We start from the raw sequence: 488,232 nt of genomic DNA, 5'->3' as shown, positions 1-488,232 counted from the left end.
CGCCACCCAGTGTTGAATTCGTGCAGGTTTCTTATGGATCGCTGAAGAAAACTTTTCAGACAGACCACCACTCAGAATAAATATGAAAAGGCTTCAAGCAGTGGCATACAGGGCTTCAATGAAACAACCCCTTCCCTTGGACCTTTGATTCCCACACATTTTGCGGTCAAAAATGACAGTTTGCAGTGTAATGATCAATAGAATGACATTCGTGGCAATGTTAGACACTCACCCTGCTGTAAGGACATTGTGTGGCTGCAACATCATTGAACATGATCTAATCCCTTTGAAGTGTAGAGCTCCTGTATACACAGTGTAGCCACAAGGGTCCAAATTTGAATGTGATCCGAAACATAAAGGTTTTTTTTATGGTTTTCCATCCTTCCTTTTTCATGCACTCTTGTGGATATGATTAAGGGGGGAGGGGGCGGGGGCGGCTCGTTGTGTGTGCACAACATTAACATGTGTGTGAATAAAACAGCAAAGCAGTCACGTAACATCCTTGTTGCTGTCCACACACCTTTGTTGAGCACATTAAATATGTACCTATCAGAAACTTCACCATTTTATTCACGAACATAGCACAAATTAATGTTGCAACTGCCCTGCCCCCGCCCCCTCCCCTTGATCATGCCTCAAGAGGGGGCGAAATAGGAAGGATGGAAAATCATAAAAGCATCTTTTATGCTTTGGATTATGTTCAGATTCATCAAATGGTTTTTAAAGATTCCTAGTGGTTCCAACCTGTGTACTAACATAAAAATTGTGGTCACACTACACTCCGAAGTGGTCACATCACATTCAGTGGAGTTGCAGTCATGCAGTGCCAAATGTTGTCAAGAAGGTCGTCCTGTTTGCCATCGCACTGCTGTCATTTTCGGCCATGAAATGTGTAGGAATCAAAGCCTGGAAGGGTTGGTTTTATTGACACCCTTTATGCCACTTCCTGAGGTCTTTTGATGTCAATTCTGAGCAGCTGTGCATCTGAACTGTTTTCCTCAGCTACTCACAAGGAAACTGCGATATTTCAGTGCTGGGCATTATAATTCTAACCTCCATTGCAGAGTTGTCAAAAGAATTAGTGAAATGTTGGTGAAAGAGGGTATGACGACCTTCCCATTGTGTGACACATCCATGGTGGTGTTGGGCAGATTTGTGGTAAAATTGGTGCCAGTGTGATATCATTAATCTACCTTGCAGCTCACATGAAGTTCGGAGTTGTGGCTTTCTTTCTTTTTATTTTGCACCTTGCTGTTGGAATGTCACTGAGCCCGAGTATGATACTGCAGGATGCCACACTTTTGCACTATTAGAGAGGAGGGCTGTAGGCACATGTGAGCCAAATTTCAAACTTATCTGTCAGAATGGGGGACAAATACAGAGTTTGAAAAAGTGACCCTTTAATTTTGTTGAACCGCGGTGTAGTAGAAAACAACAGGCTTTGACTCGTGCTTGTTGAACTTTCATGTCGCTAACCAGTTATCCAACTGGGGAAAGGGAGCTGCAGTATAACGCGGAATCCAAGCCATGTTTTGTGTCTACTGAATCTCTACTTCATTGACAGGTAAATACTAGGTTAAAAGGTAGAGTGAAAAAAGTGATCCCTACAGTATTTGATCCTACAACCTTTCGGCTTCCGGCCAAGCACTTTACCTCTAGACCATCACACCAGATGCGAATATGGTTACAATGTTTGCTGCCTCACAGTATTGCTGCTGTCTTGAGATATGGTGGCTATGGTATCATTTTCACAGCTTAACTTTAACTCTTCGCAATTCAGGTGATTTGTAAGAAATATTTAAAAACTGCATACAGAAATCTTGCTTGTGAATCAGTGTATCTATTAGTGAAAATTGGATCAAAATCCCTACAGCAGTTCCTGATATCAGCTTGCACATACAAATAAATGTGAGGAGTCGTGTGTGTGTGTGTGTGTGTGTGTGTGTGTGTGTGTGAGAGAGAGAGAGAGAGAGAGAGAGAGAGAGAGAGAGAGAGAGAGAGAGAGAGAGGGAGGGAGGGAGAAAACAGACAGTGTGACCTATTAGATGAAGAGAGACACTTAAGGCATATCATGGAATGTGAAAAAGTATACAATTATATTTACTGTTGTGCGCAGTGACATTACAACCCACTATTGTGTGTATAGTTCACGCATAGATTTTTATATTGTGTTAACTCTAACTGAAAGTAGTGCAAAATAATTATAAACTGAAATTTGAAGACTCAGTTACTTTATTTACAATGATATTAATGACCCATCCGAGCCACATCTGTATCTGTGCCATCCCATTCCTATTGTCTTTGTGAGATGGGAACAAGTTGCCTGGAAACTGCTCGGATGCATGTCACACTTACCTTGTAACAACACAGGTGTTATATATTTAGTGACAAAATTCTGCTTGCTGGAACTGTTTACAAATATGAGGTTAAGCCATTAAATAACTTTACTTTTTTTGCAGAAGTGCTTACAAAACAATTGTTGCTTTTATTTCCTGATGTATTCTTCCTGATGTAGTCTGTAGACAGGTTTCCACTGCTTCTGTCGCATCATTGCCACCTGTAAAATTCTCATCTTTCAAACATTCTTCCTGTGCTAATCACATATTATATCCTTAGTTTGCACAGTCGGTCATGGAGCAGCAGCACTACTTGCGAGTAAACTACTCAGCTTTTTAGGCGTATGTCAGTCAAGTGCCTTTCCAACATATCACTGTGTGGGCCCTACTCATATTTGGACCCCTCTTCTAGAAGTATACAAGTACAGAGGCCCTGGCATAACAAAAGAATGACAGCCAGACTTCACACATGTAAAAGTCCAATTCTCTTGTGACATCTGCAACACGTATATATAGTCACCTTGGTACCCATATGTTACATGCTTTCTTATAGCCAAGGACATCATGGATAATGAGGTTTTGCAGTGTTATGGTTTTTTAAATCTGTGAAAATTTTGTCAACAATTAAGTGCTTGTCAGCATGGATTCACTGGTCAGTATACTGTTTCAGTGTCTCACTTTGTTACCAGCGGCACACCATGTTGTGTACACTACTGTGCAGTCACATAATCACTCGGATCTCTATTTCACCATTGTGACAGATTGCAAAGATGCCATTTTTGATCCTGTATCACAGCATCTATTGTCTGCAGGATGTTTTACGTGAAGGAAGCTGTGTATGTTCATCAGTAGTGGTAGAATGCATCCCTGTCGGAAACACAGTAGAAGATTGCACAAATATGGACTGATTCTCTCATTAGCAGCTCATTGCAGCCAATCGCGTGCACTGTCATAGTAGGACAACCTCGGCCCTCTGTATTACATTGGGCATAAATCTCCTTAATAGTTATATTAAAATTCTAGTTATTTGATGACTTACCCTCACAATTTTAGGGAGTTTTCATATTTGCTTAATATTGTACATGAAGAAGAGGATTTTAAAAATTTTGAAGACCTTGCAGAACAAGATTTCAGTGCAACATTCTTATTATATTTACATTTGACAGTTACACTAAAAATTATCTTTGGTAATACAGAACTAGTGCCTGAGTAGATATTTACTTCACACTAAATGGAAGCACAAAATAGCTTGCAACCACTGAACTACAAAATATTTATCTGTAGACATATTTAAAATACTTAAGTGCTTTAGAAAAATAATGAACATTTATATATTACAAGCACTGACTTAAACTCTGTGTAAGCTGTTCAGTCATAATAAGGTGGACAATACACATTCATATCATCTTCATCTGAATGGGGTAACATAACACAATAAAATATTGCATATTTTACACATTTATAGAAGTCAGAAAAAATAACTTATGAAACAGCTCAATTTTTTCTATGAAATATATTTCTCTGCAACAGTCATATGACATTGAAGGCGTCATTAAATCACCGTATTAACTAAATAATTTAACACTATAGTAAACACTAATGGTAACAGTATGTTACAAGATTGCTTCTCCACAGACTGACTGTAATTTCACCATTAAAAATACACTTATTTAAATGCTCAGCTTATAATTTCTGATGGAAAGATTGATACACATACTGCTAACATCTAAACACAGTTGGCTGAGTTACAGTTTTTTGGCCTGCTATAGTTGCCAGTCATGGTCAACAGATTCCACATATATTTACTATTACTACACTGGATGATATATTTAACTTCAGACAGCAAAGTGTAAGAAACTGATTTTATTTCTTGTGAAATACACTGTAGGAGAGTACCACCTCGATGCTATCATTTTAATTGACGTAATTGTCACTACAGAAAGATTGTGTCACAATGAGAGAAATGTAAATGTTCCTTTGATAAATTCTATTTCAATGATCATAAAATTTCTGGCTGAGATGTGAGCTAAGTTGGTACAGTGAATAACTGTAACGATCAAGGGTCTGAAATCCTGTATTTTCATTCACCTTTGTAACTCTGAAAATGCTTAGTTGTAGAAAATCTTGAACTACTGAAAAATAAAAAAAACTGTGAACAGTCATTAAAAGATTTGCATTTCCATTGCTCCTCTCCCTTGAAGCAACTCTTCCTGCTTGGAGGAACTGGATATGTAGGATCTGATTATTTGAAATGATCGAGTGTGCCTTCAGCCAGAGTTTGAATTGGAATAAATAAATTTTACTATTCAATAATAGTACTTTGTTTCTATTCCCATATACATTGGTTTCAGACCATTTTACTGGAATGCAAGCATATTTAAAAGAATTTGTTCTCTTCTCAAAAACCCAGCCAACATTTCAGATTTTAGAAAAATGGCAAGTAAATTCATTGCTTTTTCTTCGCATGATTGCATAGCAATTAGTTCATTTTGAGTGCTACAAGTCGTGCACACTCTGTAGGAAAAGGGCAATCTCTGTACTAAAAATAAAGATATGTTCATAGCCTTTCAATTTAGTGTTTCATCTGGAAGTACATGTTTTTATGTGAGATGTTGAAATAATTGCCCCTTCTTTTTAGAGGGTATTTATTCTTGCAAATAACTTTTACTGAAAGCCAAGGTATAATTAAATACAGTGACTGTACATTTTAAAAATAACATCTTTGTTTGCAAGATAAAATTTAACACAGATGCTTAACAGATGTTATGTAAAATATCCTTGGTAAGCGGAACAATAAGTATAGCTTTTCTTTTTAAGCTTTTGTAAGTCACGTGGTAGGTGTTGTAAGTTCTTGTTTATGTTTCCTTAGAACTGTAATGCCAATTGTCCCCCGTATTTTTCTTAGAAGGTCAATCACATCTGCTGTACTCATGGTCTCAACATTTTCATCATTAACCTGAAAATAACACATAAGTTATGTTAATACATATTACTTTTGAGAGAGAGAGGGGGCATGGAGTGGGGGAGCGGGCAAGGAACAAGCAGATAAAACCAGCAATTGCAAAGAACAGATCTTTATCACAGTGACATTGTGAAAAATCCTCACCTTGACATTGAATTGCAATTCTTAACAGTGAAATTTTATTTTTTGTCACATTGGTAAATGCTGAGCAGTAATACAAGCCAAGTGTCAACAATATCTCCAGAGCAGATATTTTTTAAATATCATTCTATAGCATTTTGTGTACGTTATTCAAACAAATAAATTGTAATACCATGCTGTCATTAAATTCTTCATTTTGAATGATTTATCATCATTGTAATTTCATCCAAAGCTACTAAACATTTCTAAGAATAGCGTTGATTCATTTTCAACACTCAACTGGTAGGAAGCTAGATTCAAATGTGACCCCCCCCCCCCCCTCCTCTTGAAGGTTGTCCACATGAAGAATGTCTCAAAAATTGTAACTACTGAGAAAGTGGGTATAATATGGTATTAGACAATCGGCTATTAAAACTATATGAAAAAGCTGAGCTAAATGCATTTCAGAAGGAAAAGTAGTTATAACAATATTATGAAAGGGATAGTTGCTACTCACCATATAGCGGAGCTACTGAGTTGCAGATATGCACAACAAAAATCCTGTTGGAAAGTGAGCTTTCAGCCAACAAGGCCCGACAAAAAAAAAAGAATCTTGGGCATCTGAATCATAATGTTGGTACATTCCTTCCTGGAAAAGTAGTTATATTTTACATGAAGACTCAACTATGAGAAAGCGTTGTGCCAGACAAGTGCCACATTTGATTTGTTGAGTGTTATGCAAAAGTAAAAACAAATCTCTCTGCAGTTTTGGACCATTAAAAGAGGAAAAGATCCAATGGATTTTGTGTGTATTGTGAATGATACTTTACTCCATCACTTATGCAAGAAACAAAACAGGAATTGCAGCCTGTGACAACACCGAAAGAGGCAAAATCCATTTCATCAAGGAGTCGGTCTCCGATTTCCTTGCAAAAGATGAGCAGTAACTGGTAAATGCCTTGCGAGGTCTTTGAATCAGTGGAGTGGGAAAAACAGTAAGAAGAGATCGTGACTGCAGTAGTGGAAAAATTTTTTTGGCAGTACAGTGTACCTACCCACTCTTTACTTCAGTAGTGGGGAAACTGATAGAAAATATGAATGCGAACTCTGTTCAGCAGATTTGCCACTCTTTGACTTCCACTTGTTCTCCTGCCACCCCCCCCCCCCCCCCCCCCAAAACAAACCCACTAGAAAACACTTTGGGTTCAGTGAACAGAAGTGTGGCAGCTGAGCATGGGTACTCTGCAAAGTTTTCAGTGTTGAACTTTGTTGCATTTCATAAGTTTATACTGCTGCAAAACACCAAAAAAGTGCACCAACCAAAGAAAGACAAGGTCAAGAAGTGAGGGCAGTTTTTATCTTAAACTGCCAAGCAGAGAACTTTTTTCATCTTGCCCTTATACGTGTTGGTTTGACACTATGCATTACCACATGAGCAGAACAAATGGAGCAGAAAAATAAGTGCATCCACTAAAAAGCTATTTGGTTACAGGATACTAGAAGATGAAACAAAGATTACCCTGACAAAAGCCTCAAAATGTTAGGTGAGGAACCAACTAAGACTCTGGCTGACACACACATAGTGATGGATGTTTCACCACCAGGCCAGGCCACTGTGTCAGGTTTGAGGATCTGCTGTGGCTACCAGTAGCCTTGTGGGACTCTAGTCAGTTTCTAGAGAGGTTTGTGAAATTCGTTTTTGGGATAATGTTTGATTATATTGCTTCTGCAAATCGGATATTGCTGCACTTGCAAAAGCAAGTTATTTCTTAAAAAAATACATTGTAGTGAGAAAGGAGCAAAGGTCAGGGAGCATTAATGGCATACCTTCTGGGATGGAATAATGACAATATTATGAAATTGCTACTCATCGTATAGCAGAGAAGTTGAGTCGCAGACATGCACAGCTAAAAGACTACTTGACACGTAAGCTTTCAGCCAGTAGACTTTCTTCTGACATAAACACACACACACACACACACACACACACACACACATTCACATTCACAGCAAATGCAGCTCAGCACATGACCACTGTCTCTGACTGCAGCAGCCAGTGACTGTGTGTGTGTGTGTGTGTGTGTGTGCGTGTGTGTGCGTGTGTGTTTGTTTCGGAAGAAAGCCGTCTTGGTGAAAGCTTACTTGTCTAGTAGTCCTTTTGTTGCGACACAATATCTCCACTATATGGTGTGTAGCAATTTATAATTTCATGATATTGTCAGTGACATACCTTCCGTTTGATGTATACCACATTTATTTGATGGTGATTTTAGTTTCAAACTTTTATTATCTTCTTCTATTATGATTTGCTTGACATGAAATTGTATCTGTATTTCCTGAAGTAGCAGTTTGTAACTGCTGGGACTCCTGATCATAATAATGTCAATGTTGCTTAATATATATTGAACCATCATTGTAGTGCTGGCCTGTTTTACTTATTGAGGCCAAAGATAATGTCCTCAAAAGAATAGCTGCATTCAATCCCATTTAAAACACTCATGGTGCTTCTATGCAACTTTGTACAGTCTGTCACTGCTGCTTGTATGTCGTCTGCCACATGTGCCTGTCACCACTAGATTTTTTTACTCATTCAATTCTCTTCAGTTACTTTTCTGCACAGGTGGATCTCAGTTGTGATATTAAACCTTGTATGAGCAGTAGTGTCATGCTACAAATATTTGCTTTAAGGGTGTCGGGTTGGTTTCAAGGTTCAAACACTGTCTGCAAGGTTTGTTTTTTATTGAGTGCCACAGCCACAAATTAATTGAAGGATGTTTTCATTTTTCTACCTGGCTGTAATAAAATTACTGTCTTTAATCAGCTGATTTTGACTGTTTGCAGATACTAGTACAAATGACAGTGATATTATCACAACCAGGATGGAAAATGGAATTGTGTTTCAACTGTCCGTCAGTGCTGTTGATGAGAAATTTTTACTCTGGGTTTAATGTTGTTTCAAAGATCTTTGTGGAACCCAGATACATCTTCAGTTTTTGATTAATTCTGTGGTCTCTGTTTGCATTGTTTTCTTTTTTCTTTGCTTTCTTTAGAGTGCTTCAGATGCCACAGGTATGAACATTCCCTCTACTTTGTGAAGAATGCTATCAGTGCTGGATAATAGTTGCACAACATTATTTTCAGACACCTGATTACGTTATTCACTCTTCAATTTGATTTATTTTCTGCATTTAACAGTTTAACCTATGTCAGCCCTTTGATGTCTTTGCCACTGTTTATCTCAGTTTTATTTTCAAGTATTCTTTTCTGTTCACACTGATATGCCACTGATTTATTTTGTTTCCCTTGTTGTGTTAACTAATTTTATGCTACTATTTAATTCTTTATTACTTAGTACAGAAATAGAAAATTTTGGGTGGAATACATCTTATGGAGGAATTGTTGAGCAGTAGATGTGCATATAAATGACAATTTCAAGAGGAATATGTGGCTGAGACATCTCTTCAAGTTGTCGGTTGGGGTAATTGCTTGTCGTGCAGGAGAAGGAGCAGTTTAAAGGAAGAAAGAAGTACAATGAGTAGTGTTACAAGTGCTTTCAGTGATGCAGTCATTAGAGATGCAGCACAAGCTCTGATAGGACAATGATGGGAAAGGAAGATTCCCCTGTCCTTTTCAAAGAAACTATTGTAGCAACCAGGAAAACCTAAATCTGGATGGGGATTTGAACACCATTTCTCCTGAATGAGAGTTCATCAGTGTCTTAACCATTGCATCATCTCAAATGGAAGGTGGTGTGATAGGACAAATGGAGACTACGAGTAAAACAGCAGCTAATTCTCAATGACGTGGTTGCAGAACCTTACCATTAGAACTCGATCACCAGCCTGCAGGCGACCATCCTTGGCTGCTACACTGTCAGCATAAATTGCACTTATGTAGGTATGTTGCCCATTGCCTTGTAGACTGAATCCTAATCTGCTGTTCCAGCCGCGTGTTAGCTCTACCATGAATATCTGAAAATGTAGTAGAAAATCAAAATAGTTGAGATTTTAAAATAGACATATTGATGAGAAGTGAACACATGGTGGAATGAAATCTGATGTTTTTCTATTTTTCATGCTTTAAATGATAGGACAACGTTTTCTATAATTAATCAAAAAGAATTGTGTAAGCTATTTTAATACACTGGTGACTATGACACTCAGTACACTATGTCAGAATCATGCAGAGTACATTCCTAGTTGTAAAATTTAACTATTTTGTGAGCAGCCATAAGAGCTGAGTGAAAGATCAAGCAAAACAATGCCCAAGATGAATGTTAGCAAGAGAGAAGAAGGCCTGTCTGACATTGGTCAATAGAAGAAAAATGTGGAACAGTACTCACTCTCATACCAACTGAAGAATGCTGCTGAAGCTGTAGCTTTTAGGATTTAAAAAAATTGTCATGAGAAACTCGGCACATACACATAGAACAATCGGATAATTGAAAATCCTGAAAGGAGTAAAACCAACAGCTTGAACAGAAAAGATATTGGGGATGCAAATAAGGTGTTAACTTGTGTTGTTCAACTGAGTACTCAAATTGATGAATGGTTGTCTTTTCAATACCAGTGTTTGAAAGAGGGTACACATATTCGTACAGCAGACAATCTTATCAACATGGATGCAAGTTTTCAATTACTTGCCAACCGGAATCCAGCACTGGCTGCCATTAAACCAAAACAGGGAAAAGAAGAACTTCAGATTCATGTGCTGGAGAGAAAGAAAATTCATTCCAAAAGTTGGATTGAGAGTATCACAAAACTTTAGAAAAGGCTTAACTCTTTTATAAGAACCAAAATTGATTACAAATTTAGCTCCATGTTAAATAATTAAATTCATGCAGGCTTTACCGGCAGATCTGTTGCAAATACACTTCTCGGGTTTACCTCTGGATTGTATTGCATAAATCCCACAACATTTCATCGATGCAACTGCTCAACATCTTTAGGAGGTGGTAGTTGTTGCTGTAACAGCAATAAGACAGGACTGATGGTAAACGCATGGCAATGTCAAAATTTATCAGGCCAATAGCAGGCAATACTCGTGGCAGGAAGATGCTCGCAGTGGGAGCCACAGAAAGGCCTTCTGCGTGTGCGCTGTGGGCAATGACTGTGGTGCCAGACAGTCCTGTCGTTAAGAGCTGAAATGAAACTCAGCCGTGTGTTGTGTCAGGTCATGAATCTGAAGTTCTTCTTTTCCCTGTTTTGGTTTAATGGCAGCCAGTGCTGGATTCCGGTTGGCAAGTAATTGAAAACTTGCATCCATGTTGATAAGACTGTCTGCTGTATGAATATGTGTACCCTCTTTAACAATACAACCCCATAGAGATGACACTGCAGGTAAAATTTCAGTCTTTTCACAAAACACGATGCCCCATGACCAGGCAATACTCTGCTATCGCAGGCTTTATCAGGTTGCCACAGGCATGTGTGATGCAGTAAGCTCATGGCTCAGCATGGTTGCCCAATATAGGATTTTCCACATTGGCATGGGGTCTTATACACACCACATTTCCTGGGGCCAAGGTCATCTTTGACCGAGCACAATATATTCCTCCATTTTGCAGTGGCGAAAAAACACAATGTCATGCCTTTTGAGAATTCTTTCTATTCTTGAAGACATGTTGCCAAAATAGGGCAAGGACACCAATGTAATAGGTTTGTCTGCATCTTTATTTACATCTTTGCTTTGAATTTGCTTAGAACGGAATGCATGGTGTACCTGTCTATAGGTATAGCCATCCTGTTGGAATACTGTTCTTAGGTGTTATAGCTCACCAGGTAGACTGTTTGTATCTGAGACCATGTGTGCTCTATGAACCAAAGAGTGCAAGTCTCTTCTGTGTTGTGCAGCATAACAACAACTTGTGGCTTGCTTTGATGCTGTATCATTATTTATGAAAATACCTCTGCAGGGCTTGTTAGAGCTTATCAGCATTTAGTCTGAAAAAGACATTGTGGCATTGTTTACCCACATGTTTAAAGGCCACATGTTGTCATCACCCTGGGCAACACAGTCATGTCGTACGCTCTTTGGGGCACAGAACACATGTAGTCTCAGATGCCGACAGTATACCTGGTGAGCTACAGCACCTAAGAATGGTACGTCAACAGAATGGCTATCCCAGTAGACAGATACACCAGGGCTGTAAATGAAGATGTGGAGGCACCCATTGCAATGGCGTTCTTGCCCTATTTTGGTGGCACGTCTTCAAGAATAGAAAGAATCCTCAAAAGGCATGACAACAAGTGTGTTTTTCAGTGACCAGCAAAATGGAGGAATTTATTGTGCTTGGTCAAAGATGACCTTGGCCTTAGGAAACATGGTGTGTATAGGAACACATGCCAATGTGAAAAACCTTATATAGGGCAGACATGCCAAATCATGCAAGAACGTTGTCACACGTGCATGGGGCAACCTGATATGTCAGCTGTAGTGAAGCATTGCCTAGACATAGGGCATCACATGTTTTACGAAAAGACTGAAATTTTATCCCCAGCATCTTCTTCTGGAAGGCCACAAATATCCGTACAGTGGACAATCTTATCAACTGGGATGCAGGTTTTCAATTAAGCACCACCTGGAATCCAGCACTGGCTGCCATTAAATCAAAACGGGGAAAGTAAGAACTTCTGTTTCATGACCCGATGCAACACACTGCCGAGACTTAATTCAGTTTTTAACCACAAGAGTGTTCAGCAGCACTATGACTGCCACAGCACATGTGCAGAAGGACTTTCTGCAGATGCCAGCAGGGGGGCACTAGGAGCACTGCTTTCCATTAACTGCTAGCCTCTTTCCACACATGCGTATTGCCAGCTCCTGGCCAGATGAATTTTGATGCTGCCATCCAATCATCATCAGTTGCATCTTGCAACAGTAACAGTAGCAACCACCACCACCACCACCTCCTCTTCCTCCTCCTCCTGAAGATGTCAAGCAGTTGCATCGATGAAATATTGTGGGATTTACACAGTACGATCCGTTGCAAACCTGAGGAGTATATTTGCAATTAAAATAATGTGAGCAAAAATCAAGTGTTTCAAGGTGAAAGAAACGATGAAAAAAGCAACACTGTAAATTATGAAATAATGTAAAGTAATAGAACTAACTGTGATGAATTTTGTAACAATGAAATATTGTGAGGTAATTGTTGAGCAAATATAAATATGTTGGTGGCAGCAGCCATGTGGGGCTAGTTATAACGAACTGATTGTATCTTTTCTTCTTGCACATTGAAGTGAAAACTGGGAGAATTAGTGTCTCAGTGATTAATCAAACACCAGAACAACACATCTTGCGACAAGTTAAGTACCGCAGTTTTATGTTTAACATTACTGCCTCCATCTCTAGCACATAGTATAAGGATGTGGATTTTGGTACCATGAAAATCACCTTGCTGGTCTTATTTAATATAATTACTGATTCTGAATATATTTTGATGAAATATAAATGTTAAAAGTCTCATTATGTGTCCGACCCTTGATTATCAGCATTGCGACTGCAAAGTGTGACATTGTCAACACGTATTTGAAATCCTTTACTAAATGACTTCTCACACCAGACGGGTCTCATAGTGTCCAATAAGTATATGATAGAGGTTTAATAAGTGGCAGTTTTTTTTAAGGGAGAGAATACTGAAAGCGGAAAAAGTAGTGACTGCCAAAGTTAATATGCTAATGCTTATTAAAGGCCTTATTCTAACAGAATTGTACAGATGAACACCCTGTTGATGAGTAGCAGCACATGGTTTACTGATGACATATATTCTACAGCATGTAATGCTTTTGATGGTGAGTAACTGAATGGCCATACCTGATCGCCTGGTTCATAATCAGCTGGAAGGTGAGCATCTGGTGCCCTTTCTGCTTCTGGTAGACAGTGCAATCCATTTGTGGGACCATTGCCGTCTTCTGGTGTGAAAACCACTCCCTTCCATTTCAGCAGTCCCCCAGCACCTGCCCCTGAAGTTCCAGTACCTGCACGATCTGACTGATTGCGATGCCCTGTAGCATCGACTGCAGACTGGTATGCTGGATTACGGTAACTGAATGCAGTACTTGTGCTTGATGTAGATGAGAGTGGTGGCATGCTCATGGGCTCAACAGAGTCAGTGGCTAGTGGAATTATGTCACCGCCACCACTACTGCTGCAGCAACTGCTACTAAAACACAAAATTTGAAAATACCAATAGAGGCCTTGCTGTAAGATCATGTCAAATATATTTTACCCTATTTGCTTTCAGTATCTTCATAAGTGGAAAATCAGTTTGAAAGTGGAAAGTGGGTAAGTGCAGCGTGTTTTGAGGTGGACTGGAGGAGTGAAGAACAAAGGAAATAACTGCAGGGTGTATCAAAAAGAATCATCCAATTAAAAAAATTGTAACTATTGTGTTATGTGAGATATGTGCATGAACAATGTATTGTTGGAAAGAGCAAACTCGCATGTATTACATGGTTCCTGCTACGTAGCAGCAGTGAGAGTCCATTTCAGTTCTAGTGAAAATGGTGTCGGGGAAATGGAAAGCGTTTTGTATTCTATGTTTTGTGCACTGCGGGCCAGTAATAACTGTTCAGCGTGACTTTTGTACTAGGTATGGTGTGGTGTGGATCCTCCTACAGCACAGAGCATTAGATGATGGCATGAACAATTCTGAGAAACAGGTTGTTTTTGTAAAGACGAATCACCAGGCCGTCCCCAAGTGTCTGACACAGAGATTGAACATGTCCGCCACAGTTTCACAAGGAGCCCACAAAAATCCATTTGCTGTTCAGCTTGACAGCTCAACATGAGAAATGGAGAAATATTCCTGTGATCCACATTGCATCCAACATTAAATGAAAGAATTCACTCCATGACGGTAAAGTAGACTTAGGCTGTCATTTCATATTTGCATGATTGCTTTTGCATGTCAATAACACAAACTTATTTGGAGAAGAACATACTTTTGGCTTCTGTCATTGTATACTGCTTGAAGCTGTCTACTCAGAACACCAATACAGATAGTATAAATTAAACTGTATAGATAAAAAAAAAATCTACTCAACAAGTAGCTGCAAAACATACACATAAAAGACTGTTGTAATTGTTAAGCTTATGGAGACAGTGGCGCTTTCATCAGTTAGAATGGTTTAAGGGGAAGGAAGAGGGGTGAAGGAAAAGGACTGGAGAGGTCTAGGAAAAGGGTCAGATTTTTGGAAAGTCACCCAGAACTGTGGGTCAGGGGAGACTTACCGTATGGGATGAGAAAGAAAGACTGATTCTTGGGGCCTGCATCAGACGAGATTTGAAAACCTGAGAGCTTAATGGTGGAAGACAAGGTAATATTCAGACAGAGACTACTGCTTAAACATCATGCACGAGTTAATAAGAGTGCAAAGCTTTGTGCATTGCACGTAACAGAGGTGGGAGTGGGGTGGTGAAAAATAGACGGGAAAGCAATGAAAGGTGTAGAAAGCTTAAACCACAGTGAAGAAATGCTAAGACAGAAGAAATTTACGTAAATTAAGGCCAGGTGGGTGGCGAGAATCAAGGACATGTTGTAGTGCTAGTTCCCACCTGTGGAGTTCTGAGAAACTGATGTCTGTGGGAAGAATCCAGATGGTGCGTGTGGTGAAACAGGTGCCAATGTCATGAATGTCATTCTCTGCAACAGGATATTGTGATTTGGCAGTATACACCCTCTGCCTATGCCCATTGATGCTTATTGATAATTTGGTGGTGGATATACCAATGTAGAAGACCGAACAGCGTTTACATAATAGCTGGTATATGACGTGTCGTTTTGTAGATGGCTCTCTCTTTGATAGGGCTATTGTAGGTGGTGGTAGGAGGGTGCATAGGGGAAGTCTTGCAGCAGGGACGGTCACAGGGGTAGGAGCCATAGGGTAGGGAGACGGATGGAGAAGGAGCATAGTACATGACAAGAATATTGTGGAGATTGGAAGACGGAAAGCTATTCTAAGTGTGGTGGGCAAAATTTCAGACAGAATGGATCTCATTTCAGGACATGATTTTAGGAAGTCATGGCACTGTTGAAGTAGCTGTTTAAGACATTCCAGACCAGGATAATATTGAACCACCAATGGTATGCTCTGAAGCTGTTTTTGTGGAGGAATTAGCTGTACCAGAATTGGATGTGATGGACCCTGAAATCTGATTTTTAACTGAGCTAGTGGGATAATTACGTGCAGTGAAGGCTGAGGTGAGAATGGTGGTGTATTGCTGTAAAGAGTCTACCTTGGATACCAAGGCTGTGTGGGATGGAATATTTGACATGGGGTGGATGGCAACTGTCAAAATGTAAGTACTTTTGATTGTTGGTAGGTTTAATGTGGACAGAAATGGGTAGCTGGCTTTTGGTGAGTTGATTAAGGTGAATAGGATTGATGTCATAGGTTTGGAATCAGGTGGGTGCTGGCTAAGAAAATGTTCAGAAGCCAACAGACCATGTATGGGGGGATGTTGGTATAGAGAGAGGTGGCATCAATGGTGACTAGCAAGGTGTGTGGTGGGAGTGGGATGGCATGGATTTCAGATGATCCAGGAAATGGTTGGTATCTTTGCAGGGGAGTCTTTGTACTATGGGTTGCAGATGTTGATCAACTATGGCAGGTATACGTTCGGTGGGTGCTTTGATTCCAGCACCTATAGGACGGCCAGGATGATTGGGTTTGTGGATCTTAGGATGAAGGTAAAAGGTGAGGGTGCATGGTTTGTGTGGGGTGAGAAGTTCTATGGATTGAGGTGTTAGTCCTTGTGAGGGGCCTGAGATTTTAAGAAGGGACTGCAGGTTAGTTTGAATCACAGGCATGGGATGTTGATGGCAGACACTGTATGTAGAAGTGTGAGACAGCTGCTGTAGACCTTCACTAACATACTCCTTTCTGTCAAGTACTGCAATGGTAGATCCTTTATCTGCTGGGAGGATAATGACAGAGTCATCAGCTTTTAGGGAATTCTGCAGAGGACAGATTAGGGTCATACTGTAGGGACCTGAGGAAGGGGCGTGAAGCAATGGTGGGTGTGAGGAAGGCTTGTAAGGGATGATTTTGACATAGTGGTGGTGTATAAAGTTGAGATCGTGGTCTGAACTATTCAACGCACGATTCAATGTGAGGTTTGCTGTTTGAAAGGTTTTGGGATTGGGTTGTAAAGTGATATTTCCAATGGATATTAAGTGTGAAGGAAAGTAGGTCCTTCAACAAAGCAGGGTGATCAGATGCAAGTTTAGGGCTGAAAGTGAGGCCCTCAGATAATACAGATAAGTCAAGAGTGCTTTAGACGAGAAGTTATGCACATTGTACTGTTGTGATTGGTTCTTGGGATTAAGGGTTATTCTTGGTCTGGGAGGCGGAGGTGAAGGCTGTGCAATGTTAAGGAGATTGGCCAAGCTCACCCTGTAGGAGAGGAGTGGTGGTTGATGGTGTGGTTGATGGTGTGGCTGATGGTATGGCTGTTATGGGAGCTGCAGAGGGACAGGAAGGGAAATACCACTGTTCAGGTAGTTTAGGAGAAGATGGGACAGCTTTTTGAGGTGAAGTCTGGCATGTTGTTGCAGTTTGAAATTGGCTTGGCAGATGATACCATTCAAGAAAACATGAGGGGCAGATAACTGCAGGATTTTGTAGAAAGAGAGAAACCTGGTAAAGTGGAAATTTGCTGATGCATATAGGTCACAGATTAGTCAAGGAAGAGCAAGATATTTCCGTACCTGAAAATGTGAAAGAGCCCACCATTTCTTCTGTCTCAACATTTCTTCACTGAACTACCCTTTGCTTCCCTCTATTTTATTTTTCTACAGCTTTCATTGTCTTTCCCGTCTATTTTTCATTGCCGCTTCTCACCTCTGTTACGTACAATGCACTTGGCTTCTCATGCTTATTAACTCATGCATGATGTTCTAGTAGTAAGCTCTGTCTGCATATCACCTTGTCTTCCACCTTTAAGCTCTCAGGTTTTCAAATCTCGTCTGGTGCAGTCCCCAGCAATCAGTCTTTCCTTCTTATCCCGTACGGTAAGTGTCCCCCGACCCACAGTTCTGGGTGACTTTCCCAAAATCTACTCCTTTTCCTAGATCTCTCCAGTCCTTCTCCCCTTCATCCTTCTTCCTTCCTCTTCACCCCTTCTGCCTGAAGAAGGAGCCACTGGCTCTGAAAGCTTGCCAATTACAACAGTCATTTATGTGTGTGTTCTGTTGCCAATTGGTGAGTAGATATTTAACTATCCAATTTAATACTTTTGTCAGTAACTGATTGTTTTCATTGTTATATTAGATAGCATAAATTGACACACAATCCATCAGCTACAGCAGAAAACATTGGATTATATAAAAAATCTCACTGTGATACAAAAATAAAGTTATGTAACCTGTGTTATTACAAATTTACATGTGTCACAAAATATGTCATAAACATGCTCTTATGAACATCTTTTACTCAAAAATGTCTTTCTCCCTCTCCTAGCCTATATTTCAGACCACAGGTAGAATTCAAGAGTGAAGAATGAGTATGTATAGAAAAGTGTGTAGGGTTACGGGAGACCTTACCTGTACCTAGGGCAGGGACTTCCAGGTGCAGGCTCAGGAGGTGGGTCCCCCTCATCCTCTTCCCATTCAGCCTCCCCGCTGCTCCCAAACACCAGACGCGGTTTCCGCGTCTGTGGGGTCAGGCTGCCCACTGCTCCACAGAGATCGAGGAAATTTGGCCTCAGGGGCTTGACAGGCTCTCCCACACTTCCTGCTGTTGATGAAAAGCTGCTGGCATGCCCTCTGGCCCGTGTGGAGTCGGCATCAGCATCGGCACTGCTCGAACATGTCAGTGTGTTGCTGTTGTTTTGTGAGTGCTCCTCAGACGAGTCTGAAGTACTCGTCTGACTCTGACTCGATACCATGTATTTTTGACCAGCTGGCATTCCTAATGGTCATTGAAGAGTATGAGTTTGCATATTTGTCTGATTTGCACATTAGAGAATAAGCTACAATTTTTTGTTATTTATTGTACACTTTTAAAAAACTGAAATATTATTATTTCTAAAAAGTACCAGAAAACGATTGATCTTTTTTACTACAAAGAACATAAAGCAGTATGCATTGGACTGGGTGTGTGGAGCATCCTTTCTGCTATATACACTTTTCTGTATTAAATTTTGCACCAATCACCCACGTGAAGAAAATTTTACAAGATAAAAGTGGTCTAAAGTATGTCATATACACCCACATATGGACAGAAGTGAGAGGGGTTTTCCAAGAGACACAAAGAGGTGTTAGAATGGGAGGTATTCACAAACAGAGTGAAAATAAAAGTGGGACTGTGATACTGTGCTATTGATGTAACCTAAAATCACAATGTTCCTCTGGAAATATAACAAAAACTTATGACTATTTAAGCCATCTATTTTTTGCTCTAATCTTTTATGGTACTGGAATGCAGAACTGGGCTTCATTTTCTCCAAGACATGCATATCATGATCGTTACAAACAACAATGAATGAATCTTCTGGCATATGTTTAACACTAAATACTTTGTCCTGGTATGTGGAATGAGGAGAAAGAAATACAGTGCAAGTATTACAAAGTGTGCTTAAACTGAAATTTCTATATTACTAAACAGCTAACTTGTGGCACAGTCCCAGTTACAGTTGCCTAACAGCTCCAAGGAGCAACAAAAATTTGATTTTCAATATTTCATAAAATTACTGACTGAATTTAAAACTTTAAAATGTTGTCATAACCTACTTGTTAAGAGCTACAACCATGTGTTAAAATTTTAGCACAATATGTCATTAATTACAGTTAGGAACGGTTTATATGTCTTTCGACAACATAACTCATGGCACACAAGTTACCCAGAATATATTCATCCAGTACATTAGAATGAGAGCACTTAGTGTCTTCTGACCAAGCTTTACACTTAATTTCAAACCTCTCAAACCATTTTTTCCCCAACGTTCCCCCCACAAAATGATGAAAGGAAGAAAGTTTACAGCATACTACATTTTCACTGTTCATTCAGTAAAACAACAGCATCAGGTACAATATGTTCACAACATCTGCAGATGGTTCATTCTATTCACAACATTTGCAGATGGTAAGCACATATACCACTGAATATAATGGAAAATTGTATCATTGTACAACACTTACTTTGGGAGATACGATATTTTATACGTCTACATCTACATCTATATTCTGTAAATCACTGTGAAGTGCTCAGCAAAAAGTACTTCCCATTGTAACAGTTATTAGGGTCTCTTCGTGTTCCATTCACATATGTAGTGCAGGAAAAAAGATTGTTTATATGGCTTTGTATGTGCTGTAATTAATCTGACCTTGTCCCCATGATCCCTGCGCAGCGATACATACGGGGTTGAAGTGCTTTCCTAGAGTCAATATTTAAAGCCAGTTCAGTTTCTTCAGTATCTCTTTGACCCTCTGCCACAGGTCAGGGAAATGTGTGACCATTTGTGCTGCCCTTCTCTGTATACATTCAATATCACATGTTAGTCCTATTTGGTACAGGTTCCACACACTTGAGCAATACTCACTCTAAAATGGGTCGCACGAGTGATTTGTAAGCAATCTTCTTTGTAGACCGATTGCTTTTTTCCCAATTTTTTACCTATGAAGTTACGTCTACCACCTGATTTGCCCATGTGATCGTTCCATTTCATATCTCCCCAAAGTTTTACACTCAGATATTTGTACAAGTTGGGTGATCCAACTGTGTCTCATTGATTTTAGAATCATATAGTCCCAAAATTTTTTTTGGTTTTATGAAGTGCACAGAAGGATCTGACAAGGTAGTTCTAGTCTTTTAAGAATTGGGGAAGAGATTTACTGGTGAAGGACTATTTCAATATTAAATGTAGCATAACAGCAAAAAAATTATACAGTTTTCCTGTTGGTAGTTTTATCTACTTCAATGCTGCTGGAACAAGCTCAGTTGAACAATGATGGAAAAGGAATTCAGCAGTGGCCTTGTTGATAAAAAACTGCCTTGGATTCATCTGAATCAGCTGAGGGAAACAGCTGGTAACTTAAATCAGCAAGTTTGCCTCAACTCCATAAAAGGCCAGACTGTGACAGAGTGTCAAACTACATACTGTTTGGCAGCACAAATTTCGAAATACACCATAAAAAATAACTATACATTTATTTACCTCTTGAAAGTCCTCTAAGATAACAGAGAAATTATACTTGGATGTTGCTTAACACGAGGAGAGGAACTAAATCACGTTACAAGAGAAATGATCCAGTGAGAGTGTTAATGAATGACAATGCAAAACTAAAATCAACAGATAATAAAAACTTATGCATAAGAACTTTTTAATTTTTTCTCATTTTTTTTCTTATTCTTACTTTCAAGTGTTGCAGCTTTGTTTTCTGAAGGAGAAGATCTTGTGAGATGACGTCTGCGTGGTGAAGAGCAGGGAGAAGAATCAGCTGACACTCGGCGCAGCCTGCTACCACTGTAGCTTGATTCGCCAGGTGACATCTTTCGCACTGCTAAGTCCGTAAGCATGTCTCTTGCTTCTTTCCTGAAATAAGATGTTAGTTACATGTTGCCATAAAAAATAGCAAATGACATTTATTAATGAAGTGAATTTTCCTATGTATCTTACCTTCAATTCTTTTATAGGATTTTCAAACAATTCTTGTTGTCTTTATAGGATATTCAGTATTTGTGAGACCATCGAACATGCAGTTAATAATAATGAAACTGAACAGAAAACTATTGCAAAAACTAGTGCATGTGTTTTATACTCTAAGCGTTAAATCCTCGTACACCAAGAGGAACATTATCATATGGCTGCCCTTCAATTTATCAATGATCTGGATATCCTTGCCCTCACCCAGATAAAAAGTAAAAAGTGCTGATATGAACTGGAGTACAGTATAATGAAGACCAATAATTTCACTATACTAGAACAGATCAAAGCTCTTCCATTCTGCAGTCATTCTAAATATACTCTCATAGTTCTATGCTATGCTATTATGTTCAAATTTATACTGTGAAAATCAGTTTTATTTTCAGTAGTACTGTTTCATTATTTAACATATATTGTTGATCACTGGAAGCTATGAATATTCTGACACATACTGGCCAATATTTTTGTGCATTCATGAAGATTAATTTAATATCATATAAATTAAAATTTGGAGTAGGTATTAAAATCCATAGAGAAGAAATAAAAACTTTGAGGTTCGCCAATGACATTGTAATTCTGTCAGAGACAGCAAAGGACTTGGAAGAGCAGTTGAACGGAATGGACAGTGTCTTGAAAGGAGGATATAAGATGAACATCAACAAAAGCAAAACGAGGATAATGGAATGCAGTCGAGTTAACTCGGGTGATGCTGAGGGAATTAAATTAGGAAATGAGACACTTAAAGTAGTAAAGGAGTTCTGCTGTTTGGGGAGCAAAATAACTGATGATGGTCGAAGTAGAGAGGATACAAAATGTAGACTGGCAATGGCAAGGAAAGCGTTTCTGAAGAAGAGAAATTTGTTAACATCAAGTATAGATTTCAGTGTCAGGAATTCGTTTCTGAAAGTATTTGTATGGAGTGTAGCCATGTATGGAAGTGAAACATGGACGATAAATAGTTTGGACAAGAAGAGAATAGAAGCTTTCGAAATGTGGTGCTACAGAAGAATGCTGAAGATTAGATGGATAGATCACATAACTAATGAAGAGGTATTGAATAGAATTGGGGAGAAGAGGAGTTTGTGGCACAACTTGACAAGAAGAAGGGACCGGTTGGTAGGACATGTTCTGAGGCATCAAGGGATCACAAATTTAGCATTGGAGGGCAGCGTGGAGGGTAAAAATTGTAGAGGGAGACCAAGAGACGAATACACTAAGCAGATTCAGAAGGATGTAGGTTGCAGTAAGTACTGGGAGATGAAGAGGCTTGCACAGGATAGAGTAGCATGGAGAGCTGCGTCAAACCAGTCTCAGGACTGAAGACCACAACAACAACAACAAAAACATGAAAAGATAAAAATATATGTTGAGATTAATAAAAAATCAATATGATGGCAGGAAAAATGTATCAAGTATTTTATGTGCTGCTAAATTCACATAATAGACATTCATTTTAATGGTGATGAATTCATTCAGTTGCTAAATGTCATTGTACAATTCTAACCTTAAGAGAGGCTTTGGTTTAAATGGCTTCTCCTCCTCAGTTGGTGAAAGAGCAGATACTGGAGTCTGGCTCTCATCACGATACAAACGTAATTTGACAACATCGCCACACTGTCGTAGGAACATTACTGCTTCTTCATGACTCATTGGAGATATATCCACATCGTTTACCTGAAATGGGAAATTGTACAGCTTGTTTTTGTGTCATTTTACATCTCCATAGCCATAACACTGTAGATAGATAAAGTAAGATCAAAGAAAAAGAATACAGTTGTTTCTATCAGTAAGGGACATTTACTCTCTCTAAAAAATGTCTGCTGGCTTTCACAGTGTGGAAACTGCCTGCAGCATGTTATTTCACCAAACTCTGCAAAACACTAACATTAAATGATGATGCCAAATAACAATGAATTTATTATTATGTATTAATGTGCAGCTGGGATAGTCACCCAACTGAAACATGACTCCTGATATCTAAACCTCATTGGAGACAGAGTGTCTTTCCCTTAAATACAAAGAATGCATACCTTTAAAAGACTAAATTGTATTGAGAATTTCACCAAGACAAACTGAATAAAGGGGAACAAAAAATATCATGATGTTAAAAAAAAAAAAAAAAAAAAAAAAAGGAAAGCTGTTATCCCAGCACCGAACACCCTTTCAGGACTTAATGATAAACATACACTACTGAAATTGGGAACAATGGCAAGGAGGAGGATAACTTTCATAGACTGACAAGTTGAGGGAGAGTCAGGGGAGCATTGAAATTTCCCTTGTCTATGCATGCTAAATGAAACAATGATTCTTTATTACTTCCCAGCTTTCAGTTCCTTTACTCTCCCAACCCCACTTTTGTGCTATTCATTACAATTCTTGTTTATCTGCCTCTCAATCCATCTTCACTTCTCATACTTTTCTTCTGTCATCTCTGGACTGAAGCTGACACAGTGATTACCAATGTACTGTGTTTGACTTCATACTCTGACAACTCCCTTTTCATCTCTCTCTCCCATCATCCTCACAATGAGTGTGTCCCTCTCAACCTGTTGCTTGAGTGACCTTCCACTCCTCGTCAATCCTATCTCTTTTTCTTCAGTGACAAATTACCAAAAACTTCCAAAAGTTAGGAATAGTTTTTTTTCCTACTTTTAATGTTTCTGTTGACAGTTCTGAAATTTCACCTCCTGAAGTTAGTTCCAGGCCAACCAGTCTATGTTCTCGTAATTTTACACTACTGTGCCAAACTGTGGCAAACCACAAACTTGACCATCCAGTGCTGAACATGCTGCACACTACAGCACTAATGACTTCAAAAGCTGCTTCACTACATGAGGCATTTGGGTACTCTGTTCCAGCACAAATTTCTCTGAACTGTACAGGTGCATATGGCCTCTGCAGCATAACCTACAGACTATCAATCCCCCTGGCGTAAACCTTTACTAACTTGTTTCCTCCCTTCACTCCCCCACTCCCCCCTATGTGAGCACTTTCTCTCTCTCTCTCTCTCTCTCTCTCTCTCTCTCTCTCTCCCCTCCTCCCCCCACATGCTCTACCCTCAGAACCCTCTTTCATTTTACTGTGCATCCTCTGCATCATCTGGCAGATGACCTGCCTCACACTACCCTGCTACCCTCTCCCTGCCTTGTGCATCCTTCCCTATTCCCTCCCCTCATCCATCTACACAGGCAACTACTCTCACTGCTACCATAAGCGAGTACATTTGGGTATCTGTGTGACTGTGTTTGTGTGAATGTGTGTACTCTTACTAGAATTGTTTTCTATTGCACGTTTCTGTGCATGATACACCAATCCTCTATAGGTATGTGATTGTGTATCACATATTTTGCACATTTTTCAATCCAAAAATACCAGTTTACAATGCAATCACCAAGAAAAATAAATTCTCTCTCTCTCTCTCTCTCTCTCTCTCTCTCTCTCTGTGTGTGTGTGTGTGTGTGTGTGTGTGTGTGTGTGAGAGAGAGAGAGAGAGAGAGAGAGAAGACAGATGTGGTGGAGATCTCAGACACTATCCAAAAGAAAAACAGCATTCAGCATTGAAATAGTAAGAATACAAATAATCCAGATACCATTTGGTCTGCTTAATGTAACCAGTCTTTCAAAGTTTTGGCTGAAAATGTACATGTACAGATGCCTACAATATCTAGTGTAAAGAATAAAGACTGACCGCAACTATCTTGTCACCAGGCCGAATACGCCCATCTGAAAGTGCAGGTTCACGAACTAATGCTCTGACATAGTGGCCCAGAACACTTTCATCCTCCTTGCGCAGAGTGAAGCCCAGGCTGCGGTTCACCTTGGTCAGCACAATATCAAATTCCTGCAACATCCAAAAGATCCAGCCAAATCAGTGAACGTATTTGACAGAAACTTTGTGACCTCACACTTTTTGTAATGATAGCTGTTAGCATGTAATTGACCCATTAAACATTTATTTGAAAGGCATATTTAGTAAAATAACCTCTGAGCCACAAGAAATTAATGTATTTCATTGAAAGACTTAGATTGTTTTTTCATTGGAGTTCCTGATTTAGGTGGGCAGTATTTTGTAAAAGACTTGCACACTGATCTTCATCACCATACAAAAACAATATACACTGATAGTATAACCTTCCTATACTCTTAAGTCACAAACTGCATTAACTTATGGTAAATCGTCCTGTTGGACAGAAATTAAATCGCACAGATATCAGCTTTCTTGGTAATTTTCTGTCAGACATGGTGTCCTAAATCCATAGGGTCAAAATTGTGCAGACATTAGAGCATCATAACAGAACATTTTGAAATAAGGAACTAGTGATTGGAAAAACATTTCATGTGATGTGAGGTCTTGTATGAACAATGTAAGTAAAGCACATTTTTGGAAACTGCTTCTGCTACAGAACAAATGACTGTCTACCACATCGGTGTTGGTGATACTAGTTTGAAAAAAGTTACACAATTATCTGTGATGTGTCCACAGTGGAATTAACTGCTGTTTACAATTAACTGCTGGTTGTCAAAAATGGAACAGAACTTCTTACTGGAACTGTCAGATATATGGTTCAGCAAGGCCGGTAAGCCAAACAGTAAATTGGAAAACTCAAGAAAAGGTTCATTGTTGTGTCAGAGAACTGTCCATTGTACTAAACTGAGAATTGTTCACATGGCAGAATATGCAGGGATAGTGGTTGATCCTGTGGGAGAAAGTTCATCAATAAGCACTCATCAGTTTTCCTGAAGTTGCACACCTCAGTGAACACAGTGTGCAAAGTGAAGATGAAGGTGGAGATTACATACCGTGTAGCAGTTACACCCGTATTATAAACAAAGTATGCAGTCAATGGGGCAAATCCAATGTTAAGTTCTGTTAATTGGTTATATAGTGCAGTAGTGTAGTGCAGAATGTGCCTCCACTGGCGAGCTGAAGGTTTTCCACCAGGATCCTTCAAGAACTGCTACAAAGACTAAAAACAATACCTTTCTTGCTGACCGGGAAATATTTTGTACATACCTGTGATGTACAAAAAGAATAAAATTCATAGTTCCAAAAAAATCAGTGTCATAGATCCTGTAAACCATATGTGGTAATATTCGATACTCTGAAGTGTCGACTGGAGCATAACTTTTTAGGAAAGAATGGGCATCTCGGCAGAAAGGGGAGCTACAGTATAGCCAGTGTAAGAAGATTCCTGACAGCTGCAGTGTGCTAGACACAGCTGTTTTTCACCAAACTTCCCTCAACAAATTACGTAACACAATTTTGTAAATGTCTCTGTGGTAAAGACTCTGTGTTGTCGGAGTTGTATAGATGGCTATTGGTTTTGTCTGCAGCCATTTGCAGTTTATAGCTGAAATCTGGCAACACTACTACCAGGACATCTTCCTTCACTGACTCAAGTTGTAGGCTTCACATTTGGGAGGAGTGAAGTCCAGCTCTCATTGTCTTATCGGATCTTGTGCTCAACCTGTAAGAGGGAAGTGTTTACATGCTGGCTGTTTGTACTGCAGCCTAGGGGCCCACTCCACAAAAATATAAATAAAAACTGATCATTCTGATACTGCTGAGTGGGCCTCCATAAAAGACATAGATGTAAATATTACACATGGGCTTATTTGGTTGGTTCTTCAGTGGGCTGCTGATATGAATTTAGTCAGCCTTCACCTCTCAAAACAACACATTTGCTCATTCCAAATTCCAGGTCTGACACATGGCACTTCAGTTGGCAGTACTTAGTACTGCACATATTCACACCAGAGCAAAACACAGCATTTTCTTTCTCTCAGTCATTTTAACAGAAAACATGTAGGTGCCTATATAGTTGTTTAAAAAAAATATGTAACCTATTTCTACATGAATGTTATTAGAGTGTCATGTAAAAATATGAAGTAAGCTTGTCAAGAATTTTTCAACATGTTTGCTAAATATGTTTCTCTGTTATATATTATGATCACATTTATATATTACACATAATTAAGAATACATAGCCCATGTCCATCCAACATTTATCGGAGTAATGTGTAAAAGTTTGAAGTAAATTGGTAAAAAACTTTTCAAGATTTTTGGTAACAACGTTTCCCCTTTACATATTACATATGGTTTTATAAAGTATAAGCTGGCATTCCAGTACATATATACTGGAGCCCTACTATTGTATGCGAATGCAACATTGTTTCAGACTTCGAAAGCAATCGCTTAAGAACTTTCTGAGATTTACTACTTTGAACATTTTTATTTATATATGTAGAATGAGCTACGACTCTGATTCCTGCATAGCAGGAGTATCAACTTTTTTGTTTTTAAATAGTTGTTCATTGTGATTTTAATAAATCATGTTGAATATGTTAATGATTTCAATTCTTTACATTTTTGATAGCATCAATTTACTAAATTTTAAATTTCAAAGCAATATTTTACAGAATTTAAATAATAAATTTTGAATGCTTTTCATTAGAACACTGATCCAAAATGGTAGTTTTGTGAGTTAGTTATCACAAAAAGTTTCTGTGATGTGGCCTGCTGCAGAGATTCAACCTCGTGGTCCATATAACCTAAATACAGCTCTCATTTGTAATGACGTCACAGACATTGGGATACTAAACACTAATCTTCATTCTTTGGTGCAAGCTACTGTCACTCGCAGTTGCCTATTTACAATTTTTTCAGCGTGCATTTGCGAATTTGTGTTGTCTATGTCGCAGCAGATATAAGGTGCGAGATGTATATGCAGCCCCGCAGTTGGTGGTGGTAGTAGTGGTAGTGGTAGTAGTAGTATTGGTAGTAGTAGTAGTTTTAATCATTCATAGATGGCTTTTATAAGGATACTGGATGTGGTGGTATTACAGTTAACAACAACAAAAATACGTGGTGAATCACCTAAAACTTTAATTGCGAACATTGCAGAAATGGGAAGTGCTATTGATGTGCAGTTTTCACAGAACTGATTTGCAATCAGGGGCTCAAAGTGCATTTTTTGTGCAAACTTACATTCTATAAATGGAACAATGCCTACTGACATGAACAAAATCAAAGTAGGGTAAGTCAGAATATCAGTGGTGTTTGTTGCAGGATTCTAGTGAGAGTCATTTACGAGATATCATTATTTTGAAGAGTTTCCAAACTGACACTTCTATGTTTATTCACCCTGCCTTGTTGTTAGGCATGATGTTGTTATGTTTGCTTACAGTGTGCTTGTGTGTTCCTTGAGTGCACTGTGTCTTGTTAGTCAGTCAGCGTGTGACATTCCAACCAGTAGGTAGTGAGTGAATGATGGGTTTTACCAGTGCAGAAAAAGCAGACATTATCATGGTGTATGGAGAGCGTAGCAAGAATGCAGTTACTGAGCGAGGTGGTGCTGGACTCGTATTCGGGAGGACGACAGTTCAATCCTGCATCTGGCCATTCTGATTTAGGTTTTCCGTGACTTCCCTAAATCACTCCAGGCCGCATGAGGAAGAAGAGTTTGTCAGGCAAGTGCCCTACGCATTCTCCATTCTCCACCACATTTCTCTCCATGCAGAACTGCATGGAAGCAATTGTGAGAATCGTGTTAACTTCAGTACATGTGCATTAAGGCAGGATACTCCAAATGATCATGTACCTTGTTTGAATGTACAGAAGTATCACAGCCTCTTAACAAACCGTCTTCCAAGAATGCTAGAAGATGTTCCTCTGCAGACTAGGAGGAACCTGTGGTGCCAACATTTTGTTGTCCAGCCCATAGTGCACAAAGTACTGCAGCATATCTTCATGAAATTTTTACAAATCATTGGATGGGACACAGAGGACCTGTACCTTGGTCGGCCCATTCCCCTGTAGACTTTTTTTCTGTGGGGAAATGCTGAAAGACATTATCTACAAGGACATACCAACTACAACTGATAATACACAATGCTATATTACTACAGCCTGCTTGGACATCTCCGCTGAAATGCTAGCACGTGTGCAACAGCCATTCCATACCAGACTGGAAGTGCGTATTGCCACTGCTGGTGATCATTTTGAACACAACGTTTGGTGGTCAGTTGTCTTGTTACTGGTCACAATCCACATAACTAATGTATGCACTTGTGTTGTTTTTTATTATGTGCTGCCACAGGTATTGTACAAGTGTCAGTGTGTCAGTGAGGGAACTTTTCAAAAGACAATATCTCGTAAACTACTCTCAGTAGAATCGTCCAACAAACACAACTGATATTCTAATTTCCCCTACTTTTAGTTTGTTAATGTCAATAGGTATGAACTCATTAAAAATTTATGTCTGCACAAAAATATGCTTTCTAGGTATTATTACAATTTGTTGATTGGCTAACAGTCCATTCTGTGAAATCCACACATCAATAGCACTTTCCATTTCCGCAATATTTATGGTGCAAGTTTTAGGTGAATCGTCCTGCACGTAAAAGACTATGTCCCGACTGACTCTTCTCACTCACTGACTCATCATCGTCCAGCCCAGACTGCTAAGGATAAAAATCTGAACTTTGGAGAAGGTGTCAATCTGCTGTAGGCATCGTTTAAGAAAGGACTGTTCAAAATTCTACTACGAAGGGGGTGAAACAGAGGATGAAAGGATACTTGAAAATATGCCGCTACTAAGGCAACTTTGACGCTCGAACTATGAAGACTGGCATTTGCTTTTTCATTCAGAAATGAATAAAAATTCATGCTTCAGCATTTTTGGAAATTCAGCCAATAAGGTAGTAAAATAGTAGATGAAAGTTTTTGAAAATAAATTATTAAAGAACTACTAAAGGTTTTTTAGAGATAATCTATGAAAAAATGTACCAGACCTTCAGAAATAAAAAAAAACATGGAATTAGGGGTTTTTGGAAAATCCACGTCCTAAGGCAGTGAAATAGAGGATGAACAATTTTATGAAATTAGTTCATTATGAAAGCACTTTCAAAGCTAAATATATGAAAATTTGTATTTGGCTACTCTGTTAGAAATAATAAAATATGTTTTTCACTAATTTTTGGAAATTCAACCCCCAATGGGGTGAAATAGGCGTGACAGTATTTAAGGAAATGTTTCGTTGTGTTAAAAAATTTTAAAGCTAAACCTCTGAAAGTTGGTCTTTTATTTCTCGGTAAGGAGATGAACGATTTTGTGGAAATATCACCAAAACGAAAAAGGTCTGATTAACGAAAACCTTGGACTCCAGCTAGCAGAATAGCTTTTTGGTCGAAAGTACTTTCGGAAAGGACCATGCTTTTACGACCTTAAATAGAGAAAAAAGTTTAGGTGTTGCAGTTTGTGAAGAACATAAAAATTCGACTAAACAAAAAGGGAAAATTCCTATGCAGACCATACAGCCTATGCGAGCGAAGCAGCCGACACTAAGCTATTCATATGCACTGAAGAGCCGAAGAAATTGGTACACCTGCCTAATATCGTGTAGGGGCTAACCCGAGCACGCAGAAGTGCCGCAACACGACGTGACGTGGACTCAACTAATGTCTGAAGAGTGCTGGAGGGAACTGACACCATGAATCCTGCAGGACTGTCCATAAATGCGTAAGAGTACGAGGGGGTGGAGATCTCCTGTTAACAGCACGTTGCAAGGCATCCCAGATATACTCAATAATGTTCGTGTCTGGGGAGTTTGGTGGCCAGGGGAAGTGTTTAAACGCAGAAGAGTGTTCCTGGAGTCACTCTGTAGCAATTCTGGGCGTGTGGGGTGTCGCATTGTCGTGCTGCAACTGCCCAAGTCCGTCAGAATGCAAATTCGACATGAACGGACGGAGGTAATCAGACAGGATGCTAGTGTACATGTCACCCGTCAGAATCGTATCTACACTCGAGAGGTGGCATGAGCCCCCTCTCATATTTCTATCTTACGATTTTCCTCTCTGATTGCATGCAGTGAAAAGTCGCTATTCCTTCACACGCGGACTTCCCACGCAGCGTCTCTCGTCACCCGGGTGGTCCAGTGACAGGCGGGCTCCGCTGATCTGGAAAGGGTTAAGCCGACGGGTGTGAGGAAGTCGAGTGAATGCTTTGCAGACGCCGACATTGTCAAAAGACACGCCCAGAGGGGTCTGAAGTAGCGGCTGGGCTACAGGTTCCGTTACTTCGCAGAATCTTAGCGGAAACACTTTCTGGCGGGCTACCAGTGAGGCGTGGGAATGACCCAGGCAGTTGTGGCGGGAAAATTCCCGCGCTTTCTGCAAAATAGTAACTGTGATTGGCTTACTCAGGGCATAGCTCCGTGACGTAGTAAAATCAGCGCAGAAATTGGCGCCAAGAATCTCCATTGGTGGAATGATAGTGCTCCGGCAAAGGAGTGGAATTTTCCGCCGGTTTTCGAGTTGCTGATTGGAACGTTTAACCACGGCCACTGTCGTGGGGGCGGGAATGTTGGGTGTTCTGCCTGTACGGGTGCTCTAGGTAGTCGGCTCTCGCCTTTCGGTCGAGGACGTCGAAGCAACCAGCCATCGCCTCCGGTACGCCAGATCGTGTTCTGGCAGTTAAGAAGACAGTTTGGTAATGTATGTCCGCAGCACCGGCAGATAGGGATTTTCCTAGGTGATAATCAGAGCTCAGCAGAGTGCGCCTGTTCGTCTTTTTCTAACTTTGTTCTGTCTCGAGTAGCAGCAATTAATGTTGGGTTAGCTGTGTGTCTCTCTTAAGATTTGAGTGGCAAGGAATTGTCTCCACATACCACTTCATCATAAACCTCACAATCTAGTTTAGGGACAACTTCACCTTCACAGCGTTTGTTTGAGTATCCAATTTGAGCCAATTTGATGTATTATAAATGTTTCATGTGTTTTTGTTTATTATTTTGTGTTTAGTCTTAATAAATCATATTGTTATTTTGGACAGACTTTCATTCTGTTAATCGGTAGAGCAACCCATCATTTCTCACTACGTTAATGAAATCTTCCTTTATTTAACTTATTTATCAAATTAAATTATTGCAGGTGCCAAACTCTTTTCTACTCCACTTGCAGGGTTGATTACAGTCAGTTCGCGTATATAATTTTTAATCCATGTGCAACAGCAAAAGTCGGAGTGAGAATAGGGGGGGCTTAGAGCATCATTTACATATGTAGATTCTAGAAGAATTTAGTGTTAAATACACTGCTTGCCCCGGCACCTCACATAAAATGGCGACCCTGCCAGGATTTGTTCCTGTTGAGGATTCAGTCGCCCAACACACGCCAGCTACACAGTATGTCACGAATATCCAAGTATAAGTCCCTGGTTATTCATCTGTGACAGTCACGAGCAGCACGCTAAATCCCCAACCAGCACATTGGCAAGGTAGGCTTTATGCCTGCATTTCTCTCGTCTAGGGCACCATTGGAGTCAAACGCTCACAGGTTCACCCCGACTTGCAAGACAACGATGCTGGCGCAGCTCTGCAAAAAAACTATACTGCCCATATTCATCCTCGAAATCACGCAATATACCACAATCTTGCAGTGCACTGACGCGTGTCTGCAAGCATTGGTATGAACGTCTCACGAACTGGTTGTGGCCGCTATGGAGCGTATCACGACTTCTCAGAACGCTTCTAAGAGCACGTTCTTGTATGCGCCCATTTGTGCGACATCTCGTCACTCATCTTTATCCCTTAACATGGACACCAGATAGGAAAGGACAAAAACATTGCTCATGGAAAGGTAGTGCCTCTTATCGCAACGACAGAGGAGATCGCGAACATAGACAAAAAAAGTTAACAGCAGTAAATTCTTATTCGAGAAAATGCAGCGTGCTAATACTTTAACAATCTTAATCTATTAATGCAACGATTATTGTTCCCCGAAGAAAGGTTCATATATTTGCCTATTCTACTATGTACACCACTTAAACTACTATTATTCCACGAACTTCTTTGTGTGAGAGAAGTGGTGGAGTCCTATGGACTAGCGTCAATCCCTTCTTAGACTCCCCCTCCTCTGACGTGCATTAGGATTTGGAGGTCTAATTTCAATCTCCTGGTTCTCCTGTTGTCCTTGATTTCACTCTCTCCAATTATGGTCACTTTGCCGTTCGTCATTCCTCTTGTCCCAGATTGCTTGTCTAGATTGACCCTGTTCCCCGACGTTCTGGTTTCTGTGTCTCTGGTTTTCATAACCTTGAATAGCGTTACCTTGATTTCCGTAACCCTGGTTTCCTAACTGACCAGTGCGATTATGCGATCTGTTGTCGTCTTCCCTTGCTGGCCTGTGGTATTTGTTATTTTGCGCCTTCTTCCTGTCCTTTGCGTCTTGTTTATCAAAGACTACTTCGAGTTCGCGTAGTAGACTCTTGAATGCATCTATGTCAGATCCACACTTCCCGACAAGGGTCTGTTGATACCTAACTGGCAATTAGGAAAAGCAAAATTTAATGATTTCTCCGTTGCAATATGGATTATCTAAAAACTGATTCTTCTTGAGTAAATCATCAAAAAATTTGGTTGCGCTCCTATGCCCGGACACTTCCAGTTCAGGACAAAATATTATTTCCTCTTTAATCCTGTCTTGCGTTTCCTTTGACCAGTAGGTCCACAGGAATGCACCAACAAATTCCTGATAAGTCCGACACGTAGCTGCCACGCCCCGCATCTTTTCCGCGGCTTGGCCTTCGATGTGTCCATACATGAATTCTAATTTGGCCTGGGTTGGCCATGATGACGGTAATGAATTTGTAAATTGCATCACCCAGCTCTTCGGATGCATCGACCCTCCATTATCTTTGAATTTCTGGAGTTTTAGTATCGACAGGAAGTGATTGTGATCAAAATTCTGTCCGATCCTCGCACTGGTGTTGTCACTCGTTTCCGATGCTTGCACGTCTGCTGAGTGTCCTGATCTATCTTGCTGATAACTGTGATGTGCTACGTCTGTATCACAGTGGAAGTGGCATTCAGCATTCACTCTTCTAAGTGGGCTGCAATTATTGGAGCTATTACTCGCTGTTTCTGCGTGTGCATTGTTCGTTCCGCACGCTGTCACTGGGCTAGAGCATGGCGGGCTTTTCCTCGGAGACACAATCCTGTGTACTCCATCATTGGTATCCGAACGCGCAGTGCTCGTGTGCCCGTTTCGTTCTAGTTTTGCTATCCGACTCTCTACATCTTTCATTTGGTTCGTGATGTTCGAAACTGCAATATTACCTTGAGTCTTTAAGGCCGCTAGGGATTTTGAGTGGACTTGTGTCGCACGTCGCAAGCGCCATGCGAATTGAGAAGTTACTCTTGCGATTTTCATTGCCCCTGCTGCTGCAGTTTTGGCTAGGCCTGCTACTTTTTGTGCTACCATTGACATTTGTTTTGCTTCTCCACATTCTTTTTTTATTGTTAATAATTCCCCACGAATTTCCCCTATATGCGAAATTATTGCCTCCGTGTCTTTCTTACGCTGTTCGTCAGCTTCTTCTTTCTCCTTCTTACGTTGTTTCTCAGCTTCTTCCTTCTCCTTCTTACGTTGTTTCTCATCTTCTTCCTTCTCCTTCTTACGTTGTTCATCAGCTTCTTCTTTCATTGATCGTAGGAACCTCAGTATTGGGTTTACGTCATCTTTTTGATCCTCTTCAAACATGGGCGATGTAACTCTGGACACCTGGGCGCTAGAGCTCTGACGTGGCCGAGCTGGCCTCTGTCTGCACTCATTCGTTTGACTATAAACTTCTGCTATCGTCTCGACCTGTGTGCCTGTCTCTGTTCCATCCTCCACTTCACTGTCATAATCACGGCCGCGACATTGCTCTAAGATCGCGCCCAAATTACGATTTTCCTCTCCAATTGCATGCAGTGAAAAGTCGCTATTCCTTCACACGCGGACTTCCCACACAGCGTCTCTCGTCACCCGGGTGGTCCGGTGACAGGCGGGATGCACTGATCTGGAAAGGGTTAAGCCGACGGGTGTGAGGAAGTCGAGTGAATGCTTTGCAGACGCCGACATTGTCAAAAGACACGCCCGGAGGGGTCTGAAGTAGCGGCTGGGCTAGAGGTTCCGTTACTTTGCAGAATCTTAGCGAAAACACTTTCTGGCGGGCTACCAGCGAGGCGTGGGAATGACTTGTGTACCCAGGCAGTTGTGGCGGGAAAATTCCCGCGCTTTCTGCAAAATAGTAACTGTGATTGGGTTGCTCAGGGCATAGCTCCATGACGTAGCAAAATCAGCGCAGAAATTGGCGCCAAGAATCTCCATTGGTGGAATGGTAGTGCTCCGGCAAAGGAGTGGAATTTTCCGCCGGTTTTCGAGTTGCTGATTGGAACGTTTAACCACGACCACTGTCGTGGGGGCAGGAATGTTGTGTGTTCGGCCTGTACGGGTGCTCTAGGTAGTGGGCTCTCACCTCCGGCAATGGAGTGGAATTTTCCGCCGGTTTTCGAGTTGCTGATTGGAACGTTTAACCACGGCCACTGTCGTGAGCGCGGGAATGTTGTGTGTTCGGCCTGTACGGGTGCTCTAGGTAGTCGGCTCTCGCCTTTCGGTCGAGGACGTTGAAGCAACCAGCCATCGCCTCTGGTACGCCAGATCGTGTTCTGGCAGTTAAGAAGACAGTTTGGTAATGTATGTCCGCAGCACCAGCAGATAGGGATTTTCCTAGGTGATAATCAGAGCTCAGCAGAGCGCGCCTGTTCGTCTTTTTCTAACTTTGTTCTGTCTTGAGTAGCAGCAATTAATGTTGGGTTAGCTGTGTGTCTCTCTTAAGATTTGAGTGGCAAGGAATTGTCTCCACATACCACTTCGTCACAAACCTCACAATCTAGTTTAGGGACAACTTCACCTTCACAGCGTTTGTTTGAGTATCCAATTTGAGCCAATTTGATGTATTATAAATGTTTCATGTGTTTTTGTTTATTATTTTGTGTTTAGTCTTAATAAATCATATTGTTATTTTGGACAGACTTTCATTCTGTTAATCGGTAGAGCAACCCATCATTTCTCACTACGTTAATGAAATCTTCCTTTATTTAACTTATTTATCAAATTAAATTATTGCAGGTGCCAAACTCTTTTCTACTCCACTTGCAGGGTTGATTACAGTCAGTTCGCGTATATAATTTTTAATCCATGTGTAACAGCAAAAGTCGGAGTTAGAATAGGGGGGGGCTTAGAGCATCATTTACATATGTAGATTCTAGAAGAATTTAGTGTTAAATACACTGCTTGCCCCGGCACCTCGCACACTTATCAGGGGTCCCATATCACTCCAACTGCACACGCCCCACACCATTACACAGGCTCCACCAGCTTCAACAGTCCCCTGATGACATGCAGGGACCAAGGATTCATGAGGTTGTCTCCATATGCATACACGTCCATCCGTTCGATACAATTTGAAACGAGACTCGTCCGACCAGGCAACATATTTCCAGTCATCAACAGTCCAATGTCGGTGTTGGTGGGCCCACGTGAAGCGTAACGCTTCGTGTCGTACAGTCATCAGGAGTACACGAGAAGGCGTTCTCTTCCGACAGCCAATACTGATAATGTTTCGTAGAATGGTTCGCACGCTGACATTTCCTGATGGCCCGGCATTGAAATCTGCAGCAATTTGCGGAAGGGTTGCATTTCTGCCACGTTGAACGATTATTTTCAGTCGTTGTTGGTCCTGATCATAATTTGACGAGGATAGGACAGATAGCTGCCCGTGGCGTTATGTTGTTGTTGTTGTTATGGTCTTCAGTCCTGAGACTGGTTTGATGCAACTCTCCATGCTACTCTATCCTGTGCAAGCTGCTTCATCTCCCAGTACGTACTGCAGCCTACATCCATCTGAATCTGCTTATTGTATTCATCTCTTGGTCTCTCTCTACGATTTTTACCCTCCAAGCTGCCCTCCAATACAAAATTTGTGGTCCCTTGATGTCTCAGAACATGTCCTACCAACCGATCCCTTCTTCTAGTCAAGGTGTGCCACAAACTCCTCTTCTCCCCAATTCTATTCAATACCTCCACATTAGTTATGTGATCTACCCATCTAATCTTCAACATTCTTCTGTAGCACCACATTTCGAAAGCTTCTATTCTCTTCTTGTCCAAACTATTTATTGTCCATGTTTCACTTCCATACATGGCTACACTCCATACAAATACTTTCAGCAACGACTTCCTGGCAGTTCAGTCTATAGTCGATGTTAACAAATTTCTCTTCTTCAGAAAGAATTTCCTTGCCATTGCCAGTCAACATTTTATATCCTCTCTACTTCGACCATCATTAATTATTTTGCTCCCCAAATAGCAAAACTCCTTTACTACTTTAAGTGTCTCATTTCCTAATCTAATTCCCTCAGCATCACCCTACATAATTCGATTACATTCCATTATCCTCGTTTTGCTTTTGTTGATGTTCATCTTATATCCTCCTTTCAAGACACTATCCATTCCATTCAATTGCCCTTCCAAGTCCTTTGCTGTCTCTGACAGAATTACAATGTCATCGGTGGACCTTAAAGTTTTTATTTCTTCTCCATGGATTTTAATACCTACTCCGAATTTTTCTTTTGTTTCCTTTACTGCTTGCTCAATATACTGATTGAATAACATCGGAGAGAGGCTACACCCCTGTCTCACTCCCTTCTCAACCACTGCTTCCCTTTCATGGCCCTCGACTCTTATAACTGCCATCTGGTTTCTGTACAAATTGTAAATAGGCTTTCGCTCACTGTATTTTACCCCTGCCACCTTCGGAACTGGAAAGAGAATATTCCAGTCAACATTGTCAAAAGCTTCCTCTAAGTCTACAAATGCTAGAAACGTATTGCCACACGCGTTCCAACATTTCTATGGAATCCAAACTGATCTTCCCTATGGGTGGCTTCTAACAGTTTTTCCATTCGTCTGTAAAGAATTCGTGTTAGTAATTTGCAGCAATGAATTATTAAACTGATAGTTCAGTAATTTTCACATCTGTCAACACCTGCTTTGTTTGGGATTTGAATTATTATATTCTTCTTGAAGTCTGAGAGTATTTCGCCTGTCTCATAGATTTTGCTCACCAGATGGTAGAGATTTGTCAGGGCTGGATCTCCCAAGGCTGTCAGTAGTTCTAATGGAATGTTGTCTACTTCCGGGGCCTTGTTTCGACTTAGGTCTTTCAGTGCTCTGTCAAATTCTAGATGCAGTATCATATCTCCCATTTCATAATCATCTACATCCTCTTCCATTTCCATAATATTGCCCTCAAGTACATCGCTCTTTGGAGAGACCCTCTATATACTCCTTCCACCTTTCTGCTTTCCCTTCTTTGCTTAGAATTGGGTTTCCATCTGAGATCTTGATATTCATACAAGTGGTTCTCTTTTCTTCAAAGGTCTCTTTAATTTTCCTGTAAGCAGTATCTATCTTACCCCTAGTGTGATAAGCCTCTACATCCTTACATTTGTCTTCTTCGCCATTCTGCGCTTCCTGTTGATCTCATTTGTGAGACGTTTGTATTCCTTTTTGCCTGCTTCGGTTCCTGCATTTTTATATTTTCTCCTTTCATCAATTAAATTCAATATTTCTTCTGTTACCCAAGGATTTCTACTAGCCCTCGTCTTTTTACCTAGTTGATCCTCTGCTGCGTTCACTACTTCATACCTCAAAGCTACCCATTCTTCTTCTACCGTATTTCCTTCCCCCATTCTTATCAATTGTTTCCTTATGCTCTCCCTGAAACTCTGTACAGCCTCTGGTTTAGTCAGTTTATCCAGGTCCGATCTCCTTATATTGCCACCTTTTTGCAGTTTCTTCAGTTTTAATCTACAGTTCATAACCAATAGATTGTGGCCAGAGTCCACATCCGCCCCCGGGAATGTCTTATAATTTAAAACCTTGTGTTGAAATCTCTGTGTTACCATTATATAATCTATCTGAAACCTGTCAGTATCTCCAGGTTTCTTCCATGTATACAACCTTCTTTTATGATTCTTGAAGCAAGTGTTAGCTATGATTAAGTTATGCTCTGTGCAAAATTCTACTAGGCGGCTTCCTCTTTCATTTCTGACGCCCAGTCCATATTCACCTACTATATTTCCTTCTCTTCCTTTTCCTACTAGCGAATTCGAGACACCCATGACTATTAAATTTTCGTCTCCCTTCACTATCTGAATAATTTCTTTTATCTCATCATACAGTTCTTCAATTTCTTCGTCATCTGCAGAGCTAGTTGGCAAATAAACTTGTACTACTGTAGTAGGCGTGGGCTTCGTGTCTATCTTGGCCGCAATAAGGCGTTCACTATGCTTTTTGTAGTAGCTTACCCGCACTCCTATTTTTTATTCATTATTAAACCTACTCCCGCATTACTCCTATTTGATTTTGTGTTTATAGCCTTGTAGTCACCTGACCAGAAATCTTGTTCCTCCTGCCACCGAACTTCACTAATTCCCACTATATCTAACTTTAACCTGTCCATTTCCCTAATTAAATTTTCTAATCTACCTGCCCGATTAAGGGATCTGACATTCCACGCTCCGATCCATAGAATGCCAGTTTTCTTTCTTCTGATAACGACGTTGTCTTGAGTAGTCCCCGCCCGGAGATCCGAATTGGGGACTATTTTACCTCCGGAATATTTTACCCAAGAGGATGCCATCATCATTTAACCGTACAGTAAAGCTGCATGCCCCGGGAAAATTTACGGCCGTCGTTTGCCCTCGCTTTCAGCCGTTCACAGTACCAGCACAGCAAGGCTGTTATGGTTAGTGTTACAAGGCCAGATCAGTCAACCATCCAGACCGTTGCTCCTGCAACTACTGAAAAGGCTGCTGCCCCTCTTCAGGAACCACACGTTTGTCTGGCCTCTCAACAGATACCCCTCCATTGTGGTTGCACCTACGGTGCGGCTATCTGTATCGCTGAGGCACGCAAGCCTCCCCACCAACGGCAAGGTCCATGGTTCATGGGGGGGGGGGGGGGGGCGTTATAGTACTTGTATTTTGCCGGTGCTTACCCTGGAACTATCGTCGGCATGCGAGGGTGGCGGCGGCAGCAGCTGCTGCTGGGAGAGGTGGGCGTCGCGGCGTGGGGGCGGCGGCGGCTGGCCGGGCGCCGGAGGCGGCACGGGGACCAGGCTGCCCGGAGGCCGCACCACGCGCAGCGACACGCGGCTCGGCGTTCGCCGCAGGACCTCCAGGGCTTGCTGTAACACGAAAATCAAACTCTTACCGTTCATCTGTGTCCCACCGACACAGCCTAAGAAGTCGCACAATCAACATTTCCTGAAGATATACTACTGTACATTATACACTGAGGTGAAAGATATGCACGTATATGCAAATATGCGTGATGGCCGCACGACGGGAATTGACAGACTTTGGATGCGGTATCTTACTTTGGGCTAGACGCATTGGACATTCCATTTCGGAAATCGTTAGGAAATGTGCGATCCATAGTGTCAAGAGTGTGCCGAGAATACCAAATTTAAGGCATTGCCTCTCACCACGGACGACGCAATGGCCGACGGCGTTTGCGTAAGGTTGTCAGCGCTAACAAGCGAGCAACAACCTGCGTGAAATAACAGCACAAATCAATGTGGTACGTACGACGAACGTATCCCTTAGGACAGTGCGACGAAATTTGGTGTTAATGGGCTGTGGGCAGTAGACGACTGAAGCGAGTGCCTTTGCTAACAACGCGACATCGCCTTTAGCACCTCTCTTAGGCTTGTGAACATATCGGTTGGGATCTAGGGATTGGAAGGGATGGCCTGGTCAAAAAAAAAAAAAAAAAAAAAAAATGGCTCTGAGCACTATGCGACTCAACTTCTGAGGTCATCAGTCCCCTAGAACTACTTAAACCTAACTAACCTAAGGACATTACACACATCCATGCCCGAGGCAGGATTCGAACCTGCGACCGTAGCGGTCGCGCGGTTCCAGACTGTAGCACCTAGAACCGCTCGGTCACCCCGGCCGGCGATGGCCTGGTCAGATTAGTCCCGATTTCAGTTGGTAAGAGCTGATTGTAGGTTTCGAGTGTGACGCACTCGCTACGAAATCATGGACCCAAGTTGTCAACAAGGGTCTTTACAGGCTGGTGGTGGCTCCATAATGATATGGGCCGTGTTTACATGGAATGGACTGGGTGTTCTGGTCTAACTGAACCGATCATTGACTGGAAATGGTTATGTTCGGCTACTTGGAGACCAATTGCAGCCATTAATGGTCTTCGTGTTTCCAAAGAACTATGTCATGTCTCATGGCCACAATTGTTTGCGATTAGTTTGAAGAACATTATGGACAATTCGAGAGAATTATTTGGCAACCCATATGGCCCGACATGAATCCTATCGAACAATCATGGGACAAGCCAGAATGAGATTTTCACTCTGCAGCGGAGTGTGCGCTGATATGAAACTTCCTGGCAGATTAAAACTGTGTGCCGGACCGAGACTCGAACTCGGGGAGAGCTTCTGTAAAGTTTGGAAGGTAGGAGACGAGGTACTGGTGGAAGTAAAGCTGTGAGGACGGGGCGTGAGTCGTGCTTGGGTAGCTCAGTTGGTAGAGCACTTGCCCGCGAAAGGCAAACGTCCCGAGTTCGAGTCTCGGCCGGGCACACAGTTTTAATCTCCCTGGAAGTTTCATTCATGGGACATAATCGAGAGATCAGTTCGTGTACAAAATCTTGCACCAGCAACACTTTCGCAGTTATGGACGGTTGTAGAGGCAGCATGACTCAGTATTTCTGCAGGGGACTTCCAACTGCTTGTTGAGTCCACGCCAAATCGACGAGCTGCTGCATTACGCCGGGCAAAAGGAGCTCCGACGCGATATTAGGAGGTATCCCACGACTTTTGTCACCTCATCTAATTAAAGAAGCTGTTACTGTGTTTCTGAGGCATTGCATCTATGGCTGCATCAATGCAAGTGTACTCATGATTCACATTTGCCTTCTGGTGAAACCGCTGTGCCAGTTGCCAAATGGCCGTAAGCTATCTAGAGTCAGCGACATGCCAGATTAAGATATGTCGGGAGGTCGGCACGGCGGAACTACACTCAGCACCAGTGGCGGCTCGTGAGTATACATTCTGTGTGTTCATAAATGTTTAGATTCAGATAAATCTGAGAGTGTGAGTCCCATAGTGCTCTGAGCACTATGGGACTTAACTTCTGAGGTCATCAGTCCCCTAGAACTTAGAACTACTTAAACCTAACTAACCTAAGGACATCACACACGTCCATGCCCGAGGCAGGATTCGAACCTGCGTCCGTAACGGTCGCGCGTTTCCAGACTGTAGCGCCTAGAACCGCTCGGATTCTCCGGCCGGCACACAAACTGTCGTTTGCATAAATGATTAAACTGAATTAGTAGTGTTTACTGATATGGTCACTTGACTCGAATACAAATGAGGAGCCGAGATCCATAAGAGCCTAAAGCACACTGCCGTCGATACCACATTCAAGTGAATACCAGAGAAACCGGTGAAACAGCTTTTCGTGAATTTTCAAATGTAGGATATGGGCCTACAGCACAGATAAACTCGACTCACCATAAGATCAATAGATTTCAGAAGGATGAATAAATGATACAATCTCACATTAGACGGTGATGTGCTTAAGGCCCTTATGATTCTCAGCGCCTCAAATGGATTACTTTATGATAAAATTCATAATTTAATATACTGTAGCCTACTCAGACCCTCACAAAATATGTTTACTGTCAGTACAACTTATACTGACGTACGATCTAATTTTACTATATAGTGAGTGAATTAGCATATCTGAGGAGTGTGCTGTCATCTAGCAGGATTTATGCCGAGCGAACGGGAATAAAAGTCTAGCGCAGTATGCTGCCATCTGCTGGCACCAACGTAAACTTCTAGTCGAGTGGCAAGGGCTACATGTGCACATCGCGAACCATGCACATTGTTTAGCAAATTCGTATGTATGTGGCCTGTAAGGCAATTACGTCACGCGAACAGCGCATGCGCAGAAGCTCCTTAAAACACGACTGTAGGTGTCCTCACCACCCTGTTGCCAAGTTTCACGGAGTCTAGAGGAACAGTAGCACGGTAGATTATGTGCCGTATCTGTCACATTGCAACATCTATGTTACGTTTAACAGCATTCAAAGAAAAATAATCAATAAATTCGCAAGGTGTCGAAAATTATGGAGTTCACATGCTCTTGCGCCCTTACACAGCAGCCGCCACTGCCCAGCACAATTTGTGGGGTGAAGTGATGGGGCCGGCCTCTGTGGCAGAGCGGTTCTAGGCGCTTGTCTGGAATCGCGCTGCTTCTACGGTCGCAGGTTCGAATCCTGCCTCGGGCATGGATGTATGTGATGTCCTTAGATTAGTTAGGTTTAAGTAGTTCTAAGTCCAAGGGACTGATGACCTCAGACGTTAAGTCCCATAGTGCTTAGATCCATTTTTTGAAGTGATGATGGGTCGGCTGTCGGATGGTCATACCCAACCGACCGGCCAACAAGAAAAATCGGTCGGTCGGTTGGCCAAAACGCCTACAAGCGCCCAGTTTGTTAGACGGTGGGTGCGTGTGTATGGCCCTTAAATGGCGCTACTGAGATGTGACGTTATTATTGCTTTCAAATTTGTCAAAAATGGTTCAAATGGTTCTGAGCACTATGGGACTTTTTTTTAACATCTGGGGTCATCAGTCCCCCTAGAACTTAGAACTACTTCAACCTGACTAACCTAAGGACATCACACACATCCATGCCTGAGGCAGGATTCGAACCTGCGACCGTAGCGGTCACGCGGTTTCAGACTGAAGCGCCTAGAACCGCACGGCCACAACGGCCGGCTCAAATTTGTCATTTTGTATCATTAAAAAAATGGCAGCTCAGAAAAGGGCGCGAATAATTCGTTCGTTTATTGTGAAAAACTAGAAATTTCGCTTGGAACTTTTCATAGGATGATGATTTATGAGTTTTGTAAAGCCCTAACTCAACAGTAACGCCTCGCACAACTTCGTTCAGCTGTCAGTAATCGATCACCTTCAGAGGAGACAGTTCAAAATATTGGCTTGCAGAAATTCGCCGTGACCGTGATTCCGTCAGCGATGAATTTCGTGAAGGCCACCAAAATCAGTTTGTCCAAAAAAGACATGGATGCTACTCACAAAAGATCGAAGACTTAGCGCGACATGGAGGCATGTCTAGGCGTATCTAATTCTGCACTACATTCGATTCTGCACTAACATTTAGCTGTGAAATAGATCTGCTCCCGATGGATTCCACAGAATCTCGCTGAAGCTCAGAAGCAGTCCCATGTCGGCTGGTGTAAGGAAATGCTCTAAAATTTAGACCGAAAAGATGCAAAGTCCGTATACTGTACAACATCGTGGTAGGGGGCGCAACCTGTACGTAAGCGTACAAGCCGGGAACTAAGCAGCAGTTAACTGTTTGGGTGTTCCATGACGAACCAAAATCAAGAAAAGTGGTTCGTTCGAGAAGCACTATCAAGAAAATGATTGGTTGTTTCTTCCGTTACACTGGACTGTTGTTTGAGAGGATCGAAGAACAATTAATGTAGAACAGTACTTTACAGTTTCTTTGCCACAAGTCATCGATCGGATCATGTAAAACAACCGAAAACGTCGCATCATTCCTTATCATGGCGATGGCATTTGTCACACAGCACGTCAAACAACTGAAGACCTAATTAATGTTTCCTTACTTGAATACTCCTGATTTATTGCCTAACGGACTTCCCTTTGTACCTTTATGTCAGACCAAGAAATTATACAAACAAAAGTTTGTATCAGACGTGATTTATTGGATTTGTGACTAAAATGGAAGATACATTACTTTTGAGTTATCTTTCCACTATGTCTTACAACTTTTGTTTGGCCGATGATACATTATTTTTTATGTAGGTACATAACTTTTATTTAATTTGCACTCTATTATTTGTATCCTAATGGATAAGATTAATAAATGGCGCCCGATTTATACGTACAAGGTTTAACTTAGTGATTTCTAAAGAGTTCTGATATTAAGAAGGCTATTTACGCATACCGCGAAAATGTACTTAATTCATTAAATAATAAATTACAGACTACTGATATATTTCGTGACCAGTTAAAGCCATTAGACTGGGCACATCACAATATCTTTGTAAATAAAATTACACTTCTTGAGAATTTTAGTAACCTTTCAGTACTAAATTTGCAGATGCCAAGTTTACTTTGTTTATAGATGATTCAAACATTGAAATAAACAGCAAATCAAATACAGTTTTAGAAAGAGGTGGTGGTGGTGGTTAGTGTTTAACGTCCCGTCGACAACGAGGTCATTAGGGACGGAGCGCAAGCTCGGGTTAGGGAAGGATTGGGAAGGAAATCGGCCGTGCCCTTTCAAAGGAACCATCCCGGCATTTGCCTGAAGCGATTTAGGGAAATCACGGAAAACCTAAACCAGGATGGCCGGAGACGGGATTGAACCGTCGTCCTCCCGAATGCGAGTCCAGTGTCCTAACCACTGCGCCACCTCGCTCGGTTTTTAGAAAGACCGGTAAATGAAATTTACATGGGCGTTAATAAACGGTTCCTAGCCAGTTGTTTGTCACTAAACTTTGCAAAGAGACACTATACGAGTTCAGAATTTTTAAGCGGTTTGCTCCTCAGTACATGTGTAAAATATCACGCAAGCAGATACAAGAAATTTGCAGTGTTCAGTTCTCAGTATTGCAACTTGATAATAAATTAAGCTGGAAGGAGCATACCACAGAATTGCTAAAGCACCTAAACAAATCTTTATTTGCAACGCGTATGTTGTCAGGCATGGGTGATATGAAAATAAAAAAGCTTGCGTACTTTGCTTACTTTTATTCCATATTATCATATGGTACCTTTTTTTCTTTGCGTAACTCATCAAGTGAAACTAAAATTTTCCAAGTCCAAAAGCGTATAACATGAATTATTTATGATGTTAACTAAAGAAGAAACTGGGGATATTAACTACAGCTTCCCACATATTTATTTCTTAATGGAAATTGCTTTAAATACTATATCTCTTTTTCAAATCAAAGCGGAGCTCATGAAACCAGTGCTAGAAACAAGAATGAACATCATACGGATTTAAACTTACTTTATTTGGTTCACAAAAATGTCCATTATTCAGGGACACACATTTAATAACTTACCAACAGCTGTAGAAAAGTTAACCACTAGTAAAATTCAGTTTAAGAGCAGCCTAAAGATTTGATGGCGGCCAACTTCTTCTACTACACTGACGAATTTATTAGCGGAACCGACTGATGCGTATACAGGGTGCTCCAAGAGGTATGGTCAATATTCAGGGATATGACAGGGACGATCATTGGAAGTAAAGAAATGCACACCTTAAGAGCTATGAGCATTTCTTCATCTTCGATACTGTAAAACAAATCTCTTCTACTGCAAGCTCTTTGGTCTCCATATTTTGGGAGGACATAGTACAGACCAGACAAAAGAAGAGTTTATTTATGTGGGCTGTAAAATGCATACTGGTACCTTAGGCGTTATGGGCACTTGTGTAGCAGAAGAGATGTGTTTCACAGTTGCAAAGATGAAAAAGTGCTTATAGCTCTTAATGTATGTTTACTAAACATTTTTTCCTTGTTTTGGTTTATACTGCCACCTCCCTAAATATGGGAAGCAAACAGTGAAAGAGATTTGTTTCGCAGTATCGAAGATGAAGGAGTGGTCATAGCTCAAAGTATAAATTTTAGATCCCATGTTTACTACACTATTCTTCCAATGATCCTTCCTGTCCTGTCCTTGAATATTGACAGTTTCTCCTGAGACACGCTACATGTCGTAGACAATATCAAATAATTTAATTGTTTCTTAAAATCTGAGTTCTGCACATCTTCTGGGTAGTAACGTGATTAACTTAAACAAGTGCTGTAAACTGATCTTCCTCATGATGATGCAGGGCTACAATGGCTTAAGAATTATCATATGAAAATGAAGGTGCACGACATGTAGCATACGTTTACATGTTCTGTGACAAGTTTGTCATAAACCTATTATATGAAAATATATTTTAAGATTTTTTTAACTTATTCCACATCTATGAGGACCATTTCACTTAGGATTCGTGGCAGGGTCACTGACATACCTTTTCTTTATTAAGTACCGTAACAGAAAAAAAATTAAAACACCCATTGAGAGTTCTCCATTCTTACTTTATTGTAGAAGCAACGCACATGAGGTACATTGAATAGTTAAATTTACAGATCGATAGCTCAAGAAGTTCTAATGGACCAGGCATCGGCCTATGCTAAAGCACCCACATTAGTACACTGTGTACCTTCCATGGGTGGCAATGCATGCACTGACATTGGCATGCAGTCGAAAAAAAATTAAAACACCCATTGAGAGTTCTCCATTCTTACTTTATTGTAGAAGCAACGCACATGAGGTACATTGAATAGTTAAATTTACAGATCGATAGCTCAAGAAGTTCTAATGGACCAGGCATCGGCCTATGCTAAAGCACCCACATTAGTACACTGTGTACCTTCCATGGGTGGCAATGCATGCACTGACATTGGCATGCAGTCGATCATAAAGGCGACGAATACAGTCTTGGGATTCATTATTCCGCATGTGTTTTAATTGTTCGTGTAGATCTGTAAGAGCTGTAGGTGGTCGCATGAGTCACTTGTTGTTGCATCATGTCCCACACGCGCTCGAATAGAGTCGAGTCCAGCGATTGTGCAGCTCAGGGAACCTGCTGCTCGTTTTACAGAGCACGTTGAGTTTCAAGAGCAGCGCATGGGCGAGCATTATCCTGTTGGAATAGCACATCAGCTTTATATTGCAAGAACCACAGAAGAACTGGTCGAACAACATTCTGTAGGTATCAAGTGCTGGTGAGGTTCCCTCCACGAACATTAAAAGTGTTGTAGATTACGCCATTCTATCCTCTAGGTAATCCTCTGACAGCACCTGTCGAGATGTGGACGTCGTTGCTGTAGCATGAGTGAAAGATGGGCTGGACAACTTGAGGTGCACATGCCCATGATCCTAATGCTACTAAAAGGTTCGCAACGTTTGATGTTGACACTACCTGGGTCACATTTGCTCTCATATGTGCTGTGGAAGACATCGATCTGCCACTTCTGGCCTCAAATATGTTGGTCACAGTGCGCGTCTGTTTTGTGTAGACGCCAAGAACCTCGCCTACAAGTGTGAGAATGCTCGCGTGTCCACTGTTGTTAACACTGCCTCAAAATTGACATGGCACACCGAACTTGAGTGGCCATTCTCCGAAGCGACTATCCCACCACTTGAAAGGCCACAATTTGACCACTGTCACACTCGCTAAGTTGGCTGCAGGAAGCAGTAGTTTGCCTCCATGGCAATGTGCCCGCTTGCACTAGAAGTCTGCACCACACTGAGCCTTGTGACTATGCTCATTCCGTTTTAAAGGGGTGGACAGAGATGGTACTCTGGTAGCTATGCCACTAGACCATCTGCTGGTGGATTATGTTGAAAGCTGTAGTGTGAGGAGGGCTATGCGAGAGGCGTTCAATGAATTCGAAAGTAAAGTTCTATGTACTGACTTGGCAAAAAATCCTAAGAAATGTTGGTCTTATGTCAAAGCGGTAGGTGGATCAAAACAAAATGTCCAGACACTGTGACCAAAATGGTACTGAAACAGAGGATGACAGACTAAAGGCCGAAATACCAAATGTCTTTTTCCAAAGCTGTTTCACAGAGGAAGACTGCACTGTAGTTCCTTCTCTAGATTGTCGCACAGATGACAAAATTGTAGATATCGAAATAGATGACAGAGGGATAGAGAGACAATCAAAATCGCTCAAAAGAGGAAAGGCCGCTGGACCTGATGGGATACCAGTTCGATTTTACACAGAGTACGCGAAGGAACTTGCCCCCCTTCTTGCAGCGGTGTACCGTAGGTCTCTAGAAGAGCGTAGCGTTCCAAAGTATTGGAAAAGGGCACAGGTCATCCCCGTTTTCAAGAAGGGACGTCGAACAGATGTGCAGAACTATAGACCTATATCTCTAACGTCGACCAGTTGTAGAATTTTGGAACACGTATTATGTGCGACAATAATGACTTTTCTGGAGACTAGAAATCTACTCTGTAGGAATCAGCATGGGTTTCGAAAAAGACGATTTTGTGAAACCCAGCTCGCGCTATTCGTCCACGAGACTCAGAGGGCCATAGACACCGGTTCCCAGGTAGATGCTGTGTTTCTTGGCTTCCGCAAGGCGTTTGATATAGTTCCCCACAGTCGTTTAATGAACAAAGTAAGAGCATGTGGACTATCAGACCAATTTTGTGATTGGACTGAAGGGTTCCTAGATAGCAGAACGCAGCATGTCATTCTCAATGGAGAGAAGTCTCCCGAAGTAAGAGTGATTTCAGGTGTGCCGCAGGAGAGTGTCTTAGGATCGTTGCTATTCACATTATATATAAATGACCTTGTGGATAACATTGGAAGTTCACTGAGGCTTTTTGCGGATGATGCTGTGGTATATCGAGAAGTTGTAGCAATGGAAAATTATACTGAAATGCAGGAGGATCTGCAACAAATTGACGCACGGTGCAGGGAATGGCAATTGAATCTCGATGTATACAGGTGTAATGTGCTGCGAATACATAGAAAGAAAGATCCTTTATCATTTAGCTACAACATAGCAGGTCAGCAACTGGAAGCAGTTGATTCCATAAATTATCTGGGAGTATGCATTAGGAGTGATTTAAAATGGAATGATCATATAAAGTTGATCGTCGGTAAAGCAGATGCCAGACTGAGATTCATTGGAAGAATCCTAAGGAAATGCAATCCGGAAACAAAGGAAGTAGGTTACAGTACACTTGTTCGTCCACTGCTTGAATATTGCTCAGCAGTGTGGGATCCGTAGCAGATAGGGTTGATAGAAGAGATAGAGAAGATCCAACGGAGAGCAGCGCGCTTCGTTACAGGATCACTTAGTAATCGCGAAAGCGTTACGGATATTATAGATAATCTCCAGTGGAAGACTTTGCAGGAGAGACGCTCAGTAGCTCGGTACGGGCTTTTGTTGAAGTTTCGAGAACATACCTTCACCGAGGAGTCAAGCAGTATATTGCTCCCTCCTACGTATATCTCGCGAAGAGACCATGAGGATAAAATTAGAGAGATTAGAGCCCACACAGAGGCATACCGACAATCTTTCTTTTCACGAACAATACGAGACTGGAACAGAAGGGAGAACCGATAGAGGTACACAAAGTACCCTCCGCCACACACCGACAGTTGGCTTGCGGAGTATGGATGTAGATGTAGTAAGTAATACAACACATTTTTTCTGTCAGTTTCCGTTGAAAAAATGCTGAATTTTTTATGGAACATCACGGAAAATTCCCACTTGAGCCCCTATAGCTTTATGAAGTTCCTACAGGTGGTGGCGCTATATATAGTCTTTAAAATGGTGTATGTAATAGAGGTGCGTTCCAAGCAGGTAGCTGTCACTCAATTTCTTTGGCGTAAAACCAGAGCATCGCATAAATTGATAGGCACTTGCAGAATGTCCACGAAGACCTGGCAGTGCACAAAAGCATGGTGAGTCGTTGGCGATGTCTCATCATCACAGCAACAAGTTGACAAACCTGTCCAGTCTTCCACGTGATGGCCAGCCACGTACAGCTGTGACTCGTACAAGGTCGGTACATATGGACACACTCATTCGAGGTGCTCAACAGATGACAAATACCTCACTGCACAACTGGATGCTGTTGGTAGTGGTGACACGCTCATCCACCAGTTGGGGTGTGCTCGTTGAGTTCCTCACTGCCTAACAGAAGACCATGAAGAGCAACGAAGGAGCATTTATGCAGAATTCTTTGCGCATTACGAGGCTGATCGTGACACCTTTTGGCGAACATTGTCACAGGCAATGAGATATGAGTTCGTCACTTCGAATTGGAAACTAAACGGCAATTCATGGAGTGGCACCACACCACCTCTCCTCCGAAGAGAATGTGCACAGCAACACCCTCAGCTGGTAAGTCGAGACGAGCTCACAAAACTTCATTTGACTGTTGTACCTCATCCACCCTACAGTCCGGATGTGGCAGCTTCCGACTTCCATCCGTTTGGTCCAAAGAACGATGCACTCTGCAAGAAGCAGTACGTGGATGACGGGGAGGTTATTGATGCAGCAAGATGTTGGCTCCGACATCGACCAGTAGAGTGGTACCATACTGTCATACAGACACTTCCAGTATGGTGCGACAAAGCCCGTCTCCCACGCAGTACGGTTCCTGTTCTCTTGAAGTCTGTCAGATGCGCTTCGCTGCCGGCTAGCAGGGGGAGGTGCCGGCTACATCCCACTTTAACCTCTCACACGGTGTATGATTCGGCGTGAAAGCTGGCTGGCTGGCTCGCTGGCTGGCTTGACTCCGTGAACAGCAGGGCGCGCCACCTGGCCGAACTGGAATCTTTCTCAGGTTGTAAAGAAAATGAGAATATACCGAAAAAGTTTGATTCTTGTAGATGTTATAACTTCACTTGTCAGCTTCACGGTGAACAACCTATCATTTCGTTAAGGGTGATATTTATTGTGATATTTTAGGATTAAGTAAACTACTGGAAGAATTTCGGAAAACTTGCAGTAAAAAATTAGAGGCTGCTATGAATTTGCGTTTGGTGGCTGTTACGTTATATGTAGCTAATATATTGACTTTTTCTTTAAGCTTCGAAGGATATTGCTATTTATTACCAGTCTCGAGAAAATGGATCGCACAAAAATCACTTCGTCTCGAACTCGCGAGCCAGCGAAAAAGCCACAATGAAATATACATAAAATTCCTTCTATTTCGTAAACGGTTTCAGATATTTAAACAAGGTTTTGACAAATGATAGGACGAAAAGAAGATAGTATTTCGCCATATGATTAATATTGTAGACTCCCATATATACCACGATATGCCAGCGGCTACAGATTTTTTCAATGAAATGATGTAATATTTAAGCGCCATCGATAGCTGGTGAAACGAAAATTACTCTGGTTTTGGAACAACATATGTGAGGCAATTTCTCTTTATTTTTGTACCGAAAATGGGCATTTTCGAAAATTATTGACCTGACTTTTCATCAGTTGCTGTTTTATAATTCTTTCGCAATTTACACTGCATTAGAATGTTATTGACATGAATATTTACAAACTCTGCTGCAGCAGTTGTGAATGTGGCAACAAGAAACTTAACGTGTTGTTCAAAAATCGACACTGATAGCGTCTGTCTGAATAAAATTAACCCAACTGCTCTGGACGCGTTAACGCGCTCGCCTTTGTACCTGTCGCTGTGTGCTCTGAACGTGTTTACGCACGCCACCAGTCCCACCTGGTACTCTGAACATGTCTACGCGTAGCAACACCCTCAGCTGGTAAGTCGAGACGAGCTCACAAAACTTCATTTGACTGTTGTACCTCATCCACCCTACAGTCCGGATGTGGCAGCTTCCGACTTCCATCCGTTTGGTCCAAAGAACGATGCACTCTGCAAGAAGCAGTACGTGGATGACGGGGAGGTTATTGATGCAGGGTGTAGCAGTTTGTCGAAATTTCAAGAGAAGTAGCGCTCTATTTTCCCCAGACTTATCATCACCTTTATTTTTCTTCAGAGAAACTTTATCAGTGAGGAGTTTTGAGTAATACGCAAGACTCCTTGTTGCTATATTAATCGGTTTGAAATTACAGCTGAGTTTATAAATATTCATTCCACAAAAATTCTAATGCAGTTGAAATTCCGACACAATCTTAAAACAGCAACTGATGTAAATATATGTCAGTAGTTTATGAAATAACCATTCAGGGAACCCGACTGGGCCTCAAAAAAGATATGGCACCGGAGTTATCACGGGAAACATGCACAACTCCCAGCATGGTAGCCGGTTAACAGACGACAGAGATCTCAAGGAAGCCGTCGCATGAGCCGGCAAGTAAGATGACAGCGAATCTTACTCTGGGTGACTGCAATTATGTTTAAAAGTAGGGTTTTGCAGCCAAAAGAGTGGGGAATATTAAGGTCAACCGGAATCATGAATAACACCAATCTACTTTCAGAAAACAAGTGTTGCATTGAAACTTCCTGGCAGATTAAAACTGTGTGCCCGACCGAGACTCGAACTCGGGACCTTTGCCTTTCGCGGGCAAGTGCTCTACCATCTGAGCTACCGAAGCACGACTCACGCCCGGTACTCACAGCTTTACTTCTGCCAGTACCTCGTCTCCTACCTTCCAAACTTTACAGAAGCTCTCCTGCGGTTTCATATCAGTGCACACTCCGCTGCAGAGTGAAAATCTCATTCTGGAAACATCCCCCAGGCTGTGGCTAAGCCATGTCTCCGCAATAACCTTTCTTTCAGGAGTGCTAGTTCTGCAAGGTTCGCAGGAGAGCTTCTGTAAAGTTTGGAAGGTAGGAGACGAGGTACTGGCAGAAGTAAAGCTGTGAGTACCGGGCGTGAGTCGTGCTTCGGTAGCTCAGATGGTAGAGCACTTGCCCGCGAAAGGCAAAGGTCCCGAGTTCGAGTCTCGGTCGGGCACACAGTATTAATCTGCCAGGAAGTTTCATATCAGCGCACATTCCGCTGCAGAGTGAAAATCTCATTCTGGAAGTGTTGCATTATTTACTGAACGCCCCTCGTACATCTACCATCTCCCAGGTGGCATATGCTGTCGCTAGATCAAAACCGATAAGGTGTTCTAATATTATCTACATCTACATTTATACTCCGCAAGCCACCCAACGGTGTGTGGCGGAGGGCACTTTACGTGCACTGTCATTACCTCCCATTCCGGTTCCAGTCGCGTATGGTTCGCGGGAAGAACGACTGCCGGAAAGCCTCCGTGCGCGCTCGAATCTCTCTAATTTTACATTCGTGATCTCCTCGGGAGGTGTAAGGAAACTTGAACAGCAAGCTACACCGCGATGCAGAGCGCCTCTCTTGCAGAGTCTGCCACTGGAGTTTGCTAAACAACTCCGTAACGCTTACCAAATAACCCTGTGACGAAACGCGCCGCTCTTCTTTGGATCTTCTCTATCTCCTCCGTCAACCCGACCTGGTACGGATCCCACACTGATGAGCAATACTCAAGTATAGGTCGAACGAGTGTTTTGTAAGCCAGCTCCTTTGCTGATGGACTACATATTCTAAGGACTCTCCCAATGAATCTCAACGTGGTACCCGCCTTACCAACAATTAATTTTACGTGATCATTCCACTTCAAATCGTTCCGCACGCATACTATCAGATATTTTACAGAAGTAACTGCTACCAGTGTTTGTTCCGCTATCATATAATCATACAATAAAGGATCCTTCTTTGTATGTATTCGCAATACGTTCCATTTGTCTATGTTAAGGGTCAGTTGCCACTCCCTGCACAAAGTGCCTATCCGCTGCAGATCTTCCTGCATTTCGCTGCAATTTTCTAATGCTGCAACTTCTCTCTATACTACAGCATCATCCGCGAAAAGCCGCATGGAACCTCCGACACCATCTACTAGGTCATATTCAGGGTGTTACAAAAAGGTACGGCCAAACTTTCAAGAAACATTCCTCACACACAAATAAAGAAAAGATGTTATGTGGACATGTGTCCGGAAACGCTTAATTTCCATGTTAGAGCTCATTTTAGTTTCGTCAGTATGTTCTATACTTCCTCGATTCACTGCCAGTTGGCCCAACTGAAGGAAGGTAATGTTGACTTCGGTGCTTGTGTTGACATGCGACTCATTTTCTGTGAACGTTTGGGCAGGCATTGTTGGTGATGTCTTGATTGGGCGCCATGTTCTTCCACCTACGCTCAATAGAGCACGTTATCATGATTTCATACGGGATACTCTACCTGTGCTGCTAGAACATGTGCCTTTACAAGTACGACACAACATGTGGTTCATGCACGATAGAGCTCCTGCGCATTTCAGTCGAAGTGTTTGTACACTTCTCAACAACAGATTCGGTGACCAATGGATTGGTAGAGGCGGACCAATTCCATGGCCTCCACGCTCTCCTGACCTCAACCCTCTTGACTTTCATTTACGGGGGCATTTGAAAGCTCTTGTCTACGCAACCCCAGTACCAAATGTAGAGACTATTCGTGCTCGTATTGTGGACGGCTGTGATACAATACGCCATTCTCCAGGGCTGCATCAGCGCATCAGGGATTCCATGCGACGGAGGGTGGATGCATGTATCCTCGCTAACGGAGGACATTTTGAACATTTCCTATAACAAAGTGTTTGAAGTCACGCTGGTACGTTCTGTTGCTGTGTGTTTCCATTCCATGATTAACGTGATTTGAAGAGAAGTAATAAAGTGAGATCTAACATGGAAAGTAAGTGTTTCCGGACACAAGTCCACATAACATATTTTCTTTCTTTGTGTGTGAGGAATGTTTCCTGATAATTTGGCCGTACCTTTTTGTAACACCCTGCATATATTGTGAAAAGCAGTGGTCCCATAACACTCCCCTGTGGTACGCCAGAGGTTACTTTAACGCAGGGCTTCCCAACCTATTCAGCAGGTGGACCCCTTCTTCAGTCGAAAATCCATGGCGGACCCCTAGGCAGTCAAGAGCACAGTAACTCATGGGAAGTGAAAGCTTCTTAATGCAAGTTCCATGTTCCCAATGATCCCTCCTCCCCCCCCCCCCCCCCTCCCCAAGTATCAGCAGTCTTCTTTGGTTTAGAGATGAACAACTTGAAGGTCAAAAATCGACTTACGAAATATGTAGTGCACTGACAAAGCAAGTTTAACATTTAATGATGCCTGGGGCCGCATACGTACCAGCGAGCGCTGTGATTGGTGGACAAAGCTCGCTCCGTGCATGCGTAAAAGGTTTCAGCGCATCTACCGCCGTGAGCCGGCGCACAAACGACCCCCGTATTGTTGCGAAACAATCAGAGAAGCAGCATTCTACGGCACTAAACTGTGTACAGTGTGTTAACTGTAAGACGGTGGAGTTGTGAGGGGAGTGCGGGGAGAGGAGGAAGCAAGCATTGGCTGGCGAGGGGCGAGGAGCCGTTGGGAGGGGGGAGGGGGGACAAGGCACGCCTACCAGTTGCAGTGCTGGCACTACAAATTGCGCGTCATGCTTACACGAAAGCAAACGAATGGCTTGGATGAAAACTCGCTTTAAATGTTGTCCGTAAACGAAACTGGAATCGTCATGTACATTAAAAACTACATATATAAAAATTAATGTATGTATGTTTGTCTACTATACGCTCACAAACCATTCACCCGATTGCACTGAAATTTTGGTGAGTTGTTCTCCAAACGCCCGAAAAGTGTAATGGACAATGTTTCAACAGTCAGGTCACTGTAGCTCAGCGTGTTCGGTCAGAGCGTTAGCTGCCCTCTGTAATAAAAAAAAACGGAGTTAATCGATCAACAACGAACTTAAACGGATGTCTTACGACGTCCGCCCCGAGCAGATGCAACGAACAAAAGCGAACAAAATCAGATTAATAAAAAAAAAAAAATAGGAAATCCTTGTCATGCAGCGGACCTGGGTTCGATTCCCACTGCTCGCAATTTTTTTAAATTTTATTTCATTCCCCGCAATGTTAAACTATTAATTATAAAATTTAAATATACATAAATAGGTCACATAGTATAACGTAACTGTCAATCTCTATATATAAAAATGAATGTGCGTTTCCATTTCAGATATTTTGTTCGCGGAAATGGAAACTCACCTTTTCTTGCCAGGTGTTTGTGGTGATACGCCAGGATGATTCTTGGAAAACTGTTTGAATCTTTCATTGCTACGCATGCTTTGTCCTGTGTATGAAGCAGGTCTCACTGAAGATTTGTAAATGGGGTGAAGCATTTTTTTCTGCTCCCTTTCCCTTTTGCAGCATTCAATCACACGCAATATAATTTTGCTAGCATCGCTACGTAATACCGGTTTCCTTCTAACCGTAGGCCTACCGGTAGGGGTTGTTGGCGACTCCCGAGATGGGCCAGCAACTGCCTCTTCACTCATTTGGATAATGTTTAACACAACTGCACAATAAAAACACGCAGAACAGTACAGCGCAAAACAATAACGAAGCAGACGACAATGGCTACCTTGTACAACACAATCAGCTACGTAATGTTGGCAGCAGTCGAAACTGCGTGCCTACCGAAGCCTCCCGACGTTTACCGACTTCTACCGATTCAGGACTAGGGAGAGGTCTGCCATCTAAAAGTTTACACACTGTATGCGTTCTCACTTACGAACCGCAAAGGCTGCTTGGGAATACGACCTGAAGTAAATGTACACATGTTTTTCACACGGAAAAAAGTGATGAATTTGATTTTCACATTTTTATTCAATAATTTTACTTATTATCTTACACGATTTGGTGAAGGGTGGCTGCGGACCCTCTAGAAAGAGCAGGCGTACCCCGGGAAGCCCTGCTTTAACGTATGTAGACGTCTCTCCATTGAGAACAACATGCTGTGTTCTGTTTGCTAAAAACTCTTCAATCCAGCCAAACAGCTGGTCTGATATTCAGTAGGCTCTTACTTTGTTTATCAGGCGACAGCGTGGAACTGTATCGAACGCCTTTTTGCGGCAATAAACTATTATTGCTTTATGATATGTTGCACGCGGCTGAGTATGTCCTCCCTATTGATCTGTGAAATGGAAAGCACAGCTAGAGTTGGCTAGGTGTCAGAGGGCACTTACGTAGTCGGTGAGTCCAACGAGGGAGACGCCGTTGGCGGCGAGCAGGATGTCCCCCGGCTGGAGGCGGCCGCACAGCCAGGCGGGCTGCTGCGGGAACAGCCGCTTGACGCGCACCAGGCCGGGCCAGCGCTCAGCCGAGTCGGCGCCGCCGCACACGCTTAGCCCCAGGCCGCGGCTGCCCTTCACCAGCTGCACCTCGAACGCAGAGTCTGTAACACAGCGGCACGCGGGCTTCCTCAGCAGGGAGATGTGGATGGAAACCGAGAGAACACTCTACAAGACAACAGTCCTCCCAGCACTAACTTACGGGTGTTCTGCGTGGGGAATCACGTGCCAGGCCAACCACAAAAAACTGCAAAGAGTGCAAAACAAAGTACTAAGGTGGATTCTGGACGTCCCACCATGGACACTCATACGCGAGCTCCACGAAACAGTGGAAATTGAAACGATACACGACACTGTGAAAAGATTAGTAAACACACTATATGACAAATTAGAAACACTAAGAGAAAGGAAACAAAAGAAAAATTCGGAGTAGGTATTAAAATCCATGGAGAAGAAATAAAAACTTTAAGGTTCGCCGATGGCATTGTAATTTTGTCAGAGACAGCAAAGGACTTGGAAGAGCAGTTGAACGGAATGGACAGTGTCTTGAAAGGAGGATATAAGATGAACATCAACAAAAGCAAAACGAGGATAATGGAATGTAGTCGAATTAAGTCGGGTGATGCTGAGGGAATTAGATTAGGAAATGAGACACTTAAAGTAGTAAATGAGTTTTGCTATTTGGGGAGCAAAATAACTGATGATGGTCGAAGTAGAGAGGATATAAAATGTAGACTGGCAATGGCAAGGAAAGCATTTCTGAAGAAGAGAAATTAGTTAACATCGAGTATAGGTTTAAGTGTCAGGAAGTCGTTTCTGAAAGTATTTGTATGGAGTGTAGCCATGTATGGAAGTGAAACATGGACGGTAAATAGTATGGACAAGAAGAGACTAGAAGCTTTCGAAATGTGGTGCTACAGAAGAATGCTGAAGATTAGATGGGTTGATCACATAACTAATGAGGAAGTATTGAATAGGATTGGGGAGAAGTTTGTGGCACAACTTGACTAGAAGAAGGGATCCGTTGGTAGGACATGTTCTGAGGCATCAAGGGATCACCAGTTTAGTATTGGAGGGCAGCGTGGAGGGTAAAAATCGTAGGGGGAGACCAAGAGATGAATACACTAAGCAGATTCAGAAGGATCTAGGTTGCAGTAGGTACTGGGAGATGAAGAAGCTTGCACAGGATAGAGTAGCATGGAGAGCTGCATCAAACCAGTCTCAGGACTGAAGACCACAACAACAACAAGAGAAAATTGTAGACAACTCAGGGACACAGGTACTGTGATACACCGAACATGGCACAGGCAGAGAGTACCACGCCTAATCATCCAAGACCCTGTAGAGTAGTAATCAATAGTGAATAGTTTAAATGTTTAATATGTTTTTGTCCTAGTTTAGTCCATTCATGTTTCCCTTTGATATAATATACCTTTGTTATTTTGTCTAGCCGATTCGTGCTCCCTTGTTGGAATCCAATAGTGAATAGATAAATATTTAATTAGTTTTTGCCTTTGTTTTTGTCGTTTCGTTCCCAAGTAATTAGTAGCGTAGGAAGCCAAACTAAACCAAGACGTAGCGACTAAGTTCAATTCCCCGCCCCCTCTCTGTCGGCTGTGCGACCACGCTTAGCATCATAGATTAACCTAGAGTTATCGAGACTAGTCTAGAAGATATAGAGTCCAAGTTTAAGTGTAGACGCAGACCAGCTGCTGACCTACGCATGCACGACGCCCGTCCTCAGCGGGCAAGCAGCGGGAAACACCGTACCCCACCAAAGTGGGGACGACCATCATCCTGCAACAACGAGCACAGCGGACGCCACGGAACGACAACATCCCGCCGAGCGGCCGACTGGCGCAACTATACAAAAGGAAGAAGTGGGAAGCAGCACCCGCTGCACCCACTGCACAGAACCCAACAACCCTAAACCCACGCCCCATAAATCGAGGATGGTCGGGGGCCGCAAGGCCTTATTGTTACCGACCATGCCCTCCAAAGCCCACGATTTCTTTTTGTCAAATAAAAATGTAATCTCAGAGAATAACAACAGAAACCACACACAAATACAAGTAGATTCGGCGAAGCCGAAATCACTATACGTCTATAAACATCACGTGACACGCACACACACACACACACACACACACACACACACACACACACACACACAAAAGGGCGTCAGCTGCGATCGCCAGTACTGCTGATGGATAGAGTTTTTGCCGCTACATACATCACTAAATGGCTAAATCTGGGCACTGTCTCCCGAGCCCAGTAGCTGGTTGTCTGTCTAACGGCTCCAGGGCCAACAAAAATATGGTTTTCAATATTACGTATAGCTATTGACTGAATTTAAATTGCTGTCGTAATCTACTCACTGAGACCTATACTGAAGCACCAAAGAAACTGGTATAGGCATGCGTATTCAAATACAGAGCTGTGTAAACAGGCAGAATACGGCGCTGCGGTCGGCAACGCCTATACAAGACAACAAGTATCTGGCGCAGTTGTCAGATCGGTTACTGCTGCTACAACGGCAAGTTATCAAGATTTAAGTGAGTCTGAACGTGGTGTTCTAGTCGGCACACGAGCGATGGGACATAGCATCTTCAAGGTGGCTATGAATTGGGGATTTTCCGTACGATCATTTCAATAGTGAACTGTGAATATCAGGAATCCTGTAAAACATCCAATTTCCGACATCGCTTCGGCCGGAAAAAGATCCTGCAAGAGGGAGACCAACGACTACTAAAGAGAATCGTTCAACGTGGCGGAAGTGCAACCCTTCCGTAAATTGCTGCAGATTTCAATGCTGGGCCATTAACAAGTGTCGTCGTGCGAACCATTCAATGAAACATAATCGATATGGGCTTTCGGAGCCGAAGGCCCAATCGTGTACCCTTGATGACTGGGCGAGATAAAACTTTAAGCCTCGCCTGACACAGACATTGTACTGTTGGTGATTGGAACCATGTTGTCTGGTCGGACGAGTCTCGTTTCAAATTGTATCGAGCGTTTGGACCTCATGAATCTACAGACCCTGCATGTCAGCAGGGGGCTGTTCAAGCTAGTGAAGGCTCTGTAATGGTGTGGGGTGTGTGCAGTTGGAGCGGTATGGGACCGCTGATACGTCTAGATACGACTCTGACAGGTGACACGTACGTAGTGTCTGATCACCTGCATCCATTCATGTCCATTGTGCATCCCGACGGACTTGGGAAATTCCAGCAGGACAGTGCGACACCTCACACTTCCAGAGTTGTTACAGAGTGGCTCCAGAAACACTCTCCTGAGTTTAAACGCTTCCGTTGGTCGCCAAACTCCCCAGACAAACATTATTGAGCATATCTGGGTTGCTTTGCAATGTGCTGTTCAGAAGAGATCTCCACCCCCTCGTACTCTTATGGATTTATGGACAGCCCTGCAGGATTCATGGTGTCAATTCCCTCCAGCACTACTTCAGACATTAGTCGAGTCCATGTCATATCATATTGCGGCACTTATGTGTGCTCACGGAGACCCTACACGATATTAGGCAGGTGTACCAATTTCTTTGGCTCTTCAGTCTGTTATTTTAAGTTCAAAGTTTAACACAGTAACACAAATATTACGATTACAAACTGTGTATATGTCTTAAGGCGATGTATGTCACGGAGCCCAAAATACATAAACTAGAATATGGCCTTGGTACAAGGAATGAGAGAGGAAAAAGGCTATTTCAGTTCTTCAATAAATTTCAGGTAGAAATAGCGCTTACTCTAATCAAAATTCACAAGAGGAGGAGGTATACTTGGAAAAGGCCGGTAGGTACAGGAAGAGTTCAGTTAGATTCCACCATGATCATGTATAAATTCTGAGATCAGATACTGGATTGTAAGGCGTGCCCAGGGACTGATATAGACTCAGATAACAATTTGGTAATGATGAAGACTAGGCTGAAGTTTAACAGACTAGTCAGGAAGAGTCAATGTTTTTCGTTTATCTCCCACGTTCATGGAAGATTACTACATGAATGTTTTCCAATGTATATTGAAAAAACTTTGCCCTTATTCGTATATTAACGGTATGTCTGGTGAATGAATTAAAGAAACAATAAATAAATGAAAAAATATTTGGAATTGTTTTCGTTGAGAACCCTTTAGCGTTCGTGATTCGTAGTCAGTTGCAAGCGCCAGTTTTCGAAAAAGTGGTCCGTTATGCATGGTTTTTCCGCGAAATTAATGCCAACGCATGAAATCTTCAGCAATGTTAACGATTTTTCTTTGCCGAATGAGATTCACACGAAGAAATGTCGCTGTGGCAAAGCTGCCTTCGCGCGATGCTCGTGATGTTCTGAATTTCTGTATTTCGAATGTTTCTACGATCTATCTCATCCAAGAGAATGCACAAGAGTGGATAAAGGTAAGAATATAATGTAAGAACTAAGAATCTGTATAAGAATGAAATACAACAGTATGAGAATTTAAAATGATGACAACGGCTGAAAACACCATACACACATATATAATAAATTAATAAATATATGACGCTTATTCTGAAACCCTGTAGTAATTTTACAATTAATATAACGCTTTTTTATCCCCTATCTCGATAAGAAACATTCGTGTAGTAATCTTCTACGACCACGGTAGATAAATGAAAAATAAAATAAATAAAATCAGTAATCGGATTTCGAACTCGGGACGCAAAAGTGAGAGGCCGCGACTTTAGTCACTGTCCGACCGCTGAGCTGAGCGTATCGATCGCTAAAAGACATCTAAATTACGTTGAAAACTTCGACCGCTGTTTTCTTAGAAACGGTAGAGTATTTGCAGATAAGCCGAAACAAGTATTGGTTTATTTTTACTCCTCTTCCCCTGAGCGAAGTTTCTAGGATATCGGGATATAGCAATTGCCGCGTCCTCCTCGTAAGTGTATTCGCAACATAATTTGCAGACGGTATCCACATACATCAATGAATGTAACTGCAAAATTATACCACCGTACAACACACAGTTCATGAGGTATAACGTCGTAAACATTGAGATGCGTGAGAAACTAGCTTTTGCTTAAAACAGGCCGCAGTTTATCCAGATTATACTTATCCAGTGTTTAACGGTGAGAACACTTAGCGACTTACAAAAACTTCAAACAATTTCTAAACCTTTTATAACTTACAAACGTCCATCGTTTAACAAATTAACTCATTTATAAAGTTACCAGATCTTTGAAGCTGTTTTACTCATGACAGTTCGATTCTTCAAAGAACTTTGGGTTTACTGGGTGCCCTCTAGTAGTAGAGAATATTTCGTATGGCCATGCCATATGTACCTTTGTGATTGTCTATAAATGCCTCCATGCTTTAAAAAGTCGTTCACACAGGAGGATCGTACAAACATATCGTCGTTTGAGCACCGAACCGACTGCCGTATGGAGGACATTGTAATAAGCATCTCTGGTGTAGAGAAACAAATGAAAGAGTTGAAAACAAAAAAGTCGCTACGTCCGAAATTAATTCCAATTTGGTTTCACAAAGAGTATTCCGCTGCATTGGCCCAAACTTAGCTTGCATTTATCGCGAACCTCTCGCGCACCGCAGAGTCCCAAGCAGAAAAAAACAAACAAACAAACAAAAAAAAAAAAAAACGCAGGTTGCTCCTGTATATAAGATGCGTAATAGAACTGACCCGCAAAGTTACAGATCAATATCTCTAACGTCGGTTTTCTGCAGAATTCTTGAACATATTCTCTGTTCGAATGTAACAATGCTCCTTGAGACAGGAAAGCTTCTGTCCATAAATCAGCACGGTGTTATAAAGCTTCGCTAGTGTGAAACTCAGTTTGCCTTTTTCACACGATATACTGCGAACTGAGGATTAAGGCAACAGGCAGATTCCATATTCATAGATTTCCGAAAAGCGTTTGACACGGTGCCCCACTGCAGATTGTTAAGGAAGGTACGAGGCATAAGCCTTAAGTACCCAGAAATGTGAATAATTCTAAGACTTCTTGACTAATGGGACCCAACACGGCGACTGTTCACTGGAGATAGGGGTACCGTCAGGTGTGCCCCAGATAAGTGTGATAAGACCGCTGTTATTCCCTATGTACATGTATGGTCTGACGTCTACGATAAGCAGCAATCTGCGACTGTTTGCTGATTATGTTGTAGTGTACGGGAAGGTATCGTCGTTGAGTGAGTGTTGGAGGATACAAGACGACTTAGACAAAATTTCTAGTTGGTGTGATGAATAGCAGCTTCCTCACAATGTGATGAGCAGGAAAAACAATCCCGTAATATTCTGATTAGATGTACCATTAGTAGCGTGCTATTTGACACAGTCAGGTCGATTAAGCATGTAAGGATTATACTTGGGAAGGCCAATGGCCGACATCGGCTTATTGGGAGAGTTTTAGGGAAGTGTGATTTATCTATGAAGGAGACAGCATATAGAACGCTAGTGCGACCCATTCTTCAGTATTACTCAAGTGTCTGGGATCCCCACCAGGTCAGAATAAAGGAAGACATCAAAGCCATTCAAAGGTGGGCTGCTAGATTTGCTGTCGGTAGGTCCGATCAATACGCCAGCGTTACTAAGATGCTTTGGGAACTAAAATGGGACTCCCTGCAGGGAAGACGATGGTCTTTTCGAAGAAAGCTGTTCAGAAAATTTAGAGAACCAGCACCTGAAGCTGAATGTAGAACGGCCCTACTACCGCCAATGTTCGTTACACGTAAGGAAGGCATATTGATAGTCTTCTTCCCTCGCTCCACTTGCGAACTGAACAGGAAGGGAAATGATTAGTAGTGGTACAACGTGTCTTTGTCACACATCCTACAGTGGCTTGCGGAGCATATGTGTAGATGTAGAGTCTCACTCTCACTCTTGATTCCCTTCTCTCACTAACAACGCTGCAGTGTGGTGATGATGATGACGATGACGATGATGATGTTTCGTTTGTGGGGCGCTCAGTTGCGCGGTCATCAGCGCCTGTACAAAGTCCCAATTTCTTTACACAGTCCAATTTCTTTACACAGTCCAATTTCTTTACACAGTCCAATTTCTTTACACAGTCCAATTTCTTTACACAGTCCAATTTCTTTACACAGTCCAATCTAGCCACTGTCACGAATGATGATGATATGATGAGGACAAGACAAACACCCAGTCCCCAGGCAGAGGAAATTCCCAACCCAGCCAGGAATCGAACCCGGGACAGCGTGATCCAGAGGCAGCAATGGTCGTCGCTAGACCACAAGCCGTGTACATGCTGCAGTGTCAAGCCACATAATGAGACATCTAACAATATTATTTCGCTTCAGTTCGAAAAGTGTCGCACGTACTTAGAGACACTCGATTTGTTTGCTGTCTACAAGAATTGTAAAAAGAGGACAAACGATATAACCATGAATTTCATAAATGCGATATATCTGCGACTGGATTACTGGAACATAGGAAATATACTGAGGTGACAAAATCCACGTGTACCTCCTAATATCGTGTCAGACCTCCTTTTGTCCTGCACAGTGCAGTATATCACCGTGGCATGGACTCAACAAGTCGTTGGAAGTTCCCTGCAGTTAATTGAGCCATGCTGACACAATAGCCGTCCTTAAATGCGCAAGTGTTACCGGTGCAGAAATTTATGCATGTACTGATACCCGCTAGGATTCACGTCGGGCGATCGGAATGGGCAAATCATTCGCTCGAATTGTCAGAATGTTCTTCAAACCAGTCGCGAATATTTGTGGCCCGTTGACATGGTGCATTTCTTGCATGAAATTTCATCGTTGTTTGGAAACATGAGGTCTATGAATGGTTGAAGCTGGTGAGTGATCAGTTCAGTTGGAGAGAGGGCCTGTCTATTCCACGTAAACACAGCCCACACCATTAAGGTTCCATCACCAGCTTGAATATTGCTTTTTTAACAACATGGTCCAATGGCTTTTTGGGGTCTGCACCACATTCTGACACCACCATTTGCTCTTACCAACTGAAATCAAGACCCATCTAACCAGGCCATGGTTTTCCAGTCGTCTAGGGTTCAAATGGCTCTGAGCACTATGGGACTTAACATCTTAGGTCATCAGTCCCCTAGAACTTAGAACTACTTAAACCTAACTAACCTAAGGACATCACACACATCCATGCCCGAGGCAGGATTCGAACCTGCGACCGTAGCAGTCCCGCGGTCCCGGACTGAAGCGCCTAGAACCGCACGGCCACCGCGGGCGGCTATCTTCAGCAGCGAGCCACAGTCGTATTCTGCACTGCTTTTAAGACTACTCAGTTTTATTGTACTCGTAAAATTCGTCATCTGTGTTTCCGTTTTCATGGACAGCAACTTGCCATCTGGCCTTGTTCCAATTATGGTCATTGTGCACATTACTATCCACGTTCCTTAACTCTGTCATACATGTACCGTGTTTGTGAATTTTATAGTTATCTCATTGTATTATGGACAATAATAAAATATCAACGTAATCACTTGATTAGTATTTGAAACTTATATAAACAAATTGGTTCAAATGGCTCTGAGCACTATGGGACTTAACATTTGAGGTCATCAGTCCCCTAGAACTCAGAACTACTTAAACCTAACTAAGGACATCACACACCTCCAAGCCCGAGGCAGGATTCGAACCTGCGACCGTAGCAGTTGCGCGGTTCCGGACTGAAGCGCCTAGAACCGTTCGGCCATCGCGGTCGGCTTTAAACAAATTCCTTGAGCCCTGGAACCAAAGTCGAAGTATATCAAAAGTCTCGTTCTAAGAGGCGTATTGGTGGGAAGTGCATTTTAGAAGTACGTCAAACTAATGTATGAATCAGCAGCAGCCAAAAACCTGAGGATGATCGTCATTGTCGTAGTAAGTGAAGTACAGGCTTTCATATTGGTATTGGTCTTACCAAATCTCGGACCAATTTCTTTTACGATGTACTCAAAATCATATTTATAAATTCTGGAGAAACTCTGGAACAGGTATGTTTTCAACATCAATTCACGATTTAATCTTTTCAGATCTAAATTTTTTGTGCACGAAGGTAATTTTTTCTTTATGTTGTAATGCTCCTAGACGATTTTTTTATGATTTTAGATGCAAGATTTGTATAAAAACATGTTCCCGTTTGCAAAATTATGCTTTTTACACTTGCCTTTTTTTATTGACCAAAATAACTAATTTTGAAATATTAACCGTCGTAATAAATAAACTGAACATCACCATCACGCAAAATAACAACAATAATATTCAGTTATACACTGGACTATAACTAACCACCCACTTCCGTGTATTCTGGCGGTCACAAACTGCTGCCGGCTGCTACGTTCAGTTGTTGATATTTTTATCGTGATACGCAACAGCTGGCAGCACTTGTGCTTGATGGAAAGACTGAACATTAACGAATGTTTCTATGAGGTTTCCCATGGGGAAACATATTTTTGTTACTCCTAAGACACGTTAAAAGATAATGTACACAACTGTAGCCACAGGATCTGAAAGGATTAAAGTTTTGGAAGGAATTCGCTTACTAAAGAAACAAAGCATCCAGCAAAGCCAAGGTTCTATTTTTTTGTTAACTTTTTGCTTGTGAAATGAAAAGCAAGATAGCCACATTCACTTCTGTGGTGTCGTCCGAAGAACTAGGTATCAATGCAAGGCTGGTAACTCACGACGGAACGCCAAGTAAGCACAGTCGCTGCCAGACGCAACTCCGAATGACAGAGGCCAGCGTAGACACGTGCAGAAGAATTCCATACGCCACCGCTGCAGCAGGCTTGCTTGTGTCAAAGCGGACTGCCGCTCAGTCCAGTCTACAGTCATTGCCGCAGCCGACAGCATCGTCTCACTACTAGCAGTGCGGGAGAGAGAACCATGCAGTGAAGTTTGCAGTCAATCGCACTTTGAGCGAAGACTTTTATCTTGTACCGTATCAAGTGATAAGTTAGCGTTCATAATATCCAATACACATGACAGTCCTGTGACAATGGATTGTTAAAAAGTTAAGTATTTAATCTTGTTTCGGTTATAATAACGTGAGCTAATATTTTGTGTGTGTTGTATTCTCAACTCGGACTACTCCAGAAACAATCTAAGAACTCACCACTGTACCAATGAGATTTTCATTCGTGAAACCACTCTTAGTCAGCCTTAAGCAATTAACTAAAGAAAAGTAGATGAACATGATCATGAATTAATGATTTAAATAATCTTATTAAATATTATTTAACAGAGAGTAATTAAAATAGCTAAGAGAGTATAAGTTACAGAAGCTAAAATATCTACAATTTTTTGTTTTTCTAATATTATAAGTAGGCTGGCGTCTTATTTCATTCTCTGTTTGTCGTTCGTTTTGTTTCGAGGTGTTCATGTCGGCTCGTGTGGTCATTAATGTACGATTTCGTGTTGCCAGAAATATATTGACAAAATAAATTCCAGCGTTTAATTTACAAAGTGTGTAGCTAGTGTCCTTAATTTGTGTACATGAAAGAGACTAAACTCAGTTACATGCTCAAGTAACGTGGATGGATTTCATAAAGAACAGCAAGGGAAGTGTTTTTCCACTAAGATAGGCTGTGAATTTAATAAACAGAGATTTTTTTTATAAAGAATTAACGCGCTATTGTATAATGAGCTACAGCGCTACAGTCATTTGTCTGAGTAATATCGATTGCTTTCAAATCATCGATCTCTGGATTGGATTGTTCTGTTGAAAACCTAAAAACCTGCTGCGAATGATATCTGTATTCAAATAACATAAGAATGAACATTTTAGCGAAAGATAGAGAATATTAGCATGAACATAAAACTGCGATAAAGCCAGACAATCACGTAAAAATAGTGTGGTTTCTCTCAACATATACGATTATCCATCAACTACAGGGCTACAATTTTACAAAATGTTAACTGAGAACCATGTATGAAGATCCGTAACCATGCTACTCTTGTGGCGTCTCCTTTGGCAAGATATCTGCGTAGCATCATGCCTCAGAGATACAATTCAACAAGAAATCGCAAGAAGCGAGACACTGCTACAACGAGATACGCGCACCACGAAGGCGTCGAAGAAAAAGACGGGAGACGCCACATCCGGCACAACAACTTCCACTAGTTCGCTTTCGCCCATTTAGCGGCTGTATTGTGTGGCCCGGGTTAACCCTTTTGGTGCGGCAGTATATTGGCGCAAACACTACCTGCCAACAGTGGCTGCAATTCGTATGAGGGGCAGTGTTGTCGAAAAACACTGTCGGGCCATACTGTTAGCAGTATGCAACTTCTATAGCCCGTGTAAACCTACCTTAACACTCCAACAGGTTACTGAAAGGAATATAGCTTCAGGATGTAGAGGAAACTGTTGTTCGGTGGTAGTAAAACCTGAGGCGTTTTTTAAGAGCAGATTGAGTATCCGGTCGATGAAGTTGGGAGAGCGTCATTGACTTCCGGACAAGAGAGCTGTGTGAACTTTGAGAGAGTGGAACTGTGTAAAGAGGGAAGTTAGTCAGTGAGACAGAGACGTCTTTTATTTGGAGGAAGATTTCTCTTAGGTTCATTACGTCGCCGTTTTACTGAAGCGGACTATCAATGAGAAGAGAACCGAAGGCGTTAGCGTGAAGCTCTTACGCGGACTACAGTTAAGATCTGCGAGCTAACTCAGTTATTAGACTACTCTGTGCTTCACATTTAATTAAAAGAGACTACGCCAGGGACAATTTGTGAGAAAAAGTCCTTTGTATATGAACATCGTTCATTCCTATGAATAAGTGTCGATATTAGCTTTTCCATTGTTTCCTCGGATTGCAGCGAAGTGTTTGAATACCTGCAGCGAAAGTCAAAATCTACCAGTGGATATTAAAATATTGTTCAGTGAAAAACAAAAGATGGCGATGCTGTTTTAAGTTTTCATGGTTTTCCTAAACTATTTCAAGCAAACGGCGTGATGGTTCCTCCTATGAACAGGACCTTTTTGTAGAAATTTAATGTAGTTAAATTTTTATGCTGGGATACCTTTTCGCTGGAGGCCACGGTTATCGAGGTATTGAAGAATAACGGTTTTGAAGGTCTCCATCGTACGTTTTTCTTGAAAAATTGGAAAACTACGGCTTCTAGCGAAAACGTATCCTAGTATAAAATCTAACTAATTTCATACAAAAAGGTTATGTTCATTTTTTCCTGTAGGACTAGCAGTTTGTACATAGTGATGGGGAGAATATGAAAATGTCTCTCGTGGTGTACGAAGGTGTTTAGGATTGCACAGGATTAGGTAGTTGAAACTGAATCAACCTGTATATAAATTATGCTTTTTCCTCATAATGTTTAATACTGTGATATGCGTAAAATGATCCACTAATAAACTGATTACTACTAAGTTGTGTTTATTGACAGTGGGAGCAATTTGGGGAATAGTAGCAGCAGTTCCATAAATTTATTACATTACTGATAGTTTAGTTAGCAATAAAAATAAATTTTAAAAACGAATGGCAAAGTTAAAGAGTTGTTCGAGGCATTAAGGAAGGTATAGTTAATGGTGACCAGAGAGATCCACATGTTACCTCTCCCTTCGCTTTTTGATGACTGTGTGTCGCTCCTCCAGATTTTTCCTTTCCCAAAAAAGGGTGTTTTGGGAGGGAAGTAAGCAGGACACACAAGGCACTGTGAATGAAACACTGGATGAGGCACCTGTCTGTTCAAACCGCTGCCAACAGTGCCTCCGTCACAGATGAAAATTTGTTTCCGGTTCACAGTAGGCTAAACAACTTCCCGACACGTTAAAACAGTGTGACATGCGGGCCCTGAGCTTTCGCTGACAACTCCCTTCCCTACTTATTGCGCCTAGTTGGTGAGTCATTGCCTGGGGAAGGCACACTACACCTACTGCTACTCTGAAAGACCGTATAAACACTATGGGTTAGAGTTCTTTCTATTGTTCCATCTACAATTCATTCACCAAACCCTCTCCTTCCTCCCTCCCTCCTTCCTCCCCCCACAAAAAGTCCTCATTAAAAAAAAGTTTTTGCAAAATGGACTCGCATTCTGCCCGCTAAACAGTCATACGTAATTAGAGTTCCTTATCAGTTTGAAGAAAGTCACAATATGTAGCTGATGCTGACAAGTAGCAAGTGTCCCGAGAACAATGTCACAAAATCTCAAAACTTTTTCCTTATTCTCCACGAAGCTAACATGAATTGGCCCCTCTAACTCAGACCCTGGCCATCCTCTTGGTTATTTCCATTGCATTGAAGGAGGGATAAGGAAGAATGATTCCTTGTGTACCCCTGCGCGAGCTGCTGTTGTACTTTCATCTTCACTTTCTCTTTACCAGTAGTGCGTAGGCGACTACTCGTAGATATGAGTGACATTTTTAGAGAATGCTTTTGCAAAGTGTAAGGCGTCTTTCTGCGAGTGTCCTTGAGGTGAAATTTTTCAGCATATTTGTTACTCTTCCCGTTAAATACATTTGTGATCCCTCAAACCATGCTCGATGTTCCCTGTTCATCTGACCATCGACAACAGGGGCGGCAGAAGTGACCCACAAACCTACCGAACTATGTCACTGACGTCCAACTGTTGTAGAATCATAGAACATATCTTGACTCCAACATAATGTGCCATCTCGAAGAGAGTGACCTCCCCTGTGCCAACGAGGATAGATCCCGAAAACATCGTTCAGCTGAAACTCAACATGCATTTTTCTCATGCGACGTCTTGAAAGTCATGGACCATGGCAATCAGATGCATACACTACTTCTTGACTTCCGAAAAGCATTTGACTCGGCACCACACCAAAGATAATTAACAAAACTACGATTATGTGAGCCACCATACGATATTTGTGACTGGATTAAGGATTTATTGGTAGGTGTTACCTTAGATGGACAGTCGTCGATAGATGTGTATGTAACTTTAGGCGTGCCCCCAGGGAAATGTGTTGCGATTCCTGTTGTACATGTTTTATGTTACTGAGCTTGCAGACAATAATAATCCCATTTCCCGTAGATTATTTATAGTGAAGTACTGTCTGAAAGAAGCTGTAGTAATATTCAGTGAGATCAGGATAAAATTTCAGAGAAGTACTAAGATTGGGAATTTGTATTAAATGTACAGAAATGTAAAATTATGCATTTCACAAAAGAAAAAAAATGTTGTATCCTAAGACTACAATATCAATAAGTCAGTTACAATAGGTTCACTGTAAAAGTATCTGGCTGTAACAATTATTAGGAATATGAAATGGAATAATCATACAGGCTCATTCGTAGGTAAGGCAGGTGGCAGACTGGAATACAAGGGAGAACCGATAGAGGTACTCAAAGTACCCTCCGCCACACACCGTCAGGTGGCTTGCGGAGTATGGATGTAGATGTAGATTTGGCAAAAAATTGGAAAAATGCAGTCTGTCCATAAAGGAGACAGCTTAAAAATCACTTATGCGTCCCATTTTGTAATACTGCTCAAGTGTGTGGCACCCGTACCATATGGGACTAGCTAAACGTACGCAAATAAGGGCGGCTCAAATTGTCACAGGTTTGTTTTACTCAGTGAAGAGAGTCAAAGCAATGAAACACCTGAATTGGAAGACTCTTGAAAATAGACGCAAATTTTCCGGTGCAAGCTCCGCATGTCTAGTTGTTCCGCTCTCTGTGTCCCTGACACACACATCCGAGTTGTGCTGGTCGCATGCGTGGCAATCAATAGACAACAAGTGGCGATAAACCGCACTGAACACGAGTTCTATCAAATCGTGTGCTCTTGCTGTACAGGATAATCACTGCTGGGTTCTTTCGGCTTCAGTATTTCCAAAATTACAGGCGTACCAGTGGTACGAAACGAGTGCGCACCGTATCTCGTATTGTGTGACTTACTTTTTAATGCTCAGCAAAAGCAACAGTTTTCGGCCTTCATATGCTTCTGCGCTAGCAACAAGCACATCATAATAATTATGTCGTTATCAACGTCAGGATCGATGGACAACATAAATTCACAATATCAGAATTGGGATTCTTAAGTATAAAAGTGAGGAAATCTGGTTATATTGCCATATCTTTCAAAAGCAAATTTGCTAGCTAATGATGCCACATGCGCCAGAATGAATCGGAACAAAACCTGAACGAACCTCACGTAACTTGAAATTCGGTTCCTGAGGTTATACAGTTCACCCGTATTTGAGAACCCAGAAACAAAATGGGATATGTCTTGCTGAAGGCCTCTCTTAAATCTATGGACGTTTTGGGATTGTTTCGGTTCTGCTGGCTTCGTAATACACCACAATAGTTTACAAACTTTTGATGTCATTTGAGCATTACGGAACTAATGACTACTGATTTCATTTATAAGTCACAGTGCCTGCACCGAACTCTATTGGAAATAACATAGCATATTTGTAAGGATATCAGTCTGAACTCATAAAACTACGTAAACCACTGTTTATTACTTGAACGTTTTTAATCGAAAAATCAGTTCTTAAACTCGATTTTGATTTTTTCCCACTTTGATGTTAGAAAGGTTTTGTGAATCTAAGATTTTCTGACACGAAATGCGAGGATCGCTGATACAGACTAGGTTCATGCAATAATATGGTTATCTTTTTGTACAAAATTTACATTTTCGCAGAATTAAGACTCATATATTAGGCACTCACAGTTTACTTAACATGTAGAAATAAATAGTTAATCTATATCTTCCGTGAGATATTTTTGTTCACGTTGAAAAACTGAGTTAGAAATGCCATAAAAAACGGAAAGATGTCAGATAAATTTCATACTGAGGCACTACCGGCTTGTGATGGACAAAAATACAGCATCGGGGCTCACATTTCACTTTTTTACCAGATATAGTTATTTTTACTTTGCGTTACGGTTGCTCTCTCTATAAGTTTTCAACTGTATTAACATGGCCCTCATATCATCGTTCAGTATTTCATTTTGTTGGTAAAGTAGGTATAAATAAAAGCTAAATACCTGTCAAAAACAAAAAAACTGAACTTTTCCGATACGTAGTTCTACAGCTAATGAGTAACTTGTGACGCAGGATGTATATGCAGGCCAAATTTCTAGCCTCTAACACTACCCTCACTATACGAGGTATTATAGTTTTTTTTACCTCTACTACATTGGATCGTGTTGAAAAAATTCCTACAAAATATTTCGAAGTCAGTGCAAGCTGTGAATTAATCCTACACTTAATATGTTTGGACACTGTACAAGATTAGCTGCATATTTGAAACCCGGACTCATGATTGAAACGGAATTCGACCGTGCAACCTCTGCTTCACCAGATACTGGGGACGTCCTGTAACGCTGTAGGTTGAGCTTACGTCTATTCCTTAACATCTGTGGGCAGTTAGAGCCGGAACCTCGAGCCACCCTCACAGAAAAACTTCTGCAGCAGCCTCCTCCTGTGTCTAAAGACGCAGATGTAAGCTAAAAGTACAGTGAAATACGGAGACAATACCACAGTACTTCTTAAAAAGAATTTTCCAAGTTTTTTGTTGACAAGATGAAAGCTTACATTTATGGGGAACAGCAGGCGACAGTAGATACTCATGCGGCTGTGTCCACTGCTGTAAACTCATTTCACGGCAGAAGAATTGTTTCCGAGAGTTGGGCAGTAAATCTGGGTGGTTCCTGCAGGATGCAACAGGGCGCTCCCGGAGATTTAGTGCTGACTCCACCGCAGTTCGTTACACGAGATGAATAACACTGCGGAGATGTCCTCGGCACACTTCGCGAGGGAGCCGAGCTCTTGCTAGTGTTGTTCTGCAGTGGACGCAAAAACAAACCGCTGTCCTTCCTCTGAAAGAGACTGCCGAGCCAACGAGATGGTTCCCATGGTGAGATGGAAGCCTGTCGCTTCTTTCAAAGTTCCGCGGCTTTTGTTACAGTTCGGTGTCGTCTCAGCATCGCCAACAAAGAAGTCTCAACAAAATGTTACACACATATATATTATCACTGTCTATGAAGCATCAGAATTGTTTAATACATAATTATATCTGTATACTTACAGACTTACGTTGTGTTGAAAAAGCAGCTGTTAAAACCAAAAATTGCAAGAAACCAAAATTTGCAAGAAACCAAAATTTGCAAGAAACCAAAATTTGCAAGAAACCAAAAATTGCAAGAAACCAAAAATTGCAAGAAACCAAAAATTGCAAGAAACCAAAAATTGCAAGAAACCAAAATTTGCAAGAAACCAAAATGGTTACAATGACAGCTGAGACAGAAGCGCTCAATGAATCTGAAAGCAAAGTATACTGCCCGACAAAAAAAAAAAGTTTTAAGTGCTCAGGAGGCGAGGAAGAAACGAATTGAGACTTCATGGGTTGAAAGGGTATGTGATGTTATTTCAGTGGTTACAAACTAGAGTCATATTTGCAAAGAAATTGCCGGCCGGTGTGGCCAAGCGGTTCTAGGCGCGTCAGTCTGGAACCGCGCGACCGCTACGGTCGCAGGTTCGAATCCTGCCTCGGGCATGGATGTGTGTGATGTCCTTAGGTTAGTTAGGAGGGGGAAGGAGATTAGTGTTTAACGTCCCGTCGACAACGAGGTCATTAGAGACGGAGCGCAAGCTCGGGCGAGGGAAGGATGGGGAAGGAAATCGTCCGTGCCCTTTCAAAGGAACCATCCCGGCATTTGCCTGAAGCGATTTAGGGAAATCACGGAAAACCTAAATCAGGATGGCCGGAGATGGGATTGAACCGTCGTCCTCCCGAATGCGAGTCCAGTGTGCTAACCACTGCGCCACCTCGCTCGGTAGGTTAGTTAGGTTTAAGTAGTTCTAAGTTCTAGGGGACTGATAACCTCAGATGTTAAGTCCAATAGTGCTCAGAGCCATTTGAACCATTTTTTAGAAAGAAATTGGCTTATGATCCCAATTATCAGTATGACAGCCTACCCCCCTTTACCTGGATGCATGAACTGATGCAGTTGAAAGGGGTGTCATGAATTCATTGTATGCTCTTCTGAACCAAGCTGACCCACAACTCTTGTAACTGGTCCTTGATGTCCTGTATGCTGGAACTGGGACACAGTTGACGGCCGAGCTGGTCCCCCACATGTTCTATTGGGTACAGATCTGAGGATCTTGCTGGACACACAAGTATCTCAACACGACACGTAATTCATAGACACACGGGCCATATCCTGAGGAGTATTGTCCTATTGAAAAATAGCACCACGATATTGTAGTATGACACATGACGAGGCCATCAGCGTTTCCTCAATCATTACCAATCATGACCTGAAGACATACCCGACGCCTCAATACACCATGACACTAGAGGTAACACCGCTGTTCCTCTCCAAAGCGCTGGAAGAGTAGAACTTCTCCTGAGGTCGCCGCCATACTCGCCGAAGATGGTTATCCGACGTAGTGTAAAACCACGATTCAGCACTGAACCCAGTGTGACGCCAGGCCGTGCTACCAGGTCATAGCACTACTCCAAATGCAGCCATACATAGAAAGAAGGATCCTTTATTGTATGATTATATGATAGCGGAACAAACACTGGTAGCAGTTACGTCTGTAAAATATCTGGGAGTATGCGTGCGGAACGATTTGAAGTGGAATGATCATATAAAATTAATTGTTGGTAAGGCGGGTACCAGGTTGAGATTCATTGGGAGAGTCCTTAGAAAATGTAGTCCATCAACAAAGGAGGTGGCTTACAAAAAACTCGTTCGACCTATACTTGAGTATTGCTCATCAGTGTGGGATCCGTACCAGGTCGGGTTGACGGAAGAGATAGAGAAGATCCAAAGAAGAGCGGCGCGTTTCGTTACCGGGTTATTTGGTAACCGTGATAGCGTTACGGAGATGTTTAATGAACTCAAGTGGCAGACTCTGCAAGAGAGGCGCTCTGCATCGCGGTGTAACTTGCTCGCCAGGTTTCGAGAGGGTGCGTTTCTGGATGAGGTATCGAATATATTGCTTCCCCCTACTTATACCTCCCGAGGAGATCACGAATGTAAAATTAGAGAGATTAGAGCGCGCACGGAGGCTTTCAGACAGTCGTTCTTCCCTCGAACCATACGCGACTGGAACAGGAAAGGGAGGTAATGACAGTGGTACGTAAAGTGCCCTCCGCCACACACCGTTGGGTGGCTTGCGGAGTATCAATGTAGATGTAGATGTAGATGTTGTGAGAGCCGGCCAAATGGACACCTACAATGACGCCCCTTTCAATCCCTGTCAGGTGCTCATAATACTGTCTCATACGAAAACACGGCATCTCCGTGTCCCTCACTCTCATCAATCAAAATGTGACTCTGTTCAGGCCTCTTATATACACTATCAGCCCTTGTAACAAAACACAAATAACGCTAATATACTCTGGTGGCTGTTCCACCCTTCATATAGAATTGCAGACCGTATCATTTACATACCCGCCGATGGTGTGTGTACAAAGTTACATTGATATCTAACCACGTCTTGTGCGTACTTTACCTTTTTTGTTAGCCAGTGTATTATCTGACGAAGTCAAAAAGTTTCCAGCTTCCGTCTGTGTCGCTGTTTATTTATTGTGGCAGCTCCTCGTTTGGCCTCAATAGGCTGAGAGGACCGCATATTTGGCCTCATCACCACGGAGAAATCTGAAGTAGTCACCGGGAATCTAATTCAAGGTCTCAGCAGTAGTAGACTGGCACAATAGCAGTGACCACTGGTCCACGAACGAGATTTAGGTCATTAATAACATGTAGGGCGTTAAAGACGAGTAAACGAGTGGAGTTTAACGTCTCGTCGACGACGACGTCATTAGAGACGGAAGACGATAGAGAGGGAGCAAAACACGCTGGATAATGGTGAGCATGTCACATAGCTCTCAGGCTTTTTGAAAGAGTTACCGCGGCATTCACCGGGGCTGAAGTAATCCAGAGAAATGGCAAACGGAGACTGAAGTACCACTCTACACAAATGCACGTACAGGCCACTGTCAGAATAAAATCGAGGGAGGTGGCGCAGTGGTTAGCACATTGGATATGCATTCGGGAGGAAGACAGTAAAAACCCGCATGCGGCCATCCAGATTTAGGTCTTCTGCGATTTCCCTAATCGCTCGAGGCAAAAACCAGAATGGTTCCTTTGATAGGGCACGGCCGATTTCCTTCTCCATTATTGACACAATCAGAGCTTTTTCTCTGTCTCTATGACCTCGATGTCGAAGGGACGTTAAACCCAATCTTCCTTCTTTCCTTCCTGTCAGAAGAAATAATTTCTGTAGACGAGTTGGTAGTCGTTATCTTCAATTGTCTTCATAAGTAAGTAATGAATCGTTTATCAGGTAATAACTACTTACATCATTATAACTGTATTTATGCATGGTGTGACATTTGGGCCTGCAACTAGCGCAAGCTGTGAAAGTGTACCTGAAGCACTTTCTAAGGACGGTCCCAACAGTTTCTTTCCACACATGAACTGCAAGGTTTACACTGTTCACATGAGGCCATGTGCTCTCTCTACGAATTACAACGCAGAATTTGAAACGAAAACGGGATTGTAGATTGGAGCCACACGAATATAAACTATCATTTACTTAATTTTGCGAGTCGCTGGTAGCGGTATAATACAGGGTGATTCAAAAAGAATACCACAACTTTAAAAATGTGTATTTAATGAAAGAAACATAATATAACCTTCTGTTATACATCATTACAAAGAGTATTTAAAAAGGTTTTTTTTTCACTCAAAAACAAGTTCAGAGATGTTCAATATGGCCCCCTCCAGACACTCGAGCAATATCAACCCGATACTCCAACTCGTTCCACACTCTCTGTAGCATATCAGGCGTAACAGTTTGGATAGCTGCTGTTATTTCTCGTTTCAAATCATCAATGGTGGCTGGGAGAGGTGGCCGAAACACCATATCCTTAACATACCCCCATAAGAAAAAATCGCAGGGGGTAAGATCAGGGCTTCTTGGAGGCCAGTGATGTGCTCTGTCACGGGCTGCCTGGCGGCCGATCCATCGCCTCGGGTAGTTGACGATAAGGTTTCATAACTAACCTTTTTCGTAGGACTCTCCATACAGTTGATTGTGGAATTTGCAGCTCTCTGCTAGCTCTGCGAGTCGATTTTCCTGGGCTGCGAACAAATGCTTGCTGGATGCGTGCTACATTTTCATCACTCATTCTCGGCCGTCCAGAACTTTTCCCTTTGCACACACACCCATTCTCTGTAAACTGTTTATACCAACGTTTAATACACCACCTATCAGGAGGTTTAACACCATACTTCGTTCGAAATGCATGCTGAACAACTGTCGTCGATTCACTTCTGCCGTACTCAATAACACAAAAAGCTTTCTGTTGAGCGGTCGCCATCTTAGCATCAACTGACGCTGACGCCTAGTCAACAGCGCCTCAAGCGAACAAATGTACAACTAAATGAAACTTTATAGCTCCCTTAATTCGCCGACAGATAGTGCTTAGCTCTGCCTTTTGTCGTTGCAGAGTTTTAAATTCCTAAAGTTGTGGTATTCTTTTTGAATCACCCTGTATTTGCTGCTATGTGGTCTGCGTGTTGTTTTCAAGCTGTTAGTTTACGCAAAAAGTTTTCCAGCAGTTGCAGCTAATACGAAAATATTTTGCAAAATAATTCCATCAGTACAGCAAAATTACACCTCAAATTCCAACAAAAGTTTTCGGGATGCATATACCACACTGGTAACCTCCTTTTACAAAAGTGAAAGTTGGAATTCGCTTAGTTGAAATCGTACACGCTTAAAAAGTACACGTGAGAACTACATGGCAGTACCTACTTCCACAGTGACTGAAATGTACGCAGCAAAGCGCCAAGTTCCTCCTTGAAGCTCTTGTTTGATTCTGAAGTTAGTTTCGAGGTTTTACGTCGATGGTGTTAGAGACGGCCATGCAAGGTATTTCGCTGATGTTTGTGTATGATCCATCTAAAAGGAAAATGTCAGTGGGATCTGATTCGCAATACATTTTTTGTACGTTATGATGATCTAAGATACAGTCGGTAAGCTTTTTCAGTTATTGGAAGGAATTGGTGGGAAATTTAGAAAACCTGCCGCTTGCTAGGCCTCTAATTATGTTGGCAAACGTAGCGAGGTGTTAGTGAGACAGTAATGAATGGCTTTGTTTTTTATGTTTTGTTGTTTTGTTTTAATCAAGTTCTGGTGTAAAGAAAGTTAAAAGCCCGTACATTGGTAAAATTTTCATAACCACACGAGCATTAATAACTCTGTCAGATTTCTCGCTCCACCACTCGGTCAGAAAGCGGCCGTGCGCGCTCGTGACCGATGAATTTCGCAGTCGCTGGTGCGCTATTATTCGGCGGCTCCCGAAAGTCGGTTTATTTCGGCGCTGTCGGCTGACCATTGTCCGATTAACGTTGGCGGTCCTTTGTTGTAGCTTCCTGCGACCACTCATCGAGTATGAAAAGCGGCTGCTCGCGCGTTTCGCCGCCAACAGCCGCTCCCTCCCCGATGGCGGAAAGAGCTGCCGGGGAAACACAAAAGCACTATGCTGCTTGGCGTATTACCGCCTGTGATTGCTTCTCTAGATGGAGTTCGTCGCAGTAAAATGATACCTACCGCCACAGCGATATGCTCTGTTTATCTCCATCTTTACTTGCGGTTCTGCGTCATGGATGTAATGAACTACGGGGAAAGATAGATTGTTGTGCAACGATTAATATCAATTTAACGAATTGGTGTTTTCAGAATTATGTTTGTAAATTCCTATTTTGTGTTTTTAAAACCTTAATTTGCTATATTTCGAAGATAGAAACACAAAAAGGAACGGTCTTATGGTGCTCGAGTTCATAATTTTGCAAACTAAAATCGAGGTGTTCCCGTATTGGCACGAAATTGAAATTTTGTCCGGTATCTATGCTATTAATTACCAATGAAGAAACAATCTGGTCTTTATTTTTTCCTTATTCGCAAACTTACTGTAATGGCTAAATCCGGTATCTGCTAAAAATTTATCGCTTGCGAAACGAGAACCCAACTAAGGCAACCGTTAAAAAGTATCTAATAGATTTGATCGCAGATAAGTAGTGTCTTATTTATCTGTTCTCGAGTTTCCTTGTTTCGTATTTCATTAACTTATACTGAAAATTTATTCACTGGACTGACGCAAAAATTTATAATGATGCGTACCTTTTCGAAGCACAGGGGATCGAAATTGTGTTGTAGCAAACTGAAACAGTTCAGTGTGCTTACGCCAGTCTCTAAAAATATCCGGTAGTAACACGAGGCTGACGCAAGCTACATGTTTTTGAATGATGTTAATACAGTCCTTGCGTAGAAAGTATGTCTACAATCTTTAAACCATTTTCTAAAGTGAACGTAATGTCCATATAGTGATTCTCTGTTTGTGAGACCAATATCACCATCGGACTAGAATCGCAAAAATAAACAGAATGGTCCATACGAACAGGGGTCGAAATTTGCCTCGTTGCCTAATTATCTTATTTTGGTTGTAGAGTTCAAAGCTCCACACTTTCAGTCCACTGCATCGTTCCGTTTGAAAATTCTTAACACTGCATATCACTGGTTGTTATGATTTTTTATTTGTTCGTGGACTTGACATCCGCTACTATACAGTTTCATATGTTAAATGATTCTGTCCTCGTTACATGTAAATACATATTTTACTCTGGGATGTTTGGAAATATTGCTAGATTCGTCAATACAAATTTTTGATGGAGTATTTCAATTCAGAATAGAAAGATTCTTTCAAATGGCTCCTTAAATAAAAATACAATAATATTAAGTCTGTACAATTAGTTGCAGGAAAGTTCAAGACATTCGTCACGACTTCGCTAAAACGAGCGAGTTCTTGTATTCATCTCGAATGTGTTCATTTAAGAAATTATTGGACTCGAACCAGAATACGTTTTGACTTACAATAACTACTCTGTATAAATCACCTTGTCGGAATACGAATTCTGCTCCATAATTATCAGTGTTTCTGTTTGGCTTTTGAAGTTATCCTGTACGTGTTAGGTACTGCTAGAACATTAACTAGACAGTTTTAATGCGTAGAATCATAACAGATAATTCGAAAAGAAGAAGCAAGCGCGATTTTTGTAAATGGTCGAAGCTTATCTGGGCTGCGCCGCACAGACATCTGCAACTGATATTGACAAAAAGTATTTGGTTATACATCTCTGTGGCAAAGACGTTCCGAAAACTTGCATGAAAACTGGTTGTCAAATGGAGTGTCCTCCGATTTCGCATACCTAGAACATTCATAAATGGCACGCAGGTGCCAAAAGTAACCAATAGTAAAGGAAAACTTATGTTCAACTATCTTTCCTTAGTGTTCTGATGTTCTGGTTATGTCACTGACTACGTTGATTGATCTGTGGGAGACTTACTCAGGGCTTAAAGGAGAGAAATGATCAGACGAAATAGTAGATTTGATCGTAATTAAAGAGCGCATTATAAGACCATTATTAAACTAACAATAAAATATAAATTACTAAATGGATAATGTCTCAAAATCCATAAGACTGTTCGCGAATGGTGCTGTTGTATACAGAGGAGTCGAAAACGCTGCAGAAGTGTCATTGTTGCTGCTGAACATTGTCATTGGACAGTTAAGATGCTTGGCTCCGTGAAATCAGTTTGAACCCATCAGCATGCACGTCACACTTGGCGGGAGACACTACTGATCTAGACAGCATTACGTGCCACACGAAATGTATCCGCAGTTGCGAAAATGAACTACGATCGGGTGCAATGACAAGGAAAATTGTGCCGGACTGGGACTCTAATCCGAACTTCCCGCGTCACGCGAGCAATCGCCTTAATCGCTTCCGTTATCCGTGCGCGAATTACGGCCATACCCAGACTTCTATTGTCGTCCGTGTATCACAACCTGCACTCGTACGTTGCATATGTTCCCGACCAGGGAGGACATATTTATTGAGGTTCGAGGGACTCGTAATGACAGTCCCTGTGTTATTCAGAAGTTCGACGCAATATTCCTTCGGACACACTTGCATGTATTTAGTACTCACTCTGCGCTTGGAACTGCAAAGTGCGACGTGACGCGACTGACGGGAGTAGTAGAGTCGCTGCGCAGCACATCTGTGTTAAGCTTCATCGGATTTTTACCGTGGAATTTCGCGACCGATCGGCGGTTGGAGAAAAAAATAAAAAGCCCTCGTATCTGAAATGCTGCCATCAAATTATTCTGTACATATTATCAAATAGGAGGAAACCTTCTGGCTTTGACACAGCTGCGAACCATACAGTAATTTTTAGCTGAGAGCGCCAGACGCTGGTGTCCATTGAAATGTAATGCCAGTATACATATCAATCATATTGACTACTATGAGATCTTTCCCACTCCGCTAGCAGGAGCACAGTGGGAAGCAGCGGGCTGTGCCGTACTACGGAATCGGGCGACAACAGCAGGCAGTCCTTCAGTCCTTGCCCGCTGGCACGCGAATAACAGCCAGCCATGCGGAAAGCAGGGGCCGCCGATCCTCGCGGCGAAAACCGCGTTGTCTGGTGGTGGCGGTGCAAACAGGCGGGAGGCAGTTATAGCTTACAGTTCGCATGTGCCGCCTCCTCTCGCTGACAGCCGCCGACTTCATGTCTCCTGTCTCAACCACTCTGTTTCCTTTTTAATCAGCGGCAACTAATTATAATTTTGTCGAAGCCACAGTTTTCGTCGTTATTGGGCTGACTGTTGACGGTCTAGATAACATTTAACAGCCGCGCGGGGTTAGCCGAGCGGTCTGAGGCGCTGCAGACATGGACTGTGCGGCTGATCCCGGCGGGGGTTCGAGTCCTCCCTCTTAGGGACTGATGACCTTAGCAGTTAAGTCCCGAGTTCGAGTCTCGGTCCGGCACACAGTTTTAATCTGCCAGGAAGCTTAAAGTCCCATATGATTTCACACACATTTGAACGTTTTTTTGAATATTTAACTCCTAGGCGTTGGACGAGATGGAGTTGCAAGCGATGAAATGTAGACAGTAACCCCGGCACACTTGCATTAATTTCAGCCAATCTAGGTACGCACACACACACACACACACACACACACCACACACACACACGCACACGCGCGCACACGCATACACGCACACGCACACGCACACGCACACTACCTAATCAAAAGTATCTGTTAATCACTACGTAATGAAAAGTTGACCACTAGATGCCACGAGAAGGTGATCTACCAGTATAAAAGGAGGCAGAAAGTATTGTGTTGTCAGTAGAGAAACAGTGACAGTAGACTGGATCGGCCAGGAGATTTCGGTGACTTCGAACGTGGCTTAGTCACTGGATATCACTTGAGTAACAAATCCATCAAGAACATTTCAACCCTTGTAAAGCTGCTCAAGTCGACTGTTGATGGTGTAATTGTGAAATGGAAACGCGAAGGAACAACCGCAGCTAAACAAAGACCAGGCAGGCCTAATGGACTGACGGACAGGTAAAGTCCTGCATTGAGAAGGATGATCGTAACAAATCGCCTGAAATCAGCACAAATGCTACTAGCAGTCCAACTAGCATACTGACTGTGTGAATGGTCGAGCAGCTCCTCATAAGCCGTTCGTTTCTGTGGTCAATGCTAAGCGACGTTTGAGGTTGAGTATACATCGACGCCACTGGACAGTGGACGACTAGAAACGAGTCATTTGGAGTCATGCAGCACGCTATATCCTGTGGCAATCCGATGGAAGGGTTTAGATTTGGCGAATGCCAGGAAAACGCTACCTGCCGTCATGTGTACTGCCTTTTTGGGTGAGACATCTCTAACATCCTTAGGGACGGGCGGGTGTATGTGTAGGGCATATTTGTAAAAATAATAAAAAAATTAACTGTCGACAGATTTTATTTCCTTCCCTTTGTAAACTGGAATAAATAAGCACCTGGCAACGTCAGTTTAGTCAGCTAGTGTTATATATCGTTAACGAGTACACCAACAGAGGTAAGTCACTAGTCAGTCGGCATAAGAGGCATCAGACTTCAAAAATTTACTCTGTTTTGTCCAATCGAATTAAAACCGAATGACCTCATAAATGTTTTTTTACTCGTAACGATGATTAATGAGAACCGTGGATATACGTTAAAGCAGTTGCATTAGCATAACAATCAGACTCTTTTTGATATTCACTTTAACAAGACGCATTTCGGGATTTTGACCGTCTTCAGTGCCATACTGTAGCTAAAAAGTCGTTCTTTCCTTTGACTATATTTTGAATGTTTTGTTTTAAGGCGCAAAAACGGCTATATTTTGAATGTTACAGCTCTCCTACGATGAATAACAATTTCGTAAGCCACCCAATTATTTGAGTTGAATACAGAAACTAGGGCATAATTACTCAAATGTTCCTATCAGCGACTTACTGTTCCCCTATTAAACTGACATTAGACACGTTTTGAAAAATTGTACACAGCTGCAACCCAGTTTACAAATTTGTGTTTTTGTGTTTTTGCAACAATCTGCGCTCTTTCTCTTTAATACAACGCAGCTTTGTGTTACGAATCCGTTTATATTTAGCCGAATTCTTGTCCAATTTCCACGTTTCGATCCACTCCTTGAAAAAATTTCTTTAAATTCACACAAATATTCACTCCTGATTACACTTCCTGCACTTGGCAAGCGTCGTGCCGGCTATGGCAAACGTCGTGCCGACTAAGTGAAATTAATTTTCTCGTCGTCTTGTTATCAAGAAATGAAGTCTCTCTAAATGAAAAGAAGACTTAATCATTAAAAAATAATAAAAAAATGAAAACAGTCGGCGCTTCCACAACTCATTACCGCTGTATCAGTTTTCCTAGCTGAAAGTCACGAATTCCCACTCATCCCTTCCCATTCTCTATTTCATGTAATACAGATCATCGGGCGTGGCACAAATACGGAGGTAAATAAATAAATATGATTCTCACCCATGAGCAAGCATTTAGAATTTACAACATTTCGGCACCTTGTTACCTCTGCTTATTTATTCAACAAGCTGCTTAACGAGTCCCGTGCATATCAGGGGAACCTACTCTAGACCTTTCAATCACAGAAAACATCGGGAATCGAACTAGTAGCCCTGTATCAACATTCAGCAACGCTAGATGTTAAACCACGGAGGCGGCCATTTTGACGGTGACAGAGAGAATGCACAGATTAGGAAAGGCCGTCGTACATCACCCACAGTAACCTACTGTTGCCAACGAAAAGTCAACGGTGTCGGCGCAATCTCAAGCAGCGAGCAGACTGGTACTAGACGTCACAGGTAGAAGGCGGTTTGGAGGCGGCGAGCCGTGTGTTTTGATCCCGACCAGGGATCAGGGAAGCGTTGAGAGGGAAACAGGGCGCCCAGGTTGGGGGCGGCCCGTAATCCCAGCTTAGCCCGCCTTTCCGAAAGCAGCCGCCGCCAGGCTTCGATTCCGCCAGTCTGGCGCTGTTATAACGACTTGGTGCCAGCTTTTTTCTTACCCGCCGCGAAGGAAAATTCTAGTTTACGTAGCGCACTTAAAAACAGAGCGGCGCAGCAGTGCTGCGTGTAGGGCGCCCGTTAGCAGTGTTTTACACTTCTACAATTAGCGTTTTGGGTTCCTGATAGCGATCTCGTTGGAATGATTTTAAACTTGTAGGAATGAAGGCTCGTCCTTTAGGAAATCTCGCTTACAGGCAAGAATGAGAAACTCAGATGACATGAACATGTGACTTACACATCAACAGCATATCCCAGATTTTCTTTATCGCCGATGTTCCTACAGATTTGATGCGGCCCTTCACGATTTCTTATCCTATACCGAGCTCTCCATTTCGGAGTAGCACATACATCCGAACGTTCCAAATAATTTGCCATATATATTCCAATGTTTGCCTTTCCCTATAACCTCTATCCTCTACAGCTCCCTCTAGAATGGAAGTTATTCCCGGTGTCTTCATACGTGTCGTGTCATTACATGCCTTCTTGCAGTTAGTGTTTTCTGCACCTTGCTTTCCTCATTTTTTTACCTTATCAGTCCTCTTAACTTTTTGCATCCTTGAGTAGAACCAAGTGTCAAACGCTTCAGTTCAGCTCACGGAGTCGTTCACATTGGCATGCTTCAATAAAATCTTCCGGGTTTACACGTCGCATCACTTCGGTAGCTGTTTCCGCCGTCGTCGTCATCAGGAGTTGAATTCAATGATTGCCGCTCCTCCTCGCCGCGGGACGAGTGACGTCACGTGCGAGGAAGGCAGGACGCGGCGCGTACGTCACAGCACGTGACACTGCAGGTCTTAAGAGTGCCATCAGCCGTCTCCGGTGGCGAACGAGTAACTACTACAGAAGCGTTTAACAATTCTTAACTGCGTGTTTAAAGGCGTGCAAGCTCTCGATGGCACACGAAAACGTTAAGATCTATAGTGGGTACAAGTACGGCGGGCAAGCAGAATAATGTGACGCCACAAGTTCGTTGCAGGGCCAATAGTTTTCGTGGGCCCCGGCACGAGGGGCCAACATTACCTTTGAAACTGCGGCTCCAGCCTCCCTGCTAGCGTCAAGCCTCTGTGTCTGCTTTAGTTCGACGTTCAAAGCCCGTCCCCCATACCCTACTAGGTGTGTATCTCGTCTCTGCTGAAACTATGGCTTTTTATTCTAATTTCAGCCACTTCTTTTGTGACAGAATCCCAATATGATGTTTTAGCCCGAACTCTCGTCTTTTGAAGTTGTACTTTATGTCCGTTTTCTCAGCAATGGTCAGCCACGACTGACTTATCTACTTTCCTTTGTTTAATATGTCGTGAGTGTTCTGCACAATGCTCAGAGGCAGTGCAAGTAGTTTGTCGTACGTAAACGCTACCACATTTTCGCCGGCCGGAGTGGCCGAGCGGTTCTAGGCGCTACAGTCTGCGACCGCTACGGTCGCAGGTTCGAATCCCGCCTCGGGCATGGATGTCTGTGATTTCCTTAGGTTAGTTAGGTTTAAGAAGTTCTAGGGGACTGATGACCTCAGAAGTTAAGTCCCATAGTGCTCAGAGCCATTTTGAACCACATTTTCAGCGGACATCGTACACGCCAGGAACTCTAAGAACTATGTTGTATTTAACGGGGCACAACATCTCTCTTGTCTTGGAAGTGGACCAGAACACTTGTCTCAGTTCATGTCTCTTCAGCACACAACTTATCTCGGTAGTCGTTGCTCCCCAGTATGGAAGGAATGCAGCCAACTTGACCTCTTCCCCCGATTCACGAAACACGTTTCGTCGGTGACCTCTGAATACTTCTGCAATTTCTCCCTTGCTGTAACCATTTTCCCTGAAGGCAAACGCTGACATTCAAACTCTAGATTGTCGTCGTCAGAAATAGTCTTTGACCTGCGTACTAAAGTGTTCAGGACTGCTTTCTTATGTACAGAGTGGTGAAAACGTTTGGCCTTCAAGTACCGGTCAGTGTGGGTAGATTTCCTATACACTGAACGACCAAGCCGGCCTCCTGCCTTCGGCTCAACTGAAACATCCAAAAACGGAAGCTTGTCATCCCTCTCCACTTCGACAGTAAATTTAATGTTCGGATGGACATCGTTCATGTGGTCGACGAACTGCTGCAGTGCATTTTCACCATGAGGTCATAATCATGGAGGTGTCGGCAAAGTACCGTAGAAGGACAGATCGAGCCAACATCTCAGAGTTCAGAGTTTGCTCCGTACTGTGCACCATGAAAAAGTTCACGACGGCCGGAGACAGTGGGGACCCAATGGCTGTGCCTTCGGCTTTTCGTAATATTCGTTTTGAACTCTGCACGATTCGTTACTCTTCATTAAATACAACATACGCCTTCGGATTCCTGAAGTGTCTGGCGTCCCCTGTGAACTTGGTAGGAGGACAAACTACTCGCACTGTTGCTGAGCGTTGTGCAGGGCACTCCGCGACGTATTAAACAAAGGAAACTAGAGAAGTCGGCCGTGGCTGACCGTTTCTTAGAAAACGAACACAAAATACAATTCGTAAAGAGGAGAGTTTTGGCTTAATCATAATCATCATCATACCGAGATCCTGTTACAAAAGCAGCAGCCGAAATTAGCATAAACAGCTAGTATTTCAACAAAAACCAAGGGTACACACTTAGTAGTGCATGGGGGCGAGCTTTGGACATAGAGCGAAAGCAAAAATAGAGGCTTGGTACTTGCAAGGAGGGGGGGGGGGGGGGGGGGGCAGTTTCAAGCGTGGCGCTGGCCCCTCACTGCGAGGCCTACGAGAAAGGCAGGCTATGGAGCGTGGATCACAGCACGTGACACTGCAGGGCTTGAGCGCCAGCAGCCGTCTCCTCTGGGGGTGGGTAACTATTTCAGACGAGTTTAATAAATTTTGAATGCGCGTTTAAATGCATGCAAATTCTCGACAGCACACAACTCCGTTAAGGTCTTTAGTGGGTACTTTTTCAATTACATATTGATTTCCTGTTGGCCTGACAGTCGACCGTTCGCGAAGTGTGGCGTACAAGCCGACTAGTGTGACGTCACATGTTCGTTGCAAGGCCTGTATATTTTGTTGGCCCCGCCTCCCTCCAGCTGACGTCACACTGTCCCGCGGTGGGTCGGAGCAACACCGTCGTTTAGGTGGCGCAGGTCGGAGCCACTGCGAGCTTCCCAGCTTTCCTACCGCACGTGTCACTTCGGCTCTCTCTAGGAGGTTTGAAACGCTGCTGTTGCATCAACGAGGTCTTGCTAAAAGCAATGCCTCCGAATTTCTTATGTGAAAACTGTTTAGCTTTTTAAATAAAACAGACGTTATTAACATTCTACATCTTTAGTCTTCTTGTCTATATGTCTATTTCTCATCTAGTCACCTTGCCGACGAACACATTGCGCCCAACGAGAGAACAGTTTGTTGATGCCGTTACTGTAGAATGTTTGACTTTGTTGAGGGAGTAAGAACCTCACCTCTGCTTGAACAGCTTCATCGCTATCAAAGGTGTTCTTTAATTTTTTGAAAACAGTTGATAACCGGATGGGACCAAGTCTGGATCGTATGGAGTAGGATCGATGACAATTAATATAAGGCGTCGGACTTTTGCAGACGTTGCAGCGCTCTTCTGTGTGTGATCTCACATTGTCACGCTGCAGGAGAGGATGGTCCATGCGCAGACGAATTCTTCGAATTCGAAACTAGATTGCAGCACGCCTTTTTCACGCACCAACATAGTTACGTTACACACCGCCATGTTACACCCTACAATTCGAAGCCCTCTAGCGGCAGTGGACTGCAAAGATGTAGACATGAAAATAAAGATGTAGAATATTAATAACATTTGTTTTATTTAAAAATCTTCGAGTTTTCACATAAATTCGGAGGCATTTCTTTTCAGCATGCTCTTGATATAGCAGAATACAGTGACAGCACCGGCAGTCAGTGATTTTAGCTCCTGATGACGATGGCGGAGAAATCTATCAAAAGCTCCAGTGTTTATTCGAAGTGGCGCCGCTTCAATTCCCTTCTTTCTCAGTTTTTCCACAGTCCATCAAACAGTTTCAGACAATGCTGTGCTCTATATGTACTTCCTCGGAAATCCCTTTCTAAAGAGTTGTCTGATTATAGTAGATTTCTTTTGGCAAGTAATATCCTGTTTGTCGGTTTCAGTGACTTGGTGCCAAGTTCACTAATTTCCTTTCCTCTGGCCTGCAATAGCTTAGTTTTCCTTCGGTTTACTCTCACCTTATGTACTGTTGTTCGTAGGCAGTTTCTCATTCAGCAGCACCTGAGGACATCAGATCACCTAATTATAGCATCTCGGTTTGACATCGAAACATCTTACCACTTAGACCCCCAGATCCGATATGGTCCCCCTGGAATTTTAGCTTCAAGTATGAGTTAATTTTTTGGTGCAATGGGTTGGCGCCATTCCCCCGCCTACACATCTCAGTTTATAAAGAAGAGCACGAAATACACTCTAAGATACAAAAAAAAAAGACGCACCGTGAAGGAGTTATCTGAATGGGACGGAAATCGGTAGATCTGATTTACATGTACAGGCAAAACAAATGATAAAAATTTCAGAAAAAGTGAATGATTTATTAAAGAGAAAGAGCTTCAGAAATTAAGCAAGTTAGTAAAGAATTGGTCCGCATATGACCCTAATGTAATCAGTTGTTCGGTTTGGGAATTATTTGTAGAGTTGTTTGATGTCCTCCCGAGAGATATCGTGCCAGATTCTGTCCAATTGGCGCGTTATGTCGTGAAAATGCCGAGGTGGTTGGAGGGCCCTACCCACACTGCAGCAAACCTTCTCAATTGGGGAGAGATCCGGCGACCTTGCTGGCCAATTTAGGGTTTAGCAAGCACGGAGACAAGCAGTAGAAACTCTCGCAATGCGCGGGCGGGCATTATCTCGCAGAAATGTAAGTTCAGGATGGCTTGCCTTGAAGGGCAACAAAACCTGGCGTAAAATATTGTTGACGCACCGCTGTATTGCTAGGGTGCTTCGGATGGTAGATAACCAAAGGGGTCCTGCTATGAAAACGAATGGCACCACAGACCATCATTGTCTGGCGTCATGGCGGGCGACGGTCAGTTTTGAATCCTACCGCTGTTTCGAGCGTCTCCAGACACATCTTCGCTGGCCATCAGGGCTTAATTCGAAGCGGGACTCATCACTGGAGATAATTCTAGTTCACTCAATGAGATTCCAGGTGGAAGATGAATCTGGAAACGGCCAAGACAGCTGTGGGATAACAACCGGACTGTCGCCCGCCATACTGACAGACAATCAGGAGTGATGGTCTGGAGTGCCATTTCCTTTCATAGTAGGACCCCTTTGGTGGTCATTCGCGGCACCCTTACAACACAGCGGTACGTCGACGATATTCTACGCCCAGTTTTTTTTCCCCCTTCATGGCAAGCCATTCTGGACACCCCCCAGGGGGTCCACAACTCTTTCGTGGATACGTGCGTGGCGAGCACGGGGCCCCGAGCCATTGCAGCCTTCTTTCTCTCCCAGGCTGCATTTCCTTTCCCTTCCCCTCCTTTCCCCTCCATACCCCTTTCCCCTCGCCCTCTCCTCTCCCTCTATTGGTGTCCTTGCTTATGTTGGCCCCCGCTATCCTCCTGGTTCTGTTGGTTTTACACTCTGGCTTTGTTGCGTAATCATCTCCTCCTTTTGGCATTCCTTGGTCCCCCTCTGGGGTTTGACCTCCATTCCAAAATTTCTCTTCCGTAGTGTGAGCCATTTGGGGAAGAGCACCTTACCTAGTGTCTCCGACGTGTGCCCTCCTAGTATATTCCACCTTTTCTTCTACGTCGTTGTCTGATGCTAGGGTGCATAGCCAGCACGGTAGCCAGCCCGTGTGGTGGGGTCGCTATGTACCCTTTTGGTTGAGCCCCCTGAACACACAGGGATCACACTTCTGATACCTGAGCTGTGACCTCCTCATGCATGCCTTGGAGTGGTTGCTCGTCATCCTGGAGCATCGGAACTCCCGGCAATGGCCGCCGTGCCAGACGGCCCTTGCTGTGGCTGGGTGGCGCCCGTGAGGAGAGCCCCTGATCGGAGTGGGTGGTATCAGGGCGGACGCTATGCAGATGAAACGCATAAGGGTCCAAACCTCTGGCCGCTCTTCTGCGGCCGTCTCTTTGCGTGGTACTGATTCCTCAAGTGCTGCTTCTCTTGCCCCTTCGGCCTTCCCTTCCGTGGCTACCCCCTGGGAGGAGGGTCAGGCCCGTCGTCTAGGGGCAAAACCTTTCCCCCGTTATCTAGATTGCACCAGGACTGATGGAGATACTTTCACCAGTGTCAAACCTTTATTCTTTGTGGAACACATTGAAGACAAGTTCGGCGAAGTGGACTCCCTGAGCAAGATGCGGTCGGGTTCGTTACTGATAAAAACTGCTTCGGCTGCCCAATCTGCGGCCCTTCGTGCCTGTACCCATCTTGGCACAATTCCCGTGTCCATTACCCCTCACCAGTCTCTAAATATGGTACAAGGTGTGATTTTTCACAGAGACCTCATCCTTCAAACTGATGAGGAACTTCGGGACAATCTCGGACGGCGGGGTGTTCACTTTGTTCGGCGTGTTCAGAAGGGTCCTAAAGATAATCGTATTGATACTGGTGCCTTTATCCTGGCCTTTGAAGGGGATACCCTTCCTGAGAAAGTTAAGATTATGGTCTATCGCTGTGATGTGAAGCCGTACATCCCACCTCCTATGCGGTGTTTTAAGTGCTTGCGTTTTGGCCACATGTCTTCTCGCTGTACCCAGGACCCTCTCTGTGGTGACTGTGGACGTCCACTCCATGAGGGGAGTCCCTGTGTTCCCCCTCCTGTATGTGTAAATTGTCATGGTAGTCATTCTCCACGTTCAGCAGATTGCCCAGTCTATAAGAAAGAAAAAAAGATACAGGAGTATAAGTCTCTTGATCGTTTAAGCTACACAGAGGCCCGTAAGAAATATGCACGATTGCACCCTGTGTCCATGACATCTAGTTACGCCTTGGTTACATCTTCATCCCTTCCTCCCCCTTCCTTACCCCCGTCCCGGACCCCTCTCCTTCCCCCCTCCCCTGCGGCTCCCACACCTTCTCCTCTGGGCGCCGCTCCCCCTCCCCAGCCGGAGAAGTGTCCCACTCCTTCGGCGTCTGCCGGTCAAGGGCGCCTCTCCCGGGATGCCCCTTCCCGGCACCTTCCAGGTCAAAGGTCTGCTGCAGCGCGGCGACCGCGAGAGCCGCGGTCTATCGGCCCCCAGGTCGCCCGGTCTCTTTCTGTTCCTGATCTTGCTGCAGCTGGCTCCATTATGCCACACAGCCCTCCTCGATCTCAGCCTGAAAAGAAGAAGAAACATAAGTCCCGGGACAAAGAGCCTCTGGTGTCACCGGAGGTCCCTTCCCCGGCTTCACAACCGGATTCTGACCTGTCGTTTATGGATGTCGCCCCCTCCTTGTCGGTGACGGGTGGGGACCCGGCGGTATGACTGGATTTAGCGTGTTCAGCCCTCATTTAAACCATCGTTCTGTGGTTCTCCAATGGAATTGTAATGGCTACTATCGTCACCTTCCGGAATTGAAATCCCTTCTTTCGTCCTACTCAGCAGCTTGTGTGGTTCTCCAGGAATCTCATTTTACTGATGCTCACTCACCGACCCTCCGTGGGTTCCGTGTTTTCTGTCGAAATCGGGTCGGACCCTTGCGGGCTTCTGGTGGCGTTTGTACGTTGGTCCGTACAGACATTGCTAGCACGTGGATTCCTCTCCAAACTACATTGGAAGCAGTTGCTGTTAGGGTCCACTTAGACTCTGCAGTCACAGTATGCAATCTTTATCTCCCTCCTGACAGGACTCTTACACCTGCTGCCTTAACCACCCTTCTTCAGCAACTTCCTCCTCCCTTCCTCCTCCTTGGGGATTTTAATGCTCATCATCCTTTGTGGGGCAGTGCCTTTCCATCTAGACGAGGTCTTCTTATCGACCAATTTATTGCAGACCACGACCTGTGCCTTCTTAATGATGGCTCCCCTACTCATTTCAGTGCTGGTCATGGTACCTTTTCTGCCATTGATCTTTCTCTTTCTTCTCCCTCTCTCCTCCCTTCATTACACTGGTCGCCACACGACGACCTTTGTGATAGTGACCATTTCCCGTTGATTATCACGCTCCCTTCCCGCTCCCCGATGGAGAGGTTACCTCGTTGGTCTTTCCACCGCGCCGATTGGCCTCTATATACTGCACAGGTCGAGTTTTCTCCCTCTTTGTCGGGTTGTATTGATGACGTCCTACGTGACGTGTCTGACGCGATTGTTCGCGCTGCTAACCTTGCTGTCCCGCGCTCATCTGGACAATTTCGTCGTCGGCAAGTCCCGTGGTGGAGTACGGCCATTGCCATTGCCATCCGTGATCGCCGTCGAGCTTTGCAACACTTTAAGAGGCACCCATCTGTAGCCAGCCTTTCTACCTTTAAGCGCCTTCGCGCTAAAGCCCGTTATTTAATCAAACAGAGCAAGCGGATATGTTGGGAACGATTCGTTTCTTCCCTTGGTTCCACTGTCCCTCTGTCACGGGTATGGGCTACACTTCGCTCTCTCCAAGGTTGCCATCGGCAGTCCACCCTCCCAGGCCTTCACCTCCCAGATGGCATTTGTACGGACCCATTAGTTCTTGCAGAACATCTTGCGACCCATTTTGCAGTGGCATCAGCGTCGGCCTCCTATCCAGCTGCTTTCCTTCATCAAAAACAGCAGGCTGAAGCTGTCACCTTATGTTTCACCACTTGTGAGTCAGAATCTTACAACGAACCTTTCACTGAATGGGAATTTCTTTCTGCTCTATCTTCTTCTCATGATACGGCTCCTGGCCCAGATTCCATTCATAACCAGCTGCTTCAACATCTCAGTGCTCCACAACGGCACCATCTTCTTCGGGTGTTTAACCGTATCTGGCTCCAGGGTGACTTCCCTTCTCAGTGGAGGGATAGCATTGTGGTTCCTGTCCTTAAGCCTGGTCAGAACCCCCTATCTGTTGACAGCTATCGGCCAATTAGTTTGACCAATGTTGGTTGTAAGTTACTTGAACGGCTGATAGCCCGTCGGCTCACTTGGGTCCTCGAATCTCGGGATCTATTGTCCCCTTACCAGTGTGGCTTTCGAGAGGGACGATCTCCAATCGATCATTTGCTTCGCTTGGAATCCGCAGTTCGGCAGGCTTTTTCCCAGCGCCGCCATTTGGTTGCAGTGTTTTTTGACCTTCGCAAGGCCTATGACACGGCCTGGCGCCATCACATCTTACTAACCCTTCATCAGTGGGGTCTTCGGGGCCCACTCCCGATTTTTATCCGCCAGTTCCTGATCCATCGGTCATTCAGAGTTCGAGTTGGTACTGCTTTTAGTTCTCCACGGACCCAGGAGACGGGCATCCCACAGGGTTCTGTCTTGAGTGTCCTTCTTTTCCTCATTGCTATCGATGGACTTGTGGCCTCTGTCGGTCCCTTGGTCGCCCCTGCCCTGTATGTGGATGATTTCTGCATTTGGGTTAGTTCCTCCTCGATGCCATCTGCAGAACGGCAGCTCCAGGTGGCTATACGGCGTGCCTCTGCATGGACCCTCTCACACGGGTTTCAATTCTCTCCTTTAAAATCGCGGGTGGTCCACTTCTGTCGCCGTACTACGGTCCACCCTGATCCAGAGCTCTACCTCGCTGCACAAAGATTGCCTGTGGTTCCACAGTTTCGTTTCCTAGGTCTTCTTTTCGACAACAAGCTCACTTGGCTGCCCCATATCAGACTCCTGAAGGTAGGATGTTTCCGTAAACTCAATGTCCTTCGCTTCCTTGCCCACTCCTCCTGGGGTGCGGACCGTTCCCTCCTCCTCCGTCTTTATCGTGCTCTAGTTCTGTCACGTTTGGACTATGGTTGTCAAGTTTATGGTTCAGCTGCTCCTTCCACGCTGCACGTGCTGGATCCAGTCCACCATCGTGGTATCCGTTTGGCCACCGGTGCCTTCCCTACTAGCCCTGTTGATAGTCTCCTGGTTGAAGCTGGGATCCCCCCCCTTTCTGTTCGGCGGTCCCAGCTTCTGGTGTCTTATGCCCTTACTATCCGTTCTTCTCCCGCTCATCCTTCCTATTCTATCCTATTCCCAGACCATGGACGTCGCCCGCCTGACTCCCGCCCTCGGGCGGGTTTACCGGTTGGGCTGCGCCTTGCGTGTCTTACCCGTGATTTTCGGCTTCCTTCTTTGTCCTGTCTTCCTCGCTCCCTCCCCTCCACCCCTCCTTGGTTAGTTCCTCGGCCTCGAATTCGGATGGATCTCCGCCGCGGTCCGAAAGATTCCATCCCCCCGGTGGTGTTCCGTTCCTTTTTCCGCCAAATTTTATGGGAGTTTCGGGATGCTGTTGTTTTTTACACTGATGGCTCTAAATCTGCTGATCATGTTGGGTATGCCTTCACGTCCTTCGTTGGAACGGAAAATCATCTACTGCCACCCTCATGTGGGGTGTTTACTGCGGAATTGATGGCAATTTCCCGGGCCCTTACCTTTATTAAACAATCCCAACACAACCGCGTTTTGTTATGTACGGACTCGATGAGTGGCCTTCTTGCTATTGACCGGTGTTTTTCGCGCCATCCCTTGGTCTCTGCCATCCATGACCATCTCGCTGATCTTCACCGTGCTGCTTGTTCCATTGACTTCTTATGGGTCCCGGGCCATGTGGGTATCCCGGGTAATGAGCTCGCTGATCGTTTGGCTGGGGGAGCAGTTACTTACCCCCCGTTTTCTGTAACCCCTCCTGCAGCGGATTTACGGCTTCACATCAAATCCCACTTTGCACAGTCATGGGCCAATTCTTGGGAGGCTACTCCACTGTCTAATAAACTTCGTGCCATTAAGGTGAATACAGGCCCATGGCGTTCTTCCTTTAGCCTCTCCCGCAAGGACTCGACCACACTGTGTCGTCTCCGCATTGGCCATACCAGGCTGACCCATGGTTTCCTTTTGCGTGATGAGCCACCCCCGCTATGTGGTTGTGGAGCCTTCCAGTCAGTGGCCCACATTTTGGTTGAATGCCCCCTTCTTTTGGCTCTGCGTGCTAAGTACAGACTCCCCCACACTTTACCTTTGATGTTGGCTGACGATTCCCGGATGGTCTCTCTGGTTCTAGGTTTCCTCCGGGAGAGTGGTTTTTATTCTCAGTTTTAAAGTTTTTAATCTCCCTCTGGTGTTGGGGCAGGGCGGTGAGTGTTTGGGTGTCTCCCACTGTAGGCAGTGTTCAGAGATTCCCGATTCACCTCCCTGACCGGAATCCTCTTTTCTTTCCGTTTTACTCTGTTTTTACCCCTTCTTTTTAAGGCTTGGTTAGTTTTTCTATTCCCATACGTACTTTCTGCATTATAGCAGTTGTACCTTTTAAGTCACAGGTGGTCTTGCCTATGCTGTTTCAGCATAGTGTTGGGTTCGTTCTCTTGCCAACTTCCCTCATTTGTTTTTACTAATGACAACGTGACTGCCCTTTTACGTTTCCCCTTTATCCGTTTTATTTTTCTGACTATACTGAGATGTCCCGTTAGCAGAATGGAGTCTATTTGAAACAAGGGACTGATGACCTAGCTGTTTGGTCCCTTTAACCTCAAACAACCAACCAAACAACCAACCAACCATTCTGGACAACAAATGCCCACCCCCACACGGCGTGAGTTTCTACTGCTTGTCTTCGTGGTTGCCAAACCCTACCTTGCCCACCAAGGCCGTCGGATCTCTTCCCAGTTGACAATGTTTGGAACATTATAGGCAGAGCCCTCCAACCAACTCGGTATTCTGACGACATAACGCGCCAATTGGACAGAATTTGGCACAATAGACCTCAGGATGACATTCAACAGCTCTGTCAGTAATGCCAAGCCGAATAACTGCCTACGTTAAGGGGACAGAGGTGGACCAATGCATTGTTGATTTGCTCAGTTTGTGAAACACTTTCTCTTGAATAAATCATCAATTTTTTCTGAAATTGTAATCATTTGTTTGTCTGTGTATGTACAGGGTGATCAAAATATCAGTATAAATTTGAAAACTTAATAAACCACGGAATAATGTAGATGGAGAGGTAAAAATTGACACACATGTTTGGAATGACATGGGGTTTTATTAGAACCAAAGAAAAACAAAGTTCACAAAATGTCCGACAGATGGCGCTGGACAGCAAAACTGCTACCGTGACGGGTGAGAGGTACGCCGATATGTTACAGAATCGCATCATCCCTGGCCTGGCTGATAAATACCTGCTGGAACGTACGATGTTTATGCAGGATGACGCTCCATCCCATATTGCTAGATGCATGAAAGACCTCTTGCGCGTCGTTTGGTGATGATCGTGTGCTCAGACGCCACTTTCGTCATGCTTGGCCTCCCAGGTCCCCAGACCTCAGTCCATGCGATTATTGGCTTTGGGGTTACCTGAAGTCGCAAGTGTATCGTGATAGACCGACATCTCTAGGAATGCTGAAAGACAACATCCGACGCCAATGCCTCACCATAACTCCGGACATGCTTTACAGTGCTGTTCACAACATCATTCCTCGACTACAGCTATTGTTGACGAATGATGGTGGACATATTGAGCATTTCCTGTAAAGAACATCATCTTTGCTTTGTCTTACTTTGTTATGCTAATTATTGCTATTCTGATCAGATGAAGCACCATCTGTCGGACATTTTTTGAACGTTTGTAGTTTTTTGGCTCTAATAAAACCCCATATCATTTCAAGCATATGTGACAATTTGTACCCCTCTATCTACATTATTCCGTGATTTATTCAGTTTTCAAATTTATGTTGAATTTTTGATCACCCGCTACATCACGTTTTCGATTTTCGTCCCACTCGGATAATTCGTTCGTGACGCGACATTTTTTTTTTTTTTTTCCTTACAGTTGACATAAGGTTGTAAGCGTGTGTCAGTTGGAAAGCATTTACGATATTCAATCTCTCTGGCATACGCAACAATTTCCTGTGGCTGCCGTTTTTCTCTACGCAATATAACAGCGTTGTCCACTTCGATAGCACAGCACTACGGCAGCAGTCGCGACACAATGCTCTTCGGAGAAATTTTTCTCCCTTCCATTTTCGTCCCGTCTCTCTTCTCTAGTGTGCTTTCTTTGATACGGATGTTTGATGGATCGCCAGAATATCGTTTCAGTGCTGAAGATACTGTAATTTCAGTGATATCATTGGGTTTCTAACCAGTTTCCCTTTGCCATTTAATATGTAATTAAAGGCGAGGGATTTCCCGTCATGCCGAGGGATTTCCCGTCATGCCTGCGAACTAGCTGACAAGGGAAGCTCGCGGCAGCGCTAGCCAGCCCTGCCTGTCAGTCCGGTACAGCACACAAGCGCCAGAGGTGGAGCGGCGTGCTGGAATGGCACGGAATCCTCTTAGCGCTGTCGGCGTGCGCTGCGAGGTCGCCCGCCTGCAGCGCTGCTCCCCCTGTCTCCCGACCGGCGACCGCGAAGCGTGTGCCGCTTCCCGCCAGAGGAGCACCACTTCTCTTACCGAGCACGCTAATGTATTTTCCTCGTAATCGTCTTTGCTCTTAAACTCCATGAAGCTCCACGCTGTAGTCCTCCTCCTAAATGTGGTAGCAGCTCCTCTTGAGAAACTAGCGGTGACAACGTCAATATTTGCTCGCAGTATTCCTTCGCGGTACCGTTTCCTTTGACGGCAATTTCTTGCTTGAATAGGGAGCTAGAAACAATTGCTCACTGTCTGAGTTTTGATGGATAACGCGTCATTTAAATGCAAATGAGTTTCGTAATCGTATTTAATTTCACTAACAGTGCCCATAAATGAACGAGTGCAAAATCAACAATTATTTAAATGAAAATTAATTCTTTAATTGCCGCGCGGGATTAGCCGAGCGATCTAAGGGCGCTGCCTGCAGTCATGGACTGTGCGGCTGGCCCCGGCGGAGGTTCGAGTCCTCCCTCGGGCGTGTGTGTGTGTGTGTGTGTGTGTGTGTGTGTGTGTGTGTGTGTGTGTGTGCGTGTGTGTGTGTGTTTGTCCTTAGGATAATTTAGGTTAAGTAGTGTGTAAGCTTACGGACTGATGACCTTAGCAGTTAAGTCCCATAAGATTTCACACACATTTGAACATTTTTTGAAGAATTATTTAATTTACAACATTTATGAACAGGATTTGAAAGTACAAAATAATTTATCCTAGCCTCATACATATTCCTAATCCCATAGCGATAGCCCCGAAATTTCGTGAACGTGACTTTTTAGAAACTATGAAAATATTTGTAAAACAGGAAAGTGGGGAGTGTGCAGTAGATAAATGAAGGAGTTGAATTACTCATGCACCAGTTGTGTGTTGCGTACACCCCATGTTTTTCGTTTTAAATCTTACAAGCATTTTCACAGCAATTAAAAGTTTCCAATCACACATTTTCAAGATCCTCTGTGCAGCGTTAGGAATCTGTATGGAGCTAGGAGAAATCATTTTACACTTTTTAGTCCGAAATTGCAACGTAGTTTACAACAAATTCATTTTTAATTAAATATTTATTTTTGAATTTTTTAGTGCGTCTACATTTTTCAACCAATTTCCAAAATGTTTATGAAATTACAACAAAAATTTAATTTAACGGCCGGCCGGGCTGGCAGAGCGGTTCTAGGAGCTAGTCTGGAACCGCGCGACCGCTACGGTTACAGGTTCGAATCCTGCTCGGGCATGGATGTGTGTGATGTCCTTAGGTTAGTTAGGTTTAAGTAGTTCTAAGTTCTAAGGGACTGATGACCTCAGAAGTTAAGTCCCATAATGTTCAGAGCCATTTGAACCATTTTTTAATTTAATGTTTATTTCAGTTTCTCTTCACATGACTCAACCAATATATTGCGTCCTCCTAAGTATACCCTGCTTGCCTCGGTATAGATGAATACAGGGCCTGTATGATTTCAAGGGATCAGAGCTATTCGCATTCACACAAAGGCTTACCAGCAATCATTCTTCCCGCGAAGCACACACAGCAGGAACAAGAAAATGGGCAAATGGTTGTGGTACAGAAAGTACCCTCCTCCACGCACCAGACAAGAAAGCAAGTTAATATTGCATTATCTTCCATTTCGGAACTATGTTTAAAATTCCAAGACTCTAGCTCATCGGAAAGATAGTTTAAATTAAATTGAAAAATTTGAATCGAAATGACAACGATCTAATAAAAAAAAAGTGGTAATAAAAATGGACACCTCTAAGGACGTGACATGCAAACCATTTAATTGCACATAGCACTTTTGGGGTATTGCCTCGCAATATAAATTCGTAAGACAAGAGGTAGAGGCCTGCGTGGCTAAGAGAGATACTATCGCACTGCTTTCGCAAGGCCCTTACGTGCACCCGCAATTATTTGATGCGCATCCACAGACATTAAGATTTTGTGAAGCACTTTAACCCTTTCGGTACGGCGCAGCTCTTTACGATGGTCTTCTGCCTGGTCCTAATTTTCTTCTGCTTAAGTCCGCACTCGGCTTTGAAGCCTTCCTGCGATTTAACGACTGGACATACTTCAATGTCATTCATCTACAATTTACTCATATCTTTCTGTATCTGCCAAGAGCTGCAAAACAAATTTATGTTCCTTATTTATGACTAAGATCTTTTACTGAGAAAATATTTGTCCCCGTTTTCTAAAATTTTCCAGTCGTACCTCGCAATTTATATTACGTAGAAAACAACGCAGAGGCCGATCACGATCTCATTTTACATTGACTCCCATATCCTAGATACGTTCCGCACGTTATAACATTCTGTCGTAATTACTGAAATGTACTTTGTGGAATTTTCTGTGGAACATTTTCGAGGCATCGATAAGTCACGTAAGTTTCTGCTCCTTATCCGTTGTTTATCACTGGAGAATTGATGACAGCACTTTATCCAACGGCCATTTTATTGCGTTCCCGGATTTTGTGGATGTCCTATTTCAAATTACTTGACTCAATCTTTTACAATGCTTCGAAATGCTTGAAACGTTCGTCTGACACCTTGTAAATAAAATGTTCAAAATTTTTCGTGCTGATTAATGCAAGTGGTAGCCACTAGCAATTCAAACACATCTGGATTAATTGTATGTGGCCACTGACTTCAGGGGGACATTTTTAAGAGCGTTAAAGGAGATCGTGCAACATGACAAGAACAATTACGAATTTCACATCAGGTGCTTGAATTGTGTCTAGACTTTAGTGGATATGTTGTTATGTTATACCATTGACTATCACGTATATTCAGAGGCCCCCAGTGAGATCGCAATGGCATCAGCACGGAAGGAAGCTATAGGAGGGTAGCGCTTTCTTCATTAAGAAACGATTTCGATCATAGGCTGTTTGGTATGATTTCAGAGGAAGAAATCCTCACACGAAGTTAGGCTGTCAGCAGTCACGCTAAGGGACCGACAAGGTTGATCGAGTGGGCCCAGGACATAGCTGTAACTTGACGCTCCACAGAAAGTTCGATGGCACCCCATCTGCAATTTTGCTAACACCTACGACGAATGTGATATACCTCCGACACAGGCACGTCGCGTTTCAGCAGTCTCACCAACACAACAGCCGACAGCAGCAGCCTCACCAGCTCCAAAACCTAAGTTTTATGCCTTTTTACAGTTGGGAGTTCGATGATTTATAGAGTAGTGGGTTTTTTGGTTGTTTTCAAATCCAGCGATATGCCAGCCAAATTTACCTGTCGTGATATTTTAGATCTTTCCACTGAAAAAAATGTTCAAATGTGTGTGAAATCTTACGGGACTTAACTGCTAAGGTCATCAGTCCTTAAGCTTACACACTACTTAACCTAAACTATCCTAAGGACAAACATACACACTCATGCCCGAGGGAGGACTCGAACCTCCACCGGGACCAGCGGCACAGTCCATGACTGCAACGCCCTAGACCGCTCGGATAATCCCGCGCGGCTCTTTCCACTGAATTAATACCAAAATTTTCTATTTAAAAGACTAATAGCGGACACGGATTTTCTATTCTCATATGCGTCCGCGCGCGCTGCATGTGTGTGTGTGTGTGTGTGTGTGTGTGTGTGTGTGTGTGTGTGTGTGGCGCGAGCTTGCACATAGTTCTTAGGGAACTGTCATACTTTAACTCTTGTTGAATTGTGATAGTCTTTGTTGCACTCGTTTCCTATTTTAGAATGCGCGCTAAGGACTAGATTGCCTTGCGCTCGAATCAATATACCCCCCCCCCCCCCCCCCCCCGAGTGATACCGAGTGGACGCTCGCTCCAAGATTTGTAGCACGCTGTGCTATGGCACCCCCGCAATACAAGCTACAATTTCCTAGCAAACTTAAGGATTAGGCAATAATTCTGCATTACTATCTCTCTTTCTGGAGTCCCAGTTCCCTCGCGCAGTACCGAATGCAATAAAACAGCGACGTACATACGTAAGAAAGCAGCTTAACTCGAGTCGTGTTTAAGCAACACGACTCTGGATCTGCGCTTGTAAATATTTCCTCTCGCATAGTTTTAATGCGATTATGGGGGTCGCGTGCAGATACGCGGACAGAAGTGGTGAGCTCGGTCGCCTTTGCTAGTTTCACGGCCGCTTTTTGTCCACGGCCACAAGAAGCCACCTACTGGCCAGAGCAGATAGCGGCAGCTGTTGTCTCTGCAGCGGTCAGCGACTGCTTAGCTGCTACCTCTCCGCCTCTCCCCTCACTTCATCCACCCTAATCCCTTTTGAATTTCACGTGCACTCCACTGTTCACGAGATGAGCTCCGACAGGGAGTGCTACAGCATTGTTTCCTTGTACTACTATCGTGCTGGAAGCTTGATGTAACGAGCACGCACAAAATTACGTCAACATCTGCAATATTACTAGATCATATGACATCTCTCTGCTCTTGTTATTGCTCTGCTACCATACATAACTCTGGTTGTTAATTGATTTCAACTTTCACCTCAGTTTTCAGCTACATCCGTGCCACGCTGTAGCTCGATGTAAAACCTCCGAGCAGAATATTCAATAATCCATGTTGAGAAAAATGTGTCGCAAGACAATAGGCGCGCATTTCGCAGTACACCAAACAACACGTGTTTTCAAATACGCTGCCAGGAATAAATTATAGACACTCGTTTAGAGGTTTCTAATTCACTCTAGATCTGTTTTGTGCAGGGTTCCATATGGAGTACATGACACGAGTACACTTACAGATCAATAAACAAGCGGTTCTGGGGTACTAGGTATCGACCTATGCTGAAACACCCATGTTAGTACTTGTGTAACCCCCACGGGCGGCAGTGCCGGCGCTGACTATGGGATCCAGTCGATCGTACAGATGACGAATACTGTCCTGGGATATGTTATTCTACTCCTGCTCGACCTGTTCACGTAGTTCTATGAAAGTTGATGATTGACGAGTGGGACGAGTTACTTCTCATCTCATCATATCCCACATGTGATCGACTGAGATCGTGCTGGACAGGAAACATGCTGAACCTCTTGTAGAGCGCGTTGGGTTGCATGGACGTGGGCGAGCATTACCCTGTTGGAATATCACATAATGATCTTACACCTGATTTCTTGCACTGGGTCTTTAATTTGCCTCTTAGCCGCTATGATCGGTTGTGTGGTCTGAAAGGGACTGGTTACAGCTCCCTCCAGCACTGACATCCGATCGTACTGTTGCTGTGTCCTTTCACGTGGAGGCGGGCATCTTTGATTATCTCCTTTTTTACTCTTTTTGTCCGTAGAATTTTTTTTAAACTGAATAAATGAATATAAATGTGAAAAGGAAATATAAATGAATTTTTTAAAGAAGAATAAAACTGAAGATAGGATAGAGTTTTGATCAGTTAGTACCATGACCGATTGTGACTGGCGGTGGAATAGTTCTTAGAGTTGTTGGCTGCCGGCCACAATTACTTACATTATGTTTGTAGTAGGATAATAGTAGTCTAGGTATTTCCTGTCTTATTCTACTGTATGTACGTATTTATAGTGCCTTATGCATTAGTACGCGAGCACTTCTTTAATTAACTTGTATACAAGTTCAGTGTGCACTGTTGCGTTCTTTTCACTGCACTTATATATGCTGTTGTGTATTTTTGTTAATCGTTCGAGGTTAAAAGTTGAACGATATATCGTCAGCTATCAGTTCCTTTCTTCTTCTTCGTCTACCCTTTGTGTCATTGGGTTCTTCGTAGGCTCGCGGTCTGTAACGTCTTTTTCGAATGTGCTCTTTATAAGTGGCTTCGTACATTTTGTCTGTTAGGGCGTTCAGCTGAGTCTACTGTTCTTCATTTCTTATTTTCGTGTAGATTTATGGTTCTGTGTTATCGTAGTCTACATTGATCACCCAGAACATTATAACCGCTTACCTAATAGCCGGAATGTCCACCTCTGGCATGTATAACAGCGGCGACGCGTCGTGGCCTGGAAGCAGCGAGGCCTTAGTAGGTCTCTGGATGGACTTGGCACCGGCCGGCCGTTGAGGCCGAGTGGTTCTAGGCGCTTCAGTCTGGAACCGCGCGACCGCTACGGTCGCAGGTTCGAAACCTGCCTCGGGCATGGATGTGAGATGTCCTTACGTTACTTAGGTTTAAGTAGTTCTAAGTTCTAGGGGACTGATGACCTCAGAAGCTAAGTCCCATAGTGCTCAGAGCCATTTGAACCATTTTTGAATTTGGCACCACATTTGCACACACAAGTCACCTAATTCTCGTAAATACCGCGGAGGGAGGCGATGAGCTCTCACGCCATGTTCAGTCACATCACAGATGTGCTCGATCGAGTTCAGATCTGGCGAGGTGGGGGGAGGGGGGGGAGGCAGCACATCAACTGGAATTCGCCACAATGTTCATCAAACCACTCCGTCACGCTGCTGGCCTTGTAACTGTCGCATGATCTAGCTGAAAATTGACACTGCCGTCGGGAAACATGATCGTCATGAAGGGATGTATGTGGTCTGCAACTAGTGTACGATACTCCTTGGTCGCCATGGTGCCTTGCACGAGCTGCTATGGATGCCCATGTGAATGTTCGCCACAGCATAAGGGCGCCGCCGCCAGCTTTTCTCCGCCTCACAGCACGGGTGTTAAGGAGCTGTTCCCCTGGAAGACGACAGATTCGCGTCCTCCCATCGGCATGATGAAGAGGGTATCATGATTATCAGACCAAGCGAAACACTGTCACTGCACCAACGTCCAGATGGTCACGTGCCCATTTCAGTCGTAGTTGCCGATGCAGCGATACGGATAGCTGTACCCCAGGTGCAGCCACAAAGGAGGGGTATCTGCTGACACGCCAGACAAACGTGTGGTTATTGAAGATGACCAGTAGCCGTTTCATTAGTTGTAGGGGGCAACAGTCTGGATAATTGACTGTACAGGAACCAGATGGCAGTAATAAGAGTCGAGGGGCACGAAAGGGCGCAGTGGTTCAGAAGGGAGCGAGAGAGGGTTGTAGACTGTCCCCAATGTTATTCATTCTGTATATTGAAAAAGCAGTGAAGGAAATAAAAGAAAAATTTGGAGTAGGACTTACATTCCAGGAAGAAGAAATAAAAACGTGAGGTTTGCTGATGACACAGTAATTCTGTCAGAGACAGCAAAGAGCTTGGAGGAGCGGTTCAACGAAATGGACGGTATCTTGAAAGGAGGATGTAACATGAACATCAACAAAAGCAAAACGAGGATAATGGAATGTAGTCAATTTAAATCAGGTGATGCTGAGGTAATTAGACTAGAAAATGAGACATTTAAAGTAGTAGATGAGTTCTGCTATTTGGGGAGCAAAATAACTGAGGATGGTCGAAGTAAGGAGGATATAAAATGTAGACTGGCAATGGCAAGGAAAGCGTTTCTGAAGCAGAGAAATTTAACATCGAGTATAGATTTAAGTGCCAGGAAATCCTTTCTGAAAGTTTTTGTATGGAGTGTAGCCATGTATGGAAATGAAACATGGATGATAAACAGAGTAGACAAGAAGAGAATAGAAGCTTTCGAAATGTCGTTCTGCTCAAGATTAGATGGGTAGATCACGTAACGAATGAGGAGGTACTGAATAGAATTGGGGGGAAGAGAAATTTATGATACAACTTGGCTAAAAGAAGGCATATGTTGGTAGGACACATTCTGAGGCATCAAGGGATCACCAGTAAGTATTGAAGGTAAGCGTGGGGGTAAAAATCATAGAGGGAGACCAAGAGATGCATACAGTAAGCTGATTCAGAAGGATATAGTTTGCAGAAGTTACTCGGAGATGAGGATTGCACAGTATAGAGTAGCATGGAGAGCTGCATCAAACCAGTCTCCGGACTGAAGATCACAATAACAGCATGCATGGGTCTTCGGCTGCGGAGGCCATCGTCAGGAGCGTTCAGTGCAATGTGTGTTTAGACACACTTGTACTCTACCCATCGTTAAAGTCTGATGTTAGTTCCGTCACAGTTCGCCGTCTGTCCTGTTTTACGAGACTGCCCAGCCTACGATGTCCGACATGTGTAATGAGAAGTGGCCGCCCAATCTCAGGATGTCTGGACGTGATTTCACCATGTGTTGAAGACACTCACTACAGCATTCGTTGAATAACCGACAAACCGTGCAGTTTCCGAAATGCTCGTGCCGAGCCTCCGGGCCATCACAATCTATCCTAGGTGACACTCATATAGATCGCGCGACTTCCCCATTCTATACACGGACAGCACGCTCACTGATACTACAAGTACTGTGCATGTTTCTTACTGGCAACAATTTATAAGCCAGGTGACGCTGCTATCGCCTGGACGGGATTATATCGGTAGTAGGTCGGTGGTTATAATGTTCTGGCTCATCAGTGTAAGGATAGCGTGTTTCTGATATTCCCTTATTGTCTGCAGAAGAAGACAATGTGCCAGGGAACCTTCATCCTCGGATGTACAGATTGATGTCTGACTCACGCGGTGTCCGTGTCCAGTTAAGAAATGCCCCTACTGGGAACAATGTGTTTCATTCTTAGTCGCTCCCGTAGGTCAGGGAGAAAATTGTACAGTCTACATCCCTTACCACTTGTGCCCCACTCAACTTTCCAGCTTTTGAGCTTACGTTTATTTGTATTGGCACACCGGTAATTACTTTCCGTGGTCTAGTCTCCCCAACCTTAGCCAGTACATTGCAGCTCCGTATTTGATGTAAATATCTATCTGGTATATGCCAAACACGACCCACAGTGCTTGCATCGAGGTGGTGCCGAAAGCCCCTGATAGTTTCAGCAGGATACAGACCGTGCAAAGGTGTCTTGAGCACCCTGGACTGTCAGCGCGGGGACCATTGTTGTGGCTTATTTTGAACAGCGGCAGGGAGAGGTGTGCCAACAGTGTTGCTCCAAATTACAATACTGGACACATGAGGCTAACTACGTCCTCTGTTCATACTGCTCTCCTTCTTGCGTATATCATCACGATGGACATGGCAGTTGTGGAGTCTCCAAAGAGAATGAAAGCTGGCACATTGCATTCATTATTGTCATATGGGCCTAGCACCTGGTGTAATGGTCTGTGGTGCCACTGCTTACGTAACATAACCTCTAGCTCACATAGCCAGTTATTTCGATTGCAGCCGTTACCTTACTGAGGTGTTAAGGCTGATGTCAGTGCCCTGTCTTGGAGGTCTCCGTAATCTTTCAACAAGATAACGCATGACCACATATTATCCGTACTGTCCTGACTTATCTTGATAAATGGAGTGTTCGATTGTTACCCTGCTGGCACTTTCTCCAGATCTCTAGTCCACTGAAAACATGTCTACATGTATTGTTGAGAATTGGCACATCGGCACTCGCCAGCCACTACCACTGAGGAACCGTCACTTTGAGCTGAAGCAGCTTGGAATGACCCATAGCTGTTATGCAAGGCTGACTTCGACCAGCCGGGATAGAGAAATTTGTTTCTGCCAGAGGTGTTACTTCCGTATGATAATGTGCACATTTTATACCCACAAAATTTCTACAAATCTAATCACGTTTACTCCCTCCTACACTGCGTGTGCACAACAAATAAAATTTCGTTATTTTCTGTCCTTCTTGGTGTTGGTGTCCTAATAGTCAGCACTGTAGATCCAAGCTACGGTGGGTAACAAATAATAATGTGGTGGCGCTCGATATAGAGGTAACCGATTAAAATTCCAGTATCAGGTGACTGCCAGTAGCATTTACTCGTGGAAAATAAGGAGCGCCCATGTCAAGCTTAAAGGGGTCATGTCCCACACCATTCGACAGGTGCAAAAGGGACTATCCAAAATTAAAATAAAGAGAATGATCCCTGTATTGATTACAGTTCCTGGGACTGTTAGTTGTCAATGGTAATATCCCTGACGGTTGAGCTGAGCTACAGCCGGGAGAAAATTCTAGCATATGGACAGAGGCAAATTACGGAACATGTACATAGCCACAACAGTTATGGGAAATTGACGTCCACTGACTGATGGGTATCAATAGAAGCGGCGAGACATTGAAGTATGTTGAGTAGGTACTGAGTTTTGTCCTGTGCTGTAAAGAGAGAATCCAGAGTTATTTCGAATGTAAATTACGCCACCAGCAAGACGCAATCAATACTTTCACTGTGCGATAACAATGGTGATGTTACTGGTGACAGTGCCACTAAAGCAGAACGATTCAATTCCTTCGCAAAAGAAGACGAAGTAGATATTCCACAATTCGAATCACGAACAACTGCTAACATGAGTAACTTAGAAGCAGATATCCTCGGTGTGGCGAAGCAGCTTAAAACACTAAATAACAGGCAAGGTCTCCGGTCCAGATTGTCAGGTTCGTCTCAGAGTACGCGGATACAATAGCTGCATACTTAGCAATCATATACAACCGCTCGCCCGTATAAAATCCGTACTCAAAGACTCGGAAGTTGCCCAAGTAACATCAATACCCTTGAAAGGAGATAGGACTAATCCGTTGATTACAGACCCATATCACTAACGTTGATTTGCAGTAGGATTTTGGAATATAATTATATTTTGTTCACACATTATGAATTTCTTCGAAGAAAACGATTTACTGACAAACAATCTGCATGGATTCAGAAAACATCCTTCTTGTGAAACAACTAGCTCTTTATTAGTCCTATCGACAGGAAATGTCAAATTGATTCCATATTTTGCCGGCCGCGGTGGCCGTGCGGTTCTGGCGCTGCAGTCCGGAAACGGTCGCAGGTTCGAGTCCTGCCTCGGGCATGGGTGTGTGTGATGTCCTTAGGTCAGTTAGGTTTACGTAGTTCTAAGTTCTAGGGGACTTATGACCTAAGATGTTGAGTCCCATAGTGCTCAGAGCCATTTGAACCATTTTTGATTCCATATTTTCAGATTTCCTCGCAAGCTACTTCTAGTCAATTTGTGCGCGTATGGAGTATCGTCACAGTTGTGTGACTGGATTTGTGATTTTCTTTCAGAAAGGTCACAGTTCGTAACAACTGAAGGAAAGTTATCGAGTAAAACGGAAGTAATATCTGGCGTCGCCAAGGAAGTGTTATAGGCCCTCTGCTGTTCTTGATCCACACAAACGATTTGGGGGACAATTTGAGCAGCCCTCTTAGATTGTTTGCAAATAACGCTCTCATCTACCGTCTTGTAAAATATTAGATGATCAAAACGAAATGCATAACGATCTAGACAAGACAGGCTATCTGTATGGTGCGATAAGTAGCAACTGACTCTAAATAATGGAAAGTGTGAAGTCATCCACATGAGTACTAAAAGGAATCCGATAAATTTAGGTTACACTATGAATCACACATGTCTAAAGGCTGTAAATTCAACAAAACACTTAGGGATTACAATTACGAACAACAAACTGGAGCGATCACATAGATAATGTCATGGGCAAGGCAAACCAAAGTCTGGGATTTATTGGCAGAACACTTCGAAAATGCAACAGGTCTATTAAAGAGACTGCTTACACCACGCTTGTCCGTCCTCTTCTGGAGTATTGCTGTGCGGGGTGGGATCCGTATCAGGAGGACATCGGAAAAGTTCAAAGAAGGGCAGCTCGTTTTGTACTATCGTAAAACAGGGGGGAGTGCCACGGATATGATACATGAATTGGGATGATAATCATTAAAACAAAGCGTTTTTCGTTACGGCTGGATCTTCTCGTCAAATTTCAATCACGAACTTTCTCCTCCGATTGCAAAAATATTTTCCTGGCACCCACCTACGTAGGGAGAAATGATCAGAATAATAAAATAAGAGAAATCAGAGCTCGCATGGAAAGATTTAAGTGTTCGTTTTTCCCCGCGCGCTGTTCGAGAGCGGGACGATAGAGGAGTAGCTTGAAGGTAGTTCTGTGAAACCTCTGCCGGGCAGTTAATTGTGAATTGCAGAGTAATCATGTAGATGTACATGTAGCCAGAACAAATTGCAACCGAACGCAATGGTTTCAGATAGTTAGAATATACGGCAAAAAGTGACGCCAAACCATCTCTGTGTAACTTTCTAATCAGTAAATACCGAACGCTCTTTCGTCTACCTTCAGAAATTCTACTGATACCCCTGTCGGGATTATGACTAATTACTCCCTCTGACCTTCGACAACATTCGACAGCGAGATACGGACTCTCTGCCTTCCACGTCCCTGATGTTAATAACGAGATGTATCGTCTCTCATCTGCTGGACGGAGGATCAAGCCAGGTAAAAACTTGTGAATATTAAGTTCAGTAGAAGCACAACGCCTCTGGAATACGACAGTCGTCCCCAGAATTTTACCAGGTAGTTCAGGAGAAAGGCTGGTATAGCAGACGGAAAATCAAAGTCTTGCCGTGAATGAAGGGCTTGTGATATCATTGTTGTTGATTATCCGTCCACCGTTAATCTCAGCGACCGTTTGGTCGAATACGCAATTCCACACTTGAGTATAAGGACGTCATGAACACAACACCAAAGTGAACGAGCATTTATCAAGTCACGTGCAGGATAGTAATATATTTGATTGACTAAAGTACCGGGGGAAGCCAATGGTGAAGCACGTCCACTAGGATCTAGTTAGAAAAGCTGTGTCTGATTGCTGTCCTACTCCTAAATTTAACATCGAGTATGGAACTAATTTTGTCTGTCTATACATGAAATTATAAACCCCACGGAACATAAATATGAACACATTTTCAATCAATCAAGAAACAAGAGCGACTGTGATTTCGCATCTTACAGATTGAGGAGTTGACATGCAAAGGCGAACATGTCCACAATTAAAAAAGAGAGAGAGAAAAAAAAAAGAAATAAGATATGGAATAGTACCCATAGAATAAGCAGAAATAAATACGTCACGCTATTTAAGAGAATTCGAACATGTCCCGCGATACAAGACTGTGAAAATACGTGGGTCATAATAAACACGAAGCTGAGCACATACTCGTATATCATCATCATCATCATCATCATCATCATTTAAGACTGATTATGCCTTTCAGCGTTCAGTCTGGAGCATAGCCCCCCTTATAAAATTCCTCAATGATCCCCTATTCAGTGCTAACATTGGTGCCTCTTCTGATGTTAAACCTATTACTTCAAAATCATTCTTAACCGAATCCAGGTACCTTCTATACTCATACATGTCGTGCAAAAAAGAAATAGCGCATTACGGCCAATACGAGATGCTGATTGTAGTCACCTGATTTGGGAAACACTTATACTGATTTGAAGGCAACTAAAGTCTGCAAGTCTCAGCAAGATGCACAAGAGCGGAAGTCTGCTGAACACGGACAGACCATCATGAAACTCTCTTCTTAACTACGAGATGAAGTACTTCTCAGCCATGCAATCTCAGATAACAAGAAGAAAGATGTTGATGGCTTACTGTAAACTATTTTCGGAGAAGACTGGCGAGATCGAGAGATGGTATACGTGCATCATTGAACAAAATGGTTCAAATGGCTCTGAGCACTATGGGACTTAACTTCTGAGGTCATCAGTCCCCTAGAACTTAAAACTACTTAAACCTAACTAACCTAAGCACATCACACACATCCATGCCCGAGGCAGGATTCGAACCTGCGACCGTAGCGGCTGCGCGGTTCCAGACTGTAGCGCCTAGAACCGCTCGGCCACTCCGGCCGGCCATCACTGAAGATTTACCACCCTGCTCAACACGGAGGTAAAGAAAATTGCTTGTGATTGTTTAGAAGATGATTCTGGTTTATATATTTAAGTGTAACATTTACCTAAAAGAATCTTTGTAATGATGCTTAATGCCATTGTTAAATCATTTGTATTGTGTTATGGTACTGTGAAATAGTTCAGATAACTGTGAAGCAACAAAGAAATCACAACTTTCGGTAAAACACTGAAAAGGAATATCAGTGTTACAGTTGCCAATTGATAATTATTTTCCATGATACCAAATACAAAACTGTTACAAACACATAATACAATATATTATAGGAGGCGCTACACAATAAGATGTAAGTTATTTTGAAAAGGCAATATTCTTTTGAAAATCATTCAAGGCAAACTTTTCCAAATGGTTCATGGTAATGAGAACCTGTTCCTATTTGTGTGTACTTTTAAAGGAATATTTTCATTGTAGATATAATCTACAGATATGAACTGCGTATTGCGCACAACAGTAAAGGCGTTTGCATTGCAATATATTTTTTCACTCACGTGTGCACGAAATAAATTTCGCGTTGATTGTGAATAAGCGTATTTAGTGGACATGTTCGGTATTGAGTGTCATATCAATTGTATCGCATGCTAAAGACTAAAAAGAGGAGGCCACGACGTTTGGAACGCGGATTTACTGCAAACTTCGTACACTCGTAGTACTCCATTAGGACAACAAAATGTGTAAGCAATAGCGCATACTTCTCAATCGCTATTGAGAAAATCGCAAGATAATTTCGATCGCCAAATATCTCAGATATATATACTAGTGCGTGGCCGTTTCTACCAGGAAGCGCTGGCAAGCGAGTGGTTAGCGTTCAACCCCGTAATCGCTGGGTCGCTGGATCGAGTCCCGCTCGTCAGTTTTTTTTAAATTTCTAACACAGTCATTTTCTTTATTATTTGTATTACAGTTGATGTAGTGGGAAAAATACGTGTAATCGGATGAACTTTTATTAAATTTACAATGTTATTTGTCAGTCTACAAATTTTTATTATCACGAATAATATAATATTCATAACTACCGACTAGTAAACGGTCAAACGCATAAAATGATACTGAAAATGTATGCTTGTCCGTGATTTGAGAAATCCCTTATACCTGGAAGGAACCCGTAACGACTTGTTACCTCAGAAGTTTCGACCGGCACAGACGGCTTTCGCAAGATGTACAATTAATCGTCGCTTTCGACATTACGATTAAAAGTTGCGGGATGGTATTTTTCGTAAAAATAAAGTTAAACGGCACCAGCTGCATTGAATAAATGCTATGTTTCCACACACGCAAGGTCTTTTAAGGTTTTCCGTGGAAAAACAAACCTCGTTAACATTTTCAAAAACCTCTCTTTCAGCCGATAATTTGGAAGCAAACCATGCATAATGCAGCATTTCCTTAAATATCGGCGCTGATCATTGGTCATGCAGTATCGAGTGTATTTTAATAGCGTCTTCACGAGAAGCAATTTCTCGTTCTCTTTCGATTAAATACGAACAATTTTGAAGACACGGACAAGCATACACTTTCAGTATCACTTTATGCGTTTGGTCGTTTACTAGTCGGTAGTTACGAATACTACATTATTTGTGATGATAAAAATTTGTAGACTGCCAAATAACATTTTAAATTTAATATAAGTTCATCCTATTACACGTATTTTTCCCATTACATCAATTTTAATATAAATAGTAAAGAAAATGACTGTGTTAGAAATTAAAAAAAAATAACGAGCGGGACTCGACCCAGCCACCCAGCAATTACGGGGCTTGAACGCTAACCACTCGCCTGTCGGCTCTTCCTGGTAGAAACGGCCACGTACAAGTATATATATCTGAGATATTTGGCGATCGAAATTATCTTGCGATTTTCTCAATAACGCTATTGCTTACACATTTTGTTGTCCTAATGGAGTACTAATGGAGTAATAGTTCCAATCCCAAAGAAAGCAGGTGTTGACAGATAAGAAAATTACCGAACTACCAGTTTAATAAGTCACAACTGCAAAATACTAACGCGAATTCTTTACAGACGAATGGAAAAACTGGTAGAAGCCGACCTCGGCGAAGAGCAGTTTGGATTCCGCAGAAATGTTGGAACACGTGAGGCAATACTGACCCTACGACTTATCTTAGAAAACAGATTAAGGAAAGGCAAATCTACATTTCTAGCATTTGTAGACTTAGAGAAAGCTTTTGCAATGTTGACTGGAATACTCTTTCAAATTATAAAGGTGGCAGGGGTAAAATACAGAGAGCGAAAGGCTATTTACAGTTTGTACAGAAACCAGATGGCAGTTATAAGAGTCGAGGGGCATGAAAGGGAAGTAGTGATTTGGAAGAGAATTAGACAGGGTTCTAGCCTATCCCTGATGTTATTCAGTCTTTATATTGAGCAAGCAGTAAAGGAAACAAAAGAAAAATTCGGAGTAGGTATTAAAGTGCATGGAGAAGAAATAAAAACGTTGAGGTTTGCCGATGACACTGTAATTCTGTCAGAGACAGCAAAGAACTTGGAAGAGCAGTTGAACGGAATGGACAGTGTCTTGAAAGGAGGATATAAGATGAACATCAACAAAGGCAAAACGAGGATAATGGAATGTAGTCAAATTAAGTCGGGTGATGCTGAGGGAATTAGATTAGGAAATGAGACACTTAAAGTAGTAAAGGAGTTTTGCTATTTGGGGAGCAAAATAACTGATGATGGTCGAGGTAGAGAGGATACAAAATGTAGACTGGCAATGGCCAGGAAAGCGTTTCTGAAGAAGAGATAATTGTTAACATCGAGTATAGATTTCAGTGTCAGGAAGTCGTTTCTGAAAGTATTTGTATGGAGAGTAGCCATGTATGGAAGTGAAACATGGACGATAAATAGTTTGGACAAGAAGAGAATAGAAGCTTTCGAAATGTGGTGCTACAGAAGAATGCTGAAGATTAGATGGGTAGATCACATAACTAATGAGGAGGTATTGAATAGAATTGGGGAGAAGAGGAGTTTGTGGCACGACTTGACAAGAAGAATGGACCGGTTGGTAGGACATGTTCTGAGGCATCAAGGGATCATGAATTTGGCATTGGAGGACAGCGTGGAGGGTAAAAATCGTAGAGGGAGACCAAGGGATGGACACACTAAGAAGATTCAGAAGGATGCAGGTTGCAGTAAGTACTGGGAGATGAAGAAGCTTGCGGAGGATAGAGTAGCATGGAGAGCTGCATCAAACCAGTCTCAGGATTGAAGACAACAACAACAACAACAACAACAATGGAGTCCTACGAGTGTACGAAGTTGGCAGTAAATCCGTGTTCCAAACGTCGTGGCCTCACCTTGTAACACAATAGGAGCAGCACGACCCATTAAACGTTCCATATGTTACTATCGACCGCACAGGAAAGAAAGAAAGAATCGGACAGAAAAATTCGGTATGGAAAGGAGCGATCGGCCGTCGGCCACTCGCACTCACGTGGCAGAGCGAACTTCTCGCGGTCCAGAGCGCGACGGCGCCACAGCAGAGAGGCTCGCCGCATCACGTCTAGGGAGCACGGCGCCGTGTTGATAACTACGCGCCAAGCGTAGCGCCGCTTCGATCTTCTTCCTGTCACTCAAAAGTAACGCGTCCTGCCAGGAAAAGCCGAGTGACGCTGCAGCGTTTCCCGGAGCTCTGCGTCTGCGACTGTGCTCGGCGCCTGGTGGTCACGTAGGCCCTAGCGTAAACTGCGCAATCACGAGGAAAAAAAGAAGGGCAACCAATCACGATTTCGTTGAATGAACTATTTACTTTCCTGCAACTGTTTCGGACATAACAACATCTTCAGTGGCCGGTATTATTAATCTCCATTGTAAAGGATGTTAGAAAAAGGTATAGAATATCTTAAGAGGTGGTAGCACTCATCGAAACGGGAGAAAAAAAGTCCAGTAAAAATGCACCTGGAAACGTGTACTTTCTGGGGTACGAATACTTGTCGATAGCAGGGGCTAAAAGACGTCTCGATACGGCCATGGCCAGAATAGTTGCACCGATCTCGGTCAACAGTATCAGTAAAGTGTTTTGATATCTTTTTGTATCACAGTACTCTAGCTATCCATGAGTCTGAGCATTAAGTGGTCTACAGCCAGTTGTATGGTTCGAATTATGTTGCGCTGTATTTTCAAAAGTGTTCATATGTTATTTTGTGGGGACTTACTACAACTCTGGGTACATAGCGTGGAGTCTTACGTACTTACACAACTGGCTTCACTTTGGTTTTTACTTTAGTACATTTGTATACACTACTGGCCATTAGAATTGCTGCACCACGAAGATGACGTGCTACAGACGCGAAATTTAACCGACAGGAAGAAGATGCTGTGATATGCAAATGATTACCTTTTCAGAGAATTCACACAAGTTTGGAGCCGGTGGCGACACTTACAACGTGCTGACACGAGAAAAGTTTCTAACCGATATCTCATACACAAACAGCAGTTGACCGGCGTTGCCTGGTGAAATGTTGTTGTGATGCCTCATGTAAGGAGGAGAAATGCGTACCATCACGTTTCGACTTTGATAAAGGTCGGATTGTAGCCTATCGTGATTTCGGTTCATCGTATCGTGACATTGCTGCTCGTGTTGGTGGAGATCCAATGACTGTTAGCAGAATATGGAATCGGTGGGTTCAGGAGGGTAATACGGACGTCGTTTTGGATCCCAACGGCCTCGTATCACTAGCAGGCGAGATAGCAGGCATCTTACCCACATAGCTCTAATGGATCGTGCAGCCACGTTTCGATCCCTGAGTCAACATATAGGGACGTTTGCAAGACAACAACCATCTGCACGAACAGTTCGACGACGTTTGCAGCAGCATGGACTATCAGCTCGGAGACCATAGCTGCGGTTACCCTTGACGCTGCATCACAGACAGGAGCGCCTGCGGTGGTGTACTCAACGACGAACGTGGGTGCACGAATGGCAAAACGTCATTTTTTCGGATGAATCCTCCTCATCTCCATACTACCGTATCACCCGACGTGATGGTATGGGGTGCCATTGGTTGCACGTCTCGGTCACCTCTTGTTCGCATTGACGCCACTTTGAACAGTGGACGTTACATTTCAGATGTGTTACGACCCGTGGCTCTACCCTTCATTCAATCCCTGCGAAACGCTACATTTCAACAGGATAATGCACGACCGCATGTTGCAGGTCCTGTACGGGCCTTTCTGGATACAGAAAATGTTAGACTGCTGCCCTGGCCAGCACATTCTACAGATCTCTCACCAATTGAAAACGTCTGGTCAATGGTGGCCGAGCAACTGGCTCGACACAATACGCCAGTCACTACTCTTGATGAACTGTGGTATCGTGTTCAAGCTGCATGGATAGCTGTACCTGTAGACGCCATCCAAGCTCTGTTTGACTCAATGCGCAGACGTATCAAGGCCGTTATTACGGCCTGAGGTGGTTGTTCTGGGTACTGATTTCTCAGGATCTATGCGCCCAAATCGCGTGAAAATGTAATCACATGTTAGTTCTAGTATAATATATTTGTCAAATGAATATCCGTTTATCATCTGCATTTCTTCTTGGTGTAGCAATTTTAAAGGCCAGCAGTGTATTTTATTCCGTCTTTGCCACAACTTGTTAGCGTTGGAAGCGTACTCAACAAATGACGTTACAGTAATTATTTTCATGGTTCAGCAAATGGAAACAGCTTGCGAGCCCGTGCACTCTACGCAAAAAATAGTCACATTGCACAGTATCATAGCTTAGCTGTTCGGCCTATTTGTCTAGCGCTCTGTAGCACCCAAGCGGTGAGCAGTCCACACGCCTGACGTAGAAGAGGGTGTGCCATATTTAGTTGATGCAACCTACGGTTCCAACACAATTCAAACCTCGCAACTGCCTGCAGCCTTCTTACGTTCAGATTAATATGTATCTAGGGTGCTGTGGCACAGGAAGACACCAAAACAGTTTGCTTACTGAGCAGCGCACTGCATCTCTCGTATGAACAAATGTTCATTTCTCAGAAGGTGCGTGTTTCCATATCCATGTTTACTGGCTTTATTTTTTGTGACACTGATTATTACCACACCTCAAAATATCCGACACTTTTTTAACACGCTGTACATTTCTTCTGTAGCGTAGAAAACCGTCTTTTTCTGTCTTAAATAAAACAGAATGCCTTTTGTTTATTATGCTGACATGTGAGACTGACTTCCTTTACGAGAAACAATACTTAATTTGCCGAAGAGTATGCCGACATCTGAGGATATGATTAGACCCGAAATCAATTACGACTAAATAACTAGTTTTTTTTTTTTTGGACGAAACTGTGACGGGCTGAACTGCTTTTCGCCTACTCGTGATAACAACAACAGTGACAGAGCTCTTCAACCATTGTAGTTAAAACAATGGAAATGCACACTACAACGAGTAATGCAATTACCAAGAACAAGTCCACGGAGTCATCCAGAAAATTCATATGAACTGTGCAGCCAGGCGTAATGAAGAAATTCCATGGACAGAACAAACCAGAGTCCACGGGTTGGTATAGAAATAGGGAAAACCACAACCACACAATTGCTAACGTCTTTGTCATGAGATAAAATAAGAACGTCTCACACGTCATTACATTGAATCGGGAAGTCGCTTGAAATGTCGAAAAGACGGTGTCTGTCAAACTGTTTGGAATTGATCCTGAATTACAGATAGCTGCAAAGGGATCTGCAAAGGTTCTAACGACAAGTTTTCCTCAGCCTTCTCGTTTCCGTAGCAGAGGCGTTATCTTCAATGGCTTGCTAGTTGGACAGGGCTGTCTTGTGACCGCCAACATACGCTTTGTGCTGACTCGCCAAGTGGCCAAACATGTCCTCTTAAAATAATACCAGTAAAGTAAGGACGTATTTCAGAAGTAAACTGAATGTCATACGATTTTGAAAAATATTTCTGTGGCACATTTCTTTTATTCCGCACAGGAGAGTAGTACTTCAGTCCTTTGTTGTGATATCTAAGATCTTCTTTAGACCCTGAATATATTTTTACTCATCCTTAACATTTTTATTAAAATTATGAACAGCGTCCTGTGGACTATATAGTGATTGGTTTCAAAACCAAATATGTTTGACTCATACGGTCAACGAAACCTGCTAAAAATAAATAAAATGGAAATTAAATGACTTGGCTTCAAAGACGGGGTGGCGTCACGGAATAACTATGCACCTTAGTTGCTGTGATGTTATATTCCATAAAAAAGTGAAAGTCTGAAAAGAAATTAAAATCGCTGCTAAAAAGAAAAAGAAGCTATTGCTTTGGGAGAGGTATGTTATTAACTGGACTGAGGTAAGGATGGTTTATGAATAAAGCATCTTATCTGAATCAACTTGGACTTGATGACGGCATTGTTTTGCTTTCTTTCAGAAGCTTCAACAAATAATGATGAAGCTAATAGAACAAACAAGAAAACATGGTTGAAAATTAACTACAATAAGATCAAAATTATCTGCAAGCAGGATACTGAAAGGAAGAGAGTTAAATGTAGACATCGACGTTGTTTCAACAATCTACTAACTCGTGCACTTACGTCAACCGGAGACTACGTGGGGATAGAACTAAAAATAAGCACAAAGGTAAATAAAATTTCATTGTTCGTTTGGGAAATTTGATGTCTTATTTACAAATGAATTAGTATTTTGCTTGAAATGTTAATAACTGCAGTGTTTACCATTTTTAGCCTGTAGCAGTGAGACACCAGAAAACTTGTCCAGCAGGAAATGGGAAGAGGTATGTATGGAATACCGAGAACAGAGGAGAAAAAGGAAAAAAAATAAGAAATGCGTAAGGTATAAGATATCAGGTGAAGGAGCCATAGCAACTGAAGACTGGCTGGACGACCTAATGCACGAAGGCTTATTTTTTTGTATACCGAGTGAAAAGAAACGATCTATACAATGAGCTGATGGAAGATTCGTAGGCAACACGAGGGAAAAATTAAGGTATATATGGATGCATAAAAGCTGAAGACTGCATGTACGTGTAGAATTTTGGAACAGGACCATCCAGCAGTGGGTTAAAAATGACTCATGATGATTTGCCTCTGTTGTTGCAGTCGCAAACAGCGTTTAATGCTTCTCTGATGGCTTTATTTTCTTGGAACTTATTTCCTAACGGGTGTGAATAGAAATTAAAATTAACAGTAATTCAGAGAAACTAGCGAGGCGGGGGGAGGAGGGGGAGGGTAGCGGAGGACAAACTGCTTCTTGGACTGGATTATAGCAGTCGATGGTATTTTGCATGTTCCTAGTTTTGTTTATCTTCTTAGCCTACTCGCCACACATTCGGCAAGGAAAAACACGAGTTCATATTAGCTGCTGTCTGTTTATAGCTAGTCAGAGATGTTAATCACGCCCGAAGAATGTGGAGGTACTCAAGAAGAAGGAAGCCAGATGCTCGGCCCGAAAAGGGAAATAAGGCAGACGTGTTTGTGAAGCACTCGACGCAAACTTCCGAAAAGTGGCTCTAAGGCTTTAGACGGCGCGCAGCCTGGCGAATTAGTCAGGCCGCCAGCCACAGGCGTGGGGGTTCCCCGCGGCCGACCGCCATTATTTATAGCCACTGTGCACGCAGTTAGGGCGCCGGTCGCAGCGCAGCGCCAAACGAGGCTGGCGGGCCCGGAAGAGCCGCGGCCACGCTACGCCATGCCGCAGCAAGGCACGCTTATCTGGAAGCGGAGCCTCGCGAGAGCCTGCTGGCGTCTTTTTCCGGCCCGCGCCAGAAGCTGAGGCCTCTAAAAGTAAAGCAACTACACGGCCGAGCAGACGGCGATTTATTACCTGATCCGGCAGTCCATTTCCGTACACCAATATGTATCAATAACTGTACGCCAGGAGTCAATGACACTTGTCCCGCAACAAGTTGCTCATCCGAGCGACCACTGCTCCACCTTCAGCCTTAAGCCGTCCTCACACGGGACGAGGCAGCTACGTTAACGTGAACGCGGATGCGGACGCGACGTCCGCCCTCAAAAGAAACAGCGTCGTCGGCACACGGGACGAGATGGTTAACGTGATTTGCGCCCACAGCGCTCTCCAATGGCCGTCGTCGGCCTTTATTTGGCTCGCAAACCACTCAGATTCCTTACGAAAATGATGCGGGTAAAAGAGCTGTAATAGTTCTTAGTAGTTGTCGAGGAAGAGCGGAGAAAATCGCGAAGATTTTGGACTCGCCTGTGGCTTGAAAAGCGATTTCCTTGTAGAGTAGCAGCACATAACACTGTACAACGATCTGAGTTACACACTAGGACAAGTTACTCGTTAACTCGATTGGATTTTCATCCAATTTTCTGTTAAAAAAAAAAAAAATATGGGCAAGGTATAGTGTCTAATGTAAGTATGGGCATGCATATTATCAATACTCTCGACGTTGCGTTGACTGCCAACAGACTGAAATAACGTGCTTGATCACTTATATTTCAAGATCGAGATTCGTTTCGAAATTTCATTCGAATGGAAGGGGAGATTTTTTCGAAGCTGCTCATCATCACTGAAAATGGTATTTACTGGGAAGATACAAACCTGAGACAGTCCATAAACCCACAGATAGGTATATATATTTTTACAGAACGTTTCATAATAGCAAAAACTTCCTGTGTGTAATGTGTATTTTCTTTCAGACGAAGACTGGCAGCCACATTAAGATTTCTGGCCACTGGGTAAACTTTAAATCGTTGGGATTTGCAACAAGAATCGCAGCAAATATATAATTTATAACAAACAACATCGACTTTTAAAATAATTCTTCTCTTAAATGATTAAGAAAGGTCCAGAACCTTTTGGAAAAGAAAAGACGAAAAAAAAATTACAAGGAGGTGGGTGCGAACGTGCTACTTTTCTCGTCGCTTCTCAAAACCCACAATGTTACCAGCTGCGCCGCAGCTTCTACATGTCAACTCACTCTCATTATCTGGCACACACTGTCCAGAGACTGCACCTAGATGTCACTGTTTGATTATTTAATACGCAAATTGTACCAAAAAAGTTGAGCTTTTGATAAATCATGATTGTGCCGTAGCACTGAAACGGTATATATTTGTAGCACACAAGTTATAACACTAAATACAACGACTACAGAGAGCCTTTACCTACCAATATGTAGTTTCCCGCCATTATATCATAACAAATCGTACCTAAAACGACGGGTTTTGGAGAGATCCTCTGCTAATTTTTTGAAACAGCTTATGTTCATACCACATACTCTATGAGAAAGGAAATCAAAGTACGATGTTTAACGCCTTACGACATGGCGGCTCCCATGTTTTTCATGGGACGTAAAACGATGTCGCATCTTACTGGCCATTTTCCTCTCCATGAGGCAAAAATCTGACAAGCCAGATTCTTTATTTCACGTCCGCAGTGTACTGGAACGTGGAATTCCACGCTGTGACGTCACCAGCTCCTCGTCCACTTGTGTTTATAGGAATGCGCGATGTTGGTAAAACATTGAAACTTATTTCGATATCATTGATGTCTAAATATCGATAGTCGACAATGATCGACCCAAAAACGTCAGCTATCGCAAGTACAGTACTTGTTATGATGCAGCCCCCCCCACCAGCAGTTGTGCACGAGAAGTGGAGCGGACCCCTTTCCAGTCCTCGCGCCAAGTGAACAAGAAAGAATCTATGGCGGAAGCGGGTATATAACCCGGATTGTCTACTTGACAGGCAGACTCACTTAACTTGCAACAGAAGACCCCACGAGTTCCCTAGCTGCGACAAACATTTGACCACCGCCAATGCTGCGAAGAAACAACGACCGTTGAAGTGTTTTTTGCTTTCAGTATCTCAACCTTGATGCAGTGATATTTACGGCAGTTGGTCATGTGAGGTTTATTAACACCGTATTTCCAGCTGTATACGTAGACTCGGTTGAATATTTATTGCAATACTGCGGGCGTATGAGCTCTTCTCGTCTGAAGAACAAAATAATGACTTTGGCGAATATTGTTATGACTGACGACGCGGCTGATTGCCACTGCTTGATGTATTCGGTTATTGACGATTAACGTGCTACAGTATTATGTGATAAACTTCGTGAGTTGTATTGCACTGTAAGCCGGCCGCGGTGGCCGTGCGGTTCTAGGCGCTGCAGTCGGGAACCGCGGGACTGCTGCGGTCGCAGGTTCGAATCCTGCCTCGGGCATGGGTGTGTGTGATGTCCTTAGGTTAATTAGGTTTAAGTAGTTCTAAGTTCTAGGGGACTGATGACCTAAGATGTTAAGTCCCATAGTGCTCAGAGCCATTTGAACCATTTGTATTGCACTGTAAATTTTACAACAGAATCAATTTCGTTGTTTTATGTTTTTATAGTGCAAGCAATTCGTCGATGTAACAACCTTTTATTGTTGGTAAATCAGGATTTGCTCGTCATCCTTTTACACACTCTGTTTGTACCTCTTTCGACATAGGAAGGGGCAGTGACAGGTCAGTCGTCGATTTTCTTCTTATTGTCATTTCTGTAGTGTTCACCCCCAAGAATTTTTCGGAAGAGAATTTGAATCGCCTACCATTAGCGTAGGTCATTTAGAGAAATATTGGGCCGCATATATAGGGGCAACGAGTTTTCAGCCAAACACTGCAGAACTTCTTGCTTCTGTCTGCATTGGGACATTCCAAAGTGGCCAATTACGTGATTTTCTGCTCAACATCTAACATTGTTGGGACTCCTTGTATTATTTTTTGTTCGTCTTTCTACTACGGAATCTGCAAAGCTAAGCTCGCTCTTCACCACATTGACCTCACAGGAGAGCAAATAGACTGACTGATTTCGTATTGCACCTTTTAAAAAATTTTATAATTTTTTCTGGGATGCCCTCCAATTTAGTTCCATTCCAGATAAGAAGAGTTATTTGAAATTTTGGCTCATTAGGATAAAGAAAAAACGTGGCCCTGGACCTTAAAAATCGGCAAATCCAGAAAAAATGGAACCCATCACCTTCACAAATTATTGCTTCTACAAAACAACTTCATACATTTCTTAACGTGGACTGCGTGTTCAGTTCAGTCCCCATAGATGAAGACGCTCACACTTCAGATATCACATTGGTCAGGTGACGTGACGTGACGGGTCACTGACCCCAAAGACACGAGCCGTGTCGTTCCGCTGTTGCGGGAGCGTAGCAGATGCAGAATGAAGAATGAGCAAGGTCTTCCGTCTTCAGTCCGCTTACAGGTAATAATGTACTAACTTGGCTATTGCTTACATGAGTGGCTATGCTGGTCTAGCGGGCAGAGCACTAGACTCCGATCCTGGAGGTCCCGGTTTCAAAAATGGTTCAAATGGCTCTGAGCACTATCGGACTTAACATCTGTGGTCATCAGTCCCCTAGAACTTAGAACTACTTAAACCTAACTAACCTAAGGACATCACACACATCCATGCCCCAGGCAGGATTCGAACCTGCGACCGTAGCAGTCGCGCGGTTCCGGACTGGTCCCGGTGTCAATGACGGGTAGAGGCAGAAACTTTTCCTTGTTCCAGTCCCTCCAGCACGGGCCTAGGTCACCACACCCTGCTATCAAAATGAGTACAGGGGATCTTTCACGGGGTAAAAAGTGGCACGCCATCCACCCCCTCCTACTGCTGCGGCGAAGAAAGGCTGCATTCTACGTCCAATCAAGCCAATAGCCCGGTCACGGGCTAGCGCCACGGATTTTATCCTTACCTGTTACTTCTAATAACTGGAGTAGAACAACTATCTGTCCGATAAACTTTAGCTTCTTTTTACCATTGGTGTATGCGGCGTAAATTAACTATATAGTAAGATGCAACATATGCTGTGCGAAAAATAGTGATTCATTGGGGAAAAACACCATTACCGACTCATGAGTAAAATTGCAAGCTATACGTCAACAATGAAGGTAACTAAAAAAACGTGTTGGAAAATCGCCGGAAGTTTACCAGCAAAGAAATTTAAGAGTTTGAAAATGTAGCACATACTCATAATTTGAATATCATTAGTAGCAGAAGACAGTTTTCTATCAACCAGCGGTTGAAAAGGCTGCCAAATTTGTCACTAGGTATTTGTGAAAAAAGAGTAGCGCTTCTGAGCGAAAAAGCCTACTGAGACGGGCGACAGTGAAGCGAATGTGAAATTCAACAAAACAGTAAGTTAATTATTTATGTAGTCATAATGTGCATTTTATATATAGACATATTTGAAAATAGAAGTATAATCCATTTACGTTTTATATATGTTTTATACTATCAGACGACGTTTAAAATTTTACGCATATCTTGGTTGTTTTATTTACTATGGAATCTATTGCCTCTGAAACTCTCACTGAATGGTATTTTCAGTCTCATGTTAAAGCCCTAGTGTTTGATACAACAACAACAAATTGACGCTTTTAGAGTTTTATGGTAGAAAACTCTTGGGAAAAATCTTCCACGCATCGCACGTATGGACTCATTCTCAAAAATGTTTTTGTGACAACAGAGAACTGTAGAAATACAAGTCCTAGTCTACACCAGTTTTGAAACAATTCCAAACCATTTGGTCTAGAACCGATTTTAATAAATTCTAAAACTATAATTCAACGAAGGACTCATTAATTTGATATGTATAGAACCCTCAATTTTCCTCTAAATACTTTGACATGCCGAATATCGTGGAATTTCCACGCTCCATGGGATATTTTTTTATGCACAAGAGCTATTTATTACTTGAAAATTGTTACGGTTCGTATTGCATTTGAATTATCACCACAAGATGAAAACGAAATTTGTGTTACTTGTATTTTCCTTATCACTGTGTGTGTGTATAACTATAATTACGTGTTCCTTCTAAAACCAAAGAATAGTATTTAGAGCTCAATGTTTCTAATCTTTATATGCAGCAGGTTGTGTCTGGCATTCTCTCTAGTATGTCTTTCGTAAAACTTGTCTCCTCTTATGTAGCTTCAGCCGCCTTTGATGCAATTCATGTACTGATGATGCAGAACAATCAGATTAAAATATTAAAATAGTCCAAGCAGGAATCAATTACAGTCTAGAAAATGTCAGTAACGGATCTGAACAGTGTATTTATAACAAACAAGCCTGTAGTACCAAATTTAACTTTAGTGACTTGCTCCTTAAGACAGATCCTTTCCAGTGGCATGAAAATGGAGACACTGTAAATGCTCTACACTTAGGTATTTATCTGAAACTATTTAAAAAGCAACAGAAGGGAAAGCAGTTTACGGTTTCATGTTTTATCTGAGGATCAAACATAGGTATCTGCAGTATAAGATGAGACTTTATAAAGGTAAAAGAATTTTTAAACTAAGATGTGATTTCTTGCAACATATTTTATGTTGTACACAACAGCTTTATATTTAGCATCATGAATGTTAATACAGCAGTATTTATAATTAAGATGTAAAAAATTGTTGGTTAATCAGTTACTTCAGTACAGCACTTTTGTGATAAAAATAATTTAAAAAATTATACGATTTTTTATTTATCTCCAAGTATAGGGACGCTCTTCCTCTTTTGCCATGGAACCCGAGTCACACGCAGAAAATATTTTTGTGCAATGTAAAGCGGAGTGTGCAACAATCAAAAAAATGAAAGTTGATAAATGAGACCCGCTGTGCTTTCTACACTACGGCAGAATCGAATCGACAAACCTACAGCGAAATGACAAGGGACTTACTGCAGCATTCTCCTGTCGGTCACACAGAAGTAGAATGTTCTGTGTGTGTGTGTGTGTGTGTGTGTGTGTGTATGTGAGAGAGAGAGAGAGAGAGAGAGAGAGAGAGAGAGAGAGAGATATGGCATACGTTAATGTTTGCAGTGCTACTTTTCACAAAATTTGCGGAAAAATGCGAAGGTTATGGTTGCCGGAAAAATGTCTTTTCACCTATATCCCAGTTAAATATTGCATAATGTGATACAGTAGATGCCATGGGAACTACATTTAGATCATTTGAGCACATCATCTGCGAAAAATTTAACTGCAAATGTTTACCAATATTGTACGCTATCCTCCTCTTCACAAGATGAATGCTGTAGAAAGAAATGCATAGCTACGTTTAGAATCCTTACGTGTTTTATTCTCAGAAGAAAAAATTATCGTTAATGTTAACACATCTTTACATTTTTCCAGAAGGATGTCACAGAATGCTGTTTACAATCATCCTTATATCCGATATGGATTTCACAAGCAGCATGAGAGATTGCAGGGCACTCTCACTTCTGATTCGGTGTCATGCTTCATAATATTCTTTGGGAAGATGATCTTTATTACGATCTGACTTCATACATAATGATGAAATGGTGGGCAGTAGTTAAGACTATTGCTTGTGTGCTCTAGTGAAGGAATAGCAGTAAGGTTTACCTGTGTTGAAAGAAATAGGGTTCCGATTTAAACGAGTGCAGTAAAAGCATACAGCGACTGAGGGCCGAGGGGAGCTTTTTTTTCTGCTGAACCTGGGTGAAAAAAATTTCCAGACAGCTGAGTTCCACGGTCTCATTATGCAGACACGTTGGATGGTGCCGGTCGGTTGGGGTCCGCATACAGGTAGGCTGACTAGCACCAAGGGATACCGCTGCAATGGGCAAAGCATTGAAGAACGGCAACAAAGCAGAGGACGGGCCCTTGTTAGGCAGGGAGCCTACGAGACAACCGTGAGCTTTCTGCAAATTTTCTGTGGGACGGGTCACTGGCCCCCAGACATCCAGACTCTGTTAAAAAACATATTTGTGAAGACATGAGGCTTTTAGCGAGTCTATGGCTGTTCTTTGGAAAGTTCGAAATAGATGGAACAGGGGAGATGATAAACGGTTTATGGAGGGCTGTGGCTCCATCCTGGTCATGTTGTTAAAAAAGACATGGCATAACCACGTGGGAAAGGGGCTGTGAAGCTGAATTTTTGTTTCTTTTCTCCTAATTAACTTTAAAGTCTCTGATTGGTCAAATCTGTGTATGCAGAGCAAGGGGCAGTCTCCCATCTTCAAATGCAGTGCTACAGCTCGTGATTGGCTTGTGCTAAAGTGGGAGTAGTCTAAGATGTAAATATGCTTTGCTACCGAGCTGGGGAGGAAAGCGGAGAGAGAGAGAAGTGGTCACTCTTGTACTGACACTTCGCTCGTAAAGAACAGCAGGTATCTACCTAAATGGTGAGACTGTGTCCTTTGCTAGTGGGCCACTTAGAGCCTGTGCCATTCACCTTTTGAACCATCAGAGGTACTGCTTCTAGTATCATGCACACAACAAGTGATGCGTGGATGTACTTATTTGTCTTGAGTCGGCCATCTAAACATTTGACTCTGTCACGCATAGTCGTGGGACAGAGTCAAATTGGTTTGGCAGACCAGCAAACAGGTCCACCTGCACACTGGAATCCATGGGGGTTTCAGGGACTAATAGACAATTGCCTGCATTCTGAATTAGCTGAACGTGAGACTGCGTACTTGCATTTTTCGAGCGCGCGACATTAATAACACATTGCTGCCATCCATGACTTCAGTCGCCGAACGCATCGTGGTGTGCAGCCCTGACCAGGAGAAGGGTAAAGTATGTGCTGCTATGGCACAGGGCTCCAATATATATGTTTCTCAGCACCCTGTTCTTTCGAACCAAATTTTTCTTTTTGGAATAGTAGAGTACAGATGCTTGAGTACCTGCCAGGTTAGCAGAGTGCACTAATGCGCTGCTTCCTGGACTCGGGTAGGCGCGCCGGCCCCGGATCGAATCCGCCCGGCGGATTAACGACGAGGGCCGGTGTGCTGGTCAGCCTGGATGTGGTTTTTAGGCGGTTTTCCGCATCCCCCTAGGTGAATACCGGGCTGGCCCCCCATGTCCCGCCTCAGTTACACGGCTCGCAGACATCTGGACACTTTCGCACTATTCCAGGGATTACACTAGTCGCAGACAGTTGGGGTACACTAATCCAGGGGGAGGGTGGGGGGGGGGGGGGTTGCGGCAGTAAGGGCATCTGGCCACCCCTTCAACTAACATTGCCACATCCGATTAACTATGCCGACCCTGCGTATCCGCTGGAAAAACGGCACAAGCGAAAGAAAAGAAAGAAAGAAAGTATAGATGCTTGACTGTAGCGTAGTATTTGGGCCATACCCCCAATTCACGTGTATGAAGTCAGATAAAGTGATTAGTGTTCTGCTTAGTGTCACGTGTCAATCCCCAGCTGATCACTTTGTCCACCAGAGACCCCATATTAGTGAAAGCGTTTGTCAAATGAAAATGTTTGTGTGACGTTTCTTTAGCCATTTTTTGTCTTATGTTAAGAATGAATAAATCTATTATTATTTAGATCACAACTTCTCCCTGTGTTCTGATTAACATTACCTTACCATTTATTAAAGTCTTGATTAAAAAAGAAAGTAGGAAGTTTGTAAGCATCCCCCTCTCTATGAATTTTCGTAGGTCGTCACCAATAACGCTTCATTAAATTCAGTTTCGTAATGTTGCGTAATAACACAGATAATCACTGCAGTTTACTTGGACACATTTTAGGTATGGGGAATATACAGCTGCACAAATAACTTGTGTGATATGTTCTGAGGAAATCGATGCCAATCTGTTCGTTCTCTCTCTCTCTCTCTCTCTCTCTCTCTCTCTCTCTCTCTCTCTCTCTCTCTCATACATCTGCATAGCTATATCTCCTTTTCAGTTCCACAAATAGAACGGAATAGTTTCTGTACTGAAAAGCAGAGACGACCCCTAATTCGAAGCATTCACTTCAATTCGCCATACAGCACGAGAACTGAAATCACTTCTCGCTTCTATCACGAAACTGATGTGCTCGGTGTCAACTCTGCCCTGTGTACAGTATGATATGGACAAGTTACACAGTGAATGGGGCTGGTGGAAGGGGGGGGGGAGGGGGAGGAGGCGTGTCTTTTTGCGACACGTTACAGATTGGGCGTGCAATTGCGCTGCCGTATGCCTGCGTATATGCACGCTCTCACTCCCTGTTGTGTAGCAATTACACGGCCGCGAATTCAGCGGCTAACGGTCCGCAGCGGATGACGTATTGGCGCGAAACGATTGCCGCACTGCTGCTGCTGCCGCCGCTGCCACAGCGCGGTTGTGGAATTAGCGGGATATATTATTCAGATACGCCGGCGCTTATTAGCATAACCGCTTGACAGCGCCGAGCGCGCAACCGTGGCCAGAGCTGAACGCAGGTGTACTCGGCTTGCGCGCCCACTCCCCGCCTCACTTAATCGCGCCGTACGGACAGTTTATTAAAACGGCCGCCAGAGCGAGCAACGTGGTCACGTGGTGCGCTCACGTGTGCACGCAGCGCCTACGCTTTGTTTTTATTAATGGCGAAAGTGTGTTTACGTACCTGTTTCCGAGCAGAAACTTCCAAAATGACTAGAACAATGTCAACCGCATCTTAAATGTGGAACTATCACATCTTTGAGGAGTCGTACTACAAGAAATGTAGCTAACAAGCAACAGTACTTAAGTGACTGACTGCTGGAGACACTGGCGTCATTAACAGGTGTCGCCGTCGATCGCATCGCGTACAATGGACGTCGACTTCTGCATGCGCATAAGCAAATATGCTGGGTGGTTATAATTACACTGAGGGTGTTCAGAGTGTTGCAGTGCGAGCCGTACACATCGCAGGACACTGTAACATCGTAGGTGTGTTCGTTAATCGTTGCGCTAGCGGAGCATACTGGAGAAAATAGTTCCACTTTCTGCCACGAGGTGAAAATATGGCGATGTAAGCAAAAAATTCTTGTTTTTACGTCAGTAAGGTGTCTGCCGAGTGGTGACGACTGTTTATTTTTTTGTAAAATGACTGTTGGTGTAAAGGGTTACGTAGTTTGAAGTTTTCCATACAAAACACAATGGCTATTGAGAAGAAGGAACGAGCACTGCTGGCAAAGTTGTTTTAGGAGAACGGCTGCAATAGCAGCGCGCATTGTGGGCATATCGCCGATAGAAATAACTGGAACGAAGCCCGTCATACGAAGAAACGGGTGAATTAGTTGGTGCAGCAGGGGGAGAGAGGTGGCCCATTCCCACGGGGCCGGAGTAGCCGAGCGGTTCTAGGCGCTACAGTCTGGAGCCGCGCGACCGCTACGGCCGCAGGTTCGAATCCTGCCTCGGGCATGGATGTGTGTGATGTCATTAGGTTACTTAGGTTTAAATAGTTCTAAGTTCTATGGGACTGATGACCTCAGCAGTTAAGTCCCATAGTGCTCAGAGCCATTTGAACCATTCCCACGGCAATTATTGAAGTTGCTATAGCTGTAGCCGACCGTGCAGCATATTCCTCAAATTCTGCCGCAACTGCTCGAGATGTCACAGGAACTGTCTGTCCCCTCGTCAACAGTTCAAAACATTTTGCGGTGAATTTCACATTATTATCCATGCAAGATTCAGAATGTGCACCAAATGAAGCCCCAAGATAGGTTACCACTACGTGATTTAGCCGTTCGTTTTTTGGTATGCGTGGAAATGGGTGACATGTGGTCGGGGAATATTCTTTGGCTGATCGAGGCACATTTTACTCTGCACGGTGCCGTGAATCCACAGATATGTCGCATATGTGATTGATTCTACTCCGCCACATGTTATGCAGGAACATCCGCTGTACTCAGATCACGTGACTGTGTGGTGTGGTTTCACATGCCCCTTCATTCTCGGTCCATTTTTCTTCAAGGAGATGACACTTCGCGGGCTTGTTAGATGTACAGTGACTTCTGTACATTATAAGGACTTCATTGTGCAACGCGTGACTCCAGCTTCGCAGGAATGCGACTGTGTCCGTACCACTATTCTCATGAAAGATGGGGCGACACCACACGTTTCTTACCTGGTGAAAGACATGCTTCGAGAAACATTCAGTAACAACTGCATCATCTCTAGGCAATTTCAAGATGTGTGACCTTCCAGATCCCTGACCTATATCCTTGAGGTTTCTGGTTGTGGAGATATCTGAAATATCGTGTCTCTCAGGGATGTACACGGGCTCTGTCTGTCTGAAGGATAGCATACGATGAAACAGTGGATGTGCTGCGAGTAACTGTCGACCATACCGTGTTACAGATGCAGTATGTTGCCGAGTCGGGAGACCATATTTAACACACCGTTATCATGTGTTTGATCGTTCCTCTCCTTTTCCTGCATCCACATAACATTCTGACTGTTTACAGCGCCATAGTTTCATCTGGTGGCAGAAAGTGGAGCTATTATTTTTTCCAGCTCACTACGCGAGCACATCGATTAATGAACATACCTACCATGTTTCAGAGTCATATGACATATACAGCCCGCACTGCAGAATTTGGGACACCATGAATTTATGAAATTACAATGAAATCCAGGCCATTAGCTGCTTACAGGCGTTGATAAATATCAACGGGAACAATTGAAAATGTATGCCCCAACCGGGACTCGAACCCGGCATCTCCTGCTTACATGGCAGACACTCTATCCGACTAAGCCATCGAGGACACAGAGGATAGTGCGACTGCAGGGACGTATCACTGTCACACTCCCCGTGTGTTGAATGCCGCGAGTAATGAGTATAGTGGGCAGGGGCACTACAAATGGAGTGTGTGGACAGTAAGATGGAAATATGGGTCTCACGGGGAGCGTGACAGACACGTCCCTGCAGTCGCACAATTCTGTGTACTCGATGGCTCAAACGCCGGCACGGTAGCTCAGCGTGTTCGGTCAGAGTGCTGGCTGGCCGGCCTCTGTAATAAAAAAAAAACCTAGTGAAAGAATCAACAACGAACCTCGATGAATGTCATGTAACGTCCGCTAGGACCAAATACAACGAGCAAGAATGAAAAAAAAAAAAAAAAAAAAAAAGAAAGTCGGACAGAGCGTGTGCCGTGCAAGCAGGAGCAAGTCCCGGTCAGGGTACATATTTTCAACTGTCCCCGCTGACATTTATCAACGCCTGTAAGCAGCTAATGGTCTGGATTTCATTGTAATTTCATTCTTCGAGAGCTGCAAGATCATCAATGTCCGAAAGTTCTGATACCGTATTCACCATCAATTTAATTATAACCATCCAGTACTTTCACATACTATTAGGTTTAAAAATTTTGTAACGGGACATATTGTCGTAGATTTAAATTAAAAAATCCCATTCCACTGTTCCAGCCAAGGTTCTTAAGATGTTTCCATTAGTTGTACATGTCGTACTAGAACCGCGAATCACTAGCAAAATATTCGCCGCTGCAGCTTGGCTGATATTTGATTGAAAAGACCCTCGCTTTATATGGGGGTCAGAACTGGAGCAGCTCGCTCTACATTTAAAGGTAGAACCAAAACCAAATGACAAACTGAATAATAACGTTTTGAAACCCAATCCAGCAACGATTCTGCGTGGTGTTGATGCGAAAAGTCGTTGGTACGTTTATGGCAGTATGTGGCACCAGATGCCTACACAAAGATCACGCAAATGTCAGATTACCAGCTGGTGATACGTGGCCGCTGAACTAAGCCCGATGGTGCCCCAGATATGTTCCATCGTGTTCAGATCAGGCGCATTTGGTGGCCAAGTCATCAAAGTGAGTTCGCTGGTACACTGTTTAAACCTCTGTAGAACTATTCTGGCCTTGTGACACGAACAGGAAGCCGCCGTTGCTGTCGGGGAAGACATCAAGCATGAAGCAATGCCGGTGGTGCGCAGTGAAGTTCACGTAGTCGACGGCTGACGTGATGTGTCAAGATTACTATCACAGGTCCCATGGAAGCCCTGGTGAATGTCCTCCACAGCATAATACTTCCACCACAGTACTGCGTCCGTGTTGTGGTGTGTTTCACGAGCATCCGTTCGTCTGGATGACCTGGTTTAACATGACACGTGAGTCATCCGACCGGGTGACAGGTTTCCATTGATCGATAGTACGGTCTCGATGATCCCGAGTCCATTACAATCGTAATTGATGATGTCGTTGGGTCAACATGGGAACATGAAAGGAGTACCTGTAGCGGGGTCCAATATTCAACAACGTGCACTGAACGATGTACTCCGAAGCAGGTGCGCCTGTCCAAGGATTGTTGTCAGATCTTCCACAGTTCGCCGCCTGTCCTACTGTATAGAGCGTGCAAGCCTCAGACGTCCAAGTTCTGTGATGAGGCACGGACGCCTAATACACTACTGGCAATTAAAATTGCTACACCACGAAGACGACGTGCTACAGACGCGAAATTTAACCGTCAGGAAGAAGATGCTGTGATATGCAAACGATTAGCTTTTCAGAGCATTCACACAAGGTTGACGCCGGCGGCGACACCTACAACGAGCTGACATGAGGAAAGTTTCCAACCGATTTCTCATACACAAACAGCAGTTGACCGGCGATAACTAGTGAAACGTCATTGTTATGCCATGTGTAAGGAGGAGAAATGCGTACCATCACATTTCCGACTTTGATAAAGGTCGGATTGTAGCCTATCGCGATTGCGGTTTATCGTATCGCGACATTGCCGCTCGCGTTGGTCGAGATCCAATGACTGTCAGCAGAATATGGAATCGGTAGGTTCAGGAGGGTAATGCGGAAAGCCGTGCTGGATCCCAACGGCCTCGTACCACTAGCAGTCGAGATGAGAGGCATCTTACCCGCATGGCTGTAACGGATCGTGCAGCCACGTCTCGATCCCTGAGTCAACAGATGGAGACTTTTGCAAGACAACAGCCATCTGCATGAACAGTTCGACGACGTTTGCAGCAGCGTGGACTATCAGCTCGGAGACCATGGCTGGGTATACCCTTGACGCTGCATCACAGACAAGAGCGCCTGCGGTGGTGTACTCAGCGACGAACCTGGGTGCACGAATGGCAAAACGTCATTTTTTTCGGATGAATCCACGTTCTGTTTACAGCATCATGATGGTCGCATCCGTGTTTGGTGCCATCGCGGTGAACACACATTGGAAACGTGTATTCGTCATCGCCATACAGGCGTATCACCCGGCGTGATGGTATGGGGTGCCATTGGTTACACGTCTCGGTCACCTCTTCTTCGCATTGACGGCACTTTGAACAGTGGACGTTACACTTCAGATGGCTCTACCCTTCATTCGATCCCTGCGAAACCCTACATTTCAGCAGGATAATGCACGACCGCATGTTGCAGGTCCTGTACGGGCCTTTCTAGATACAGAAAATGCTAGACTGCTGCCCTGGCCATCACATTCTCCAGATCCCTCACCAATTGAAAACGTCTGGTCAGTGATGGCCGAGCAACTGACTCGTCACAATACGCCAGTCACTACTCTTGATGAACAGTGGTATCGTGTTGAAGCTGCATGGGCAGCTGTACCTGTACACGCCATCCAAGCTCTGTTTGACTCAATGCCCAGACGTATGAAGGCCGTTATTACGGCCACAGGTGGTTGTTCTGGGTACTGATTTCTCAGGATCTATGCACCCGAACTGCATGAAAATGTAATCACATGTCAGTTCTAGTATAATATATTTGTCCAATGAATACCCGTTTATCATTTGTATTTCTTCTTGGTGTAGAAATTTTAATGGCCAGTAGTGTACTTTGTGCCTATTTGTGGTTTCACCATTCCTCAACCACTTGCCATATATGCTCACGACAGTAGCACGCATGAACAGCACATCAATTTCGTTTACCGGGATGTTCTTTCCCAGGCGCCGGGCCATAACAATCTGATCTTTGTCAGCGTCGCTTACGTCAGCGGATTTACCTATTTGTGGCCCTTATCATCACTAGAATGATTTCCCATCCGTCTGTGCTCCGATTATATATTCTCATTACAGCGTCTCGTCACCAACCGACATTGTCTCGCGGTGGGCAGTGGTCATAATGTTGTGGCTCGTCAATGTCTAAAAAATGGGGACAGCGCGCTCTTTTCGCCTCGATGTTCGGGGTGTTCGCCGTGGCTTTTAACTGTCACATTCTCATACATGATACTAGCCGTTATTATTGAGGCTTTCGTGGCCACTTGTTGACAAACTGCCTGTTGGCTTCTGTCTCGGACGTCTTTGGCCGACGTTCGTTTGACGATTTTCCCGACTCTTCGCCAGCAGGAGTGGCTGGCATTGTCGAAGCGTCGTCCTCTTCTGCTGGTGGCGGACCGCCATCAGCAATTGAGGCTGACGCTTTGACAATGCCAGCCACTTGTGCTCGCTACGCCAGAAAAATCCGCAAACTAACGTCGACCGAAGACTCCCGAGACAGAAGCCAACAGTATGACACTGGCCGTCTGCGAAACAGTCTAATGTTTTGGGGCAAAACATGAGATCTCAGAGTATTGAATGTCTCCAAAACCATCCAGTTCAGGAGAATGGTTGGTGTCGTTTCAGAAGAGGAAGAGGCTGCTGTGTAAATGGTGTATCGCCACTGCTCTGGTTCGCATATAACTGCCCTGCTGCTGGAAGAAACTGCCGCTTGCAACCACGTTTGAGTTTGTTGCCATCGAGGACTAGTTCGGATTACAACAGGTAGCCAAATCATGCGGGCGGTATGGCTCACCATTTCCTTGTGAGATGATTAAAAGTCGCATTTTAAAAGCCATATTATTCCGAAGAATTTCTTCACAAGCGTACTGCAGTAACCTTACTGCACCAGTATCTCTGCTAACCGGGATAAAGACCAACATCGGACGCTAGAAACATAGAGAGGGGTTACATGAATTGATTCACGGAACTTGTTGGAACAAACCAATGACAGTATGAATTTGTTGTAACGCACGTAAGCTCACGGATGGCTTTAGTGCCTCTTTGAACGCTACTACAGCTGCAGTCGTTTCTCGCTGGTAAACAGTGAGGGACGAACTAGCAGAACATGTGCCCCACTCTGCTGATACGTATACGTTTTGTAAAAACGAATATCCGTTTCGGTCGCGAACTATATGAAAACTGAGAGAATGTGGGTCAACTGGAATGTAGTGGAGAGGAATATAAGTCCTACCAGTCTTCCCAACTTGTAGACTGCTGTTGGCTGGATCTGGAATAGCGTGATTCGCTTGCTTTACAGTTTCTTACGACGTCTGCGTTAACGCTAGTCACCGCCATCATCAGCATTAAACGAGTGATATAGGCTACCGGGAAGATATCTCTAACTAAACTGCAAGGCATGTAATAAATCAACGAGAAAAATTTACCAACGAAGCAGTCCTCTTCGCCTTCATTGTGTAATTATGTTTTCACTCTTGCATCCGTGTCTGAGGACACAGTGCTCAGAGTTGATTTAGCAGTATTCTCCGTGCTAGTCACTTTGCAAAGAGGGTGAATCGTAGCGGGCTTTACTAAACACCATAACTAGGCTTGTTGGTATACACCTGATGTTAATATTGTCTGTGCTTTCTACTCACGTCTGTCTTACCTCCCTGTCCCGGAATATAAAGCTCTGCATATTGCGCTAAATGAGCGGATAACGAAAGAGAAATTCTGTCATGCTTAACATACAGAAGAAATGTCGAAAATTGTTAAAGGAACGGAGATAAAGATTTCATAGTGTGTCGATGAAGTGGTCATTAGAGACGAAACACAAGCTCGGACTGGGAAAGAAAGGGTGAGAAAATCGGGCGTGTCCTTTCAAGGGAACCCGCCAAGTACTTATCTTGAGCGATTTAGAGAACCACGGAAAATCTAGATCTGGTTAGTAGGACGGAGAATTTAACCTTGCGCTCCAGAATGAGAGTCCAGAGACTTTTAAACATTGCGCCACCGCGTTCCCTGCTGACGACTGCGCTTGATGTGAAAGCTGAAAGTTTGATGCATGGCTGCCTTATACAGAGGCCTTCGATTTTAATGCCACGTTACTGAAGATAAAAAACGACCATCAAGCCTTGTGCCCGACATCAGTAACCTTGGTTATGCAGTATCACTGTCAGTGCCAACTGCTTCCTTTCTCCTCTTCGAGTAAGTGGCTCCTAACCCAGACACGTTAACGTAACAGAATGCGCGCGAAGGGGGAAAAGTTGGTCAACAGAAAGAACTGAAAAATGCAATTGGGTATGAAACAGACCTGTAGAGGGTTATTCAGCGATTTTATGTGCGGGAAGTTGCGAGAAACTTTCAGTGTGACACATACGGCCCTGATAATCGATTATTCTACCACGAGCGTTCCTTCACGCTGATGCAGATTAACCGAACCTCAGGTACTACTACGGTACAAAACAGGTGCAACACAGTTTCCTCGAAATACGCGCAGCACGCTCTACGTATTCTTTTTCTTTATTTAGCCTTTGAATTTTACTGTCTAGCCAAATAAAATGCCGATTATCACGAAATTATTATAAAATATATTTTGTACACAAATGCTTTACAATAAATCTGTTACCATTACATTTTCTGGCTGTTTCGTCCTGCAGATTTGAAACTACATAAAATAGCGTAGATTTTTTTAGAGAAGTCATTGTCTTGTGTAGGCTGTTTTTGTTATTAAATTGAAAATTTAGAATTTTGTGGTAATGACTATGGGACCAAACTGCTGAGGTCATCGGTCCCTAGGCTAACGCACTACTTAATCTAACTTAAACTATCTTACTCTAAGGACAACACACACATGCCCGAGGGAGGATACGAACCTCCGACGGGGGGAACCGGGCGAACCGTGACAGGGCTGGTCCCGGAGGAGGTTCGAGTCCTCCCTCGGGCGTGTGTGTGTGTGTGTGTGTGTGTGTGTGTGTGTGTGTGTGTGTGTGTGTGTGTGTGTGTGTGTCCTTAGGATAATTCAGGTTAAGTAGCGTATACGCTTAGGGGCTGATGACCTTAGCAGTTAAGTCCCATAAGATTTCACACACATTTGAACATTTTTTTGAACCGTGACAAGACGCCTTAGACTGCACGGATACCCCGCACGGCGTTGTTATTAAAGAGAACACTTTATCTTATTCTTTTGCGCTCTTAACTAATTTTATCCCCTTGCGTGTTTTCAATCTACCTCCGTCACAATGAGAAACCTTAGTCACATACCTTATGTTTCAAACACTGAAGCGGAGGAAGTCCATCTAATGGTATCCCTAATAATTGTTGCTTATGAGCCTGATGGTAAAGCGCACAGCTTTCACAGACGTGAATTCAGCATGTAATATGAAAAAATGCGCGTCTTCGTCACTGTACCAGCGTAAAGCTCATTAAAACACGTTAGTTCAAATTTCAAATAAAACTGCACCTGACATGGTCAGTGTCTAAAGTTATTCGAATAAACAGTAAGAATCACACACAGATGTCGCACTGCATACACTGTTATAGGCACGCTGAACACACGCACACGCACACACGCACACACACACACACACACACACACACACACACACACACACACACACACTGAGGTGACAAAAGTCATGGGATATCTACTAATATCGTATCGGACCTAGTTTTGCCCGACAAAGTGCAGCAACTTGTAAGGGGTCCATAGGCCCTTACTATAACTTTGCGCTTGGCACAGGTCGATAGGAGGAACAATCGATTGTGACGTGTTGAGAGAGCGAGTGTCGAGATGCGACAGTGTGTAGTTGGCGGGTTTAGTGTGTGTGTGAAAGCCATTGTTGAAATACAGGACTTTAACGGAGAAGGGTGTTGCCATCGCCTTGGTTAGACCCCTATGTAATAGATTAATACCGGGAAAGTGAAGAATTATCATTATGAAAGTGATCAGTGACGTTACTAGTGCCGATTTTTGGTTTCGCGTCTACCGCGCCGGCCTAACCTTGGATTGCAGTGTTGGATTAGCGTGTGACGATAATGGAAAATGAAGAATGCATGTGCAGAGATTAGCCGTAATTAGATATGTATGACGAAGGCAGTGGCTGTCTCTTTCATTTGGTGTTTTGAGAGGAATATAAGTTCGTAATTAGTAAAACTGTGTTGGTGTTCCTCATTACCAGACAATCAGAATTATAGTATTGAGCAGAACGAACTGGAAAGTAACAACTTCCGTAGCAGTCAATTTCGATTATCAGCCCCATTAGGTTCACGGTCATGTTAATAATAAATATTGGACTGCTATTCGATCAGATCAGGTCGGGATAATAAATCGGAGGTGTTACAAACTCGACATGGTATGAACTCAGCAAGTCGTTGAAAGTCCCCTGCAGAACTACTAATCGATGCTGCGACTGTAGCCGTCCGTCGCTGCAAGAGTGTAGCTGGTGCAGGATTTTGTCGACGAACTGACCTTTGGATTATGTGCCATAAATATTCGATGGGATTCATGCCGGCCGATCTGGGTGCCCAAACCATTCAATGGGACTGTCCAGAATGTTCTACGAACCAGTATCTAAGAAATGTGGCTCGACGACATGTCGCATTGTCATTCATAAAAATTACATCGTTGTTTGGGAAAATGAAGTTAAAAAAATAATGGCTGCACATGTAGAAGGATCGGTTCACTTGGGCTTGGACTCCATGTAAACACAGCCCATACCATTATGGAGCCACCACCAGCTTGCACAGTGGCTAATTGACAACTGGGGTCCATGAGTTAGTGGGGTCTGCGCCACACTGGAACCCTACTATCAGCTCTTACCAACTGAAATTGGAACTCATCTGACGAGGCCACGGTTTTCCAATCGTGTGGTGTCCGTACGATATCGTCATGAGGCCAGGAGAGGCGCCGTAGGCGATGCCATGGTGTTAGCAAAGGCACTTCCAATTAGTCATCTGCTGCCATAGCCCATTAACGGCACGTTTTGCCGCAATGTCCCAATGTGCATTCGTCGTACGCCCCACATTGATTTGTGCGGTTATTTCACGAAGTGTGGCTTGACTGTTAGCACTGTCTGTAAGCAAACGCCGCTGCTCTCGGTCATTTAAATGAAGGCTGAAACTTCCTGGCAGATTAAAACTGTGTGCCGGACAGAGACTCGAACTCGGGACCTTTGCCTTTCGCGGGCAAGTGCTCTACCAACTGACTTACCCAAGCACGACTCACGCCCCGTCCTCACAGCTTTGCTTCTGCCAGTTGGTATAATACTTGCCCGCGAATGCAAAGGTCCCGAGTTTGAGTCTCGGTCCGGCACACCGTTTTAATCTGCCAGGAAGTTTCATATCAGCGCACACTACGCCGCAGAGTGAAAATCTCATGCTGTAAATGAAAGCTGTTTGCCACTGTGTTGTCCGTGGTGAGAGGCAATGCCTCAAGTGTGGTATTCTTGGCACACTCTTGACGGTGCGGATCTCGGAATACGGAATTCTCTAACCATTTACGGAATGGAATGTCCCACGCGTCTAGCTTCAACTACCATTCCGCGTTGAAAGTCTGTTAATTCCCGTCGTGCAGCCATAATCACATCGTAAACCGTTTCACATGAATAACCTGAATACAAGTGATAGCTCCTGACGTATGCACTGCCGTTTTACACCTTGTGTAAGCAATACCACCGACACCTCTATATGTGCATTTAGCTATCCCACAACTCTTGACACCTCAGTTTAGCAACTGTTAATTAAAAAAAAAAGAAATAATGGCTCTGAGCACTATGGGACTTAACTTCTTAGGTCATCAGTCCCCTAGAACTTAGAACTACTTCAACCTAACTAACCTAAAGACATCACACACATCCATCCCCGAGGCAGACTATAGCGCCTAGAACCGCTCGGCCACCCCGGCCAGTCTGTTAATTCAACCATGAGATGCACAGCTCAGCGTTACATAGGTCGGCTTCAGTAGAGTAACCATAGGATTTTGATCACATAGCAACAACATCACACACATGCAAGTGTAACGACGTCTGAGCGACGCCGAGCGCAGTGGCGACTGGAGACGCGGCCGAGGAGCCTGAGGACGCAGCGGCCGCCAGCCTGTAATGGAAACGCGAGCTCTGCGGCCAGCGCCCGGAGCGGCGGCCAGGAATTTAATTTGGCGCCGCGACGCCGGGCCATCAAATAGCGGGCAGCGCAGGCGGGCCTGCGGACTGCAGCCGGCGATGGCTGTGGCCGCGGCTGTGCGCCTGTTGCGCGGGCCACGGCACAGCCCGTAATGATGTGCTCGCTCCGCCCAAACCTCGCCGCTCTTTCCCGTCTGGTGCCTGTCGCTGCCATTACGCGCGGCCACCAAATACCAATTTTCGTCGGTCTAACTTCAAAATTGCCTTAATAGCGACATTAAAAAAAAAAAAAACCTTCATCCCCTATTTCACCTCCTTCGGGCTGGAATATAATCCCTTGTTAGACGATGCCTACAGTATGAGATACATATCATCTCCAAATTTCAATTTTCTATCCACAGCCGTTTGGCCTGGGCGATGGTATATATATATATATATATATATATATATATATATATATATATATATATATGGTAAATGACTGACTGACTGACTCACTCACCATCGCCCAGGCCAAACGGCTGTGGATAGAAAATATATATATATATATATATATATATATATATATACTTAACTGTAAAGAATTGCATTTATTGAGGTTCCCATTACTTGAATCCGAGGTCTGACCTTAAGCGGACAATGGTCTTACCTTGTGAGCTATCTGAGCATGACTTACGACCTTCGCTCACAGCATCACTTCCGCCACTACCTACCCCCTGACTTCCAAATTTCAAGGTAGTTTGCTGTATATCTTGCGGGACGATCGATCCTGGAGGAAATATTATTGGGGAAAACGGCTTAGCCATAGCCACTAGAACGTTTAATTCTGAAAATAACCCTATAGGCTATGACTAAGTCATTTGTATGCAGTATCCATCCTTTCAGCTGTGCTATTATAACTTAAGCCTTTTTTGATCAAGTACCACAGTGTGTTGTTATTCTTTGCATTCTTATCGGAATCTGTGCCTTTTTGTTACATATAGGCAAGTTACATATTGGAGTATAGCCACCGAAACACATCGTGAAAATTCTTTGTTAGCGCAATGCCAGCGATGGGTCATCGAGCCGCTTCTATTACATAGCAAAGCATCACATTGCAACGACCCCGACTACCTTACGCAGCGTAATTTACGTTATGCTATTATTATGCTCGTCATGGCTCATAAATATCAGCGGAATATTTACGTTTCCGTGTAAAAGTGAAATATTTTTTTCTTCTAAATGAAAATTGAAACACTGCACGCGTTAAAGTTAACGACACGAGCAATGAATCTTACTTTTTATTTTAGGAATTGTTTTTTATCCCATTCCGAAGATGTTCCTCGCATTTTTCACAAGTGTTTAATGCCCATAATTCACGCAACAAAATCATAACTGCGTTACACTTCCTCGCAGAATATAGCAGCGGAGGCAGCGGTAGCTGCCCGGGTGCCTAGAGTGGATGTACACTCGCCGACATGAATCTTATTTCTCCGCGTTAGCATGGGGGGCGCCGTATGAATGTATTCATGCGAGGCCGTGCTGCCCGACCGCCGGAACCATGTAATACCGCAGCAGCGCGTTATTTACTGCGGTGTGTGTGTGTGTGTGTGTGTGTGTGTGTAGGGGGGGGGGGTGCTTATTGATTCTGCTTCTGGGCCACTGAAAACGCGTCCTGCCTGCGGAACGAGCCATTTCTGAGTCTCAGAGGCGACGTTACCCTTCATCTAGGCGTACACACACACACACACACACACACACACACACACTCACACACACACTCGCGCGCGCACAGAGAGAGAGGGAAGAGTGGGGGCTGGTCTGGGGCAGTGATGTGTAGCGCCTAACCCAGGAACTTGTGCGAAACATCGGTGCTTTTCTTCCTATGTGGTGTTTTATTTAAAACGTGAATTATCTGAGTGTTGTTCGCACGGGGTGGTTTAGCGCTGTGCTTGCTTTCTTAAAGAACCAGGTTTTAATCCTAGCGTGTCAATGGTAAACCCGTCGGCACACGGACCGAACATTCGAACGTCAACTTTGAGCGTGCCTTGTCGAGCGTGCTGCTGCACGCTCAGAGACGATGCGCCTTGTGCACACGGTACGCGTGTCTAAACGCGGTGTACATGCTCACAGCGCGCTTCAGAGACAGTTGTCGGCTGTATCTGGCTCACAAATCACCCCGTTTGTTTTAGAAATGGACGAGTGTAAAATTCCTACTTCAGATCTACGAGGGTTATCAGGAAAGTAACGAACGATCGATCGCGAAATGGAAACCACAGTGAAAATCTGATGAAGGTTTGCACAGGTGTGTTGGACAGTGTCTTTAGCATGCTCGTCGATCGCGTTGCGTCGTTCTTTTTAGTTCTGAGCACACAGGGAGCACATAAAGATACCTACAACAATAGTGTCTCCCACCAAGTATGACGACCTGGTGAGAAATTTCGCTTGAAGCTATGCAGCCAACATTACATAACTGTTGTACATTTTGTTCTTCAAGAAAATTCTCAGCCGCATTCTGCAGGGGGATTTTTCAATTGGAAATGTTTGATTACCCATAATACAGCCCGTAATTGTCTCCCTCTGAGTTTCATCTCTGCTCACATGTACCGCTGGCTATGAAGACAACATTTGGCACAGACAACGAGCTGTAGGCCAGCGTAGAGAATTGGCGAAAAGCACTGGCGGCTGCCTTCTATAACGAGGGTATTGGAAACTTGGTACAACGATACGACAAACGTCAAAGTCTGATCGGCGACTATGGAGATAAGTAGCTAACTGTAGCAAATAAAACAATTTTGATTTTCACTATGGTTTCCATTTCTCATTCCTTACTTTACGAGCAGCCCTCGTATTAAAATGCTCGTTTCCTGCCTTGTCCATATGTTAGTCATCTTGTTCTGTCTGTAGTAAATATAAATAAAAACGTCACCATGAACGCGTTATAAGACAAAAAGGAAAGTCCCATATACTATCAGCAAGACCTATCTTACAGTAATTCCATTATAAACAGCGCGACGCAAATTTACAATAATCTTCCACCTAACATACATCATCCTCACGTGTTATCAAAATCCTATGGCCATAGAATCTTATTTGATCGCTGTTTCTATTCAGCAGCGGGACTGTTAGAAGATTTGTGATAAAAGACTGAACAAGAAAATATCTCACTGCAAGTAGTACACGCTATTTTGTACACGCACACGCACACACACTTCTGTTAAACAACACGGAAACGAATCCTTGCATACGTGATTTAGAACTGTGCAAAATGGAGTTAAAATTGCATATTTCATGTAGAGCTGCATGGTAAAAAAATTGAACTAAAGATGTGAAACAGATAGAGAGAAACACTAATCTCACAATTAGATTCAGCTCCCAAGATAGATCCAAAACCGGTTCTAAAATCCTAGGCACCAAAAAAATTTGTTTCTTGTAGGCCTGTCTGTTCTGTTCTCCGATCATTTCCATTGCATGAGGCTGGTGCGCCTTACGAACGAAATTTTCGTAACTGCTGTTGCTACACGCAAGGACACATTTTAATCAAATGGCAACATTCAAAACGGTGCATCAGTTTTGACCTGACTGAGTCATTACGGTACACTACATTTTGAGGTTCTACAGAATTATCATCAAAATATTGATATAAATCTACGTAATATTGGGAGACGTAAAGAGATGGGCACACAGGCTTCTTCCTGGAGACATTGACCACCTTTTAAGATCCCATTCTTCTTGTCGTCGCTTCTGCTGCTGCTTGCGTTGTTTGGCAGTTCTATTACTGGTATCCGGAATTAATTTACAAACTAATGACTAGTTTCCGTGTTTCTATCGGCGTCAACCACAATGTTTCTCCTCCCACTCCTTGTTTATATACTCCAAATTCCTCTCCCCTCGTAACACCATTTGTTTTTTCATCTTACCTCTTCATTTTCCACCGCCATAGTACAAGGAGAAAAGCATAAGGAAACAGGCAAAGCAGCTATATTGCATTGTTTACTCTGAAATATTTAGCCAATAAAAAAAATAATAAATGTGTATTACATTTCGGCCATTTGTTTTGTTCACACAGAAAGCCTCTGAATGCCAAGAGTGATAGTCAGTCGATCTCTGCGCATGGAAGGTGTACAAATCTGTATCAGAATCACTTTTTCTTCTCTGAAATTTGAGCGTAGTTTCCGAAAGGTATCATCCAAACACTTATCGGTCTCCCTAGTTCCACACTGGAGACTACAGAAAATAAATGTGAACGTGAAAATTACGAATGTTGAACGCAGTCCGCTACACGTTTAGAATAGACGATGCACACCAAGGAACGACTGGTGGTGTGTGGCAGCGATGATATGATGAATAGACGTTATCTGCCAATACGAGACAGATCCGCCCGACGTAAAACAAACGTCCATTCGTTCGAAGCAGCGCACGTACGAGGGCTGTCCAGAAAGTAAGTTACGATCGGTCGCGAAATGGAAACGACTATGAAAATCCGATAAAGCTTTGCAAAGAAGTGTTGGGCAGTGTCTCTAGTATGACTCAAGGTAGAATTATGTCGCTCTTTTCATTCCTGAGCTCTCAGTGAGCGCGTAAAGATGTTATAGAAAACAGTGTCTCCCGCCATGTACGAGGGCCTGGTGAGAATTTTCCGCCGAAGCTATGCAACCAACATTACATAGCTGTCGTGCGGTTTCTTCTTCAAGACAATTCTCAGCCTCATTCTGCAGGGGCAATGAAGATGTTCCTGCATCGTTTCAATTGGAAATGTTTGGTTACCCACAATACAGCCCGTAATTGTCTCCCACTGAGTTTCATCTCTGCTCAAACGAACCACTGGCTATGAAGACAACATTTTGGCACAGGCAACGAGCTTTAGGCCAGCTTAGAGAATTGGCGGAAAGCACTGGCGGCTGCCTTCTATGATGAGGGTATTGGAAAGTTGGTACAACGCTACGACGAATGTCTGAGTCAGAACGGCGACTACGTAGAGAAGTAGCTGAAAGGTGTAGCTAACTGTTACAAATGAAACATTTCTGATTTTCACTGTGATTTTCATTTCGCGATCAATCGTAACTTACTTTCTGGACAGCCCTCGTATTATGCATTGCCACCTTACGAGACGAGCCCGCATACGTCGACGGTTCCGCGGGTAGCGTAAGTTATAGGCTGAGTTTACAAGGTACCCACTACAAGGCGCTTCCGTGATGATACAAAGATGGTCGATAAAGGTTAATGTAGCTGGTTCAGATAACGAATTATGGTCTGGAAATGATTTTTACATTTACATTTAGATTTATACTCCGCAAGCCACCCAACGGTGTGTGGCGGAGGGCACTTTACGTGCCACTGTCATTACCTCCCTTTCCTGTTCCAGTCGCGTATGGTTCGCGGGAAGAACGACTGTCTGAAAGCCTCCGTGCGCGCTCTAATCTCTCTAATTTTACATTCGTGATCTCCTCGGGAGGTATAAGTAAAGGGAAGCAATATATTCGATACCTCATCCAGAAACGCACCCTCTCGAAACCTGGCGAGCAACCTACACCGCGATGCAGAGCGCCTCTCTTGCAGAGTCTGCCACTTGAGTTCGTTAAACATATCCGTAACGCTATCACGGTTACCAAATAACCCTGTGACGAAACGCGCCGCTCTTCTTTGGATCTTCTCTATCTCCTCCGTCAACCCGATCTGGTACGGATCCCACACTGATGAGCAATACTCAAGTATAGGTCGAACGAGTGTTTTGTAAGCCACCTCCTTTGTTGATGGACTACATTTTCTAAGGACTCTCCCAATGAATCTCAACCTGGTACCCGCCTTACCAACAATTAATTTTATATGATCATTCCACTTCAAATCGTTCCGCACGCATACTCCCAGATATTTTACAGAAGTAACTGCTACCAGTGTTTGCTCCACTATTATATAATCATACAATAAAGGATCCTTCTTTCTATGTATTCGCAATACATTATATTTGTCTACGTTACGGGTCAGTTGCCACTCCCTGCACCAAGTGCCTATCCGCTGCAGATCTTCCTGCATTTCGCTACAATTTTCTAATGCTGCAACTTCTCTGTATACTACAGCATCATCCGCGAAAAGCCGCATGGAACTTCCGACACTATCTACTAGGTATTGCGTCGACTGTTATAAACTAAAATAAAAAAAATCAGGTTTACTGTTGTATCTGCTGACGACAGTAAAAATCAAAGAAGACACATTTTGTAACATATTTATCTGGACACTTACACGAGATCGTACATTCAAGACAGTCGTTGAAAATGCTATCGCCCACCTTATTTTATAGGCACGACATGGTAGCAAATAATTACACTACTAGCCATTAAAATTGCTACACCACGAGGATGACGCGCTAAAGAGCGAAATTTAACCGACAGGAAGAAGATTCTGTGATATGCAAATGATTAGCTTTTCAGAGCATTCACACAAGGCTGGCGCCGGTGCTGACACCTACAACGTGCTGACATGAGGAAAGTTTCCAGCTGATTTCTCATACACAAACAGCAGTTGACCGACGTTGCCTGGTGAAACGTTGTTGTGTTGCCTCGTGTAAGGAGGAGAAATGCGTACCATCACGTTTCCGACTTTGATAAAGGTCGGATTGTAGCCTATCGCGATTGCGGTTTGTCGTATCGCGACATTGCTGCTCGATCTTATTCGGATGTAGTCTTCGTATAAGATTGTATTATTCATTCCTTTTAGTGAAACCAGTCTATGCGAGAAATTAAATGAAAACAGTCGAATCAGCTGGTTGTAATTTGGTGTACTCGTGGAATTACACTGAAGCGCCAAAGAAACTAGTATAGGCTTGCGTATTCAAATACAGAGATATGTAAACAGGCAGAATACGGCAATGCGGCCGGAAACGCCTATATAAGCAAACAAATCTCTGGTGCAGTTGTTAGATCGGTTACTGCTGCTGCAATTGCAAGTTATTGAGATTTAAGTGAACCTGAACGTGGTGTTATAGTCGGCGCACGAGCGATGGGACACAGCATCTACAAAGTAGCGATTAACTGAGGATTTTCCCGTACTACCATTTCACGAGTGTACAGTGAATAGCAGGATTCCGGTAAGACATCAAATCTCCGACATTGCGGGGCCCGGGAAAAGGGTCCTGCAAGAACGGGACCAAAGACGACTGAAGGGAATCGTTCAACGTGACAGAAGTGCAATCCTTCCGCAAGCTGCTGCAGACTTCAATGCAGCGCCATCAACGAGTGTCAGCGTGCCAACCATTCAACGGAACATCATTGATATGGGCCTTCGGAGCCTGGGCCCGTCAACATCGACATTGGACTATTGATGACGGGAAACATGTTGCCTGGTCGGACGAGTCTCGTTTCAGATTGTATCGAGCGGGTGGACAAGTACGGGTATAAACACAGTCTCACGAATCCATGGACCCTGGCATGTCAGCAGGGGCTCTTAAAGCTGGTGGAGGCTCTGTAATGGTGTGGGCCGTGTGCAGTTGGGACCCCTGATATGTCTAGATACATGCCCGCATCTAGTGGTCGTGCGGTAGCGTTCTCGCTTCCCACGCCCGGGTTCCCGGGTTCGATTCCCGGCGGGGTCAGGGATTTTCTCTGCCTCGTGATGGCTGGGTGTTGTGTGCTGTCCTTAGGTTAGTTAGGTTTAAGTAGTTCTAGGGGACTGATGACCATAGATGTTAAGTCCCATAGTGCTCAGAGCCATTTTTTTTTTGTTTAGATACAACTATGGCAGGTGTCACATACATAAGCATTCTGTCTAATCACCTGTATCCATTCATGTCCGTTGTGCATTCCGACAGACTTGAGCATTTAATTGCAGCAGGACAATGCGACACCCCACATGTCCAGAATTGCTACTGAGTGGCTACAGGAACACACTTCTGAGCTTAAATACTTCCGCTTGCTACCAAGCTCTCCAGACGTGAACATTATTGAGCATATCTTGGATGCCTTGCAACGTGCTGTTCTCCACCCCTTGTACTCTTGCGGCTTTATGGGCAGCCCTGCAGGATTCACGGTGTCAGTTCCCTCCAATTCTACTTCAGACATTAGTCGAGTCCGTGCCACGTCGTGTTGCGGCACTTCTGCATGCTCGCGGGGGCCCTACACGATATTAGGCAGGTATACCAGTTCCTCTGGCTCTTCAGTGTATTATTCACTCATTCCTTTCGAGCGATACAAGGCGATGGGAGCAACCGAATGAAAGCAGCGGACGTAGTCTGCATATTGACTGACCAGTTTTTAGTGTTTTAGCTGAATGATATGTCCGTTCATTCTTATGAGTGAAACAAATCAGTAACAAATGGCTCTGAGCACTATGGGACCTAACATCTATGGTCATCAGTCCCCTAATCAGTAACACTTTCATCGGTTGAACTAAAGCAATGGTATACAACCCAGGTAAACATACTGCCTGAGAGTATCCCTACCCACAGAGGGAAGTGTGCCAAAGTCGAAATAAGAATTATGCACATTCATTTAGTTATTTACTGAACAGACTTGTTATTTTCATCATTTAAAACTGATTAATGCATTTCTGCAGATCAAGTTGTTCCAACTAAAAAAGCTGATGTATCATTTGGGGTAGAAAGTTGAGCACAAAAGAACCGCCATAAAAAAAGGAAATACCTAATCTTAGCGACTGATTTTATAAGAACGTGTGATGATATTCATCAATTAAATACCATTTGAGTCTAGCACTCAAACAACTTTTTAGCCATTTTTGTGTGAATGGTAAATATATGGCGCAGAAAATTGCATTACCGACTGCGTACGTACAGATCATAAGCCTGTTTACATTTTACAGCCTTTGAAAAGTAACAGATAGTGTTCCAGAGGCATGGAGTAGTACAGCGTATTTCAAAAAGAATGACCTGATTTTGGACGGCCATCATTAAGAAACATAAGACGTGTCGGCAAGGAAATTTTAGCTGGTTGAATGAGCGTGGTCCAAAGTTTCAGAAAATTGCCGTTAAACGTCGGTCAGTGCGTCTTCACAGTTTGCAATCAGTCAACAGAAGGCGTTTTGTGTGATTCAGTTTGCAAAGAATGAGCTAATGATTTCGGTCCAGCGTGCTTTTCGTCGGCGTTTTGGCACTGATCTGCTTGCACCCAAAGGAAAAATTCGTCTTTAGTATCGCCAGTCTTAAGAGACAGGATGCTTGTGCAAAGATAAGGGTCCAGGTCGACCTCGCACTTTTGATGACGTGGTGGAAATAATTCGGCAAACGTTTGAGCAGTGTCCACGAAGCCTATTCGCAGCACAGAATTGGTAATGCCTTAAACGACTGTCTGGCAAATGTTAAGGCGTCGTTTGGTCTATAAACCATACAGACTACGATTATGCAAGCTCTTTGGGCTGGTAATAAAAGGTAACGGATTGACTTCAGCAATGCTCTGCTAGAAGAAGTGGAAGACAATACATTTCTAACACTGTAAATTTTCATGGATGAAGCAACATTTAACGATATAATGCGCGCTTATTGGGACTGAAGAACCCTCACGATGTCACTGAGGACGGAAGAGGTGCAATTCCTTGCGAAAAAGTGTACTTTCGCATCTTTACAGTGACTGGAATGAGCTATCTTCAAATGCTGCAGAATTGGATTTTTCAACAAAAGCTCTACCATACTGGCACAATAATATATGTCAGGTTCTCATAGAAAATCTGTCTCAACCCTGGATAGGGCGCAAGGGACATCGAGATACTGCCCTGCATTCTTGGCCTCTAAGATCGCCGGATCTAACATTATGAGAATTGTGGGGACGTGTGAAATAAGGTGTGTTCATCTCCTCTTTACCTCGTGATAAAGAAGTGGACAACAGAATAACAGCCACCATAACTTCTGTAAAAGCAGATACGATATGTAAAGTTTATGAAGAATTTAGCCATCGTCTGGATGTTGTTCGTGCTGTGCTGGTGGACACGTAGAGATTATGCAGTAGCATAGCTACAACTTTAAGATTTTGTAAGTATTTTACAACTAATCCCATGTTTGTTGTACGTTTTTATCAATAAATGTGGAGTTCTGAAATGAGGTCATTCTATTTGAGATACCCTATTGGTACCTCAGTTTTATAGTTAAGCCTCTCTCCAACCATCACAGTGAACTGTCTGATTGATACTACCCAGGTCCGCACCCGCCTGGACTGCTGTGAGTGACGTGTTACATCATCTGCTGCGCTGCCGTCAAGGGCAGCTGGGGCAGCGGAGTGGTGGAGCGTATTGCCCCTGGCTGCAGCCGTCACTCAGCATGCGCTTACTACTTTCTCCTGTCGGCTGCTCTCGTGGCAACGAAGTGCGGCATGCGCTCTGTTCTGCGAGTCATGCACGCTAGGTAGCTAATTGCTGGCGTTAGGGGGAGAAGGAGGAGGAGGAGGACGGGGTTAATAGAAATAGTAACCTTCTGCTTGTATGAAGGGGCTCTCAGCAAATCTACTCTCGTTCACAAATTCGCGAAGTATCCAGCAATGGACTGCTGAATGTTCCTAAATACGAAACATAAAATAGCGGTTATTTTAGAAACATGCTTTTTATTCACCTCTTCTCGCAATAAGGTATGTTATTTGTCTGTAGAAATGTTGGCAACTCTAGTCGATGTTCCCTTATAACCGAAAAGCCTGAAAGAGTATGTAAATGAAATCATTCAAACGCAGAGACTGAGTGAAAACATTCATGTAACAGACTAGCTTTTTCCCGCAACTTCGCCCGCCTAGATCTCCAACCCGCATGAGTTTTGAAAAATCATGAAGCTTATCGGTGAGAAATACGGGTGTGGAAAACTGAAGGTGAAGTTGTCAAAAAGGCGCAACGGTAAAGATCTGATCCGTTTGTAAGCACAGATACAGATATTTGAAATATGAAATGTCAACAGACCTGGGTAAGGGAACAGCCTAGCGTTGTATTTACGAAATAACTAAAATTAAAGAATCTGTGCTTACAAACACATCAGTTCCTTACCGTTGCGTCCGTTTCACGGCATCACCTTCAGTTTTTTATATCAGTTATTCTCACTGATAATCAGTTTCAGGATTTTTCAAAATTCATGCGACTTTGAGATCCACGCAAATGTAATCGTGGGGTAGGCATTATTACTACTCGACAAACTTATCAATGATAATAATTACACCAACTGAAGAATGAAAGAAGCTAAACGAACAAAGACACCAATACAAAATCATAACAATTATATCAGTTCATTTATATCGCTAAGGAACAATGACATCCTCTGAAGGAATGTACGAAAGTGATTCTTAGTGTCAACTCGACATACTTATCAATGGTAATAGTTACACCGACTCAAGAAAGTTTGTGGATAACGGGATTGAATTATTATTATTATTGAAAAACTTTCCAAAATACTACTTTTTACGGATTCTATTATTTCTATCCTAGGGTATATCGTTAAGTTTTATAAAACTTCTGGTGTCCCGATTTTTTCGTCCAATTTCTGCCAATATAATGAAACGATCCTTACACGAAACCGAGTCTACCCCCATAAAAAAAATTGACGATATTACTCATTTTCATGGAAAACTCTCTCTCGACCATAAATTTGACTACAGCAAAACTGTTTTCACAGAAAAACATCTAAAGGTTCCTAAGACAGTTTCCATATATCTCCTATGGATTCAGATTTCGCCGTACTGCCTAGTTGAAGAAAACACTGTGTGTTTAGGTAACTCTAATTCTAGGCGGCGTATCAAGATGAAACACGTACGAGATGTTAAGTTTGACCAACAATACAACTGGGAAAACCACAACCAATTTCGTGCGGTAGTTGATGCGTAACGCGTGGCCAAACATACGGGCGGACAGACAGATTTACAAACAAAAATTTTACAAATAATTGTTTTGGCTTCGGTTACTATTATAAAGACCTCCTCCTATTAAGTTTTCTTAAATATTTCCTATGTACAGACATCGGTCAGCTACAATATTACTATATGTATAGATGTAAACGTCAGAGACTTGGGTCAGTCAGCTGTCTCACATCGAGTGAAACTACTCATTCCCAAGGAGAGAGTGGAAAGCGTTCAAATATCAGACGTGGCCGCAGAGACTAATTTCATACGGTTGTTTCATTCGACTGAAAAAAATCGACTAAACAAAGAAACAATCGACTTGCCAATCGTTTGGTAAAAACGAGGCGTTTGTCCCGCCGCTACCGTGAACTGCGGTGAGTTTTCTTACACACTCACCAGGCTGCAGCTTGCAGTCCGTAGCACAGTTCGGGTGGACGGCGGCGCGCTGGTCCTCCTCCTGCGCGACCGCCCTTTACGGGCCATCAAATTCAATAACCTGCCGCCGGGACGGCTGCCGGCGGGCATCACTGCTGCGGCCGTCCAAATAGGACGTCACTTACATAGCGATGCGGCTGGGGCAGCGGGTTACGGCGCTCGCCTCTGCGGCCGTTCGGCCACTCCGTACTGCTGAGTGCTACACCTCTCCCCCCCCCCCCCTTGCCCTCCTCCTCCTCCTTCTCCTTCGTCACTATGGATGACAACGTATCGGCCCCACACTCTTTTCATCACTGCATCTGCTGGCCACCCACCATCCGTCGCATGAAGACAGCGACTGATTGATGTGGAGGTTAAACAACCATAAAGAAATTAACAGGATATTTGTAAATTAGTTATATAAAAGTAACCTTTAATAATGGAAAGTTAAGTAACTTCAGAAATGTTTGCTACAGCAATGCAGTATATCTTCAAGTTTCCTTTATAAAAGGTCCATGTGGCTACCTTTTGTAGCACGACACATGTCCCATCCATAATCAGTTTCCTGGCAAATCCTATGAAGCAAGTCTTTCTGTATGACGGCAATTAGTCGTGTTATCCGTTTTCGCACCTCGTCGACATTTACGGAGGTGGAGGAACAAACACTTTATCTTTAATGTAACCTCCCACACATTGAAGTCCATTGTGGTTAAATCAGGTGATCATGGTGGCCAGGATATTATTCCAGCACTTGTAACATCATAGATTAAGGGTCGACCTGCGACAGCAATCGCACAACTTGCGTACGGGCTGCTAGACGCCGCCGAGAGCGCTAAGAATGCATTGCGATCGCAGGCGCGCGTGTTGCGTACGGGCCGCGAGATGCCGCCACAAGCGCAACCGTTTATAAGTGCCGACGGAGTTCGGCCAGCTCTCATTTTGTTGGCATCTCATTTTTGCCTATTATTTTATTTGCTTAGTTGCTTAGCTCTTATTCGTTTATGGCTCATGTTATTGTGCTCCCTTTCAGCCATTCTGATTGTTTTAATTTACTCCCAATTGAGAAGTGCTCATTTTGGCATTTCACTTTTGCATATTTCTCATTTTGCTAATAATATGCTCCTTAGCTTTTTACAGTTGAATTGATTAACATAGTCTCATGTACTGTTTTTTTAATTTCAGTCTGTTCATATTTTGATGTACTTTAAATACTGTATAATTATCGGAAGCATTTCTACCACTAAAACTTATGTAAAGTATTCTCGACGTAGGATTTGTTCTGTGACACAGGTGTGTAAGGTTTTGAATATAAATTATATACGAAACTGTGCTTTAAAAGGAATTTATTTTTTCAGTTTGTACTATATCAGACGACAATTTTGTGATATGAGGGAGAAATTTGAGGGGCGAACCCATGGAAATAGTCTTACGTGATCCCCTTTAAAAATAAAAATTTGTGTGACACTGAAGTACGTGACACTGTAGGCACCGAAAATTTATATATATAAAATTATACGTCACACACTCGGCTGGCACTTTTTCACGGAGATATGCGGCAACTTCACGATGATCATCTGGTGGCGCGCCGCCTTCCTGGAAAATAAATTCCCTGCCTATATCCTGTTTTAATTGAGGCATTAGATAATGTTGAAGCATGTCCAGGTACGATATGCCAGTTACAGTTGCTGCGTCGGAGACTGCTGGCCGACCCTGACCCGGCGCCCTACGTGATGCACAGCTAGTTTCGGTGGAACGATTGTATCAATCAATAACAGTTTGTCTCTGAGGTTGTGGCTTGCGATATTTAGTCCTGAATTGTCTCTGAACTGAAGTAGCGGATTTGCATTCATGAAATCATAAACAGTACTGGGCACGCTCTGCAGCATTATACGACTCCATCATGACTGCTGGAAAATCTCGTCGAGAAGTAATAGCGTTAGACGGGAATTGAAGTTGAACATATTGTGGAGTCAGTGCGGTGTCAAACATTTTAGTAACTTATTTACCTTTTCGCAAATGAAGGTTACTTTATATAACTTATAATAAATACCTAGTAATGAAACAGTACTTTCGAACAATATTTTAATTGTGCTAACAGGATGGACGACGAACCGGCTGCCGGCCGTGGTGGCCGAGCGGTTCTAGGCGCTACAGTCTGGAACCGCGCGACTGCTACCGTCGCAGGTTCGAATCCTGCCTCGGGCATGAATGTGTGTGATGTCCTTAGGTTAGTTAGGTTTAAGTAGTTCTACGTTCTAGGGGACTGATGACCTTAGAAGTTAAGTCCCATAGTGCTCAGAGCCATTTGAACCATTTAAACGAACTGGCTCCTCATTGTTAGGTTAGCGCTCACTGAAAATTTGTAAATTTGTGGTGAGGTCGTATGGGACCAAACTGCTGAGGTCATCGGTCCCTAAGCTTACACACTACTTAATCCAACTTAAACTAATTTACGCTAAGGACAACACACACACCCATGCCCGAGGGAGGACTCCAACCTCCGGACCGTGACAAGGCGCCTGAGACCGCGCGGCTACGGCTAGCGCTCATTACCGGAGTTACTAACTACATGAGTAGAATTCTATGCAGGGAATGACATACATGCCACTTTTTTTCAGCTGGAATGAATTTTTTTCGACGCAGAACGGGCGCAACTAATTACCTCTTACTTTGAGAGTCTATGAAATGACGTGTGGCTGTGGCAGAGTGTACATAGGCGGAAAGGAGAGGACTGTAAGAGAATGTATTTAAGGAACATGAAGACCACACGCGGTTAAAATGAACCGTGAAAGCTGCAGTAGCGGGATATCAGGAGAACTGCAACAAAGACATTTATTTCCACAGCTTACGTGTGGCCAATGCAACCAATATTTACGGAAGAAAAGTCCGAGAAACGATTGAGATTTACAAGAAAATCAATGTAACTTCAATAGAGAAGACGACTGTAGGCTTCCGGCTTCGTGGCTTCCTGCCATCAAAGAAGTAAAAGCGCAGCTGGGGTACGCGAAGAATACAAACAATGTCGAGGACGCCACCTCTTCGGTATGCCAATAATATTTTTCTAAATATTCCCCCTACCTCGTTTTGCCTGTTTCTCTTCTATCCAACGACGATGGCCCGCCAATAGTTGCCTGAGGAATGTTACCCCATAATCCCACTTCTTCAGCGTAAGGGCTAGAAAACTGCCTTTTGTAAGTGAACGCGACGGTGGTCTTTGACAGCGTTCACCTAACCGTGAACGCCACAAGATTTCGAAAATGATCCCAGCTGAGGGATCCAAACATAGATCGAGTAGAAAAACTGAAGAGGAAAACGATGCGGCCTAACACTCTAGAACAGCGTTTCCCAACATTTTTACCTGTGCGGACCACCTAGTCTGTAAGAAAATCTTAGAGGCCCGTATGTCGGTAGGACTAATTAGTAAAACAATGTACAAGAAGGACTCAAAAATATTGATTTTTTTTATACCGAAAAGATTTTCATTATATTCACTTACCTCTCAGAGCTAGATGAAAACAAAAAACCGAGTGGTCAGTGTCAAAAAGAAATCAATGGGATTTTTGATATTGTTATTCATCCACGAGAGAATCGATATCGGAATTAAAACTTGATAATTCCAGCCTCAAATCGCTGTCTACATTCAATGCATTCATGTTATTCCATTTGATAAAAAGTATAGTTTGTCCAAAAGCCGCTCTTATGTCTCAGTGAACAGTAATTCAGCAATATCTTCACGGGAACTGGGCGAAGTAAGTTACTAGCTAACGTCCTCAACTGGCACTCAAAAAGACCCAGATTTAGTTCTCGGGTCGGCCACCCAGATATCTGTTTTCTGCAGTCATCCAGGTCACTCCACGCAAATGCCGGGATAGGTGCTTCCATCCCTCCAGTAGTAACAATCTCAACCGTGGACGGGACGTAAAATACCAAACACTCTTCCTACCTTCTTGTGCAAGGATATTAAATGAGCAAAATTCGAGCAAGTCGTTCTTGTGAACAACTGCCTCCGAGAAACTATTAAATCGACAAATTACGATCGGACTATCGCACTTGTGTGTTTGCGCCACGACTAGCCAACAAAGGCTGCGTACAAGCCCTGTTGCACATTCTGTAGGGGTGTACAGTTCCAGCTACTTGGTGACACGATACTGGTCTTTTTCAACGTTAAAAAAAAAAAAAAAAAGACCTTTAGTGGCAAGCATTTCAACTCTTATTTCATTCTGTGCTGACTGATGAGTGGGGCCTTCAAGCTCAATATAATTTCTATGTTTTCTTCGACTCTCGATCAAAGATCGGGCCCAGCGAAACGCTGCCGACGGCCCATGGTTTGGGAACCGTTGCCCTAGAAGATTTTACTTACACTATAAAAAGAATTTCCATCATCGTGGTCAGTCGCAATACGGTTCAAGGAATCGAAATAATGCTTTCGACGACGGATTGTGCGGCGAGGAGTCAATATTTCTATCTACACTTCGTTAAGAAGAAGGTGCGTGTTTTTCAAAGGCGCTCGAATAGGACGGCTGAGATAAACATTTCTGTGGCGTTGAGAAATTAGGAACAAGACGATATGATATCGCCACAATAAACACACGAACTGTATAACTCCAGAAAGCGAACGATACAACCGGCCGTCATTGGCCGTTGGTCACTGTGTTAATCATTGCCACATTAGTTTGTCACGTGACTAGGTACGCCCAAGTTTCTGTTCAAAGCAGCGCGGGCGGTAACCTTGCAGTCCAGGCACGGAAATTGATGGCGGAAAATTGGAGCATCTCAATGGTAATACCATTAGATTTACTGACGATGAGAAGGAGAAATGAGTCACGCTGCTTTCTGGAATCGTGACGAAACATGCAGACGTTAAAGGTGAGTACGTCTATCATATGTAGACGATCGCAGGACCGACACGCTGCTGGATGGAGAGGGATTCAAGTATGTCCGAAAGAAGACGCGAAATGCATATGGCTCATTATGGCGGACTAGGAGAGCGCTGCACTTGGAGTGGCCGCCGCGGTCGCACGAATGCGCCGGGCAGCCTGCTGTGGTCTTGTTTGCGGCAGTGCGAGGCAGTGCGCGGAGCACGCAGCCCGCAGCCCGCGTAGCGCCGACAACCGGGCCTGCTAGTGACTGATGAGTCCATTCACACGGGACGACCTCGGGCACGCTATGGATCCGCCGGCGCACGCAGAACAACCACACGGCTCTCCCAGGGAGCACGGAATGGTCAGCTGTTCTCTGCGTCAGCTATTTTTGTATCACGTAACTATGACGGTAAGTATCACGACACACGTTTATAGAATACTAGTTCAGCGCCCGCCGATTTGCTCGCGTAATCTGTACTGTCTACACAGATTTTGTTTTTATCTCATCGAATTTTTATGTTGTTCACAAATTGCAACGCCTTCTAAACTTCTCACGCTAATTAAGGCCATAGAAGAAAGGACTTTTCTGAATGTGCTTCTCATCAAAAAGCGATTCTGACAGCTGGAGTCCGAGGTCTTCGTTAGTCCTGCCTTTTGGGTTCTTGTGTAAATATTTCCGCAGAAACTTTCATCCCCTAACACGTATTTCTTTATAAATAACCGAGAAATGAAATACCAGATTTCACAGATTTAGCTTTAATTTTTTTGATATAACGAAATATTTTCTTACAAATTTTCATTCCCCCATTTAACCTCCTTAGGATATGAATTGCAAAAACAGTGAAACACGTATTTCTTTTTATTTCCACCCGAAAAATGAAATACCAGTTTTCATAGATGTGCTTGAAAAAATGCTCTAGTAATTCTTTAATAATGACTATTTTCAAAAAAAGCTATTACCCACTATTTTACTCCCTTAGTGGTTGAATTTCAAAAAATGCTGAAGCACGTATTTTTTTTGTTATACTTGACCGAGATATCAAATACCATTTTTCGAAGGTCTAGCTTCAAAACGGCCTCAATGATGACATGTTTTCAAAAAGCTTTTCATCCACTACTTTACCCTCTTAGGAGAGGAATTTCGGACTACCCCTTCTTAAACGATGCCTACAGTGTAAGATCAACATAGCGGTTCTAGGCGCTCAGTCCGGAACTGCGCGACTGCTACGGTCGCAGGTTCGAATCCTGCCTCGGGCATGGATGTGTGTGATGTCCTTAGGTTAGTTAGGTTTAAGTAGTTCTAAGTTCTAGGGGACTGATGACCAAAGCTGTTAAGTCCCATAGTGCTCAGAGCCATTTGAACCATTTTTTGTAAGATCAACAACCTCTACAAATTTCAACTTTCTCTCCTTAAAGGTTTGTGTTGGCCAGTGATAAGTAAGTGAATCAGACCGGCCCTATTTCACCCCCGTAGGGGTTGAATTTTCAAAAACAGTGAAAACTTTTTTATTTTCATTTGTAACTGAGAAGGTAAATACCGACTTTCTAAGATTTATCTTTAAAAATGCTTTCACAATGAAGTATTTTCATTAAATATTTCACCCCTTGTGTCACCCCCTTAGCGGTTGAATTTCTAAAAATCAGTGAAATGCATATTTTTTAAAATTTCTAACAGAGAAGTCAAATATAAATTTTCACATTTTTTGCTCCAAAAGTGACTGCACAATGAAATATTTCCATAAAAACTTACATCCCGTATTTCACTCGCACAGGGGTGGAATTTCCTTAAACAGTGAAACATATATTCAAATTTTAATACATTTAACTTTAAAAATCATTCCATAATGGAATATTTTCATAAAAAATTCCATCTCCTATTTCATCCTTTTAGAGATTGAACTTCCAGAAGCATAAACAAGTATTTTTCTTTTTATTTGTAACTGAGAAGTAAAATAGTCATTTTCATAGATGTAGCTGTACAAATACTTTAGTAGTTCTTTAACAATATTTATTAAAAAAAAGCTTTCACCTACTATTTCACCCCACAGGGGTTAAATTTCCAAAAATGCTGAAACACGTATTTCTTTATTTTATACTGAGAAACCACATGCCAATTTATTGCCTTAATAGCGACATATTTTCAAAAAAACTTTCATCCCCTATTTCTCCCCCTAGGGTGGAATATCGAAAAATCCGTGCTTAAACAACGTCTATTGTATAGAATCAACACCCTCTGCAAATATCAAGTTCCTGGGCTGGGCAATGACGAGTCAATGAGTGAGCGAGTCAGTCAGTCGTAACATTGTCTTTCATATATCAAGATGACGAATATGAAACATTTGTTACGTTACTTCCCTCACAAATGAATAGGCTCAGTTTGTAGCCAGGAAATACGCCTCTGCAGCCGTGGTCGCTGAGGTACATCTGTGCGGCAGCACTTGGTTCAGACGTAGCCGATCCGAATCCTGGTACGGAGCAAGGGGACACAGCGACAAGAATCTGGACTCACATTCGGGAGGACGACGGGTCTAACTAGAAATTTTCGTCACCAGTATTTGATCGGGTAAGAAGAGGTGGAGGAAAGGGGGACGGGTGGAGAGATGTTAGCGTAAAATTCCTGCTCAGAAAACTTCGTCCCAGTCTTCCACATCTCTCCGCTGAGTGTCAGAGTGAGGACATGTGACACTGCTGGTCGTCACGCGTACTTCGGTATGGACAAGCTCGGCGGTCCATTCTGTTCTCCCCGGGAGCGACAGGCTATGCGCTGGCACCGAATCTCACCGTCTCTCGTCATCAACAAAACAACCTATACATAACCCTTTACCCATCACCCTCATCAACAGCCATCTACACTTTATACATATACGTAAGATACCGCTCAAATACCTCGCGGGGAGGTGCGATTGTGCGTGCGTAGGAAGAATATCCTTTCAGATTAGTTCTTGTTAAGGAGAGGGCAGCAACGCTGCGAGAAAAAATTATTAACAATAAGGCTTCTTACAGTCACAAGAGGTGAAACCATTATTGTGGATATAACAGTTTCGAGTGGATTGTCATTTTTATCAGCTCATGGGATGAGCCTTGTCTTAAGTTTGCACCGTAGTGTGTCAAGCTGCATCACACACGCGATGCTCCTTCCAGCAGGCCTCTGGTTAGCAGCTGCACCTGCCACACTGCGTCTCCCACCACAATGCTATACGACTCTACGTCTCGACACTCTGTGCCATATAGGTAACTAATTCGGATCTTTTATGATACGCTCTGTTTCTATTGTGCAATAGGTAAATTGTGCGTTCTTCAGACGACTTTTATATGGTGGCAAAGTATAGCAAAACCTGAATCTACTACGAATGTCTGTCAGTTGTTGTTAGCATAACTTTTCCTCACGACAGAGTATACTTTTACCGGGAGAAGACTTCATCACTCTTCGCCAAAAGACGGGCTGCGTCGATCTACGCTGCATCACAACAGAACTAGATGCTGGACAAATGTGTTTTACGGGATATGCTTCTGATGACTGAGCCATTCATATTCACCTGACGGTGTCTCAACCTGTCACTGACGTAAATGTAAATGTTGTAGAGAGTTGCTGACAGAGATATCCCACGGGTGGGTTTAGCCGCCGAGCTTGTGTTCTCCCTCATCGCACATTGGCCCCTTTCCTTGTGGATATGTGAGAGTTGGGTCGTATGTGTATTTGTTGAATGTACACTGAGGCGACAAAGTCATGGGACAGCGATATGCACACGTACACATAACGACAGAATTGCGTAGACAAGGTATAAAACGGCAGTGCGTTGGTGGAGCTGTCATTTGTACTCAGGTGACACATGTGGAAATGTTTACATTATGGTTGTGGCCGCACGACGGGAATTAACAGACTCTGAACGCGCAGTGGTAGGGAGAGCTAGATTCCATTACGGAAATCGTTAGAGAATTCAATATTCCGCGATCCACAGTGTCAAGAGCACGCCAAGAATACCACATTTCAGGCATTACCTCTCCATGGACAATGCATTGGCTGAAGGCCTTCACTTAACGACCGAGAGCAATACCGTTTGCGCAGTGCTGTCAGTGCCAACAGACGAGAAACACTTCGTGATATAACCGCACAAATCAATGATGGACGTACGAAGAACGTATTTGTTAGAGCAGTGTGCCGTTATGGGCTATGGCAACAGACAACCGACGTGGGTGCCTTTGCTAACAGCACAACACAGCCTACAGCGCCTCTATATGGCTCGTGGCCGTATCGATTGGACCGTAGACGACTGGAAAACCGTGGCCTGGTCAGACGAGTCCCGATTTCAGTTGGTAAGAGCTGATGGTAGGATTCGAGTATTGCAGAGACCCCACGAAGCCATGGATCCAGGTTGTCAACAAGACACTGTGCCAGCCGGTGTTGGCTCCATAGCTGGCAGTGTTTACATGGAGTGGACTGGGTCCTCTTGTCCAACTAAACCATTTGCAGCCATTCATGGACCTCATGTTCCCAAACAACGATGACATTTTTATGGATGACAGTGCACCATGTCACCAGCCCACAGTTGTTCGCGACTGATTTGAGGAACATTCTGGACAATTCGAGCGAATGATTTGACCACCCAGATCGCCCGACACTAATCTCATCGAACATTTTCGGGACATACTCGAGAAGTCAGTTCGTGCACAAAATTCTGCACCGGCAATGCTTTCGCAATTATGGACGGCTATAGAGGCAGCATGGCTCAGTATTTGCAGGGGACTGCCAATGACGTTTTGAGTCCACGTCACGTCAGTTATGCTGAGCAAAAGGAGGTCCCATATTAAGAGGTGTCCAATGACTCTTGCGACCTCGGTGTAGGACAGTGTAACGGATTCGTGTGTAGTGTACAGCTTTTTCTTTGGTACGTTATGATGATGATCAGAGAAGGGAGAGGCTGAAATCAGGTGCCGGCGCATAGCCTACTCCTCTCGAATAGCACAAAGCAACGACTTTCCTACAGAGCTTACACTTCATGAGACACTGTGGAAAGGTTCTGAATTCAGTTCACAGACATTAGCGCAGAAACAGATGATCAGGAACTTCACGCCACCAACACTCCTCCCGTTGCCGCCCAAATACTGGCAGCGAAAATGTCATCCACCACCAGGATTGGAAACGACTTTCCTACGAGTCGAGAGCCGCCGCTTAAGTGCGCATTAGCAACTTCGGCTACCGAGGCTGGTTGCCACTGACGTGCCATGCACGCGAACACACAAGCTGTTAAGGGTAGCTCAGATTAAGATCGAGAAGTGGTCTAGTGTTAGTAACCTCTGCTTATCTCTTGTTATTGTTGACGTAAACAAATCCTCAACTTATACATCTCTACTGCTCTTGACACAAAGCCTGGGCCTTCATTCCTGTTGTAATTAGATATTAACCTGAAATTACAAATAAATTGTAAATTGCCAAATCCACTTATCTTCAGTTCTCCTGTTTGTGTCTTCAAACCCACACATTGACCACATTTGACGTTCTGACACCCATGAAGTTTTTTAGTACGCACTAATATTCCTAAACATTCTGATAAGGTTCCTGCAAACGTCTCCGCATGTTAGGTAGTGCTTCCTGTATCAGTGTTAGAAGTATTGCTTTTACCCAATGGAATCAAAATCCGCCACCCAGCACCTGTACTCCAGGACGTTCAACAACTGGAATAATTCTGATTTGTTTACTCACTAGACCTGCTGCTACACTGCCCAGTTGTCCGGTGCTAACCGTAATTGCCCACTGACACGTTATAGTGCGGCGGTGACCGGTGCAACTAGGCTCACTCAGCCACTTATGAAAAAATGAAGAAATTCTGAAATTGAAAAGTATCGACTATGAGAAGCAAGACAACGAAGCGGCGTCTAGTCGAAAGGTTTGCACGGGGCGCTCAACTACTGAAATTTCTTTACGCACTAGTGCTACTGTGTACGACGACACAAACACAACAGCGGGTCGAGGTTGTGACGGTGACAATAACGGTGGTATTTTGTGTTGGTAGCTGGGCACTCCTCGCAAGCGGCTGTATGCGCGCAGCTTCCCCCAGACAGCACTGCATTGACCGCAGCAAGCAGCTAGCGTGTCGCTCTGGCACGCCAGTTCCCACGAACCGACCAGAATACAGATCGCCTGTGGCTCATCTCAATATGTATGGCCGCGGAGTGCCTCTCGGCGACCAAAGCAGACCGGTTGGCGCGCCGGCCTAAATAATCTAGCGCAGCCATGCAGTCTGCTTCTCGCTCATGAGTGTAAGAAACTACCCATGAGAAGCGTACTTCATATCTGGCTCGCAAAAAGGCCGTTAGAGACGCGGCACCGGACAACTTTTATCCGTTTCGGCTAGTATTCTACGCCAGCGAAAGTAACGTCTGCTACACTTTATTCTAAAGAAATTTCTATCAGGAACGGCCTCTTAACGGGAAAGATACACGGTCTCTCACAAAAGGATTCACACTGTTTGTACTATAACAACCGATGAGGTATAACAAGATGGCTAGAAACTTGTCCTTGGAGCTAATGAAGTGAATTTTAAAGAGTTACCGGAAATGTGAAAACACGAAAGAAGTGCAGAGACGCCGGCCGGAATGGCCGTGCGGTTCTAGGCGCTACAGCCTGGAGCCGAGCGACCGCTACGGTCGCAGGTTCGAATCCTGCCTCGGGCATGGATGTGTGTGATGTCCTTAGGTTAGTTAGGTTTAATTAGTTCTAAGTTCTAGGCGACTTATGACCTCAGAAGTCGCATAGTGCTCAGAGCCATTCTGAAGTGCAGAGGATTGCGTCCATAATTTGATACTCCTCCACCGTCACGTGTAACAATAACGAAATTACGCGACAGATCTGTGAGGTAAAGAAGTGTGCGTGATCTGAAGAACGGATGGTATGACACGAAGAAATCAGTAACAGACTAAAGAGAGTTGGACTCTGTGATACAACGTTTCACAAGATCCCCAAATAAGTTCAAATGACAAGCTGCGCGTTCATCAAGTGTAAGCAAATCAAATGTTCACCGCATTTTAAAGCGAGAAAAGTGCAAACACTTCACTCTCAGATTTCTTGACGCGATGAATGAGGACGATCCGGATAGGCACCTCGAATTTTCCAAGAGAAAATCCCCACATTACTGAAGAACGAGATGGGTTATCAGTGTAGTGTGGCATATCTGTCAGAGGTCTTGCAGCGCCAATCTTTTTTGAAGGAACAGTGACACCTGTAAAGTACTTTCCTTGCCATACTGCAGAAACGGATTGTATCAGCTCTTCACCAACTGTACCGAGATGAAGATTTTTTTTCTTCCCATAATAGCGTGCACCATCACATTACCATAGTGACATGCGGCAATTACTGGATAAAACATTTGTGGAGAGCTGCGTAGGCCGACGAGGAAGTGTTAAGATGCCAACCGGATCTACCGATCTAACACTGTTAGACTTTGTTTCCATTCTGTACATAAGGAGACATTCCATAGCGGGCTTCTCATTCGGAAATCGTATTTCAGTGCTGATTGCTAGCGAGAAGCTCGTTGTAACTCTCTTTCCTCTTTCCAGAGTTTCACCATCTCACTTGTGTCATCGTCGTGAGCGTTACGGCACAAACATAACTATACAGGCACATACTCACTGCTGTGAAAATTTTTACCGTCTCAGGGAGACACTAACGTCCCAAGCAGCGAGAAAGCCGGCCATCTTCCAACGTCACATGTACCGTAAGATTATTATTTGTTTTCAAATCTTCTTCTACTAAATTCACAAAATAGTTATCATACTACTGCGTTCGAAGCGTTAGTAAAATATGAAGACACATGGATGATCGTAAAATAAATGTAAAAAGAGTGAAAATTCATAAATAAAATACGGGGGTTGGAACTTAAATAGTGGCACCTGTTTATTCACAGCCGATACGAAAGAATTACATGTATGCACCTGTTACTGTTCTTCATAGTAGTCACCAGCGTTGTGTAGAACCCGTTGTCAGCGATGTGGAAGGCGTAGTATACCGTTAGCAGAGCCTGTTTTGTTGATGGTGCGAATCGAGAGGTCAACTGCCTGTCGAATCCCTGGAACAATTCGGAAGCGCATGCCACGAAGTGGTTTCTTCATCTTCGGAATCAAACCAAAGTCACAAGGACTTAAGTCCGGCGGGTATGGTGAATGGTTCAGCACTTCCCAGTCCCATCGACCGAACAGAGCAGCCACAGTTTCCGCAGTATGCGCCCGCGCATTGTCTTGCAAAATGATGGGTGGGTTGCTCAGAAAGTGTCGCCGCTTCTTTCGCAAAGCTTGTCGCAGGTGATGCTCCAAAAACGAACAGTAGTACTTTGCATCGACGGCCTGCCGTGGAGGAACGTAATTCTTAAGGATGACACCACCACAGTCGTACACGAGAATCACCATAACTTTAGACCGCTCCATTCGCACCATCAACAGAACAGGCTCTGCTAACGGTGTACAATGCCTTCCACATCACTGGCAACGGTTTCTACACAACGCTCGTGACAACTTTGAAGGACAGGAACAGGTGCAAACATTTAACTCTTTTGCTTCGGTTGTGAATGAATAGTCGCCACTATTTAAGTTCCAGCCATCGTAGATTAGTGAAGAAATATTTTCACTCTTCTCTTCGTCTTTCCATCTTCCTTCAATGGCATCCGAAACTGCGATAACAACAAATCAAAAGCCTATGTTTTTAACACTCTCGACCCAATATGAAAAAAAATATTCTTTTTTTCTTCATCCTGTGGTACTCCTTTGACGTCTATTCTTATTAAATATCACTTTTTCACGTAATAGCCCTGCACAGAATCTGATCATTTGCACTTTCTTACACTTCTTTAGGTTTTTCAACACCTGAATAATTTTATTCAATCTAATTACTGTATCTTCAGGATATACTTGCGTTAAGCTGTCTCTCATTTGTGGGTCTGATGTTACCCTCTCTAATGTAGCATCAACTGGGGAAATTGATTCGTCTGTGTATTTAGTTTTGTAGCTTTTTATGTCTTCTTATGTGGTAGTTCTCTATTCAGTGGATGATGTGATGGCGTTCATAAACTAATTTGGAAGTATAGCGAACTAAACTTCACGTTATTTGTTAGGGATACGAAGTCTTTCAGCAAAAGGTAGTGCCTTGTACTGTTTTCTACAAATTTCGTTCTAAACTTAACTACCGTAACATACCTGTAATGTAATATTTAGTATCACTAGGTATTTTTTGTTTCAAAATTGTTGAGGCTTTCGTGGCCACTTGTTGACAAACTGCCTACTGGCTTCTGTCTCGGGTGGACATGCACCGGCAATGGAGGGTGAAGCTTTGACAATGCCAGCCACTCGTGCTGGCGAAACGTCAGAAAAATCATTAGATGAACGTCGGCCGAAGAACCCGAGACAGAAGCCAGTAGGCAGTTTGTCATTTTTTTGTTTGTTGAGTAATCAGTCTTCTGACTGGTTTGAAGCGGTCCACCACGAAATCCTCTCCTGTGCCAGTCTCATCACCTCAGAGTAGCACTTCCGACCAAAGTCCTCAATTATTTGCTGGATGTATTCCAATTTCTGTCTTCCTCTATAGATTTTACCTTCTACAGCTCCCTCTAGTACTATGGACGCTCTTCCATGCCGACTTAACAGATGTCCTATCATCATGTGCCTCTTTCTTGTCAGTTTTTTCCACATATTACTTTCCTCTTCGATTCTGCGAAGAACCTCCTCATTCCTTACCTTATTAGTCCATTTAATTTTCAACATTCGTCTGTGGCACCACATCTCAAATGCTTCGATTCTGTTCAGTTCTGGATTTTCCTCAGTCCACGTTGCGCTACCAAACAATGGCGTGCTCGAAACTTAATTTCACAGGAATTTATATCTCAAATTAAGGTTCATGTTTGATAGTAGTAGACTTCTCTTGGCCACGAAAGCCCTTTCTGCCAGTGCTAGTCTGCTGCTGACACCATCCTTACTGCGTCCGCGATTGGTTATTTTGCTGCCTAGGTAGTTGAATTCCTTAACTTGATCTACTTCGTGACCATTAATCCCGTTGTTAAGTTTCTAGCTGTTCTCATTTCTACTGCTTGTCATTACCTTCGTCTTTCTTTCATTTACCCTCAGTCTGTGCTATGACTTATTCGCTGTTCATTCCATTCAGCAGATATTTTAACTCTTCTTCACTTCCACTGAGGATAGCAAAGTCATCAGCCATCATTTAATTCCATACCACATTTAAACTTCTGACATTCCATGCTCCGACTAGTAGAACATTATTTTCCTTTCGTTGGTTATTCGATCTGTTCCTCATGGTCACCTGCTCTTGGAGATCCGAATGGGCGACTTTCCCGTAACCTTTTGCCAATGGAGAGATCACTATGACACTGTTTCGATTAAGGCCACATGTCCTGTTGATACACATTATGAGTTTTTAATGCAGCGGTTTCCATTGCCTTCTGCATTCTCAAGCCGTTGATCACAGCTGATCTTCCGCCTTCTGGAGAAGTCTCTCACCCCAAGGGGAAGAGAGTACCCTGAACCTCTGTCCGCTCCTCCGCCCTCTTTGACAAGGCCGTTAGCAGAATGAAGGTGACGTCTTATGCCGGAGGTCTTCGGCCGCCAATGCTGATTGTTATTCAGAATTTAAGCGGTGGCGTGATTCGAACCGGGGACCGAGGACGTTTTGATTGCTAATCAAAGACGCTATCCCTAGACCGCGGGTGCAACTCGGATCTTTGATCAATCTAAAGCAGGGCAACCCAAGGTGTGGTCCGCGGACCCCTTAGGGGTCCGCCGGCTCTTTCTAGGGAGTCCGCGGCCACCTTTCACCAAATCGTGTAAAATAATGATTAAAATTATTGAATAAAAATGTGAAAATCAAATTCATCACTTTTTTTCGTGTGAAAAATACGTGTACTTTTACTTCAGGCCGTATTCCCAAGTAGCCTTTGCGGTTCCTAAGTGAGAACGCATACACAGTTCAGAGTCGGAGAATGCGGCTTCTCTGATCGACTGTTTCGCAACAATACGGGGGTCGTTTGTGCGTCAACTGACGGCACTATATGCGTTGAAACCTTTTACGCGTGAGCGGAGCGAGCTTTGTCGACCAATCACAGCGCTCACTGGCTCGTATGCGGCCCCAGGCATCATTAAATGTTAAACTTGCTTTGTCAGTGCACTGCCTATTTCATAAGTCGTTTTTTGACCTTCAAGTTGTTTTCATTCATCTCTAAACCAAAGACTATTGATACTTCGGAGGGGGGGGGGGGGAGGAGGAGGGGGGCCATTGGGAACATGGCACTTGCATTAAGAAGCTTTCAGTTCCCATGGCTTTCGCTCTGAAATTTAAAGTTACTGTGATCTCGACTGAGTAGGGGTCCGCCATGGATTTTCGACTGAAGAAGGGGTCCGCCAGCTGGAAAGGTTGGGAAGCCCTGATCTAAAGAATGACAAAGGTGGTGTCTCTTTCTGTTATTTCCGCAGTTTATAGCGCTAAATACGCTGCATTTCGTAAAAATGTCATACATCAATAGTCATTGATTGTCGTATTCAACAGTGTAGCTTATTACCGCTTGGTGAGGTTGCTATCGCAGTGTAAATAAAAATGTTCAAATTGAAATGGCTCTGAGCACTATGGGAGTTAACATCTGAGGTCATCAGTCCCCTAGAACTTAGAACTACTTAAACCTAACTAACCTAAGGACATTACACACATCCAAGCCCGAGGCAGGATTCGAACCTGTGTCCGTAGCGGTCGAGCGGTTCCAGACTGAAGCGCCTAGAATCGCTCGGCCACTCCGGCCGGCGACAGCGAATACAAAGCGTATAACCTTACAAATAATAGAGACGGGAATGTACTTGCGACACTTCGTTTGTCGTCTACAGAACTTGTCAAACTTACATCGCCAAGAAACGTAATTAGAACTCGTGTTCGACGATCGTACTGTATTAATGGAAATCACTTCATCTATTCCGACTATGTATACCGAAGAACGGCGGTCACGGGGAATTAACTTGCACCTGTACAGTGTTATACAGTATAGCCAATGTAGCACAGCTACTCCAGGGTAGACAGTTATATAAGGAGCAGCCACCGCAGGTAAGAACGACGAAACTAAAATCAGAAGAAATTGCGGTGATAAATGCATTCCACGTTCAAGCGATTCCATTTGCCCGCAGGTACAGAAGGACTGGGAGGGCTCGGCAACAGTGGCCCGGCGCCGCGGTTACGTGAACGCAGCTGGCGCAATTCCTCCCCGCCCCCACCCCCCTCCCGTGTTTCCACCCCCTCCCTCTTTCCGCGTTGTTAGGAGCCCCATTAGCGCAGTACGGTTGGTGTTCGTGCCTTCTTGCCTTGGCGCAGGTCGGATTTAACAGCTCCACCTCGCCTACATTACACGGCGAAAAAACCGCTATTGATCCAGAAGTCGAGCGCTAAGCGATCTGCTCTCTGGGTCGCTAGGGCAGTTCGGGCTGTCTTGGTTGAAGTTCGCCCTAAGAGACAGTCAAAATAAAGCATCCCGTTGCATAAAAGGCAGATTTTTATTTATATGAAACCCACTTTTTTATTCATACGCTCGAGAAAATACACTTTATAAACTGGAACGAGAAGAAATTGAGAATTAAGCAGGGCATGGGTTACGCTATGGAACCAGAACACTTTAATAAACACACAATGAGGGCCATGACACGCAAAGTGTAAAGCGTAAGGGAGTAAAAATAGTTTGCCGGCCTCTGTGGCCGAGCGGTTCTAGGCGCTTCAGTCCGGAACCGCATGACTGCTACGGTCGCAGGTTCGAATCCTGCCTCGGGCATGGATGTGTGTGATGCCCTTAGGTTAGTTAGGTTTAAGTAGTTCTAAATTCTAGGCGACTGATGACCTCAGAAGTTAAGTCCCATAGTGCTCAGAGCCATCTGAAACATAAAAATAGTTTATTTCGCTTACAAAGGAAGTGCGTGACATAGGACGCTCAGACCCGCACGAAAATGTGCTTAGAATATATACTGCTCTTCCCAGAAACAGAAGCACGAACCATTCGCATGCAAAACTGCGCTTCTTATTGAGAGACCCATTTCGATGATCGCCTGTGCAATGTCTAAGAGGAAGTTCGGCAAGCAAAGAATCAAAATTTCGATAAAATAGGACTAAAAGCACAGATATTTCAATGCCGTGACCTGCTGCAATATTTCCCTCTGTTGAAAATAACTACTGTATCTCAAAAACAAACATTTTCTACTGATGTGGTAGTTTTGCATAGCTGCTCAGTCTTCAGAGTACAGTTGGGGATTGCAATGAAACGCTCAAAGCACAGTGGAGCACAACAACATGCACTTCTGACTAAAGCACTTTTTCACATTACGAATCACTTCTGTACTCTTGCAGTTCAGTGTGAGTATACCAGTGTCATCACTTGAACGTGAAATTAGTGTGTAAGGTACAGAGCAGTGTGACTGTCGGTAACATGTCGTGCCACATACAGGGGGTGGACAAAAATATGTAGATGCCTGCTTTAACACGAGTGCAGACGCTGGCCAAGCCTGCAGGTTGCACTATTGTATTTGACCACTAACGGCACCTGTGCAATGTCCTCAATATGCTGCAAGTGCCAGACGTGGTCGGTAAAGGGTTTTGTATAGTTATGAGTGCATTATGTCGGAGCTAAATGATTTCGAACGTGGACAGATTGTTGATGCCCGTTTGCGGGGTGCTTCCGTAACCAAGATAGACGAAGTGGTTGGTATTTCAAGAGGAATTGCATCAAATATTTATACCGCAAACAGAGAAAATGGAAAAAATCACCCGATAGACTACAACGCGGACGGAAGTGTGTGATGAGTGATCGTTATGGACGGTCACTGAAGCGGATTGTGACGAAAAATAGAACGACAGCTGTAAAAGTCACTGCGGAACTGAATGTCGCACTTGGGAACTTTGTCAGCACCAAAAGACGAAGGGAGCTCCATAATTTGGGAACTGCAGCGCGAGCTGGAATTCCATAATCGCTCAACAGTGTTGCATATGCCCGTAACAGGACACCGTGGTGCCAAAGCCATGAAGCCTATACCGTAGAGCAATGGAAGAATGTCATTTGGTCGGATGAGTTGTTTCACACTGTTTCTAACTTCTGGCCGAGTTTACGCCCAAAGAGGGCAATATGGCGAGGATTGGCTGATGATCTGGGGAGCGAAAGGCTTCTTGGTTACTCTGCCAGGTCGCATTATTGCCAAGGTTATGTGGCCATTTTTGTTAATCACTTCCATCCCGTGGTACAATATTTATCCCCAGTAGTGATGCTGGATTATAAGATGACTGGGCCCTGATCACACTGCTCGCATCGCCATGGATTGGTTTTGTGAGCGTGACCATCAATCCTCGCATCTCGCCTGGTCACCACAGTCATCAGATATCAATATTGTTGAGCCTTTGTGGTCTGCTTCGGAGAGAAGGGTGCGTGATCGCTATCAGCCTTCCGAACTTGCCACTATTTTGCAGGAGAAATGACGTAAGATTCCCTTGAAAACCGTACAGGCCCTGTATTTATCCATTCCGAGACGACTCGAAGGCGTTTTAAAGGCAAGGTTTTCCTAAACCGTTTTAGGCGTGGCAATGTGTTGTATTTTTGATGTATCCAAATTTTCGTCCACCCCTGTATGTCCGGAACCTCCCTTTTCGAAACCATGCCGTGCATTATCGTTATTGTATTGCTTTCCAAAGGTGGACGATCAGGTTATCAATAAACTGATCATAATGTTTTCACTCATTAGTGTAGATACTGCAGTGATGCAGCGTTATAAGGAGAGTTGTGGAACGTGTGTGTTGGCTGACAAAAACACGCAGGAAGTGGAGGCTGAAGTGCTTCATTGGCGTTCTACAGGCTACTCTTTACGAAAGAAAGAAAAGCTAGTGGTTAACGTCTCGTCGACGACGTGGTCAATAGAGATGGACCACCAGCTCTAATCTAAGGATCATGGGAAGAGAAACAGGTCGTGTCCTCGTCAAAGTAACTATTCTGGCATTTTTCATAAACGAATTAGGAAGTCACGGAAAATCTATGTCTGGTTGGGCTGACTGAGATCTGAACCATGACTCTAGTGAGCTAACCATTGATCGGTTGACACACACACACACACACACACACACACACACACACACACATACAGTGTATAGCTTCAAGAGCTTGCTATCCTGGAAAGAACGTAGCTGGTCGATCAATTGGCCCATAGAAGCCGAGGGGCATCGAGCAAAAATTATCTACCTAGGTAGACGCCACACACGAATATTGGGCCTGAGTAATAATCCCCCCTGACGCTTGCTATCTCGCGACAGTAACACAGCCCTGAATTAATAACTTAGCCCGACTTTTCGGAAACTGGCGAGATGAACGTACTATGGTTCTTGAGCAAATAACATTACTTCTCTGAATAATTGCACAGAGAAATGAAGTGTCATCTGCGAAAAAAATATGCCTCCAATTCTTCATGCAGACTGACTCTACTTAAGCCAACTTTCCAATCGAAGCGTAGGACATCACTACAATTCAGCGGAGTAAAATATCAGAGTTAAACTACAAATCACTTTCAGCAGAAATTAAAATCAACACCACAATATTCCCCATAATATATACAGTCAGGAGCCACCTAGAATCTCTAACTAGCCTTCGAGGTCAATCATTACATTCAAGAATAGTTGCAATATCCTGCTTGGAGCGATACGCTACATTACAAAGTATGTAAAAATCGGAACAGAACTTGCTTTTTAACATTTCTCATGATTTGAATCTGCCCCGGCGATGATACTGTCTCTTTATCGGCTGCCTTATTCTCACCCGGCTATCGGCTGTATGATGCTATCCGTCATCAACTCTGGTTACCGATCGTTTTATTAGCAGCGGCGCCCCGTAACTTATATTTTACTTTCTGCAGCATACATTAACTTTTAGTAACACTGAAAAATCTCCCTTGGCCGCTTAGTCTGGTTAAAATATAATAAAATGTGCTATTACAAAGACAACTGTGCTTAGGATTAAAATTAAAAAAAAAACAGAAAAGTTTGGCTGACTGAACACTTACAAAAATCATGATTAGCTGCAACCCTGACAACAGATTAAAACATTCTCCCAAAAATTTTAGGGAGCGAGCAGGCATCTCAGAAACTCTTAAATGTGTTACTACGAGGGACGTTCAACAAGTAAAGCATCACTTTTTTCTGAAATCAGGTTAGCTTTATTCAGGATTCTAATAGACCATATTATTTTGGGTATAAAACTCTATTTTTTAACACAGTCTCTGTCCAATGCGACGACATTACGTCACCTTACTTGGAGGGCGTGTATGCCCGTGTGGTACCACTCCACTGGTCGACGTCGGATCCAACGTCTTTCTGCATCAATAACCTCCCCATCATCCACGTACTGCTTCCCGCGGAGTGCATCAAGCTTTGAGCCACACAGGTGTAAGGTGGAAGGTGCGAGTTTCGAGTTGTAAGCTAGATGAGGAACAACAGTCGAATCAAGTGTTGTGGACTCCTCCCGGGAGCGTAGCTTTTGCGAGACCAGTTGAGCAGCGAGGTGTCTGTGATCCGTCGATCATTTCGAATGAGAGAGTCCACACGTTGCAACATTACAGATGTCACAGCTGTGTGGGACCGGTCGGCACGCGGGAGATAGAATAGCTTAGCGCGACCTTATTTTCATAATGACAGACACCTCGCAGCACGACTCACCGTGCTTTTGTTCACTGCCATGTCTCTGCAGGCATTCCACATGAGCCTATGAATATCTGCGATGCTCTCTTTTTTCGCCGAAAGAAACTCAACAATAGCTCTCAACGTGCTGTGAAACCTCAGTTACAGACGCCATTTTGAAGGATAAGTATAGTGCAGTCACCTATCGGAACTTCATGAAACTATTTGGTCTGAAGTGGGAATATTGCACGATGTTCCGCATCAAATTGCGCATTTTTTCAACTGAAACTGCCTGAGAGAAAAAAGTGTTGCATTATTTATTGAACGCTGCAAGATCCCCTCGCTTCTAAACTGATACTTTTATTACTCAACTTGACCTCGAGTCCGTAGAGGGTGGTATTACGTGAGGCACGGTATAACTGGTCAGCATTTCCACCCAGAATTTGAGAGTGTACGTCGGACCTTCCTTGATCCGCCTTGGTGGGTCGTGTCGTCGGATTTCCTCCTACCTGTGCGCGGTGTAGCTCTCGTAAATGTCGTCCCGTGCAGATTCTTCATTGGCGCATTGGATGTCTCTGTCGGTGGAAGCTAAGTATCTGAAATTGCCGTCGATCAACTTTGGGGTATCTATTTACTCGAAATTAACATTCAGAATGCCGTAATATCACTTTTATTCCTATCAGATCAATAATGAAACAATAATGTCATAAACTACTCGTAACCGACAGCATTGCTACCATCGAACAAGACGGGAAGAGCTCGTAACGCCGACTTCCGACTTTGGCGCGCAGTCCGTATCTCTTATTAGTTTCGTCACAGTTCGTGGATTTCCGATCAAGTTCGTACTTACTAAGATATGCATTTGTTAATGAACTGGTGTGAATTTTAAGGAGGCAATATTATGATAAGTAGTTTTAAACATCCAGAGGCTCCTCGTGGTATTCAGGTTGTCATAAATGACTAATTATTAAATATAAATAAACAAAATCGGTGACTTTGGCGCCAAGATGGCGGTACTTCCCGTCATGTATATTTCCCAAGCTGACGCTTGTTGCTACGGTCCAGCGCCGAGTCCCACCCCATTACGCGCGACATATGGTCGCTTCGTCACCTAGCAAGTCAGCGTGGGAAATGCTCTCCGACTCATGGCCGGTTACAGACTACAGCACTTCCCAACTATGGTGAATACATCAGTAAGAGGCAATAATTTATTAAAACTGGTAAAAATGCCTTCCTCACGTAAGAGGCACTTTACAACGCCCCTGGTGTATTCGTCTCATTGTCAGCTGCAATAGAGGACAGATCAGCTAGTAAACTCTGCCCTCCTGTGTGAATATAAAATACGTCCATTTAAAATGTAGTGCACTGTAATCTGTACGCACTGGAGCACCCTGCTGACGTATCAGGGAGCTATACGTCATCGGACTGTCCCCCACTCGTCTCCTATCGCCTCAGTGATCGGGAGCAGGTACGCCACAACCGAGTAGTTGGTTTTACCAACGGCATTGTCTGTCACTTCCAGCCAATCTTCTTCCCACCGAACCTATGACCCTGTACCTCAAAAGCGAGGATATAGCGTGTAGGAGGGAGAGCAAACTGAGTCACCTGATTTGGAAGATACACTTCCTCGGACGCCGCATCCGTTTATTCCCTTGGGCTGGCACACAGAGCGAGAGAGAGCAGGGAGCGTATTTTTGATGGCACTCTCGGCGCTGCGAGCGCAGACGCGCCTGTCACGAGCGCTCTGGCCTGGCTTGACAGCGGCTGTAGGCGTCGTGCCTCTCTCTGGCTCTCAGCGTAACGACCCGTGCAGTCGGCCTGGGACCCCGCGTGCCTCTCACGCGTCGAGAGCGCCTCTCAGCTCAAGCCACTCAATCGGGCCACTCAGCCCGTGCGCTTCAAAAATACCGCGCTGCAACGTTCGACCGGCGGAATACCTTTGTTCGTACCGTCCAGACTCGCTTTCACGAACAGTCGCAGCAACAATTAGCTTGGAGAGATTCGCAATGCCCAACGTACACGAACTGCGACATCTTCAGCTGCCCCGTAATTGATATGAGTTATATTTTCGTACTCGACTCAGTACTTCTTCGGTCTGCACAAGTTTCTTTAGATAGTGACAACCATAGAGTTAGCAATCTGAACCTGGAAGCAATTTCTAACCCCATGCCTTTGACCACCATTACACTGCTCACTCGGACAATAATACTGTCACCCCAGTTAACGACGATACACAATGGACGTTAATGTGCCATTACGGAAGGGAACGGCACCGTCAGTTGGTGGCGCGTTCACACTAGACGGGGCGCCAACTTAACTTCTCGTCGCTCAGCCCACCATTGAACGGTGAAAGACGGGTTACGAGGAATCACACTTCCGGCAAAAGCCGGACGTAGTATCAGGATTCAAAAGCAACCAGTGGTAATACGGCTTATTATTGACCAAAGCAGAATACATGCTCCTGATCTAAGTTAATTTTCTACACTGCCGGAAATTGAAAGAATGGGAAATGTGTCTTCCAGACATTTCAGAGCATAAAAATTTGTCGATAAACCCATAGCACGAATCCTTGTAGCTATTATTGAGGATTCGTCAATTCCGTCTTGTAGGTGCGAAGACGGAATTAAAATATCCTCAATCACTGTAACGCAAGTACGGACACTACGGCCACAAAAAATTACACGAGACTTTTTAGAAGGCAGAAGATAACGCCAATTTACTTATTCTTTCGCGTTTTGACGTCTTTATGATTACCAAGCGACTTTAAAAAAAACATTTTCTCCCTCAATAGAGCCGGCTTTTAGACCACCAAAACGCACTTCCTTAAACAACCTTTGTATTGGTTTATATTCTAATTTGTACATACTCTAGGGTTTTTCTTTGACCGAGTATTGTAAAGTCTAAACCATTTTTCGCTTTCAGACATTTGACCTTTTTTTGTGGGAGAACACTTTTAGGGAAAACATCATTCTTCATACAACCTTCTCAACGTGTCATAAAGACGGGTCAAGAAACGAAATAAAGAGTTAGAAGAAGAAAAATCAGGAAGTCCACTAGTCGTCCCTGCGACGAGGATAGGTTAACTCCAGATGTTAGTTGCATCCTCCGTCAACGTCAAAACATTCTTCCTGAGAATTCTTGACGCTGACGTCCCGATCCATCACGTTCAGTTCCCATCCCTTGACAGTTTATGTGCGTGTCGCCACTTGAAATGCATGGTGGAATGTTTTAAAGTTCGGTCCCTTTTCTCAACAACAGTGAGAGTTGTATTGTACGTGACTGAATCTAAGACTATTTAATGGTAAGCATGCAGTATTTCCGTCTCGATGACTGCTATAAGCGGAAAAAAAGAAAGAAACAGAGCGTATGCTGTGTCTACCGAAGTAATCTGTCACTCTTAGTCTCTCCGTACATAAACTGTGTGAGAAAAAAAGAACAGATTTCTATTAGTGCTCGATGATGACCCCTAGGAAAAACTTATCACCGCTGAATGACTACAGGATAATTCAAAACTGCTTAGGCACAATTTACCTTCTGGAATGTTTCTTTATCTTTTTTTTAATCTGATAAATTGTTACATAGGGTGCGTGAAGAGAACAGAAAATGAAGTTTTGTGTCTTTCAGCCCCTGGCATTCTGAGGTACTCCAAACCATATAAAATGGTTTGGAGATTCGGACCAGACAGACGATGGTCTGTTAATTCTGGGAGGCTCATTATTTATCGTTGATATCGCCAGTCATCCCCTTCACAACTTCTTTTTCGATGACGCCCTAGCATCTCTTAAGAAATAAACCACAGAATTCTTCTTTCGCTGCACTAAAAGGAAATAGCGAAGTATTTGCTACGTAATAATGACTGTTAGTGTGCTCAGTATGACATGTTAACCCTCTATTGTATGACTTTTTAGGAAACCAATGTCAATGAAAAAAATAGCTGTAGATAGGGTTGACACACAAAATACTATGTAACACGTTGGACATAGAAATTTTGATTTATTCAGTTTTTTTAAGTTTGTTGGCATAAAAAAAGTATACCGAAAATATTGATTAATTATTGACAGTTCAATTACAGTCACATGGAAACATAATCGTTGTTATCAGTAAGCATCACTTTACACGCCTTTAAAATTTTTCTAGATATGACCGAAGTAGCAGAAATAATTCGCTCTTTCACTTGCTTTCGCATGTTTTTGGTAAATTCGACCTTCAGCAAAGATAATATATTTTCAACTGTTTCTCCCGACATAATGACTCCAAACACAGTCTAGCTGGATGCAGCCGGACTGTGTGTCTTGGCAGACGCCAAACTCATGCACGTACAAGTGGTTTCCTTCACATTATACGTAAATTTACGATTTACTGCCAAATAACACCACCATGCGATATATGTTTAAAGCGCAGAGGGCATTGACCGTACAGCAGCAACCAACCAAACTTTTGCTTTTCGATTTACGTTATTGAAGAAGCTCAGTGACTGGTTTCGAAATTACACGTCCTAACGGACACGTTTGGCGTACGTCCGACATTGATTTCTACAGTTATTTCACGCAGTGTTACTTGTCTGTTAGCACTGACAGCTCTACGCAAACGCCGCTGGTCTCGGTATTTAAATGTCCGTGGTGAGAGATAATGGCTGAAAATTGGTATTCTCGGCACACTCTTGACCCTTTAGATCTCGGACTACTGAATTCCCTAACGATTTCCGAAATGGAATGTCCTATGCATCTAGCTCCAACTACCACTCCACGTTCAAAATCTGTTAGTTCCCGTCGAGCGGCCATAATCACGTTGGAAACCTTTCACATAAATCTCTGCCAACGCACTGCTCTTTTATGCCTTGTGTACGCAATACTATCGCCGTCTGTATGTGTGCCTAGCGCTATCCCATGACTAGCTTTACACAGTACCTAGTATGGGGCAGCTTGTGACTCGATTCCGTTTCAATTAACCAATGCTGCGGAAATGTTAAACAGAAAATTTCACAAAATCCGTTTCATTAAGTGCAACAGAAAGTTAAAACTCACGGAACATATCCAGAATATGACTGATTGTGTTACTCTAATATGTGCTCTTGATCAGCTTCTACGTTCTTGGTCAGTGGCATGTAAATTACGAATTCCACTTCGGAACCGGAAATTGGGTGAGAGCCAGTTCAGTCCACAGAGCTCAGGCGTACCAAACAGACTAAACTGATATACAGAGTTTTAATATCCGTGGGTGCAGATGCGAAAAAGACTTGCCGATGGAGCTACAGATAAAGCCCTTGTGGATTCGAAACTTACTTCTCATATTCGCGCACAGCTCTATGTTATTGTTCTGCCAAGCAGCATCGAAATTATCCACTGACATAAATGGCTATTAGAATAAAACAATTATTCACATAGTGGCTCGTAGGCATCAACTGCAACGTAATTGTCAGAATAATCGTGAAAAGAACTGCATGCATTATGAATAGAGTGCCTAGTACGGGACTGGCGAAATGACGGCTGTTTTCTTTGTTCAGGGACAAGAATACCAGCACCTGGTTTTGTCATATACTAGTAATTGAGAGCCATTGTCCTTGTGATAGTAGCTAACAAAAGCGGCGCACACCTCAGACGTATCATTGACTGCAAGCACACATTCATTGACGTTCCTTTTTTCCTACGATGCTAGGCAAAGAAGAGCTCTGTACTCTACTTGACAATGGAATAATGTGAAGAGAGTGAAAGCTCTTTGCATACACATGAACAGGGAGACTTACATGCAGATATACGAGAATCCAGATGAGAATTCTCTGGTCTTGTAGATGCTAGTAAACGAAATGGGGTTTAGTATTACTTTATGGTAAATTATATACATTCCATTCACTACAGTAAGGATTTGATTATTCACAAACAATATGCAACAATAGATCGTTTCTATGCTACACATTACGCATAGTTTATTTTGCACGAAACAGCAAATCAAGGTTTTCAGTATCGGCTCATCTGTGTTTCTCTTTGACACATTTCATTGTAACAGACAACAGATACTAGAAGTATTGAGAAGTTTAACATGCTCTGCTGGAATTTCTGATATTTTATTAGCTACTAGCCCGTTGCTAAACGTCTAAAACACATTGTAATTGATCTGGGAGATGTGTTATTTTCTACCGGATTTGTCGATACCAAATCTAATGAGGGAGGTTATAAATGTTTTCTTATATTTTCGTCAGAATATTTTTTGTGAATTGTAATGTGCCTTATTTTATGCTAATTTGCTTATATGTTCGAGAGTGACAGCATATTGATTAATATTAGTAAATGTGACGAATAATGTCAAAGAGACTGGTTACAAGTGGAAGCTTGTGTCTTGTGTGAAATGTCTTTGACGCTGGAGTCGTCTTTGACCGTAGTCAGTCGGCACTCGGCAGTGAACACTCGGTGTGTGACGGTGGAACAATGTACATGTCCCCGTTATAATAATTTGAAAGTGACCAGCAAAAATGAGTTATTCTACTACTTTTTTTATATAAACATCAAGAATTAAGCACATTCGGAAAAATGGTATTTGAAGCACCAAAAATGAGGCAAACGCATTGAACCAGGACATTTCCGCAGCCGACGAAACAGCATTATGGAATCATACTTCCACTAGGCGACTGAAGCCAACACAGAAAAAGTCAAATATCATCTTATAAACATCCACTGAAAAGTGAGTACTCTTACGAAATATGCTAAATTCAAGTATATAAAAATAGTGAGCATATTTCAACATGCAAATAAGATTCAACGATTAAACATAAGTGATCCCATAAGCGTATTGTCACTGTTTAATTTTTCTGTTTATACCAACAAACTCTTAGGGTTAAGGTAACATTTTTACAATTGAAACGTAACGTAAGTTTTATGAATAGAGGGCTCTACACTAAAGTGTACATTTTTTTAACGAGATGTACTTTTATCGTTAAATATCTACATGTTTCGTAGCGGATTTTGCAAGCATTTTGTGACATTGTCGCCTATACAGAGTGAACATTAACAAAACCGACTAACTGCAGAGCGATTCCTGATTGGAAATGGTGGAAAAAAGGGCCTGTAAACATGAGGCCGGAAATGGACTGTGTGCGTCCAACGACAACAAATCGTTCCGGAACACAGACAAAGCTGCATCGCATCCACATCATAACTGGGGTGCAAAGTGGTCCGAATGGGATTGCAGGTGATAGCGATAGTAACGGTTGACATGAGGAGGCATACAATCGTACTCTGGCTGACACCAAGTTGGCAGCCCACTTGCCATGAGCTTGTACTTCGGTTTGTCTCAGTATCCTGCAGAACCTGGCGATTCACATCTGGGTCATGCACAGTCCACCGCGTCCCTGCATATTCGTCTGTCTGAAAGGACCCGAGATCACACAAACGCCCAAAAACGGCTTGAAATGTTGTGGTTGGTGTGTGTATGTGTGTGTGTGTGTGTGTGTGGGTACATTTATGGTATAGCCGTGCTGCATCTCGATGGTTTCCATCTACCTGGCAGTAGACAAACACCATCTCAGCTTGTTTCCGGATCATTCTGTTCCTTACAGTGCGCTGCATCAATCTCACAGCCTGCAACACACGAGGAACACACGGCACGCAGTCAGAGAAACTGTCATACGTCAGCTCCATCTACCGTGGCAACGACGCATTTCCGGACATATGTTCACAGGACCTTTTTTCCTCCATTTCCCTTCAGGAGTTCATCCCTGCAGTTCGTCGATTTTATTCATGTTCACCCTGCACACATCATGCGATATACATTAGTGTGCAAAGGCGTACTTAACGTGGTAATACGAAAAATCGGTGAATGAGTTCAGAGGCAGTTGCTATCAGAGCAAGAGTACGACATTTCACGTACTTGACACATGTAAACCTATGGTTCCTGCAATTGTCAAACAGTACGCACCAATCTGGTAACACCGTAACATTCCTTAATAGAGACCGTTTTCTTATAAAATTCAGACGTATTATCTCTGGCGTTTGTGAGAGCTGTTGGTTGGAACGCTCCAAAAGGAAGAAAGTAGGCCCTGTGTCACAGAATATGACAAAGTCTCCCGAAAGGATGCCAAGGTCAGGCAGAGGTTTCCAAAGTGTAGCACGTGCCCAGGGGTGTTATATCTAACCTGTCTAACAGGTAGTATGCTTAGTTTCAGCCCATACCAGACCTGTCAAGGGTCACTACCCTTCAAGGAGACCCTTCTGTATAACTGAAAGCGAGACATTAGACAATTGTCTGCCAGGCATCAGATCTCGCAGCAGAAGCATCATGGTCCCAAAACAAGTCTGCGACCATCTGCATCCAGCTGGTCTGTATGTCCCGCATCCCCTTGCAGAGCCTTGGAGCTGCATAAGGTAGAGTGTGAGGAACACGGTCGTGGAATCATGAGTCAATAGCGGAGTGTCCTCTACTCCAGCCCACGGGATGAAACCAGTATGAAGGGGAAGACGGCGTTGTGAGAGCAAGTCTAAACATCCTCACTGGGAGTTTATCATGTTGCCGTGCAGCTTATGAATCTGCGAAAGGTGACCAATATTTTTGGTCAGCATGTCTCACGGGCTCATATTTCTCTGTGTCCGTGTGACCAGCCTTAGCCCACTGTGTCTCATGTCTGTTTATAGTCTACTCCATTGTTTTAGTGGTATTTTTGTTTGTTTGGTTCTGGCTTTTTATGCTTCTGCATACATGTACACACGTTTTTTGGTCCAGGAAAGGCAACAATTACTGCACGAAATGGTCACTGGAAGCAAGGTGGTTACTGTTGTGTACCGTTAAGAAAGATACAATAATTTCGCTTTTCCGAAATTGAAATAATTTTGTTTTGTAAAATAATGATATTTTCTAAGAACTGTGGCTGTTTTATTGTATAGATGTTTATTACGCACAGTAGCAATCAATTTGCTTTTGATTTAAATCCCTTGAAAACAGAGTTACCTGTTTATAATTCATGCATACAATTTCAGATGGTTTTCATCCCACCACCACACCGCCATCTTGTCCACTGCACTACAGATTTATTTTTGTGATCGTGTTTCCATGTTACTGTTATGTCAGTGAAAATTTGTGAACAGTGACCAAGAAAGCCAAGAGAGCCACGGAAATGGAAACACCTCAGCGCATCTCAACGAGACTGCCACGCCAGGAGAGCAAAGAGAGTGACCGTTAAAAAACTTTTTCATGCAAACATGAGTCCAGCTTCCAAAGTGACATCGCCTCTTACTAAGTTTTCTCTTATTCCACAGGACAACCACAGCATTTATGTAAAGACTATGTAACATCAATATGACCTTATTGAAAAATTGTTTTTGTAATGCCATTTAGCCTGAAGATGAGGTATTCCCTCGAAACATGTCGCTAAATAAGTAAGTAATACAATAGTTAACAAAGTTTGTGACTGGTAGCGGTAATTAAAAAAAACCTTTACATACTTCTCAGTGTAATGAACGATGCATTGAGTACTTGTAAATACATTTGAGAGGAACGTTGATAAATCCACTAATTTTATACCGAACATTATTTGTGTGGTATGAGATACAAAAATCACAGTTGAAATAGGGAGCGAAGATGCCAACGGATGGTGTTCCATGGACGACCGTTCAGACAGCGTTGTGCAGCTTTCGATAATTACATAAATGATACCCGTTACTGCAAACGAAATAGGAATGACACAGAATAAAGCAGATGTTAGTACGACGAAGGAAGGATGTACATATAATTGTAAAGAAAACCAGGGAGAACGGCATGTCACCATCGTGAGTTCTTGCAGATGACAACAAAGCATTTGCCCCCACCTGGACACTGGACGCTGAAGTCAACGCAGTGGCATTCCGTCCCAAATACGTAGCAGCAGCGACTTAAAAATAATTATTATTTGTGATCGCATATAATTTTTAACCAAAAAATAATTTTTGTTGCATATACATCCACGAATACCCCTTTCACCACAGCCTTCTGTTCGTGAACTATTTATTAGTGAGGATGTGTGGAGATATAGCAGAGCAAATCTCTAAACATAGTTCTCGTTTGCTGGGAGAGGCGTCTCAAATGTAGAACTCGTTACCAAGTAAAATGTATACAGTGAGTGATTCAAATTTGTCTGTCTTTTATTGTCAGGAACAGTTTGATGATGCCAAGACGTGAGTTATTTTATCTTTTGTGTGTGTGTGTGTGTGTGTGTGTGTGTGTGTGTGTGTGGGTCAGTGCTAGCTGCTCTCGTCCTAATTCTATAGGAAGGCTACGTTCGTTTCTTGAACGATACTGCGCAGTGTTTCCTCTACACAGGATAAAGTTCTGATTTCTAAAAATAGGTGCGCTCTCCGCAATTCCATGCTCAAACTGTGGAACAGCGAAAGTTTCCGCCAACAGTGAAGAGCGTGCGTGGTTTATTTGGATTCTAGCGGTAGCCGAACAAGAAAGAAGGGCACGGGTTTTTACCGTGGCGGAAAACAAGGAGAATCTCAGCTGCGACGAAGTTGTGGGGCAAACTGCAAGACGTTTCGTAGCAACTGCTGTTGTTATTGAGATTAAGGACATTTACTCGTAGACTGTATGCCATATTGAGGAATGACTAGGAACAACATGAAACACAAATTGCAGTAACAGCGGACGACTTGAGTGAAGCAGCGCATTTAGAGTTTTGCCAATAAAAAGGCCCCCCAAGCTGCCCGCTGAAGCCAGTCAGTCAACGAGACAGAAGCGAGTGGTCGTTCAAATGAAATGGCTGGTATTTTGTTTTTATTCTTTTAAGGCGCCAACCTTTTTTGCGTTAATTCACTGTTAACTTTCTTCCATAAGATCTTCATTTTAGGCGCACCACCTACAACAAGGGCCGACTGCACCATACAGCCAAACTGGACAACTCGCTAGTACACCAGATTTTTGCCGGTATCGAGACTCCAGAAAACTCTGTAAACTGGGTTTTGTGCGTGTTTTTAGATGCAGCTGCATGCCCACCATAGCAGGCACTGACGGAAATGAAAAGTGTTAGGCCTTGAAGCACCACTCTGATTTTTATCAAACTTTGTTGAGATGATGAACACATCACAAAAAGTAAATGATATTACTCAATTCCATTCGGGAATGATGTACGACGACAACATGACTATGAAGTGTGACTCGAGAGGCACAAATAACTCTTGTAATCGTTTGGTATGGAATCATACATCCTCTGAATGTCATCTCGAGAAATTTTATTGCTATGTCTGTAACACATGCGGTGTTAGCTGGAGGCCGGTATGAAAGTACACGTTTACCCATAGCATCGGAGACATGGCCTATGGGTGACAAATTTCGAGACGGGGGAAGGCAATCAGAAGTTCGTAACTTACTCAAGGCACTTCTGGTGTGATATGCAATGGGGTCTTGCTTTATCCGGTTGGAATATGCCTTTTAGTACCCCGGTAGTTAGTGAGCAACACGACAACAGTATTTATCGTTCTTGCCACATACTGACGAGCATGTAGCCCCGCTACTACAATTAACATATTAAACCTGTTGTTGTATCCGGCATTACCCCACAGCCTAATAACTGGAGTTGGAAAGGTATCGGTCTCTAGAATCGCTGCTTCCCGTGATTTTTCAAAAGGTCGTCTACAGACAATGTGTGTCGATCTGTGAACCACCAAGAGAGGCGAGACTCATTGCGGCACAAAAGATGGTTCAAATGGCTCTGAGCGCTATGGGACTTAACATCTGAGGTCAACAGACCCCTAGAACTTAGAACTACCTAAACCTAACTAACCTAAGGACATCACACACATCCATGCCCGAGGCAGGATTCGAACCTGCGACCGTAGCGGTCGCGCAGTTCCAGACTGAAGCGCCTAGAACCGCTCGGCCACAGCAGCCGGCCTCATTGTCCCAGTTTACTTTGGCTCTACACCATGAAACTCTGTTGTTTGTGGTATGGTGTCAGCGGTAAACAACATATTGACAAATCTACACCTCATTTTTGCTTCCAGTGATCCTATTTCGACAGTACTTGATGTCACACTTCCTGTAACATCTGCTCCGATTCGTCTACTCGTTCAGAATCAGTAAAAAAATCCTACGATCTTCCCGCGGAGTAGTCCTTCCGGAAGGACCTGTGGTGAGTCTTCTTGCCACACTATGGGACTGAGTCATCTCGCCGCCCCTCTTTCCGCAGCCATTGCTCTACAGCCAACTGTCTGTGTGATCTGTTCAAATGGCTCTGAGCACCATGGGACTTAACATCTAAGGTTATCAGTCCCCTAGAACTTAGAACTATTTAAACCTAACTAACCTAAGGACATCACACACATCCATGCCCGAGGCAGGATTCGAACCTGCGACCGTAGAAGTCGCGCGGTTCCGGACTGCAGCGCCTAGAACCGCGTGGCCACAGCGGTCGGCTGTGTGATCTGTCGCTACGATGCTCCTACAGAGTGACCCAAAAGTTCGTTAACATTTGAAAATGCACTAATTCACGGAATAATGTGGGTGGAGAGGTAAAAACTGACACATGCCGGAAATGACATGAGGATTTTACCGAAGCTTAAAACGAGAGCAAAAATTAGCAATCAGATGGTGCTGACAGCAACACGTCAGTGACGCCGCTGCAGTGAGAGAGGGAGTCAGATCATCCCTAGCCTGCCTGATAAACACTTGCTGGAAGGAACGACTTTTATGCAGGATGGTTCTCTACCTCACATTGCTCTCTTGCGCACATAGCTTGGGGAGGGTCGCGTGCTGAATTGCCACGTCCGTCATGCTTGGCCTCCCAGGTCCTCGACCTCAATCCGTATGATTATTGGATGTGAGGTTACCTGGAGTCACAAGTCTACCGCGATCATCCGACCTCATTAGGGATGTTAAAAGATAACATCTGACAGCCATTTCTCACCACACCTACTGATATGCTGTACAATGCTGTTCACAACATTGTCTCTCGACTACAGGTGTTGTTAATGAATTACGGCCGACATGTTGAGCATTTGTTATAAAGGACGTCGTCTTTCCTAAAAATCAGTTGTTATCCAAGATAGGTGGAAGAGTGGTATGGGTAGAAAATTCTTAATCTTTATTGCATATCGATTTCAGCTACTGTTTAGCTATCTTTAGTACATGTATATCCAAGACATGGTGACTCTTTCTAAATAAATTCGCACATGATACCACGCTGCCGTTACAATTAAACAGTTTAATCATTTATTAACTGTAGTGGCAATGTGGTACCATGAGCGATTTTATTTACAATGAGTGACCATGACTTGGACATATAAGCACTGAAGATAGCTACATAGTAGCTGAAATCGATCTGCAATTACCTGGTTAAAAATTTACGACCGATGCTGCCCTTCGTTGTATCTTGGATTTCATTAATACGGTCATGCAACATGCAGTTCCTGACGAAAAAAGAACCTGAATCAATTGTTATAATAATTATTGCTTTTGTATCTTATGAAGCGCCATCTGTTAGTCATTTTAAGCATCCCTTTTTTGTTTCAGTAAAACCGAAGGCCGTTTCAAGCATCTGTATCAATTTTTACCTCTGTGCCTAAATTATTCCGTAAAGTATTGGACTTTCAAATGTTAACAGACTTTTGGGCCACTCTGTCCCTCCCGCCGGCGATTCGACCTTTCTTATCGTCCCAAAGATGTCGATATGATGGTACGTACACGTTCTCTGGCCTGCTGTGTTGCGATCTCAACCTTAAAAGTTACAGTAGCCTAAAACTCAGCAAGTAGCCATCAGATACTCACACCATTTTTCATCTGTTCAAATGGTTCAAACGGCTCTGAGTACTATGGGACTTAACTTCTGAGGTCATCAGTCCCCTAGAAATTAGAACTACTTAAACCTAACTAACCTAAGGACATCACAGACATCCATGCCCAAAGCAGGATTCGAACCTGCGACCGTAGCAGCCGTGTGGTTCCGGACTGAAGCGCGTAGAACCGCTCGGTCTCAGCGGCCGGCTTTTCATCTGTAGGAATGACTTTTACCTCTACTGAGAATAAACTCACGTAAGGGTGAAATTTTAATAAAAACGTCACACAGGATCGGAAATACTAAAGTGACAGTCTGGTAACATTCGGCCAAGGTGCTCTTGGTGAACACTTTCGATATCCGTCAGTGTAATATCACCATTTACAGCAGCAGCTTGTGGGTTCACTCGAAAATAACGCACGTCGACTGACAGTATTCTAATAAAATTAGTGAAAAACAAAGAACAGTCTCGATAGCACAGCTGTTTCAAACGTCATCGCCGGCCGCGGTGGTCTAGCGGTTCTAGGCGCGCAGTCCGGAACCGCGCGACTGCTACGGTCGCAGGTTCGAATCCTGCCTCGGGCATGGATGTGTGTGCTGTCCTTAGGTTAGTTAGGTTTAAGTAGTTCTAAGTTCTAGGGGACTGATGACCACAGTAGTTAAGTCCCATAGTGCTCAGAGCCATTTGGACCATTTGAACCATTTCAAACGTCATCGTCATCAGCCGGATGGTGGATTATCTGAAGATGGCCTACTATTAAAGGCCGAAACTAGTCATAGTTTTAATAAACGACTGTGAGACTATTTTTTACTTGTTTTACTTAACTGACACATCACTGTTTCCCAGTAACGTTATCTAAAATTATGAGTATTCTAATATGTAATATTATTGGATTTCAGATACTTTGCAAATGAGATATTCGTCATAGAAGAAAGGAACAGCCATAAGGCTGTAGTTCGTAAAGATATTAAGCATCACAGCGCATGTGTAAAGAGACGAAATGCTTTATAATGTGCGCCTACACCAAGACGCGCGTCCAGCGTTAAAATATTTCAAATAAACACTATGACCCACTGGGCGCAGATATTTAAATCATTGCCACAGCGCTCGATAGCAATAAGCTGCGAAACATTTGAAAGAACAACCCATCATTTGTTAAGAAATGTTCTAAAGACTTCATTACATTTTTACGTTTGGTCGCCGATTTGTTAGGACGTGTTTTATAACACAGCTACAAATTATATTTTATTTAGTGTCAAAAACCATGTAAATCACCAAGTAAAAACGCCGCGGTAAACCGTGTTACGCTAAAAAGTACTTACGCGCACCCCAGAACATTTAATTTTTAAGAAATCTCTGACAAAAAAAAGCAGCGATTGTTGGGCTGCTCCATGTATGAGAGAAACATAAAAATGTAAGTTTTTGTATTGGTTGTACATTTGTTAATGTCTATTAGTTTAACGCCTTTGTTCTATGAGAATATATTGATGCTTCACTTTACAGAAAATCTCTGCTTATTCTTTTCTTTAAACGCACCATGATTCTTCAATGTGTGTAAGCTTTGTTACAGGTTCGCTCTTCATCGCAGTATCTCGACTGTATTCAGGAGGAATTAATGTGTTCAATTTTCAATATGATAACTTTTTACAAAATTTCACTGTTTTGCATTCATTTCAATTTTTTTTATTATTCAAATAGGTCCCTTAAGTATTTTCATCGAAGATTCAGATCGCGTGAAGGCAATTCTGGTCAAAGGTCAGTCACGAAACCATCTGCGCGTAATTAAACCTTACGTCTCCTGGATACAATCGAGAACAGACGCATCAGCGATCATCCATTAATTTTTCTCTCTTTCCAAGTCGTACCGAAAGCTGCAAAGCAATACTGCCGTGATACGCAATCTAGTGTTATAGGTTGCATTCTTTATCTTGTCGGCAAACATTGCCAGACATTATCATCATTACTGTTATATGTGTGTGAATAGCAAAATATATAACACTAGAAATAACATCATCTTGTGATTTTAGAGAATTTCACTGCCACTTGGCGTACATACCAAGCAGTCAGCACAATATGCTGTTAGCAGTACATCTGATTTAATTCTTCACGCTTCCCCAGCGATTTGTTGGCATCTTGAGGTGTCGGGGGTTCTGCCGGATATCAGTGTTATCCATGTACTGTATTTCGACAACGTGATTAATTGCATGTGGCTCAGGGATAACGAGTCACATTGTCGAAATACTGTTCATGGACAACATTGATACCCTGCAGAACACCCTACATCCCAAGATGTCAGTACAACTGATGCTTACAGCAAATGTTACGTATCTATTGATGCGTAATCAGCATGGTTTCAGAAAACATCGTTCTTGTGCAACGCAGCTAGCTCTTTATTCGCACGAAATAATGGCCGCTATCGACAGGGGATCTCAAGTTGATTCCGTATTTCTAGATTTCCGGAAAGCTTTTGACACCGTTCCTCACAGGCGACTTCTAATCAAGCTGCGGGCGTACGGGGTATCGTCTCAGTTGTGCGACTGGATTCGTGATTTCCTGTCAGGAAGGTCGCAGTTCGTAGTAATAGACGGCAAATCATCGAGTAAAACTGAAGTGATATCAGGTGTTCCCCAGGGAAGCGTCCTGGGACCTCTGCTGTTCCTGATCTATATAAATGACCTGGGTGACAATCTGAGCAGTTCTCTTAGGTTGTTCGCAGATGATGCTGTAATTTACCGTCTAGTAAGGTCATCATAAGGCCAGTATCAGTTGCAAAGCGATTTGGAAAAGATTGCTGTATGGTGTGGCAGGTGGCAGTTGACGCTAAATAACGAAAAGTGTGAGGTGATCCACATGAGTTCCAAAAGAAATCCGTTGGAATTCGATTACTCGATAAATAGTACAATTCTCAAGGCTGTCAATTCAACCTGGGTGTTAAAATTACGAACACTTCAGTTGGAAAGACCACATAGAAATTATTGTGGGGAAGGCGAGCCAAAGGTTGCATTTCATTGGCAGGACACTTAGAAGATGCAACAAGTCCACTAAAGAGACAGCTTACACTACACTCGTTCGTCCTCTGTTAGAATACTGCTGCACGGTGTGGGATCCTTACCAGGTGGGATTGGCGGAGGTCATTGAAAGGGTGCAAAACAGGGCAGCTCGTTTTTTATTATCACGTAATAGGGGAGAGAGTGTGGCAGATATGATACGCGAGTTGGGATGGAAGTCATTAAAGCAAAGACGTTTTTCGTCGCGGCGAGATCTATTTACGAAATTTCAGTCACCAACTTTCTCTTCCGAATGCGAAAATATTTTGTTGAGCCCAACCTACACAGGTAGGAATGATCATCAAAATAAAATAAGAGAAATCAGAGCTCGAACAGAAAGGTTTAGGTGTTCGTTTCTCCCGCGCGCTGTTCGGGAGTGGAATGGTAGAGAGATAGTACGATTGTGGTTCGATGAACCCTCTGCCAAGCACTTAAATGTGAATTGCAGAGTAATCATGTAGATGTAGATATTTGTATATTACGAAGTAGGTATGTATGTAGGAACAGCTTCTTTAAAGTTTTCGGCGGGGGTGTAGCCGCGCGGTCTACGGCGCCTTGCCATACCGCGCGACTCCCCCCCGCCGGAGGTTGGAGCCCTCCATCGGTCATGGGTATGGGTATTGTCTTTAGCGTAAGGTTGTGTAAGTTACATTAAGTAGTATGTAGGCCTAGGTGCCGATGAACTCAGCTGTTTGGTCCCACAGGAACTCACCACAAATTTCCAAAATTTTCCTAAAAGTCTATGATTGTTTTGTCAGTTTTGAATTCCCTGATGCGAGGATAGGCTGATAGTATTTTTGTAACTGATGCTTCAGTTTTCTCAGTCTCTATTTACTTTGGTCGCTAACGACTTCTGTTCAACCACAAATGCCGCCTGGGAAGGCCATTGCAGCCCACCGCTATGACAATGGATTCTGACTGCACACCATGAACTACGTAAGACTTAACGAAGGAAAAATATACCATTGTGATCTAAACATGAGAAGATATAGTATTTTGATATTTGCATCGTTTTGTGTGTCTCCATACCAAACCTACCATTTGTAGCTGTCTTGAGAAACGTATACAGTTCGGCCAATGCCTTGCCTCAAATTTTGTTCATTCATTAGGAGATACAGTCATGTAGTTTGCAATTTGAAAGTAATATGAGGAGTATTTTCGTGGTCAAAAGTACGTAATTTCTTTGCCCCATTCATTTACTTGTGGATCTCATAATTACGTTGTGGTACCGTGATTATAGTCTGATATTTCTTTGCATGACTTTTTGTGGAAGGTTAGGACGCCTTTTATAGTATTTGCACCCTGATATATAAAAAAAAAACAGTTTTCAATGTCTCTAAACTTTTTGCTTTGTAAGTGCAAGTAAAACATCTACATCTACATGGCTCCTCTGCAATTCACACTTAAGTGCCTGGCATAGGGTTCATCGAACCATTTTCATACTACTTCTTTACCATTCCACTCTCGAATGGTGCGTGCGAAAAAGTAACACCTAAATCTTTTCGTTCAACCTCTGATTTCTCTTATTTTATTATGATGATCATTTCTCTCTACTTAGGTGGGTGTCAACAAAATATTTTCGCATTCGGAAGACAAAGTTGGCGATTGAAATTTCATAAGTCGGCCGAAGTGGCCGAGCGGTTCTAGGCGCTACAGTCTGGAGCCGCTCTACCGCTACGGCCGCAGGTTCGAATCCTGCCTCGGGCGTGGATGTGTGTGATGTCCTTAGGTTAGTTAAGTTTAAGTAGTTCTAAGTTCTAGGGGACTGATGACCTCAGCAATTAATTCCCATAGTGCTTAGGACCATTTGAATCATTTTTTGAAATTTCATAAACAGATTTCGCCGCAAAGAAAACCGCCTTTGTTTCAATGACTGCCACCCCAACTCGTGTATCATATCAGTGACACTTTCACCCCTATTGCGCGATAGCACGAAACGCGCTGCCCTTCTTTGCACTTTTTCGATGTCGTCCGTCAATTCTACCTGGTAAGGATCCCATACTGCTCAGCAATATTCCAGCAGAGGACGGACAAGTGTAATGTAGGCTCTCTCTTTAGTGGGTTTGTCGCATTTTCTAAGTGTTCTGCCAACAGAGCGCAGTCTTTGTTTCGCCTTCTCCAGTTTACATATAGGCACCTTGAATGCATGAACTATTATCAACCAAGTCGTACATTAGAAGACGCTTTAAACTAGATTTCATTACTGATCATTCATACAGGCATTTCACGAGGAAATACGGAATATCTTACGCGCATGCAAAGAAATTTTCGCATCCGAATTGCTTGGAGACATGTCGACATTTTAGATGTGAAAATATCAACATTCTGAAGAATCTAGAAACTTAGTGACAAACTATGAACAAGAAGAATAACGAGCATTCAGTTTATGAAAAATATTGACACTGAGGATATTAGGAACATACTTTATACATCTAATAAACAAGATTAAACATGAAGTTTACTATAGAGTATTAAAAGAACAGTTGTTTTAATTTCCTTCGCTTGACCAAGAGAACACCAAACATACTCTCTGATTCCATAGGAAAGCAACAACAGGTAACATCACACACAGGATTTAGTTCTTCTGGTTACCCGACTACACACTAACATTTTGCATATAGTATACTAATCAAAAGAAACAATAATATGCTATTATATAAAAATGAGCTCAACGAGGAACTTGACACCGTAAAACAAATACTGCAGCGAATGGCTCTATTTGCACACTTGCTGACAACCTCAGACAGAAAAAGAATATAAACAAGTCCTCTACACACAATTCAGGAAAAAAACACAATCTGAACGCCCCTCCTAAAAATTCACAGTATTTTTATCACACAAATAAACGTTGCTTTCTTAACGGAAAGCAAACTCTGATATACACTTAGACAACACAAACAGATAGCCAATTAATAGAACTGTTATATATGTAAAGTTTTCAAGGTAGACAAGACACAACTGGCAGATATTTTCATACGCTTCAACAAGTAAAATCTGCCAAAACCATACAGATTACGGACACAGGCCTTCCAATTCATGACGAAAAAGATGATCTTTAAACATTACATAAAATGAATAAAAGACGTAAAACGAATTTACATGGAGAATAGTGGAAACACTGATAAATGCTACAGTACATGTAAATGGTTTGCTAAGTTACAAATTGGAGAGTATCAATGTAATTTCCTCCAGCAATTCTGTATGTAGCAAATACTGGTTCCATTAAAAGGAAAAAGCTCTCTAAGAATTTTTATTACGTAAATTTTTACGCGTAATAACATTGCGTCCATAATACGCTAAGTTTAAATGAAGAGCATTCTTACTGCACTAACGGCAACAACTGGCGTCCTCGATATTCATGGTAGGACATGGTGCGCAGTTATCGTGGCCTAAAACTAGGCTTTTAATTTCGAGATTATTAATTCCAAGGGATAAACTATTTTTGAGCGCATAGTTTATTTCCTCTCCCGGGGTGAGTAAATGCATAACTCAGAGAATCTTTTTGAAGATGTCATAAAACATCTGGCACATTATTTTACCACTGAAATAGTTCTATGGCCACATAAAACAGCACGAAATTGCAACTTTCCATTTAAATCTTGTTGAGATAAGTTGTAGCATCTACACATTATAGAAATGATTTACGGTAAGTTCAAAATGGCTCTGAGCAGTATGCGACTTAACTTCTGAGGTCATTAGTCGCCTAGAACTTGGAACTAATTAAACCTAACTAACCTAAGGACATCACACACATCCATGCCCGAGGCAGGATTCGAACCTGCGACCGTAGCGGTCGCTCGGTTCCAGACTGTAGCGCCTAGAACCGCACGGCCACTCCGGCCGGCATACGATATGTAATAAGTAATTTAATGGATGTGATTCTCAAAAACGAGTAGCGTGCACTTTTTCAACCCTACAATGCATAGTACTTTATATTCTGAGCATTTTGTCAAATTCACTTTGGTTACCTATTTTATACGGTGGTGACTTTGTCACACTATCCAGCTTGAGAATGAGAAGCTAATTTATATAAATTACATCTACTAAAGATAAAAACTATACTTGAGTGTGGCATTTGCAGTCAACAGCAAATAAGAGCATTAGAGGCACCCGCTGTATGAATGTAATTAAAGTATGTGTTGGTTTTATTTCCTTAAAAGTTTTCTTATTCTGGACTATGGTTAGTTAAATTCATTACTGGTACACTTTGCAAAATCTGTTATTAAACAGGTGATATCTTTTAACAAAGGAAAACAATAATATGGCTATTGTATTAGTAATTACTACAGCGTCAATATCCTGGCTATTATTTAATACTTCGAGACAGAGGGAACATTGCCAGGTGGACTTTTATATGGAAGACGTAGATCACATCAGTTAAAACTTTCTTTGCTGTAGCGAAATTCTCTTCTTTCGCATTCTAAAAGTGTGCGTAATACTTGTATGTCCAATATCCATCCATATCCTGTTGGATAGTAAGAATCCTTGTCCTCTGGCACGTCAATTGTGCATTATTGCGCCTGGACTATAAACAAGCGAAGTATCTAGGTCCGGTTGTGACCCCTTCAACTGCAATAGTTGTGGTCCTGGAGACTCACCTGCAACTCACTACTGCATCGGAAGCTTTCACTTCTCTCTTCGCAACTGCATCACGCGAACATACTAAAACTCGATTACTTTGTAAGTTTCAAAGAAAACTTGAAGACAATGCCTCATAGCCGGTAAAAGAGCAAGAAGAGGGTAACTTGGCTTAAATGGCTCTAAGCACTATGGGACTTAACATCTGAGCCGGCCGAGGTGGCGGAGCGGTTCTAGGCGCTACAGTCAGGAACCGCGCGACCGGTACAGTCGCAGGTTCGAAATCTGCCTCGGGCATGGATGTGTGTGATGCCCTTAGGTCAGTTAGGTTTAAGTAGTTCTAAGTTCTGACGGCCTCCGAAGTTAAGTCCCACAGTGCTCAGGGCCATTCTTAACTTAACATCAGAGGTCATCAGTCGCCTAGACTTAGAACTACTTAAACCTAACTAACCAAAGGACATCACACACAGCCATGCCCGAGGCAGGATTCGAACCTACGACCGTAGCAGTAGCGCGGTGCCGGACTGAAGCGCCTAGAACCTCTCGGCCACAGCGGCCGGCTGTGACTTGATACTGCGGAAATGAAGCCCATGAAGACCAGCAGATTAAAGAAAACACGGAATAGGAAAAGAGAAACTGAAAATCTGGGAGACAAACAATGAATTTAGCGATAGGTTTTCCTTTTCAAAATAAAAAAAAAATGGTTCAAATGGCTCTGAGCACTATGGGACTTAACATCTATGGTCATCAGTCCCCTAGAACTTAGAACTACTTAAACCTAACTAACCTAAGGACATCACACAACACCCAGCCATCACGAGGCAGAGAAAATCCCTGACCCCGCCGGGAATCGAACCCGGGAACCCGGGCGTGGGAAGCGAGAACGCTACCGCACGACCACGAGATGCGGGCAAAATAAAAAAAAAAAAAAAAAAAAAAAAAAATATTTGCTTAACTGAAACATTGTTTTGGTATAAGGATCAGCAAGTCAGTATAACAAATGTTACTTTACTATGTTATGATTGTCTTGATGCATCCAAAATTCGATAGGCGTCTTTATTTATTTATACATAAAAATCTGACAGGCGTCTTCAGTTGTTCATTATGAAGCACTGAGCAGATGGACACACAACAAACAGCTGAAGGTGCTGTCAAATTTTTATGCATAAACAACTAAAGACGCCTGTAGAATTTTGGATGTGTCAAGACAATATTATATTGATCTGACGTAAAAACAAATGTATTATGTACAGCGAAACATTACAAACTCCTGTAATGTACGTGCAAACACGTTGGAAAATGTTGCCTTTCATGTTCTGTCTACAACGTTTTATCTTTTAATGTACGTAATGGTTTGAGAATGAACGATAATGTTCAGAAGTAGTCACTAATAAAAATATTATCTGCAACTCTTGCGGAATCCGTGATTATTTACTGATCTTTTTGACAAGATGGTTATTTTACATCTGGCATTTTGTGGCGAGCCAATATTTTCTTAATTTATTGCTAATTTTGAGCTTGGTGATGATGATGATTTTTACACAGTCCAATTTTTACACAGTCCAATTTTTACACAGTCCACTCTAGCCACTGTCACGAATGGTGGTGGTGGTGGTGATGAAATGACGAGGACAACACACACACACACAGTCCCCAGACAGAGAAAATCCCCAACACGGCAGGGATCGAACCCGGGATCCTGCGATCCAGAGGCAGCAGTGCTAGCCACTAGACCACGAGCTGCTAACTTTGAGCTTGATGTCCTGCAATACATATTAATGACATAAGCTCAAGTCACTTAGAAATGGCGTAAAAGGCCGAAACCTAGGTCGTAATTAAATAAACAACAATGCAGTCAAATGGCGGTGCGTTCATCTAAAAATTATTGTGTGACTGTTGCTTAGCGACATCAGAAACTATTACTTTACGAAATAAGTATTAAATATTTACAATAATTTTTATTTGAATCCGCTTGAGACGAAAAGGAACATATCCTTCTTTGTTTTAATGCCAAATAAGCCGTGTCTGTAAAGCTGTGAGGGCCCATGCACTGGTACAGTAAACAGATGTGCTGCTTTGAAATATCAGCAGACTCTACTTCCATTTTGCGCCGAAATGTTTCGTAGAGCAAAAACTTGTCGGAGTAATCGCGCACTGTTTCCCACTGACACGTCCTCGTTCGCGCCGTGGGCGGTTTATGCTAATTCTAGCAGTCATTTTAAGTCCTGACGATAATGCGTGCGGAATACTTTAATTGGCAGCTGTCGGGCGAGCCGCACTGCGGGTGGTAATGCGTAGCCTTTCACCCGCCGCCGGCTGGCGATTCTCCCTCCCTCTCTCTCTCTCTCTCTCTCTCTCTCTCTGTCTCTTCGGTGCCGCGCACAAGTTGCCCGGAGAGCCAAGATGAAAATTTACCATCGCATTTAAAGCGAGATTAATGGCGTTAATAAAACGTGCGCGCGGGAGAAAGGGCCAGGCGCCGGACTGTGTCCGACTGTGCTAAATACGTAATCAGCGGGGCGGAGCGGAGCTGGTGCGAAACGTGTCGGCGCAGAGCTATATACCCAAGTTTGCCTTTCTCACCGAGGCGTATCATCCGCAGCCTAGCTGCTAATCTATTTAAAGCCGAGTTTGCCGGACTGGCATCTGCTGTTCGGTGCGAGGAACGCTCGGCAGTATTAAATATTAAAATTCTCCAGAGGGGCGAGAAGACTCTTCATGAGATTCGCAAAGTCCGTCCTGGCTCTTTATTTAAGAGAGACGGTTGCCGCGATTCCGCAGAAGCAGCTGCCGGAATCCCACGGACACAGTTATACAGACCTCGAAGATTTCGCGCGACCTAGCAGACGAGCTCTAACTCCTTTGCCACAATTTTCAAATCTGGGTTTGCTTAGCTAGATGCATCCTTCAGTCACTGAAGGGGTTAGTTTCATATTTTAGTTTAAAACTACTAGCTGTAACTAATACAGGTCATGTGTCATCTGTAATACCGTTATCTGCTTTTAAGCAAATTACCAGTTGTAACAGTCATTGCTTAATAAGTCACTGCTTAATAAGTCATTGCGTAAAACGTTCTCCTCATGCAAAGCCTTTCAGATCAAGGACTTCGTTACAATTTGTTACAAGCGCAAATTCCACAAATCAGTGTTTTCTGTGTGTTAGCTCATGAGTGACGTCAGTCATTCCCGTGCAGTACCCTTTTTAGTGAGGAGCCTTTACCTCAACAAGTGTGAGAAAACAGGAAATAATCCCCACTTGGTTCAAATGGCTCTGAGCACTATGGGACTTAACTTCTGAGGTCATCAGTCCCCTAGAACTTAGAACTACTTAACCCTAACTAACCTAAGGACAGCACACACATCCTCCGACCGTAGCGGCCGCGCGGTTCAAGACTGTAGCGCCTAGAACCTCTCGGCTCATGAGTGACGTCAGTCATTCCCGTGCAGTACCCTTTTTAGTGAGGAGCCTTTACCTCAACAAGTGTGAGAAAACAGGAAATAATCCCCACTTGGTTCAAATGGCTCTGAGCACTATGGGACTTAACTTCTGAGGTCATCAGTCCCCTAGAACTTAGAACTACTTAACCCTAACTAACCTAAGGACAGCACACACATCCTGCGACCGTAGCGGCCGCGCGGTTCAATACTGTAGCGCCTAGAACCTCTCGGCTACCACGGAATCCCCACTTAAGCGGGTGTTCCTTCGTACATGCCTTTGTGAGAATGATGGCCCTACGTTATCTCTAGAAAGCCAAGGACCACTGCTGAATCGATTAATTATCAGGAGGTCAGAAATATGGGCCTTACATTAATGAAGACCAAGTCGGCAAATTTCTCAAGTCTTATTGCAGGACAAGGTTCATCCGCTCTCTGCTGATGTAAGGAAAAGTATTATCTCGTACATAGGAGCTTCATAAAATATGTCAGGCATGCCGTCCCACACGAAGATCACTGCACTACAAGAGTGGCGCATTGTCAGAAGAGAGTACGTGTTCCGGGTTTCCTGCACCCGTACATCAGACTGTGGGATTGAAACGGCGTGGCAACTCAAAATGTACTCCAAAGTTAATGGACGCGAAACAGCACGATTATTGTGAGCAAAACGCCTAAATCGCACACAGAATCAACGTGAAATTCTTTTGTTACAAATCAACTGCAATGTCGGTCTCAGTCATCGTGAAATGTTGCCAACAATCTGACAAAGGCAGCACAGACGTGTGTGATGCTGATTCGCCGTACAATTCAGATCTTGCAGCACTCTATGTCCATATTTCCTTGAAGGTGAAAGAACATCTGGGGGAAAGAGATATTCCAACGATGATGACCTTAAAACAGCTGTTCTGGAATGGATCCATCACCAAGGAGCGGACTTCTACTGTCGAGGAACTGAACGACTGGTGGAACAATACTACCGTTGTTTACGGATAGTTGGTGATTGTACAGGAAAGTAGCGTCATGTATCTGTGTCACTATGAAGTTTAGTGCAGCATTCAATAAAATTTACCTGGCCTGCTCTAATAATGTCCAACCAACTTTTCTAAGGTCTCTCGTAGTTCGGTTGGAAGCTGTTTCCATGCCTGTCGGCTTTTTCTCTTCCTCTACTCAATAACACCCACACAAACCCGTTGAATAACGGATTTGTTCTTACACAGTGGATTAATACATTCCAATATGATCCCTCATCAGTCTAGATACCTTTATCGTGCCACAAATAACGAGATTCAAACAGTGAAGATTCGATACGATTTTAAGCGTCAGCCAAATATATTCCAGTCCATAGCTTCCGTCGTAGAATTCTGAAGAAAACGAATAATTTGGCACAATCGAATAATCGAAAATGTGTTTATGAGCGTATAATGTTTTTACTTATTCTTCACAAATAGAGATTCAAAAAATGGTTCAAATGGCTCTAAGCACTATGGGGCTTAACTTCTGAGGTCATCAGTCCCCTAGAACTTAGAACTACTTAAACCTAACCAACCTAAGGACATCACACACATCCATGCCCGAGGCAGGATTCGAACCTGCGACCGTAGCGGTCGCGCGGTTCCAGACTGAAGCGCCTAGAAACGCTCGGTCACCCCGGCCGGCAAATAGAGATTCAGTACTTTTTCGAATGTACAAAAATAGTGCTTTATAACAAATTTATAAATCGAAGAATATAACTACAACACAAAAACGTGTGCCAGATCACCTTAAAAGAAAGAGAACTTCTAAATCGCGGCTTATGTTAGAAAATGCGATGTGAAATCCTTTATTAATCTCAGTGAATAGCAGTCTCTATCTCTAACACAACATGTGGTCAGCGGTGGCGTTGTTTCCTTTCGTGCAGAGGCTGTGTGACGTCCATTTTGAATTCGCACGTAGCTAAACAATTCGTATACGTATTCTTTAAAAATTTTGTGTTTAAAATATTGTATACCAAAACCTAAGTGTGGTCCTCGGTATGTCATTTATGGTTTATAGAACGGAGTTTTTCGCACACCTAGGAATAGTTATTTGAGTATCTGTCGTCCTAGTACATGGCGTTGTTATTGACGCAGTTGCATTTTTCTGTAAGCATTTTATGAAGTTAAGAAATACCTAACGGAAAATGCATTGAAAGATTTGTGGGAAATGCTATAAGCTACATCACATTTCTAGAATCATAGAGTTGTAGGTTGCTGACGAATCGTCTCTTCATTTGTCACATTTAGCGAAGCTGGTGCAAATTCAGAGGAATTCCTCAAGTCTGCGGATACTAGTTAGGAATTTTAATACTTGCGGAATAGGATCCACGCTTCGATCGTACAAATTTCATGACCCAAATGATCACGTAATAAATTTTCATCTGTGTTACTATGTACGATCATTTTCCAGTATAGCTTAAAGTTTCTTTTCTTCCTATCTTTCTTAGAACAGTTTAAAAAATCTCTATGGTTTAACATAAATCAAAAAAGTTGCATCAAAGTTATATCGTTCAACTACTTGTCTTAACAAACATATCGTATGTTATCACTGTCATTTGTGTTATATTAAATACATTTCTTACTGCCTTTTCTTTGATTAATTTGTAATCTTAGTTCTGCGTTTTTGTGACTGTCGGCTGAGATAGGTTAGAGTTCTTATTTAAAGTGAAAACAGATCATTACGGCTCTATAAAATTTACGCAAGACTGTGCCATTACTAAGAAACATTGCAGTATTGGCTATGAATATCAAATTTGGTGGTATTTACTAAAAGTCGAAGCTGATTTATTGCACGATTCACGCACTGGATTAAGATTAGAATTTAAAAATAATTATTCGTCAAACTGCCTTTGATACTGCGGTTAATGTGAGTACTTACGTTCTTATCCGCGATTACGGGGGATAATGAACACAAGCGCCAAAGAAACTGGTATAGGCATGCGTATTCAAATACAGAGATATGTAAAGAGGCAGGATACGGCGCTGGGTCTACAGCGCCTATATAACACAAGTGTCTGGCGCAGTTGTTAGATCTGCTGCTGCTGCTGCAATGACAGATTATCAAGATTTAAGTGAGTTTAAACGCGGTGTTACAGTCGCCACACGACATATCTCCGAGGTAGCGATGACGTGGGCATTTTCTCGTACGATCATTTCACGAGCGTACCGCGAATATCAGGAATATGATAAAACATCAAATCTCAGACATCGCTGCAGCCGGAAAAAGATCATGCAAGAATGGCACCAACAACGACGGAAGAGAATCGTTCAACATGTCAGAAGTGCAACCCTTCCGCAAATTGCTGCAGATTTCAATGCTGGACCATCAACAAGTGTCAATGTGCAAACCATTCAACGAAACATCATCGATATGGGCTTTCGGAGCCGAAGGCCCACTCATGTATCCTTGATGACTGCACGACACAAATCTTCAGGCCTCGTCTGGGCCGTCAACACAGATATTGTACTGTTGATGACTGGAAACATGTTGCCTGGTCGGACGAGTCTCGTTTCAAGCGGATGGAAGTGTATGGGTTTGGAGACAGACTCGTGAATCCATGGGCCCTACATGTGAGCAGGGGCTGTTCAAGCTGATGGAGGCTCTGTAATGGTGTGCGGCGTGTGCAGTTGGTGTGATATGGGACCTCTGATACGTCTAGATACGACTCTGACAGGTGACGCATACGTAAGCATCCTGTCTGATCACCTGAGATCCATTCATGTCCATTGTGCATTCGGACGGACTTGAACAATTCCAGCATGACAATGCGACACCCTATACGTCCAGAATTGCGACAGGGTGGCTCCAGAAACACTGTTATGACTTAAAACACTTCTCCTGACCACTAAGCTCCCAAGACATGAACACTATTAAGCATATCTGGGATGCCTTGCAACGTGCTGTTCAGTAGAGATCGCCACGCCCTAGAACTCTTACGTATTTATGGACAGTTCTGCAGGATCCATAATGTCAGTTCCCTCCAGCACTACTACAGACATTAGCGGGAAGCATGCCACGTCGTATTGCGGCATTTCTGCGTGGTCGCAGGGGCGTTACACGATATTAGGCAGGTGTACCACTTTCTTTGGCTCTTTAGTGTAAATCGATGGGCCGGCCGAAGTGGCCGTGCGGTTAAAGGCGCTGCAGTCTGGAACCGCAAGACCGTTACGGTCGCAGGTTCGAATCCTGCCTCGGGCATGGATGTTTGTGATGTCCTTAGGTTAGTTAGGTTTAACTAGTTCTAAGTTCTAGGGGACTAATGACCTCAGCAGTTGAGTCCCATAGTGCTCAGAGCCATTTGAACCATTTTGTAAATCGATGGTAAGCAAGGAAAACGACGTAAATCAATTTTGTTAAAATTTGCAGGGGAAGAAAAAAAACCGTTTCTTAAATAATAATATAAACTGATAAAGGAAGTTGCTACATTTGTAACTTTATGCTGGAAGCCTACTTACTGGCAGATTAGAGAAATCCATGCACTTTCAAATCTCTGTTACATAAAGGACATACCGCTTTCTGGAATTACGAGGGTTTCGTTGCCTACCATCGATATATCGATGTCATGTGTATTCACTATGATTAGAAATAACGACTGAGACGTAACAAAATACACCACTTAAGGTTATTTCATTGTTAGTCCTGCCAAAAAAGCGCGTAGGAAGTACCCACAAAACAAATATTTTTCATTTAGCCGGTACTTCCAGATGACTCTTCAGATCAGAACAGTCTTTTACCTGGATGCTGCCCAATCGGAGAAGAAACCGTACACAGTCCAGAGCACTATTCACATTTATAAAAATAAACGAGCTAAAAAGGGATAGTCACATAAATGTCTCATACGTTCACGTGTATGATTAGGTGACTATACGGAAACGGGCTTCATCATGTTGAAATTTCATTTCTTTGATACTTTCGAAAAGTATTTCAGTGCAATGCTACGGCTCCAGTGTTAGCACACATTCTTGAAAACAAAACTGCAAGTGTCTCATTAACCAGTAAGTGAATATATAAGGAAAAGAATTTTTCTACATAAGAGGAGAGCGAATTTTAGTTGGCGTCCGTGGTACGTAATGAGCTTACGAGCGTGGCGGTGAGAGGACTCGCCAAGTTTCCTCCTACCTCCCTTTTTTTTATTTTGCTCTCTTTCCCTCTGGTTCCGCCGTCCTGAAGAGGATTTTTTTTGAAGTGTTTATTAGAGAGGCTACACACACAGACACAAGCTCCGCAGACGTACATACACGTAGTGTGCTCTTCATCTCGCGCTTTTTAGCTACAGCAGTTACCTTGTGCGCGAGGGGATGTATTTCTGTAGGAGGTGAAGTAGTTTGTTATTACTGAACCTGCGGCACAAACTCCGACGGCCAACGCTCCTGCGGTTGTGCTAGCGAGTAATTGCGATGGCAAATTAACAAAGGAAATCACGTTACGTCAGGCGTACAAAAAGAAAAGGAAGGAAGGAACAAACTACAGGGAGACAGAGCGTGGTTTACGTAAATTCGATTTCGACACTGGAAAGAGTAATTTGCTTCATTTGTACGTCGGCGTTCCTGCAAACGCTGTTGGAGAGCTCAGTATTTCAGGAGAACTGTGCAGACCGAAAATAACTTTCGATACGCTCATTTTAATTAGGAGCAGAGCAATTTACTACCGCTTCCTAGTAATCAAGCTATTTATAGGATGTACAAATGTAAAAATAATATTGTGTGTTTCTGTAACTATTATACCACCGAAATAATTTCATGTTTAGGTATAGCTAGTTTTTTTGTATTATGTTTGTTCATGAACTTATATGAACTTAAGTGTTTTACTGGCTCGTTGGTATATTTGGATATTTCTGATAACGTGAGAGCAGACGCAAATCATCCGTTAAGATTTGTGGACTTTGTGGCGGAGCTTCTTGAAGGTCGGACAACGATTGATATGTGATATAAGTACAAAATGTTTCAGCAAGTAATATCGTTACCTCTATTCAACAAGTAGCAAACAAAGACAAACAGCTAGACGTTTCAAGAGTCAACCTCTCATATCTGACTCCCGTGTTGTTTAAATCGTCAATCAGACTAACTTAATCATGGAAAGTAGCGGGCATACAATAAAGTCATCTGACTGACGATTTAAACTCAGATTACGATGGCAGCGCAACCCTTGAAATATGTGGATGTGTATCGTTGCTTTATTCTGTGTTGGCTGCTGAGTGAATGGAACAATTGACTTTTCAGCCTTACTTTGTATTCATAACATGGGTAATAATAATAAGAGCTATCATAATTTGCATTAGAGACTACTGTAGATGGAAGAAGGAATTAACCCACTCTTTGCTGCAGAATACCAACAGAGTTTGATGGTCCATTCACATGACTGCTCTTGGTGTTACGAGCGTCTAAACAGGAGAAATTCTGCCGATCTCCACCATGCTTTCTAAATGGATATCGATATTTTTACAATAGATTTAGAACCACTGATGTTCAGATTACATATGCACATGGATTTAGATTGTCTTCCGAACGTTTCAGTTCCGTTTCAGCAATGCCATGAAGAGGTACGACTCAGTTATGGTTCTCAGGCGAGGCCGGAAAAAAGGGAAAAAAATTAACATATTTTTAAATAATACATCTCCTGATTTAAATTATTATGGAATGTTGTCCACATTTTCCACACTGATTGAAATAATAACAGTCAAAGTTTTTAGAACTGTGAATATAGAATGATATTTTTCAAACAGGTAGTAGCTAGTGTTAAAGCTGCACTTTTAAATGGCAATTAGGTCCATGTAGCAGATGTGTTGCGATTTGGTTTATGCAGAGCTCACCTCTTTGGTCTTGTAGGAGGCTCAACGAATCGAGCCTGAGTGACTCCACACCATTTTCACGACCCCTGCTTACAACGAAATGGGACCAACAGAGAGGATGAACCTTCATTCTCGAATCCATATCTCTGTATCTCTCTATTAAGCTTTGACGCGTCATTAATCTACATTTAAGTGTTGCGACAACATAACTCAAAAACAAACATCACAATCAGTGGCTAGCTAGCTGCCTGTGAAAATTCGCTGCCAGGGAATATTACTCTGGCAGGACCTCAGTGTGCAGCAGTGGAGAGCTGGATTACCGCCTGCTGTGGTCTGACTTTGCGCCGCCTCGGTCCCTACGTGACCAGAGGCGGGGCCCGGTCGCAACACAGCTCGTCACAACTACCATAAATACGCGCCTCCCAGACCTAGCAGTACGAGTATGCTGGCTCCGATCGCTAGCGACGCCGAGATGTACTCCGTCGGCCAGATGTGGGTCACCCCGACTCACCTACGTCTGGCCACTACCACCATAGCTGCTAGTCTACCAGCTGCTGCTAGACTTGACGCTGACGGGACTTGAACTAGCGCCATCCAGCTGGGGCCGCTTTCAAGTGGCCGGCCCCTGGGCACATGAAGAGGGTCTGGAGCTCGGGGCAGCGCGCCAACAAGCCACAGCCCTGATGGTCCGCGGAAACAGCCTGCTATTCTACGCCCTCTGCTGTAACTTACCAGGCGCCTGACCTCAGTGTTACCTGAGCGAGGCTTCTTGCCACTGTTCTTCGTTGAGGCAGCACACAGCCGTCCTGGTGTTCTCGCCTGCCGCGAGCCGAGCGTGCTGTGCTACGCTAAGGTAAATACGGTTGCCTGGCGGACAACGCACGTCTTCGAGTCCCCGCAGCAGCCGTTCTGTCTCTAAGAATAAGGACTGTGATTGCTAATGGAGCATTCTGAACTCACGACCCCCCCCCCCCACCCCCTCCACAAGTACTACAAGAACTAGTACCACGCGCCCTGTGCTCTGCACGGTGTCCTGACTCGAAAATCCTGGCGCATAAAAGATTAAAGTTTAACGTTCCGTATACATCGAGGTCGTTACAGACGGAGCCCAACATCAGAATGATTCAACGATGGGGAAGGAAATTGGCTGTGCCCTTTCAAAGCAACCATCCTGGCGTTTGCCTGGATTGATTTACGGTAATCACAGAAACCTGTATCAGGATTGCCGGTTGCGGATTTGAACCATCGTCCTCCAGAATGTGATACCAATTTCCTTATCACGGTGCTACCTCGCTCGATGCCTGGCACATTAATAGTGTCGGTAACTCAGACATTATTACAAAAGGTTCTGATAATGTTAAAGCGATTCAATACAATGTACACTACTGGCCATTAAAATTGCTACACCACGAAGATGACATCCTACAGACGCGAAATTTAACCGACAGGAAGAAGATTCTGTGATACGCAAATGATTAGCTTTTCAGAGCATTCACACAAGGTTGGCGCTGGTAGCGACACCTACAACGTGCTGACATGAGTAAAGTTTCCAACCGATTTCTCATACACAAACAGCAGTTGACCGGCGTTGCCTGGTGAATTGAAGCCTATCGCGATTTCGGTTTACCATATCGTGACAATACTGCTCGCGTTGGTCGAGATCAAATGACTGATAGCAGAATATGCAATCGGTGGGTTCAGGAGGGTAATACGGAACGCCGTGCTGGATCCCAACGCCCTCGTATCACTAGCAGTCGAGATGACAGGCATCTTGTCCGCATGGCTGTAACGGATCGTGCAGCCACGTCTCGATCCCTGAGTCAACAGATAGGGACGTTTGCAAGACAACAACCATCTGCACGAACAGTTCGACGACGTTTGCAGCAGCATGGACTATCAGCTCGGAGACCATGGCTGCCGTTACCCTTGACGCTGCATCACAGACAGGAGCGCCTGCGATGGTGTACTCAACGACGAACCTGGGTGCACGAATGGCAAAACGTCATTTTTTCGGATGAATCCAGGTTATGTTTACAGCATCATGATGGTCACATCCGTGTTTGGCGACATCGCGGTGAACGCACATTGGAAGCGTGTATTCGTCATCGCCATACTGACGTATCAGCCGGCGTGATGGTATGGGGTGCCATTGGTTACACGTCTCGGTCACCTCTTGTTCGCATTGACGGCATTTTGAACAGTGGACGTTACGTTTCAGATGTGTTACGACCCATGGATCTACCTTCATTCGATCCCTGCGAAACCCTACATTTCAGCAGGATAATGCATGTCCGCATGTTGCAGGTCCTGTACGGGGCTTTCTGGATACAGAAAATGTTCGACTGCTGCCCTGCCCATCACATTCTCCAGATCTCTCACCAATTGAAAACGTCTGGTCAATGGTGGCCGAGCCACTACTGTTGATGAAATGTGGTGTCGCGTTGAAGATGCATGGGCAGCTATACCTGTACACGCCATCCAAGCTCTGTTTGACTCAATGCCAAGGCGTATCAAGGCCGTTATTACGCCCAGAGTTGGTTGTTCTGGGTACCGATTTCTCAGGATCTAAGCACCCGAATTGCGTGAAAATGTAATCACGTGTCAGTTCTAGTATAATATATTTGTCCAATGAATACCCGTTTATCATCTGCATTCATCTTGGTGTAACAATTTTAATGGCCAGTAGTGTAGTAAAGGCGTGGGAAGTTTGTGAATCTATTGCTAAAATGCACTAGCATAAGCTAACGTAATTGTTACTACTTTTTGAGAGTTTCATGGACTTTTAGATGAGATACGGGTGCTAAATACGTGTCTTTACTGTGTAACATACTAAACAACTGTCTGCTTGCTAAAGGCGTTTGTTTAAAACAGCGCGTTGTTTCCAAGCTTCTTTTTGTTACTTCGGATACATTTTGACGATTTCCGTAACGTGTGCATTAAATGACACTGTCAGACACATACATTTTGAGACGCAATTGAAAGGGGCAATAGAAATCGGCAGGTCTCTCCAGCACCAGTTAATCTGACCACAATTGTAATAGATTCGCTGTCTTCCCCAGTCTATGAGCGTTGTGCTGCCTCTGACCGTGAACGAATGGTAGTCGATTTTATTATCTCTCCCGAAACAGGTGTTCCAGAAGTTATTAAAATTTTTATCATCGATCTTTTAGACAACGTGTGATATAAATTATCGTCGATTCTGTACAACACGGCATGAAATATGAGAGGCCTGAAACTTGATAAAAAAACACTTTAAAATACAGGGTGATTATAATCAAAGTTAAACTTTCAAACCGCTGTAGAAATAACACCACTGGTCAGAATGGCGACAAATTCCAACGGAATATTACCGCAGAAAGGCGATAACGTATGGCAGATGAAAAAAAGTAGTTACAGAAATTTGCAATACATGGCACTGTAAGCATCATAATTTAATAGTGGTCGATGACAAATGAGTCCTATAACAATGCGTAAGGTGTACACTTGACGTTAAACAAACTGTACTACACAGTGTGCATGGGTGTACAGGTCTGATACTGTTATTTATGGAACCCCATCCACCACGGCGACGTCATATAACACCGGTCATGCGGTAAAATACTGCATGAAAAGCACCAATCAAAATCAAGTCGGATTATTAATTTCCGTGTGACTTGCGCAAAACATGTTCAGTATGCTGTCCACCGTTTTCTGCAACAAGATGAAATCGAGAATCAGCATTTGTCACAACTGACCGAAGTGTTTCCTGGGGCATGTTCAGAGTGTGTTGCGCAATGCGTGCCTTCAATGCAGCTAAGTTTGCAATCGGAACACTGAACACATCTTTCAGTTAGTTGCTTTCAGAAATGTGACGACGGGTCGTGCGTCGTGCTTGGGTAGCTCAGGTGGTAGAGCACTTGCTCGCGAAAGGCAAAGGTCCTGAATTCGAGTCTCAGTCTGGCACTCAGTTTTAATCTGCCACGAAGTTTCATCTTTCAGATAGTTCCACAGCCAGAAGTCACACGGATTAAGATCAGATGATCGGAACGGCCAGGCTGTAGGGAAGTGGCGGCTGATAATTGTAGCATTTCCGGAATGTCTCTTTAGCACCTGCTTAATTGGATTTGCAATGTGTGGAGGTGCGCCATCTTGCATAAAAATGACCCCATCCACATATCCACGCTGTTCGAGAGTTGGAATAACCTACTTGCGCAAAAGACAGTCATAGCGCTTACCAGTGACGGAATAGGTCACAGGACCGGAAGCACCTGTCTCTTCGAAAAAGTATGGCCCTATGATAAATGATACTGTAAACCCGCACTACTCAGTGACCGGTTGATTTGCGTGTGGATTTTTCGTTGCCCATATTCGACAATTCTGTGTATTGACGTATCTTGTCAGATGGAAGTGGGCTTCGTCTGTCCACAAAATCTTCCACGGCCAATCATTGTCCACTTCTATGCAAGCAAGAAATTCTAAAGCAAAGGTCTCTCTTGCTGGCAGGTCGACAGGAAGCAACTGGTGCACATGGGTAATCTTGAATGGAGAAGGATGTTTCGTAGGATCTTACGCACCGTGCTGACGGGTATATCCAATGTTCGGGCAATTCTCCATGCACTACACGTTTCCACACCGCCACTCGTCTCCTCCTGTATTCCTGTGGCCACTGCTTCCACTGATGCCGAATCAATTCGTTTCCTCCCTCTACCAGGTTGCACACCAAAAGAACCAGTCTTTTCGAATTTCCGAATCATTTCTCCAGACCAGTCATCGGACCAACGCCTTTTTTTCAAACCCTTCAGTGTCCGGAACTTCTGCAGAGCTTCTTGTATTACAGCTTTTCAAGCAGAGCGCGATCCTGCATTGAGGCAGCCATGGCGAACGTCGCAGACGCGAAAGAAGGAAAGGCCGCGTACCCGGTGCGTTTATACCAACTTCAGTGGGTCGTGTGATTGACGGGTGTTTTCAAATGGTTCAAATGGCTCTGAGCACCATGGGACTCAACTGCTGTGGTCATAAGTCCCCTAGAACTTAGAACTACTTAAACCTAACTAACCTAAGGACATCACACACATCCATGCCCGAGGCAGGATTCGAACCTGCGACCGTAGCGGTCGTGCGGTTCCAGACTGTAGCGCCTAGAACCGCTCGGCCACTCCGGCCGGCCGGGTGTTTTCATTTACGTATTATGACTCCTACAGCGCCATCTATTGATCAATTTTCACATTATTTTTTTCTTCTGCCATACGTTTTCCCCCTTCTCCGATAATATTCCGTTGCAATTTGACATCATTCTGACCAGTGGTGTTATTGCTACAGCGTTTTAAAAGTTTAACTTTAATTATAATCACCCTGTATATTCCCCACATGTGTGATTCGACAGCTATATGTTTTAAATAAATAGGTCATACAATAGAGGGTTAAAGTATTTCGAGATTAGAAACTAAGCAAAAACCACTAGAGTATTCACAGTATTTTTTACAGAATGTATATCGGGTGAACAGGATAGGAATGGTTCTCTCCCAACAATTCAGTCTGAAAACGAACGTATTTCCACACCAGCGCGGTTTGGCTGCTATATTGCAGTAGCCACGTGCGCCTCCAATCTCTCTTCCGATGCTGGCAGCGTCTCGAGGATATTCCGCCATCGACCACCGAGGAATCAAATTTCCCGCAAGGGCGGTGGCGACATCCTGACAATTCGAACGCGGTTGCGTTCCTCGGCTCTTCCGCCACGAAGATAAGCAATGAAAATTCGTCCGATGTGAGTCTCATACCCAGCTGCAGCCGCTGAATTTCATCGGGTCTACATACAGCTACTATTGGTGTACCCTGATTGCAACAAGCCAGAAGGTTTCAGTTAGAAATAACTGTCGGTATGACATATGGACTTTCTGAATGAGGGGGAGATAGAGGAGGGGGGTGAGGTGGAGAGGTGGGTCACCGTTTGTTACTATCTCCCTAAAATTGTCTAAATTACACGCTCAGTTGTAACATACAATAAATGCCTCCGATTTTTAAAACACTGACAAACATATTAAATGTTTTGGTGAAATATTAGTAACAACAATAATAATAATAATAATAAATTTGAATACATCAGTGCTTAGTACATCGCTATATCATAACGTCCAAGAAATTGTAATTGAGAAAATTACAGAATTTGAAAGGCACACTTACGAAAATTTGAGAATAATGTTGTGTCATGCAAATGGTTTAAGAACTACGGGGTGGTCAGAAACAGTCTGAAAAGCTTGTAAGGTTGTTTCAGGGTAGCCTGTGCTGCGAAATAACTGTTAAAAAATCTATAACCTGCTCCGTTTCAGCGTTAATTAGCACTGAAGTTAGCTAGTCAGGTCGTTGCTAGCGCATATTCAAGCGGCCAGCAAAAGACGGAGCTGCCAAATGTGTGCTTCGATTGATTTTCTAGAAACGATCACATGGGACAGTAGTAAGTATCGAACCCGAGCCAAAAGCTGAGCAGTTTTGTGTGCTGTCATCTACGTTATGCAAACAACTGGCACTAACTATGTCTGGCGGGCCGCATGAATTTGTACACGCAACGGCCTATTTGCTGACTGCAATGCTAGTTAATTTGGAAACGTCGCAATGTATCGAGTTCTTTTCTCAGAATAGCCTACCCTGCAACATCCTTACAAGCTTTTCAAACTGTTTCTGACCACCCTCCATAGCAGCAACACTCTCTTATAACTTTGGCACTGTCACAACATATACGATATAAAGTCGAAATGTGGACCTACCATTATCAGTATTTCACTAAGGATTCCCATAATGAAGACTGGTCTGCGAACTACGGCTATGTGAACGTGTACACAAGAGAAAGCCGTTTCTTTAAAAGGTTTCCGCCTATGATTGGGAAGTCTATCTTCCTACCCCTAGCCCGTTGGTGGAAGGTGTTTCCTTAAGTCTTCCCTTACTCATCTTCCTATGGTTTGCTGCTTCTACTTTTTGACTCATCTACCTTGCCGAATTAGGTTTTGGCAGCACGTACGGGTCATAGTTTGTGAATTGGCGCATTAACCTCGATGAAATGTTACTGACCACGTTGCAATCCCATCCACGTTTCTAGCTCTCACGCAAGCAACTGGTAAGTATCGTGCGTTTAGTACAGTTTGTAATTCCTAGAATTCCCTGGAATTTTCGAGAAACTTCAGTTTTCATGCTACGAGGGGCGTTCAATATGTAACGCAACAATTTTTTCTCAGCAAATTTCGGTTGAAAAGTTGCGAAATTGGTAGTGTGGCATTGTGGAACGTTCCCGCTTTAGCCCCTATAGCTCCTTAAGGTTCCAACAGGTGATGGCGTTATACGTAGCCTTTAAAATGGCGTCTGTAACAGAGGCGCGTTCCAAGCAGAAAATTGTCTTTGAGTTCCTCCTGGTGGAAAACCAGAGCATCGCAGATATCCTCAGGCGCTTGCAGGGTGTCTACGGAGACCTGGCAGTGAACAAAAGCATGGTGAGTCGTCGGGCGAGGCGTCTGTCATCATCTCAGTAAGGTCGCGCAAACCTGTCGAGCTCCTGCTGTGGCTCCTGCAATGCTGGAACGTGAAGACAGTTTCATTCGACGTGATCAATGGATCACAATCAAACATCTCGCTGCTCAACTGGACGTCTCTGTTGGCAGCGCTGACACGCAAGTCTGCGCACCAGAGAGGAGTCCACAAAACTTCACTGGACTGTTCTTCCTCACTCACTCAACAACACAGATCTCGCACCTTCAGAGTTCCATTTGGTACAACGAAGGATGCACTCCGCAGGAAGCAGTACGTGGATGATGGGGAGGCTGCGACGTCGACCAGTAGAGTGATGCCATGGGGCCATACAAATTGTGCCAGTAAGGTGGCATAAGGCCGTCACATTGAACGGAGATTGTGTGGAAAAATAGTGTCCTGTGGCCAAAAGAGTGGGGACTGATGTACTGAAATCCTGAATAAAACCAACCTGCTTTCAGGAAAACGAAGTATTGCGTTACTTACTGGACGCCCTTTGTACTTAATTCTCCAAATGTTAGATGTGAAATATGGAAGTTAATGTATTCAACAATATAATCGCTTCTACTAAAGTGTTATTTTGGGGTGGGGGGGGGCTTGAGCCCCACTATAACAGCCCCCCTCCCCCTGTACCACTGCTGTACGTCGCTTCGCGATTTCTGCAGTATGAATTAAGACCCAGGACAGAGTCCTGGAGGACTTTCCGATTGATGCGTCCGAAGTTCCTATTCCTGCTTGGTTGGGAGAAACAACGAGCGATCTCTGTTATTTGCTGTTGTAGGCTGTACCATAGACAGTTGCGTCAGGCACGATGGGATGTTCGCCACTGTCACTTTCCTCGTTGACGAGAGGTTCGTTTAGTGGAGCAGCGGCTACGGGCGAGAGAGCTAGGGGAGTCAAGTACGGTACACACAAGTCGAATAACACATCCATTGCGCGCCGTGGCAAGCCCGAGCCCGGATATTGTGGCGGCTGCGGCTTTGTGTGCAAATGCCGGTCGCGTAGCGCCGCGCCGGCTAGTGCCCTATCTGGCATCAGCCGCCCCCCGCAGTATTCAGTCGTGCCCAGATAACGGACTCGCGCGCTGCGGTACCGTGCCTTATGGCAGAGATTACCAGCCACGTAAACAGCGCCCCGGCGAACTGGGGCAGCCGTAAAACACGAGCTCCTACAGACATTTCCAGGGATAGTTCCCAACTTGTGATTTACTTAATCTGAAATACACGCAGATCATTCTACATTGAAATCAACTTAAGCTTTTACACATCACTAGGATCTAATTCCAGCTTGGTCCTTTTCAAAACCGAGTAAGCGTTACATCTTTAATGCGCACAGACACATACGGACGTCAGACATTAAAAGTACAGCAAACATTTTGAACTACTAACAGGCACAATGATTTTGTTTTCTGACGCAGTACACACGCAGATATTTGCGCTACCAACAATTCGAAATTGACACCAATGACACAAAAAGAGTGAGTATAAGCCTACAACCGACTACGACATGCCTTTCTTTGGTGACCGACATTGTTTACTGTACAAGCCGGTAATACTTACCAAATATGGGACGTGCCGGGAAGTAAATGTGTGTTGTTGGAATGGGCGTGGCCTAGACCTACAGAAAATCGCCGTTAGATATCAGTCAACACGTCTTCTCAGTTTGCAGTCAGTCAGAAATAAGATGGCGTCCGCTCAACAGAATACGTTTTGTGTGCTGCAGTTTGCTAAGAGTGAGTTTTGATTTCGGTCCAGCGTGCTTTTCAAAATGGCTCTGAGCACTATGCGACTTAACTTCTGAGGTCATCAGTCGCCTAGAACTTAGAACTAATTAAACCTAACTAACCTAAGGACATCACACACATCCATGCCCGAGGCAGGATTCGAACCTGCGACCGTAGCGGTTACGCGGTTCCAGACTGAAGCGCCTTTAACTGCACGGCCACACCGGCCGGCGCGTGCTTTTCGTCGGCGTTTTGACATTGATCTGCCTGCACCCATAAACATTCGACGTCGGTATCGCCGATCTCAAGAGGCAGGGTGATTGCGCAAAGGTAAGAGTCCAGGTCGACCTCGCATTTCCGATAGCACGGTGGAAAGAATTTTACATCTACATCATACTCCGCAAGCCGCCTAATGGTGTGTGGCGGAGGGTACTTTAGTTATCTGTCTAATCCCTCCAATCCCGTTCCACTCGCGAATAGTGCGTGGAAAAAATGATTGTCGGTAAGCCTCTGTATTGACTCTAATTTCTCGAGTTTCCTCCTCACGGTGAATACGCGAGATGTGTGTGGGGGGAACTAATATGCTGTCCGACTCCTCGTGAAAAGTGCTGTCCCGAAATTTCAATAGTAAATCTCTATGTGATGCACAACGCCTCCCTTGTAACGTCTGCCAGTGGAGTTTGTTTAGCATCTTCGTAACGCTCTCTCGTCAGCTAAACGATCCCGCGACGAAACGCGCCGCTCTTCGTTGGGTCTTCTCCATCTCCTCTATCAGTCCTACCTGATATGGATCCCAGATAGATGAACAATAATAAAGAAACGGGTGAACAAGCCCCTTATAAGCCACTTCTTTCGTGGATGAGTTACAGTTCCTTAAGGTTCTTCCGATGAATCTGAGACTGTGTCTGCTTTTCCCACTATCTGTTTTATGTGGTTATTCCACTTAAGGTCACTCTGGATAGTTACGCCTAGATATTTTACGGCAGACGCTGTCTCCAGCTGTTTGTCATTAATAGTGTAGCTGTACAGCAATGGATTTCTTTTCCTATGTATGAGCAATATGTTACATTTATTTACATTCAGGGTCAACTGCCAGAGCCCGCACCAACCATCAATTCTCTGCAAGTCGTTCTGTAAATTCTTACTATCCTCTGGCGTTGCTATTTTTGTGTGGACAACTGCATCATCTGCGAACAGTCTTAAAGAGAAACCGACGCTTTCTACTAAATCATTTATATATAATATAAATGATTTAGTAGAAAGCGTCGAATGCTATATATATATATATATATATATATACACACACTCCTGGAAATTGAAATAAGAACACCGTGAATTCATTGTCCCAGGAAGGGGAAACTTTATTGACACATTCCTGGGGCCAGATACATCAGATGATCACACTGACAGAACCACAGGCACATAGACACAGGCAACAGAGCATGCACAATGTCGGCACTAGTACAGTGTATATCCACCTTTCGCAGCAATGAAGGCTGCTATTCTCCCATGGAGACGATCGTAGAGATGCTGGATGTAGTCCTGTGGAACGGCTTGCCATGCCATTTCCACCTGGCGCCTCAGTTGGACCAGCGTTCGTGCTGGACGTGCAGACCGCGTGAGACGACGCTTCATCCAGTCCCAAACATGCTCAATGGGGGACAGATCCGGAGATCTTGCTGGCCAGGGTAGTTGACTTACACCTTCTAGAGCACGTTGGGTGGCACGGGATACATGCGGACGTGCATTGTCCTGTTGGAACAGCAAGTTCCCTTGCCGGTCTAGGAATGGTAGAACGATGGGCTCGATGACGGTTTGGATGTACCGTGCACTATTCAGTGTCCCCTCGACGATCACCAGTGGTGTACGGCCAGTGTAGGAGATCGCTCCCCACACCATGATGCCGGGTGTTGGCCCTGCGTGCCTCGGTCGTATGCAGTCCTGATTGTGGCGCTCACCTGCACGGCGCCAAACACGCATACGACCATCATTGGCACCAAGGCAGAAGCGACTCTCATCGCTGAAGACGACACGTCTCCATTCGTCCCTCCATTCACGCCTGTCGCGACACCACTGGAGGCGGGCTGCACGATGTTGGGGCGTGAGCGGAAGACGGCCTAACGGTGTGCGGGACCGTAGCCCAGCTTCATGGAGACGGTTGCGAATGGTCCTCGCCGATACCCCAGGAGCAACAGTGTCCCTAATTTGCTGGGAAGTGGCGGTGCGGTCCCCTACGGCACTGCGTAGGATCCTACGGTCTTGGCGTGCATCCGTGCGTCGCTGCGGTCCGGTCCCAGGTCGACGGGCACGTGCACCTTCCGCCGACCACTGGCGACAACATCGATATACTGTGGAGACCTCACGCCCCACGTGTTGAGCAATTCGGCGGTACGCCCACCCGGCCTCCCGCATGCCCACTAGACGCCCTCGCTCAAAGTCCGTCAACTGCACATACGGTTCACGTCCACGCTGTCGCGGCATGCTACCAGTGTTAAAGACTGCGATGGAGCTCCGTATGCCACGGCAAACGGTGCACAAATGCTGCGCAGCTAGCGCCATTCGACTGCCAACACCGCGGTTCCTGGTGTGTCCGCTGTGCCGTGCGTGTGATCATTGCTTGTACAGCCCTCTCGCAGTGTCCGGAGCAAGTATGGTGGGTCTGACACACCGGTGTCAATGTGTTCTTTTTTCCATTTCCAGGAGTATATATATATATATATATATATATATATATATATATATATATATATATATATATATTGTAAAAAGCAAAAGGGACCATCGACCTTAATATGTGACATAAATCCGAATTTAATAAGTTAACCGGTTCCAGTGAAACAGGGGTCTTAACAGATTAACAGAGGCAGATGAGAATGGATAAAAAATGACAAGAAAATATTTTTTCGTGTGATATAATTGGACAATTTTAAGATCTTTCTTCACTTATAATCTGAAACCTTGCTTCTTGTTAAATTTCATGATTCTAGGTCAACGAGAAGCAGCCTATGGGTATTGATGAGAGAGTTTCGAGTGTCAAAATGCGACATAAATGGCCGTATCTTTTAATTGAATTCATTTACAAACTTAAAAGTTTTACACCGCCAAGGGACCATAGACCTTGATACGAAACACAGATTTGAGCTCAAATCCTGTTCCTGAGAAAAAGGGTTCTTAATAGTGCGACAGACAGATCGATAACAAAGCGATCCCATAAGGGTTCTGTTTTTATAGGCTGGGAACCCTAAAAAACCCTAGCATTCTTTTAAATAGATTTCACAGAATCCTATTCTATCGCTTGAGCCTTGTCCCGCAGTTACGCAGGGTCAGCCATCGTTAATCGGATTTGTCACGTTAATGGCTAAGGGGTGGCCAGATGCTGTTCCTGCCGCGACACTGTACCCCCCCCCCCCCCCCCCCGGGATGGACTGAGTGTACCCTAACTGTCTGCGTCGAGTGTAATCCATGGAATAGTGCGAATGTGTGCAGATGTCTGCGAGCCGTGTAACTGAGGCGGAACACGGGGACCAGCCCGGTATTCACCTAGCGGGATGTGGAAAACCACCTAAGAACCACATCCAGGCTGGCCGGCACATCGGCCCTCGTCGTTAATCCGCCGGGCGGATTCGATCCGGGACCGGCGAGCCTATCCGAGTCCAGGAAGCAGCGCGTTAGCGCTCTCGGCTACGCTGGTGTGTCAAATAGGTTTCACAGAATTTCAGATCAAAATAAAAGTAAAAAAAAAAAGTCAAGAAACTTTTTGTATGATGGAACGACAATATTTACAAAAAAAAAGTTCAAATGTGTGTGAAATCTTATGGGACTTAACTGCTAAGGTCATCAGTCCCTAAGCTTACACACTACTTAACCTAAATTATCCTAAGGAGAAACACACACACCCATGCCCGAGGGAGGACTCGAACCTCCGCCGGGACCAGCCGTACAGTCCATGACTGCAGCACCCTAGACCGCGCGGCTAATCCCGCGCGGCACAATATTTACATACAACTCTCCTGTTCTTCAAGAAAAATATTCCAGGACTGGGTTCACCAAATCATACATTACTGCAATTGTAAAATTGGTGTGCCATATTACTTTAACAAAATTACTACTGTCACATTATTCATGTATCTCATGTATATGTTGTCACCTGTTTATTGCACTGTATTTACTCAATACCACATAAGTAACATTCATACAACTGACCATCACATATTCCCAATTTATTTTTAATTAATGTTCACTGAATATGCTATTCTTTGTAATATAAATACTTGTAATGCTACGTTGATTCCTTGGAGAAAATACTGCTACTATACTTGATTCAAAATTTCAGTGCACCATAGATGTTAATACAATTGTTACTGTCATATTATTCATTTTATCTCACCTCTATGTTGCTCCTTGCATTTATCTTTGTGTTTTAATTTTCATTATGTTATGCTATTCTTAAAAAACAGTCATTCTCTGAAAGAGAACGTCTCTGACACTGTTGTATTTGTAAATCTGCAATCTTTGTGATAACTTCACATGTGGCAAATTCTTTTTGGTGTGTGTGTGTGTGTGTGTGTGTGTGTGTGTGTGTGTGTGTGTGGTGCTTTGCACAATATGGTGATATACAAATTACATAAGTGCTGGATATGGAGATATTTTGGAACATTCTAAAAATACAATCCTGCAACTTCGCAACAAAATCGCGCGGAATTTTCGAGGTAAGTACCATAACCACTTAACCTCACATATTTATTTACGCTGTATTTCATCGTTTGGAGGTTAGATATTTTCACATAGGGCGCTTCTAACACTGTTTTCTACCGTAGGGCGACAACACACCAAAAATACTTTGCCACAGTGGAATAATAAAAATCGAAAACGGACGATAATGTAAAGTGTATCTTGAAAAATCATGTGAACAGCCGTCTGATGATGAACTTGCCAGTTAGAAACCGGTAAAGGCGCTATTTACCTAAATAAATAGCAGTATTAATAGTGGCTGGTTGCTGTTTTCTTCTTTGTAAGAATTAACCTACGTTAAAAATGTAGGAGTTTATTTGGAAGACGCCTTACGTTTAAGAAAGCGGGTAACAGAAATAGCGAATACAACAAACTGTGTTAACTATGTTATATCTCTTAATGAACGGAAGATCATCCCTGAACAGGAAAAACAATCTCTTTCCTTGTACGTAAATTATAAAATTAGCAATGCTGTATGTCTGATCATACAGGAATATGCTGTGCCTAACACATAAACAGAATCTAACCTGTCCAAGACTGCGAATATTCTCATATATTTCGTAGTTTATCATAAACTCAGCTGCTCATAATTACTTGCACACTAAAATTATTTCAGGAGAGATTCACTCCATATTTAAAAACCTTTTACTCCAACCTATCGTACTCGGCCAACACACAAACTAACCACCCACATACCACGTCAATGACCAATAGAAGCATAAACATCCCAAGTTGGTACCGTTAAGACATCTGTATGTAAAACTATGATGTCTACGAACAATACTATAAGCATATTTTAATCATACATCCGTGTATGTAGACTCTCACAACATTCTGCACATGATTAATAATATGTTTTTCTTATAAAAAGAAGCTCGCGGTTGATTAATTAGTCGCAAGTAATTTTTTTAAAGCTCGCTATGAACTAGTCAACTTGCAAACAAACACTTGAATATTCATTTGTACTTTGCCACGTGATAAATATTTCGTCCATATTTGTTTCTGTGTTAGTCGTACCAAATGCTGTATGTAGTTGAGTGCAAGAACCCTTGAGTCGAAATCTTAAAAAAATGGAAGTAAAGAAAAAAAGACCTGTCATACCAGGCAACTTCTCTAAAGAGTTCGCTATCCCGTTGATGGTGAGGTCATTACAAAAAAAGCACTAGGTCAAAATGGACATAAATGGGAGAAGAAATCGGCCATAGCATTTTTAAGCGTCTGTCACGGCATTTACTTCTAGCTCGTGTAGAACACGAATCCCCTGTCCTGATTAACCTCTGTCCCATCTCGCTCTTATCAGAGACCCCGGGATACACGTTTCATGTTACTAAACAGTTCATAAACGAGTTGCGTAGGAAGTCAACAATGGAAAAATAAACCAGGACCCTTCGAAGGCTGTATACTTTTCGACTCTTTCATTGCCGGCTAAATTTGAATACATTTACTACCTTTTATAGCTTTGGTGTATCGCTTATAAGTACAATGTACCAGTCATATCGTTTATGAAATGAAACACGAACTACCCACAAACATGTTGACTTCGTTTTCCCCACTATTCAACGGACTCCAAATATTGAGATCCACAATTCATTTCGGAACTAATAACTTGCTTAAAATATATTTTTTCCCGAAAAAAGCCGTACGCAGCGTGATTGAGCAAAACTGTTGCTATTTTTATCGTTTATTTACCAGTTCAGTTCATAAATAAAATTGGTAATATGACTGATTTGAACCTACGTCACCGCTGGGAAGGAAAACATTCTAATAAATCGAAGGACGATACGATAATACACTGCTTAGACTGATACTGTCACCTCAAAGTGGGAGAATAAGGGAATAATTCTTGCGTGACGCGTATATACGTGCAGACTAACTAGGCATATTTAGGCATACCTGTGACACCAAGGAGACGCCGTGTGAACTTGTAAGCCAGTCTGAAAGGAATTTCTCGCTGGTTTCCACATGTAAGTAGATGACCACAGTGTTATCAATAAAATTTTATTGTCTGTTCCATTGACAAACCATTTAACAAAGATTTATGCCTCACTAACGAAACTTCTAGTAATATCTCCAAATCCTTAGAACACTACAAAAACTGTCAGTTCTAGAATTGAATATGAACTTAAATCTTCATTGATCATTGCATATATGTTGAAAAAAAAAACAAGAAAAGAAAAAATTTAAGATCGCATTAGATATGATGTTCATTCGTCGAGTAGAAAAAGAGTTCTTAGTTCACTGGGGAAGTGATGTCCATGCCAATCCAGTCAGACATTTTCATTATTCTCTGCGGGTCGGATCTCTGAAGTGATTACCATATAAATCTCTAGCCACCGTGAAACCGCTGTGAAGTCCTTCGGCCCACTCTCGTCTGGATGTCGTTGATAAGACAGGCAGCGGCGCGCTCTATAGAAGTCCTCCAATCGAGCCTCCGCAGCGAACTGTGAAAAGGAACAGAAGTGAGCGAAGAATACCGATTGGGTATTCAAAAACTTCGAGCTTTTCGAGTGCGTCTCTTTTGCCTTTTTCAGTGCGAAGTAGATTAATTCCGCTTCCACGCAGTTTTCGTTTTCGCTCACAAGTTCCCAGCTGTAATTCCATTCATTTTTTGTGAGCAACGCCTTCGTAATTTTTTCTGGTAACCATCTGCACCATAAATGTAAATCTGTCAGTGATTACTCCTACTGAGAGCTGAAGCAGCCTGATTTCATTTCACGTAGCAGGGGATGCGGGAGATCCTTGTAACAGAAAAGTTTAGGTAGCTCTTTATCTTCATAGTAAATTCGAACAGTCTAGATACAAACTACTTTCGCAGATATAAATTCCCATGTTGATATAATACAGGGCTATTCAAAAGGAAGGAACAGATTTCAAACATTTATTCTTCCAAACTAAAAAAAATTAGAAACAATTCCAACGTTCCTGGAAAGAGAAAAGTTCAAATTGTTATGCATTCAATGTGAGCACCATGTGTTACACGACAGATATCAAAACGGTGGCTCATTTCCTGTCACACAAGAAGCAGCTGTCTCTCGTTGAATTCACAGCTTCAATAATGCGACGTCGCAAGTTTAAGTGCCTGGCATGGTGGGGGGTGGGGGAGGAATGAAAACGCGATATTTTACGTAACTCCACATATAAAAGTCACAAGGTGTGAGGTCTGGAGACCTGGGAAGCCACTGGCTATGAAGTTCATCATCTGCTCCTCCCAGGTCTCCAGACTTCACACCTTATGACTTTTATACGTGGAGTTACGTAAAATACCTCGTTTTTATCCCCTCTGTGCCTGAAACTTTTGAAGGTCTGCGACGTCGCACTGTTGAAGCTGTGAATTCAACAACGAGAGACCAGCTGCTTCGTGTGTGGCAAGAAATGAGCCACCGTTTTGATATCTGTCGTGAAACACATGGTGCTCACATTGAATGCATAACAATTTGAACTTTCCTCTTTCGAGGAACGTTAGCATTGTGTTTCTGTCTTTTTTTTTAGTCTGGACGGTTAAATGTTTGAAATCAGTTCCTTCTTTTTTAATATCCCTGTATTAAAATTTATTTGTTGCATGTAAAAGTTAAATGTGTGTAATAAGATTAATCAGTCTTCTACTTCAGAAGTAAGTGACTAATTTTTGTTTCACTGATTGCATTACTGCTTTTATATTTCTCGCCTCCATAGTTTCAAAATCGTCCATCATTGGCAGTGTGTGTTAAAACAGTTGTTTAGCTGTTTCTGTTGAGATTTCGCTCTCTGTTTACCTGTTACAAAACTTTCAATCCCAAAATCCTGAATATCTACGGAAATTTTCGTCAGTCGGTTTGTTACGCCATTGTGTTTGTACACGGCTGTCTTCTTGATTGAGCTGTTTTGTTGTAGTTCACGGCACACCGCAGAGTTCTAGACTTGTTTAAGACATGTTGACCACAAAAAAAAGTATCGACGGGTGTTGGACGTTGAGTAAAGACAGCTAAGAAGTGTGCCAAAATAAGGGCGCTAAAAACTGTTCACTAAGATGAACTTTGTGCAACACTTCTCAGTCAGACCTCATAAAATCTATTATGCTTGGAATTTAAGGTGAGAATGAAACGACTGTCGTGAGAATTGAGAATATCCAAAAGAAAATTAAAAATAATTTAGTGAAAGTGAAGGTGTTACATTTTGAGTGTGGAAGAAAGAGCAGACAGACTGCAAGGGGAGAGGGGGACACAGGAGAAGTAGTATGAAAGGGAAGAGATGATGTATCCAATAATACAGATACGATTTGAGCTCTAATACGTCAGTTGTACTCAACGAACTGCCTTCAGGATTACTCAAACAGTGGAAAGTATAGAAAGTAAGTTATTTAGTACGATATCCAAAACACGTGAAACATAACATAGAATTTCGAGTAAAATGATTGTCGTTATGTTATATAAGTAGATCCGAGGGCATACATATCCAGTGTATTGAAGTTTGTGCCATGTGTCCTTGCTGTACATAATCAATAATAAGATGTGCGGAAGAACAGAAAGAGAAATTGAAAGATTATTGAGTGAAAACTAGTTCAACTGAGAGACAAAGTAAAGGTACAATTGTAAATATTTTGACGTCGCAGTTGTAATATTGAAGGTTACTGATAGATTAGAAAACTTTCATAACATTAATGGACCCAGAAAAAGCATACATTGTAACGAAAGGTATGAGGTTCAGAATCCTTAGAAAAGGTCACATTTAGTCAGTTGAATGATCTACAGAAGCTGCAAAATCAAGTTGGCGTAAACAAAATGGAAAATCAAGGAGGACAAGATAGTATTAAGATCCTGATAAGACATGGTTGAAGTGTATCGCCACTGTTTTTTTACTTGCATGTTGCAAATGCACTGATGGAACTGAAACAGAATTGAAGAAAAGTGAAATAAATATAGATGGTACGGTTTGGATATAACCCTTACAGCCGAAGTAATTAAGTTTTATAGACAAGCTGTTGAATGAAGAACCGCGCGGGACTAGCCGAGCGGTCTCAGGCGCTGCAGTCATGGACTGTGGTGCTGGTCCCGGCAGAGGTTCGAGTCCTCCCTCGAGCATGGGTGTGTGTGTGTCTGTCCTTAGGATAATTTAGGTTAAGTAGTGTGTAAGCTTAGGGACTGATGACCTTAGCAGTTAAGTCCCATAAGATTTCACACTTATTTGAACTTTTTTTTTGTTGAATGAAGAGAACGGCTAATTGGCGCAGAATTTAAGTTATAGGCAAAGAAGAACACTAGAAAGGGGACTAATGACTTGCTCAGCATCAAAAGTGAAGAGAGTGTACAAGATATGAAGGAATTTCGTTCTGAAGGAAAGCAAGATACAACAAATGTTGATGCTATTAACAGACCGATACAGGCGAAGATAGCTCTCTTTGACAAAAGAGTTCCACTAATAGCAAACCCTGATATGGAACTGAGGAAGAAGCTGCTGAAACGGGACGTATGGAACTAAAACGTGGAAGGAGAATTTGGAAACTATTCGAAGAGGATGCAAGAGAAAGACATTAAAGTTTAGGAGTAAAAAAGTGAAGTTGTAACGGAAAGAACAAGAAAAGAAACACGATTTTTTCGAAACCTGCAACGGCAAAATGAACGTATTTGAGAGACATATGCTGACGCGTCTGAGTGACTGGATAAATAGTGGACGGGTACAGATTTGTGCGACATGACACATATCAAAGTATGTGCATTGACTACCCAACGTAGAGATGAAAAGTTTAGTGCACAATATGTAAATATAGTGGGTGGAATTAAAACAGGTGGAAGAAAGAAAAAAAGGAAGATTTGTTCCCATTTCCTAGGCTATTCGCAAAATATTCACTGATGTAAGTTTAGGGGTACTTCCACAATATCCGTACTGGAATACTACGATAACGCCTTCCAGCAGTACTGCTTGCCACAAGGTGTTCCATTCGGAACTAACGTGAGCTCGGAATGGCTGCCGATAAGCACTCAAAAGGAAGTGATATCGTCGTGGGGTGCAGAAAGTAAGTTACACGTGCTTTCCCACGTTAAGACCATTGCGAAGCAAGAGGAGAGCATCGTCAGAAGAGATTACATGTTGACGGGTTCCTGCATGCACATTTCTGCTGGTGTCCCGAAGACAGGTGTATCACAGTGAGTGACTGAAATGGCGGAGCAACTGAAAACGTACTCCAAAGTCGAAGTACGCGAGACAGTACAAGTACTGAGGGCAAAACGTCTGAATTTCAAACAGATTTTGGTAGTAAGTGGACCAGGTGTAACGCCGCGTGCAGCTGTAGTGAAATGGTGCCAACATTTTGACCAAGGCCGCACAGATGTGGATGATACTGATCGTGAAGTCTAGATCATGTATCGTGCGATTTCCGTCTTGTAGGCTAGCTGAACGAACATCTGGGAGGAAAGAGATTTTTTGAACGATGAAGACACTCTCACAGAAGTTCTAGAATGGCTTCGTACCAAAGATTCCTATCGTCGAGGAATTTAGTGATTGGTAGAACGTTCCGGTTGTTGTTTACAGAGACTTGGTGAATATGTTCAAAAATAGTGTCACGTATCTGAGTCACTTTGAAGTGTAGACCAGCGTTCAACAATAGTTACTTGGCCTGTCATGATAATGTTTAACTTAGTTTTATAATCAAATGGTTCAAATGGCTCTGATCACTATGGGATTCAACTCCTGAGGTCATCAGTCCCCTAGAACTTAGAACTACTTAAACCTAACTACCTAAGGACATCACACACATCCATGCTCGAGGCAGGATTCGAACCTGCGACTGTAGCGGTCGCGCGGTTCCAGACTGTAGCGCCTAGAACCACTCGGCCACCAGTGGCCGGCAGTTTTATAATCCATTCGTACGTTTGTTATAGGCAAACAAAGGCTTTAACGCACTGTGGTTGGTGCATCACATTTTCTGGTACTCGATTTTCCTTTGGCAGTTACAACTGAAATAGAGAAGCAAGAAAAAATCGTTAATCGCATTACAAAACTGCAAGGTGCAGAAATTGTACAAAGCAAAATGGTTGGGTTTAGGTTGTTTGGGGGAGCAGACCAAACAGTGAGGTCATCGGCCTCAACAGATTAAGGAAGGACGGGGAAGGAAGTCAGCCGTGCCCTTTCAAAGGAACCTTCCCGGCATTTGCCTGGAGCGATTTAAGGAAATCACGGAAAACCTAAATCAGTATGGCAGGACGCGGGATTGAACCGTCGTCCTCCAGAATGCGAGTCCAGTGTGCTAACCGCTGCGCCACCTCTCTCGGTCAAAGCAAAAGGTTGAGCGCCGGAGCAGATGTGTAGGAGCCCTGAATTCGACCAACGCTCCAACTGGTTTACAGATAAGCGTGCTTTCTAGTACGCGAAGGCAGAACAAAATGTTAAAATGGAGCATGAAAACGTTCGCTAAAAGTCTCGGGGTATTTACTTTTGATGGGAAATTTGTTGAAAATCGTTACTGTAGTGTTCTTGAGACTTTTCACATTAATAACACAAGCCTGAAAATTCACAGGCTACGTTCGGACTACAGAGAGTGGGCAATAGACGAGAAATTTCATTTCCGAGGCATACTTTTCATATCGTAAACATGCTAGAAAACCACGTCGCCCTCAGTGAAACCTGAAGCGGCATTATTAAACACACCCCAGTTCTGCGCTTCGCGCACAGTGGAGATACGGCAATGAAATTCATTTCGTTCCGTCTCAGATGGCGCCCTGTATTTTTAATGTTGCGCTTTGAGAGCGGATGTTTGCCTTTTCCCCGGAGCGGACGCATTAATAACGAGGTATAAGGCTCCGCGGCCGTGGTCGGCTCATATCGAGGGCCCCTCTTTTCCACAAAAGTTCCTGAAGCTTTGTGAGGATTAAACGGCCGTGTACCTGCAATCTCATCTGAACGGCCCGCTGCAGGAGACAGCCTGTTTCGTACTGTGCATAGCTTTTCTGCACCGACCATCTATTCGGCACAAAAAGAAAACACTGCAAAGAGAAACTGTGGGTACAATTGAACTTTGCATTTCATTCCTCCCTTTTATCATATTAACGTTGACCAGAAAGGCCAGAACATCGTAAGACAGCAGTTACTGTGGACTGTGGTTGTGGAGGCTGTTATCGCGCGAAACAGAGCGTGAAATTGATGTAAAGTAAGGCTATCTCGCCAGATGGCCACCGACTGATGAGGTATTTTTCTTGTTGTGGGCCAATATTAAGTGATCGATATGCTGCGAGATGCCAAGTCTTTACTCGTTCCCTGTAGTAACAGTTACCTTCTTTTCCAAATTTCCCAGTCTCCGTCTTGTTTTCTCTTGATGCTATGCAGTGCCACGTATTTGACTGCTGACTTCTTTTCCGACTGAAAAGGGCCGAGGGCTATGAGAGAGCTTTTACATTTAAACAACTCACTACGAAATCACAAAATACACTTTCCGTAATTCTTCTATATTCAAGTAAGTTCTCAGCTTTCAACAACTGATAATTAACAAAGCTTTTCAGACAGCATGTTCGCATGTGAAGCTTCATTGCTTGACCAAAACCACAAGTTCGTACTCAAGTCGAGATAGCAGCATAGAATCTATATAACAACATTCATTTTTCTTCAGTGCTCGACCACTGTCATCAGGTCCTTTTGCCCTTGCAGTCCACAGCACCCCCAAAGCACGACAGCAAAGTAAAAGTACAGTGAGACTTGTTTACAACAACTTGTACCACTATACGGAGTAGCTTGGAAACGGCCCTGGGGCAGCGAAGCTGCACTTTTGTGACGTGGGCAGCGACGATGGGACCCCGGATGAAAACCTTTCGTGCAAAATTTTCTCATACGGTGAAATTTTCAGACCCTAAATCTCTGATATAAAATAGTGTTGAGGTAATAGGTGCTAAATGTAGGGAAGCTTACATCCTTCAATGGGAACTGATGAGATATTGAGCAAGATCCACACAAATGATTGATGGTGACAGTCGGTTGTCTTTGGACGAGAAGAACGCAATGTTTTCAGAAATCTCCAGATCTCGTCTGCTTGAAACCATTACTGAGACATTTGTTTTCAGGAACTGTGAGAAAGGGGGGGGGGGTTACGAAAAAAGCCACAAATGAGCACAAAGTCATCAGAATCGCGTCTTTACTGGAATTTCCTGAGCACTTAGAAACTTAAGAGTGAATAATTCGTTGACTTTGTTGTGGCTGGCGATGAAACGTAGTGGTCCGCTACAACCCTGAGGTGAAAAAATAGTCAATGCAGTGGCAACATCCCATCTGAACATCAGTGGAAAAAAAAATCAAAACAGTTGATTCGATCCGGAAAGTCATGGCCTTTTCCTTTTGGGACCGTAAAGGGATTCTCTTTACGAATATTTTTGCCCCGGGGGAAACAATTTAATGCTGTGAGATTCTACGAAACTCTTAGAAAGAAACCTACAGGGTGCAATACACAACAAAAGAAGGTGAAGTTAACTACGGAAGTGTGCTTGTTGCATGACAATGCGCAACCTCACACAGCTAACGCCATAAAGCAATTCCTGGATTCATTCGGTTGGAAAATCTTCAACTGCACCGCTTATTGCCCTGATCCGGCACCTTCAGATTTTAAGCTTTTCATGTGTCTGAAGTTGTTTATGGGTGTGAAAAGGTTTTCTACCAACAGTAAGATCGAATGATAGGCCAGATAGGCGGCAGGAGACTTTTTTGACAAAGATATCGGAAAGCTCATCTCTCGGGTCACAAAATGCACTGAGAACGAAGGCGACTACATCGAAAAATGGTGTTCGTTGAAAATTTTTCATACATATATTGCCTTTTGAATTTTTAAACAACTGAGTTCTCCCTTACTAGGAGACGTATTTGTATAATTTATGGTAGAACCGCGAAGGCAAAAAATGTAAAGCTGTCATCAACCCTACGGTTAATTCGCCGCCACACACTAGGTATGGTCCTATTGGAGGTGGTATGGCATTACTTTGCACCGACGTCTGAACTGATTCACAGGGCCAATTAACAGGAAACTTAGCCACGCTGTCTAAGCGCCTTGCCACGGTTCGCGCGGCTACTCCCGTCGGAGGTTCGAGTCCTCCCGCGGGCGCGCGTGTGTGTGTTTTGTCCTTAGCTTAAGTTAGATTAAGTAGTCTGTAAGTCTAGGGACCGATGACCATACTACACTACTGGCCATTGAAATTGCTACACCAAGAAGAAATGCAGATGATAGACGGGTATTCATTGGACAAATATATTATACTAGCACTGACATGTGATTACATTTTCACAAAATTTGGGTCTATAGATCCTGAGAAATCAGTACCCAGAACAACCACCTCTGGCCGTAATAACAGCCTTGATACGCCTGGACATTGAGTCAAACAGAGCTTGGATGGAGTGTACAGGTACAGCTGCCCATGCAGCTTCAACACGATACCACAGTTCATCAAGAGTAGTGACTGGCGTATTGTGACGAGCCAGTTGTTCGACCACCATTGACCAGCCGTTTTCAATTGGTGAGAGACCTGGAGAATGTTCTGGCCAGGGCAGCAGTCGAACATTTTCTGTATCCAGGAAGGCCCGTACAGGACCTGCAACATGCGGACATGCATTATCCTGCTGAAATGTAGGGTTTCTCAGGGATCGAATGAAGTGTAGAGCCACAGGTCGTAACACATCTGTAATGTAACGTCCACTGTTCAAAGTGCCGTCAATGTGAACAAGAGGTGACCGAGACGTGTAACCAATGGCACCCAATACCATCACGCCGGGTAATACGCCAGTATGGCGATGACCAGTACACGCTTCCAATGTGCGTTCACCGCGATGTCGCCAAACACGGATGCGACCATCATGATGCTGTAAACAGAACCTGGATTCATTCGAAAAAATGACGTTTTGCCATTCATGCACCAAGGTTCGTCGTTGAGTACACCATCGCAGGCGCTCCTGTCTGTGATGCAGCGTCAAGGGTAACCGCAGCAATGGTCTCCGAGCTGATAGTCCATGCCGCTGCAAACGTCGTCGAACTGTTCGTGCAGATGGTTGTTGTCTTGCAAAGGTACCCATCTGTTGACTCAGGGATCGAGACTTGGCTGCACGATCCGTTACAGCCATACGGATAAGATGCCTGTCATCTCGACTGCTAGTGATACGAGGCCGTTCCGTATTACCCTCCTGAAGCCACCGATCCCATATTCTGCTAACAGTCATTGGATCTCGACCAACGCGAGCAGCAATGTTGCATACGTTAAACCGCAATCGCGATAGGCTACAATCCGACCTTTGTCAAAGTCGGAAACGTGATGGTACGCATTTCTCCTCCTTACACGAGGCATCACAACAACGTTTCACCAGGCAACGCCGGTCAACTGCTGTTTGTGTATGAGAAATCGGTTGTAGCACGTTGTAGGTGTCGCCACCGGCGCCAACCTTGTTTGAATGCTCTGAAAAGCTAATCATTTGCATATCACAGCATCTTCTTCCTGTCAGTTAAATTTCGCGTCTGTAGCACGGCATCTTCGTGGTGTAGCAATTTTAATGCCCAGTAGTGTAGTTTAGACCCATAGAAACTTACCACATATTTCCAAAATTTTTCCAGGAAACAAACTTAAGCGTGTACTCTGGGTCAGGGTGCAACCCGGCATTTTTCACATTAGAAATATTACCAGGTGTTAAAGAACTGATTAGTAAGAGATAAGTACTTTAGGTGTGACCGGGGATCGAATCTCGAGACCTTTGGATCCATAGTCTGGCAGGTTACGACTGAGCCATAGAACCACTCATTAAACACGAAATTAGTTTAAAAAGTGATAATGTAATGCTGTCAATAATAAATAAATTTCTGAGAAACTTCGACAGTAGGATTTACTCTAGCATTTTCCAACAGTGAAGATGACAGCTAACTATCTCTCTCTCTCTTTCATATAGATGTTTCACCAAACAGTTTAACATTTTGTAAAGTTATGTTTGCGCCACCATCGCAACTTTTTCCACAGCGATAAATTTCCATAAAGAATTTATCTGCGGGGGTACTAAAAATTTATCTACGTCCTTTTTAAAGCGTTGTTTATGGCCCAACACGTTATCTCACTGCAATGAAGCAGCGGAGTTAAAAATAATATGGGGTTTTATTTTCAGTTTTAAATCCCAACAAAATTATCGTAGTCGCTTTTCTAAGTTTAAACTCGTTACATACGCTACGCTTGGAGTTCATCGCACGTGTGAACAGAAATATCAAAGTACACAATACGTATTTTACTCATATACGTTACGTACTAAGTAAACGGTGCACGAACAATTCTTCAGACACTTGCTTACTACAAATTGTGTTACGTGATCGTGTGATTTGACATGTACATAGTCGTAGAAAGTGATGTACTCTTGTAATGCACAGTAGCTGCACCACTAAGATCCGTCTGTTCCAGTATGCTAGAGCTGCTTCTAACATCGAACGTAACAACATTCCTGGAGCGATAAGAAGCTTCTCGCAGCATGGATACAGGAAAAAAATAACTCGTTTGAAACACACCTCTTTCTCTTCGCAGACTATGTCTTGCAAATAGTAGATGCAAATGAGAAAGTACATTCCGTCTACTGAAAGCGTTCCATACTTAACCACAATGTCGACTGATGAGCGGCATATCACCAGGACAGAGTATCTTTCCAAATATACGACTGGCTTGAAAAATGTGTGACTGACAAAACCTTGGAGTCATTCTGAGTGGTGAATGTCCAATAAAAAAGGAAACAGCATCGGATGTGCCCCAAAGAGGCGTAATAAGACATCCGTTATTGTGAATACACGTAAACGATTTATTAGATAGGATATGGAGCACCATAGGATTGTTCGTAAGCGTTGATATTGTCTGCAGGAAAGAAAATGCACAGTGACTTAAGACAAGACAGTATTTCAAGTTGATGCACGAAATGGTAGCTATCTTTAAATGTTGATAAGACCAAGATATAGCCTACAACAAAAACAAAGAACTTGACTGTATCTAGTAGATGATTAGTGATACACTTTTGAAGCCGGACTCATAATTCAAATGTCTGGGGTTCATACTAGGTAGCAACTCGAATCAGTAGCACGGAAGGCGAATGAAAGACTCCAATTTGTACAGAGGCTTCTGGGAAAGTGTGGTGCAAGTGTAACAGAAACCACACACAAGACGAGGCTTTTAAAAAGTATATAAAATAAACTAAATGAATTTTGCCAAAAATAGAATCGAATTTTCAGTAACAGGAAGTCTTTAATATTGGTACGAAGTAGTCTCTGCTTTGCTGTGTACAGTCTTCTGCTGAGTATTAATGGCGATTGTGAAATAGTCGAACGTGACATGTCAGATTATTAGAAAAGCGATATTAGCTTGGGACTTAACATCTCCTCAACATCGATGTCATTAGAAACGGAGTAGAAAGATGTACATGCCATCTGCTGTTTTTAATTTTTATAAAGGATCTAGGAGACAGTTTGGTAGACCTCTTAGACCGTTTGCAGATGATTGTGTTTTTACCTTCTAGTAAACTTGACAGAAGATCAATTCGAATTATAAAAATTATCTGCATGGCAATCGACGATGAACAACAATGGATGCGAGGTCCTCCACAAAGGTATTAAAAAATTAATAGTTAATATTTTCATGATTCCAAGAAGTGGAAATCGGAAATAATATGTGAAGATTCATTTACCATACGCATTTCTTGCTCTTAGGTCTTTCTTGTACTTTCTTTCTTTATCTACTCTATTTCCAAGATGGCATAATTTGCCTACTTCTTCAAGACTCTTGTGTAGTTTCAACCTTTAGCCATCAGGCATGTTCCACCTGCAGTCCACAGTATTATAATATCTTAGTTTTCTCGAACGGCCTGGTCCTGTTGAGGTGTTCAGTCCGAAGAATGGTTTCTGCATCTCTCCACGGCAGTCTCTTCTGTGCGAGACTCTTCTTCTCTGAATAACAACTACAGCCTGCATACGTTTGAACCTGCTTACTACATCCATGCCTTGGTCTCCCTCTGAAATTTTTAACCCCCACATTTCTTCGATTACCAAGTTGACGATCTCTTGACGCCTTAGAATGTGTCCTATCAACTGACCCCATTTTTTACTCAAGTTTATCCAGGTATCTCTTTTCCCCAGTACGATTCAGCACCTCCTCATTAGTTACATTTAATGTTCTCCATTCTTCCAAAGCACTACATTTTCAAAGCTTCTCCTACCTTATTGTCTGCACTGCTTATCGTCCATGTTTCATTTCTGTACAAGGCTATGTTTTCTAAAACATACATTTATGTTAGATTTTATCAAATCCCTCTTTTCCAGAAATACTGTTTTTGCTATTGCCACTCTGCATTTTTTATCCTTTCTTCTTCGACTATCATCAAAAAGCAAAACTCTTCGACTTCTTTCAGTGTCACATTTACTAGTCTAATTCCCTCGACATCGTCTCGATTAATTCGGCTACTTTCCATACCCTTATTTTAAGTTTGTAAACATTCGTCTTATTACTTCTTTTCAAGGCAATATCGACAGAGTTTAACTGCCCTTCAGAGACCTTTGCCGCTTCGGACAGAACTACAATGTTATCAGCAATTCCCAAAGCTTTAATTTCTTCTCCCAGAACTTTAATCCCCTTCCCAAATTTCTTCTTGGTTCACTTTAGTGTTCAGTCAATGTACATAATGATTAATATCAGGGGTAGGTTACAATACTGTCTTCACTCCCTTCTCAACCACTGCTTCCATTTCATGTCCTTTTACTTTTAGAACTGTGGTATCATATCTCCCATCTACTTCGCCTTCTATAAGATCATTTGTTTTGTGTAGACCTTTCGTATGTATACCTTCCAACTTTCCCTTCTTTGCTTGGTACTGCCTTACCATCTGAGCTCTTGGTATTCATACAGCTACTTCTCTGTCCCCCAAAGGTCTCTTTAGTTTTCTATGTGCAGCATCTACCTTTCCCGCAGTTATGCAAGCTTCTAAAGCCTTTGGTTTGTCACCTAGCCATTCCTGCTTAGCCATTTTGCATTTTCTGCCAGTGTAATAATTCAGTCGTCTGTCAGCGGCTTCATTTTCTTCTTTTCTCAATCAAATTCCATATTTCTCGTGTTAAGCAACAATTCCTTTTACTTATCTGATCCTCCCCTGCTTTCACTATATCAAATATTCAAAGCTTCCCAGTAGCCTTATACTCTTTTCTTCTGTTTCAGCCAGTCGTAGCCTAACGCTGCCTCTGAACGTCTCAACAATCTCTGGTTCTTTTAATTTATAGAGATCCCATCTGCTTAATTTTTTACCTTTTCCGCCTATCTCTGCTGAATATCTCTTAATTCGTACATGACACGATGAGTTATGTTCGAAGACCACATAAGTAAATAACAAGGGGCGGAGCAATGTTATGAGAAAGCGGTGAGAAGTCCGACGAACCTGGAAGACCAACTAGAGGAGCGCCTAGCTGAGTGTTAAAGAGCGGCGCGCGTCGTGCTCCCTTCACCTGGTGGGCCTAGCTGGCTAGCATTTCCTGGGTAGCGTAAAGGTTACGGCGGTGTCCAGCCGGTCTGTCAGCTGCGCAGGGCTTTCACTTTCGAAGCCGGAACCTCAGCGTCAGCTGCGCTGCAGCGCCGTCATTTGCCGACCTTGTCCGGCACACACAATGTCCGCTGCACAGTACACACGGGGCGTGGCGTGGCAGTTTGCGAAACGGTAGTCCACTGAAGAGCCGAAGAAAGTGGTACACCTGCCTGATATAGTGTAGGATCCCCGCGAGCACGCAGAAGTGCCGCGACAAGATGCGGCATGGACTCGACTAATGTCTGAAGTAGTGCTCGAGGGAATTGACAACACGAATCTTGCAGGGCTGTCCATAAAGACGTAACAGTGCGAGGGGGTGGAAATCTCTTCTCAACTGCATTTTGCAAGGCATCCAAGATATGCTCAACAATGTTCATGTCTGGAGTGTTTGGTGGCCAGCGAAAGAGTTTCAACACAGAAGAGTGTTCCTGGAGCCACTCTGTAGCAATTCTGGACGTGTGGTGTGTCGCATTGTATTTCTGGAATTGTCAAAGTCCGTCGGAATACACAATGGACATAAGTGGATACAGGTTATCAGACAGGACGCTTACGTACCAGCAGTCCTATATCACTCCAACTGCACACGCCCCACACCATTACAGAGCATTCACCAGCTTGAACAGTCCCCTGCTGACATGCAGGGCCCATGGATTCATGAGGTTATCTCGATACCTGTATACGTCCATCCGCTCGATACAATTTGAAACGTGACTAGTCCGACCAGCCTATCATCAACAGTTCAATGTCGGTGTTGACGGACCCAGGTGAGGCGTAAAGCTTTATGTCGTGCAATCATCAAGGGCACAAGAGTGGGCCTTCGGCTCCGAAAACCCATGTCGATGATGTTTCGTTGAATGTTTTGCGCGCTGGCACGTGTTGATCGCCCAGCATTGAAATCTGCAGAAATTTACAGAAGGGTTGAACTTGTGCCATGTTGATCAATTCTCTTTAGTCGTCGATGGTCCCGTTCTTGCAGGATCTTTTTCCGGTCGCAACGATGTCGGAGATTTGATGTTTTACCGTATTCCTGATGTTCACGGTATACTTGTGAAATGGTCGTACGGGAAAATCCCCACTTCATCGCTACCTCGGAGATGCTGTGTCCCAACGCTCGTGCGTTGACTGTAACACCACGTTCAAACTCACTTAAATCTTGATAACCTGCCATTGTAGCAGCAGTAACCGATCTGACAAGTGCGCCAGACACTTGTTGTCTCGTATAGGCGTTGCCGACCGTCGCTCCATATTCTGCCTGTTTACATAGCTCTGTATTTGAATAAGCATGCCTATACCAGGTTCATTAGCGCTCAGTGTAGATGTACCTACTGCGTGAGTACTGCGTATTCCTCGCATCGTGCTTAGTTGCGACCAGCTGGAAACTGGTGCATGACGATGATTGTGTGTTCAAAGGGATTAAACTACTGAGTTATCAGTCCCTCCATCTCGTGAGAGAAACACGTAAAAAGGTAAAAAGCGAAAAACTGGGGACTTCACTGCTCCAACTATACAAGCAATTGAAAAAGAGTTAGAAAAAAGGCGTGACAGTAGTTGTAACATGATAGGTAAAAGGAAATGGAGATAACCTAGGCAGCACAAGACGACCTAATACACGACAATGGGAGGGAAAAAGGAAAGTAACCAGCGGTTGCATGGGGGTGGGGCTGGGGGGTTTACCTGCCACAGGGGGATGCTCTCCCCCCCCCCACCCCCACCCCCACACCTGACACTGAAAGTGGGGGAGTATTATAGAGTTGTGTAAAATCCGCTATGTCTCAGGAAATGCAACACTATGGCAGTAGCTGTCTCGTCATCCGCAAACATCTGAGGTAGTCAGATGGGCAAGCTGAGAGCTTGCCGCAGATCGCCCAGCAGTGCGCACTCAACAAGAACATGCGCTATCGTCAGTAGACTACCGCAGATGCGAGGAGGAGGTTCCTCCCGAAGCAGAAGGAATTCGTGGGCGAGTCTCGTGTGACCGATGCGTAGCCGGCACAACACAATGGCAGCTTTCAGATAGGCCTGGAAAGACGTGTGCCAAACCGTAGTGGTCCGTTTAATTTCCCTCAGCTTGTTTTGGGTCGTAGTAGCCTGCCATTCCAATTACCAGAACCTCAGAATATTGCGCCCAAGTTGTGATCGTATGTCGGTGCCTCGTACTCTGACGTCGAGTTCATTTCTATAGTTGCGTCTTCAGCTACAGGTTCATTTCCTAGAACCACTATACGGCTCCGTGTCCAAATGAAGGCCACTATCTTTCCAGAATTGTAGCGGTCAACCAGTATGTCCTGGACGTTGCCGGTAAGATTTTTGGGGTAGCACAGGGATGTGCCTGTTAAGTAACTCGTGGAATCGCTTCAGATCAGGAAGCTCGTCGTGGCGAGGGATTTGACGTACCGCAAAGCCTAAGATATGGCAACTAACTCTGCAGTGTATACACTGCAAGCACTCGGCAGATGGTCCTTTTGATGTCCCCTTGCATGTGCAAAAGCGTAACCAACCGTGTCGTTGACTTTCGATACATGCCGAATTAGAATAATCGTGGATGATCTAACGAAACAGGTGTCGGAGAAGGGTCGGATAAGGGTCCTTCTTGGGGCCACAAAAGAGTTGCAGCCATATCACAGGACAGGGTACAGGCCATAGAGGGCGTCGAGAGGGAGCTCTAGGAACAGAAACTAATGGAGGCCGCTGGAGGTCATACAGCAGAGTATCGAGTCAGATCGCAGCTAGTCTACCCAGCTCTGGATGATGCGCGAACATTCTCAACTGTTGGTTGTGGAACAGGGTTGAGTAACGTGGGTAAGTAGGCATCTGGAAACTGGTGCATGGGTGAAAAAGAAATCTTTCGTGTTTCTGCTAATGGTAGAGACTCCTGTATCATCTGCCAGTGAGCACTAATGGCAGGAAGACCAAGCTTCGATTTCTCGTGCAATAAAATTTGAGACGGAGTACAATCTCGTGTAGTACATTTTAGAAGATAAAAGCGACTATTTGTCGATTTTTTTTTACAGTACCGCTTCTGTCAGGAGATACGAGGTCTACATATCCACGGTCTATATTATGATAAACCAAATTTCGTTTTGCCTTTTGTTTCCCAAAGTGTCCATTTTTTCTTTGCAGTCATTTTTGTGTTTTGAATTATTGCAGCCTTTGATCTGATCTGACTTCTTGTCCCATAAGAGACTCCTATTAATGAAGGATTCAACCTAAAGAATAAGGATAGTTGGAAAAGCTCATGGAACCGCTAACAACGATAATAAGGGGAAAAAAAGGTTCAAATGGCTCTGAGCACTATGGGACTTAACATCTGAGGTCATCAGTCCCCTAGAACTTAGAACTACTTAAACCTAACTAACCTAAGGACGTCACACACATCCATGACCGAGGCAGGATTCGAATCTGCGACCGTAGCGGTCGTGTGGTTCCAGACTGAAGCGCCTAGAACCGCTCGGCCACACCGGCCGGCAATAAGGGCAATAGGAAAAATTAATTTGTAGAGTCCTGTCAAAAGAAAAAAGGCTTTTTAACTCCATTCGGGAATATTTTTCCTCTATCAATAGCATTCGACTATGATATTTAATATACGTTCCAAAACAGCAACGGCACAATTGGGCGGTGCCGTGTCACAGCACTTTGGCCATTGCTAGCATTTTGATTTCGAATTCTGTTAACCTCCATTTTTTTGCTACTCATAATCTTGTCGTGAAGCGTCCGAGTATTACATCATCATACATTTGTGAAAGCCTGAGCAGTCAGTCCTGAATTGAGACGACTGCAGCAAAATGCTGTAAGACCTGCGAAGAAACGAAGATTAGTGCAGGGACTGATAGTTGGCCCTGAACGTAAGTAAATCCAATGTATTGACCGTAAACCGCTAAGAGATCTCCTGCTGCTTGAGTTTCTGTAGGTCCAAAATCACTGGAAGTAGAAACCACAATAAAATATCCAGGGGTAACTGCCCGGATGATCGAACGTCCATAGACCGACCGCATAAAACCAAATGTAGATTCACTGGAAGAATCTTAAGGAAATGTAATTCATCCACGAAAGAAGTGGTTCGCAAAACACCTGTTCGACAGATTGTTGGGTATTGCTCGTCAGTCTATGACCCCTGCACGATTGGATTAGTAGAGAGAAGATCGAACGAAGAGCGCCGCGTTTCGCCACGGAATCGTTTAGTAAGAACGTGAGTGTTACGGAGATGTTTACCAATATCTAGTGCCATATTGTGCACGACAGACGTTGTTTCTCTTGGAGAGGTGTGCTGTTGAAATTACGACGACGATGTGGTGGCAAGTTCCTATGGGACCAAACTGCTGAGGTCGTCGGTCCCTAGGCTTACGCACTACTTGATCTAACTTAGACTAACTTACGCTAAGGACAACACACACACACACACACACCCATGCCCGAGGGAGGACTCGAACCTCCAACAGGGGGAGCCGCGCGAACTGTGGCAATGTACCTTAGACCGCGCGACTACCCCGCAAGGCTTGAAATCCCGTGAACGTACATTTGAGGAAGAGTCGGTCGACATATTACTTCGTGTCACATATGTCTCGTGAAATGACTACGACGAGAAGATAAACTCATTGGGAGGTTTATTGACACTCGTTTTCCCCACCCACCGTTCGCGAATGGATCAGGGAAGTTGCGAGAAGATAGATGTATCAGGAGTACCCTTCGCCACTCTCCGTAAGGTGCTTTGCGTAGTATGGACGCAGATGAAAATTGTGTGTGTTGGAAAAGAGGAATTCCAAATCTTCGACAGATCGCACATTTGTCTGAGGCGTAACTGATCAGCACAGGCAACGGACTCTAGCGTAGTGTAAATACATAAAACTGCAATCAGTCACTTTTCTGAGCATTTGAATAAACGGTCACGGGTGCTTAAACATCCGTAATGGTTGAGCTTAATCCAGCATAATGTGCAATTCGCCATTGTCGATGAAGAGAGGGTTACGGAGGGGGTGAAACTAGTTGCCAGCATGTAACCTCTTCCTATCTAGCAGCAGCAGAGTTGTCACAGGACATCGTACCCGTCTGGATCACCACCAAAAAAGTCAAGCCCCTCCGCCGAGTAGCACACTGCACGAAACACTGAAAAGAGCTCTGACACCTTTCAGTTAATGTGAGGACAGAAGGCGAAGAAATGTTATATACCTGTTCACTTCTGATCTGTCCTTTTAAGGACGTTCTTTACATAGGCTTCAATCTGTATGTGATACGCAAAGCAATCTCTCTGAAAGATGGTTGATGCACATGGAATGATTATTTCACGTTGTTTATTTTTGCACTCATCCGATTAACGAATTATCCCAACGACACAATTGCTGAGATACTAAAAACCGATCGTGTAAGAGTTTAACAATCTGTCTAAACTGAGGCTGTTAGAGACCGTAAATTTACGAAGAATGAAACACACATCGATAAACGAATGTCAGATAGAGAAATGTTGTTATGAACAGAGAAAAAAAGAAAAAAAAACACTAAAGGCGTCATAAATTTGAATACCAGATCGGAGTCTTTAATGTCATACGTACGCGATTGTTACGCATTCAAAACTGGTATGAACTTTCACTGCTTGTGGTTGAAAGATTCACAATCGAACTACTGAGCTACATTTGCTAAAACGAAATTAAACGTGATGGGTATATAACAAATGAAAATGCAGCAATACAAATGGTATTAGGAAAAACCGGCCAGGAATTTTGGGCTCTTAGTTTAATTGTTGAGATACTGTTCATGAAAAATAGGAAATCCTAATTAGTCACGATATATTAAATAACTGATCAGTATTCAGTTCTTGTGACAAAACCGTACACAGAGTGTTAACAATATTTTGAATATTTTGACAAAAGGTAATAACCATCAAAATAAGGAAAAAAGTGCAGCAAACATGGGCTGCTTAAGAGGTATGAACACTTGTTCATCTTCGCTAATGACTAACAAGTATCTTATACTGAACAAGTGTTCACAGTTCCTCAGATATGTATTTTACAGCCCATATTTATTGGCTTCTATCTCGCTTAGACGGTTACTACGATCTGTCAAAATATTCGACACGTTTTTTTTAATCAAATGAAACTATGTGGTTCCAGATAACTTTTAAAGTTTCAAACATCTGTGATGTTTATATGCAGAAGGAAGCGACGAATAAAAATGTATACATGAGCTATTTGCACTAGTTTTACCTATTTTTTCAAATATCACTCTAGAGTATTTCTACTGTGCATTAGTTTCTAAACAGCAGCAGGAATGTGTGCGGAAATTCTTTTGGTGTGCCTGTTCCGGTACCAGGATTTGCTAGCGGCATCATAACTGAATGCGTAGGGAGAATCTTTCTGTTCCGTTCAACAGGTGACGTGCAATGCACAATAATGTGAACAGAATTTCTAGTGGAACAGATGTGTTGTGTACACGTAATTCCTTTGCACCTCCCCGCCGTCGCGCTCCCTGAATGAACTTTTATTCCGCGTTTCATTCTCCCATTCAGTTCAGCACCTGCGCTAACTGCATTCTCGCCACGTGCGTCCATGTACGCCCCGCGGAATGTTAAACAAAGCGCGCTGCTTCATAATGAGGCTGTAGCGTAATTTCCTCTGCCTTTTGTTCGGCGCCGCAGTTAATTTTAACAGACGACTGGGAGAAAGCGAGACGCGGAAGTTAATCAGTAAATCGCGTTTCACGCAGTTGCAGGCAGCTGTCACGCTTCTGACGCTGTTCCGAGAACTCAAAAGCGCTGCGCAGATCGCTGCAGCATCAATTAACGCACAAGAACGGCGGGCGTAGCTTTTTTTCCATTTGCGGCTGCTCCTGCAAGTGCAAGGTTTCCCATCTTCGTGGAAGTTGGTGCAGCGTGGAAAGTTGAAAATTGCTTTGGCGCCGCCGAGCCTTCACACAGATTAAAGTGAGCTGAGGATCACGCTGCACATGGTAGCTTACGGTAGCGAATTTTGCAGACGGTGGGAAGATGATGTCGGGTTGTATTACAGCAGAATAAGTTGTGAAGTACGTTACGCTACCGTTTTTTCGGAAACAACCCCGTAACGCATGTAAAATCATAGTGTAAAGAATCATTTGATCGGGATAATTAATCTCTAGATTGTCGCACAGATGACAAAATGGTAGATATCGAAATAGACGACAGAGGGATAGAGTAACAATTAAAATCGCTCAAAAGAGGAAAGGCCGCTGGACCTGATGGGATACCAGTTCCATTTTACACAGAGTACGCGAAGGAACTTGCCCCCCTTCTTGCAGCGGTGTACCGTAGGTCTCTAGAAGAGCGTAGCGTTCCAAAGGATTGGAAAAGGGCACAAGTCATCCCCGTTTTCAAGAAGGGACGTCGAACAGATGTGCAGAACTATAGACCTATATCTCTAACGTCGATCAGTTGTAGAATTTTGGAACACGTATTACGTTCGAGTATAGTGACTTTTCTGGATACTAGAAATCTACTCTGTAGGAATCAGCATGCGTTTCGGAAAAGACGGTCGTGTGAAACCCAGCTCGCGCTATTCGTCCACGAGACTCAGAGGGCCATAGACACGGGTTCACAGGTAGATGCCGTGTTTCTTGACTTCCGCAAGGCGTTCGATACAGTTCCCCACAGTCGTTTAATGAACAAAGTAAGAGCATATGGACTATCAGACCAATTGTGTGATTGGATTGAAGAGTTCCTAGATAACAGAACGCAGCATGTCATTCTCAATGGAGGGAAGTCTTCCGAAGTAAGAGTGATTTCAGGTGCGCCGCAGGGGAGTGTCATAGGACCGTTGCTATTCACAGTATACATAAATGACCTTGCGGATGACATCGGAAGTTCACTGAGGCTTTTTGCAGATGATGCTGTGGTGTATCGAGAGGTTGTAACAATGGAAAATTGTACTGAAATGCAGGAGGCTCTGCAGCGAATTGACACATGGTGCAGGGAATGGCAATTGAATCTCATTGTAGACAAGTGTAATGTGCTGCGAATACATAGAACGATAGATCTCTTATCATTTAGCTACAAAATAGCAGGTCAGCAACTGGAAGCAGTTGATTCCATAAATTATCTGGGAGTATGCATTAGGAGTGATTTAAAATGGAATGATCATATAAAGTTGATCGTCGGTAGAGCAGATGCCAGACTGAGATTCATTGGAAGAATCCTAAGGAAATGCAATCCGAAAACAAAGGAAGTAGGTTACAGTACGCTTGTTCACCCACTGCTTGAATACTGCTCAGCAGTGTGGGATCCGTACCAGATAGGGTTGATAGAAGAGAGAGAGAAGATCCAACGGAGAGCAGCGCGCTTCGTTACAGGATCGTTTAGTAATCACGAAAGCATTACGGAGATGATAGATAAACTCCAGTGGAAGACTCTGCAAGAGAGACGCTCAGTAGCTCGGTACGGGCTTTTGTTGAAGTTTCGAGAACATACCTTCACCGAAGAGTCAAGCGGTATATTGCTCCCTCCTACGTATGTCTCGCGAAGAGACCATGAGGATAAAACCAGAGAGATTAGAGCCCACACAGAGGCATACCGACAATCCCTCTTTCCACGAACAATACGAGACTGGAATAGAAGGAAGAACCGATAGAGGTACTCAAGGTACCCTCTGCCACACACCGTCAGGTGGCTTGCGGAGTATGGATGTAGATGTAGAGGTACATGTAGTACCAGCGACTGTCAGTAGCTGACTAATGTAATTTTTTCTTCATCTACTCTTTTATTCGAATTTACATTCGTTATATAAATGAGAGGAGATTGGAAGGCGACTGGGACGAGGCGACAGCACCGTGGTGGAGTCACATGTACAACTGTCCTCGGAGCAGTTCTCGGAAGGGAGTGCCGCGAGGTGCACATCAATGGCTCGCAGGCCCCCGGGCAGTCTTTCGTAGTGCACAGTTGGGTGACCGAAGTACCGTAGGTAAACACAGTTGAGATCTTCTGTGGCGCAAGACTCCCAGCCACAACAGTTTTTATAATCTAGATGAGAAATGAAAAGGAACGCTGGCTTCAGCGAAGACCAAGAAGGCACTGTTGAGCAACGTGGAGAGTTGTGTTTTCTCTGGACAGTGCAGATGCTACAGATGCTATCTTAAAAATGGACTTGGGCCCGAAGTTTTGGGATGTTTTACAGGGCTGAGACTCAGCTGAACGTTGACTTCACAAAAACCAAACGGTTATGCAACGTAAGAACTGCAAGGACTGGCTAGTATGAATAAATTAGGGGTTAGACAGAGAATCTCAACAGTGCTGACAAGGACCCACTTCATTCGCTACAGAGAGAGATGGAAAGAGAAAGAGATGTTTCAGTGTTAAATGGTAGAGCATGTATTATTGGTTAACTGTCTAAAGAATAGCCCAGGGGAGGGGAACGACGTTTTGCAAAGAACATTTTTAAAGGTCGGCACACGGATGATGCGTAGCCCAGCCAATCCGATAGAGTAAAGAGCGAAAACGCAGAAATGCTAGTTTTCCTTTTAGCGAACCCTCGGTACATAATTACTTCGTCATAGAGAACCTTCACCACTTCATCCCGATCTTCAAGAACCTTGCGATGCCGCCAGAGCAGATGTATTGACGGATTTAGATTTCAGGCTGACCTGCACTTAGTACTTGGCGGCGGTCGTTGGTGTGCCGCCAATGACTGATTCTGCAGCCACTTCAGCCTCCGCCTGCAATTTACTGTGGTGAGATCGAGCCGCCACCATCAGACGATGTGTAACAACATTAAAGCCATTTTATAAAATTTCATAACTTCAAGTTTCACTTGCGAGACTTACATTCCGAATCAATTACCAACCTGCTTTAACTCCGACACCATATTCACGCATTCCCTTCACTAGTCTACCTGTCCTTTCAATTAACGTCATGACAATCACGGTACAGCTTCCCAATCGCAGCTGCTTCATTTATTTCGATTATGAGAATCTCACCCAGGTCCTATGATCAGATGTGCCAAGTTTATACGAGATTATTATTATTACACTACTGGCCATTAAAATTGCTACACCACGAAGATGACTAGCTACAGACGCGAAATTTAACTGACAGGAAGAAGATGCTGTGATATGCAAATGATTAGATTTTCAGAGCATTCACACAAGGTTGGCGCCGGTGGGGACACCTGCAACGTGCTGACATGAGGAAAGTTCCCAACCGATTTCTCATACACAAACAGCAGTTGACGGGCGTTGCCTAGTGAAACGTTATTGTGATGTCTCGTCTAAGGAGGAGAAATGCGTACCATCACGTTTCCGACTTTGAAAAAGGTCGGATGTAGCTTATCGCGATTGCGGTTTATCGTATCGCGACATTGCTACTAGTGTTGGTCGAGATCCAATGACTGTTAGCAGAATATGGAATCGGTGGATTCCGGAGGGTAATACGGAACGCTGTGCTGGATCCCAACGGCTTCGTATCACTAGCAGTCGAGATGACAGGCATCTTATCCGCACGGATGTAACGGATCGTGCGGCCACGTCTCGATCCCTGAGTCAACAGATGGGGACGTTTGCAAGACAACAACCATCTGCACGAACTGTTCGACGACGTTTGCAGCAGCGTGGACTATCAGCTCGGAGACCATGGCTGTGGTTACCCTTGACGCTGCATCACAGACAGGAGCGCCTGCGATGGTGTACTCAACGACGAACCTGGGTGCACGAATGGCAAAACGTCATTTTTTTCGGATGAATCCAGGTTCTGTTTACAGCATCATGATGGTCGCATCCGTGTTTGGTGACATTGCGGTGAACGCACATTGGAAGCGTGTATTCGTCATCGCCATACTAGCGTATCACCCGGCGTGATGGTATGGGGTGCCATTGCTTACACGTCTCGGTCACCTCTTGTTCACATTGACGGCACTTTGAACGGTGGACGTTACATTTTAGATGTGTTTCGACCCGTGGCTCTACCCTTCATTCGATCCCTGTGAAACCCTACATTTCAGCAGGATAATTCACGACCGCATGTTGCAGGTCCTGTACGGGCCTTTCTGGATACAGAAAATGTTCGACTGCTGCCCTGGCCAGCACATTCTCCAGATCTCTCACCAACTGAAAACGTCTGGTCAATGGTGGACGAGCAACTGGCTCGTCACAATACGCCAGTCACTACTGTTGATGAAATGTGGTATCGTGTTGAAGCTGCATGGGCAGCTTTACCTGTACACGCCATCCAAGCTCTGTTTGATTCAATGCCCAGGCGTATGAAGGCCGTTATTACGGCCAGAGGTGGTTATTCTGGGTACTGATTTCTCAGGATCTATGCACGCAAATTGCGTGAAAATGTAATGACATGTCAGTTGTAGTACAATATATTTGTCTAATGAATACCCGTTTATCATCTGCATTTCTTCTTGGTGTAGTAATTATTGTTATTATTGGTTATCAAAAGCCTTCTTTAAGGGAATAAACCGAATTAATTGTGATTCTTGTTTTACTTAATAGTCATTTAATACCCAATTCATTATTTTGAAGGGTGAACAATTATCATATGTCAGATACAGCACCCAATCTCCACACCTCACATTTTGAATCACGCAACCGTAACCTAGCAAGTACCAGTCGAACAGAGTAATATTTTTAAGTTCTTTGTTAAGGCTGTACTGGTATTTCTTGTACTAGGAAAACCCCAGTAGAGGTGCCAAAATACAGAAAATAAACTGAGGGAAAACATCGATGGAGAACAGATGCACGTATTACTGGGCAGTGTCGGGCTAGGGCACCTCATTCTGTATGAGAGACGAAAATTATGTAAGCTATGGTTGACGTGCGGATTTCACCACCTTCAGTTTGTTCTAGAGTTCCCTAAAACTCAGACAGTTTTTTTCTGCTGAATTATGTCAGTAGTGCTTCACTGCTTCGTCTCCAGAAGCCTTACCTGACGCATCACTAATTAATTTCCCTCTGTTCACGTGGTATCCTGTGCCACCGGAATGGTACCACCTTTCTCTGCCACTGGAGGTAGAGAAATATGTGCTGTATGGTTTGTGCATTTAAAAGGTAGATGCGTGTGTTTTACTGCTTGTGTGACAGTCAAGGAGGAAGATCCAACAAGCTGTTCCGCGTCACCGTCTTTTGCTATCCAATTTGGCGCCCTTTAACACTTTCGTGTTAAGACGAACTCCGGCGACGTTGTAAAAGGGGGTAGGAACAGCAGGTTAACTAACTAGAAAAGAAAAGGAACGGAGATTAGGGTTTAACTTCCCGTTGACGACGTGGTCAGTAGAGAGGTACGAGGATAATCCCAAAAGTAGGGTCTCCTATTTGTTTATAAGTACATAGACCTCTTAATTTCTACAATGGTTTACATCAGTTTACTGCTTGAACATTTAGCTGTTTTTAGACATAATCACCATTTCTGTCGATGCATTTTTGTAGACGCTGTGGCATTTTTTGTGTGCCCATGTCATACCAGCTCGCCGCCATGCTGTTCAGACAGTTATGAACCTCTTCTTCCACCTCGTCGTCGGTGATGAATCGCTGGGACCACAATTAACGCTGACAGGTACCGTGAGACTCTGAAAAAACTTAAACAAGCAGTTCAGAATCGGAAAGAGGAATGTTGAGCAAGGGCGTACACATTCTCCATGACAACAATCGCCCACACATCGCTCGGCAAACCGTTGCTCTATTGCAACAGTTTCAGTGGAACATAATCACCCACCCACCCAATAGTCCTGACTTGGCGCCCATTGACTATCACCTGTTCCCTAGGTTAAAAGAACATTTGGCCGGAAAGCGATTCAGCTCCGACGACGTGGTGAAAGAAGAGGTTCATAACTTTCTGAAGAGCATTGCGGTGAGCTGGTATGACATGGGCATACAAAAACTGACATAGCGTCTACAAAAATGCATCGACAGAAATGGCGATTATGTCGAAAAATAGCTAATGTTCAAGCTGTAAACTGATGTAAACCACTGTAGAAATAAACAGGTATATGTATTTATAAAAAAATAGGAGACCTTACTTTTGGGATTACCCTCGTACAAGCTCGGGCAGGACAAGAAAGGCAGAGGAATTGGTCCACACCATCTCTCCAGCGTAGCTTCAGTCCATTTTGGAAGAAAAAAAAAGCAGGGAACTGCTGATCTGACATGACGGGAATTTGAATCCCACCCCTCCCGTATGTGAGTCCCGCGTTTTAACCACAGACGCGCCTCTCTCCGTAGAAACCAGACGGATGAACAGAGCAAACGAGTTACGACCGGTCTTCATTGTCAAGAAGGATTCATGCTTGACAGTGTCTGACGTTGCGTATGATGATAGTCTGCCACGTGATATCTAGGTGCAGATGTATATAGTTGGATCAGAATAACAAAGTGATTGACGTGTAACTGCTAATAGGGCTGCTACCACAGCAACAGCCAATCGCAGAACGCGGTCGGCCGCGCCTCCTGTTCCGTCCACCGTCGTCAAATCTCTCAGCAGGTAGCGACTACTGTAGGCAGTTGCAGAAGACTCTCGAGGCCGGTAACGCAAACAGTTGTGGTTCGTTTCATTGTGCGCTGTGTGTGCGGCGAGTTTATTTTGCGCTACAGAATGTCTAAAGCTTGTAGAAGAACTGTACAAAAAATGTGGCTGCTGAACTGAAATTTCAGCGATCTACTCATACTTGGTCAGACACGTGAGTCTGTATGCTCGGTGCGAGAATATTTCGAGAAAGAAGAGACAATGGTGCAACTCTACTGTCTCTAACGAAGCTAGTCGAGAGACATGCAGATGCCTTGCAGATACACAATACTGTCGAGAAAATTTGTAAGGAGAAATACTGTGCAGAAGGGGAAGAGCCCGGTTCATCCAAACTGCGGGCACATGGGAAGAAGAGGACAGAATTAAGTGTAACAAATTGACTCTTTTCAAAAAGATTCTGTTCGTCGTCACATATATGGATATTAAGAGAACAAAGACCATCCAACTATTAAGAAACTGTGCGTTACTCTTCGTGAGGCAGAATTATTCAGTGGCAGCAAAAGTCTTTGTTAAGGGTTGTCAGAGCCCTCGATTTTCGCTATAACAAATTAATGGACGGAAAATTATAATGGAGAGGAACGACATCGTAGCGTGGCGTTGCTTTTTTTAAAAACTAGTTACAGTGTAATTGGAAGACATTGTGTGACTCGATGAAAGCTAGATAAACGCCGGTCTGTCTGTCAGAAAAGACTGGACAAATGATAACATTTGTGGAAGTTCTGCCGTTCCGGTGGTAAAGGACGCAAGAATTATTGACTTGCATGCTGGAATTGCATCCAGTTTCGTACCTGTCTCCTCGTTTACAAATCGGGGAAAACAAACGACTACCACAAGGAGATGAACCACGATAGTTTTCTGAAGGGGCAACAACTGGAAAACTTAAATCGGCCGTCTGTCATTGTAATGGATAAGGTCCCATATCATTCAGTCATTAAAGGTACAGCTCCACGTGATGACTGGGTGTTGTGTGCTGTCCTTAGGTTAGTTAGGTTTAAGTAGTTCTAAGTCCCCTAGACTTAGAACTACTTAAACCTAACTAACCTAAGGACATCACACACATCCATGCCCGAGGCAGGATTGAACCTGCGACCATAGCAGCCGCGTGGTTCTGGACTGAAGCACCTAGAACCGCTCGGCTACCGCGGCCGGCATTCAAGAAAACAATCCCCCAGTATTGACCTCTCTTTCGTACACAACACCGTTCTTGGGATCAATTGCAAAGTTTACTGAAAAATTCTCTGTTTTGTTGAGGGAGAGATTGCAGCAATTTCAATAGGTCTTTTTATAGTGAAACTGATAAACGTGCCTAATTCTTCAGCTGAAGTACTTCATTGCATTCATCAGCCATGGTCTTGATTCTTTCGAATACATTGATTTTATTTTCCGCTCTTCTGGTTCAGAGTAGGAATTCTTAATAGCTGTTTGAGATGGATGGGCATGAGACACTTTCATCATATTGCATTTGGAGATTTTACACGCCTACATTGACAACAATGTCTCAGCAGCTCCATTAAGCGCAAAATGTTCAGGTGCATGCATTGAAATTACATAGAACGGTTATGTAGCTTTAGCTGACTCAACAATCTTTCGTAAATCTTGCAGACAAGGGCCTTGGTTACCTTCCTTAATTTGTCTATAACCACAAAATCTTTGTCGCAGCTCACGGAGCTGTGCTCACCTATCAAAAACTTTTGTTATATCTCTTCAAACGTCCCAGACTAAGTGGCGGAAGCCTTGACGCATGGCATTTTGAAATATAGTGTGAAGCACTGCTTCGCACATATACCACGCGCCGTTTACTAACACATGTCTCAAACACTTTCACCAAGATCTGGTACCTGGATCATGCAACAAGCTACCGAGGTCACAATAGCCCTGAAAATTCGTTTTGTGCAAAAATAGCACTTGGAACGTTTTCAGTTTCCGTGCTTGATATGTTTAAGACATGAGGGACTGGAAACAAAAAGGGCAAAAGGTATGGGGAAAACAGAAATTAGAATGTATTCAACAAATAGTTGGGCGTATGTGCTACTCTGCGTTGAAGATACTGATGCAGAAGAGGCAATTGTTGCGGGTCGCATCAGACCATTCAGACGACTAAAAAAAAGGTAGAGAGAGAGAGAGAGACAGAGACAGAGACAGAGAGAGAGAGAGAGAGAGAGAGAGAGAGAGTGTGTGTGTTCCCTACGTCCATTCCTGTTCTCGGCTACATCTCACTCACTCCTTACAGTGTCTACAAGCTATCTAAACAATCACTCTGGGAATAGATAGTAAACGCACCCTCTTCCATTTTTACTACTTAGTTTCGTCCTAGACATCTACTTCAGGTACAGTGAAGGTTTCAATAGCCCTGTTGCGCCACTGGAATATTTCCTAATAATATCAGAGTGAGGTGTGACACACACTCTTTTGCAGATTATGACAGCGGCAAACTCCTTTCATTACCACTTGTTTCGACAGCTGGCTCCATCGTCAAGTAACTTGTTGGTTCCCAAGTGTGGCTGACGAGTAATTTTTCAGCTAGGGTACATTTCACTTTAACTAATTACATCATTGACTATCGTCAGACTTGGCAACGAGGACTGTTGTATCTCTTGGCACTATGTCCCTCCTCAGTCCGGCTGCACGACCAAGACGAGTGTTAGACAGTACTAATTCTCAAAAAATACTGGATGATTTTTACAGCTATACAAGATGTTTTGTTTCTCTCCTGGCAGTTTATTTTATTCTACAGTTGCGTTTATACCGGATCAGAATTATAGAGTGACTGAGAGCGAAGCGCAGTTGAGTGTGGAAGGTGAAGATGTATGTCTGCCGGTGCGTCCGCAGCCATTGTGGCTGTAGCAGCAACAGCTGTGCCGCTTCTTAGTGGTCTATCTTCTAAGACCGCCTTTTAATGTTCCATATTGACTTCGCTTTACTGGATCGTTATATCATTGTGGCTTAACAGACACTCCCGTGTCTAAAATGACACGGTTTCCTATTATTTGTATTTCTCAACAAAAGCAACAGGAAGAGCACTGTTTTCACGATAATCAGAATGAATCACGTTCAGTTGACGTATTCGATACGTTAGGGATGTTAAAATTGATCTGAATCGTTCATCTAAATATAATAACCAAGGAGATTAAAATAATATAAAATGCTAGAGTACTTACCAATCACTGTGTTGTGTGTGGAGAGTGTCATACTTTTGCGGAAGAGTATTCCTTAATTATGAGATGAGGTTTATTGTGTACCTGCAGTACACACCATTCAGTCAATAATACGGAACACAAACATAAAAATAGAGACGAACTGAAAGCAGAGAGTATATGCCACTTAGTTCAGAATCATTTTCTCCCTCGACGCTGTCGTTATCTGAGCTCTGATCCGTGGACGAGCTACTGGAATTGCACAAAATATAATTATGTTTTCTATATTACTCTCGACATACACTTCACTTTTCCACGCCTCTTTAACAGCCTTTTCTGGGTGGCGTACAACATTTCTGCACTTCTTCTGGCGTTATTTGTGCCACTGCTTCGTTGGAAACTTGTAAGTTCCTATGAGACCAAAATGCTGAGTTCATCGGCCCCTAGGCTTAACACACACTTAATCTAACTTAAACTAACTTAAGCTAAGGACAAAACACACACACACACACACACACACACACACACACGAGGGAGGACTCGAACCTCCGATGGGGAAAGCGCCTTGGACCACGCGGCTGTCCCGCGTGGCCACTGCTTCCTCTAACAGTCTTTGACGCTTACGTTATCTGTTGTCACGTAATTTTTAATTTGCGCTCAAATTATTTCGATGGCGTTAAAGTGGGAGTGGTATGGTGGAAGGCTAAGAACACTGTGGTCATGTTCTTTAGCTACCTCGTCCGCAACGTAGTGTTGGAACTGTGACCTATTTTTCTTTACAATTTCCAGACCACCACCTTACATAAATCGTCCTGAATTTTCACGTTGTGGCGTTTCAACCATTCAACAATATCGGCTTTTTTCGTTGCCATCGTTGGAGCTGTAAAAAAAATGGTTCAAATGGCTCTGAGCACTATGGGACTTAACATCTATGGCCATCAGATGTTAAGTCCCATAGTGCTTAGAGCCATTTGAACCATTTTTTCTTGAATTTTGTTTTAATATTCTCTTCTAATAAATTTACAAGTTACAAGAAACGTTTTTTGTTGACTGCAGTTCTCTTAGTTACAATATTACCACTGTATTTCCGTACATGTATTATCACAAAAATTGTAGTACCTCTGTATTAATGGCACTTGAAACAAAACTTTCGTATTGGCAATTAGAATCAGTCAGTTACCTGGTATGGTTCTTAGAAGGTTCTTGATAAATTATTTATTTTCTAAAATGTTCCGGTTGTTTTTTTTTCAGTGATGAGGTGAACAGCGTAACTCTGCACTCTAAAAATGCCTTATAAAATTTTTGGATGTGCAAAGAAAGATACGTTAGTTTTTGCTTCTGCTGATAAATGTGAGATCTGGCTCTTCCAAGCTTTTCAACTTCTACTTTTCGTATGTCCCATCATCCTATCTCTAGTTTTAGTCAGTGTTTCGCATCGATTCAGTGGATAACCTCTCCATATCTTTTTTTATTTTTACCAATACAATTACTTTATTGTATTCTTCTGTAACGCCACAGTACAAATGCTTCGATTTTCTTCTTTTCCAGTTTCCCCGCCGTCCATGATTCAATTCTATACGATGCTGTGCCTCAGACGGACTTTCTCAGAAATTTATTTTGCAAGTTATAAATTTAATAGTGGCGTAGTCTCGCCTCCAAAGCAGCACACAGCAAGCGAGTTCGCAGCCATTCCCCGGAAGGCGAAAGAAAAGCATAGACACTTTTTTGGCGTCTGGCATGGCTCTTCGTGCCTCTGCCGCAACCAAGCACATTACGTGATTCTGCACGCGTCTCTATGACGACGCTTCGGTGCTGCCGCAGCTCTACAGACGAGTATTGTTTTCAGTCGCGTAGTCACCGTACCGTCAGCAGGCGTATCCGCGTAAACAGGCCGAAAGACTCATCATGGATTAATTACACAATTGTCAGACAGACTCTCGAAAGAGCTACATCCATTAAACATATGCGAATTCGTGTCAGGAGCCATTAACGTGGAACGTAGACATAAAACTAATCGTAGAAAAATCAGATACCAGGCAGATTCTTTGCAAGAATGCACTGGAAGTGCAGTCTATCAACGAAGGAGGTAACTTACGAAAGCCTCTTTCGACCGATATTTGAGTACTGTTTGTCATTCTGGGATAATTACCCGATAGAACCGATAGACGAAATGGGAAAGACTGAATTACAGCAACGTGCTTAGTCATAGATTCGTTTACCAATCGCGGATACTTGAAAGAGAAGTTCACCCAATTACAATGGCAGATGCTACAAGAGAGGCGTTCTACGACACGATGTGGTTTACTGCTGAAATTCCATGAACGTACTTCCCTAGAAGAACCGATGAATATATTGCTTCCTCCTATGTACGAGAGTGTGCTGGAAGCAGTGCCTCCGAATTTTTTGTTCTGTTCTCAAGATCAGTTGAGGTATTATGTCGCTTCGAAGATGGCGGTCTGTAACGTAACTGTATCGGTGTACTGCGAGATCCCCAGAAAACTGAAAGCACTGATTCGAAGAGTTCGTCCACACATGGAGCACTCTCTCCTGAAGCATGACCTCATTTCGATAGTGATGAAGTGAAACAAGCGGAACTGAGGTTCTGACTCCGGCAACAAAGTCAAACATTCTACAGTGATGGTATCAAAAAACTGACGTCTCGTTGGAAGAAATGTGTTCGACGCCAGCGTGACTATGTCGAGAAGTAAATATGTAGGCAAGAAGAATAAAGATGTAAAATGTTAATTAAGTATTTATAAAGCTGTGTAAGTTTTCACGTAAAGAATTCGAAACATTATTTTTCAGTACGCACTCGTATATCTCGCTAATACAATATTTGGAAATTTGTGGTAAGGTCTTATGGGACCACACTGCTGAGGTCATCGGTCCCTAGGTTTACGCACTGCTTAATTTAACTTAAACTAACTTACGCTATGGACAACACATACACACCCATGCCTGAGGGAGGATTCGAACCTCCGACGGAGGGAGCCGGGCGGACCGTGACAAGGCGCCCTAGACTGCGCGGCTACCCCAGGCGGCCGAATATGAGGGTCACTCCTAAAGAAATACACATTATTTTTATAAAAATACAGTTTTCATTCTGCATGTGTGAAAGTTTTACAGTGTGTAGATACATCCTTCCCGCTTGTTTTCAAACTTAGTTCAACCTGTTCCCGCGAGTGGCGCAGTCACAGCATGTCTTCAAGATGGCTGCTACACTTGACGTTCGTCAGAAGCAACGTGCTGTAATAGAATTCCTGTGCTGTGAAAACAAGACAGTGGGAAACATCCACAAGAGGTTGAAAAAGGTGTATGAAGATGCTGCTGTCGATCGCAGTACAGTCAGTCGTTGGGCAGGCAGGTTACGTGATGAAAGCGTACACCGCAATATTGAGGATTGTCCTCGCAGTGGCAGGCCTCGTACTGCACACACTCCAGACAATGTTAGAGAGTTAACGAATTGGTGACTGCTGCAGACGCATCACAGTGAACGAATTGTCACGCTACGTTGGGATAGGGGAAGGAAGTGTTTGCAGAATATTGAAAAGTGTTGACGTTAAAAAAGGTTTGTGACAGGTGTGTTCGCAGGATGTTGACAGTGGCCCACAAAGAAACAAGAAAAACGGTATGCAGCGAACTTTTGGAACAGTACGAGAATGGTGGATATGAATTTCTTGGAAGAACTGTGACAGGTGATGAGACATGGCTCCATCATTTTTCTCCAGAGACGAAGAGAGAATCAATGGAGTGGCATCATGCAAATTCACCCAAGAAAAAAAAATTCAAAACCACAAATTCTGCTGGAAAAGTTATGGCTACCTGTTTTTAGATTCCGAAGGGCTCTTGCTTGTGCACATCATCCGAAGTGGAACCACCATAAATTCTTATGCATATGTGATGACACTGAAGAAACTTCAAGTCGACTGAGTCGTGTTCGACCAGATCGGAAAAAGCAGGATGTTTTGCTGTTGCACGAGAATGCACGGCCTATGTCAGTCAAAAACCCATGGAAGCGATCACAAAACTCGGATGGACAACACTGAAACACCCGCCTTACAGTCCTGACCTGGCTCTATGTGACTATCATCTCTTTGGGAAACTGAAAGACTCTCTTCTTGGAACAAGGTTTGAAGATGATGACTCCCTTGTGCACGCTGCCAAACAGTGGCTCCAACAGATTGGTCCAGAATTTTACCGTGCGGGTATACAGGCGCTGGTTCCAAGATGGCGTAAGGCAGTTGAGAGGGATGGAAATTATGTGGAGAAATGAAAATATTGTTCCTAAAGGATGTATCTATACACTGTAAACTTTCAAACATGTAGAATGAAAGATGGATTTTAAAAAAAATAGTGTGCATTTATTTTGGAGTGACCCATAATATGAGGACAGTATTAGAGAGAGATGAAGGTATTGCAGTGCCTTGGTTTTTTGGCACTGCAATATCGTATTTATCCGGCCACACCGGGCAAGCGACTTCCGAATAAAATGTCTCTCCTGTACAGGAATATACATAATGGATTTACGAGTACAGGTTGTAGACGAGTGAGTGACGACGTATGGAAGTTTGGGTTTGGCTGCGAGTCGTGCTCGGGTAGCCAAATGGTATGGCGACCGCTAGCGATAAGCGGGAAATACGGGTCCGAGTCCCGGTGCTGCACAACGTTTCATTGTCATACATTATACAGCTCCTGGGTGTAGACAATTGCAACTCCGAATACATTTAATGGATTAGACGGACTCACGCTCACACGGAGGCGTACCAACAATTGTTCTTTCCGCACACCATTGGCGACTAACAGGACAAGGAAGAAGTGATAGTGGTACACAAAATATCCGCTGCCACTCACCAAAAGTACAGAAGCAGATGTGAATGTAAGTCGGTGACAGAACTACTAGTGTGTGATGTGGAGGCGTACTCACCGGTGTTGAGGAACGGGTAGGTGGCGCAGTGGCAGGTGGCCTCCTCGCCGTCCTCCTCCTCTTCCTCCTCCTCCTCCTCCTCGTCGTCGTCGTCGTCCTCCTCGTCGTCGGGCGACCGCTCGGAGCCGTAGCCCTGGTCCAGCCCGTTGCTGGCGTCGTTGCAGTCGAGGTGGTTCGGCAACGAGCCGCAGAGCGCGGCGCGGTCCTTGCAGAGCTTGCCGCTACGGCCGCCCCCACCGCCCCCGCAGCTGCGGCCCCTGGCGCCGGGGGCGGGCCCCGCGGCGGAGGCGGCTCCGGCGGCGGTGGCGGCGGCCGCGGTGCGCGGCAGAGAACCCGAGGAGTGCGCGCGCCGCCCCGCCAGGCCCGCCGGCTGCCGGCTCGCGCTCGATCCCATCGCCTCGCCGCCGCCTACATCGCACCCGCCGCAACCTGCAACACACCACCACTCACTCAGTCTCCCGCTAGAGAACGAGCGTACAGCTTAAACGTAAAATCTCGCTCGTACTGTATGTGTGGTGTCACCGCCAAACACCACACTTGCTAGGTGGTAGCCTTTAAATCGGCCGCGGGCCGTTAGTATACGTCGGACCCGCGTGTCGCCACTATCAGTGATAGCAGACCGAGCGCCGCCACACGGCGGGTCTAGTCTAGAGAGACTCCCTAGCACTCGCCCCAGTTGTACAGCCGGCTTTGCTAGCGATGGTTCACTGTCTACATACGCTCTCATTTGCAGAGACGACAGTTTAGCATAGCCTTCAGCTACGACCTAGCAAGGCGCCATATTCAGTTACTATAAATACTATCTTCAAGAATGTGTTCTGAACAGATAATATTGTGAATCGTGTACAGTCAAGAGCGGCGTTCATCATTAATGGATTAAAGTTAAGTATCAAACTAATTACGTCCGCTTTCTGAATTCTCATTCCTTGTCATTTTCCAGACCCCACGTCAGTATAGTTCTTCCCTCCTCACGCCAGCCTGCTTGAGCTAAAACGCGTGCATTTCGGCCTCCACTCGTAACAAGGTGTTGGCTCTTTTGCTAACACAAAAGTATGCGTTCGTACTGTACTGCTTTAAGCAAATACAGCCGTATACCATGATCGGCTGAGACCCGATGGGAGGTTCAGAGCTAATAGGAAACATTTGTCTTCCTTCGCGCACAGTGGCATCTTTCATCCGCGTCAAAGAACTACGTAATCAACATGGAGGCTATCTATGCATTACAGCGGTCTGGTGGCAGTAGCGAGCAACACAGGCTGCCGTATTTTACAATTTCAAGCACACCGAATATTTCAACTGGACAGATGATGGAAATCACGTGTTTCTGTCATCGAAATGTAAATTAAAAGTATTTCGGTTGATCGTAAAACATGTATAGTGTATGTGCAACGTACGATTCTATTAATCTTAGTACTGATTCGGTAGGAATGTCGCACTTTAGCTAGGTACTACCACGTTTTCACATGTAACATTTCTTATACATAACTGTATTTGCCAAATTTCTACATCGTATTTTCTGGATCTTCATGGTCATTTAGAATGTCAGGCAGACGACTTTATTAATATACAGTTCTCTATTGCATTTAGTTTGTTTTAGTGTGTCGACAATACACGTCTGTCCGGAGTAAAATACGTGTTAAACAACAACTACAATAGGCATATGAACTATGCATGTATATAAACTCTAAGTTAGTCTTTATTTTTTGTACAAAATTCTTTTGAAAAGCAAGAAGCTGACAATTATCGGTAACCAACAAATTTGGAAACAACAGGTCTTCTGGTAAATGCTTCTTTCTGTGAAACAAAAATCGTAAGCAACGTGAGATGAAACATGAAAGTCCTATCTTCCGTTAGAACTGCTGTAAGCCACACAAAATATGTGAATCTCGAAGAAAAACCTCTAGTCCACATATCTGGAATTGTCCTCAACAGCAACGATAATTAAGCCTTCGAGTCATATCTTGAACTATTTATTTTACAACTACTATAGTCTGCTTTCTCCATAAATACCAACGACCTATATAAATACATTTCTTTGGTAGATACGTAAGACAGAACTGCTTAGAGTGAATCCCGCTATACGTTATCTAAATGAAGGATGTAATAACTGTAAGTGGGAGTTACACTGAAATTCTCGAGTATCTATAGGATAGGATACATTGGTAATTACACAAATACGTTTATTTACATCAAAGTCACCAGTACAATGCGGCAGCTCGCAGATCCCAAACATCTCGCTTGAGATATCACTGAAGACGAAAAATGCTCTCTATATTTGAGAATTATTTCCGGAAACATGTCTGGCGGGCAATAAACAAAGAAAAAATTCCGACTGGCAGTAGCTAATGTTACTGTATGGCGAACAAAACTGTATGATTCTGAGCTAGCTGACGACTATATCGCCCAAGACGACGTTGCAAAATATGGCGGCTAAGTTCTCAATTGGCTTCAAATATGACGGCACCTTGACTGGTCTACTTTTTTACGTAGTCGTTTATTCGCGACATGTGAAAGCTATGTGTTACATATACCTGTTGAGTGTAGATAATTGCAATGGGTGTGTGCGAATAATGTGATGTCATGTTTGTGTTGTATGATGATGAGAGAAAGGAGAGGATGAAGCTCGGTATGGGAACAAAGTCGCCACCTGTCTAGTTGCATCAAGTAGACTCCCGCAGTCCACATCCGACAAAAGAATCGTCATTAACAGTATCTACCCTTGTCACCATTATAGGGTTCGGAGACGTTTGAATTTTTTCCACGATTCTGACGCAAAGTTTGTCGACAAAATTCTGATGGTGAAAATTTCTTACAGGTCCAGACTTCGAAGCGACTACCTCTGTCAGGAGTTCCACCGCACAGGCATATTTTATTGTTTTACTTCCTTATGACGACAACCGCAACAAGTCACAACGGTGTTACCGGTTTGCTCATCTGTCAACAAATAAAAAATAGGGACAAAGAATTCGTTGGAAAATCTATAAGATCTGCCTTGTAACTACGTAATTAAAAAAGGAAGAATAAAATTATATGTAAATGTTCAAGTTGAACAAATGTTATAACAATCAAGAATTTGTTTCGCAAGTTTGAGACAACTGGTAGTGTTCGTAATGATAAGTGTTTGCCATGTCGATCGTACAAAAAGAGTTAAAACGCCTGAAAGCGGGAAGACGCGAACTGTGTTTCAAACCAGCTCGAGGAAATCGAGCAGACGACCTGCACAACAAGTGAGAGTCAAACGAGACACACTGCGACAAATTATTGTTTAAAACCTGTATCTCTTTCCATACAGAATTCAAACTCATCAGCCATTAGGCTCCAAGGACATGGAACAGCGGCTGTGTTTCGCTAACACTATTGTACACGGAACTGACGGATAGGACTTTGATGTAAATATGATTTGGTTTAGCGACGAAGCCCACTTTGTCAATAAGCAAAACTGGCGCATTGGGGAGACTGAGAATCCACATTTAGCGAGCGAGAAGTCTCCTCAGCTTTAACGGGTGACTTTGTGGTGTGCAATGTCCACTCACGGAATAATCGGTGCGATATTCCTTAATGGCACGCTGACTACCGAACGGTATGTGAAGGTTTTGGGAGATTATTTCATCCCTATTTTCCAAAGCGACCCTGATTTCGACAAGATGTGGTTCATGAAAGACGGAGCTGGACGCCACCAAAGCGAGAGTGTGTTTGATGTCCTGGATGAGCACTTTGAGGATCGCATTCTGGCTCTGGGGTACCCAGAGGCCACTGGCATGGGCCTCGATTGGCCGCCATGTTCTCCGGATCTGAACATATGCATCTCCTTTTTGTGGGGTTATATTAACCCCAGAACCATTACTGAGCTGAAAACAGCCATCCAAGAGGTCATCGACAGCATCAATGTTCCGACACTTCAGCAGGTCATGCAGAATTTAGCTATTCATCTATGTCACATCATCGCCAATGACGGCAGGCATATCCAGCACGTCATAACCTAAACCCGAATAGGTTTTACACGTTGAATAATGTGTGTGAAAGCCGTAATTTGTAAGTAATTTTGTGTTTTTTTCATATGGTTCAATAATTGTCTCCTTGTAGAAGCCAAGATTTTATCTGTTTTGTCTAGTCATAGTCTACATTTACGGAAGAAATATCCAATTCGAGAGAGTATGGTGACGCTATTTTTAAACACTTTTATACAAATTTAAAATAATTTTTAAATATCATCATATGTATAGTGGGGAGTAGAGGACAGGATAGTATGGGTGCAGAGCTTGATGATGCATTAAACAAGGTAATTATTGCGTATGAGTAATAATCAAGCATAATAAAGCAACGTAGTGTAGGAGCAAAAGTAATTATTTGGGAACTATGTTTTTTACTAGAAGTAAAGTTTTCACTCCACCTATAAAATCATGACGTCTGTCTACTGTTGCCTGTATGTTCGTTGACAATGCAACAGGAGCGATAAGTCAATACCTGCAACATGTACTTTTAGCGATCATTTCATTCTTGTTTTATCATTACATTGCATGTTTTTATACAGTCCTTAACGAACGCTTTTCTCGCCTTTTTTATCCATTGATAGCTAATCATGACCGAAAGACATATTTCCAAATCTATCCAAGGGTTTTGATTCTTATGACCATTAAATTCTACCGAAGTAGTGTGTGTGTGTTTGTGTTTATTGAACCGGGGACCCAGAAAAGACGGAGAGGCTTTGTCCTGCCGTAGCCCTCAGTGGTTCACAACCCCATAACAGGCCACAGCAGTCCACCCACCCCACCGCCGCCCCACACCGAACCCAGGGTGGTTGTGCGGTTCGTTCCTCCAGTGGACACCCTCCCCCCCCCCCCCCCTCCCTCCCAGGCAACGTCTCATACCAGACGAATGTAACACCCCAAATGTTTGCGTGCTAGAGTAATTATGGTGTACGCCATTATTGTTCTTAATATGTATCAAAGACTTTTCAGAAATGGTACGCATAGGGGAACAATTCCTTTGCAGATGATAGCACTATTGTACTTACAAATAAAAAGCCAGAACGCCCCGGTCGGGGAAGCAAATGAAAGCCTACTGGTCAATAAACAAACTGAAGCTGAACATACGGAAAACAATCAGAACGAATTTTAGTCTGAAGAGAGGGGAAATAATACCGTTACATTAAATGTGGATGACATTTCCGCAAATTTTTTTAGAAATGCACAAAAATTGTAATTAATGCTGTTTGTCAGTTAAGTGAAATTAGCGCAAAGAAGATAATAACCAAGAGTTTTTTGTTCTTCGAGTCCTGTCGTCAGTGTGTAAAAGTAAGTGCCTCGTTGTTGCGAATAAGTTTAATAGCAAAGGAGTAATAAATTCAAATGTCTTGCTTGATGCGTCAGTTTCTCACGTATCTCAGTGTTTATGACGACATATCTGCTGAACTGTGTGTCGAGCAGTGATTTAATTCTTCTGGTTTATTCAGTGGTGCATGTGAATACTATCTGCAAAATGTGTCACGAATACAGTTCGTAGTAAAGAAGTAAAAAAATTAAAACGTAATTATTTCATGAGGCAGTTTTATCGCATGAACAGCGAAAACGTAGTAATCGATAGACTTCTGTCCTTTTATTATTTTGTAAGATTCGTTGGCAAGAAAAAATTTCTTAATAGATTGAAATTATGTGCAGAGTTTGTTGCAAGTGTATAAGTGTTCACATTCTCAAAGAGTGGATGACTAAAGTACAGGCTTTCATGCCATGTGTGTTACGCTGCTTTTTCAACCAAAACTCCGCCCCCTTTGATGCGCAGGTGGTTCATTACCCCACACCGATGATTTCCACACAATAAGTGATACGTATACCAAGTTTTATTGAAGTCGATACAGTGATTTAGGAAGATATGCGGAATACACACATACAAACAAACGTACATATATACGTACAACTGTTTCTATGATATGTATGGAATATGAGTGTCATGGTAATAAAATCGGAGAATTAATCATTATTTGGGAAATGGTCTCTTATTAGATGCAGATTGTCTGTTTATGTATCCAGAACAACTTTAAAGAAGCTCCGAATTTCGCAGAGGGAATAATTGTCGACTGCAACAGCCTGCCTGTGTCCGCCGATAACTTTTTCCTACTGGAGTTTAGCTCCTGCGTCATTAGCGATCCTGGCGCAGCCGTAATGGCAGAGGCATCAAGTATTTCCGTTAATACAGTGAGGAAGAGACTAAGCATCTCTCTTCCTTCAGCACAGTAAAATGAGTTGTCCTTTCTTGTTCAGCTAATTGACTTGGGGATAAGTTGGCTCCCCTTAATGAGCTTCTTCCAGAGAGAGACCTCGAAGAGAGCAGGGTGCGCCTGCCGCTTTAACCCTCCACTCGGGCAGAGCAGGGACTCCACACGAACGGACGCCGGGCTGATGGTAAGCGCCTTCTTGCGGGGTATCGGCCGCCCAGCCACCCGGCTTCGGCCATCCATCTTAGCCGCTGTGCCGTGCTCTCACGAGATCGCGCCATCCCCACCCCCGTACCCATCGCGAGGAGAAAACGCTGAATTTCAGATTTTCTTACGGAAGCCGCTTGACATGTACGGAATTGCGAACCTCGCTTGCGCCACGCAAAGTTGGCGGCAGACTCGCGCAGTCGTCGCCCCAACAGCCCAACTTTAACCCCGGCGCTGCTCTCGCTGTGCAAGACACGTGGCCGCGGCTACGCCCAACTTTCATTCGTTTTGACAGAGACGAACACAGCAAAGTGGACACCCCAGCGTGCTGCTATGCAAAAACATAGTTGCTCATTCGGTGAGGAAGCAATCGGTTATTGTACTTGACATTCACACGATTCACTCGCTTTTTTGCGTGTATGAGCATAAGCAGTAGAGTCCTTCAATAAAATCCGAAATAAATAGCATAAAAAGTCTCTCTCAGATAAGATCTGGACCTGCTTGTCAAAAACGATTATTTGTTGTACACTACTGGCCACTAAAATTGCTACACCACGAAGATGACTAGCTACAGACGCGAAATTTAGCCGACAGGAAGAAGATGCTGTAATATGCAAATGATTAGCTTTTCAGAGCATTCGCACAAGGTTGGCACCGGTGGCGAGACCTACAACGTGCTGACATGAAGAAAGTTTCCAACCGATTTCTCATACACAAACAGCAGTTGAGCGGCGTTGCCTGGTGAAACGTTGCTGTGATGCCTCGTGTAAGGAGGAGAAATGCGTACCATCACGTTTCCGACTTTGATAAAGGTCGGATTGTAGCCTAGCACGACATTGCTGCTCGCGTTGGTCGAGATCCAATGACTGTTAGCAGAATATGGAATCGGTGGATTCAGGAGGGTAATACGGAACGCCGTGCTGGATCCCAACGGCCTCGTATCACTAGCAGTCGAGATGACAGGCATCTTATCAGCATGGCTGTAACGGATCGTGCAGCCACGTCTCGATCCTTGAATCAACAGATGGGGACGTTTGCAAGAAAACAACTAGCTGCACGAACAGTTCGACGACGTTTGCAGCAGCATGGACTATCAGCTCGGAGACCACGGCTGCGGTTACCCTTGATGCTGCATCACAGACAGGAACGCCTGCGATGGTCTACTCAACGACAAACCTGGGTGCACGAATGGCAAAACATTTTTTCGGATGAATCCACGTCCTGTTTACAGCATCATGATGGTCGCATCCGTGTTTGGCGACATCGCGGTGAACGCGCATTGGAGGCGTGTATTCGTCATCGCCATACTGGTGTATCACCCGGCGTGATGGTACGGGGTGCCACTGGTTACACGTCTCGGTCACCTCTTGTTCACATTGACGGCACTTTGAACAGTGGACGTTACACTTCAGATGGCTCTACCCTTCATTCGATCCCTGCGAAACCTTACATTTCAGCAGGATAATGCACGACCTCATGTTGCAGGTCCTGTACGGGCCTTTCTGGATACAGAAAATGTTCGGCTGCTGCCCTGGCCAGCACCTTCTCCAGATCTCTCACCAACTGAAAACGTCTGGTCAGTGATGGCCGAGCAACTGACTCGTCACAATACGCCAGTCACTACTCTTGATGAACAGTGGTATCGTGTTGAAGCTGCATGGGCAGCTGTACCTGTACACGCCATCCAAGCTCTGTTTGACTCAATGCCCAGACGTATCAAGGCCGTTATTACGGCCAGAGGTGGTTGTTCTGGGTACTGATTTCTCAGTATCTATGCACCCAAATTGCGTGAAAATGTAATCACATGTCTGTTCTAGTATAATATATTAATGTCCAATGAATACCCGTTTATCATCTGCATTTTTTATTGGTGTAGCAATTTTAATGGCCAATAGTGTACGCTGTCTCATGAAAACTACAGCGTTATGCAGGCAGCATGTGACAGAAGTTAGTGACATGTATTGTACTTCATGCACATGACTAGCATTGCTGCGAATCGCACAAAGTGCGTAGAAGTAATGACTCTTCAGTCTGTACAAAAGCTTTGCTTACGCTGCGGGTCTCTCATTCAGAAATCGCATTTGAATGCAGGTTGTCTATCATGAGTTCTTGTGTCTCGTGTAAGATGGAGAAACGCTTGTCAGAATGAGTCGGAATTCGATAAACGGCAGAACAGTGGCCTATTCAGACTGCTGCTTTCCGTTCAGTAACAGTGTTGTTAACGTTGGCTGGAATCCCAAGGCTCTGAACTCAATATGGAATCGATAAGTTCAAATGGTTGAAATGGCTCTGAGCACTATGGGACTTAACATCTGAGGTCATCAGTCCCCTAGAACTTAGAACTACTTAAACGTATCTAACCTAAGGACATCATACACAACCATGCCCGAGGCAGGATTCGAATTTGCGACTGTAGCAGCCGCGCGGTTCCGGTCTGAAGCGCCTAGAACCGATTCACCACCGCGGCCGGCATCGGTAAGTTCATGAGTGTCATACTTAACACCATGTAGGATCTTAGCGGCTCCACAGATCGTAGAGGATCTTGGCTTATGTTGCAGTACAAAGATACAAAGGTTATCTGGGGATGGAAAAGAATCGGATCAGTGGAAAGACTTTTGTCTTTATAAAGGAAATTATTCCTTCGAGTTTTTATCTAAAAATTCTTAAAGCTTTATAAATAAAACAAAACTTATTAATATTCTACGTCTTTATTCTTCATTTCTGCACATTTGCAGCCCTCTGTCGCTAGAGGGCTCAAAAATTGTAGCGTGTAACATGGCGGTGCGTAACGTGACTATGTCGATGCGTGCTGTACCTCTCTCCTTCAACATGACAATAGTAGACCACACACAGGCGCTGCGACATTTCTAAATCTGACGCCTTGGTTTCGTTGTCACCGATCATCCTCCATGCAGTCCCGGCTTGGCCCCATCCGGTTTTTATCTGTTTCCAAAACTTAAAGAACACTTCGACTTCACTTCGATAGTGGTGAAGGAGTGCTAGCAGAGGTGAGGTTGCGGGTCCGTCAAGCTAGGCAAACATACACAGAGACGGCATCAACTAAATGGTCTCTTGTTGGGAGAAAATTGTTAGTCGTCATGATGATTCTGTTGAAAAATAAATATGTAGACATGAAGAATAAAACTGTAGAATGTTAATAGCGTTTGTTTTACTTAAAAATTTTAAGTTTTTACATAAAGAATTCGGAAGCATTACTTTTCAGCGCGCGCTCGTATGTATGCAAAAATGTCGCCCTTGAGCGTCCGTAAATCGTGACAGATGATTTCAAGAGCAAAGGGAGGAACGAAACTGTGCAAGACGCTCTTTCATGAAGCTCAAAGAGTTCGTGAGAGGGAAAGGATTTGGAACTGGTACCGACGTGAAGCACGCAGTTAATAACTACAGTAAGAAAAGGGAACAGCAGTCTGAGACATGTGACTTCCGAAGCTTGTGGACAGACGTGACAAATCCTTAAATAACCAAACTGATTATGTACGTAAATAAAAGTAAACTTTAATTTTGTAAATATTATGATTTTCATTAATGAAAATGTTTCGATTTTTTTTAAAGTCAAATAATTGGTCGATAGCTCCTGGGTTATCCAAACAGGGCACATTTCAGCCAGACTTTTTCGGCGATCAGTGTTGTTGCTTTCGCTGGCACTAAACTGTTTTTGATCTTAACATAAACATGTTTTTAGTATGGGGTCGTCAAGTTCAGAAAATACGAGGGATTTTGTGTGTCCAGCAATTATTTTTAATCTCATCATTTACACATCTAACGGATGTTGTGCCACCACGTGAAACGTTTTACTATCACGTGCGGGCGCAGTAGGTCACGGGGAACGAGAATAATGAAGGTGAACGCCGCAAGGAACACTGTACGACCCTATGTGCCACTCCCCTGCAGACAGCTGTCTCGCAGCAGCGTTAGAGAGGGCTGCTTCTGGGGGAGGAAACTTAACTAAGAAGCGAGTGATAATCCCTGTACGACTGATTTAAGCAGCTGTTATTTCAGCTGAAGACCTGTCTTCTGTTTCAGATGCCAGAGAGGAAAGTGGGGCATGCATTTCCTGTGTCGTTCTTCTTGCGGTTTCCGCGGTTTCATAAAAAAAAAAAAATGCAATTTAGGTTGCTTGACAAGGTTTGTGATTAACATGACGACGCTTGTGTTTGCCAGTGAACGTTTTTAGTTTCCAGCTCTCTCGAAAATTCTTTATGTTATGTAGCGACTAACGTACCTAAGTTACGTCCAGGACAACCTGAAAATAACTGCTGTAACAAAAAGCAATGAAAAATGAACTAAACAGTTGTCAGCATCTATGACACGGGGGAGGGGGCTGTGTTTATACCAAAATATTATAGAGGAGCACTTTAGTAGGTACATGTGGCTGGCTGACCAATGGACTGAAAAGAATTAGTCATAAGCTTAGATAGGGAACCAGGCAACAGAATGCATACCGCTCTTTTCGGCGTCCAATTTGTAAGGCAGATCCTTTTTATGCTTTAATTTTCGGTGACTGGCCTTGGAGTCTCTGTCAGATTCTGCGAGCTATGTTCTAAGGCGCGTTCGCCAGTTGGTCGCTAAATAAGTTTACTGTGCAAGCATGGAGTCCTTGTGATGTTAATGTGTTACGAGCGTAATTTACATGAGCGGTAAGCGCATCATTACACTTCCATCGTCCTAGGTTAAGGAATTCGTTAAGGTAGCGGGCGAACGGTAGACAATTTTGTAGTGACTGGAGAGCGGCAGAACTTGGGCTGGCAATCTGAGGTTTCCAAGTTGAGCGCGGTTGTTTGACCCCAGGCGCGCTGCCGGTCTCAGACAGTGTCGGCGGGTGACTTCGCTTGCACGAAGCACTCCTAACCACGCAAACTGCGCATGCTCATATAGACACAAAGAGAGAGAGATAGACTTACAGTCGCTGGCCAGTGTGGCCGTGCGGTTAAAGGCGCTTCAGTCTGGAACCGCGTGACCGCTACGGTCGCAGGTTCGAATCCTGCCTCGGGCATGGCTGTGTGTGATGTCCTTAGGTTAGTTAGGTTTAATTAGTTCTAAGTTCTAGGCGACTGATGACCTCAGAAGTTAAGTCGCATAGTGCTCAGAGCCATTTGAAGAGACTTACAGTCACTTTTGGCATCCTGATACATGATGATATCTCGACCTTACGTAAATGTAATGAAAAAGAAAATGTTGCTGAAAATAAAGCATTGTTCTATACTTTCGTGCTGCTGGTACTGACTATTCCAGTCTACTTCACATAAAGAGTATAAACCATACTTTTATCCCAGTTATTGTGACGACATTGTGTAATAATTGAAACCATCTTGGTCTGTTCCACATAACCAAACGCTGTCTTCAAGTCTATGAACGGAACGTATGCTTTCTTGTTTTGCGCAGATACGCCCTTTGGTAAGAGCCGTAATAATATTGCTTCTCCAATTGTCTGCTTCTCCTAAAACCGAACTAGTTCATTTTTGATCTTCTTTATCCCATCCATGTTTGATAAACTTCTCTTGTGGGTATTTTGATGCACGTGATGTTACACTAATTGTGGTTTCTTCAGTAGCATAAATTTCGCTCAAGAGCTCTTTCTGCTTGCTCCGCCCTTTGTCTCACAGCCCATGAGTCAATGAGAATTACGCTCGTATTTCATCAATATCCGGCCTTGGTTCCTTTCGAATTCGTACAAACTTTTTTGAAATTCAGAGGACGGGGCTAGTTTGCAGTTGGCCTAATTTTTGCCACCGAGCTATAGAGTTTCTCCAAACATTATTTCAATCTTCGAGCCTTATTTTCTACTTCCCTCACTCTATTATCTTTTAACCTCTGAACACTATGCTCCTCGTTCTGCACTCCTTAAAGTGACATTTTATTACCAGCATTCGTGCGCTCTCTACATTATCCTGTTTCAATATTGCATTTATCAGGACGTCTTCCTTCCATCCATTCTTCTTCTATCTACATTTGAGGTCAGTTTAATTGGTGAATGTAACAACTCCTTTGAACTTTCAGTGAATCTTTTGCCACGTGTTCTGGAAGGTCCTTCTCCTTCGTTCTCAAAGCTTCCGTGGCATCGCGCAAAATCCCACAGGTTCCGCAGACAGAATCCTCTTACTACACTCCTGGAAATTGAAATAAGAACACCGTGAATTCATTGTCCCAGGAAGGGGAAACTTTATTGACACATTCCTGGGGTCAGATACATCACATGATCACACTGACAGAACCACAGGCACATAGACACAGGCAACAGAGCATGCACAATGTCGGCACTAGTACAGTGTATGTCCACCTTTCGCAGCAATGCAGGCTGCTATTCTCCCATGGAGACGATCGTAGAGATGCTGGATGTAGTCCTGTGGAACGGCTTGCCATGCCATTTCCACCTGGCGCCTCAGTTGGACCAGCGTTCGTGCTGGACGTGCAGACCGCGTGAGACGACGCTTCATCCAGTGCCAAACATGCTCAATGGGGGACAGATCCGGAGATCTTGCTGGCCAGGGTAGTTGACTTACACCTTCTAGAGCACGTTGGGTGGCACGGGATACATGCGGACGTGCATTGTCCTGTTGGAACAGCAAGTTCCGTTGCCGGTCTAGGAATGGTAGAACGATGGGTTCGATGACGGTTTGGATGTACCGTGCACTATTCAGTGTCCCCTCGACGATCACCAGTGGTGTACGGCCAGTGTAGGAGATCGCTCCCCACACCATGATGCCGGGTGTTGGCCCTGTGTGCCTCGGTCGTATGCAGTCCTGATTGTGGCGCTCACCTGCACGGCGCCAAACACGCATACGACCATCATTGGCACCAAGGCAGAAGCGACTCTCATCGCTGAAGACGACACGTCTCCATTCGTCCCTCCATTCACGCCTGTCGCGACACCACTGGAGGCGGGCTGCACGATGTTGGGGCGTGAGCGGAAGACGGCCTAACGGTGTGCGGGACCGTAGCCCAGCTTCATGGAGACGGTTGCGAATGGTCCTCGCCGATACCCCAGGAGCAACAGTGTCCCTAATTTGCTGGGAAGTGGCGGTGCGGTCCCCTACGGCACTGCGTAGGATCCTACGGTCTTGGCGTGCATCCGTGCGTCGCTGCGGTCCGGTCCCAGGTCGACGGGCACGTGCACCTTCCGCCGACCACTGGCGACAACATCGATGTACTGTGGAGACCTCACGCCCCACGTGTTGAGCAATTCGGCGGTACGTCCACCCGGCCTCCCGCATGCCCACTATACGCCCTCGCTCAAAGTCCGTCAACTGCACATACGGTTCACGTCCACGCTGTCGCGGCATGCTACCAGTGTTGAAGACTGCGATGGAGCTCCATATGCCACGGCAAACTGGCTGACACTGACGGCGGCGGTGCACAAATGCTGCGCGGCTAGCGCCATTCGACGGCCAACACCGCAGTTCCTGGTGTGTCCGCTGTGCCGTGCGTGTGATCATTGCTTGTACAGCCCTCTCGCAGTGTCCGGAGCAAGTATGGTGGGTCTGACACACCGGTGTCAATGTGTTCTTTTTTCCATTTCCAGGAGTGTATTAACGACGGATGGTGCTCGAGGCAAATAACGGGAGGTCTCGCTTTAGAGATCTACTGGACCGAGCAACACTTACAAAAACAACTTAAATACGGGTCGACAGCCTCTTTACGGCCCGCAAGTGAGGGTTAAAATTGTCACAAATAAATAGCCACGTAGCAATCTAACTGCTTCCAGAAAGATTCCGAGATTCCACCACTGAACTGGAAAATGAACACCTCAAACGGTTCATACACCTCCTCCAGTTGATGCCGAGCAGCTTCCGCTCACCGTCTCCAGCAAAAACAAGGCAGGATAACAGTTCCAGTCAGCAGGGGAAAAAGCCTCAAAAATAAATAAATGAAAATAAAAAATTGAAGTAATTTACTTTCTTCGGTGAAACCTCCCCAAACCCGGCTCGTTCACCGAACATAGACGTCTAGCTAGCTACTTGGCCTAATGTAAGGCCTCTGCCTAACGGGTAGGTGCAGTAATCCCATGCTGTCCGGGGTATCCATAAAATGATTGATCAGAACTGTACGACCACGTATGGGAATGCACTTGAGAACGTTTTCAAGCAGGTAGCTGGACACAGTCGACACTGAAACGTATGTTGTACAGTCTGTTCTTCCCCGCAGTCACATTGGGGTTTTCTTCAACGTATCCCCATTTTGCCAGGTTAACATATGATCTGCCCACTCCTGAATTCAGCCTATTGAAGGACTTCCACATTGGCTGATTCTCATCATTACCAGGGGATAAATATTCTGAAAATATTTTCCAATAAGGAGGATCGAATGTCTCAGCCCTCCATAGTTGCAGCCTCGCTTCTTCATCAGTTGTAGTTAGTTTCTCCCACGTTCTGAGGAAACTTTTCCTTGACCTTCGTCGTTGTGGGTAGGGTTGTTGCCCATGCATGCGCTGCGTTTTTTCCTGCTCCAGTTTCGTTCTTTCCCTGTTTGCTGCTAATTCTCTTCTAACAAGAGGTGGTGCAATTCTGCAAGGTTGTAGAGCCATTCGACAGGAGTTTACTTCAAGCAGCCTGTTATAATTATGCACGTGTCGTATAGGGCAGTATCCACGTGCCTGGCATGTGTTGACTTACGCCAAACAGGACAGGCATATTCTGCAGCGGAGTAGAATAATGCCAGTGCAGAAGTTAGGATGGTTTCAGCTTGGCTGCCCCACTGTGAGCCGGCCAGTTTTCTCAGTAGGTTGTTTCTGGTGGAGACTTTTGAAGTAACAAAAAATACTTTTATTGTTTCCCGTAACGAGTGGCAATATCTATCTTTTGGGAAGTACTGCATCATTTTTGAGCTAAAAATAGTAATGTATGACACTTTCGGAGTTTTTACTAACTTCTGAAATTATCACTTCCTGGCAATACTGTAAGACAGTGAGATGACCTTGATTTTCCTATTTTCGTGATGTCCACTACAGCACTAGGTAAGGATCACTATATAGATATCAGCACAAGGATGACTAACAGTCCTTAAGTTAATTCATAAATGTTTCTTTTGACATCTCTTTGCTACCGTGGTGTAAGTGTCAATGGTGTCGTTAGCACGCGACTCATCGCGAAGACACGGAATTCGTGCTTTGGTGCGTAGGCTATGTCTTTGCAGCCAGGCCGGTGAGCGCTTAGACGATGAAGCGGAATACGGCAGACGCAGCCGCCGCGGCCCTGGCAGGATGCCGGAACAGTCGTCGGGCCGGATGTCGGCCCCAAGTGGTCCCCGGGCGCTGAAGCCGATGACGCTGACACCGACTCCCTTAATGCGGCCCCCGCCTGCACACACAGCCCTGGGGCCGCCATGAATACCAAATGCAATTCCGCGCCGCCGCCAGTCGGAGAACAGAGAGCGCGAAAAGTGCGCCACGAACAGTCATCCATCGATTTCCCGCACCTCTTAGTGCTTTCCGCGTCCCTGCATGCCGTTCGCCGCCAGGAGAATCTGCAACCCCACGCGCCGCTCACTAATCCGGGAAACCAGCTAAGTCCGCAAGAGTTATTACGGATTCCCTACCCACACCCAAGATTGTAACACTGTGTACGAAAAAGAAAAATCCCTAAAACAAAAAGCAGTAACAGGCTTAAGCTTTTAACTGTGCGTTAAGATAAGCTGCTCGTGAGTATCTCCACAGCGGCACGCTTCTTTCTGTACTGTTACTGATGATCATCTCGTGCGCAAAATATTCCTTACAGTCATTTTCGACAAGAATGAGAGTTTATAACCAATATGTAAGCTAAATCTAGGCTGCTCATCCATTTCTTTGTGAAACATACGCCCACAATCACAATGAACACTTTCTAAATTTTCCGTATTGCATAGATCGCACCATGCTCTTTGTAGAAAATGTTGTTATGTTATTACAACTCTAGTAGTGACGACAGTCCAGATCGTAGACTTTCAAGTTTATTACATAAGCTCGATACAATAGGCACGCACATGGTGATAACGCTTCGATAAGATAAATCCAGTATTCTGTTTCTCTGAATTAGCTCCCAAATATGACCTTACCATATAACTATGTTGTCAAAACATCACGTATAGCTAGTGTACTCATCATTAAAACTGCAACAGCAGAAAGAATAGCAAATATCGAAATTTTACTAATTATGCAGATGAAGCATACAAGGAAAAACACATGATTATATTTGTAGTTTATATGCCGGTATACAGGCTGCGAAATTAGAGCATAGAACTGTCACCCCTGAGATCAACAACGGCTCTAACTCCCCTGGAAACCGATGTGACGTTAACTTTGGTGACGGATGAGGGCTAATGTCTTTATCCACCAATGAAAATGCGCTGAATCCCGCGTTCGATACCAGCCACTCTCTAAAGTCTGAATAAAAACGTCAGCAAAGATACATAATGATTTCCGTTATAATGGGTCACCTTCGTGCTGCCAACGCATTTGTCAAAGAGCGCAGAGGAGCGGACAGAGGGGTAGGAAATTGTTCCTAAAAGGCGAAAGAATCAGCAATGATCAATGGCATGAGGATATAGAAGGCAACTGAATCCACAACATTAAAGACACCTAACGTTTTCTACATGACATGTGGCTTTTAACGGAAAAAAAGTTATGGTGATCTCTCCAGTGGCAAAAAGATTCCGGATTAGCTGCCTATTTTGATCACTGAGCGGAGAATGCCTAAGGGAGGTAAAATATTGTACTAACCAACGAAAGGGTAACACGCTACGAATCTGATCGAGCAATGACGCAAGCCTGAATATGATAACGAAGCAAGAAACTATAAAAAGGGAAATGCAAAGGCTCAGTCTTGGTAAAGTTTACATCGCTGAAGTGAAGTGGAAAAAGATAAGAATCTATGGTCAGACGAACACAGAGTAATATCAACAGCAGCAGAAAATAATGTAACGGAAGTAAGATGTCATGAACAGGGAAGTAGGGAAGACACTGAAGTACTGAGATAGTTCAATGAAAGCGTTACTCTCATCAGAATCTACAGCAGACCACTGCTGTCGCCACAACTAGAAGATGCAGAGAGAGAGGAAATATGTGAGAGACTGAACACTTAATTCAGGATATAAAGGGAGATGAAAATTTAATATCAAGGGTGACTAGAACGCAGTAGAAGGGTAAGGAACAGTAGAAAGAGTTATGGGAGAATATAGGATTCGTAGTAGGAACGAGATTGGAGAAAGACTGAGTTCTGCAATAAATTTGTTAGTAATAGCGATTACACAGCTCAAGAATAACATGAGGAGGGGATGCAACTTGAAAAAGGTTACCGTGTTGTCCGTAGAGGAACAGTAACAGCAGACAAGATCGGTAAATGAGAGAATGTGGACTAGTTATTGGATGTCATCTGAGAAAAAAAATCATCAAGGTTTTTGAATCTTTTAATGCTCCCAAAATAGACTTCTGGTGATGTGATTGTGCAGTCGAAAAGTGAAGGAACAATCAGAGCTAATCCAAAACCAGGCAGACCTTATGTGCTGACAGACAGGGGCCATAGAGCAATGTGGAGGATGGTTGTAAAAATTGCATGAAATAAGCGCAAGGAATCACTCTCGAGTTCCAAAATGCTCTCAGCACTCCAGCTGGCACAATCACTGTTCATAGGGAGTTAAGAAGGATGGGGTACCTTGGCTGAACAACTCCTCATAAACCACAAATTTTTGTTCAAAAAAATGGTTCAAATGGCTCTGAGCACTATGGGACTCAACTGCTGTGGTTATCAGTCCCCTAGAACTTAGAACTAATTAAACCTAACTAACCTAAGGACATCACACACATCCATGCCCGAGGCAGGATTCGAACCTGCGACCGTAGCAGCAGCGCGGCTCCGGACTGGAGCGCCTAGAACCGCACGACCACCGCGGCCGGCCCACAAGTTTTTGTAGTTAATGCCAAAGTGACGCTTGAGGTGGTGTAAAAAGCGATGCCTCTAGACACTGGATAAGTAGAAATGAGTAATACTGATGGAAGGGTTTGGTGAATGCCTGGAGAACGTTACCTGCCAACATGCTTAGTGCCAGAGGAAGTGATGTTGCAGTGTGGTATTGTTTTTCGTAGTTAGCGTGTGGTCCCCTTATTGTGTTTAAGAAAACCCCAAATGAGGGTGGATCTGAATACATTTTACAGCATTGTGTATTGTATATGGTAGAGGAACCTTTTGGAGACGATGATTGTACCAGCATGTAATTACGCAGAATCTGTGAGACTGTAGTCTGTGGACACATTTCTGTAATGGACTGGGTTGTGCACAGTCCCAACCTGAAGCAGATTAGTAGGACAAAGGTGGCATTGGCACATTTTGTTAGTGCGGGTTGCCTACATCAGGGGCAGGTATGCACTCAGAGGCAAACCTATTGTTCTCCTTTGATTGTCAGGTTAACAAAACATACTGATGCCGCCTTCATCCTACTACTAACCAGATGGAACACTTTTGGGACGTGTTAAAACATCGACTTCGCTCCAGACCCAGCATCCAACATCACCACCACCTATGCTGGTTTTGGCTCTTGTGGAAGAATGGTCTGCCATTCCCACAAAGACATTCAGACAATGCACTGAAACCATTCCCAGCAGAGTTGAAACTGTCATAAAGGAAAAGAATGGACACTCCCCACATTAGTAGGTGTCTAGATACTTTTGATCAGCAAGTACGCTTCTTCGATATTTCAAGTCCAACGAAAATTTGAAATATTTGACTGTAAGAAAGAAAACTAACAACAGAATCCTTTTTGGGTTAGAGTTTGGAGATTTTGAGAACCTCAAGTTATGATAAAAATCCATTTTATGACTATTAATGGCTACAAATCCCCATCCTTGTTTTCAAATGCAATGTTAGTAGCTAACATAGAAGCTAAAAATTTAAGTCGTTTTTTTCAGATTCCCACAATCTTCAAATATATTTGCTGACATTTTATTTAAATTTCTTATGTTAAAAGTCTCTCATGATGCGTTAAATTGTGGGTAAAATATTCTTGTGTAAGAAAAGATAGTTTTCCTTCTATTAAAAAAATCATTACAAGTAAGAAATTCGTTAACTGTTTTATTTACAAAGTTTCTTGTCAGTTGAAGAACTCTCAACTCCTATCAAGACTAGCTCATCGTAAACAAAAAATCTAAACAGGAAAGGATAAAATATCGATAGTAAACAACTTCATACAGAATAAAGCACATGCTGCAGTGAACTACTCATTGATCTGAAACATTCCGACAGACATCGTCTGTGTGATCGGACGAGACTTTGGAGATAACGTTTCTCTTACTGATAGAAACCCTTATGCCAAACAAATGAAAATGACCAACACAGTTTCCGCAATATTATTAATCTGCCCTGACGATTGAAAATTTGTGACGGTAGATGAATAATATCGTGATAACTGCATTAATGGCCTGACTTACTTGGTTTCAGTGATTTTACGAATATCAACATCATTGTGTCAATGCTATAGACTGACTGCCACCAAATACATTTTTCTAGTGCTGCGCTATTCACACATACGCAATGAGAGCCACTGGTTATAGTGTTTGAGAGTAAGCAGAGGAAGAAATCTACAGTTGGTTTTATACGAAGTGTGCTCAGATGACCACTGCTTAAGGCGATGTTCGCGATAAGCAAGAAATATGACCAGATATCGATCTGGCGCAAATTTTTTATTGGCACGACTCATCAACAGCCCAACTACTTTACTTCCTATCAGGGACACAATTTTAACCTGCTGTTGACGAGGAAAGGGTTTGATATGTTGGTACTGATGCACGTTGCTGCGGATTATTTCTTCAGCATGTACTGTTGGCTGGTACGGAGGTACGGAGGATGGTCGCTGAGTGCCTTGCTTTTCACGCTGTCGGATCAGATTCCTCTATCATATTAGTAGTGGAGAGGATGAATGTAACGATCATCGGTTCCAGTCTCAGAAACAGTAAGTACAGGTCGCTGTTCTTCAAGGTGCAACAACTTGGGTGACAAAAATACTCGGGCTCTATTGTGAGCGTGGACAGGTGTTACTTCAAAGTGTGTCGCTGTTATTTCTGATATTACTGATCGCAAACTATCTTTCACCTTCATCTTTCGCAATTGGATCAGCCTCTCGAATTACTTACTTCCTACAGAAGCAAGTATAATGTGCAATAGTACTATGAGTGGCATTAAAATGTATAGGTTACTATTTCAAAACTCAATAGAAACAGAGATGTTAATGTCCTTCGATCATAAAGCTTAAGTTGCTGCTGATGCATTACTGTTTCCTACCTGAGAAGATGGAGACTACCTTTATTGGTGATCTAAATTATTCAATAGCTATCCGATTATTGGCAATATGTTGGTAACTCGTTTCCTTCCATACCAGAAACTTAATTCTTTCGCCTCTCTTTCTTCTATTTACTAAAAATGGTTATAAAACTACACTAACAAATATTCTATGGTTTTTGCAGTTGTTTAAGGCAACCTGCTTAAAAAAATGGTTCAAATGGCTCTGAGCACTATGGGACTTAACACCTGAGGTCATCAGTCCCCTAGAACTTAGAACTAATTAAACCTAACTAACCTAAGGACATCACACACATTCATGGCCGGGGCAGGATTCGAACCTGCGACCGTAGGGTCGCGTGGTTCCAGACTGTAGCGCCTAGAACCTCTCGGCCATCACGGCCGGCCCAGCTTAAAATGGGTGTGACATTGACGTGCAGTGCTCCTGTCAGTTTACTCCCTGGCGTTTGATAATATTCACCCTTTGAACTAGTACGTACCACTTTTATATTATTTTATCGTTGGATATTTATAAAAAAAATGACAGTGCAGTGTCTTTGTTGCTAGACTTCTGACGACGGCTAACGAAGTGTTGGAGAAACGTCTTTGATATTTTTGTAGTACACAGTAGCAAAGATCCTTCATAACAAAGGATATTATACGTGTTAATCGCACGCGGCGATTTTGCCCGATTGGCACACCGGTTCTCGACTGTACGGCCTTTGAACGGAAACTTTATTATCGCCTCTTATACTGAGGATTTTGCATCGACTACTTTCCTTACCTGTTCCAAGACCTGATCACTTTCCATAGAATTATCTGCCTATTAAAATTTTTAAGGTATATGTATCAGTACAATGGAAATGTATCTTTTTTCTGGATCCAACTACGTACATGTTTCTCTTTCTCCTTCTACTGTGCTGCAGACGGTCTTAGTTAGATGCTTTATAACGGCCCGTATCTCCTTATTTATAGCTGAGCCAAATTACGTAAGCAACTCCGTTCCGTGCTTTTACCTCTGGGAGCGTCTGCAGTATACGGGAACCCGTATACGCAATCGAGAATATGGCTGTCACGGTTCCACTGAATTTGTTTTCCTCGATCGATGAAGGTCTGCGACTGACTCGTCGACTTCTCAGATTCAGAGCAATACAGTAACTTTTTCGAACATCTCAAGCCTTTTAGCCAATGGTAATTGTGGCTACGGAATAATTGGTATGTTTCTCACTCTATGCTATTCTCATTGATTCACCCTCTTTTATACAACAGTTGCCACCAGTTGTTACAACTAGTCGTAACCTAATTGTAAAGAGAATGAGTAAGCCAGTTCTTCTCATATCACAGGAAGCATTACTTCCTAACCTGTAGTAAAGCGTTCATACGGCAATAAAGGCTTCTCCGGGTATCTAATTGTTCACGAATTCCTGTAAAACCCACCTCATCAACCAGTGGCAACTAAATTTTACAGCTATATTCGTACGCAAAGACCATGTCGGGTTGTTCCTAGCTAGTGTACCGGACCGTCGTCCCTCTGCGCTGCACTACACTACACGAGACACTTCCACACCAGAGTGAGTCTACAACAACAGTGAAACGGAGGAGATTTGGGTGGAGAGGGTCATGTGGTGCTAGCTTTTTTTTTTTGTTTTGTTTTACTTTAAATCCACTTTCCTTGCTTTCTGCCTTAACATTCATTCATGCTGAAACTCAATCAAGTTAAACTCTAGGTAACTTCTTTATTGTCTGTAGCCGCGCCGTCCCAATATATTCTTGCAAGAAGTCTGACGCTGACATGGTCATGGTCACAGGAAATTCTGTGGAGCTAAGATACTATTTACGTGCGGGAGGGGAAGGAAGCGACAGTTGGAGAAAGAGAACAGGCCAATATTTACAACAGGTCTTTATTGTAATAGTTTTATACTCAAATCTGGCGATTTTTGGGACCAGAAAAGACGTTTTATTTCATTCTCACCCCAATCAACCACACCATGGTCGTGTACATATGTGTGTGAGAAGTCCCATCGTTATTTTAAATGGAATCCCTCATTTAGAATCCATGACTGTGACAGCATCAACATAATTAAACAGCATTTCCAGACCTTACCCGCCACCTTCAATTTCAATATGACAACGGAAGACTACGATGTGGCTGCTCAAACTAATGTAGGAACTCTACGCATTGGAGAAAAACTGCTTCTTGGCTTCCTCTGAAAACTTTTGCGGTCATAGCCGATACCACCAGCCACACTAATTTCACATACGAAAATAAATCTCTTACATCACGAAGCACCAGTCCCGGGTTTATCAAACTTTGTGTGTTCGTCATACAACGAGTATTAAATAATTAAACTTTCATTTCACTCGGAACTGAGCTCCATCACCAGTATCAACATGAGCTGTGACCCCCATGAGAAGGAACAAACACTTGTATTTGTTGTGGCATGGAAGCAAACAGCCCCCGAATGTCATTTTGACGAATTTCTTCCCGTGCCTGAAACACGTTCTGCATCAGCTATGAAGAATGCTTTCTGGAGGCTAGCATGAAAGTATACGTCTTCCCATAGCATCCCAGACCCTCTCTGTGAGTGAAAAATCAGAGAATGGGGTATTTTAATCAAGGATGCGTACATTACTCAAGGCGTTAGTAGTAGCCTATGAACTCTGGTGTGATATCCTGTAATATCCTATGTAATAAGCCATTTGGCACCTTCGCCGTGAAGGGTATGGCAATGGGATATACCATTCTTGCCACATACTGGCGAGAATTCGGCCTGTCTTCACTGATTACCAATTCAGCCTTCTTGCCACAACCAGTAGCTCCTACAGATGGAGACGTGCGGGTCTCGGGAACCGTTGCTCCCTGTGGCATTTTACAGTATCATCTGCGGACACGTTATGGTCGATATGACCGCCAGAAACATAAGCGAGACTCATCTCTGAACATTGCAGGAATCCACTCTACATCGTAGTTGGCTCTGGTTATACACCATGCAAGTTTCTGTTGATCGTCGTTCATAGTCGTCAGTAAACAAGGCATGGCAACTCGATATCTCAATCCGGCTAGCGGTAATCTGTTGCCGACGGTCCATGGTGACACACTGCCTGTAACCTCAAGCTGTTATCTAACTACAAGTCAGGGCCAGTCGAACGCTCTTACCGCGTGTGGTCTTCCTGAAAGGACCTATGATCGCCCTTCTTGCCATACTGTCCCCCCGAGTCCATTCCGTCACCACTCGTTCTCCAGCCATTGCATTACAGCTAGCTGCCTGTCGGTATGAGGTCGTCGTATCAACGATTCCGATAATCGACCTTTCTCGAAGTCCAAGTACGGCGATTGGCTGCAGGTGCACGTCCTCTGGGAGTGCCATATTGCGATCTCCACCTCAAGATTACCTACCTGAAAAGTTTCAGTACCATTACATACACCCAACAGACATCTTGTACTTACACCATATATCATCAGCAGGAGTGACTTTCTTTCTGTAGTGAAACTAAGCTTGCTTAAGGATGAAATTTAAATCAACACGTCCCACAAGCTTGTCAACATTGCAGTAATTGTTTTGTAGCGTTCGGTCAGAGTGTTCGTGGTCTAACACCACTCATTTTCTGTCAGAGTATTTCTACGAGAAGCGTTCAATAAATAATTAAACAATTTTTTTTCTGAAAACAGGATGGTTTTATTCACGATTCTAATACCCCATAATATTACCCACTCTTTTGGATAAAAAATCCTATTTTTCAATATAATCTCCGTTCAATGCACGGCCTAACGGCACCTTATGGGAAGGCCTGTATGCCTACATATTACCAATCTAAGACGCAATATACATTGGTCGACGTCGCAGCCAACAAACTTCTGCATCCGTAACCTCCCCATCATCCACGTACTGCCTCCCGCAGAGTGCATCCATCATGGGGCCAAGTAGAGGGATCTTGGTGGGTGCGAGACCCAGGCTGTAGGGTAGATGAGGACGGACAGTCCAATGAAGCTTTGTGAGCTGCTCTTGGGTGTGCGGACTTGTATGAGACCTTACCTTCTCATGGAAAAGGAGTTCATTTGTCTTTTGTGGTGACGAACACGCCACACTGAAGTCGTTTCTTAAGTTTCCTGGGGGTAGCACAAATACACTTCAAAGTTGATTGCTGCACAAATATTCAAATGTTTGTGAATTCCTAAGGGACCAAACTGCTGAGGTCATCGGTCACTACTTAAACTAACTTTAACTTATGCTAAGAACAACACACACACCCATGCCCGATGGAGAACTCGAACCTCCGGCGGGAGAGGCCGCGCAATCTGTGACGTGGCGCCTCAAACCTCGCGGCCACGACGCGCGGCGATTGTTGCACAGTGGAGGAGGACACCAAACAGAATAAACCCTACAGAGTCCCAGAACACAGTTACCACGACTTTAGCGGCTGAGAGTGCGGCTTTGAGCTATTGTTCGGAGGTGAAGTAGCGAGGAGCCATTCCATGGATTGTCGTTTTGATCCCTGTTCGAAGTGATGAACCCATGTTTCGTTGCCTGTGGCGATGTTCGACAAAAAATTGTCACCATCAGCCTCGTAACGCGCAAGCAGTTCCGCAGAGCTGGTCCTTCCTTGCTGTTTACGAGCCTCCGTTAGGCAGCGAGAAACCAAGCGGGCAGACACTATTAAGTAGCCCCACTGGTGTACGAGTGTGTCAGCACTACCAACAGAGATGTCCAATTGAACAGCGAGTTGTTTGTGATCCGCCGATCACCTCGAATGAAAGCGTGTCCGGTAGGCCAGCAAGCGGGAGATCGGACATGTTTGCGCGACCTTGTTTCGATGATGACAAATACATCGCCCAACGTCTCACTATGGTATTGTTCATTGTCAGGTCATAGTAGGCGTTCTGCAAGCGCCTAAGAATATCTGCAATATTCTGGTTTTCTGCCAAAAGAAGCTGAATGACATCTCACTGCTTGGAAAGCACATCGGCTACAGTCTCCATTTTGAAGGTTACGTATAGCGCCGCTACCAATCGGCACTTTATGAAACTATTAGGAATGAAGAGGGAATATGCCACGATGTCCAACAACAACTTCTGACTTTTTTTTTCAACCGGAATTGCATTACATATTGAACTCCCCTCCTAATTGTTGGTAGTCCAGGTTTTGTTGTTGTTGTACCTCTCAAGCTGCTTCAGTTCTTCCCTTAATGTTGTGCACTTGTTTTCGCTGACACTTTGTTGAAGCTCAATAGTAACTTTTGAGGCAGTTGTCTTCTCAATCTGTGAAGCCCCTAAAGCAGAAATACGTCAGGCCGTTACACACTAGCCGCCAGGTAACCCAGGACTACGCATCGACTGGAGCGACCGTGTTCAGGAAGCGTGTCAGCCGCTCCGGGCCTATGAATACCGAATGCAGCATGAGAGCTGAGCCGAGCTGAGCTGCCCGTGCGTCGGCTGCTTCGCAGGTTGCCTGCTCGCCAGGAGTGCCGCTCTCTAGCTACATAACTTCCGTCTTGGAAGGAAGGAAGATTTAGTGATTCACGTCCCTCCGACAATACCAGAGGCCGACCCAAGCACGGATTACGAAAAGAAAGGGGAGGAAACCGGCGGTGCTCCTTTTCAAAGGAACCATCCCGGCATTTGCCTGCAGCGATGCAGGAAAATTACGGAAAGCTTAAATCTGGATGGCCAGACAGGGATTTGAACCATTGTCCTCCCGGATGCTAGTCCAATGTACTAACCACTGCGCTTCCCCGCTCGGTGCTTCCGTCTTAGGATCTCGGGAGCGCCATTTTTATCAGTAATGGCATAAGTTCTACGCGGATTTGTACCGTCCGTATTTTCCTGTGGTAGCTTGCAGAGACATGCACCGAGCCTGCGCCACCTGCCCGGGAACGCAGGCTCGACTGCCGGGCGAGCCTCTACTCGCGCCGCCCGGTCAGCCGGTCGAGCCCCGTGAGAACCAGAATCTAGCCGGGCGCCCGTGGGGCTCGGCACATCAAGTCGCGCGCCCGCCAGGCATTGCACTGTTGCGGGCGCGAAACGAAATCTCTGTGAACCGTTTGCAAGCAGTTTTTTTACTTCGTACAGTATTTACCGACTCCTGCCGTGTATAAAAAATAAGAAGAATAATAAAAAAAGTGTATATTGAACATTATCCAAAGATAGAAAATTTATAAAAATGTGTGAGGATTGTAACTATAAATAAGTAACATGTAAATAAATTGCTGAGTTTAACTTCATAACAGCGTACATTACAGAAATACAGTGAGGTGAAACTTACTGCGGTAGAGAGGCTCGACGAACTTCCGAGACTCCCCTCCCACAGGAATGACTTTGCCGTTAATCAACAGTAAATTTAATATTAGAACTGTGCACTAATTTATTATATTTAATGAAAAATTGTAAATAAGATATTCATATCATTTGTACTTAGATCTAAGCAAATTGCTGCTCCATTTGGGACTGGCTCGAAGTTGTTTCGAGGCCGTCCCTCTTGGAACAGCCAGCTCCTTCCTAAATTTTTAAATTGTTTGTATTTCCTTTTGCTCAATTTATGTTCATTTTATTCCAGTACCAACTCATTATTGTTACTCTTGTTTTATTGCTCAAGAAAAAAAGTTGGAAGTATGGAACACTGTATTGTAACATGCGGCAATGTAAAATTTACGACCTTAGTTATAAAATGGACAGCAGGTCTTTCAATATGCAATAGGTGAAATGAAAAATCAGACCTCCGGTCTTATATTAAAATAACTGATGACTGTAACACCAGCAACAAGATGGTTACTCAAATTCCACAGTTGCTTGTAATTATTAAATCAACTTATTGTTAGGCACATATGAAAAGCCTCTGTACCTTACGATTGTGGGGCGGCGGATAACTTGTAAAAAATAAATTGCTGTATAAATGCTTGCATGTTGAATCAGTTTCTGGCTTTTAGAATGTTGTTAATGCTGTCTTTCACTGTTCTCAACACTGGCTCTCTATTTACTTTTTAGCACCCAGAAAGTGATTTAACAAAACGTGAAGCCTGTAATTAGAGTTCCTAGTGCCCACTTCATCTGAGAATACAATTATAGCTGCAGCTTATAGCTCTGAGGAATTAGGAGATTGTCCGGGATTTCTAATCAAAAACGATTTTCCAAAATAGTTGAGTATATTCTGAAAGTCACTGATAAAAAAAAACACAAGTATCCATACAACCTAACTAACAGAGCAGTTCAGAGTCTAATGCGCTGATGCAACTATAAATGTCCGAATTAAATGTTGAAATGCATGCTCGCCATAATTTGATGAGAACATTTCATCAAACGCCACGCTAAATAATTGGTAGAATGTCTGTCCCGCAACGGCACGTGAAAATACGACAATACGCAAACTGAAGCTAGATAATGAAAATCATCCCAGAATTAACACTTCACTTGAAATGATTTCATGGTTCCGCGTATCTCTAGTAACTTAATACGGCACCCGAGGCTGTTTGTAGCAGTGATACTGATGCGACGCGACTCCCGACACAGATGGCGTGTTATTTAGCGTCTGGAGAGAACTGGGGCCTTCCTTCCTCGCGCAGCGTTCTTATATATAAAGCCGCGGTGCGGACGGCTAAGGGAACGCCTGATCAAATCGGCTCTCCCGACTAGCCGCTGGGCTAGTAACGCACCACTTCAAGTTACATAATAATTTATAGCTTCTTTTGCTGATGGCCGATGAAGCTCTTAATTTAAACGTGCATTCAGCACGCAGGTAAGTATTGATAATAAAATTTTGAAGTGGCTAAGTTAAATATTTTGGACGAGAGAATTAATTTAATTACACTGCACGCAGTAGATGAGCTCTGAACTGGCCCTTTTGAGATCCGCTATCGCTATTATTTTATAGGTATTCAAAAGAAACTTTTCACATCTTCATAGTCATAGCGGACCTCCAACCTATTTAAATCTAAACATCCTAGCCTTATTTATTAGCCTACTTAATCTATCTTGCTCCCTTCAGTTTTGAGACGAAAACCACAAAATCATGAATTTCCACTAAAATCTTAATTTGTGAAATCCAAAGTACTGTTTTTATTAAATCATTCTGAAAGATGAATCTAAATATAAATTTTGAAGTCTCTAGCTCTTTTCTGTTGCGCCGATGATTTTTTTAGAAAAACGTCCAAATTTCGAAAATGGCTGAAGTTATCGAACTGATATTTAACACACATTAATTTAGTATTACTTCTGACATGCTAGAAAAGTTTTAGGTCATTTGCTTGATTTTTAAGGTATTGCGCAACATTTATGACGTCAGAGCTAGTTACAGCAGACTGGCTGGCACACAATGGAAACTGATGTGAATTTACTACAGTGTGAGTAGGCTACTTCCCTACACGATGCAGTGTAAATAGTTAATTTTATTAATGGTCATCTTACCATTCAACTAATTGGCAAACTTTTTTAATACTAACCTAAGTATTTAAAAGTTTTTATTTGCTAACACAGATGTAAGATGATTATAACAAAGCAAAAATTTTCTCGTTTTGTATGATGTTTATCTTTTCTCAACAGGTACATCTTTCCCGCAAAGTCTGCCTTCCGACTACAGTTTATTTCACAGAAATTTTGTTAAAAAAATCAACAGTTGAAATTTATTATTTGAAATGCCAAAGACAAACCTATGTTATAAGCAAGACCGTATGAACCCTTCATTAAAAGCCTTGGAGTTTAGGTAATCTGTCTAAATCCCAATCAAATTGAGTGCTTCGATACCCTTCACGATTTCCTAGGAGAAATTCATCTTACTTCAGACGAAACAGTCAAGAATAAACTTAAGAAACATTGGAAGGGATGTGGAACAAACTCGAACACTATTTCCCTGCTCGTCTAGTAATAATAAATGGATTCGCAATCGCTTGGAAAAGACAATAAATTTGGAATCCACATGAAGTGTAAATTGAAACGAGGAGCTATTGGAAATTTCCAGTGACTAAGTTACAGAAAATAAATATTTATCACTGGGATGCTTCTGGTTAAGCTTAAAGATGTAGTTTCCAACGCAATCAGATAAAGCGGTAACAAGATTAATATCTGCCTCCTCCTCGTATCAGTGCGAAAAGGTTTTTGTCTCTTATACGTATATAAAAAATAAATCAGGAAACAAACTTCACAATGAAAATAGTTTGAAACTGTCTTTACCTTCTGTGGTTCCTGATTTCAAAGCTATGTCACTTGCAAAGCAAGCGGATCCTCCTCAACGAATTCCGAAGAAGGGTTGCGCCAGTCAGTTCCATAATGCAAACTTTTAGATTAACAGAAAGTGTAAATACTTTGTTATTTCATACTAGACCTACACCTAGCCGTTGTGCAAAAGCTTCACCAGCCCTTTTGATGTGGTACAGGTGAAACGTAAAGCGTTATAAAAACATTAGGGCTATTAAACCATTTTATTTGAATTCGATTACTTCCCTGTTACAGTAAGTACTTTCTTTGTGTTACATCCATCATTTTACATTGCGCATTAGTTTTCTTTGTAAACGATTAAGAACGCTCTGCTCTCAGCAGAGCCAAAGGAGTGCAGATGATTCAGAAAGCAATTCCGCATCCCGCACATTGGCCAGTCAATCCCGTCTTCCCAGCGCTGCGTGTTTCCCTGTTGCACCGATCCCTGTTGACACCCGGGCTCGGTGGGGTACTCGACGAGCCGGGGGCCTCGACGGCGAATCGCGGCTCGCGCACTCTGTTGCCGGTACAGTTGAGCTCGACTATCCCGCGGTGCGGGCCATAGGTCGGAGCGGTCGGTCGCAGCCGGGCTCTGGCGCGTAGACGTGGCAAGATGCACGGGCCTAGTAGCTTGTGAACGATGTTCTTCTGCTGTCGGTTGTGCTTTATACTTCGATCAGCGCTGGTCTCGCACTATGCTATGGGTATACGGGCTAGAGAAGAGTGATTAAAGCGGGAAGTTACGTGTCTGCAACTGAACTGAGTTTGCGAATACTTAAAGTCACAAACGTCATATGTAACACCACATGTGCCATAGGTAATTTTCAGAGAAGCTAGAATTATAGACGGACAAAAGGCGGGCAAGTGCAGACAACTTAATGGAGTGCTCTCGTGGCTGAAGCAACACAGTCGTATGAATGTGGATCGGTGTTCAGATGCCCGTCCGGCTTTCCCGGAACAGCGTTTCTCTGCTTTGACTAAGTCATTTCAGGGAAATGTTGGCATGGTTCTTTAAAAAGACAAGGCCGAGTCTTTCACGTTCTAAGAAAATTAATATCATTACACTAGTTTACTTAATCTCGATGAGTTGTAAAGTTCTAACGACCGTTCCTTCCAAACATGATTTAAGAAATACAAAAATAATGAAGAATTGCAGTAATGTGATAGTACCCCTGTAAAAAGTTTTAAAAATGTCAGAAACGCATACAAGATGAAGGAAGACTACTCTCCCATTTGGGAAGGCAAATTTGACAATAGGTAGGAAGCAAGACTTAAGCCGCAGAGAGGAAAGAATGAAGAGCAATTTTTTGACTGGACCAAATCTAATTTGGTTCCGTGCTCGCCTTGAAATGAAAACAAACTCTGACAATGACTGGCCGCGGCACAGTGTAGCGAGAAAGAAAAAGTAGTGGTTGTTCACTATAGAAAAAAGGTGATACGTAAAACCTTTAAAAAGTTTAATGAATAAAGTCAATGGAAAGTAGAGAAGTTTTGTAAAAGGTAAATGACAAACCGGATATAAACCCTCATTAGAAGTATAGAAATGATAGTGGCAAACTTACTGAGACAGTAAGGACTTGCTGACAACATTCATTGCCAGTCTACTGTTTATTTTATATCCTTAGAGAATACAAATTGCGTTTTATAAGTAAAAAAAAGTAGTTGATTGCGTAACTTCTGCACTTTTATGTAGCCAAAGCAATTACTTTTGATGGAAGTACAGTTTACACGCACAAACATAAAAATACATACAATTAATTATTGTTATTTTATATTTGGTAGACAGTTCGTCATGGTTATCAACGGCAAAAGTTTCCTGTTGTTACTGATGAATACGGAAGTTGTTTATGATTAACAGAAACATGTTTTATACATTTGACGAAGTTTTAAAGCAAAGTTTGATGTATTGCTGTAGTGCGTTTTTTTGTGTTTTGCCTTTTGTTGAGGAAATTGTGTTTTCTAGTACTACCGGTATATGGTAAATCTATATTGTTTTCTTTCTTTTTATTGCAACATCACTCTGCTTCACTTCACAAATCAACAATTTCAGAATAAAATCTGAATTAAACATCAGTAATTTCAGTCTTGCTATAAATGCTGTTTAATCCTAACAGACAGGAGGGTAACTATGTAAAACAAAAATGTTCCGAAGGTTACGTGGCCCTTTATGTATCCTCAATCAGTTTCCAGACGGTTCACGACTACCAGTTTTTAGGGGAATCTTAGTAAGACACTGATCGCATAGGTAACGAGGTAACGCCCGATATATAGAATACACCTAACAAACAGGTAATGCGGGTACGACCTTAACTACTCTGGAAACTACCGTAAATACGCTTAATTATGGTAGGCTAGGGTAGTTTTGCAATTCACACTACAACTATAGCAGACAGGCAAGACCAAAATCTTTGGCAGTTGGGCTTGTAGTAGGGATGGGAAAAACCGTCCGGATAAAACCGATACCGTTAAGTAACAGGTATTTTACGTATTTTTTGGGATCAGTTACGACAAATGTTTTTATTTTTTATTAATAACCGGGGAAAACCCGAAATTTCAGTTACTCGTAGCATTAGTACTACAAGTTTGCGTTTCTAAATAAACCTTTTTAAAGAACGAGTAATTTTATTCGTAAAAGTTCTATCGCTTTGAAATACTGCGTTGTTGTAGAAAATAGAAAGCAATGAATGCTATTTTAGTAACAATACCGACGGAAACGAGCAACAAAGACATCGCATAAGAATTGATACAATATTGCTGAGACAGTAATGTACCTGTTACCACGTGGAGTGGCATGTTAGATTGTACGCAGTGTGTAGGACTTGTCCCTTCTAGTTTATGTGACAGTTTCTCACTGTTATCGTGGGGACATCAATAGTATTACAGAATGGCACCATGCCCTGTCTGCAAGTATTTTACAAAGTGTGGTATCAGTGAAGTACAATGCTCCATTTCCTTTAAAAGATTGAAAACGGAAGAAACCACAAAAAACTTGTGACATAGCATAAGGAGAAATCTTAAAACTTAACAGTTCACCCATAGTTACAATAAAAACAGAAAGTAGCTGATCTGGTGCCTGTGTCTACAAACATGAGTCTACTTGAGCCCTGAAAACGGAAAAATTAACACGAAAAATAGTTTTTCCACCTCAGTTTTCACGCTTTAGCACTGATTACTCATAAATTTCCAAATAGTGGTATGATCTCCAATTACAATATAATTTTTAACAGACTTTCAAAAAATTAGAATCAATAGAAGAATACTAGTGATTTTTTTATAGCAGTCGATCATTTATTACTTTTCGAGAAAAGCAGTGAACGGTGGACGGACAAAATTTTCTTTTAATTGCTTATTTAATTATAGATTCTTATTCTGTGTATCTTGAAAGTGAGGAAGTCAGAATTTTTCAGTCTTTGTTTAATTTCTACGTTTATAACAGGAAATAATACAAATAAAAAACGGACTATCGGTTATTTTAGAAACCGCTGATTTTGAACGATTTTTACAGTCCAGTTACACTGGCGTTGAAAAAAGAAAGAGCGGTACAACCGAGAACCGCCATCCCTAGCTTGTAGGTGCAGTGAGTAGTTTCGTGCATTCAACCGCCTCAGTGGTCATTGCACAGTAAACAATTAAAGAGAGAAGATGATCGGCGCTGGCCTGATTGACATCCAGGCGACCGTCAGGGGGCTGTGAGCGGCTATAAATAGCCTAGGACAGGACTGGACAGGACAGCCGGCGTTACGCAAACCGGCCCGCCGCCGCCGCCGCCGCCGCCGCCGCCTCGGCCACCGCGGCGTGCTTTCACTGGCGGGCCGGCCTTGACCCGAGGCGGCGGTGCTTTGCACCTCTGAGCGGCTCCGCCCAGTCCGCCTCCCGCGCAAAGATCCGAATCCACATCAACAACACGCCAAACACTCACCTTGGCCTTGTGTTCACCGGTGTATCGTCACAGGTTGACCACTTACTACAGTTGTCAAACTACCGTAGGCTACTATAGACTATCATAACTAAGTGTAGCTTACGGTAGGTTTCCTAGCAGCTTTGGTCAGTTACGGTCGTACCCGCGTAACCTCTACGTTAGATGCGTTGCACGGCCATCGGCCGTTACCTCATAACGATTGCGTTCTTCACGTATGCCATCAGTGCCTTGCTGGATTTCTCTAAAAAGCAGAAGCGGTGAACTGTGTAGAGACGGAATGAGGATATACACTGAAGAGCCAAAGAAACTGGTACACCTGCCTAATACCGTGTAGGGACCCCGCGAGCACGCAGAAGTGCTGCAACACGACGTGGCAGGTGTTCGACTAATGCCTGAAGTAGTGCTGGAAGGAGTTGACACCATGAATCTTGCAGGGCTGTCCATAAATGCGTAAGAGTACGAGGAGGTGGAGAAGCGGTGTGTGGTGGAGGGTACGATTCACGCCAAAGTCCTCCCCCCCCCCCCCCTCCGCCACTGTTCCACTCGCGGATCGCGCGAGGGAAAAATACTGTCTGAACGCCTCAGTACGAGCTCTAATTTACTTTACCTTTGAATCGTGATCACTACGCGATTTTGTAAGTTGGTGGTAATAATATATGCTCTATATCCTCGGTGAAGGTCGGATTTCGGAATTTAGTGAGCAGCCCCTTCCGTTTAGCGCGTCGTCTATCTGCAAGTGTGTCCCACTTCAAACTGTCTATGAGATTTGCAACGCTCTCACAATGGCTATATATACCAGTCACGAATCTTGCCGCTCTTCTTTGGACCTTCTCAATCTGTTGAATCAGACCCACCTGGTAAGGGTCCCATACAGACGAACAATACTCTAAGACTGGACGAACTAACGTATTGTAAGCTATTTCCTTTGTTGAAGGACTGCATCGCTTCAGGATTTTGCAAATAAACCGCAATCTAGAGTTCGCCTTGCCCGTTACTTGTGTAATCTGATCATTCCATTTGAGATCATTTCGAATAGTCACACCCAGATACTTGACGGATTTTACCGCTTCCAAAGACTGGCCATTTATTTACGTTACAGTTACTAATATTGAAAGATAACTGCCAGTCATTACACCACACATTTATTTTCTGCAAATCCTCATTGATTTGTTGACAACTTTCGTGTGATACTACTTTCCATTAGACTACAGCATCATCGGCAAACAGTCTAATGCCGCTGTCAATACCATCAACTAGATCGTTTATGTAAATCGTAAAAAGCAGCGGACCTATTACGCTGCCCTGGGGCACACCTGTATGGAGAGTGGGGTGGCCAGTGGAAGTGTTTCAACCCATAAGAGTGTTCCTGGAGTTAATCTTTAGCAATTCTGGACATGTGGGGTGTCGCACTGTCCTGCTGGAATTGACCAAGTCCGCCGGAATACACAATGCACATAAATGGATGCAGGTGTTCAGACAATATGCTTACGTACGTGTCATATGCCAGAGTCGTATCTAGACGTATCAGGGGTCCCATATCACTTCAACTACAGACGCCCCACACCATTACCGAGCATGCACCAGTTCGAACAGTACCCTGCTGACATGCAGGGTCCATGGATTCATGAGGTTGTCTCCATACCCGTACACGTCTGCACGCGCGATACAATTCGAAAAGAGACACGTCCGACCAAGCAACATGTTTCCAGTCATCAACAGTACAACGTCTGTGTTGACGGGCCCAGACGAGGCGTAAAGCTTTGTGTCGTGCAGTCATCAAGGGTACACGAGTGGGCCTTCGGCTCCGAAGGTCCATATCAATCATGTTTCGTTGAATGGTTTGCACGCTGTCACTTGTTGATGGGTCAGCACTGAAATCTGCAGCAGTTTACGGAAGGGTTGCACTTCTATCACGGTGGACAATTCTCGTCAGTCGTCGTTGGTCCCGTTCTTGGAGGATCTTTTTCCGGCCGCAGCGTTGCCGGAGATTTGATGTTTTACCGGATTCCTGATATTCCCGGACACTCACGAATTGGTCGTACGGGAAAATCCCCACTTCATCGGAAGCTCGGAGATGCTGTATCCCGTCACTCGTGCGCCGACTATAACACCACGTTCAATCTCAAGTCATGATAACCTGCCACTGTAGCAGCACTAACCGATCTAACAACGGCGCCTGACACTTGTCTTATATAGGCGCTGCCAACAGCAGCGCCGTATTCTGCCTGTTTACGTATTCCTGTATTTGAATACGCGTGCCTATACCAATTTCTTTGGCGCTTCAGTGTATTTGATCTTCCTTCAGACAATTGGCAACTGACATTTTCAGCATCTCTGAGACTGCACCTTTCCTTTAGACAAACTTACAACTGCCCCTGCCCCCCCCCCCCTTATGGTTTCTTGTTTCCCAACTATCCAAAGCTATTTCTTCACAAGCGAGTTTGCTGACGGTCTCCATGTTGTACGCAGAAGCAAAGGGGTCTATTCATGGTGATGGAATAAAGTTTCATCGGCAGTATTTGGCACACACACGACTGCTTACAGATCGTGAAAAGCACGCTGTGCGACATACTCCTGTACTGGGTCACAAATTTCTCCGTAGGGGCTCACACAATAACGACAAAGAAAATACTGATTTTAATCTGCCCATCAGATGTGGACATTAATCTCGGGATCGCCTTTCATGACTATGGAGAGGAATACACAACGCCGGCATTCGATGTCAGCCTCTTTCCCTGACCATTTCCATAAAAATGTATACAAATTCAGTGTAACAGCTGCACGTGTAGGTCATTACATAAAGCAAATAACTGGTCTACTGCTTACAGCTGTGCACACGACACAAACAGAAAATATTAAACTGATCTACCAACACACCCATGCAAATGAGCTCTAACGTTCTCGTTCCGTCTGACGAGGTCACACACACACACACACACACACACACACACACACACACACACACACACACACACACACACACACACACACACACAATTACCTGTTAGATAAGTCTACAGCTCGTTGCGTGCAACGTGTGTCACAATATTTGCACTGACGAACTGGCTACAAGAAAGCATTCAAACATTTACTGTACGCACTTGGCTGTTTGGAGTCATGAATAAACGAAGTGTGCTATTTAAGTTGGAGAAGGGATGATCATCGGTTTATTGCACAATGAACGAAGTGTCGCTGTGGAAGGAACTGCAGCAGCCAGTTTATGTCACCAAACTTAGATCATAACGCTTTATCGGTTTCGGATGTTTTGACACCCATCTACGAGAGATGAACATTTAGATTATTACATAAAGAAAATAGCTAGTATGACCTTTATTTTCAACACACATTTTCTTTTACATTTCCGCAAGTTAATATATCGGAAGCCATAGACGCAAACATTGATATATCTGCTCGTTTCAGGCAGACTCCTCTTTGGTACAGTAGCTTCCTTTCTCTAGCAACGTTCTGTTCAGGGAAAGGGTGCAGAATAATGGTGTTTCCCTTCTGCAACCATCTAATCCTTAGAATGTGTTTAACTACGGAATACTTTTCTCCCAGACGTTTCGCCGAGCCACAAATTCTGTATGTGTGTTCGAGGAGAAGAATTCCGGAAAAGATCTCGCCACTGTCTGTTCTATTGTGGTACCTCGTAAAGGTAGCAGAGCAACGGCAACGTCAGTCTTTATTTTACGTACGGGTACGTCTAAACGCAGACAAAAACACCTGTAGTCTAACAACAACAAACACCGTCATATCAACTTGATCGCCGACTTGTTCGTATTTAATGGCACTGGAGTTTCAGTGTTCTATTCGGTCTCAGAAGAGAGGGAGCTGCTAGGCCTACGTGTTCACCATCTCTCGGAAACGTTACTAACTTGTTGCTAATACACCGTGCGACGTATCGAACGAGTTTGATTTTAGTCATCAAATTGTTTGCGGGCGTTGAAGTTTTCACGGACTTCAGAGCGGCATTTTTCTGGGTCTATATGCGTAAAATTTCTTAATCGGCACTGGTGAACTACAACAGAGCAGAAGCCATCCTTATAGGTGCCAAATGTATTTGATCAGTGACAAGTCAAGTGACTTTGTAGGCTATGAATGGTGTTCACATCTTGTAGTGTGTCTAGCAGCTGTCAACTATACGAGGACGCGCATTATAGATTAGTATAATCGTGGTGGGTACACGTGTGCGTGAAATGACAGGACGTGCGCCACAGAGCCGTTCGACATGATTGAAGTAAACAAGTAATATGATCGGCCGTCATAAGTAATGACCACTAAAGCATACTAGCGTGCAATAAGGAAGGACGAAAGTAACTTTCTCATGAAGCGTAACTGTCAACTAACGTAACTCGATGAAGCATGGACCACGCAAAGAACGAAGCACTGCAGTATAGTACAGTAGGTAATAAAGAAATGCCCAACGAGACGGACAGAAGTGGCACATTTATTCAAAGACAATTTGTATATTACAATTTCTCACCGCTCGCCGAGTGAGGGTACGTCGGGGATCACTACTCGTACTGCTGTCATCTCAGAATAGCACGGGACTCCAGTCCTCTTTGGTCGAGTCCCTGTGCTCTTGGCACCATTCGTAAACTGTGCCTCCGAGATGCGGGTGTTACGGTACTGGTCGTCAGGCAAAGAGATCACCCCCCAAGCAGTCGCCATGCCACCATGCAGGGTGACATTGCGTGCCTTCCAGTGCTGTTAAATGTGGTTGCACCTGCACTCGCTGATTGACGTGGTGCCCTTCTTGCCTGTTGCACAATGCACCTGTCAATTGCTGCTATAGTCGATAGTAGACGATCACATCCTCTCCATCGGGCAGTAGTGTCTGTGGTTCGGAACGCTCCCCAAGCACGCGAAAAAATCATGCTGTGGACAATATAAAACTACTGGGCTACACTCCTTACGGTTCCAGTTTACCGACGATTCTCCCTCATGTGAAATCATCCAGATGCTATCTCCGGGTCATGTAATGAAGTGCACCACCGTAGTGCAACGAAAGTGCTCGCTGATTGACACACACTATCTTTTCCTGTTTCTTCAAATGTCTCGTGTTGCGCGGCCAGTCCCATTTGACGTTATAGACACGCTAATTTCACGCCATGTGACATCAGACTTTCTGTGAACGAGTGGAAGACCTCCGGTAACACGCTCCCCCAATTTCATTCATTTTCAACGAATTAATATGTTACTTAACCTAGTTCGTCCTTAAGTTTTGCAGAGCAGCATAATCATGCTTTATGAAATGTCCTGACAAGCTAAAATAGTGTGTTGGCCACTAACTCAATTCCTGGTGCTTGCCTTTCAAATACTGATGCGCCGACTGAGGTATACTTGCTCGCCTCAGGACGAGCATCAACGCTTAATCCCGCTCTGCTTGGCTGAAACTTTGACGGGAGCACTGTGGAATTGGTCGACCGCAATACTATTGCACCTGTGGTTGAGGACGTTTCCGTCAGCTTATCGTTATATTTCACGAGGACGCACTGAACCACTTGATACTATATGCCCAACTGTCTTGGCAGGCCGGTGTGGCCGAGCGGTTCTAGGCGCTTCAGTCTGGAACTGCTCGACCGCTACGGTCGCAGGTTCAAATCCAGCCTCGGGCATGGACGTGGGTAATGTCCTTAGGTCAGTTAGGTTTAAGTAGTTCTAAGTTCTAGGGGACTGATGACCTCAGATGTTAAGTCCCATAGTGCTCAGAGCCATTTGAACCATTTTTGAACCCAACTGTCTTGAAATCATTCACAGTGCCACGCCTTTTTCTTTAGTCATCACTATACTTGTTTACCGTGACGTGACGGCGTGTTTCCGATAACGGCCACGGGAGGCCAAATGCAGTAATATCGTGGTCGGGTAATGTATCTTGTTTCGGTTAGCCCTCACAATAGAAAGGAAATGGCGGGAGGACGATTCGAGCGCAACCTGAAAATTGTTTCCAGTATGAATTTTTACTCTGTAGCTCTACTGAAAGTTACTTGTATCGAACCGGGCATTGAGACGCACGTGTGTGGCTAAGATGCTTACAGCGCTGCCTTTGTCTTCAACAATGGCAGTGGCAACTCTGCGTTCTCCAATCACGATGGCGACGAGAGGTTCGTTTGCAGCCCTGAAATTGCATTGCGCGTCACGCGGTGTCCGGCACGTCTGTATGACGCGGCACGATCTGCTGCTGTGCACAGGCGATTCCAGCTCTCTCTCTCTCTCTCTCTCTCTCCCTCTCTCTCTCTCTGTAATGAGCGTGGGTGAGGGTACTTGATCTGCGTTGCGTGTAACGCCCCTGCGCCCACGCCTGCAACATGCTGCTGCAGGGATGGCTACACGACCCGTATGACCGCTACGCGGCGGTCCGAACATCCGGCTGCGTGCATGCTGACAATGCGAAACCCATTGAAACGCGCCCAACTGCTGGTAATCCGATCGAGTAGGACGTCGAGCCGAGCCACTAGCATCCATCCCTGCACCCTGCTGCTAGCCTCCAACGCCACATAGTGCGGGCAGGCGAACGCTCTGTGCAATGGCGCGAGTGCGACGTCCCTTTTTGTCCATTTACATCTCCCTGCCGTTGTCGCGTGCGGTCCCGCATTTTAGCTGATGGTTTCAGCTCCGTGTAGGTACACCGATTTCATCGTTCATCAGTGTATTTCGCCAACGGACACTGCGAGTGATCAGTGGTAAATTTTCCCTTATTGCTTGTCGAATTCACCCACGTTCAGTGCAAATAGACCCATCAACGACCGGAAGAATCAGCTAAAAGATACTTTCACGGTGATTGCGGACCAGCGTAAAGCCTTCCATCGCCAATATTGTTCCACTTGGACTTGAAAGACGCAGTAGAGGGACAAAAAGAAAGTTTTATAGCAAGAATAAGAGTGCAAAATGAAACAGGTACCAATATTGTTTTCTGTGACGCAAGTGAGTTGCGGTACGGCTGGTTGCATGTAGAGAACTGCCAGCAGAGCTCCGAGTACTGGCCCTGATCGGGCAGGACGTACCGACCGGCCGCCGAGTCAGCCTCTGCCATATGGCGTCATTCGGATGCAGTGTGGAAGTGTGTGGGGTCAGCACACTGCTCACTGCGCTCTTATTAGTTTCTCAAACTTTGAAGCCGTTATTTCTCACTCGAGTATCTCCGCAAGTGGCGCCACGAGGCTGCGTTCACCCCTTTCCAGTTCTCCCAACATGCAAAAGGGGTTTGCAGTACCGGGGATCGAACCCGAGTCCCCCAAATGGCAGTGAGAGACACTTAACACTTACCCACGGATGCAGACCCAATCCATTTACATAGTCTGATACTCCTTACACTCGTATTTTGTAAAATGGTGACAGATTGAAGTGTGCTGTGTCGAATACCTGTCAGAAGTCGAGGAACACGGCATCAGTCTGGGCTGCGGTATCTACTGCCTTCTGGGTCTCGTGGATGAACAGGGGGACATGAATTAAACAGGACCGGTCTTTACGGAATGCATGTTGATTCGTACAGATGAGATTTTCGGTTACGGGAAGAGGAGTACGAAACGTTTTCCAAAATTCTGTAATTGTGCATTCTGTTTGTGCATCCATTCGACAATCCTCTTAGAAAACGAGAATAACCTGCTGATTTTTCCAAGCATTTAAAACGCTTCATTTCTCCAGGACCTACAATAGACTGCCGCTAAAAGAGGAGCAAGTATCTTTTGCATACTGTGTGTAGAACCAACCATCAGAAAACCGTGCAAATAAAGTACTCAACTTCTATCCCTCCTGCCTTAAGATTTGTAAATGTTTCTAACATTGGTCAGTGTATACTGCTTCACTCTTCCTCTGTCTCATCATTGTTGACAGATTTATGGTGTCGTCAATTATGGAACGCTCTGAGCCATCTTCTCTCGAAGTCTTTTCACGATGTAGACCTTGGATGGAAAGTTTTATGTTAACTTCCGCCGAGCGGTTCTAGGCGCTACAGTCTGGAACCGCGCGACCGCTACGATCGCAGGTTCGAATCCTGCCTCGGGCATGGATGTGTGTGATGTCCTTAGGTTTAAGTGGTTCTAAGTTCTAGGGGACTGATGACCTCAGAAGTCAAGTCCCATAGTGCTCAGAGCCATTTTGTTAACTTCCCGTGCCAAATTCAGATAAAACACCGAGGTATCGACGATTGCCTCTATTGAGAAACCAATCAGATGCCGTCCTCTATATTTAAAAGTGGGAGCCACGCGAGTTTCACGACGCTCAGAGTCAATCCCTGACGATGAGATAGGGGGACACCTCGAAAGCTGGGGCTTTTATCCGGATTCGACGTAGCAAGTTAACGGAAAACTTTTTATCTCTGGTGTAGTTGTTCACTGATATCGGTAGCTTTACAGAGGTGCATAAAATCCTCAATGAGGACATTTGATGTAGTAGGCATTTTTTACGGTAGTCTGCTGACACATTTCGCAAAGGAACAGATTTCGCTGCAGCTCAGCCTGATGGACAGCTCGTAGCTCACGGTTCATGTCGCCGCAGCACACGCAGCAGCCGGATCGCCTCCTGGGCCGGAGAGCGGCAGAGTCCCGCCCTGGCATTCGCTCCCGGGCAGAGGAAACATTGCGCTATAAAATTCACCAGCTGCGGACCGGGGGGCTAATAAAACACCGACTGCGCCGCGCCAGGGACGGCGCCGCGCGGCCCGCATATGCAGGCGGCCGCCTCCGTAATAGAGTTGCCCGGAACGAAAGGGAGGGACCCGGTCTCTCTCTCTCTCTCTCTCTCTCTCTCTCTTTCTCTCTCTCTCTCTCTCACACACACACACACACACACACGCACACACACAAACGCGGGCGTGCCCGCGCGAGCACGTACGCAGGTTCACCAGCCCTGGGAAATGCTGCCCCTTGCGAAGAGTGGGCTTCAGCCTCACCTCGCTACGCCATTCACGTCCTCCAGTGGAAAAGGCTTGCTGCACCCAAGCGAGCAGGGTACCAACCCAGTGCTCCTACACTCTCAGATATTTTGTTGCTAACGAAGCAGAGCTGAAGAGCACAACACGCTGATAATAAGTTACTTCTCCACGAGCTGCTGTAACTGATCCAATTATTATGGGGCTTTCCCGACGTGAGTGCCAGAAAGTGCATGTACTGGTGTCCAATCAGGTTTCTTTTTTACGTACAACGTATCGATGACTCACCTAGTTCTCTTTCTAAGCGAGAATATCTTAGATCATCCCTCTTAGCTTTTGAGGAAGGCTCCTAGGTCCGCCATGGAATCGTTTCCTAGTTCTCTATTGGAGGACTGCTTGTGACCAATTCTTCTCCATTATTTTTCTCTGTTTCCTTTTGATAACAACCTGCTCCTACATCATTCCTGATCTGTATATTTCGTAATATCTTGCCTTGATTATCCTTTCCATTACATTAACTAGAATACTATTGCGTCGGTAGAGATGGTTTATTTGTTAATCTTTTCTTTTCCATACTATTCGTAGCAGGGATGGTTGTTCGCCCACTGTTCTAAGGATTTTTTGGTTTGTGAGCTTTGCTGCCGGCCGCTGTGGCCTAGCGGTTCTAGGCGCTTCAGTCTGGAACCGTGCGACCGCTACTGTTGCAGATTCGAATCCTGCCTCGGGCATGGATGGGTGTGATGTCCTTAGGTTAGTTAGGTGTAAGTAATTCTAAGTTCTGGGGGACTGATAACCTCAGATGTTAAGTCCCATTGTGTTCAGTGCCATTTGAACCATTTCAGCTTTGCTTCGAGTAGTTCTTATCCGGACGTGTCTCGTCTCGCGTATCAATAGTCCACATTGCCGAACCGTATAACCCACAAATATCGGACAGTTATGGATATATTGGAACAAGGAATTCTTGATGTTGTTATTACGTAGGACACAGGACCTGATGCTCTGCCTAAGCGTCAAAGGGCGGTACTAAGTCAAGCACAGTGGTCAGCATAGCGTTCTCCCAGCTGTCCAGGTTTCAGGTCGGGGCCACTGCCATCTAATCAAAGGCCTTATTCGAGGCTAAGGGAGCTCGTTCCGTCCTCCTTCTCCTGAGGAGAAGTTCTTGTCACTACCTCCTTTCAATCGTCGGACGTACGTTGAAGTGACAGGTATTTAGATATGTGATAGCGGCTTAGAAAATCAACTGACTTCACTCTACAGAGAAACGACAACTGGACCGAATGAGCTACCTCTGCGATTTTATACAGACTATGCAAAAGAGGTTGTACCACTTCCTAAGAATATTTTATTACAGGTCGCTGGAGCTACTAAGCGTTGCAAACGATTGAAAACATAATTATTAAAATACAAGTAAATTGTTAATATAACACGGTTTTAAACTGGACTGAAAATTTATTGTAGGGGAACACAGATTCGTAACCCCATACAGAGACCTGAAAATAAGTGCTTGTGAATTTTTAAGAGCTACGGCAATACTTGCAATGTTTTAAAGAAAAACGTACCATACATGCAATCCATAATTGATCCACGAATATTTCACCTCATAACTGCGCCCAATCTTTTTCGCTATAAATCTTGTAAGTATTGTCATAACTACAATAAGCGCACAAGCACAAATTTTCAGGACTGTGCGTATGGAGTTAGAAATCTTTATGGGGCTAGGAGAAATTATTTTGTATTTTTTCGTCAAATTTGAAAACCCTTTTACCCTCAGCTTCACCTCTATACACATGACATAGTTGCACACATCTCCTTCTCCCCTCTCTGCTCATCTGCTCTTGTCCTCTTTCTTCTCAGCTGTACCTGCCCGCTCACACACTCACTCCCACTCAACCTGAGAAACTTTCCATTACTAATACCTGCACAACACGCCATACGTCTGGGGCAGCTGAGAAGCCAGGTATTAGCAATCTTTTTCATCCACACCCCCACCCCTAACAAACAAATCAACAAGAAAGCTATTTAATGTTCGCATTGTCATTCATTTCTGAAGTACGTTTAAAATTTTAAGTCTTTAACTTATTGGGAAGTTAGTTTAAAATCAATTGCAAGATTTGTACTGAACAAACAGGAACAACGAAGCGACCTAATAAAGACGTGTTGTAAAGGTCATTCCTGTTTGCAAGAAGGGTAGTTGTACATAAGTGCATAGCATTAGGCACACATCGCTGATATTGGTCTGTTACAGAATTATTGTTGTACGAGGCAAAGAAATTGGGGCCGGCCGGAGTGGCCGAGCGGTTCTAGGCGCTACAGTCTGGAACCGCGCGACCGCTACGGTCGCAGGTTCGAATCCTGCCTCGGGCATGGATGTTTGTGATGTCCTTAGGTTAGTTAGGTTTAAGTAGTTCTAAGTTCTAGAGGACTGATGACCTCAGAAGTTCCATAGTGGTCAGAGCCATTTGAACCAAAGAAAGTGGGTTGGTGCCCCACTGTGCATAGACCGCATCTGTTGTTTTTCTGCAGTGGTAATGATCTCCAGCAGCGCAGGTAATTTGAGGGGGTGGGCTGAAAGGTGTGTAACGATGAGTGGTAACCACACTGAACAACTCGCGAGTATCAACTGACAGGTGCCTATAATGGGGCAGAATCGGCACACCTCAAATGTATTTGCATCCTGACATATGTTTATGGGACTTCATATCTACGTTAGACCTTGTACAAATGTGGAAAAACAGGTCATTCTTTAGTGTAAGCTACGCCTTCAGCTCGCACAGTTAAATTACGTGACATTTAAATTAAGTTATGAGGCACGAGCAACTCAGCAGGGATTCCATTTGCTGCAGGGTTCAGAGGAGTAACGCCGCAGCACAGTGTTCACAGTGCCGCGGAAGTGACTTGCCCCCTACCCCGGTGTTTTTGCGCCCGCCTGCCGCCCACCGCACGTCTGTGTCTGACTGAGCGCCTGGCTGCCTCGGCTGGACGCTTCGGCCGCTAATGGACGGCGCCCAGCCATTACTCGGCGCCAATCTACGGCCGGCGAGCGCCGAAGCCGCCGCCGGAAATTCGTTTACCTCGGGATATGGGATTACGCTTAATGCTGATCAATATTACCGCAGGTGAAGGCACGTTGCTGTACGCGGTCCACCAACATTTTATACCGCGGAATTTGGGGTCCGGCATTACAGTTTGGACTAGTTTTCTTCCCTCACTTCGTCTACCGAGATGAGTAGCGTCAAAAGTCGGAGTAATTCGTACAAGAGGAAGGGAAAGAAGTCAAGTTTGTAAATGGCACCCTTAATGCAGTGAAATGTTAAGTGGCGCACTTCAGAAAATGTAAAAATTTGTTCACAAGGGAGTAACGAGTCACAACTGCAATCAGTCAGGCGCTGAGGTGAGAAAATTCACAGGATATCTCCTAATATCGTGTCGGACGTCACTTTGCCCGGCGTAGTGCAGCACCTCGACGCGCCATGGACTCAGCAAGCCGTTGGAAGCCCCTTGCAGAAATACTCAACCACGCTGCCTCTACAGTCTCCATAACTGCGAAAGTGTTGTCGGTGCAGGATTTTGTACACTAACTGACCCCTCGAGAATGTCTCATAAATGTTGCATTCTGTGTGGTCAAATTATTCGCTCGAAAGATCCAGAATGTTCTTCAAACCAATCGCGAACAATTGTGGCTCGGTGACATGGCGTGTTGTCATACATAAAAATTCCATCGTTGTTTGGAACATAAAGTTCCATTAATGGCTGAAAATATTCTCCAGGTCAATTTCCACTCAATGTTCCATGTAAACACAGCCCACACCATTATGCATCCACCAGCAGCTTGCACATCGCCTTGTTGGCAACTTGGGTCCATGGCTTCGCGGGGTATGCGCCACACGACCCCTACCATTAGCTCTTACCAGCTGAAATCCGAACTCATCTGACCTGGCCACGGTTTTCCAGTAGTCTAGGGTCCAATTGATATGGTCAAAAGCCCAGGTGAGGCACTGCAGACGATTTTGTACTGTTAGCAAAGACGCTCACTTCACGAGAAGCGATCTATGCTCGTGGGACACGTGTTCCAGCATGTCGCCTATCCCTCCAGCCCTTGTCGCCAGTAGATGACTCCTGATGATGCCGCTGCTTCTTTCTTCAAGCATCTACCATGGCCTCACCATGGCTGAGTTGCCCCGTACCAGACCTCCTTACCTAAAAAAAAGGGCCTGCGGAGGTACTGTGAATCGAACCCGGGTCCTTTCGCACGAAAGCACTCGACGTTAACAGTTCTTTGTCTGCTGCAAAGGCGGTCTACAGGAGGAGGTAACAAACTGAAGTGATCAACTATGTAAGGCAGAATAAAGAGAAAATCACAATTACCAATCGGGTCGTATAAAGGAAATAAGGAATGTCCTAGGAGCCGTCAAGCAGTCGTCATGCAATCCACGCTTGGCTTAATTTGCCATGTGTATCTTTACAGGCAAGCGCTCTCAACGATACATATATTCTGTGTCCTTACGTGGTCTTCAGAAATATGAAACTGAATATTAGTGAATATATTGTTCAGTTTTCTGTCATCTATTGGAGAAATGGGTCAAAATGTAACGAAAATCGCAAATAACTGAACTAAAATGCAGTACAGTAACCATCGCTGCCAGTGTAATTTCAAACTGCTCTGTTTGAGAAACCTGAGGTGGCGCTGAGGCATACAGTTCCTCCATGTAGTATTCTTTCGTTTTGTTCTCCTGGAGCAAGGTGTCTCTCCAATTCGTAAAATGAAGAACAAACCGCCTTCAGTCTCTAAATATTTAGACTAGAACATCTGTATGAACGGAAATCTTTGGCATGTTTACGTTGTGCTACTACAATGTGCGAAAAAGTGTCTGACTATATACACTCCCGGAAATGGAAAAAAGAACACATTGACACATGTGTGTCAGACCCACCATAATTGCTCCGGACACTGCGAGAGGGCTGTACAAGCAATGATCACACGCACGGCACAGCGGACACACCAGGAACCGCGGTGTTGGCCGTCGAATGGCGCTAGCTGCGCAGCATTTGTGCACCGCCGCCGTCAGTGTCAGCCAGTTTGCCGTGGCATACGGAGCTCCATCGCAGTCTTTAGCACTGGTAGCATGCCGCGACAGCGTGGACGTGAACCGTATGTGCAGTTGACGGACTTTGAGCGAGGGCGTATAGTGGGCATGCGGGAGGCCGGGTGGACGTACCGCCGAATTGCTCAACACGTGGGGCGTGAGGTCTCCACAGTACATCGATGTTGTCGCCAGTGGTCGGCGGAAGGTGCACGTGCCCGTCGACCTGGGACCGGACCGCAGCGACGCACGGATGCACGCCAAGACCGTAGGATCCTACGCAGTGCCGTAGGGGACCGCACCGCCACTTCCCAGCAAATTAGGGACACTGTTGCTCCTGGGGTATCGGCGAGGACCATTCGCAACCGTCTCCATGAAGCTGGGCTACGGTCCCGCACACCGTTAGGCCGTCTTCCGTTCACGCTCCAACATCGTGCAGCCCGCCTCCAGTGGTGTCGCGACAGGCGTGAATGGAGGGACGAATGGAGACGTGTCGTCTTCAGCGATGAGAGTCACTTCTGCCTTGGTGCCAATGATGGTCGTATGCGTGTTTGGCGCCGTGCAGGTGAGCGCCACAATCAGGACTGCATACGACCGAGGCACACAGGGCCAACACCCGGCATCATGGTGTGGGGAGCGATCTCCTACACTGGCCGTACACCACTGGTGATCGTCGAGGGGACACTGAATAGTGCACGGTACATCCGATCCGTCATCGAACCCATCGTTCTACCATTCCTAGACCGGCAAGGGAACTTGCTGTTCCAACAGGACAATGCACGTCCGCATGTATCCCGTGCCACCCAACGTGCTCTAGAAGGTGTAAGTCAACTACCCTGGCCAGCAAGATCTCCGGATCTGTCCCCCATTGAGCATGTTTGGGACTGGATGAAGCGTCGTCTCACGCGGTCTGCACGTCCAGCACGAACGCTGGTCCAACTGAGGCGCCAGGTGGAAATGGCATGGCAAGCCGTTCCACAGGACTACATCCAGCATCTCTACGATCGTCTCCATGGGAGAATAGCAGCCTGCATTGCTGCGAAAGGTGGATATAGACTGTACTAGTGCCGACATTGTGCATGCTCTGTTGCCTGTGTCTATGTGCCTGTGGTTCTGTCAGTGTGATCATGTGATGTATCTGACCCCAGGAATGTGTCAATAAAGTTTCCCCTTCCTGGGACAATGAATTCACGGTGTTCTTATTTCAATTTCCAGGAGTGTATATATCCCAGTATGTACTGCAAAATTACAGATGTATATTGTGTATACCAACTGCACAACAGAAGCAGACATCATACGATGTTAAACTGCAAACAACTAAAAAAACCTGATGTAAATCACTAAAAAGCACCTGAAGATGAGCCTCCAGGTCTCGAAATGCATAGTGCAGTAAATAAATGAAACTTGTGACTGAAGGCAGTTTGTTCTTCATTTTACGAAAGTAAAACAGTCGCGGACGAAACACTGAAAAATTTCTTTTCTCATCCGTTATATCCAGTAACTCCTCTTTAGTTATCCAGTCTACTCATCTGCTCTTCGGCATTCTCTTGTGGTACCAGATAACAAAAGTTTCTGCTCTCTTCTTGTTTGACTTGACTCATTGTTAACGAATTTCTCTCTCTCAGAAATGATTTTGTTGATATTGCCGTTTTTAATTTTATATACACTTTACTTCGGCCATCGTCAGTTATTTTGATGCCCAAGTAACAAAACGTCTACTACTTCTTTGGTCCCACTTACTAATCAGATTCCCTCAACATCGCCTGACAACATTACATTATCGATTGAGAAATATCTTCTTCAGTTCTGTGTCAGCATTCGATACCAGTAAAATTCTCATGTTGGAGAAAGATTTGTAACCTCGTACCATTCTGCTTCCGATGTATCCATTGCTGAATTCTGTAGTATGACTTTCTACGCAGCAGAATTCTTTCACTACTTTTATTGTTTTTCCTCAAACTTGCTTATCTTGATCCCTTTCGTTGCTAGTTTTTTATCCAAAAGATCGCATTCCTGCTCGCTTTGTCTCGCGTTATATGAGTGCATTGTTGTATCCCAAATGAAACCATAGTCTGCTAACTTGGCCGTTGTGGCGCAGAAGCCGTTAATGTAACCCGTGCGCAGACACGTCTGTCAAGCTGCTGCGCCCCACTTGGAGGCGACCGCACGCAGAACGGCCCTGATATGGGAAGCCGCTGCAGAAAACGATGTTTGCTTGCCTTAACGAACCAGCTGTGTGGACGCGCCGCGCACAACAAACTATTCGTGCTGCGCTGCCTCACCTGCCGCTCTCGCCAGTCTAACCTACAAACACTTTGTCTCTCCGCTCGGACGTGCTACAAGCTCACTGAGCGTAAAAAAGAAAATTAAACTTTCCTCAACACGGAGGACTTTGCTAAGGCGATTTAGCTCGACGGGGATGTGTCCTTTCTGTAGGAATCGTCTCGACATTCTTCTAAAATATTTTATGCAACCTCCGAAATCTCTGTGACAATTGCCGAGCGATAACTTAAAACACAATTTCATTTGACTGACTGATTAACCGATGTTGGATTTAGGGTGCCCAATCGCACGGTTATCGGCGCCTTTACTGGGTATCAACATACAAAACTCGTAGTTTAAAAGATGTCTGTTCTCTCTCTTGAGAGAGCGGGTTTCTTCAGAATCTCTGGTCACGTCGCCAGAGATATGTGGTTTGTATGTACATTGGAAGACAAAGAATACGACGCACCACGAAGGAATTACACTGAACCGCCAAAGAAAGTGGTATAGGCTTGCATATCAAATACAGAGATATGCAAACACAGAAATACGACGTTGCAGTCGGCAACGCCTGTATTAAGATAACAAGTGTCTGGCGTACTTGTTACTGCTGCTCTGTTGACAGGTTATCAAGATTTAAGTGAGTCTGAACGTAGTGCAATAGTCGGCGCACGAGATACGGGAGCCGGCCGGAATGACCGAGCGGTTCTAGGCGCTACAGTCTGGAACTGCTCGACCGCTACGGTCGCAGGTTCGAATCCTGCCTCGGGCATGGATGTGTGTGATGTCCTTAGGTTTGTTAGGTTTAAATAGTTCTAAGTTCTAGGGGACTGATGACCTCAGAAGTTAAGTCCCATAGTGCTCAGAGCCATTTGAACCATTTGAGATACGGGTCACAGCATCTCCGAGGTAGCGATGAAGTGAGGATTTTCCTGTGTGACCATTTCACAAGTGTATCTTGAAAATCAGGAATCTGGTAAAACATCAACTCTCCGACATCGCTGCGGCCGGAAAAAGATCCTGCAAGGACAGGACCAACGACGACTGAAGAGAACCGTTCAGCGTGCAAATTGCTGCAGACTTCTATGCTGGGCCATCAAGAGTCAGCGCGCGAAACGTTCAACGAAAAATCATCGATATGGGCTTTCGGAGCCGAAGGCCCAATCGTGTACTCTTGATGACCGGACGACAAGGCTTCACACCTCGACTGGGACCGTCAACACCGACATTGGACGGTTGTTGACTGGAAACATGTTGCCTGGTCGGATGAGTCTCGTTTCAAATTGTATCGAGCGGATGGACGTGTACGGGTATGGAGACAACCTCATGAATCCATGGACCCGACATGTCAGCAGGGGATTGTTCAAACTGGTGGAGGCTCTGTTATGGTGTGGGGCTTGTGTAGTTGGAGTGAAATGGAGCCCCTGATACGTCTACATACGACTGACAGTGACATGTACGTAGGCATCCTGTATGATCACATGCATCCATTCATGTCCATTGTGCATTCCGACGGACTTGGGCAATTCCAGCAGGAGAATACGGCACCCCAAACATCCAGAATTGCTACTGATTGGCTCCAGGAACACTCTTCTGAGTTAAAAACACTTTCGCTGGCCACCAAACTCCCCAGACATGAACATTATTGAGCATATCTGGAATGCCTTTCAGAAGAGATCTCCACCCCCTCGTACTCTTAAGGATTTATTGACCGCCCTGTGGGATTCATGGTGTCAGTTCTCTCCAACACTACTTCAGACAGTCAAGTCCATGCCATGTCCTGTTGCGGCACTTCTGTGTGCTCGATGTGGCCCTATATTATATATGGCAGGTGTACCGGTGTTTTTGGCTTTTCAGTGCATCCAAATGTGGCCAAATTAGGTAAATGTGACGTACATGCAGAAACGAACAAATGATTACAATTTAAAAAATGGACGAATCATTCAAGGGAAAGTGTTAATAAACTTCCTGGATGTCGTCCTGAGGGATATCGTGCCAAATTCTGTTCAGTTGGTACGTTATATCGTCAAAATCCTGAGCTGATTGGAGGGCCCTGCCCATAATGCTCCAAACGTAGTCAACTGGGGAGAGATCTGGATACCGTGATGGCCAAGCTAGGGCCTGACAAACACGAAGACAAGCGGTAAAAATTCTCGCGTGTGCGGGCGGGTATTAGCTTGCTGAAATTTAAGCCGAGGACGGCTCGCCATGAACAGCAACAAAATGGTACGTAGAATATAGTCAACGTACCGCTCTGTTGTAAGGGTGCTGTTGATGACAACCAAAGGCATCCTGCTATGAGGTGAAATGGTACCCTGGTTGTCGGGCGTTATTGCGGGCGACAGTGAGGTTGATATGCCACTGCTGTCTGGGGCGTCTCTAGACACGTCTGCACTGGTCATCAGGGCTCAGTTCAGAGCGGGACTTATCACTGAAGACCATTCTACTTCAGTCCGTGAGATTCCGTTCCATTCGGATAATTTCTTCATGGTGCATTTTTTTTTCTCAGAGAGTACTGAAATGCTTCAATTGTTTCGGGAAACGTCTCAATGGCACTCTGTCTGTTACATGACTCGCTCCTTACATAAAAGACCGCGACCGAAGTATATTCTTCTGCTTAGATTCATCCGTGTGTATAACGACAAAATCTTGATAAATTAGAATTAATTTAATACCTTCAGCTGTTGACGGGCGTAGATATGTATCAACGGGGACAGGTGAAAATGTGTGCCTCGACCGGGATTCGAACACGGGATCGCCTGCTTACATGGCAGACGCTCTATCTATCTGAGCCCCCGATGGCACAGAGGATAGTGAGACTGCAGGGACTATCTCGCGCACGCCTCCCGCGAGACCCACATTCTCACCTTGTATGTCCACACACTACATTCGTAGTGTCCCACCCAATACACTCATTTCTCGTGGAAGACATTCTTAACAAATCCAGTAACCGTTCGGGGAATGTGTGTGCATCCGTACAGAAGAAGAAGGTCATGGCCGTTATTGCCAGAACTATATATTTATATGGATATGATGCCTGTTCTTCCCGACATGTCCGGAAGAACAGACACCATATCCATATAAGTATAAATCTTGAAAAAATCTTTAAACTGAAGAAAATAAACGTTTAATGTTGTTATATTTCTGGTAAATATAACTCTTCTGTTCTCATCGTAATGCTGCCAGTGCCTTGCCACCTATAAATGGTAAATTACCTAGTGCAGTTGAACAGAACTGTGTGTAAGTACAGTGACGGAACGATCTAAAATAAGGAGATCCAAACAAATAGAACAAATAGTGTCAGAACTTGAGTAATTCACCCCAGAGCCCTACTCTGTGGTCTATTCCGAGAGGCAGATCAAGAAAGGAAGGACAAAATAAAATCGGCTTGGCAACCGTTTTCGGAATTTGTGATGATTAATAGTAACAGCAGAGAGATCGTTAGAGTCAACTTGTGAGTAGGCTGTTTAGGTTTTTATAATGGTAACGCCACGTAGCGCTCTGTATGAAAATCACTGACTGTGCTGTGTGAAGTCATCGCTGGTTGGCATTGTTGGAATATTCACTATTGTAGTGTTGGGCAGCTGGATGTGAACAGCGCGTAGCGTTGCGCAGTTGGAGGTGAGCCGCCAGCAGTGGTGGATGTGGGGAGAGGGAAGGCAGAATTTTGAGAGCGGCCGATCTGGCCTGTGTCCGCCAGAAAAAGGAAATTTGAAAGACTGGATGTCATGAACTGACTTTTGAACACTATTAAGGTAAATACATTGTTTGTTCTCTATCAAAGTCTTTCATTTGCTGACTATGACTATTGGTGCCGCCTGTATTGCAGTAGTTCGAGTAACGAAAATTTTTGTGAGGTAAGTGATTCATGAAAGGTATAGGTTATTGTTAGTCAGGGCCATTCTTTTGTAGGGATTATTGAAAGTGAGATTGCGTTGCACTAAAAATATTGTGTGTCAGTTTATTGATGATCAGAATAAGTAAAGAGAGAAATGTCTGAGCACGTTCAGTTTTGCTCAGGTGTTTGAAAATCAAATAACTTAAGAGGTTTACCAGCACAGTAATTTATAATTTTCCAAAGGGGACGTTTCAAACTGTGAACACTTCCGGATCTTCTGCGAGGAGTAGTTTTCCTGTTATTTCGTGTCTGACTCGAACAATTTCTGTCCAAGTTTAATTTTCGACGCCACGAATATGGCACTCTTAACAGGTTAGAAAGTGAAGTGACAGTGTGATTTCTGTAATTCTCTAACACTCCCGTAACAGCGACATTCGTTTTGTACCTGTACTGCAGTAGTAAACTCGGATACCACTTGAAGCTACCGATGGTTTGAAGAGCGTAATCTTTTCCCTTCTGAAACATTTCAGTATTTTCACTTTTCTTAGAACTACTTCGTGTCTTTACCGTAAGTGCTAATGTACAGTGTGTAACAAAGTACATGGTGCGTTTTATTACTGATATCTTTTGGTACTACATACTCTAAACGGCCCTCGGCGGTATCTGCAGCCATTGCTACTTAATTAACTTATTTAAACGACTATATTGCAAAAAAAATGGTTCAAATGGCTCTGAGCACTATGGGACTCAACTGCTGAGGTCATTAGTCCCCTAGAACTTAGAACTAGTTAAACCTAACTAACCTAAGGACATCACACACATCCATGCCCGAGGCAGGATTCGAACCTGCGACCGTAGCGGTCTTGCGGTTCCAGACTGCAGCGCCTTTAACCGCACGGCCACTTCGGCCGGCGACTATATTGCAGGAATTGGTGAGTATTGTCAGACATTGGTTTCTCCCGATGTGGTCTAATCGGACTGAGCGCACGACACCGACAGCTAGTCTACTTTTGCTGATTCTGAGTTACGCTTGTATAACACGGTCATGTCTCCAGCGCATGTCTTTCATTAAAACTCTTACATTGAAAGTTTTAGAAGCGTGCCGATTGCGGCATTAGAAAACGCTTTTTATTCGTGCTAATATGCAGCTGTATTTAGCTTTTTTTGATGTTTCTAGCTGAGACTTTTTAAGAATCTCAGACGTATACGAAGCAAATAATACTTCAAATAAACAAACATTATTGTAATATTTGTTTTGTAAATGACTGAATTTGCATCGTGAAATTTTCGAGTGGTACTGAAGTTCACAAGGTGAGTAAACAATAGCAGCGAAGAGAGTCGTCGAGGCTATATTTAGACAACACGCTTAGCCTTTGGCTGTGGGTAAGACAGTTTGTCTATTTTACAAGTGGGTGCCGTGCTTTCAAACTGTACTTGACGCATCCTTCATCTTTCTTTGTTTGCAGATCTTACGACGACGGACAAGTTGTGTCGTGGTTCATCATCGAGAGCAACTCGTAGCAAACCACTCCCGTTAGAAGATAAAATATTCTCTTATCCCATCTGAATAAGCATACAATGTACGACATATTGCCGCACACTACAATAAAAGTACTGATTATCTTGCCTCTGAAATTTCTGTCGTTTTAGCGGAGTCAGACTCTCACAAATTTAATCTTTTCATCTTTTTCTCAAATAAATAGCGAGGAGAGTGAGATACAGTAATAGATTTATGCTTGTGAATCAACATTTTGTGTAAGAAAACTTAGCAATATTGCAGAAAGTATAGCTAGAATGAATAAAACTCTAACAATAAGAACAGTGTACGACAAATATGTGATTCAGACTGCAGAAAGATGATGTATGCGTTGATCTAGTAGTGTCCGTGTTGTTTCATCAGAAATGTCAGGGTTGACCAAACTCGGTTGGCGAAGAACTGTCAGGCGATTTAGAAATATTAAAGCAACGACAAAAGGCGAAGATCAGCTTCTGGGCGCTTATAAAGTGGGCAAAAAGATATGTATCGGAGAAATGTATTTTTCATACCGTGAAATATCGGCACGCACAGTGCATGCAGCTATGATGGGGAGTCATGTTTTCAAAGAAGGCAACATAGTTATTAGGTACACATCAGTGGAAAGGAGACGAACGATGCGTATGACTCCTACCACAATAAAGAAACATGTTCTACGTGTTCTGAACACTAATTAAATCATTAAAACTCCTTCGTCTATAAAATAAGTATTTATCATGGCACAATGACACAGAATGTACGATTAAGAATCTGTTGATACATGATTTGCTTTTAGTTTAAGTTACAAGGCTTACTATTTTCAAACTATGCGCCCGTGCCAGAAAGGAAGTTGGCGCAAAAATGGTAGTGATCCATCTACGACACACATATTAACAACAGGTATTGGTATACTTTTTATTCCTGAAGAAGTCAACAATGACCTTGGACGAAATTTACACTTAATTTTTCGCCGCGGATTAATATGGAGACTTTATTTTGCGAGTTGTCACAAATGCATAGCTTTCGATCGAATAGGTTACTACACTATTGGCCATTAAAACTGCTACACCAAGAAGAAATACAGATGTTAAACGGATATTCATTCGACAACTATATTATACTAGAACTGACATGTGATTACAATTTCACGCAATTTGGGTGCATAGATCCGGAGAAATCAGTACCCAGAACAACTACCTCTGGCCTTAATAAGGGCCTTTATACGCCTGAGCATTGAGTCAAACAGAGCTTGGACGGCGTGTACAGGTACAGCGGCCCATTCAGCTTCAACGCGATACCACAGTTCGTCACGAGTAGTGACTGGCGTATTGTGATGAGCCAGTTGCTCGGCCACCATTGACCAGACGTTTTCAATTGGTGAGAGATCTGGAGAATGTGCTGTCCAGGGCAGCAGTCGAACATTTTCTGTATCCCAAAAGGTCCGTACAGGACCTGCACCATGCAGTCGTGCATTATCCTGCTGAAATGTAGGGTTTCGCAGGGATCGAATGAAGGGTAGAGCCACGAGTCGTAACAAATCTGAAATGTAACGTCCACTGTTCAAAGTGCCGTCAATGCGAACAAGAGGTGACCGAGACGTGTAACCAATGGAACCCATACCAACACGCAAAGTGATACGCCAGTATGGCGATGACGAATACACGCTTCCAATGTGCGTTCACCGCGATGTCGGCAAACACGGATGAGACCATCATGATGCTGTAAACAGAACTTGGATTCATCAGAATAAATGACGTTTTGCCATTTGTGCACCGAGGTTCGTCGTTGAGTACACCATCGCAGGCGCTCCTATCTGTGATGCAGCGTCAAGGGTAGCCGCAGCCATGGTCTCCGAGCTGATAGTCCATGCTGCTGCAAACGTCGTCGAACTGTTCGTGCAGATGGTTGTTGTCTTGAAAACGTCCCCATCTGTTGACTCAGGGATCGAGACGTGGCTGCACGATCCGTTACAGCCATGCGGGTAAGACGCCTGACATCTCGACTGCTAGTGATACGAGGCCGTTGGGATCCAGCACGGCGTTCCGTATTACCCTCCTGAACCCACCAACTCCTTATTCTGCTAACAGTCATTGGATCTCGACCAACGCGAGCACCAATGTCGCGAGACGATAAACAGCAATCGCTATAGCCTACAATCCGACATTTATCAAAGTCGGAAACGTGATGGTACGCATTTCTCCTCCTTACACGAGGCATCACAACAACGTTTCGCCAGGCAACGCCGGTCAAATGCTGTTTATGTATGAGAAATCGGTTGGAAACTTTCCTCATGTCAGCACGTTGTAGGTGTCGCCACCGGCGCCAACCTTGTGTGAATGCTCTGAAAAGCTAATCATTTTCATATCATAGCATCTTCTTCCTGTCGGTTAAATTTCGCGTCTGTAGCACGTCATCTTTGTGGAGTAGCAATTTTAATGGCCAGTAGTGTATTAAGAAATAAGTAGAAGAAGGGATTTCAGTATGCCGATAGACGCAGATTGAGCATACAAGACAGCACAGTGGGAGATCCCGCAGAAAAATTTTCAGGACATCTGTGATTGGATGAAACAATGATTTCAATACCTGATTACAGGACGCGGAGCCGTGGTCACTGTACTGGGAACGACGAGTAACACTCTAAGCCTGAGCTTGGAGTACTGTTCTGCTATTTCAGGATACGGGCATATGACGTACTGGCCAATCAAAAGTACGTCAGTCGTGATGTTTTGGAATGTTACATTTGTATACGAATGCTTACCATAAAGGATATGGAGGATGAATTGTTTTCAATGAATTTAAGAAGTAGTGGGGAACACAATTACAGTAATGGTCAAATAAGCAAAAAGGATTAACTTTACAGTCAGGAGGAAATTAAGCCCCTTCATTTCTAAGGATTGTTCTGTCAACGATGCTGTTCTTACGCAAACGCAAAACTGTTCTCTCTTTTTGTAGACGGCTACCTTCAATATATTGGCGGGACGTTTTGAAGAAGCAATGTGGTATCTTTAGGGACCTAGTGACTTTCCGAGAGTAGGACGGTTGTAGTGAAGCAAAGTGCATGATTCGCAAACGTGCCAGTGGAGACGAGGCGAGAAAGCGATCGGCGGCAGCAGAGTGGCCGCTTCGCCTTTAAGAGCTCTGCACTGAAGCCGCAAATGTAATCAATTCCATCCGTCCGCCCGCCGCGACACTGCAGAAGAGGGCCGCAGCACTGCAGCACAGCCGTCCCGGCCGCCTCGTCAATGGCGGCTGCCGGCGTGCGTCACACGGAGACAGCGCTCTTCGTCTTCCTGCATTCGAAGACTGGAAAGAGGCAAGGGCAGCCTCCTGCTCTGCACGTAAGCGTCGAGGCCATACAAACGCGTATCAATATTACGAGTAAAGCATCTGAGATCGTCATCTTCCGAAAGACTTTTGTTGAAGGTCCAAAGGCCTGTGTTAGTAGATGCACGATAGTCGTGTCTTCATTCAGTTTGTGAACAAATTTGCCCAGAAAGAATCGGCAGTTTAACGTGAAATCCGAACAACACTGCAGGTTTCACATACTCTAATCTCACCAACACAATTCTAAGGTCATTTTTGTTAGTTGGCCAGCCTGTGTGGCCGAGCGGTTCTAGGCGCTTCAGTCCGGAACCGCGCAACTGCTACGGTCCAGGTTCAAATCCTGCTTCGGGCATGGATGTGTGTGATGCCCTTAGGTTAGTTAGGTTTAAGTAGTTCTAAGTTATAGGGGACTGATGACCTCAGATGTTAAGTCCCATAGTGCTCAGAGCCATTTGAACCATTTGTTAGTTGGTTGCGTGTTCCATTGATCAATCCCAGGGTACGGTAGCCGTTATGGTGTAGAACCTGTCAAGTGCACAAGAAACGCACATATGAAACAACATATAGAGTTAAAGAAAATATTTCTGTTATTTACCCAAAAATGTTCAAATGTGTGTGAAATCTTATGGGACTTAACTGCTACCGTCACCAGTCCCTAAGCTTACACACTACGTAACCTAAATTATCCTAAGAACAAACACACACATCCAAGCCCGAGGGAGGACTCTAACCTCCGCCGGGACAAGCCGCACAGTCCATGACTGCACCGCCCTAGGCCGATCGGCTAATCCCGCTCGGCTATTATTTACCCCATTCCCTTAAATGGCACAAAATGCATACACTATATTTATAGATTTATTTATTCGTATTCAAGAAATCATCTATGGTATAGAAGGAGTTGTCACAGAGATATGATTTCAATTTATTTTTGAAGCTATTACTGCTGTCTGTCAGACACCTTATTTCATCTGGTAATCTGTGGAAAATTTTTATAGCAGCATATTTTACCCCTTTGTGTGCCAAAGATAGGTTGTGCAAAGGATAGTGCAAGTCTTTCTTTTTTCTGGTATTATAAGCATGAATGTCACTGTTGTTTTTAAACTGGTCCATGTTGTTGAGAACAAATTTCATTAGTAAGCAGATGTATCGTGAGGCTGTTGTAAGAATTCCCAATCTTTTAAAAAGATGCCTACAAGATGTGTGACTATGAACCCCACACATTATTCTAACCACTTTCTTTTGAGCAGTGAATACTTCTTGCCTAAATGTTGAGTCATCCCAAAATATTATTCCGTATGACATCAGAGAGTGAAAGTATGCAAAGTACGTTAGCTTACTAATTTCTATATCCTCAAAATTGGCAATTATTCTGATCGCAAAAGTTGCTGAGCCTAATCGCTTTAGGAGATTCAAAATTTGAATTTGCCAATTAAAATTTTCATCTATATGTACACCCAAAAACTTATGGGTCTCATCAACTGGATATTGCAATATGTTATACGTACATTACATTTTCAGGAATAAACTACTGCGAAATTACCATGGCGTAGACTTTCAGAATAGATATCAAAACACCTGGCCTTCCACAGCATGTCAAATCGAGAGGATGAAGTCTAGTCTGGTGTACGATGATGCTTGTTCCACGTTATGCACGGCATTTGGCTCCAAACCAATACATGAAACAAATATTTTAAGTGCGGCCACGAATTAGTTTTCCTAAGGCCATAGTTTAATTGTTGACGTTGGAGAATAAGACCATACTCGCTTATTAAGCAGTGTCACATGTTAGAAATCTTGCTACGTTGCTGACCAAGTTGCCACGAAGATGCGAGATTACATCGTTTTTAAAGTTATTTTTAGTGCCTGCTAGGCGCTGTACATAAGCGAGCAGGAGGCCAAAGACCCTTATGGCGCACAGTTCACTTTGTTATGACTCGGCGAGGGGTCGCGGGGGTCAAACCCCGGTTAGCCCGTTCTTCTTTATGTTTTCCGCCCTCTCTATAACTCATTTTTTGTCTTCCTGACACCATGAACTGCGCTTGAAATGCGTATTTGCGAAATCGGTATTCGGGAGTATAACCCCATCGTCAGAGGCATCAGACACACACCAACAAACGACTGTATGTAAGTCAATTTCCACAACATGATAAAAAAAATGGTTCAAATGGCTCTAAGCACTATGAAACTTAACATCTGAGGTCATCACTCTCCTAGACATAGAACCACTTAAACGTAAACAACCTAAGGACGTCACAGACATCCTCCATGCCCGAGGCAGGATTCGAACCTGCGACCGTAGCAGCAGCGCGGTTCCGGGTTGAAGCGCCTAGAACCGCTCGGCCACATCGCCCGGCTCCACAACATGAAAGATGTATATATAATAACAGAAATTTAAGTCTACTTACATTAAGTGTCTCTACAGAAATGACATGCTTGTCAGGACGTTGGGGTGTGCGTGTTGGGATGTTCAGCTTGATTTGCATCAAGAAATCAAACAACATACCCATTACATTCATGTCCATGTTAATGCGATAAGATAGAAAATCTATTCTGTCACATAGTTAACAGGTTGTCGCATATGTTACCGTTGTCAAATCTCAGGCAGTGTCAATTCTTGATCATGTCTGACATAACTGCCAGCATGTAAACATGAAACAAATCAGAGGCTATATTACCTCTCCTTTGTTATTTCTATGGTCATGTATAAATATATCTGTGAATGCATTCACATATGTAAAATACAGCTTCTGGGCAATTGGTATATGAAGGCAGAATATACGAAACGTACAAAATTGCAAAATAACCCAACATATTGCGTCAAATTAGACAATTTTGGCATGCAGGACATGGAGACACTCCAAATGGAACTCATAAGGTTAAAACACTGTTGAATTTTTTTATGTACATCTTATTTTATAATTCTGTTTGTTCGTTAAGTATGTTGTCCGAATGCTTCGTCGTATGGGTGTATATTTCAATTAATCCTAGAATATTCAATAATCTGCCTTGTTCTGCTTTATTAAGAGTGGTGACGTTTTTATTAATGTCATTAGCAGGATGGCTATAGTCTTATTCTCTTAAACGAGCACTGAATGCTCAGGGATTACCTTCACTAACGTTAGTTTTGAAGTTTTCCCCCGCTTCGCTAACATAAAATTTATCACATTTACTACATGTTACTTTACATACACCATATACATTATATTTATATACATGTTATAACTTTGGCTCTTACGTACATTTTTTATAACACGTGAATTACTTTGTTCTCTGTCCTGAAGCCAATTTGAGGCCTAGTTTATCGTCGTAAGCCGGATTTCATATCCTGTCTTATTAACACAGACATGATTGTGATTTTGTTGTAGGTATCCACATGGCTGTTTGCTTTCTAAATGCATACCGAGGTGAACATCAAAGAATTTGTAACTGACGTGTGATTGCTACAGAAATACATTACGTACGTAGACTTATATTTCTGTTATTATACATACAGCCATCGTGTTGTGGAAAATGATGTACATACAGCTGTTAGTTACCGTGCATCAGATGCCAATGACGATGGGTTATACACCTGAACACCGACTTCGCAAATAAACATTTCCAGTGCAGCGCATGGCGTTTAGAAGACGTCCTTTAAAAACGTGTAAGGCTGCGGAGCACCAAGCATTCAAGACCTAGATATCAACTCAAAGTTTAATCAAAAGCTTCCTTCTTTCCTTTATTCATTACCTTCTGCATCACGGCGACTACACCGACAACAATGGTCAAAATTAGGTTACCATTGTGTTTCGGCATGACTTACTGTTGACAGCAAAAAGTCATGTAAAAAATGTATTGTAATAAACGTAGCGGACAACGTTTGTCAGAATGTCCAGCGCTCTAAAGAAAGGAAGAAAAGATACGCTTTATACGCTCCATCGACAATAAGGTCATTAGAGACGGAGTACGAAATCGGAGTGGGGAAGGAACACAATCGTGTAGTTTCTGAAGGAATCATCCCGACATTTGCATTAATCTATTTAGGGATGTCTTGATTGACAATTCAAATTCCGCCCTCCCGAATGTGAGCCCAGAGTTGTAATCAGCTTTCACCTCCTAAGTCTGCTTTTAGCATAAGGCACTTCTCATTCTAATGATCGCCTTCACTGTTGTTTTCTCACTGAGAGGTGTGTCATTTTGAATGTAATCAAGAATGTATTTATAATTGTCTCGTAACAACTAACTAAACTTTACTGATACCTGTAGTGCTATATGACAAAAGGGAGAGGTAACTAGAAGTTCTGGAGAGTTCAGCACATCACTGCTAACTGGATTCAGCGTGTTGAATCCGAAGTAAGAAATCAGTTTCCCTTGCTATACTGACTTCGAAACAAGAAACCTGCGACCTGCATTGTTGCCAGATATCTTCTTTCCAGCCTTTTTTTTGGTTTGTTTAAATCTTCCTGACTTTCAGCATAATATACAGTAAATAGTACCTACCAGATGTAATTCTTAAGGAAACAAATTGAAAATTAAAATACCTTTTTAACTTATTGTTACTCACTTGATCTAACATTAAATGGTCCTAATAATTGTACGTAATTTTACGGACTACTATAGTGTCGAAATTTCGATGTAATGGAAACCGCCTGCTACACGATAAGGATTGTCTCTAGAATTCCCGCTAAACGAATGGTCATCTATCACGATGCCACCCAGCTAAAGTGTAGGAGAAATCTAAAAGTTGTTTTCTTTGCTGAGAAGAGATTTTAGAGCAGAGGGTACAGTTTCAACAGCAGATGTGGAAAATAATGCCAAAACACACGTAATTCATTACCGAGCACTCTGCTTAGTGATTATTAGCTGATCACTTTGGGAAGGAGATATGCTTAGGTCTCCAATGGAAAATATGCTTGTCACTTGAGACGCATTCTCTGACTATCGAAACCTCACATTCTTCTTCTGCCTCTACTTTTAATGTGTTCCTTTCTGCAAGTTCCGCCGGCCGCGGTGGTCTCGCGGTTCTAGGCGCGCAGTCCGGAACCGTGCGACTGCTACGGTCGCAGGTTCGAATCCTGCCTCGGGCATGGATGTGTGTGATGTCCTTAGGTTAGTTAGGTTTAAGTAGTTCTAAGTTCTAGGGGACTGATAACCACAGCAGTTGAGTCCCATAGTGCTCAGAGCCATTTGAACCATTTTTCTGCAAGTTCCGTCTTTGTTCTGATTTGAAGGTGCACTATTAAATATCAAAATGAATCTGTCCGAAGATAATAAAGTACATGATTACGATAATTTGATTACTGATAAAACAGTGAAATATCTATTACATATCAAAACGAATTTGTCCGATGATAATAAATAATGTACATGAATACGATAATTTCATTACTGATAAAACAGTGAAATATCTTGTGTGAAACATACTGATTGTTTGAAGTCCTTGATATCATACAAAATGTATGCGTATTTCTGTGTGGATAAAGACTTTACACGACAACAGGCTAGTTCACAATTTCCTTTTATTCATACAGAACGTAGTCAAGAGGTTGCATGAAAGTACTGTGTCATGAAAAATCCCTTCATATGTTAAAAATGCATGTTTAAAAGGCATCATATTTTCAGGATGCGAATTACGGGTCTTTGGACTGTACATATTATACTAGTCTTGACTCACTCATCGATTGGTTATGTGTTAAAACGCTTATCGACTATTTCTGATTTTCTGTTACCTTAAGACATGCCTAAAGCTGTTGGCAGTTTTGTAAGACAGTATTTCTGTGTGTTTCGACGACTGCAGTGATGATTATTATAACTATGTAACACGTTTCACAAAGAAACCTCTAATGTTGCAGGGTTCCCAAAACCTTTGAGTACCCAGTGCAGTCATTTTTGCCAAGAAACGTGAGCAAAAGGCAGTGCATGTCCGCTCACCTGTCATTGCAGAACCCCGGTGCTAGCACCCTAGCAGTGCCTCTCACCTGTACAGCAAGCGAACGACTATGCCTCAACATGGGTTTCAAAACTGGCACGATCTGATTGTTTCCATTTCGCAGCTTGATTAGATAAAAAAGAGTTGGCAGGCCGGCCCAGATTTTGCGTCACAGGCTTTCCCAACGCTACAAACATGAACGTAGCGTCGTTCACCGCCGTAGCCACGTCACAACACACTCTTCTTTGTTGACAAACGGATATTTGTCTTTCATACCAGCCTGCTAAGTGAAATGGCACATACCACATCGTATCTGCGAAGAAAAAGAAGAAGAAGAAGAACGAAAATGAACAGAGATAGCGGTAATGAAGTTTGACGATTTATTTACAAATCATTGCTCTTAGCTCCTTGTTAAAAAACTTTAGTTAAATTCGTGTAACTGCTCTTCCACGTATGCGCGAGATTGTGGAGTGGTTATGTGGTATAAACATTTTAGTCTGACAATGAAATACGTGTGTCACTTATATATCTGGCATTACGTATGTGGGATGTTATGAGAACTGTGACGCTAAGTGAAGAAGAAGTAATGAATGGAGCTAGCTGCCAATCTCGGAACTGCAGACCTTGAAAACTGTGGGAAGATTCAACTGTATGTATTCGCTAACATTGGTACTTAATTTTATCTTTTCATTTACCCTACGTCATAGGGAACAAAAACGTAACGGTGTACACCACATTGTATTTTTTTTTTAATATAATACATACTGTTTATGGTTCTAATGGCTCTGAGCACTATGGCACTTAAGTGCTGAGGTCATCAGTCCCCTAGAACTTAGAACTACTTAAACCTAACTAACCTAAGGACATCACACACATCCACGCCCGAGGCAGAATTCAACCTGCGACCGTAGCGGTCGCGCGGTTCCAAACTGTAGCGCCTAGAACCGCTCGGCCACACCGCCCGGCTATTGTTTATGGGTGTCAATATAGCCATTATTTGCTGTTAGAATTTCGACTGTTGCCATATCAGATGTCTTGGCAGACGTAAACAATACTACAAACGGACAAAATCGACTGCAACCCGTAACACAATCTACTATTGTCGGTGAAAGAAAATGCATGATTTCTGATGGCTGGATTTCAAAAGCAATAAACTAACGGATTTCAGACCTTAAGGTTGTCCTTTCGTCGATATAGAGGTATCTGTAGTCCGAAATGGGATCTGGTCGACTTTCTTCGCTTTTCACGTTGGTAACGTCAGCCACAGCATTCGATATGTATGATTGGAAAAACAAACACTCAAAATTGCAGTCGTACATAAGAAATATATTGACATTCATAAGTGGTCTAGATGATATTCAAAAATTCTACAAAGTTTCTGAAGCCCTGTTTCATTAAATTGCAGGATTTGTTTACGTGTGTATTTAAAATGACAATACACAAATGATTAATATTACAAAAATGGTTCAAATGGCTCTGAGCACTATGGGACTGAACATCTGAGGTCATCAGTCCCCTAGAGCTTAGAACTGCTTAAACCTAACTAACCTAAGGACATCAGACACATCCACACCCGAGGCAGAATTCGAACCTGTGACCGTAGCAGTCACGCGGTTCCGATCTGAAGCGTCTAGAACCGCTCGACCACAGCGACCGGCTAGTATTACGGAGTTGTAAGTGTTCTCCTCTTAGGAATCAAGTATACTATGAAGCTCACCCGCACTGAAATAAGATGTTCTGAAGTATGTAGCACGAAATCAATCGAATATTCTTACACATGGTTTGTACGCAAATCGATGAGACACCAACAACGTTTATTAGAGGACTGTGACGAATAAGAAACCAGCCAACAGTTTCACAGACGTACTGAGGGGATGTATGAGATGAACAAGCATACCACAGAGGCTATGGTAACCTCGGCTGTACGAAAACATCTTGCTATTTTTGTGCCACATATGGTCAGATATTGCTGAAATATGGCATGTTGAGGTATCTATAAGTGGAAAGTACCTTGAACCGTAAAACTTCTCTCTTGCAGTAATTTACGCTATGATGACTTTCTGTGAGGAGAGATGGTGGCTGCATGCTGTATCCAATAGCAGTTCATACAGTCGCTTTTGGTGTTTGTCGGATATGCTGCTCAACAATATAGGCCGCCTGAATAAGGTCGGTATGGTAGTGTATAAATGTATGCGGTCGCCTCTGTAATAGTGGTTCTAGCATCATTCGAACGAAATCAGTATACTTTACCATTCACCATGGCAGCGATGGCATTCGCAGGCCTGTTATAGCCTGAGGCGTTTGCTGCTTCTGGACTTTCAAAATCGACTTAAATGGCGTGCTTGCCAATTGTCCAGGCTGCAGCATACGGCGTCGACGCTGACAAGTACACCCTGGGTGGCGCTCCAACGTGGATCCAGCATTGTGGACGAAACTTTATAGTCCGTTACAGTAACACAGACTGTATATGGGCCACACCGTGCAGTATCGTACGGGATGAACGGTAATCACTCGTCACTGTACAGAATCCTCTTTTATGGCTATTGTTATTTTACGGGACCTTTTACTCATCGGTCCCTTCGACTGTGGAATGACCAACAGTTATCTCTGACGGAAAGGAAAAGAAATAACTGTTTTCCGTTCAAGGAAATTAGATATGGTGGCGCAAAGCGAAGCAGGTCTAGTGAACAAAATCTCCTAATCACTCTTAACTTAACGGAGTTTGTTGTGGATTGCCATTCCTCCTCCAATAAGTTTAAATTAGGTGCTTACCTGATATCGTACACTAGTGACAGGTATAAGGAGGTCAAGCAATTCTTTCATCGCATTTTGGATGGCCTTTGGCCAGCCAGCTAATTTCCTGATTGCAAGCGCGAACACTGCCGTAACAAAATGTTATTTGGAACTGAGGTGAAGCAATATGTCAAATCCATTTCCTGGGGAGGAATGATTTTACTCTTCTATATTCCACTTGTTGATATTGTGCCCTTCGACGCCGACGAATACAAGCAGTCGCTTTCACGTTTCTGCTTCGTCTGCCAGCTCCCTAATGACAGAACCTCTCGTAAAACTGACCTTACTGGTGCAAAAGAAACATCACTCTTTGTCTCTTCGTGTACCTGATATCTCTGCAGTCCAGATCATATGCTAGTGGCACACTGTAGATATCGAAGCAGTCTGAATGGATTTGGAGCATCTACTACAGTTTCCAGAAATAGTAGTATAGAAATAGCAGAGTATCTGTGGTCACTTAGAACGCCTTCATGAATTGCTAATCGAAACTGTGTATAATAACTTTTCATATGCGGGTTAATACGTACCTGCGACTCGAAAAACATGGACAAACTAAAATACATATGGTTTTGCAGGAAACTACTATTTACTGTACTTACAAAAAATGCTACTTATAACAGGTGAAATCCAACTGAAGTATTTACGCATTACACACCGGAAACTGAGAAATTTATATACAAAATTACACTTAAAACACACTAATTTGATATCACTTTCGGGAAACAGTCGTCCAGTTTTTTTCTGTTTCTGTTGTTCATAAACTTTTTCCGTGATGACTGTCCGCATTGTATTCCTTGTTGCGGGGGCCCTGCAGCTGTTGCCGCCTACCCCATCTGTCCCCAAATTCTGCCATCTCATCGTTTTTCCTCGTCCTCTTCCCGATTTCTTACGTGATCCAGTGATGAGATTGTACAAGCTCTTATCAAGTGGTCCATTTCTAAAGCTCTAACTCTCTTTATTTTTCTGTGAGTTCCCGATACTCTCTCTCATATATTGTTATTGGTTCCAAGAAGGATTTGTACAGAGTCAAAATATTGGCGCTGTCCAATTGATTTTGTGCTGCCTACTCTGACGAGAGATCAATGAATTTAAGTGGCTCGGTGTGCGTGATAATCACGCTCTCTCTCTCTCTCTCTCTCTCTCTCTCTCTCTCTCTCTCTCTCTCTATCGAACACTATTCATTTTATCTACGACTCTTAGCTGCTCAAATCACAGTTCAAGGCATTGCCATTTAACCACTCACGGATGTTTTCGTAATCGACATCTACACGACAACAGATGTACATTCTAAACGAAATTGGCAAGACGACGGCTCAAATACACCTCTGGCCATTCAGATTTACACTTCCTGTGATTTCAGTAACTCTTTACAGGCAAATGCCGGGATGATTGCTTTAAAAGAGCAAGGTCGATTTACTTACCCATCCCTTGAAAAGAAATCCGAGTTTGTGCTCTGTCTCTAGTGATCTATTTGTCGACATGACGTTAAATCCTAATCTTTCTTACTTACTTCCTTATTCGTTATTATTATAACAGAATACTTCATACTTCTGGGGCTTGCTTCCTGCGTCATTCCTCAAACAACTTTTACAAGGTCCCAAGCTCCAAGATGAGCTTTGAGACATCGCTCTAAACCACCTGCGCTACTTTAGAACAGCGTGCAGAGTGAGTGGTTAACTAGCAGTGGACAACAAAAATACATGCAAAAGAAGCGGCCACGCCAGCCGCTTCCGCACAGTTCGGCAAGCGTAGCGACGGATGCCTGTGTCGCCGGTATCTGTGCCAATGTCAGCGGACGGCTCGGCGCCACCGCCTCTTCCGCTGCATTCGCGACGCTGAATCCGCTGTGGACAAATTGGGAACGCGCGCTGCTCCCATGTCACTCGCATAAGAACTAGCTATTTCTACTTCTTTTCCTGTCTAGAACGGGGTCCACTTATCAGGATTTGACAAATTTTATTATTTAACTGTTATTTAACTCTGTGGTCCGAGACAATAAGGGGCAAGGTAACATTTACGGAGGTGACAAAAGTAATTGGACACCTCCTAATAACGTCTCCGACCGCCTTTCGACCAGCATAGTGCAGCAACGCGACGTAACATGGACTCTACAGATCTTTGGAAGTCCTCTGTAGAAATATTCAGCCACGCTGCCTCTATAGCCGTCCGTAATTGCGAAACATCGACGGTGCAGAGTTTTGTGCACGAACTGACCTCTCGATTACATCCTACAAATGTTCGATGGAATTCATGTCGGACCAAATCATTCGCTCGAATTGTCCGGAATGTTTTTCAGACCGATTGGAAACAATTGTGGCCCGGTAACATGGTGCATTGTCATCCATGAAAATTCCATCGGTTTTTGGAAATATTAATGAATGGCTGCAAATGGTCTTCAAGTAGTCGAACACAACAGAGAACCAAGTCCGTTCCATGTAAACACAGCGCATACCATTCTGGAGCCACCTCCCCCTTGCACAGTGCCTCCTTGGCAACTTGGGTCCATGGCTTCGTGGAGTCTGCGCCACACCAGAGCCCCACCATCAGCCCTTATCACTGAAATCGGGACTCATCTGACCAGGCCACGGTTTTTCAATCATCTGACGTCCAAACGATATGGTCGCGAGCCCAGGAGAGGTGCTGCAGGCGATGTCGTCCTGTTACCAAAGGCACTCGCGTCGGTCATGTGCTGCCATAGCCCACTAATTCGTAATTTCGCCGCACTGTCGTAACGGAAATGTTCGTCGTACATCATACATTTATTTCTGTGGTTATTTCACGCAGTGTTGCTTGTCTGTTAGCACTGACAACTGTACGCAAACACCGCTGCTCTCGGCCGTTAAGTGAAGGTCGCCTGCCACTGCGTTGTCCGTGGTGGGAGGTAATGCCTGAAATTTGGTGTTCTCGGCACACTCTTGACACTGTGGATCTCCGAATATTCAATTCTCTAACGATTTCCATAATGGAATATTCATCGTGTCTAGCTCCAAGTACCATTCCGCGTTCAAATTCTGTTAATTCCCGCCGTGCGGCCATAATCACGTCGGAAATCAATTCACGTGAACAACCCGAGTACAAGCGACAGTTCCGCCAGTGCACTGGTCTTTTATACCTTGTGTGCGCGATACTGCCGTCATCTGTATATGAGCATGTCGATTTCGCATGACCTTTCTCGTGTCAGTATAGTGGGAGAGAAGTCGTATGAACTTTACTCATTTTATTGCCGTATTATAACTGTTTATCTGTCGTATTCTCTAAGGCGGAATTTGGGGCCAACCTAGGCGGACTCATCTTCCTGTCTCACAACCTAGCGCCCTGCGCGTTACGATGTACGAGCATGTGACGTAATAGCTAATTCTAGTAACTTAAAATCTGTGGGCACATCTTCTCGTAGAACATCGGTTTAGCTGTCGGCGCTGCTTCATTCTCTGCCTAAAACTAGAAACCTGATAGTTTATATTTCGCTAACAGTGTATCGAAAGATCCCAGGTTCCATTCAGAATCAGTCCTAGCAGGTCTTCTATCACTTATCGTTTCTGTTGTGACTTGGCAAGACAGCCAAGCCACTATGAGAGGAAGCCGAAAGGCACGTGTTTAAGCTCACGCAGGCTGGCGTGAGGTCTGGAACAGTTGAAGGAATAGAGACTAGCAAAAAAGGTACGTAGCTTCTGGAATACTTAACTTTAATCCATAATTGGTGAACATCGGTCTGACGGTACATGCATCACAAGATAAATAGCAAATGATAATGGCGCCTTGCTAGGTCGTAGCAAATGACGTAGCTGAAGGCTATGCTAACTATCGTCTCGGCAAATGAGAGCGTAATTTGTCAGTGAACCATCGCTAGCAAAGTCGGCTGTACAACTGGGGCGAGTGCTAGGACGTCTCTCTAGACCTGCCGTGTGGCGGCGCTCGGTCTGCAATCACTGACAGTGGCGACACGCGGGTCCGACGTATACTACCGGACCGCGGCCGATTTAAAGGCTACCACCTAGCAAGTGTGGTGTCTGGCGGTGACACCACAGTTTCTTTCACCTCTAATAATGACGTTTTGCTGTGGAAATCACACGCTGGAAGTTGCACAGTCCATATTAAACTGTAGGCCCTCTGTAAATGCCTGGATAAATGAGTTCCACCATCAGAGACTGGCAGTAGGACTCACCATCCCTGTATTGCGAATACTTCACGCAGCAGTCAGCTGCGAGGGTAAACAAAACACAGTTTCAGCAAACCCCGCCACCCTCTCGCAGGGCTGGCAGTCTGCACTCATTATTTCTGCTTCTGCGAAAGCAGAACTGACGCTTGGTCGTAGGGATCGCTAATGCTTTGTGGTATCGTGGGAGTCATTTCAATATAAGAAATCAAAACCACGAGCTACGCACGACACAGAGCAAGAGATGTGAAACCATGACCTATGAGTAAAAATGGACAAATCATGTAATATTTCAGGACACCCACTGAAGATGCCTTGTAAAAAAGGCGAAACGCGTCTGGGTGCATAAATAAAAATTTCGATGTGCAGCATGCAAAAAAGGCATTTTCTTTGAAACCACTGCAATTTATATACAGCTGCTGCGCAAATGGCCACTACAAGAAACGTGTTAAAAAAATTATCACCATCAGCCTTGTAACGTGCAAGCAATGCCGCGCAGATGGTTCAACGTTGGTCTGTGTGGTCTGGTAGACGGCGAGGATACCAGCGGGCACACATCTGAGTACCTCCGCTGGTGGACGAGTATGTCAGCATTACCAACAGAGACGTACAATTGTGCAACGAGGTGTTTGATTGTGATCCGTCGATCACCTCGAATAACTCGGCCAAAGAAGTGGGAGTCACAGCTGCATGCGGCAGGCCGGCACGCGCGAGATCGGACAGATTTGTGCGACTTCGTTGTGGTAATTATAGATGCCTCGCCCAACAACTCATCCTGCTTTTGTTCACTGTCAGGTCTCCGAAAACTTTCTGCAAGCACCTATGAATATCTGCGATGCTGTGGTTGTCCGCCGAAAGAAACTCAATGACAGATCTCTGCTTGGAACGTACTTCCGTTACAGACGCCACTTTGAAGGCCATGTATAGCGCTGCCACCTATCGTAACTTCATGAAACTACAGGCGATGAAGGATATTAACACATTTTACAGCACTGTGTACTGTACACAGTAGAGGAACGGTTCGGAGCCGGCAATTTATTGTTTCAGCGCGATACTATATCCTGTAATAATGCAGCAACGGTTTATCGACAATCACATTCGTGAAATGTATGGCCTGGCCTGTCCGGAGTCCCGACCTGAACCGAAAGGAACATCTTTGGTCCATTTAGAACGTCGACTTCGCTTCAGACCCCAGCGTCCCACATGCCTACCTAGTCTGGTTTCGGCTCCCGACGAATTATGGGCTCCTATTCCTCTACGGACATTCAGAAACCTAACTGAAAGAGTCATCAGCAGATTTAAAGCAGTCACAGTGGTGAAGGGTGGACGTACCCCATATAGGTGTCCGTATTCTTTTGATGTGATAGTGTATGTGTGTGAAATCACTGCGGACACACTTACGTGGAAATGATGAACTTTACAAAGTGAGAAACAGATCCACACAAAATTGATCAGATTCTGAAAGCAGTCACAACAGTTTCAGAATTACATTTTCGCTTTATATATATCAGTTCAAGCCTTGGTTACGTGCCATCTGTGTTCTGAAATTGCATACAGTTTTGGTATTGCACATATTATCTACAAATTCAAAAATAGTTCTCATCATGACATATTGCATACAAGAAATGACAACTTATTTTACTTGCGTTTCCACAGAACATTCATTAACGTAAAGAAATTCGTACTGTTTCAGAAAACCCTTTGCATATGCCTTTCACATAGTAGGCTAAAAATGGTTCAAATGGCTCTAAGCACTATGGGACTGAACTTTTGAGGTCATCAGTTCCCTAGAACTTAGAACTACTTAAACCTAACTAACCTAAGGACATCACACACATCCATTCCCGAGGCAGGATTCGAACCTGTGACCGTAGCGGTCACGCGTTTCCAGACTGAAGCGACTAGAACCGCAAGGCCACACCGGCCGGCATTCCTGCTTGAGATCACTTCATTTTTTATTTGCTGAACGTTGTAGCCGTCCCTCCTGAAGACCTCGCATAGGTGACTTAGCCAATGGGGCAGGTTATCGGCATCTTATATCAGTGTTACACGATGTACCAACTTTAGTACCATAGTGCGCTTCTGTGCCGTGTGGCTGTGGCTGATGCCGTGCAAGTAGAGATCGGTCACCGAATCAAATTTGACGAAACCTCTGTCATGGCTCGCACTGTCGGCTTCTGGAATTGTGTAATTAAAGAATCCACCGAAATAAAAATTGCCGATAAGACACTCGGTCGAGATGGCGACCTGCAGCTCAGCGCTGCGTGGGAACCAGTGATCACGAGGTTCGAGCTGACGCAGCGGACGCGAAGTCATTGTATGCTCGGAGCCCACGAGAAATATGAGCCCTGCAACGAACTCGTGACGTCACACTAGTCGGCTTGTCCGCCACACTTCGCTAACACTCCTCTGTGCACGGGCCGTGGAAAATCAATATGTCTACATCTACATGGTTACTCCACAATTCACACTTAAGTGCCTGGCAGAGGGTTCATCGAACCATTTTCAAACTACTACTCTACCATTCCACTCTCGGATGGCGCGTGGGAAAAAGGTACACCTAAATCTTTCCGTTCGAGCTCTGATTTCTCTTAATTTATTATGATGATCATTTCTCCCTACGTAGGTGGGTTTCAACAACATATTTTCGCATTCGGAAGAGAAAGTTGGTGATTGAAATTTCGTAAATAGATCTCGCCGCAAAGAAAACCGCCTTTGTTTCAGTGACTGCCATCCCAACTCGCGTATCATATCAGTGACACTCTCACTCCTATTGCGCGATAACACGAAACGAGCTGCCCTTCTTTGCACTTTTTCGATGTCCTCCGTCAACCCTACCTGGTAAGGATCCCATACCGCGCAGTAATATTCCAGCAGCGGACGGACAAGTGTAATGTAGGCTGACTCTTTAGTGGGTTTGTCGCATCTTTTAAGTGTTTTGCCAACAAACCGCTATCTTTGTTTCGCCTTCCCCACAATATTATCTATGTGGTCTTTCCAATTTAAGTTGCTCGTAATTGTAATTCCTAGGTATTTAGTCGAATTGACAGCCCTTACATTTGTGCGGTTTATCGTATATCCAAATTTTATCGGATTTATTTTGGTACCCATGTGGATGACCTCGCACTTTTTTTTTTTTTAGTGCCCATAGCCACTTTTCGCACCATACAGAAGTTCTCTGTAGATCATTTTGTAATTGCAATTGATCGTCTGATGATTTGGTTCGTTCGCAGCTCGTGGTCGTGCGGTAGCGTTCTCGCTTCCCGCGCCCGGGTTCGATTCCCGGCGGGGTCAGGGATTTTGTCTGCCTCTTGATGACTGGGTGTTGTGTGCTGTCCTTAGGTTAGTTAGGTTTAAGTAGTTCTAAGTTCTCGGGGACTGATGACCATAGATGTTAAGTCCCATAGTGCTCAGAGCCATTTTTTTTTTATTTGGTTCAAATGGTTCAAATGGCTCTGAGCACTATGGGATTCAACTTCTGAGGTCTTTAGTCCCCTAGAACTTAGAACTAGTTAAACCTAACTAACCTAAGGACATCACACACATCCATGCCCGAGGCAGGATTCGAACCTGCGACCGTAGCGGTCTCGCGGTTCCAGACTGCAGCGGCTACAACCGCACGGCCACTTCGGCCGGCGTCTGATGATTTTACTAACCGGTAAATTACAGTGTCATCTGCAAACAATCTAAGGCGGCTGTTCAGATTATCACCTAGATGATCTATGTAAATCAGAAACAGCAGAGGGCCTATGACACTACCTTACGGAACGCCAGATATACTTCTGTTCTACTCGATGATTTACCGTCTATCACTACGAACTGTGACCTCTCTGAGAGGAAATCACGAATCCGGTCTCTCAACTGAGACGATACTACATATGCACGCAATCTGATTAATAGCGTGCGGTTCTAGGCGCTGCAGTCTGGGGCCGAGCGACCGCTGCGGTCGCAGGTTCGAATCCTGCCTCGGGCATGGATGTGTGTGTTGTCCTTAGGTTAGTTAGGTTTAATTAGTTCTAAGTTCTAGGCGACTGATGACCTCAGAAATTAAGTCGCATAATGCTCAGAGCCATTTGAACCATTTTGATTAATAGTCGCTTGTGAGGAACGGTATCAAAAGCCTTCTGGAAATGTAGGAAGATGGAATCGATCTGAGATCCCTTGTCGACAGCACTCATTACTGCATGGGAATAAAGAGCTAGCTGTGTTGCACAAGAACAATATTCTCTGAATCCGTGTTGGTTGTGTATCAATAAGTCATTTTCTTCAACGTGATTCATAATGTTCGAGCACAGTATATGCTCCAAAACCCTACTGCAAATTGAGGTCAGTGATATAGGTTTGTAATTCAATGGGTTAGTCCCGTTTCCTTTCTTGAATATTGGTGTGACCTGTGCTTCTTTCCAGTCTTTAGGAACAGACCTTTCCTCTAGTGAGCGGTTATGTATGATTGCTAAGAAAGGCGCTACTATGTCTGCGTACCCTGAAAGGAACGTGATTGGTATACCATCTGCACCGGAAGACTTGACTTTCTTATGTGATTTGAGTTGTTTCGCAACACCTAAGATATCTACTTTTATGTCACTCATGCTGACAGCTGTTCTGGTTTCGAATTCTGGAATATTTACTTCGTCTTCTTTCGTGAAGTAACTACGGAAAACTGTATTTAGTAACTCCGCTTTAGTGGCACCATCATCGGAAACATTTCCATCGCTATTGCGCATTGACGGTATTGACCTTTTTTTTTGCCACTGATGTACTTCACATACGGCCAGAATGTCTTTGGGTTTTCTACCATATTTTGAGGCAATGTTTCATTGTGGAAACTATTAAAAGCATCTCGCATTGACTTCCGCACTAAATTTCGAACATCCGCGAAACTTAGCCAATCTGGGGATTTTGCGTTCTTCTGAATTTGACATGTTTTTTTCCGTTGCTTTTGCAACAGTGTTCTCACGTATTTTGTGTGCCATGGTGGATCAGTCCCGTCTCTTATTAACTTATGCGGTATGAATCTATCTATTGCTGTCGAAGCTGTATCTTTGAATTTGAGCCATATCTGGTCTACACTTACATAATTAGCTTGGGAGGAATGGAGAGTCTCTCTTAGGAAGGGATCAAGCGAATTTTTTAAATAGATATATTTTGCGTTTATTTTTACTGGATTTTGTTGATATGGTTTTGAGCCTCACAACAATGAAAAGGTACCCACTAAAAGTCTTAACTACGTCATGTGTTATCGAGAGCTTGCATGAATTAAAACTTGAAGTCCAGAGTTATTAAACTCATCTGAACTAGTTACTCGCCACCCACCAGAGAGAGCTGCTGGCACTCGTTCAGACCTGCAGTGTCACGTGCTGTGACGTACGCGCCAAGCCTGCCTTTGTCTTGGACCTCGGGTATGATACGGCGATGCCGTGAGCACCAGTGACGTCACAGCAGGTGGGTAGAATATGTAAGGGCGTACCAACAGCCCCATATGCAGTCATTCCACTTGTCAATGGTCAGGGGTGTTTGGTCGACTGCCGTGGTATTTTAAGCACTTGAAGTGGTTGGGAATCCTAGAACATTTTATCCCAACATAAAAATAATTGCGTAAAGTCATTCTTTCCAGGTTGTAAGTACCCCTTTATGACTAAACTTCGTATAACCCTCGGTCCGAGTGCCAGGCAACGTGGGCCCGGTCTTCTTTACGGTACCACGGCCGGGGGTGTAGCCGGTGCCGGGGCCGGAAGCTGGTGGCTGTGCTGAAAGAGGCGGCAAGGCGCAGGGGGACCAGCTGGCATTGTCGCCGTGCTTGATATGCGTTTTCCGTTGTTCCGCGTCGTGACGCTTGTCTCAATGCGCGGCGCGTGTTCGTCTAGAAAGGGAATGACGGCGCCGCAACCTCGTGGAGCCGGAACAATGGGCCACCTCCTCCCCAGAACCCCGCGCCGGAGCCTGCCGCCGGGCACAGCACAATGGGCAGGAATTCAAGCGCTCAGCCGAGGGCTGAGAGTGTACGTGTGTAAGACACAGAGGGAGAATCTCAGATGATGGCTGTTAAAGCTGTGCTTTCAATTCGTAGTCCTCAAGCTGCCGGAAAAGCGCACAATGAATGAGAAATAGTTAAGAAAGCTTGCTGACCATGGGCGACCTAAAACTTATCTGCTAACAAAAAATATACGAAAGATTCGTGCAACGTTGCCGCTTAATTTCAGCAACGTTGGTGTGAAGCAGCCCTCGGTGAAGCAAATGAAGTTTTTGTCACTACACAAGCAAGTTTCAGATTCTACAGGATATTTCAGTACACAATACGTTGATATTGACTGTGCGCCCAAGTGTCACCGCCCCGATAGCTGAGTGTTGAGCGTGACGGATTGTCGTCCTACGGGCCCGGGTTCGATTCCCAGCTGGATTGGAGATTTTCTCCGCTTAGGGACTGGGTGTTGTGTTGTCTTCATCATCATTTCATCCCCATCCGGCGCGCAGGTCGCCTAATGTGGCGTCGAATGTAATAAGACCTGCACCAAGCCGACCGGACCTGCCTCGCAAAGGGCCTCCCGGCCAATGACGCCATCGCTGATTTCCATTACCGCTGTACTCGTTGGATCTGATGATATGTGGAAAGCCGCCGGATCTGGGCATGAAATTTAATAAAGTAAAATGTGACCAAGACATTGTGTGGTGTCACCGCCAGACACCACACTTGCTAGGTGGTAGCCTTTATATCGGCCGCGGTCCATTAGTATACGTCGGACCCGCGTGTCGCCACTATCAGTGGTTGCAGACCGAGCGCCGCCACACGGCAGGTCTAGTCTAGAGAGACTCCCTAGCACTCGCCAGGTTGTACAGCCGACTTTGCTAGCGATGGTTCACTGACTACATACGCTCTCATTTGCAGAGACGACAGTTTAGCGTAGCCTTCAGCTACGTCATTTGCTACGACCTAGCAAGGCGCCATATTCAGTTACTATGTCTTCTGAACAGATAAAATTGTGAATCATGTACCGTCAAGAGCGACGTTCATCATTAATGGATTAAAGTTAAGTATCAAACTAATTACGTCCGCTTTCTGAATTCTAATTCCTTGTCATGTTCCAGACCTCACGTCAGTATAGTTCTTCCCGCCTCACGCCAGCCTGCGTGAGCTAAAACACGTGCATTTCGGCCTCCTCTCGTAACACGGTGTTGGCTCTTCTGCCAACTACAACACACTGATTTCTGTTATTTAATATTTTCGCAAGTTTTCGAATCCTTGCCTAAGGGTTTGAAAACTTGTTATTGTTGAAAAATTATATCCTGTTTTTCAGAAGCAAATTAGTCCACAGCGTTTGTGAGGTTCTTGTGATTCCACTCTATTGTCATTTAATAGAACTACATATTAAAAACGGAGCGTTAAAATTTGTTCGTCTAAAAGATGGGGATGCATAGTATCTTCAGCGTAAGCAAACTCCGTAAATTAGCCCAATATGTGAGGCATTCTCCGACTATAACGATAAGGCCGGCCGGGATTGCCGAGCGGTTCTAGGCGCTACAGTCTGGAACCGAGCGACCGCTACGGTAGCAGGTTCGAATCCTGCCTCGGGCATGGATGTGTGTGATGTTCTTAGGTTAGTTAGGGTTAAGTAGTTCTAAGTTCTAGGGGACTGATGACCTCGGAAGTTAAGTCCCATAGGGCTCAGAGCCATTTTTTTATAACGATAAGTGTAAACAGTGGCAGAAAAAGAAACCATGAGCACCACTTCTATGTGAGCTACGGCTGTGTTAAGTCGATTTGGTTATTATATGTAACTGTAACTAACTTTTTATTCATCCAGTTGCTCGTTAAGTATAGTGACAATATGCTAGATGAAATTGTTTGTTATCTATCTTGCACAGTTAACGACGAATTAAAATAAGATGTATTCAGCCAAATTCAGCTGATCTTTACCGTCACGCAATTCATATTCTGCCTCCTGAAAATCAGTTATTAGATTAGTGTAATTAGATAAAAGGCTCGGAGATAGGATAAGAGTAGTGCTGGTCACCTTACGCATTCTTCATTTATTTCTCAAAACCACCGTAACAGGTATAACAAGAGTAACGTACGTTGCCTACAACTTTCCTCAGTAATGAGAATAAATAATAATTTAAAAAAAATTAGCCGTAATTTCTGACGTAAGAAATGAGGTCTCTGTAAAAATAACGATAAAACACTCAACCGTTCAAATTATCATAAAAATAAGAATTAAAACAATATGATGTGCTTCCAAAAGCCGTATAGCTGTATGAAGGTGCTTTATTCGCAACTATCGTTTTCGCGTCAGTGTAGACGCCTCTTCAGGTTCATAATGATTCAGTTTCCATAAAGCAGATGGACTTCTACGGATAACCATTGTAAACCTTAAGATGCTTCTATACTCACACGTGAAACTGATTGTTGCGAATAAAGCATCTTCATACAGCTATGCTGCTTTTGGAAACACATCATTCTTGACTTTTTAATTGTTATTTTTATGATAATTTGAATTGTTATTCAGTTTTGTTACTGTTATTCATAATGTCTGTGAGCTGCTGTTGTCCTTCCCAGAAAGCTGTTAGTGGTATAAAAACTATGTAAACGATATGCTGTATGTCACTCAATTAATTTGCGTGGCTTTGAATTAAAATACGAGTATTCTAGAGAAAACAATTGAAATGAGGTATTGTGCGTATGAAATATTTTGGCCATACATTCGTGAAAAATGTTTCTCACTCGGTAACTTTCGGGCGCGTGCTCATATCTGAAAAATTGGGGCAAGATATATTTCGTTTCGTCTCCCTGTAGGAAATGGAACTCCAAAATTCCAATGTATAGAAACGTATTCTACTGAATGTAAAATCCAGGAAAATGGGCAGACGAAGTTCTTCGAAAAGAGACTGGTAACATGTTCATTCTGAAACCAGTACGTAACTTTACAGCGGAGCTTTGCTTCATTTAAGCACCTGCGTCGTTGGTGAGCACTACTTGTCGCGAGTGTAGGCACGAAGCGGAGGTTGCACGTCACATTTCAGCGGCGTGTGCTGTCGTCGCCATTGCGCCCCACACTCTGGGCTGTCGAGTGAATGACTCACTTCACAGGCCAGTGCATCCTGTGTCCGTGTCGGTGACTACGAGGCACGACTCCGAAAACTATTGCCAGTCACGATGAGCTGGCAGTGCCACTGAGAAGTTATCATTCCAGATATGTTTGTTTCCTTCAACAGAAATTTCACATACTGATTCATATCCTGGTTTTAGACATGTGGCTCACGTAAATTGTTACGTGTTGATGACAGGCAACGTAACTCGGGATTGTAATGAAGGATTTACTACAGATTTTGAATGAAATCATCCGCACTGGCTGCAAAATACTTTTAATAAAAGTCCCGACCAGTTTCGCGTCAGTTGAAGACGTATTCTCAGGTGATCTGTACAAAATTAGTAAGAAACATTTTTTTTTACAAAGAATTCTTAACAATGCTCGCAAGAATAAAGGGATACTGAATAGTAGTATTATATAACAATACTTGAGGAATATACATAGATATTCTTCTCAACAAATCGTAGCGGAAAGGTAACTGCCTTAGAGTCACTCTCCATCATTAGCATCAGGCTATAAACAATAGCGCGCTAAAAGCGATAATCCGAAGTTAAAATGAAGGGGATAGCAGAACCTATAGAAGTAAAACCTGGATAAACGGGTCTCAAATGGTTCAAATGGCTCTGAGCACTATGGGACTTAATATCTGAGATCATCAGTCCCCTAGAACTTAGAACTACTTAAACCTAACTAACCTAAGGACATCACACACATCCATGCCCGAGGCAGGATTCGAACCTGCGATCGTAGCGGTCGCGTGGCTCCAGACTGTAGCGCCTAGAACCGCTCGGCCACCACGGCCGGCGGGACTCAATTCTTTCTATACTGTGTTACATACTTGTTTTACATAGTTTAGCACATGTACAGCCGCCCCACGGCCTTCACGCCTTCTTTATTGACGGTTTTGTTTCCGTCGCCTCTGACTCCACCGATAAAGATATTCCGCATTGCAAAGAGGTCAGTACTGCCTCACCTGCTGCTGCTAAACCACCTTCCTGATCGTGGCGCGGTAAGACTCGTCCCGTTTAATGGGTACATGCGGTGAAACTGTCTAGCCGGCCGCGGTGGCCTAGCGGTTCTAGGCGCTTCAGTCTGGAACCGCGCGACCGCTACGGTCGCAGGTTCGAATCCTGCCTCGGGCATTGATGTGTGTGATGTCCTTAGGTTAGTTAGGTTTAAGTAGTTCTAAGTTCTAGGGGACTGATGACCTTAGAAGTTAAGTCCGATAGTGCTCAGAGCCATTTGAACCATTTTTTCTTAGTATACACAGCACACATTGCTACCCGCACAACTTAGTTGCTTGTGCTGCAACCGCAACTGAATGTCGTCACTGGTCTATTCTACATGCTGGCCATTAAATTTGCAACAACAGGAAGGGGGACATATAACAAAATTTAAGTTCTTGTGCATACGCAGTATAGCAGAAAGAATACATGATTAAATTGAAGGCAACTTCGGGGTGTAGAGAGTGTGAAATTTAATACTGATAACTGCCACCTCTGGTAGCAACAGTGGTTCTCATCCGGCTGGGAATCGAGTCGAACTTACTTTTGACGACAGGTATGCGAACGTCATTCCATGCTGAGCCACCTCTGTTCCAGAGTTCATCAGTCGTAGTGGCTGGCATGTGGTGGTGCGCAGGTCTCTCGACAACCCATCACCACATGTTTTCAGTGGATAAGAGCTCTAGGGAACTTGCTGACCAAGGTTGCAGCGGAGCACCCTCCGTATCACAGGTCAGAAGAGCACAAGTAAATGCCATCTTCCACCATCTTGTGCAAGATAAAGTCACAGAGACCTCGAAGATACGGCTCGGCCCACGGCCGTAACGCGGCAGAAGTGTTATGGCTGCTATCCAAATTACCTATGGGAATCAGAGCACCGGGTGCTGAAGCTCTATGACGATGATGAATGCAACCTGGTAACGTTCGAATTCCTCTGAGGCCCCACACGAGACTACGTCCATCGTATTGCTACAGGCGGAAGTAGGACTCGTCCGGAAAAAAAAATTGTTGTGTCAATCCTGAGTCAAGTGTTGTCGACGGCGGCATCACTGTCGGCTGCCGCATCAAGGGAAGCCGCAACAATGGATGCGGTATTGACAGTACATGGTGCTCCAAACGTCATCCAATTGTCCATGCGGGTCCTTTCCATGTCATAAACACACCCGAGCGAACAATGATTCTGTCCTCTCGGGCGCTAGTCGCGCGAAGTCGTTGATATACGCAGCGTTGAGCCCTCCCGAATCCGCCGATTCCATACTCGCATGGCAACTGTGGGATCGTTACAACGCGAGCAGCGATGTCGCGGAACGATGAGACGCTCTCTCTTCAGGCCACAATACTGCTGCTGTTTGATCGGACACGTGCCGGTAGACACTTGTGCTCCTTCTCATACGAGGCATAACTCTATCAGCTCACAAACAAGCAACATTCAGATACGATTTCTGAATAATACACTAGGCGCATGATCTTTCTTTATGTACGGAATGTACATGGTATAACTCCTACCTACTTTTGTAGTTCTGCTAATCATTTGGATATACTGGTACACTTAATGTCAATCTGATGTTTACACAATGTCTCCTTCGTTATGCTGCAAGTTTTTATGGCGAGCAGTGTAGATTGAGCGAAGCAAGTACAGTTATGCATTTTGAACACTTGCTTCGAAGACATAGTTTGAACAACTGGGTGTGAGATTTACAATAAGTATTCTTTTTCGCAACATTGAAAACTATTGTTCGTTTCCCCCTGATTGTGTCGATATTCCTGCTATTAGGATACTCATGCTGGAAGATAATAAGTAATTAATTAATTTTAAACGGTGAAAACGAATATCATATGTGCTCTATTGTCAGATCATAGCCTACTAGCGGTTAACAAGACAGATAGGCAGTTTAGAACTTCGAGTGTTTGCATTTTTATGCACAGTAAACATGAAATTGTAGTAACAAGCAACGACGCAATTTTGGAGATACGTTAGTAATCGTCGTCGTGTCAGGTTCAGTATGCGGTAGTCCATGAGACAGAGAATCGTTCGTGCCGGGAAGGTATATATACTGCTCTGCGAAATTTAATGGCGAGATAAAGAAAGTGGCAAAACGTATTCACCAGTCGGTAGAAATGAATGAAAGTGTGGGACCATGTTGCCAGAGGTCTCCCAGTCTTCCACACAGAGCTGGAAGTCACGTGGAGTGAGATCAGCGTGACTACAGCGCCAAATAGAGGTGCTTGGTTGATTTGGGAGGAGGGGACTAAACAGCGAGCTCTTCAGTTCCATCGGGTTAGGGAAGGATAGGGAAGGAATTCGGCTGTGTCGTTTCAAAGAACCCAATCTGGCATTTAACTGAAGGGATTTACACAATTCACGGAAAACCTAGATCAGGATGGCCGGACGCGGGCTTGAACCGTCGTCCTCCAGAATGCGAGGCCAGTGCGCACTGTGTCACCTAGTTCGGTAGGTGGAGCTGGTGCTGCAACTTGACGGAGCTGAAGGAACGGGGTAAAACACTGTGTGTCAATCAGCGAGCAGTTACAGTGCCCTGCGATGGTGTTCATTACAACACGGCCTGTAGAAAACATTTGGACAAGCTCACACGCGGGAGAATCATCGCCGAAACTGGAAGGAGGACGAAATGTAACGAGTGAAGCACAGTAGTTTGGTATTGCTCACAGCGTTGTTTGACATGCACATGGAGCGTCGCGAACCACTCGCACTACTGCCTGAAGGAGAGAAGGTGGTCGACCACTGTGATCAACATCAGCGTATGACTGCTACATTGTGGAAGAGGCGAGAAGGGTCCCACGTCAAACGGCGGGTGCAATTGCAGCCACATTTAACACGACTGCAAGGCACGTAATCTCACGCCGCACAGTTGCAGGGCGGCTGCATGGGTGTGGTCTCTCTGCCTTACGACCAGTAAGTACCTCGTGTTCCGTTGACACCAGTACATCGGCGGGACCGCTCGCGATGGTGCCAAGAGCAAAGGGACTGTACCAAATAGGATTGGGGTCGCGCGCTGTTCTCGGATGAGAGAAGATTCAATCTGAGTAGTTATTCTGGACGTACAATAATATGAAGAGAGGTGGGAATATCGTCGAACATGATCATTTTGGTGTCCCAGGTGTTACTGTATTTGGAGGCAGAACGTTGCTTGCTGGTACTGACCACCTTGTCTCTGAACACGATGTACTTACCACTCAATACTAATATGACACTGTATTCCTTCCGCATGTGCATCTATTCAGAGGTGCATTCGTCCCGATTTCATTTTTATGGATGACAATGCGCGACCGCATCGAACAGCGCAGATAGAGGAATGGATGACCTTTTGGAACGAAACGAAATTTGACGAATGGACTGACACGACCGTTCCCACGACTTAAATTCCACAGAGGACATGTGGCATGCGTTGAGGAGCCGTACTGCAGCACGTCCTCATGCACCAGTGGCCATCCAGCAGTAGTCAGCCGCGTTGCTGGAGGAACTGAACGCCCTGCGAAAGAAACTCCGTACCAGCCTTTTGCCCAGCATGGACGCACGATGCATAGCGTGCAAGTCTGTCCGTGGTGGTCGCTCATCCTATTAAGAAACATTACCCGCCTATTGCATTCTCAGGAGTCCATTACAACTCGCGGTGACTTAGGTGCTATTATTGCGTTTCAATAAAAGTGTCGTTTCTTTTCGTCTCATTACGTATTTGTTTTCAGTTACCTTACGCACAAAGACGGCCGTTGTGGAGAGCGGTTCTAGGCGCTTCAGTACGGAACCGCGCAACTGCTACGGTAGCAGGTTCGAATCCTGCCTCGGGCATGATGTGCTTAGGTTAGTTAGGTTCAAGTAGTTCTAAGTTCTAGGGGACTGATGACCTCAGATGTAAAGTCCCGTAGTGCTCAGAGCCATTTGAACCATTTTTGAACTTCATGCGGAAGTTACTTTCATTGTAAATTTCGCACAGCAGCGTACACCACAGCTACGACTCTTCGTATGCCTGGAGCGGCGCATCGTTTTCTGAGAACTATGTCCTCGCTCAGACCGCAGTCCACCTCGTCTCCTTCACAACGCGAGTGTATCGCGAATGGAGAAGGAAGTATCGCGCCAGGTGTTTGGTGGGGGCGAGAGCACGGACACGGCACAGCGCGGTTTGCAGTGGCTGCGCAAATTACGAAACAATAAACTGCAATTACTGGCGGAGGCGACCGCTAATTACGGCAGTAGAGTCTGGGCTGCGGCGGCGACAGCGGCGCCCAACAACACGCAGCGCCTCTTTCATTCGCAGCTAGGAGTAAAAACCTCTAGGCTTCCCAAAAAGATACTTAGTTTCTTATTTAATGCCATTTAGGGTCAATGCAATTTGTCCAACGACACTCCAATGAGAAATTTACATAGGTGCTAAACACCCATCTCTGGCTGTCCTATCGCTTCTTCACTGAAATTGAAATGTTTTCCACGTAACTGCAAACACGTGGAAGTCATAGGCTGCCAAAATACTCGTACATAGGGTATTTATTCAGTTTACCTGCTGCCAATGCACTTGGACGCGCAGGAGCATTACCACTACGAAAGTTAATGTTTTTCTCTAACGCACTGACATGACGAAAGTCATGGGATACCTTCTTGGCCGAGCGGTTCTAGGCGCTTCGGTTCGGAACCGCGCTGCTGCTACGGTCGCAGGTTCGAATCCTGTCTCGTGCATGGATGTCTGTGATGTCCTTAGGTTAATTAGGTTTAAGTAGTGCTAAGTCTAGGCGACAGATAGCGTCAGATGTTAAATCCCATAGCGCTCAGAGCAATTTGATACTGTAAGTAGGCTGTTTATGTTTTCTGTATGTAAGTAGGCTGTTTATGTTTTCTCTATGTAAGTAGGCTGTTTATGTTTTCTCTATGTAAGTAGGCTGTTTATATTTTCTCTATGTAAGTAGGCTGTTTAGGTTTTTTATTGGTAACGCCACCTCTGTATGACAATCACTGGCTGCGCTGTGGGCAGTCTGTGTCTGCTTTGCATTGTTGTAATACTCGCCATTGTAGTGTTAGGCAGCTGGCTGTGAACAGCGCGTAGCGTTGCGCAGTTGGCGGTGAGCCGCCAGCAGTGGTGGATGTGGGGAGAGAGATGGCGGAGATTTGTAATTTGTCATGAACTGATATATATATTATGACTTGTGATGATATCAAGGTAAATACATTGTTCGTTCTCTATTAATATCTTTCATTTGCTAACTATCCCTATCAGTAGTTAGTGCCTTTAGTAGTTTGAATCTTTTATTTAGCTGGCAGTAGTGGCGCTTGCTGTATTGCAGTAGTGGGAGAAACGAAGATTATTGTGAGGTAAGTGATTTGTGAAAGGTATAGTTTAATGTTAGTCAGGGCCATTCTTTTGTAGGGAATTTTGAAAGTCAGATTGCGTTGCGCTAACAAAATATTGTGTGTCAGTTTAAGCACAGTCATGTATAAATTGTTCAAAGGGAAGTTTCATATGTCGACCCTTAGCCGAGGATACCTCACTGGAATCTTCTGATTTTTTCTTGTAGTTTGTGTATTTAGTGTAGCTTTTGTTTATTGCTAGCGCGTAATTGTAGAGAGAATCTCCTTTGTAGTTGTAGCCTTTCATTGTTGTACAGTAAAACAGTTGTGGCATGCATATAGATTTGCACCAAGTATTTCGCAGCTGTAATTAACAAGATATTATTTTCAGTGTTATGTTAATGTGTTCTCTTATTTTTGCTCTTCAAATTGTGTTTTTCTGTGTTGTCGTGTGAAATACTGTGACAATAATGGCGTGTGAAAAACGTAATACTAGGCTCCAAAGTAAACTGAGAAATGACAGTGAAAATGAAAGCAGTGTGTTAGCGCCACCGAGTAATGAATTAGCTGATGTTCAAAGTAGTAATTTGGTAACTGTTCATAGGGAAATGGAGCAGGCGGCAAACAATGGCGTGGACAGTGAAACAATTAGTGAAGAGGGACGCATTATCGATCGATCGGTCGGCAACAGCTTGCCTCAGGAATCGGGAATGTCAGGACACAATTTTGCGAATACTGTAGACTCAGGTTTTGGGTTCTCGCCGTTTTCTCAAATAAGTCAAGACACATTTTCTGCATGTCAAAATGTCAATGTTGCCGGTGCAAATTCACTGCCGAAAAGCACTGAGGAACATGTTTCAGACACCAGTGCATTGTTATTACAGTTAATGCAACAAATGGGACAAAAGCTACAAAAGTTAGACACAACACTTGAACAAAATCAGAAACAAATGGGACAAAATCTTAAAAAGTTAGATACAGTGGAACAAAATCTTAAAAAGTTAGACACAATGGAACAACACCAGAGACAAACACAGCAACAGCTTCAAAAGTTAGACTCATTGGAACAAACTCTTGAACAAACGCGTGAAGATTTAACTACTGAGTTACATAACATTGAATCGAAATGTCAAAAAGTCTGTAATGACGTAAAAACACAAATTTGTGAGCATTTTCAACCTATTTTTTCGCGGCATGAAAATGCATTACAGAATCACGAAGCAGCCATAAAAGAGCTGCAAACCATTGTTCATGAAAATCATGAGACCTTGTGGGCTAAATTTGACTCAGTTGCATCTACCGATTCGGTTACGCAACTTGCAAAAGCTCAGGAAAACTTAAAGGACAAAGTAGATACTCTGAAACTTGGTTCAGAAAAACACGCCGAGGAAATAAGTACACTATCGGAGAAAGTAGCCGAACTTTCGGATCAATTCACTAACTTATCTACAAAGGTAGATGATGATCTGAATGACACAAGACCCGTAGCCTTCACTGACACAGAAGAGTATGAACAAATAAGAAAATTCAAACAAAATCAGAATCAAATTAATACACAACACCAAAGAGAAATCCGGGAAGTACAAGATCAGCTGACACAGGTAATACAAGAATTACGTATTTCAGAGGACACTCGCGCTCCAACACGGGAAGAGGGACTTAGAAACACGGAAAAGCTGCAAAATAATAACACAGGGCATTTCGGAAGTAATGAAAGAAATTGGGAATGTGCACCGAATTTTGAGATGGGATGGCCGACACGACCTAACAATGACCGATATGCGACTCGCCGACATGATGATTTTGACTATAAGCTGTTCATTACTACACGTAAATTCAAAACATTTAAGAATTCTGGCAACGACATTCATCCACAAGCATGGCTCCATCAATTCTCTCATTGTTTTCCTCCCAACTGGTCATTGGAGCACAGATTAGAATTTATGTGTGGCTACTTAGAGAATGAACCAGCTGTAAGAATGCGATCGGTCATTCACGATTGCCACAGTGAAGGAGAATTTTACCATGCCTTCCTCTCAGCATATTGGTCTCAAGCCACACAAGACCGCGTAAAACATGGCATCATAATGATGAAACATTTCGAACAATCTGAATTTTCCAGTCTTGTGAAATATTTTGAAGACATGTTGCACAAGAATCAGTACCTGTCAAACCCATACAGCCCCTCAGAACTCATCCGCATTTGCTTACTCAAATTGCCTGAACATTTACGACATATTATTTTGGCAGGGCGTTGCAAAGACGACATTGAAGCATTTCAGGGACTGTTACAAGAATTAGAAATTGACACTGACAATCGCGGAACGCGAAACCAGGAACACAACAATTACAGGTCACATCGGTCGCAATTCCGCGATGAAAGAAGTAATAACTTGACACGACAAGGCTATTCTCACAACACAAATCGTGACCAAAACAGACACCACCCGTATGACAACCGTTGGCAGAGTAGTAATAACTACAGGGAAAGATCACCTCTCCGTGGTAATGACTATCACAGAGACAATAAGATAAACAGACAATACGGGAACCAAAATAAATACTATCAAGGGAGACAGAATAACTTTAGACGCAACGGACCAGCGCGCAGTTACGATTCAGGGAGAAATTCTCCACCATGTGACCGACAAGAAAGGAACTATGGAATCTACCGACATGACGGCAGACGATATGATCGTAACGACAGACCTGAATTGCATCAGAACTGGCGGGATTCAAACAGAGCAGGGCCCTCTCGTCACGGTAAATTCGTAGAAGTTAGGTCTCCAAATCCCAATAACGACGCGCGCCAACAAAGGAACAGACAATGACTCGCACAGCAGGCAGCCGCGTGCGCCCGCTGGCTCCGAGAAAAATAACATAAGACGCTAACCTTCAGAAATTCCAGTATTCTTTACCGACGTATACCACATGATAATTGCGTTAAAGTTGAAACTCTGCGTACTAGGAAGAGTAAAGGTTTACACCACATTTCACATGTAAAACCGTTTATTGAAAGATAATCTGCTTTTTAACTTTGTCTTTGCCATAAAACGTTTCACTTCACGTTACTAGTATGCTTTAGAAACTGTTACCATGCAACAATGTTTGAAGTTCAATATCCAGCCAAGAACCAAGAGAAATTATTTAAACAGAAATTACGAATGCATTGTTATTGCGAACAGACGACACAGTGTAATTGTGTGTGTACATTCTTGCTTGTTAGTTGTACGATTAGAACATTTACCAGTACTGCTAATGAGATTTTAATGCAACATTTTGGTTTACTTGAAAATACATTCCGGATTTAAAGTACTTTCTGAGAGATACCAGATGACACAGAGGTTAGTTTATGTGACAGCTACACGATTTTTATCTCGACGCTACTAATGAGTGACAATTTACAATGTTGCTTTTGCAGTGTATCTGTTTTATATCTGCACAGTTTTCTGAATTCTTCTAGGAAGAAAAACATGTTTTAGTAGTAACTTTTGTGGTATAGCAACAATGAGACAGCCTTTTTCGTGGCATAACAATACGTTACTGTACAGTACTTTCCTCATCATGGCAATAAGCGTAATAACTAAGATATCTATACGCAAAGCATTTCACTTTTGTGTATCATGAGGTAAGTACATTGACTTTAGCAGAACTTTGCTTACAGAGGACGATAACTACGACAGTTCCACAGAATTATCTTACAGCAAGACGCGCATTTAGCGCTACAGGACACGCATTTGAGTGATTAATCTTATACTTAAAACACTTATTTTCAAAGATTTTTTAATTACAAAGAAAGTTTTCCGTGATACATTTCATTCCATTGCTGTAATTTGTAACACCTGAGGGTATAATTACGTTTATCCTCAGGGGGGTACACGCTTACTTTGTGTACCATGTGTTTGGCAAGCACAGGGAGCCCTAGCTAATATGGTATTTGCTTATACAACTTTACACATCGGTACCATATTTCTCTAACACACAAATTACACAGCTATCTGATCATTTAACTGAGAGATAAACATGTTTTTTACTACATCAGTGACAGATGTTTACGCAATTACACCGTTGGATAACTTCACACTTATGAAACTGTATTTTGTCTGTACTTTGTAAACTGTTCATATTTTTTCGGAATCATTGTGATACTATGAGAGCTTTGAATGATGTATTTGGTATGAGATCATGATTTTTAAAGTACGTTTGAGGCAGCTGACACTTTTGACATGAGCAGAGAATTTTTTTAGGCTTGGAAATTATTGGAGGAAGTTACGACGATTTTGAGATTTGACTGAGGTGTTATGATGATATTATTACGACGACGATGTGTATTATGTTGTTGAGGAATGTTTATTATGCTACGTATTTCTCATGATGAAATATTGAAGAAGTGTCGACGAATATGTATATGTATAATGAGGTAAGGAATAATGAGTAGTGTTTAGGGACTCTGATTTATGAAAAGGATGTTGGAAACCAAGAAACGTACTTTAAGAGTTATGAAATGTGTGACTGTATCACAATGCTGACCAATATTTTTTTTGGACACTTATATTTATAGGATTTTGTTTCTACAGATTTGCAACGCTAATTCTTGACCTGTGAAATATTTTTATGTGCGACTGTCTCTGTAGCGGAAACTGCTGTCGTAAATATTTCCGTAAGAAAGTTAACGGACCACCTACACATAATGCGTCGTGGGCACCCAGCTGTGTCAGACGCCTGGAGAAAAAGCCATTAGCGCGTGCCTTTCAGAGCACAGGAAAACACCTGGAGAACAAGCCATTAGGGTGTGCCTTTCATCGCTAATGCGATACCCTCGTTACTTGAAAACATATGATTACTCGCACTTTGTGCTAATTGCTGAAATGCTTATGAATTGATGGGAAATATTCGTACATCTGCACACCTGATTATGACAAGTGTCTTTCTATGAGAGTTGAGAGCTACTGACTTACGAAATGCCACATGACTATTGAATGATGTTTTTATGCTTTGGTTTGCGTAATTGCTTATTTCACTTGATATCTGGTTTCCAGCTGTGTTGCAGCATTGCTTTTATAAAATAAAATGCATTTGCTAATGTGAACACTTTCTGTCAACAGATCTATTAAATAATTATTTTATGATCCACATTCTTAAAAAAAGGAGCACTTGGAAAGGAAAGAACAATAAGAAGGAACTAGTAACTGCATACATAATATTCTTTTCAAGTACATGGTAATATTTCTTTTACAATAAGTTGTTGTGGTGCACCACTTTAATTACATAGACATTAAGATGTGAATATACATTTCCCTTATCTGCATTGTTGTTTTTACTGTAATATTTTTTCTTCTTGAGCTATGTCATGTTTAGATATAAGCTGCTGTTTGCCAGGCATAGTGCTACTGAACTTTAATTTGTGTTACTCTGCTAAGCCAATTTTACTACTCATTGATTTTTCATGTTGCTGCACATTGGCTCATATTAGTTGTAATTTTGCATTTTATCTGTTAATTTAGATTTACGGTAGCTTGCTTTGCAATTTTCCAATTTTTTGGTAATTGCTGTTTATATTAATTGTTATGTGATGCTGCATTGCCTCGTCCCTTAGTTTAGCATCTGAGCTCAGTAGATTTAAGTTAGCTTAAGAGGGGGTAGCCTCTAAGAGAATGAGTTGCGATGAATTGGAAGAAATGCATTGAGAAAACAGGTTTAGGTAGGATTTTCTTGGAAATAAATGTTGAGGTAAGAAATGTGTGAACATATAAATACAGAAAGCATGCTTAGATAGAATTTTTTTGGTGGAAACAAAGGATGAAATAAGAGGAAAGATATATGAAGTTTTGGGTTGGACTGCAGTACCAAATGTTACACTGAAAACGAACCCTGTCCTTTCCCATTGGTGTTATCCCACTATGTGTTTGTGTACCCTTGAGTATTTGTTTTCTTCCTGTCTCTGTGTACTGTTTCATAGAATTTTTTTCTCTTCTAATACTAAGCTATATTCACTATGAGGAGGAATACTGTTATCCTCAAATATAAGTTGCATTAATAATATGTTATTTTCTTTGTAAAGTTGTTTACAATTCTGTTCTGTTTCAATGTTCATGTGTGAAATTAATGTTTCGAAAACTATTCTCATTATTTTATGTATGTACTTATGTCACTATTTTTGTAACACTCATGTATATGTTTATTTCTATTCTTTTGTAAAGCCTGTACTACAAATGTTATCTGTATTATTATGTTTTTAATGATGTATTTTGTACCTTTGTAATTGTATTCTTATGTTATAAAATTGTAATTGTCACCAGTTCATGACATTATTAACTTGTTAGTTACATTTCACTGCACACGTTTCTGTTGGTCATAGTATGTGGACAATATATGAGAAGTAGGGACTGTTAGTGTTTGCACATGTGTTGGTAATTCAGCAAGGGACTGGATAACAGCATTGCTGGTTCTAAGGACAATTAAAAGAAAAACTTTCTGAGTGCACAAGTGGTGGTTTATGGACTTGCTATATTCTCTGCAAGAATCTTCGATGGTGATTGTGCACCTGCACAGTCGCAACGGATGGCTGCTGGCCGTCTCTACCAGGACTACAGTGGGTCTGCACCTCTGGTGGCCCACCAATACCATTATCTCTACAAGGACTACAGTGGGTCTGCATCTATGATGACCTACCAACGCCATTATTTCTACAAGGACTGCAGTGGGTCTGCACCTCTGGTGGCCCACCAATACCACAATCTCTACCAGGACTCCAGTGGGTCTGCTCTGTGATGACCTACCTAACAATATTCTTCAAAACGTCGAATGAACTCTGCTGTGGGTTTGCTCTGTTGTGGCCCATTACCTGTCAGCATGTCAAGAGTCAGCACTGTCTTTCCGTTGGAAGGACAACACTACTTCTTCAAGACTGCATGGAAATCCACTACTTCTGTGTGCATTGTCTTTTACTGCTCAGACTTTGAGAAAAGAAACGGCAGTTTCACTGTGATGAATGATCAAGACTGTCTTTATAGACTGTGAGAAAATTTTAGCTTTTGACCAACATTGTATCAATAAGTGTGTGCATTTTATATCTTTGTTACTGTAATTGTGAAAAATTTTTGTCAAATCTGTATTGGCCAGTGCCCAACACCATTTGTAAAAATTTTTTGTGGGGAGCATGGGGGCTATGTAAGTAGGCTGTTTATGTTTTCTGTATGTAAGTAGGCTGTTTATGTTTTCTCTATGTAAGTAGGCTGTTTATGTTTTCTCTATGTAAGTAGGCTGTTTATGTTTTCTCTATGTAAGTAGGCTGTTTATGTTTTCTCTATGTAAGTAGGCTGTTTATGTTTTCTCTATGTAAGTAGGCTGTTTAGGTTTTTTATTGGTAACGCCACCTCTGTATGACAATCACTGGCTGTGCTGTGGGCAGTCTGTGTCTGCTTTGCATTGTTGTAATACTCGCCATTGTAGTGTTAGGCAGCTGGCTGTGAACAGCGCGTAGCGTTGCGCAGTTGGAGGTGAGCCGCCAGCAGTGGTGGATGTGGGGAGAGAGATGGCGGAGATTTGTAATTTGTCATGAACTGATATATATATTATGACTTGTGATGATATCAAGGTAAATACATTGTTCGTTCTCTATTAATATCTTTCATTTGCTAACTATCCCTATCAGTAGTTAGTGCCTTTAGTAGTTTGAATCTTTTATTTAGCTGGCAGTAGTGGCGCTTGCTGTATTGCAGTAGTGGGAGAAACGAAGATTATTGTGAGGTAAGTGATTTGTGAAAGGTATAGTTTAATGTTAGTCAGGGCCATTCTTTTGTAGGGAATTTTGAAAGTCAGATTGCGTTGCGCTAACAAAATATTGTGTGTCAGTTTAAGCACAGTCATGTATAAATTGTTCAAAGGGAAGTTTCAATACCTTCTATTATCGGGCCGGATCTGCTTTTTCCCGGCGTAGGGCAGCAGCTCATGGACTCAACAAGTCGTTGATAGTCCTTTGCAGGAATACTGAGCCGTGCTGCCTCTATATCCGTCCATAACTGCGGAAGTATTGGCGGTGCTGGATTCCGTGCACTTACTGACCACTCCATTATATCCCATGTCGGGCGATATGGATGGCCAAATCATTGCCTCGAATTGTCCAGAATGTTCTCCAAAACAATCGCAAACAGTAGTGACCTGGTGACATGGCGCATTGTCATCCACAAAAATTCCGTCGTTTTCTGGGAACATGAGGCAACAAAAGGCTGTAAATGCTCTTCAAGTATCCGAACATAACCGAGGACTCAATACATTCGATGGAAACTCAGCTCGTACCATTATGGAGCCACTGCTAGCTTGCACAGTGCCTCGTTGACAACCTAATACATAGTTTCGCGGGGTCTGCGACACATACTATCCCTACCATCAGCTCTTACCAGCTGAAATCGGGATTCGTGTGACCAGGCCACGGTCCTCCAGTCGTCTAGGCTCCAACCGATTTCGGCACGAGCTCAGGAGAAGCCCTGCACGCGATGTCGTGCTGTTAGCAAAGGCTCTCGTGTCTGTCGTCTGCTGCCGCAGCCCACTAACGCGTAATTTCGCCGCACTGCCTCAACGGAAACGTTCGTCTACGTCGCACATTTATTTCTGTGGTTATTTCACTCAGTGTTGCTTGTCTATTAGCACTGACAACTCCATTCAAACGCCTCCGCTCTCGGGCTGCCGTCGACCACTGCGTTGTCCATGTTGAGAGGTAATGCCTGAAATTTGGTATTCTCGGCACACTCCTGACACTGTAGATCGCGGAATACTGAATTCTCTAACGATTTCCGAAATGTAATGTCCATTGCGTCTAACTCCAACAACAATTCCGCGTTCAAAGCCTGTTAATTTCCGTTGTGGGGCCATAACACTGTTATACGTGAGTCACCTGGGTACAAATCACAGCTCCGCCAATGAACTGCCATTTTGTACATTGTGTACAAGAAACTACCGCTATCTGTATATGTGCATGTCGCTATTCCATGACTTTCGTCACCTCACAATATTTACTGTATCTATCGAATCTAGTGGTGGATATTCTTTCAACGTCAGGATTTGACAAATATAGCTCTCTGTGTAACAGGAACAGTAAACATTGCATTGGGAAGGGATAGAGAAATCGCTACTTGCCCACGTGCACGAGAATGTAATCCGGAAAATATGCATCACTGTTCTACGTTTTCTCAAAAAGTACGAGAGGTGTGAGATCAGCTCACAGTTTCACTAAGAAATCATGCCACGGTGCATCAACTGCTAATTTACACGGCAAGCACACATATACAAAATCTGATTCAGCCATTTAATTACTTGGAGTTGGCTAACACGGGGACCGCGCCTACACGTCATCACCGATTTTGTCCAAATTTATGGCGTATGCTGGATTTAGCCAGAATTGAAAGTGACATTAGTGGGAGCTCCACATCGCCAAGCGTATAGAAAAAGTAGCGTTTTTAGAGTGGTGTTTGGCGAGGCACGGGCTCTTTATTTTATAGTAGTTTCAAAGCGGTGGTTGGCGCTATGGAGAGAATACAGAACGGAAATCCGAGGCTCGTAGCATCGAGTCGTTAAGCGGAAAATTTCTTTCTATTTTCAATTTTTACGCGAATAAACCTAAATAATGCTCAATATATTGTATTTGATGTGATAATCTTATGAGCAGGACAACAAATTTATTTTTGTTCATTGACTGTTGTGGATGGCAAAGAAATTCACAAATAGATCACGAGATTTTTCAAAATGGAGGATTAGCATCGTGAATCATTCGAATGAATACACCCCGTCAAATGCACTCCGTTAGTATAACCCTACAATGCCAAATTGTATGATCACCTAAAGAATTTCATGAAATGGTTCAAATGGCTCTAAGCACTATGGGACTTAACATCTGAGGTCATCAGTCCCCTAGAGCTAGAACTACTTAAACCTAAGTAACCTAAGGTCAGCACACCCATCCATGTCCGAGTCAGGATTCGAAACTGCGATCGCAGCAGCAGCGCTGTTCCGGCCTGAAACGCCTAGAACCGCTCGGTCACAGCTGCCGGCTAGGAATTTCATCAAAAAGCTTAAAAACTGCTATTATATCGTCGGGACAAAAAAAAAATCACATCCCGACTGACTGCATCAAAATAAATTGCACTGAACATCACCAGCTATCCTTGTCAATATCTGATGAAATGATGTGTTACGCGTATTTTGCTGTCAAACTGTGCGATGAAAAAGGACATTTTAATGAATATGAACGAAGTTCGTTTTTGAATCGGATGTTTGAAACAACCATATAATTGCAAAAATGCGGCGTTTATAACGAGGATGCTAGTGCTTCCCCTGTTTTTTCGGTGAATATTACCGCAGCATGCGCAAACATCAACTGCACGATATTAAAAGTATTTAATTTTACACACGAAAATCTTGTGTATGCCTTACAGTCCCTTCCTGGCAATTCGTTTTGCATGTTCAATTTCCCTTTGATTTTCCCTACTATGTATATATCAATAAAGGCATTATTTCCTGAGCAATACAGGAAGGTGACAAACTATTGGGATAGCGATGTGCACATATACACATGGCGATAGTGTCGCGTACACAAGGTATAAAAGGGCAGTGCATTGTCAGAACTGTTATTCGTACTCAGGTGCTTCACGTGGAGAGGTTTCAGACATGATTATGGCCTCAAGACGGGAATTAACAGACTTCGGCCGCGGAATGGCAGTTTGGGCTAGACGCATGGGACATTCCGTTTCGGAAATCCTAAGGTAATTCAATATTCCGGGATCCACGGCGTCAAGAGTGTGCCGCGAATACCAAATTTCAGGCTTTACCTCTCACCACGGACAACGCAGTGGCCGACGGTCTTCACTTAACGACCGAGAGCAGCAGCGTTTGCGTGAATTGCCAAGGCTAGCAGAGAAGCAGCACTGCGTGAAACCGCAGGACTCAATGTGTGACGTACGACGAACGAATCAGTTACGGCAGTGCGGCGAAATCAGGCATTAATGGGCTTTAGCAGCAGATGACCGACGCGAGTGCCTTTGCTAACGGAACGACATCGCCTGCAGTGCTTCTCCTGGGCGCTTGTGACCTAGACGATTGGTCTGATGAGATCCGATTTTAGCCGGTAAGAGCTGATGGTAGGGTTCGAAAGTGGCGCTGACCCCACGAATTCATATACTCAAAAACGCACTGCGCAAGCTAGTGGAGGCTCCTTATGGTATGGGCTGTGTTTACATGGAAAGGACTGGGTCCTCTGTTATTTCAGGTACTTGGGGAGGATCTGCAGCCATTCGTAGACTTCTAGTTCCCAAACAACGATGGAATTTTTATGAATGACAATGCGCCATGTCACCGAGCCACAATTGTTCGCGAATGGTTTGGGAAACATTCTGGACAACCCCAGCGAATGATTTGGCCACGCACATCGCCCGACGTGAATCCCATCGAACACTTGTGAGACATAATGGAGAGGTCAGTTCGCGCACAAAATCCTACACCGGCAACACTATCGCATTTATGGACGGCTACAGAGGCAGAATTGTTGAGTCTATACCACGGCGCGTTGCTGCACTACGCCGGTTGTTGAGTCTATGCCATGGTGCGTGCTGCACTACGCCGGGCAAAAAGAGATCCGATATTAGGAGGTATTCCATGATTTTCGTCGCCTCAATGTTGTCCCGTCTATTTGCAGCGTAAAAAAAAAAAAAAAAAAAAAAAAAAGCTTGCACGCAGGGACTGGAATACACGACACTCGTATTACGGGCTGTACACTCTCCACTGGGCCAACTACTGCCTGGACAGTACGTGAATAGAAATGGCTCGTGCCTCCCGAAATCCGCGCCGAAAGTGCTACTTTTTCTAAACACGTCGCCATCTGAAGCTCCCACTTCTCTAACTTCCAATTTTGGCCAAATACTGCACGTACCATAAATTTGGACTAAATCGATGACGACGACTAGGTTCGGTCCCATTGTAAGAGGGCGAGTGGGCAGGATGAGTGTGGCGGACGGACTGGAATTTGAAGACTGAAGTAAGTGATTCATGCACGCTGGCCGTAGATTTCATAAATTCCTGTCATAGAATGCCGGAAAGCTGATGCGGAGTGTCACGTTACTTTCCTTCCTTGGAACTCATCAGATGCTGCTGCATTCTGATGGATGTCAGCGCGCGCTCCCTTACACACACACACACACACACACACACACACACACACACACACGAGCCACCCGTATCTCCAGTGGAATGTGTCCCAACGACGATTAAGCGAGACGCTCACTACAGTGGTAAATTAACAGATGCGTATTCGGAAAGAAAGCAGGTTTATATGCTTACGTTTCGTTAAACCATTACGCACGAATGTCGGTATTGGTCGTTCAACAAACTCACAGTCGAATCCTTTCCCCTCTCTTGTGCAGTTACCGTAAGTGAAGTCGCTGTCGACGACACATTAGAGTCCAACCACAACGAAGATATTTGTAATAAATATTACATTTTATTTGCATAATGGTTTTGAATGCTATCGTCCTTCTGCGCAAAAAATGATTCAAATGGCTCTGAACACTATGGGACTTGACTTCTAAGGTCATCAGTCTCCTAGAACTTAGAACTACTTAAACCTAACTAACCTAAGGACATCACACACATCCATGCCCGAGGCAGGATTCGAACCTGCGACCGTAGCGGTCACGCGGTTCCAGACTGTAGCGCCTAGAACCGCTTGGTCACCCCGGCCGGCCCTTCTGCGCAAAACACCTGTTTTGGGCGAGGCCGCAAGAGAACTATTTATGTTAATACCAGTTAATAGCAACTCTCGTCAAGACTATTCTCCTCCTGCATGCTGATTGCCTCGTCCTATTCACTCTTATTTTTGGGATCCTTCTGTCACCAGCTACTGTAGAACTGCTGGAAAGACGAAGTGCGGCTTTGCTGACGTTGCTACGGGGGTTGTCGTTGACAGCTTTGAAAGACATTTGTTTCAATGGCCCAGAGGAAGTCAAGCAACAGATTTTCACTCGCTCTCTTTCGGCTGCTGGGTGCAATACCCTATCCCACCCACTGCTTGCATGGGATACGCGGGGTATGAGGGTAAGGGGCGAGGGGGAGGGGGTTGAGTGGAGAGAGCACATGGTTTGTACTCAAGAAAGAGGCGTGGGTGGACACGTGCATGCCATCAGAGCATCACTGAACAGACTCCACTCATGTCCCTCAGCAATGGATGAGGAGTTCGTACTTCTGCGTGTTACGCGAATGATTCAGAAATGTGGAAGTTCTGACTTGGAAAATGAGAGAACGTGCGTATGCTTACTCTGTTTTCTGCATTTACATCGCCTTTACTTGCTCATATAGTAGAAGTACTCATGCACAACGTTCTTTTAGCAGTAATTCAGAGCGACAAAGACATGCTTGATTCCTTTTCAAGACAGGGCTACAGTATTAGTTTAGGACTGTGCGGTGCTGTATTTTCTGCAGTTGTAACTTCAATGAAACTCTGATAAAGACAAAAAAAATTGTCGCTAAGGAACTGCCAAAAACAAGAGAATAGGTGCGCAAAATGCACCTCAGCTTTTCTGTCGATTTTATTCTTTGAATTTGTGTCGTATTTCACGATGAAATGGACATCCAACGAGTAATTTGGTGCTGTATAAGAAATAAATGGGTTGCTGATGTCATAACGTATTCAGAGGAGTAAAGAGTGCGGTGATGCAGTTCCTGCCCCGCTCGGTTGAAGGGGTGCATTTCCGCATTAGCCCAGCACTCATTGAACATTTATAGTGTCACAGTAAATCGAATGTAGGCCACCCTGTTCTTTTATAATCGTCACGACTACACTTTAACATACTATGAAAAGATAAGTTTTACATCTGGAAGATTAGGAGAAAACCGAAATCAAAACGGTGACTTTTCTAACTGTGTTAGTACACGTGGGGCAGAAATAAATTGTAATCTAAGACGATCTGTCCAACAGAAAAAAGTGACTAGAAAAAGATAAATATCTACTACAAATATCCGCAGAAGGTTTTAAGTTTAGAGAGAAGTGCGGTCTTACATAATCAATTCTGCCTACATCATGGGCCATGGATCACAACTATATTAAAATGAGTTTTAGCCAACTTCTATAACAGCAGAAGATTACGCTAGTTTCACAGAGATAATTCCGTCGATTATCTCTTGGCAGTCCCACAACGTGACAAATACACGCAGAATCACATTATTGGAGTGACTATATATGAAAATAACAGTAATTAAACAAACTGTACTTTCTGAATAACACAGAGATCGTTTAATAAAAGAGTAAGGTGCTTAAAATTGATAAAAGCGTCAAAACAAAACTACAGACAAAGAGTATTGCTTAATAGAAAATCGATAAACCAATTATTCTGTTGCACATTAGGAACTCCTGCCTAACGGTTTAAGGAGGGATCCTATACAAAAACCATTAAATCTTTTACAATTTAGTTTTGTCTTCAGATATAGTGACAAAGGGAGGGAGGGAAGGATGGAGGAGACGTAGAGAGGAACGTTATAGGGGAAAAAAACCAATGTGAGTGTGAGTAAGAATTATAGAACAAGGAAGATAGTGCGTGGCACACGACATAAAAAAAAAAAACAGCAGAATCGCATCGATCCATGGGATCATTGTTTGTTTCTAGCGCATACAGTAAGTCTTACCCCCTATTCTTCGAATGTAGAATTAATTTAGTTAACAGATTCTATATATTCTATATATAGCTACATGACGGATCTTAAAGAAAGAACGATTTCCACATAAAAATTTAAATTTCGATGAAATAAACCAATCTATAAATTGTTCAATATTAAAAACATCACCCTAAATAGTTGTATCTCCACTTCCTTAACACGCTGATTATTGTGATATAAAGAATTCACTAAAGCCTGCACCTGTAATGACAAATATAACCGACCCGATGAGTATCTATTCCACTTTTAGGAAAGAGAACACTGAAAGCAGATTAGTTCATGGATCTATCTAAGGAAGTAGTTGCATGCCACTTGCACAGCATTGCGTAACGAAGTAGGCTAGACCACGTTTCATCCACGGCTACATTCATAATCAGCAGGCGGAGGGTACTTACAGGATCTTTATCTACCCCCATACCTTTTCCTTTTACAACATCGCGAATGGTGCATGTGAAGGTTGACTATCACTAAGCCTAAAGTGTGAGTATGAATAACTATATTTTATCATTATTTTTATGGCCAAATAAAACCATAACACCGGAAACACCTTTTGGCGGTGGTATTTTGGACCAAATAAAGAAAAAAAAGTCTAGTAAATACGGGTTCTAAAATGCTTACCTGCGAGCACTTGTGCGGTACAAGAAATGTGTTTTGCAGAATCGAAGATGAACGCGTGTTCATAACTCTTACGGTATCCATTTTAGACCCGATGTTTATTAGATTTTTTGTTTGTTTTTATCCATCCAAACACATCTGAAAGTTTGTAGGTAGAGTTCTGGATCACTCTGTATATGTGGTAGGAATTATTATGTTGTACGATTCTTCTACGAACGTACGCTTTCAGAATTTCAACAGTGAACTATCTCGTGATGCACAGTGCCTCTCTTTTAGCGTCTGCGACTGGAGCGATGCTATCGCGCTTCCTAAACAAATCTGTGACCTAAGGTGCCGTCCTTGCTTGTATTTTCCTATCTGCTCTAATAATTCTACCTGGTATCGATTCAGCGTTACCGCAATCAGTGCCCAGCGGAAATTGGCTCTACACTGCCCCACGTCTTGCGCGGTAATCACGTGCACAGTATTTTTTGGGTTATCGTTTACGACAGCGTGCAGCGGCATAGCCTAACACAAACGCGCGACTACAAACTGTGTCCTGGCATTTCTCTCCAGGAGAGCACTACAAAGACCTTGATTTCCATTTGAGACGTCTCTCTCTCTTATATGGCATATCGTGGTGCAGCAACGAACTAAAGCGGCCATAAAACCTACGCAAGCCATCTTCATTTGAAGCGACTTGGCGTAATAGCGAATCACGTAAAGCGGAGAAAACGCAAAGAAACTGCTCACATAAAAAGTTATTACCTATTCCGTGAAGCTGTTAACATCTTTACAACAATGATGTACTACTTCCCCGAAGAGTGAGTACAAATGAGAGTCAGGTGATGCTGGTATATCTGTTGTCCAATGAGTTTTCTTTCGAACATCTACCGAATGTCTGCATGCATTCTCACCCTTTCTAGTCGCAAATTTCGGTAGGAAATCCATTTCTTTGTAAGTAGACGTTGTAACAATTAGTTTCTAGATGGCTTTGGAATCCTCCAAATATTATTCAGCAAAGAGACAAAAACTATGAATAATATTCAACAGTTAAACGAGTACGTTTGCTGAAAAGCGTAATTTTTTGTAGAATATGACGATTTTCAAACACCGATTCGTCGAGGAAAAGGAACTGGATGTAGCATAAAAATATAGTCGTCAGAACAGTTTGGGGACAGTGCAAGATACCTATGCAGAAGGATATACTTTCAGCTATAGTATTAAGCGCTCTACTAAACTGATATAGGTACAATTCAATTTCTGTTTATGTCATTCTAGACGTAAGCACTATGAATAGGGGACAATACGCTTATCGGCTACACCTTGGAGAATAGGCATAATCTTCGTAACGCGTCTGCTTTGCTTGACAGACTCAAATGTACCAACAGGAATACTAGCAAGAATAGTGAGAATAATAGCGCGGTGATCGGACACTTTTCATTGTAAGAACACGTCTCAGAATCTTCTGATGACCCATGAAGACAAACTGTGTATCAAATAATAAAATAATTGCTAATAACAGTAATAAATGAGAAAGACAAAGGGAAGAATTTGGAATGTTACTACTAGCATCTTGAAATCGAACTTTCAGCGTAAAACTGATCAGAGAAAATCTTGAACATATTTTTCCAGAACGTGTGTGCCAAAGTATTCAATTAATTTATACATTAGGGTAAATGTGAAAACGACGAAATTTTATAGTCAATGTAATCTGCAGTCACCCAATAACTTTCGGTAAAATGTGATATTACCGATGTTACATAACACTTTCAATTTCGAAACCAGCACGAATCTGAGTGACGATCATGCATAATTAGCTTTTTTCGTTGCCAGAATGAGATTTTCACTCCGCAGTGGAGTATGCGCTGATATGAAACTTCCTGGCAGATTAAAACTGTGTGCCGGACCGAGACTCGAACTCGGGACCTTTGCCTTTCGCGGGAAAGTGCTCTACCAACCGAGCTACCTAAGCACGACTCACGCCCCGTCCTCACAGCTTTACTTCTGCTAGTATCTCGTCTCCTACCTTCCACACTTTACAGAAGCTCTCTTGCGAAACCTGCAGAACTAGTACTCCTCAAAGAAAGGATATTGCGGAGACATGGCTTAGCCACAGCCTAGGAGATGTTTCCAGAATGAGATTTCCACTCTGCAGCGGAGTGTGCGCTGATATGAAACTTCCTGGCAGATTAAAACTGTGTGCCGGACCGAGACTCGAGCTGTGAGGACGCGGCGTGAGTCGTGCATGGGTAGCTCAGTTGCTAGAGCACTTGCCTGCGAAAGGCAAAGGTCCCGAGTTCGAGTCTCGGTGTGAGGTCCGGGCGTTAGTCGTGCTTGGGTAGCTCAGATGGTAGAGCACTTGCCCGCGAAAGGCAAAGGTCCCGAGTTCGAGTCTCGGTCCGGCACACAGTTTTAATCTGCCAGTAAGTTTCAGCTTTCTTCGTTCCTGTCTTGCTATAAACGAAGGAGGTGATATGGATGGCGAGTTCTTTTGCTTCCGGGATGCCTTTTGATACCAGTAAATACTGCATTTTAATAAATATGATACGGTTCAGCAATATTTAATTAGACAGGCTGTCTGACGCAGATTTTTTGGAAGGTATGACTTATGTCTTAGGGAACGAGTTCAGGTTATAATAAAAATATAGCAGAATGAAGTAGGTGGTATAAGCAGTCCTTTGTGACTGTTTCGGTCGGTTTATTATTAATAGATAAGTAATAACGTACGATGTCTGTGAAATTCATGAAAAGTCAAGCAAAATTATTGCTTACTGCAGCTGCCACTGACTGCCAATTGGCTCCGCAAAATGAATGTCTAATAAGAACGGGTACATAGAACATTGCCCTTGTAGTTAGATTATAGTAAAATGAAACTCTCTGTGACGTCGCTCCAATAATAGTCCAGAGGTATATTGATGTGGTAAAAGTCATGGGATACCTTCTAATACCATGTCAGGTCTCCTTTTGTTCGACGTAGTGGTGCAACTCAACGTGCATGGACTCAACGAGTTGCTGAAAGTCCCCTGCAGAAATACAGAGCCAGTCTGCCGCTGCAGCCGTCTATTTTGCGGAAGAGTTGCTGGTGCAGGATTTTGTGCGCGAACTGATCTGTCGACTATGTCCCGTAACTATTCTATGGGATTCATGTCTGGTGATGTGGGTGCCAAATCATTCGCTTGAATGGTCCAGAACGTTCTGATATGGCGCATTGTCATCCACCACAATTCCATCGTAATTTGGGAACGTGAAGTCCATGAATAGCTACAAATTGGTCTCGATGTAACCGAACATAACCATATTCAATCAATGACCGGTTCAGTTGGGCCAGAGGACCTAGTCCATTCCATGTAAACACAGCCCACACCATCAGCAGGTTGCACAGTGCCTTGTTGACAATTGGAGTCCACTGCTTCGTGGAGTCTGTGGCACTCACTCGAACCATATCATCAGCCCTTACAAGATGTAATCTGGATTCATCCGACCAGGCCACGGTTTTACAGTCTCGTCTGGGTTCCAATCGAAATAATCACGAGCCCAGGAAAGGTGCTGCAAGAAATGTCGTGCTGTTAGCAAAGGGACTCGCATCGATCGTCTGCTGCCATAGCCTATTAACACCAAATTTCGCCGCATTGACCTAACGAATACGTTCGTCGTACGTCCAACACTGATTTCTGCGATTATTTCAGGCAGTGTTGCTCTTCTGTAAGCCGTGATAACTCTATGCAAACGCCGGTGTTCTCGCTCGTTAAGTGAAGGCCGGCGGCCCCTGCGTTGTCCCTGGTACGTAATGCCAAGAATTCGGTATTCGCGGCACACACTTGACACTGTAGACCTCGCGGTATTGAATTCCCTAACGATTTCCGAACTGCAACGTCACATGCATCAAGCTCCAACCACGTTTCCGCGTTCAGAGTTGTTAATTCCCGTCGTGCGGCCTTAATCACGTTGGAAAGTTTTACAGATGAGCCACCTGAATACAAACGACAGCTCCGTCAATGTGCTGCCCTTTCATATCTTGTGTACGCAAAACTACCGCCACCTGTGTGTGTGCGTATCGCTATCCCATGCGGAACGACCGAACAACTTCTGCAGCGAAGAACAAGGGGAAAGCCATATTGTCGATTATCAGTAGAAGTATCGTTACGTAAATACCTGTCGCAGGTTTGGTTCTCTTCTTAAGGTGTCTTCGAAATTCAGTAGTTCATTCAGTAAAAAAAGCCCTTTTTGTGTGACTCTAGTTATCTCAGCGAACTCTCGCTGGCAGCCACATTCACGAAAAGCATACCGAAATTATCCCTTGATATTCACGAATTATTCGTCACACTGCTAATTTCACACTGCATATCAAAACACTTCTCCTTTAAAACTTTAAATTACGTCTTTAGTCTCACTCGCAGACGTGAATTGGACTCTAGAAAAAGTAAAAATTGGTAACATCTGCACTACACGGCCACTTACCGCACAGAAATCAGAACACACAAACATTTCAAGCCGCGTTCTGTAGGCAGAGCTCTTCACCTTTCCTCGGCACCCAAGACCAGCTTACTTTGCATTACCCCCACTACTTCTTTTAGCTTGCATCTTATTGGCCGCTACTATGGTCTCTTCCCAACTTCGTCTCATCGTCCTGGTGAGGCGCATTACATTGCTATTTAATGTAGCTTTCGGACTAACTGGCCAACATTTATGACTCGGTGGAATTTCCACCTCAGTCCCTCATGACGAGCATTTCGTGTGAAGGCGTATCGGTTCCTGTTGGCTGAACACCGTGGGCCGGCCCAGCTTACCTGCCCTTGTGATTACTACAGCCTTTGAATATCTTTACCACTCCAAATGGCATGCCAAAGCGTGTTCGAAACAATGGCATCCCTTTCAGCTTTCCGAACTGGAAAAACCTCGGTGTGATTTACACACAGAGACGTCCGGTACTGCAATATTTCCAAAAGGGCCGTCATAAAATTGCTTTAAGCTGGGCTGCGACCTCGTGACAAATTTCGTTTTCTTAAGAACTCTATGTCCAGTGTTCGCTGCCGGAATTCCGTAACACTGGGAAACCCACACTATGAAGTTCCCCAGTGCCCATTTGCGTCTCTTGGAACCTCTTTCTCCGCACTGTAATGACATGTGTTGGACAAAAATATGAAAACATCTCGAGAGCCTGCAGTTGGCGCTGTTGTATTTGACCACGGGGGCACCTGCGGAATGTCCTCAATAAGTTGAAAGCGCCCGTCGTGATCAGAAGAGTCTTCTATGTAGTTGAGAGTGCATTACGTCGGTGCTAAGTGAATTCGAACGTGGGCAAATTTTTGGTACTTGTAGGTGGGAGATTCTGTAACCGAGGAAGCCGAAACGTTTGCAGTTCCAAGAGGCACTGCTAAGTCACAACGCAGAAGGAAGTTGAGTGATCGTGACCGTCGGACACTGAAGCGGACTGTGAGGAAAAACAAAAGGATGAAATTTGCAAAAGTAGCTTCGGAACCGAATGTCGCACTCGCGAACCCCGTCAGCACTAAAACATCACGCATGGAGGTTCACAAGCTATAAAATGGGGGGTGAGCTAGAGGTCCAACACCACACATCATTATTGCAAATGGCTGTAAGAGGAAAACGTGGTGCCGAAGTCCTAGAACTTGCACTACTGATCAATGGAAGAGCGTCATTTCGTCGAATGAGTCTTGTTTCACACTGCTTCCAACTTGTGGCTGAGTTTACGTCTGGTATACGTGGCCCAAGTGTATGATCCAGACTCCTTGCTGCCTAGAGGGAAGAATGGCGGATGGTTCAGTGATGATTTGGGCGACTATATCGTGGTATTCCATGCTGCCCAAGGGTACTCTGCAAAGTTGCGTTACTGCCACAGATTACGTGATCTTTTGTGGCTCATCACGTCCATCCCAAGGTACAATGTTTGTTCCACGACGGTGATGCTGCGTTCCAAGATGAAAGCGCCCCTCTTCACACAGCTCGCATCATCCATCATTGGTTTTGTAAGGATGGGGATGAATTGTCGTATCTCCACTGTCCACCATAGACACCATATCTGTTTTGCCGGAAGATTGGTGTAAGATTCTCTTGAAAACCACACTGTACCAATATTTATCCACTTGGAGACGACTAGACGTTGTTTTGAATGCGAAGGTTTTCTATACCGCATTAGGCATGGTAAAGTACACCCCCTGTACGAGTCCACTCAAACCAACGCAGGTGTTCATACTGTAATCTCTCGCCGCGTAATGTTGCTCTCACGTATTTTATTGAATCGTCAGACTACAGTTATGACTCATTAACTCTGTGCTCAAAAGCTATTGTATTTTTATATTTCATAGAGCGCGCAATTCTGTTTTTCCCTATTAGGATAGCTAGTGATAATTGTGGCACCAGGCCGATATTTTGTCAGGACCTGACTTTCGTGGATGTCTGCTTTTAAAATTTCATGAGTTATGTCAACAGGTGGTTTTAAGTACACTTTTCCGCCTGGCTCACCTGCTCTGACCAACTACACGCACATATGGTCACGGAAGAATCAACACAGCATAACTGACTTTTCCGATTTTCCGGACTTCGGGCAGAGGGCATACTTAACTGTGCACATTCTGTTCCCGCGGGATGCCAATTTTTTAGATTCTTTCTAATGAAAATGTACTCGATAACACTACCTCGTACGTAAAAAAAGTTTAAAAAAAGCTGTAAATTCCACGTAAGTGCAAAAGAATGAAATACTGCATAACTGGAGCGTCGGAAGGGTCGTGATATTGTTTGCGGACGATGCTGTTGTTCGTGTTGAGGTTGCAACACCAGAACTATGTAGCGAAATGCAGGAAGAGCTGCAAAGGAATTGCGATCGGTGCAGTGTCTGGCAGCTGTCTATCATTCTCTAAAGTAGATCCCTAGATTCAAACGTTGCTACCAACAAATGAGTAACGATTTCGTTATCAGTAAAAAAATTCGTCTTGTGACGTCAACTAAAACACTGAGTCCATAACTAATGTCCAACATGGAGAGACGGGTAACAGGCAATAACATCGTGCTGTGAGTGTGCGCGCTATTGCATTTAAACTCAAAATCGATGTCAGATACAGTTAACAGTACTGTTTCTTGAATGATGATATACAAATGTAATTAAGGAGCTCTGAATTACTGCATTCAACCACTGTAAATCATTTGCTCTGACTAATTGCAATTTCTTGTCTTTTTGCTTAGGTTATAACAAACCATAACGCAGGGTGTTTATAAATTAGTTATACAGTACAAAAGTAATCTTTAATTGTGAGAAAGGTAAATAACTTAGAGAAATGTTTGACACAACACTGAACGCAGTATATCTTCAAGTTTTATTCCCACCCAATACTTAGTTCCCGACGTTCCCGCTAGGTGGCACGAGTTATTCCGAAAGTCATCTTAGAGTCATACGAAGGTGCAGAGCGTCCGCAGTGTTGTTTATGGTTTCATAAATTCAAATCCACTGCTATAGTTCAGAGGCAGTTCAGGACTAAACATCGCAGGTCACCACCTCATAGACAAACTGTAATTAACTGGTACAATCGTCTCAATGAAACTAGCTGTGTATCACATAGGACGCCAGGTCAACGTCAGCTAATAGTCTCTGACTCAGCACGATCACCTGATTTAAAACCAATCGTCTTCTGTGTATGGAGTTACTTTAAAGATCTAGTGTTTGTTCCTCCGTTTTCGGGAAACGTCAACGAGCTGCGGCAATACAAGCAGGTTGCCACCACACGTAAAGACTTGCGTTATAGGTTTTGGCAGGAAATTGATTACACATGGGACACTTGTCGTATTACAAGTGGTAGCCTCATTGAACATTTTTAAATAAAACTCTAAGATATACTGCATTCAGTGCTATACGAAACATTTCTGTAAGTTATTTATCTCTTTCACAGTTACAGGTGACTTTTGTATAAGTGTAAGTAGGCTGTTTAGGTTTTTATGTTGGTAACGCCACGTAGCGCTCTGAATGAAAATCACTGACTGTGCTGTGTGCAGTCTGTGGCTGGTTTGCATTGTTGGAATATTTGCTATTGTAGTGTTGGGCAATGGATGTGAACAGCGCGTAGCGTTGCGCAATTGGAAGTGAGCCGCCAACAGTGTTGGATGTGGGGAGAGAGATGGCAGAATTTTGAGAACGGATGATCTGGACATGTGTACATTAGAAAGAGTAAATTTGTAAGACTGAATGTAGACTTTCGAACACTATTAAGGTAAATAATACTTTGTTTGTTCTCTATCAAAATCTTTCTTTTGCTAACTATGCCTATCAGTAGTTAGTGCCTTCAGTAGTTCGAATCTTTTATTTAGCTGGCAGTAGTGGCACTCGCTGTATTGCAGTAGTTCGAGTAACGAAGATTTTTGTGAGGTAAGTGATTCATGAAAGGTGTAGGTTATTGTTAGTCACGGTCATGGTTTTGTAGGGATTACTGAAAGTCAGATTGCGTTGCGCTAAAAATATTGTGTGTCAGTTTAGTGTTGATCAGAATAAGTAAAGAGAGAAATGTCTGAGTACGTTCAGTAACGTAAGAGGCTTATCACCACAGTAATTCATTAATTTTTCTAAGGGGATGTTTCATAAATAATTAATAAACATCCTGAACGTTTACACTTACTGCGAGGATTTTGAATTTATGGAAATTCAAATTTTCAGCAATATGTAATCGGCCGCTCTGATTTGGTCCGTGGCGTCACAGAAACGAGACGATGAAATGTAACTACTCGTATAAGAGAGCCTTCTACACGGAATTACCCAAGTAATGGCTACGCTCTTGTTTTCGCCGGTAATACGCTCGTCCATTAGGTTTAACACCCAGCCACGGCTCCAGAAGCCTGGTTTCAGCTCCGGGACGTACGAAGTGCGCCAAAGTCATCATCCCGTGGCAGTATTTATCTGCGATAATGGCCATAACGAGCGCTGCGCCGCAACCCCCCGACCCCCCTCCAACCACACCACGCCAGCGACACGGGTCCGCTCCCATGCAAACCAGAAACTTAATTAAGGCCTGCCATTAGATCTTGCAGATAGCGGCGAATTCTCCGATGCCAGAACAATATTACTTGGTGCCAGCGGAGGGCGAACGGGGCCAAGTCTGGCAGAGTTTCATTAGTCCTTTCGGCTCGGGAGCTGTGGAACGCGTACTGCGAGTTTACCGCCCGTCGGTCGTCAGCAATCACGCAAGAGCTGCGCTAGCAGGGCTCGCCTTGTTAACGTTCCGTCTACAAAAGAGGTAGCCTCTCCTTGCTCTCACTTTAGCGCATCTGAACTGCAAGCACGGACAAAATGTGCCAATCTAGATGGAGGTGGACGAATACCCTCAAGCAGCTAATTGTGGTGCAGGCGAAGTGTCGAGGAATGTACCGCTACTGTTGCCCGTGATAAGAACACCGGAGCAGCATGTAGCCATTTACACTACAGGCCATTAAAATTGCTACAGCACGAAGATGACGTGCTACAGACGTGAAATTTCACCGACAGGAAGATGATGCTGTGATATGCAAATGATTAGCTTTTCAGAGCATTCACACAAGGTTAGCGCCGGTGGCGACACCTGCAACGTGTTGACATGAGGAAAGTTTCCAACCTACTTCTCATAAACAAACAGCAGTTGACCGGCGTTGCCTGGTGAAACGTTGTTGTGATGCCTCGTGTAAGGAGGAGAAATGTACCATCACGTTTCCGACTTTGATAAATGTCGGATTGTAGCCTATCGCGACTTTGCTGCTCGCGTTGGTCGAGATCCAATGACTGTTCGCAGGATATGGAATCGATGGGTTCAGGAGGGTAATATGGAACGCCGTGCTGGATCCCAACGGCCTCGTATCACTAACACAAGAGATGGCAGGCGTCTTATCCGTATGGCTGTAACGGATCATGCAGCCACGTCTTGACCCCTGAGTCAACAGATGGGGACGTTTGCAAGACAACAACCATCTGCACGAACAGTTCGACGACGTTTGCAGCAGCATGGACTATCAGCTCGGAGACCATGGCTGCGGATACCCTTGACGCTGCATCACAGACAGGAGGGCCTGCTATGATGTACTCAACGACGAACCTGAGTGCACGAATGCCAAAATGTCATTTTTTCGGATGAATCTAGGTTCTGTTTACAGCATCATGATGGTCGCATCGGTGTTTAGCGACATCGCGGTGAACGCACACTGGAAGCGTGTATTCGTCATCGCCATACTGGCGTATCACTCGGGGTGATGGAATGGGCTGCTATTGGTTACACGCCTCGGTCACCTCTTGTTCGCATTGACGGCACTTTGAACAGTGGACGTTACATTTCAGCTGTGTTAGGACCCGTGGCTCTACCCATCATTCGATCCATGCGAAACCCTACATTGCATCAGGATAATGCACGACCGCATGTTGCAGGTCCTGTACGGGCCTTTCTGGATACAGAAAATGTTGGACTGTTGCCCTGGCCAGCACATTCTCCAAATCTCTCACCAACTGAAAATGTCTGGTCAATGGTGGCCGAGCAACTGGCTCATCACAATACCCAGTCACTACTGTTGATGAACTGTGGTATCGTGTTGAAGCTGCATGGGCAGCTGTACCTGTACACGCCATTCAAGCTGGCTATCAAGGCCGTTATTACGGCCAGTGGTGTTTGTTCTGGGTACTGACTTCTCAGTATCTATGCACCATAATTGCGTGAAAATGTAATCACATGTCTGTTCTAGTATAATATATTTGTCCAATGAATATCCGTTTGTCGTCTGCATTTCTTCTTGGTGTAGTAATTTTAATGGCCAGTAGTCTACTTACTTGCAGGTTCCATAGGTCATTTGAACGACATCCATCAACGAAATGATGTGTAACAAGTCAGTTTACATGACATGCATAGGTGATTAATGTCAACATTAATGAGCATATTTTTTAGCCCTACGCACATGAAACTACATTTAAAAAGGGCAAGTACGACTCCCGCACTGAGGGTTCTACACAAAATTAATTAGGTATACAAGGTGAACATGGATAAAACCGACGATCTACAGAGAGGATTCCTGACTGGAAATGGAGGAATAAACGCCCTCTGAGAATGTGTCCGGAAATGGACGGTGTGCATTCAGCGACAACAAACAGTACAGAGCTCAATCGCATCCTCGTCACAACAGATGTTCAAAATGGCCTGCATGGGATTGCAGGCTATAGCGTTAGTAGTGACTGTCATGCACCATACACATAACCGTGTTGGCGCGCCAGTTGTCTGGTGCTTGTGTTAGGGTTAGTCTCAATATCCTGTAGAACCCGGTCCTCCAAATCTTTTGTAAGCACTGCCCGCAAGCTCCATGTATATTTGGCTGTGCGAAAGGACCCATGATCACACAAACGCTCAAAAAGGGATTTAAATGTTGTGTGATGCGGTTGGCGTCTGCGAAAGTACTTGTTTTGGTACAGCCGGGCTGCCTCTTGACCATTTCCTGCCGCTTGATCGCGCCTCCACCTCTGCTTGTTCTCGACATGAATAGCCGGCCGAAGTGGCCGTGCGGTTAAAGGCGCTGCAGTCTGGAACCGCAAGACCGCTACGGTCGCAGGTTCGAATCCTGCCTCGGGCATGGATGTTTGTGATGTCCTTAGGTTAGTTAGGTTTAACTAGTTCTAAGTTCTAGGGGACTAATGACCTCAGCAGTTGAGTCCCATAGTGCTCAGAGCCATTTGAACCATTTTTGAACCGACATGAATACTGGTCCATTTTACTGCTTACAGTACACTGCGTCAACCACACAGCCTGCAACACACAAGGAACACACGGTACGTGGTCACTGATCTGTCACTTCTCAGCCCCATCTACTATGGCAACGATGCATTTCCGCACACGTGTTCCTACGAACTTTTCAAAACATTTCTTGTGGGAAATCCGTTCCTGCAGTTTGTCGGTTTTATTAACGTTCACCCTGTGTAGATAGTTCCTCAATTCCGGGATCGGAAATCTGGACTATTTTTGCAAGTTATCGACACTGATACTAGGAAGATATCACTCCCAGGGATTCCAAGATTTTCTTCTTTTTTTTTTTATTTCAGTAATACAAACGTGACAAAGTCATGCAGCAGACATGGCTCTGAGCACTATGCGACTTAACTTCTAAGGTAGTCAGTCCCCTAGAACTTAGATCTACTTAAACCTAACTAACCTAAGGACATCATACACATCCATGCCCGAGGCAGGATTCGAACCTGCGACAGCCGGCCCAAGTGGCCGCGCGGTTCTGGCGCTGCAGTCTCGAACCGCGAGACCGCTACGGTCGCAGGTTCGAATCCTGCCTCGGGCATGGATGTGTGTGACGTCCTTAGGTTAGCTAGGTTTAACTAGTTCTAAGTTCTAGGGGATTCTGGCGTGAGGTCAGTCGCTTGACGGCGCGTTTCGGCGCGGGCCCGCCCGTTGCCGGCGCGCCGTAAGGCACGGAGGCTCGCACTGGGGCGTATCGCTTTCCAGTCGGGCGTGCCGCGGCAGTCCTCACTCGGGGAAGTGAAGCGTCTCTTACAGCCTCTCCTTCCCAAGTGGCTCTTTCCGCCTTCCCGTGGTGCCAGACGTTAAGCTCGGCATTCTGCCTTGCGTCAAAAGGGAGAGCTGCGACCCAACCCGATGCGAAAGCGAAGGGTGCGTGGCACAGGGGGAGCTGTGTCGAGGGACCGAACACCAGTCCCTTTCTGTTCGCAGGGCACAGACCAGCAGGTGCTCTGCATGCCGGCGACCTCGTTTGTCGGCGTGGGATCACGGCGCGAGTCGGCAAGGGTGCTTCGCCGCGCCCCTGGGTAACCGGGGCGTGTTCTGCCAAACCCAGGTGGTGGTGACATCGCCTGGGCCAGGTTAGATGGGCCCAGACCGCCGAACGACTGGGGGACCGACCCACCACCTGAGTAGGAGTGGGTCCTTGGCCTTCAGGTGGAAGCTCGGGCTAGTAGGCGGCGAAGGGCGAGGGGTGCATCCGCCTCTCCGGAGTGCGGGGTGCACTTGCCGAGGAGCGTCGTGTGAAATCGTCGACGACGGGGCCTTCGACGAGGACCAGTGCGCTGGCAACGGCGCGCTGAACCTGGCAGCTCTGATGTGCCCTTGACCTAGGGGCGAGGTTGGTGGGCGAGCTGCAGAAGTCCCCCCCCATGCCAGAGGAGCCGGTCCGGGGCAAGAGACGGGCTCCCACTTCTTTCTATCACTCGTCAATCATGGCTGCTAACGATACGAGTGATACGTGTGCGCCTCAGCGAGATTCCATTGCGCCTGATCCCTCTCCTCAGGACGAGCAGGGACAGGCAACGAATGAAACAGTTATGGAGAGGTATACTCGGATAGCGTCGCTCATGGAGCAACAAATTAAAAACGGCAAGATAAGCCAGGCTGGTCTTGCCATTATTAAGAATGAGTTGGCAGCATGGGCCATTGCCCACGCCAAACTAGAAGGAAGAGCTGAAGAACTGGAAAAAGAAAATGACAGATTAAGGAGACAACCAGCTAAGACGTGGGCAGCCGTGGCCGCGCAAGCGCCCACAAAGCGCCCACAAATCTCAACTAAAGACACAATTGACAGAGTCACAAAGAGAACTGACACGGCAGTCTTCCTCAGGACACTACCTGGGCAGGACACCAGTGTCAAAAAGATCCAAGAATTATTTACCAAAAATATAGATCCTGTTAAAGACAAGATAAGAATCAAAAGAATAAAACCAAGCAGAAATTCTGTCATAGTAGAAGTTGCTTCAGAAAATGATAAACAAAAGTTGCTGAACAACCAAAAACTGAACTCGGTGGTCAAATGCGAACCACCGAGGAAACGTAGTCCCTTAGTCATACTATATGATGTACCATCAGTTATGACTAACGAAGAATTAATGGAAACAATCAGGCTGCAAAATTTCGAAGAGATTAACGAAGAAGAATTCAAAAATTGTTTTAAATTAAAATTTAAGACGGGGCCACGGGGTCGTGATGTTGTTCATCACGTCGCCGAGGTGTCAGCACAAATGTGGCGAAACATTACAACAATGGGCAGAATATATATCGGCTTTCACGCCGTAAACGCTAGGGATTATGTCGTGGTACCTCGTTGCCACAACTGTGGTGACCTGGATCACGTCTTGAGGTTGTGCACCAGGGAGCCGGCATGCACTAAATGTGGAGAACATGGTCACAGCCGCAAAGATTGTAAGGCGGCGTCGGTCTGCATACCGTGTAGGAATAGAGGCAAGAAGTCTTGCGGAGCCACAGGCAGGAATTGCCCTACATATAGAATGCTGGAGCAAAGACTTATCTCCAGAACGGACTATGGCTGAGCCAGGTACACCAAAGAGGATGCCAAAACGGAAGTCCCCGAGCAAAAGGAGGAGGGATGCCGTGAGGGCAAACAGATTTAAGGAGTTTCTGAGGTCGCTCTCCGGCGCCTCTAGAACTGAAATACAAGACAAAGCAACCCAGACTGACTTTCCTACAATGGACATTGGTATACAAACCAATCTCCCCCTCATGACTGAAACTCTCTCCTCTGAAAGCCGGGGAATAAAGCCGACACTACATCTACAACGGCAAGGGCATCCTGTGACTGTGGTAACGCCAAGAGACAAACACATAGTAACGCCAAAGGACAATCACATTAATCATATAAATCAATTACCGATTCAAGAAAATACAGTGACGAGCTCCTGCACGAGCACCACTGTACTAAGCTCACCAATTGTCAAAGTCCCACCAGTCGATCCGGTGAGGGTATACCCCAACTTGGAGTATACTATGCAACTGTCCAGATTGGAGCAGCCGGCAACCCTGACCACGGCCTTACGACATGTGGTCCGGGTAGGACATGAAGACGGCAGAAAGGTAACCTTCTCGGTGATGGAGGCTGTTGACAGGATCCAGCTAAAATCAGTGAATCTCCCTACCGACTTCGGAGCCTTGCGTGATCTACTCAAGAAAGTTTTTGACAGACGAGGCGAGAAATTTGACCTAAACGAAATTTACGAGCAATCAGTAATAGCACACGGACGAATTGCTTTCGACTGGAATAAGACTTGGCCACATGACCGAATACACACATACTACCCTTGATGACGAAAATAACCATTGGACAACTAAACAGTCATAACAGCAGACTAGTCATGCAGGAGCTCCGGAGGGAGGTGGAAGAGAGGAGATTGGATGTACTCTGTCTACAGGAGCCATACTCCCTGGCTGGAAAAATAGCTTTTGCCGCTGCAGGCTGGCAAATAGTCAGCACGGGAGATAACCCGAAGGCGGTGATTATAATCACAAATAAGCTCCTCAGAGTTACCATACTGTCACAATTCGCAACTAGCCACTGCAACGTCGTGGAGCTTCAAACCCCCATGGGAACAATAATCCTCATTAACATGTATTTCCAATATGGGGACAACATAGAACTCTATATAGACCACCTGGCTAGAGTCACCACGGCGTTGCAGGGAAGGAGAGTAGTAATAACAGCTGACATTAACGCAAAATCCCCCCTGTGGTACAGTGGCACAAGGGATGCCAACGGTGAAAAAATTGAAGAACTTATAATGGCATCACAACTTGTGGTGGCTAACAGGCCTGGCAATCCTCCTACCTACGCAGCAGGAGGAGGACAGGGCACGAATATTGATGTGACCCTTGTAACACCAAACACGGCTAACCTTATTCAAAATTGGAAAGTCCTAGAAAATGCCACCACAAGCGACCACAACTTGATATCTTTCACCTTGGGTGAAAGAGAATGCCGCTGGGCCACGGGGTGGGAGGTGCAACTAAATTACAGAAGAGCTGAATGGGAGCGCCTAGCGAGGGAGTTTGACATTCCTCCATTACCAGAAGGTGACATCTTTCTAGACATAGACGTTGACCAAAGAACTGAGGAACTGGTGAACGCAGTGACAAGAGCGGTGAAGGCAGCCGTACCTACAAGGAGGAGGGCCATGGCGGCCTCTCCGTCACCATGGACTGCAGAACTGGGTGAACTACGTCGATCTGTCAGACGGCTAAGGAGGCACTACCAGCGCAGTGTCGTCTGGCAAGAACGCCAAAGGTGGCAGAGACTATACAGGGAAGAAAAACTGAAGTTCCAAAAGGAACTACGTGAAGTTAGGATGCGAAGTTGGGAGAATTTCGTGCTTAGCCAGCTAGTCACGGACCCATGGGGGCTTCCATATAAGCTGGTAAGAGAAAAAATCCGCTCTCCTCTGGAGTTATCAACAGTCAGGTACGGGGACGGGATGACGGAGTCCTGGCAGGAAACTGCAGGGGTCCTCCTCCGGTCCCTGTTGCCTGACGACAACGCGGAAGGGGAAACAGAAGGGCAGAGCCAACTCAGAAATGAAGATCAGGAGGAATACGATAATGAGACGGCTGTCTACCCTTTTTCAGAGGAGGAGGTGGCAGCTCATATAAGGTCATTGCAAAAAGGTAAAGCACCTGGGCCGGACGGCATTGTGGCGGAGGTAGTGCAGTTCCTGGCGCCTCAGTTAATCGCGCCATTAACGCATCTTTACAATGAATGTCTCCGACAGAGGAAATTTCCGAAGAGATGGAAGACAGCAAATGTAATCATTATAAAGAAAGGAATAGATAAGGACCCTGCTAATGTAAAATCTTACAGGCCGATTTGCTTGTTGGACATTTTCGGAAAAATATTGGAGAAACTGCTGGCTGACAGATTGACGGCACACCGTGTGTTGTGCGGGATGAGCGACAGGCAGTTCGGTTTCAGGCCGGGGCGATCAGCATCTGATGCTATTGCCCTGGCGGCCGAGGTCTGCAGCTCGACCCCGCATAAATACGTGGTTGGCATCATGGTGGATATCAGTGGCGCCTTCGACAACCTTTGGTGGCCTTCGCTCTTCTCCTGCTTGCGGGAGAAAGAGTGTCCAGGGCCGCTATATGGTTGCCTGAGGAGCTATTGCAATGAACGGGAGGTCTGGTTATCATCATCTAGCGAAAGAGTCGGTAAGAAAATCACCAAAGGATGTCCCCAAGGCTCAGTCTTAGGACCCCTTTTCTGGGACATACATATGGAGCCGTTATTAGACAGATTACAACAAAGCGATGAGGTGCTAGAGGTGATAGCCTACGCGGATGACCTCCTCCTGTTGGTTGGCGGCCGTAGCCGCGAAGACATAGAACCAAAAATAGAAACAGCACTAGACAAACTCCAGAAGTGGTGCCAATCGACAAAGATGACGATATCACCTAGTAAATCGACCTACTTACTACTAAAAGGAAATCTTATCAGAAACCCGACTGTCAGAATAGACGGATCACCAGTTCTACGACGACGAGAGACACGCTACCTGGGAGTTATCATTGATGAGAGGTGGAATTTTGGGAAGCATATTGAAACTGTCACTCAGAGAGCACTTCAGATATTAAATAATCTAATCTCCATAGGTCACAAAAGATTTCATCTTCCTCCACACCTAATTAGACTTTATCATAACAGTATTTTAACCTCAGTAGTGGGCTACGGCTCGGGAGTCTGGGCGCACAGGCTCACGAGGGTTGTGCCCGCCATGGCCGTGAGAAGGGTTCAGAGAAGCATGATATTAAGATCCGTAGGTGCTTACAGAACATCTCCAGGGGGAGCCCTATTAATCATAATGGGACTCTGCCCTCTGGACATAAAGATTAGGGAACAGGCGGCATGGTATTGGGCCAAGAAGGGAAATAGTGAGAAAATAGTTGACATTATGGGTATCAGATTGAGGGACAAAAGAGAGATAAGGATAAGGGGGGAAGAGCTCTGGCAGGAGAATTGGGAGGCAGAAGAGACTGGACGAAGAACCTTCCAGTTCCTACCCGATGTGAGGGAACGACTTGGCATGAAGTACTTTGAGCCTACGCGAGGGCTGATCCACTTTCTCACTGGCCATGGTCCCTACCCGACATATTTATGTCGATTTGGGAAAAGGGCGACACCAGCGTGCGACTGTGGCGATCCGGAGGGCACGCCCGAGCACGTGGTTTATGAATGTCCTCTTTTCAATGATATCGCCAACGCACTAAGAGACAGACTACCCAACCAAGACACACACCAATTACTTAGACGAGAAGAAACGTTTCAGACCTTGAACACCCTGGCAAACGAGGTTTCACGAAAAATATTGATTGACTATCTAGGTGAGATACAGTAAAAAACGAGCGACAATAACCACCAACTGAGTCTGAGAGCCCTATTCCCATACCGCCTGTGCGAGGACTGGCCGACTACCTCTAAGTTGGGAACCGCCACGTGCAGGACTAGGGGGAGTAGGGAACAACTACCGATTGCGACACACACACCGGACATGACGTAGGATAGATTAGTTTGTAGGAATTAGATATAGGAAATTAAGATAAGGACTGCAGCGAATTAACATTGAGGCCCGCCCAGTGCCGGGGGCATGCTCTTCGGGTTTAGCTCGAAGAGCAGGGCAGTAAATAGTAGGTTTATATCTCTTCTGGCACGCATGTGACGCTGCAGTAAATATATATATATAAACTAGATTAGAAATAGGAATTAGGATAAACAATATAAGTAGATTAGATGCCCATTGTTACTAATGTTAATGTTAACTGTAGCTCACCCACTATTAAGATACTAAGCTGCAAAAGTGTAAATAATGTATCACTGTTAGGACCCACTAATGTATTAAGGTAGTGGGTTAAACGTGTATGATTATAATGATTTTGATAATAATAAAGAATTTTTTTTTTTTTTTTTTTTTTTTTTTTTTTTTTTTTAAGTTCTAGGGGACTAATGACCTCAGCAGTTGAGTCCCATAGTGCTCAGAGCCATTTGAACCATCTGAACCTGCGACCGTAGCGGTCGCACGGCCACTCCGGCCGGCCATTATTTAATAATCGGTAGTTCTCCATTGAGGCTGACTGGGTCGCAATGATAAAAGTCAAACATCAGTCAAGGAATTACTTTATTGCTCATATGATGCGTTTCGGGATGTATCCATCATCAGATTCTTTATCCAGGAGCGGTACCTGCACGTAGATACGGCGCAGACTTGTCTGCTAATGATTGTTTCATGTACAACTTGACGCGCCATATCTACATGCGGTACTCACTCCTTTATATCTGATGACGTATGAATCCCGAAATGCGTCATATGAACAAAAGAGTCATTAATTTCCTGATGTTTGACTTTTACCACTGCGACCATGTCAGCCTGTATGCAGAACTACCGATTGTTTTAATTTCAAGTATGACACCAGATAAATGACAAAAGAAGTATTTTTTCGTGTGTTATAATAACAGATTAAAAATTTTGGGATTTTTCTTCTTTTCTCGTACTTCGAATCCTTGCTTCTTGCCAAATTTCGTGATTTTAGGCCTATAGACTTCGGTGAGAGAGTCTGCGAATATAAAAATGTGACCTTAATGGCCGTAGCTTTTGGTTGTACCGACTTAGAGCATGCACATGTTACAATGGTAAGCGACTATCGACCTTAGGATGGTAACATGTATTCAACTTGAAAAGTCCACCCGTTCCTAAGAAAAAGTGATCTTAACAGACGGATAAGCAGACAGATTCAGGTAAGAAATGACAAATTTTTTTGTGTGTGATAGAATTACAAATTTACAGTTTTGGGGTTTTGCCTTCAGCTGTACTATGAAACATTCCTTTTTGACAAACTTCATGATTCCAAGCCAACGAAAAGTACTCTATGTTCTGACGAATGAGGTTGCGAGTATTAAAATACGTGACGCAAATAGCCGTATCTTTTGATTGTATTGACTTGGAAACTTCAATGTTTTACACGATCAAGGAACCATAGACCTCAATATCTGACGAATTTCAACTTGATACGTCTACCCGTTCTGGAGAGAAAGGCTTCTTAACAGTCGGACCGAGAGACAGAGAGACGGACAAACAACGAAGCAATCCTATCAGAATTCCGTTTTTACCGACTGAGGTACGGAACCCTAAAAACTAGGTTTTTTTAAGGCTATCAGTTTTTAAATATAAATTAATCCTCTGAACAAAAGGAGTTGCCCATGATAAATGTTTTCAGGTTAAGAGTTAAAACTTGCTTTGCTACCTGTCAGACATTTTATGGTATTGGGCAAATGATCAAAAATTTACTGTTGAATATTAAACTTCTTTCTACGTCACTGATAGCCTTAATAATGTGTAATAAAGGCAACTTTTCCTACAGTGTTGTAGGTACTGACGTCAGTATTTTTCTCAAATTGTGACTGATAATTAATGGCGAATCTCATTAGCGAATACTTTTGTCATAACGGTGCAGTTAAAATGCCTAATTCCTTTAAGAGATACCTTCATGATGACTAGGGGTAAACACCACTTGTTATACGTACTGTTCGTCTTTGTGCAATCAATGCTATTTACCTTTACATACGTATGGTGCATCGTGAAGGATACCTTGTACCACTGCTAGTCATTTCCCTTCCTATTGTACCTGCAGACAGAGCCAGCGACAACTACTGTCTATATGCCTCTGTAGAAGCTCATAATGATGAAAGTTTAAATCTTGTTTCTCAATCCTCTGAAAAGACACGCGAGGGATTGGCAGTGTTCTGGAATGGCGACAGACAGATAGATCACTGTGGGCCTCATTTCAGAGCTGCACGAACTCGCCGGATATTTCCCGGCGTTTGAACTGTCATTTCATTTCCGGTGCCTTGTGTTTCTCATTGGTTATAGGACCCGCGTCAGCCACTGTTTTAGCCACCTGGATATTGTCCTTTTGTGTGGAACGTGGAAACGATGGCCTCTTCCATGGCGCATTCCTCGTTGGACAGCCATAACGCTGAGAACTCGACAGAACTCCTGCAGTGCCTCAGTTCGACAGTGAACTGAATGGCATGTAGGTCCGTTTAGATACGGTAGATGGAGCGAGCACATCTGCATCTTAGCACGGTGGCCAACAGAAAATGTACTGCTTTTCTTGGGCCACCTTATATTATAGGCCGGCGGCTGAATTCTGTAGTTAAGCATATGTCAATGAACAGTTCAAGAATCGACATTTTATCACCAAGCCACATCTGTCGGAGTTTTATCTGTATGTATTCTGTTAACAGAATTCGTCCAGGAAATAATAGTTCGAAGCTACATGGCCGAGTTTACAATTCAAGCTATAATCTCTCACAGTCTCATAGCAGTAACTGCGGCCGTACCCTCAAACAAACACTTGTCTGTTGCATATGATTGATGGAAGAGGACTGCACCCTGTAATTTGTTCAAAATTGTTCAAATGGCTCTGAGCACTATGAGACTTAACATCTGAGGTCATCAGTGCCCAAGACTTAGAACTACTTAAATCTAACTAATCTAAGGACATCACACACATCCATGCCCGAGGCAGGATTCGAACCTGCGACTACAGCAGCCGCGCGGTTCCGGACTGAAGCGCCTAGAACCGCTCGGCCACAGCGGCCGGCCTGTAATTTGTATTTAGTAATTATATGGAGCACTGCTGTTGTAATAACACATTCAACTTTTGTCTACACTGGTTAATGGTTCTCCAAGTTTCTATGATTTTTCGTTAATTTATGGAAATCATTGAATTTTAGTTTCCGGTCTTTACGCAGTTGCCCGTGGAAACGACAGCACTCCGTTAGTTCCCAGATACCATGACATTCGGTTAAAAGCTTATAAGTTTAACACAGTGAACGTCCATGGGACAATTTCTTTACATTACGGTGGCAAGCTGTTAGCTGACAGTCCCCATTCACCTCGGAGCGACGAAAAATTTAAAACAAAGTGTGTGTGTGTGTGTGTGTGTGTGTGTGTGTGTGTGTGTGTGTGTGTCGGGCGAGACCGTGCGGGAGAGGGGGGTGTATTATGCAAAGGTCACGATTATATGGTGAAAGACATTGTTGGAAAGGCGAAAATAACAATACGCACGGCAGTTAAGTATAGGTAAACGTTGTTACCAACGTGCCTGCAACAGTGATTTAGCGTCTGCTTGCTAGAGGGATATAAATTACACCCGCTCTGACTACAACGTGTATGTTGTCCCTTCCTAATGAGATACTCGAGTTGATAAATCCTCTTTCGTGAAAGGTAATTAATAGCCTGCCTCAATCTATCACTGCTAACAGCATCGTTAATAATGGACTAAAGACGTAACATTAGACGGTTGTTCACATTATCTTCTCAACCAACATTCACCGGTAGCGCAATCAAAGTGGAGAATTTTACGAAGCAGACATCGAGATGCATATGGGATACCTTAGGAATGACGACGTATCTAAATTTGCTCTTCCGCTTGAAACCTGTGTCTCAACATTGTTTCATTTCAAAAGAGTTAATCACGCCTCAATCGGGCTCTTGGATCGATCATTATTTTGATTTATTGTGGATTATTCTAGTGAGAGCTGTTCACCTCTGCCTGTTGTGAACTGCGAGAGACAACTACAGATGGGCGTATTTTTACGCATGAAGAGCTTTTCCTGATAGACAATAACGTGAAGTGGCAGGTGAAAACTTGGTATGAATAGGATGCAGAGTTCCAATCCCTAATCAACAGGACGATGCCACCACAGATCGACGACGGGGCAAAGAAACATTTTTTATCAACAGCTATTAATGTCTCTGATTCACACGTGTAAGATACCTCACGTACTACTTTGGATAGATACTATCAGTAATTTCCTGCTGACTTCCTTTTTCTTTTTTTTTTTAAAAAAAAAGAAAGAAGGCCACTATCTGCACATATTTCGTGTGTCCTTTTGCAGTCGTGATCATTGCACATGATTATCTAGACTTATGGTTGCTTTGTGCTTGTGGTACATTAGATATTCACATAAAGACATTTGCCAGGAGGATAACTATACACAGGACGTGTTTTTCATCGCAAAGCACGCCAGACTTAGTATGCGTCGTAGTTGCTTCACGCTCTGAAACGACCCTCTACATCTCACGAAACGTGCTCCTCGTCGTGATTTGCGACATCGGCGCTCTCCACTGCCAGTTCCCCGGCTGCACCTGGCACGTAAATCACAGTTTCCTTACGGAAATGGATGCGCGTAAAATAGCTCCATTAACAGGCGAAGAAGAGCGGAGAAATCGCGAAGAAGATTCTGGACTCGTCAGTGGTTTGAACAACGAAATGCTGATACAGGAACACTACATAACGCTGTACAACGATCTGAGAAGCACACTAATAGACGTTATCCGTTAACTCGATTGATTCTTCATCCCATTTTCTGTTTTAAATTGAATACATTTAAGGTGTAGTGTCTAATGTCAGTCTGCGCATGCATAATATCCGTTTTCTCGATGCTGCTCTCACAACCGCGACACTAAAGTAACGCACTTCATCACACAGATTTCAACACCAAGATTCGTTTCGTTAGTTTATTTGAATGGAACAGGAGATTTATTTGGAAGCTGCTCACCATCACTGAGAAATATGTTTATCGGCACGATATAAACAAGAAGCAATCCATAAAATAAAGGGATAGATATAGAGGCTATATTTTATACGAAGTCTCATAATGGCAAAAACTTTCAGTGTGTAACTTGGCTTTTCTTTCTGACACAGACTGGCAGTCATGTTAAGATTTAAAGCCAGAGCAGAAACATTTCAGTCGTTGGCCTTCGCACTAGGAATGTAGAAAATAATTTAATTTATTTATAATGTGTAACATCGACTATTGCAGATTATACTTTTATTGAATTAATAAGGAAGTTCCAGAATTTTGTAGAAAACAAAAGGTGACAAAACTGGGAGGAGGTGGACGCGAAACTGATACCTTTCTTTTCAGAGCTCAGAACTCTATCAAGTACAGTACGGCTTCAACATGGCAACCAGGCTTCCGTATTATGGCAGAGACTGTCTACAGGTTGTGTCTACAAATGCTATTATTTGATATTTAACTATGACAAATTGTACCAAAACGACGCGCTTTTGATAATTGTGCTGTAGAATTGAAACGGTGTACTGTCGTAACACAAGTCATAACACTAAAAAACATCAAACACAGAAAGTCTTTAACTGTTTTAGTTTCCTGTCATTTTATTATAACAAGTCGCAGCTAAAATGACGCGTTTTAGAGAAGTACTCAATTTGCTGATGCTTTGAAACAACTTATATTCGTACGACATAGTCTATGATAAAGAAAACCCACGAAATACAATGTTTAATTCCATACAATATGGCGATTCCCAAATTCTACTTGTGATGTAAAAACGATACCGTACCTCAAGGGCCTCGTTCTGCTGGACGGGTCAAAAATCTGACAGGCCAAATTCTTCATTTCACACCCCGCATTGTAGCGGAACGTTGAAATTCACGCTGTGACGTCACGAACACAACATCTACGTGCGTTCTCACGTGCCCTGAGAGGACGGCTTAACGGTTAAGAGCTACCATAGTTCACTGGCTATGCAAGTTCTTGATCAGCTATGCAAGCTTAATTTACTTTTAATACAGCTTGATGTATGCCGTTCACATTTTTAGGTGACGTCATCATGGTCTGTGAACTGCCCTGATAGGATAAAGCGCAGAAAGTAACCATTAGGAAGTCGCTTCACTCACTACGAGAAGCCATGATGAGGTAAATGTTAAGCATTGTCCCATAATTCGTATCCTTCTGCCCCGTTGTATTAATTCAGGATTTTTTACAACGGCATACCATTGTTCGAGGCATAATTTTCCGTTTTCTTCAAGACAAGGCTGCCGATGGATAGCAATATTTATTCTATTGTTGCTTTTTAATATTGTAGTACTGCAAATTTATAAAAACGCTCTCGTTAATTCAAACATTCCTCTTGGAGATAAACGGCGATTCTTCTTATTTTTAATCTTCGGCTGCTTTGTTTCCTTCTATGAATACCGACTGTCAGTGTGAAGCCTCTTCTCCACTCGTGGCATTCTGACGTGGTCGACCACATTATCTGTGTCTATCCACATTGTGATGATACCCAAGAATCGAATCTCCCTCCGTCCGCCACACTTCACTGGAGTATCTAAAGAATCTATTACGAGCATCCTCAGGGAAAGAAAGTAATTATTCCTTGCGCTAGTACTTTCTTCGTCGTCCTAAATTTTTCACAGTCGAGTGTTCTTGACGCAGCATTCTACGATTTAATCTCAACTTCACCGTTCAGATATTTAAAAACAGCCTCGTCTTAACGTCTAGTTTTCACATGTCAGATCTGTTAGAGACTAATGTGATATCCATATAACTTTAGCTTTAATTTGCTGACGAGAAAATGATGTTCTGTTCCGCATACCAATTATTCGTTATTAGAGCAGATGAATGTTTGTAATTTGACCACATTCTACTGGAGCACGATGGGAGAAAGGGGGGGGGGGGCATAATTGTGGTGCACTCGCGTGGTATTCGCATTCGAACATAATGAGTTTGATACTAGCGATTTTAATGACGATGGGGAATTTCAGTACATCTGTTTCGTTGTTTAATTTATGAAGATCGTCGATCCTGTGGCATATTGCGAGGTTTCCGTCAGCGAATCTAATAAAGATTCTGTTGATCACAAGTTTATAAAGAGTGTCTCTGATAGTTCCTTAAAATGAACCGTTAAAGTGAAAAATACGGAAGCAACATTGCTGGCTTTAGTTTGGCACTGTTTGACAAGAAAAGGCTTTCCAAAGTCATTTTGGTGCTTATATCTAGAACACGCTTAAAATTATGTAGCAGACATAACGCCTCGTACAGCAACTTTGTAGTGGTTAACGCATCAGGTTTCCAGTACTCAGTAACTTAGCAGTATTGCAATGAAATTGTCGCATATCGCTTGCGAAAATTTAAATTTTGGGGCAAATACACTCGAGAGTTCTCTAAACAGCGTAAATGCGATGGACACCGCATATCACAGACCTTCACGTGCGGGTGAATTAATTATACACAGTCAAATTAAAAACTATTTTTACGATCATATTATGCAGACAAACTCTAGTTGAGATAGAACGAAATAACCGAAACCGAAATTTGCAGACGTTTTGTTTAATGCCTCTAGTGTTAAGTCGATGATGACTGGTGACCGGAATTCACTAATAGGATGTATTATGAGATGGTTTTCGGCACGAAGCGTTCTAGCATGTTGTGGTACACGCGTCTGTAACTGGATGTCTACTTAAAAGTAAGTGAAATTATGGTATTTTATTTTAGTAACTGTGTGCGTGTTGATCAGGTTGACTATCCCATGACACATGGATAGTTCATGCATGGCTTTAGATAACTGAAAACAGTAGTGAGGTTTATGTTGTTTAAAGTTCGTATCGGTAATTTTTATTTTCACACACTTAGTTGCATTAAAATGGAAGATACTGAAAAAAAGTTTTATATTAAATGAAAAACGAATACAAATGTTGACCACAGTACAGAAATCTAGAACGACACAAAAAATTATGATGTCATATATGGCCAACAGCGTTAAAAGTAGAGAATTACAGTGTTGGACTGTTAGGCTACTACATTCCTATAAAACACCAATAATAATTTATGAAACCATACCAGTTTTTATAAAACTGGCGGTATATACTCACGAGCTTGTCACAGTCCGTGATATAGTATCCACCTCGAGTGTACATACCTGAAACATAAGAATCAGCTATTAACAAATGCATGATATTATTGAACAAACTATAACTAGTCTATTGTCGTGCTGAGACTAGCACGATCAATTGCAACAATCCTCTCAAACGAAATGAAATAAAAATTTCCACCACTATTAGTGCAACATAGGAGCACACAAATTGTTGGAGTCTGCAGGAAACGAAAGTTATTTATTTCAGATGACTTACTTTAAGTGAACTGCTCAGTGTTACAGGTGACAAACACCTCCGCGCCTTATTTTGAGGTATGCAATAGAACTGGCAGGCAAGACTCTTGGCGAACAACTGACTAACCGCCTTACTTCGTCTGCAGGCTCATATCGATACGGTGCTGCCACAAGCGAACAAATGTAGCACTACAAGAATCCCTCTGGTGTGAATACCACAGATGACTAAGTGTCAGACAAGATGGCCAGTTGAGTGGATGACACATTGTCAATCCTGACATTTCTGCTTTCTGTAGTAGAGACAGGACATACCAAACAGATAAACGTGCCTCCAGTGATGCCTGTTTGCTACAGTGATAAAAATTTGGAATACAGTTGATCGGGAAAGGCATAAAATGGGTGTAACTGGAAACAGCACCGAGTCATGTGTGGTTTTGTTACTATGCGCAGTAATGGTCCGGCAAAGTGGAAGTCATCATTCACGCCACGCTGCCATTTTCTGCGTCTCAGATAAGATTAGATTAGATTAGATTAATACTAGTTCCATGGATCATGAATACGATATTTCGTAATGATGTGGAACGAGTCGAATTTTCCAATACATTACATAATTAGGTTAATTTAACAACATACTTAAGTTAATAAAACAATTTTTTTGTGTTTTTTATTTTTCTTTAATTTTTTTTTACAAACAAACGGAACGACGGTGGAAAACAGATCTCAGCTGTCATAAAAAAGTTACTAGGAAAAAACTCCATGGATCAGGACAGGCAACTATACCCTGAAGAGGGAAACTTGTTACATCCAGAGAATTAGCACATGTTCTAAGGAATCTAATAGTCTGATATGTAGAGAAAGACGACTGGAAATACATCACAAATTTCACACTATGGACGGCTCACTAAAAATTACTTTCACTGTGGAATCAGTCACAGCAAAATCATATTCGAAGATGATGTAGCAAGAAAAAGAATCAAGAAGTAATGTGGCTCTAATAGACAGATTACAAGATGCAAGTGGAAAAGACGTTTTATTGTGAAATGTTAATTCCAAATTGAACAAAGAAGAAGCAACTGACATGCCTGATCCTGTTGGTCGTGGAAGACACGTACCACGTATCAAAACTCCAAACGGTGGGTAAACCCACATTTGTAGCGTTTGTGGACGTAGAGAAAGCTTTTGACAATGTTGACTGGAATACCTTCTTTTAAATTCTGAAGGCAGCAGTGGTAAAATACACGGAGTGAAACAGAATTTACAACTTGTACATAAACAAGACGGCAGTTATAAGAGTCGAGGGGCATGAACGGAAAGAACAGATTGAAAAGGGAGTGAAACAGGGTTGTTATTCTATCTATGCAATTAGTAAGTAGTGAGGGAAGCTCAAGAAAAATTTAGTGTAGAGACTAAAGTTCAGGGAGAAGAAATAAAAGCTTTGAGGTCTGTCGATGACATTTTAATTCTGTTAGAAACAGCAAAGGACTGGAAGAGCAGTTGAACAGAATGGACAGTGCCTTGAAAGGACGATATAAGAGGAACACGAACAAAAGTAAAACGAGGATAATGGAAAGTTGTCGAATTAAATTAGGTGATGCTGAGGGAACTAGATTAGGGAACGACACACTTAAAGTAGTCGATGAATTTTGTTATTTTGGCAGCAAAATAACTGATGGTGAAGGAACCAGACAGGATATAAAATATAAGCTAGCAATCGCAAGAAAGCGTTTCTGGAGAACGGAAATTTTTTAACATCGAGTATAAATTTAAGTGGTAGGAGGTCTTTTCTGAAGGTAGGCCTATTTGTTTCGAGTGCAGCCATGTATGGAAGTGAAACATGGACGATAAGTAGTTTAAACAGGAAGGGAATAAAAGCTTCTGGTGCTACAGAAAAATGCTGAAGATTAGATGGGTAGATCGCCTAAGAAACGAGGAGGTACTGAATAGAACTGGGGAGACAAGGAATTTGTGGCACAACTTGACCAAAAGAAGGAATAGGTAGATAGGACACGTTCTGAGACGTCAAGGAATCACCAGTTTAGTATTGGAGGGAAGTGTGAGTGGCAAAAACGTAGAGATGAATACAATAAGCAGATTCAGAAAGATGCAGGTCAAGTTGTTATTTGGAGATGAAGAGGCTCGCACAAGATATAGTAGAGTGCAGAGCTGCAACAAACCAGTATTCGGACTGACGAAGGAAAAAAAAAAAAAAAAAGAAACTGTGCAAAGTTATGCCTTCCTACACCATAACACCTGGACCACCAAAACTTCAAGTTCGACAGTGTTCCAGGGTATTGTATTGTATTACATGTTAACCGGGGGCCTAGAAACGACGGTGTGGCTCCGTCCCCGCCGCAGCCACAGTGGTCCACAACCCCACGACGACTACCACAGTCCACTTCACCCCTCCGCCGCCCCACACCGAACCACTCTTTCAGGGTTATTGTGCAGTTCGGCCCCTGGTGGACCCCCCACCCCCGAGGGAACTTTCGCACCAGACGAGTGTAGGCTCTACGTTTGCGTGGTAGAGTAATGGTGGTGTACGCGTACGTAGAGACCTAGTTTGCGCAGCAATCGCCGACATAGTGTAGCTGAGGCGGAATAAGGGGAACCAGCCCGCATTCGCCGAGGTAGGTGCAAAACTGCCTAAAAACCATCCACAGACTGGCCGCCTCACGAACCTCGCCGGGCGGATTCGTGCCGGGGACCAGTCGCTCCTTCCCAATGCGGAAAGCCGTGCGTTAGACCACACGGCTAACCGGGTGAGCGTTCCCGGGTATTACGTGTTCCCCTCCCTCATCACATGAAAATACGTCCAGCATCGTCGAATATGATCGTGTTGGTGGTCTAGCTGTTGTATGCGGGGAGGCATAATGTTGCATGGGCGTACTGACCTCCAAATATTTGAACAAGGTACACTCACCGCTGACCGTTATGATGACACTGTGCTCCTTCCCGGTGTCTTTTCAGTGGTGCATTCGGTCCAGACTTCTTTTTTATGGATGACAATGCGCGACCGCATCGAAATGCGCAGCGGAAGACTCTTGGAAGGACAGGATATTCAGAGAATGGACTGGCCTACCCTTTCCACCGACTTAAATCCTCTAGAGCACGCTTGGGATGCGTTGCATGCACCAGCGACAGTCTAGCAGTTTTCTAGCGCGTTGGTGAAGGAATGGAACTCCCTACCACAAGAAGTCCTTACCAGCTTCCTCGCCGGCCTGGGAGAACGTTGCAGAGCATTCACTAACGTCGATGGTATTCACACACCAAACTAAGAACCAAGTTCCGCCTCTTGTAATGTCCAAGGGACCACCCCGAATCACGGTGACATGAGCGTAATTATTGTCTTTGAAGAAAAGTATCCCTTCTGTTCGTCTCTTTGCGTATTCCTTTCAATTACCTTCTGTACTACAGTGCAGCAGTTCTTTAAATGTACGGTCCAAGTTCCATCGGGCTGTGTTACTTACCAGTGACACATCATGCAAAACGTCTTTCGTCCTTAAGTTCTGCACACCAATGCACACAGTGCTATTTTATTCATTTCTCTCTGTGCTTGTGGTCATATGTTTATTGCTTCATTTGTTTAAATCGAGTTACGTGTTAAAAAGTATATTGATAATGTTCTTGAAGTCTGTAACCAGTGTTACGGGCCTTGAATAGAAAAGGATCAAAAAGCTGAGAATTGTCAAACCGGCAATGAAGAGAAACATATCGCATAACGAGAAATGACAGAATGGCAATTACACAGCAAAGAGAGAGAGAGGGATAAAGAAAAAAAAAGAAAAAAATGGGAACTGACAATTTAGTAGTGGTCAGTATAAAATCGGGAGAGAAATGGGACTGGATAGAACGACATAAATTGATGAAAAATGGACTAGAGAATTCTGTGTTTGTTCTATCGTGTTTAGAAAAGAAGCGAACTAGCTAATAATAGAGCTGATTATTTCACAGACGACTGTGAAAGAAAGATAAATCAGAGCGTACACAATACTACGCGGGAAGTCAAGCATTTCCCGAGTTTTCTGTACAAATTTGCATAGCTACGAGGTTAGCTTGTGACAGTTCTGACGGTAAAGGCTAGCCCGTACACTGCCGTGTTGGGACTCAGACAGATATTTCGCGAAATAGGCGACGTTTCCCGGTGCGGGGCAGGATGTAGATGGAGCGTGCACACCAAAACTGGGCGCCGCTATCCGAGGCCGCTGTGACACGGCATTTTCTGATAGACTTATCGCCTAGCGCTGTTTTGTTCAGAGTGGTTCCGGCGTCGCGAGTTATACCGTTTTTGCTCTGCTTGTCGCTCAGCTGATACGACACGCCATCGCGCTAAATGAAAATAAATGGCCAGCTTCCTAAATATCGGGCTCTTGGTCCCAGCGAAGCTAAAGAATCAAAAATAAGAGTCTGTACACTAGTTTATTTTCTCTTTTTATTCCCACCGAATTTCCTAGTCGTGTGAAATGAGATCTGCGCTACTACGCTGCAACGCATTTAAACAGAATGTATAGAACGAAGCAGATTCGTTTCTAAAATGGAGCAGAGGACGGGGGCTTTAAGTGATCCGGTTTGTGGAAAAAACAGCTTTACGATGTGGCGTGAAACGAGGATTCGAGTTTGTTGCTGCACACGTTAACTGACTTAATGCCACAGAAGCTGAATATAGCTGAGTGAAAAACTCTTGTGTACTAGCTTTATGCCTCATGCAATATGTGAGACGACGGAACTCTGCTAATCTTCTTGGGTTAGAAGACGTACTTTAAGTTGGCAACATGTGATTTAAGTTCGGCTATATTTCCGAGCTTCATTCCATGCAACGTTGCTTAAAAACGGTGATACCTAATGCCGTACGTACCGAAGTGCTAAAAGTCTACAAAATAGTCCCGCTAGATTCTGAAGCAGCAGAGCCTCAGTTCCCCTGATAGAATACTTATCACCAGCAATAGGTTCAGATGGGAAGGTGAGGTTAGCAGTGCACAATTCCTGATCATCACATTAAATGCTAATATACCAGAGCTCATTATCAGCTACGTACTGGTTTCAAACTTTATCAGTATGACTTGCCATGACTCTTACCGCCCTTTGACGATTTCACGTTTCTCGTTAATATTAATCAGTATCAGAACAGTAATAAGAGCCCTGCAATTGTCACACGAAGTACACAGACGTTTCTAAAACGGATATTTTGAGACAAATAATAATTTGCGCCAGACCGGGAAGCGAACCAGGGCCTACTAATTATCATGGATAATTCACTTTAACCAGGGGGGCCATGCGAGCACACCATCTAGGCCGATCAAATCTTTCATCGACATTAAGGTTTTCCGAACAAACGACTGGAGGTAACAGGAGAGCGGCGCTGGGGTATCTTATGTTGTGAGGGAGGGTCGCGAATCGTACCTGGACAGTTCAAGACCAGGTTTCGGGTTCGAATCCCAGTAAACCAAATAATTTGAATCTGGCATGAAGTTTCATACAATTGGAGATTTTCCGTTAGGAAACAGCAACACTAGAGGAACTTGTATGTTGGACGTCCTTTGCTTATGCAACCATCAAGACACGAGGGATGTTCAATTAGTAATGCAACACACTTTCTTTTTTCTGAAAGCAGGTTGGCTTTATTCAGGATTCCAACACGTGTTATTCCCCACTCTTATGGCTACAAAACCCTGATTTCCAGCCGGCCGGTGTGGACGAGCGGTCCTAGGCGCTTCAGTCTGGAACCGCGCGACCGCAACTGTCGCAGGTTCGAATCCTGCCTCGGGCATGGATGTGTGTGATGTCCTTAGGTTAGTTAGGTTTAAGTAGTTCTAAGTTCTAGAGGACTGATGACCTCATAGTGCTCAGAGCCATTTGAATCAGATGAACCTAATTTCCAACATAATTTCCGTTCAATGCGACGGCCTTACGCCATATAACTGGGAGGGCCCGTATAGCCTGCATGGTATCGTTCTACTCATTCTACTGCTCGATGTCGGAGCCAAAGTCTTGCCGCATCACCAGCCTCCCCATCATCCATGTACTGCTTCCCGCGGAGTGCTTCCTTCGTTGGACCAAACTGATGGAAGTCGGAAGGTGTGAGATCCTGACTGTAGGGCGGTTGAGGAAGAACATTTCAGTCACGTTTTGTGAACTCCTGTGGGATGCACAGTTTTTTGTGAGGCCTCGTATTGTCATGGAGAACGAGAAGTGAGTGCGTATTTTTGTGGCGACGAACACGCTGAAGTTGTTTCTTGAATTTCCTGAGGGTAGCATAACAGACTTCAGACCTGAGTACTCAAATGTTTCGTTATGATCCGAGTAAGAGGGTCCACTCGTTCCAAAACTGCAGAAGTCACAGATGCGTGCAGTCAGCCGGCACGCGAGAGATCGGACAGGTCTGCGCGACCTTGTTGCGGTAATGACGGACGCCTCGCCCAACGAATCGCCGTGATTTTGTTCATTGCATCGTTTCCGCAGACATTGAGAAAGCTTCTATGAACATCTGCGATGCTCTGGTTTTCCGCCGAAAGAAACTCTATGACTGCTCTCTGCTTGGAAAGCACCTTCGTTACAGACGCCATTTTCAAAGATACATATAGCGATCCCACCTATCGGAACTTGACGAAAGTATAGGAGCTGAAGCGGGAATATTCCACGACGTCTTACAACAAATTCCGCATTTTTTCAACCGAAATTGCCCAAGAAAAAAATTAGTTGCACTACTTATTGAACTCACTTCGTTCTACATAGATTCAATTAAATTCAACTGAATGAAATGAATGTGTTCAATGGCGATTAAATGAGTAGAATATATCTATGAACGTATTTATATCTTCTGCCTGACTGATTATTATAACGCCCGTCCACGGTTATTCAATGTTGCCTGCTCTAAGGCTGCCTGTTTTCAGGAAACAGAAAGGTACTGTACTACACACCGAAATTCTCTCCAAAATTATTTGTGTATTACAGGATTTCTTGCAATGTATATGTTTTACGCTTCCCCCTTTCTGCCAGTCCTCCCTTTCCTTCAGCATAGGGTAATATTCTAGAGGATTTCCAGCAATACAACTTCGTACTTACGATGCGCTGAGAACTGTTTCAAACCTTCGCTTTCCACTGACGTTGCTCTAAAATAGCAGACTGACGCAAACTTTGTCAGCCGGTAAATCTCCTTCATACTTTACCAAATTCACAGATACTATCCTTGTTTGAAACTGGATCACACCCATTAGTTTTAAACATTTAGCCCAAACATTTACAAGGAGTATAAAATAAATATTCCAGTTTGAGTTCCTGCACGGAATACTGATTCGACCTCTCACGAACGTTAATTGTAATGTAGCAGGAATGAATTACAGATAAAAGTGGTAATTACTCACCAGCAATCATTTGTAGCTCCATTGCTCGATTGTATTATTAGGTCATCACGCAATAAGAAATATCAACATGGAGATGAGATTTTTTTTTACAGTTGAGATTGATTGTATAGAAAGACAAATACTGGGTTATTTTCTCTCAAGAAACGCTAAGCGCGGTCTTGATTGAAACTTAATCATTCCAAATAATAATAACTTTCTGCAATAATACTCTTAATTACAAAGAGAAGTGGGATGGCAACAGGATCGCCACAGAATTAGAATTCAATTGGTCTTTGTGTATTACTAAATCCCTATTGCGAAAACTTGAAGTGGAGGTCGAAACCTGCTCTCGAGACATGCAGTGTAGCTGTAGCTCTGATTCAGCGAATTGCTTCGCCTGTGGCCTCGTTCTGAGATATGTACGGCGCGGCGCCACAGTCACGGCACATACTGCTAAGATTGGACAAATGTTCATGTTGCATCAGGCTCTTTGAGATTCTGTGCCTGACAGAACGGGGTTATGGCTACAATGACTCTGTGGAGTATTTATATTTCTCCATCGACGAACCTTCTCTCACTCTTATTTCGTCTAGGGAGAGCGGCGTATAGAATCTAACGTCTCGTTGTGGGACGGTAAAGGAAAGACCCGTTTACTGTTCTGGTCTTACAGTGATGTTTATCAGTATCGAGGTTCAACCCTTCCTTTATATGAAGGCGTGTTGTATTTCTCACAGTAGACAAACTCAAGTCGACCGAGATAGAAATTGAAGCTGCCTGTGAGATTGTTTGGGCAAGACTCTGTACAGGGGTGCGCATAAAATGATAATTGGATCCTTGTAATGAGAATGAGATTTTCACTCTGCAGCGGAGTGTGCGCTGATATGAAACTTCCTGGCAGATTAAAACTGTGTGCCGGACCGAGACTCGAACTCGGGACCTTTGCCTTTCTCGGGCAAGTGATCCTTATATCACCCACCAGATGCATCTCCTGATGTACTGAAAACTTTAAAGAAAAACCTCAGTTCACTTGCACGTAAGTTCCCATTCATACTGTAATCATCGTTGAAAACTTTAACCATCCAACAACCAATTGGAAAAATTACTATTTTGTTAGTAGTGGCAGTGATAAGACATTCTGTAAAACATTACTAAATATTTTCTCAGAAAACTACCTAGAACGGATAATTCGGAAACCCACTTACGAGGGAAATATGTTGGATCTAGTGGCAACAAGTAGACCTGATTTCTTTGAGATGATGGTAGGCAGAATTCCGCTAACAGCTGATAAATTTGTCGTTCATTGAAACACAAACGATTTTACGGTATAAGCAGCCTCATCAAGTGCAGTCCACATGCTAAAAAGCACCACTTCTTGTGGATATTAAAATTAATAAAGGAGTTTCTAAAATATACTCGCAACGGCAAAAGATCACTGGCGTACCCATCGCTCCTAGTCAAAATTTAATGTTCAGTGAATATTGTCAATACTGTGCTGAGCGAAGTACAATGAAGACATGCTCCATTCATTTAGGAAATATTGCTGATAGGTGAAACTTGCGGTTACAGAGCCATGTTTTAAATTTTATCTGCATATAAAAAGAAAAATATTATAGTGAGAGCACGCAAAAAAAAAAAAAATTTTAAAAGCTCGAATTCGCGAGAAAAGATTGTCACTGCTAACATGATTAGTCGTGGCACTATGCAAATTACTATGCGGATTGTATCGGTGGCAGTGACTTATCGGTGTGACAGCAGGGCAACACGGTGTTGGATAAAGTAAAGGCGGCCCACATGAGCGACAAATAGAAACTGGGTGGCAGGGCGAACGGAAGCTATCGCTGTGGACAGTATGACGTCATACACTCATAACAAGGAGCACTGAATAATAATACAGAACTTTATTACGTACTAACATGTACTAACCGAAAATTGTTTACAGTGTTCCATGTGTTTCTCCGTGGATTCTCATATAGTTCACAGCTAAATTTAAGCAGAATCTAGAAATTCCGCACTCCCTCTAGGCTAGCTTCTGCATTAAAGACTTCGTGCAGCAGGCACCTTGGCTGCTGTAGCAACTTTATAAAATTAGTTTTTCATGTTGACTATAATCTGCTCCTCAGCAACAGCGTAGGAAAAGTTCCTCTGGGCTGCGGGCTATATTGCGAGGAAGCTGACAAGGCTGCATGAGCTGAACTCATTAGGGGGACTGCAGAATGAAGCTAACAGGGATCGACCTTCAGAGGCAGATGTTGGGTATCTGCTGAGAACCTTAGCCTGAAAAAAGTTCAATATCGACAAATATATGAGTTGTGTAACTACAGATGTTAATATGCAAGTTGACTATGTAACATTGCATGTTAAAATGGAGAAATGTGTATCCAAATTGAGCCTCATGCAAGCCACCATTAAGCATTTCACCCATGAATCTTTTAGAACATTATCTACTGTCTTCAATTGGTTGCTAATTTATACTGCATGAAAAAGTTGGAGCATCCAGAAGTGGAAGAAACTACACTACTGGCCATTAAAATTGCTACACCACGAAGATGACGTGCTACAGACACGAAATTTAATCGACAGAAGAAGATGCTGTGATATGCAAATGATTAGCTTTTCAGAGCGTTCACGCATGGTTGGCGCCCGTGGCAACACCTACAACGTGCTGACATGAGGAAAGTTTCCAACCGATTTCTCATACACAAACAGCAGTTGACCGGTCTTGCCTGGTGAAACGTTGTTCCAATGGTTCAAATGGCTCTGAGCATTATGGGACTTAACATCTTAGGTCATTAGTCCCCTAGAAATTAGAACTACTTAAACCTAACTAACTTGAGGAGATCACACACATCCATGCCCGAGGCAGGATTCGAACCTGCGACCGTAGCACTCCCGCGGTTCCGGACTGCAGCACCTAGAACCGCACGGTCACCGCGGGCGGCCAAACGTTGTTGTGATGCCTCGCGTAAGGAGGCGAAATGCGTACCATCATGTTTCCGACTTTGATAATGGTCGGATTATAGCCTATCGCGATTGCGGTTTATCGTATCGCGACATTGCTGCTCGCGTTGGTCGAGATCCAATGACTGTTAGCAGAATATGAAATCGGTGGGTTTAGGAGGGTAATACGGAAAGCCGTGCTGGATCCCAATGGCCTCGTATCACTAGCAGTCGAGATGACAGGTATCTTATCCGCATAGCAGTAATGGATCGTGCAGCCACGTCTCGATCCCTGAGTCAACAGACGGGGACGTTTGCAAGACGACAACCATTTGCACGATCAGTTCGACGACATTTGCAGCAGCATGGGCTATCAGCTCGGAGATCATGGCTGCGGTTACCCATGACGCTGCATCGCAGAAAGGAACGCCTGCGATGGTGTACTCAACGACGAACCTGGGTGCACAAATGGAAAAACGTCATTTTTTCGGATGAATCCAGGTTCTGTTTACAGCATCATGATGGTCGCATCCGTGTTTAGCGACATCGCAGTAAACGCACATTGGAAGCGTGTATTCGTCATCGCCTTACTGGCGGACCACCCGGCGTGATGGTATAGGGTGCCATTGGTTACACGTCTCAGTCACCTCTTGTTCGCATTGACGGTACTTTGAACAGTGGACGTTACATTTTAGATGTGTTACGACCCGTGGCTCTACCCTTCATTCGATTCCTGCGAAACCCTACATTTCAGGAGGATAATGCACTACCGCATGTTGCAGGTCCTGTACAGGCCTTTCTGGATACAGAAAATGTTCGACTGCTGCCCTGGCCAGCACATTCTCCAGATCTCTCACCAACTTAAAACGTCTGGTCAATGGTGGCCGAGCAACTTGCTCGTCACAATACGCCAGTCACTACTGTTGATGAACTGTGGTATCGTGTTGAAGCTGCATGAGCAGCTGTACATGTACAAGCCATCCAAGCTGTCTCAATGCCCAGGCGTATCAAGTCCGTTATTACGGCCAGAGGTGGTTGTTCTGGGTACTGATTTCTCAGGATCTATGCACCCAAATCGCATAAAAATGTAATCACATGTCAGTTCTAGTATAATATATTTGTCCAATGAATACCCGCTTATCTTCTGCATTTCTTCTTGGTGTAGCAATTTTAATGGCCAGTAGTGTAAATTACATGATGCCATTGCCAGAGAATCGAATAGAATTTACAAGGAACTTGCCAGTGTGAGCCCATTTATCAGTATGACGTTGCACCCCCTATGGCCTGGATATATGCATTGATTCAGTTGCAAAGGCTGTCACGAAGACGTCGTATCCTCTCCTGAGACAAGTTGGCCCACGACTGTTGTAACTGATCCTTGACATCCGGCATACTGGGACTGGGACAGAGTTGACGTCCGAACCGGTGCCACACATATTGTATTTGGCCAGATGTGGGGATCTTGCTGGCCACAGCAGCACCTCAGCATTATGGAAACAGTTCATAGAGACATGTACCATATGCGGACGAGTATTGTGCGTGGCACGAAGGTATTGTCAAATGAGAGGTAATACATCAGGACGCAGGATGCCCTGAGATACCGTCGTCCCGTCGGAGTTCCCTCAGTCACCACTACCTTAAGTCATACTCATGGCTCGCAACACCATGACGCCAGGAATAACACTACTGTGGCTCTCCAAAACACTGGAAGAATGAGACCTCCAAGTCGCCGCTGTACTCGCCGATGCTGGTCGTCGTAGGTAATGCAGAATCGCAATTCATAGCTGAACCCAATGAGATGGCATTCAAAAACAGTCCATGTTTTCCGCTCATGGGACCAGTCCAAATGCAGCCGCTTGTGTTGTTAACAGCAGCCTACGCAGGGGCCGGTAATTTTCTAGTCTGGCTGCTGCTGCTGATCTCCGACCAATGGTGTGGTGCGAGCTGACACAAAACGCTGCAGGGAGCCCATTACTTGTTCTCGGTGGCAGATGCAGATGTAAATGGGTTACGACGTACTTGGTGCGCAGTACGGCGCTCCTCCCTTGTGGTGGTCGGGCGTTGTCGACCACAGCCTTAGTGACGAGTATGTCTGCTGTCAAGTTCCGATGCACTCCAGAATCGGGCCACTGCCACATCTGAATGCTTCACAAATCAGGCTACTGTGCGGTTCGGCCAGCGGGGTGAATGGAAGACCCACAATGTGGCCCCTTTCAGACTTTTTCAGGAGCTGATAATGCTGTCTCACTCGAGCAAGAGGCATCTCAGCGTCGTTCACGGTAATCACTCAACATGTGACTCTGTTCACGCCTCTTTTATACCCTACCATGCACGTTAACAACAACAAACACGAGAAACGCTAATGCATGCTACTGGCCGTTCTACGTGCCACCGAGAACTGCAGCTCTTATCTTCTCGTACATACCCGATGACGGTGAGTATGTGTACGATGATACATTGACTTCCGAGCATGTCCCCTGGGTGCTAAAGCTTTTTATATCAGTGTATTTTCCTGCTTTACATAAAGCTAGCTAGTGTTTTCTGCTGACAGTGCCACAGGATATACATTTTGTCAGAAGTTTTCGTGTTTTCTGCTTGTTTGCGCAATTAATTGTGATTTGGAACCATATTTTTCTCGCTCTTATAATTATTTTTCGCGCGATAGTGTTCCTTAATGAGAGAGATTGTTAGTCCTCCTGAAGGTACATGTTAACTGCTGGCGTGTTTGGTGCAAAAACGAATGCACATAATCGAGCAGTTGGCTTCTGTGTCAGTCTCCGGTGAGAGACGATGGCGGACATATCACGGAGTTCATTTCAGCGAATGGAAAGATCCTCCACACGACAGTATCTTTATCACCCGCCTGAACGGTCAACTGCCAGCAGAAGGGCACGTACTTGCCTCAAGTAGTTTTCATATAAGCAATCGTTACTTCGGGCCCACTGTCACCAATCTGTCACCAAAACCAACATTCCAAAAATATTGTCAGTGTTCTGCTTTATACAGTTTTGCACATGTATCATTACTGCACTGGTCAAAACCGAAGTCCGCATTCGCAAGTTTCAATACATCCCATCGTTCTTTCCAAGCACTGATTTCTTGTGGTAACTCCACTTGATGCCATTCCGGATATACATTCCTAGATATTTTAGGTTTCGTCACTATTTCTAGCGAAAGGATCGCTAGTCGTGTAATCGAACAGTAATGTAGCACTGAAGCGACACTTTGACATTCGCCGAGCTTCACTGAGCCTTTGCGACGTCCGACTCGGGACCGTGGATTATTTTCACAGTCTATGAACAACAGACGGACGAATTTTTTTTATCAGCTAGCCTACCTAGAACCCGTTGATTATTCTGTTTTACGATTGGTCATTTGCTGCCTATAGATTACGACGACGCAGGTTTGAATGTTGTAGTTTTGTGCAGTAATACTGCGGTAATAAAATATATTACAGTCAGGCTCAGTTGCTTTACGTTTCCTCAAGTCATCGTTATTTTTATAATTTTTCCACAGTTTATGTAAATTTCCATGTGGCACTGCGACGCCGATTGCCACACGGAAATATTAGTTGGCGCCGCATCGGCCATGTCAGAATTTTCCCATCGTCACCTTGCAGATCCCAGTGCGTTGTTGCTGAAGTATCTTACACGCTGCTGACCTGAAGCTGCCATGCTAGTGCTCGGTGTGTACAAAAGAGGGACCTGATGAGAGGCGCGGCGGGCGCACTGCACAGTGCAGGGGCAGGGCGAGCACGCGACAGCGCAGGAAGCACGCGCGAGCGCTCCCCGAAACGGCCACCAGCCCGGCCGCGGTTCTCAACACGCTGCTCACCCGACGTGTGGACACTGGGGACGGGCTGTGTTTAGCATGAATGCTAATAACAGCGACGTTACTGCGTCGTACCTGTCAAGCTAATAATACGCTACACGCTCAATCCTACTAAATTTTTAATAGGGCTAGACTCACCAACATAAGTTGCGTTTCCAGCAGTCTCATCATAATAATACTTCGCATCTTGTTGTTACAATTTCAGCTAATTTAAAAAAAATAACAAACTAGTTTTCCCTTGCTACTGTAACATACTATCTGAACAAAAGTATCCGGACACCCCTAGCCAGAGCGCAGTTGACCATTCGGTGTCACGAGAGGCAGACCCTACGGTATAAGGAGGCGGAGCGTGCAGTGTTATCACTGGAGAAGCAATAACAGCAGAAAGGTCGGTCAGGAAAGCCCAGTGACTTCCAAAGTGGGCTAATCATTGGATGTCACCTGACTAACAAATCCGTCAAGGACATTCCATACCTTCTAAATCTAACCAAGTTGACTGCTGGTGATGTGACTGTAAACTGAAAACGTCATGGAACAACCACTCCTAAACCAAGACCAGCCACACCTTATGTACAGACGAACAATAACCGTCGTGCATTGCGGAACGTGCATTAAAAAATCAACGCCGGGAAAAACTCGCGAGTTCCATGGTGCTGCCACCAGTACAGATAGCGCAACTACTGTGCGAAGGCAGTTAAAAAGAATGGGGCATAATGGTCGAGCAGCTCCTCATAAGCCACACATTTATGTACTCAGTCCTGAGTGACACTTGACTTGTCCGCATCTCGTGGTCGTGCGGTAGCGTTCTCGCTTCCCACGCCCGCGTTCCCGGGTTCGATTCCCGGCGGGGTCAGGGATTTTCTCTGCCTCGTGATGACTGGGTGTTGTGTGCTGTCCTTAGGTTAGTTAGGTTTAAGTAGTTCTAAGTTCTAGGGACTGATGACCATAGATGTTAAGTCCCTTAGTGCTCAGAGCCATTTGACACTTGACTTGGTGTAAAGAGCAGTGTCACTGCACAGACGATCACTGGAAACGGGTGATTTGGAGTGACAAATCACACTATTCCCTGTGGAAACCCGATGGAAGGTTCTGAATATGGCGAATGTCTGGAGAACATTACCTACAATCATGTATAGTGCCAACAGCGAAGTAAAGAGGAGGCGGTGTTACGGTATGTGGGTGTTTCTCGTGGGTAGTGTGTGCTCCCCTTATTGCGATTAAGAAAACTTCAAATTCGTAAGGACACAAAGACATTTGGCAGCTTACGTGCTGCCTACATTAGAGGAACAGTTCAGATATAATGATTGACTGTATCAGCATGACAGTGCGCCTTGACGTAGAGCAGCATCTGGGAGACAATGATTTGGGAAAAATAACATTCCTGAAATGGACTATCCTGCCCAGAGTCCGGATGGAACGCCTTTGAGATGAATTAGAAAGTCGACTTCATTCCACAGACCAGCGTCCAAAATCATTTACCTTCTCTGGTTTCGGTTCTTGAGGGAGAATGGCTTGCTATCCGTCCACAGACATACGGCCACCTCACTGAAAGTGCCCCAGCGGAGTTCAAGCCGCTTCTTTGGTGTCCGTTAATATGGACGGACTGCCGAGTGTGGAGTAGTTCCACAGTGTAAGCAATGCCATCGTTCCAACGCACTATCCGTGGCACGTTCACAGTTCTTGGCTGCATACCTGTTCTCACGTATCTTGCAAATGCGATATAGTATAAGAAATTGCTGTCTGTAGATGTCTTTTCCGTACTTAAAGGGCCAGATCCGCAGTGACAGCATTGGTCTTAGGGAACTACATCAGTATTCAAAATTTATCGATCATAACTGAGAAGGGAGTGAGACAGGATCGTCTGCTATTCCCCATATTCTTAAATCTGTGCGTAGAGCAAGAAATAAAAGAAAACAAAGAGAAATGTGGAAAAAACGGATCTGTATGATTGGTTGAACAGAACTGAATAAATAAAAGAATAATGAGGATAATAGTGTGCACCATAATTAAGCCAGGTGATCCCGAGGGAATTTGAGGATGAAACGAACTTAAACTTTTAAATATGGTGCTACAGAAGTATCCTGAAGATTAGGACGTTAAATCAAGTAGCTATCGAAAATGTACTGAATTTGATCGAGGAGGAGAGAAATTTATGGTGCAACTTGACGAAAAAAGTGTAGGTTAATAGGAGACCTCATGTAGCATCTGCAGCTAAATCGTCTGAAGTTAGATTAACAGAAGATATAGAGAACATTCAGGGAAAAACAGTATGATTCGCCAAAGGTTCCTTTGCGCGAGTGTGTCGCAGAAGCGCTCATTAATTTCTACCGGAAGAAGTCTCAAGAAGAGCACTGAGCATCACAGAAAGGCTGTCGGGATGAACTAGAACGGTCAAGACGACTCAAGAAATACATTTCGTTTCACATACGTCTTATCTGACTATACAGAGTTATAAACACCACTTCGAAAGAAAGGAAAATCCCATTAGACTGGAAAAAAGCACCATTGTACCACCCTTCAAAAAAGAAAGCAGTTGGACATTTGGCAGCTGAGGAATCACACTCCTGTCTCACTGACTTAATTTAATGATAAAGAAAATCATTGAACGCCGCTTAAGAACCACCATTGAGCCACAGCTTGAGGAAGAACAGAATTTGTTTAGAAGTAACAGAACAACAACAACAACAACAACAGGTCTTATTTTTGTTGATGAAATGACAATTGTGAAAATATGAGTACTGGGGGAAAGGAAGGAATATCATTATATTATTATAGCTATCCAGAAGATAAATTATGGGAAGGAGGATTGTACTAGAGTCTCTTATCAGAAAAGTAAAAACGTTGTACAACCACTGCCAGAGCGGCGTCCTCATGAGCGATGGTTATTCTGAGTGTTTCACTGCAAGAGAACGGGTCCAACACATGCTCTCGTCACACCTGTTCCTCACTGTGGTGGATGAAGTAATGAGGAGAGAGAAACAAAGCTCTCACGAGAAATTCAGCTCATCTGCAGTTGCAGGTGATGTGCTGATGTGTTGGGAACAGAAGAAGAAGTAGTACAATAGAAATTACACGCGAAACCACCAATATTGCAGCGGTATGGTCTAAAATTAAGCCAAACAAAATTGCGATGTCAGTCACAGAAAAGGATTACAAGTGAACATCAACCTGGATGGAGAGAAGCTAGGAAACGCTGACCACTTGCAGTAGCTTGGTAGTGTCGTATGTCGTGGCGCAAAACTTTCAGGGAATTAAACGGAGTTCGGAAAGAACTAGACTTTTACCACCAAGTTAAGACTGCCCTACGGAACAACCATATCCCCTTAAGAGCCAAGATATCCCTCTATTTTCCATCAGTAACTGTGCCTGCCATTGAAAACCGTACCACGAAAAGTAGAGAGAGCAGTATACTAAAGGTGCAGAAATGATGTTCCTGAGGTAAATGCTATAAAAAAAAAAATCAAGAAAGAAGCGAAGCATCTGCTGAGAGAAAGCATAAAAACAATAAAGGTTGAAAAAATGATTTGGACACATAAAGAATACGTGTCTCACTCCGGAGCTAAGTGTCCGGACAGTCTGAGAACCAGAGTTCAGTTCCCAATACTGTCAGAAATTTTTCCTTGTTCAGAGGAGGTGCTACTTGAGTGACAAGTAGCAGGTCAGAGTTGACAACGGCCGGGAGGGTAGTGTGCTAAACCCACACCCCTTCGTAAGGCATCCGAAAGACACTGTTGGCAGAGAATGAATGACACGGCGGCCGCACTTTTCTGAATGGGCAGTCAAGGCCAGTATGCGGAGTTCGTTACAGAATAGGATTAAACAAGAATAGCGAGAAAATTGCTTGGAAAGGAACTTGAAGGCAGTGGTGCTAGAAGACCCATCACGCCCACTTCCTTAGAAAACGGCGGATAACTTGAGTGAAACAGTATCTTGAAGGAAAGTATACCTGAACAGACCAGGCAATTAGAGAAAGGTAATGGATGATGATGATGATGATGATGATAACACCTCACCTAATGGCTATCTAAGTCAAGTTGCAGACATTCTTCACCGACAGCCCTTCTTCCCCACCTTCCCCAAACGTCAGTGATGGAAGGGTGGCGGAGGGGAGGGAATGGGATGATTGGTACCTTTGTAGCCTGTGCCACAAACCATACGGAAGCATGGCCTGTACAGTTGTAAGAACAGAAATGTAGACGAATGCAGGACTGCTATAACGTTTTGATTGCCAATCATAGGAGTATATTCTTCACAACTGATTATAATCACACACGCACGCACACACACACACACACACACACACACACACACACACAGAGACAGAGAAATAGAGAGAGACAGAGAGAGAGAGAACAGTTACTTGGGCCTTCATCTTGTCTTCCGAGCCACCTCAGCGTCGTGTTGTTCTTGTTCTGGGGGTCCGGAGGTGGAGAAATTCGCCCACCCACTGCGTCCGTGCAACACGAGTCTGTGACGAGACGCAACGCAATACGAGTTGCGTAAAACGGAGCTGAGTAATCAAACGCTTGCGTAGGAGAAACTCTGAGGAGGCTAAGGTTTCGCAGTTGTTCCACTGCCACACGGAAGTGGAGCTACGAACAGAACGGAGGGCTATTTCTGACCTCGAACCGTCTGTTCCGCTCTGATTGGGCAATTTGCCTTACGTGAACTGTGCCGCAATCCTGCTTAACAGCTGAATACCGTAATAAATGGAGGGAGCCAAATAGGGTGCACGCCGTTATCTTCTTGTATTTCCGTGTACGGTTCTCGTAATTTGCGTAATTTATAACCGACGACTCTTATCGTACATGCAGAATTTCCATATTAGGCGTATAGATAAATCGTTTGACTTTTTGCCGAGGATCAAATTATTGTTATTTGGAAATTAGAGGAAATGGTGGTTCTGAGCGCAAGTGACGTTCTTCACTAGCACCACTTACGACGGGGGAAGGGGTGGGTGACTGAGTGGGAGGGAGGGAGAGAGAGAGAGAGAGAGAGAGAGAGAGAGAGAGAGAGAGAGGGAGGGGGGGGGGGTGATGGGAGGAACGTATAATAACGAAATCTTCAATGCAACTGCGTCATTGGAGGAGTGTTTAGAAACTTCCATTGCAACTACCAAATGCAGGAACACAGTGAGGCAAATGCAACAGTGAATGTTCGCCTAAACTTTAAAGACATCACGGACTGACGTCTTCTGTTTCTTCCAGGGTAGGAAATTATGAATGTCTTTAGAATAAAAATAAATGCGGAGTTCATAGCTGGGCGCTTCAGGTTCTCTCTTCAGTTGCAGACGGGTTTAAATTCGTCACAAATACTGATGGCGACACACACACACACACCTACATGAACATAGCGTCCCCCCCCCCCCAAATCCTCCCCTTTCCCCTCCCGCCACACACACAAAAGCGTGCGCGGCATACAAGCCCTTTATTCCATTCCATTTTATTTTATCGTACATATAATGTAATGTTAATTATTTTCCTCTTAGAAAACATTTTATAATAACAAATAGCGCAAGAATTTATTTTGCTACTGTCATACACTGTGTATGAAACGGCTTACATCAAGCTTCTCATACTTAAAAAAAAGTGGAATATATGAAAAATGAATAGTTATCTCTTCTGGCATTTATTTATTCTTTACCGTGTAGCCTCCATGCATAGAGAGAAATTTGAAATATGAGAATAACAACTCTTTGCTTCAGCTGTTACGGAGAAAGTGAAACTGGGAATATAAAACTCTGAATTGATTAGCTCTCACAAAAATATAATGAAAGAAGAATTTCTTTTACCTTGTATTTTGGATACGTAAATCATCGGAGTCCCAGGCATGCACTCGTACACAATACTAAATAAGTCTGACTTTGGAATATTTTTTCGCAGCATCACTGAGACAATTATGCCTCTTGTAATGGAGGCCAATTACGTAGCTCGATGGAAAAGCGTATAGTACAATGAGCCGATGAAAGCAAGCCGATCTCTCTCTGGCATTGACTTCGTCTCAGTAGGGAAAAAGAAACTGAATGCCCAAAGAGTGCAAAAATACATATCGTTTGCTTGCTGTAGACTGCGGAGGGCAACAACTTTAAATTACACCGTAGCAAGATGAAATTGCTACGGTGGAGGCGTAAAAATTGTACTGAAATACTACTATACAAATGATGGCAGGTTCTGATGCAACGTCAACAAATAAACGAAAATTAAATATTTGGAAATCCACCTGTCGACGATTTCTAATTGTATTGCAATGGACAAACTAGCAATGACATTTCAATGAAAGTAATGCATTCGATGATCATAACTCCTTTATTCTCCTGACGCCCCTCACTTTCCTTCCACCCCTTCACATTATCGTCTCAAAGAAAGCGGATGTGAATCGGTGGCTTAGTTGTCAAGTGCGAGATTACGGATCCAGACGTCTCTGGTTCGATTCCCTGTAGGTGTCTTTATCAGTCGATGAGGCCTATCACTTTTTTCGCCTCTGACAATGTTTGCTGATGTGAAAAATTTCGAGTATCACCGTGGTTTAGAGTAAACTTCAACCTGTAGGTGCCCCTGTAACTGGTTGGTTAAGCTTAGGACATCTACATCTGCCTCTGTACTCTGCAAACCATCGTAGGGTCTTGGTTTATTCCTAGAGTCATCATTTAAAGATGAGTCTTTAAACGTTATTACCCCCTCCAAAACGACCATTCCTAGTAAAGCACTGTGAAAATAAAAAATAAAGAAAAAGACATCGGGTTGATGACAACTTTACTATAAGAAAATAGGTTGTTAAAAACACTGAAATATTTAGATGTAATTCGAAAGAAAAGAATACTAACTCACACGCAATACAGTTTGACCCATTTTGGTCTTCAACAGTTCTATGGCTATATGATGAAGTGTTGAAGATACTAGTAATAGTGGTTGACAGACTTACTTTTCACATCTAGAAACAATTTTTCTTTCCCTTAAAACTAAGTAATGTCACTGTTGCCAACCGTAGATACTATAGTCTGTATTTGCGGTTGCTGCATTTACGAAGTGCAATATACATTTCAGGGTTATCTCCTGCTGGGTGAGATCATCTTCCTGTAACAGCAGCATTTAATTTTATTAGTCTTCCAATGGCCGTTAATATTTGTAAACATTTCAAGATACTGAAAAATGCTTGCGATAAATGATATACGAATACGTGTAAATATTTTGCTGCTCGGGTAATATTCTAAATTTATTTTAGCATCGAGATAGTGAAACAGCCTGTATGGAAAGAAAAAAAACTGTACGTTTTGATGGCATTAGATAGCTCTCACAATTAGTAAATTGTAATACAACTCCATTTCTTGTCATTATCCTTCTTTCGGATTCCTCAAATGATAGGGACTAACTCATCTTGGATTTGACAAACATTTTATTCGGGTGACCGGATTCCTTCCAGTCGCCGTCTCATCTTGTTTATCTGGGATGACATGAAAAGTCATGTCGTCTGTATGAGAATCGTACAAACTTTGTTTCGGGTATCTTCGTGTTTAACTGTTTGTTTTGTTTGCAGGATTTTACAAAGAGTCTGTGAAAAACTATTTAAAATTATATGCAGATAGGTCCATGTCTTTAATTATGATCCCCCCTGTCCAATAAGATATCGTACTACAAATTCAGCTAGAACAGCAGGTACCTAAGCATATTGATACAAACATTGTTCATATCTGCAATGATAGATTTCGAACAATAGTATTCCACAAATATACTAAATGTGAAGTAGGCGGCCGGCCTCACATAGCAGTTTCAGACCCAGTGCCATGTAAATATAGGTTCAAAGAACAATGTCTCGCCTGACCGATGCCTTCACTTTCAGAGCATTTCCTGTTTTATTTTTAGGAGACATTTCATTGCTTGGACTGATAAAACTTTTATCAATTTACTCGTAGTTTCAAGTGTTATCGAAATGTGTTGGAAAAAGTACATCGTTCCTTTTTAAAATCCAAAACTCATTTGCCGCATTGGTAAATGGGAAAAAATACAAAGTCAGTCATTCTGTAAAATACCAATCGTTTTCCCGTAACTTGTGAAACTTTTGTTCCGCTGTCGGAGAGAGGTCGAAAGAGATACGGGAGTAATTTGTTGCACTTATGATAGAGTGGTGGAATGGCGAGATCCGACGTTCTCCTTAAGCGCCCACGGGGAGTTTTCATCTCTAGTGATCTGCCATAAACCTTTGTTGAGGTGATAGTAGTTCAAGAACTGTAAACTAATGTCATCATTTTTCAGTGGGATGTTTACTAGCACTTGGCGGAGAAATTGCACCTATATCCTGACCAAGTGAAGCAAGCTACTGGCAGGTCAATTTTCCATTCTGTCACTAGTTCAGGTGCTTCACGCCGAGCATGTGTTTATTTATTAGTGACACGTCACATTACTTCTTCACACCTTCCTATGCCTTCTCTCTGTATGCTGTAAGCTACAGCAGCAAACAAACACTGTGGCAGTTACAATAATTGTATGTCATGAATCATTAACCTGTACTTAATCGTACCCCTGAATCAGAAAGAAAATTGAAGTCCACAAAAAATTTAACAAAGTATAAGACAATCATACTTGGAGCTACAAAAGTTCAGCGCCAATCGCAGGATGCAATCAGTGAGACTTGATAATAACGCGAGCAAGTTTCATTTATGTTCCACATGACCTAGGCCACACTAGCGCAAATATCCAGAGGAAATGTATCAGAGTCAATCACCTGTGGTCGAGCACTGCTTGACAGTCAAATCACCGCGGCAGTACAGCAGGCGAGGTGACGAATCCCCCAGAGTCCGGCGGAGCGGAACGAAGTCAAAAGCGGAGTCCATCGGCAGTAGCGGTGAGCAGACGGTGGCTTCGCCTAACTGGCAATAATATGCTTGAGCTGGCTGCCCGAAGAGAACTGACTTCTGGCGGGAGAAGCTAATGACGCGCTCGGTCTACTGTGAAGTGACGTCAAAATGACGTGTCACTCAACGCGACAACCACACTCGACAGCAGTCGACAGATGAAGAACTCTGGAGGCGCTTTATCGGATTTCGTCATATTTAATTGGTTTCGTAATATTATTAGTGTTACGACAGTATACCACTTGAAGAAAGTGGTGCATGAAGATTTCTCTCTCTCTCTCTCTCTCTCTCTCTCTCTCTCTCTCTCTCTCTCTCTCACACACACACACACACACACACACACACGTAACACTTGGTACGATTTGTTACAATTCAACTAGTTTAGCGACTATGGTCTGCGCAGTATTTTTTTGTTTTTATTTAATCGAATTTTTGTTCTGTTACACTCATTGCTCACATGTAAATCCACACATTGTGCAAACAGTGTACATTAAAAATACAAATTTTCGCAGTTCCGCCTTCAAAATTTCCTTAATTGCGACGTGTTTTCAAAAATCTTACATCCCCTTTTTACATATCCTCCCTTCTTAAACGACGCCTTCAGTATAAGATGAGCACCCTCTCAAGATTTCAAGATTCTATCCTTAGAGACTGGGCGATGATGAGACAGGCAGTCAGGACATTCCTTTTTATATGTAGAGATGACATTTAATAATACATTGATGGCAAAAATCTTCAGGAGATGCTAATAAGAACACCATTGTTGTTGAAAGTTGCGTGTGTTCCCTGTGGTGTAATGGTTAGACACATGGAATTACGCACTTAAAAGATATAATGTCGCATCCTGCTATTCTAATTTTTTTTATGAATCTTCGCATTTTTTGGACTTTCTTATTAATGTAAAAATAGTATGTTCTGCAACATTCGATGTTATTTTTTATAAGAGCGCTCTCTCTCCTGAGTGTGTTTCTTCGATTTTGTGACTTCAGTCTGATGAAAAAGCAACAGATTACATGAGATTTGTGTTCTTTCTTGTCACAAACATTTATTTCCGAATATGTCGCATCTCCGAGGGTCTGCTAGTTTCACTTGCTGCAATTTAAGCTGTACTCTTAATTTCCTGCCTAATCACGCCCTCGGAAATAACATATTCGGCAACAAACAGCCAAATCTAGTAAAGGTAGTTTCATTCGCAACTTATTGGGTTGATTGCTATACAGTTTGGTCGTCGCATCGAGTGACACGTCGCTGTGGCATTTCTTCACAGGAAGCCGAGCGTAAACTCACTTCTCCCACTTCTCCTGCTCCGTTACTGATTTAATGGCAGTTTGCTTAGTTCCAGGGGCGGTGGACTTGCGTAACCGGTCACCTTGTGGCGTAGTTACCGTCGCTTTTGGCGGAGCTGCTGAGCCTATGAAGTTCATGGTCTCTGCCATCAATGTGTCCATACAGACACTTTGAAGGTTGGGCCTCCCTAGATGGGTCAAGTATACACTAACGTCTCCATGATAAGGTAAGGAATGCGAAGGTTCTGCGCAGAATAGAAGAGGAAAGCAATATGTGGAAAACACTGACAAGGAGAAGGGACAGGATGATAGGACATCTGTTAAGACATCAGGGAATGAGTTCCATGATACTAGAGGGAGCTGTAGATGGCAAAAACTGTAGTAGAAGACAAATATTGGAATACATTCATCAAATGATTGAGGACGTTGTTTGCAAGTGCTACTCTGAGATGAAGAAATTGGCACAGGAGAGGAATTTGTGGCGTGCTGCATCAAACCAGTCAGAAGACTGATGACTCCAAAAAAATTACACTACCCACCAGAGGCTGCTACCAAGGTAGCTGACTGTGTGGAGGGCGCAAAAAAGATTGTTTTACAGTAGGCTGCTCACCATCCAGTCCATATAATGATAGCTGTAAGGGACCCGGAAGTGTCAACATGACAGTGAAAGGAATTGCTTCTGGAGGCGGGAGTGTTAAAATACTAATGATTAACTGTTGTAGCATTTGCAACAAAGTGCCAGAGCTTGAAGCGGTCCCTAGTAAGTAGTGGATTTAAAACAATACTAGGTACAGAGAACTGGTTAGAATCCAAAATTGATAGCTCTGAGGTATTTGGGGGAAAAAATCTAAACGTATATGAAGATAGGGTAATGGTAAATGGTAAATGTTGAAGTAGACAAGAACCTCAAATCCACCGAGACAGAAACTGAAACTACGTGTGAGACTGTCTGCAAGAGACTAAGTATCAAAGGTGGGTATTAAGTCAGAATCCGATCCTTCTATCGCTTACCAGACTTATCTCCAGACGTAACCGCCAACTTGGGAAGAGACGCAAGTTCACTAGCACCTAAATACCAAGTCATATAGCCACCACTGGAGGAAACTTTAATCATACAACAGTCAACTGGGGAATCTGAAGTTTTGTAAGTGTTGTGTATTGTCAAGATGTCCTGCGAAACATTACTACCAGATTGTTCGGAAGCCCATTCATGACGGAAATATAATGGGTCTAATAGGAACAAACAGATCTGGCGTATTTGAGGACGCCCTCATTGGAACTAGTTAGAGTGACCATGAGGAAGTTGAGGCAACACTGATGCCAACATACAAAGGGCAACTAAAACAAGTAGAAATATTTACATATTGAGCAAACTAGGCAAATAGGTAACAATGTCGTATTTCAATGAGGAACTCAAAACATTTAACTATGGAGAGGAGTATGTAGAAGAACTGTGGCTCAGATTTCGAAGAATAGCTTACCACGCACTTGAGAGACATGTACCTAGTAGTTCATAATGGGGCGGACTGCCGGCCGGTGTGGCCGAGCGGTTCTAGGCGCTTCAGTCTGGAACCGCGCGACCGCTACGGTCGCAGTTTCGAATCCTGCCTCGGGCATGAATGTGTGTGTTGTCCTTAGATTAGTTAGGTTTAAGTAGTTCTAAGTTCTAGGGGACTGACCTCAGATGTTAAGTCCCATAGTGCTCAGAGCCATTTTTTAGGGCGGACTCGCCATGGTATGCAGTCACTGTTAAGAAACTTTTCAACGAACAGACTCTAATGCATGTAGGTGCAACAGAAAGCATTGTGCTATAGACAGGGAGATGCTGAAAGAAAAAAAAAACACGTTTACCTGTCAAGAGGGCAATGCGTGAAGTCTTCAACGACTACCATAGCAGAATATTATTGTGCCCCAATGTAATCCTCACCACATTGTAGAGATGAGTGATATGGGTAGTAGTGTCAGTGGTGATGAGAAACAGCAGAAATCACTAAAATTGAACAAATCTCTAGGGTCACATGGAATCCCTATCAGATTCTACACCGAATTTGCGACTGAGATAACCTCTCTTTTAATCATAATATACTGCAGATCCCTCGAACAAAAATGCATGCCCAGTAGGTGTAAGAAAGCACAGATCACACCGGTCTACAAAAAGTGTAGCAGAAGTGATTCACAAAACAACCGTCCAATATCCTTGGCATTCATTTTTTGTAGAATCTTAGAACATATCATATCAGTAACGAGATATCTCGAAGATGATCGCATGTACTTTGTCAATCTGTATGGATTCCGAAAACATCGATCGTGTGAAATCCAACTCGCGCTTTTTTCATTTGACGTCCTTAAAGCCATGTATCAAGGAAGTCAGGCAGTATTTATCGATTTCTGAAACGCATTACACTCACTACCATACCAACGCTTATTATCTGAGGTAGATCGTAAGGCATGTCAATCGGAGTTTGAGACTGGACTAGGATTTCTTGGTAGGGAGGACGCATTATGTTATTTTTAATGTAGAATCATCGACTAACGTCAAGTTAGTGTGTAGGAACGCTTGCTGTTCATGTTGTATATTGATGACGTTAAAACAATATCAATAACGACCTAAAATTTTCCTCAGATGATGCGGTTATGTATAATGAATTACGTTCTCAAAAGGTCTCGAGACATATTCAGTCGGATCTTGAGATTTCAAAGTGGTGCATCGACTGGCCTCTTGCTTCAAACATCCATAAATCTGCAATTGCCCATTTCACAAAACGAAAAAAAAGTAGTATCTTATAATTACAAATCAACGAGTCACACTTGGTATCGGTCAATTCACACATATAACTGTTTGTGCCAATTTCTAGGGATATGAAATAGAACGATCACATAGGCTCAGTCGTAGGTAAATCAGGTGATCGATTTCGGTTAACTGGTAGAATATTACAGAAATTCAGTCTGTGTACAAAAGAGAGTGCTTGCAAAACACTCGCGTGACCCAGCCTAGAATAGGCTATTGCACAAGTGTGTTGCATCCGAACAAATAGGACCAATAGAGAATATTAAAATATACAGAGCAGGGTAGCAGAAATTGTCACAGTTTTTTAACCTGTGGGAGAGTGTCACGGAGACGCTGAGGAAAGTGAACTGGCACATTCATGAAATCACGAGAAAGGCTCTTTACAAAGTTTAAAGAACTACCAATAATGATAAATCAAGGAGAGGCGTTCAATAAGTAATGTAACACTGTTTCCCTCGGTAAGTTTACGTTGAAAAAATGCAGTATTTGTTGTGAGACATTGTGGAACATTCCCATTTCACCCCCTATGGTTTCATGATGTTCCCATGGGTGGTGGCGCTATACGTAGCCATCAAAATGGCGTCTGTAATGGAAATGCTTTCCAGGCAGAGAGCTCTCACTTCTTTTGGTCGAAAACTAGGAATATCGCACATATTCATAGGAACTTGCAGAATGTCTATGCAGTGCTGGCAGTGAAAACAGCACGGTGAGCCGTTGGGCGAGAGTCTGTCATCACCGCAAGAAGGTCACGCAAACCTGACCTATCTCCCGCGTGCTAGCCGGCCGCACACAGCTGTTGCTCCTGCGATGTTGCGACGTGTGGACACACTCTTTGGAGGTGATCGACGTGTCACAATCCAACACCTCACCACTCAACTGAATGTCTCTATCGTCTCCGGCGTTGACCAGTAGAGTGGTGCCGTCCGAGCGTGTAGGCCCTCCCATCAAGGTGAGGTAAGGCAATCCCATTGAACGGAGATTATGTTGAAATCAGGTTTTGTAACCGAAAGAATGGTGAATAATATAGTGCACTGAAATCCTGTAGAAAACTAACCTTTCAGAAAAAAATGTGTTGCATTACTTAGTGAAAGTCCCTGGTAGAAGTATACAACAACGTTCTATGTTCGCTCCCGTAAAGGATCGAGAGGACAAGATTTGATTGATTACAGGAACACAGAGGATCATAAACACTTATTTCTCCCGCACTGCATACGTGAATGGTATGGAAAGATGCCCGAACAGTGATACATTAGTACCTTCTGCGATGCCATTCACAGTAGTTTATAGAGTATGGATGTAGATGTGTGTGTGTGTGTGGGAAACAATATTCACTATGCGATCAAAAGTAACCGGACACCCCAAAAAACATACGTTTTTCATATTAGGTGCATTGCGCTGCCACCTACTGCAAGGTATCCCATATCAGCGACCTCTGTAGTCATTAGACATCGTGAGAGAGCAGAATGGGGCGCTCTGCGTAACTCACGGACTTCGAACGTGGTCAGGTGATGGGGTGTCACTTATATCATACGACTGCACGCGAGATTTCCACGCTCCTAAAAATCCCGAGGTCCACTGCTTCCGATGTGAAAGTGAAGTGGAAACGTGAAGGGACACGTACAGCACAAAACCATGCAGGCTGACCTCGTTTGTTGACTGACAGGTCGCCGATAGTTGGAGAGGGTCGTAATGTGTAATAGGCAGATATCTATCCAGAGCATCACACAGGAATTCCAAACCGCATCAGGATTCACCGCAAGTACCATGACAGTTAGGCGGGAGGTGAGAAAACTTGGATTTCATAGTCGAGCGGCTGCTCATAAGCCACAAAATGGTTCAAATGGCTCTGAACACTATGGGACTTAACATCTATGGTCATCAGTCCCCTGGAACTTAGAACTATTTAAATCTAACTAACCTAAGGACATCACACAACACCCAGTCATCACGAGGCAGAGAAAATCCCTGACCCCGCCGGGAATCGAACCCGGGAACCCGGGCATAAGCCACACATCACGCTGGTAAATACCAAACGATGCCTCACTTGGTGTAAGGAGCGTAAACATTAACGATTGAACAGTGGAAAAACGTTGTGTAGAGTGACGAAACACGGTACACAATGTGGCGATCGGATGGCAGGGTGTGGGTATAGCGAATGGCCGGTGAACGTCATCTGCTAGCGTGTGTAGTGCCAACAGTAAAATTCGGAGGCGGTGGTGTTACGGTGTGGTCGTGTTCTTCTTGGAGGGGGCTTTCACCCCTCGTTATTTTGCGCGGCACTATCACAGCACAGGCCTTCATTGATGTTTTAAGCACCTTTTTGCTTCCCACTGTTGAAGAACAATTCGGGTAGGCGATTGCATCTTTCAACACGATCGTGTAGCTGTTCAAAATGGACGGCCTGTGGCGGAGTTGTTACACAACAATAACATCCCTATAATGGACTGGCCTGCACAGAGTCCTGACCTGAATCCTCCAGATCACCTTTGGGATGTTTTGGAACGCTGACTTTGCGGCAGGCCTCACCGACCGACATAGGTATCTCTCTTGAGTGCAGCACTCAGTGAAGAATGGGCTGCCATTCCCCGAGAAATCTTCCGGCACCTGATGGAACGTATGCCTGCGAGAGTGGTAGCTGTCATCAAGACTAAGGGTGGGCCAACACCGTATTGAATTCCAGCACTACCGATGGAGGTCGCCGCGAAATTTTAACCCATTTTCAGCCAGGTGTCCGGATACTTTTGATCACATAGTGTAGCCTGTGACAAGCACCGTACAGTTACGGCGCCCGGCTGCTGCACGCGCTCGGTGTCTAGGGTTGAGTGTCAGCAGCCGCGCCGACTGCTGACGCGTGCAGCGCGTCGGAGAACGGACACGTGCAGCGCCGACTGGCGCGTCGGCAGCTCCCGCGGGAACGCCGCGCCGCTCTCCTCCCGTGCGGCGGGCACGTGACGTCACGTGAGGGGACAGGACGTGACGACACGCCGGCCACGGTGCCCACCCGGATGAGCGATCGGGAGCGGCCGCGGCTCGCGCAGGGGTACTGCCACTCTACGTGCACACGCCAGCACACTCTCGACCTTTCCATCACCGGCACGCGCATCGCTGCACACGCAGCAACCATTGGATTGGTGCAAAAGTTCGCATTGTTTTTCTATAAGTTTAAGGAGAGGTTTACTATCTTTTGGTTGAAAAATCGTTTTTTTAATTGCATTTTTGGAGCCATAAAAGTGTTTAGAATCCATCCCTGAAACGGTGTTTCCGAATGCGGAACGGAAATGTTATTCGCGGTTGAACAAAAAAATGCACCCGCCTGAAATCGGCCTTTTTCAAGCACCAGTTTATTTCTTTCGGAGGACGAGTTACTGTACCGGTGCTTGGGAGGAAACACACAAAATTCAAAAGCTCAGATAGTTTTGAGCACTATGCGACTTAACTTCTGAGGTCATCAGTCGGCCGGCCGGGGTGGCCGAGCGGTTCTAGGCGCAACAGTCTGGAACCGTGCTACCACTACGGTCGCAGGTTCGAGTCCTGCCTCGGGCATGGATGTATGTGATGTCCTTAGGTTAGTTAGGTTTAAGTAGTTCTAAGTTCTTGGGGACTGATGACCTCAGAAGTTAAGTCCCATAGTGATCAGAGCCATTTGAACAATTTTTTTCATCAGTCGCCTAGAACTTAGAACTAATTAAACCTAACTAACCTAAGGACATCACACACATCCATGCCCGAGGTAGGATTCGAACCTGCGACCGTAGCGGTTGCTCGGCTCCAGACTGTAGCGCCTAGAACCGCACGGCCAAAATTCGAAGGAAAGTTGGAACGTGTGTGTTTGGAAGTTAGCCCCCAAGCATTTGCATTCTGGTGCGAAGACTGTGGAGATTGCTAGTTTCCTGGCAGTGAGCAGCTTCAGCGAAGAGTATTCAACAATTCTGAAGACCATGACAACGACGCAGTTCGCCAAGCATTCGGACGCCTACCGGATGCAAGCGGCCGAAAACCGCTTGTCACCGGCCATATGAGCGCTCTGGAGCAGCGCAGGATGGCCCAGATCGAGCAGAACGCCCTCTATGAGGAAGAGGTAGGAATAGTTTATGTACCCAGAATAGCAGATTGAACGTACGTTGCATAATACTGCATTTATATGTAGTCAAAACTTCAAACGCGTTTTTCTCGAAATGACTTTTTTTTTATCGCGCGGTATGGTAACTTCAAATCTACTGAAACGATTGGCATGATTCTTTGTTTACGACGAAGCTAACTAAATTGTCTAGAAGTTGCACCACTTTCATTCCGATCCATCAACTATAAATATTTTTAATTGGCCGACGAAGTCGAAAAGTCGATGGAAAAACCCTATTTTTTTCAAATGGCCGCCATATTGTTTTCTATGGTCCAAATAACTTAAGCGAGGTACAACTCCTAAAGAATCTTATATATTTCACTAACGTCAACTCAATTTTGATTTCAGACGAGCCGGCTGACCTGTGACATACCGCGCGTGTATGTCTACATCGAAATTTTGTTTCGCTCCGACGGCACTTCCGCCTTTGCTCTTCGACATTTCCGGTCGAAAAAAATCCAGTTTGTAGAGGAAATATCAATAAACATTTTGACCAAATTTGACATTGATATCTATAACACATCCCGAGGAAAAAATGATCAAAGAACATGCTTTTTTCGGGCCAAAGATAGTAAATCTCCCCTTAATAAACATGACAGATACGCATAACAGATACTTTGGTCATCAATTATATATTCTTCTCCATTAATTACAACAGACTGCCAATGCTGCGGGTACTTTTCGATTCCGCGACTGTAGAAGTCACGTGGTTTTGAGGCGAAGAACTCGTCGAGCCATGTTCGGAGCACATTTTCATCCGCAAAGGGAAGTTCCTTGAAGGTTGCTTGACACACAGCCGAAAAGGTGAAAATTTGAGGGCGCAAGATCAGGTAAATATGATGGGTGAGGAATTTCCTGTATATCGCTTTTTATCAGTCTAACAGAATGCGGGAGGATGTTACCGTGGAATAACATCACTTCACGCAGTCTTCCTGGTCGTCCTTCTTCGACTGCGGCTGCAAGACGTTCCATTTGTTGTCAATAAGTGCCAGTAGTGATGGCTACACCTCGGGGAAGCACCACACCGTCTCTGTTCCACCAGATGCGTAACATTGCCTTTTGTGGGCGCGTGCACGTCTAGTATAGAGAGCTGCTGCTTTATTTGGGTTCAACTATTCCTTTTTTTTCCTTACGTGAGTATAAGGGCACCATTTCTCGTCACCAGTAACTATAGAGGATGGTAATGGAAGGTGTTTCTCACGAGCCAGTTGATAACGAGCAAGAAGAGATCCACATATGGCCATCCGCTGATTTTTGTGATTTTGGCTTAGAGCATGCGATACCCATACAACCGACTTTTGAGCCTTCGCCATTGCATGCAAATGTCGCACTATGGTGGCATGATCACTTTTTTTTGCCGTGCTCTGTCCAGTGAGGTCATCCCCATACACGGCGCACATGTTTCTGGCTGCTTCCGATGCTGTTATCCCTCTATTGAACTCGAACAGAAGGATACGTCGGAAATGTCCCCATTTCTCCACTTGGCACTTCGTCACAGTTGAATTCCCTGTCTCCAAATGACAAAATGACAATATTTAAACTCAAATAGTAACAGTGAACTACAAATAAAAATGACACTCGACAAATAAACCAACAGTAAACAGATTACCAACATACTAAACAAAAACACTACGAACTTATGCACCAATCTAATATATGCTTATGAACATGTTTAGCACTTTATCTTTACTGGACGCACATTACGAGAGAGAAGATTACTCGGCCTAGGAATGAACTGTATGTTTTAAGGTAAAAAACTGCTGTTATTTTTCGACGTTCTCTCAACTGACGTCAACAACCTTTTTCCCATCATTTCTACAATCTGCCGGTCGCATCCCTGAAATGCAATTGTCGATGATCCACAAAATATCAACTTACGCTTCTCACAACCTCTTCACTCGACTCAAAGCGTTTTCCAGCCATAGATGTCTTAGACGTGTAAATGGATACAATTAATGGAAGCAAAATCCGATAGAGAGCGGATATTTTTAATACAAATTCTTCAGTTTTCCCGTTATTTTAAAAGGTCCTACAAGAGGAGCTACGTCATTTCCGTGAAATATTTTCCCGCAAGGAAATTGTGGCCAAGGATGAAGTTACCTGCTAACTCTCCGACCAGCTTCACAATAAATCACTTTAGTTGCAGATGGTCTCACAGAATCTAATCTCATAGAGCACAAGGCGATGATAACAAAAGATATAAAATATTTTTAGATCTAATTTCGTTTCAAGAACCTAATCACGATCAAAAACATTTTCTGTTTTCCGAACCTGAAAAAAAAGTGACCCAACGATGATAACTGTGCTGATTCATGTCTGGACAAGAAAAAGATGAGCTGTTTATATAATGGGAGGGAAAATAACTCCATAACGTCTCTATTTCCACAATGAGTCCTACCCGGCAAGGATACTGGACTGAGAACCGATGCTTAAATGTTGGTTGAACGAGGTACTTGTAAGCTACCACATTCGTGAGCGGCCTCACTGCCTTAGGATTCTTCAGTTTCGTATCTGACTTCCGTACGATCAATTCTATTTGGGCATTGCACTTTGAATCGCTACGTACGTTCCACTTAAAACCGTTCCGTGCGCATACTCCGCACAATTTGATGGATACAAATGTTTGTAGCGAATGTTCGGCAATCGTGTAATAAACAATGAGGGATCTTTTTATCTATTTATACGTAATACACTGCCTTTCATTGAGTCCAAATGCCAGTCCCTGTCTCAAGTGTCGATTCTCTGCAGGCCCTCCTGCAATGCACAACAGTTTTTTTTTTTAATCGTTGCTACTTTTCTATATACAATAGCATTGTCCGCAAATAGTCTCACTGAGCTTCTGAAGTTATCAGATTGATGAGTAATGGACTTCAATAGTCCTTAGGGGTATTCCCTGAAACTATTTTTATGTGTGAAGATATCCCTACATTAAGAATAACAAGTTCTGTTGCATTTGCTAGGAACTCTTCAATATAATTAAACCAAGAGAATGCGAAGCTCCGCGCTGTGGCGCAGGTTGTGAATCGAGCGAGCGCCGGTCATCCTTTGTCAATGGCGACATTCGGAAGCGATATGGCTGGGCATTGGGTCAGAAGACCGCTCTCCAGGCCGTTTGCCGGCTTTACAAACCTTAGAGCTGATGCTTCTTACTCAAGTAGCTCCTCGACTGGAATCACGAAACTGAATGCACCCTGTCCCAGTTCTCCCATCCAGGCAAAATCCCAGGCAATGCTGGGAATGGTGTCTAGGTCCTCCATAGCAGTCGGACACACTGACCACTTACCTACAAAGTCCAGCTACACAGTCTGATATTCCGTACACGCGTATTTCTTTCAGTGACGACAGCTGGAACTGTCTCGAACACCTGTCTTAAGTCAAGGAACACGATACCAACCTGGGCTCCAGTTTTTCTGCCTTCTGGGTCTCGTGGACGAACAGGGCAAGATGGTTTTAACAATGAGTCCATGTTGATTCCTACAGAGGAGATTTTCGGTTGCATAAAGAAGGACATGAACCATGTCCCATAATTCTGTAACAAATCGATTGCACACAGCACTACAGTTGTGTGCACCCGTTCTACAATCCCACTTGAAAACGAGAATGATCTGCCCTTTGTTGCAATCATTTCGAACGCTTCATTTTTCCAGCGACAAGCAATAGACTGGCGCTAGACGATGCACAAGTTCTTTTCCATAGTGTATGTAGAACGACATAAGGGTCCCATCAGTCGGTTTTCCTCTGTTGAACGATTTTAGATGAGTTTCTATATCACGTTCACCTCCATTTCTTTAAGTTTTCTTTTTTCTTTTTTAATTTTCCGACACAATTACAGATATATTTTCAAATGGCCGTCTTCGACCATCTCAAACGACCATATTCAGATGTAGTTGCTGCACCGGAGGGTCGCACCGCTTATGACCGTATCGCAAAATAAAAAAATAAAAATTAACTATTGTACCGATCATGGTCTTCTTCTGACGATATATAAATAGCGTAGTGCTTTCCGATATTTGCAGTTTTGGTGTTCGTTCGACGAAGAAGTGGAGAAATCGCAGTACAATCGTCATCAATGAATCAGTTTTGTAAAAAAGAATTTAGCGTTTTGATCTTCTGTCATCCCCCGTTTCGATGGCGTTATACTGACTGAGTGCCTGGGAAGACGGCTTTGATTCGTTTACTGTCTTAAAATAAGACCGAAAGTTCTTTGGATCTGTTGTCGGATCGGTAGACGGAACTTTACTTTCAAATTCGTTGAATATATCTATGCGATCATTTTGGATTAGGTAAGTTTTTCTTCGTCTGCAAGTCTTTGGCTGCTTGTGAATTTTGATGAAGCTAAGTCATACGATTGAGCTACGCAAGAACGGACAAGAATTTGTTTCTGCAGGTTTCAAAAAATGTCAAAAGTCTTTCAGAAAAGAGCCTGGTGCGTAAAGAGGGTATTGAAGCGTCTCAAAACTGTAGCTCAATGGCTTATCCTCCGCCACAAATTTTTGATTTTCTGGGATACACTTTGTTGCTTAACGACCCATTCTGATTTGGAGGGCATTTCATTCGTTTCTGTTCTATACTACATCCTGCAACCTTCTAATTCTTCCCAGTTACAGTTTTGTAGCTAGGTACCCAGAATATTTTCTGTGGAAAGTGTCAAGTGGTCATACTAACTGTCGATCATTGCTCGCTCACCGACAGAGCATTGTCACAATCTATTTTCGCATACTGTTCTTCGTGAAAGGAATCGTTCGGTTATTGCCTAAGAGTGGTAGCCGTCATTACAAAAAAATGGCTCTGAGCACTATGGGACTCAACTGCTGAGGTCATTAGTCCCCTAGAACTTAGAACTAGTTAAACCTAACTAACCTAAGGACATCACAAACATCCATGCCCGAGGCAGGATTCGAACCTGCGACAGTAGCGGTCTTGCGGTTCCAGACTGCAGCGCCTTTAACCGCACGGCCACTTCGGCCGGCGCCGTCATTACAAACAATATATTGGGGTCAACAGACGACAGAACCATTACATGGAATTACGATGGGACAAACAACCATAAGTTGATGACACTAGCTGGCCGGTGTGGCCGAGCGATTCTAGGCGCTTCAGCCTGGAACTGCGCAACCGCTACGGTCGCAGGTTCGAATCATGCCTAAGGCATGGGTGTGTGTGATGTCCTTAGGTTAGTTGGGTTTAAGTAGTTCTAAGTTCTAGGGGACTGATGACCTCAGATGTTAAGTCTCATAGTGCTCAGAGCCATTTGAACCATTTGATGACACTTGTTCCGTATATAATGCTGTGCTTCACGCACGTACCAGGAGTATTTCTTTGCAGCGCTGTTTCGTGATACTGTTATTCGGAGCCTAGGTCCTAATTCTGGCGACGACCGCGGTTTTGAGGTTTCACATCTCATACACGAGTCTTTTCATGTTACCTTGAAAGCTGGAGTCTCTGGTAGGATCGGATTGCTTAGACAGTTGACATCTCTTACGCCGGCCGCGGTAGTCTCACGGTTAAGGCGCTCAGTCCGGAACCGCGCGACTGCTACGGTCGCAGGTACGAATCCTGCCTCGGGCATGGATGTGTGTGATGTCCTTAGGTTAGTTAGGTTTAAGTAGTTCTAAATTCTAGGGGACTGATGACCACAGAAGTTAAGTCCCATAGTGCTCAGAGCCGTTTAGATCTCTTACGCAAGCACTCAAAACAGAAATTTAGGAGTTGTAAAAGACAAGCAGCTGAAAGGAAGAAAGATACGAAGGGTGAAAATATGTGGCAAAGTATGTGTAAAGGAAGAAGAACACGAAAAAAAGAAAGAGAGTAATCCTCGTAAAACTAGCGCATTACACCAAGTCGTACGTACTGCGAGCCGACATATCTAAATGCTGCAAACAGTCTGCATATCCATATTTTAAAGCATGATTCCCAAGTCACCAAACACGTTCCGCATTACCAACACTTTCGGATAGTTTACGTAGACACAATTCTGGATTTTACGCAGCGATTACATGTCTTTTGCGTCGTGGACTGCGAGACTTCACTTTAAAATATACGTTAGCTTGTTGTCTTTGAGTAAATTCATTTGTGTTAGCAGAAGCAGTTCACCTAGGCATTAGGGGTCGCTCAAAAATTAAAATCTCATCTGCCGTACAGAGCATTAAATATTTATCTTTCCATGAATTTTTCTCTGAGGGGAGCTCGTTCAACTTTCTAACGTTTATTATGCACCTAATACAATCTGGAGCATACACGCAAACAACATCTGTTTTTGCCTGGGACGGATATTACATACCACAACATTGAAGGAAATACAAAACCATACGCTCTGAACAATTATGTGCTCCAATTACATGTGTGCAATTAAAAAAAAATATCCAGTTCTATTGCTGGCTACTTTTTCGCCAGTCTTTACGAATCTCACATGCGTACATTTTAAAAAACAGTTAGAGATATGCTGTAGTAGATCATGTAAAACATCTAGTAAGTAGAATATTTTTGGAGAGCTTTCGTCCTGTCCCGTTTTGTGTTTCTAAAATTCTTACACCACGCCCATTTCATTTAGCTCCTGCACATAGCAAATCAGTGAAACTTTTCACAAATTGAGAGGTAAGTAGAATTTTCTCCTGTCGTTGTACGACGACAATAAGACACGAGGGAAATCACCACTACAGGCAAGGCAGAAGAGAAGTTGACTTCATAAATAGAAGCAGAATAAAATTTCGCTTCAGCGTAACCTGAATTTGAAGGAAAATGAGCATGTTTATGCCACCGCGTTTGTTGGTTGACTGGGAGTTCATCCGGGACAATCAATCATAAGTGTCAATGCTGTCAAAATAATTACCAAATAAACCAGCGAGGGTAAAATAATTACATGGCACAGAGTATGATGGGAAGCAGCCGAAAAAATCTCATTTTCGGAATAGCTTTAATAACCTTATCAAAGGCAGCTTTTAACTTTGAAATGAAAAACGTACGATAGTAACTCAATAATGACTCTCGAAATTATTTCTCTTTATTACTGGAGCGGACTTCCCGAGAACCGAAAGCAGGCTCACATCCAACAAATGTTTCTTGATTAGTTAACATAATACACAGTATTTTAGTATTTTATCCATCTTCAGCGACTGTAGTTGTGTATATCGAAATAATTAGCAACCAGTTGCATAGATGAAATTTATTTTCTTAAAAGGTTTCTGGCACCTTTTTCCCCTTCTTCAGAAGGCTATAACCATCGCATTATTTTATTGCTGACACTCGTAAATAATGCAATGGCTCTAACCTTCTGAAGAAGGCCACTAAGGGCCTGAAACCGGTAGAAGAAATAAAATTTCTTTTATGCAACTGATTGCTGACTATTTCGATATATACAGTACACAATGTTTCCCCAAACACCCACAGTTAAAATGTTTCTGAACTACGAGGCCGGTATGGCATTTCGATCAGAAATTAAGACGACCACGGTCATCTTCCGAGTTTTATAATTTAATCTCTTTGATCTCTAAGAGTTTCGAGGACCGATAAACATTTAATCTTATCCCGGAAAACATCGTATCATGTGCAATGAAAACGAAACCTGTAATCAAGCATCTTACAGCAGATGTGTAATCAGAGCCCAAAATAATGGAAAATTCTTTATACAATATAAGCTTTAGTTTACCGTGTACTACATTACATTACTGACCGATTTCGGCCTACGGCCATTTTCAAATGCACTTGGGTCGGTGATACACATGTCATATGTAACAGTATTTGAACACGGTCAAGGCCGAACCTGGCCTGTGATGTAATGTTATATATGATGAAATAAAACACATCATGAGATTGATATTTAAAATGGTCTTATCGTACAGGCTGTAGACCCACACATGAAGATAAAATAAAACTATGACCTAAAAAATTAGATCTTGTTGACAACATCCAAATCGTAAACCAATATCTCTAATCCAGATATGTATGCCAAATGGACTTGATCATCGGGTCATTTTCAGTTGCCACACTCGTAAGTATACTTAAAAAACTTACAAAACTGTCAGCGTACACTAAAGCAGTTTGTAGAGGCAGCTTCATACATCAGGCGCAGCAATGTCAAAAATACTTAAGGTGCTATCTGGTGTTCCAAAAGTAAACCAAGCCATTCGTCCATCGTGATCTTTAAATATTAATGTTCCCGTTCCTGCAGACAAAACACAATTTAACAATGGCTTAATGCTCCGCTAAATTCCATCGAATACAAGACCTTTTATTTTCATGAACAAAAATAATTGTTTCAGAAACTGAGTTAACATGTTCTGTCGCTCTTCAGGAAAATCGTCCAGCAACTTCAACGATATCAATGAACTACATTTGGCTAGCTTTCTGAAAATCTATGAATCTTAGACGGGGTGAGAATTCACAGTCCTTGCTCCATTCTACTGTTTATTCTACAACTGTCAGATGTTCCATTTCTATGAACTACTTAAGTCAGTTTGTTCCTTTAAACATGTATAAAAATATACATGGCTGGTGATAATTGAAGTGAATATCTTATATTACGGAGTGGATGCTGATACGCCTTTTTTTTTTTTGTCTTGTCTGGCTCCTTAATATGAAATAGAATTACAGCCTTACCCGTTTTGGTGTATTGTCGCCCTCAGTAGAAAGTATATAAAGCGTTTTTCAACTTCGTCCTGCATTATTTTGCTTCCACGATTAACATTGAAACTGAAACCTTATTATGTCCAGAGCGCCTTTCATTTGTTTACACCTCGAACGATGTTATCCACTTCAGCTGGCATTATTGTCGTTATCAACTATCTGTGTTTCTGATTTAGCTATTGAAATATATGAACGTTCAAAGAAATTTTGGTATACTTTTAAAATTTTTCCTATGTTATTCACTGTGCCATATGAAGAGTTGTGAAACTACTGTAAGCAGCCGTAGAGTGTCATAAGTAACAGTAGACTACGAGTTTTTGTAGAAGCTTTGGTCAATTAAGATCGTACCCGTGTTACGTGCGCATTAGGTGTGCTGCATACGTATCGGGCGTTACCTCATAGCGATCGCTTTCTTTACATATGCGATCGGTGTCTTAGTAAAGTCCCCTACGAACGGGAAGCAGTGAACTACCTAGAAAATGAATGAGGGTATACAAAGGACCATGTAACTTACGAAACATTTTTGTTCCACATGCTCATCCTCCTGTCTGTTACTTAAAAGTAAACATATTTACATGAAAATTGAAAATATTCAATGTTTTATTCAGGTTTTATTTGAAAATTTTTGATATGTAACATAATACAGAGGGATTTTGTAGTAAAAAAATAACGAAAACAGCCGGCTGGAGTGGCCGAGCGGTTCTAGGCGCTACAGTATGGAACCGCGCGACCGCTACGGTCGCAGGTTCGAATCCTGCCTCGCGTATGGATGTGGGTGATGTCCTTAGGTTAGTTAGGTTTAAGTAGTTCCAAGTTCTAGGGGACTGATGACCTCAGAAGTTAAGTCCCATAGTGCTCAGAGCCATTTGAACCATTTTGAAAGAAAACAATACAGATTCCTCATATAGCGTTAGAAAACGGAAACTCCTCGACTAAAAGTTAAAATAAAAAAAAACCACAACAAAAATATATCAGACATATCTTCAATACTTCGTCGAACTTTTTCACATAATTCACTCTTAGTCCATTGTCCATTTTATATTCTTGCATTTTATGAGTAGTAAAAAATTAGTTGATCGCGTAACTTCTGCGTTTTCATGTAACCAAGCAACTACTTTTGATGCATTTACAGTTTAAACATGCTTCTGTTATGTATAACGAATTGTGGTATTTGTCAATAATAAAAGGAAAATCTTGCCTTTTATCATTATGAAGAATGTTCTGTAGAGTACAAAGTAACAACAATGATTATATTCAATTATTTTTTGTTTGTGCATGTAAACTGTACTTGCATAAAAAGTAATTGCTTAGTTACATGAAAGCGCAGAAGTTACGCGATCAACTAATTTTTTACTACTCATAAAATGCAAGAATATAAAATAGACAATGGACTAACAGTGAAATATGTGTGGTTCTAACTATGTTAAAAAGAACGGGGGGGGGGGGGGGAAGGGAGGGAGGGAGGGAGGGAGGGAGGGAGGGAGGGAGAGGGAGGGAGAGAGAGAGAGAGAGAGAGAGAGAGAGAGAGAGAGAGCAGCCGCCGGTTCCCGGTTTCTGTCTTGCACTTTCATTTATGTTCCCTTCCCTACTAATTCTACCCATACTACCGGTAATCCTGCAATTTATGTAGTGTACCGAAACTATCGAACCGTAGTTTTGATAGAGCGCATTTCTAGCCATATGACACGTTAACTGACACACACTGAAGGGGCAAAACATTATGACGACTGCCCATCGCAAAAGTGAATGCCGCCTTATGGCGTTAAGCGCCCGTGATGCGCTGAGGAAAGTATATAAGCGGAGCAAAGACGGATGGTGAATCATTCTAGCGACGACAGCAAATAGGAAAATCCACTGATATAAGTGTCTGTGACAAAAGGTCGATTGTTGTGACTCGGCGCCTGGGATCTAGCATCTCGGAAACAGCGGAACTGGTCGGCTGTTGGCGTGTGACTGCTGTGAGCGCCCATGGAGAGTGGTTGCAGGGCGGTGGAACTGCTATTAGCCGACACGTTGTTGAAGGCGTCCACGCCTCATCACAGAACGCGGAGGGCGGAGGCTTCCCTGCTCTACAAAGCAGGGTAGGCGTCGATGTATGGCTGACCTGACGTCGGAGTACAACGCCGGCACGGACAAAACTGCTCCGGAGCACAACGTTCAGCGCACATTGTTGAACACGGAGCTCCGCAACCGACGCGTTCCCATACAGATCCAACGAGATCGCCAGTTACTATTGCACGGTGCACCGGATCAACGAGACAGGACCGTGGGTCAGTGGAAACGTGTCGGCTGATCACGTGAATCACGTTCCTTCTCCACCGTGGTCGCGTCCAGATACCGAGTCATCCAAGCGAGCGGCTGCTGGAAATATGCACTGCACTAAGGCCTCAGCCCGGTAGGGGCAGTGTGATTTTAAGGGAGACATTTACACTACTGGCCATTAAAATTGCTACACCAAGAAGAAATGCACATGATAAACGGGTATTCATTGGACAAATATATTATACTAGAACTGACATATGATTACACTTTCACGCAATTTGGGTGAATAGATCCTGAGAAATCAGTACCCAGAACAACCATCTCTGGCCGTAATAACGGCCTTGATACGCCTGGGCATTGAGTCAAACAGAGCTTGGATGGCGTGTACAGGTACACCTGCCCATGCAGCTTCAACACGATACCACAGTTCATCAACAGTAGTGACTGGCGTATTGTGACGAGCCAGTTGCTCGGCCACCATTGACCGGACGTTTTCAGTTGGTGAGAGATCTGAAGAATGTGCTGGCCAGGGCAGCAGTCGAACATTTTCTGTATCCAGAAAGGCCCGTACAGGACCTGCAACATGCGGTCGTGCATTATCCTGCTGAAATGTATGGTTTCGCAGGGCTCGAATGAAGGGTCGTAACACACCTGAAATATAACGTCCACCGTTCAAAGTGCCGTCAATGCGAACAACAGGTGACCGAGACGTGTAACCATTGGCACCCCATATCATCACGCCGGGTGATACGCCAGTATGGCGATGACGAATAAACGTTTCCAAAGTGCGATCACTGCGATGTCGCCAAACACGGATGCGACCATCATGATGCTGTAAACAGAACCTGGATTCATCCGAAAAAATGACGTTTTGCCATTCGTGCACCCAGGTTCGTCGTTGAGTACACCAGACGCTCCTGTCTGTGATGCAGCGTCGAGGGTAACAGCATCCACGGTCTCCGAGCTGATAGTCCATGTTGCTGTAAACGTCGTCGAACTGTTCGTGCAGATGGTTGTTGTCTTGGAAACGTCTCCATCTGCTCAGTCAGGGATCGAGACGTGGCTGCACGATCCGTTACAGCCATGCGGATAAGATGCTGTCATCTCGACTGCTAGTGATACGAGGCCGTTGGGATCCAGCACGGCGTTCCGTATTACCCTCCTGAACCCACCGATTCCATATTTTGCTAACAGTCATTGGATCTCGACCAACGCGAGCAGCAATGTCGCGATACGATAAACCGCAATCGCGATAGGCTACAACCCGACCTTTATCAAATTCGGGAACGTGATGGTACGCATTTCTTATCCTTACACGTGACATCACAGCAATGTTTCACCAGGCAACACCGGTCAACTGCTGTTTGTGTATGAGAAATCGGTTGGAAACTTTCCTCATGTCGACACGTTGTAGGTGTCGGCACCGGCGCCAACTTGCTCTGAAAAGCTAGTCATTTGCATATCACAGCATCTTCTTCCTGTCGGTTAAATTTCGCGTCTGTAGCACGTCATCTTCGTGGTGTAACAATTTTAATGGCCAATAGTGTAGTTGGACTTCCATGGGATATGAGGTAGTAATCGGCGTCACCACGACAGCTATGGACTACGTGAACATTATTGCGGACCATCAGCAGCCCTTCCTGCCCTGATGTCTTCTCGTGCGACGGTTGTGTCTTCCAGCAGGACCCTGTCGGTATTACATGCAAGAGTCATGCTGAAGTGCTCTAAGGAGGTTAATAGTGAATCGCATTCATGTCCTGCCCACCAAATTATCGCCGGCCGGAGTGGCCGAGCGGTTAAAGGAGCTACGGTCTGGAACCGCACGACCGCTACGGTCGCAGGTTCGTATCCTGCCTCGGGCATGGATGTGTGTGATGTCCTTAGGTTAGTTAGGTTTAAGTACTTCTAAGTTCTAGGGGACTTATGACCACAGCAGTTGAGGCCCATAGTGCTCAGAGCCATTTTGAACCACCAAATTATCCTTATCTGAAACAGAAGGGACACATGCGCGACCATATCTGGTGCCAAATACCTCTGGAAACTACGGGGGACTTGTCAAATCTGTCACACAGAATCGCTGCTATCTAAACGTGGGCCAACACCCTATAAACAGATGGCCATACCGTTCTCGTTCCTCAATGTACATTTCTGATTTGTTTCCTACATACTTTTAATGTTTACAGTCATTTCTCTTCTAACATCAAGTCGGTGACATTTACCGAATAGCAGCCATTTTCAAGTTTCGACTTTTTTTCTTTCTGTGTTTTCCGGGTACCAGCGGTAGTTCTTTGCAGCTTGTGCAATCCAGAACGTCACATTTCGTACAACACCTTTACTGTTTGCTAACAAGTACCCAATTTCATAGTTATTTCAGTAAACTTCGTTCTTTTGCGAGGAACTTACGTCTAAAGTACGTTTTCATCACTCACACTCAGGTATATATTTTGGTGTTGTATGTCACTCTGAGCTGCCAATAAACTACGCTCCAACGGAACTAAGCTTGTAATAACTCTGACATCTTTAACCATCAGAAACAAACTGTTGACTACGGTTATGTGTATACCTCAAACGACCATACGTGCCGCATGCACTTTGCGATTTCGCGTGTACTCACCACACCCGGGTGCCTTTTAGACAATGAACACTAGCCTCAGTGATTTATCTCTTAGGTTAAATACGGACATTATGTGTTATAAATGGCCATATCTTTTGACGACGTTGACTTCGGAGCTTACATTTTTACAGTGCCAAAGGACCATATGCCTAAATAATCGACATACGTAAATTAGAGCTTGATACTTCTATTCGTTCTCCAGAAAAGCGGCCTTAACAGACGGCCCTATCTTTTGTCTGCGTTTCCTTCGAGTCTTAAATCTTTTTACACCGCTGATGGACTGTAGATGCTAGATGTGACATAAATTACAACCTGATGCCTCTAGTTGCTCCTGAGAAAAAGGGTCTTAACAGACTGATACGCAGCTACGAAGCCCTAAAATGTACGTCGTAATATTTCATTGGCCACTCGAAAGCTACTGAGGGCTTAGCTTGGAGTTACCACAACCGTGATGAACAGTAAATAAAATATGCATTGAAAATAAGTTACTGCCTCAAAATAAAGAAAAAAAATATTGTCTTGCTATTAATATTCCACTAAGGAGACAATGGAAAGAGAAAGTAGAAACAAAGAAAAGACGCTAGTTCACACTTCTAATATCACAATCTGTCCAGTGCTTGAGTATTCTCCTGTCTATCTAATGTGTATCGCCCCCGAGCTGTTCTTACCGCCTTAGCAGGTGAACCAACCGCCAAACATAAGACAAATAACATGTCAACAAGTTCGTTCGTTCTCTCTCTCTCTCTCTCTCTCTCTCTCTCTCTCTCTCTCTCTCTCTCTCTCTCCCCCTCCCCATCTCGAACTCAGCTGCTGCAGAAACATACGTGTGTACCGCCGCCGCCAGCACAACTTGGCAGTGACGCAGCAAGTCGTATTCTGCGAATTTCCACCGAAAGTGCGTCTTGGAGAAGAACCTATTTATAGCACAGCCCTAATTAACTGAAGCGGCGAAATGCGAATCGGATTTAGCGGCCGTCATCCAATTTAGTGCCGCCCCCGGAGTATTTGTGCAGTTCGACGGCAGCGTCTCCTTTGTTTCGGAGGCTGCTCCGTCCGCGTCCGGGGAGAAGAATGGGCGGGTCCGGCGGCGAAACAACCTCCAGGCGAGCAGGAGTGTAACACGAGTACCGTTTACGCGGTGCTTCAGCCACCATCAGGCGAGTCCTCACTAATTCTTTACCACGTCTCTGATGCTGTGCAATTCTTTGACCAAATAGTGTTAGGGCGCTTCTCATTTCCTGACAGCTAACAGCGAATAATAAATGCACTCACAGAAAATACCACGAAAACCTTGAGCTGACACTACTAAATTGATAATCCACTGTTTCATCTTTGAGGGATATGTCGATTAAAATTTCATTGTTATGCGAAGTTATTTTCAGTACTTTCAACACAGAAAAGTATCCTTTCATACATATGAAGAATGGTGTGAGTACATGATGTCCATTGGGTGTGTGTAACGTTACTGGAACATTTCAGCTGCGGATCGTAACATACCACTCCCAGAAGAAGTGCACGTGCCAGCACATCGCCATCTAACTCTGAGAACGGGCGAGTCTATGGGGTGAGGGACATGAGAGCATCGTAGTGGCAGATCACATAGACAGTTGGTTGCAACTTACTAATTGGAAACAGACGACGTGGTCTCATGACAGCAGCTAGATCTATATCTACACTCTGTGAACCATTGTGAAGTGCATGGCACAGGGTGCGTCACATTATACCAGTTATTAGGGCTTTTCTCGTCCCATTCATGTAGGCAGCGCTGCGATTACTCTAATCTTGCCCTCACGATTCGTATGGGACCGATATGTAGGGGTTTGTAGTATATTCCTAGAGCCTCGTTTGAAGCCGTTTCTTGAAATTTTGTTAACAAGCATTCTTGGGATAGCTTTTGTCTATCTTAAGGAGGCTGCCAGTTTAGTTCTTTCATCATCTCTGACACTATCCCACGGATCAAACAAACCTATGACCATTCAAGGTGCCATTCGGTCTGTATGTTCAATATCTCCTCCTATTACTATTTGGTATGGGTCGCACACACTTGAGCAATATTACAGGATGGACAATACCTCTCCATGTCCCGAAATCAAACTGTGGGGATCCATTGGATATGACAAGATAGCAGATTTGGTAACTGCTAAATAGAGGCTGAATATTCCTCTATATATCGCAAAAATGGTAAACCTTTTTGTTATATTCTCCATGGTTGGGGCACCAAGTTGCACATTCCAGCAGAATAATGCAAGACCTCACGTTACAGTTCACACCACAAACGCCTTGATGAGTGTACGGATCATTGGCTGGCGTGCTCAGTCTCTTTATGTATCACCCGTATAGCAAGTCTGGGATGCAATGAGAAGATGTAGACTTTCACATTAACCTCTAAGCAGCAACCTGCATGAACTGACAGAGAATGTGTTTCACGCATGGCAAGAAATCCCTCGAGATGACATTCGGAAGCTACTGCTTACATGCCAAAACGAATACGAAAGTATATTCGTGCCCTTTGGGGTGAATCCCCACACTGATGTCGATAGAGAACATCAGTTTAAAGTGCACGGAAACGTTCATTTAATGTCTGTTATGTGATGAACATCACCGGAGAGTTTGATAAATATCGATCTGGCGCCTAGTGATACAACATTTTCCATTTTCGTTAGTGTATTTAGTAGAATAGGCCATGTTCCTAGAAGACCTGCTCGTGTAGCTTATGCTGCAGCGCGCTTATAGGATAGACAGGGAGCTCAGATGTCCATCGGATTAGGAATCAAAGGTCCAGTTCAGCGGGCAGCCTAGGTTGGTTTTCAGGCCATTTCCAAACTAATCTAGCTGAATATCTTGCCAGCACAACGTCCTTGACTCCTACAGAAACACGAATATACGCGGTACGGAGTTCACGCAACCCACGCATACATCTACAGAATTCAAATTTAGACAACTGCCAATGGAACCTTCCCCAGGAAAGAGAAACGCCGTAGGAAAATAATACCAGAATGTGTTTCCAGAGTTTCCAAAACTATTCCATGACAATCTGGACGACTGGAGAGTTTTTTACTGATTAAAACCAAACATCTGGTACGTGAAGGAGATAAGCCGCAGTGGGACGAGACTAACGGTTCACTGTCTGACTGGACGAAATATTCTTCGGAACGCGTCGTACATGTACCTGATACGCGAACCAGCTCGAACCTAGCTCTATCTCACTCCATGAAAGATTCTGTTCACCTGCACGTTCAGTGTCAGTGTGAACATGCATTAAAATGTCTTTGATATTTAGAAAACGTGCAGTTTACGGCGTAACAAGCACGAGACAGGTCAGTGGTAGATTCTGAGCATGGCTACTGACTGACGATTAATATACGGCACAACTGGAGGCGCTTGTGTTTACAATAATGTTTTACCATCGCTCCAAGTAGATCGAAGCCCTACATAACAGATTGTTCAATCACAGAACTAGACTCGGAATAGCGATAGATCGAAAAGTTCAGAGAGACCAGAATGTTATTTATCACCATTACCAAGACCATCAGTGTCTTTCACATCAAAATTGTTCAGTTATATACACTCCTGGAAATGGAAAAAAGAACACATTGACACCGGTGTGTCAGACCCACCATACTTGCTCCGGACACTGCCAGAGGGCTGTACAAGCAATGATCACACGCACGGCACAGCGGACACACCAGGAACCGCGGTGTTGGCCGTCGAATGGCGCTAGCTGCGCAGCATTTGTGCACCGCCGCCGTCAGTGTCAGCCAGTTTGCCGTGGCATACGGAGCTCCATCGCAGTCTTTAACACTGGTAGCATGCCGCGACAGCGTGGACGTGAACCGTATGTGCAGTTGACGGACTTTGAGCGAGGGCGTATAGTGGGCATGCGGGAGGCCGGGTGGACGTACCGCCGAATTGCTCAACACGTGGGGCGTGAGGTCTCCACAGTACATCGATGTTGTCGCCAGTGGTCGGCGGAAGGTGCACGTGCCCGTCGACCTGGGACCGGACCGCAGCGACGCACGGATGCACGCCAAGACCGTAGGATCCTACGCAGTGCCGTAGGGGACCGCACCGCCACATCCCAGCAAATTAGGGACACTGTTGCTCCTGGGGTATCGGCGAGGACCATTCGCAACCGTCTCCATGAAGCTGGGCTACGGTCCCGCACACCGTTAGGCCGTCTTCCGCTCACGCCCCAACATCGTCCAGCCCGCCTCCAGTGGTGTCGCGACAGGCGTGAATGGGGGGACGAATGGAGACATGTCGTCTTCAGCGATGAGAGTCGCTTCTGCCTTGGTGCCAATGATGGTCGTATGCGTGTTTGGCGCCGTGCAGGTGAGCGCCACGATCAGGACTGCATACGACCGAGGCACACAGGGCCAACACCCGGCATCATGGTGTGGGGAGCGATCTCCTACACTGGCCGTACACCACTGGTGATCGTCGAGGGGACACTGAATAGTGCACGGTACATCCAAACCGTCATCGAACCCATCGTTCTACCATTCCTAGACCGGCAAGGGAACTTGCTGTTCCAACAGGACAATGCACGTCCGCATGTATCCCGTGCCACCCAACGTGCTCTGGAAGGTGTAAGTCAACTACCCTGGCCAGCAAGATCTCCGGATCTGTCCCCCATTGAGCATGTTTGGGACTGGATGAAGCGTCGTCTCACGCGGTCTGCACGTCCAGCACGAACGCTGGTCCAACTGAGGCGCCAGGTGGAAATGGCATGGCAAGCCGTTCCACAGGACTACATCCAACATCTCTACGATCGTCTCCATGGGAGAATAGCAGCCTGCATTGCTGCGAAAGGTGGGTATACACTGTACTAGTGCCGACATTGTGCATGCTCTGTTGCCTGTGTCTATGTGCCTGTGGTTCTGTCAGTGTGATCATGTGATGTATCTGACACCAGGAATGTGTCAATAAAGTTTCCCCTTCCTGGGACAATGAATTCACGGTGTTCTTATTTCAATTTCCAGGAGTGTATAACAGTAAACTATTTCCGCACTTGGCCTTCCAAACAGTGAAATAGGGCAGCCATTCGTATGACGCTCCAGAGAGCCACGTTTCTCAAAGTAATTTCAAAAATGTTTCCTCGAGGTTGAATAGAACCGGTCAGCGACCCCCTATCAAGCGAAAATTCTTAGCGGTACCAGGGATCAACTCTGGGTCTCGTACTTGATGGTAATAGATCGAAAAGTTTACAAAGACATCGACATTGTGGCAGAGAGTGAGGACCACTGCAGCACTAAGAACTAAAAATATTGTACTCTGATTAGTGTCGAGGTAAAAGGTATTGTAAGCAATCAGATGCATCGATGAAGTAATTATTGTCGTGGCAACACTGCCTACAGCTGCTGAACTCAGTAAAGGTGAACTGACGGTGGATGATGTAAGGGTTGCGGCCGAGCACATATGCCGTCGGCAATGTCGCAATCGCTGCGCTGCGAATACCTGCGGATCGACTTGGCGGAAATGCCAATGGGCGGCCCCCTCCCTCTGCCGGCACAGGTGTGCCCGCGGAGGATAAAAACTCTGGCTGGACCTTCTGCGGTTGCTGAGCCGAGTTTTGTAGACTCCTTTGTGTGGCGATGCCATGGACAGTACACATTTTTTGAGCTAAAAAGGTTGACAACATAGTTCACCTCTGACGAGACACAAGTCTGATGTGAGAACTTTATTTTGAATACACGTACATTGCTGTGCACCCATATCCGTAAGTGAGAGGTTCATGATGATTATTTCTTGCCACTGATTTGCTAGACATGGGAACCACTACATCCGCTATGAAAAAATCCACCGAGACAGCGCAGTGCTTAAAAAACTTTGCCCTACTCGGATCAATCTGAACACAAATTAACGTATCTACGTCCTAATTTTCTCGATGGAGAAAAGAATGCAACTTCTAGTTCCTTAAACATGTGCAGGTTCATGCAATCGAACTAGTGCTACGTCTGTAATGATGAAAATGTCATTGGGACATACCATAACAACCTTCCTTTCTCGTTGTAAATTATAAATACCCGTAAATGTAAATGATGACAGATTCCGTAGGGGCAACACCGCACTTCGAGACAAAGAGGGTGAAATAGAAGTCCAGTAATGGTCAGAGCCTCCTACAGCAGCGACACAAAATTGAATGAGACAGGGTATGTCACCATACCTTCCCTGCCACGTTTCATGGTCCGTTCCCGTAACTCCAGTCACACGCCCCGATTGCCCTGTATCCACGTCATTCCCTGACGACAGAATAGACGCAACCGAAATGATCATTTGGTGGCAAGCCTGAGGACTTTAGAATGCCCAGCACATATGGCTGCACAATGGCTTTGAGCATGCAACGGAGAAATAGCAGGAAGCGGACCTACATGGCGTCCGTGACACATCGATAAGCTGTCTCCATGTTCACACAGAATTCGAAAGTTTATCGGAAATTGTAACTAGACCGTTCCCCTGAAGTCGCCTTTGTATTGTGCTCAGAAAGCTTTACGATTGAGAAGAATGTCTATGTATGGCGTAATGTGCGCACACGATAAGCTGACGGGAGTGAATGCAAACACTGAGGATGATATTTAATTGTTGCAGCGACACAAAATTGAATGAGACAGGGTATGTCACCATACCTTCCCTGCCACGTTTCATGGTCCGTTCCCGTAACTCCAGTCACACGCCCCGATTGCCCTGTATCCACGTCATTCCCTGACGACAGAATAGACGCAACCGAAATGATCATTTGGTGGCAAGCCTGAGGACTTTAGAATGCCCAGCACATATGGCTGCACAATGGCTTTGAGCATGCAACGGAGAAATAGCAGGAAGCGGACCTACATGGCGTCCGTGACACATCGATAAGCTGTCTCCATGTTCACACAGAATTCGAAAGTTTATCGGAAATTGAAACTAGACCGTTCCCCTGAAGTCGCCTTTGTATTGTGCTCAGAAAGCTTTACGATTGAGAAGAATGTCTATGTATGGCGTAATGTGCGCACACGATAAGCTGACGGGAGTGAATGCAAACACTGAGGATGATATTTAATTGTTGCACTAATGATGAGTCCAGACAGGAAGTTTAAGGGACAGGTGCAAGTCTTGAGCTTCTCCATGCAAGACAGATGCGACTTTGCGTTATCTAAACCAATAAGCATGAGTGTACCGTTTTTCTACCATTACGTTTAAGAGTAATAGTAAAACCAACGCAGTGGCTCGAACTAATCCAAACTCAGATGATGTGCATCGTAATATGATAACAATAAGCGGTTGAAGTACTAAGACGTCATGTATGAAGGCCCAGTAATATCATCTTTTTTTACTAAAACGATCAGTGTTACGTCAAGCTGACTGTGAAGAGCCGCCAAACGAACTGCAAAAGCAAAAGCCATTGCATCGAACGGTGAAGTATCGGAGTATGGAAGAGTTAGAACGGGATAGACTGAGTGATCTTCGAGATATGGAATTGTCACACTATAACTTTTCAGTTGTCATATAGACATACAGGGCATGTTTCACGGCCCTGCCCCAGGAAATCCTGGGCCTTATCTCAATGAGGAACCGCCTCAAGAGATACTGTCAGCGTTCCAGGCGCCCGTTCTATAAACTGCACGTCAACACACTCCAGGGTATAAAACGGGACAAAATACAAATATTTCGAAACGAACAATGGGGGCAGAAAATCGCAGGGCCAGATACCACACGTCCTGTGCAGGATTCCTGCCCGCCCCTACCCTACACTGTGAATCTGATATATGACCTATCAGACACAAAATAATGATGAAACTAACTGTTACAGGTATGCTGACGCTGACCGAGATATCAACACCGGCACCCAGCGGCAGCCGCCGAGTAACAGCACCGCACAACGTCGAAGGTATCTACCTGCATGATACCCATTATTAACAAAGCCTACCCTTGCATGACCTGTCACAGGCTGCAAGAAAACCGCTACTGCTCTTACGACCCTACCCAACTATCGCAGAGGTGTTTTTCCCTTGGCTTGGCAAATTTTCCTCTCTGCCCTTCAAACCGCTGTCCTTCGTTCATCTTTCGTCCCAATCTATCTCCAGATGAGCGCATATTAATGGTTAACTTTAACCAGACGTTCGCAAACACCGCAGTACCCACATCCTGCGAGACCTAATTCTAGCGAAAACTAACCCTTTTGCAGAGATGGCAGTAGACCTTTTGTGTTAGCTATCGTGGCGGTGTCGGCTTGGAGGGGCTCCACCTCTTATTAAAAAAAAAAAAAAAATGTTGATATGACAGTGACAAATTTACGGATGCAACGCAATTACTAATGGACGTTGAACACAAAACATAATCACATCACACGATACGCAGAATCCGATCTGCATGACGATATCAGACCGTGCTGCTCTGTCCGCAATATAAGCTGGACGCTGGAGCACTTGATGTGAAGCCATCTGCGTCGACGATTCGAGCCCGTCTGCTACGGACCATAGTGCCACAGCGTTATTGTATCGGCATACAGGCTTCAGACTAGAATAGGTATGTGAACGCCGCAGCTGGCGTGCTGAGTGGCAAAACGGAATGTTTACAGGCGAGTCCTGTTTCAACTTGCCCTACAGCGACGGACGCACAAATCTTGGATACTACCGTTGTGAATGAAATATGGTATTCTGCATTGTAAAGTGGTATAGTGGACAAACGCCACGCTCTATGGTTTGGGTTGACGCTAGATACAACTAGCAATCTCAGCCCTATTGAGAGCATTCTATATGCAACCGCTACGTCATGGAGGTTGCACATTCCTCTTTTAGACGACCGAATTTCAGCAGGTATACGCCCCGTTCAGCAGGTATATGCCCCATGTACTTGCAAGCTCTCATCGAAAAACGCAGTGTACCAATAGCTCCTGTGAATTGCAAGTTTCTCTGACAGGTCAACCATCGATCTTGCCTGGAATATGATTGGTCGACTGCTTGCTCGTTTATCAGCAGTCACTATTAATTTGTGGATTCAGGTACATACCGTGTGAGAGAAATTCCCCGGTTTCTCTTTGATTTCATGTCACAGAAGTTAAAGATCATGAAGGTTATACATGATACTGAATTCCCAAGGTCAGAGATATTGTGAAACTTTGAAATCCTATTTATTTATGTGTTTTCCGGCAGCTAGCTTGAAGAGAAAAGCAAAGTACATTTAAGTCACGTGTATTCTCCTTGGTGATGCAGTTTTAACAAACTCTAGTATAGAAAGTGTCCCAGGAGAAATGGACAATATTCAGGGATAAGTCAGTAACGACTACTCGAAGCAAAAATGTCTAGTAAACATAAGCCCTAAAATGCAGACCTCGAATGCTATGAGCACTCATTCTTCTTCGCTCCCGTGAAACACACCTCTTCTATTGAACAAGTGCTCATAGCTCTTAAGATATGTACATTATAAACCGTGTTTACTAAACAATTTTTCCTTGTTTTGGTCCATACAACTTACCCCTGCTTACTAGATTTTTTTTGCTTCGAATGACTGTTTCTGTTATATACCTGAATACTGACCATTCCTCCTGGGACACCCTGTATTATGTTTCGAGGTAAAAGAATCGTTTCGAAAAGTTGTCCGTTTGCAATTAAACGACCAACGATTAAGACTGATTCCTTCCTTAAAAACTCAATCGACAACAAACACGCAATCATTATTGTTAAGCCTTTCAGATACCTTATGTTTCAGAAATAGATGACGTTACTAACTCAATGTTGAACTGGTCGCTAGTCTTCCTTTGGACACCATGTTTAAAACAACAGGTTTATTTTCCCCGTTAGTTGATGATAGCACAACAAGACTGTGTAGCGTTAGCAGAATGTCGATGTTCCCCTACCCAGACTGAATGTGATGGCAGTCACAGTAGCTACGGACAGGAGTTGTAAAGCTCACAGGCACTTAAGATGCAGGGGATTCGTACTTCGAGATCGGAAGTGTCTTGGCAGTACTGGTAGTTTAAGCATGAAGGTCGTTGGATTTTGTTTTGTGATTTGGTTTATTATGCTATAAAAACATTTTCTATCGTTTTGTTATTCGTTTCGTTAGGGTTTGTGTGGCCGGGTAAAGGTAACTTTCTGTTCCGTCTGAACTTCGTACATGTCCACATTAAACCATTTTTGTTTCTTTTTCGTCATCCTCGACTGCTCAGCGCTTGACTGGGAAAATGACTGTGTCATGAGTGTGCAACGACTTACAGAGCAATTAAAAATATATTAAAAATCTAGACAAGTCATTTTGCGGCAAACTGTGTCATTCTCGCAGCACCTCCGCCATCAACACACTACTCATGAGAGTGTGGGAAACGCTACATAGACGTTGTCACTGCGGAGTGCTCGTTGACCTGCTATTAATTTTCACCCTTCACTTTCGTGTCGGGTTGGTGCATTCGCTGCTACAGCTTTTCCCAGACGTCTTACTGAAGACAGCGCTGATCAACCATTTTGCTGTTGGTCGTTTACGGCACGTTCAGGTGTCAACCGGACACACTGAATTCTAAAGGTAAACGAAAGGGAACGTTCTTTATTTGCCATTCCAGTTTATAATTATTCTTTCATATTTTACCTGATTTTGTCCAGTTTCTAAATTGCATATGCAGGAGCGCTTGCTGAATGATTGGATATTGTGCACCTATGGTTGCCTACGGAGTTGCCAATAATTGGATCCCATATGGATTCTGATATTAAACATAAAGAAATCTATTATTCATTACACTCTGTGAGTAAGGAAAGGTAAGTACGACTCGCTTAACAACATGCATGAGAAATGAGAAATGAGTATAACAACCTCATGGAAAAGCACGTAGACTTTAATCACAGCACTGTCCAGTATCTGTTCTGTTAGTGTTCGGAACTGTTTCTGTAAAGGAACTAATAAAGATATCGATGTCCATGGTCAAGACAGATTCTACAGAGGTGATCAGGGACGGCGGTTTCATTCTAGGAAATTTATGCACAACTACCCATGCTGGAGGCCCACGCGAATGTCGACTGAAGTCTTATAAGCTACGTTATTCACACAGTCGTAGAAAAAGAGGTCTACTGATCCGATATCTAGTGATAATTGTGGACACAGAAGAACACCAGCACAATCAATCCACTATTGTCCAAGCTGTATTTTCCGTTTAGGTGTGCGAATATTCTTCTCGTATAGCCAAGAGTAAAACTTCGAGTTTTCGATTATTCCATTCGTTTTTTCTCTCTCCTTTGTAGTACAGGAATGAAACGTAGGTAATATGAGTGCATGTGGTGTACCATACCTTTAATGACTACGAACTGCGTCACTTTCCTTTCAGCAACGTACTTCGATTGGTTGAATTGTACTATGAGTCAAGTGGTAAGTCTTGTCTGATAACTCGACCCACAATCCGTATAACCAAGTTACAGAATTAGTTGGCATAATCAAATATTCGGTCTCGAGTTACAGATCCTGGGTTCTCATTTCAAATGATGCCGCAAAACATCAGTTAGTAAGAAAACTGAATATCCTAATTCTAGTAATTTCACTGGCAGGTCCTACTCCTAGTACGACCGTCAGTTTCAAGAATGGGCTTTGCGTTAGCTGTTAATACCGTTAAAGGACACTTAATGCAGCTGAGTACTTTATAGCAGAACAGCTATCCGGCCTGGGGGTAAGCATTTAAGCATATACGGCCAGACCACTTGCGTGCCGTAGCGTATTCTGTTTTACGGTCCGTTTCGGTAGAGTTCTGGATAAATTTCAGAGAACAATGTTAAGTAACTGAGTATCATCACTTTCATAGAAAACCATGCAAGCAGAGGAAGACAGGAAAGTTCTAAAAAACCAACGTAAATACTGTATGGCAGGGGTAACAGAATATGTACGTATGTATACACGCGTGTGCGTGTGTTTTTTATAGGGGGCGGGGGTGACACAAATAAAAGAAAAAACAAGAAGAAACCCGCAGGATGTACACAAATCAAATGGTTCAAATGGCTCTGAGCACTATGGGACTTAACATCCGAGGTCATCAGTCCCCGAGAACTTAGAACTACTTAAACCTAACTAACCTGAGGACATCACACACATGCATGCTCGAGGCAGGATTCGAACCTTCGACCGTATCGGCCGCGCGGTCCCAGACTGAATCGCCTAGAACCGCTCGGCCACACTGGCCAGCTAGTATGTACACATCTAACTCTTGTGAAGCTTAGTACGTATCGTGATGCATTACTGAGGCTCACTACCACAATTTTTTCAAATAATCTAGGTTTGATTCAAGGAAGGCAGAAAGCTGAAGGTCAGTCATTTATTGTACGCTTGAAAGAACGTGCTCTATGAAAACGAAGCCAATTTGCTGAAGTAGTTTTTCGGAAAACGTTTTATTTGTAACGTAAAAATAAAACACCACATATTTTAGATATGTGCGTTTTTCACTATGCAGCTGTTCCAGAATCATTGCAGGAAAACTGTTTTTGAAAAATATTTGATTATTTCAAATTACAAGTCTCACATTACAGCCGTTTAATGAGGTGGATGTCTCTTTGATATTGGTTATTTTTATTACGATACTTCACAGTTGAGTAACTCACTACTGTTGTACAAAGAATTTGCAGTGAATTAAGAGAGAATTGTGACTGCTAACCTGAAGGGAGCGGTAACTGGCTGTCTGAAATTAATTGAAGGTTAAAAAACAGAGTGAAAAAGTGCCCCAGCTGGGATTCGCTCCTACAATCTTTCTGATTCCAACAGCATGCTCGACCGCTAGTCCACCATACCAGATGTGAATTAGATCGCACTTGCTGCGTTGTGAGATATATCTGCTCTCTCAAGTTATAGCGGCTGTTCGCTAGGTGGCAATGTATTGCGAATACATAGAAAGAAGGATCCTTTATTGTATGATTATATGATAGCGGAACAAACACTGGTAGCAGTTACTTCTGTAAAATATCTGGGAGTATGCGTGCGGAACGATTTGAAGTGGAATGATCATATAAAATTAATTGTTGGTAAGACGGGTACCAGGTTGAGATTCATTGGGAGAGTTCTTAGAAAATGTAGTCCATCAACAAAGGAGGTGGCTTACAAAACACTCGTTCGACCTATACTTGAGTATTGCTCATCAGTGTGGGATCCGTACCAGATCGGGTTGACGGAGGAGATAGAGAAGATCCAAAGAAGAGCGGCGCGTTTCGTCACAGGGTTATTTGGTAACCGTGATAGCGTTACGGAGATGTTTAACAAACTCAAGTGGCAGACTCTGCAAGAGAGGCGCTCTGCATTGCGGTGTAGCTTGCTCGCCAGGTTTCGAGAGGGTGCGTTTCTGGATGAGGTATCGAATATATTGCTTCCCCCTACTTATACCTCCCGAGGAGATCACGATTGTAAAATTAGAGAGATTAGAGCGCGCACGGAGGCTTTCAGACAGTCGTTCTTCCCGCGAACCATACGCGTCTGGAACAGGAAAGGGAGGTAATGACAATGGCACGTAAAGTGCCCTCCGCCACACACCGTTGGGTGGCTTGCGGAGTATAAATGTAGATGTAGATGAATGGCATCGTTTTCACAACTTAACTTTAAGTCATTATAATTCAGACAGTTTATAAGAAATGTGTGTACATGTATACATAAACCTTCCTCGTGAATCAGCGTATCTATTGGTCAAAACCAAATCAAAACCCCTACAGCAGTTCATATACGCTAGTTCATATACGGACGGACGCGAGTAAGCTACCTCACTTTATAAATATACAGAAGAGAAACTGCATAATATACTCATACATTCTGTGCTACAAAAATATTTTGAGTTACTTTTATCCCTATACAGAAGAGGATCGGTTCTGGAATGAGCCAGTGTTGAATAACAAATTTCCAGGTCTGAGATTCAGTGCCTGGTTGATGCTAGACGTTTTCAGCAGTTACTGTGACAGTCACCTGGCGTACGGTGCGATGGACGAGTCGGTTGACCGGTTGTACGAAAGCAAAGTGTTACCCACTCAAAAAAGGCCATGTCTCGAGTATGTTGCTCAAAACAACGTCTGAGTTGATGACTAAATTATCTATAACAGCGACGACAGACGACAAGTAATTTAAGCTCAGAACAGCAGGGAGGAACTGTAAATACGGTACGTAAATAATTTAATTAATTCTCTGGTGTCGGCCTTGCTTATCGTGATACAAGAGCCCGTTGGCACAGCTGTACTGGATTTCCCAGCCAACAGTCAAGCGATCCGCTGACTCATCTTCCACTGCGCGGCGAGCTGACTTCGTGCTTCTCGAATCCGGGCCAAGGTGATGGGAGGAAGTTGCACAGTGCGAACCCGGCTTGCTTCCTGTTTTATTACAGAGCGCACGCAGGAAGTGTACGGCTCCGACCTTGCTCTTGTTTTCCCACTGTCTAGCGTTGCGCGTCTTGACACACAAACAAGGTGTGTGTTCCGACAGAAAGCGGGCAGCAATGTTTGAACAAGGACGTGTTACGGTCGCTTTTGAATGAATGCGTTTACACATAACCAAAGGCTCGTCAAGAACAACATATTTTCGTCTCAGTGGACTTGTTGATATTAACAGACTTTCGAATGTAATTTAAGCGCCCTCTTCAGCTAGGGTGCTTGCGTGTCTCTCAAGTCATTGCACCATGCTGACGATTCCACTATCTTTACGATTAACAACTTCTCCTGATATCTAAGTGGAATTTTTACTGAGTATCGTATCAGCTCTAAGCTGACACATAATTTTCTAATCATTGCTTACGGCTAATCCCACATTTTACTTATCACGCTGTTTGTCCAATGTTAACAGTTACAAGGTCCAAGATTTAATGCTCTAAGTAATTACGGAAAACTTAAGTGTGTCATACTGAGCACTTAAGTAACTGTAACTCTGTAATCTTACTTCACGCCTACATTCCGCGTTGAAATTCAGGAAAAAAGGCAATAATTCAATTTATTTTCTCCATTTATTTACTTCTATGAAATCTCAGTTTATAGAAAGTTTAGATTTTGATTGCACCAATTTTAATATAAACTCGGAAGATAATGGCATGTATTAAACAATGATACTCATCCGATGAACGACAGAGCACTCCATTTCCTCTTGTTCCTTCAGTACTTTTAGTTTAATCCTTTTCTATTCTGCGCATTTCAAACAAATATAAAATAAAAGGATCAAACGAGCTTCCCGTATGTTAGCGTATTGCAGGGCATCAACTTGTGATAATCAATACAACGGAAAAACAGTCAAAGCTGCAAACTTCACTTTTATTAATTTGATGATTAGATATGGGTCAAGACCCATTTTCAGATCATCCAGATAGTTAAAATGGTATTTTGTAAAATATAAGAACCATATCGACAAATACGTATAAAAAAGTGGGCTTTGTTTCTTTTTACATATATATTTGTTATCTTGACATGGTTCTTATATTTCGGGAAATACCATTTTGGCTATCTGGATGATCTGAAAATGGGGTCCCAATCCGAACCTAATCATCAAATGAATAAAGGTGAAATTTGCGACTTTGACTGTTTTTCCGTTGTACTGAAAGAGATGGAAATCATCCAGTTAGTTAAGCTATCTATAAAAGGGCAGGAAACCAAGTACGATATGAGGACGCATCTCGGCCGCTCATACTGCACATTTTCTCTCGGAAACTTTCGCACTCATATGAGCTGTACCAGTTCACAGTACAGAAAATTCTACTTACGTAAAGCGCGTCGTTCTATTGGAAAACTTAGTTTCTTCGGTATCTCGTACCTACAGAAGTAAAATAATAACAACTCCGCATAAAAAATGGTTCAAATGGCTCTGTGCACTATGGGACTTAACATCTGAGGTCATCAGTCCCCTAGAACTTAGAACTACTTAAACCTAACTAACCTAAGGACTTCACACACATCCATGCCCGAGGCAGGATTCGACTCTGCGACCGTAACGGTCGCGCAGTTCCAGACTTAAGCGCCTAGAGCCGCTCGGCCACAACGGCCGGCATTCCACATACTACCACTCTCCGAAAACATGGATTCGATGTCCTGAACCTTTATGATACACAACAATTAAGTGAACGGCAAATTAATTTTCCCAGTACACGTTTCGCGTCATCGGTGGTGCGTCTGTAAAAATTTAGCATACATAGTATTTTTTGCATTCTGCTTACGAATGTATCTTTCTTACCATAATGAGTTAAGGTTGGACCCGCCTTTTTGCAAGCACACAGTTGCTGTTTTCATTAATACTCAAACATGTTTCACCACAGTTGCGGCATCCTTAGTGAGGTTTTTTCTTTTATTTTTCTGAAATACATACAGATTATAGGTTAAGAAATATGTTCCACCGGATTTTGTATTTATTTAAATTACATGTGTGCTTTACCTTTTATTTTACATGGCGTGTGTCCTGTGGCTGCCAACGGAAATCAGTAACCACGTCATTTGCGAACATAAAGGATGTTAGGATATGTCTGGATCGAATTGTTGTTTATAATTAAACATTTAAAATACACATTCAGGTAAAAATCGTCATATATGTCCCTTTTCTGTCCTTGCTATTGCTGTATTTATCTTTTCCTGAACTATAGCTGGTTTTTTTCTGTGGGTTCAAATGGTTCAAATGGCACTGAGTACTATGGGACTTACCTTCTGAGGTCATCAGTCCCCTAGAACTTAGAACTACTTAAACCTAACTAACCTAAGAACATCACACACATCCATGCCCGAGGCAGGATTCGAACCTGCGATCGTAGCAGTCACGGGGTTCGAGAGTGAAGAGCCTAGCACCGCTCGGCCACTCCGGCCGGCCGAGTACGTGATTCCCCAAGTCGTCGAACAAAAGCATTCCTTACTATGAGGTGACACCACGTTGAGCACGTCCATTAGCGATGACTGGTAAGTTCAGGTCATATGTAATAGCAAGCTCTGTTGTTTCACAGTAACAGATCAGTGAGTCCTCATTTGTTTATAGCATTCTGTAGGTCGTGTGTATTTGCAAAGAGCTTGCATTAGAAGAGATGTATTTAACAGCAGCGAAGATGAAGTAGTGTTATTAGAGACTATAAATGGAGCACGTACTAGTCTAATGTTAAGGGTTTCGCGCTACCGAAGTTGTTTGCACGGTCATGCTGTTGTAAAGTAGGACTGACGGGACGAAATGACTGATTGTCGGGATCAGATGTCCTTTAACAAAGCTGCGTTTTGTGACTCTGTGTAGGGTGTAAGAGGAACATTAAAAGATGCACTGTATACGTTTGTAAATGTGCTTCATTAGAGGAAGAGTTATGTGCGGAAACAGTTCCATGCTATAGCCCACGTTTCAGACGAACAACATACAAATTTCGTGCCCTGCAGAAAAAAATTTAGTATTCTCATTTGTTCCGCATTCACCACGAGTAAACCTAAGTGCTTAGTCAAACGAAAACTGGACACACAGCAACACTACTGCTATGCCTCTGCAACCAAAAAGCGCGCTATTTGGGTATTCTTTTGTCGTGGCAATGTATTTTGTCCTCATGTCCTGTCTTCTTGTGCTATGGTCACAGACTCGCAACGTGTCGAAACTTTGTGCATGCCAACCTAATTTTTAGACATTCTCTGAATACAGATTGAATACTGTAATAAATTGACAGCAGTTTTCAAAAAAATGTTAACTGTATACATACATAGAAACTTACGAACACGCACACGCTCACCAGTGTCCTTCGCCATACGTATTTTCTCTGATATTTCGGCATAAATTTTCAATTTCGTTTTCGGAATGTGCAGCTGGGCAACGGCCTTGCCGCAGTGGATACACCGGTTCCCCTGAGATCATCGAAGTTAAGCGCTGTTGGACGTGGCCGGCAATTGGATGGGTGACCATCCAGCCGCCGTGCGCTGTTGCCAATGCACTCAGCCCCGTGATGCCAATTGAGGAGCTACTCGACCGAATAGTAGCGGCATCGGTCAAGAATACCATCATAACGACCAGGAGAGCGGTGTGCTGACCCCACGCCCTGCCTATCCGCACCCTCCTGGAGGATGACACGGCGGTCGGATGGTCCCGGTAGGCCACTCTTGGCCTGGTGACGGAGTACTTAAAAAAGGATGTGCAGCTGAAGTCAGCCCAACTAAATGCCGGTGCTGCTGCTCAGGCCTTTCTTGTGACGGCCAGTGTCGACGAAAAACGTCGGTTTGTTTCCCGCAACAAACAAAATGAATATTAAAGCGGAATTTTATATGCCGATTCGATACAGCAGTTCCAGATTAGTCTCTTTCCATATTCGTCTTCTCTGTATGTATTAACAGGGACAGTAAGGCAAGAAGAATAACTAGTAGCCGGCCGGTGTGGCCGTGCGGTTCTAGGCGCTTCAGTTTGGAACTGCGTGACCGCTACGGTCGCAGGTTCGAATCTTGCCTCGGGCATGAATGTGTGTGATGTCCTTAGGTTAGTTAGGTTTAAGTAGTTCTAAGTTCTAGTGGACTGATGACCTCAGATGTTGAGTCCCAAAGTGCTCAGAGCCAGCCAATAACTAGTACTCCAGCAGCGACTGAGAAGCGCTGCTACATGGCAGCAGCAGTCAGTGCGGAACAGGGCGTTGCTGGAGTACTAGTTATTCTTCTTGCCTTACTTTCCCTGTTAATACATACAGATAAGACGAATATGGAAAGAGACTAATCTGGGACTGCTGTATCGAATGCGCATATAAACACCGCTTTAACACAATATTGTTTGTAATGGGAAGCAAACCGACGCTATCCGTCGGCGCTGGTAGGCGCATGAAAGACGTGATGAACAGCAATTAATTAGGCTTCTTCAAGTTGTGCTCGGTAAAAACGAAATTGCAAAATAGTTCAAATGGCTCTGAGCACTATGGGACTTAAGATCTGAGATCATCAGTCCCCTAGAACTTAGAACTACTTAAACCTAACTAACCTATGGACATCACACACATCCACGCCCGAGGCAGGATTCGAACCTGCGATCGTAGCGGTCACGCGGTTTCAGACTGAAGCGCCTAGAACCGCTCGACCACACCGGCCGGCTACGAAATTGCAAGCATATGCCAAAACATGAGAGAGGACACGCCTGACGACTGTTCTGTATACATTGTACTGCTGCATTATAACTATCATGCCCGATGGTTGCATTTGTAGAAGGGATCGCCGCGAGTCCTCTGTTATACTTGCGAAATCATGTGCCCGCTTTCCGTTCTAAATGGGACGAATCAACTTGTAACTGACAACAGACTCAAGTGACGAGGTTCCAATTAAATGGACAGCGGCGGAGACTTGCGAGTGGAGTACCCGAGCATATGGAGACAGCTAGCTCGCGGGTCCCACGAGAAATACGGGCCCCGCAACGAAATTGTGACGTCACACTACTCGCCTTGTTCGCCACACTTCGTGAACCCTCGGTGCCGTGCAACGCCCACGGGAAATCACTATGTCAACTGTAAGGTGCGCACTAAAGGTCTTAACTTTGTCATCTGGTAGAGAGAGGTTTGATGCGATTAAACGCTTCTGACATACACTACTGGCCATTAAAATTGCTACACCACAAAGATGAAATGCTACAGACGCGAACTTTAACCGACAGGAAGAAGATGCTGTGATATGCAAATGATTTGCTTTTCAGAGCATTCACACAAGGTTGGTGCCGGTGGCGACACCTACAACGTGCTGACATGAGGGAAGTTTCCAACCGATTTCTCATATACAAACAGCAGTTGACCGGCGTTGCCTGATGAAACGTTGTTGTGATGCCTCGTGTAAGGAGGAAAAATGCGTACCATCACGTTTCCGACTTTGATAAAGGTCGGATTGTAGCCCATGGCGATTGCGGTTTATCGTATCGCGACATTGCTGCTCGCGTTGGTCGAGATCCAATAACTGTTAGCAGAATATGGAATCGGTGGGTTCAGGAGGGTAACACGGAACACCGTGCTGGATCCCAACGGCCTCGTATCACTAGCAGTCGAGATGACAGGCATCTTATCCGCATGGCTGTAACGGATCGTGCAGCCACGTCTCGATCACAGAGTCAACAGATGGGGACGTTCGCAAGACAGCATCCATCTGCAGACGACGTTTGCAACAGCATGGACTATCAGCTCGGAGACCATGGCTGCGGTTACCCTTGACGCTGCATCACAGACAGGAGTGCCTGCGATGGTGTACTCAACGACGTACTACGGTGAACGAATGGCAAAACGTCATTTTTTCGGATGAATCCAGGTTCTGTTTACAGCATCATGATGGTCGCATCCGTGTTTGGCGACATCGCGGTGAACGCACATTGGAAGCGTGTATTCGTTTTCATCGGCATATTGGCGTATCACACGGCGCGATGATATGGGATGCCATTGGTTACACGTATCGGTCACCTCTTGTTCGCATTGACGGCACTTTGAACAGTGGACGTTACATTTCAGATGTGTTGCGACGCGTGGCTCTACCCTTCATTCGATCCCTGCGATACCCTACTTTTCAGCAGGATAATGCACGACCTCATGTTGCAGGTCCTGTACGGGCCTTTCTGGATACAGAAAATTTTTGACTGCTGCCCTGGCCAGCACATTCTCCAGATCTCTCACCAACTGGAAACGTCTAGTCAACGGTGGCCGAGCAACTGGCTCGTCACAATACGCCAGTCACTACTCGTGATGAACTGTGGTATCGTGTTGAAGCTGCATGGGCAGTTGTACCTGTGCACGCCATCCAAGCTCTGTCTGACTCAATGCCCAGGCGTATCAAGGCCGTTATTACGGCCAGAGGTGGTTGTTCTGGGTACTGATTTCTCAGGATCTACGCAGTCAAATTGCGTGAAAATTTAATGGTTCAAATGGCTCTGAGCACTATGGGACTTAACATCTGAGGTCATCAGTCTTCTAGAACTAAGCTAAGGACATCACACACATCCATGACCGAGGCAGGATTCGAACGTGGGATCGTAACGGTCGCGCGGTTCCAGACTGAAGGGCCTAGAACCGCTTGGCCAAACCGGCCGGCGAAAATGTTATCACATACCAGTTCTAGTACAATATATTTGTCCAATGAATACCCGTTTAACATCTGCATTTCTTCTTGGTGTGGCAATATTAATGGCCAGTAGTGTAGTTAGTGGCTGCCCGCTGCAGACGGCTGTAGGCACGCTTAAGACCTGCAGCGACACGTCCTCTGACGTATACGCTGCGGCCTGCCTTTCTTGCGGGGCTCGAGAGTTCGGAGATGACGTTATAGAACCCGCTAGCGAGTTTAAAGTTAGAATACGGAGCTCTTTTCTGCTCTTTTGTGCTCTAAGATTGTTGTTGTTGTGGTCTTCAGTCCTGAGACTGGTTTGATGCAGCTCTCCATGCTACTCTATCCTGTGCAAGCTTCTTCATCTCCCAGTACCTACCGCAATCTACATCCTTCTGAATCTGCTTAGTGTATTCATCTCTTGGTCTCCCTCTACGATTTTTATCCTCCACGCTGCCCTCCAATACTAAATTGGCGATCCCTTGATGCCTCAGAACATGTCCTACCAACCGATCCCTTCTTCTAGTCAAGTTGTGCCACAAACTTCTCCTCTCTTCAATCCCATTCAATGCTTCCTCATTAGTTATGTGATCTATCCATCTAATCTTCAGCATTCTTCTGTAGCACCACATTTCAAAAGCTTCTATCCTACTCTTGCTCTACAGATATTCATTTTGAAAGCTATGATTACTGGACGTTGTTTTCTTCTTTTGGTGCATACTACCAACTCTGGAAATACGGGTAACGTATTTTTAAAACACGCTGAATGTGAGTGTACCGCTGATTCCGTCTAGCAGGACCTCGCTGTGCGGTGTGGTCCTCTGCGGTGACCGCTGCGAGTGGACGCCCGTGTCAGCGCCGGCGCCACTAATGCGTGACGCGCCCCTGACGGCAGGATTGCAGCGGCGCCCCGCGGCCCCGGCCGGGGCAATCGCGCCCCTTTGGCGTCCTGTGCAGAGGTCGCACAGGCACGCCGGAGGCTGTCGCGAGCCGACAGAGCGCGTGGCCGGGTCCGCACCCGATTGTGTGCCCTGCCCCTGCTGCCGTCCCTCTCTGTCCCGACATACCGCCTCCGCCGCTGCAGCAGGAGCACCACGCCGCTACAGGATCGCAAATGAGAGTGCGGGGAGTAAACGGAATGGAAGCGTCGGGCGGGGCTGCTAGGGGCGGGGAGGGGGTGGGACGACGCTGCAATTGGCACGGCGCCACCAGCCGCTGTCCCAGCCGCCGGTGAGGCAGCGTGTCCGCGAGGGCGCGACACGGCTGGCTCTCCGCACCTAATCTCACCCCCAACCACGATTCTTCGCCGTGTAATGGCGGACCGTAAACAATTCTTAAACGACCCTGCCACAGGCCGGATATACGCCACGGAAAACCCGAGTCGCTCCTCATCTGGTAGGCGAGCCACCGGGCAGGGATTATTCTGGATGCTTTGTCTTGCCACGGCTACCACTATTACAAAGCGAGAAGCGTGCTCTCTCTTGGCACGTGTTGAGACAGTTATCTTATTGGTCTCGGAAGCTCCTCTTGACGTTTCTTTCTCCGCGTTTGCACCCTAAATGTGGGTTTTAAAAACTCCACCTTCTGCAAAGCACATCATTCCTTTTTTCTGTTTGTTACCCAAACATGTTCCGACACCTGCGTACCATCTTCAGCGTGTTTCGTTTTACACTTGAATTTACATTAATTTTTGAAGATTCAGTTGTGAGGCTTAGCTTGTTTTTATTCTTTTTTTATAGCTTTGACGACATGCCACATTTTCCGCAATACTGTACACATTTAAAAAATTATCTGTTTTTAATAGTCCTCTTCGCCAAAACTGCAAGGGAATTGGAATCAGTGCTCCAGGAGCTTAACATACAAAGCAAGATGGCAGGACTCACTATGAACAAATGTAAAACCCAAGTAACCACAAATGGATTAGGAACCCCAATATATCTTGAAAGAACGGAACTAATCTATGGGTCACAATACATTTGTTGTTGTTATTGTTGTGGTCTTAAGTCCTGAGACTGGTTTGATGCAGCTCTCCATGCTAATCTATCCTGTGCAAGCTTCTTCATCTCCCAGTACCTACTGCAGCCCACATCCTTCTGAATCTGCTTGGTGTATTCATCTCTTGGTCTTCCTCTACGATTTTTACCCTACACGCTGCCCTCCAATACTAAATTGGTGATCCCTTGATGCCTCAGAACATGTCCTACCAACCGATCCCTTCTTCTAGTCAAGTTGTCCCACAAACTTCTCTCCAATTCTATTCAATACCTCCTCATTAGTTATGTGACCTACCCGTCTAATCTTCAGCATTCTTCTGTAGCACCACATTTCGAAAGCTTCTATTGTCTTCTTGTCTACACTATTTATCGGCCATGTTTCACTTCCATACATGGCTACACTCCATACAAATACTTCCAGAAACGACTTCCTGACACTTAAATCTATACTCGATGTTAACGAATTTCTCTTCTTCAGAAACGCTTTCCTTTCCATTGCCAGTCTACATTTTACATCCTCTCTACTTCGACCATCATCAGTTATTTTGCTCCCCAAATAGCAAAACTCCTTTACTACTTTAAGTGTCTCAGTTCCTAATCTAATTCCCTCAGCATCACCCAACTTAATTCGACTACATTCCATTATCCTCGCTTTGCTTTTGTTGATGTTCATCTTATATCCTCCTTTCAAGACACTATCCGTTCCATTCAACTGCTCTTCCAAGTCCTTTGCTGTCTCTGACAGAATTACGTCATCGGCGAACCTCAAAGTTTTTGTTTCTTCTCCATGCATTTTAATACCTACTCCGAATTTTTCTTTTGTTTCCTTTACTGCTGTTCAATATACAGATTGAATAACATCGGGGAGAGGCTACAACCCTGTCTCACTCACACCCTTCCCAACCACTGCTTCCCTTATATGTCCCTCGACTAAAATAACTGCCATCTGGTTTCTGTACAAATTGTACAACACAAATACCTAGTCCAAATAATTTCCTTTAACAACAAAATTAGAAAAGAAATAAAACAAAGAATTTCCTTAGCTTCGAAAGCTTTATGAGCCTCGAAGTTCATATTGCTAGACAGATCCCTGAATCGGAGGCTCAAAATGGATGGCACTCGAAAGATGCGTTTTTCAGTAATATTATATGGATGTCAGACATGGGCTCTCAAAGCCAAAGACAGAAACACTCTACAGGTATGCCAAAGGAAAATGTAGAGGAAGATCCTTGGCATCTCTCTTAAACACAGAATATCGAACACCTCGACACACGAGATGTCAGCAACAGTAGACATAACACAAGAGGCAACGAAGACCAAATTGAATTGGGGCGGCCACGTGGCAAGACTGTAAGGCATCAGATGGACGGTACGAGCTACCACATGGGACGTCTACATTGGCAAGAGACTCCCAGGAAGATCACGACGCAAATGGTTGGTCTTATTCAGAAAGCAAGCAGGTAGACAGTAGACCAGCAGAGCCAGAAACAGAAAGGAGTGGAAAGAACTAGAACTATAACTAAGTGATCAAGTGTAATTCAATGTGTAGTGTACATTAAATGCGGTACCCTCTTACGCGGACTAGCTCACCGCGTTAGTCTTGAAAAGCAGCTACCCCTACGTGTGGGAGGCCTTTGCACTCAGTGGGACAATACAGGCTACTTTCATTCATATTTAAATCTACATTTTAATCCTGCAAACCACTGTGAAGTGCATGGCAGAAGGAGTACTTCCCATTGTACCAATTATTAGGACTTTCTCCCGTTCCATTCACGTATGGCTCGCAGGAAGAATGATTGCTTGAATGTCTTTCTGTGTGCTGTGTTTAGGCTAATCTTGCCTTCCCGAGTCCCACCTGGGCATAAAAATTTGCAGGGATATGAAATGGGACGACCACATAGTCGCAGAAACAACATTCAGGAAAAGCCAGTGTCGCCAGTCTTACAGAGATGACAGGTGAGCCTGAGGTGAAAAAGATTGAAGAAAAAAAATCGTGTATAATAGAAACAATAAGAAAACACCATAGATCTACAATATGACTAAAAACAGGACACGCTGTTTTTCTAAAAAACAGAATAAAGGCAATTCCATCTTCACAGTTAATGTAGTTTCAAAAATAAAATGAGACCAACTGAAGATGACCTAGTGATGACGAAAGATGTTCGGGCAAAGAACAAGAAACAGAAATACATACAGTATTGCAGATGGCAGAGCTTTAAAAACCGAAATGTAGTCTATCAGTTAGATGTAAACTGCTGGTTTACATGAGTTTCATTTTTCATCCTTCAGTACTAAACGGCAGCATTCAATCGAGAGAGAAATATGCAAATGCTATTTTGGAAATATTGGCAAATGGTCTTTTTCTAACAGTAACTATATAAATATTCGTTTATAAACAGAATGCTTTTTCCTTGTTGCATTATCGGTACTGAACTTACCAGACGATATCCTCGATACGGGCCGCGCGGGATAGCCGTGCGGTCTAAGGCGTTTTGTCACGGTCCGCGCGGCTCCCCCCGTTGGAGGTTCGAGTCCTCCCTCGGGTATGGCTGTGTGTGTCGTCCTTAGCATAAGTTAGTCTAACAAGCGGAGGCCGCCAATTGTGAAATTCAGATTCGATTCATAGTTCGCATAATAAAAGCTCATGGCCAGAGGTGTAATGTGGCAAAGCACCAAGATGCACTTCTCAGCCGTTGTTGAGAAAATCGACAGTTAAAAGAAACCGTTGCGGTGAAATACTCTCTACGATTAATAGTTTTCTACAGCGTCGTGGCGCAGCGGTAAGTGCTCGGGTTCGTAATCCGAAGGTCGCCGGATCGAATCTCGCGCCATGCAACATATTTTTATTATTAGTTTTTTGTAATTCAAATATATATAAACTATTAATGAATTTCTTATGCGTGTTGGTGTAGGCGGATCGCTCTCCAATTGTACCGCCTCCATTTTTCCGTTTGTTTAACAGGGTGTACCAAAGCTCTCACGTCTGCACTGATTTTCGACGATGTTATAAGTTGCACTAGGGACCGCATCTACCTTCTTTCGAAGTTAGCAGGCAACTACGCTGTTATGCGGCGGCTCGTTTCGGCCCATTCAACATCTGTCCTTCAAGTGTAACGAGCGAGTAACTGAGTTTATATTTCATACCTGCCACAGCAAATTTGTGTTCGTGGGGTGTCTATTCTAATTCGAACGTTTGACTTACGCTATACGTATTCGTTTCGGAATATCATTTCTACGTCTTCCGTTAACTATACGTGGTTAACATTATGAAGACAATTAATAACATTTGTGAAATAAAGCTTTGTTTGCGGAAAACATAATGATGTTCGAAGTCGCCAGTTTTTCCACGACAAACGACTTTCAGCAACTTATTATATGCATAATTGTTGCAACTGATTACCGGGAATTTTATATATATATATATATATATATATATATATATATATATATATATATTGTGTGTGTGTGTGTGTGTGTGTGTGTACACACATTTCAATTACAAAAAACAAATACTAAAAAAAAGTTGCATGGCGCGAGATTCGATCCGGCGACATTAGGATTACGAACCCGAGCGCTTACCTCTGCGCCACGACGCTGTAGAAAATTACGAGTATTAATCGTAGAGAGTATTTCACCGCAACGGTTTATTTTTAACTGTCGATTTTCTCGACAACAGCTGAGAAGTGCATCTTGGTGCTTTGCCACATTACACCTCTGGCCATGAGCTTTTATTATTCGAAGTATGAATCGAATCTGAATTTCACAATTGGCGGCCTCCCCTTGTAAGTTAGATTAAGTAGTGCGTAAGCTTAGGGACCGATGACCTCAGCAGTTTGGTCCTATAAGACCTTACCACAAATTTCCAACTTCCTCTATACAAAAAGTATCGTCAGCGTTTCCCGTATAGTACGAGTAAATAGTTTCAGTTTTTCAATTATTTATCATAGATTTAAAACATTTAACGTAAACTTCTTTACTACATCACACTACGTTTACCTTAGTCTTTTCTTGTCCTGGCGATTTCTGTGCTTTCTTTAGTGTAACTAAAACTTGAAAACTGGACTTCCAGTTCACTTAGAAGGGGGAAAAAAATAGAACATATTTGCGTCGAATAAACATTATGATGTGAACATTTCACTGTCGATCCTGCAATCACTACAGACGTTTAAAGCAACAGCTGTGATCATATTTTTCTAGGTGAACTATTTGTTTATTTTGCGGATGTAGTCAGCACTTTGTGTACTCTCTCTCTCTCTCTCTCTCTCTCTCTCTCTCTCTCTCTGTGTGTGTGTGTGTGTGTGTGTGTGTGTGTGTGTGTGTGTGTGTGTGTGTGTGCACATTACGTTAGGGCAGCAGGAGACTATAGGCTACATGTTTAGATGAATGGGTTGTGAAGTATTCAATCTTACTGTAGAAGCGGAACAATGTCTGGGGAAGCTGTAAGACTGAAAATTTTGAGCCGAGTACGCCAGGAATTTTCTTAAGACTTTTAGCCTATGACCACACGAGAGAAACCGTAGAAACGGCAGAACAGACAAAAAAATAACTGTGAGCATCGTTTTATTAGGGTAAGAAATTTAGGCTAGGAACTGATTTAAATCTGTGACTACTATGAGAAAAAATTGTTAACTGTTCCAGAACCTCACTAAAAATGCATTTTATATGAAATATGAATCCCGCTGTGGAAAACCAATAATGCAGGAAGAAAAATTTTTTTCTTATAAACAAATACGAAAATATTGTCTTTGGAGAACGATTAATGCGAATAGTAATTTCAAAATTATGTTTAGTGTTATTGGACAGAACAGATACGCTAACGCAGCAACATGAATGATTATCAAGAATGAATTTTCACTCAGCAGTGAAGTGTGCACTAATATTCAACTTCCTGGCAGATTAAAACTGCCGGATCGAGAATCGATCTCCGGACCTTTGCCTTTCGCCGACAGGTGATCTACCGACTGAGCTACCCTAGCACAAGTTCAAATGGCTCTGAGCACTATGGGACTTAACATCTGAGGTCATCAGTCCCCTAGAACTTAGAGCTACTTAAACCTAACTGACCTAAGGACATCACACACATCCATGCCCGAGGCAGGATTCGAACCTGCGATCGTAGCGGTCGCGCGGTTCCAGACTGAAGCACCTAGAACCGCTCGGCCACACCGGCCGGCACCCTAGCACAAGTCACGACTCATCCTCAAAGTCGCTAGAGTGAATGCCGAAAGTCCCGAGTTCGTGTGTCGGTCCTGCACACAGTTTTAATCCGTATGGAAGTTTCACGACTAGTTCTGATTAGTATCGAGTAATGTGATTTATTACATTGCCAGATTAGTAGTGAGTCACCTCCTGGTGCGATCGCTTTATTTGTCTTGTGGCACCGCCGTTTTTAGTTCTTGTAGAGGATATTTGATTTCCTTCGTCTAGGCTTTCAAAATCTATTTAAAGTGACTTAAAATTTTATGAGTTCTTGGATTATTTTTTACAAAACGAAAATCTGAAGTATACTAAAATGCTGAGAACGTCGGAGCGCAAGAAGGCAATGGCATACCACCTACAATAGGACCGTGCCTAGTAAAGCAGTGTGGAATACAAAACAATCTTCGGGTTGTGAATAGTTCAACTTTTCGTATTCCATGCATGCTCAATGTTCAGTCACCGACTGATCCCAGGATTCTCACACCACTGACAAGAAGGAAGTAAATTTTTAATTAACTTCATTCCTGGCAGTAGTGTGAGAATTGAGGCTTGAGCTTCGCTCGGATTCTCGGGTCAAAGGAAATCATCAGTTTGCATGTCACTGTCAATAGCACCATAGCCAGTAAAACAATACAGCGATCAAAAAGATCTTAGGATTCATAATTTACTAGGAACTCCAAGGACAAAAATAAATACCGTCGCAGCACTGGAAGGCTGTACTAGGAAAAAATTTTTCCTGCTTGGTACTTCGACAACTGAGACCTAAAACAATTGAAGTTGGCAGCCTGTTTAACTGTTGAGAAGCTCGAACTCTAAGCCTTTGCCTTTTCGGGCAAGTGCTCTCAAGCTGGTAGGGCACTTGCCCGTGAAGACGAAGGTTGCGGTTTCGAATTCCGATCCTGGGCACAATTATAATCTGCCAGGAAGTTTTATATCAGCGCACAGACTTCCGCAGGAAAGTAACACAGTTGTACAAAGTTTGTGAAATTGCAAAATTTCGCACCTTCGACGGTAATTAATATTTATTTTTCGCTATTGGCTGACTTCGATTTTTATGCCATTTTCAAGAGGATGGTGCGAAGTATGCATATAAAATTGAGGGAAAAAACCCATACAGTATCACAACAAGTGAAGGCTGCGGTAACAGTCCATTTCAGCAAAATTTGCGTAACGTGCATGCACCCAAGCCACCACTTTACCCAGCCACCATCATAGGCGGGCAAACATAAAACTAACGAAAAGTGGACATTGGTACAATCAGCACAAAAACGTTACAGGTATCTCGTTTGCGTCAATGCAAAGAACGCCATTGCAGTGGCGGGGTGTGGTAGCTGAAATATCGTATAATATGTCGTTGCCATCGCACAGAAGAAGTCTGCATAATAGTCTATTATGCACGAACCTACTTTACCGTCGACGTATCGACGTATACAACGAAGTTCCTTCCGAATCCATGATACAGACAGGCAGCATAAATCGTCACCGGTATGCAAACACGAAACGTTACCTTTTTGTCAGCAGAAACGCAGAGGCAAATATAACGTGGAAGATACTGGGCTAAAGGCTTGATTTGGGTTAAGTAGTGCAAGATATTCTGCGTCGCGTCAGGATCTCAGTGAATGTACATATAAGATACATATTCTTGACGAACAACAGACAAGTGCGTCTGTAATATATGCGTTACGCCATGCGCTTCCTGGAAACGAAGTTCAGTAAGGGCACATTACATGATCGCTTCTAGTTACGCAAGGAGAGGTCGTCTACGTGGCAGCAAAACGTCCCTGGTGGCGTGCAACCAATGGTAGGCGCTGCGTCAAGTAATTGTCCCAGGTGCAGCGCTCTCACAAACAGCAGCTGAAGGACGTACTCTATGACAGTTACAGTAATTAATGTTTAATGCCGCACGAGAACTTCCTGGATGGAATTGCATGTAGGATTGAATACGCGCCATACATTTACTCGATGTTGCAGAGAAAATTATACTCTATTGGTTGGTTGGTTTGTGGGATTAAAGGGACCAGATATACTCTATTCAATCTCAGTTCCACATTACGTACAGAATACAAAAATAAAGTTGGTTGAGTAAACAACGAAGGATTGGTCTAAACAACTGTGGACTGGAGCTCAAAACTAGTGTACCAATGGGCTTTCAAGAACCATCCATTACGACAAATGTCAAGGACACCCATCATGACACGTGTCAAGACCAGTTATTCCCTTCGTGCGTTCTACATTTTGGGTAAATGTCATCAACTTCGACACTTACTCCGGCATGCCAGAAAGTTTCCAGACTCTATTAATAAAAAATAGAGGAACGTTAAGGTGGTGGTTTTAGTGCTTCAAATGTTCTACACACTCTCCTCTCACTTGAGTATAACGCACCGAATGTTCATGCAATCTTAGGGCACTGTCGGGAAAGCCTTTGTTTGGAGTGCTGCTCAGCTCTTGACTTAATATTCTGGTAGGTTCTTATTGATAATACAAAGTCTCGTTACAAGCTATGATTTTTTCCAGAAAGGAATTGCCAGCGTTTTGTATTTCAGTCAAGCTGCTGCAGACATCCACACGTCGTCGTTTTTGTACTGGAGTCGAGGTGTGTGCGACAGACTTTACACACACTTTTGTCTTCTTCAAAACATACTGGAATATGTCTCGACGTTTGATTTAGAGATGTTCAGTTCGTTGCTCCTTTGTGATTTTGTGACACAACAGCGTTGACACACTATAGTCGTACGTCCACTACTTAACACTATTTACAACTGATTGGTCGTAAGCACATCTGCTGTTGACAGTTGTTAGTTCAAGCTGACAAAGTAGTTTCTGCGCTGACTTCATTTGTACGCCAGGAGTAAAACCAGTCTCGCAGCTTTTTTGGACAAACGGTGTAACATTATGAAGTACAGTAATTTATGTGAGTTTTCTTGCTTTATTGGAATGAAGTGTACTTACTTGGCAATCAACGAATCCCGTGAACAAATTGTACGTGTTCTAGACAGTCTACAACAGAAGTTCAGTGTACAGTGCTGTCTCTGGACTATGGGAAATACACTGAACTGACAAAAGTCATGGCATACCTCCTAATATTGTGTCAGATCTCCTTTTGTCCGTCGTAATGCAGCGGCTCGATGTGGCGTGGAGTCAAGAAGTCGCGTTGGAGCCCCCTGCAGAAATACTGAGCCATGCTGCCTAAAGTAGCCGTCCATAATTACGAAAGTATTGCCGGTGCAGGATTTTGTCCACGAACTGACCTCTCGATTATGACCCATAAATATTCGATGGGATTCATGTCGGATGACTTGGGAGGCCAAATCATTCGCTCTAATTGTCCAGACTGTTCTTGAAACCTATCTCGAACAACTGTGATGCAGTGACATGGCTCACTGTCATGCATAAAAATTCCAGCGTTGTTTCAGAACATGAAGTCCATGAATGGCTGCAAATGGTCACCAAGTAGCTCAACATATTCATTTCCAATCAATGAACGGTTCAGCTGGACCAGAGGACCCAGTCTGTTCCATGTATACACAGCTCTCACCATTGTGGAGCCCCCGCCAGTTTGCACAGCACCTTGTTGACAACTTGCGTCCGTGGCTTCGTGGGTCTACGCCACACTCGAACCCTATCATCATCTCTTACTAACTGAAATCGGGACTCATCTGACCAGGCCGTGGTTTCCCAGTCGTCTATAGTCCAACCGATAAGGTCAAGCACCCAAGAGAGGCGCAGCAGGAGATCTCGTGCTATCCACAAAGGCACTCACCTCATTCGTCTATTACCATAGCCCATTAACTCCAAATATCGTCGCACTGTCTTAATGGGTACGTTCGCAGTACGTCCCATATTGATTTCTGCGGTTATTTGACGTGGTATTGCTTGTCTGTTAGCACTGATGATTCTACGCAAACCCCGACGCTCTCGGTCGTTAAGTGCAAGCTGTTGGTAACTGTTTCCCATGGTGAGAAGTAATGCCTGAAATTTTTTTTGTTCTGGGCACACACTTGTCACTGTGGATCTCGGAATATTGAATTCCCTAACGATTTACGAAATGGAATGTCCCATGCGACTAGCTCCAACTACGAGTCCGCGTTCAAAGTCTGTTAAATCCCGTCGTGCGGCCATAATCATGTCGGAAGCCTTTTCACGTGAATTACCTGAGCACAAATGAATGCTCCACCAATGCACTGCCAGCCGGCCGGAGTGGCCGTGCGGTTCTAGGCGCTACAGTCTGGAACCGAGCGACCGCTACGATCGCAGGTTCGAATCCTGCCTTGGGCATGGATGTGTATGATGTCCTTAGGTTAGTTAGGTTTAATTAGTTCTAAGTTCTAGGCGACTGATGACCTCAGAAGTTTAGTCGCATAGTGCTCAGAGCCATTTGAACCAATCAGTGCACTGCCCTTTTGTACCTTGTGTACGCGATACTACCGCCATTTGTATATGTGCACATCGCAACGCCCATGACTTTTGTCACCTCTGTGTACATGACGAAGAACATGACTAGAACCTGATGAAGAACCGTACACTACAGTTTGTTTTTGTGCGGGACCGGTACCGTGCAGCGGTTCTGTACCGCGGGTATATGGATGGGAGTGAGTGAATGAGTGGAGGGCCAGGAAGCCGTACAGCGCCAGGTGAGCCGTGACAGATTCCGCCCCTACCATTTTCCATTTACCCTCCTTTCCCTTTACCCCCCCCCCCCTCCCCCGTTTAGCCGACCTTATGCTGCGCAGCTACTGCGGTGCCGCTGCGCTCTCTCCTGCTGCAGCATAGCGGCTGGTCGTCCTTGGCAAGAGCGGCTGACTGCAGGAGAGCCTGCCAATGAACTTGGCCCCCGGTGAGCTCGATCAGTCCACTCCAAACCACTGCCACGCCCTACACTAACCTCTCTCCCCCATACATTTCTCACCAGCTTTCTCTCATTCACTATTGCGTAGCGCACGTATGTTTCCTGGAACCAGTGCTTTTCGCTTTCTAACCACGAATCTCCATTTCACTGCAGTCTATTACAAGCATATTGTCTGGTGCCAATGCCGTATGACATCTCAAGATTTACAAAAAATAAGCACAGGTCCCACTCGTTTCCAAGATGGGCAGCAGAAATGATCCACAAAACTACTGCCCAATAATTTTTTTGTGGTAAGTTCCTATGGGACCGAACTGCAGAGGTCATCAGTTCGTAGGCTTCATCTCTGAATAACTAAACGCTTCCCTCCAATACTAAATTGGTGATCCCTTGATGCCTCAGAACGTGTCCTACCAACCGATCCCTTCTTCTAGTCTACTTATGCCACAAATTCCTCTTCTCCCCAATTCTATTCAGTCCCTCCACATTAGTTATGTGATCTACCCATCTAATCTTCAGCATTCTTCTGTAGCACCACATTTCAAAGCTTCTATTCTCTTCTTGTCTACATTGTTTATCGTTCATGTTTCACTTCCATACATGGCTACACTCCATACAAATACTTCCTGACACTTAAATCTACACTCGATGATAAATTTTTCTTCTTCAGAAATGCTTTCCTTGCCATAGCCTGTCTACAATTTATATCCTCCCTACTTCGACAATCATCAGCTATTTTTATTTCAAAAATAGCAAAATTATTTACTATTCTAAGTGTCTCATTTCCTAATCTAATTCCCCCAGCACCACCTGATTTAATCCGACTACATTCCATTATCCGCGTTTTGCTTTTGTTGATGTTCATCTTATATCCCCCTTTCAAGACACTGTCCATTCCGTTCAGCTGCTCTTCCAGGTCGTTTGCTGTCTCTAACAGAATTACAATGTCTTCGGATAACCTCAAAGTTTTTATTTCTTCTCTATGGATTTTAATTCCTACTCCAAATTTTTCTTTTGTTTCCTTTACTGCTTGCTTGGTATACAGATTAAGTAACATCGGGGATAGGCTACACGCCTGTCTCACTCCCTTGCCAACCACTGCTTCCCTTTCGTGCCCCCCCTCCCCCCCTCGCGACTCTTTTAACTGCCATCTGGTTTCTGTACAAATTGTAAATAGCCTTTCGCTGCCGGTATTGGATCCCTGCTACCTTCAGAATTTGAAAGAGTATTCCAGTGAACATTGACAAAAGCTTTTTCTAAGTCTACAAATGTTAGAAACGTAGGTTTGCCTTTCCTTAACCTAGCTTCTAAGATATGTCGTCGAGTCAGTATCGCCTCGCGTGTTCCAACATTTCTACGGAATCCAAATTGATGACCCTATTAGTGGGAAATAACGCAGTGTGTGTTCTCCCTTCGTCTTGACGACGGCATGAACCATGCTGAGAACTCTTTCAATGAGGTATTTGATAACTGTGGAAATGTGGCAAACCATTTTTCCTCAGGAGCCGAAACCAGTAAATGTGGTGATGTTGGATGCTAGCGTCTGGAGCGATGTCGACTGTCTAACTCATCCCAAACGCGTTCTATTCGTTTCAGATTGGGATTCTGGGCAGAGCAATCAATTTCAGGAATGATATTCTCCGCATACCATTGTCTCACAAATGCTGCTTTGTGATAGTCTGCAGTGTCAAGCTGATACGAACGCAATCAATTTCAGGAATGATATTCTCCGCATACCATTGTCTCACAAATGCTGCTTTGTGATAGTCTGCAGTGTCAAGCTGATACGAACAATCGTCGACTGGGATCTGCTCCTCTACTGTAGCATTACAAATTGCTGTAAAATATTTTCACGTCATTTCGCGTTTAGCGTTTTCTTCAGCGCAGTAAGGGGGGCACAGACTAATCACGAAATACACTGCCATGCCGTAATACCACCTCCTCCGTTCTTTACTGTTGATACTATAAATGGTGTCAGGTAACGTTCTACACGAATTCGCCAAACCCGAACCTTCCATCGGATTCAGACAGTGTACAGCGTGATTCATCACCCCACATCACATGTTTCCAGTCATCCACTGTCCGGCGGCGAAGCTCTTCACACCATATCAACCGTCGTTTAGCACTGGCTACAAAAAGGTGTGGCTTACGAGGAGTTTCTCATCCACTGTACCCCATTCCTTTTAACTCTCTACGCGCAGTCACTGTGATAGCAGGAATTCTGGTAGCTCTGTAGAACTCACGAGTGATTCCTTGCACTGAATTTAAGCGATTTTGTACAACCACCCTGTCCGTCAGTACAACTGATCTGCCTGTCGCCACTGGACAGTGGGTGACTGGAAACAAGTGATTTGGAGTCATGAATCCCGCTCTACCCTGTGGGAATCTGATGGAAGGTTTGGGTTTTGCGAATGCCCAGAGAAAGTTACCTGACCTCATTTATATTGCAAATAGTAAAGTACGGAGGGCGTGGTGTTACGGAATGGCAGTGTATTTCGTTATTAGTCTATGGTGTCTTTACTGCGCTTAAGAAAACGCTGAAAGCGAAATGGTATGAACACGTTTTACAGGAATATGTACGGCTACAGTAGAGGAGCAGTTCTGAGTAGATGGTTTTCGTATCAGCATGACAATGCAGATTGTCATAAAGGAACATTTATGAGACAATGGCCTATGGAGAATACCATTCCTGAAATTGATTGGCCTGCCTGGTTTTGGTTGTTCCTTCACGTTTCCACATCACAATCACACCACCAACGGTTCACTCGGGAAGCTTTAGAAGGGCTGAAATGTCCCTGAAGGAGCTGTCACTCAGACGACATCCAATGACTAGTTCGCATCGAAGTCGCTAACCTTTCCTGACTGACCCATTCCAGTGTTAGTGCTTCTCCACAGATAACACAACATCCCCGCCTCCTTTTATAGTGGCGGGTCCGCCTCTCTTGCCTTCTAGTGGTTAATTTCGCATTACGTAGGGGTGTCAATATACTTTTGATCAGACAGTGTATAGCAGAACGGTGTTTATTGTGAAGAAACTTATGGCCGAAAGAAGAATGCCACATGGGAACAGTAACGAGTTATATAGAGCAAACAGCCATGACAGGAAGTCGCAGTACCGCAAACAGTTCTGAGACCGACAGCAAATACATCGTCAAGAACCCGCTGACTGGCCTCAGGAAACGTTTAATCTGCTAAGAGGAAGAAAACACGGCCGAGAGCACTGTCTTTGACAGTTTCGAACAAATGTCGTAACGGAAAAGTCATGTCGTCTCGAAAAGTGCCACGCGGAGCAGCCAGAGGGTCTGACGCCGCGGACGATAATCTTCATAAACCTTTCGCTCTAACGAACGGAGAAAACGGTGTGTTCTTCACATTTTACAGATACAGCCTTTAAGCTGTACTGATGAGTATATTATGCAGGGTGTATCATAATTCATAGCGAAAACTGGTACGGGTGAAGGAATACGATAGTAGAAGCCGTAACGTTTCAATAAACATTGGTCCGCAAACAAGCTGTTCCCGAGATAACTGAATAGGTAGCTGAGAGCCACTACTGATGTCAGCATGTAAGAATCCCATTAGTTCTGCCGCCCTTCTATCCACTACTGTCACTTCACTTTTTGTTGGCACTTCCTGCCAGGACCTGCTGTTGGTATTAGACCATCACCTCCCCCCTCCCCCCCCCCTTCCGCCTCCACGTTATCACGCTCACTCCAGTTCTTACCACTTAAAAACCGAAATCAGAACTCATCTGACCAGGCGAAGGTTTTTCAGTCGTCTAGAGTCCAACAGATATGGTCACGAGCCCAGAGAGGTGCCGCAGGCTATGTCGTGCTGTTAGCAAAGGCACTCGCGTCGATCGCCTAGAGTCATAGCCCATTAACGACAAATTTCGTCGTAGTGTCCTAACGGATACGTTCGTCGTACGTTTCACGTTGATTCCTGCGGTTGTTTCACGCAGTGTTGCTTCTCTGTTAGCACTGACAGTTTTACGAAACCACCGCTGCTCTCGGTCGTTAAGTGAAGACCGTTAGAAACTGTCTTTTCCATGGTGAGAACTAATGCTGAAACTTTTTTTTATTCTCGGCACACTCTTATCACTGTAGATCTCGGAATACTGAATTCCCTAACGATTTCCTAAATGTAATGTCTCATGCGTCTAGCTCCAACTACGGTTCCGCGCTCAAAATCTGTTAATTACAATCGTGCGGCCATTATCACGTCGGAAACCTTTTCACATGAATCACCAGAGAGCAAATGAAAGCTCCCGTCAATGCACTGTCCTTTTGTACCTTGTGTACGCGACACTACCGCCTTCTACATATGTCCTTATCTCAGTCCCCTTGACTTTTGTCACCTGAAATCTGTATTCACCGAATTAATTCCGCCAAAGCACGTACGCTACAGTCTCAAGCTTACAAACAGAGACCAACGACTCCGCTTTGACGACGGTAATCTGCCAATTGTACATAAATAACAGTGCTATGCGTTCTTGCAGTGCAAAGATTTAATCATAAAACATCAGCACGTACACAGACTGTATGCAGGGACAGCACTTTCTGTTTTCTCGGCTAATTCTCTGAGCTCTTGTCTAAATGAGACCCAATTTCCTTTTCGAGGTTGGAGTTGCTCTGGAGCTCTCCCCACTACTGGACACACAGTGAGTGAGTGGTGTACATTATGCAAAGTTGCCTTTATCCCTGTGACACTTGCCTGCAGAGTAAACACACACACACACACACACACACACACACACACACACACACACACACATTTATGTGGGCTTCATTACGCCACACGTCGTCAGTTCCCGAAACGGGGCACGCCGCTCGTATCCGCCCCACCACAGTGGCTGCCGCACCCGCGACCGGTTTAATCACCGCCAGATTTATGTGCGCCTATCTCGCTGAAACGCACCGCTGACGTCGCATAATTTATGCTTTCATTTGTGCAAAATAATGTTCGAAATTACCGACATTTACATGAAAGTTACATAACTGGTGACAGGACGATAAACATATCACGGTGACGGCAACAAGCGGCTGAGTGAGCCAATGACATTCTCTACGCTATACTGGTCCGTGGATGACAGTTTTCCGAAAATGTGATTGTTTCTTCCTTCGAAGAGATTACGAGGTCAAGGTGAAGTTTCCTCGGTCTGACATACAGATTTAGCCAACACTGTCTGACGCCCGATACGCAAACACTAGAGTTTATGTTGGGACTTTATTGGGACTATCGGGAAGTGAATACTCAGGTGAAACTGCTGATATACGAATTCAGAGGTTGTGCAATGTGATGGTCTCAATATGTCCAAAGTGCTTCCCGCTATAGATAATCAGTGCCTTTATGGTGGACGTATGCTCCGCCAGCAGGTGGAAGCTATCAGGAAGCACAACTATTCTCCAGAGAAGCCGTTGAAATCTTTAGCCTACGTTAAAAATAAAAAAAAGCGAATATTAAGGAACTGAATATGAATACCAGTTTCAGTACCAGTCTGAACCAGCACTCGTGGGCTCAGGATCCTAGGATGACTAGTGGTAGGAGAAATAAAATACTACATAAAATGTCCAACTGAAAAGCGTTACGATTGAAACATCAGCCACGTGAGAAGTCTGAGCCCCGGATACGAGAATAAATCTTGTGCTTGGCCCTGGATGGAGGGGCTGGAGGACAGGCAAGTGAGGCGGTCGGACCACCAGGAAACGTAAACTCAACGAGTTATACGCTATCAGGGAACTGCAGGTGTTGACGATGTCAAATTGAAGAGAGTAATACGTTTCTGAGAATGGAAACACATTGTGTTAAGGTGGCGACAGCTTGGTCGTTTCAGGAGGGCACAATAATGGAACGATACAGGCGCTTTGGAATAAAACTTGATTTCGATTACAAGCAATGGTCTAAATCCCTTTTCCAAACTCCAATTGTGTCAGTGTTGATAGAGAGCTGAATTAAGTGCTCCTGTTGCAAGATACTTATCCAGTGAACGAACAGAGCAGATCTTTTGATAACTATGGAAGTATAGCAAAATGTACGTAATCAGCTGAAATTTCCTCGCTAAGGCCAGCCATTATCAGTATCCGTAATTGTATAAACCTTACCGTAATGAACATACATATGGAAATCATGAAGCTTCAAAATATAGCAAATAAATTCTCTCTCTGGACGAATATTTGAATGTGTGTATACAGCTAGCGTAGTCCATTAAGGCAATGAAGCTGAAAAACGTTAGCAATCAGCCATGTACATCATTGCAAAGTCACGATACATGTGTATACACTGTTTGGCATCTCCCAACAATACCCATGTGGCCCAGACTGAATTCTACATCTGCTGACACTCCAGAAGCCAAGGATGCTAACCAAGGATATACTAGTGTACTAAGTTCCGAGATCATGAATATTCGGCAGTACAAACATGTAACTGAATTATAAAAAAGAACCCTGAGAATGAGTTAGCAATCGATCCCTTGTGTTAATTTCTTTTCACTCCATTTTGACTCAGGACCTCTACACTATTTACCACAAAATATAAAAATTACATGTAGCCCATTATTTCCCAAAAGATTATACACACACTGTTTCGTAAGATCAGTGTGCAAAACCATGTCTCAATAAGACAATCTATGATAAATAAATTATCGTGAGCTACAAAGAATCTACAATATCAGCTACCGTTAGCTATCTACGGCGGACAGTTTGAGTTTTTCTATCAAAATACATTTCTAGATCTCACCAATTATGTAGTCCCCGTACAGTTTTTTCTATCAAGATGTGCCGATAGATCGACCAGAAAATGACTAGCATCGAAACTACTCAATAAATAAAATTGCATTACAGCATCTTGATGGTCATGTCTTACTGTTTCAATTCATTAGAGAACGCTTAGATAAGTGGCAAACTACCAGTAGGAGAGTTTACAGCCAAGCCAGACACGAGGATACCAGATAGGGCAATTGAGGCTTTCGCTCTGACGACTTAATAAATATCACATCGGCTGCTTTCTTTCCAGTGGAGATAATAGAGGATATGTTCAGCAGCCACAAGTAATATTTGGTGACGATACTATGGTCGACAGAAGTTTATGATGGCTATGCGCCTTCATTTTCAACAATTACGAAAAAAATGGCCCTGAGTACTATGGTACTTAGCATCTGAGGTCATCAGTCGCCTAGAACTTAGAACTACTTAAACCTAACTACGCCAAGGACATCACACACATCCATGCCCGAAGCAGGATTCGAACCTGCGATCGTAGCGGTCGCGCGGTTCCAGACTGAAGCGCCTAGAACCGCTCGGCCACAGCGGCCGGCCAACAATTACGAAATACGTAGCTGGATTTCGAACATGGTCGTAATTCTTTTGTGGATAACCACTTCAGGCCAGAAATTATATAGTAATCAAAACAGTGGGTAGATACTGGTGACCCATCATGAAATGGCACGTCGAATATTATGACGAGGATTTTCTGGAAAGCAAAAAGGTTTCTTCTTATTAATTAAATTGTTAAGAACAAAATAATAACCGACATATACTACGTTAGTTTTCTTGATCAACGAGATGGAAAAAAATGCATCTGCGAAAGGAAAATAAATTATCTTTCATCGAAAATATTTTCCTGTCCAAAAACTTTCTTTAATAACTGATACAACCGAAGTAGTTAAAAAATCTGTTGTTTTTACATGGGCCATGTTTACCAGACTGACAACCTGTATCTACTAATGCATCTAAATATGTGATGGAAGCGTTTTGAATTCAATGTAGAAGTTATGACAGCCTCAGGTGGGTCTTTTGGGGACGTGCCAAAATCACATCACAAAGACAGTGCACTGATAGGCGGGACTCCTTAGTAATGAAAGTACATTTTTTAGTTAAGAAAAGTAGTTGGCAGCCTCTCTAAAAACTCATGGACTTGCTCCCGTATTTCAGTAATTAAGGTGAGTTTAGCGATTATTCCCTTTCTTTAAGAGATAGTGAGCGTACAAGTGCAACAGGAAACGATTTGTGTGTTTGAAAGTGTTTCTACAGCTCACACCATCACTTTGACGTGGTGGGAAACATAAGGTCCACCACGTGTCGAAATAAAGAGGAATGAGCTTGCCTTTTTACGTATTTGAGAAGGATTTATGTGATTGTCTTGGAATTTTCCAGCACTGACGTGGGAAAAGCGCCTACGATTCAATGTTTCGAGCTGGGTCGATCTCATTTCATTATGACGGAAGCGAATTCTTACTACAATATGGGAGTCGACTGCGCTTCTCTTTTCGGACTTTTGGTAACTACAATGGTTTCTTATTGTTGCAATCGGTCTGTGATACGAAAGAGTAAAAATAAGTAAAACGACCACCTATATTATCTCAGTCAATGAAGGAAACAAATATGACTCAAATAACATTTAACGACCGAGTAATTAAAACATTATTAACCACGTTTAAGATGGGTTTCCGCGGTATTCAACATATTTTTATTCTATCATAGACATTCAGCAATACAAAACGAAACAGGAATGTTGAATTTGGTAGAGGCAACAGCTCAGAAAGAATATAACACTAAGTGAAGGAGCAGGATTTCGAAACACACGACTGGCACAAAATAACCGCCTGTAGATCGATGCTATGATGAGGCAATGATAGTCACGGATTTCGTTACAAAATAATGTAATTCGGGCTGTATATGTTTCGAATGATTTTTTTTTCTTAATTTATTATCCAAATCTGTTTTACGTGAATGAGCTCATCGTAAAGAGTTTAGCGTCAGTTCCTCCAAGAATGTGGTTCTCAAAGGTGACGTGGTGCGTGGGGGTACAGCGTAAGGGGTGGGGGAGACTGGGAGGAGGAGGAATAGGAGAAGTAGTAGGAGGAGTCAGGGAAACTGCAAAATTAACGCTCCGTTAACATCAAGACTTTAATACAGGTTTTACAGAGACTGCGACCAGCCATAATTTTTTGACAACTCGATTCAGTTATTTAATTTGCAACATGTTTCGAAGTGTAATGTCATCATTGTGTAAAAACGGCAATACAAAAACTTCTAACATGATAGAGTATGACCTTACAGTGCTTCATAGTAACAAGCGAAGATGTTCGAGTATTTCATAAATTTTTGCCTGATGTTGAAGCTATACCTCGAAACACGTTGCAAGATGATTTAAGCAAGTTAACAATACATTGTGACTTTCAGAGGTGTCTGAAAAATTTGTTTGAAATGTCAACAATCAGTCTCGTTGAATAACAGCAAGTTTGACTTTAAATTGTCGGTTCAACTGAAGTTGCACGAACGTCCCACGAGACTAGAATCTGATTCTTCCATACTTTAACAAAATGTGTCTCGTATGGCATGAATAACGATATTAGTACTCAGAAGTGACGTTCAATAACCTCTAATTTACCACGTAATTACAGCCTCTCCATTCAAATAGTATGTAAGAACGAGCGCTCTTGAATCCTAAGCTAACATATGAATAAGCTCTCATAATAAGAAACAGCCGATCGTTTCAGTGAACACTTTGTTTCGACGAAGTTGGTGAAATTTCGGTTTTCGTTCTCCAAAGATTGTGGTGTAAAGCTCGTAGTAGTCACAGAATTATTTGTAAGACGGAAACTTCTACCCGTCAATAGTGAAGTTTGCAAAACAACACCGATCGAGATGTAGTCACGATTACGAAACTGGAGAGTCGCTCAAAGCAAATGCGGGAATAGAAGCCCCGTGCATATCCTATATGCAGCTGTGATCCGTCTGTCATGATGTTGACATCTCTTTTCTCTCCTTCGTTGCAAAGTAGCCCATAGCTTAAGCTGTGAGATGCTCCCATGTCAAGGACCAGACTCCTCCATTAAGATAATTCATTGCTAGTAAAGTAGTGTGGAGGATTAGGGTTAATGAATGCTTTACATTTTACGGGAAGATCTGAATTTGGGTATGAAGGGTCATTTAACTTCTCAGCTAATTATAATCTCTAAGAATGGAAACAAATAATTTTCAAGGGTATCTGATTGTCCTAATGGCGCGCATTTTGCTGGATGCTTCTCAGTCCTGTTACAGGGATTCAGAGGAGACATTGTGCAGTCATTCGAAAGATTACAACAATCTGCGTGATAACACATGACTGAAAATAAATAAATGTTCTCATTAACTTGTTTATGCCTCTTAAACGGTACATAGTTTTCTGTTGTCACCTAAAGTTTTTTCATTACGGAATGAAGTCTATTTCATCTTTATTTATAGTTTTCTTTTAGGTCAGCACACAAGATACACGAAAAAGCCCTGCTTTTATGTTATGAGTTACCTGGAGTGTAAAGTTTTCGCTACATCGGAGATATTTTTGCGCCTGGCACTGAAAACATCTTACAGTGACCGCTTATTAGACTACAAAAAAACATTGCTTCCACCAGAACATATCAAATTGATGTAGCAGTTTGTAGGTGTCCTTCCACGGGACGGAACCTGCTTTACATACCTTTCTATAAGAATTCCCTTGATCAGTCAAGAAAACCTGAAAGCTATAATATTTGTTTGTCCTCAGCTTCACGAACTGATGAAGGATCACGAATTCTAGAATACAATGGTTGTTAGAAAGGTGCATGGCATGCACTGTTACTTAAAACTTTTTGAGGAATGAAAAACATACAGATTACAAGAAAACTGTCAAAAACGTGTTGGAAAGTTTCTAGGAGTTGAGTTGTAACAGGAGTGTATAAGCCCACTTCATACACTCAAGTGCGACTACTTCCATGACAGTCTGGGACATCACAGTGAATAGCAAGGAGAACGTTTCCACTAGAACGTTAGCAAAATGGAGAAGAGATTTCAGGGAAAATGGAATGCAAGTATGATGGTTGACTGTTGTTGGATGTTGAAGAGGGGCATTAAAGATGCAGATTCTGGGAAGGAATGAAAAACGAGAAAGTTTGAAAATTAAATGTGACAGAGTACTCAAGATGCTAAGAGAACAGCTTGTATTTTCAACATATGCCTAAAAAATAATTTTAAAAGTTTAAACCTGGCATAAATTTTATTTTAATATTTGCGCTTCAGTTACTGGAATCAATAAATATAATATGATCTTTTGTGAAATATCCAGATGCAATAGAACAAAATGAAAGTAATTTTCAAAATCAATTTATAATGTTGATCAGCATACAAATTGATTCTAGAATAGCTATTTTTGAGTAACTGTGTGACAAAAATTTAAAAAAATGCTGGCTTGTATTATTAATGAAGCTTTTAGCTGTGCCCGTGCATTAACCGTGAGAAAACCGAGCTTGCCCCAACTTCGTCTTTGACGTGCCACCTTACAAGTGCATGTGACGCTATTTACATAAGCATACTTCTTCGTTAACTTCTGGCTTTTTTGTTGGAGCACAGTTTACACGTTTCATTAGCATGCATTCGAGCAAAGTTTATGCTCCTCATTACCATCTGGCGCTGCCTCGCTCCATCTCCCTCCTTTATGTAAGGCCATTTGAGGCAGAGCCTGACCGCCGCCGAAATGAAACTCCCCCATCCTGCGTTGCACTGCGCTACACACACACACACACACACATTATATATATCCGCTCCCACGCTCGCGAGAAAGGAAATAACAGCAGGTTGAAACATAAAAGCGTTGCATGTTAAATATGAAATTTCAAGAGTAATTATAATGATGGGGAAGAAGAAAGAAACTGTATTAGTGAAAGAATGAATGTATAGGTTTCATTTGCTGATGAAACAAATATTATGGAGTATGAGTGAAGAACAAAATGTCATGCAAGTAGAAAACAAAATACTATTGACTTAAGAACTGTTGGAAACGGTGTTTACTGTAATAGAAAGCAATACAAGATCGGATGCGTACAGCGCCTTAGCCGTAACTATTCAAACACAAAATCTTTGTCCATCTGCTCCTCGATATCTGCATTCAATGGGAGGTTAAAACTTTACCTGTTGTCATCGGTGTGTATCCCAACGGCGAACTACTTCGCCTGACACGCTGCCAGCACAATCCCTATCCATTTGTGTTTTTCCCTCTGCCTCATCTGCTAGTTTTACCCTATTACTTCTTGCCCTTGCCTGGACCAGCCAACATCTTATCCGAATTGATTCCTCCTGTACTGCTAACAAATGTTTCTGTTACATGCCATTACTCACATTCGACAAAAACGTAACGAGGAAAGTACTTATCATCATCTTAATAAGACTGACATTTCTGAAATACCGCATGTCCGTTGTTATACCTATTACTATTATTATGATCTAATCATTTACTGTTACAACTGTAATGATCACTGTAATTATTATTATTGTTATTTACTGCTCATGTATTACACATATTCTAATGTGTACCTACTGAGGATGTCTGGCTAGATGTAAGAGACGGCCTGAAGGCCTGAATCTAGCCAGTTGAAATAAATTTATAACTAAATATCCGAATAAATAAATTGAAAGAATTTTTGTGTTCTAGTAATATGTTTGACATCACCAGATACTTACTAGCATTCGCCTTTTGGATGACGGTATCTCGCACTCGTCTTCCGAAACCACCGACCGAACGGACGGTGTTTTCCAGTTGCACCAACATGTGTCATACTAGGTGTAAGCGTTGCACTAATTCAGACTGAATACAAAAGGTGACTTAACTTTTCACCAGATTACTCGATGTACATTTGGCTAACATAGAAACGGATTCGGCGTCTTTGCGCAGTAATGAGACAGGTCTTTTAAGAGCTGTGTGATATTTATAGCAGTAATGATGGCAGTAATGATGGAAATCGTCTTGGGAAAGCTAATGTTCTCCAGTAACCAGGAAAGCCTCGTACTCTCGTATTAGTTAGCGAGATGTCACAGTGATCAGAGTCGTATTTTTGAGAAAGTTGGATAAGGCCCTTCCCCTCCTTATGTGATTTAAATTTTCTGTCGTTTCTCTGAAATGTATCACACTAGTGCCAAAAGCGTTCTTCGAAACCTATTTATGTACACGAGAGTGAAATGGAGGGAGACCATATTGAAATAAAACATAAATTTAGGACAGAAAGAACGTCAGCATCGTTCATAATGTCATCTGCCCTTTTTTACTGGGGAAAATGTTTCAGGTAACTGTCAACAGCGTTGTTGTACGAGGGCTGTTCGGAAAGCATGATCCGATCGGGCGCGAAATGCAAACAATGAAAATCCGATGAAGCTTTACACAGGAAGGCGTCACGCCGCTCCTTTCAGTTCTGAGCGCACAGTGAACAAGTAAAGATGCCTACAAAATACTTTCTCCCGCCATGTATGAAGGCCTGGTGAGAGGTTTCGCCTGATGTCGTGCAGCCCACATAACATAACTGTCATGCGTTTCCTTCTGCATGACAATTCGCAGCCGCACTCTGCAGGGGCAATGAAGATGCTCCTTCAACGTTTCCCATGGGAAGTGCTTGATCACTCACAGTACAGCCTATAATTGGCTCCCCTTGAGTTTCATCTCTGCTCACATGAACCGATGGCTATGAATACAACATTTTGGAACAGACAACAAGCTGCAGTCCAGCTTAGAAAACAGTCAGAAAGCACAGGAGTTTGCCTTCTATGACGATGGTATTGGAAAGTTGGTTAAAGGCCAGGAAAAATGTCTAAGTCGGAGAGGCGACTGCGTAGAGAAGTAGCTGAAAGGTGTAGCTAACAGTTGCAAACAATAAAATTTTGATTCTCACAGTGATTTTCATTACACGACTGATCGGACTTTATTTTCCGAATAGCCCTCGTATTTGCAGAAATGCTTGACACACACTGTGCTGCTGTCTTACAATACATTTATTCACTACCGTTTTCGGTCACAGACTACCTTCACGATGGAAAAATATCTGTTGTAACAACTTCACATTGCATACTCTCTACTTAACCAGCAAAGTATAAGCCATTGCTGACTTGAAACCGTAAGAAAATAAAAATCAAAATGGTGTGTGTGTACTTTCCTGGTTAAATAGCATGTAAGCCATACGAAGCTGTTACAGTATGTACTTTTCCACAGTGGAGTTAGTCCATGATCGAAACATGTAGTGAATACTTGTGTTGTAAGACAACAGTGTGTGTCATGCAGTTATTTCTGATTTCGTTGCAGTTCTAGATTTCAACTGGCAGTGCAGCTATTACGTGTTTTATAAGTAGCAATATAGAGTGAACGTAATTATAACGACACATATTCCATTCTAACTCAGGCAGTTGGACTCATGCTCGTACATGTCTGAGTTCGATTGGAATATGGGTAGTTATACACCGAAGCGTCAAAGAAACTGGTATAGGCATAGATATGTAAACAGGCATAATACGGCGCTGCGGTCGGCAACGCCTTTATAAGACAACAAGCGCCGTTGTTAGATCGGTTACTGCTGTCAGAAAGGAAGGTTATCGAGATTTAAGTGAGTCTGAACGTGGTTTATAGTCGGTGCAGGAGCGATGGGGAAACAGCATTTCTGAGGTAGCGATGAAGTGGGGATTTTCCCGTACCACCATTCCACGAGTGTACCGTGAATATGAGGAATCCGGTAAAACATTAAATGTCCGACGTCGCTGCGGCCGGACAAGGTTCCTGCAAGAACGGCACAAACGAAGACTGAAGAGAATCATTCGACGTGACAGAAGTGAAACCCATCCGCAAATTGCTGCAGATATCAATGCTCGGCCATCAAGTGTCAGCTTGCGAACCATTCAACGAAACAATATCCATACAGACTTTCGGAGCCGAAGGCCCACTCGTGTACTCTTGATGACTGCACGACACGAAGGTTAAAGCCTCGCCTGGGACCGTCAACACCGACATTGGACTGTTGATGACTGGAAACACGTTGTCTGGTGGGACGAGTGTCGTTTCAAATTGTATCGAGCGGAAGGGCGTGTACGGGTACGGAGACAACCTCATGAATCCATGGACCCTGCATGTCATCAATGGATTGTTCAAATCGTGGAGGCTTTGTAATAGTGTGGGGAGTGTGCAGTTGGAGTGATATGGGATCAAAAAATGGCTCTGAGCACTATGCGACTTAACTTCTCAGGTCATCAGTCGCCTAGAACTTAGAACTAATTAAACCCAACCAACCTAAGGACATCACACACATCCATGCCCGAGGCAGGATTCGAACCTACGACCGTAGCGGTCGCTCGGTTCCAGACTGTAGCGCCTAGAACCGTAAGGTCACTCCGGCCGGCGATATGGGATCCTTGACACGTCTAGATGCGACTCTGAGACGTACCTAGGCATCCTGTCCGATCACCTGCATCCATTCGTGTCCAATGCGCATTCCGACGGACTTGAGCAATTCCAGCAGGACAATGCGACGCCCCACATGTCCACAGAATGGATCCAGGAACACTCTTCTGGGTTTAAAGACTTCAGGAGAGATCTTCACTCCCTCGTACTCTTACGGATTTATGGATAGCCCTGCAGGAATCATGGTGTCAACTCCTTCCAGCACTACTTCAGACAGTCTAGTCCATGCCACGCCGTACTGCGGTACATCTGAGGGCTCGCGGAGGCACGACACGGTATTAGGCAGGTGTACCAGTTTCTTTGGGTCTTCAGTGTAATTACGTTCAGTGTAAATGGTTAATGATAACGCACTGTGATAACTGCTGCGTCAGCTGAAATCTAGACCGATGCTGACTTTCTTTCTGTACTGGATTACATCACGATCGTTGGTAACGATCATTTCCATGTAATCGAACAAGGTAAATATTAATTTATTTGCAGCTCTGGGAGCATCCAAGAATTTCAACAACGAATTTACTTTTCACTGAAGAATCTTACAGGAATGGTCTCTCATGAAGGCTGCAAGGCGATTCAGTAGTTTCTCAGGATCCTGGTGGTGCAATGAATCTTATTACAAAAGCTGTGAGGACGGAGCGTGAGTCGTGCTTGGATAGTTCAGTTGGTAGAGCACTTGCCCGCGAAAGGCAAAGGTCCCGAGTTCGAGTCTCGGTCCGGCACACAGTTTTAATATGCCAGGAAGTTTCATATCAGCGCACACTCCGCTGCAGAGTGAAAATCGCATTCTGGAAACATCCCTCAGGCTGTGGCTAAGCCATGTCTCCGCAATATCCTCTCTTTCAGGAGTGCTAGTTCTGCAAGGTTCGCAGGAGAGCTTCTGTAAAGTTTGGAAGGTAGGAGACGAGGTACTGGCAGAAGTAAAGCTGTGAGGACGGGGCGTGAGTCGTGCTTCGGTAGCTCAGTTGGCAGAGCACTTGCCCGCGAAAGGCAAAGGTCCCGAGTTCGAGTCTCGGTCGGGCACACAGTTTTAATCTGCCAGGAAGTTTCATATCAGCGCACACTCCGCTGCAGAGTGAAAATCTCATTCTGGAAACATCTCTCAGGCTGTGGTTAAGCCATGTCTCCGCAATATCCTCTCTTTCAGGAGTGCTAGTTCTGCAAGGTTCGCAGGAGAGCTTCTGTAAAGTTTGGAAGGTAGGAGACGAGGTACTGGCAGAAGTAAAGCTGTGAGGACGGGGCGTGAGTCGTGCTTCGGTAGCTCAGTTGGTAGAGCACTTGCCCGCGAAAGGTAAGGTCCCAAGTTCGAGTCTCGGTCCGGCACACAGTTTTAATCTGCCAGGAAGTTTCAAATCAGCGCACACTCCGCTGCTGAGTGAAAGTCTCATTCTGGGAACCGTAATATAGTCACAGCAAAATAGCAAAGATAACGCTAGAAGACGCATATTTTCCGATTAGTCGTCTTTTCTCACAGCAGCTGTGTTTCCCGCGCAGTGGCCGTACAGAACGTACTGGGTAAACGAGGACACGATATCCGAGAGTAGGCACGCGGCTCCTGGAGTAGCGGATGACGTTTACGGTAAGCGGCGGTGTATAATGAGCGACGGCAGGCCATCTCCATGAAAATGAGAGCTCTCCGTCTGGGACGCCGGTCACGTGCTGGGCCGGTGAGCGCCGGCTCCCCTTATACAGCGGCCGGCGACGCGGGCGGCTCTCCGCCAGATTCCGGAGTAACAAGCGCCGCTGCGGCCGTGCTGTAGCGTGGCGTGGCGCCATTTGTGAACGTGCGTACACCTCGTTACAGAGGGTAAACAGTGCAGCTGCTGCAGTGACTGTGTGTACTAACGAAAGTACACGGCTTCAGTGGAATGCTATCACTGCGTACTCAGTCAGCTGAAAGGAGGGCCATTGTCGTGAATAACGCCACCTAATCACCATTACTGCAATTGTTATAGTCGTGTATATATCATTTTTATAATCAAGTTCGCCGTTTTTACACCGATATCGTCAATAAAGCGTCATGCTGGTTACTGTGGCAACGACAAAGTTACCTCTTAACTTACCATACGGAAAGCGTTCAGTGCCTCCATTACACCAATTACTTTGCACTGTCTGTTTTTTTTATAGCCATCTTATTTTTCTGTTATTTAGCTACATTTACTCATTCAACGTCGTTGCGGTAGATTCATATCAACTTTGCCTTGATTTGTTCATAATATTCAAACTCACAAAATATTTAGAAGATGGCTGCACTTCACCAACACTTACAGAATAGCAAGTGAATAGGACAGCAGGTGAATATAATTGCATTTGGTTGACTGTCTTATTCACCTACTGAACACATAAAATTTATTGACTGCATGAGTTGATCAGCAATAACGACGTTTTCAATATTGCACCCCATTCTGTACTTTTAATTTGTTCTGAACTTGAAACACCCATGTTTGCAATAACATGCGACGCTTGCTCCCATCAGTCTGCATCGCACAGAGCCTCAGAATTTGCTCCCAGCAGCCGGCCGGAGCGGCCGAGCGGTTCTAGGCGCTTCAGTGTGGAACCGCGCGAGCGCTACGGTCGCAGTTTCGAATCCTGCCTCGGGCATTGATGCGTGTGATGTCCTTAGGTTAGTTAGGTTTGATTATTTCTATGTTCTAGGGGAATTATGACCTCAGATGTTAAGTCCCATAGTGCTCAGAGCCATTTGAACAATGCTGCCAGCAGCACTGTAAGTAAACATTTCACGAACCGAAAGATCGGGAATTTCTGAGTTGATTGTTCAGTGTCAAGACAACTAAATACTTATCTCTCTTCATGTCAGTTTCTCAAAAAGTTAACTTGGTCCCTGCTAAATCTACAGAGCCGCTGCAGTAGGCGTCCGTGGTGACTGCAGCACTCCCCATTTATGAATTGGAGACTGCACTTTAGTCGTCATCGCATATTAACATGTCGGACAACACTTGGGCACTACATCCCCTCCCGCCCCCTCTCTTCTGCACGACTTTAGAGGAAAACTCAAACATTTAAGATTAAACGAAGCGAAGGGCTCGGTGTTATACATGAAGTTGCACCTTAAACGACATGTAGCTATGAAATAAAGCCACCAATACGATCGCGGACCTACGTGTCCCTCGTGTTTCAAGAAATTTATTCTTGGTGCATGACAGCAATATTTTAGACTACAACGCCCTCACAAAACTCCAAAGATTTTATTGAAAAAGACAAGTCACTTAACGATAGTTGGATCCTCTAACCGTCTAGCAGAGGGTAGGGTACAACGCGCTTGGCTGCAGATTCGAAGTAAAGCGATGCTCTTAAGAAAGCCCATACTTGTTTCTTTCTTCTGCTGCTCTCTTCTCTATGTGTATGTAGACAGATATCGACGTCACTAACGACAACCATTCAACTGAAACAGAGATGATTTTCTTCTTATTGTGGCTATACCCTTAGTTTACAACTGGATGACTTATTGATGCAAGAGGATGTAAAGTGCCACGAGCATTAATACGTAAAGGCTAACGTGTGAAAGGTGTCAGGCAAATCCAACACCTTCCATGAAAACCCTGACATGATAGTAAATTCGACAATATGTCACATAGCTCCAAATAAATCCTGACATTAAATTAACCAAAGTAATACGATCAACGAGTGAGCAAATGGAATACCACAGATTAACACAAGAACGCCAAAATGCATGTCATACCTTCCCACCGTGAAACAGACGCAGTTCCGAGGGGAGAAACGAGTACAGAAGCCGAGAGCAGAGGCCCTACGATAAGGGACGGACACCCACGTCGCCAGCTGACCGCCAAAACCACCCCCCAGCCCATGTTAAAAGATAGAGCCTTCCAGAAGAACAGTATAGATCTTACGATAACACTAAAAGGGCCACACCAGCTGCAAGTTTTAGCGTGAGACTTTTTCGCGTCTCTGTTACGTTACAAACGTTAAAAACATTGCCCCACCACGAGAAGTATAACGTTTCTCATTGGATAGACAGAATTTTGTAGGCGGAGCTTAAGGTTAACATTGAGACCCTAATTGGCCAGTTAAAAACACAGCAAGATAGCTTTTTTTAAAGCGACTTCGGTAAATTGTAGTAAGGAGAAGTTAGGAGAGAGTTGCTTGCGAGACGGCGAGGTGAGGAGCTGCGCCGCCCGCCTTTGTTCTCTATCAAAATCTTTCATTTGCTAACTATGCCTATCAGTAGTTAGTGCCTTCAGTAGTTAGAATCTTTTATTTAGCTGGCAGTATTGGCGCTCGCTGTATTGCACTAGTTCGAGGAACGAAGATTTTCGTGAGGTAAGTGATTAATGAAAGGTATAGGTTATTGTCAGTGAGGGCCGTTCTTTTGTAGGGATTATTGAAAGTCAGATTGCGTTGCGCTAAAAATATTGTGTGTCAGTTTAGTGTTGATGAGAATAAGTAAAGAGAGAAATGTCAGAGTACGTTCAGTTCTGCTCAGCTGTTTGAAAATCAAATAACGTAGAGGTTTTCCAGCACATTAAAATATAAATTTTCCTAAGGGGATGTTTCAGTAGTAGTTGGACAGTTGAAGATAAATAAGAGGGAGTGCAATGGAGAGAAGACGACAGAACAAAGGCAGCGTATGGCAGTCTCTATGCTTATCGGCACACTCGCCCGGGTAGCCGTGCGCGTTAAAGTACTCGCTTTCAGAATGTGGTGGCACGCCGGTCCCTGTTCGAATCCGTCCTGCAACGACGTGGCCAGCCTGGGTGTAGCTTTTAGGAGGTTTGCCACATCCTACTAGGTGAATACCGAGCGGGTATCAACGACCCGCCTCACATACAATCTACGCAAACATTTCGAAAACTTTCTTAGATACGCACATAGAATTTACTCTAGACGCAGACAGACTGATTCCGGCCTGGGAGTTGAGCAGGGGACTGGTGACCTTAGATACTCAGACTCCTTAAACCTGCAATCAGCACCAGCTTATCGTGACGTAGCCATGGTAATTATTTGCAAGCAGTGGTGATGTGTCGGATTAGCGAGCATCACCAAATGTGTCGCACACAAGCAGTAAATGCCAGCCAGTATGAGTTCTCAAACGAGAGTCGTTGATGAATAGGATCACCATAATGAACTGCGGGAAGTATTAATGATTCCACGAGTTTCTTTTTACGCTCGAGATGTAATACCTTTTTATATTGTGCGGTGACTTACGTGATGTTTATACCTTCTTACGGACTGCATTTGTGTGTTTAGTCCAGACTAAGTCACAATCCAGAATTATCACTAAGTTCTTTGGAGAAGGAGAAAAAGTTATTTCTGTAGTGTTTGTCGTAAGGGTAGAAGAGATTCTTAGAACTGACGAGTAACAAGTCTTTTGTGAACCACTAAAATTGTTTGCGTTTTAGACGGGTCAAGTTTGAAAGCTGTATTTCGCTCATACTTTTGATAAAGCTAATAAGTCTGCGTTTTCATGCTGTATGGCTGTGCACAGGTATTTTGGGCTTGCATTTAAGTATACCTGAAGATCGTCAATGTGGAAGTGATATTTGCAATGGAACAGAATAGTCGACGCAATCTGTTGTAGAATTATGGAACATGTTTTATGCTCAAGAATTATGACGTTGTTGGCAAATGAACATCTCCTCTATAAAAATCAACACGGATTCCGCAAACAGAGATCCTGCGAAACTCAGCTCTCTCTGTTTCTCCATGAGATCCACAGCGCAGAGGACAACAGCGCTCAGGTTGATGCCGTGTTCCTTGATTTCAGTAAGGCATTTGACACCGTTCCGCGCTGCCGTTTGATGAAAAAAGTACGAGCTTGCGGAGTATCGGAGCAGATCTGCGATTGGATTCAAGACACCCACGTAGATAGATGGTTCAAATGGCTCTGAGCACTATGGGACTTAACATCTGAGGTCGTCAGTCCCCTACAACTTAGAACTACTTAAACCTAACTAGCCTAAGGACATCACACACATATCCATGCCTGAGGCAGGATTCGAACCTGCGACCGTAGCGGTCGCGCGGTTCCAGACTGAAGCGCCTAAAACCGCTCGGCCACGGTGTGCGGCCGGCTTGCAGATAGATCTCAACACGTCGCTCTTAACGGAACTAAATCGACAGAAGTAAAGGTAATATCCGGAGTACCACAGGAAAGTGTGAAAGGAGCGTACCTGTTCACAACATATATAAATGATCTAGTAGAAAGCGACGGATCCCCTTTAAGGCTATTCTCAGATGACGGAGCTGTCTATACCAAAGTAGCAACGCCAGAAAGTAGTAAAAATTTGCAGAACGACCTGCAGAGAATTGATGAATGGTGCAGTCTCTGGCAGTTGACCCTGAACTTAAATAAATGTAACAAATTGCGCATACATAGGAAAGAAATCCACTACTGTACAGCTACACTATTCATGACAATCAGCCAGCCGCGGTGACCGAGCGGTTCTAGGCCCTTCAGTCTTGAACCGCGCGACTGTTACGCTCGCAGGTTCGAATCCTGCCTCGGACATGTATATGTCTGATGTCGTTAGGTTCGTTACGTTTAAGTAGTTCTAAGTTCTAGGGGACTGATGACCTCAGATGTTAAGTTCCATACTGCTCAGAGCCATTTTAACCATGACAAACAGCTGGAGACAACGTCTTCCGTAAAATATCTAGGCATAACTATCCAGAGTGATCTTAAGTGGAATTACCATATAAAACAGATAGTGGAAAAAGCAGGCAGCAGACGCAGATTCAAGGGAAGAATCTTAATGAAGTATAACTCATCCACGAAAGAAGTGGCTTACAAGGCGCTTGTTCGCTCGATTCTTGAGTATTGTTCATCTATCTGGGATCCCTATCAGGTAGGACTGATAGAGGAGATAGAGAAGATCCAAAGAGGACCGGCGCATTTCGCCACGGGATCGTTTAGCTAGCGAGAGAGCGTTACAGAGATGCTAAACAAACTCTACAGGCAGACGTTACAAGAGAGGCGTTGTGCATCACGGAGTGATTTACTACTGAAATTTCGGGATAGCACTTTTCAGGAGGAGTCAAACAACATAGTACTTCCACCCACCTACATCTCGCGTACTGACCACGAGGATTCCGTCCCCGGTAGCTGAGTGGTCAGTGCGACAGAATGTCAATCCTAAGGGCCCGGGTTCGATTCCAGGGTAGGTCGGAGATTTTTCT

The 488,232-nt window shown here is 43.7% G+C and overlaps 1 protein-coding gene and 1 non-coding gene across 2 annotated transcripts; both read right to left on the bottom strand.

Moving 5' to 3' along the window:
- Positions 1-3,508: 3,508 nt before the first annotated feature.
- On the bottom strand, positions 3,509-259,647 carry LOC124768601 (tyrosine-protein phosphatase non-receptor type 13-like; the record flags this gene model as incomplete). Its single annotated transcript, XM_047249157.1, has 10 exons — positions 3,509-5,292; positions 9,240-9,389; positions 13,234-13,582; positions 17,966-18,332; positions 20,777-20,955; positions 22,571-22,740; positions 24,755-24,907; positions 39,950-40,138; positions 57,644-57,852; positions 259,338-259,647. Coding segments are annotated over 10 exons (2,205 nt in total), but the record flags the coding sequence as incomplete, so codon positions are not given.
- Positions 133,633-133,706, bottom strand: Trnat-ugu. Its single transcript has one exon. It is a non-coding gene; the product is annotated as a tRNA-Thr (tRNA).
- Positions 259,648-488,232: the final 228,585 nt, after the last annotated feature.

Source organism: Schistocerca piceifrons, chromosome 1 (genome assembly GCF_021461385.2).
Source record: "Schistocerca piceifrons isolate TAMUIC-IGC-003096 chromosome 1, iqSchPice1.1, whole genome shotgun sequence".
In the NCBI taxonomy this organism is placed as follows: domain Eukaryota; kingdom Metazoa; phylum Arthropoda; class Insecta; order Orthoptera; family Acrididae; genus Schistocerca; species Schistocerca piceifrons.
This window is presented reverse-complemented; position numbering and strand designations above follow the sequence as displayed.